The sequence below is a fragment of the Apus apus genome, chromosome 11, assembly GCF_020740795.1.
Source record: "Apus apus isolate bApuApu2 chromosome 11, bApuApu2.pri.cur, whole genome shotgun sequence".
NCBI lineage: Eukaryota > Metazoa > Chordata > Aves > Apodiformes > Apodidae > Apus > Apus apus.
The window spans coordinates 12,161,192-12,707,148 of NC_067292.1; the positions used below are offsets into that span (position 1 = coordinate 12,161,192).

Sequence of the window (545,957 nt, forward strand, 5' to 3'; positions counted from 1 at the left end):
TCCAACTGGTAGCCACATTCCTTGTTAGCAAGAGATCCCATGTGGGAACATTAAAATAAGACATCCCTACACAGGCTGGGAGTGATGAAACAACCTAGCAGCTTCAGCACGCATCAGAGGATGGAGCTTGGTAATAAAATATTCAAATAAGCAATTAAGCCCTAAATGTTTTTATACCTGCTGGGTGTCCAAATTTTGAAACTGAGATTTAAACATCTTAATGTTTCCAAGTGCCAAGTTTCCATCAGTAAATATGAAACTGCATGTCACGAGCTGATAATTATGAGCCAGTCTGTAGCTGGAAGTCTAACTGGATAATTTAAACCCATGTTTTGGCTTAGTCCAGGAAAATCATCAGAATCTAGCATCTCTTTGTGAATAAGTCTTTGTGAAGTCAGCATGCCACAGGTAGGAGAGGGACCACGTGATACAGTAGGTTCTCATTTTTTGCTCCAGTAGAGTCATTTTTTATTGAATAGCAGAGTAAATATTTAAGCAAAACTAGTGTAAACTGCTGGCAGGTATGCCATACTAAGTAGCAGTCATTTACTTTTAAATAATTAAAAGTCAATATACAAGCATAACATTCTTGTTGCAGTGCACACCACTCTGCCTGTGTTTCACTTCAGAGCCCGATTTACCAGCAAAACATTTAGCTCTGCTTATTTTGAAAAAAATAAATAAGATATCTTTTTTAAAAAAGCCATCTCCATTGTGTATGATTGCAGGTATTTTGGCTACATAGACCCCAGCTATTCCTGGGTAAGGCTGAATTTGTATTACATGTGGGGCTGATAAGGAAAGCCCTGATTTCCTTTGCATTATGCATAGTGGAAGTGTCAGGAATGGCTCTGATGGCATTTAATTAAATATTTGGCAGTGTTTAATTAATTAAATATTTAAACATTAAATACTAAATAGGATGTGATATCTGCTCAGTGGACATTATGTCTCAATAGCCATTAGTCATTAAATAGAACTCAAATTGGCCCTAGAAGACTCCCCTTAGCTAAGCAAGGTCTTAAGTACATGCACTTTTGGATCTTCATTAATAAGTAATAGAGGCCAATTCAGACTATGTAGCAACACAGAGATCCCTATTAAAGGAAATGTTAATGTCTCTGTTTGAGACCAAGCTCTCCAGTCCAGACAGCAGATGAGATGCTCAGAGTGGAGGGGTGGGATGCGGCCCCTCGGGTCATGTAGGGAGCAGCAGCCAGGACAGGAAGGCAGCAACTGGAAGAAGCCATCGTGGCCATGGGACTCCTGCAGACACCTTTTCAGGGAAGGACCAAGGCTCAGATGCCTGTGGTCTACCAGCTCCACGATGTCTATATGGGACTATTTTGGGTTAACTTCAGAGGATTTAAAATTAATTATATGGCTTAGTGTTTGCACACGCTTACACTCGCTGCAAGAGTCCTGCTCTCCCAGGGAGCCGTGTTCAGTCTCCTCAGCTTAAATGAGAATCAGGCCCTGCACACCCACCCTCTGCCAGGTTCCCACAAGCGTTCACCACGGGCTGATCCAGCCAAACATTCCCACATGCCAGGGCTCTGGATGCGTGCTCTTCCCACAGCATCCGCAGAGCGGCTTGCAGGCTGAAAGCTGAGCACATGCATAAACGCTTGGATGAAGAGAGGTCTATAAAAAAGAGGGGGACTGATGCTTTAAAGATTTTTCTGCAAGATATTTTTAGCAAGGCAACAACATTTGACAGGCCCTTGTGGTTTTGAATTTGCTGTTTCATTATTCTCTATTCCCTAGACAACTACTAGTGGCAAACACTTCATACTTTTCATCTCAATGATATTTTTTGTAAGATTTATCATTTTTACCATTGAATCCGAGTCCCACACTGAAGTGTGCATTTGCAGTTCCTTTCAGCACTGCTTTGCTCAGCAGCAGCTTTGCAGCCGGCACGGGCAATCCCCAAGGAACTCCTACTCCCTGGGGAGGCTGGATGATTCCAGCAGCCACCTTGCCAGGAACACGGGGCTTTTCAGGGGGCAATAAACTCATTGTAAACTAAAGCAACTCTGAAATAATGTTAAGTTATGCTAAAGCCATATTAAAATACAGCGAGGGGATCTCTAATCTGCTCAAGGTTCCTTTTCTTTGGGGATCTGCACCACATGCAATGATCTGGATATCTGGAGGGGCAGTGGTGTCTGACCAGCAGGACTGCTCTGTGCTGCCCTGCTCCTCTCCCCAGTTCAGCTTTCATAGATCTTCCACACCTCCCAGGCTGCATACATGCTGATAATCAGGTTGCACTTCTGCCTAGTAGTTTTTACTTGAAATATCATTGAGTTAGCTCTTGAGGGATTTGTGTCTGGTGACATATATATTGGTACTGAAGTCAGAGGTCTCCTATTGCAAAGATCTTCTTGATAGGATGATTATGAAAAAGCTGTGCTGGTTAGAAGACCCTCTAACTAGATTTGGTCTTCTTCCTTCAGCCTCACATTAGCAACTCCTGGTTTCTCTCTCAGTTTTAGTGATCCAATCTTTCTTTCTGAATTTATCCCTTGGGAGCTTTCTACACAGACATTTTAATATATCACACTATTCTCTGCAGAAATCATTTGCTCAATAAAGAGAGTGGATTTTTCTCTTAAGTTGTAACGTTACCAGTGTTCAATAGCAGCTACTATGCCCTCATCTGCACCAGGCACAGGCTGGGAAGGGCTTATTCTGGATCCAAGCCAACTTCGGAGTGAACCAGTCCCTTCACCTTCATGTTTGTACCACACAGCTCTCAGGGCAGCTGGGACCAGCTTTGGAGGGGTCAACATGGCTGGCAGGAGCAGTGATCCACAGAAAACGTTGCTCCACCATTTTGCAAACTCCAGCTACACTTTTTGTGTGTTTTAAGAAATTGTCAGTAATGGGATAGGCACTATAAAGCAAGCACCCTATCAAATATTAAGCAGCACAGTCACTTGCTGAATTACCAGCTAACTGCCAAATGCAGGTTTATTTTTCAGTTCTAATGCTTCTTCTTGCATGATGTCAAGTTGTCAGAAGACACCGTCTGCAGAACACAAAACAAGTATCTGTACCATGCATCCTGATAACTCAAACAACCTGCTCAGCTTCCCCTGCCTACACCACCTTCCCAGGCAAGGCTAGGTGAGTGCTGCTGTGCTCCCTGCACTCCCAGTTGCTTCTCCTAGTAGCTTTGCATGCTTGTTGCGTGCTGTTAAAAGGCTTTTCATTTCCTGACAATTTATAAATATGCATTGGGCCTGAAGGATGAGGGTAAAGCAACTGCTGTTTCTTTTTTTAAAGAAAATTAAACATGACAAACTTAGTTATTCATGCAAACCATCCGCCTGTTATCTCCGATTATGCAGGATCCAAATGGTGAAGCTGAGTGAATGAGTGCATTCATCAAAGTAAACTGTCAGAGGCAGGAACACCAGGTTTAACCTACCCATACCTATTCTCTTTTGTACTTAAATTTCATCAGCCTCAACAGGCACTGCAGTTGCTTGGTACCAAAAGCACCTATTTCACTACTACCTCTCTATTTTAAGGGGATTGATTAGCCTCCAGAGAGAGAAGAAACCCTGTGTGTAGCATTCTCATGCTTTCAAACATCACTTCATCAGGATATTTTAAGCTCGCAGGCCAGACCATATGGTATTTCAGGAACAGAAGCTGGAAGCACAGTGCACATGTATTCCTTCACACACCCAGCCCAGGAGGAGGGGAAGGGTTTTGCTGAGCCTCAGTGTGCATGCATATGTACACATACATGGGGAAAATAAGCAGAAATAAACTTCACACACTGAAAAGTGACACATTTATTTTCACCCATCCACCAAACCGCCCCACAGCAACAGTGAAAACCTGGCATATGTAAACTTGAGAAAACAAGACCGTATCATGTTGTGTGGAACTTGTGGCAGGCGCCCCAGTTTGCTTGTCTTTTTTAATCCAGAGAATCTGCCTCAAACATCAGTTTACAGTCAGGAACAGCTTGGATGTGTCTTCAGAGGAGGCTGCTGTGCTTAGGGCTGGTCCCATCCCTGTGCCACAGCACCAGGGCTTCCTGCAGCAGGGCCCCAGCATGGGCAGCAGAAAGAGCACTGTTGTCCCTGCAGCCACTATGGGACTTGGGGGGAGCTACCCCACTGTCCCCTTCAGGCATTGCCTTGCACCTTAAAATGGGTTGTTACACCACAATACTCACCCTCTTTCTTACCCGTGTTAGCCTCTCTGTTCAGCAGCTTGCTGCCTGCTTTCACAGTAGAAGGCTCAGGTGAAGATAAAATAATTTCACACACGCTTACTTACAGTAGCTGACAGAGTGAAGACAGCATTGATACAGGCAGTGCACCATGATGCTGCCTACTACAAGCATAACTATGTGCCCCGTCATCTCTGCCTGAACTGTAACAGCTCACAACAGAAGCCAAGCCCCAGCACATGCTCATGTTGAGAGGCTGACACTGCCCTGGTTGTGCACATGCAACTCCCACTAATGTTTCTTAATACCTTTTCATTTATCTCAGAGCACACATTCACACTGGGAAGGGCAAATTACTGTTTAATGTGGGACACTTAAATAATCTGTGCAAAAATTTCCAGTTAGTTTATTGGTTACAAGTCTTCCTTGCTTCTTCCCCTACAGACATTAGCATTGGGGTGAACAGTTCCTCCTGCCCAGATGATGTTCAGGAGACCAGAGGCCCCTGGTTTCCATCCTGCACCACCCTTCACCACTGATCCCACTCATGTTGATGCAAGCAAAGGACAGAATTTTAAGCTTTTTGGTGGCATTGTCAGCAGACACCAGCCCTGTGTTGCTGTGACTTGCCAGGGGGGTCAAACTGGCCAAGGATTCTCAGGGTAGGGAGGGCAAGGAAGACTTCTTGCAACTTGCAAGCCCTTCTGCCGTACAATATGATGCTTCAGCTATAACTAAAGTAAAAGCCATAGCACTCTCTCCACTGTGATTTATACTCTGGCTGAGTCAGTGTGACAGCAGGACTACTTAATGCTACCCTCCACCCCCACTGTTAGAGAGTTATGACTTTAAATGCTGAATATGAATCAAGACTTTCCTTTCCATTCAAATCCTCCTTCTGCCCTTCTTATCTGACTCATTTCCAAGCTGCCCACTGACCTTCATGCTAATTGATCATTACTAATAGATAAGGGTAATGCAGCTTTTGAACTGTACTTACTGTGTGCTTTATACTTCTTGATTGGCACAGACTGCATTTTTTGTCTGGACTAAGATCATCTGAAATTAAATCAGAATCCAGTGGACAAAGCTTTGAGAATACCACTGCATGCTGGAGTGAGCTGCTGTGCTGCTACATGCATTACCTGAAATGACTGGAAAAGCCTAATTCCAGAGGTGGGGATTTGCAGAAGGGAGGATGAGAAGGGAGACAGAGTGGCTCTTCTCTAACACCCCACATAGCATAATGTTGTCTCCCAGCCCTCTCACTCACACCCCCATTGCATCTCCCAGGAAGATGCCTGGATTCACTGCTGGGAGTGTGGGCACTGACCAGTTGCACCTCCCTGAGGGCTGGGCTGCTGGGCAGGCGTTAGCTTAGGAAGCCAGGCAGCACCCTGTGCATCTGGCTGGGCAACTGCTGCCTTTGGCACAGTGAACTGCAAAGAATTTAAGTGACTTGTCAGGAGTTATTGAGAGAGCCTGAGGCACAGCTCAGAACACAGTTGCTGCCCACAGCCTCCTCTGCTGCTATCAGATAATGCCAGCCCTTCGCAATGCACTAACACTGAAGAGCACATTTCATACACAAATGGATTATTACTGAAATCTTATAGATAAAGCCATTCATCTTCTAAAGCCCTTGGGAGTCTGAGCAGTTAATACGTATCACAGCAGAAAGATATACAAAGCACTCAGTACAAAGACACAGTGAAAAGCATGTATAGAAGTGTTGAAAGGGAGGGAAGAACCAGAGTAGAAAAGCAAATCTACAGGAGATGCACAGTTCAGCAGATGCACATGCAAGCTGACCAAATAAACCAGGTCTTCAAACACTTTCAGGTAAGGTCTTCACAAGTATCAACATAAGCTAAAAACTTCAGTTGTTCAGCCACCTATTTCCTTAGAAACACTGTCAGAGATACAGCAATGATTAGCCTGTACGATCAGATTTGCACATGCATGGGAGCAGTTGCAGGTGAAGGATGTGGTGGTGACTCAGGACACCCAGCCTGCAGGGCCCAGGTGTTTCTACATCTGCCTCTTTATCCAACCAGAGTGACAAAAATAAGAGCAGAAATCCTGATGCCCCATTTTCACCAGCGTTCATACCCTGGTGATGAGTGCTCTAAGAACCCATTTCAGGCAGAATAGAAAATTAATGAGGGAATAAAAGAGGTTGAGTCACACATCTTACATCTCAAATATGCCTTGCACAAATCAGCCGTGATGAATTGTTGTATGAAGTCTGGGTAAGGCTCCTTGCTGGTCAGAATACAGATAAAGCACATGTGGGCTTCTCACATGTTGAACAGAGCTCATTAAGGGAAAGATGCTCTTTATCCTTTTAGTTCTGACCACATCATTCACTCGTCATCTTTTTTAGACCCTATTTTTCCCTGGACTGGCAGGTGATATGATTGCATTGGCCTTGATACAATCACAGCTCACACTCTGCTCAACAGCCAGGCAGCAGTGACCAGAGCTTTTGTGCTGGTGCAGCTGGGAGAGCTGAGTGCCTGTGCACAGAGATCCCACCCCGTCAAAACCACGCGGCCGGCAGGAAAACAAAACCAGGCAACTTTCAGTCCATGAATATACATCTCATTCAAAGCAGAAAAGAGGCTCTCCAGCAGCAATGCCAAACATGCAGATTAATGACAATGCTTTGCTCCTGAAAATGGCCTTGCTAAGTCCAAACACGTTCTCCTGAGATGCCAGATTTTTAAGTTAGCAAAAATGTTGAGCTGTCTTTTTTAAACAATTATGTCAGCTCTGCAAGTAAAATATGTTTCATCACCTGACCTCCCCATGCTGCTAGGTAGGGTGGTGTTTGTCTGTTTCTTGCTTTAACACAGACATCAGAGGACAGCTGGAGAGTTTCCTTGGGAAAAGCAGGATACAGCCAGAGAGGGAAGAGGCAGAGGGACCAAAAGTAGTGATGGGCTCTTGCAGCAATGTACTTTGCCACCTACTACATCACAGTGAAGCTGTAGTGCCCCATGTTAGGTGCAAGCCCTGGTCTGGGGTGGGTTTAACAGCGAAGTGTCAAGTAAAAGCCACCTGTTTTGAGAAGGCAGCCTTTTAAACAGAAGAAGTCTAGTCCCACACTTCATTAAAAATATAGCCCTAAAACCAGGCAAGATGAAGGAGGCTACTATTGCTGCTCCCACTTCTCTCCCCAGTAGGAGAATTCCTGCAGAAATAGAGATTAAATTATTTATCCCATGTCATAGCTGAAGTTTGTGGCAGAAATGGAAACTGCAGAGGCTCCCTTGGGTGCCTGCCCAGTACATTAAGCACAAACTCAACCTTCTCCTCAGCACCAAGTCAGAGGCCAGGTCAGACATCCTCCCTACTGGAACAGCCTGTCAGCACCCAGCACTGGGTCACCAAGCTGAAAAGCACTTGCTGTCAATAGTGAGGGCAGAGCAACAATATTTATATCAGAGCTAATGGAGGCAAACACTGATCACATTCTTATGATTTACACCAAACACACCACAGCCAAGCTCAGTGGGAGGAGCTATTCCCTCCTCACCATTCCAAACGATGCTCAGCCATGCTTAGAGGCACCAGCACCCTGTACCCATGGGATGGAGCTAGAGCCATCCAGCCAGCAAGTTTTCTCATGCAAGTATTCCATTTAATTTTGCTCCCTTTCAGTAAAATTAATAAATGTAGTTTACCCTAGGGCTGATACTGGTGAGACCACAAGAGGCTCCCAACACACAGGAGCACTGCTCTGACAAACTGGGCTGTGGCAACAGCCTTGGGTGACCTGCAGGGGAAATAAAACTAAGGGGCAATCTGGAGCTGGCACTAACATTTACACATATCCCAAATACTTAATTGCCATTATCTCCAAAGCCCATCTAGGCAGCCTTCTGGCATGTGGAAGATCAGGTCTGGGAAAGCCAGAAACATGCTGGGGGTTATGCTGAAATGGTTGATTTCAACACAACCTGATTTTAAACAACTGGGGGGCAGGGGTGGGAAAGTAGAAATAAAAAAAGGTGTCTTCACTTTTGCTGCTGTACTGGGGAAACAGAGATGGCCCACCTAGGAATCCCCTGGAGGCAGCTCCTGGACACACAGGCTGCTCTGCAGGTCTTCACTGTTCAGAGCTGTCTGTGCTGTAAGAGGAACCTCCTGCACCTTTCAACTACCAGCCCACAGAAGCAGCTTCTCAGGTTGCAACTGCATATAAAGCCAATAGCTATCTTGGCTCAAAACAGCACAAAAATGTGCACATGAAAGTACACTATGGTTACAGAAGGTGTTTCCCACATTATAATCATGTGCAGAGAGAACATAACTGTGTAACAAATCCAAAAGCTATGATACTTTTGTCTCTGATGTTTCCACTTCCAGCAGCAGATGAGAGGACAACACAGCTTGTTCCTTCCAATATTCAGATATAGTTTAGCATAAAAAAATAAAAGAGTAATGACAGTCCAGGAGAATACATCTAATTCCCTCTAAAATAATTTGGAGCTTCACTGGGTAGAAAATTGCTATTTCTGCTCCAATGCCAGAGAATTCCATTTTTAATTATAGAAATTTCTGTTATGCACAATTATATATTCTTTCATATTCTCTCTCACTCGTAGTTCAAACATACTATTAGCTTTTTAAACTACTGCCATGCCTCAAGCAGACACAGGTGACTCCTGCTGCAGAGGAATGCCGATGCTCGTGCCTCTGGAATCCACTTAGACCAAGTAACAGAGAATTAAGCATCTTTTTTGTATATTCCAGGACACATCCTAACAATCAATGACTGTTTGGATGCAACCTTCAGTCAGATGTAATTACAACAGAAAATGTTACCTACCTTCTCTAAATCACGGATATATGGACTGATAATGCCTTGTAGAGACACCACAAACTAAGGACCAAATTCAGTGAACAGCTGAGAAAAGCTACATGAAAATCCACAGCAGAAGTAGAGGAAAAACAACAGCCCTTTGCTACGGTCCATGTTTGGAACAGGAAATAAAGGAATAAATTCTCAAGTCCCAAACTGATAAACAAAGTTATCTTTATACAATAATTAATCATCCTGTAGAATTAATCAGCTGGACTAAAACAGTCAACCGATTCCTGAAGAGATAGTTATTCAAGGGCAATGGTTTGAGATTTGCTTAATTCCACAACTGCATTAAATAGATTCTCTCTTTAAGGTTAGTACCTGCTTTTTCACTTGCAACTAGAATTTAGTACCTTTGCTGATTGGAATCGATAACTTTAATTGGCAGTTTAGTGTTAGGTGCAAGGTGCATTGACACTAATGAAAATTAGTTGCTTAATTTGCCAGCCACACAGGGGAGCATGCCAGGGAAGGCAGTAGGAAAGCGGAGGAAAGCCACTTCTCTCTGCACCCCTTTCCTTGGGGCACAGAGGGACAGGATGGGATGGGGGCTGATGCAGACAGGCAGCAGGAGGGCATGTGGGCACCAGTCTGTGTGTGCCCACAAGCCCAAGCAAACACATCACTGTGAGTGGACACAAGGACACAGAAAAGCTGCTCACGTCCAAGTGCAGGGGAAAGCAGGATCCCTTTCCCAAGGAAGGCCAGAGCACAAGGAGTGGACATAAGGACCCAGGAATGGTGGGCCCCAGCACTGTACAATACAGCCAGGCTGCTCCATGAGGATCCAGGCTTTAAGTGCAGCAAGCAGGTCTCTTACTCCTCGAGGAGGACACTTTTGTTACTGATCAAACAAACCACAGCTCTGCAGGCAGGAGAGGAGCTGCACCTGCCTGCACAGGGGGAGTCTGGCAGTGAGCTCTTTGCGTCTGGGACACACACCCCCTCACACCAGAAACCAGCTCTGGCATCTGCTCCAACAGTGGCCCCTGCTCACCAAATTGAAGAGGCTGTATGCATTAAAACCCTCAGTATCTTCCAATTAAGCTCTTTTGGTAGAGATCAAAATTATAACAGTCACTGTACAGGCACATTTGAAGCCCTCACTAGCCAGCAACTAAAGGGTCCTCCAGGCTGGCCCTGTTGCCTTTGAAGCATGCCTGCTGGCTGTAGGTTTCTATAGTGCTCACTTGCAATTACAGCTCTTTTCAACTTCTCTCTCTCTCTTTTTTTTTTTTTTTTTAAAGAGATTGAGAGGAATTAAAAAACCCTCATCAATCAAATTTATCAAATAAAACTGTAGAGGTAGGGCCAGCTGCAGCTACTCGTGTCAAACTCAGCTGCAGATATGAAAGGAAGGGCTTGTATTCATAGCTGGGGTGCTCAGCTTTTTGAGGGTTTAGCAGCAAAGCTAATCCCATTGCTACATGCCTAAACCTACAGAGATCCCTGACCCTGGGAGTGGTCCCTGCATACATGAGTCAGGACTCTGCTCCCTCTGAGAGCCCTCCCACACCCCCAAAACACCACCCTGCTCCCCCAGGCCAGCAATGCTCCCCCAGTTTGTTCCCAGCAAAGCTGCCTTCCACAAATGCAGATGCTTCAGCATCGACCAACTTCCTTAGCAGAGGGTTTCCAGGCTGCATCTCACATGGTAAAGGTTTCAGTCATCACTTGCTTACAAAATGTATCTGGATTCTTAGGCTACTGCCAGACACTTGTGTTCTCCAACACAGTCTCCATCTGCTGGTTTTTTAGATGAGCAGCTCCTGCAAGGACAAAATATATTGAGTTAAATAATATATACTCCATCTTTTGTTTCTCTCAGCAAAACTGTGCAATTTGGGAGATATTTTGTAAATTTGGATTTATTATTATTATTATTTTTCATACTATGGCTACCACAGTGACCACAGAGAATTTATTGATGTAATAATGTATTCAAATAGCCAGTTTTCAAAAAATGGAACTATTGTAATGGATTAACATTCAAATCATTAATATTCAAGCATATTAAGTCACTTAAAGGATTTTTGTGTGTGTACGCACATTTTGGGGTATATTCTCTTCATAATACGTGAAGAGAAGATATGCTTTACTGTTGACATTTTGCACATTTTCTTTATTGCTTTTCATTTCATTATGAGTAAAAGTGTTATTTGTCCACCCAGCCTTCCCTAGGATGAATGCCATCATTTCTGTTTGCAGAAGCAACCAAAAATTAAAGGAAATATTTTAGATGTCAACATTAAATGTCAAAAATCGATTTTAAGTACTTACTAATACCCTGGCACGTATGCATTTTATTCATAAAATCCCTGTTAAAAATATTCATTGGGGGATATTCAAATTTATTATGTAGAACAACACAGCATTAATGTGCTAGCTGCTATTTAATGCTTTGGTTCAGAGCAACAAAGATACCAATGGGAAATCATTAAACAAACATGCAATTTTTGCAACATAGCAGGTCTATGTTTGGTATCACTTGAAAAAAAAAAACAACAAACCAAACACCTCACCAAGCTGAAATTGACAGGAAAAAATGCAATGATCAGGCAAAGCACAGCAACATCATAAATGTTAACAGATTTCAGAACTGATTTTATGTTAATTCAGATGTTAATGCTGTCCGAGGCTGCCGAAAGGAGCGTGAGGCTGCAGGAGGAGATAGACGTTGCTGGCAGGGAAAGGCCAGGGAACACAAAGGGCCGCCTCTTGGTGTGTGGGGGAGTTTTATTAATTATATTTCCTTTAGAGCCCTAACAATAACATGTCAGTAATCTACACATTCTGTACTTAATTGACATTAATGATTTGCCCGGTTCCCGGTCGTGGCGGGCGAGCCTCCCCACGCCGTGAGAATCCCGGCCATCTTGTGTTCCTCCAGCCCCGCCGGGCAGCCCCAATTAAGTCAATGAGCGTGGGGGCTGCTGAGCTGCTCCTGCCATCTCCATGGCCCCTCTCCCAGCCAGGTCCCAGCCGGACGTCTTCCAACCCGCTCTCCGCATCCCTGAAGGAGTACACGACCCCCAGTGCAGCCCCGCACAAAGGGATGCATTCATGCTCCCCCCCGCACTCCAGAAAGACGACCACCCTCACACAGCTGCCCCAGCCACAGCGGGCAGAGGTGGAGGTAGAAGAGATCCATCCGGTTCCCCTGACACCAACAGCTGGGGGAGAGTCAGGGATTTCTTTCACACTGGTGAGCAACAGGTGCCAGAACACACACAGCCATCCCAACCCTGTGTCCCACGTGCCTGCATCTGCCCTCGAGATGATGACCCATCTGTAGGCACTCAGAGTCACATACGCAACTCTAAGTGATGCCTCTCCAAACAACACTCTACCTGGCTTTCTGCCCTCAGAAATGGCAGGAGAAACCTGTCACCATAGTTTAAGAACACAAGCAAGTTACAGCAATGGCAAAACCAGGTTGTTCTGGGCAGACTTGTCATGGTGTCTTGGTACGTTCAACCCACACATTCTTGCATCATCCCAGTGGGATGCTGTCACAAGCCAATTCCAACATAGACTTATGTGGGGAAGAAGAACTGTTTCCCGCAGATGCTCTGCACAGAAGCCAAGCAAATTTCTCCATCAGCACCAGACTAACAGACCTGCTCTTGGGCATGGTGTTTCTTTCCTCCTTGGAGCTACCTGTCACCTCTCCGCAGCCCCCTTCAATGCCAGACGTACATCACGGCTGTCAGTGCTACACCCCTGGTTCCTTCTTCCCCTCTTGCTTCCCACCTTTCATCCAGCATGAAGCCCCCAGTATCACTCATCCAGGGGTCCAGCCAAGCACAGAACACAGTAGCTGAGTCTGTGCTTCTCCTTTACATTGATCAGCAGCCTGTCTGACTCCTTTTTCTTTTTGCCTTACAGAAATCAGATCTTCTTGAAGTTGTCCAATGAAGGAAGCCAACAGGCAGGGAAGGGGGTAAAAAACTAAACCAAAAAACCCACAACAACAAAACCACAAACCACCTCCACCCGCCATGAGCCCAGTTTTGATAGGAAATTGGGATTAAAAAAAAAAATGAGCATGCTGTCACTGCAATCAAATACCATTGTCTATTAGCTGTCAGGACCAGCCATCCAGCAGGAGCACCTCTCCCACTCCCAGCAGAACAGGGTGGCCCAGGCAGCAAAACATTCAAATTGTTCTGTTGCCACTTCTCAAGGGAAAATGTTGGCTTAAAAACAGTGGATGAATTTGGAGTGATCTGTGGGGCACTTTGTTATGTTAATGACTGTTACCAACTGTCTCTTCTTTATATTAAAGTGTTGACTCATCGTCAGTTGGGGCGAGACAAGACAGCTTGCTTGTGCCTTGCAGTCCTTTTGCACTCACCCAAACTACTCATGTGAAGACACTTTAATATGAAGAGACACTGTCTGTGGCCATTATTAATCTCTAGACTGAAGCACAGAACACTAATAAAGCCATGCAGTATCCTAACCTTTCCTCAGTGCATTCTTCATTCTGCAAGATTTTGGCTAAAATTAAAACATTCTTCAATCTCATGAGCCTGTAGCTGATGGCTAGACTTCCCAAACCAAGATGTAAAAAGGTTTTCACTTGCCCTCTACTGTGCCCAAATAACATCATTGTAATTCTGGCATAGGTAAGAGGAGATGCCTCCTGTGGGTCCAGAAGCACCATCTTTACAAACATCAGAAAATAACATTTTGCAGACCTGGCTGAGATGAGAAAGCAACTTGTTTATTCTCAGACCAACCTTAAGCCAAAGTGTAACTCACTGTAAACTGTACAGTCCAAACAGTACAATAACATCTGGTAAGCACTTGGAAGATGAATGTTGGGGTAAAAAAAAAGTTTTTAATTCCCTTCAATAATTCTTAACTTAGAGAAAACTGGGCTGAGACATTGAGCTGCAGAGCCTGGCACCTTCATAGAATACTTTCCTCAAAAAATCCAAACATCTTACACAGAATTATAAAAGAAAAAGTACCATGTTACTCTTTTCTGTCTGATGTTGTTACTCTGGGATTCAATCCAAGAGCGCTCAAACCATTTATCCCAGTTACATGCAGAGCACGCAATAGGTAGGTTCGTGTAACTGGAGTCTGAACATGACAACCTGGCAAATCACAGCTGTCCCTGCTTCTTTTGCCTTGTGGGGGGAAACCCAAACCCTTTCCCACACAGCTTTATTAGAGCTTTACTGTCATTGCAAAGAGTGCACATGTTCCTTTGGAATTTGTGGTTCAGAGTTCCCCTGACTCTACTGCAAATAAAAGAATCTGCCTCTGATGGAAGAAAATGACATACCAAGGCATGCTTTTAGTACCAGGAAAATCATGTCTGTAGCATGGCCTTTAACTGCATGACTTTCCAGAAAATGTTTAAGCTTGTTCCTTTTCTCTGTCAGGAAAATTGTTCAGTTCATGATTAAGCCCAGTGTCATTTCAGTTTCAAGGAATTTTACTTTATACAGTTTGTAAAAAGCCAAACATCTGATCCTTTGATTTTGCCTTTATAGCTTAAAAATCCATTAACATATGTGGCAGAATACTTTTTTTAAACAAAGTGAAGCCCGACTGAAATATTGCCAGAAAGACATTAAGTACACTTAGATGTACGGAACCATTTTCCCACCACAGCCTCTGTCTGTGAACATACTAGCTCCTCCTCTTTCCAGTGCTCATGGAAATTTAAGAATGCCTTATTTCTCTAGCAAGGTCCATGTCAGACACATAACATTTGAGACCGACAACACATCACATCAAAACATGCTGGTAAGGGTAACTTACCCCTCCAACAAGAAGAAGGTCTTGTCAGGTCACCACAGGCTCTTCTCCATCCCAGAGTGTATGTTTGGGAGCACAGGCACCAGTCGGCGGAAGCAAGGCCATAGTCTTGTGCTGAGGAGTAGGGTGTTTTCACCCCCCCCTTTATGTTGCTGGCAGCCACCTCAGTTCAAACAAGCAGGTATTTGAGAACTGAAATACCCAGGGAGAGGAAGAACAGGTCTACCCACCCAGCATCCACCAAGCTCTGCATGATCATTTTTTGTATCCCAGGTGATCACAGATCCTATCTCTAACAGAAACAGGGCTTTCATATTTTTCCTCCTTGAAGCCCTGCTGAAACACCAAAAATCAGTACATTATAAAAATACATTTGCTTTCTTACTATACTTGTTAGACAAGAGCACATTCAGCTCAGTGAAACAAAACCAGTTTGCAAATATATGCAGTTCCAATAGACAGTCTGCTCCTCTGAATTGCCAGCAGCTGCAGGACTAAAGCCCCCTGTGATGAGAAAGGTTTTCCTTCCTTCCTTGATAGCCATTTGATCTAATTTGTCCTTAAACATTTCAATCTGCAGAGTTTTAAAAGTCCTGTTTTTATTCAGTCTACAAAGAATACTGTATTTCCTTTTATTATCTCAAATTCACCATGAAGAGAAATAAAAAGCTTCATACACAAACTTACCCTCTTGTGCTTGGCTTGAACTGATTATTTCAGGAGACTGAAAGGAGACAGATTACACAGTATTGTAATATACTGTAGTTTTAGCTAAATGCTTGATTAAGTACAAGTTGTGTCAGTAGCAAACAATTCAAAACTTGAGAGAAACATTTTGCACTTTAAAGATAAGATGCCATGTGACTTGTTTGGAGATAGCACGGCTGAAAGAGCCCATCACCAAAATACTTATTGTTCAACGACCCAAGCCAAGTGACTTTTGCTGGAGTCTTAACTTCAAAACACAAAAGTTTCACAAATTAGCTAGAAATCAAGTGCTAAACAGCAAGAGACAGACATTAAAGTCTTCTCACATTTGTATATAATCATCACCTCCTGCCATCTTACATACACAAAAACACCAAAGCAAAACATCAAACCCAACCCTCTCAGTTACTCCACCCTGACTGCCCACCCCAGAGGTGGCAGGTCAGCACCCTGTGACACAGGTGATGCTGGCTGGGACACAGGCAGGAGCATCACAAGAGGAAGGAAGAGCCCTGCTGCTTCCTGCCACAGGCAGCACACGATGAAGCTGCATCCCCTATTTACATAGTCTGAGCAGGAAAGCTCTCTAGAGAGATTACAAGAGCCCTGGTCAAGCTGACCTCAGCCTTGCCAGCAAGGAGGAACTGCATTTAATCCCCAAACTCAAGGCTAGACAAAGTCTGAGTTAACCTGCATTATTTCACAGTACATGCTAGAGACTCCCTTTCTTTTGAGGAAAGAGGGTTATGAAGGAGGAAGGTTTGGAAGATGAGAGTACAAGTAATTTGATGCTTTAAATGCATGTTGTTAAATACCTAGAGGAAACATGTCTCCAAAATAGAAGATATATGCCAACAAAACACGGTAAAGCCAGTCTATTCAATGTCAACCTGTGTACTTGCCAACTCCCCTTCTGCACTGCACATTGGCCCTCTATTTCCTAGCAGGCTTTTACCTAACCTTGTGGTGCCCTGACTGGATGCTGCGCCCCCTGAAGTCTGTAGGAAAGTCAGTTGCAGCCTTTAGCAATTCCAAAGCTGAACTTCAAGTGCCTGGATGCCACTCCCCCAAGAGATAACACTGCAGGAAGCCTCGTGCACTTGAACCAAGGTCTGACCTCACAGGCTGCTGGAAGGAAGAGCATTCACTGCTGTGAGACAAGCCAACTGTGCTGTACGTGAAGGAAACAGCACCCAGGAATTGACAGAACCTCAAGCCAGGCTAGAAAGACTTAGAGGGCCTGCAGCTCCCAGGGGATGGCTGGCTGAATACCTGGGCAAGCACTGTGCTCTCTTTGCCCCAGCTGCTTGCCCCCACTGCATGTGAGCAGGGAGGTAATAAAACTCCTGGTGTTGTAATCCCTGAGAACCGAGAGGCTGACCCAAGACCTAGAACCTGATAGCCACAGGCAGACCATCCTGCTTCTTTGAGACACAAGCTATGCAGGGTAACTATTTCTATGAGCTACTCTCAGACAATTACAGCATTTTCAACAACTTAGCATCTGGCAGACTCACTGTGCAGACCTCCACATCTCCATCCTTTCTGCTCACCAGCCCTCCTCCTCCTCCTCCACCCCAGCTCACAATTGCAGCCTCAGCTCATTCATTTAGGGATATTTCCCTCAACACTCTCACAGCTACCACCAACTTTCCATTTTCATTGTAGCAGTAACAGAAAATTAGAACAAGAAAAATGGATCTAGTCCTAAGTTTCCCTGATGTCCCCAGCTTTCAAGACCAAGGTGAGGTTTTGATACATAGTTACAACAAACCTTTCCAAAGGAGAAAGATAATCATATGCCACCTGAGTTACTGCAGAATTCAATTTACTCTGCAGCATGCTTTATGCTGCTCTGCAGCTATTAAAGGGAAAGACATTTTCCAGTGGAGAAGCATACAGCAACACAGATAAATTGCTTTCTTGGTGTTCCCCAGTGACTGCAAGCCCCTCCTGCACTCATGCATGAGGAACAGCAGCCTCACACACTGCCCTGGGCTGTCCTTCTCTGGAGCCCACCACCCACCTCACCTCTCAGGGTAATGTGCTTCGAGTCAGACTGTTTGCAGGAACCTATCATATGACATTAGCTCACCATTGTTGCACAAACCTCAGCCTGCTTGTAAGTACACTAAACCTTTTATTTTTTTAATCTAGTCAGGCAGGACTGCCCACTTGCTTCCCCCATCTGCTACAAATCTTTTTCCAGATTGATCCAGGACAAGAATTTAGGAGAATAGGCTCCTCAGGCAAAGAAATATAGAGTGAACACACTCTTGGGTTTTGGATTTTGGGGGTTGCTGCTTTGGTGGTTTTGGTTTTTTTTGTTATTCTGTTAATATGGACAACTATCTTAATTGTACCATTCCTCCATAAAATAGTTTTCAGCCTGTGGCAACCAGTGCATAATTTTTTTCAAGCTATGCTAGAAACACAGCACACTCCAACATAGTATCCATGTGTTGCAAGACAACAAGAAACAAAGATTCTTAAAGCATAAACAATGAGAGAGTAAGAAAATAGCTCTTAAGGTGAGTCATCCCTGCTGGAAAGCACAGCATCTCTAGCACACCATAGCATTCCTACCTGGGAAGCTGCAAAGCTGTGATCCCCACGCTCTGAATGGAATGCTTCCCATCAAAATAAAGAAGGCTGACCTTTTAGGAGGGGGGAGGAAAAAGTTATACCATTAGTAGGATTACCATCTGAAGGAGAAATCCTATTTAGAGCAAGATCTGTTCTCTGAACAGTTTAATCCATAGATATCTGTATCTCTCAGATACAGGTTTCCCACACAGCCCCAGGTAACATATGGAACACCTGCATTTACTCTTGAATAGGTACTAACCAGAAAGTTGTATTTAGCTTAAAAGTGAAAGTGAAAGGTAATGTCTGTAATGTTATTTCAGAGTAGGAGCTTCCTGAAATCCAAGTGTTGTAGCACTTATGTTATCTACAGGACAACATGATGAATCCTGGTAGTCTCACAAGTTTTCCGTGCTGTTGTACAATCCTTCAAAACAAACATAATGAGAAAAACAAGCAACCATTTCTCATATTTATTTCTCTATTTCCTTTTTCTCCAGAACCATGACTTTTCAGAAAAGGTCTTACTATGACTTCTCAGATTCTCAGACCCTGCAAAGATCAAGGACAATTCTTCCTGTAAAAAGGCACACACCATTCCAGAATTCTGCACAGAAGAGAGTTAATTGTCAGACTATGCCAAAATCCCAAAGTTTAAATGATTATGTTGTAAGAAAAGCCTTTCCTACTGATCACTTCTGGCTATTAAGCATAACAATCCAGACAACATGCTTTGAGACAGGGAATTTTGAGACAAAATTTCCTAATACATTTATCATTACAAAGTGTGTTGCAGAAGGATTCCCCATAATACTTGTCATGTTTATTATCCCCTCCCTAGCCAACTGTACCTGGCTAAGGGAAATCCAAGTAGCCCAACATGACAATTTTATCTTAGTATTCAAAAAGGAAGTTTTAACTGATAAGTCAGTAGTAGTAAATAAATAATGCAACAATTACTACATAATTAATCCCCAACTCCCACAGCTACTAGTGGTCACAGTCTGAAAATCTTGACCATAAGAAAAATAGGAATATACATAAAACCAGCTGTCTTAGACAGCATTTTTATTAAAACTGGATACATAAGAGACATAGCAGCATTTACAATAAAGAGTTTTTTAAAAAGGCATCAAGTTGTAAACCAACCATTTGAAAAAGAGGCTTTTTGCCCATTTGTCAACAGAGGACAGTATGACTGCAGATTATCCCAAGGACAAACAGGCACAGTGACTAACCAAGCCCTTTTTCTGAACAGCTGGTCACATCAAGCATCACCCTCCATAGCAGCATTTGGAGCACTCTTCGGTGTTCATTTAAGTGGCTGGTGTACTTGATCAGTATCTTTAAAATATTTTAATGTTCAATAAAAATATTTCAAATAGAAAAATTCTTCTGTCATCAAAAAAAAGTAAGGTTTCCTTTTCAGATTCCATAAAAGCTTATGAACTTCACTGGCAGCATTTCCATAATGGAGCAGGAGTAAGAACCAGCAGAACAGGCACTTCAGCAAAACTGTCTGTCAACCGTTTCTATAGTCATATTGGCTTCAGTCCAGAAGACTGTTTCTTACTACTCTGCGGTGGTGTAAGGACACCAGTGGGGAAAGGTGAAGTCCTATTTTGTTCAGCCAATATGGCTTGTTTTGCTTGAGCTTTGTCCTGAAAGCACAGGAAAGAGACAAAAAAAAAATCTTTATTTTTGTCTATCAGTATAATTTGACATTTTGTAACTGGATGGACTGCTAGTCTGGAAATGTGTATCTGTATCTAACCCCCCTACCAGTAACTGATAAACCATGCAGTACACAACAGTTAGTGAATAGAAACACCAAAAGATCAGTGTTAACTTTCAGAATCTGATTATCAGCATGACGACACTTGAATCTTCAAGGTGACAAAATTGAGAAGCAACTGAACAGGAAAAGCTTTAACTTCCACTACAATTAAATAACCTAATCAGAAAAAAACCACAAACCAACTATCTTAGACACAATTTGTTGAACAAGATTTTGATGTTCTAAGTTACTCATGCTAAAAAACATTCCCACTTAACTTGTCAACCACCAGTATCACCTAGCAGTCTCAAGTGATCAGTCTTTATTTTCTTTCATCAGACAAGGTTGTACTATCTGCATTTCCTACAGAGAAAAGTCTAACATACAATATTTGAAGTATTCCAAAAGGTAGAAATATGATTCCAATTTCTAGGGTAATTATTAGCTATTTGAGAGGAGAAGCTTAAATCAAAAATCACCTTTTTGAACTAAAAACTGAACAAATCAGACCCAAGACAATTCTCTGTCACAACAGTTTTGGAACTAGAGTACAACCTTATGCCTTTTATCATCTGACTACACTCAGTCTCAATCCAATAATGCTTCACTGTGTGTTCTAACCAAAGAGGAAACAAGATTTAGAAGCTTCTACAGGCAGATTTGTCTTCAATATGCATATACATACCAGCAAATCCAAGCTGTTTATGTGCGTCTGTATATTGTGCAAGTCTTCAGGAGCTACACCTCTAAAGTGTTTGAGTTTGGAGCTTCCCGCTTCCCTTATAGCCATTGCAAATGGAACCATCCATTTTACACATTCCTCTATCTCACACCATTCATAACCTGTAAAACAAGATATGTGCTCATCTTCCTGAATGAAGACTTAACATTTGTAAGCACATTAGACTTAGTTTATAAATGCCAATACCTGAAACTTTATGTATCAGCTCCGATGAGGAGAAATGATATAAAGCAGAAGCTGCAAGTACTCCATATGTGTATTCCAAGCAGCCAATATCCAGCACACAGAGATCCAAGAGCTACAAGACAACAGATGTTAAACAAGTCTACCACAAGAACACCTTTTTTTCCAGGTGAAATAGCATTTGAAGGAAGAAATCAGTCTTACCTCTGCTATTTGTACAAATATTTGTTGCGGATATTGTGGCAGCAATACCTCATAAAGCTCATTTAAATAAGCAACTTGCATGTAAATGTTTAGCCAGGATACAACTGTCAGTGGATTTAAGTTCCAATTAAGAGCCTGAAAAAGTAGACATATACAATACTTCAGTAAAGTTTCTAACCTAAACTGTGCAACTTCATTTACTCCAGATCAGAAGCTGTAATTCCAGTTGGTCAAGGAATCTTTGAAACACAAAAATCTAATCCTCTCCTGTACCTCCTCCTGCTGATAGGGTGGGGGAACAATTCATTTTGTTAATACACAGACTGGTTGATGCTTTACATCACTTGTAACCTACAGAACACTGCTTTTTAATTAGAAATTGTTCCTCTCTGCAACACAAGATTAAGTGAGGCTCTCTGCTTTTAGTCTGATTGTGCTAGACATTTTAAAAACTAAAGTAGAACTAATTCCACTTTGAAATACTACCTTCATAATGATCAATTCCATACTGAGGATTTCATCTTCTGTACAAGCTCCATCTGTAACATAGGCAAACTGGTGCAACTTCGGTGGATAAATTTCCTGAAAGACAGGAGATCAAGTATTGTTTGTGGAAAGGGTTTTAACTAGTCTCATGCTACAGAAAAAAAAAATATAAAAAAGACAACCCACCACTACTTCAGCATTTCAAAACACAGGAGAAAAAAAAACAACCCCCATCCTTACTCATGGTGCTCTCCTCTGACTTTAATACACACATTTCTTGTTCAACCTTCCTGCTTGTAGCCTTCACCTTTCACTGTTGATGGGTGTGTAACAGTACATAATGCAGTACAACATGCATTATGTTTGACTACATTATAACTAAGACAAGATCATAAATGACAAAGATTTTCTTATACATCCTAAAGAAAAGGCCTTTTCTCCTTTGAGAAGAACAGATTGATGCATAAACGCTCTCTCCAAATACAAGCATTGAGAACTTTAAAAGCACTACTTATTTTAATAGTTCAATTTATTCCAGTAAGAAAACCTATATAGTGATAAAATGAGGGGGAACAATTTCAAACTGGAAGAGGGTAGATTTAGATGTTAGGAAGAAGTTCTTTAGTCTGAGGGTAGAGAGACACTGGAACAGGTTGCCCAGAGAAGCTCTGGCTGCCCCATCCTGGAACTGTTCAAGGGCAGGTTGGATGGGGCTTTGAGCAACCTGATCTGCAGGCAGGTTGGAACTGGATGATTTTTAAGGTCTCTTCCAACCCAAGCCATTCTATGAGATATTGAATAGCTTAGACTATCATCCAGTAGGTACTCCACTGACAACAGATGTGCAACAAGTCATCTCTGTATACAGCAGCTAGACAAAACCTCATTTAGCAACTGCAATTAAAAACTTTATATTTATTCTAACACTGAAAAGGCTAACCTTTAGAGACAAAAGAGATACACTGTGATGCTAGCTAATGTTAATTATAGTAGCCAATTCTACAAAAAATAGGAGGAATTTTGAAAAGGAAAATGGCTCTTTTTTTCTCTCTCTCAGCTGAAAAGTCATAGCAATAAATTTCATAAAACCTGCCAAAATGCATCTAGTGTACAGTAAGTGTTGTCTGTCGATTCCCATTTTTATGTTAAAGCTGGAGATACTTACCTCAAGCTTTGCTGCTATGAATAAAGAAGAGATACCAATAAGCTGCAATAGTGTTTTTACAACATTCTGTTGTGTTGCCATAAACCGATCAAAGAAATCTTGTGCTAAATAAAAAGTTTCTCTATGAAGCTTGTAGACTTCACAAACCTGGAGAGACATCAGAGATTACAAAGGTCAAAAACAGTGTTACAGAGTAAAAACCAGATGCTAGAGATGTATTTTAAAAAGAGCTAGCTATAAAATTCATATTGGCTTTCTGCTTCACTGCTATTTTGAAGAAACATGTTAACTAAGAACATGAGTTAAACAGTTTCCTTTGACACAAGATGACTGCCACTTCAGCAGCTCCCAAAGCAAAGAAATCAGAGTGAAAACCCATTTAGGAAATGTAAGCACATGTTCTAAGACTGTCAGAACATCAGTTCCTCATTTTTGCAAAGATGCATGATTCCAAAACCTCAGACGAGAAAACTCTCACAAATACTTCAGCATCAAGAACAGAGGCTTTGCCACCAAGTCATCCAAACAGCCAAAAAGACTGGCAGGCAGACAGAAGAGTTAGTTGTAGTATGTTCTACATACCAGTTACAGAGAGGTTGTGAGGTGCATCTGGTCTCTAAGCCACCACACCTTCCTTCTTACAATGACCTTCATAATAATTTGTGCAGCTTTTATCTGATCTTAAAGAATTTATATCGTGGAGCTTTAGGGACAAATTTATTATTATTATCCACTACCAACCTAAATGATTATCAGAATATATTGTCAGTTTGTACGCCACTAACTCGATCCATTTTATAAAATATTTTAAGTTTGGTGCTATTGACAAATTTGAGGATGAATATTAGTGTCTAGTGCTAAATGAGTTATGTAAAGATCAGGAAACGTACTCACAGTTAGTAAACTTCACCAAAAGCACACCTGAAATACTCACAAGCACAGAAAAGCTTACCTCCATCAGCCAGTCCAGAAGGATTGTTCTCATTTTAGGTTGCAGGAGAGGGTGCCTTTGCATATAAAGTTTATCCCTCACATAGGTCTCTTCTTTGTTTATCATGTTTTTCCATACGTCTTCTCTGTTCGCCCAGCTAAGACAGATCCATGTTTAGTCTCGAATCACAAGACAAAAGGGGAGAAGCAGCAGCAAAATGGCACACTTACCCTAGCACTGGTAATGGTGAAGCTCTAGTTGGAACAACACTTAGCTCTATAAAGGGAGAGTAATCAATGCCAACTGGATCATCATCTTTATCTGGAGTAGGAATCAGCATATGCGCATTTTGGTGAACATTTTTCCACGATGGCTATTAAATGAAATACAAGATTTTACACTCCGTCTTTTTAAATAATTTAAGCTGTAAACAGAAGAGATTGGCTAGAAACTAGGACAGAAACTACAATCAAGCAGGGCCAGTGGCCCAGAACCATGACCAGAAGGCTTCTGAGTATCTCTAAGGATGGAGACTCCACAACTTCTCTGAGCAACATGTGCCAGTGCTTGGTCACCCTCGCACTATCAAAGTGCTTCCTGATTATTAGAAAGAACTCCCTGTGCTTCAGTTTGTGTCCTTCTCCTCTAGTCCCACCCCTGGGCATCACTGAAAAGAGCCTGGCTCCACCTTCCTCACATCCTCCCTTCTTGTATTTATCTACACTGATGCAATATTCCTGAGCCTTCTTTCCTCCAAGCTAAACAGTCCCAGCTCCCTCAACCTTTCCTTATAGAAGAGACGCTCTGGTCCTTTAATCATCTTAGTGGCCCTTTGCTGGACTCTTTCCATTATGTTGAAGTCTCTCTTTTACTGGGGAGCCCAGAACTGAACACAGACCACACTCCAGGTGTGGTCTCACCGGTGCTGAGTAGAAGGGCGTTGCTTACTTACACAGTAGAGAAAGTTTGCAACTAAAGCTGAAGAACATTTACCCTGTTCTCCTTTTGAAGGACCACAGCTGTTTCATAGAAGAATATTTAAGTCAGAGTCTCCTATCACGATGTTGCATTTTGTTTTTACCAAAAATATTTTGCATGAAAGCAAGATGCTTGCCTTCAGGTAAAGAATAAGCAGACAGAACTTTAAAACCCAATTTGTGATTATAATTATACAAATACAAGGTCAGGATTTCTGGTAAGGAGTATGTAGATGCAATGCCTGAAGTCATGGTTCCATGCAAAGCAATCTTGACAGTGAACACAGCAAAGCGGTAGTTTATAGAATTTTTCTTACTCATTCATCCTGCAGTGCCAAGAGGAAAAAACGAAGTGCTTACAATCCAATTGTTTTCAGAATAAAGCAAGTACATGTTAAGCAACTGCCACTAAAGCATCAAGTTGACCACTTCTTATGCAGAATTTTGCCAAGGTCTGCAAACAGACTCCCAGCACTTCACCTATCATATCCTTTTATTTGGACCATTTTATTTAGTCTTATGTGGGGGGAGAAGACAGACCATTCTCCACAGACCAGAATTTAATTTTACATTTACTTTTCTGCCTAACTCTGTTGAACAAGATCTTGGTCTATGTTTTATCAGTTACCCAGGAAAAGACTACTTGTTTTCTTTTTCAGAATACAAAGCCAGCCCCATGAAATTAAAATTTAGCATTTCTGCCTAGCAGTGAAGTCAACCACATTGCTGTGAACCCCAGTACTAAAAGGACAGAAATCTTTAACAAGATTACTAACATGCCTCAAGAACAACAAAACAAAAAGCAACAACTGAAAATGAAAAGAATCTTTAAGTACTAACAGTACAATTTTCTACATTAAGATGGTGGTTTTTTTCTTGGAGTTCTACATGCAAATATAGCACAGTTACATACCCAGCCATGCCATGATTTAATTTGGGTGGGGGAAAGCAAAACCAGGAAACAGTATCTTTATCTTAAAAAAGACAGATCCCTTGTGAACTGAAAGTCTGAATGAAAGTGTCACATCAGATTGCTTAAAGTTAATTTTTGTCCTCCCTCGAAACTAGAGGAACACATTGTCCTCCAAACTGTATGGCAAGACCAGCTGCCAACAGCCTTTGGAGAAGTGCTACCTTATCAGTTAATCAGCAAACCAACAGAGAAGCAGTTGATTATATAGTGTCTAAAGGTGCCTACTACACCAGCAGCTTCTGAAGGCCAAGATTTGCTCCACAGAATTCTTAAAGTAGATACCTCACATACTACACTGCAGCAATAACTGATTTCAGAGACCTCACCACCCCTAATCTTCTATAAGAAAATATGAATCAAGGGTCAACCTCTTACAGGTTTTGAGAAGAGAAAGTTTTTTACAAGATAATGTCACTCACCAAGACAATCAGGGAAACAATGCAAGCAACAGAAAAAGCACATGGCTTAGCTAGAGACAACAATTACATAGGGCCCTCAAAAGTAAAGCTTTGAGGGAGAGACAGGAGTTTGAATTAGAGTGAGGGAAGACCACAGCTCTGGCATGGATTTTCATTGAGGAAATGAGCATATTAATCAGACTCCTGAGTCTTTAAAGCAGATTTTGAAAGAGATTGAACCAAAATTAGGAAATAATATCAAGAAACTGCATTACATCACACTGTAACTGTAAGGAAATACAAGCCACCACTGAAAAAAACAACAGTTTAAGGAGGGGAGGGTGAGAGGAAACCATGAAGAACTTCCTTTGGGCTTGCACAGAGCCAATGTACAAGCAGGAAGCTGCTAAAAAGTGACAGATGTTACAGAGAATCTGTGCAGTCTAATGGAGGAAATCCTACAGTCTTGGGCTTACTTCTCAGACAGATAGGAGCTGAAGTAGGATGCAAGCCAAAAATCAGTAGGGAAAATTGCCTCTTCAAATCTATATGGAGCCCAGAAAGAAAGTTTGGTGACACCCACAGCAATATTCCAGATACAGGAATAGGAACAATTGATCAGATACCGAGCTGTATCTCAGACTTGAGAATTAAATACAGATTGGAGGAACTGAGCTAAGGCCATGAGAAGGCTTGTTAGGAAAAGCAGCACCAAGAAGGGCAGAAGGTAGGTGATAGAAGTCCATCAGAGCAGTAAAGCCCACACATCTCCAAATAAAGAAAACCCAGGAGTTCAAAAGCGTTTTCCTTTAAGCTCAAATGTGTTCACGCTTCAGTTTTATGCAGCATGTCATCATTCACTGATATACCATTCATTTCAACACATCTTTTGGACATCTTTCAGGCATATAGGCCATACACATGATGGAGCAGGTAGCAACCACTGGGGTTACTTACTACAGGCAGAGCCCTCAATGAAGCAGCTATACCTATGAATACAAGCTGCTGAGACACTTGAGCATCTCAACATGAGCTGGGAGACACCAGAACAAGCTTCCATAAAACCCAGAGCAAGAAGGGCAGCTGGAAAGCAGAGGAAGGTGACCCAGAAATGCATTCAAACAGCAAGGTCAGAGGATTTTCAGCATGAAAATCAAAGGCAGAGGAACTGCAGAGGGATAGGCCTGTCTGTCTCCCCCTAAAAAGCAGCACGTCATAACAGAGGTACCAACTACTAGACTGTAGCCTTAGTTTGCCCATTAGAAATTGTAAGACCTATAATTCCAGCCACTTATCACTCACAGGATGCATTAGTTTGAAGTGTAGTGGTATTTCTTTGCCAGCAGAAAGGGATTCCAGAATTAATAAATAGGAGAGAGAGGAGCAACTCACATTATTAAGTTGTTCCATTTCCTTCTGAATAGCACATACTACTATTAATTTTCTAAAAAGTCTGAATATTGTCCTGCCCATTTTTTGGGGGGGCTTTCTGTTTTGTTCTTATTTTTAAATTGGATCTTCCAAAGAGAATTCAGACTAGTTAAAGAAACAAGCATTTCGACAACAGTAAGAGCAGATTCTGGAAAAATGCATAGTGAGGAACTGATCAAAAGTATTTTTTGAAAGTTTACTCCATCTCCTCCTCCTCTGCAAACATGAGCTAGTTTCAGCTGAAGAAGCTCACTTCTAGTTTCAACTCTCCACTCTAGATGGAGGTGGCCATGTAATTCATAACAAAATGGCATGAATTACTATAATCTAGTTAGATGAATTTTGTTTTACATGGAGCCTTGGAATTTTATCTGTGCACAGAAAGCAGCCAAAATTAATATGAGAATTGCTAGCAGAATTATAGCAGTGCCAGTTCTCTAAAATCAAACACAGAATTTATGCAATATTCTGCTGTCACAAACCTGATGATATAGCCACCCTTTCATCACATAAAGGGTAACGGCATCCTAATTAAGAACTCAGGCCTTATGTTCAACAGAAGCAAACTAATGAATTGACTATGAAGATGCTGTAAAGTGGGATGTGACTATGATATTTTGCCTTGTGTATAAACTAGTGTCAGTAAACAATTTATTTAATGTAGAAGTCGTGTGGTATAGGCTGCAGTGGATTTATAGCTACTTGCATTGTAGAATTGTTGTGCCTCAACAGAATAACTACCGCACTGGCTATCATACAAGCCTGCTATATGGCTGCTGGAACCGTAAACATATTCTCATTAGTGGCCCATGGCAATTTATATCAGAGAATAGCTTGTGTCACACAATCGACTGAAGAGCTGCTGCTGTGCAGCCAAATGTTAGCTTTTTAAAACAGATCTGTTACAATCTGGCTACTTTGTCACAACAAAAAAACATTCTCTATGAAGAGACGGATACACAGGTACCCATTTTATTTACGGTTTACAGAATCAAAGGGCCAAATCCCACCAGTATCCTAAAACTTGAATTCCCAAGTACGTATTTTGGATGCCTACTATCTAAATTATCTAAACTTTAATCTACTTATAATTCCCGAAGTACCATTGAAAGGCTACCAGGCCAGGAACACAAACAAGAACACAAAACTGAAAGCATTTATCTACTTTCAAAGTTGAAGGTCAACATACGCAAAACGTATTTTAAGTTTCTTTCCACCATCTTTCTGGAAGATGGTAAAATTGGCTTCCTGTTGAGGGTTTTTTAACAATACCTTATTATTATGCAATAAACATGCACAAGAAGCCCTTGCTTAGCTCTAACAGAATGAATCTTACAGTGAAGGAGAGAGCTGTGGTGAAGGACAGGCAGCTCTTCCTTGTCAGAAGTGAGAAATTAGTTTAATATACTGCACAAAAGAAAGACAGAAGGGAAGGAGAGATGCCCTCATTAAATGCTCACCATTTGAGCCCTGCTTAATATGTTGACTGATAACTAGTATACGCAGTTGCAACAAGCAGAGGCCATTCCAAACAATGATGCCCATCTGTTATGGTAGCACTTTAGTCTTCGAACTTCCAGCTGCCACTTCTGGTTAGATGTGCCACATTATGCACAGCCTTGTGCACGAAATGAGAATGGTCTGTACTCCGTGATCATGACTTCTGCAGCTTAAGTATCACCCTGCATGTACACTAACAGGCTGAAGCCCGAGTGATAGTGCCTGAGCAACCATGTGTGTGCATGTGGAGGCGGGGGGGGGGAAAGGAGGGGAATAAACCTGTTTCAGAATGAGCATCTCAATGAATGGAATCACCATGCTTTTGATACCATATACCAATACAGCATCCCATACAGATACCAATAGCATCTTGGGCTCAAAGATCACAGAAAGGGCACTAAGGCAGCTAAAGGACAGTACTAAAGTTTTGACTTTGTAACTCAGATAATTCTAAATGTCTTACTGAGAAAGCTGGCAATGGTCACTACTAACCTCCACTGCAGGCCTGACTTCTACAGCTAAGTGATTTTACTCCTTATGAAATTACTCCTTTGTTCTGCAGAGAAATTGACCCTGTTTTCCTACTGCATTACCATCAGGATAAACTTCAAAGTTCTAATCAGGAACCCTTTACTTTCTGTCAGTCTGACAATAACTCTTGCCAAGGGGAATGGAGATGACTGTGGAATGAAAGGGAACCTTTCCTCTCTCCCAGATGATACCTAGGTAAGATACGTGACTGCAAGTGAACCAACTTAAGAGATTATTCTGTTTATATGCTTAAGAGTCTAGTGCTTCGGCCTGCAAAGAACAGCACAGAGCCACATCACTGTACTCTAACAGCTCTCCAGAGAAGTCAATGCAGAGTCCCTCCATGCAGGCCTCAATGCGTATTAAGAACCCTTGCAGTAACAGGACAACTGGACATACTGAAGTATGAACACAATGTTTTAAATCAACACAGGCCTCATCTTTTGCAAAGACTCCAAAGCAACCTGTATAACCTGAAGTGTTGTGCACTCCTCACCAGAGGGTTGATAGTCCCCCTTGCTCACTGCTATACAGCATATGGCAGCTGTACATCTCTTGCACCATGTTCTTAATCATGAAGTACTAGAACGTTACAACTAGGGTAAGACCACAGGAATATGATCTAAAGCCAAATCAATTACCTGATTTTCATACTGCTTTTTTCTAGTCATCTCCATCTGAGCAATTTCTTCATCGGGGTCCTGTAAGAACTACAAACAGCAAGATATAATTTCAGGAGTACAAATGGCCACTATGACACGTGCCCGGTCCCTCAGGACCACAGCCCTGCACAGACCACCCCGCAGCCTGCCCACCACCAGACCACCGCATGGCCCCGACCACCCAACAAAAGGAGGTGAGGGCCCGCAGCCAAGCCCAGCGGCGGGGCAGGCTCTGGCCTCCGGGCACCAGGGCGGGCCGCCGGCCCAGCCCGGGCCCGCACTCACCGTGGCCACATCAGCTTTCCTCTTGCGGGCCCGCATGGCGTGCTCCGCACCCCTGTCCCCCTTGGCGGGAGCCTTCTCCTCCGCGCAGTCGCTGCCAAGAGAGGAGAAGCTGAGGGAGCCCCGCCGGCGAGGAGCCCCCTGAGGAGCTCCTGGCGGAGACCCTGGCCTACAGGGCCTTGCAACGGCGGGGCCAGCGGACTCACCTCTCCCGGCGCATGGTGCCCGCCTGGGCCGGGTCGGGGCGAGCGGAGCCCGTGCGGGGAGCGCCCGAGCAGGCCCGGGCCCCAGTCCGCACAAAGGGCCTCCGAGGCGCGGATGCACAGCGCAGAAAGGGCGGCCGCAGCCCCGGGCCAGCCCCGCCGGCTACCCCCGCCCCGCAGCCGGGCACCCCGGGAGGCGGCAGGGGCACCCGCCGCCCCTGGCCCCCGCACTCGCTCACTCACCGCCGCGCCGGTCACCCCGAGCCCTGCCGGCCGAGAGCGGTGGGTGGGCGGGTGGGTGCTCGCCCGGCAGCGGCGGGGCGCAGGGCGGGAGCGCGGGCGGGCTCCGCTGGGCGCCTCCTGCCTCACGGCGCGGCCGCTCCCGTCCCTGCGCACAGCGCGGCCCGCGCCGAGCGGGACATTTAAACGCGCGGCGCGGGGCCGCCTCCCCGCCCGCCCGCCCGCACACGTGGCCCCGCGCACAGCGCCGGGGGCCGCGCCCGGCCGGGGCGGGGTCTGCGGGGGGCGCGGGGCGGCAGCGCGGGCAGCGCGGGCAGCGCAGGGCGCCGCGGGGCGCGGGTCCCGCGCCGGGGCCGGCGGGGCGGGGCGGGGCCGGGGGCGGGGCCGGCGGCGCCCACACGGAAGCGGCAGCAGCGCCCGCGGCCGCCTCAGGTGGGCAAAGCGGGCCGGGGGCGGCGGGGGGCGCGGAGCGGAGCGGAGGGAGCCGAGGGGAGGGCCCGGGCCACCCCGGCTGAGAGCGGGAACGGGCCCGGCCTGCCCGCGGCGGGGGGCGGGCCGCCGCCATGGCCGGCCGGGGCCCGCCCGCCCCGCTGTCCGGCCCTGATCCCCTCCCTCCCCGCCTGTCTCCCGCAGGCGATGCTGCGGCCCGGGCCCTTCGGGCGGCTGAAGGCGGCGGTGGTCGGGATGGTGCACGTGGCAGCGCTGCCAGGTAAGCGGCAGCCGCCGAGCACGGCGGGGCCGGCCCGGAGGCCCCGGGCGGTAGGGCCTGTTGGGCCGGCTGCGGCCCCCGGGGCACAGCCTGCGGCCCGGGGAGGCCTCCCCTTCAAACGGCACTGCGGGCCCCGCGTGAAGTGCCACCGGTTTGGGCATCTCCTCTTTATGAGGTAAAGGAGGCAGGAGATCCTGCCGGGTGTGGGGAGCTACAGTGAGAAAACAAGGGGTTGGTTTGTTGAGCTCTCCACTGCTGTGTTTTAAGAGGTGACAGTTAGGAAATTACACAAAGGAGTGCTGGGACAGGATAGATGTTGAATAGAGCTCTCACAGATCCTGAGAGGCAAGGAGAAGCTGAGACAATAAGCAGGGTTTGTTCCACCCTGACCTTCTCATCTACCTTTCCAGGGACTCAGGGTAAGCAGAGCAGATTACTGCAGCTGACCTTCCCCTTGGCAGGCTGTCTCTCTATTTCAGTATACCAGTCCTTATAGTTACCCAGCCTGAAAGCTGTTCCTGTGTATGGTCTTGGCTTGTGCATGCCCTGGAGTAAGCAGCATTATTGTTACAGGGACACCAAGAAGTTCTTTTCCATTGACCCAGATCATTGATCAAGCTTGTCAAGAGGCAGAAGCTTACAAGGATGCTGGAGTTGTAAGTTTTGGTTTCCTTATTCCTATGGCAGCATTTACACAGAGCTGCTTCTGCATAGCTAATATTTTAAACTGAGTCTATAGCTCATAGAAAGCATCTTAAGCCACACAGTTTAGGAAGATGTTGAAATCCATGTCTTTTATTTCAACATAATAAATAGGCCTTCTGGATTAGCAAACCTGAAACATCACATGCTCCTGAAACAACTGTAAAAGCTTAGGCTCAAATTGTACAAGTCAAGTTGCTTAATTTCTAATAATCAAGTCACTTAAAAGAAAAAAAAAACACAGGTGGAAAGTTGACTACAACACAGATGGTTTGTAGCATTCTTGCTGGACCGTGGGAGGCTTCATCATCTAGTCTGACCCAGCCACTGTATTTTTAGCACTGTACAACACTCTGGTTTCATGAAGTCATGGAGCAATGCCATCTGCACAGCTGAGGCACTGCATACCTTGGGCACTGGTAGACTGCAGGATTGTCCCACATTTGTCTGTGGCAAAACAGCACAGATTATTCAGGGACTGAAAAAAGCTTAGGTCCTTTTCTGCCCTATTTAACCCTCCCATCCTAGCCCCCTGGCAGCAAGCAGGTCTGCTTTGTGCATCTAGAAGAGAAGGCCCAAAAGGCCAATGTCTGCTAGAGGCAAGAAGAGACAGGTACTACTGACTGAATTTTCATTGGACCCAAAGTGTTGTAGTAATCTTTATAGGTCAGTAGATTTTAACAGGGTGGATGTCCTTTTGAAAGGTCAGATATGTTTTAAACGTTTCATTGCACCTTGTCTTCAGGTATTGATGTGCTTTTTCTTTGACCTGCCTACAGTATTATGTACATTGTCTGGCATGGTAAGGTGTCCTAATGTCTGAGGCTTTAAAATGTCTTAAATTAACAAGGAATCACTGCTCTGAGCTGTTTCCTGCAAACTTTTAATAACAAGCCAATTAAAACATTTTTAATGGCATAAGTTATAATGATACTTTACAGACAGAACAAAATTGAATCTAGGAGCTTAGTCTAAGTTGTAGAAGACCAAGATCAGAATGCAAGGCAAGTCACATGAAGTAGATTATGGGCAGGCTGAGCACTAGTAAGTCTAAATTAGGAAAGAGTACTGAGAACAGAGTTATTGAAAGGATAAACAGCAGTGCAGAAGAACAAAGTTTGCAGAGGTGGGCTTTGGTGTCTGTGAACTGCAGGGCCATGTACAAATGTCCACCCAGTTAAAATTTGTAACTGCAAGTACTACAGGATGAGTAAGCTTTCCACAGACATTAAAAGTAAGTGTGCAATAGCTCTGTTCTGTACTTGGGCTTTATATTCTGTTATGGCAGTTACAGTATCAACATGAGGTACAGTGTGATTTGATCCACATCAGAAGTGGCAAGTACTAGTCTCTGTCTTCCTGTGTTAGAGGAAGTGGTTACACAAGTGATCTGTAACTCTTCAAGCCACTGCCCCATATTCCTGTGCTCATTTACCTGTTTCCCATACATACTAATCACACATTGAAACTTTCAGTAGCAGGGAGAAAACACCAAGTATACCTAAAGGTGAAGCAGTTAGTTTCACTACTTACATGCACATATGTTAAGACAAGTTTTAAAATTAGTACTAACGACATTTTTATTTGTTTTATACTTTGTTGTCTTTTCAACAGTTGTAATAAATTCTGCTATACCAGGTCTAACTGGTTTACCCATTCTCCTGCTGCATTACAGTCTCTGAACTTTAATATCTTTTTTAACCAACTTCTCAGGTATACAGATGAGGTGAATGCAGTAATTTCTCTACAAATTCAGACAAATTCAGGGCTTTGACTAAGCAGAGCTTTATTTCCTGTAGAAGACATAAGAATGTCAGTATGCACTCCACACCAATCTCCATTCTAAAGGTTGGTACACATTAGTGTTACAGCAATATGACAAATCCTTTATTATCTCTGTAAGGTCAGAGATAATCAGGTGAGCTTCCATAAATACAAGTATGGTTGCCTAACACTTTCTGCAAATCACTTGTTTAGTTTTTCCTGGTACTGTAAGAGAAATGGAAGTTTTCATGATAGATGGTTCAGGAGCTTCCTGTCTTTTTCACAGACACCCCCACTCTTCCAAAGTATCTATTTTGCTTCTCTAATGGGAATATATTTGGGTTATCCCCTCAGTACTCTGAGCTGTTCAGCTTTTCTTGTGGAAGAAGAGCTAGAAACTGAAAGGTTTTTTCACCATAGATGTTTATAATGAGAGTATGTCCAAATGCTGCCTCCAGTAGCCTTTAAGAAGATATATAAGCATCTTGCTGCTACTAGATGCTTACATGTTGTCTCAAGTTGCTTGAATTGGTTTTAACATTTAAAGTATATGGTCTTGCTCACTCATTATGCATTGCACTTAGGAGTAAATCCTAGTATATTAAAAAAGTGACTTGATTGGCACGTTAGCAACTTAACATAATAAATATGAAAGATTTGTGATATTAGAGCACAGTAATGAAAACAAGCGAGTGCTCAGTTAGGAAGCCATCTGTGCTCAAAATGTATATGCTTTGTGCTTATGTTGCTAAACAATGAAATTCCCTAGACAAGGTTTTATAAGCAGCAAGCTATGAGGCATTATACCTCCAGTTTATATCTACTTTTGTTTAAGAAAAATGTAAAACATACATTCAAGTTAGTTTTATTCATTCAATTGAGCCTGGGTGAAGAAAATAGAGGCCCAGGTTCCCTCTAATATAATTGATATAGATCATTTTACTACTAGTTGCTGTTATTATCTAGCTGTAGCTACTTGAGTAGCTGACATTAAAGATGGAGATATGCAAGTAAAAAAAATAAACCCCAAAAGTATAAAGCTATATTGAGGTGCAAATATTGTAGTGCTTCTTACCATGTAAGATTTTAGACTTGTTTCTTTTACTAATGCTACTTCTGGAGGTGGTATTCATTGCTATTCTGATCTTCTTGACTTTTATTTTTTTGTACCCAGAAGGGGAATTGTTAATACATGGTTTACATGGATGTTTCTTTAAAAATGAAAAGTTTCAAGCTTATTGCTCTTACAATTACTGTGATAGTTAGCATTCAAATTACTTAAAATTTAATAAACAATTGTGAAAAAATAAGTTAGTATTTCTGCATAGAAACATATAGGTCATTATCACTTGGATTACAGAAGTTAATATTTCAAGTCTTGACTATACTAGAGTAGAATAAAATAGCAGATAAAGTTCCCCACAAGTAACTCCTACAGTATTCTTGGGAAAAGGTAAAATACCTACTTACCTACCCCAAGACAGTCATCTCTTGCTCTGGTGTTAGAGGTTTTAAAGGAATTGCTGGGAGGCTGTGCCTAGACACAGCCAATAAATGCTCTGCAGAAGCACCTAATTTCCTTTATAAGGGGCACATGATCAGTGGTTGGAAATGCTATTACTGTCTTAGTACTCACCTGAGCACTAATGGGTAAGGAGCAAAGCCCCTCTTTCTTCCTGTAGGAAAGTGTAGTTCTTTTAAGCTTAGGTTAGTTCTTTTAACCTTAGGTAAAGGTTAGTATTAGCATGGATGTGTTTATAGATAAAGCTTTTCTCTTAGGGGAAACAAAGTTGCCCCAGGTTGAAGTTACATTAGGTGGATACTGAGTAAAAGTTTGTATAGTTGCTATACTTGTTGTAGTTTATAGTGTTGTGATTATTTTTAAGGTGTTTTTGCTGTGATATGTGTGCATGCAGCTGAACTGTTCTAAGAGGTGATTTCTGTAAGTGGAATAAAGCCAAATAATTTTTTTCTATATAATCAGACAGCTATTTAAATAATCTATTTTCTGGTAGCAACCTGTGATACAAGGAGCTCTTTGCACATATGTAGCACTTCAGATGTCATTCAAAGTAGAAAGAAATTATACTGTTTGAGAATTACTTATAATGTATATAATATATATAAGTGACACTTAATATTTTTCTTTATTGGAAAAGGAACACAGAAGGTATTTGTTAGAGTTTTATCTTGTGCTATCAAAATAAATCCTGCTTTGGAGGCTGTAGCTGTTCCCATACACTTCCAAACTCTAAGCTGAAGTTCCAAGAACTTTAATTTAGCATAACTGTTTTGTTTCCACCATTTTAATTAGCTGTCTGATCATCCCCAAGTCTGTTTTCTATACATATCAATTCAGTAAACACAGAAATCTGTGGTGTTACATTTTTATATAAAATATGAAAGAAAGCTTTGAGTTAGTGCATCTGTATTCAGTTCTCTGTATTGCAGAACATATGTTGTTCTTTTTCAATTAAACAAAACATAATATGCAAAAGAACATAGTCTGTCGAATGGTACTAAAAGAATAACACATTATTAAAGTACTACCAAAAATATTCACTGTAGCTGTGGACTTTGAGGCCATAGGGAGAGGCAACTGCTGAAAACTGAGTATAGTAAACTTAAGGCAGAAGAGGGAGTTGTTGGATTCCTCCCATATGCCTGCATTTTGAACTAGAATTCAATCAGATGCTTTTTATGCACAGTAGTATGGGTGAGTTTTTAATTAATCTTTAAAATAATTAATTCATTCATGTATTTAATGGAATAACTTGTTTTATACAAATCCTGACCTCTGAAAATAGTAGCAAGTCCCAGAAAGCTCAGTTGCATGTGGAACTCTGCCAGCCTGTTCTGCTTTTTCAGGTACTATTGTGGCTCTTCAGGAGTTGAGCTTCTGAAGTCCCATTCCCAGATACCTTTCTTCCTGGGTGTGCTATTGAGGTTGATTCTTGACCCCCTGAAAGCCTGGAGCTTCTGGTTTGCAGATCCTAGCTCCCTGTCCTTATGACAAGCTTGGAGTTTCACAGATGTCCAGGTTTTGGTGAAGTCTGCCGAGTAGAGCATTCTTGAGCCGAGGACCAAGGGCTCCCAGGTTTTGCCTTAAAAAATTACCTGGGTTTGAGAGTTCATTGCATTTTTTAGTTTGTTTTGTTAAAATATTATACTTCTACATTAGTCCTTTTGGTACTTACTAATACTGACCAACATTGCATTTTTGCTTAGACTGACTTAGTATACTTATGTGTGCAGAGAGGATAAGGAATTTCTCTTTGTGTTGTAGTTGTGCCTGAGGTACATTTGGTCAGTTCAGGTTTATTGAAACACACCTGACCTCATTCCAGAGACACCAACTAGAAGTTTGTGATTTACATTTTGCATTTCTGAAATGGGTTTTCTGAGGGTTGGTTGTCATCTTCATCATATGGCTACCTCCCATCACAGGTAGAGAAGTGTGGATGTTAAATTATATCTTGAACTGGATGTAGAAACAATCAATGACAGATGTTTTGATTAGCTGCAGTATCTGGTTTGCCTAGCTGAGGTTTTCCTGGACTGGAATTCTGTAATTAAATATGCTGATGAAAGCACCAAATAGTTTGAAGTTCTAATGTTGGGTGCTCATCATTTAGATCACTTTCTCCATTAATAGGTTGTGCCCTTTTGCTTTTAAGGTAGCATGTATTTTGTGTATGTAGATATTCATTTGTTCTGTAAGTCATTTGGTCAAGGCAGCTAGATCCTGGTGCACTGAATGTGTGTGGGTCATGTGCTTGGACTGACCACACTGTTTCACCAACCGATTTCCTTTCTCAGTATTCCCTGTTCTCCATTTTAGGTGTTAATTTATGATGCCTGAGGCTTAGCCTGTAATTCAGCCATTAAATGCTGACTGCATTTTATATACTGTCTTCTACTGCCAAAAGGGCTTCTACACTACAACAAAGATTAAAGAAGCATAACATATGAAAGCTTTTTAAAAAGGAAACCTTTTTTTCATCTTCCTGGTTCTCTACTTTAATATTAACTGAGCTTCTTTGTTTAACTCTGATTGTATTTTTTCCTCCAAAATGTTCTTCTTTCTATTCTGGTTCAGTTATAGTATCTTTCAAACGTAAACCTCTCATTTTAAAGGTTTAAGATGTGTGATAAAACTCCAGATAGAGCAGAATTTTTTTCTATTTACAAAATTAATTTGTCTATTAAACTTTTTAAATTTTTGATTTCTGCCTTCTTTTTTAACATGCTCACTGCACCTGCAAAACATCACTGTTTAAATATGTTTCAAGGCTATAATTGTGTTAATTACTTGTTGACAAAATTATATATGATTTGCAATTGTTGAAAACCTTCTGATATATACTGTACAATGATTGGAGAAGTACAAGGTACCAGATAATGTGCAAAGATTTTCAATAAACTGCATACATTTTGTCAGCAGAGTATTTTATCATCACTCCATTGTTTGCTAAGAGTACATCCATGTGGAGTGGAAGGTGTAGTAGATAATGAATAGCAGTATCTTCAAGTAATTCTGAATGCAGAATGGGAGAAGTATCAACAGTTAATACTGTGGTATTAGGCATACTGAAAATAGGCACCGTAATAGTCAAACAAAAAATTCCTTTATTTATCCAAAATAATGCTTTATTTTCTGACATTAATTGAATTGAAAATTGCCTTGATTATCTCTAAATCCTGCATTATCCAAACATGCTCAATATCCTGTATTCCACTTGGATAACTGACATTTGACTTTATGCTATTTTTAATGAGGTGTAAGTTTTAACTCATTTGCCTATAGTTCAAATTTTAGGATGGATCAAAGGAAACCAAACTGATGAATGTATAATTCAAATCACATTTTTTCTCTTCATGATTTCCCTGCAAACACCATGCTGTTGATGAAAGCACTTCTAGAAGAGGCTGTATGTTGTATGGATCGACACCATTTACTGCAGACAATCTTTCCTTTGAAGGAAAACCTTTAAACTCGTGTGTCTTCTAACACAGAACAGCGTAACAGGAAACTAGCTGTGTTTTTTAAGTTACGTTTTTCCCAGTTTAATCATATTTTTGTATCATAATCTTCACAGGATGGCTTGATAGTAGAGAACATGCATGATCTTCCTTACATGGTGTGTCCTGGGCCCGAAGTCACTGCTGCAATGACAGTCATTAGTGCTGCTGTGAGACAAACCTGCCCACGCCTGGCGCTGGGTGTCCAGGTCCTGTCTGCTGCAAACCAGGAGGCGGTGGCTGTTGCTCTTGCTGCAGGTAGTAGAAATGACTCATCAGTTATCCCTGTTGTTTGCTATGGCATTTACTCTCTGCAAATTGTGCATTGTACTAACATAGATACCATGAAAAATCAGACACGAGAAGCTCACTGTACCCTGAAAAAAGCAGAAATTAGATTTTGAGAAAGATGCCTGCTTGATTATAATAGATGATACTTCTGTGCTGCTTCAATTGGAGGCAGCTAAACATCCCAAGGCTGCTGCTGCAGCTGTCTAGGTGAAACATGTCTAAATATAATGATTAGTTTAAACCTACTCATGTCTAAAAGCCACCTTTGGTGTAACTCTATTTACTTCACTTAAATTATATTTGAGGATCAATTTAACTCACTCTGGTTAAGATTCTGTTTCAGCATCTAATTATATGTTGTTGCTACTACTGTTATCTATTAAAACTAAGTTTTCGTTGCCTTTTTTTTGATGAATGGATAGAATGAAGCTTTTTATATAATAACAAAAATTGAGTGTACAGCTAGCCAAAATACTTAATGAAATTGCATTTGGGAGGATTTAATATAAATTAATCTATCTTTATTGCATGAATCGTAGACTTGCTAACCTTTCTGCTCCCACTTCTTGATGAAGCAATTTTACTTTTTCCTATGTTACATTCCATGATTTAAAGATGGAGCCTGGTTTAATATGGAAGGTTTGTACTTCCTAAATACTCCATAAATTGAGAGTTAATGCCTGTTTTTGCAATTTGCCCAAATTACATATATGATTACAGTATGGTTGCACATTTTTGAATGTATAAACTTTATAAACAGGCAGAGTTTTGTAAGAATGCAAAACTAAAAGATGCAAATGTTAATTGAAATCCATACTTCAGGTAAAATAATGCAGGCTTATCTGCAGTTGCAATTTTAGTTAAGTTGAGTGTGTTCTAAAAGTCTTAAATGCCTTTTTTTCTTGGGGGAATTCCTGCTAATAGTTGTGCTTTTAGCTCAGATTTGTTTTAGGTGCTTTAAAATCAGAAGTTGCCATTTTCAAGGTATTTAGCTACTTGACAAATTTTTATTGCTGCAGTAGAACATACAAAAACCTAAAAATGCTAATAGAATCCAGTTTGGTTTTTGGGATGGTGTGCATGTAGGATACTTGAGTTACAAAGGTATTTATAAATATATGTATACATCCTATTTTAAAAAAGCAATAGTCAAACTGTTAGTGAGTTATACATTATTATGGGAGCAAAACTGATCACTAAATAAGGTATATAGTGTAGGAACAATGTATTTGTCTGACTTCTCAGCAATTATTAATGAGGGAGAGAATTCCTGGAGGGCCTGGTTTTTGCTCAGCTCTACTACTGTTCTGCATTATTTGCTCTGTAACTGGAGAATGTCAGGTAGGAAGGGTCTGTGTTTAATGCATTTCATTGCACTTTTCTAAAAACGATCGGCTCAAGCTCACTGAACAGGAAAGCAAAAGGAAATCACTTTAAGCAAAACTGTAACAAAGTGAGTGCTACTTTGTAGGTAGCAAATCTCAGAGCAGTTTTTCCATGGCAACTTAGTAGTGACATTAATGTCAATACAATTTAAATAGGTGGCTTGTAAGAAAGAAAGCCATGTATGCTTTCACTACAAAAAATACTTGCTGAAAGTGTTTTGGCTAAAAAGCATACGTAGCATCTCCTGCTAGTATGCAGTCATTCCATTTTCCTTGTGGAAACTCCAGTCTTTGGTAGAAATAACTGTTCTGAAGAGAACAGCACATGGAAATTGTAAGTGGTCTCTAGGTTAAGGTAATGATTTTATTTTGTAAAGGGGGGAAAAATCAGCAGGTTTACTGTGGGGCTACAAGGAGTTCAACATCAGCAACATGTGGTTATGGTGATAAACATGTTGTGGGTAGCCACATACTAACAGATGGAATTACTGCATCTTCCTAGCATATTGACAAGGTATTGGATACATCTGAAAGTAACAGTAATAAATGAAGGGATGAGGCATCTGAGAAGGTTGAGGGGTTTTCCTCAACTTTGGTTCTTTAAGAAACATTTATTTATTCGATCAGGCATCTAAGGGAAGGAATGCCAGCAAAAACGTGTGTTGCGTGTTTAAGCAGTGGTAGGAAACTAGTGGGGATCTTGAGGAAGAAGGGAACCACTGTGTCTCCACTCCTCTGACAGAAACAAGCAGTTCCTCTTTTTATAAAAAAAAAACAAACAACAACTATTAAGCCAAAACAGTTGTTGCTGACATCCTCTCAGCTCCAAGAGGTTACTGCAGACTGTTACACCAGTGCTGAATGCTCTTGTTTCTTCAGCACACCAACAGGTCCACCACAGAGGGTTGAAGGAGGCTGTTGCCCCAAGGATATCCATCCAGCAGGCCATGGCATCCTCCTGCTGTGGGCCTCCCTGCAGGGACTGATGTTCTTTCTTCATCTGCCCCACAAACCAGTGTCACTGTCTGATGTTTCACTTTTGATTTCAAGAGGTAATGTTGAATGCTGCTGGATTTCCCACTGTTCTTAAGGAAGATATGGCAACATTAGCCCACTCCAGAATTAATGTTGTTATATACACAAATAGTGGAGATTCATGTCAAACCTTTCTAATACTGAAGTAATCTGCTGCCCAATTTTTATACTGTTCTAATGTATTATTTAATTTAAAATACAGTAATGTCCTTAAGGAACTGTACAAAACAGAGACAATATAGAATAATACAATTTTGTATTTATATTTTTGACTGGAAGCCATCTTAATCTCAAATACTTTTTCTCAGAAAAACAAGTGTTCTTAGTAGATCATTTTAATGACATCCTCCAAAGACTGTATTACCTTCCTTCCTAAAATGTTCTTTGTGGTGAATGGCCCAAGAAGCAAGTCAGAATTTGTTTGGTAGGGTAACTTTTCAATTGGTTCATTATTAACAGGTGTACCATGTGGTTTTTAGAGGTGTGTAATTTCCTGTTTGTAGTTTCTGGTTTAATTAACTACATCTGCTTGACATTGAAACAGAATAATGTATCTAAGCAGGTTTTATGAGAGAAGATAAAAATAAAAAGTGCTGCCTTATTTTTGCTTAGCAAATATTACTGTTTATAATTTCTCAGTGCTCAGGAATGCCCACAATATGTTTACTAAGTCTGGGTCAGATTTGGGCATAGTGTTTGGTTTTCCTTATTTATCAGTGAGTCTTGTTTCCTGAATTTAATCATTGTGCTAATTGTAGTTTGTTGTTGATCTACTTCCGAATTGCATGGCTTTTCTTTTACTGAAAGTTTGCTTATTATGAAGCACTATTCATATTAGAGGGGACTTATGTCTAAAGGAATTGCTGAAAAGCACTGGGCTTCTATTTATGTTTTTCCCTGTGTAACAGATGTTCTGCTTGGCTCTTATCTCTGTAGTTCTTTGTAGAAAAGATGTGGAGCCTTTCTAATACAGGAAGTGATACTGCCTTTATGATTTTGCACATTCTGCATGCTTTCCATTACCAACATGTAACAGTGATTGAGAAGAAATAAATAACTGGCCCATCATTAACCTAATGGAGACAAAGTTAATGGTGAAAAGCATTTCAAGAATTACTGCCATTGTAGAATATTGTCCTGGTTGTCTGCTGATCTTTGAGGCATAAAACAGTCCCCACAGCTGTATCTCTGTAGTGATGCACAGGAACACTTCTGGTATGCCAAGTATCCCTCCCTGATGTATCCTGACTCCCTGTGGTGGAAAATGTGACCTGGGCCAGAGGCAAGTTAAGCCCTTGTGTTCTGGCTAAAGCCTCAGTCTGGGTGCCTGGGAGCAAGGATTGTATGTTACACTGTAGGGTGTAGCTTCCCTGCACCTGGGTGAGCCTGTGTTACACTTGTCATGAATCAGGACTCAGTTTTTAAGTTTGTCTTCTCTTATCTCATAAATTTAGATCAGAATAGTTCAATTGGAAGGGGCTTAAAATAATCATGTAGTCCCACTGCATCTCCACCTGACTGTGAAACTGTCCTTTTATCCCTGAAGGGGTCATGTTACTGAAATTCCATTTCTAAATTAGTCTTCATCAATGCTAATGACACAGTTGGTAGCTGATTAAGTGAGGCTTCATATCAGAAGAGATCCCAGGTACCCAAGTCTCATCTATGTCTTCTATAAACACAACTTTGCTCACTGTCCCTTTCCTTCATCCACCAGCAGAGATACCCTCCATGGGAATTCACTTGCTACAGCCCATGATGCTGTTTAAGGTGAGATAGAATGGGGCAGAATTTTATACTGCTTTTCTTTTTTTCTGAACTGCCACTATATTAATGCTGTGTTGAGGGGGAGGCAGTAAAGCTGAGAACTGTGGCAGGGATGCACATGCCTTGGGAGCATCTGCAGATGCTGCGGAGCAAGGCAAGTGAGTGCTGTGAACTCTGCAGGGGACACTTCTCCCAGGCCTGTAGTTCATGCTGGGCACGGAAGGAGCTGCTGCTAAACTGTGTCCTGAGTAGTAAAGGGTTTTCACAACATGGAGATTGTATGTCTCTAGTATCAACAGCAGGCAAAGCTGATACTCCAGAATTTTCATTTTCAGCACAAAATCAGTCTTTCAGAATCTTTTTTGAATTAGGAAGGCAAGAAGAGCTGGGAGTCAGGATTTATGGTATATATAAAACTAGATACCGCCAGTAAAATTACTTGCAGCATCTTGGCTTTGTGTAAAGGCAAAGGTTTTTGCCTGAAGTGCAAAATGTAGTAGCAAGCAGGAGCTGCTGCCTTGCAGAGGCCAGATTACTTTCTGTGAAAGTAATAAATCCTAGCTCCTGGCTCCTTTTGCCTTTATAACTGAGGAGAGGAACATATCTGAGAAAGGGCTTCTCCATCACTGCATCCAATTCAGTTTTGGGGTGTTAAAATGCAGTGATATGCACATTTGCAGCATTTAAGATGGATAAATTAAAAGTATTATTTCCTCCCTCAACTCAGTCTTGTAGTATTTTCTTACCCAGCAAAAAAAGCAGTTTGGTATCTTTTTTTAATCATAAATTATCATGGGAAGGAAAGAAAATAAATTTTTTCTCTACAAATGATAGAACTTCACAGCTCTTTCAGTAAAGCAGTTTAAGTGGAGTGACAACTTTTGAAAGAGACAAGTTCTAGTTTCTTGAGCAGGTCCTGCAGTGGCTGGTTACTTGATTCCTTGTTCTTAATATAGTCTTGAAGTTCTGTTTCTTAGGTTACATTGGAAATTTCCTATTCTGTTTTCCAATGAGAATACAAATTTTTTTTCCCCATATAAATCAGAAGTGGGACTGCCTATTAACTATTCAACAGCTATTACTTTTCAACTTGCCAAATATGAAAGTAAGCAATAGTATCATTCTCAAAATTTTATGAGCGTAAAAATGAATTCATTAGCAGAACCTGATTATGGCTTCATAAAACAGAAGGGTAATGGTATGGTGCCTGCACTTACTACATTTGGTTAAAATTTGAATTTTCAAGAAAAACCTCAACGTGCAGCCTTGTTAAACTAAGTACAATGCTAATGTTTAACAGAAAGTCTTAAATTACTAAGTTAAGGAAATGCAAAGCAAGTATCAACAAACAACATGTTAAGCAGTTAATTCAGTAAATGAAATTACTCAATGAATAGCCCCTATCCTGAGTTACACGATTGCTGTGAGAATTCAGCTTATCTCTAGACCTATTGATAGTCTTATGATTAGAGGAGAAGTAATTTTTCTTATTTAACTCTGAATTGTACTGTAAATTGGGTGATTTGAATAGAACCTATAGCTTTTGTTCCTAGATGCAGAAATCTCCATCTAGCAATTTGCACACTGTTTATTACCCAGTGTCTACCAGCACCTGCAGCAATATTTGTGGCACACTCTTGTCTTTGGATCCTGGGAATGCTTCATGCTTTTCACCTGCTAATCTCAAGGCACGGGACAGCTTGCATTTGATTTGGCATCCATCTGTGGTGTTTCTTGTTAGCTGGAGTCTGTGTTGCTAAGCAATGCAGGCTCTTCTGTCAGGCATAAGCTTCTGTTTCTCCAACTTCAGGGCTTTTGGAATGAAACTGAAATTTCAAAATAAACAGGCACATTGTCATATGGTAAATACATTTGAAAGATCATTTCTGTTTATGTTTGAAATGTAAGAAGGTGAGTCCTCTGTTGCTTGAGCAGTTCCCTGGTGGGTGGGGTTGCCTTCTGGATGGCTGCTTTCACATGCATCCACATCCTTGGGATGATGTCAGCTCTAATTAAATGTACAGCTGACTGCAAAGCTGGAGCAGCAGCAGAGCTTCAGAAGGTCTTGGGAGAGACCTCTAAAGCAAACTGGAAGAACAGTAAAAGGTGTACAAGATGAGCGCAGAGCTTTTACGTGTATACTAAGTGACTGGTGAAATAGACTTCAAGGCTATGAAGGACTGGAGAGAAGATGGGAATACAATAAGGGAATCAGATTCTAATCTTGTACCTCACAGCTGTGGGCTTATTACATCATGGCCCCAAGGCTTCAGAATTTCAACACAGCTATTTCAAGACTGTGTAGGGGGTCCCAGGGAGTAGATGGATGGACTGTGTGAAGTCATTGCTATTCATGATCTTCCTTTTAAGTATCCACTCCACAAAGCTTCCCTAGTGCAAAAAATGAATTAATGTGGTGGAAACCATGTTGCTAAGACATGGTAATGTTGAGGGTCAGAGTAAGTTTGGAGTAGAGTGGAAAATGTTTCGCTTTTTGCAGACCTTATCTTTTTGTACCTTTGGCACACCTCAGGAGTCATTTGTTCATGTGGTGCTGTGTAGAAAACACAAGCTGGCTTCAGCTGGAGTTAGGCAGGTTGTGTATTGTGTGTCACAGGCTGTTTTCTTGCCTAATTTCCAAAAGAAAGAAGACTTAATGCTTTTCCTCTGTCCATGTCCTTAATGCTTTTGGACCTGATGGCCAATTTCAGGCATATTTAACAGGGGAACAGATGTTGGGAAAGAAGGAGACAGAATTGTATGCCATATATACAAATGGAGAGACCCAAGTTAATGAATCTTTTTGGAGAGAAGACACATCATTAGGACAAGGGAGCTGTGTTTGGATCTTCCTGCTCCTCCATCAGCATGTGCCCACTGGCACAGCATGGCAAGAGGCAGAGCAGGGAGTGCAGCTGCCTGTTCTGAGCCACACTGGAACAGACTGATAGGGGCTGAGAAAGAGAAGGGAACTGATGAAAGGGAGGAAACTGGTGGGCTTTATGAGAGAGATGGGAGTTGAAGGTAGTAGGATGGAAAGAAGCTGGAGAGAATATGGGTGAAAATAACAAACGTAAAACTTAAATATGTGGAAAAAGAAGGTTTGTTGGTCCTAGAGCAATAGTAACAACTTGCAGTGGGATCAAATAAGAGGGACAGTAAGGTAGGGTTTTGTTTGGTTTTAGTATTTCTGTTTCTCAGTCTTCAGTTTTAGCTAAGATATTGCTGTTTTGTTGTTTTGGTTTATTTTTTTCAGGTCTTGATTTTATCCGGGCTGAAGGGTTTGTGTTTTCTCATGTTGCTGATGAAGGGATTATAAATGCCTGTGCAGGTAACCTGCTACGATACAGGAAACAGATTGGAGCAGAGAACATTCAGATTTTTGCTGATATTAAAAAGAAACATAGGTAAATACAAGCAATATTTTGTCAATTTGAATGTAATAATGATCTTATATTTTTCTCCATTTTCTCATTTTTAAAAAATGCCTATTTAGCATCAGGGAAGTTAATGAGACAGGGAGAACTTTATTGTTTAAGCATGATCTTGCAGTGCAATTAGGGGATATGTTTAAAAATAAATTTGCACCTGTAAGCTGCAGGTTGCTGCATCTGTGAAGTTTGCAGTTGTTTAACCTTCAGGGTTTATAAATGCTGTCTGTAAAAGTTTTGCATCTGGTATTTTTGTATACTTGTGTATATGCCTATGATGTTTAAAGAAATTTTGTTTCTGGAGGCTGGGCATCCAAGATTATTTTTTCTTATGAAAGAAGTTGCCATAGAAAAGCATCCAAATAATATTTTGGCATTTAAAAAAGGTATTTTATTTTTTCTCCTTCCTGCCAATAATATTGGCTTCTTCTACATAAATCAGTGTTGTCTATGTATGGATTATGTTGTATGATTATCAAACAGAAGGAACTTATGACAGATGAATCCAGTTTCTTTTTTGCTGATACTTTATCATAACTGTCACATGGTTCTTTCAGCTATTTAGGTGTCACTCTTTGTTGCTTTTTATTCCCCTAGAAGATCTGCTCAACTGCTATGTATTATACATGCTAAGTAACCTAATTAAAATGTTTGTGTAGTATGTGTGCAATCATGAGTAACTGAGACTGGAAGATTTTAAATAATAAACAGGTAATAAATTTCAAAATAGAAAGGAAATAATGCAGTGTGGTCAAATTAGGCTTTTAATTTAAAGTCCTTTAAGAGTTATTTGTTTCAAATGATTTCTTCATATGTGTGTATGTATGTATTTAAAAATACATTGGATTAGTCTTTTTCGTAAAAAAAAATTATCGCATCATGTGATTTATTTTTGCTTTGTCTTGAGAGTTAATTGATAGTTGAATTTTACTTTGTTGTTCAAAAGCTTTGCTTTTTACTAAAGGAAAAAAGCTTTTTGTTTCAGGCAGATTCATAAGCTGAGGAGGAAATGTGAAAGGACTTGTTGGTTGAGTTTTTAATGTAGAAAAATGTTCCTGCCACTGAGAGCTGCTAGCCTCCTGTTCTTTAATGGGGGGAAACTATTCTTGTAGCCTGCCTGCTGTGTTACAGTGACCCTCCACATGCTGGTTTAAGGGTGCCCTACTACTCTTAAGCCCCATTTCAACCTCATTTTATGTAGTAGGTGCTTCTGCCTGCCTTTCTTCAGACAGGGAGCTACTGTGCTTCCTTTGGTATCCATTGCCATGAGTGGAACTTACTGCACACATGTGAGGCTGATGAATATGGCCAGAGCATGTCCCTCCCAGCATGTTGTCTCTCCAGGCTGCTCCAGGAAAGAGGTTGGCTCCATTACCACCCATCAGTGCAACATGTTGACCATAGCCATTGTTTTCTACTTAAAAGGAAATACAGAACCAAGAAAGTCAGGTGTTGAACAAGCCATGGCTGGAATTCTTTCAAAGTTTAGAACAGTTTAAAGCTGCTATTGCTTTAGGTTTCAGACAAAGCACGTCACCCATATAACAAAGACTGCTGTGAAAATCTAGGTTGCAGGTAATTGATGTTTCTAACTGCTGTGTAGGATGATTCCTGTGATTATATCATAGGTAATAACTATACTTTCTGTTAGTTGCACCTCATGAAATGAAGTGGAGGGTGTTAATTCTGTTGTAGGCAACAGAAGCTGATTTATGAGTGACTGCACATCCACAACTCCCACTTGAAGTCAGGTGCTCGATGTGTAAACAGCTGTCTCAGTTGACACTTGGTAGTTCACACTTAGCAATCACTCTTCAGAGACATGAGACCCAGAGCAACAGACCATTCTGTTATGGTTCCCTGATGGAAAAGGTTGGTTTTTTTCCTATTGTTCATGTTGCAATTTTACTTCCCAGTTTAAAACAGGACTTTTACCCTCTCTCCCAAAGCCTGCCTTCAGTTGTTCTGACAGCAGGGAAAATGAAGAAATGCAGTCTAACCATTCAACAAGATGGATAAGAAATGTGTGTGCTGACAGTAACCACAGGGTACGTTCCTGCTGTTTGCAGCGCTCATGCTCTGACGGCCGATGTCGGCGTGGCTGAGACTGCGGCGGCTGCCGAGTTCTTCCTGGCTGACGGGGTCGTACTGACTGGCACAGCCACTGGATTGCCTGCCCATCCTCAGGAGCTGAAAGGTGAGAGCTGCTATATGAAGGTCAGACAACAGGCACTGAGTCAGCTTCTGGAGTCATGTAGAGAGATTATATACATCTGCATAAGGGGGAAAAAAAAAGAAAAGAAACTCTTCCTGTAGGGTTTGGTTTGATTCAGCAGAACTAGTGTGATTGAGGTGCTATTGAGATTGCCTCTCTTATGTTTCTAAACAACAATTTTGCCTCATGTTTCTAAACAACAATTTGGAGGGACAAAAATGAAAATTATTTCAAGCTTTTATACCACTGAATAATACCGAGGCTTAAATTTTAAAAATAAATTGTAAAAAATATATGTAAAATATGTACAAAAAAGGATAATTCAATTTCTAAGAAGTCTTGATATAAGAAAAAGCTACTCTTTAGCCTTATTAAAAAACCTATCTATAAATCTTTCCACTGAAGAGTTAAACATTTTTATCTTTAACAATGAAAATGGAAGTCCTGTAAGAAAAGAGGCATTTTGATAGGGTAACATTTCAGACAGGAATACTATGGAAAATACTGTTTATAAGTTTTGCAGAAAGAATACAAGTTGAGTGGTAGAAAGAAAGTTACTAGATCAGAATAATTTTTAAAGGATGTGAACTTTTTATCAAGGGAGTTATTTGACCTGTGAGCTCTGACCTTTGCAAAAGTTTTATGATTCTTCATATTTTTATATTGGCTCAAGTTTGGGCTGTCTTCATGCAAATGGATTGCTTCCATGCTAGAATTACAGTTCTATCATGGCATTTGATTTCCATCACCAATTTTAGTTTAGATTAATGGCTTGAATGTGAGGGTCTCATTGCATAAAACTATTTTTTTAGGTTTCATTTTTGCTCTTGTGCTTAAATTTAGCTTGTTTCAAAGTTCCAGTGCAGAGTGAATTGTATTCAACTTACGGTAGCCAGTGAGGATGAAAGCCATACATTACTTGCCATAGATCCTTGGACCTCAAACATCTTTGAAATAATACAAAATCATTCAGTGTTTTCAAGGCTTTACCTATATCATACAAGCTACACAGCATTTAAATGAATGTTGAGCTTATCACAATGGTGTTCTATTTCATTCATATTAATTTTTTTGCCAAATATGTTATAAATTATTATGCTTCAAAAAATGATGTTTCTGTATGAATATTGAACTCTTGAACTACTCAGATCTTTTGGTACAGTCAACTAGAAATGATAGGTGGGTCTGAAAGCTGTATGTATTTTTGAGACTACAAAATTTTGTTAATATGGAGCTCCATCCCTGCCTGCGACTGATGCTTCCTACTTACCAGCCTTAATGCGGATTAAATTTAAAAAATTATTTGCCAAGTCTGAGGGCAAAATCCTAGTTTGGATTCAGCTTTCACACATATATGGGCAACCTCCACTGATTTCTTGCATCGGAGAGCTAAACCTGAACTCTAGGCTCATAGGTTTTTTTACCACAGGACTTCAACCAGACATCATCATGGCTTTTGCTTTTCTTTCATGTGAACAAACATGTCAGCCTCAGTTTTCTTTTTCTGGGTCCAAAGAACAGAATTAATCAGAATTGGCAGCTCTGATGAAGTACTCGTATTAATTTTGTGTTTGAATTTCTGCTGTGAAAACAAGAATCTCTGGATCATGGATTTATATAACTTAAGTCACAGGATTTTGGACGTTAGCAGGCCCTCTTATAAGAAGGTTGGCAGCCTAAAACAGTTGGCAGAAGAGCTTCACAATCAATGTTCCAGCACATAAGGAAATGACAAATTAGGTATATCTATGTCAGCAGATTCTTAAAAGGAATCAGACATACAGTCTACAAAGTTAGTGTTGAAGTGAGTGAAATTTTGCATTGCACAAATGTGTGCAGCCCTGGAGGTGCTGTATTACAATGATGCACACAATTGGGCACCTTTCATCACACTGCAAAGCATCTCTTGAAAGCAGAACCTAGAGACATGAGATTTTTGTCGTGTCTTTTTTTGAGCTTTGTTTAGTAATATACAAGTGGTTTTTTGCCTTTGAATTGACTGATTTGTGATGGGGTGTGGGAAGTGAATGTCTCCCTGTCAAGCTAGAGAAGTGTGTTCAGTAGGGTTTTGTTTGTAGTTGGTGTCACTGCCATGTAGGCAGCCATCAGGGTGGCTCCTGCAGTGCCTGGCAGGCTGGGCTCTGGGTGTACCGGGCACCAGCAGTTGGCAGAGTACAAGGTCTAAAAATCAGACCAGGTTATTAAGGAGCAGGAATTATAGCTGAGCATTTTTAATCACAATTTATTAAGTAAACTGTATTTATATTTAAGAGGTTATAGAAGTTTGCTCCAGTTTGCTACACTGTGAAGTGTTCCTTGATTGGAGAATGACTGTCAGGTTTTCTTTTTTGGTATAACTGCTGAAATACCTGCTTCATATTCAGGCTGTATTTTAAGTGATCAAAGCTTTATATAATGACTGCATAGTTATCTGTATGAACAAAGCAAGTGGCCTCAGCTGAGTAACCCGTGGAAAATGGGTACATATTGAAACTCAACAGCTGGCTGTGACTGTCACCTCCTTAGTTTTTGTTCATAAAAGGGGCAGGAAGACTCATTCACCCTCTCACCTTTTGATGGTAAATTTAGGTCAAAATAGATGCTGCTGCCTTTGCGGTACCTCATCGAGATAAACAGGAGATGGGAGTCTCTGATCTACACTTTTTGTAAGCCCCAGACTTAATGACAGAGAAAAAGTCCTTTGAATTAAAAAACGTGTTACAATGAAGCATTAACATAAACATAATGCTGTGTACGGTGCTGCACACTGCAGTCATTACTACATAGGAAAAAGCTGTTAAAGAGTAGTCGAGCAAGTTATTGGCACAGTGGTGCTTATTTTTACGCTGCTCTTTGCCATTGTTTCCAAGCTAGGAGCATTTGGCCTTTATTTCATGCAACTTGTGCATAGCATAGTTCAAATGCTTTCATGGTGCTCTGCAACCAAACACTATTTCATTTGATTTTATTAAAGACATGACTGCAGATGTACTGTCACAAGAAAGAGCACAGTGCCCTCTAGTTACAGCTTATTGAAACAGAAATGTGCAAGTTGTGTAAACTTAAAGTCTTGTTACTATAACATTACAAAATTGTCTCCTTTTCTCTTTGTGTCAAAAAAATATAATCAGAAGAAGAAATCCATGAAAGGTGAGAGATTTAAAGCAAAACCCTGTTCAGAGACATCTTGACGGTGACTGAATATTGCCATGCAAAGGTCTATCTCAACACTGTGACTTTATTTTTTTTACAAGTTAGAATTCACACTAAGCCAAAAGACAAATCACCTTCCAGTAGTCAACTGTAGGCCTTGATGTGCTTGGAAATGACTTAAAAGTAGCACTTACAGCATACTTAATGAGGTAACCCAGTCTCACTGCAGAGCACTCCCATTGTCATTCTTCACATTGTCAATCCAAATAAATCTCCAGCACAGGAGATGTGTGTGGACTCCATGTGTCATGTACAGATCACAGCAGGAGTTGGATACCTTGCAAGTTCAGAAAGCTTTGGGGGTTTTCATAGTTCCACAGCAGTCTCAGGTTTCACTGTTTTTTACTCTTTGGCTGGTATGGGCTAAGCTGTTGTCTTACACCCATGTGATCATGGTCTGTTTAATTATTTGGCTCATCATTTTTCCTGCTGATGTGAAATAATTGTAAAACAACTACCTGCAAATGTGCCTTATGCACTTGTCATAAAACCAAGTATTGACTCGGAATGTAGTTCCTCTGGGAATACTGAAGTGCTGTTGCACGAATCTCTGGTCAGTTGTAGCACCTTAATTATGCATTGGTGTCTATGTAAAGCAGATGTATTTCTAAGAGCACCTAGATATTATATAAATAAAATTCTGATTTTTCTAGAACACAATTTTAGTAATAATGCTATAAATAACTAAAAATGAATTACTTTGTTGCTGCAAGCAGGATGTCTATAACAATATAAAATATGCATAGAAACAACTATGGTTTTAATCATATATGCATGATCCATCTGATTTGCTCAAAATTTTCAACAAGGATTTTGTGGAATGATTTTATTTTTGTGTTAAAATGTTTGCAAGGAGAAGTTATTGTTCCTAGATGGAAAAATGGTAGAGCATGTAACCTAAAAAGAGATTCAAGAGCATTTTAATTGATCCCTTCAGTGAAGTAGGAAGATGATAAATAATTAGTCTTCCCTGAAGCATAATTAATAAGTTAGGCTTCTGATGAAACTTCATTTAAACAAAGTCTTTTGAAGCAGACTTTTATATGTTGCATATATGCTTCCCCTAGTTACCTCAAGCTCTAACCATTTTACATCAGATTATCACCAATTAAAGCAATTTATATGTTTTTAAAGGTCAGAAATAATGTTCTGAGGCATTTCTCTTAATAAAGGGTGAAGCATCCAGTCCTATGAGTGACTCTTAGGATGGTCAGTATGAAATGAAAGGATGAGAAGGTTGCTTTGTAATTCTTCAACTGGGATTTTTTTTTCTATAGGTACTAGTGACTCAGGTTCTGCAGAAAAAAATCTAATAAACTTTTATCTAAGGGGAACCTTTCCGTGGTCAAAAGAGCTATCCACTTTTGTTTTCATTCTAAAAAATGTCAACTACAGTAACTGAGCCACAGATCAGTTTCTGCACAGTCAGGTCTGTCAGAATGATGTGTTTCACAGGGACTGAGATCACCTGAACCATGGACTGAAATCCACCTCTGTGCATGAGGGATGAAATGAATCTGTAGGATTTTGAGCCGTGTTTTGATATTTTGTCTATTTCTCCTTTTGGAACCAGGTAAAGAGTCAGACAAGTAACACATAATTGGTTTATTTTGTTCCATTGCCATTTATAGGAAGAGAAGTAGTCCTTATCAGTGCTCTCTTTTGGTTTCTGGTAAACTAGCTGGAGCTGTCAATACAGTCTATATGACAACTGCTTGCTTTCCTACTTCTGAGTCCCTGAAATTTATCATTAAGTGGAGAGCACATTCCTTTTCCATCCCTTGTGAATAAGGCCATTCTTGTTTCTTCACTGAGGATCATCTACTAGTTGTCAACATAGCATATCAACATAGCATAAATTCAGCAAGGAGACCTGGCAGAAATACACATCAGTTCAACTACCATTATTGTGATTTAAACTGATGACTGAAGAATTGTAATTAGCACAGCTCTGCTGAATAGTTCTGCCACTGTAATGATCTCACCAGGCTTGCAAAAAAGAATCTGAGCTGATACAATGAGTGGAAACAAGAATGGCATTGTATTCATGTAGCTGTATTGTGATAACTTCATGGGAAGATTGGGGAGGTGACTGCTCGTGTCTTAAGGTGAGGGGAATTGAAAACATGGTTAAGACTCCACGTGGGGCATGGAAGTCCATGTGGTCACTCCAGCATTAATAAACCTTTTGTCAAGGCAATGGACCTGGTTTGTCTGGAATCTATACTGGGTACTACTGCAACACAGTAGTAAATGAGAGCTGTTTTCCATGGATGTGTAGTACCTCAAGCACAATGGAGCCTCTAAGCAGGATGGTTACAATCACAGTAAGTAAAAGGGTCTGGTCCTGATGTGCAACACTTCATGCATCCAGCATCTCTTCTTACCAGGGATGTGGAATAAAAATTAATTTATGGCACAATATAGTAAAATGCAGTACCTTCTCTGCCAGCCAGTTCAACTTAATCTTGCTTAGATCGTGTTTCTTGAGAAAAAAGAGGGCTACAGCTGTGTTGCCAAGACCCAACTTTGATATCTTCCATAGCACTGAAACCATTCTCTGGTATGTGGCCAAGAATATTCTTCTGCAGCATTCCATACAACAACAGCAGGCAAAATAAAAGTGGGATTTTTCTTAACAGCTATTTAGAGCTAAAGGTGTTTTTCCTTTAAGTTTTTTTCATTCTCTAGTGGAAGAAATACTTTGATCTTGACTTTCTTCATACTCGCCTTTCTTCATTGTTGAAAAACTATGCAAATTAGACTCTTTACAGAGTTTCAAGGATGGGACTTAACAATAATTTTGGTTTTCTTCAGAGGTTAAGCATGCTGTGAAGATTCCTGTGTTGATTGGGTCTGGAGTGACTCTGGAGAATGTGACAAATTACTTGGATGCAGATGCTCTAATAATTGGTTCGTATTTCAAGAAAGAAGGTTATTGGGCAAATCATGTTGATCCTGACCGGGTAAAGAAGTTTATGGAACACATAAGTAAACTGAGAGAATGAGTTTGTCAGGAAGTGATACTTCTTTGGTGTCTAAATCAGTGTGGTATGATACATCATACAGGATTAATGCATACATGGGCTTGAATGGCTAATAACATTAAATGAAAACATGCATCATCCCATAACTAGCGGAGAAACATGGTGACTCCTTACAATAAACTGGTGCTCTCATGTTTGTTTCTAGGCAGCACATCTCTGTGGCACCCAAAGCCATTGCCAGTGCAAAAATCTCTGAAGGCTTGTGTAGTATATTCTCTCCTATAAGAAAAATGCTAATGGAGTTTAAGAATTTGTAATAAATATTCATCACAGGTGAGCTGAGTTTTGTTTTGCCTATGAGTACAATAGGATACCCTAAGTTTACAGCTAAGAGTATTGTAAATTGGACAAGTTAATTAGCCTTTCAGTTTCCCCATCTGTAAAATGATGATAATGGTACCCACATCACATGAAGGTTATAAGACATAATAAATGAATGTACAGCACTTTCATCTCTTCAAATGAAGGGCTCTATTAAAGTTCAATATCATTATTTTTTCATTAGAATTGTGCATTTATTAAAAAAATGTAGTAATTGTTTACCATATGAAAATTTAAGATAATTGGGAAATTGATTTACTTATTAGAGTACTTATTAGAGAATTACATTTTAAGTAGTGTTGGAATTTAGTCAAAATGTTTTTGCAAAAATTGGAAATTTTAATAAAGGTCTATTGTTACTTTTCAGCAAGCTCCTACAGTGTTGTACCTCTCCAGACTAATATTACTGATGTTAACTACCAGGTTCCTTCCAATACACAAGGTGTAATTATGATGGAAACCTTTCTGCCAAAGCTGACAGGTAAACAAAATTTCATTTTTCCTGTAAAATGTAGAGGAAGAACATGCCAGTCTTCCTTTGTGTTGTAAGAGATTCCCCTTGAATTTAATCTTTTAGCTCTGAGGACATTTAAAATAACCCAAAGAATACCTGTTATGTCATGGCTCTATAAAAAGTGGGCATATGTTTTCATTCCTTGGGACTGGGAGCAAGTTTGTCTTCTGGGATCTCCCTCTCTTTCCTTGACATCTATGCATCAGGCATCTGCTGATGCTAATGAACACTATATTGTAGATATCAAAGCAAGTATGCAGACACATTTTTTGTCAGCTGGCAGAGTGCCCATGCTTTTCTAAACAAAGGATATATCCTCCTTCAAAAGGCAAAAAGATATTCAAGAATTTTAGTTTCATTAACATAATGGTGATTCCAGAACACTGATAAGGATTGTTCGGTGTTGATAATGATTTTTAAAGAAACTTATTACAGTTGCCAAAAGTCACATTCATCACTGTGAGTGGGAAAAGTGTTACCAGCATGTTTCTTGAATTGGTTTCAAATCATTCACAGAAGTGACTGGAACTCAAATGAGCTTTCACCTGAATAAAGGGGGTGGTAAGTGAGAACTACTCCAATGCTGTATGCAAGGTCTAAGTGAAGTAATGTCATACACAGGAGTCTTTGTAAGACAAAAACCCTAACGAGTTGGTGTAATATTCATATCATGCAATGGATACTGTAGACAGCATTTTCACTGTCAGGTTTTCATTTAATGTACCACTGTGTAGCAGGGAAGGAGCAGGCCACAGTTTGGGTCTGTATTCTTGCATATGAATGGGAAGTGTAGAATTTAGGGAACAAAAGTAAAGGAAAGCTGATTTTAAAGCCTGGAGATGTGACTGATCACCAGCTCTTTATGATTCTTTGTTCTGAAAGTGTTTGTCTAGCAGCATTAAGCATCTGCTTGCCTGATTCACACAGATGCTGTCAGTAGAATTTGACCTTTTGTTCAGAAAGTGTTTGAATATTTAATGTAAAAAATATTAAGTTATCAGAAAGGCTGTCTCTTTTGGGAAGACTATTCAGTTTTTTACAGCCCAAGTTGTTAAAGTACTTTGGAGCATGAACCAACTTCAGTGCAGAACAAAGCAGGCTGTGCAAATGTGTAGAAACTCCAGAAGTAAATAACAGCTGTTCAAGAAGCCTTCTATTAAATATGTATTAATTAATTTGAAGTGCATCACTTAAATATGTGAAGAGATTATCTTGTGTTAATTTACATTAAAACACACAGCACTTGTTAGTCTCATTACAGTATCCTAAGTATATCCTAAGCTATCACCTCATTCGACATTGAGCGTTTTGTTGGGTGTTGATTGCTTTCGATTTGCCCTTTTAAAATGTCAGATAGTGGCCTCCCTTTCTTGTTGGATCTCATCTTTCTCTCAGGTTTTGCTCTTGCACTGTTACTGTACTTATCTCTGTTCTGTGCTGAACAAAATAAACCTTGAAAATAGATTATGAAAATATAACAGTAATTGCCCACAGCTCAGTTCCCTTATGTACCCACCTGATCTTCATGTGTAGTTCTTGCTGTTAACTTATGAACCAGCAGAGAGTTAAGTGTCTGTTTGTGTAGCAAAATGACTTTACATGAAGTTTCAGTATCACTATTTACTACAGGAAAGATGAGGTTCTTTCTAGTGAAATTGTAGATAAAAATTGCTGGTAATAATAGACATTTTTATCTAAATCAATGTCTAAATATTATCAAGCCCTCATTCCATTCATAAAACTTAAACTCTTTTACCTGGACCTGCTAAAACAAATTTTTTTACATATTTCAGTGTTGAAATTATGTAAGCTTGTGAGATTATGGATAGTTTTCAGATATTTTCTTCCCTGTCATTCAGGCAGCTGATCCAACTGCTAGGCTGTTCTTGCATCCCACTATTTTTGATTCTGTGGACTTCCTGATTATAAATTGGAGTCCAGTTGTTTCCTTCATCTATTTCAACAAACTCCTTACGGGGAAAACTGAGGAATAGAAAGGACTTGCAGGCAGGTCCTGGCAGAGCAGGAAGGGGGAAGGAAACCAAGATATTTGGCTTTAGCAAAATCTCAAAGTCCATGACAAATTGCTACTTTGCATGGTTCTCTTGAGAGAATTGAATGGGGATGTTTGCTGTCATTTCAAGTTGTTTGCAGCCTCTTCTGTTAAAACTGTGAGTTCACACCTACTTAGGTTTCCAAGATCATCTTTGGTGGTATGCCTGCTTAAGGAGACATTTTTTCATAAATGAAAGTTAAAGTTTTGCAAGATAATTATGGCAATAAGGGATGGTATCTGTAGCAACATGCACGCTTGGAATTCACCGCTCTTTGCTTTAAGAGCAGATTTAGATGTATCTTTTTTAAAAAGTTACATTTTGCATTACAAAAAATTCACTTAATTCTGCACCTTTGCCCTAACAATTCAGTGTTTGCTGTGCTGAGGAACTTAGAAGTTGAGTTTAAGGACAACTAACTGGCTTTTTTCTTGGATGTTTGCAGTGCTTACCTATGTAACCTAAATGATATATTGTTTAGAAAGGGTGGAGAATTGGGCTGCGATTTTCTTTTTGTGGGCTAACATGCCATGGTGTGTAGTTGAACTGACCCTCCACTTCACTGGATGATCCTCACTGCAGAAACACTATTGGAACTCAGAATCCTTCAGAGAGAGACAAAGCTGGATTCCTAGCTTAGAGAGATCAGGGAAACCTACTCAATTAGCTCCTTGCTTTGATAAGAACCGGTGCTTGTACTGGGTCATGCAGGAAATTGTGTTGAGGCATTATGGAACTTCTCTCAATTTGTTCTTATTCTTACCGATTGTTTGACTCTTGGTGACAAGGATTATTTGATCCTTTGAATACTTGTTTTATGGATAAAAAGCCTATTTCTCTTAAGATGTCTATTAAACACTTGTTAGGACTGACAACTTCAGTCACATTGTTCTCATATGGTGACTGGTTAGGAATCTCCTATTGAAAAGTCAATATGTGGTTAATATGAAATTGAAAATCTTGCATAGTTTGCTGACTGCCTGCATGTTCCTGACTTCATCTGTCAAAAAGACTTTGACACTCACTTGCTGAGGTCCAGACAGACCTATTAAATACCTCCCCTGGATTATTCTTCAGCTAACAAAGTTACTACTTGCTTATGTCCCATGTCAGACTGATGTCTTTGGGGCACTGAAGTATTCCAGTCTTCATAGATGAGTTCCTTTCCCTGTGCCTTGCTCACAGGCAGGGAACCAGCACTTCTTTCCGTCTGCCTCTGTAGGGCTGCAGCAAATAGAGGAAACAGAGGCAGCAGCCAAACTACAAGTAAGGTCAGATGGTTTCTAGTGAAATGTTGAGAGTAATAGATAAAGAGTAATCTTTAAATGCATAGATAATTTTAAGGAGAAAAAAAATCCTTTCACATGAGCCAAGAAGGGTCACATTTCACAACATACTCTGTTTCTTGCTTATGTTTTGAAGCTTTATAAGTATTAAAGGTAAGGAGAGCCTAAGATGTTTCTTTTTAAACACTTAAGAATGGGAAAAGATGAGGCTAATTATCTTGATTAAAAATCTGTTGATCTTATTAACAGATAGGTTTCTTGTAAGATGTCAAAAAAGGATTTTGCTGATTTAGGTTGTAACTACTGCTCTCTGTGTTTAACTTCCCTCTTGCCTGTCACTTTCAAATTTTCTTTATTTCACAAAGTAAATTCAGTGTCAGACAGCAAACACTAGTGTTCCATCATTTATTTTTCCATCATTCTTGAAGTGAACAGGACAGAAATGCTGTTTGGTTGTGTGGAATGCTGGTTATTGGGTGTTCCTCTACTAATAGATACATTCTGCTGTAGGCATTTTATTGTTCTTGAAAACAAAATTTATCAGAACAAATTTAGCAGAATGAGGAACAAGTGAAAATTTCCGAAAAATGAGATGTTAATGTCAAGGCAGCACATGGACCGTTTGTTAAAACAAACAACTTAGAGTTAATACCAGGTTAAGCAGAGGCAACACCCATTTTGCTTATTAACCTTGTTTTTTTGAATCCTTCTCCATCTTTCATTTCCTTTTGTATATTAAAATGCAATTTCTACTTCTGTTCTACTGCCTGTACAGAGGGAAATGGAATAGCCACTGTAGAGTGTAGGAGCTGATGAATCAGTGGGAATTTAGGATTTTTTTATTACTAACAAACAACATTGAGTGTAGAAAGTTTAGTGTAAAAGAAGCTTTAAGTACCTAAAATTGATACTTAAAATCTGAAATTATGCTAAGAGTAGTTTGACTCTGTGCCACAGGCACTGTATTAGTGCCCTGTCATAGCACTGTCAGAACGAGTCACAAAAGAGAAGACGTTTAAATCATGTTCACATGTTAAATCATGTGTACAAAGGTAGGAAGAATCCCAAATTCAGCAGTAAACAAGGATGCAAAGGAAGGCAGTGCAGCAAGGGCAAGAAAAGATGCTCAAGTTCCCTGCGGTTTCTGCCTCATTGTTTATTCCAGCTTCCTGCTTTTTCCTGCCTCTCAAGCCTTTCTTGTGCATATCCATAGATTATAGCATGCAGAAGACTAAGAATAAGCTGAAGGCAGAAACTGACTTAATTAAGACATTCTTTTCTTGTGATAGAGAAAAGATTCTGTTGTCCGCAGATGCGCAAAGAAAAATAGAAAAGCAGCTGCCCTTGGAAATGGAGTAAAAGTAGAGATGAGCACCACGTCATGATGCTTTAGTCACAGTCTGATGTGTTCAAAGTTTTTGAGAGGATCTGTACTGTTGCTCAGGGATATAACCAAGAGGAGAGACAAACTTCGACTGGAAAAATACCACAAGTCTCATGTCTTAGATACTGTTCTGAATAGTCTTGACTTCCTGTCAACTTTCAGCTGGAGAATAAGGATAAAAGGAAATAGCTTTCAAGTATTCTGTTATGGATGACAATATTAATAATCAGTTTCATGTCAAAACCTTCTGTTTCCTTTAGACAAAGGTATAGAGGTGTATCATGTGCTGTCATCTTCCAGAGGAAGGTTCTGAAGGGAAGAGGTCCTCATTATTTCTCTCCTCTGCAGATAGTTCGTCTTTTCTGAAAGGTTTTGTGGGCAGAGATGGCATAAAGGTGATGAAAGAAATTTATGTGGCAAGTGGAGTGGGCAGGTGAGATAAAGTGCAGCTGAGATACAGCAATCCATTGAAGGCTTCCTGGGTCACCTGGCCTGCAGAATTAAGAAACTTAGGGATATGGTTGGTCAGGAAGACAATACTGAATTTACAGATTATTTGCACTACACCCATGAAATAGTGCAAGTAACACTGGAGTTAAGGTGAACCAGGATTGCTTATTTTACTCCTTGCACTGTCTGAAGTATCAACTGAAGCATTCATGAGAGCAAATGCAGCTGGTGGCATTTGAGCTGTGGAAATTATAGTTTGTAATACTTTTCTAATAATAATTTGAGAGCTTAAAGAATGATGTGACTAATATTTCAATCAGGCACTGAAAATCTTCAAGTTTTAGTAAATATTTTTTTTCTACTCAGCCTTGGTCAAATAGCCAAAATGATGCTGGGGTTCCTCTGAAGCAGTAGCCACGGCTGCAGCAGCATACCTGGTGAAATAGATCAGTGGTCCAGTCTGCTCTGACAACTCCTGTGTAACTAAAAATAGGAGAAATAGAAGACAAAATTTGTAGGGCTGGTAGTGGCTTGTATTTTTCAATAATTTATCAAGATTCAAGAGCACAGATTTCCTTTGGGAAATATTAGTTCTTAGGTTTACAAAGTGCCTCAGTTGTAAATACCCATAAAAATGACAATTTGGTAGGTCGTATTTATTCTTAAGCGGGTCAAAGGACATTAGCGTATTCCTACTATATAAATCTGTCAAGTACAGAGTTTCTTTATGCTCCCAAATCACAAAAGCACCTCTTACAGTCAAGGAGAAAATGTTGCATTATTGCCAATCAAGGACAACAAGCAAGCATATCGATCTCTACCCAATAGCTCTTGCCCTGCTCACTAAGTTTTTATCACTGAAGCTGGACACATCAAGGGATTGGACTGAATATATACATATAGTGCTGATTTACTACAGAAGGAGAAATACAGTCTGGCCTTTCTTCTAGCTCAATATTTTAACAGTTCCTGACATGGAAGCTTGCAATGACTTTTTCTGCAGACAAAGTGTATAACTTTCAGATATCCCTGGATGTTCACAAATCTTCAGCTCGCATAGGTGCATTGACTGTATGTGTGTACATGCATCTTGCATTTGGTTGTCTTAGTCTTGAGTCTTGATTTTGAGGGTTTATGTATGTGGAAGTCTGTAGCAGGGTTGCTCTTGGTTTCAGAGAGGTATAACTAAATATAAGCTTGGGGACAGTGGAGGGCATAGAAGAACTGACTTGTCACAGGTAGTTGTCCAGTAAGCCTTATCCTCCATTCAGTGTGCTTTCCTACTGTACAAATTTTGAAAGGATCTGAGAAGGCAGTGGGTTTTTGGGAGTGTATGTGTCTTGACATATTTTCTTCATCAATGTGAATTCAAACCAGAAGAGACAAATATTGAGAATTAACAACTTGGAGTTCAGAGCAAAATATGACCTTGGGTACACATTATCCATTTCCACTGCCAGATGGAAATGTTGAGCTTTGCCAGCCCCTTCAAATCACCTCTGAGAGTCAGGCCCAAAATGAGAAAGTGTCAACTACTTCCACACAATTCTCACCTTTCCAGGTAAATACAGAAAGATGTAGTTTTGCTGGAGCAGTGATGAATCATTACTTCCTTCCACCCAAAGAACCTTGGGCTTTTCCCCCTCCAAACATTTAACTTACTTGCAGAGCTGACAGAAAAGCAATAAATTTTTTTCCAAATATCCATTTGCCTTTCCAGTTATCTGCTTTGATCTAAAATACAGAACCTGATGGATGCCCTAGGTAAATCAAACATTTTCTATCTGCCAAAATGGTTCTGCAAATGCTTATTTCATGCCATTACCATTTTTCCGTTTCTAGCAGTAAATCAAAAAGTATCAGCCATTCATCCACTTTAAAAGTAATGCCTTTCCTTTGCATAATTACACATACCCAGTGGAGATCTGTATGCACAGTAAATCTATTCCTTTAAAAGGTTTTGCCTTAAGTACCACTGTGACATAAATTGGTGTCGCACAAATTTATTTATTTAAAAGGTTTATTCTTTTAACTGATTGGGTAACTGTGATACTTCCATTGTTTGATTTGGGTGGAGAGGGTTTTTATTTATGTATCAGATTTAATTCTGCAGCAGATGTTTATGTAGAATGGTCTCACTCTTTACAGGACTTGTAGCAATTTATATGTGTATATAATTTATTCTCATTACAGATTTATTCTTAACTAGTGTTTGGGGGGTCTTCACTGTATCTCCAGTAGATACTTGAGAATTAAATAGTTTAACAAATGTAATGAGCAAACCTAAAAGAAGTACATGTAGAGAAGCATATGTATTTGGACATTACCTCTGCCAATTTCCTAATAACAAGTGCAGTATTAAAAGTGAGTGAGAAATTAAAAAAAGTCTTCCAGTAATAAGGAACCCTGGACAGTATTTTGGCAAAGTAAAGATTTAAAAAAAACTATATCTTGACCATTCTCATGTAAACCTGCTCATCTTTATGAGCCATGTTAGTAGCTCTTGCAGGTGTCAAACCTAAAGCAGGCAAGCCCAGCTGGTGGAAGTCTGGGAGTGAAATGATTAATTTTTTTAGCAGGTTTGAGTTTATTTTTAGGCTTTATAGAATTATATTGCATTTCCCTATGAGTGAAATTTTAGCAAGTATCTTAAAAAAAAACCAAACAACAAAACTTGACCAGAATAGCAAAAAGTAGCAGAACACCAGAACCTAACTACAGTTGAGCAAGTAAATATACCACAATTGCATTTGAAATTGGGGCTACAATATAATTCTGCAAATACTTACACATGTTCAGTTTAATGCATATGAGAATTTTTGAGACGTGCACCAAACTGGAGGATACACCAGAATGTAGGTTCATGACGTGAGTAATGTCATGGAGAGTTGAACAAAGTTTCCAATTTGAATGTATTTTCTGTGGATATATTTTACATGGTACTGGATGTGAAAGTCAAATTTAAGGTGCTGTAAAACATAAATGTTAGGTTATGTACCAAAATTGTGCAGAAACATTTTGAGGAGAGGATGGTCCATAGGAAAGTTTCAGGTCTTGACTCTTATTTGGTTAATTAAGGTAATTTCATTAACACAATCTCAATATTCAACCCTAGAATTTCATCTAATCCATTTCAAAATGTTACCTTTTTTGGCTGACATCACAGCTGTTGATGCTCTTTTCTACAGTTAGAAAGGAAAACCTGCTTTAGTATCCAAGGCAAACATGGGAAAATGCCATGGGCCTGAGATGAGAGATGAATATGACAATTACAGATCTAGCAAGGTCTGTATATGAGAGGAAGAAGTTTGCTACTTGCAGCTTCACATCCCTTGTCCATTAAGAGATTCCACTTGAGATTTTGTTTAATGTGGATCTGACTTTTTTCATCTTTTTCTAATACATTAAGTAGATCAGAGATTGCAACCATCTCTATCAATTCTAATCAAAAAGGACAGTTGGCAATCATACAGTTTCACAGTGGTATTGGGGAACAGTAAGAAATGCTGGGCAGGGTGGGCTTGGGAAGCAAGGGAAATATCCCCTTCAGACATTACAGAGCAGGTTTGGTGCTGGTGTTTTGGCATGAGTGGATTTATATAAACTGAAGGACTGTCTCTGATTCCTATTTTGTCAGTTGTAGCCATTCCATTTCAGATTAATACTGGTCTGTGACAGTCAATAGCAGTTTTTCTTTAGTATTTAGGTTGATGTATGGAGATACACAGTATAGTCCAACTGTTTCAGCCAACCTGGATAAAATTTAGAGAGATGTATGTCCTGAATAGGAAGAAAAAGCACTAACTGGTTTGTAATGGTTCCTGATAATTTTAAGGTCAGGACTGTGTGGTGTTGTTGTCTGTGACAGAGACTGGATTAGTAAGTGACAAAGATGTCTCTTTGAATCCCATGTCCTAAAATGTGCTCGTGGGAGCTGCTCACTGGGAGTGCTGAAGACAGCAGCCTTCCCCACTGAAACAGCCTCCCCTCTGTTCTGCAGTTGGGAAGCAGAGGAGCAACCTTAAAGGGCAAGAGAGTACCTCAGCTCCCAAACGGGCTCAATCTTTGTCTTCCCATGCTGTTTGCATCGATGCTAATCAATGTTAATTACGGTAGTGGGGCTTGTGATGTACTCATTATAAGAGCCATCCTATTTTTCTGTGCTTGTACACAATAGAGCCCTGATTGGGGTTCCCTAGATGCTACAAATAGTAATACAAATGGTTATAATAATGAATATGTGGTTCATGGTGTAAGACTACCAAACTCGGTTCATGCAGCCTGCTGAAGCATCACTTGATAATTCTGTTTGCTGTACCACTAACTGTGGCATACTGGGTATGGCTTGACAGTTGGAGCCTCAACACAGTAAACCATTTAAGCTTTTGTTTGTGTTTAAATAGATGCTTCTTTTAAATTTTGCATTTGAGTGTGTGGGTTTTAGTGTAAACATATGCTTAAAGTTAAGTGTGTACTTAAAAATCTTTCTGATTCAGCATCCTTATTGTGTGAGGTTCATTATCCCACCACCACTCCAGTGTCTATACTGGGAGGTGATGCTCTGAAGGACGGTGTGCCAGGATAGGTGCTTCTGTCCTAGTCTAAAGGTTATAGGGGCAAGAGAGCAAAGATGCTTTTGTCCAGGCTGAGCAGCTGGTTGGGTGGAGGTTGTAGCAAGGGTTTCTACCTCCTGCAGGGGCTGGAAGTGGATGGAAACTCAGAGCTGGGAGCTGATGCTTTCCTTCCTGCAGAGGCTGTGATCCCCTTCTCTATGTCACTGTGCTGAATGACCTTGTACTAAGAGCTGATACCTGGTAGGTGCTATCTCCTATGATTAATTTTGTTCATTTCTACTGTTATTCCCATGGGAATTTAAGCACCATTGTTTATATGCATTAGTTGGTATAAATAGTAACTATTCTGCTGCCGATTCTGCATCCCAAGGCCTTACTCTGAGTTCTGGTGACTTAAATAGTTTCAATTTTTTTTTTTCAAAGAAAGTTTTCAACAAGGAGTCCCTTATTTCTTGCTGCTTAGTTTGTTATGAATATTGGTTCTAGTCCTGATTTTTCTTTTTATTTAATTCCCACCAGACTGTGTGCCTGGATGTTAGTTACCTCTGCAGTTTAGGCATGTGATTATCTGCCTGACTCTACTTAGTTCTCTATTGTTGTACCACACTGTTTGCCAAGTCTGTATAACAAAAATGTTGTAAACTGTTAGTATGTTATAATACCTCTCTTGAGTGTGTATGTTGTTTTGAAATGAATTTGAGTCTGTGTTGAGCTGCTTGGATGTTTGCAATTAATTTAAAATATTTAGTATAGCAGCTAGATTTCTCCCTGTTAACTGTGTTTTACTGAAATTTCATGATCTACAGCACACCCTAGTGATATCTGGAAATCATGAAGTTAGACCTAGTCAATTTTACTTCCTTTGTGGTGAAGCAAAACTTACAACTCCACTAAGCAGGGTCCAGGGAAGTTAAATGCCTTCATACCCAAGATGGGAAGCTGGTTGGATCCTGTGTTTTATAAAACAAAAAACAGCCTTAGAAATTAGACTATAGGATCTTTTTCTGTGAAAAGTACATCTGTATAATGGGTTCATCTGGTTTGCAATCTGTATTGTTGGGTTTGTTACAACAGACCATGGGGAAAAGCACCCTGGTGTTGTCTGAGGAGAATATTTGTTGGGTCCCTTTTAGATTGGAATGAGCAACCAGAAGTAAGCAAAGCATTGTGGAGGAAAGCTGCAGGCAGTCTTCACAGGTCAGAAGCCCAGATTATCATTTACTGTTTTACAGTCATAACATTAAAATTTATACTGGATGTTAAACTCTTCCTTTTGCAGATGGTTAGGTCACTTGGTTTTTCAGGTGATGGGACCTGTAGTTAGTTTTCAGTGGCCAACATGAAGTGCCCTGACAAGGGCAAGGCAGCCTGTATCAGTACCATTGACCAGCTCACAGCTCTGGCTTGGCTCAAGTGGAAGATCTGATCCTGTATCTGTGACATATACAGAGCATTAATTGGCTGTGTAAGGCAAAGCTACAGGTGGGGTCCTGCTTTTTGGCTTACACATGACAAGGCTGTAATGTTTTGGGGAGTGACACGTTTCCTCTCGGACCTCTCTCTGCATTTCACTCTAGTCAGGTAAACCAAACAATAATGGAAATGAGCTTTTTGTTTTATGTAAATAAAAACAAAAAGTTTGCAATAATTTATGGTATTTATTTAAATGACATGCAAATTACTTTGTGAAACTTAGGGGGAAAGCAGCACAACTGAAACAGCACAATTGTTTCCAAGAACATTCATTTCAAATCCACATACAATATTTCATTCATGCTTAATTATTTCCCCAATGCTAGTCTAAGCATTACTAGTTTCCTTTGTCTTTTTGCTTTTGCATGCAGTGTGATTAGCAAAACTGCTTGTGCTTTACCAACTCCTGCACATATGGGGTTTAGCCTCATTGTTCAAGAGGTGGAGCAACAAGCAATAGGAACATTCATGCTGCCAAATTTGGCACACGTGAGCCCTCCAAACTGTACAGATATCACCCGTTCCATTTAAATCCCCGTCCATATTTTGCATTGCTACCATAATGGCAACTCCATTGTCTGGGTGTATTACTTGAAGCAGCTTTTCCTCCCATTGTTTGTGCACTGTAATCCTTGAGGTTTCTGTAGTCATCGTGAGCAGCTTACGTGAAAGAAATCACTTAGCTCTCACAGATCACTCTCTGAACCTGCTGGCAGAGGAACAGGCCATGACTAAAGCATGAGACCTGTGATCTTTCTGAAGAAAATCTCTTCAGTAGAGTTTATAATTTGTTGCTTCCATGGGGCTCTGTTCTCAGGGTTTGGATTCAGCGTTATCTTTCGTCCCCCATGGATTTTTCTATGAGGCATGATGGGAATGTAAGCTGAAAAAGAGTAAAAGGACTAATAATGCTGGCTGTGGATGTGCACCCTAACAACATTTTATCCACATTTCAAATACTGGCAAAGGGAGACATCTACTGTTTGACAGAAATTAAGGACAGTTGTTTATTCTAATTGCAGCAAAAAAACAGTCTTCTCTTTTTCCATGGTATAGAGATGGGCACATCTTGCTTCAAGTCTTTTCAACAGACTTTGAGAACTTAATGCTTATCTACTTAGGGCACAATGAAAGATCCACTGGAACTTACAATGCAGAGGGAGCTGTCCAGTACTTTCCCTTTCTATTTGTCTGCTTGGTCAATGCCCTCTATTCCAGTAGCACTTGCCTCTCCTGATTGTGTATATGCATGCTCTTGTAGGTAAAGCTATTTGGCATTGGCTGTTCTTTGTAAATTCTGCTCACTACAGCTTTTGAATGCACATCAGTTTACTCCTGAGACAGTAATTTATGACATTTTTAAGGCAGTGGATCTCAAACTGAGGTGTGCATAAAGCCAGCAAAAGGCCTTTTTCTACTTCACAGTTTCCAGTTCTTTAGAAAAGAAATAATTTTAGGACAACTATAAATATGGTATAAACACTGCCCTGCTCTGCATTTGCCTTAGCAATGGCTCTTTAGAGAACCCTGTTACAGTGACATAGGCATTGTGTGATCCCAAATGGTGACACCCTTGTGATTGCAAATGAAGCAGAGAGGTGGCCCAAGAGACAGTATTAAAATACATCATATTGTGTAAGTCTGAAAATCCCATTGTAACAAATTTGAGTATTTGCAGTGACTTCTGGAAGCTTTTAATTTGGTCCATCATTGTGGAGAGTTATGCAAGTTCACCTTTCCATCTTCTTGCCTCCAACCTATTCCATGAAAGAAGAAAATAATGCAATACAATCTGTAAAGGTTGGCCTCTTCCCTTCTAGCCTAGCATTTTGCTGACTGTGAGGTCCCCTTTTGCCTGTCACATTATCAGAACTCAGACCCAAGAAAGCTGGAGAGAATTCTTCTGTATTCTGAGAAGAACAGGAAACTTGGTCAAACAGCTTTGTAAAATTTCGTTCTTATTCAACTCCTGTGATGTTGGTTGGAAGTGAAGTAAACCAAGGACCCTTGACTCTCCTGGGACTTAAGTCAGTTTGTGCTTACTCTTGATGTCTCCAAAGTACTGTATGTTTGGGGCAAGAATTACATGTAGCTGAGGATTTACTATTCTCAGACTCCACAAGCACTGGTTATGGCACAGATTCCTCACACCACTGAATAGCATCAAGCATGGAAATCTGTCACTGATGTTATTCCAGGCACCTTCAAGTGTCATCCTTCTGTCCTAGATACTAGAATGCTTTGTTCCTTAACTGAATTTACCATATGCATTTTAGATCTGATTTTGAGCTTTGTCTACTTTATGTATGTCCTTTAGAGGTTTGAAGAAATCTCAGATGCACTTTTCTAGATAGATTCTGCAGAAGAGTGAGGGGTGGAGGAATTGGTTGTAGGAGATGGCCTCTTCTTTAGCTCTTCTCTGGAAACTTAGCAGGTATTTTTTGTATCTATCTTTTAACCAGGATTTTATTTCTACTTCAGTGTTCATACATGCTATAACATACAAACATGTAAGCCAAGTTTAGGACATCAACATTTACATTCAGTTTTGCTGTAACTTTTTCTGAAAAGGTCACAAAATCACAACTCTGTACCAGTAAACAAAATTACTCAATTAAAGCTGCTGAAGAAGTAAAAAGAGAGCATAAATTACTACTATAATAAGAGTTTTAAAGGAGCAGAAGAGTGGTAGTTGCAGTTAAGGATATGCCTTAAAAATATCTTTAAAAGTTTGCTTGGATAGTGCTAGCTAGCAATGTGTGCTTTATTCCAAAGTGCCAGCCTATATTTTTGGATCATCTTTCAGGACTGAAACAATATAAGGCAATTAATGGTGTTTTGTGACCTTCTGCACCAGCAGTCCATCTTTTTGGCATTGAAACTGATTTTGCCCAGCTTGGCATTTTATCACCCAAGAGTGTGTGGGGAGACCCAAAGCAGCACCTTTCACAGCAGCAGTGGAATGATTTAATTCAGTCACACTGTACTTCAAATTCACCACTTCCTACAAGCTGATGAGACAAACCTCTTCTTTGCTTAATGTCACATAAGGTACATTGAAAAGCTGTGAAGAGACAGATGTTCTATATCTTCACTTCATATGCAAAAACCTGTTATATCCTCTATTTGCATTCAATTAGAACTCAGATCCTGATGAATATCTAATGTAGGAAATGGGGAAAAGATTTGCCATTGAGCATATGCTTTGCTTGCAGTGGATCTCTCTAACCTGCTATTGTCTTCCTGCAGTATTTGGTCATTTTTGCTGTATTGTTTACACCTCATGCACAGAGGTGAAGGGTGTTAACAGGTGAAAATTGGAGTGAGGTTCCTGGTTTTAAAAATGTTACCTTTTCTCATTGCACAGGGTTCTGGATGAAGTGCTGTTTCTTTTAGACAGCCATTGTGCAGTTGGAAAATTTCCCTTACTAAGTGGATCTGTTTAAGGACTGACGTGCTATAGTATTATGGAATCACAGAATTGTCAGAGTTGGAAGGGACCTCTAGAGATCATCTAGTCCAGCTCCCCTGCTAAAGCAGGATCCCCTGGAGCACATTAATTACTCAGGGCTGATTCAGGCAGGTCTTGAATTTCTCCAGACACGGAGACGCCACAACCTCCCTGAGCAGCCTTTTCCAGGGCTCCGTCACCCTCACCATAAAGAAGTTTTTCCTCATATTTAAATGGAACTTCCTATGTTCCAGCTTGTGTCTGTTGCCCCTCATCCTATCACTGGGAACTACTGAAGAGAGTCTGGCTCCATCTTCCTTGCACCCACCCATTGTAGGCATTAATAAGGTCTCCCCTCAGCCTTCTCTGCTCCAAGCTAATTACTTCTATATTAATTCTCTCTATCAATATAGATCTCGTGAAGCCCACAATTTTCTTGGTAATGCAGAGAATATGATGAGGAACTGAGAAGCTGTAAAACTGTATTGTTGTCAATAAGGGAAGGTTCACATTAGAAGTATAATATGAAGCAGAAGTGGCAGACTCTTCCAGAACAGATGCTGTTATTCCTGTCACCCTGTAAGAGCATGCATAGAGGGGTCTTATAGTATCCTGGGAGAGATGTTGATTGTTCAGAGCCCTAGATGTTAGACAGGAATAAGCAAAGCAGCTTTTTTCACTGCAATGTAGGGTTTCCTGAACTTCTGGGGATAATGATAGAAATCTCTTACCCTCCTAAACTTGGATATGATTAGAAACTTGTTTTGTTACATTTTTCCATCCTCTTTTCTTCTCTGTGGACCACCTCCATTACACATTGAGGAACACTTGACATTGGTTTATTTTTACTCGTTTGTCTTTGCTTTCATGCTTTGTAAGTTAAGCCATCCTCACACTGAGTTAATGCATGGACACAAAAGGGAAATCTCAAGTGTATTCTTAGGTGCTTTGCAAACTTAGGCAAGTGGTTGTATATTACTTGCACATGCCTCAAGTTGTGAATGTGTTTTTTTTTCTTCCTGCCATTGTGATGCTATTTAACGATTTTAAGAAAATATAAAAGTACAACTAGGTGAAATGATGAAACTAAGTCACCTATAGTTGCCTATTCCTTGTGTTTTCTCCAGGAATCTCTGGTACAAAAACAAATTTAAGGAAAGAGGTTTTTTCCATCCAACAAGATTAAGTGCCTTAAAAAAATCTGTCACAGTTTCCTGTGAAGATAATAGGTATTTCAGATAATTGCATCAGTTATTTCTGGACAGTTCCTTTTTTTGAGACCCTGTAAAAAGCAGGCTGAAAACCCCAGAGTCAATGATTCTGTTGGTAGCAACAGCCCATCTCCGGCTGAAATAATTCCTGGTGCCCCTTGGCCTATCTCCTAGTATGTCAAAAACTGTGAAAAGTGAACCCAGCAGGCTGAGGACATGCTGAACTGGCTTGTGGCTATATATGGTTCTGATGTATATGTTAGGAAAGGACTTGACAGAAATCTGCCAAGTGGCTCATCCAACCAGAATACCAATGCACTATTGCTGTAGCTCATTTTGACAGATTACCTGAGGATCTGGGGGTGAGGTGAAAGGGAATTATTTTTTTTTCTGTTTTTTTGAAAAGTGTAGAGTTCCTAGTAGTCTGAAGAGGAAAAACATGTGAAACATCCAGATAAAGGAAATGAAATAGTGAATCAAGGGTGATAAAGGGGACAAAGAGAACTATGCTATAGGAATCATGATAACATCTAGTTGTTAAAAGAGCCCAGCATACTGCAGTCAATGCAGCGGGGTTATTGGCAGGATCTGATTTGTAGCAGGAGCAGCTTGAACTGCTGTCACTCCACCTGCTCCTAGAATTTAAAAAGCATGTGAACGTTTATCTTGGGTGCTACTTATTTAAGAGTGGATGTTGAAATGCATAAATACACTCTAGAATTACAGTGGCAGATCCAGCCAGAACACTCAGTCCTGTCCAGGAGAATGCAGCCAGCAGAGCTGTCCCTTCTCCCGTGAGTTTTCCCGACTGGCAGACACGGAGCTAAACCCCCGCCATGGCGAGGGGAGGGCAGCCACCAGATGGAGCCTGCTGGGGAGACCCGCCTAGAGAACATCTATCGCAGGTCTTGCTGCTTCAGTGAGACCAACAACAGGACTTGTGAGCTGTTATTGAGCCCAGACTCTCAGAATGGTGGGACGTGTGCTGTGCTGATTTGTGTGTGTGGGTTCAAGCTCACCGAGAAGAGCAGCAGGCATGCTAGCAGCTGCTGGCTCGGAACTACCTACAGAATAAAAACTTAATCCAGCTGGGAACAATGACCAGATTCCCACTGACTTTTAAAAGAATCAGAATTTCTCTGAGAGTGTAGTAATGGTTTACAGTGGCATGTACAGCCTTAAAGGATACAGTCTTCACTGTTGTCTTGTATTTTCATTTTACTAACTTCTGCCACAGAAGAAAATAGATCTAATAAATGCCTGCTGGTGTAGCCCTAATAACCTGTGCTTATCTTTAACTGAAGTAGAGAAGTAATGATTCAGTTTGGTATAGATTAATAGCCGTTCCCTCCTTTGATGGCTGGCAGACTTCACTGATTTTAATTTTCTCCTTGGAAGGCTGCTTACAGCTGGAATTTGGGGTGTTACTTTTTAAAATGTACATAGCATTTTGGTTCTTTGCTCAGGAATTAAGTTCGCTTTTTACATCCGCACTGTAAAAATCAAGAGCACCAGTAGACCTGTAACATTTTGAGTTGTTACACAGAGAGTTGTTTTATGTGATCCTATAAAGCACGGGGAGGTTAAGAAGTCCCCAGTGCAGCCACAAGAAAAGGACAAAAATTGAGAGTTACATTCCTCTTCCTTTTTGTCATCCTGCTTTTTCATTTTCTCAACAAGGAATGGAGGGGATCAGCTTTACCTTAATTCAGAAATGTAATAATAATAGAAGGCTGAGCTGACAAAAACAAAAGAACACCAACTTGTTAATACTCTGTTCCTGGGAAATGGCAGCGTTTTTAGCACTAGGCAGTAACTTTCCAAAGGTTGCACAAGAACCACGGTGGTACTGCGGGAGCGGTGTGACCGCCGGGCCGGGCGTGGCGGCTACACGTGGTGCGGGAGCAGAGCCGCTTGCTGCACCGCACCCGCCTGATGGCTGAAACCAACCTGAAGAGAAAGTAAACCAAAGATATTCTCAGATTGTATTCTCAGCTTACTGCCAGGGAGGTCCTAGTGGCATTCCGTCCCTTTCTTCCCCGTCCTGCCACAGCTCCCCGGGGACTGGGAGGTGCTCTGCCACGGCACCGGTCCTGAAGATGCCGTGACATCTTGTAACGTGCCGCGCACGGCAGCCCAGGTGCTCCCCGGGGCGCGCTGCGCTGTTCAGCCCGCAGGAGAGCGGCTACACCGCGCCCTGACCTCGAGCCGGGCAGAGAGCCAGCCCCGCGGCCCAGGGCCTGGGCCGGGTTTGCTGTCGGTGCCGCGGCGGGAGGAGGCGGCGACGGCACCGCCTGTTGCCGAGCGCCCGCGGGCTGCACGGGGCGAGCGCGGGAGCCGCCGCAGGGGCCGGTGTAGCGGGCCGAGCCGGGCCTGCCGCGCCGCCCGGGGCCTGCCGCGCCGCCCGGGGCCTGCCGCGCCGCCCGGGGCCTGCCGCGCCGCCCGGGGCCTGCCCCGCAGCCCGGGGCCTGCCCCGCAGCCCGGCACTGCCGCAGCCCGGGGCCTGCTGCAGCCCGGCACTGCCGCCGCGCGGAGAGGAGGGCGGGCTCGGCGGGGCCGGCAGCAGCGCCGGCGGGGCGCCCTGGGCGGGCCGGGCAGCGCGGGGTCCCCCCGCCGTCGCGCTCCTCCCCCCGGTGCCGCCGCCGCGTCCCGCCCTCCCGCGAGCTGGGCGCGCCGCGCGCTGAGGTAGGCGGCCGGGAGGGAGGGAAGGAAGGGCCGCGGTGCCGGCCCCGCTGTCTCCTCCGCTCCCCGGGGGCTCCTGCCCTTCTGTCAGCGGCGTTTGCGTTCTCGGCGGCCGGGAAGGTTCCAGAAAAGGGCGGCTGCGGCAGCCGGGCGCTGCGGGGAGCGGGGCCGCCGGCGCGGTTCGGTGGGTGCCGGGGCTGCTCCGGGAGGGCCGCGGGGAGCGCGGGGGTCTCCGGGCCGGGCCCACCCTCCCGGCCGGACCCGCCGCACGGGCCTCCGGGACCCGCCCGGGGCGTTGTTTGGGTGCGGTGAGAAGAGCGTTCAGAGGGAACCGAGCTCTCCGTTAGCTCTGATTCATTTATTTCCCCCCAAGTTTCGTTGCGGCTGTGTCATTGTTTCACCGATAGTCAACCTGAAACTGGCTTGTAGGAGAATGAAGCGTATCTGAAGTATCATTAAATTTCGGGTGTTTGAAAGGGTTTATAGTTGTGCTTTAGGCTCAGTCTGTTTTAGCAGTGAAGATTTTAATGAATTTTAAAACATTCAGAACGTTGATTAATTGTAATGAGCTGAAGTTTCTGCTTTTACAGTGAGTCAGGGAAAGCATCTTTAGTGTTCAGGCCTAGTTCAGATTTTGAAGGTACATTTCAGTGTTCTGAGCCGCCTGTCTCTGCAGGGAACTGGCTCTGCTATTCGTGTTTTCCAAGTGTTGGCTCTTTTCTTTCTTAACTGAAAGTCTGGAAGTTTTGGTTTCATTATCAGATAGCTGATGCAAGCAGCCTGTAACTTTCTTTTTAAATTACTGCTTTTAAAATGCAGAAGCTGGCTAGGATCTCAAAAAAATGTGAGGGCTGAAGAAGTCATGGCCAGTCTCTCTTAGGTAATTTTGTAATTTAGCAGTTTAGGTAAGTGGGATAATTTTCTTTAATCTTGGTGGAAGGAGATAATTCCCACTGAATATTTGCCTGCGTTTTTAGGCATCTAAGAGCTCATCATCAGCTCCCAGGTTCCTAAAAGTGGTTTGTTCATACAGTGAGTAAATTTGTTGCCTCTTTTTAAAATAAACTAACTAAATGCTCTGATAGATGTACATGCTTTGATAAATACAGAAAAAAAAAAAAGTAAGCAGTGCTTTTAAGGTCACAGTTCTTACAAAACAATATTAAAGTGCATTTCAGTTGAATTCAGATTGTCTAGCAAATACAGGAGTTTCTTACCATCTCCTAATATAATTGAAACTCAGTTGAACATCTGAATAAATGTATGTCCAGTAACATGTTACTACAATCCATATTTTTAGATGTTGTGAATCCTCCTGGTTGAGAAAAGACACGTACAAAATACTGAGATAAGAAAGGCAATTGGCAGGGTTTAATCTTTACTCCAATAAGTAGAAATGAATTCTTGTTAAAATAACTGAAAATTACAAATGGAGAGCAGGGTTAAAACTGGAATATTTAAACAAACTTTTACTGGCTGCTGATTCTAGTAATTGAAATCAGACAGACCATTTTAAACACTAGGCTGGGCTCTAAAGGTATGATTTTCAGAAAGGGATTTAGGAGCACAAATGCTGCTCCAGCCAACATATGTGTGTGAGCCAGCAATGAGATGGTCCTCCCTTATATATAGGAATTAATATCTTTATTTTTTGCCCATTCACCAGCTATTATTGAAATAGTTAATGAACTTCTGGCCAGTTTAATCGTCAAGTCTGATCCTTGTGTACACTGTTGTTTGTGAAGTTGTGTTCTTTAGTCTGAGTTCCTGAGTGCTTTGCATTTGATTTTACTCTAGTGCTGATCGCATGTTTATTATAAGAAGTTGCAGTACAGCTAGAGTTGTTGCTGTACAGTTGAGAGAGAAGAAATCATCCTGGAATGTCTCCTGCACATCTCTGCTTGTATAAATATTTGCTGTTATCTTGAAGTTTCAGTTTGAAGATCTACACAGATCATGTGTATGCTTCTTAGCAGTTGTATGGAGATTCTTAACCCATGTTCTTGCTCATCACTTTGTGATGTCCACCAAGATAGAAGTTAGCTCCTGGTAAGAGGATTTAGATATGTGTCTTCATCTCTTTGTGGCTTTGGAATTTGTCCTGTAGGTGCTTGTTGTTCTGTGTACGTTCATATTTTGGGAATGCTTACTGGAGAGTCTACTCCATTAACTCAACAGAAGGTTGTAAGGAGCAGTGAGGACAGCTCAGCTGTGGGCCAGGTTAGAATATATGGTGTATATATATATGGTATACTGGTTAGAATGTGGACATCTCAGGTTGTGTTCATTTTTCTTCAAGTGTAACAGTGAGCCCAGAAGATAAAACAGCTCTTCCATTTACAGGAATGTTGGGGGATGCTAAACAGGAAGGAGCTGAAATGAGGTTCACAACGTTGATTAATCTGGGGACCCTCTTTGGTTGTTGTCCCAAAATGGGGTTGGTTTACCTGGTGTTCAAGTCAGTCACTCACAGAGTGGGTGAGGGTTTTCAAGCAGAGGCCAGTATCTTAACTTCTGGAGATGTGGTTTTCATATTATAATTAGTCAAGTTCAGCTAAAGGACATCTTTTCAGCTGATTCATGCAGTATGGCCAAGCTTCTTGGGCAGTTGTCCCACTAAAGTTCCTAGTACCTGGTTTGAGGTCTGCATGTTTCTTCTATCCCATTTTCTAGTCAAAAGATTATTTACATCAGTTACATATTTTTGGGTTTAAGTTAATTAAGAATTACATCCATAATGATTTTGACATCATGGTTGTTTGTGTCAATAGAACTTTCAGTGAGTTGGGTACAATGTGATTGTTTTGTTGGTTTAGTTGTTTCTGTGACATTTTTTTTCTTAAGAAGTAATAAACTACTTCTGAGAAGAATGTAATTTTTAGTAAAAACCTACTGGTTGTAGGTTGAACAATGAGATACAAACACATGATGTTCCTTTGGATAGGTGGAGCAGGATCATTGCTCACTTTGCTCCCCAGTCCTTTGGGTGAGGGAAGGGAGAGCATAATCTAGCTTAGTCAGAGAGAAGTACAGTGTCTAACATCTCAGATGAGGACAGAGAGAAGAGGAACGCAGCCACTGAATTGCAGTAGAACAACAAAAAAAAGGAAGGCCTGTTGTACAAGAAAGCTTGGTTTCTTGGTGACTTCAGTTTCCTTAACTCTTGCTGTTTTTTTTCCTTGCAGTGCTGAATAATTCTTCATGCCATATGAAGTCAGTAGGAGCTGTGAGTACTCAGCATTTCTGAAAGCTGGGCACAATATCATGAATGTCACTGATACTTTTATCCCTCCATTAGTGCAGACCCAGTATTTTACATGCCTAGTGTTTCTTAATGTCTGGGTGGATTCTGTGGAAAATAATTTGAAACTAGAATTATATTGCACTTTTGTTTACTCGTCAGTTACCCAATCAAAGTTTATAAATACTTCTGGCTGTCATCTGGTTCTACCTCTGACACATTAAATTTACAGCTCCTTAAAATCTGGGGTAGGATTCTTGCTCCCTTGTAGTTCACTGGCATTTTCAAATATGCCTAGTGATTCTGATCATTAAATCGTATCTTCATGCTCCACACTCTTGCAGTTGGCTTCTTACAGACCTTGACAGTCTGTGAAATATTAGAGCTTTGCAGCTGCAGAGCATTGTAAGCCTTTTGTTTGATTTCCTCAGCCTAAAGTTAACTGTCTGTCTGCAGATTTTGTTTAATTTTTTTTTTCCTGTGGCTCCTTGTCCTAGTAGCAGGTTATATTTTTTTGTGGAGTGTCTGTGCTGCAACTTGGTAATGTATTGTTAAAATATCCTGCTTTCATGGCCTGTTGTGTGTGGTTAAAAAAAAAAATACATGCTCAGTGAAAATTGTCTGATGGAGTACCTTGAGTCTTCATCAGAACCTGAAATTTTCAAATAAATTTGCAACAGTGTGACTTTGTAAAGGCCTCTGCATTATTGGTCCACTCATCTGTCTTTGCACTGAATGTAGGAATCTCTGTGATTACTTGATCTGTGTGTGGTTTATGTTTTAATGACTCTCACTAGTGCTCAGTATCTATGGTTTTTAAAAGACAAAACTTGTATGTTCTATGCATCAGCTACTGTATTTATTGAAATTCTCTAGAAAATACTCATAGAAAATACTTGTAGTAGTTGAGAGAAGATGAGTGCTCCTTTTAATGGCTTTGAGACTTTTTGAGTGTGATGCTCACATTTGGAATTAAGCAGGAATGGCTCTGCTGTGCCAAGGACCTTCTTCTAATCAAGCAAAAAAACCTCAAATAAATACTTACTTTGTGAGTGGAAATTCCCTTTGGGGAAATTGGGTAGGTGAGTAAAACAGTAAAAGAATTTACTATGGAAAAATATTTACAATTGCTTGAGTTGCAGTATGTTTCTGCTTTACCTCAAGACTAATACGTTATGAATTTGTGTGTTCACACTGTGTACACCACCAGATAGCAGTGTGAGTCCTGTTTTCATTATGGTTCTGGTTTTTTTTTTCACTCTTAATCCAATTGAACTTTTGATCTAGTTGTGAAAGAGGTTTTTTATTTATTCAGAGAAACCCTAGAGATCACCTTTGCACTGCTGGAGATGCCATGTCACCACAAGGAAACTTCCTGGTCTGGTGGATGGAGTAATTAATGAAGGTGGCTTTCTGTGGACAGCCAACTTCTATGAACTGCAGAAACATGATGCATGTTGCTTAGGCCGAGCCTTCATGCTGAAGGTGAGGTGTTCACTGGAATTAGCCCAAAGAGAAGGCAAATTAGCATTCAGGTGGTTGGGTTAGTCCAAGGTTGTGCTGAGGAGGTACAGGACCAGCATGAATCAGTTGTATCTCACTGAGGGGAGGAACTGAATCCTGGTGCACTTAAGGTTCTCAGTGCTGTGAATGTTGCTCTGAGTGGCAATCTGCTCATCTTTTGTTAAGAAGGTAAAAAATACTTAATGTTCTCATTTTCCAACAGTTCTAGGCTTAGCAGTGTGAGCTGTACCAGTTGTATCTTTTGGGTCTGGGTTCATTTTTTTCTTTACTGCTCTAGGATGAATAGATCACCTATTTGTTTATTATTTTGAGCCTTAATTATATTGAATTGCATAACTCTGGAAGCAAAATGTTTCACTTCAGCGTCACTAACCAGCACACACTGTTGTTCTGATACACTGCGGTGTCATAAGCCTACCAAAAACCCAAAAGCAACAGTGGTACATGAACTTTGTTTCTCTAAGACTGGCAGGAGCATGACTGAAGTAGTGAGCAAAATGCAACTATGTGATAGGTTTCCTGCTGTGCCTCTGCAGTTAAGGAGCTTGTGTGGTCCCTTTGCAAAAAAACAGGGACTGGTTCAGTGTCAGCAGTGTATGGATACTGCAGCGGCACGGGTGATTTGGAGTCAGCCATCTTGGTGGAAAAGAGAGGTTTCGCCTTCACAGATGTTAATTTTTATTGCAAAAATGTGTGTGATACAGTTCCACTTTGCACTGAGTTGGCTTGGGCTGAGAAAGTATTGCACATGCACTGAGGTGAAAAGTGTTCTATAGACCAGAAAACCAAACACCGGTTCGATAGTAATAACGTTACGTGTACAACAATTAACCTCTCCCTTTTGTGTATATGTGATTATATTTTTAAACATGTTAAATACTTTTTTGTCTTTCCCTGCAAGCCCTTTCCTCAGTTGGTGTGCAGAATGGAAGGTATTTACTTAATGAGCAAGCTTTTTCTTACTGTTCAGTGCTAAGTTCTTGGACCTTATTTCCTGAACAATCCCGGCAGCTCTGCTGTGGGGATGGAGTTTCTTAATGTCACTTTATGGATTTTCCTCTGATCTCATTGGTCTGAACCCATGTCTTTAATTAGTACAGAACCTATTTTTGCAACATGAGGTGTGCGTATTTTTAGTGTCTCTGTTCTATCGTTACAATAGTTGCTAAAGTCAGAAGTATCCACTTCCTTTGCCAAACTGAAAGCCAAAGATGGATTTTTCAGTGCTTGGCGTTGTGTAACACTGTACTCAAGCAGAGTTGCATTTGAGTTTCATTGTTATTTTTTGAGGGGTCAGCATTTGTGCAAATATCTCTTGAGATTGCAGGATGGGTGCCTGGAAAAGCTGGAGCGTAGTAAGCACTTCTAAAAGGTTTGACTCAAGTGACTGACTTAACAGCAAGCAAACATTGGGTGCAAAATAAGGGGTAAAATTTTTTTCTTCAGGTAGAATCTCTTGTTTTTTTAAAGCAGAGGAGCTGTACTGTCTTTTTGTGCTGCCTCTTTTGCTCACTACCCTGCTGAGGCATGTGTTTGCTTCTGTTATGCTTCCCGGTTCACCTTACACATACAGCCCTGTACTTCTGACACCCTGTCTCCAGAGCTCCCCATTTATTCCCCGTCCCAGGTCTTGCCTCTGACTCCTGAAAACTTTTCCCTTCCTCAGATTCTTCTCACTTGCTACAGGCAGTCTCCTGCCTTCAGAAATCAGTGGAAAAGTGTTTTAAGCGTGTAACAATACAGGGAGAATAACTGATATGTGAAAACAACTGATTTGTGGCAAGAATTAGGACAAAGAGAAAATACCTGCTATATTTGTCAGTTACAATCTGCTAGTTGCAGAAGAGTGAGGTTCTGATTTGTCTTTTTCTGGAGCTGTGGGTGATGCTGAATGCATGTGGCAATTGCTCAAGGCAAAGGCAATGTGTTGTAGAACTCGAGAGAAACTTTCTTAAGTCTCAGCTGGTGCTTGCTCTTTTTCTGATCTGCACTGTGGTTTCACTTAATTTTCAGTGATCTTTAGTTGTTTGCGAATGGGGTTTTTTTCCCAGAAATGAAAGAGAAGGCCATTTTTTTTGTTTCCTGTCTTGAGTGTGCCTCTATGTTTTATTCTCAGAGACTTCTGAACTCTTGTATGTTCTTAAAAGTCATTTAGCAGCAAGATTTAGTCCCTTGCAGTGATCACAAGGTAACTTAAAACATCTTTTCCAGGATCTTAGCTCGCCAAGATGCCCATCGATGTTGATGGTGTGATGCAACTGTTCTGCCATCTCTCTGAGGAGAAGGGGATGAAAGCTGCTGTCAAACACTCTGGTCGAGGAGCATTGCTGGCGGGTGCAACAGCTTTTGTTGGGGGTCTGATGGGAGGTCCACCAGGCATCGCTGTAGGTAGGTGTGTTCTACTTTAGGAACAAGAAGTGTGGTAAGTCTGAGTGAAGAAACAAGCCTGTGTAGTAGGTGTGGGTGGAAAGAAAGGGATGTGCAGTGCTGAAATTTCACGTAACTGAGTTTTCACAAGATGCCGTTTTATGTGTTGGATTTTTAGAAGCAAGTTGTGCATCAGGAAAGCATGTGTCAATGTTTCCTTCTAGGTTGATAGAGACCTTGCTGACCTTGATTGCTGTGGGGCAATCAAGGAAAGCCATCCAGAGGTCTGAGGCTGAGATGGTGGCACCTTTGAAACCCTTGGAACAAGTTGGCGTGTAGAGCTCTGGTTCCCATCTGCTGGGGTGCACCAGTGTCTGAGGTGTGGGATGAAACAGAGCAAGCTAACAGGCTTGGAGCTCCTTGGTGTGGGCTCTGCTCCACTGCTGCGGTGGGGAGTGAAGAGGAGAGCAGAGGGTCAGGGGCAAAGGAGCGCAAGAAGTAGCAGTGGAGGGGGTGTTGATGCCTGGTGGCACAGAAAAAAGGAAATAGGGGTGTAAAGCAAGGGTGAGTAAGTATTCTTAAGTCAGCCTTAGCAAGGATCATCTTCCTAATGGTCTTATTAAAAGTTGTATCTATTTCTGTATTTTAAAAGTACCTGCTCTCCACTTCTTGGTGAACTTTTTTGCCTCTGGAAATTTGTTATTCCCTGTTACTTTGTGTTTTTTTCTTGTATGGAAAATTATAGGAAGGTCATAGTCAAACAGAAAAGAGTTGTCTCTCATCCATATTTCTTGAATTAAGAGAGTTGTCTTGTTTGAAAGATGCCTCATTTAACTTTTAAAATTGTCAAGGTAAATGACCCTGGGTCTTTAGTGGGTTTTAAGACAGTTACAGAGGCATTTTCAATCAAGTGCACTTCCACTTACACAAACAGCCTGGATAGGTGTGGGACTGCATAGCAAGGACTGTGCTTGTTGCTGCCTTACACCAAGAATTAGAGAATGAATTGCCTTTCATCTGCAATGGTCACTGGAGAAACTTGCAGCATATCGTGCTTTCTAAAGAGTGCTCTGTGAAGAATGGGTTGTGAATGTGTTGCTTGGGGAGAGAAAGTGTGATCATGTAACAAATCTTGTCTCAATAGACGGAACTTGCACATCAATACTTCTAGTGGCTTTTGCATTAAGAGCCCCTAAATCAGATATTGATGTTCCTGTAAAAGTTGCTTGAAGATTAATTCAGCCATCGTAGCCTTTCAAATATTTCTTTGGTATCATGGGAAAAAATTGCCAACTGAGTAAAATGTGCAAATTAAGGAAGTTTTGTCTAATGGAGAACTTGCATCCCTGAGAGTGCATAATGTTTTTTTAGGGGCAGATTCTGGTGTGGGAATTTTAGAAGCAGAGTCGGTTCTGACACCCCTCCATTGTCAGGGTTCTCCTTCCACCTGGATGTCATTGTCTCTGGGCAGCAGTGTCAGTTGTGTGAATTCCTGATGAAAAGCAATGTCTTGGAAGTTTGACTGGTAAATCCTTGAAAGGGAACAATTGTGTTTCTCAGCAGCAGCCACCACTTGGTGGATGAAAGCATGAATGTGTTTAATCCAAGGAAGCTGGTGTGTTTGGTCTCTGAGCACCTTCTGATGGGTGGACTTCATGGGAGTAGGAGTCTGCAGTGTGTGGCTCTACAGAACCAAAGAGCTTGGATTGTTCTGAGAATCTCTAGTAAGAGATTATGTGTTAAGAGCACTGATAAAGCAATTGTTGGTCATATGTTTTCCTTGGGCATGGTTTTATTTAGTAGTAGCACTTATTCTAAAGATACCAGTGCCCTAAGGAGTGTTATTTTGGTTTTGATTTCTAGCTTGAAGGTATTAACTTTGATTGTGTAAAGAGTTCCTTAGTGACTGGTGAGGATGTAAAAAGCTTTAAAAATCCTTGGTGTTCTGAACGTCGTGTATAAGCCTAGTTAAAGTAGATATATAGAACTCTGCATTGATTTCTAATAAAGGTGGGAACATTGTTGATGAGGGCTGTGGATAGAATTTCAGTTTTAACATTAACTTGTAAAGAGTAACATTTCTCTTTTTTCTAGGAGGAGCATTTGGTGGATTGCTTGGTGCCTGGATGACTGGAGGACAATTCAGGCCGGTCCCTCAGATTTTACTGGAACTGCCTCCTGCTGAGCAGCAGAAACTCTATGATGAAGCCATTGTTATTCTCAGGAACTTAGACTGGACTGATGTTGCTCAGCTGACTGCTCTTGTAATGGGAAATGCTACTCTCCAGCAGAAGTTGACAGCAGTGCTGATGAATTACCTCTCCAAAGAGCTAAGAGCAGAGATACAGTACAGAGAATAAACCTTCCCAGAGCAGGCTTTTTACAGTGTAAAGAATTTTATTCTGAATGTTGTAATTCTTCAACATAGCAATTACTAGTTATCAGTTTTAGTTAAGAATTTAGGAAGATCTAGGTATTATTCAGGAGTTGGGTTTTTATTTGTTTGTTTTGTAAGGAAAGTATTAAATTACTGCATTATCCTGACACTGACTTGCTGTGTAATTTTGAATTATTCTGCACTAGGACTGAATTCAAAATCACTGAAGGGAATTATGCTACACTTACACTAATGTGTTACTAAAATTTTTAAAGCCATTGTGTTTTATTTGGGAGATTTAATCCTGTTTGGCTAAGTGTTTTAATTTTCTTCAATGAATGACATATAGGTGCCAAAGTAGCTAGGGCACTTTGCAGAATTTTACTTACTGTTACAGTCCTGCATAAAAGAAAGTTATGAGAAGCTACATAATTCTACTGTGAAATGAAAGATCTCAGTCCTTAATTTATTCTTTGTTGCATTTTTATTGTAATTCTTGAGATAATTCTTGAGATATATAGGCCTTTCTGTAAGAAGTTAAGCCAATGCCTAAACAAGATTTAAAGCAACAGGTAAACAAACTACACATTTAGTAGTTCCTGATGTCTTAGAATGGGAAGGCATGGCAAGAATATCCTTTATAAAAAAATTAAAAATGGGGATCTGAATCTGCCATTTTTGTACGATCTGTAGGATTAGGGTTGTCATTTCAGTATTGATTTCTTGACTGAACCTGAACACCTAGTCCTCTGTTTTCATTAATATCTTCAGAAGAAGCAGCCTGTATTTCATTATAAAGTAAACTAACTCCTTAAGAACTGAGTACTGAAATTTGAGGAAGAAGACAGTCTTGTACTGGTCAGCCAGCAGCTGGCATTGGTGGTGTGAGATGACGTGCTGGCTGTAGTTGACACTATAAGCATCAAATGCAGTGTTGCCAAGTATCCCAGTCAGTTGTTCACTGTTTGTTTCAAGGCACTTGTAAGAAGACAAGTTTGTAAGTAGAAAAATGTGCAGGTGTACCTTCTTTTTTGTGTAAAAACAAATGAAACTGCTCTGATAATTTTGTTTTTCCACCAAAATAAATATTTATTTCTGTGTGTGATGAGGTTTCTAGAAGTTGAGGGTTAAATTATGAAGCTTTCAACTCAGAAGTTGCTATAGTATACATTTGATTAATTTACTTCTGCAGGTACAATTTGCCATTAATGAATTCCTGCCTGGAGTGCCAGGCAGTGATAGTTCTTCTTGTGAGTTGAAAACACTTTTTCAGTGACGGGAAAGTCAGATGGAAGTGAACAGTAAGTGGGCACCCCTTACCCTGTCATAGTTTGATAATGCCAAGCCTGGAATCAGTGTTTGTTCAGTTTCAAGGACAGATTACACACACTGCAGCTGGCTTTTTAAGGCTTTACATAGTCTGTATATCCATTTAAAAATACTATTTTTATTAAGGCAGTTACTTTTATTTGCATTTTTCTGGTTATTTCACAAATTGAATTCACTGTCTCCAAAACAGCACACTGCTAACAGCAGCACATGATTGAATGATACACTGGGATGGAGCCTGCCATCTTCTGATCAGCTCTTTAAATCCAGACATGAAAGAACTTGACATCTGATTGTAAAGCAGGCCATAGGAAGTATGTTGGTTTCAATTAGTTTATAACAGTATCCAGTATTTAAAGAGATCATTTGCAGATTTCAGAGTGGTTTCAGACATCTATCAGGACTCCTGTTTTACAGGTATTCATAAATTGGAGCCCAAATGTAGGTAGTGAATTGATTTTTATCACTCTTAACAGTGTCGTAACTGTGAATGGAGCTTAAACTAGGTGAGTCCTACTGGCCTCTGCATTACCCTTATTTATTAGGGTATTCATTCACATTTTTTTATTATACACATAGAAATTCTAAACTGGTTTTAATTACAATCTTCCAGCCTTCACTGTTGTATGAAGGGGACTTGTGTCATGGTTGCCAATAGAAGTTTAGTCCAAATAATTCAGAGTTCTGCATGGGCCAATCTACTTTATGTTAAACGCTGCTGCCCCTGAGCTCCCAAGAAGCTTAAGACTGTGCCACAGGGTAGGCACATTATAATAAATTTAACTTCCATTGGTTTTAAGATGAGTGAAGTAGAACCAGGAAGTAGTGAGTTGAATTCTGTTCTCTGTGTCGTTATTTAACAGGTTTGATCCTTGTGGAACTTCTTGGAAGATGGCAGGTACCTGATTTCAGAGCTGTAGCAATAGGTTTGCAGTTCAGTCTGAAACACGTTTCACTGCTGGTGATAGAACAAGAACAGAAAGTAGCTCAAGTCTTCATCTCAAGTGAGTTTGGACATACAAGAATTACAAAATAACCACTTCTGATTGAGGACACCCCAATGCATAACTACTGAGAGAGAAATGAGCGTGGCACCCCACAATGGTTTGTTGTTTGTATTTTAGTGCTTTCTGTCAGTTCATACTGTTGAATGCTGCAGAAGGATCAAATTCCACCTTTATTGCTCTGAGTGTGACCTATGCTATCGCGTGGAGGTCACCATGATGGTTGGTATGTAGCTTTTTGTAGGAATCTGGGCAAGTTAGAAGAAAGTTTCAGCAGATTTGATCATCTGAGGTGCATGAGAACGTGTTTACATCCATCTATTGCTGCTCTTTGGTAGAGACATGGCTGTCCACTGCTGCATCCCTTGTTGGTGCTGGAAACAGCCACAGCCAGGGGATGGCATCTTCTGAAATCCAATCCAGCTGCTTAATACCTGGGCTGAGTGTAAGGCACAGCTATTGCCTAGGAGACGAGGTACCAGTGTGCCAGCAGTTTTGGGAGGCAGCTGAAAGAGTCACTATGGGGAGATGTACAGATTTATATAAATAAACCATCTGTGATTCTGGTTATTAAGTTGGTTTTGTTGTAGATGTGACAAAATCAAGTTAGAGTTTTCACTGGCAGATGGTGTATTTTTAGTTAAATTTTTTTCCTCCCTATGTGTTAATTTTTTTTAATCTGTCTGATTTAAAAATAGAAAGTAAGCATGATTATAGTCTGTTAAGCTAGCAAAGAGAGGGAATATATGTATTTATTTTTTAAAGGCAATCCTGAGATAAAACATAGATCAGTAATTGAGATGTGCCATCTAGTGGCAATCAGATTATTTCTTCATTTTATCGAGATGGCATCAGTATATGGATAACACAGCTTTTTCCCTTAAAAGAAGGGTAAATTAGATTTTTGTTAGCTATCTGGTAAATTCCTGGGTTTAATGAATGTGCAGTAGTTTACAAATTATCAGCCTCGCTAGACTGGACTAGAATTCATAGTTGTTTTTCGGTGGTCACCGTTCGACTCAGGAAGGAAGTTGTCTTCTGTGATCTCTGAGTGTAGGTAGATATATGGGATGGAATATCTCTGGCCAATTTTGCTGTCTGTCTAATTCAGCCTCCTACGGGGGGGTCATAGATCTCCCCATAGTGTCTGAGCCAGCAGAGCAAAGATGTGACCTTGGAGACCAGCAGTTAGAAAAACCTTCCAGCTGTTACCAGCCCAAGCTGGGACACTTTGCTACTAGTTAAAAGAAGGCTTACTGAAGGAAAAAAAAAAAAAAACCAGTAAAAGGAAAAGTGGCTTCATCCTGGCTCAAACCATGACAGGTGATCATCATATGTGAGCTGTGACTGCACAAATACTGGCTGCAGCTGCATGTCACATTTAGTTACACTGAGAAAATACACAATCAGGCAGAGGAGCGTGGTTTTAACCTCAGGATTACTGAAAGACAAGTGGATTTTGTGAGCTAAGCAGCAGCCAGTTTGCGAAGACTGATTGACCACAGGTGTATTGGCAAGCCAGTAAAGAATAATTGCTTGTTTTTCAGGAGGTAGCATTTCTTTATTCAGTTTTATCACCTTGGAAGTCTGCCACTATAGCAGCTTGACCCATGCAGCCTTTGGACTGATGCTCACCTGACATGATGGGCCCATGTGTAACTCCTGCTCACATGGACCCTGCAGGACCAAGGAGTGTTGGCAGTGAAAATTCTGTCTTTTGCTTGTCACTGTCCCAGTGCAGACTTCCCAAAGGTCCTGTTTCCAAGGAGGAGGCTCCCAGGCTGAGCCCACTGGGGGAGCATGAGAACTGCAACCGAGACCTTGGACTAAGGGTAGGGAGCAGGATGCTGGAGTGGTGCACCACAGTGGCACACCATGGTGCTATGACACTGACTGATTAGCTGCCGTAGTTCTCACTAACTAGAGGTTTTATAGGGTTTTTGTGAGATCCTTCTGCTGTAGAAGAGGGTTCCTGACCCACTGGCTTTGGGGTGCACAAAGAACTGAAGCAGAAAATCCTGAGATACCATTAACTGAATTTACAGCTGGCAGTAAGGATCTAGCCAGAAGGGGTGATCTGCCCAAAAGGTGGCCAGGCAGAGAGCTGCCTTGAACCTCAGAGCTGAAGTTCTGCAGAGTAAAGTACATGAGCCCATACAGGAGGGTCTGAGAACTCTTGGCTCAGCTCTTGTGCATTGTCTGTGTCACATCAGCTCTCACCTCTTACTCCACTATGAAAAGTAACACGGATTGCATTACATGGGCAGTTTGTCCAAGGACAGTTTCTCTCTTTTCAGGGCTGCACACCCACGTCTACAGAGGGCTTTGCTGGGAGGAGTGTTCCCTCCTAAGCGAGACAGTCCCCGTCTCTCCTGGAGGGCTCTGTGGGCTGCTGGCAGGAGAGGGAGCTGTGCTACTGTCTGTGCAGGGTCTTTGCTTGCCAGGGGAAGCCAGGGGCTGTGGTTTGTCAGGAGGCTACTGCTCCCTGCCCATGCCTGCTGGCTCTGAAGAGCAGGGTGGCTTGGAGGGGTGTTTTGCTGGCTCACTAAAGGCATTTTGTTTAAGGAAGCCAACTGATCTCCTGCAGCAATAGTTTGCTGGGTGACTTGGGTCAGTCACCCAGCTTCCCCAGTCAGCTGACTTTGTGTGAGGTGGTGATGAGGACACCCAGCTTGTGATGGAGGGCTGCATGAGGTCACGACTGCCGACTGATGGTAACAGTGGGGCATGATTCTACCAGCAGTCTGTTACTATTATTTGATTATTTCTCACCATATTGTTTGAGATGATTCCAGTGGTGCAGTGTGTTCTGCTGTCCACCAGGGCCTGGCCATAGGCCGCTGTGCCCTGGCAGAACTGCTTTCCCCTCTCACAGTTCATCATTTATAGCTCCTGCTGTATGTGCTTCCACGTGTGGGGCATGGGTGGCTGTAGCCACCTGCTCCCAGTAATGCTCACCTCTTCATCTGGATTTTTCTTGATTTTCAATGATGAACGAAGTTTTTGAACAAATCCTTTATATCCTTTAGGATATCTTTTATATCCTATTGCTCTTGTCTTCCTGTTAGCCTTGCTGTTAGCCCATTGGCATCTCAGAAGAAGAACGGCCATGTGTGATTTGCTGCAGCCTCCATCTCTGTCCTTCTGTCAGTGTGGAGACTTCTGTTCAGGAGCTGTTTGTGCCATGGTCTCACCAGTGAGGGGCCTCTGGGGCTTGACAGCAGCAATACATTCCTCTGCTTGATGAAACGGCATCCCCTGCTATAGCCTCTCATGGAAATGTTGTTCTGGTCCTTTCCCATAGACATATGACTGGTCATACAGCATTTATACCAATATTTCTGTTAAAAACTATGCACATTCATGTTGAAATTCACATTTTCCATTTTTTCCTCACAGTGTTACAGCAGCTCCACTTGTGCTCACTTGTTAAATAAGGACAGACTCAATGGTTTAACACTGCATAGCTCAGTGGTAGGACTGACTGAGCTCCACCAATTTAGTAGGACCAGTGCAACCTGAGGATGTAAAAGCAGTGCATTTTTGCCCCAGAGTAAAAGATTTTATGGAGAAAGCACTAGCTGCTTAGGCTGTCAATGCTTGACCAGCTGACGTGTAACTCAAGCTAATTGAATTGCAGACTTTCAGCTGTGTTGGAAAGCTTTTAAAAAACCAAAGGCCTTTGCATTGCAGTGAACTAAAGCTATTAGCCACTAATTAAAACATGAGGTTTCATCTTTACCTTTCTAGAGATCACAGAAATCTATGTATTTTTCAGGCTGTAAGCCAGAAATCAAACATTCATCATGTAATTGCAGGAAGTGTGTGCTAATTCTTCTAATTAAGTGTGATTTATGAATTCCAGAAGAGCCTAAGAGGTAAATATATAAAATTATTCTGAAGTCTGCAAAAATGAAGGCATTCATTTATTTGGATGACTGTTCAGCAGGAAGGATTTAGGCAAACATGAACATTACAGCTTTCAGCATTCAGGAAAGACACTGTGTTGGAGCATCTGTACCTTTGCACTGCCCTCAAAGTGGTGTGGTTTCAACTAGTGTCACTGCTGATCTTCCAACAAAGCCAACACTTAAGCTGTCAGCACATACAGCAGTGTGGCTTGCCTGATGGAAAGCCTGTTTTGCTGGCCCTTGGAAGAGGTATCACCTTTGCTAGCTTTTCTACTTGTTTGCTGGGTGACCTTGAGTAACTTCACATTTTGTTCCTGAATGTGTTTTTATATTTTTGTTAAATATTTTGCAATCTATCCATAGGAAATGGTGTGTTACAAAAATGTAGTAACATTATTATGCAGCTAACCAGTCCCTGATCTAGCAGTCAGGTGATGGAAGAAGAAGGAATGTAATAAATGTTAGTAGAGGCTCCTAGCAATGGGGATGAAGAGGGAACTGCTAGGTTGTGAAATGCAGCTCCTTTCTCTAATGCAGAGGAATGAAAAATTTACTCTGGTACTTTGCCTTAAGTAATTATACCCTGCACAGCAGTGTCTAACAGGATGCACATATTTTGTATTCCTTATTTCCTGCTTAGCCTCAGTGGCCAGGAGAAGATTAGGTTGAAGTTAAATCCTTCCTGTGCTCTGGCATGCTGCTTTAGAGTAGAGCACTCTCAGATATTCCCTTGTATAGATAATCTGAAGACAGCATGGAGGCTTTGTTATTCCTGTGTCACTCAGATATGATGAATAATCTGTGTAAGTTTGGGTCAAAGCTGATCTAAAGAAACAAAAGCTTTGAAGAGCTTATTTTTACCTCACCCCACTGCAGCTCCCTGAGCAGCTCCATGTGTCGAGATATTATTAATCAGAGAATAATCAGAGAATCACCAGCTGAGAATCATCAGCCACTGGCAGGAGGCTTCCTGATGAGAGAGATGATGGAGCCAGGGCAGGAGTGTGTGTAGCCCTAGCTGCACCTCCCCAGACATTTGACATTCCCTTAGAGCTGGAGGAAATCTGTGTCTTCTGCTGAAGCACTTGAGCAAGTGGTAGAGCCTATCCTGGATGCAGAATTGCAGGTAAGCATGTTCTGCTTATATTTGCATGCATTTTCAATGTGATTTCTTGTTGTCACCCAGCTAACTGTGCCAATGGATAGTTTTCTGCCCACTCCCTGGCAGGCAGTTCTGTCTGACAGCAATGGAAGCTTTCTGCACAAAGAGAGGCAGGCCAGGGCAGCTCAGTTTTTACAGCTGTCTGCATTTACTCAGACCTCTCCAGCTCTAAGAATTCTGCTCTTTCAGGCCAAAATGATGGGTCATCTAACTTAACTACCTTACCCTTCCCAATTAATTTTAAGCCCTTCATAACCAGATTTTCCAAATTTTATGTTAAAAACTTGCTCCCTTTAGAGCAGTGAATGATACAAAAGATGCAGCAGCTGGGCTTGAGAGAGATGGAGTGCAGGAGGAAATGCTTCACTCTACTCAGGAAGGCAGAGGACAAGGCAAAACAGTTTAGCAAAGACTGTGTTAAAGTGGAAGACTTGCAGGAGTATCAGTAGGGATCAGCTGCTCTGTGCCTGTCTGTGAGCTGAAGTTCATGCAGCAGACTTTTGACCAAACTGCAGCTTATTAATTGCTTATGCAGGAACAAAGTCCGTAATCAACTGTTAAATAGGGTGCTGGCAAGGCAGGCCCTTGGATCTGATTTTGTTGGTTTCCATAAAAGGGCCTTGCTTGCTTTTTCCCAGCCATTCTCTCCAGGAATCAGTGTATAAAAATATTTGTTCCATAACCACAGTAAGCAGCCTCCCATTGCCTGGCAGCTGCCTGCATACTTGAGGCTTTCTGCTGTCTCTGAAGTTCAACTCTGCAGGAGTCTGTGATGCCACTGAGTCTAATCCTAATTTTGGTCTTTCATGTCCCCATCCCAGCCTCGAGGGACTGGGGCTGCTGACAATGGCAGGAGCACACCCCTCATGAGTATAGGGTGAAGATTAGTCTTCACATTGTGCCAAAACTAAGTAGCAATGAGGATAACAAGGAGTACTTGTAGTGCTTTTCGTCTTCAGAGTGCTCGGCAGGTACTAGTGAAGCTGCCATGCAGCCCTGTGATAAACGTGTGGATTTCTATTGTGCATAATATAACTGTACTGTGTTGTTGTGCAATAAACCCAAATTGAATGGTGCCTTAAGATAGCAATCAGGAAATCAGTTAACCAACTACTGGCTGCTTAGACCTCAACAACTGAGTCAGTTTCAAAGTTGCACCATGTCTTTTGGTTAGCCTTAGTTTGGTCTTTGGGAACTTCAAACGTTCATGCAAAGCAGAACAATGCCAAGCATTTAAGAGTGGCTCCAGTGCTTGCAGCATCTCAGATCGAGTCCTAGCTGTGCTGAGTTAAACCCAGGCACTGCTGTGCTTAACTGAAGAGCCCCCATTTTTCTGCTGCTCTACTGACAGAATCATACAGATGTGTGCTGGTTGCAAAGGAAAAGGTCACACTGCATGCATGTGTGGTGCTGGCATGTCAAGGAACAGAGCAGATGCTGTACTTTAACAGCAAGGTTTCAAAGCCTTTTGTGGCAGCAAAGCCACGTGCCTGCAGCACTGCAGTGCCTGCCATCAGCATCGACCTGAGCCAGTGGTCAGTGGAAAGGTAGGTGTTGGTAAACGCCCCCAGAAGAAAGATAACCCTGATTATATGCTAACAGGGCTGGAGGCTGAGTGACCTGTTTTCTCTCAGGAAAGAGCTTGAGGTCACTGTGGACCAGTTTCTGACAACACAAGCTCGGTGCTCAGCAGCAGGTCAGAAGGCAATGAGAAGGTTGGGACAGAGGGCAGGGAAACCCAGAAGGCAGTAAACATTGTTGTCACTGAATGAATCCAGGTCATGGCCACATGTTGAATAGTCTGTGCAATCTGCTTGATCTGCTCTGGTTAGTCCTTTTTAAGCCAAAAAGGGCATTGTAGAGCTAGGAAGGATACAGAGAAGGATAACATGGTATAGGAGGGCATCTGTGTAAAGACAGATGGGCTCTCTTTAAATCTGTTCAACCTGGAAAAGGCACTAATGGAGAGAGCTTTGATTATGGTTGTGAATGGCACAGAGATGAAGAGCAGGAGCCATATTGTGGCACAGGAGGCAGGGTGCACCCACTGAACTGCTGCTAGATGTGAGGTGAAGTGCTTGTTCACACAGCACAACAGTGAATTGTGGAGCTAATTGGCACAGGATGCTCTAGGTGCCAGAACAAAGATGTGTTCAGAAAACGATTAGGCAGGCGGATGGCAGCAAGGCCTGGTTCACACTGGTCCAGAATAAACCACAGCCTTGAGAAGTTTCTCAGCATAGGCTGACAAGAGACTGACCAGTGGAAGTACCATTCTGTAGGTGCCTTTTACATGTTGTCCCTCATGATTTTGGGGTAGATGAACTCTGGCTTTGGTTTATTAAGACTGAACAAATGCAGCAAACAATCCCTACAGTGTAGTGCCCACATAGTGCAAGTAAAATAGGATGTATGTGCTGCCAAAGCAATTGTGTTTTGCAAAGAGTGTGGCTTGCTTTGTATTGTACAGAAGGGTTTTCCTGTGATATGGGAAGACCTGCTTGTTTGCCTTTGTGCCTCTTACCCCGCTCAGGAGTGGAGCCTTCCTCCCTGAACCCTTTCCCATGTACAAGCAAGCGATTAAGCAGGGGTGGGAAATGCTAACCTGTCTCAGTCAGTTGCAACCTGTTACCTAATATAAATAGTAGTATCAGCTTAAAAATTAAACCAAATATCTTTTTTGCTTGCACCAAGTGGAAAATGTCTCCATGCCACCAGAATCCAAATCACTAGATAGTGTTTTTAAATAAGGAAAGCTCCCTTATTCACACCCATGCACAGTGGTCGTTTTATTATTGCTTTGTTTTGCAGAAGTGAAAGCTGTTTTAGAGAATGAGATTACATGGGTTATATGCTGATTGAAAAGTTTTTCACTTTTTTTTTTCTTTTTTTTTTTTTTTTTTCATGTTGGAAGTATTCTGACAGAACTAACTAAGTTTATCTACAAAAAAGCTCCTTCTCTTCCCCTGTCTTGCTGTAGGGCTGGTTCAGCTGGTTCAACTCAGGCAGCTCCAGTGTGTTCCATGCATCCCACCAGTGTAGCTGGGTGAGCCAGCCCCAGGAAAACCCAGCCTCCAAAACACAGCAGACAGATTCTGGTGGAGGGGTATGGACAGGGAGGAGAAAGTTCAAGTGCTGCTGGGTGGGAGGCAGAGCTGTACTGGAGATGGTTCAACCTGCTGTGCTCCAGCAGCTGTGAACAGCACATCTGCTCCTGGAACTGCCTGTGAAACCTTGTGTCTGGGGGCCTGTGTTGCTTGTGCTTTAGTGAACAACCAGTTTCTCTGCCTGCATCCAGCATAGGGTCCTTCCTTCATCTCCCCAGAGGAGTTGTAGTCCTGGGGATTCCCCCAGTGCTTCATGGATTGACCAGATGATTCTCCTGAGTGGTGAGGGTGCTGAAATGGGGGGAAGCTGTGTAAAGGAGTAACCTGGTTTTTACTCGTCTGTCTCTGACTTGTAAGGTCTAAATCAGCCAACATATCCTTTAGAATCCCTTCTGTGACACTACCATGTGCTGGGCTTTGGCTATTGCATGTCCCTGAGGAGAGGAAAAGAATGTCAGCTGGCATGAGGGTTGCTTTCTTAGTGACTGCCAGGGTGCTTGCAGTGCTGCTGCTCCAGAAAGGGCTGCCTTTGGACCCCAGGGGCGTGCTTCGAGGGGCTGCCCCTGCTTGGGGGTACACCAGCTGCATACAGACCCTGTGTTTATGAAGGTAGCATACCTCTCATAGCTGTATTATAGGGACACCAGTGGTATTGCTGAAGTCTTGAAACAGCAGAGCATGACAGTCTCCATTTGTCCTTCTCTCCTGATTAACACTGTAGTTCTTTACCCATGGATTTTGTAGAACCTCTCATCCTTAAGGCTGTTTCCTTGCAAACATGTGGCTGCAGCATGTGACATTCTGAATGCCTGTTGGGGCCCAGCACAGATATGGTGGCTTGCCCAGCCTGCTGTCCTGTGGCTGCTGTTTCTGCCTTGGATGTGGTACTAGTAGAATGAACAAATGCATCTGCAGCCTGATACCCCCTTCAGGACAAGGCCACAGGACAGGTGTGACTGACATCAGCCTGTCTCTGTTGAGGTCTGGGGGGATAATGCACCTCCCCTGCATGAATGGCAGCAGAAAGCTCTGCTGTGGAGGCCTTTTCAGGGTTAAATGCACAGCCTCACTCTGTTCTCTGCTCAAGGCGGTGATTCAGTAACTTCAGCTGTGTTAGGAGTGTGTCAGGGAGAGCAGCTGGATTCTGCCAAGCCAGTGAAAAACAGCCTTTCCTGGCAGAGGAGACACCCCTGCAAGTGGTGTGAGGCTCCCTCCTGCTGGGGGAGGGGGGGACGGGGAGGGAGTGGGGCAGATGCTTGCAAAGATTTCTTGCTTTGCTGGCCTAAGCAGCAGAGACTAGACCAGTGTCCTGGCTCCAGTACTGCTGGGGAGCAAGGCTGGAATGCACAGGGAGTGCCGAGTCTTACAGGAGTGCGTGAAAGGCCTTTGGACTAAACAAGCCTTGCACAGCATGACCTTGCTGGGCTGCCTGGCTCTTAGAGGCTGGTCAGTGAACAAGTGTGCTCAAGGGCATTTTTTGGAAAGAGCTAGAGGCTCCATTTCGTTTGGCTGAAATGTGCTACTAAGCAAACACTCATCAGGTCAGAGACTTTGACAGAAACCAGGCAGTTGTGACATGGGTGCTGGTGGCTCTGGTTTGTGGCTTTGGTTTGGCAGGTTGCACGATGGTATCTGAGCTGTTCAAGACATTTGAGGGTGACTGTAAGGGGCATTTCCCTGAGCACAGCTCTCCTGCTGGGCTTGGGGCTCGTCCTGCGGCTTTGGTGTCACGCTTTTCCCTCTGCTGTCTCTAGAAGATCCTTTGTATGTGAAACCACTAAGGGTCAGGTTTTGCCTTGCATGTTCCACATGACTTTTTTCCCTTGCTGCTGTCAAAGAGGCCTGTCTGGCCTTGAGTTACTGTTCTTCCCTTCTCAAATCCTTTTTTTTTAAGGTTCTCACCAAAACATTGTTTTTAGGACAAAAAAGGAGAAGCTAGATAAAGTTAAAACAGGGGCACACCAGTCACTTGCCAGGTGGGGCAGCAGGATCTCTCTGGGCAGCAGATGCTCTGCCCCTGGGTGGTTTCATCATGCAGGAGAGAGCACTGCACAGAATACTCTGTTAGAGCAAAACCTTGTGACTAGCTCCCCTCCTCCTTCTCTGCCCTTCTTACAATAGCAAACTGGGGAAGTTGTGTAACTTACTCTGAACACTGAACCCCTCAATAAGAGGTTTATGGAAAACCTACTTATGGTTCATTTGCATTTCTGGGCATTATGGGAAATGAAGTCAAATGCCAATTGCAAAGGGAGTTGCTTGGTGTTGGTCAGCACTTGGTACTGCCTCCTTGCCTGCCTCATCCTCTCCCACTGCTGTCTCGGAACCACAGCACTAGCTGCTGTGTCCCTTTGGAGGTTTTATGAGCAAGTGCACAGGTAGAAGGGGCTCCTTCCCATGCGTGTGTGTGGCATGTGGTTTCTCTTGCCCATGACATGCAACATAAAGCAGACCTGGCTGTGTGTTTTACAGTGCTTTACAACATGGTGTGCAGCCTGTGCTTCCCTGGAGCTCAGTGCTTCTCCCCAGGTGCTCTGGAGAGCATCTCCAGTGCTTCAGTCTTGGGCAAGGGTTTCTTGGGGTTGTTTTTCCATACTGTGTCCACCATGGAAGTGACAGCAGTGTAACATTTTTCCTGTCTACACCTTTTGTAAAGATCCATGGCCTGAAACAGTAAGAATCAGGAAGAGAAGGCTTTATTTTTTGTTGGCGTAATATTGCTTTAAAACTCAGCAATAGTTGGGACCATTTGTGCTCCTCAGTTCCTCCTGCTAACCAAAAATCCCAGGCTGAGGAACATGAGAAACTGCCTTGCAGCATTAGGGAGCTGGAAGAGGCCATGGGCTGTGGCAGAGCCAGAAACCCTGCTTGGATAAAAACTGAATGTTTGAGCAACTGGGAGCAATGATCTGGCTGTGAAGGTGGCTGGCTTCACCCTGCTGCCTCTGATACTTGTGAACTACTGAGTTGGTGCCATGCCTTGGCTGCACCTGGGATGGGGGCGCATGTGTTTCATTGAACCTCTTTGATCCTTCTTTTTTTCACTTTATCCACAAAGCAAATCTCCCCATTACCTTTCTTTCAGCTTTTGTGACTGGCTGTTACAGCAGTGCCATCCTCTTCCTCACCTTCCTACTGGCTTTGGAGAGTAGAAGAGGATCGCCTTACTGCATGGCCCTTAACTCTTCTTCCTGTCTCTTTGCTGGAGAATCCCCAGCAGTTTCAGCAGGTCTGATGCGAGCATTTTAAGTTTTGCTGTCCATGCTCAGTGCACTGGTGTTGTTGCTCCTGACAGCCATGGGGACTGTCATCTGGCTCCTGTGTGACCAGCTGCAAAGAAGCAATACTTTACTTATGGCAAAACAACTTGTATTTTTAAAAAGTGTCTGCACTCGCTTTTCTGCTTGAGGGAGCAGACGGAGCATTTTTCAGCGTCTGATTTCCTGAACCAGCACACCCTGGGTTGGGCAACGTCAAGGCTGGTGTGCATGGTGCTGTGATCTTTGGGCTGTGACACCTTCAGGCAGATGCTGAGCAAAGAACCCTTTCTGGCAACTGACACACTGTTTCTGGGAGCCTTTCAGGAGAACCATGCGATCCCTCAAAATCCCCAGCCTGCAGATATTTTTCAAAAGTGAGCATACAAGCTACTGCTCTTCCTGGTTGGATGGATTTGCAAACTAACGAATCCCTGGTAAGGCTTTTATTTAGCTAAAAAAAGACCCAAACCATCAGGAAATGCCCCATTAATGCACTGGAGATAGAATCAAGCTGGATAACTCCAGGGTGGACTAACAGCACAGCCCATGATGTAAAACCCATGTGCTCAGCAGGCCAGGAGCCCCAGGCTCTAATTTCAGTGCTGAGCTTCCCAGCTTGGCTAATAAAAGTACAGGAGGCAGAGTTATTGTTTAAACTTCCCCGTGTTTTCCTAGGCAGGCTCCTTTTACTGTAGCATTAACAGTTTAGGAGTTACTTAAGGTTACTTGGTGCTTCCATGTGCAATGTCTTCTCCACCCCACAGCAGCCCCAGCCCCTCCTGGTGTTCCTGCTCAGCAGCAGCCATGCTGTCCTGCCCTGGCACAGCTGCCAGTAGGGAAGGGTCTGGGAGAAGTTGCTGAAACACACACAAGGCAGCAAGCACACAAGAAGCCTCTGTAAGTTCAAGTGCTCATGTGCACCTCCCCAGCTCTAAAATTCCATGTTTCAAAATAGCAGTGTGCTAATGTGGCAAGTCACCCCTGTAATCAATTATTGACAAGTGCCACAGCTTTTCCACCCTTGATTCTTCTCCATACCTACCTGGTATAAGGATCAGGGACATACTAGTTGCTGGAATGCATGTGCATTTCCAGAAAGGCCATCAGCTACAGCACGTAGAGAAAAGGGGCTGGGTTGTTTCTGGTGGAGTCTTTTTGTTTGTGGTGGTTTTCTCCCTGCTGTGGTTAAGAAAAGCTCTTGCTCAGCAAGAAGGCATTTGTTAGAGGTGTGCCTGTCCTTCACTAGTGGATAAAAATGGTTCCTAGCTCTTTCAGGGATGATAACAGCAAGACCTTTGGACACACGAGGTACAGAAAAGCTGATCTCTGAGAGAACTAAGAAGTAGGTTCACAACTGGAATACATTTTTGGAGCCAGTTACTAGGAAGAAATTGGCAGTTTCAGGGAACTAGAATGCCAGCTATGGATGTGGATTCAGCAGCTGGGCTATTTTTGGCTTGTGAACTGTTCGAATGGCTGTTTATTTTTAAGGTCAATTTCTGTTTGCATAGCATGTACACCCTTCTGGTGGGAGGGAGGCATTGTAAAAACAATCACTGCAGTGCAGAGTTAGGAAGTAAACTTGGGAGAGGGATGGAAAAAACAGAACTCGTTGTACTTATTGCTTTAAAACCCAAAACCATCTGCTTAGGTCATAAGGTTTGTTGACCATTCTGAGCTGTATCCCCACTGGAAAAATACCATTTCAGTTAACACAGACTACTGCAGGGGATCACAAAAGACTTGGGAAAACTCAGATGGTAACACAGTATAAATAGAAAGGAAGCATCAGATTTGGCTTTTTAAATATTTTTTTTTTCACTCACTCTTAATTCCAGGCAGTGAGCAGAAACCCAAGGCATTCACCCCATGGCTGAGGACTCAGGACTCACACTTGCCAGCCAGGCCTGAATCCCAGCTCTTGTTAAACAACAACACACTTTATTGCAACATTTTCCTGACTTCTTCCTGTTGGCCGTATCTTTATTCACACATGGTCCAGTGATACAAATTCATTGGAACAGTGGCAGTTTACAAAAGACAGTAAGTTATTACTTTGAATTGAAATTTAGAAAAAACATAAGTCTGGCCATCTGACAGGCAATGCACTCTTTGGAACAGGCCACTGTAAGGAAGCAGTTTATAACATTGGCAGGTTACTCCCAGCCATGTTCCTCTTCCAGTGCATCAAATACACAATACAAAAATATACTAAGAGTAATAACGGAGTTTGTACAAATGTCTGCTGCAAAACAATTGCTGTTGTCTAATTTTCAGTATCTTTACTTTCACACTATACTATGATAGAATACTTGAGTAAACACAGTTCTAACTTAATTTGATTTTAAAATTTGATTACTTTAAAATTGATCTCAAGTTAACTGTAAGGTCTTGGGCTCCAATCCTGTAAGTACATAAAGGACCTTAACTTTGGATTCAAGTGGCTGATAGACATGAGAAGAGCCCACAAGAGAGCACGCAATGCCTTGGGCTCCTGTGTGGGAGGGAAGTGGAAGTGCTGTACTTCGTAAGTTCTGAATTTAGGATTTTTTTCCTGGAGTTTTCAAGACTTTTAACAAATCTTCCCTGGGCTATCCTTTTATGTGAAAGGCTTGAGTTAATCAAGTTGCTGGTAATCTGGTGGAACTGCCTGGTTTGAGATTGGGGGTTCTGCACTTTAAGTTAACTGCAGTAAGTCTTTCCCTCCTTATCTCACTCTTTTGTATAATTTTACCTGTCCCTTTCCCCTCTCCTTCCCTCCTGGCCTGGGACAACAAAAATGGCCTCCTTCCACGCAGGAGAGCTGGATGCTCCAGCACTTTGCTAAGGCTGCTCACACAGAGCCTTGTACAAGCTCCCTGCAATGGGAGCACCATTTCCTTAGTGTTTCCAAAGATCCAGTTGTAGCAATGGAAGCCTGTCGAAAACAGTACCCGCAGTGCCGCCTGCCATGACAGAGGAACACACTGCTAGCAGGCAGGTGTGTTTAATTCCAGGATTTCTTGCTCCTTTTTCTCCCAAGAGCTGATCTCAAAGGATTTAAGAAAGTAAGATAGTATTGCTCTGTTTTTGCAGACAAGAAGACTAAGGCACAGAAAGGTGAGATCGTTTGGTCAAGGCTGATCTGCAGGTCTCTGCCCCAGTCCATGCTCTTTGCTGAGCTCTCTGTGTTCGTGTCATGAGCCACATTCTCAGAGGGGCAACCCCATCTCTTCTCCCCACACAGACACCCCATACAGATCCACCTTCCTAGGCATGGCCTCCAGAGAAAACATCAAGAAGGGCATGCATTGGAGGTCAGAAGTTGGCTTCTCAATGTCTAAAGGCCACCAACTCCCAAGGAGGTCAGCTATGGAAAGAAGACCAAGATACTTCTGAGGTATAAAACTCCGTGTCTGCTGGCCACTGGTCAGCTTTGTCATCATCAGACTTGTCGCTGTCATCGCCGCTGGAGGGCTCATAGCCCGGGATGGCAGAGCAGATGGGCTCCAGCTGCCTGCGGTCTGCCTCTGCCTCCTTCTTCTTCTCTGCCAGCAGCTGCCTGTAGCAAAGGTTGCAGACCCTCAGGGGCTTGGGGGACAGCCGGGGCATCAGGAACCTTTGCCTGGAGCAGTCTGCGCAGACGACAAAGCCGCACTTGCGGCAGTGGTGCCTTCGGGTGAGCGTGGAGAACTTGGTCTGTGTGCAGCGCATGCAGATGTCCGTGGCCTTGTCTGGGATCCAGGGGGCCGCATGCTCTGTGGAGGGCTGCCGGCCTGTCTTCGTCAGCAGGTGCCTGATGCACTCCTCCAGATGGCTGATCCACTCCTTCCTCTCAGTGAGGGAGGCTGCGGAAACCACAAAGGACTTCTTTGAGGTTTTAATCATCCAGCGGTTCTTCATCTGCAAGGTGTCTGGCAGTGTCTCCAAAGTGACGTCTTCAAGGGGAATGATGTGCTGGGAATTGTACTTCCTTTTGTTGATGACTATGCTGCCATAGACAAGGATGTCATTGAAAAGGAAGAATATGCGAGGCTTTGGTTTCTTGCGGCATTCTTTGGTTAAAATTCCTTCTCCTAAAAGGACCCTTCCTGGCACGGCTAATGGCTGTCCAGAAGCTCCAAAGCAGTTTTCCACAGCAGCAATGCGCTGGCTGTTGATCTCAGTGTTTGCAAGATGGTCCACCATCTCCAGCGTGCCCTGAAGAGAATCAGAGAGAAGTGGTGAAGTTGTAGACATGTGCTCTGGGGTGAGGCTGAGCAGTGAACATATGCATAGGTGAGACACTCCTCATGCAACCTGAGGTTATGAGTGGTCTCCTTACCACTCTGCCTTTTAGTTTGTTACCTTTTAAAATTAGTTTTTCAAACTTTCTAAGCCTACTTTGCAACAGCCTTGTCTGCACTGGGGTAGTTCAGTTTGCAGCAGTGGAAACCCTTGAAGGCAGAGCCAGCTCTTCCATTACAGCTGTGCTTGTTCCCTGTATAACTATGTGCCTGTAGCAAAGGAAGCCAGTTGGTCTGATTCCACTGCTATGGAGGTGTAAGTACTTGCTCAGGTGTTACCATACTGTGACAGTTGAAGGTACCAGGACTATCCCTTTCTGTCCCTCTTGGTGCTGGCACAGGGAATGCAGCTGCAGCAGGGAACTAACTGATGCTGGGCTGGACACAGGCTCAGGGAAGAGATACATGGTCTTGGGAGCAAGCCTCCTGTTTCTGACTGCACACCTATCTTCTCAAGGATTAGTTACAGACACATGCACCCCACAATGCCACTTTGGCCAGAGCTGAGGCAGGAACAAAAGCGTGTGTGACATTCCCTGTTCCTGCTGGTCCTCCCTGTGTGGCAAAAAGGGGGGGGGAGAAAAAAAGAGAAAAGCTGCATGAATAAACCAGGCAAGCCAAGCCCCTCCTCCACCACCCCAGCTATGGGGCTACCGGTCTTCCAGTTACAAGACACATAATTCTGAAAATAGTCTGCTCTCTGCTGAAGGGGAAGTGGAAGGCAGCACACTCATCCCTCCCCACACCTCTATGCCCTTCTTACACAAGCTGGGGTTTTGATACTCTGTTGTTTTGGGTTTTTAAAATAGAAAAATCTGGAAAAGGGTAACTCTGAAGCAAAAGCAAACATTTTGCTATCAGTAGTTTGCATTAAGGAGAGTGATGTGTGCTCTAAGTTTAATATTTGGTTGCACCTAGCCCCTCCTGTGCTGAAGGGTGCTGCCTGAGTTCCCCCTCCCTGCTGCGGGCTCCACTCCGACCCCCAGACAGCCATGGGAATGTGAGTCATTTCCTCTTCCAGTGAGGTAGCTCAGCCATCACGAGGCAGCTCCATGATCACAGGGATGTGTGTTGCCCTGGTTGCTCCTAGCATTTCATAAAATGAGTGATCAAATCAGCCTCTCCCCACCATTTGCCCTTTCTTCCTTGTCCAGAGTCCCTGCAGCCATGGAGGCTGGAGATGGAAGGGAAGAGGAGGAGAACACCCCTGGTCCTGTGTGTTTGGGACAGTGATGATTTACATTCTTGCCTTTCAGACCAAATCATCCCTTCAGTATGCTAGAAGGGAAACCACAGAGCCACTGCTCAAGGCTGCTGCAAGCCCTTCTCACCTGAGCTGTTTGACAAAAATGGTCCAATTCCTCCCAGTCCTCAGAATTTTGATCTCTAAGTTAGGCCAGGCTGTTCTGTGCAAAGCTAAGGTGCTGATTTAGCCCTGGGGAGCCTAGATGAAGCAAGCTACCCAACAGAAATAGCCTTCTCTGTGAAATGTTATGTGGCCAGTGAAATATACATATTAGGCTGAAGAACTAGCAGGCAGGAAAAGCTTCAGTCCACAACTGAACACCAAACTTGCTGTCTTTGAATACCCATAATCTTACCTATCACAGGATGAGGTCTCTTGGAGTTTCTGACAAACAAATCCTTGGATAAGGAGCTCTTGAGTGAAAGTGCAAGATGACCACACAGAACAATAAAGAAAAAACCCACAACCCTGAAATTACAGCTTGGGAAGTTTTGTGTGGAAAGACTGCAAAAGCAACAAAATACTGTAAAGAATTTTTGGCGTGAGTAACACCAAGTGGGATAAACCAAAGCAGTTAATCCTGCGCCCACCAGTCTCGCTTCCTCATGTTTCTGAGTGATGAAGCCCCAGCTCTTAGCCTGCATCACTTACTTTTATGTATTTTAAAAGCATGATAAAATCTCTCCAGTGAGTATGATACTTGAGACAACTCTATTTCTAGGTATCTCCATGTACTGGATCTCAACAGAAATTAAAACATATTGTCATATATAAAGATTGTGCCTGTAAAGAGCCAGGAATCACAAGCTCATTTTCAAACAGGAGTGCAAGCTCTGCTGCTGTGAAAGCTTTAGCTGTGTCTTGGTTTGGGCCCCTATGTAGGCTGGAGTGCCCTTGGACTTGCTGCATGGAGCCAAGGGAGACAGGGCTGGATGGGATGGACAGAGTCCTGCAATGTGACATCAGTGAAAGGGAGCTCTCATTACACACCACACTTCCACCTGCAGGGTACGTCCTTATTCCTCCAGCCTCTGGTTTGTTACATACCGAAAATGCTATGAGTTAAACAATGAAAAGCTAACTCTGTTCTGGGAAAATAATTCCTGCCAAGACTAAAAGTGTCAGCTGCTGTGCTAGCCCTGCCTACTTCCCGAAGGAGTTTTCCTGGGGAAGCAAACCCAGGGCATTTTAATTCCATTGCTTTCCCCTAGGGCATAAATGGCTTGAGAACAGCACATATGCATCCTAAGGAGTAAAAAAAATATAGGAGAGGTGGGATTCACACCCTGTCCCTCTATGCACTCCTATTTCAGCTAGCTAGGAAGAGCAGCCAACTGCAGAGGGTGGCTCACCTCATCCCACCACACACAAGGTCAATCCTGCCCCTGTTCAAGACACTGCTCAGCTTGAGTAACCGCACACAAACCCATTCCATGTTCATATTGTGACTCACTGCAAATAATACTGTTTGGCTTTTGAATGGAAGCACTATATGAATTTGGTAAATAAAGGTAGCTGCTGAGTGTCATTATGGCCTCCTTTATGGAAACCTCTCCCTTTGGAACAGCAATGGGAAAATGAGGATATAAATTCTAATCTACTTGATTAATTTTGATTTATTTTTTTTCTCCTGTCTGTTCAAGTTTGTTTTGCCAGGTCAGCAGGGCCATGGTGCTTATTACCAAGTGATACCTATGCATGTGCACCACATGCAGCAGAAGCTTACACAGTTGAAATGAGTGTGGGAAGGTGCACTTTACTGCTGTGCAATATTTCACAGGGGTTTTTGGCATGGCAAAGTTTGGAGCTATTTTTTTTTTTCATCAGGATCTCTCGGTTCTGCATGTGATCAACTATTATGCACTGAATATACAAAACAGTGAATACGACTGACATTCAAAGGAAAAAAAATACTATTTGGCACTCCACTCCAGAAGTGAGCAAGCCACATCCTCAAACAATGAGTGCTTGTTCACTTGTGATTATAAACAGCCATTTTGATGCATGCCAGGCAGAGCATTTCAACTTAAGCTCCCACGTCATCAAGCCTGGAGTACATTTTTCAAGCCTTTATGTATCTAAAGCTTAGGTGTGGCAATGTAGTGAGCTGTTCTACCTGATTCTTCTGTTCTTGCTGCCAAACAGAACTGACAGTCTTGGTATCCATTGCATACCTCTCCCTTAATCCCTCTTTCTGCTTTGCTCAGCTGAAAAGTCTCTTCTGGAGTTAGGACTGGCATAAACTCTCACCAAGCACAGTAAGCAGGACATTGCCTTTTAGCCAGAGCAGGCATTTAGAGCAAGAAAGCCACCGTTCCTCTCCTTTTCTTGCCGGCGGGGATTCCAGATTGCCGCTCCTTCCTTCCCAGCATGCCGGAACTGCTGGGCCTGGGGGGTAAGGGGCTCTGGGAACCCCCTTCCAGCCTGCTGATGAGGAGTTCAGCACATGTGCGCTTTAGGACTGGCTCTCACGTCGGGCCTTTCACTGAGAAATGCCGCCAGTCCCGGTGGGATATGGATCAACCGAGCTACTGAGCCTTCTGCTACTGCTGCTCAGCGCGCAGCTCTTCCCCAAGGGAAGAGAGGAATTATCGGTCTCTCCCGATGCCTCAAATCCCACGTAGCCTTTAGAAGGGATGTACGGCCGAGGGCGGGGATGCCTCTTACACCTCCGCAACGGGATCGATTTCTGTGCTTTCGGTGCACGGTCGAACTTAGTCGCTTAAAGACTCCCTTCTGAAGAAAAGCAACAACCGGCGCCCAGGCGCTGCACAGACCCCGGGGTGCTGACCGGCTCCCCCGTGAGCGGGGCACAAGCCTGGCGGGAGACCCTCGGCCCCAGCCCTCCCGGCGCCGAGAGCGGCCTCCCCCGCACGCCTCTCCCCCACAGCCCCCTCCCGCCGCACCGGCGCCGCAGCGCAAACCCTCGGCTCTTCCCAAACTCCCTCCGCAAAAGCTGCCCGCCGAACCCTCCCTCGGCCCCGCTCGGCCCCGTACCTCCGCCGCAGGGCCTCGCCCGCCCCCGCCAGCGCTCTCCGGCCGCCCAGCGCCGGGCGCCTCCTGCTCCGCCGGCCGCGCTCCCGCCGCCCCGCCCCGCCCCTCGCGCGGCGGCAGCCAATGGGCGCCGCGCCCCTGCTGGGCGGCAGCCAATGGCGGGGCGGGGCAGGCGGAGCCGGGCTGGGCGCGGGGCCGCCAGGGGGCGCCCGAGAGCGGCCCCTCCCGCCGTGGGTGGCTGCGGGAGCGGGCGCGAGGGGGCGCGCGCCGTGGCCGTTAGCCGGCGGCCGTTAGCCGTTAGCCCTTCAGGCCCCTCAGGGCCTTTGCTGCCGCGTCTCCTCGGCGCCCGGGAACACCCCAGCGGCGTCTCCTGCTCGGGCTGTGCCGCCCTGCGGGCTGCCTGTGCCACGGGCCGCCGAGTGAGTGCCCCTCCCGCCTGCCCCGGCCTTGAGGGCGGTGGGGCGGGTGAGCCGAGGCCGTGGGTGCCCCTCAGCACCCGCTGCAGGCACCTCAGCTGCGGGTAAGCCAAACCTGGGCCTTGCCTGGTGCTGTAAAACAGCCCTCATCTATCTGGGCCTGGACTCACCTATAATTCAGATGCTTGTTCGCTTTCTGTAATAGCTTTTCTATTTTTAATGGGAACTGATGGATTTGTCAAGGTATTAGAAATGTGGGGGTTTTTTCCTAGGTTTTTGTTTTCTTTGGTAATAATAACATGGGCTGGGAAGCTCATGGTATATTTCAGAGCTAAAGTACTTGGACAGTCACGAGAGTTTCCACATGTTTGTGATGTGTGTTGTGGTGAACAGATGAGCAAGGACATGGACTAAGTTAATTGTAGTGTGTGGTTCCCTGGCAGTGTATGAGGGAGGGTTACAGAGAGGGCCATCAGATTTAGGAAAATCTGGGGGAAGAGAGCTCACCAGGGCAGGCTGCTGGGCTGAACAGATTTTCAGGTTATTTCTCAGGCTTGAGTGTAGGGTCTTCTCTGCCCTTGTAGGAGAGCAAGACTGAGTGGTCTGGCAGGAGCAGAAAGGGTAGAACTTCTGCAGACCAGTTCTCAGAACAGGGAGCCGTTCTGTGTTGAGCCTGGACACGCACTGTCTCTGTCCAATCTGCCTTGTGACATATGTTACATGTCTAAGAAGGACTGCCCAACTTAAAAATTCATCCTTGACAAAATGCCTTTTCTTTTTACATAGAGCTAACTAAATATACAAAGTGCTGAGCTAAATATGTCGATTTGGCTTGGCTGCCAGAATAATCCACATCTAACCAACCACAGATATTATTACTCTTAAACTGGTTTTATCCCTATGTGCTAAAATTCTGAATTTGTTCTCATGTTATCTTAATTATAGTCTTTATTACTGAGATGTAGGAGACTGATTTATTTTTCTTCTTGTATCTCAATAGGCTCACCTGGACAGTAATCTTCATGTGTCGGCCAAACATAGCATTTGGTTAGCCAATCACCCTGGGATTTGAAGGCTTTTTCTACTTTCTCCCTCTTCAGCCAGAAGTGGAAGTGTGTTCAGGCAACTGCTGAACCAGGTGAGAGAAGCCTTGAGGTATAGGCTGGGTGTACAGTTGGTATTAACCACTTGCTCTTGAGAACTGAGCAACTGTTGGTTGTTGGTTTTGGAAGCTGTTACATCCTTGTTGGAATGCCTTATTGAGATACAAACTCAAGAGTTTAGTAATTTTAAGAGCTATTCAATAGGCAGACTTAGGAGCTATTTTTTTCCTGGCTGTTAAAGTAAAACGTTTTTGGGATGACTTGGAAAAGCTGCAGCCCAAATTACCAGCTTTTAAAGTCTCTTCACCTTGCTCCAGTTGCATTATCTGATCTATTGCCTCTGGCATTTTCTCCAAAACCACTTGTTTCTCAGTAGGAGAAATATCTTGCCCAATTGGGATGCAATAATTTCAAAGCAAGCAAAGGAAACTGCAGCTGCTCAGCTGAGTCAGCCAAAGGTAAGCTCTGCAGGGGAGAAAATGGCTTTTTATTATCTTCTAGTAGCAAAATTACTACAACAGCCTGCAGGAAAAGATTAGATTATAATAGTAACAAAAACATCTGTTAAATTCTGAGCTCAGTGTACATTTAGTACATGGGGATTTTTTGGTTTTGTTTTGTTGGTTTTTTTTAAACCACAACACAACAGGCATTTGATAAAATTATTTTGAATAAAATATTGAGATTTGTTTTGGGATGTTAGGAACCCACTGTGATCATAGGATAGACAGTGGTTTTAACTGATTGACTTCATGGGGCATTTCATCTGTGGACAAGACAGCTTTCAACTATGTTGATTTTATTGAATTGGGCTTGGAATACTCTTATTATTTAATGAGTGAATAGGTCAATGTGTGTGTTCATTATACAAGGTTACTTGTAAGCATGAATAATCTTTGTCCTATGCCATGTGAGAGCTCAATGTGTATGGAGGGATGAATGTTGGTCTGGTCTGTCTCCCATTGGATTCAGCTGATCAGCCTATTTTAGCAACGTATGAATTGCGCTGCTTGATTTGTCTCGGAAGCCGTCCCAGCATCATTTAGGTGCTTTAGAAATTAAGTGCTTCCAGGTCTGGCAGTGCAGAATCACAGCCATGCTCTGCTCTGTCAGTACAGACTGAAACTTAAGAACAGCAGTTTCCAAAATATCACCAGTGCACAAGCATTGGAATTGCTGCCAGACAAACTCATTTCAGAGGGTCATTGTGTCCTCCAGGCTTCTCTTGGCTCATGTGCAGGAAGATAGCCTTCATGAGTTGTTTTTGGGAGCCTGGCTGCAAAATGATTGGCAGAGTGATGAAAGTATTCCTGAGTTCAGCCTTGATCCCTGCTTGCTCCTCTGCCTTTTGCATGAGGAAGCAGTTCATAATCAATTTGCTTTTGTTTCTACAATGGCTTTGCTGTGCTTTGCATGTGTGCAGCACTTTATTCTAAGGATCTTGAAATGCAGCATAAATTCTAATGACCATGTGAGGGTTTGTACCCTCCTCACAGAGTAAAACTGAAGCTTGGTCACATGCAGCTTGATCACTGAGATAGGAATAATGGGTTGTTTGCCATTGTTTTCAGCAGCAACAGGCTGTGGCTCAGAGTGAATCACTTGGGAGGCTGAGGAACATCCCCCAGCTCCTTATTCATGGCTCCGTGTGCCTCACCACAGGGTCCTGTCCCAGCTCAGAAACCTCAGTGATCACTGCAAAAGCTGTCATGTGCAAGCAGCACAAAACCACTCATACTTGTAGATTCTAAAGTTGCAAGTTTGCATTCTAAGAGCCCTGGTGTTTGCTGTGTCTTCCTTGCCTGCTCAGATCTTCAGCGCTGTTCTGGTTGCAAATGTGCAGTTGCTGTCCATGGCCTTTAGGCAGAGATAGAACTGAAGTCTTGAACAACCAAGAAAGACCAAGCAGGTGAAGAGCAGAGGCTAAACTTAAATGCTGCGTATGAATACATAACAAATATTTGCTCTTGGTTGCGTGCTAGGAAAAAGAAAGAAAGGTGTGTTCTCTCCAGTAAAAAGGACACATGGTTGTCAGCAGTATAAGAAGGGATTAAAACCCATGTTATATTTAGGTTTGTGTTAAGCTTTGGCACTTGTCTGTGGATCCCAGTGCTGTAAAAGAATGAGGTATTTTGTTTCTTCTTAGTTTTCAGTGATAAATAGCAGTGGTGAAACATACAGTGGGAGAGAGGAATGTTGGAGGTTTCCTCTGCTAAGCCAGTTTTGGTTTTAATAGCTTGCTCTCTTCACAGTGGTCTGTAACTGTAATCACAGTTAAAAGAGCTGATCCAAAGCATTATAAGAGTTTTAATTTCTGTTTTGGATCAGCATGTAATATGTAGTTCCATTTATATCCCCGTTCTTAACTGCAAAGTATGTTTTTTTGTCACTGAAATGTTCTTTATATGGTGTCATCAGTGTGTACTATACTGCATGATAGAGTATACTGTGAGCATGTGACATGATGAAACTTGAAATTTAAAACCATGAGCAAATCAAATACACTGATGCTCATAGTGTCAAGTGGAGAGAGTTCACAAGTGTAGTGGATATCAGGAGGGCACACTGGACTTCTGGTGTTGGGGGTGTTAAGTGGTGAGTGGGAAGCTGCTGCTAGGAAGGCTGTGGCATCTCTTTCCTTGCCTCCATAGCTGAAAAGTGAGCAGGTCCAAGCAGGGAAGAAGTTGCATTGGCTCAGTGGAAAAGGTTGTTTTTTAAATCCAGTTTATCTAGTCTCAGTTGTTTCAGGTTATGTCACTAACCTATGCTTTCTTTCATCCTTAACAGCACGAGCATTAAGTTAATTTTCTGGGTGGATTTTTCAAGTGGGTCAGTCACTGAGTCTCCTAGTTGCACCCAATAACTGCCCAGCAGGGGGACATAAAAGAGGGAAAGCTCAGAAGTTTGTTCTCTTCAGAGCAGTGGGATGGGTGCCTACGTGCTGACAAACAGGCAGCAGGCTTGGTATGCAGCCAGACCACTATTTCTGTGTAGTTTTCGCCAGTAATGGGAGCAGGTTCCAGTAGAAATACGAAAGGGGAAGGTGAGAAAGACGTGAGAGTATGAAATGGCAGAACTGGGAGAAGGTGCAGGTATTCAGTGTAAGATTAAGGGAAAAATAGATTAAGTTAATGTGGAAAAAACAGATGTGTCTAAAAAAGCTTCTGAAAGCATTCTGCAGCATGCTGTAGGAGATGTGGCATCTTTTGGATGCCTCTTTCCTTCCAGAACATCATTCTTTGTATGTACTTCATCCAAACTCTCTTCCTACTATTGCTATTCTATTTAAACAGTGTTTTCATATTCAGAGTGTGCTTTTATTGCACAAGATAAATCATGGTGAACAATTAGGTATTTCAAACACAAAACTTAGGTAGATTAGACATTTCAAATATTAAAGTGGTGAAAAAGCACAAGGAACAAGAGTGTGATAATAATCAGTTAATTTAAAAATATGTAAATGTGTTCACCTATGATTGACTGATTAGTCAAAGACACATAAACAAGTTTCATTCATAAATTCTGTTTTGTGCAGGGATATGGCTTCTATTTATGTGAAGAACATGCTTTGGTCTCTCTCCTTTGGAACTGCTGCCCAGGCTGAGTGTTTGTCACTGAGAAAGGAAAAGTAATCTCTTTGTAGGGGAGCCGTGCCTTGTCCCACGTCAATGTCTTTTGTGCAGGAAGGCATCTGCTGCCATTGCCTGGGGAAGTTTTATGCATTGAGTGCATATTGCAGAGAGCTCTGTGAAAGGGGAAGGAAAAAAAAAAAAATCCTTGTTTCCTTTCCTGTTCTTCAATTATACACAAAACAAAAAGGCAGTGTGGGTTTTTTTCCAAGGTGTTCTGCTGATATCCTCGAAACCAAGAGAACAAACCTCAGCTTGGTAAAAAAACCTCATGCCATCTGTAGGCATGCTGGATATTTAAACGGGAAGGTGCTGAGCTGAAGGAATTTCTTACCAGGTGGATGCAGTGTATTGGCTTTTTAGAGAAGTGACATAGACTAGAGTGTAGAGGATGTGTAAAGGATTGCACCTTAATTTGTGAAGTGTAAAATTTGTTGCCTGCTTGAGAAATCAGAGGGATTTTGTGTATTAGGAGATGTGTGGTGGGCTGTTGAGGGACATCTGAAGGACGAGTTGAGGATTCTACTCTACTTCACCTCAAGCTGTGTAAAAATTGTCCATGTGCTACCATCCTGCCTTTTTCAGAGTGGAAGGAACCTGCAAGAGTTAATGTTTTCCTGAGATTTCTTTCCTACTTGTATAGTAAAATACACAGGGAGCTTTGTTTTTTTGTTGTCTGGTTGGTTCTTTTTTCTATTTTTTTGTTCTTTTCTCAGAATGAAATATTCTCTAATCTCAACCCTGAAGAGCAGTTGAGGAGAGGCAGGGGAGGGCACTGCAGTTTTGCTCTCTACCATTTGGGCTGTTTGAATTCCTGAGTTTGGGAGCCCCCACAGATGCCTCGGGCCATGTACCTCCTCATGCACCCAACTTGGGAGAGTCTCTTACTGCTACTGCGTTCATCAGCCTTCATTAATATGATTAGCGTAATAGCCATTAGGGTTCAGTATTCCCAATGAAAAAATAAAGCCAGTAATGCACAACTCAGAATCAAATTCCTCATCCCCTTGTCTTGGGATTGCTTTATTTTGGAATTGCTAGTTCTTGTATCTTTCCATCTCCTAGAAAAAAGAAAGCTGTTTAATTGTAAAACTGTTCAGGTCAAAGAAATGCACAGAGATAAAATTTCACACATGCTAAATAGGTGAATTGATCTATGGGACCCACACAGCTCAGACAGCCACTCAACAGTCTGAACTGCGAACTTCATCTTCTTCAAGCACAAAAGCTACTTAGTTTCCCCATGTTGAAGACTTTTTATAATAGCAATAAGACAACTCTAGAGAGAACCATCTAATATTAACTCCAGGGAGTAATCATCTAATCACAATCTGGGGGTGATTTGAAGCACTCATCTGGACCAAATGCCTCACAACACCCCAGGAGTGGTTTTATTGCATGATAGCAGTACCCCATTGAGCCTTATTGCTTAATTAAAAACAAATTCCCAAGTAATTTTTTTGCCTTTCCATAAAAACACAGTAGTACATAACATGTATAAAACATCCATTAAATGATGGTAGATGCAAATTTACATTGTGAGATACAATCCGTTTCTTTACCACTTGGGGTTGAAGTTAAATGTAAAACCATTTCCTATAATCTGTGCACTGCTGTGTTTAGAGAGAAATAAATATAGGAAAGAGAAGTTCATTGTAGGATGCCTTGTTTTTATTAAGTGATATGTTTGGTCTCCTTACAAAGGAGTTAAAATTCTTGTCCGTTTTGCAGACTCTATGGTCAATCAACAGGGTGGCTTTTTCTGCTGCTTCTTGGAGATATCCTCAGCTTGCCACTGTTTCACTGCAGATCTTGAATAGGAATCTTGTATTTCTGTCTGGGGTTTCCATTTCTCTCTGAGCAGAGAGCGCAAACAGTGCAGGTGCTGTATTTGGGATACATCTATAGCATGCTATACAGGTACTGCCTGGGTGTCCTTTGTGGGTTTTGTAGTCTCTGCCAGTACTGGGTGCATGGCTGAGACATCTTCCACCTCCTGAAGTTTGACTGGGACCACTGCTACAGCTGTGGCTGTTCAGCAAGGACTCCAGGTTGCATATGGGAAGCATATGAACATCCTTTTTGTTCATGTTGAAGGGTTGTCTTACCTCAGCATCCCAACCCACAGCTCCCTTATACCTTTAAAAGGTGCTTTTGTGATCCCAAAGTTATTCCCAAATGTAGTTCTCCCATGAGGACTTTGAGTATTGTTCATATATTACAGGCAAAGGGAGCAAATCCAATACAGGGAGTGCTAGAGACTGCTCAGAAATCCTGGCAACCAAAGCTGTAATTGGGCTTTTGACCACAGTGCTGAAGTAAATTGGGGGGAGGGCTGGTATGGCATTTTCTTCAGATTTGTTGCTTGGGGTGCTGTTAATTAATTGGTGGTGATAAACTTGCAAGCACATTTATTTTATTTTTTTTTTAATAAAAGCTAAGAATTAGTAGTAACTACTACTCTAGTTTTTCCCCATGCTGAAGCCTTCTTGTGGTATCTAAAAGCTCTGGATAAAGAATGACACTCATGTCAGTCTCACCTGGTATGGGCTCCATTCAGTGTTACATGCACCCTTCTAGTTTTCCCCATAAAACGGTGGTTCCTCAAGGGTTAGTGGGAGCTGCAGCCATATGTGAATATCTACTGCTGACAACAGGCTGCAGCATTTAGGGTTATAGAGGTAGCATGCTTAGTCCCATATTTAGATTTTGTAAAAAAATAAAGGATTTTTTGTTTGTTGAACCACTTTGCTAGAACATTTTTCTGATTTCATAGGCTTTTAATACCTTCGGTTGAGTTTCTCTTCCCCTCAAATGTATGCCATTTTGCAAAGGCTCTTTTCATCTTCATGTATCATGGAGATAGTTGCATGCAGCAGGAAAAGCACACACTGTAAGCTAAGGGGCTGGGTTTAGCAGGCTCTCCATCACACTTGACTCACTCAGTCCCTCTGCTCAGTGTGGAGCTACAGGGAAGTCAATGCTCTTTGCCTGCCCTGCCTGTGCAGCAGCTGCCATTGGCACTGCTACAGCCTGGACGCATCTGCAAGGCAGTGGGTGGGAGCTGCCCTGCAGCAGAACAGCCAGGGTAGAGCATCTCCCACTGTTTTGGGATTTTTGGTGTCCTGGCTGGAACACTTGTTGCTAGTTAAAAGAGAGCTTACTGAAGGAAAAAAAAAAAATCAGTACAAGGAAAATTGGCTTAATCCTGGCTCAAACCGGGACATTTGGCAAGTAGGTTTTGAAGCAGATTGGCCTTCAATAGAGTGAGAAAGACCAACTAGGCCCTACCTTTTGGCAGCCAATAACACTGGGCAGCAGCATACTGCTGGTGTAGTCACATAAAATGTGTGGCTTACTTTGAGTGACTATAACAGTGCTGGAGCGTTTGCAGAGTACAGACCTTGCCTATTATCTCATTTGAGCACATACTTTTAAGCTTTAGGACACAGAGTAAACATGATACATCTATGTTTATTTGGCCTTTTAACAAGAGGAGGAGTAAAGTCTCAAACTTGATTCTGGGGCATGTATGGCTTCCTTTAAGAGTGTATTCTTTTGTGAAGGAAATGGGAAGTGTGATATTTTAGCAATTGGAAATGTCAGGCTGAGTTTGATTCTATTTACTGATTTCATTTTGACATGGTAGGCAACTCAGAAAATCTATTTGCAGTAAGGAAAATTCAGTTGTTATGGAAACATATGAGAAAGGCAGCTGACATAGGATAAGGCATGCACCAGATTACACATACATACAGATGCAGTAGAAAGAGGAGTTCATGTAAGGTAATGGAGCAGTTTCTAGGCACTGTCTGCTTCATGGGTGTTTTTTCTGTCAGAACAGGAAAAAAACCCAAACAAACAAACTTTAAAACTGTGAGCGTGTGGCTCCATCTTCTGGTATCAAAGTAAAGTGTGTTGCTCTGGGCATAGCAGGAGGTGAGATTTCTACAGCATTTTTATGCTAACTACAAAATCAACAGCAACAATAGTGAACCACAAGTTATTAATGTATTTTTTCCTGAAGCTACAAACCATTCTGCTGCATGGAAGAAAACTATCTTTTGAAACATTCTCTTAAGTGTGTAGCCCCAAAAGTGGCTTGCCTTCCAAAGCACATCTCTGCTCTTCTACATGAAGACAAATGTTTGATCAGAGTGTGGACTGTACCAGCAAAGCTTGATTCCAGTGTAGATGCTAATAGTATCTCCTGATTGTAGCTGTAAGATGCTTTTCTTTGTGTCCCCCTCCCAAGAATATCTTTGGCAAAGTAGCTAAAATTAATTATACATCTTCATGGAAATGCGAGCTGGGTAGAAGAAGGATGAGCAGTACTTTGAAATATCCTAACAAAATTCAAAAGAAAAAGCTGGTTTATCACTCCACCAAAGGCTGAATGTTGTTACAGCGCATATTGCGCATGCTTAATTGAGCTTGGTTATTCAATCTGTTCACTTTAGTAACTCATTTTTTTTTAAAACAGAAGTCATTGATCAAAAACAGATGATGATACCATTCTCTGGGTAAGCCTTGGGTTTTCTAAGTAATCCTAAAGAATTGCCCAAAGTTTGTTGCCCAAACTTTGTGGCCCAAACGCCACCACAACAAATCAGGAACAAAGGTAATTATCCTGATGCAGTGCTGTCCTAAAGCTGTTGTTCATAAGTAATTGTGAATAGGAGGTATTGCACTGGAAATGCAAAATTAAAAATACAGATCATATGTTTACTTATTTTACTCCCATGTTACCTATGTCTCTTTTTTTTTCTGCTGGGTATTGAGCCTCGGATATAATGCAACCCGTATTCCTAGTATGAAGGATTAGTTTTCAGTCCAAACTACTGCATGGCAGAACTTTGAGAATGAAGGGGAGGGAACATAAATTTAATGGCCCCGCTGCTTCTGCCTGTACCTATGCCAGTGTTTCACTAACATGAGTGGTGAGTTACTTGCACGCAGCGACTATCCATGAGGAGGGTTGTATGGAGACCTGCTTGGAAAGTGTATTCATGTAAGTCTAACTCATGGATGGCAGAAAGAATCTGTAAAGTAAGCACTAGCCAGGGTTTCTTATCATGGCTTCACCAGCAAGGCTGTGGATTGAAACCAGAGATAGAACTAGCCTTTACTCTTCAGTGTGGTGCTTTTAAGGCTCCACACAGAGTGAAGCATCTTAAATGGCTACAATCTGTGCTGACATAACACAATTACATCCTCCATTGCTTGCATTTAGCATTTCTCACCTGTTCCTGCAGCCACAGCATACTGGACTTCCCCTTGGCACTACCTGAGGTTTCCTCTTGAAGCTGCCTCCAATTCCTGCCGTGTTTTTTCCCCCGTCCTTAAATTTAACCTTCAGCTTCCATCTTGTTTATTTCATTGGTGATTCCAGGCTTTGATTTTTTCCCGTCTGTGGCTCTCTGCATCCTGTGGAGTATTCTAAAGGGATCTACTCACCTTTCTGAAAGATGTCACAAAGGTAGTACCTTTCACCAACAGTAACAGTAAATAAATACTACAGACCTCTTTTATTAGGAAGTACAAACCCACAATAAATCCTGCCTGGAGTGTGTTTGATAAATCAGATCTTTTGGAGACATCTGGAGATTGTGTTTGCAAATCCCCAGCCAGCTTGTTTTGTAGTCATTGTTACCATAATTCAGGTTAATGTTGTTGCCATTTTTTTCTTGCTAAAACACATGTGGTGCTTTATTGCTGAAAAAAAGTGCCTGCCTTGGAACAGAAGTTCTTTTAAAACTGTTCCGGAAAGTTTGCTGTTTGGAGAAACAAATGTCAAATCAATTGTCCTACCTCTGAACTGCCATTCTGAAAAGAGATTACTTGGGTACTGCAATGGGGAGCACATAAGAATCTAGTTTGAGAATTATGTGGCATTAGAGACCTAAAATAGCAAGTGGAGCAAATAAACTTTTAGCTTTTCCTGCAACGATTTGCTTAAAAATACTAGATCCCAAGTGGGAATGCTCATGCCAAGTTCTAAATCTCATTTGAATTTTTATAGCTGTTATAATCTCTGATATATATAGCCTTGGAAATAGGGTGTTGTAACAGAAATGCCAAGTCCCTTGACTATTGCCTCACAAAAAACAGTTGCTATACTAGGCTACAATTCTGAGACAAGTTTGCAAGGTTGGCTTATGTCTGCATATCATCACTCAAAAGGGTCTAAGCTGGGCTTTTCACATTATTTGAGGATATTTGTGTGTGTCATCAGACATATGCAGCTGTTCCAGTAATGTCAGCTTTCTAAGGATAACAGTAACAATCCAGCATATCCTTACCCACTGAAATGTTGCCACAGGGAGAAGCCTGGAGTTTGGACACACTGTCATGAAAAGTACAGAAGAGCTTATTTTCCTTTTTTCCCTGTCCATTTCCTCCTATATAAACGTGCAGATGAAATGAAGTTCCCAAGGAGCCTGGGCTGCAGAAGGATTCCATGTGCCAGTGCTCTTTTCCCTCTCATTATCATATGCTTGCAATCAAACTCTAATTTTTTAAATAAAAAACCCGCAGGATTCTTTATTGGGACTATTAAACCTCCAATCTTCATTATTTAGGACGGCTACTTACCTTTTACTCAATGAAGCCATAATGCAACTGCTCCTATAAAAACTATCAAAATGGCTACTGTGACAGTGAGTAGATTTTCCTCTGTGTAAAATAATCCTCTGTGAGTGAGACATAACTATCATTTACATTAATTAGGCAGCCATATAATGGGGTGTTCAATAGCTATTACATCATTTAAATTCTTCAGTGAGCACCTCAGCCACCCAAGAACTATCCAGCTGAATGTTTGAGTCCATAATTTTGAAATAATCCTTTAGAGAAAGAATATGCATAGCAGAGTGTTGCAGACAATTTCACACACACACACAAAATAATTAATTGTATTCAGATTTATGGGATTATTTTAACATTTAGAAGAAGTGCATAATCCTATTTTTCCTTCCCTCCCAGAATAACAGTGCTATTTCGTGACATCCATTTTGGGGCTGACACTGTGTAGACACTAGGGGATGGCCAAGGAGCTTGTAGCCAGAGGTCTCTGTTGGCAGCTGGACTCATACACAGCAAGTACTTTGCCCTAAACATTCTTCTACAAGCCTGCAGCTCTGGAGCCATGTGGCTCAGCTGAGAAGCCCTGGCTCAGGGATAAATGCGTGGAGCCATGCTTGAGGTTTTGTTTTTGAAATCTAACTTTTGTAAATCCAGTTTTTGTATATTTTAAGATCAGTGTCTCAAAAGTATGCATGTATATCATGACACTAGGAGCTCTCATTCTGGGACCTGAGAGAAATGAGGCTGCATTTATTAACTAATACACTAGGAAGAAATTTATATCAACAGGTCTGTACTGTGTATCTTTAACACGTTGTTCAGCTGGCAATAGGCAATTGTTATTAGAAGATTGGTCAGTGCCTGAAAGTATATGAAAATAGCATGTTTTAAATCAGTGTTGTTTGGCAATAGTTAGGTGCTATGGGAATAGTTACCAGCAGGATGAAAAAAGTATTAGCCTAAAAATAGGCTGGGGAGCAGGGCAAGATAGACCTTAAAGTTTAGGTTGTGCCTTTTCCCTCAGCATCCTGGCTTGAAGCTATCAGTGATGTTATTTTAGTCAATTGTATACTAATTTTTGTTTTTCTCTTCTTAATGTTTATAAGGTAATGTACCGTATCTGACTAATATGGTAATATAAAGCAGCAGAGAGCTTTCTTAACAGGGAGAGTTCTTAATTCAGTTGTAAATGTTCATGGGTTCTCTTAGTTCTCTCTACAACAGCAGAGTATGCAGAGCTAGGTGTCTAAACCTATGCAGGCTCTACGTAGGTAGAGCACCAGATACTGTTTGTTCTGTAGCCCAGGAGGGTTGCATTTACCAGATGTAACTGCTCCTCTCAGCAGCAGTGAATGCTTGATCCTCTATTTTTCATATTTTCTCATTAATTTAATTAAAGCAGTTTGCTGAGGGAGATTTCTGCCTTACAAAAATAATACATTTTCACCACATGCGGTAAGGAAGGTGACTCTGAACTGGAGTTGGATACTGCAGAAATGACAGAATTAATCAAGGGGAGTATGAGTCAAAAACAGATCACACCTCTAAAATGTCATGGAATTGACTGTTCTCAACATACAATTTGACGTGGTCTGTAGGACCATGGTCGAGTGAATGTTGTAGCATGACAAGCTTTGTAAATCCAGTTTTTGTTTGTCTAACAAGATGAACAAAGGTGAGCATTTGTTATATATGTTAACTAATGTCCTTTAGTCATGAAGGCCCCCACAAGCTGATCTCACTTTGGGTGCAAGAAGGCAGTACAGCTTATGTAAGAGGCCCAGCTGACAAAGGTTAGTCTTTCAAAGTACTCAGGTGTTTGCCATTATCAAGAAAGCTAGTCTGGAGTTTTTGTGTTGCTAGAGATCAGCTGGGCATTTGCCTCAGCTGCAATGATTAGGAGGGTGGTCTGATCCAGCTGCTACTGGCTACCGGGACTTTCTGTCTTGCTAGAACTGCTCAAACCTCACATGGTGTGTAGGCTGAAGGAGAAAGGAGAGCTTGTGGATTGCTGAAGCCTTGTACTTGCATCACCTACGGTAAGGTTGCTGTGGAGGGGGAGATAATAATCAGGGAAGTTGTAGTATGTGCTGAGAGAGGAGTTCAAATAGCAGGAGCTAGGAATTAGCCATCTGTGTGAAGCAGTGTGAAGGTGTCAGTGACTGCAGCAAGAATTATAAGGTGATCAGAACTTTTGTTAGTTACAAAATCTGTCAGTGCATGGGTTTGGGACTTTTAACTGATAAACAGGCACAGATAACTGCTCTGTTAAGAGGCTGAGGAATTGCTGTTTAGACAAAAGCAGTGCTGCCCAGGTTGTGAGAACATACTGCTCCTGTTTCCTGCAAACATGCTGCTAATGCAGAAGAGCAAGATGGTGTCTCGGACCTAATGCAGTACAGTGGGTCTGGACCATGTGTTAACTGTTCCAAATTATCTTAAGGTTTGTTTAATCAAAGTTGCTTGGTCAAAGGTGACAAGAAGCTTAGAAATTAGTTCTCGTCTCTTGCATAGACACAAGTCCTCTCAGCTCTGAAATACTGAAACAGACAAAGAGAGTCTGTTAGGGGAATGAGCTTGTCCAAAGCTTGAGAATTCATTTTAAAAGGCTCCAGATCAAACTGTTATTCTCTTTCTCATGCTTCCCTAGGTAGGGAAACCATTAGGTAGCTTGAATATTGTGGTTTGGGCCTAAGAAAACAAAACAGAACCAGCCACGTGGCCGCTCACTCAATTCCTACCCTTCTCCCCCCTCACTGTGGGATGGGGAGGACAAAGCCCAACCAGAAGCTCATGGGTTGAAACAAAGGACGAGGAGGGTTCTTCACCGACTAAGGTCCCGGGCAAAACAGGCTCAACTTGGGGAAAAATAATAATTTAAAGTTACACTAATCAAATGCACACAGGACACGGTACAAAGAGTCTTCCTTACTCGTTACCCCACCCCTCCCTTCTTCCCGGGCCCAAATTGCTTTGTTCCCGATTTCTCTACCTCCTTTCCCCCAGCAGCACGGGGGGGCGGGGGATGGGGTTTAGAGTCCGTTCACAGGCTGGTGGTTCTTGCAGCGCCATCCTCCTCAGGAAGAAGGATTCCTTACAGTCCTCCTCTGCTTCCCCACGGGGTCCCTCCCTGGGAGAGAGGCCTCCGCACACCTCTCCTTCATGAGTCTTTCTCACGAGGTCCGCAGCTGCTCCAGCGCAGGCTTCTCACAGGGTCACGGGCTGCTTCGGAACAGGCAGCTCCCCTGGCACCGGGGTCTTCCACAGCTGCATAATCCTGGTCCACTGGCAGCAAATCCAAGTCCACTGGCCAAGTTCACCCTTGCTGGTGCCTTCAGGGAACGTTCTACCACGTTCCTCCATTAATGCAGCGGGACAGTCTGCCATTTCGCCATAGGCCGCAGGGAAACATGCTTGGGCACCTTCTTCCCCTCCTTTCTCGCCAGCCACCTGGGATCTTCACCCCAGTACTGCCTTTCACCTCTCCAGCTCAGCTCTTCTGTCTTAACTGCTTGCTCTGCTCAGGTCTTTTGTCAGTTCTTTCGTATGTTAATCGCATAGGCGCATCTGTTGTCTCTCTGATGGCTTCTTGGCTGGGGTTGGAGCAGGAGGAGCTTCTCAGCTTCTTACTGGATCCACCCCTGGGGCCTTCTCCCACTATCAAGAATCTCGCCTAACCAAACCAGCACAAATCTATAGAATTAACATCAGCTACGTGCTGCTGTGGTTTCAGTGATTTAATATTCTATTTGAGTTTCCCTCAAATAGAAAACTCTGTGTGCTTTCTTTGGTGTAACTGGTTTTTAATTTCAAGCATTTTCTACAACGAATTATTTTGAGATTTCAAACATAAATTACAGGATTTTTTAATTTGCTTTCCCACTATTGCTTAAATGTTCAAAATTCAACTGGATAGTTTACAGCTGTTTCAGTTCAGATTGGTTATAAATATATGTGGTTTTGTATGTATTATATATATATGCAGTAATAGGAAATCTATGTAACATAGTGAGACAGTATATTGTTGGTTGTTGTTCATTATTCATTATTTCCTGGTTAGCCTCTTCTTTAGTGAGAGCTTAGGTATAAAAGTAATGAAAACATCTCTCTGCTGCATACAATTTAGAGTTGAACATAAGAAGGAAGAGGCATACTAGAGACAGCTGTGATTAGTTTTTCCAGTTTTCTAACATTAACTGTCTCAGCTAATGAAGAGATGGGAAACAATCATGAATCAGCAAGGGAGGACTGGTGAGCTGTCATGTTTGCATTACCCAGTTTCTAAGGAAGTTCCTTTACAGGCAGCGGCAAGTTTAATGCATTCTCTAGTGAAAGATAAACACAGAGCAGTGTCCTGGAGAAAGCAAATGGGACAAGGGTTTGGTTCAAGGAGCTGACGGGTAGACGGGGATACCAGTGGTCTGTGGGAGTGATTTATCTTAAGTGATTTATAGGTACTGTTTGGAACACCTACTGAGTCATTACAAAAAAAGGCCTCTTCAGGTGATTTACTAACTGCAGTAAAGGCGTGTTGAATGTGTAGGCTGTTCAGTTCTCTTGTTGTTCTTCATTTGTCATCTGTCTTTATGTGCTACGTGCATGTGATTACCTTGAGGAGACCTTTAAATGTCTCTTCAGCACTCTTTGCTGTAAATAATGAATGCCTTGCTATTATTTATTGAAAGGGACTCCTAGACAGCATTTGTCTTTTTTGGTTGCTGAAATAGTTTAAAAAAATGGAAATGCCAGTAGCTATGGGAAGTTGTGTCATGTTCGTCTGTGTGTCCATATGGTAGAATATGTTATGTCCTTCACAGCACAATGAAACATGATTGCACCTAATTCCAATTTGTATGGCATTCTCATTAATGATATCTATTTAAGACATCCATTAAAGGACCTTAATGTTAATTAACCAGACTATGCCAATAAAGTTCTATTAGCTTCCCTCTATTAATTTAATATTATAGGCATTTAACAGATGTCTTAATTAGATATTACACTGAAGGCTATGAGCAAAATTATAATTGGGTCATTGTCCTGAAAGGAAAGGTTCTGCTATGATTTGTTTGTTTTTCCTTCTGGCCTGCCACAGGAAACCCAAGGGATTTTATTTCAGAGGGCATTGAGAGGAGTAATGGGTTCTAGGTAGACTAATAATTCAGATCTAACAACCTTAATACATCTTGTTATTTCAGAGATAAATTAATTGAAAAAAAGCTTCTACTTTTTGGCACTTTGAAGTTTTTATATTTTCAAAAGCTTTCTGTTTCTTAGCTTTCCATTGGTGTGAAATGACTCTCTGTCCTTGTATAAAGTATACATCTCTAGCATAATCCTCTGTTTTCCCTATCTTCATGTAATTGCCACAAAGATTTATTTCCATACCAACTGCTTTATTTCCTGACTTCAAAGGGGGCAGAGAAACAGTCTGTTCATCTTCAGAACTACGGTAGCTCATGCTGTGATTTCGACTCATCATTCTGGTTTGGTGATGCTGAATCTGGTCTGTGGCTGAGGGTTCATGCCAGGGACATGCAGCTCTCCTCTAACCCCTCCCAGCAACACTTTCCAGAAAGGAAGTAGGTGCACTGGAGGCCAAGTGACTGAGGGCTGGCTGGCACAGTTGGTGTTTTTGTAGGACTGGGGAGGTTAGGAATTAGTGATGATCTTAGGCAGAAAAATGGCTTGTGTGCTCTGCAGTGCAGTGAAGAGCTCCAGCTGGGAATTGTCACCCTAACCCCAGTGCTAGGCTTCGGTGTGTAGTTTATGTGAGGAACAGCTATGTTCTCTTCAGAGAAATTATTCTCGTTGGCTACAAATGCTTAAATGATGGCAGGGAAATACTTCTCTTCCTAGATACAGGTATTTCATTTGATCCTGAAATTGACTTCATGATTCAGATTGAAAGCTTCGGAAAGCTACCTTTATAACATAAACAGCAGAGAGGCTTTTATAAAAGACGAATGTTAAGTGATGTAAATACAGGGGTTGCTTCCACCTCCCAAAAAAGTCAAACCTGCCTAGTCAATGAAAGATTGTAATCTGGGCAATCAAAAAAGGATCCTGAAAGTACATAGTGGAGAGAAAAACAAAAAAAAAAAAAACAAAGAGAAAAAGGGGCTGAGGATACCTGAAGCACACTCATGCAAGCTGAACAAGTCTCCACTGGTGAAAGTGTGGGGTTGCCATTAAAACTGCTGTTGGAGACTGCTGCAAAATGCAAGAATTTATAGCAAGCATAAATATTAGAAGCTTCTAATGGTGAGTTTAGAAGCCTTCCACTAGGAAACTACCTGATTTCTTGTGTTCCAGTGATGTGGTGCTCACAAACAAATTATATATATTAAGTGCCACCCATGCTAGCCATTTATAAAATTGTGCATGTAACATGCATCTTTTAATAAGAATAATGGTATTTTTAAATGTATAACATAGACACCATGTCGTAAGCAGGTACAAAAACAGGCTAAAGTAAAGCTCTATGAATAGAGGTTAAATATTCATAAAGCAATTTTGTGGGTAATTGTGAAATACAAGATTGAATGGGTGTCACTTCCATCTTCAAATTTCTAGCTTCATGTTCTTCCCTCTTATGTCATGTGCTGTGTTCCCTGCACACTGGCATGACAATATGTTTACTAATATAGACATATCTGATTTAACCTTGAAGTGTTACACTATTATTAAGCACCTAGTAAGCAAACAGCTTGCATGGCTGCATTACATGTTTAGTATGTTGGCATATATATGTTACCTGTAGCAATATTAACCACAGGAAAGGAAGTATTCAGCTGAAACAACTTAACTTGTATGTGCTTGCACCAGGCAAAGATGTCAATGTTGGCCCAGGAGCCATGATTACAAAAGAGCAGTTGTCGTCACTGAGTCTCACTGTAAGCATGTAATAGGCAGATAAAGCCCAATGTATGCAGAAGGCAATGGTAGTCAGTTACAAGAGAAAATTTTCATTGTGCAAATTTAGGATTATAAATTGAAAGAGAAGTCAGGTAATGAATACTAATAATGTAAGTTTAATAAAGCCAGAATGTTACATACAAATGACAAAACAAATGCAACAAACTCTCAACAATCTGAGAGACTGCTTTAGAGACAACAGATACTAATTCTTCAGTACGAAAAACTGCTTTAGAAATATTTCACATAGCTATTCCATTTTCAATCTGCCAGAAAACCTGGTCTTTAAACTGCATAAAACCAGCAGACATTTCTATTAATACTTCTGATTTTCTAAGACGTTATAGGTCAATAGTTCCTTTCAACTTGAATTTTTTTGCAGACCGCTCACTTGCTCTAAGCTGGAACTTGCTTCCATAGATGTAGGAAATGAATCCATCAGTCTCCAAGCTAAATACATTGTTAAGTTTGGGAATAACTGAAAATGCAAAAGGAAAGAAATTAACAGAAGTGGACCAATGTAAATCCTTGTTATGAAAATATACCAGAGGACTTGAAGTTTGCCATGTTTCAAGGCTTTTCTGCTTTAGCAAGAGAAGAAAACTAACCAAAACCTAAATTTTAAACAGGAATTACTGAAGTTAGTCCTCGTTCAGAAGCATGAAGTAGGTGTTGCAGAGAACAACTAGATGAATCAGAAGAACGAGCCATATCATATACCACACTTGGTTCATTGAAAATACCCTTTTTTAACTGTTTATTTCTAATGAGGTGCTTTTTGATAGGATATTGGGCCGTAGTGTGGTCAGTAAAGACACTGACTTCAGCCACTCTATGCAAAGAATTAAAAGCACTGATATAAAACAATGTACTCAGGTGTAACATGAATAGTGTATTTAAAAAATTTCTGATTATTACACTTGAGAAAAATACAGAAAAAATTGCCTTATATACCTTTTAATTTGTCCTCTTTAGTGATAATTTTGAAGACATGTTTAAATTCCTGTAGAACGATTCCTGTTATCCCAACATAAGAGGGGCACTTAGATTTTGTGACTGAAAGAAGAGAAGTATGTATTGGAAAATTTCAGATGCAAGCAGTTTATTTGTTCTTCTACAGTAGCTTCATGATTTAAAAAATTGGTTTGCAATACTCTGAAATAATGCAATTACAGTAACCAGTCGTCAAACTTGAAATTAATCTTTGCAACTAACAACATGATTTTCAAAAGCAATTGAAAAGGAATTAGCGTTGGTAAGAGAAAGAAGCCATCAACATGTTCTCAACTGTGTGATTCTGGAGTTAATGATACTGAAAGAAATTTAAAAATGAGCACCTGATATATAGGAGTGATGATTTAATTTTTGAAAAAGAAAACAAACAGAATACCTGTAACAATAGCTCCATGGAGATCAGCTTTTAGCAGTTTGCCCTGAACCATATGTGGTTGCCTTGAAGAAGAGGTTGGGATTAGAGACAAAGGAAAGAAAAATTATATGGAAAATTAGGTTTACAAAATGTGACCATGACTATGGAAATACTGGTCGAAGCGTACCTAAATAATACATAATTATATTACATAATACATATATACATATATGTACATGTATACATATATACATAGTACATTATCAAGCAGTAACTCAGTAACCCTAGAAATACCTACTAAATAAAAACCACACTATTTTTAAAATATCTCAACTTACGCATCTGGTTTAAGTCCATGACACAGGTCTCTGATGTATTGTTTCCAGAGTTCATGTAGTGGTAGAAAGATGGCATATCTGCAGTAAAAAGACAAAAAGTATTATACATAAAAATATCAAAAAATCAAAAAATCTGTTGGTTGATTACTGAAGGAATCCATATTTATAACAGAATTAACATAAGTTTTGTAATCTGTTTTCATAATTTAACCTGAGGGAAACCACTCCAAGCAGGTTTGCTTTATAAAAAGAAAACACAAACTAACACCCCAAACCGGTGATGTGTTCTGGAGGAGCAGGCTACATCTAAGACCAAAGAGATGTCTTCTCCTGTACCTCCCCACGTACTCATGTTAGTGGCAGCAGGGGATTTATTCAACATGCATGAGTTGGAGGAACCAATAAAGAATTTTGACTTTCTGGCCACAGGCAGTCTAACTTCAAAATCTGACATAAGAGGTGACTGTATTTGGGTTGAATTTCTTGTCATATTTAGGTATACTAAAGGGAAGAGAACCAGTAACAAATAGGAATGAAATTTTCCAATATACAGATGAGAAGTTTCCTCCTCGGAGTCCCAGACTGACTGCTCCTGTTATGTGCTTTTGATGTGCTTCCCACTATTACTACTCAAAGAAAATATTTAAGATCTTACCTTTGCTGCTCAGGTTCAATTTCAAAAAGACGCATTTCACGCCTTTGCTTGGCAGTAAAACCTTTTGCTTTCCTCCTCTTTTGCTTTGTCTTTTTTTTGGAATAATGCTGAAGAACTACAGCTTTCCGAGTTAATATATCCTGGATGGCTTCATCTTTCTTTTTGGGCATGCTGCGCTTCAGGAAGGCATTAACAAACGCTTTTGCCTCTTCTGATCCCTGAGGCTAAAGATATTTTAAAAGATAGTTTAAAAAGTTAAAATTTCAATCAGGGTGACACAATAGCCGTAGGAACGGGAGAGCTGCACAAAACATGCAGCAAAGGGAGAGGTTCGCGTGCCGAGAACTCGCGTCGTTACTGTAACTGGTATCTGTGGGTGAGGAAATGCCGGGTTTGTGTCCAGGGTTCAACGCTCAAGCCCAACGGGGTGTGCTGCGGATTCCGGTGCCGCCCCCCCTTTCCCTGGGTCTTTCCAGGGGTGCGGGAGCAGCGCCGGAACCGCTCGCTGCTCCCGCCACCCCCTCGGGCCCGCCGAGTGGGCAGCGGTACCTGGAGGCGCGGCTCCCCGGTCTCCCCTAACGACAGGCGGCGGTATAGCTCCCCTGCAAGGCAGAGCAGGCCGGGGAGTCAGCCGGGGGGCCCTCCGGGGCGCCCGCCAGTCCCCGCTGGCCCCCCAACGCTCACCCTCCATCGCGACGACCTCTGTCGCAGGTGGTGACGACACGGAGGCGACGCGCGCCTGCGCAGAGCGGCGGCTCCCCGGGCCGGCCGCAAAGGTGGAGCCAGCAGAGCTCTGCCGGGTTAGTGAGGTTGCCCGAGTGCGGAGATGACGGCCCTGGGGAGCAGAAGCCGAGCCCTGCGGCTGTCTGAGCCCGGGCTGAGCTCAGGTCTACAGAAACGCGCCCAAAGCAGCCTCCGCGGGGGGAGAGCTGTGTGGGCAGGGAGCGGTGCGGGGTAGCCCAGCCCTCGCCGTCTGGTCTTGCCTGATCTCTGCATGATGAAGGGCTCCTAAGATCTTTTCAGCAAACCAGAGCCAAAAAGGAGGCGGGGTGTGTGTGTGTAAATTGTCAGAATCGTTATATTCTGCTTGCTAAAAATCTAACATGTCTGGCACTAAGGTCCCAAAGAGCTCAGTGTCCCTCATAAATCACAAACCATGGTGGACTCTGGTTTAGAGGGAAGCCATTGCCAAGATAAAAATCTGAATGTGCAATGGGAAGTGGCATTGCTTATCATAACCATGAGGTTGTACAAAAGTGGAAGCTGGGGTCAGGATAGATTGTTAGATCAGACATTTAGATTAGGCTAGATATGGACTGTCTAATACCTGTAGGTGTCTGAGCAGCCACATTACTATTATTACACAAGCCACAGGTTTATTTCAGCAGTGTTCAGGTTGCAAAATTAGTATTATTTCTAGCTGGAGTCAAAGAAACAGCCTTACAAAATTAGTATGACTTACTTACCTCTTCTATACTAACAAATTATCTGTCTTCAGAAAGTAGAGCAGCAGCTAATTCAGTTACTATCACGGGGAAATTTATTTTTTAAAAAGCCTTGTCAGTCATACCTTCCGTAATGCAAGCCACCTAACATTCTGTAGTCACCATTTCAGTTTGATCATGTACACTTGGACTAGACCAGTCTGTTCAGGTACTGATTTGTAGTGTCCTTCCCATAGTGACAGCGTTGCTTTAGAGTCTGGACACTCATTATGACAGGCAGCCTAGACACATCAGTCCTTCTCCCTCATGCTGCATTTGCTTGCACCAAAGATGCTGGGAAATTAATTTCTCCATTTCCACCCTGAAGCCTCTTCACCTTCCACCTTTTGTTACTTGATTTATTCAGCAGATTTCCCTCACCCAGGATTTACAAATGGGGTGCTGGAGCCAGCCACTGTGTGAGCTCCTCAGGCCCTGGGAAGGCACAGGCCCTCTCTGCCTTCTGGCAGAGTTCTTCCCATCCTATTTCTCTTGGTAGGAGAGAGGGTTTTTTCCCTAGTCCTAGTCTTCTTCAAGGCCTCTCCAACCATAGCCCTCAATGCCATTGCAGGTGCCTGACTTGTGCGTGTTCCCGTTCTGCTGTTCCCAGTAGCTAACTGTGACAAATGATGCTGTAACTGTGCCTGTAATCACACACTCGGTAACACGAGATCTTTGTTTAAAATTTGTCCCCATGTTCCTAGCAATCAAGGTCAAAAAATCAGGAAGATGCCACTCCCAGTGGAGTTTAGCTCCTCTGGTATCTTGCTGCCTCTTTCCTTTTGGGATAGGACTTAAGTCCTGCTTGCTGTACAATACAGAGATACCTTGAAACCAGAGAAGTCAATTCCATTTCCTTGCTAGCCTAGTCCCAACTTGTGCTGCCCTAGGCTCAGACATGATGGTTCTCCAGATTCAGAAGAGGTTTATATTCTTGTCGCAGGTGGAAATTGGCTTAGCAGAAAATTAAGCACTGCTTGGTAAAGGATACTTAGGGAGCAAGTTAATGAGGCAGGGTATAGGAAACACAATGCTTTTGTTGAGTGCTGCTGTGGAGCACAAAGGCTCTAAAGTGATCCCTATCAGGGAATGAAATTGTAGATCTCTTTGTGTGTGTGTATAAAGAAGAAAGAGCCAGTCTCTGCAGAGTATTAAGCATGACCACTGGTTGGTTTGTATCACAGGCCTCCTGGCGGTTAAGTATATTGCCACAGCAAGCAGATCTCTTGGTTTTACAAAGCATGGACTCCTTGAGTTGTCATTGCTACCAAGGAAAGATCAATTTTCATGAACAGAGTACCAGAATAAGTGCTATGGGTCTTCAGGGCCACATGAGTGCTCTTTCACTGGATTTATCCTGCAATTCCTAGGGCACTTCAGGGATTAATAGTTAAATCAGTGCTGGCAGTGCTGGTGTTGTAAATCCAATGATCCAGGCTAAACTGGTGCCTGGGGAAGCCAGTCTCTTTCAACAGCTCTGTGTCTTCATTTCCCAATTTATCTTCAGATATAATGTCTGAGGGAGCAAGATCAACGCATTAGTGTGTGTCCAAGCAAGAAAGCTCTGCATCAGGAGCCAGGGCTCCCATCAGATAGATGTGAAAAAGAATAGGCAAAGAAACTGAGGAACCAGAGAGCACACAAAGGCAGTTTGTAGATAAGTAAGAGAAGGCTCAGAGAAATGAGGAAAGATGGGTAAAATGTGTATATAAAGTGAAGTGGAAATATGCAAACAAAGTAATTATAATACTAAGAAGACAGGCTGAGAGAGTTGGGGTTGTTCAGCCTGGAGAAGAAAAGGCTCCAGGGAGACCTTATAGCAGCTTTCCAGTGCCTGAAGGGGCTACAGGAAAGCTGGGGAGGGGCTTTTCACCAGAGGGGGCAGTTATAGGACAACAGGTAATGGTTTTAAACTGAAAGAGGGAAGATTTAGGTTAGACATCAGGAAGAAATTCTTCAAAATGAGGGTAGTAAAACACTAGATTAGGTTGCCCAGGGAGGTTGTGGATTTCCCCTCCCTGAAGGTGTTTAAAGCCAGGCTGGATGAGGCTTGTGCAGCCTTGTCTGGTGGGAGGTCTCCCTGCTCATAGCAGGGAGGTTGGAATCTGATGATTTTTAAGGTTTCTTCCAACCTTATCCATTCTATGATTCTGTTTCCGAATGTTTTGCATCTGCCTGTCTCAGTGTCTTAGACTTGCGAAGCTATTTACTTCAAGTAAATCCGTTGGAGCAGGTTTATAGTTATATAAATCCATAAAATATTTTATTAATACCAAGTTATAGGTGCAAGTATTGGCATTTCTTATTCTGTTAAATCTATGTATGGCTTTATTGTTTACTCTAAAATAATACATATATATAAAAAACCTACACAAAACCCCAACATTGAAGCAATATAACTATGTGCACTAGGGGGCCACATTGCTGTACCTGTGAATACTGCTTAATTCCAGGAATGAGGAAAAAACCGTGTGTAGGCCAGGCTAGGTAACAGCAGTGTGCTGGAGAAGAGTGAATGTGGAGGCAGTTATAAAAAGAATTTTAGATTGACAGTCACAGAAAGGTAAGACTTGAGATGCAGAAGGACCAGAGATGTTAATTACAGATATTTGTGTGACACAAAAATAGAAGATCAGTGTGATTTTTTTTTTTTTTTTTTTTTTTTTTTTTTTAAAGAGAGTCATTGTGGATGGAAGCAAGAGATGAGCAGAAGTACATGAGATTACTGATGTGTGTAAAAAGTGACTGGGCTATAATCGCTGTTACAGTTCTGCTGATTGTCACTGATACAAGAAATAAATATCATCATTCTCTAGAAGGACTGTTTCAGCAAGCATTTGATCTTTCAGGATCAATAGAGTTTATTCCTCTGGCCAAATTGTATTAGCAGCTGAATGTGGTCCTTAGGGATGTCTGTACTGGTGAAAATAATTTCCATTTAAACCCCTCTGATCTGATTTCCTTTACCCAAATATGAAGCTGTTAATTCAGGTTCCCCCAGTTGTGCTGCAGCAGTGTGCATCCAGCCCCTGTCAGTCCTGTGGCTGTCCCACCACCCTGGCCTGCTTCCCAATATCCCTCCAGGGTGCCTGTTCCTCCTCTGCTGCCATCCCCTTCCCCTGGTGAGGAGCGCAGAGCCGCTCTGTGCCAGCACAGTCAGGGCCCTTGGCTGAGCACCCCTTGCACACCCGGCTTCCTCCCAGCTCTGGCTGTGCACGCCAGGTGGTGCTGGTCTGTCAAGTGTGGTACTGTTGCCCTGCAAAAACTGGTGGTGGGCAGGCAGGGCAAGAGCTGCCATTCAGCTGGGTGGGTAGACAGAATACTTGATATCCGTGGCTGAATTTTCATTTCATGTCAGTGTAGGTTTGCTAGAGGAAGGTTGGTTAGTTTTGTGTGTGGAAGCCCAAACTCTTACATTATGGGTCTGGTTGACAGATTTTAGATGGCTGTGGTTGGTTAGTGAGCGTGATCTTTTCATGTACCCCGCATCCTCAGATGTTTCTTTTCCATATATTTTTCCATAGCTTTTTCTACTTCATTAGCTCATCTTTTAACTCATAGATTAGGATGAGATGTATGTCCCTGTCCTGTTCTCCCCCACCAGCTGATAACTACTCTTTCTGGCTGAAGGTTTGCGATTTCCTAACAATCCTGGCTCCTTGTAATCTCAAATTGCAGCTGCCTCTTCAGAGTACATAAAAAAAGACTGGCTTTCTTGTGTGTGAAGAAAACAAGAAAGCTCTTGGAAACATAATCCAAATTTATCTTAGTGGCATAGAAATAATAATCCTGAAATGTTTTCAGAAAATTGCAATTATTTAAAAACCAGGTTCTCAAACAAAACCAAAGAAAGAAGCAGGCTGTATTGGAAGGCTGGGTTCAGGAGCCCAGGCCTTGTTGCTGAGGCTGCTCTCACCAGAGGGCAGCCCGAGACCGCGTCTTGGCTGCTGGTGCTCCCACAGCCCTGCCCCGCCACCTCGGGGGGTCTGTGTACTGTCTGCTGTCAATTTTCTGTACATATTGCATTGCTACATGTTGTTAGAATTGAACTAGCAAGTTAAAAAAAAGTTTAAAAATGGTTTCCTCTTGTGGAAGAACTTTGCCTGTTTGCAGGCAAATTTTTTTAGCATGTAGGACTATGCATTAAATTTCACTGGAAGTTAAGAGGCCACTTTTAAAAACACCAATATATTCTAATATCAAAATAAGAATCTATATCCTGAAAATATTAAAAATATGAGTGACCCTAGAATATCTGGAGGGAAGTACTGGAAACTAGAGCTACCCAGCCTTGCCTCACAGAGCAGCACTACAAAAGCAACACTTGCTCCCCAAACCAGTAATGAGGAGCCAGTAAGCTCGGGCTTCAACAGCTGATGTTCAGTTTCCCTGCACGCTGAGATCATCATGTATGATCCAAACACACATCAGGATGACAGACACCACTGCTGCTCCTGAACAGCTTGTATTTACTAATTAATACCAGCATTCTGCAGTCATGTATTATTCTATGACAGTCTGTCTTACAGTCATTACTTTTGCTGGTCTTAGAGTCTCATTTAATCTTGTTGAATATTTTCTTTTTAAACATAATTAATATTGGCTCATATGTGATAGCATGTATGATACAAAATAAGTATTAAAAATCACAAAGTAATAATAGTCATTGGAGTTAGAGCAGATTAAATGGTTTAAAATCTAATTTTGTTTTGGTTAAACTACATAAATTATCATAATTCATTAAAATTTAAAAATAATACATATAAAATGCTTTAATGAAATAAATAAATTGTGTTGGATTTTAATTTAAAAAATTTAGTTTAGACTTTTTTCTAGAAAAGGGCTGTCAAATTCTGCAAGCTTATGTGATATGATTTGGTTGTCTTGACTTGGCACTTTACCTTTGATAAGTTTTGGCCAAAATTCTTTTTCTGTGTACTGCAGGTTACTATTTGTAATGGAGTGCACTAGGAAAATGGTACCTTGAAGAGCGTCATAGAGCCATAGAATAGTTAAGGTTGGAAGGGACCTTAAAGGTCATTCGTGCTCCGGTGCTGTTGCTGCTGCAGTATGTGCGCAGCCCGGTTATCTGGGGTGTTTCCTCTGGTCACCTCCAAACCTTCTGGCACTGCCAGGCAACCCAGATACTGAAGGACCATGCACAGTGACCTCTTGATCATCAACAGTTCATATATACTTATGTTTTTCATATGTTATGTGTACCTCAGCCTCGGGGCTCTGGAGTGGTTTTTACTAGGACTAAGGTGACAGAGGAAGGAAGAGGCACCTTTTGTACAAAGCTTATGTTAAAATAACTTTTGTTTCACTGAAGCATCTTTTGCTTTCCCAGAAGATGCTTCAGCACTAATTTCTTGGGTTGCTCTCTGGGCAGAGGGCACACCCTCCAGCTCAGGGGCTGCTCCTGCTGCTCCGAGCCAAGGAGGAGCAGGAGGCTCCATCAGGGCAGGGCAGAGCAGTGTCTGGCACCGCAGTCACCTCCTGCACAGCCCACAGTCAGCAGGTGCTCCATGCCAAACAGCCAGCATACCTGCAGTTAGGAACTGGGATGAAATCCCAAATTGAAAAGGTTCATAAAGTAAAAAAAAAATAATTCTCATTTTTATTCTGTAACAAGGTGTCTTTCTTAAAGGCATGACTATCAGCAAGGTCCTGCTCATGCCAGACACAATGAGGCTGTCAGGTGTGAACCATTCTTTTTAATAACATGAGTCAGCTTGCTCACCTCCAAAGACATGCATGGCTGAGTTGACACATGACAGCCTCATCTGCCAAGACACCACATAGCTTCAGGCTCCACTGGTTTGAACGTGTCTGTCACAACATGCCAGCTCACATGAGTCCTGCCCACGGGGCTTGTGTGCCTCCATGAATTGAGGTGGTGCGACACAGAGAAAAACAAGTGGAAACTGTTTGTCTGTAGAAACTGGGCTGAAGGAGCCCCATCGTGTCTGTGTTGCTGCAGTCAAAACCTGAACTAGCAGTGTCCTGAGCTGCTGCCTGAGGCAGTAACAGATAATAGCTGCTTTACCAGCTGTTCCAGAGTGGTGTGTAGGTGGTGTGTAAACTGTGTTACTGGCTGTAACTATGCTGGTAATGCATGTAGGCAGCATTGTATTTTTAGAACATTCCTTTCAGCTACATTAACTTCTTATCAACCAGATAAGACGTTTATAGAGGCAGTGGTGATAATATAAAGTGTGACCCACATCATTCAGGCAGATCCCTCTCACTGGACTGCAATGGAGGACACTGAGCCATATGCTCGGGAGTTTCTCAGCATTTCCACTTGAAGTTTTCATACATAGGGAGGATGAAAAGTAGTCACAGTATCCGAGGGTTTTGACTCTCATGGTGAGCAAGGTATTTATTAGCAGTGGTCAATGGCTTGCACAGACCTCATGGGGAAGGCTTTCATCTCCCTATCTATACTCTTCTTCTAAACTGCTGGTATGTGGTGGGGCAGTGAGGGGTTTAATGCAGCTGGATTGCTTTGACAACTGGAAAAAAAAAAAGGTCCATCCAAAGCCAACAAAAAAAAAACAAACCAAAATCTTGTTTGAGGTCAGTGCTCTAGTAAGTGCCTTTTAAAGATACAATAACCTGGTGCAATACAAAATATTTTGTGTGACTCTTCAGTAGAAATCTGATAAACCAGAGAGAGAGAGAGGCAGGCATCCAAGGAGGTAAAAGTAATAAATGTGGCTGCAGTTCTGGAGTGAGCTAGCTTGTCAGGCTGGTAATTAAATAAAAGCCCCTCTCAGGAAATGCTGGAAGCTAATAGATGTACTTGGAGATGCCAATTCATTTGCCTCAGCAATATATGTTAATTTTAGCATGAGCTCAATTTATGTATTTTGCAGTGGGACAAAATGGTGGTGGTAGGAGGGGGAGAGCTTTCATCCTGACAGTGATTGTTTCAGGTGTTAGAGATTAGTAAGCATCCTAAATGTCTTAAAAACAGAAAAGTGGGTAAGAAGGGTAGAAAAAAATGTTTACTTTATGCAGTTCCTCTGAACAAAATTAACCAATCACAGGCTTATAACTGACCCAAACCACATTTGCAGACAGCTGTTGGGGGATCATTTACTTCACCACAGCCCAGCAAGTACAGAGCCCCAGTTGGCAAATAGCTTGTGCGTGAGTCGCTCGGTGTTGGTGTGGCTTAAAAGGATTTCTAAGAGTTACGAGAGTGTGAAATGAGGTGCGTGGCAGTGGCAGATTGCACCTATGGGAAGAACAGCAGTTAGTGGAGACTGCAGTAAGCTCAAGGAGGCTTGGACAGGGGTGCAGAGGAGGTGCAGGAAAGGACTGACTTGAATGTAACAGTGCGCTGGTACTCACCAGCAGACCCACAAGTGCTGTCTGGGCTCAGGGAAGTGTGTAGTTTTCTACCCAGACCCACACTCGCTTTACCAATGCAGCACTTTAGCTGATAGTGCTGCCCAGCTCCTGGTCTGTGGTTGTCCTGTTCTGGAAGAAAACTAGTGCTGGGGCCAGACAGACATTGAAATGGGGGAGATGTTCACCTGATGTGGAAGGCAGTGAGGGGACTGCATCACCAGTGTGTGCAAAGGCAGGGTGTGTTTGTGTGTTACAGGGCTTCTCTGAGGTAATTTTTGACCGATGTCTCCAGTTTAATCATATTTGTCATGGCTGTAAGACTTTGGTATAACATCCCTGCAGCTCTCACACATGCAGCTGCCTGTGTTAGAGGACAACTATGACGAACATTGTGCATGCTTCCCAGGATCAATCTGCCAGGTTCTGCTGGGTGCACGGTGCTTGTTGAATTGAGGCCCTGGTTTACACTTCCATGTGTGGTGTTAAGGGCACTATAAGTATTTTGGCTCTGAAACGTACACTGCAGCACAGCAGGCTTCTTTCTAAAAAAAAAAAGCCTCCAATCTGTGAAATTGTAAGCATTGAGGCAGTAGAAGGCAAAGCAGATTTTCCTTTATTTTCTTCTGCCTTAAAGGAGGAATACTGACTTGCCCTTTGGTATGATTACGGCCCATTTAGCAACACTTCTTTTTGAATTTCAGACCTTCATTTTGGAAGAGTCACAAGCAAGAAGTGTTTCTCTTCAGAGCCTGGAGCAGTCAGTGCAAAGGTAAGGTTTCTTTAATAAAAAATAATAGTTCAGCTGTATTCACACTGTGAAATCACAGGGCCATTTAAAGCAAACCAGAAGTGGTGGCAGCTTAGGGTCAGGAAAAGAAGATGATGACATCTACTGCAAAGTGCATCCAACAACCATCTTCCATTTTTTAAAAAAAAATTATAGACATTTTTAGGTTTTTTATGTAAGTATGCAGAATAATATAACTTAAAAAAAAGTGTACTAGATGCTGAAAGCAAGCTAAAGGCTGCTCAGGAATTGCAAGTGGAGACATAAATGGTGTCTGAAATGCTGCCCGATTTGCAGAGCTATGGGCTCTATCCTTCTTGTCATGGATTAGGATGGAGGTCTGTGACCTTCCTGCCTGCACACGTGTCCCCAGGGAATGTGCTCCCTGTGCAGGCAGCCAGGGCAGGACCCTGCGAGGGGCAATCCCCATGAGGGCTGGCCCTGGCTGCACCGTCCTTGTTTTGCAGCCATTGCCCTGATCCCACAGAAGTCACATCAATCCCTTTTGTTGTGGACTGGAGCTGTCAAACTGCACATTTTTCATGGGAAAGAGGGTTGCTACCAGCTTTTCATAATAGTACTTTAAATGTAGTTTGCTCTTGCCACTCTTTCTAAAGAGACTGGCTTCTGTCTCTCCTCACAGGCACTGCTGTAGTGTCCTTCTGCCCCTGCTCTGAGGGCTCCCTGTCAGCATGACTGGAACAGCAGGAGATGAGCTAGAAACAAATGCAGAAACAGTAAGTCCTACCTGTATGATCAGCACTGTGTGTTTGCCTGTAAGTTGTGAGAGACATGGAGAAGTGAGGAGAGCCCGTGCCATTACAGGAGGGGCTCCTGTGCCTAGGAGGTCATCTTATTGAAGCCCTCCCTGTCACCTGAGGAGTTACTTTTGAGATTTCCAAAGGGACTTCCGGAGATTAATAATGACAGGATGAGAAGAAATGGCCTGAAACTGTGCCAGGGGAGATTTAGACTGGATATTAGAAAGAATTTATTTACCAAAAGAGTTGGACTATGGAACAGGCTGCCCAGGGAGGTGGTGGAATCACCATCCCTGGAAGTATTTAAAAGAAATGTAGATAAAGTGCGTAGCGACATGATTTAAGCACTGAATGGGTAAATTAGGTTATGATAGGGGGATTTAGGTTATGGTTGGACTTGATGATCTTCAAGGTCCCTTCCAACCAGGATGATTCGATGATTCTATGATTTTAAGAGACTTAGGGGCATGCCAGTTGTTTCCCCCCTGAGCATCAGAGGACACATTTCTGCAGACTGGCTCTGAGCACGCTGTCAGACACAGCACTCGCTGCAGCTCCATGCCAAGGTCCTGGTGCTGCCAAGATCTGGGAGTTAGAACTAGCTGATCCTCCCACGTGGCAACATGATTTACTAAACCGGTAAGATATTGGGTCAGCCTTGTAAATCATGTTAATTATTTCACTAAACAGGTTGTGGAAATAGATCAATAGAAAATATGGCATTTAGGCATACAATGCTGTGCATTCATTATGGGAAAGAAATTACATTAACTAATTTAGGAGCTAATAATAACTGAAAATAACAATTTAATGGAAGTCTTCCAATCCTGCACTTTGAAAGCAGGATACAGCTGTACAGTCTACCCATTTTGATCTCAGTCAAGTATACATAGCAATTGTTTTACTCTCAGAGAAATGTCAGTCAAGTACGAGTAACTTGCAGACTTTCAGCATCCCATAAATTACATTATAATAAAACAAAACCAAAGAAACTGTCAACAACCATTTTTGCATACTGACAGGATCACACGGACCACTTGGATGAAAAATAAGAAAATATATTGCAATATAACAAAGTGGAGGTGTTGTACAGCAGAGGCTATTTTTCACTTGAAATTACTATTTCCATGAGACTGTGGTTTGTGCTGCTGGGTTTGAAGGGCACTTCTCTCGCTAAAGTGTTGGAGTTCTGTCTCAAACATCCGAATGCTAAATATATGTCATATACATGAAATATATATATATATATATATATATATAAAGAGAGCGAGAAAAACAAACCAGAAAAACCTAATTTATCCTGTGCAGCAAAACCCAGGTGTCACTATTCAATAGCTGGGGTCAGCATCGCTCTATTACAGTTATTTTACTGTAGCTACACTAAATTTGGTATGCTGTGTCCTGGTTTTCTTAATGCATGCATGATAGTCACCCATGCTGGTAAAATATTTTCTCCTGAAGTAAGCTGTGCATTGTATTTAGTGTCTTACTGGTCAGCAGGTAACCTCACTGAACCAAGTAGACACAACTGGGGGGCAGAATTTAAGCTGCAATCAGATAGCACACCTATGTCCCCTGCTGGTTTGGAAGCCTGCAGCCTACTGATAGTCACCTGTCACAGCAGCTATCTCCATTATCTCCACTCCTGGCTGCAGGCAGCTTTAAGCTTGTCTTTAAGCCCTCGGGCTAGATAGCATTTGAATTATGCACTTCATTGCATGCCAATTAGCTAAGGATGCATGATGAAAGTCATTATCAGTGAGTTTATTTGGGAGAACACCTTATTTTGCTAGTTGGTTCAGCATATAAAGAAAAGCCATACACCTTTTTTCTCCACTGAGCAAAGCCTGTTGTAGAGCGGGGTGAAACTTTGAGCTGTGGCAAATTGTGCTGCTCCTGTTTATTCACCTGTCTCCTTCAGCCCCATCCAGTTGTTTTGGGAATATTAAGTGTTGCCCAAATAAAAGTAAATGCCTTTAGCCTGACCACAGAACTGACAGAGCACATCCCCTGCATGGGCTGTGCAGCATGGCTGTCTCCTACTCCCGAGACCCCAGAGCAGGTGAGTTTTACAGTGTCCCCAGGTGAAAGACCCCCACAGCTTCCCACACAGCCTTCCCCCCTCCTCGCTATTCTGCAGTCACGCTCCGGCCAGACCAACAACCGCACAGCTGTTTTTCCCAAGCCTTGTAAATGCCAGCAGAACAGGTGAGCACTGAATGAAGGGAAAACGCACTGTGTGAACACATGGTGCTTTCATGGCATTGAACACGAGCAGTGTTTTCTCTAGTGCTACTCCGCTCCAAAACCCTGCAGTGGCAAGGTTTTAGTTAATTAGGTAATAAGCCTAACCATGGTTGACTTTTTCATGCACATTTATGACTAGGCTGACAAATACTTTTCTCACCCCAACAAAGCTTCACACATTTGCTTTTGAGATGGTTTGCTTTTGAGATGGTTTGCTTTAGTGAAATGCTTTAGTCTAGTCTAAGTAGCTAAGACTCTCTGGTCTTAATAACTCTTGAGTTAATAAAGACATTTTAGGTTCTTGAAAAATATTGCAAAAAGTTCAGGTTCTCACATTTGACACTGCAACAAGCTGGATTTAATTCCATTAACTCAGTCTTGATATTAAATCATGTTACAGTTCAGATTTTGACAGCTGCCTACTTTATGTTACTAACTACTGTTTGCTTGGGTTTGAGCTTCCCCCAGTTCTGGTGGCAGCAAGAGCCTTTCTTCTGTGTCTCCCTACATGCTGAAAAAACTACTAGGTGGCAATATCAGCAAACCCGCAACAGGATCAATGCACCAGTAGGTACTCAGGCTTAGTTTTCCTGAGCTGTCAAACCCTGCTTACTTCTCTGGAGACTGAAATGCCAGTGTTATTATTAAAAGATTTTACTATATAAGGAGTCTGGCTGCTGACTTTGGTGGCACTCAGCTAGCTCAGGTACAAAGTCATTAGCTCAACCAGCAACTTAACCATAAACTGAGGTTCATTTTAACCAGGATCAGAATTAGCATCTTGCTGTGCATTTAAATAACTTGAGACTTCCATACCACTATACTATAAAAGTTGAAATTACATCCAAGCACTCTCTAAATGGATTACACTATTATCAATATTTGTAGCACTGAATGATTCTATTTTTACTCTCTCACACTGAATTAACATAAATGAATCACAAACATGGGTGTATTTGGCAAAGATCACAAAGTAACTGATGTCGTCTTAATCAAACTGTATATTGTCATTGTCTCATATGATTTTGTTGCCTTTAGCTTCTCTTGTGCACTTTCTTGAGTGCTGCATTCCCCTCTGGGGAACACGTATCACGGACAGACATGGTTCAGTCTGGATCATCACTCAGTACAGCTGTTCCTTGACCCAACTCAGATTTAGATGTGTACACCATGTTCTTGTCCAAAGATTTATCCATGTTGCCAGGCAAACACAGCTCCCAAGCTCACACAGTGCTTGGCTTAGTTGTGGCAAAGCACTCTGACTGGGTACTTACAGCTTTGCAGAGCTCAGAGCAATGCATGTTCAGTATAACAAAGTAAGGTGTTTCAACAACACCCAAAGTCCTGTTGGAGCCACAGGACTAGGGAGAGCAGGCTTGTAAATTCTGAGGCACTTGAAGGTCCCTTTAGGAATTGATGGGTGGCTTTTTCTTGTGCTTCCACTGTCCTTGCTGGCTCAAAGCTGGGGAAGAGGCGGTGACTGTCCTGCTGGAGCAAAGTGCAAGAGGTTGAGCTGTGCACTGGGACACTTGGCAAGAGGTTTCCTGAGCTGCACCAGCCGCAGCTCTGGAACTCTGGGAGCTTGGCAATACAACCCCTGCTCTCCTGTTTCAGTGCTTTTGAGGGGATCACAGAGAGCAGAGAAAAAAAGACAGTCTTGGAGCACAGACTACCCCCCAGGGCAGTCCAGGGCTGCGCAATGATGTGGGGGGAATGTGTCCCAAGGGGTAATTCAGTTATCAGACCCATCGCTAATGTTTGGTCAGGCTGCTAATACCGAAGTCACCATGTTGCTCTTTGTGGAAGGATAAGGCAAATCAAGGAGGGGGGCTGTCTACATCCCAACACTAACCTTACGCATACCCATCCTAGCAGTGCAGAAGCACTCCCTGTGGGGCTGATGACACATTTCTAAAACTGACAAGACAGGTGATTAATGACGTACTGTCAAGTATCAGTCACTTGGATCAACTCTGAAAGCACCAAAATAGAGCTGTCCAGAACAGTAAGCAAATAAATTGCAGCATATACATTAAAGAGAGTCTCTGCCATGGGAATTTAGAGCTAAATCTCATGTTTACCGTAGACTGCAGACAGAAGCACTCTTAAAAAACATTAAAAACTATTCTAAAAAAACAGCACTTGGAAATCATAAGTATGCTACTAATTTGCCAGAATAGCTGACTTTGACTGACAGCCTAACTATCAGCACCTGCCTAGATACTATGTGGATCACCCTAAAACCCAAAACAAGCCATGATTGTCAGAGCAACTTAGGAGCCTGAAAAATATTTAGTAATGAAGAATTCCTATTCTAGTTTGTTAAAAAAACTTCAGATTTTTCAAGGAAAATTACAAGAAAATTACAAGAGCCCATTTTATATGGTAATCTGGTTTTTGGTTTGGTTTGTTGTTTTTTTTCTTTCATCCTGCGTAACACTACCAAAGTCTTACCTGTTGCTTCCTATGTCGTGGGTATGAACAGAGAGATTAATTAAAATTTTGGACTGAATCTTGTAATGGAGTAGAAAAATACAGCTTAAAACCCCCTTTCTCATCATCCCCAGAGTAAATTCCACAAAAAGTCCTATTGGAAAAATATAATCCTCAATTGAACTGTTAGCATTTTTGAGTTATTTATCAAGGCCTTGGTAATTTAATTAGTATTAAACTACAGCTCATTTTTTTTCTATATGAGATTTAAGAAATGTTTTAACAGTAACAGGAAGCCAAATCTATAGGCAGCAAATACAAAAATCTATTAACTAACTACAGCACAGTCGTCTCTGATTCGGTTTGTAATGTAACTGTGATTTGCATGGGATGTCCATAATTGCTATAATTAAAAGGCTGGCAGTCACCAGAGGAAAAATAGGAGTCTTCAATCCATTAATTGACACTAGCACAGCTCCTTAAAAAAAAAAAAAAAAAAAAAAAAGCCATCTTGTTCAGTGCTGTATTTTGGATTGTCACTGAGGGAGAGCCGAACGACGTATTTTCTCTGGCTGGCTCCAGAGATTGATGGGATTAAGAAACACAGTCTAAACCCAACAACAAACCCCTCCCTTCCTCTTCCCCATCCCCTGTCAAACCCCATGCCGGTGACAGAGAACAGGCGCTGCTGCTGCTCTGGGGCAGGACAGGGTGATGATGCTCTCATGGCTGCCCTCCTGTCTTGCTGGGTTTCTTTCAGCCTTTGTCTTGTTCCTGTTGTTTTAGTGCCAGTTCATTTTTCCCGTGGAATAGCTGTAACTGCTCCTGTGTGAACAAAACCCAAACCTGTCCCATGCAGGCAGACAGCCCTGGGCTCTGCCTCAGGGCATCTCTCCAGAGTGAAGCTCTCAGCAGCCCGCACAGCACAGCTCTGTGATCAGCAGCCAGGGGACAAAAAGACCACAGCAGTGAAGGAGAAAAAATCCCATGTCTTTTCTCTGCCATAAGTGAATGTTTTTCCAGCTACTATCAGCAATAATTTGCATAGGTTGGTTATTTTATCACTCTCCTGTGGCTTGTAGCACTGGTTTTCCTTACCTGGTGGCACAGAGCCCGGGGATGAGGCAGGTGGTGTCCCAGGGGGCTGGCAGCTCACCAGGGTGCAGGGCTGGGAGAGCCCTCCTGGTGCCAGCAAAACCAGGCAGCACACTCACTCCTTACAAATTAATATTCTCACAACAACCCCCCCACAATCAGTCTTTGCTAAAAGCATTAATTAAGCCTTTAACATTTTTGATCCCATCAATTTTCTGTTCTTTTCTTATTAAATAGATGTACTAGGGGAGTTTGAATAATAATGAATAAATGAACTTTGCCAGCCTCTGGCTAAGCATGAAATTTACTGTGTAGTAACAAATGCAACAGAGGCAGCTCATACATTAACCAACCTAGTTTTGACACACGAGTTTGGGAGCAAATTATTTACTTACTAATTCTAAGTAGGACGAGGCTCCAAAATGTTTTATGCAGGAAATGACAAATGACATGTTCAGCCAGTCTGCTGCATTCTCCATCACAGGATGAAGCTGCTTGCTTGCCTGTCTCCCCTTTGGTGGGTCTCTGGCCCGTTGGCCACACACAGCAATGTTTTCAGGCCTGCACACTTTATTCTCCTTGGGAGTTTCGCCAGAAAAGTAGCATACCAGGAACTAGGTAATTTTGCTTTTTACTTACTAGGTCTTGGCACTTTGAAGGTCACCTGTGTGCTATAAAACTCCTTGTGTTCCATGTATTTTTACATATGCACAGCTCTAGCATCAGCTCTGTTACACTGTTGTAAATCTAATCATTTTTGTAGAAATCCATTAACTCACAGTGAATTTATAGCAGTATAACTGTGAGCAAACTATGGCTGATTGCACAGACTGGAAATATTACAAGGAAAAGTGCAAAGTTCTATTGATTTTCTCTCAGGAAAAATGTGTGTTTCCTTATGATTATATTATAGATGACTCGGCTCTGGCCCCTATGAGCCATCACTCATGCTTCCCAGCTCACTGCTTGCTGGCTTTGCAAGGCAGAGCTGCTCACTGCGCTGTCTCCTTTGTGCCCAGGGATGCACCCACCCCACCACGGGCACTGGAGGACTTTCTGCCCAGCTCCACATGGCACTGCAGGAGACATGCCACCTTTCCACGGCTCTGCAGTCCAAGCACTCATTCCTAATTGATTCTGACAGCAGACACCACAAGGAATGCTGAGATTTATGAAAGAGCAAGATTTGCCACTAGCCTCTGTCCATTAAGGGTACAGCAAACCTCCCTGTGCCCTTTGTAAATACAATCAACAGAAGTGAGGCAGTTGCCCTTTTCAGAAGAAAGAACACTCTCAAAGGACAGTTTTAGCAGAAGTCCTTAACACACTCACAAGCAATAAAGCTCCAAATTCTTTACATTTTTCCATCAAAATGTTTCTCATTCCTTTAAGTGCTTTATAAAGCCTAAATGCTGTACCAAGAGCTGCAGCCTCCTCTTTAGCCAGCTATTTCCCGTGCACTAAGCAAATACTGGGCCAAACATAGGCAGTGTGTTTTGCAAAAAAGCTGGCTCAAATATGGAAACTGAGCCCCCAAAGCCTGGGAGGGTCATTCCCTTTTTTTTTTTTTTTTTTTTTTAAGGAAGAAATATAGCAAAGTTAAAGGTAGAGCCAGGAGCCAGGTTATCTTGGCAATCCGCTCCCTTGTTGAAGTTACCCTGTGTGATGGGAATGACTTACCTCTGCATGTGTGCAGGTCTTCACTGGAAAGAAGAGATGCCTATTGCTCTTCTTTAAGAGATTTTTCATCAAATCCTGAGGTTATTGTTTAGTAGTTCTGAGGTTTTATGGTGAACTGGAATATAAGAATTGTTATTCCTACTGCAGCACACTTAATTCTGCTCTCAGAAAGGATAAAACGAAGCTATTTTTAGTTGCAGATTTAATACCTTTTCACCTTTAATGTGATCAAAGTCTGAAAGACCTTGATAATTCTACTCCTGTCACTGCACACAAAACTTGCAGTTGCTGCCACATCCCTGTGCAGGTGGAAGACAAACACAAGATGATGCATTTCCTCCCATGTTTTCTGCAAACCACAAAGTATGCAATTCAAGACACAATGTTACCTTATAAGTGATGAAACTAAAGTATCAGAACAAAACAGATGATCTGTTTACTAAAAGACCAGCTGAGGTATGGCTGAAGTTGAAATAAAGTGTAACTACTCCTAGACAGACATGCTCCACTGCTTCAAGCAGCAGCTGTTTATTTAGATAAACTTAGGCTGATTTTCTTCTTCCTCTTGTAGAAAAATCTGCTTTGGTTGTCTCCTTTAAAATGAAGGCAAGTCACTGAGAAATATTCAGTGCCTGGAGGACATGCAGCTTTGAGGACCCACAGTTCAAACCCAGGCAGGTTTCACTTTCATGACCAGCCATTACTCAAAGCATTAGCGCTCACGACATTATAGACTCCACACATAGATCTGTGTTGAGTAATTGTCCATGAACAAATTCCCAGACATGAATCCTGGTATTAATTTAGGCACAGTCCAATATTCAAATATTTTTTCCTATCTGTCTTTTCCTTTCAGCTTATAAGACTCTCCCTCCTGTGTGCATATGGAAGCCAAGGACTGTGCTCTTCAGTGTCTCACGCTCTGATGCACTTCCAGGCTTGCAACATCCACCTTCCCTCCCCCATAGTTCTTTCCAACAGCAGTTCTCCTTTTTGTGGGATAATTACAGATTATTCCCCAATCCATGAGATACCACAGCTAGCATTAAGGGGATGAACATTCTTACAAAGATTTTATTACCTTTGGGTCCCCCTGGTGAGTTTGCCCCAAGAGGGGCAAGAGGCTTTTATTACCAAAATGTAGTAGCAGGTATGAAACACAGATGTGTTTCTGTCTCACAGCTAGTGAGATGTGAGTGGCACAAATCCCTCATTATTACTGACAGTCCTAGAAAAAGCAAATTCTGACCATCTCATAAATTGAAAATCCCTTCCTACCCTCCTTCTAGAAGGAGATTCGGGTATGAGGAGAGGCAATGGCATATTCTGCTTTTGCTCCACAGCTTCTGCCACTGATAGGCTGCTGTCACCTTACCATTTCTTTCTAAAATGCTTTGCAAATAAAAGATAAAAATCACAGTCAGACATAGGAAATGTCAAAGTACTTAACTAAATTCAGCTAAAGAAGTTTGTGTTTCTTTACCAAGTCATCCTGTTGTCTCACTTAAAACCCAAGCATTTTATAACGTAAAAATACTTGCTGTATTTACTATAAAAAAGCCTTTTGCTTCATTAGAAGAAAGCTCAGTTGGTAAGACACGTTATACAATTATGTAATTTTAAAAATTTGAATATACTTTTTAAAAATACTGGAATGGGTCTAGGGAATACAACATTCCAGGTTGATTTTTATTTTCATTTTCCACTAGTTGATTAATCTTTTTTCAGAGAGGCCTGTAGAAAACCAAAGCAACTTACCTTGAATTCTCCGCACTGCCACACAGTCCATCTGACCAGATCTTGCATTACCTGCCCAGAGATAACTGGTGTCACCACAGGAAATGCAGCTGTAGCTTGTGACTGCCTGGCCATGCATTCCTCTGGGGAATTGCAAATGCACAGGTTCGCAGATACATGGAGTATTAAATAGCTGATTCCAACATTCTTTTGTTTGTGACACACCTTTCCTCAACTCTCCATGCTGTGACAAGGCAGGGAACAGCCACAGCCACAAAGCCTTCCTGGGGAGCTTCAGGACACAGGGAAAGGCACAATCATCTGTAAAAACTTTATTTCAAAATCTTTTTATTCAACCGTTATTCAGCAATATACAATACAGCTTATAAACAAATGTCTTACCTTGTTTCCAATCTTCATTTAAAAATAAATATTATTGACAGTGAATAGTAATTATGGTAAGATGTACCTTTTTATTTAAAATGTCTCCAAAAGAAATAATTTAATTAAAAAAGAAAAAAAGGAAATCCAAAAAACCTCAACACAATAATCTACTAAAAATATTTCCTTTCTTAGGAAGGGCTTTGACCCAACATCTTTACATATTGTCATAAAGGTAACTGCTCAACAGTTCGTGCAAAATGAAGAGTCAGAGGAAAGGTTTACAAAAGAAAAAATATTACATTAAAATAGAGAAACCGTAAGTGCCATGCACAGAGCAGGGCTTTATGCCATAGTCTGGAAACTAGATGGATTATTCTATGTGGTTTACTTTCTGTGGCAACCCAAAAAAATATGGTTTTCCCCCCATTTAGAATTTACCATGCTTCTTTCAATCTCTTTCCATCTTTAGAACTGTACTTCTTCTTTTGTCAGGGGTTTGTTCTGGTTTTGAAGAGGTTCCTTTTTTGTTTGGCTGAGGAGCAGTGGAGAAAGCAGTCTAGTCTGTCAGTGGTTTACTAATAAATGTACAAGCTTATGCAGTATTAACAGGGACATATACAGGAGTGGGTCTGTAGCATAAACAGGTCCTGTACCTAGAAAAGAAGAGACAAGGCAGAGAAGGGGATTTTACTCTTTATCTTTTACAATATAGAAAATGAAATGCAGAAGAGAAATACAGGAAGATGTAATTTTGATCACTTCAGAGCCAGGGGTCAGAAGCTTAATTTTAATAGTAAAACAGCATCCTCAAGCTATCCAGCTCATCCAATATCTTTTCTTCTCCCTCCCAAATCTAACTCCACTTAGGTAATTTCATTATGCATTACTAATGGTCTGCCTAAACTTGGCTTCAGCCAAGTTACCAGCAGTTGAGATTTCTATAAATACACCTTAATCTGGTATGTAGTTTCTTGAGAAATGACAGGTATCAACCACCCATTACTTTAAAGGAAAATGACAAACGCTGCTGCTGTACTCCTTGATTAACAGGACATGAACCCATTTCATTTGGAATGGGAACAGCAAGACCTTGACATCCTCTTTACCTTTTATAGGAAAGAGCAGAATTTTAAATTAAAAATGTGCACAGAAGCTATAGAAAAGCAGAGGTTGGATGTGGAACCCATCTGTTACAGTCATTTCATCCAAACCCAGAGAGGGCAAGACCTTCCTGCTCCTACACAGAGCTGCAGGGGTTGTTACCTACAGGCCACTGTGGGGCAGCTGGTGCCTGTGGCCTTACAGCTGAGGCAGGAGGGGACAGCTCTCTCTGGGCAGGAACAGCTCTGCTGCCTTTGCTCACAGTGAGCACTGGCATCCATGTCCATGCTGCAGCTAACAAGGCTGTGCCTGCCTTGTATCTACTGACACTTAAGATACTTGTTCAGTTTTTTGATTACTGCCTGTCACTCCCCACACCCCTTCTGAGCCCACACTGACAAGGCTGGACAGGTCAGCAGTAGCAGCTTTTAGGGTCCCAAGTGCCAATGGGTGACACCTTTCCAAAGCCATGACATGGACTCACATGTGCAGTTGTCACCAACACCGTAACATGACAATACAGGACTGCACACTCATGACTGATGTCTCACATGGCGATGGGACATTTCCACAGGGGTGAATGCAAAAGCAGGAGCCCAGTTGGAGCTTTGCCCTGCAGCCCAGGCACACAGAGGCACCCAGGGAGAAGGCTTCATCAGTGCTGAACATCCTAGATACAGAGGTAATCTATGCCTAAAACACAGAGCCACCCAGAAAAGTGACTGTCAGAGCCACTGAAAAGCCAGATAAAAGGTTTAAAAGAAAGGTTTTCATGTTCAGTGTTTCTGAAAAAGCAATCAGGCCACTTCTATTTAGGCAACTCACTTCAGGCACCCTAATGCAAATACTTTACTCCTGGTCTCTAGGACCTGTGAGTCTTTCAGCTGTGGCATGATCAAAGGCAAGACCTCAAACAGCTCCTGAGTAAACCACTGTGCTTGGGCTCACTGTTCAGGCTGCCTTGTCATCTATATATACCTCACTAGCAAAGGTGGAGTATTATTATCCAATATCAAAAAATAGTTCATAGTAATGTGGTGTGCAATTGAGGAACTCAAGAGACGTCCCCCTAGTACTGTATCATAGGTGCCTAGACTGTGTGAAATTTATTCAGTTATTATGGTTTTAATTAAATCCTTGCATGCAAAAACAGATGGCCAAGGACTGCCTGGGGAGCAACAGCAAGGCATTAAGATGAATACAGGGTTTTTCTTTTAAAAGCTGAAAATTATTAACAAACACAACTCAGGTAACTAAAGTAGTAACTTGTTAAAACTCTTGCAAAAAGACACTAGAAGTGTGTGCAGAAAAGTGCACAAGAGCTGCTAAGCTCAGGTTTCCTGCCAGCACATGGACAACCACCAGCCCCAAATGTCTTGCTGCTATGAGGCAACCACTGCACAGGAGCTCACAAGCTCAGACTTGCCTTCCTGCCCCAGGAACCTGCCCTGCAGAGCCACGTGCAAGGCAGGTCTGCCCTGGAGACATGCAGGCAGGGTAAGAGATCCCTTTTCCAGTGCTGAGACGGTGAGGGCAGCAGGAGCCTTGCCTGTGCTGATGCCAGCCATGCCAGACTTAGAATCATAGAATCGTTAGAGTTGGAAGGGACCTTAAAGATCATTGAGTTCCAACTCCCCTGTAACCATCTCTCTTCTTTCAGTTTAAAACCATTACCCAGGTATTGTTTATAAACAAGCTGTAATTAGTGTCCTCGATTCTGCTTTTACGGCAGTAGTGGAAGCCTTGACTTTTACTTAATAAAATGCTACATTTGTAGATGCAAACAAACAGAATGTGGTATTGACCACTAGGATCTGAACATGTAATCAACCCAGATTTCAGAACAGAGTTTCTATCCAGAGACTAAATGAAGAGTACACAGTTACTTCCAAACTACAGACACTTACAGAGAAATACTTAATTTCTATTTTGAATATTCATTTGATGGTTTGTTACTGAAAGCTTCTTCATCACTACATAGATTTACAATTTTGCTTTTAAATTGTTTACATGCACATGACTTAAAGGGAAAGTCTACCACTAAGCAGAACAGTAACAAATTGTTCTGCTCACAGATGGTGAATTGCTCTCTGGCATCACTTATCCTTCTTTTTGATTTACAACATAATAATGCTTTACTGTAGTTTTCTATTTAATAATTTGTTTTGTGCCAGCATTCATCAAAGTTTGACTTAAAACAGTTCATCCACCTGAAAACAAACTTTAATTAACCAAGTGACTTGTGACACATGGAAAAATGGGAAGATTCTTTTACAAGCTATATTTAACTGATGGCCAAGAAACAGAGTTTACAGCAGTTTCTTATTTTTCTTTCTAGAAAGAACCAAAAAAGTCCCTTGATTTCTCTGAGCTGCTAAAATGCAGTGGTCCATATAGTAAAAAGCTGAAAGACATCAGAAGCCTGTTTTCCTTGAAAGATGACACCTAAAATCTGACTGCCTATCCATGATGGAGCTGGGACTCTGGCTGGCAGTACCATGAGACACTTATCTAGACTGGCTTTTATGCAGTGACCTGTTAGTCTGTTTCCTTACAGAACCATGTCCCATTAAAACTCTCAAACCTGGCATTTCATTAAGAGGTGAAGGATCAAACTGACCATATATATTGATTTATTCTCTCATTCCAGAAACTTTAAACTGTGCTTGAGACATATTCTTGGAGGAACTGCTCCTACTATCTTTTATCTATGGAAAAAATAGGGTTTTATATGGGTTGTTGGTCAAGGATCATTACAGGCAATAACCTCCTAGATAAATCCTCTCTCACTGACACACATCTGGAGCACTTCCATTGAATTGAAGGGAATTCACCAAACATCCGATCTGAGAGCTCAGAAGTTTTCAATTAAGATGACACCATTACTAAAGTCACTGTACACTAACTGAATTGAAGAAATAATAAGCTACACTACATTAGAATTGCTCCACAGTCTGAAACATGATCTTATAAGCTGCATCTATCCTCCTTCCACTCTGAAATACTTACAGCACAATCCACACACTGCATTTTTGCTATTTTTTTAAAGGCTTGTAGCTGATGCTTTAAACTTCCTATTTCTTGCCAAGTGCTTTTTCTCCAGGATGGTGTGCAAGAGTGTATCCAGAGCCAGCTAACTGTAGCATGCAGGGCACTATATGTAAGGTAAAGTGCTCTTGTTAAAAGAAGTCTGTGTTACTGTGGACATGTTTGCAAAAGCACTGAACTACAGGGTCCCCACTGCTCCCGCTGCTTTCAGCTGGCTGTGGCTTAACATGCCTTGGCACAGATACAGACAGCTCCTGGTGTTGCTAAGTTTGGCAATGGTGTCTTCCCACATATTTTACAAGCAACTGCATGGGGTCTGCTCACCACTGAACTTGCCTTGAAAGCATGATGACAAAATTTGTTTTCTACCCAACAGACATTTTTTATTTATGATTTGCTGAATTTTGGAACAGTTTTCTCATGTCAAGTGCCTCATGAGGCACTTGCAATTATTGAAGTGGATTTCTGATCACATTAGAGCTTGTTTCAACTGAGACTCATTAAGGCCAAATTGTTCTCAAAATATTAGGACTAAATCCGTTCCCAACATGCCTATGATACATGGATCAGTCAAGTGTTCAGTTACACTCTATGGAAGCTCCTCCTGGCTTCCATCTTCTCCTGGATCATAAGGACATTATTAGATAAGGTACAGGATTAGATGGACATTCGATCTGATCCAGTTCAAAAGTTGCTGCAGGTCTGTGTGGCAAGACATTTTTGTGTTAAACACAGCTTACTAACAGAGAGAAAGAGGGGCAGTTAAACTACTGGACTTAATGAATGTATGGAAGTGCAACTCAGGTAGAGGGCAAGAAATACTTCTGTCTTTATCGTAGTATTCTTACTTTTTAGGTTACCAGAAAAATACGCAGTTTCATTGTCAATGGACTAGCAAAAACTCTTCTCCCACTAAAGTTACAAGAAGTAAGGAGTACACACAATATGGGGACATTTTCTCCCAGTATACCCACTTAGCTTCTTGACAGCCAAATGTGTATGGAGCATTGAGAGCCTTAATTAAAGCCTCACTCCACTTCTTGGTTAAGGTTGGAAGGGACCTTAAAGATCATCAGGTTCCAACCTCCCTGCTATGAGCAGGGACACCTCCCACTAGACCAGACTGCACAAAGCCTCATCCAACCTAGCCTTAAACAGCTCCAGAGAGGGGGCTTCCACAACCTCCCTGGGCAACCTACTCCAGCACCTTACTACCCTCATTTGAGCATGAAAATCACTGTACTGCGAGAAGGTGGTGACCCCAGAAACCCCAGCAGAGCAGCAGCTGAGCTGATTCACATGGACCTAGGCCCCTGAGGTGCTGCTCTTGGGATCTTTCCTCAATTGGAGACAGCCAAACAAATCAACCAACAACTCCAAATATCCACTGCTGGAGAAATTAAGGAAAAACTTCAAGAAAACACCAGCACGTGCTTCACGAAAACACCAGTACTAATTTGTAACAACCTCCAAAAGGGAACACTGCTATAGACAAGAGTCAAGATGGAACAGGAACATATCCTGAATACTTGAGAAGAATAATTCATTCTATATAGATTATACAACTTAAATACTTTACATTGGTCTGCATTTAAATAAGCCAGTAACTTTCCTCTTTTGAGACCTGCAGCTGGTTCCTACTTTGCAGTACATTCCCATGAAGAGATACGTGCTTTGGTATCTGTGAGATGATCTCACCAAGTAGCTTATTAGAGAGACTCAAAACATGCAACTATTGATTTGTTTAATTTCCAGAATTTTCTGCAGTTCCATGATCCAAGACTAACAACAAAACCAAGACGTCCTTCCTCAGTACTAATACGTGAGCGAGTCCACAGCATATTGATAGACATAAACAGCAAAAAGCACAACACACACTAACCAAACCATGAGGCAATGAAGCATACAGGAAGTGGGGTTTCAGTTACAGAGCTCTGAAGGGAGTCCAGGACATACTCTCATGCTCTTTTATTATAAACAGAAGGACTAAAAATCCACGTTGAAAAAAAGCAGGCAAGCCTAGATATGGTCACACAATTCCGTAAGTCAACACTTTAGGAAAAGACTTGCAAAAGAAGTCACACTAGATCGAATCACAGGTTTCACATTCTGTAATTGATACAAGTTGTAAATATTTGCAACCCAGAAGTAAAGAACATGACACTGTTCTCGCTTCGCTGTCTTTTAGAGTATTTTTTACTTGATCAGGATTAGGAGCAAGCTGCCAATGTAGTTGTAATTATCGCTCCAATCAGAATTACTGAAGTTAAGTAGATCCGAGTGCAGATTATCTAATGACTTTTTTTAAAAAGTAACCCTACCCTGTCCATACTTGGAGAACAGAGCTAAGTGCATTAGCAGGACACATGATGACACAAGGAAAACGGCTGTATTGAGAGCATGTGCCTGGAAAAGAAAGTCTGTGATTCACATAAGGAAAGGATCACTTTTTTTGCTTTAAACAAACAGCAACATTTTGGGAGTGACCCACAAATACACAGACTGTCCAAACCTTTCCAGTGACCAACATTTGCTAGGTATTAGGTAAAGACATCCCCATGCCCTAGATCTAGGGGAGGCTAAACTGTACAGAATAAGCCAGAAAACTGTTACTTGGAAAAACTGTGGACACGGGATATTCCTCAGTGCCCTCTTTACATGTGTCCTGCTACAACATGTGGAATCTCCAGCTCCCTGGCAGAGAGGGATTCAGACTAGAACACAAATTTTAACATGTATAAAATAATAAAGTAATTCTAATTGTACCAGTTCAGTGACTTCTACACAACCAATACAATGACAGACATAGATGACTATGTCCATTAGAGGACTTAGTAACTGTGCTTTGCCCCATTTTGAAGTAAGCAGCTGCTCCCAGCACTGCTCTGATTCCCAGCCACAGCCATGCAAATGCAGGGTAAGACCAGATGTTACAGCAACTACTTGACATCCTACGAAGCTTCATTAGCACAGCTCCCTTCTCCAGCCGTGGCACAACGATCTGCACACTGTGATCACACTGACTTCTCCACAGAGCACAGTTGCTACTCTGCCAAACTGCTCTTCTTTTCAGCTAATAAAATTGCTTCCCAACTGATAACAGCCCAGCAATACAAAATACTCTGTTGTTAACCGCTGTTATGACAAATAATACCATTCTGCTGACAACCCCATTTTTTCCAATACAAACCTACTTGAACAGTTTGCTATTGACATATGGGACTGCTCTATTATCTAATTTAAAATAAACAAACATAGTAAAAAGCAACAGTGAACCTGCCAGCGTTCTCACTGCTTTAGCAAAGCTAAATCAAAACTGAAAACAAACCTCTCATTACCAGCACAGTCCTGTCAGGCTCTGTTATGTAAAGAAGAAATGCCTTCTTCACAGGACTACTGCAAGATCCATTTCCCTGCAGATCCTACTTTATGCTTGCTTTCCAACTACAGGCCACCACTGTTACTGTCCATCTCAAAACTAGGACTGTCTCGACATTTCTTTCTACTATGACTGCTAAGTATACTGCCTAAAGTGTCAGGGAACTACATAACCCCAAACACGGTTCAAGTGTTACTTTACACAGCATTAAAGCTGCATCAGTGCAGCAGAGGTGGAGAATATGTATCTGCCTCTTGTAAAATATGCAGCCTAAGTTAGCTGGTACTGCAAACTAAGACTCCATTTTGTATCTACTGAAACCGTACACACAGGACTAGCCGTGTATGTGTATTCCTGCCTAAAATGCTGTTTATTCAGGCACGAGGACATGTGGATGCACTCAGCCTTCCCTCATACACATTTCTAATTTTCACTCACTAATGAATCAATCTTATATAGAAATCTAGACATTAGGTAAAAATTCCACATTTACATACCGCTATCATTGTGTTCATCAAGTTTTTATAACATTTTGTAATCTATAACTTGAAGATAAGAAACAAGTTAAAATAATACTCAGATTTCTTCAAGGACACTGCACAGGCTTTAGAATAGGTTAGTACCATTTTATCAGTCCTCCAGGGAACAAGCAAGAACTGCTGAAAGGAGGTTACTCAAATAAGTTGCATTTCCACAGTACAAAAACACCCTGGCACAGCTTTTTTCCGGCCTAGGTAATGAGGTGGCACAGTACTGCAGCTCGTGGTTTTGTCCAGTTTGAGAATTAATCCATATTACACACACACACAAGAAGATATTTGACCTCACTTGTCCCCAAAGCAGTCTAATTTGCCTCAGTATTGAAGTGCTAGTGATGTGTATTTAATGAGAATTCTTTTTGCATGTTTATTTTCCAGTGACATTTAGGAGGTCAGCCTGATAATTCAGTTATGGTCTCTGTCTTCCTACTTTATTTAATGTAAAAGGAAAAATGTGATGTGACCCAGGTTGCATTTAACTACAAATAACAACAGAACATGAGCTCATATATGGTCTCAGAAAAAGCACAGGGGGAATGAAGTAGATCCAAACATTACTGAGCTGGAAAGGCAGGGAGGCTAAGCTGAACAGCAACATAGAGAGATGTTCCTCTCCTGCTGTTTTGTGTAATGCTCATCTCTCAAAAGACAAACAAGCTGCATGCGCTGTCTCAAACTAGCATGCAGTCATTCAAATTCTGACAAAGGCAGGAGAACCCTAGACCCAAAGTTAAGCCAAACTCAACCACAGCTCCTCCAAATACAGGCCCTCTAACCAGCTGCAGAAAAAAAACACCTTTTGCTTCCCAGGTTACAATGGAGATCAAACACTCTCCCACAGAGTCTTCTTTCTGCCTCAAGGCAGGTTGCCACAGCTTGACTTTGTGCATGTACTGCTCTTATGGACCTGGCGCTTTATTACCTCAGGCCACATAGCCCACAAGCAGACCTCCCTCTGCCTCAGACTTAAAAGGCTTTGTGGGGGAGACAGAGGGATAGGTGTGAAGACTTCCTTTCTTCCTGGCTGTGAACATTTCATCTCTGCATAACACGAGTCTCTCTGTGCCCCTTCTAGAGCACTCTAAGCAAACTGAAGCAGAGTTTCCTGTTTCACACTCCCATCGTTGTTTATTTTATTTAAAGCTTTCACTTCAGAGCTTTGAGACTAGAGATCAAACAAATAAAAGGGAATTTGTAAGCTGCAGAGTCTGATCTACATTCTGGTCAGAAGTTAAACTAAAAATTGCCCCCAAGCCAATACACAGGTACTCATTTTGGAGGCCATTTGGTAGGCTGTAATACAGCCAATTTGCCTCCCAGAAGATCAATATGAAGATCCTTATTTATTACTTCACCTATCAGATGACAAAATTAGTCTCATGACTAAGGTACAGGACTTACATTTAAAGATCTGAAATTAAGTTTTCATATTAAATTTCACAGCTGCCACACACTCAAACAAGTCAGTCACTCCTCCTCCTGCCATTTGTCCATCTCATCCGTTTGGACTACAAACTTTCTGGAACAGAGACAGTTCTTGCTCTCTGATGCTTTCCTGTATCCTCCCTACTTACCCAGTAAAACTATGAATACTTCCAAACACATTATCACTCTATGCACTCATTCACTTGCTCACTCTGATTTATTTTTCTTCCTACAGCAAAAGATTCTATTTGCATATAAGTATTTAAAATGAAACTTAAGCATTATTTTCACTTCAAACTGTAAGGACAACTCCTTCTCTGATAGCACTAAACCAAATGATGTTACCAGCAGATCTCTGTGTCCTTCTCAGTTCCACCTTGTTCTACCTTACTGGCAGAGAAGCAGTACTCTTTGACTTTCATGAGACTAAGTTTTTATATGGCAGTTTAAACACTACATACAAAATTCTGTTTGAGTAGCTAATACTTTTAGCATATTGGGCATTTCTTCTGTTATGTTGGATCTATTCCCTTATACACCATAATGCTGATCACAAACTTCTACCAAATACAATTTCAGATTACATGTCCAAAACTATGGATTTTCTATTTATACTTGGTGTGTCAGATGAGATTCCATGCTCTTCAGAGAATCTCAGTAACAAGCACATTTATTTTAATAAGTTCATGTTTCAGTTCAACTAGGAGATGTAAAAGAATCACATTTTTCCACGGTGCATGACTGGGACTCCAGCTGAAGTCAACAAGAGCCCTGCAGGCACATCTGAAAGTAGCATTTGATCTATAATCATGTTTTTTGGAATACAAGCACATAGAAGCCCTGTCTTACTACACTTAACGTAATGGGAAGATTGCTATTGCAAGGAAAATAGGATTAAAACCCAATTCATGCAGGACACTGTGTCTGGTGCCATGCCATCAGCTGTTAGCAAGAGCTCTCTAGAGTATTAAATGAGGGTGTTTCTTAATCACTGATGGCAAATGCTTGCTTGAGCACATTTCTGCTTTTATACAGAGGAAATATGCCTGTGTGCAAGGAAAAGACTTAGAAATACTAAAGACTTTGGAGATTATTTCATTATTACACACAGATTTGGTGCAAGTTCTTACCTATATGTGTGTTACAAAGCTTGGAGTAAAGTAATCAAGTATATTATGCTACTATGCATATATATAATTCACACAGCAACAGTGTCGGGACCTGCAGTGTTACACACCCCATGTGAACAAAGATTCAGTGTGTCTTGCTGGCCCTACTGTACAGCACTGCCTAGAGGGGCTAGACTTGAACAGGGCTTCCAGCTTACAGAGGTGAAAAAAGGAGAAAACCAGCATTTCCTACAAAGAGACCAGATTCTTGATAGAGAAAAATAATTACCGTACCTAAAATAGCTCTAGAGAAAACCACTTTAACATACAAATGGGAAAGTCTGAAGCTCAAGGATATATTTTTTTTTAAGACATTTTGAAGAAAGTTTAGTGCTTACCCAACCTGAGTGACAGCACTTAGAAACCAGAGTCTTTGATTTCCTCACCAAAGCAGCCGATATCTCTGCAAGCCCTCATCACATTGACTTCCACTTATTTTATCCACATGCCTCTATTTGGGATAAGAAGCAATGCTTCACGTTTAGGGGAAATTAATCCATTTCTTGCCTCTACGCCAAGCTGTCTGTCTCTGCTTCTAACTAAGCTCCTGGCCCAGAGAGTCTTTCTAAAATACACCAGTGATGGGGACTAGGAAAGCGACCAACACTCTGCTCCTCAAAAACACAAAAGAGAAATCTCATGGTAACAAGTCTCAAACAGTTTGGGTTCAAAAGGCACCTGAATCAGGAACTTAGAGGGTTAAAAGTCTTCCAGCTGCTCATCTCCCAAGCCATGCTGTGGCTGATGTTTTATTGGTAAGTAAATACCAATAAAACTGTCAGGTCCAAAATGCCACAGGTATGGAAATTACAGTAAACCAAGTAGAAGCCTCTTATTCAGGGGGTTGTGGTTGAAGCAGAGTAAAAAGACATTTTTAGAGGACCATGCCAAAATACAAAATTAGTTCCCTCCCTCATATGGAGACAAAGGTGCTGGTTTATACCTTAAAGTCAGTCCCATGAACAAGAACTGGAGTCCTGGGCACTCTGCACTGACTTCAGCTTTCTCCTAGAACAGAAGCTGCCACCGAGTGGCACTGTTCACAGACACCAGTGGGCACAGCAGGGACCTCACAGCAGGGAATTTTGGTTTAGCCTATTTTATAGCCCTCTTAGCATCAGGCTCCATCTGGAGATCCCCAAAAATGTTTTTCTGCATTCCACTACCTTTGTCACTGATTTAAATAATTTGATTATCTCCACTGCTGGCCACAATGCTTATATTTTATTTGCAGAATTTAATCTGGCCTAGGAATGATGCAGCAGTGCCACATCTCCAACCCACAGACATGTAAAAAATCAGGACAGACAGCAGTTTAGGTGATCTGGGCAGGGGGTCTTGCCCTAACAGGCGTATGTGACATGCTCTCTTGGCAGCACAGACTCACATCCATCTGTTGAGATGGAACTGAGCCCACTGCACTTCCATTGTCCTGTTTTTAGGTCATATGCACCATGTAAGCTCTGGGTTCAGTAGGCAGGGTGCACAGGGCTGAAAATCCTAAACCTAACTTCTATTACCTACATGGAAAAACATTGCAAGAATTGTCACTGTGGGGGAGTGAAAAAGAGGAAACATAAAACCAGCCACCAGCCCTGTTCTCCTAGGAGGAAAGCAGATCTTTCCAAAACTAAAACAACAGATCATGAACTTTAAGTTGGTTGGTTTAATTTCTTATGGTTGGTGAATTCAGCAAAAATAAACTGAAGTTTTTTATACTCCCACAGGCCCCTGTAGTTAGACTTCAGGAATTATCACTTTGTCTTCAGCTAGACACCAGGGAACAGCCAGCTTAGTCTTAGGAAACATAAAGAGCAAAACCTAATTTTCACACATATTTCTGCATGAGAAATTATTCAGAAAACAGTGAAAAATAGTAACCAGAGAAAACACAGCACCTGAAAAGCACTAGCAGGTCACAGTGACCCACATACAACTGATTTTCATTACTGTCAGCTAAAACCTGCAACCATTTGCCCTGAGAGTGTGAAGAGGCATCAGGAAGAAGTGCAAACATTCCTTACGAGGATGATGAATTTGCGTCAGAAGAGACTTGGGACAGAGGAAGCTCAGGGCGTCACAGTCAGTGGCGTATAATTGTTTCTCTTCTTCCACAGATAACTCGGCAGAGACATTTGTTCAACATCAGCCAAGTGACAGTGGCTGAGCGGGGAGCTCAAGCCCAGCCAGAGCAGCACCACACAACTTGAAATACCTTTGCTATGCAGATTTAAGACTCACTCACTGTTCCTTCTCCTGCAAGATCCTTCTCCAACCAGCCATAATACAGTAATGTGGCATTAATAACACAGTATTAACTGATATACAATCAGTGCTAGCAGAACGTTTACCTTTGCAAACCACTATAGAGCACTGCATCTCCAATTCTTATCCTACCAGTAATTCAAACATGAAGCTCATTACACTGCAACTTACATTTCTGTGCCAGCCCTGGACCCTGCTCCACACAGGCCCCACGCCTCTCAGGATGACCACCCCCTGTAACTACTGCGGATTTAAACCTGCTGCGCAACAGGCACAGCGTTTCACTTAGAGCTGCAGCTACTGTTTAAAACACCATGACGGAAAAGCTGCAAGGGGCTCTGTGGAAGTGGCGCCTCCCACGGGTCCCAGCCTTGCTCTCAAGACACAGGCCCACACCTCTGTGCTAACTTCTAGCTTTCAGGATAATTTAAGTACATTTACTTGCAAACTTGGGATGTCATTACTGACCTCTAGCACCTCAGCGACAGTCCCACCCATGACAGAGGGGGGTCGCAGTACCCGACTCCGAACAGCAGGACTCAGCCGCAGCCGGCAGGGCAGAGGGCTGTCCCTTCCCGTCCCCGCACCCTACCTGACCCGTGCTGCTGGCGGAGGATGGCGGCCTGTCCGGGCGGCGGCGAGGCCGAGGAGGCAGCGGCGGCCGCCGAGGCGGTGGCGGTAGCTGGGATCCCCTCCTCGGCCGGAGGCGGCGGGCGCTTGCCGGGGCCGGGCGGCGGCGTGGGCCGGGCGGCGGGGCCGTGGCGGCGCGGGGCCACCCCGCTCTGGATGTGCGAGACCGCCTCGGCTGCCTGCACGTCGGGGGGTGCGAAGCGGGAGAGGACGCGCAGCAGCGCCTGGGCCTTGTGCTCCTGCGTCTCGTCGTCGCTGAAGTCCGCCACGCGGCACTCGTAGACTCCCTCGTCCTGCCGCCGCACGCCCGAGAGCCGCAGCCGGTGCGAGATGTCGTTGCCCTGGACACGGACCGTCTGCAAGAGAGCGCACCAAGGGGAGCCGCCTCAGCAGCGGCCGCCGGACCCTCCTTCCCCACCAACGACCGTGCGCTCCTGCGTGCAGCCCCGGCAGAGCTCGCCTTGCCCCTGGTACGTGTCCTTCGCTGTCAAGAACACCGAACCTGGGCTACCCCAAGCGAGTGCACCGGACTTTTAAGCCGTGCTTAACGTGCTCCTCGCTGTTAAAGCCCCACTTCAGGATCCCAAGGTGCCATCCGGAACCAGTTCCTGCTCCTCATCATGGCCATGCACCCCGCACGTCTAGCGCTCTGCCAGATCCCCCCTGCGTGCCCACCCCTTGCCTGGGGTAGCCCCTCTCCTCCTGCCCAGTCCCGCACGGAGCCCCGCAGCTGTCGGGCAGCCCCCTGGCCCGCAAGAACCGCCCCAAACCCCATGCGTGGGGAAAGCTCAGCACGCCGGGGGCCTCCGCCCCGCAGCTGCTGCAAAGGGCCAAGCCCCGCTGGATGCATTGCCCCCCAGCCGAGCCAGAGTCCCGGTTCAGACCAGGCTCCGCTGCCGCGGCGGGAGGGAACGGCTTCACCGCGACCCAGCACCGCGGAGAGCGGCCGCCCCGCCGGCGCGGAGCCAGTCACGGGCCCACATCAATGGGAAAGGGGCTTGTTTCCTGCAGGGAGGGAAGGGGTCGCCGCAGGCGACTGGGGTTTGCACAGAGCAAGGAAAAAAAAAAATAAATCAAACTTCTTTCTTAATCTGGCCCACAGTCCTTTTCAAAGTGGCTAAGGAAGGGCTGTAAGGCAAACATCACCTCCTCTTGATTTGTGAGGGATGAGACGTGACTGCTGAACTAGCAACAAAGGGTAAAGTTTTGACCCAGCCACGACACACCCAGGAGGTGAAACCTGCCACACTCCCGGCGGGACTGCCAGCGAGACCAGTAGCATTTGTGCGTTGGGAAAGGAGGGGGTCACACAATAAATCCCACGTGTACGAGAGGTGGGTGCCACCCAGCTCAAGCTGTACTTACACTGATTTTGGTTGCATCCTTCATTGTCACCTAAAAGAATAGAAAAAAGGAGATTAGGCTCAGCTCTGCTAGCATATCAACAAAATGCCCATATTCCCACCCCAGGGCAAGGACAGCACATGGACAGATACAACTTTTTGCACTTGCCATTCACACAGGCTGTGTTTGGCTGGGAGGAGTTAGTTCCCCAGGTGATGGGGAAGGCAGTAAATCAGCGCTCAGCTTAGGGAGACTGTTCTGGTAAAGCTCCTTTGGTGCTCAGGTAGGTGCTGCCTTCACCAAGGCTGTGAGCAGCAGCCAAATAACTGCTTGTTGCAGGCTGTGCTGCTCATAGTCACTAATATACACCAGGCAAGATGCTTTACCAGCAGCATTAGCACAGCAGTGAAGTGGTTGGCCAGGCTGGATCCCACGCTGCTCAGGGCAGAGCTTCAGTCCCGAAACATCCTGGGAGCTGGTATCGCTCAGCTGGTTTCATACGTGGCTATTTTTTTGTCTCCAGCCAACTCCTGTAAACCTAAGTGATGCCTCAGATGTTACTGATGTGCCTCCCAGGGAGACGGCCATCATTCTGCAGCCTTGCCCTGCCATCATTTACTGTAAAAGCAACTCACGGTTTTTATATAAGGTTAAAGAAGACATTTAAATCCAAGCGATTTATTTCCCTGTCTGACAACTGACTTAGACTTTCCCCAGCTAGGCGGCATCGCATTAGCTCAGTGTCTATACGCTCTGCATCTCTATTTGAGCTCTGCAGGAAAACAAGTGTGCCACAGAGCTGGGAGCTGGCACCGAGGCTGCTGCAGGGCACCCTGCTGGCACACGGACCTGGGGCTGGAAAGGAGGATGTGCCCTATGCACAGTATGGCAACACAGTTTGGAAATCCTGCTTTACTCCACTCCTTGTACAGCCTCATTTGGCACCAGCAAGGTGCCTTGCCCTGGGAGGAGGCCTGCAGAATGAACTGGCTTATGCTGGGGAAACACAGCTGAAAAATTTAAACTACAGCCTCTCTCCAGGCCAGACGGTTTGCTAGGGGAAGGGGAATGGACATGCAGGATTTAACTCTGCTTTATGCATTTTAATAACTACATCTGTCTGAAAATGTCTTGCTGAGCTGCAGGTACACACATAGGTGTGTATATGAACCCCAAGAAACTGTGTGCATTTGTGTATGCAGATATGTACTTAACATACCAACAGAAAAAGGTGTATCCCTCGTGCCTTTCTCTGCTCTATCAGTGAGCAAACCAAGGCTCTCCCACCTTTTACAACAATCCCTAGCTCAGCCCACAGAAGCACTGGTTTTTGCTTGTCCCCACCTCATACCACAGCTATTTCTGACTGCCTCTTTTGAGTCCTCATTGCTGATTTTGTAGCAGGACATCTGTAATTTTCTAGTGAAGTCCCCCATGGTGCATGCCCTGTCCTCCTCCACCCCAGGAAGGCCCAGGGACTCTGCTGCTTCCAACAGCTCACCAGCACTGGGTAGAAGAAGCATCCTCTTGGGCCTGCTGGGTTTATTCTGATTACCCTCAGAGCATGTTGCATTTAATGAATTGATATATCTCCATAGCACTGTATTACCTTGCTCCTGCTGCCGGGGACACTGATGGCTAATTCATGTGCAGGTTCTCTGGTGGGTTCTTTAAGGTACCACCACTGGATTTCCAAGGAGTAGGAGGTGGATCCGCTGGCTCGGAAAGCACAAGGCATCTCAATATCATCTCCCTCCCTAACAGTCACATCTTTGGGAACTTCAGTAAAGGTAGCTGGGAGGGGAAGATACAGTTAGAAGGGCTGGTTAACCAGAGAAATTAGAAGACAAGATCAGTCTTATTTTAGTGTGAGTTGTTTTAGTTCGAGGACTATATGCTGAGCAAGACAGGGATTTCCTGTAGCCCGGTGACCGCAGGATATGCGGAGCAGCCAGGACTGCTCCCCCGGGGCGAGGCCGGGCCGGTCCCCGCCACCCTGCAGCCGGGATCCGCGGCTCCAGCTAAAGGGGAAGTTTGAAGAGGGTCTTGAGAACGCCATCGTTCCAACCCCAAAATGCCCTCGGCTGGATACAGGGGCACCACAGTGTCCCACTGCCCCCTCCCCCAGGCCCGGCGCGGGGGCTGTCCCGGGCTGCGCGCCCGCTGCGCCCCGCTCCGCGCCGCTGGCTGCGAGGCGCCGAGCCCGCACTGCCGGCAGCTGCGCCGCAACAGTGCCACCTTGTTCTGCCAACAGCCCTCCCCGGGCAGCGCTCCCTGCCCCCAGCCATCGCACTGCCACAGGGAAATGAGGCGGCTTTGGAGCCATTGCCGGCAGGAGCGAAGCGGCCGGAGCTCCGCTGCGGGCAGGGCGGCGAGACCCCGCGGCCGAGCCCCGCTGCCTCCGCCAGCAAGTTGTGTCCGGAGGGGCGGGTCAGGCAGAAGTTTCCTACTCACCGGTGACGATGAACAGCAGAGGTGCGTTGAACATCAGGTAACAGAAGGTGCAGAAGAGCCCCCAATTTCCCATCTCATCTATGTAGGCTGCGGGCGGGGGCCGGGCTGGGGCGCAGCCGGGCACGCCTCAATCCATCGCACACACGGCGCCGCGGGCAGAGCTCCTTTCCAAAAAGCCAAAGCCACTCGACCAACCTTGATTTGTGGAGAAACAAATATAAAATCCACAGCCAGCTGCTCAAACTCGCTCGCAGGTGGAAACGACGTTCCTGGGAATGAAGCAATAAATCTCGTCCTGGTTCTTTGCTCCGCCGCGAACGGGAATTCAACTGCCCTGCGCTGAATGGGGGCTCCTGCTCCCCGCCAGCCAGGACGAGACACTGGGCTCCCCTCCGAGACCCATCACAGTGACAACTCTGCTCTCGGAGCTCGCAGGAAGGTCCAGCCGGGCAGCAGGGACTAGACTCCCCTCCCCGAGCCTGGGGAGCACCCACCGTCTCCCCGTCGCGGCCCGGGCTCTGCCCCCGCAGCGGCCACACGTCCAAGCCCGACCCCCCTGCCCGGGCGACGAGCGGCCCCGGCCGCAGCTGCCCCCGCGGGCCCGGCCCCCGCCTCCGCGCACCGCTCCGCCCACAGCGGGAGGGCCCCGCGTGACACCGCCCCACGCCTCCGTCCTGCCCTCCGCGGGTGCGGAGTGTGTGGGTAGCACAGCGCGCCCGGCCGTGCCGCTGCTCCCCAGAGCCGCTCCAGGTGTAACTGCGGAGCAGCTGAAGGAAGAGCGCCCAAGGGGCTGCTGTTCGCTGGCACCCTTGGGGTGCGTGCCCAGAGCTGGTTGCTCTGTTGCTGTCAGGCTTCCAAGCTCACTATGTTTATTACGTTTTAAAAATATTAAGGAAAAAGCCCAACACAACAAACAACAAAACTCTATTTAGAATAGAGTATCATAAGCAGAAAATGTTTCTGTGGATCAGCTCTTTCTCAGGCAAATATCCCAATTTAAAAATAGAAGCACTCAAGACAGTAAAGTCATTACAGGGAGTTACAATCACAGAGTTTGATTTTTGCAGTAAGTAATGTGAGGGAGCTGTATTTGAACAAAGGTGAGGTGCCTTTCCAAAATCAGCCTTTTTTTTTTTTTCCTCTGAAATTACATTAAAAGTCTCCTTTATATTCAACCACAACTTCATTAATCACTGGGATGGCACGGGAAGTGTGCTTTATGATCCACAGAGAATTTCTGTTGTATTTTTAATGGTTTCATTCTGTACCAGAATGCAAAGCTGGATACATGAAGATTACTATGGAACAAATTATTTAGAAACATTCACTTTCTCAATAGCTAAATCAGACCAATTTTTAAATGGGTGCTAGTATCTGGCTTCCCAGCTAACCCACCTGTCCAGCCAGCCAGATTGCTGCAGGCTGAAGTGGTTGGGCCTCACCAGGTGCCAGCTCCCTGCTAGGAAAACTCACCCTCATGGTTTCCACCAGGAAGTTTCAGTAAAATTCATGTGATCTGAAGAATACTGAAACTGCATCAAATCAGTATTTCCTGTTGGATTTTTTTTTTTTTCTTTCCTCTAGAGCATTTTCAGCCATTTCTACCAATCAACATAGTGATTTAAATCCTGCAGCACTCCTCTGGTTGGTCTATAACAACTTGGCTGAAGAGCAGCTCCTTGCCTTTCTCCATAGTCCTCACTGTGAGCCTAAATCCTGCCAGCCTCAATTCTAGCCAGCAGGCAGAGCCCACTCTCCAGGCAGGTAGAGTCATACCCACCAATCATAAAAGCTTTTCTTGTAATAACTATTAAACACCATTTAATCAAATAGTCTAATAATCATGCTTTGCTTTTCCACCCAAAAGCTCAATGTGCTTCACACAGAATTTAAGCATCATTATTTCTTTGCACATATGGCTTTAAGCCACGTGATTCTGCAGTGAGATTTAGCACCACCTTGCCAGAGCCCTCATGTCGTGCTTCACCTAGCAGGCCACATGAAGGCAGGGAAAGGCAATCATGACAGACATACCTGAGGAAGTAAATCCAGCAGCCACTCTGGTCAGCAGCAGAAGCATTTCAGTGCCATTCCCAGCAGGTGTTGTCTGAGTCCTCTGCTAGTAGTTCCACTACTTTGTGCTCTCCGCGGCAGGACTGAGTAGAAAACTCCTAATGGATAAACAAAATCCAAATATAGTAATTTTAAAATCAAACTGCTAGTGACAAATAATATTTGAAAAACTTTTACTTAAATTTTTATTAAAATTGATGTTTAAGATTTCTTCTGAAATTGCAGTGTTGTGAAAATTTATAAGGGTTTGGAACGTAAAAATACCCAATTCATGATGAGTTTTGTTTTCTTAGATACAAAAAATAACAAATGAAAAGGAAAGGCAGATGCATTTAAACTTAGTTCTATTTTAGTAAATCTATGGTTGTAATTGTAGTAATAGTGTTGCTGAACTTAAGACAGTCTTAGCTTAAATGTGTCCCTGATTTATAACATTAAACCTTCAGTTCTACTGTATTTACTACCCACCAAATTTGATTTTATACGTAGCACTTGAACACTCCAGAACTGATGTCTTTGTATTCAATTAAAATAAGGAATTAAGAACACAAACATGTTTTTACAGTCTTAAGTTAGAGTAATATCAAGACTCTGTGTTCTGCTTTTCTACTAAAATTACAATGGGGGACAATTGTGCTCTACACTGACTAGCAAGTAATCTGTGCAAATAGGGTCATAACTACATTAGCAGCTGTTTATTTATTCACTCCTGCCAGCAAAAGGGGCTTCTTACAGCACAGAAGCTGTCACCTGCCTGCACTCATACCCCAAACAGGTGATGAGTGGCAGGAATATCACAGGGAGAAGTTCCCTTTGCAGTTGCTGAACCTGCAGCATCAAGCACACCAGCAATTCTCAGTGAAATCAAGGAAACTATCCAAGTACCTAAAGTAAAGGCTGTGTTTTGTTGATGACTGTATTTATTTACTGTAACTGTCACTCAGATTTTACATTAAGATGCATGGCAGATAGGAAACTATTTTACACCTAGGAAAACTGAAATTGGTGGGTTTTATGGAGGAATCCTTTGGCATTTCCATAGCTTTCCACTTCCAAAGCAGATTTCAGTAGAGAAGATTCTGCCATAGGATAACTCAAGACACAGCAGCTTTGTTCTGACAACAGGACTCTTTGTCACTTGTCCACATGCCTTCACCCCTAAGCCATTCTTGAGTAGGTGGTGGCAGGGACAAACTCTGAAGTCCCCGGCTCTTGAGCACCTTTCCTGGGAAGCCAGATAGAGTCTAGGAGGATCATTGCATGAAACCAGTAGAATTCCTCCTGAAGGGGCCATTATCATCGTAATCTCTTAGTCGCATTCTCACACACCACTGTTTGCCCAAATCCTCCTTTGATATGGAGCATCACTGACCTCAGGAGGTGATGGCAATTAACAGTGGATGAGTATCTTGCACTTTAAGCAGACATTGAGACCTACAGGACTGGCCATGGGAGACTGCTTTGGCTGTTGCTGGATCATGTTTTATGGCAGCTCATGAAATCCCATAAGTGAGCCCAGCACTGTGTAGCTGACGACATTTAAGAACATTTCTCCCTGTAATTTTTTAAAATTACTAGCAACTCCATTATTTGAATAACCAAAAAAACTTTCTAATGGCTGCTCGAGGAGCCTTTAATTTATACCCTGCTGTTTGGAGTTACTCCATTCAGAAGTTACAGCAGTGCAAGTCACCTTTCAAAATGAGAAAGCTGCAAAAATAGCCAGTTTTACACACACAAAGCACATGTGATGAGAAGTTGGTGTTCAAGTGCTGTGATCTACTCGATCTCATGTGGTATTCCTGTCATATTTAAGCAACCTTCATCTCTGCCCCAAATCCTCTGGCAGAAGTCAGTTCTGTTCAGCACACTATTCTTAGATTTTTGTCAGGGTTGTTTTTTTTCCCTTGCTTTTCTCATTAGACTGGCATGTTTTCACAGTCACAGAGGCAAGTTTTGCCCCTACTGATAGAAAAGAAATGCTTTTGCAAAGACTTCTATGAAGGTGGAGGGCAGTCCTGGCTCTCCACTCCCACAGTGGAGCAGGCAGTGCTGCTGCTTGCAGGCAGCACTCAAGCAAACTCTGGGGCTCAGGATCCCTCCCCATGAAGCTGAAAATGCTGAGAGCATGCTGACTGGCTTCTGAAAGCTGCATTATCTTGAGAAAATAGGTAAGGGGCAGAAGGCAATCTTGGATGTAAGGAAAGAAAAAAAGCAATGGAGAGAGATGCTAAAACGTTCACATCTCTGCTTCCAGTGCAGTGACCTTCACTGTGGAGCTTCTGCTTCAGAGTAGCTCCTAACAAGCTAGCAAAACTGCCAGCCCAGTTGCCTTTAAAATATCACTGGTTTAAGATCAAATCAAGAGCTATAATTGGATTTTTCCTTCCTTCCTTCTCCCCACCTCCCAAGTTCCAGACCTGGTCAGGCCCAAAACAAACTGACAATATACTTGTGTTCCCGTAAGAAGTCTGTAAAAGGTCATAAAAGCTGCAAGTTCAAATGTCTGGACTGTTGTCAATATACAGGATGACTTCTCTATTTCCTATCTGCAAGCAGTGGGGCTGCACTGGCTTTAAGTTATTCCAAGATCCAGGTGATAGGCAGAAATCTCACACAGCGTTTGAGAAAGAACTGCTTTGTCTTACATTAGGACATTCAGGGTTAAAACTATCAGACTTACTATCTCTTCAGTTTATTCATCCTTACTCTGGACAAGTGACATTTCCACCAAGCTTCATTTTCATGAAACTGATTAAGGTAGAAAGCACACTTCTGCATTCTGGCTAGGCACAGCTCTCACAGCAAATGTATTTTTAATTGCCTTTAGTTTCTACTTTATTTAGCTTTCTTATCTGAAAGATATTTAACAAATCTCTTATTTGTTAAAAGATCTAGAAGCAACAGACACTCCTGCAAGAACATTTTCATGGAAAGAGAGGGCAACATATATTCATAAGAATGGAACAATAGCTCATCTTCTAGTACACCCTGCTTACAATAAAATCAAAAGCAGTCAGAAAATCAGATTCCACACTCTAACATTAATCTGAAATTTAAGGTGTATAGCCTGTTTTAATAAAATACATCATGCCAGCTGCCTAACACTTAGCAGTATAAAATGGCACAAGATGACAACATATAAAAATTGTAATCTGTCAGGTCCTTCAGCACATGGGGTTGGCATTCAACAGCTCATCCCACAGCAGATTGGAGCTGCTGCACCTCCACTGCTTGATGCACTATACGTACATGTGCAGTGTGTATATATATATATATATGCAGTGTATATATATGTGTGTGTGTGTATATGGCCCCTGTATATGAAAAGGGATCTAGAAAATTTGTTGTGATGAGCTTGAATGAGATGGATCACCTAGAGGCAGAGTAGCAGAGTAAAAGGCAACTCAGCTCAGTCTTGGAAATTACAAAAAATCCTCTGCTGTGCAGAAATGTACTAAATACAGGGAAGCAGCCACACTTCAGCATGACCTGGAGAAGCTCTGACTCCAAGATGTCCCGGCAGTCCCTGACTGGTATTGCTTGCTTTGGAAGTGTTTCTACCTACGTACTTTGTAGTAACATGTTTGTGTTTCACTTACACCAGCGTCTTTGTAAGTCATAAGAGACCATCGTCCTGTATTATCTTCTATCTTAAAGATAATTATTATAAAATTGTCTTTTATAGATTATAAATTAACATTTGTCCCTCTTCTGGGGAAAATGTAATATAATCATCCTCTGAAGAGATAAACATGTTGACAAAACTCAAAATACTTCACATTTGGCTCTACAAAAGAATTTAAACTAATTTTACCAACATCCTGATTCAACACATTCTTAAAGCTGTATAATTAATGGTGAATTGAAGCCAAAATATTATTAAAAGAGACTGAAAAAGGGAACACTAATAAAAATTTAGCTACAAAAGGTAAATTTAAGTCCAAGAAAGAACACCACTGACTTAGGCAACACCTTCTAATTCCCACTGGGCTACAGAAACTAGTAACATCTCCCACACAGATTTGACCACAAAGAACTCTTGGCGCTTTATATGGAAAAAAAATAATCCATATTGAGAAACCAACAGATCAGACAAGAACTGCAGCAACCTTTTAAATGCACAGACCTCAGTTCTGCAACTGTTTCTGTGTGCACTGCAACATAAGTGCCTAAGCAATCTGTCAGCTCCCAATGTATGAACCTACTGTGCAAGATTTTAAAGGACACATTTTCCACATGTAAAACTGGAGATTCTGCTTTACCTAAAAAAAATGCCTGAGATTGTTCACCCTTTCCTTTTTATTATTTGCATTGTTAGGATGACATCATGCTAGGCTGTCCACTAGTACAAAGCTAAAAAAAACCAAAACAATGAGAAATTCAAGTCATGTGTATCCAGTTTTTCACAAGAGACTCAGTGGATAACTGGAGAATTAGTATAATTACTGCAGCATCACAGATACTAAGCAGATAAGGCTTGATTAACTAGAGGTGGGGAAATGAGGATTTGGGGTTTTTGTTTGTTTTTAAATAGTAAATACTTGATAAACTATTGGAAGAAAAAATGTTGCTGTTAAAATGTCATCTCTTGCATTCCTCTGGTCAAGAGATGAAGCTAAAGGCAGTATAAACATTTGTTGGTTGAACACTGTTGCAGGAGGTTTGCTGATCTGGCCGCTAGGTAGCTCACAGAAAGAAGCCTCTGGCAGAGAGGATGTGGCTCTTGCAGAAGAAATGAGGAAGAAAGCTGAGCCAGCAGGACTTGCAGCATCCTCTGCAGCACAATGGCCTCTGTTTCCTGGCCTCACCTCAATGATTATCTGGGTACAGTGGGTAACCTTCCTGTGGGCCTTTTGCCAGGACCAATTGTCTTAATAAGTTTAATATAAAGTATGTTTTATTTTATAAACATATATATTTCTATATGTGTATTATATATGCGGATACTCAGTATTCAGAGTTGTTATGCTCTATATGATTAAAAAGGTTTTCTATATTAAATACCTTTATAAATGCCACTTAAGCTGTGAGAATATTGGGGAATGCTCCAAAAGGACGTGAGTTACTGCAACTGTTAATTAGGGATTAAAGCACCCAGCATGCCAAGGGAGTGCAGCTTTGAATCATGGGTGGGTGAGACACCAAAAGAAAAGGTGTTGACATTGTGAACCTGGCTGCTTGATAAGGTCAAAATCATGACCTTTGTTAAATCAGTGCAATCAAGAAATGTACAGAAACCCTATATTTCCAATTAATTCTAGAACATAAAAGAACAGTGCAAGAAAAAAAGTTCCAGTAGAACAAGAATGTTATGCTACATATAAAGCACACATAACATGGAAAATCTTATCAGCACAAACATCTTGTATTAAACACACCATATCTAGGCTGACACAGAAAGGCTTCTAAGTATTCAATTCATTTTCCTTTACAGCTCAAGACTATTTTTATTTTTTTAAGGAGCTATCTACAGCTGCTTTCTGCCTAAACCACAAAACCCTATCCACTTAATAAAAGAATGCAACACAACTTACTGAAGCCAACAGTTTCAAAAAGCATCCATTAATTTTGGATGCTTCTGGTTTAGATGTCTCCCTTAATGAGCTAGAATGTAAACATGCTCTGAATAATTCTGCCAAAACTAGGCTAATAAGTTGATGTCTTAATTTATCAGCTGAAACACCTGACCTTATGCTGTACAGATGAATTAGCTGCTCTGACTTACTAATTTATATTACTTTTCTTTATATGAAATAACAATAAACTTTGGGACAGATTCCCTATTCTATTCATATTCCTCCTAGCAGCGCTGGCACTGGGAGAAGGAAGCCTGGATAGAGGTGCCAGCAGAGCATCTCAGCAGCCTGCTTGAGAGAGGGTCACCTCTGCACCCCTCCCATCACAGCATGGGCTTGTGGAGCAGAGAAGGGAATGTGAAAGGACGTGTGTTTTTTGGTGAGCTGATAACCCTTTCATCAGCAATTAATCTCTTCAGTCTGTTGGTGAATCAACCTGCTACCCACTGTTTCAGAAAGACTGTTAGAGACTATGGCTCCTAAATGAGAATTGAAATGACTGGTTTTTTTCAAGCAGGATCAATTACTTGCTAGTGTTTCCTCATGCTCACTGTAGTTAGAGAGCCACAAGGGCTGGCACGCGTGGAGGAACTAGTGCTGATCTGGGAGGTGACACTGGAAGTTAGGCCACGGCCTGTTGATACATTAACATTTTATGGCCATGGCAGGAGGGACTCAGACTGGAGAAAAATCCACCCAGAAAATTGAACTGCTTAACCCCAAAACATGGCAGAAATCAGTCAGCAGGTGTATCAGGCAGATGCTGCCAGTCTCTTGTGAAGGGCTATGTTCAGAGCTAGGGAACAGGGACTGCTCCAGCAAGGGACCTGAGAAGCCAAGAGACATGAGCGATGCCTTTCTCTGCTGCTTGACTTGTGACTAGGAAGGTTGGAGCCTGCTCCTGGCTAGGATGATTTTTCTCTTGGGCAATTTTCATGCAGTCCACAAGACTAAAGCAATTTTTCCACAAGGAGAAAGGGTTGCACAACCCCAAAGGATCCACAACATTTCTCTTGCTTGGTCACAAATGGCATAGGAATAGGAGCCCTCCCCATTCCCCAAAGAGGTTGTGGCACCAGAAGACCTAGGGAGAAGCTGCCACAAGCAAAGGAAAGAAGATGGAAACTGAAAGGCAGATTATTCTGGGTCATCCTTCATATGTGGACTCTGATGTTTATCTCAGTGTTCTCACGGAAAAAGTAATCCTTCTTCACTGCCCTTCTTTCAAGAAGGGGTTTTCTGTGTCAGCCCTTTATACAGATTCTAACAGGAAACAGCACAACCTAAGCTCAGCAGCACATTTGGTACATGTGGATTAGAAGTTGTGCATTACAGAGTGGTAACTCAATCAATTTTCAGCAGACAGGAGTTTGTCAGGTGGAAAGAGGATGAGCAGAAAATACTGGGTATAGACAAAGCCCAGTACTCAGATGAGCTATTGAACACGCAGGAGGATGGATTAAAGGAAATCCTCAGGAAAGCTGACTTTTACAAAAATGTAATACAGTTTTGCTGGTTTAAAATAATTACAATTACCACTGTAGAAATGCACAAGTTCCAGCAACTAATCTGCAAAAGCATCCTAGAAAAGAGTCTGAGACAAAAGTTCTTTATGAAGTGAGTCCTCAGATGTGAGCAAATAATTCTAACAAAGTGTTTAAGGAACAAAATTGTTCTATTTTCAGAGTTTTAGAAAAAAATTGCAATACACATTTGTTCAAAGTGGCTCCTGTTAGGGATAAGCATGTGTCTGACTGCAGATGCTTCCCTCTGAAAGCTCTACTGTCTGTCAGGAGGCTAATTTAGGCCATAACACATAGATGGCAAAACTTGGATGCATAAACATGTTTCTTCCTTCCTTGTCTGTTATGTGGGTAAGAGTCCTGATTCTCAGATGAGACTGCTCTGATTTAAACCTTCTACATCGTGAAAGTTCTTGACCAGAATGATAATTTTTCAAGCTGTAATTCAGCCATGTCCAGTACACTGCAGGCAGTCATTCAATTGCAGAGGCAGGTATCCAGGTGAATTGGAAAGGACAGGCTTCATAGCATGCTGGGAATTGATTTATGTTTCTGGGTCTCAGGCTGTATGGATGACATTTGTGAGTTTTCTCAGCTCGTGGGCAGGGTGGCAACTGGCAGGCAGTGGTCATGGTGCTGGGGGACTGCAGCTCTAGGCTGGCTGTGCCAAGGCACAATCTGTCCCAACCCCAGGGACCTATAATCTGCTCAGATCAGCACCCAACTTAACAGAATATTTGAAATTAATCAGTGGCAACTCTATAAAAATGCCAGAAGTAAAATATTTACAGCTACTTAAAAATATTAAGGCTTTTACTCCACTAATCTGAGATTAATCTAAAATGTAAAACTATATATTTGTTTAAATACATTAACTACGCTGCTAGTCAGAGATAGCAGTTCCCATTGTTCAGAACCTCTGCTTTATTTTGATCTTTTTTTTCAGGAGATTATCCTCATAATCCTGTGTAAAATTGACTATAATACGTATTCTCCCTTAGAGCTCTTTGCATACAGCACTGATCCTGCTACCACTCACTAGTTTCTGTTAGTGTGGAGTTTAGGTTTTCAGGAGGAAACCAGGAAGCAGTTATGAAGATGTTAACTGCAGTGATAACCAGAATGAATTCAGCCACGATAGTGTTAGCAGATCAACACTGTGAGAAAAACTCCAAGCACTAATTAGAGTTTTCTATCCCAGCAAAATCAGCATTTTTCTTACAGCTATGTGTGCACTCGCAGTCTAGTCAAGTGCTTCCAACATAAGCCACCATATGTGGAAGTTCAGTCTGTTTTCCCAGCATTATTATTCTGCATAGGAAAGCTCTACATATGATGTTTTCTGCTTATCTGTTTTTATTGCATCTTGGTTAGCAATAAAGCCCCTCTGAGCTGTGCTTCAGACCTCAGAACAAGTCCGTTGGCCAGATGGTTGCTCTAACAAATGGGGAGAAATGTCAGGAGCACTTTTGCACACCTGGGCAGTGAGGCACACCAGTCCTGCTCCTCGCTGACAGCGCTAGGGCTGAGCAGCCCTTGCTTTCTTGGCACCAAGGCAATGGGCACAGGGACAAAGACCACCCCTCTGGGGATGATCACCACACTGGAGAGAGGCTACTTTTCACTGCCTAAACTACCTGTCTGTGTCTCTGAGATCTGCTCCTGAAAGCCAAAACCTCACTGAATATTTTCTGTTTCCCTCCTGGATGGCACAGTTGGCTTTTGCTATTAAAACTACCCCGAAAATCTAAAATACAGCTTTGAATGGGAAACTCCCAGTTGCCTTTCAAAATAGTCTTGCAACGCTGCTTCTTACACTGATTATCAGCATTACACTATCTGATTGATAGAGTATCATTTTATGTTATGGGTGAGGATTCCTCGTTGCTGCTTATGAGGGTATACAAAATACTTTCTGCTGTCAGGGAAGGCTTCTTTCAAAGTCCCACTTAATGAACTTTTTTTGTGGAAGAGAATGCCAAGTCAAATACACAGGATTGGTTGACTAATGAGACTCTGATTAAATGAATCACAGTGAATCAGAGATTAGCTAATGATATTGAAAATCCTGGTAATAACAAGCAAAATTTTTTTTGCTTTAGGAAGCTCTTCTATTGTCTATATTTTCCCTGTCAATGTGATGCCATAAAGTCAAAAACAGATTTTTAGAAACCTGAGGCCTCAAGTTGGTGGTGGTAGTCATGGCTAAAATGAAACATTAAGTCATGTTTTAAATGGTATGTTATAGCATGGTCCTACGGAAAGGGGAGAGGTGGGAAGAACAGGGATCTGCTGGAACAATCTGTAGCTTTCTGTGTGTGTGGACAGCTCCTAGCACCTAAAGCAACCCAGGGGAGGTATGGGCAAGAAAACTCGTTCAGAAGCAGAAAAAAAATAAAAGCTCTTTTTTCCCCCAGAGAATCACCAGGGCTCACTGGGAGAAGAATGAGGCTCTGGAGGGCAGAAGCACAGGAGATTATTAACTCCCTGGGAAATCCTCTGTTGTGCCAGCTGTGGGGGAGGGATGGATGGGACATGGGGACATGAGGGAGCAGGCAGTGAGGCTGTGGTGGCCTCCTGAGTGCTGAGTAGCTGCAACCCACAGGCACTGCTCTCGTGAAGTCTCCAAAAGGTCTCCCCTTTTCAGGGGTAAGTTTAATAACAGAGATTAGTAAAAAAGCCAGTATATTTCTCCCTCAAATGTAACTGCTGTAATAATTAGTTTTTAATATACTGTCACCTCTATTTAGCTTTTCTAGCAATATATTTTTCATTGTTGTTTGGGCTGTACTTGGATCAACCTCTATATCAAACAACAAAGAATTCAGTCTTTTTGGCAGTTATTGTTGACCTTTTTTTGAGCAATAGCTGATAGCTTTCCAGACTCTCTGTCTAATGGTAGAGGTTAAGCTAAGACTAAAATGTTCACCTAGTTGCACTTGAACTTGTGGCTTATTCAGGTTAAAAGAAAGCTTCACTTTTGACATAGAGCTGCTTCTAAAAACATTGAACAAGTGTTTGGGCTATAACTTTGTATGCTATTAAGTTGTATCACACAAATTTTTCCGTAATATTCCACAGACTGAAACCCACCTTTGTAGTTTATGAAATGTTCACACCATAGCATGAATTTTTATAGGTGCATAATTAGAAATGATAGCCTGGGGAATAAAATCTTATTTATAAATTAAAATCTATTAAATAAAAATGCAGATAATGACTCAACTTTTAATCTCCTGATATATTATCTAAAATGATGTCTACATTTTTATGAATTCTGCAAAGTAATTGATTTGATTTGTTATAACCCTGGTAATACATGAAGGCACATTACATGAGCAAATGTTTTGGATGTGGTGAATCCACTGTTAATTATAGAAAGGCCTTCTTACAAATCTAGGATACCATCTGTCCTAAAACTCCTCTAGCTAGCTCTCTGCCTGCATTCTGTGCAGCTGTACTTTGCCATTGCACTCCAAATAAATAGGAGTATGCTACACTACAAGTTAATGAATAAATGACAAATTACTAAAACTGTCTGACCAGATTATTCAATTTCTTCATCATGAGTCAGAAATTCTATTTATATTTCTTCATCATCTGCATTTATGTGTATGCTCCCTCAAAGCATGTTTTGTTGTCATCATTATTACACGTTTTAATGGTTGGTTAGATTTGTCAGATTTTTGCAAATTCAATGAAATGCCAGCCAGAGAAAGCACATGAAATTCAGCATCATTTCTACCTGAAGAATTTTTTTTATTTCCACATTTCACTTGTGCTGGTGTTGAGGGAAGGAAGAAGGTATTCCTGATACCACATGGTAAGGCTGCCAAACTGAATGCCAAAAATCCTCTTTATCTTAGATAAAACAATGGTTTATGTTTTATCTCTGCCTTTGCACTAGAGGTTTTGCGAGTCTTTAGTTGAACAGTTTTCTGTGCAGAGACTGTATCTTATTTCCAGGACAAAGAACAGCATAAGCTTTTGGTTTAGGTAAACAGTAATGGTGGGGATCTGCTCCTTGAGTAGGACATTATGGAAATACATGCTTGGAGTGGCATGGGAAGCCTGTTTTTTTTTCACCCAGCAGCTCATTGTCATGATTGACCTCTCCTGGCTGATTATTTGAAATCTTTTGGCAGGTGCCTGGGGGACACTATAGCATTCATATTTAAAAAACCTGCCTTGCTCATGCCTATAACTAATTCTCTCTAGACCTTTGATGATTCTTCTCCCCTCAACTCAAGCAGTACATTTCTCTTCCATCCCTTCCTTCCATTCTACTTTTTATATACATTTTATTTACATTTGCTGTGATTAGTAAGTGTGGAGGGCGCAAGGCCAATGGAATTGAGTGGTTCCTTTACCCAGCCATCTTAGCAGGACGAGGCTTTCAGGTCATTTGCTATTGGCAAACTCCACTGGGGCCTTATTCCAATTTGGGATGAGCCAGGAATGCTGCACAGATGCATGAGTGAAGCTGTAGCCCCTGGCTGAGGCAGTGAGGGCAAACATACCTAGTGAATCAGAGTGGGTGGGACAGAGAGGGTTGGGGCAGATAGATTTGGGTCATTTCTTCCAAACTGTTACACAAAAATGGAGTATTTTAAGACAATGGTTTAGAATCTATGGAGTCACTCCCATTAGACAGCTAATAACCTCCACCCTATGGGCATGATGGAAAAGGAGAACTAGCTCTTCCAAGTCTTAATTTCAGCCCCTTCACCTTACACTCCTTTCCATGTAACAGTATCTAATTACAGCATATATAAATCAGCTCTGTCTCAGGGTCATAATTTTCTCTGTTGTTTGACCCTCTGTAGATGAGAACCTTGGCAGGCAGTCACACCTTCACTGGGGACACACACATACTCACTGATACTGCTACAAGCAAGGGTCAACCTGTGCACCATGCTAGCTTCCCTTTCCCATGGCTGCCAGCTGAATGCATTTCTATACCCTATTGAAATGCACTGAAATACACTGCCCAATTTGACAAAACTTCCAAGTAATTATAAAGTACTTTTTGCAATTTCCTATGTAATATCCTTTCAAAGTTGTCCTGTTTTCTTTCGCTTTGAATGCATATGCAGAACCAGATTTGTAGGCACACAATGAGAAGCTGATTTTTAAAAGAGGTAAATAAATTGTACTGGCTGGAAAAGGGCTCCTTGTTGCCCTTTTATTATGATGTGCACACAACTTGCTACAAATTCTTTACTTTGCATTTCTATCACAAAGATAAATGAAATTGCCAATCCTGTTCACATTTTGTTTTGATGGCTATATAAAAGTAATAGCCAGGGTGCCAAAAAAAGCTTTCATTAATTCTTCTATTTATTAAGGTGAAAGGAGGACTATTTTGCAAACAAAGAGGAAAAAACAGACTGCAGTGAAATATCTGCTCTTTTCTGGGTTATATACCTTCTGCATGATTCCTAACTTTTGGATGACTCTGAGCAGCTCTTAAAATGGATAAAAAACTACTTGATTTCAGATTTCTCTAACTTCATCTCAGTATTACACCACTCCAACACCAAACAGTATAACTGAAATGCTGTACAGTAATGCTGGAATTTAATCCAGGGAATCTGTTCACACTTATAAAAAAAAAAGTGTATTCTTTGCACAATGATGTCTAATAGCTTTTTATATGTGTGTGTCCATAAAACCAGAGATATCAGGGTTATTCAAAACCATCTTGGGAAAAGATGCCCCTCATAAATAATCTTTAGTGGGAGTAGTTTGGAGCAGAACAAGGCTTGAGTGCTGCCATGTAGCTGAAATGGAGTCTACCAAAACTTACTCTCCATTGGCAGAACACCGAAATGAGTTACAGCCCAGCACAACAGCAGTGAGCTACCTCCAGTGCCAGGAAGGTGAAACAGAGAAGGAGATTTGCTGTCACTGCTACTGCCAACGATGAAAACACTAATCACTTGTGGCTAGAGAAGGATGGGCACAAGTTAGAGGACAAAGGGGGAGGCCAGAAAGTCCTCTTGAGGAGGCAGTAGAAAGGGAAAGCTTAATGTCAGGGAGGAAGGTCGTGGAGAAGCGAGAAGGCCACTGCACAGGCTAGCATGAGGCATTTTGCCATGAGACTTGACCTCGGAGATGGTAATCAAGAAAAGGGGATCTGGAGCCCCCAACAAGGAACTGGAAGAATCAGACAGTGGTTTTCACAGATCACCTCTGGAGCCTCTGCAGACTGGAGTAAATCTGTCTGCAGAGAGAATCAATTGTTATAGTCAGAGATGCTCGTGTGGACTTTGGTAATTTACTTTTTTCGCAGCACTGATTTTTTCCAAGTTGTTTTGTCATTATTAGCAGAGAATTGGGATTTATTAGATTCAGATGTTGAGAAAACAGGAGACCTCCAGAGATAAATAAGTTTGGAGACTCTAATAATTAAGATGGATAGATTTGTAAATTGTTTGAAGTTCATCAGCATTGTTGTCAGCTCTGGTGTGTTCTAACCTCCTGCCCTGCCTCAGAAATGTTTGAGCAAGGGGTTTGTAAACGTTTAGATGAAGAAGAAATCAGGTCCTCTATGGGACAGGGAAAGGGCAGTACATCCTTGAACTTCATGAGAGAGGTTCAAGTTTAAATTATTACACTGAAGTTGCCTTATTTGTCCTTCTTATGAGATGCAGAAGGTCTCAGGACAATTATTTCTGTATTTTTTATTGTTCCAGTGCAGAGTTTAAAACCCTTGACCTTTCATCACATCTATTTAGCTGTATATCCATGGCTCAGGAGACAATTAAAAATGAGATGCATATTCTGTGTTCGGCAAAAAAAATGCAGTACTAATTCATTTTCTGGCTCCAACAGTCCAACTATGTTTAGTTTTTCCTTCTTGTAGTCTCATCTAAATCTACCTCCCCTCTTCCATCATGTTTTATACAAATTTGCGTATATATGTGTTTATATGTCTCTGGAAATCTTCAAAGTAATTTTTTAACCACATTTCTTATTAGCACAGAATGCATAAGACATTCTCCAAAGGTCTGAGTTTTCAGAATATAACACTTTTGCTTGTTTGGATTTGGTTCAGCCTCCCCTAAATGTGATCATAAAGCATTAATTCCCATGCACTCGGTGGCCCACAAAGAATGATACCAACTCCACTCCTCGCGCCACCACATGATGTTGTTTGCAGCCCAAGTCCCAAGCCACCTTTCTGCTCCACTCTGAAGGAATCACTGTCTTTGTCAGTGAAGAAAACAAGCAGCTTGTCTATTACAACATTCAGAAATCTCCCCTTCCATCTCTCTCCCTCTCTTACAAGCAATCTCAACATCAGAGACAGGAGAAAAATAATGCTGTGTTTCCTGAAGCAATTAATTTTACAACAGTTTAGCTTTAACACCTTTGGACATAAACACAAACGGGAAGAAAAATTAAAGCTTAAATTTACAAAACCATGAAAACAGGAGTAAACCACCAGCAAATAAAGTGTTTCCTTATCATCAGCAAGCAAAGGATTTAGCCACTGGGAGATGTTTTAAAACCTGTGAAAACATGTGAAACTGAGATCCAATTGCAAAGGCTTAAGGAAAACCAGGCAGGAAAGCTTGAGCTCTTGTTTGAAAACAAGAGGTATCTGAAAGTATGCCTTCCCTAATGAAGTCACAATTTAAATATTTAGTTTTACTTCAAGCAGAAACATAAAAACTCCAATCCCCATCGTGTATCAAAACTAGCAGTTTTTAAAGATCATCCCTCATTTTTATTACTGTACGTTTTGACAGACCTTGTGCCAGCAGTGGATGTGGATGTGGTGAGAAGTTAGTCCTCTAGGTTAACCTCTAAGTTGCACTTCTAGTATTCATTATATTGTTATAAATGCATTTGTGAGGGAGGTACCCAGTTACAATCTAATCCCCACGATGGGAGACCACAAGAAGCAGGGGATCAGCTCTGCCCAGCCTACCACACTGCGCACAGGACCATGCATCCCCTAATGCTTCATGTTTTCTCATAGCCAAGTTGGTATCTACCAGGCATGCACTGCCACAGCAACTGTCTCTCCCTTGTGGTGGGACCCCCATGTGCCTCTGGCAGCTGAGTTGTTCCCTGTGCAGCAGAGTGCTGTGCTCCAGAGCAGCCTGCTGGCACAGCTGGATCAGCCCCAGCTCCACGGGCACCAATGTGCTGGTGACACCACCTTTGCTGTCACACTGTGCAAGTGCTCTTCTGTACTGAGAAGACAGCTGGTACATCTGGTTAGCTTGTCACCTCTCCAAAGTGCAGGCACCTGTCTGTTGGCTCAGCCCTTCACTAAAGGAGACTTTGACCATGGTACAAATGACAATATACAAGAACTGAGCCCCTGAAGCTTTCCCAGCTAGACTCCTTTTTCTCCCTTTTTTTCTTTTTCATTTTCTTTTTCTTTTTTCTTCTTTTCTTTCATTTTTGGATTTTTTCCTATGACACTTAAAAGTGATATAAATATTATGGGCTAGATGCTTGCCTCCCAAACTTCTAATAGTATTGAAGCAGCAAAGGTATCTGTGTTTAAAAACACAAGATGCTCACCAGCAACTTGGCTGAATGTTCTTTGCTATTTTCAGCAGTGCCTTCTAATGTCAGCTTTCAGAGTATGATAAGGTATCTCCATGGCTTCTTATTGCATCAAGTGGAAATCCAGCATACAAATGACTAGCTCAGGAAGATTTTACACAAAATTATTGAAATTTTTAAGCTGTTTCTGCTTTTACACAGGAAGTAGAATAAATGATCTGGCATTGAAGCATTTTTGGGAAAGTTTTCACATTTTTGAAAGATCACTTAAATGAGTAATTTTATATTTATGGACTATTATACATTTGTCCTTCAGTACATTCCCATTGCCCAAAAGAAAGGACTGTATGTCAGAAGGGTTGTCAAAAATCAGGTCTGTTGGGTAACAGGGTTATATTCAGTCCATGCAACTACCAAACCATATGACACCTCATTTTACAAGAATATCACCCTCTTGCCTACAGAGTGGCTCTACCTGATGTTCAATCACTACATTCATTAGTGAGGAAAAATCCTACAGGAAGATAATTCTTTTTAAAAGCCATATGCAATTGTGGGGCTAAAAAATGCTTTTCATGATGTACACCATGCTTGTAAATTAAAGGCATAATAATCCATTTGCATCTCTGTAAACCGTGCAGTAGACTTGAAGTCAGAATTTGTGCACATCTAGTTAAAAAATAAAAGAGTAACACACACAAGCATGATGTTTAGTGTTTGTGATGGATCTGAATCATACAAAAGGATGTCAAATCAGTAAATTAGTGATACCACAGATGGAAAACCATGGAGATGCTTGATGGTGGCATGAGAAACAGGGAAATTCTCTTCTGCACATAGAGACTTTTTTCCTCAAAAGCAATGTGAATATTATCACTCATCCCTCACTTCAATTAATCTGCAGGACAAGACTAAGGAATATCTTAAAAGTAATTGGTGTACAAAGCTGGCATCCTCTCCTGGATGTGCAAATATCTCGGGAGATTGTACTAGCAGGCATCAAGATGTTAATTACACTTTCTCCTCGAGATCAGGCTTCAAATTCTGGTAGGGAGCTACACTCACTGCTTTCAGATCCAAAATTGAAACTTGGATTAAAAGAGTTTAAATATCTATAAGGAACATCTGCAAGTCCCTTCTCAGGCACTGAATAAGCTAAGACTTCAGGACCGGGTTCTTTATGTGTGTTTCGTTAAAATATACAACAGCATCAGTGTCAAACAAATGGATGTACTTGAAAGAGCTACAAGGAATTACAAAAGACTCCTGCTCTCTTTACATCAGCTGCGTGCTGCTTCACTTCCCCCCTCTTGCTGAAGCTGCTGCTTTAAGCAAATAAACAAGCAAAGAAACAAATCCCAGAGCTGCACAGACAATGTTGGACACATCATTAGCCATGGCTGGGGAACAAGCAAGATGTCCTGACAGTGGAAAGCAACACACATGTTGAGTCATTCTTCAAAAATCTGTTCAGTTCAGCCATTTGCAAGGCAGCAAGGACTGTACAAGAAAAAAGAACTGATGTCAGTTAGGATACTTTTCAGGCCTGTCATGAAATGAGTAAAAGTGCAATAAACCCCTTGCAGTTTAACAGTGAAAAACAAGAGAGTTTATAGGAAAAAATAAACTTCACAATTCAAAATGCACTCTACAAATACTGGGTCAATTCCTGCTGCCCTGATCCGTGCAAACACTTGGACCTTGGCTAATCTCAAGAGTATCCCTGTCTATAGCCAGGACAAGCACACTGATGCCAGTCACAGCTATTCAGCTTTATCTGTCCCCTTTTGGGAATTGCACTGGGAAGCTCCATTAAGGGCTTATGGTCCCACTGCAGAACATGCCTAAGCACAGGGCGCAGGGAACTTCTGGCAGGGATTAAAACCCTGGCCTTGTGTGTGTTAGCAATCAGTAACCTTGTCATGTTAGTTCAGTTTGTATTTTGTAATGGTCATACACCTGACATTAAAGTACACCTGGTTAATGGATCTGTGCCAAAGAGCACAGGAACATAAGTAAATCTTACAAGGAAAACTACTAAAAATAGTATCTGCGAGATGCAAAGGAATATTGCTGGTTAAGGGTCATTGCTTCCTCTCCCACTGGGACTATATCTGTGCTTGGAGCATCAGCAGAGCAGCCTGGGCTGGAGGATACAGAGCATGGACCAGTGACAAATTAGGGGAGAACATTCAATACTGAAATGAGATCTGGAGGAGTTGATTCCCTTATTTTTTAAAAAAATATCTGCCTAAAAGAAAATTGAGTTTTATCTGCTGTTAGGCCAATTAGTACTTGTGCCTGTGGAACCCATTAGCAGCATCAACAACAGCAGATATGGTAAAAAAATACAGCTGGTAATTTCTGTACTCTCATCTTAATTGCAGTTTCGAATCTAACAGTCTTTTGCTCATTAAAATAATGCTGGAAAGAAAAGCTCTGGGTTTCAAGGGGTTAAAAAAAGTCTTTTCTTTCCTATGTTCTTTCCAAAAAGATACAGTAATTATTTTTATACCTACAAGAGGATTATTTGACTTAATTTAATATAGAAGATTAAGTTATTGGGGAAAAAATAAATAAATTACTCTAACATATGTGGAAAAACCCCCACTTTTTCCTCTGTCATCATCATAACTTTCCCATCCTTCTGTGAGACAATCTTGTAATGGAGTGTGCAGTGAGATTTAACCTGGAGCTAAAACCACCTGGTTCATGGAAGCATATGTGCTTGAAGTAGCACTTTTTGAAGAACAGCTATGCTAAAGAAGTGATCAGGCCACTTCCTCTAGGATCCCTTTTTGCCCATGTTGCAGCAAGGTTGTGACAAGAGAGAATATAAAATGAGAAGAAAGAGAGCAATTCTGTACAACAGGGAGGAAAAATGGTGCAGTCACTTCTTTCGTTCTGCACCAAGCCTATCCCTGCTCACTCTCTACACCAGTCACAGAGCAAGTTGGCTTTTTCATTTTCATCACCAGAACCCATTTTACTGTCTCCACACACCAGGGATGATGTGGATTGAGGGACAGAGTGTGTCCTAGCCCTGACAGGTTTCTAGAAGAGGAAGGATGTGCTTTGTTTTTAGGAACAGTTAGTATTACCCACGAGAAGGACAAGGAGAAAGTAATTAAAGTGTGTATCAGTCCTTGCTGCAAAAGGTGTTTCATTAGCAAAGCTTCAGCCATTATGAGAGACATGAGCATGCATCTGTCTGGGCACACACATTAATCTTCCATATCGGGTGCTGGGAAACATGGGGCATTCCCAGAACAGGCTGGTATCAGTGTCACAAACGTGCATCTGAGACTCCACATCACCCTACAGCTCTAGAAATTCCTTTGTTTTCCCCCAGATACATCTATGCTGGAAAGTCTCTAGATTTTCTTCTCTCCAACCCACTTTTTAGAAATTCTTTTAAATTAAGTTTAGCTGTCAACTAATGAAAAGAAATTAACTATGAAGTATATCATGGTGGTCCTCATCTTGCAGTCTGCAGCACACTGATAAATGATCAGCATAATAAAATAGCTGTTAATAGATTTTAAAGCCAGAGGGAAAATTTTGATCATCTAATTCTGGCCTCCAGCACAGTGCTGGTGACTGGACACTCCCCTGTAATTCTTGTGACAAGGCCACTGCTACTCACTAAGGGGCAGGACACTTCTCAGCTAGAGAAACCCTCCAGTCCCTTTACGAGGAGCAAGACATCCCCACCTGGTGAAAACTGGCATGGTTACAGCACCATGTTGCACTACATAAAAATCTGATGTGCTGCTTTCTTTATTAATGGTGCCATGAATCATGTTCCCTTTACTGAAGCAGTATTGTTCTCATTCTTCTCTGCTTGCTCCATCTCTCCTAAACCTTCCTATTGCTCTTTCTATCCCAGCAAACTATCTATCAGTCTTCCCCATCCTCTCTGCAAATTGCCTCCAGGCCCTTCCCTGGTCACATTATATTCTGTGCTGGCTTGATCAAATCCACTTCTTGGCTCTCCCTGATCTTGCTTATGATCTTGCTTATGACAGGATGATCTACAGAAGGGTGTCTGCTTACTTTTTTTTTTTTTGTTTTAGCTACTTCTGCAGACTCTTGCCTTCTGGAGGTTACCACTGTCAAAAAAAAGGTTCAGCTGAGCAGACCTGTAGCTCTACAAACATGCATGGATCACCCACTTGGAAAACACTTCACCACTTATAAGTAAATAATGAACAGGGAAAAGGGATAAATGTTCCTCTGGGATAATTAATGACAATCCTCTGTGATCATTTATCATTTAGGGATAAAACCACTTTGCTATGTCTACTTTTAGAATTATGATCACTGTAACTCTGTTTTCAAGGTTTGTACTCTAATCAATTACTGCAAAATATAAACCAAAACATTTTATTTAGGTAGGCCACTGTATTTTCCAGCTTATATTTCCACATTCAGGAGAACCTCCACCAAGTACAGTTCATGGCTGGCAGTGCTGCTCATTACTGTTTGGAACTTCTACACTGTTCTCCTCCTACTTAAAAAGTTATAATGCCCCATAGGGGTTTAAAGTTAATTTTATTAATAGAAAAAGTCCCAAATGGAGTTTGAGTCCTGAGCACTTGTCAGTTTTGATTTGCTCAGCACTATTTAACTTTTCATGTCTGCAGACCCTTTTCAGCCTGAAGGGGCAATGTTTGCCAGCCAGACTCTCTATCACTTGTACTGAATAAATATATAGATAAATGAATGAATATATATATATATCTGTGTGTAAATAAATAAAGAAGTTGTACAGATGGAAGAATACCCCATCTGGTTCAGAACCAGCCAGATTTATAACCTGACAGACAGTGGCAGGAGAAAGACCAGAGCAGGCTCCACTGGCTCTCCCCAGGAGCTCTTTGCAGACCCCAGAAGATCACCAAAGGAGAACCAACTCCTGAAAGCTCAGCTGAAAGACACCTGGAAATGCTGTATTTTCTTAGTGATATGGGCTCCTGTGCAAGTGCCAGCAAAGACTAGTGTATGAAGCAAAGGTATCTTATACTTCTGCTGACTTACTCTGATCAAAAAGTGGGGTGGCTGGAATTGATTATTGAACGTGGCTTTCCTGGCTAGCACCGTATAATGTGCATTACAGCACTGTCAAGCCTTGAGGTGATGAGGGCAGAAAGCACATTTCGATCCTGAAGAGCAAAATAAATTACTTGGCTTGTGCAGATGGAAAAGGACACTTCTTTTCACTGCTATCTAGCAAACCAGGAGCAGAGTTTAGTCCAGAGAGATAAAAAAATAGCCCAATAAAACCTATGATCTGCAGCACTACAGATGGCTTGTACCATCTCCTAAGCTATTTACTTTTAGAAGCTGAAAAATGGCAGCACTGGAATTTTAGGTGAACTGCAGGTGATCATTGTACTGATCAGGGTTAACTCAGGCTCTCATCTTAAAACTGTATCCAGCACTTAAAACTTCACTCTCCTGCCCCATTCTCTACCCAAAAAGACCTTAAAACCAGTAGTTGCTGATTATCACTTTCACAAATATTTTCAGCTTTCTAATTCTTGAATAGAATGGATTACAGAAATCTCCATATTCCCAGGCACAACTTGACTCATTGGGTGAAAGACAATTACTCTATTTTGGATTCACACTGCTGAGAGAACACTTACTGTATTGAATTCATACCTCATTTAAAATTGTCTTTACAGATAATAAATCCAAATGTTCCTTTGATAATTATTCTGTACTAAAATTAATGACAAATAATGTGCAAGCAAGCAGGCAGGCCTTAATGGGTATGATTACAGCATTTACTCCTCTTTGGGAACTGCTGGAACTGTCTACATAAATAATACCATGCCATTGTCCTTAAAGCAGCACATTTGTTTTACAGTGAACCCTTGCAGGGAGAACTTTCACATATATACAAGTGAAGCTTTCTGTGCACCTTAATTATCAATCATATCCTTTAAGAAAAGATCTCAGAGAAAGGAACTGTTTTTCCCCCCACTACTGCTTGACATAATTTTTGTTAGGTATATTGAAAACCCACCCATCCTCCTAAAAGACAAGTTCTCTTCTTATTCTACTAGGATGTCTCTGTAGAGAAAGAAACTTGTCCTGTGATTAGTCAGAAATTCACATTAGTGCACTAGTGAACACCGTTGAAAAATTATAACCTCATCCTATGTGTTGCTATCAACAAATTCTAAGTCAACAGCCATATTTTCTGCTAAAGTCAAACCAGATGAGCACTAGGAATTGTGAAGTAACAGCTTCATTACAGACAGGGGGGGGCCTATGCAGCATCGAGTCAAAAAGGATGGAACTACTGGGCTGCTCCTGACTGACACTGGCATCAGAAAACCAAAAACACATGAATGCGGAAAAATGGAAATTTTGTTGAAGACTGTTACTGAGTAGCAATTGCACTCTAATCAGTCTTTAAAAGGAAAAGCAGTAGTAACTCAATTCAGAGGACTTTTACTGTCAATTACACTAGAGCTTTTCTTACTCACTTTGCTAAGTGGCTACTGAGGGATTGCTGATGAAGCGAGATCCCAAGCGCTGGCATGCTGTTACAGCCACAGCTCTCCCAGTCTCACCCATGTGGATACTTGCTACAAGACAAAATGTGATCTCACAAGTTATGAAACAAGGACTCCAAGATTCAAAGCCCATTATGAGTGTATTTGAATTCTTGGGCCCTCTCTTCCATGCACAGAGAAGTTGAAAAATTCAGGTTGCATTATGTACATGGAGCCTGTTTTCCCTGCTAGATCTAGAGATGGGGTCCTCAGCAGGTGGAGTGCCTTCCACTGATGTGTTCCTGTGCACTGTTCCCTGAAACACTCTAAGTGACCTGGCTCTGACGATTCAGACTGGAGAGAGGGCAGGAGGATTCTCTAGGAAAGCTGCAGTGGTGAAAGGGAGTAACAGGAGTTTCCCCTGCTATGCATTTGTGCCAAGTAGGTGCTCTCGGATCATAAGACACTGCAAACTCCTTTTCCCCACTTCTGCTACCCCCAGGTTGAGCTGGGTGTTGCATAGGCCATGGAGGAACTGAACCCAAACTTCACCCTTGGTGGGAACAGCAGAGTGTAAGAGCAGCTGGGTGCTGTGCAAAGGCAGGGGATGGCAGACACTCCCCTCTGTGCCACCACTACAGCTCACAACAAGCCAAAAGTCCCAGACAAGAATAAGTGGTTATAGCAAGTAAAACAGGACCTCAGGAGAGCTTTTTGGAGTTCCTATACAAAAGGCAACAAATGGATGGACCATCTCTCCTCAGAATGAGAAATATGGATACTCCCACAATTTGGAAAAAGCAAACAGGAGCTGCTGGAATGAGAAGGCGAAATATAGCACATTGGTGCTGCGACTGAAAATGAGTCTTGAAATCCAAGAACCAATAGTTGATTCTATATTGTGAAGCCTGAAGGAAATGGACAACAACTGCACCAACTCAATCCAATTAGGAAAAAAGATTGAATTTAATTACTTCCCACAGATCTTGGTCTTTGAGAACCAGTCAAATGCAGAGATAGAAAAGATAAAGGGCTGCTTTAAGGATGAACCATTTTCAGCAAAAGGCATCTAAAGGAATTTAAGTGGAGCATTACAGGAAAATCCTTGCAGAAGAAGATACATTTCTCTTCCAAGTTTACTTACTCTTAAGTGAAGTATTTCCCAACTTTTTTCAATTAGTTTTCTCAGCTGAAAGAACTCTGAAATTGTGAAGCCTTACAAAGACACATGTTTAAATTGACTTAGACAAGTGAGGGTTGGATCTCACTAAAAGGTCATGCAATTTAAACTGACAGGTTTATCAGAAGAAAACCTGACTAGTCCAATGTATTTCCCCTACTAGAAAAGCCAAGGACTAGCAGGCAAGAGATTATCATGGAAGCTGCTACTAGAAGTTATTTAACCTAGAGAGCTAATAGAAGTTGTGGCCATAAAGAGTGACTGACACTAGAGCTGAGCTTGTCACTGCCTATGGAATGGGCCAGCATTCTGTATGACCTGCCCTGCTGTTCTGAAGCCCCTCGCAGACTAACACCAGGAACACCATAAGCCTGCAGTTTAGACTGGGTTTTAGACTGCTTTGCTAGTCTTGCTTGGACAGAGAGGTATATACCCTACTAGGCATAAAATATATTGTTCAGTGAGGATATGGGAAAGAGAACAAAAAACATCCCAGGATTATTTAAAAACCCTTATTTAGTACATATCATCCTGTGTAAAGAATGAAGAGATTTTCATTTTCTCTCAGGACAGAGATACAGCTGCAACCTTAGCAAAAGGACCAAGGAGAGAGATGGACAACTTTGGACAGCCATGATTCTGTGGTGGAGCAACAGCCCAGCATCTCTCAGTAAAGCTAGCTTCAGAAACCTCCAGAGATTACCACAAAAGTGAAATAATTGGTGTGAAATATTCCTGAACATGCACAGCACCCGCCTCACCTTAATGTGACTGAAGCAACAGCAGGAGTTGGTGAAGAGCAGGCCTGGATAAAAAAAGAGCTGCTTCACAGTTCCTCCATGTTTATGTTTTGTGGAAAAAATAACCATGTGGATCAAATATGCCTGCTTCCCCTGACTAGAATGTGATTTTCATTAGGTGGCTTTTTGGTTTTTTTGTTATAGACAAATAATACACTTAGCCACTCTGGACCCTGAGTGGCAGACAAAATGTTCTTTCAGAGATGAGTCAGTCTGCACTCCTTGAAGCACTAAATTACAGAGGGATTTTCACTACACACTGATTCCACCAATATGAAAGGTCAGTACACACATATCTTCAGGTGAAAAGGTGAGATCAGGAAATACTTAAGCTTTTATCTTGTTTCTGAGTGCTTTGGGTTAAGCCTTACAGCTTTGCTGAAAGCTTTAGTGGCTTATATCTGCTGGGTGGTAAGTGTTAAATCATGACTCTACTGATGTCCTGCACAACACTGTTCGTGACCAACTCACCCCCATTGCCCACTTTTTATAAGAAGAGCAGGAGGAGGTAATAGGATTGGAAGGAGAAGCCCCATCATCTCTGCCTCCACTCGGTGAAGCAGAAGCAACCATCCATGCAGGCTTAGTGTGCTGAGGTGCTTATACCACTTTTGGAGAAGAGCATGGAAGACTCTTTGAAGAACTAACATGAACAGAGGGGAAAAGAGAGAAAGCTAAGCTTTGAAAAGGCATTAAATGCTGCTGGAGGGACAAACAAACATAGAAGCAACTCCAGTGGCAAAACTGTATGATGTAAGAATGCACACAAGACACTGGAATTTGAAATAAATGACAAAATTATCTTAGCCCAACAGTGAAGGAAAGAGGGAAGGTGCAATGCACCTTGCAGGGGAGCTTCATTGCATTTGTGCTAGTTTGCTGCTGAGCTGCAGGATGCTTTGGGCCAGTAAGTTTGTTCACTGTTCATGTCATCTGTTAGGGGAAGTCAGTTTTCTATCACAGAGTTAGCAGAGGGCTACCCCTTCATTTCATACAGGTTGGCACAATGAAAGTCAACCTAGAAGGAATAAATTTTCCAGGTGTCATGAAGCCAAAAACTGGCTGCTCACTCTGGCCCTAAACATTCAGCACTGCTGTTTGTGTTTTGTTTCTGCAATGCTCCTTCAGGTCATGACTGCCTGCTTTTGTGAAGCACAAGATTAAAACAAAGAAAAAGCTCTCCTGAACTTCGGAAAAGAAGTGAAACAGAAGAATCCTTTCTTTCCTGATTACAATAGCACTGGCATTTCCCACTGATCAGGCTCACTTTCAGAGACCTTGCATTTCTATTACTACCATCACTGGCTTTTTCCACTGCATCTTCACATTCCAGTTCTGGGTTATACCATGGGAGCACTCAAAATTTCTGCCTGCTTTCCATTCATAAATAAACATGTACAGGAGCAAAATCCCTAAGCACTCTTTATATACTTAAAACTGATTCACTAACAAATAGGAGTTTTGCCATGAGAACTGATAGCTCTTTCTGTCATTGTCTCTGTGCAAACAGACAGCGTGACTTACTTTTTGGGGTATTATTTCTCAAGAACACCATTTTCTGGTATAGCTTTCAGTAGCCCACTAAAAACTGGCAACACCTTCTCGATATTTGTTTCATGATAATAATACAAGTGAGTACACTTTCTAAACTGAGGCAAATGCTAAGAAATCCTCAACTTGTCTGAATCAAACCATTACTCATAAGCCTTCCCCTCCATCACCAGCCCCAGGACAAGAAGCAATGCAGAGGACTATCAAACAGTTCTCTGTTCTGACCAGTCAGTGCCACAGCAGTTCCTTTGACTCAGTGTTAAACTGCTCCTATTCCTGTTGACATAAAAGAAAGGAGAATTAAACCCCCTTTCAATCAGTTACATGACAGATGCTGGTTAGCCGTCTCTGCTATTCCCAGAGAAACTTCCTGCCAAAACTGGGAAGCACCAAGAAACTTGCTAATGTAGTGTCCGCATAGGTTTTATACAGCACAAAGAAAACTGGGTCTTTTATCTGTGCTAGATTAAACTCTGTTGTTTGGCTGCCACAGCCCAGAGAAAATAAAAGATCTGAAGAGATCCAGTTGTTCACAGAATCATAAATCATAGAATATCTCAAGTTGGAAAGGACCCAAAAGGATCATTGAGTACAACTCCCTGCTTCTTGTAGGACTACCTAAAACTAAATCATGTAACTATCTCCTTAAACCTTGACAGGCTTGGTGCTGTGACCACTTCCCTGGGGAGCCTGTTGCAGTGTCTGGCCATGCCTGGCACTGCAGGGACAGTGGAGAGGACTTCTGCTTCCAGGAGATCTCCCAGCAGTAGGAGAAGCCTCCTGGCACAACCGTGGGGTGTTTAACACCATTCCCTTCCTCTCACGTTCTATGGAAAGAGCAATGAAATCTGCAGTGTAATGTATTCAGGAAAGTTTGTATGATAAATGCTGATGGCATTTTCACTCACTGCTAATATTAAAAAGCTGGGGGAAACTCCCTCTCCTCAGGTGAACCAGTGCAAATCAGGAATATTTTAAATCAAAAGAGACTCAGGGCTAACTTGCAGTGAACTCTTAAATTAAATTGAATTGACACATGCTGAATTTACAGATTCTGCTCAGTCCTGCACTGTCTGCAGGGTGAGGTGAGGTATGTAATGCTGTGCCACACTTCGATTATAGATCTGACAATCCTGGCCTGCTCTTGTTTTGTGCATGCAGCAACTTCAAACCTTCAATAGAACAGAGCTCACAGCTGACCTTGTAGGAACAGTATCTTTCCAATATTGAGAAAAATAAAAGTTCAATTTTTTGTTCTCCTTTTCTCAATCATCAAAGCCAACATTTATCTTTGCATGATAGTTGGTATGTGGATGTACTAAAACTGTGAATATTGCACACAGCTTCTCAGACACTACATTAAGTAGGAGGTCTGTTCAGAGTATCTGCACATTTTCATCCTTTGTCAAACAACCACTTTTTTAATTCTTCCAGTTCCTATGCTTGAAAGGTACCTGTGTATATAATATTTATAACACACATGTTTTTATGAGAAGGAGTTAATCAGAATAAATTTCAAGGCCAGTGCTGAAACAGCCATGAAGTTCATGTTGCAGTTGCCATTTAGAAGGAATTCTGGTCTCAGGAATTCCAGCAAAGAGAAACTCTACAGCTCTGCAATACTTCTGATTCAGACAGTGGCAATTAGAAGTGCAAGCCAAGCTGTTACCTCTAAATGGCTACAGGGCTGGAAGAATTGGAGCTGCAGTGGCACAGAACTGGAGAAGAAAGCTGAGCATTACCACCTGACAAGTAAATTTTAGAGTGTATGGAAATAAGAGAGGTGACAGTGCTGACATTTTGCATATCTCTGGAAAGCACAGAAACCTCCTCTATAAAGAACTCAGAAAAGGTGAGAAAGGGTGCAAGTGCAAGGCGTCATTTTTCTTTATGTCCCTTGAAGCCCTTGAACCATACTAATGAAGTTTAGATTTTATACCCATTTTGGAGTCTGAGAAGAAAGGAGGCATTTCCTTTACACTCGAGGCTTATTGTCAACACCAGTGAGCAACATTCTGCCAAGGGCTAACACAGGCAGCTGCTCAGAGGGGTACACAGGGGGGCCAGGAGGACACTGAGCTCTTGGGGACGAAAGAGAATTAGAGCTGTCACTGTTTGGTCCTGGCTGGGCTGTGGAACCTACAACCCTTAAAATGTACTTGGTTTCAATAAGGTGAAAAATGAAATAGGAATGCCTCAACAGCATTCTGAAAGGAGCACACTGAGCAGGATGCTGAACATAGAAATTTAATCAGGAGCTTAGCAGAAGGTGGAATTAGAAATCCAATCCTTCTCAGGGCCAAAGAGTGTTTTTGGAGGATGCAGGAAGTGTTGGCTGGGATGAGATGCCTGGAGTCCATCCTCAATGCACAGGAGGATGCGTGTTTTATTCAGGATATGGATGAGGTTGTTTTAAGGGGAACAGCATGCAGATACCACAGAAGCAACAAAGCATCTGGCATTTCTCCAAAATAATAACATTTCTGAGCAATCTGCTCAGACTAGCACAATACAGTCAAGGAAACCAGACTTGAAGCCTTTAACATGATTTGCTGCATCCACCTTTAGGTAACTGATCAGCATATAGTCTCTATAAAACCTTTGAAGCCAATCATTCACTCATGAAGGAAGAAAGAGACCGTAAAACTGCCATAATTTGGATCATTTTCCAAAGAGTGACTCCTGCCCAGGAGGAGTGAGCTTGAAGAGAGAAGATGGCATGAAGTCTAAATCCAAACAGCCCTTCATGTCACAGATCGTCACATCCCTACCTAATTGCTCAGTGCCAGCAACTGCTTCAGCAGCAGCTCAGCTAATACTTCTTTGTCCAGAGTCACCAGGCTGAATTTAAAATGTACTTTGATGACCTGGTCAAACCGTTTTGTCTGAAGAAACACAGTTTCCTCAGAGTTCAGCCATTAATCCAGTTAAGTGTAATTAAAGCATTTGCACGACTCTGAAGTAATTTTTCTGTTTACAGAACAGATTGGATAAATATCCCTGTGAGAGACAGAAAATTCATTACAGCAACAGCTTAGGTCCCTGTATTTCTAAGCTGTCTTGATATGAGGAAATTACTTCAGTACGCTAACATAAATCTATCATTTCAGTAAGCTCTTAATGTAAAAGCACTGTGGAAATAATGTCAACAACCTTGTGATGACTAATAAATAGACTAATGTACATCCAGCTGCACATAATAAACCTTTAGAGAGCCTAATGCCATCATAAACCAAAAGAACAAGTATCCCAAAATTACAAGTAAGGTTTTATACACAAGCACAATGCTTCACTCACCATCCATATGTATTTTTCTCCTTACTTTCCCCACTTTGCTGCCCTTGCTTGCTCAAACACCAGCCCTCTGAGCTGGTACCTTGTGGCACTCCCAGCTCACTCTGTCTGCTTCTGAGCATTGAACTTTCTCAGCAGCAAATCCTGGAGCTGCTTCATTGCTGGATGAAGCTCTTCATCTGCACATTAGATAAAATTTTCACATTCTCAGTAATTCACGAGAACTGAGACTCCCAGAGTTCTGGTCAGCCAGCAGAGACAGAGAGGTGACTTGGCTGGTATTGTTGTGCAGGTGTTTGCCCACTGAGAACTGCAGTGCCACCTAAACCTCACACCAGTCACTGAACGACAGCAAAACCAGAAAGACATTTCAGTTCAGTCTCCAGGTTCAAAACAATTGTTTTAGGCTATCTCTATGCTAATTACATACAAGACAAAGACTAGTTAAGATCTCAGCTCTGCAATTTTAATTCTCATACAGTAACAATAGACTCTCAGTGTTTTGTCCCCCAACTGAACTTACAGTTAAGCTGAGAGTGTTAGTGTGATTGCAAGAATACTAAACTGATCTGTGCTACAAAACTGTGTAATATGAGTTGCAAGCAGATACAACCAGGTGGTTTAAGGCCAAGAGGTACTAAAAATGGGAGAACACCTCTCAGTATCAGTCTCCAGGGCACCCAAAAGTACACGTTTGAATTCAGTACAGCTGCAGATTAGGAAACCAGAAAGGATACTGGCTGTCAATTTACATTTTTTTAAATTATTGACATTTTTTTCCTATAAATATATTCTTGTAAATGGATTTCAGGATGGTGCAGACTTTTGGATTGGAGAATGTTCTCAAGTTCTATTTCCTTTCCAAATTTCTTTTGAGTATTAACAAATCTGCATGCATTCTAACCTCACAGGCAAAATCCATTTGAGTAAAAATTTCTACTGTACTCGCTTTAAAAACCCTCAAATACATACAGCTACCATTGCTGCCCAGAAGGGAACACTTCTTTATTTGTATTTTTCATCTTTAGTCCCTGGGGTGTTAAGGTACATTGTAAAATAGAACACTGCCAGCTCTTCCTACCACTCCACACACCTTTCTTGTGCTCCCTATTTCTACAGCTCCAGGTCTTGTTCTGGCTGCCACAGACTTCTTCACATGGAAGGTTAAGGGAAAGGATTCTGCCTCCCAAAGCAGATGGTCATCCTGCCATGCTCACTGCTTCCTGAGACCCTCATTCTTCCTGACATGGGATGATATGGTAAAAGCCCAGCTAGTAACTGCTGGTGTTTGCAGGTTTGCATTTTCTGACATCCTATTTTTGCCCAGTTGCACTGCTTGAGATGTGAGCTAGTAACTGAACACAGAAGAGTCCCTGTTAGAAGATGTTCTCTTGAAGGGGAATGACTTTGTAGTCTCCCAGCAGCTAGATTACACTGCTGCTCAAGCAGCAAATCCAAGTTCTTGCAGTTCCAAAATTACAGTCTCTTTAGTTTGTATACAATAAAGGCATCAAAAACACACCACTGGCAGAGACAACCAGCTCTGGGAAGAGTATGATAGCCCTAGGTGTAGCAATTGCACAACTTCTTTACCCATTTAGGCCCATGTATCAGTTCACCACAGGAATCCTGGAGCATTTTCAGTGGCTCTTAATACTCTGGAAGAGATGGGCTGATTACTTTGTGCTCATTACAATTGTATGAAGCTCCCAGAGATAATATGAGAGCTCAGTGAAATATTTGCCTTCCTCAGGTTAAAAATATTGCAGTTTCTCTTTAGTTTACCCTGCTATTGCCCACTGGCTCACTAACCAGGGGTTTGCAACCTGAAAGGACAGTGGATTAAATCCTAACAGGGCAATATACTTCTTTTTATTTCTGGAGTTTCAGTACACTGTGCTACACTAAGCTAACTTTATAATACTGTTTCATGTGTGCAAGAGACAAGGTACCATGAGGAAACCAATGTAAAAAAGAATGTGACAATGTCATATCAATTGTGTAAATATATTAAAAAGGGCTTTGCAAACGTGAAGAAGAAAAGCACCCATTAATACTGCTCTATTTCAGGTTTCTGTTCCATCACTTCAGGCAGAAGAGCAGTGAAATGAATTTAATGCAAAATAGTTTTGTATCAATGTTCCTCCATAAACTGCACTGAAACCTTCACACAGGTTCAAGCATGGGAAGAGGTTCAGCATACTCATATCACTGTGAAGCCAGGGCTGTGTATCCTGAGCACTGCTGCAAGGAGCAGTGATGACACACCCTGTACCACTTGGTAAGAACATACTGCAGCGTTTCTCCAAGGAAGGCAGGACAGTCATCTCGGTACTAGGACACAAGGAATTGCCTCCCCCTTTGTGCTGGTTTGGTTCTGGCATGGTTTCTGTAGCAGGGGAGGGGTCCCAGGAGTGACTCCTGTAAGACGCTTTGAAAAACTCTGTAGTTTCATGGCACAATTTAGTTTTAAATGATTATATAATTACATTTGTGAACGTAATCCTGTGGGGTATTATTCTAATTATAGACCACAATCCTTCTTAGCAGCTTTCAGGAAAATAATTTACGTAATGAAATGAAGTTTCCAGCTGCAGCAAACAAACCAATCTCCAACTTTTTTTTTTTTTTTTGATATCCTTAATGGTCCTTGGATCAATCGACTGACTCTGTATTTGACTGGATTTGGGGGATACCTTATTCCAGAGTAGAAGATGGCTAGGGCAGCATGCTACCTGCACAACCCACAGACTTTGTATAAGGTGATAAATAATGCAAAAAAATTTAAAACTAAAATTAAAGTGAGAAACTGCCACCACTCCAAGTGAGGGCTGAGACAGCAATGCGTGTTCCATAACATGCAGCTTGCATGGGGATCAGGGAAGGTGTCATCATCTGTTGCAACTGTGCCTTTTTAAAAGATCTTTATTCCTGTATTTGATGCTCAATCATATCTCTCTCCCCTTTCTCAGTGATCATCTGCAATATTCGAGGTACAAAGTGACATTTCTTATGTATACGTGTCAGGGAGGTTTGCAGCTTGAGAATGTGGTATTGTCTTATTGTCTGCATGTAAGGAAATAGCAGATGTTGTGCAAGTACAGGAAATACCATCCTATTTGTTATTATGATTTTGAATACATAAGATTCAGTCAGACAATACAGGAAATCCCATATTAGTTTTGCTAATCTTAGTGCTAGCTGATGGGTTTTAGGAGAGCTCTCAGTCTGAACTTATACTCTGTTCTTCCCAAACATATAGGTAAACATTGCAACTGGACAGATAACAGGTATATCCCTACAACAAACTACATTAAGGAAAGATGAGCAGGGAATGCTCAGAAGAACAGAGAAATCAGAGACTGAACATACTCAATGCAATGTCTATATTCTAGGCTGAAGCTTACACATTTGTGTGCTGGAAGACACTTTTACTTAAGATAGCTTGCATAAAATTACTTCTGTTCTTATGTATTACTCCTTGGTTCTTTAGGCTTTTTTATTCTTACTTCCCTGAGCAACCAACCAGCAGATTACTGACCAACTTGTTTTGGCTCAACATTATCATAAATGTTGATTATTGGTGTTACCATTATTTATGACTATCTATGCTTTGATCAGCTGTAAAATAAGAATACTCACGCTAGAATCAACATGTGGGATGGCTGTGCCTGTACAGTCCAAGACAAAGGCACGTGACATGAGGACATCTGAGAATGACTGGCTCCTGCTGTAATTTTGTTTAAGCATGTTTACTGGGCCAGGGGAAGAAAACAGATACACCTATTTTATGTAGCTCTTCTTTTAAAAGAAAAGTGTTTGTAGAATTAGTAATCAGTTTGAATTGTATTCTGTACATTGTATTATATATGTAAATTAATTCATATTAATCTTTATAATGTTAAGCTACTTCTAAAAATGTTCATTTAAGAACTGCCTTTGTTCATCTGTCTCCCTAATTTCAAATCCCTTCAGTCTCTTCTCGCTGTATATTAAAGTACTTTATTAATTTTGTCACGTTAATCTGATCAGCACTAAACACGCTACCATTTCAAAAGACCTAAACCATGAAATTAAGCTATAGTGACATGCAAACAAAAAGCCTAATGTGCAACAGGCAAAGCAGCTCTCATTGTGCCTGGCCCATGAGAAGGTGACAATTGCTGCCCTACTTCTGGCCAAGCCCACCCAGCCTCTATTGCACTGCGGCCAGAAGCCAAGCAGAACTGTAGCCCAGAACAGAGAGGTCAGGGGAGGTGAGGCAGGAAACACAATTAAAACCTCAGTAAAATAACAGGAGAGTTAAGTGTGTAATCAGAAAGGATGGGATAAAAACGTGAGAATGGTAAAACCACCAAGCTCTGTCATTCTGAATATTATTGAATGGAAGGCCTGAAGCAGAGAGGTTTATCTAGGGATGTTGATTATCCAGACATTGCATGTCAGAATATAGTACAGACCTATAGAAATGACATTAATTCTGAAACAGATAGGATGAATACAGAGAAGTAACTATCAAATGGAATTGTTTTTCTCATTACAGGATGGACATGTTAATAAACTGATGCCTTATGCCAGCAAAAATTATCTGCAAAGAAAGCAGGAATTCATGAGAATTCATGAAACAGTATGCAGTTATGGGAACAAATTACTATTTTAAGATTAAGTTCTGTTCTCAAAAATGTGACATCCAGAAAACTGTTGCCCATTTAAACATACCAATACATAGCTAGAAATTTCTTTTCCTCTTCCATTTATGATTTTGTGAAGTGTTTTGGCTAACATCTGCTGAAAATGTAAATAATTCAATGTTCAGGTGATATCAAAACAAGGATGTTCTATAAAACTTGCCTAGAGCTTCAGACAGAAGCAACAGCAGGCACAAGCAGATTTCTCTGACCAAGCATATTTTTCTCTCATTATGTAAATGTTGATTAAGTTATGCCTAACAGGTAGAATGTGATTGATCTCATTGACTAATTAAAAAAACAAAGAACTATTTTTCATGAAAAAACATGCAGAGACTCAAAACTGAATTTCAAAACTTGCTTCATGAACAACCCATAGCTTGTCAGCTTTTTGCTTGTTCGTAATATTTATGAAATATTTCTGAAGGCAGAATAGATTAGGAAATTGTGGAACGGGTTCACAAACATTTCAATAATCCCAAAGGAAACAAAAACTTGTGAAAATTATCACTATCATCTACAATTAGCTCTTCTATGACAAAATTATTCTCTCCTTAATCACAGAACCAGATTTTTATCTTTAATACTTCCAGTTCACTAAAAGCCATAACATAACTGGGAACTGTACAATATGAAGAGGCAAAATGTGGCCTGTTTGATAAGCACAGATATTAATTTGATTGTGTTTTAAAATTAATTTTATTTTAATGAATGAAAAAAGGAAATAAAAGGAAACAAAGTGATGTGGCTCAATGACAGTGATGTGCAGCAAAAAATAAATGCAACATGAAAAACTAGAAAATAAACTGCAACAGTCCAGTCTGTATGCTCAATATTAAAGGATCCATATATCTCAGAATAAGTTTTCAAGGCCTTGGACACACCACTTCATGATCTATGATTAATTGTAAGAGACAAAGTCCATCCCACTGTAAGCAAAGTTCTTGACCATCTGAGGAACCTGAACATACACAAGCCCATGGGACTTGATGAGATGCATCCCAGAGGGGTTGGACTATATTACCTTTGGAAGTGCCTTCCAACCTAAGACATTCTATGACTCTTGCTTCTCTGAAAGCAAGATGTGTTGAACATACCATTTACCTATAGACCCTATGCATAGTTTTGACACATTATCTAGATACTGAATCCTTATTGCAATACAAGACAAAAAAAAAAAAAAAAGACTGTAAGTGGCAAGGAATGGCTTTCCCTATCTCTGGATCTAAAAGAGCGTTTGTATTGATAACATTTTCAAGTTCAGCGCAAATTGGGAAGATGAAAATTTCATATAAAATTTTTTGCACAAAGCCATACTGACTTAGAAGATGTAACTATATCACTAATTATACCTTCTGTGAGAGTTTTGCTAAACTCATTTAGAAAGGATGTATTTTATAAACTTTTATTCCTTGTTTAAAAAGCTTTCAAATTATGGAACATTTAAGAAAGAGAGGAAATTAGTTTGGATTACTGGTTAAAGGCTTAGGCCACAGTCCCTATTCTTGTTGACTCCCTGACGAAGTGTGGTCCTGGCTGATTGAAAGGCCTTGAATAATTATTTATTCTTGTCTATACTTAGGGGCTACCCAGGCAGAATTATTCAGCCACACTGATTGCTTCACATAGTGCTTGACAGAAGTTTAATTCTATGGTTTATAAAAAGTTTCTGATGCATATGATGGGCACAGGGGTCACTAAGCACTGTTAAGCCTGGGTCCAGAGCTGACGCAAGTACAGCAGCCACAGGGACTGGCATTGTCCCCTCTGGCTTGGTCAGGATACAAGAGAGCAAAGTGAAACATTTTTTGACAAGCTGCCGAGCAACTTTTACTTTTGCTTGCAGGGTGAAAGATGTATGAAGTACGCTGACAGTAAAGAAAAAGAAAACAATGCTTGGATTTTGACAAGGGACAAAACAGGAAATGGACACCTAAACTGATTTTACAGCCAAGGATTGTTAATGGGTCAAATCCAAAATACAGGACTTTCATGCTGCAGCAGAGCCTTCAGGATCAGGAAGCAGTGAGACTGCAGGGAAGATTATACACTGCCAATGCTTCCTCAAAGCTGGTATCTGGTCATGGTCACTTGGGAACACAGGGATGACACACTGTTTGCTAGTCTAATGAGATACCGTGAGGGCAAGCATTATCAGCAAAACCGTGTCTATTTGGCCTTCCTAAGCAGCAATATTTCTGCTGGGAGCACTGGCCAGCACAACTCTTACTAGTAAGCAGGTGAGCCCCAGAAGATGGCAAATATGCCTAGACCTTTTCTCAAATTTAAGAGGAAGGCCTTTCCTGTTCAGAATGTACTGATGCATCAGACTGGTTAAGACCATGGAGTTTGTTGTTTTACAAATTTTTTTCTGATCTGTCTTAATTTCTAAATGAAAATCCTATGTTTTGAACAGCTGTTGGTCAAAACCACTGGATGTAAGTCTTCAAACTGGACACCTAGGTAATCTATTTAAAACCTGAACTTACTTTTCTCATGGTACTGGTTTGATTCACAGGAGCCAAGTAAAACTGTGCTGTGGTACTGAAGATGTGTTTCCTCAAAGTGAGTATCATCCTCTCTGCAACCACTTCATAACCCGTGAGTCTGAAATGTTTCTCCACCATAACGCTTTGACTATTAATGAGAGAACATTCTAGTAAGATAAATATGGGAAAGAGCATCTACCTTCAAAAACTTGAAATAAGACTCAACTACATGCCTCCTACAGCCCAGAAGATATACATAAACCCAATGCAAACTGTGAGACTCTGCCAGGCATGCAAAAAAAATGGGGCAGTAGCAGCTTAAGCATTATTACAGATTTCTCAAAGGTGCACAGTGGGTTTCTGAGGGCTCAGTTTCCAAAGAAACTAAGCTACAGATTTCTTGCCTTTTGTAAGTCTAAGAGACAATTTTATTGCAGCTTTACCTGTTTAGTGGAAACAAGTATATTTTGTAAAGATTAGCTCTGAAAACCTGAAAATAATAGTAATTATCTCCACCTATTGAAGACAAATACACAAACATAGGCACAAGCTTTGGAGGAGTTACTGTTAGAGTGTTAATGGTAATGATGAGAATTCTCTTCAATCTTCCAGTGAAAAGACTGTAATCAAGGCACACTGGCCATAATGGTCAAGTAAGTCTTGACAGAACTACAAAATATTTAAAATCAAGGCCAATAACCCGAGACACGTGGAAGTGTGAGAAGGAAGTCGCGTCTGCCTTCAGCAGTGCAGGGGATTGAGATTCTGTCCCGCTCTTCACATATTTGATTGCTTGATTTATTTCCTAAGAGCCCTTCATTTCAGACAGTATTCTACTTCTTTATCTTTTTTGTGCACATTTTAACTTGTTTACTGATTTACTAAGCAACTTTATATTAGCTCCCACCCAAAGGACTGCTGAAACTGCTCTAAGTATTTACTTTCAATCAGACAGCTTTTCTCTTCCATTTGTTTTCCTGACATTATCTGCACCTTCACATGAAAGAAGAAGCTGCAGCAGTGCACCTCTATCACAGTGGCTACACATTTTAATCAGAAATTAGAGGAAACAAATCTGAAAAAATTAATATGGATAGGATGCTTGAACTTTATAACATGATTCTCTCACAGCTTTATGTAAAAGACATGATAGCTACTGCAAATAAGAAAAGTTTCTGCTCAGTGGATAACTGGAGAATACTCTTCTGATGTTTTTTCAGAGTCAATTTACAGAATGCAGCTGTCTGCAGTCAGATCAAAGTCCCTGTTAAAATGGCCAGATTTGTCTTTCTGACAGGATTTGTTCTTCAGCTTCTAGACTGAGGGGTCCTCTCTCCCTCTCAGCCTTGATATAATCTGGCTCTTAGTGATGGGAGAGGTTTGCATGGGAAAATGGCCTTTCAGGAGAAATACAAATAATCCAAATAGTTACAGATAAATAGAATTTCTGATCCCACATACCTAAGCTTTGCAGAGTACCTTTCTCATTTGTTACAGTCACCAGCAGTTTCAAAAATGTGTATGCTAGTTTTCATTTTTAACCCAGTTAAAATAAACCTCTCTCTTAGAGTGGGTCTTGGCAATGTAAGAACACATGCACATAGGCTGTAAGATGCTTAAGTTTGTATAGTAGCTTTGGGGGTGGAAAAAATGCTGAGAGTTCCCATTCAGAGTATCCTATGGGGTTTTGCAGTTTATAGCAGCTTCCTCTCTCTGAAGGATTTTGCAGCAGACTCAGACTGCCACTGCACTCACTGAAGGCCAGTATGGAAATTCCTTTGATTTAATGAGTGAATTTCCCAGCTCTTTTCTGGTGAAATCACCAAAGAACTAAAGACAAACACTAACCACAAATAACTACCAAAGAACAGCACTAACTTTAAACCCAGCCTTCATTACCACCCAGACAGTATTTGGAGTACAATGAGCTTTACAACCTATTAGGTGGTACACGGAAACAGACTGTTAAATAGCATCATAGAACTATTCAGGTTGGAAAAGACCCTTGGGATCACCAAGTACAACCATCATCCCTACTCTACAAAGTTCTCCCCTAAACCATATCCACCAATACCACATCCAAATGATCCTTAATCACATCCAGGGATGGTGACTCAACCATCTCCCTGGGCAGCCCATTCCAGTGTCTAATCACTCTTTCTGTGAAATTTTTTTCCTAAAGTCCAGTCTAAACCTATGCTGTTGCAGCTTGAAGCCATTCCCTCTTGTTATATCACTAATTACCTGTGAGAAGAGACCAGCACCAACCTCTACATAATCACATTAGTTCTTCTGAAATAAACCCCTTTGATTCCAGCAGAGCCAGAACACTACCTATGCTGCCCGACTCCAGGCTTGACTTGACTGTTCTTGCTACTCCTAAATTCAAAACATGAAGATGACACAAACCTCAGAAGCTGTAAAACCCTGGCTCCTTCTCCAATTAAAAACAAAACAAAAAAACCAACCCCAAAACCCAAAACCAACAAATTCCCACGTTCTTGAATTTCTGTAGCTGATTTGTTGGTGACATTTTTCATCCTGACAGCACATTCAAGAAACGAGACAAATTCAGGCAACAGTCTCACACTGAAAAATGTCCCTGAGAACTTTTCACAGTTAAGCTGCAATGAATTTGCTTAGCAAAAAACAAAAGGCTTTTCCTCAGCTTAGCTTCCAGTTACGTTGATACATGATGTTTCAAGTAGTTTTAATAAATGGATCCTGCATGAGTTTTGTATTAGTTTTTAAAGCTCAGATAATCGTTCAAGATAGTGTGTCATTTCTCACTGCTAGATCTGAAAGAGGTGTATGAGCTTTTGCAGTCTCAAGGCATCACCAGTACCCACTTCTGATTTTGTAAAGCATGCTCTCTGTTTGTGGCAGCAACTCAGTGCATGACATCATCTGGCTCTGCAATTGCAGAATTGTTGCATAATGAAATTTTATAATTGTCAGATGTTGGAGCTCTGGCTGAGAAAGCTGGGGGACCTGTCTGTTGCTTTTCAGACCACTCAGTGATGAGTCAGTCAGTCCTGAGGACATCTCATTTGTCTGAAGTGAAGCCATAAACCCTGTCACGAAACAGAAATAAAAGCTTTGGCAAGCTGTGGATGATTGGAGTGAATGATGCCCTGTGAGGGTCACAGAAAAGATAGCTGAGCTTGGCAGAGCGGCTGGAAAGGTTACCTGTGGCATTTTATGGATTATTATTCTAATCAGAAAATACAGGCTGGTGTGTTTGTGTTGAGGAAGAGGATAAGGGTTGCACATTGCAACAGGCATTCAGAAGACTTTTAGCCAGCTGCAGTCACAGTCTTAGCAACCAAGTGCCTTTTAAAACCTCTTCTGATTGTATGACCTCTCTCTTTCTCATTCAACACCAAAACTCTAAAGGTCACCTTTTGATAAATGTTTATAGCTTCAAATGTGTATTTTTTACACAGCTTTCCTGTGTCCATGTGGCTTCAGAGAGGACCAGAGTGCAAATATTCTTTCTGGAATATCTTCTCACTCTAGTGCATGACCATGTTACCATGGATTATTATAGCAAACTTTCTTTTTATTCACACTTCATTAATAGAGACTTCTGAGATCAACAGCAAAACTAAAACTTCAAGATCCTTTAAAAAAGATCCCAAAGTCCCCTAGATGTCCTGATTGATATCAACGGCTCTTATGCTCCTCCTACAAGGGCCTCACTGTAAACTTCAAGAGCTAGCAGCACTGAAGTGAAATGAAAGATGGTTGGCTATACCAGAAACACACAACACCAGCTTTTTCTTGTGGTGGCATTTGTTCTCACAACAGCAACAAAAAAATATCAAGGAAGAAATTAGAAATCAACTACCACAGCAAGTGGGTACACACATTTTTTTGGATGCTAAGTACAGAAATGAGAAACAGAAACCAAACATATGCATTTCATCATCTGCCATTGGATTACCAGAGCCCATCCCCAACCCGTAACAGGCCACAGAGCACTCAAAGAAGAATTTTACACTAACAGTGATGTCCTAGAAGATAAGTATCACAAATGCCTAACTCGAGCCTTGCAAAGCAAAGTGTTTCTTGAAATAAGATGCTAGCATGTACGATACTAAACTAAACTTTGGGTTCTTAGGAACTTCACACTGCAATGGCAGGTCTGTTGACTCCACCTTGAAAACGTCTCCTGTTCAGACAGATAAACAACAGATGTATTAGTTTCACTGCTACTCATGAAACAGCTACTATGGTGAGCTGTAAATACTATAACTGTAGGAACAGTCTGTTTATTCTTGCCAAGTATGAGAAATTCTACAAAGACAGCTTGAAAATAGAAATTTTAGAACCCTTAATATTAGAAGATTGAAACCATTGTTTAAAACTTAAACATTTACAATTAACTTACGGGAAACTAGGATTTGTGTTTCTAAGAGCTTCAGGCACACTCCACAATTGCTGGCCTTAGAACTTCAATGAAATGCAGAACTAGCTCAGCTCTTCCATCCTTAAGTCTTCTTAAATTTGCATCCACAATTGCTAACCCTTTGAGCGCATACTGAAAAATGCAAACAGGCTAGGAAACGTTCATCTGTGATCAGTACCTAATGATTTGAGTGACCTGAATTTGGAGAATATTCATGGAAGCACAATAGACAGAAAAATCCTGAGGCTGTCTTCCATTACTTACTGTAGCACTGAGCCTAGACTGATCAGTTTTGACCAATCTCATCCTACAAAATTGTGTATGAAAAATCTTCAACCCCTTCTCTTGAGAGGCTTTCCCAATAAAGCAGATCTTGCTTTGAAAATATTTGTCTTGATAACCTCTATGTTTTTAATAATCTACTTCATTTTAATACAAGGCACACATTGCCTTGCTTTACAGAAAGGTATATTCAACTTAATCAGCTATTTATGGACAATCTACTGGCACTTAAGCCTTTGTTGTTGTTGCATTGTTCTCTATTTGCTCTTCTTTCAGCTCTTTGGAGGCACAAGGACATTGCTCCAATATCTCCTGTACAAATTCTGTCCTCCAGAAAATGTATAAGAAATAATAAATTTTAATAGAAATAGCCTATGTAATCCCCCTTAGACTGTGCAGATTGCCAGGGATCATGATTGGAAGTATTCATACATATTTCAGAGTGATACACGGGAAAAAAATACATTGCGAGAAGAATAAACAGCAAAGAAGACTCAAACTCACGATGCTCTTTGGCTGAAACCAGGTTGGGCTTTCCCCTAAACATCCACCATGCAATCTGACTGAAAACATAACACTTGAATTAAACAGATGCAAATGAAGCACTGTTACACAGGATTATTTTTAATAACTGAGACTGCTACAGTCTGATCATACATCTTATCTTTTAGCCAGATTATTAAATATACAAACAGCAAGACAATTCTGCTAGATATCTACTACCCAACAGCACATAAGTAAATACATGGTGAATTAGCAAATGCAAACAGTTATTCCAGACTGTAGGGCTGGATGTTAATACTCAGGCAGCACTGCAGTTGACATTTTGCAGAAACAATAAAAACAAGGACACTTGCTGTAGCTCAGCTAACACGTAGGTCTTGTTTTAAAGAATGCACTAGCCTAGTGTTAACATTAATATCAATTAAAAACATGTAAAATTTCAGCTTTAGAAAAGGGAAAGAAAGCCCAGAAAAAGCAGGGAAAAGTAGGAAGAAATTAAATGTAGCTATTCCATCTTTAAGATTTTATTGGTGCCAGTTAAAAGTGATTTGCTCACTCATATCTTCAGTATATTTGTGCCAATTTTGCAGTTTTGTGCTTTTACATCTACCCGCCCCCATCCCCAAGTACATCAGACATTGCCCTCCCTTTGGAGTACACCCAAAGAAAATGTATTCCAACTGCAGTGTTGGATGAGCTGTGGCTGTAAGCCAGTGCTTCTGCATTGCATTCCCAGGTTTTTTTCCAAATCTTTCTGCATAAGGCCTGCCAAGTCATTGTCTCCAGAAGTAAGAAAGAGCTAATAAAGCTGTGTCAGTACATTCCATATGGTTCAGCAGTCTTTGCTGAACATTCTGTTTCAAGAGCCTGAAATCCTATCTTCCAGTGCTTAAACATGCTGAGACAAAGTTTTTAAGAGATGCTACTGGAGAAGGCCATTCCATAAGGAGCACAGAGCAGGTTACTTGCACAGAATCACAGAATTTTTTTAATTGGAAGGGACCTTAAAGATCATTGAGTTCCAACTCCCCTGAATGGGCAGGGACACCTCCCACTAGAACGAGCTGCTCAGAGCCCCATTCAACCTGCCCTTGAACACTTCCAGGGATGGAGCCCCCACAACATCTCTGGGCAGCCTGTTCCAGTGTCTCACCACCCTTCTCACCCCCTGTGAAGACAGGCCAGATTTGCAGGATCAGGGCCTTATATTTTGCAGTGACAATCAGGACAGGGTCTTTGTCAGTCTGACTGTTTAGACTACACTAGAATTGCTCTTGACCTATCAACAGCAGGGAAATAGGAAGAGAGTCCTTTGAACATGCAAGTGACATTCCCCATGGCTTCTTTAGCTGCAAGGACTTCTGATAATACCACTGTGCAGAGATGAAAGTCTCTACTACGTTGAAAATAACCAATTTATAAAACAAATTTCATCTCTGATGTTTAGTAAAAGCCAACTGGCCTTGACTATCTACACAAAAATAGCCCACTTTGTATCCAGGGCTGTCTTTTCTGGTACATCTGCATAGTCTTTACCCTGGATATGTTCCTCATGCATTAGCTGAAAAAGATTCTCAGAACTACTCCTTGATCTGTGGTACACCCCACTTTTAAAATTGCTGTGCACTCACTCACTGAACCATTTTTAAACTCATTCTCCTGCTGAGAGCTAAACACAGTTTGTATTCTAATCTTTGTACCTACTGCAGCTAAAGTATAACAGTTCCACAGCTAGAAGGCAATAGCTACAGCAAGGGATCTAATTAAAAAAAATGAAAAAATTACTGATAGAAAACACAGCACATTGCTCTAGATGTAGTAATTTAGTGCTACCTGAGTGACTTAAACAACTCATTTCTTAAAATTACCTGGAAGCATCTTACGATTACCCCAACATAAGCACTCCTCAATTTGCTTCTGCTTCTATTCTTGGCAAGATAGTCTACGTTTTGCATGCTCAATATACAAGATGCATGAAAACCAATTAATGCTGTTGACCTATTCAAACAGGATAACACCAGCAGATTTGATCATCACCAGACAAGCACAGATAACAGGCAAATGTAGGACTTGGTTCTAATATGTGAAGCCAGTCAGAATTAAAACATGCTGAACTCTCTGGCTTCCGTGGGAGGTATGAATGTTTAGTATCCTCCTCCACATGGAGATGCCACAGTCTATCAATGTTCCTCCTCAGTCAGTTAGCAACACCACCATGCTCTTGAAGGCTTTGGCCAGCCTGCATTACATCTGACAAAAAGATAGGTGCAATTCCTGGTGATAAATGCCATGGTCCATAATTATTGAGGAAAATATTTCGGGCAGGGGGTGGGGGATGGTGGGAGTGTGTGGAAGGGGAATAGATCTTGCCTGACCTCTCCTTTTAATAGCCACATCTCTGGTAAAAGGCTCCAACTCACAGAAAACATAAGCCAAATTCAGCTAGGTTGCTCCTTCAACAAAGTGAAGAGGATTGCACCAAGGAAGGACTTTAGCCCCTTATATGCAATTGGAATGTGATAGTGGTGCTGCTGAAACAATCCACTGTGCTGCAAAACAACTGCTGCAGGTCAGTGAAAGTCACATCTTTTGTTTGTCTAGGCGGTAAAGCACAGCCACAAAGCCTGATGTTAGTGCCTCTCTGATTTTTCCTGAAGTTAATTTTCTAAATGTGTACCTAGCATATGATTCTCTCAGCCCTGTCTCTCTTCTGACGATTAGTCTGCTGCCATTTCAGGCTACATGGACCTTCCCTGAGTTCATAATGGGGAAGATATTAATTATGTTTAGGGAAAATTGAGTTTCTTAACTCCCAGAGGAACATGCTGCAGTCTTCATGAAACTACTTCTTTCTATCTTTTTATGTCAAGTACAACAGACTCCACATAAATGGTGCAAGACAATTTTATGAGTTACATCATGAGTGGAAAAGACAAGCAATTGTATCAAATTTGCTGGGTGTGTTAAATTTGTTTCTGAGGAGCTAAAATAATTTTTTTTCTGAGCAAAGCTAAAGAAGATATTGCACAAAAAAAGTCTGTCACTTGGTCTTCCTTCACCTTTTTTACCTGTATTTCCTTTTGGTAGCGGTCATAACCCTGCCTACCTGGACACTGAAGAGGATTCTAGCTGGTGAATAAAATCTGAAAACTCTACAGCTATGCACTTAAGTTCTTATCCTGAGGGACATTTTAAAACAGGCAACCACAGAAAACCAAACCCAGTGTACATGAACTACACTGCCAAATAATTTCATGAGGCAACTGACACTGGAGCCTTAGTTCCAACAGGTAACCATTCCTCTTATTGCTTTTACCATGATAACATCCTTCAGAAAGATGATTTCTCTTCCAAAAGTAAGTGAATTATCAGAAATTGCTGCTTGATTTTCCTTGATTTGTGCTGCATGCTGATAATCTCTCAAATATATCTTTCTTGATAATTCACTTTTTTATTGCTTGAAGCTCTTCTGCGTAAGGACTTTACTTTCCCAAGAAGTCTGATGTGGAAGCTACAGCACAGAACCGGGAGAAAAAAAGTTACTAAGTTTGAATCCTTACCCTGTCACCGCAGAAAAGAAAAGGAAAAAAATCTTCTCTCGCTCCCTTACTTCTGAAGAATGGAAATTAATTACCTTGCATATATACACGCATGATTTCAAATAGACTCAAATAGCATACATGTAAGAATTAATCACACGTGCCTTTTTTCTCTGAAGTAAAGACACATTAAGGATGTAAAGACATTTCCAGACCTGTGGGAAAAGTGTTCTTATGCCAGCAATACTCTACTGGAATAAAAAAGAACTCGTGGCTTTTGCTTTTTTAAAAATGCATTTAGCAAGACTGGCTGCTGCAGCTGCCAGGTCCCTGTCGCTCCCTGAATGAGGGGACAGGGAATGTGGAGAGCACCTTACTCAAGTGTTCCCTAACCTGATGCACACACGGAAAACACATTTGCAGACAACATCAGCAGCATTTATAATGGTAGAAGAGGAAGGTGTAGCAACAGAGCTCTGACATCAGTCATCAGATAGGGAAAGGGGCAAAAAGGGCAGGAATGGATGTAGAAGTTGCTGGTGCCAGAAGCAGAACTGAGTTAGAGCATCTTCTCCTTTCCCTTCCTCCCTCCTGTTTCTTGGTAATTTTTCTTCAACTTGCCCCAAAACGGTGTTTGAGAAAAGGAGAACAGAGAACACAAGTTTGATCAGAATGAAGAGTTCCCACTGCTCCTATTTTGCAGAGAAGGAACAGGTGGCAAGGTCCCACAGAATACTCATGGGTTCACTCCAAGGCCTCTCTCTGCTTGCTCAAAGCTTTGGTGGCCCAACAGAGCAGAGCCCCACAAGGGAACAAAGAGCAGACTCAGTGCATTACACCTGCCTACCCAAAAGTAGCTTAGCTTTCTAGGAACATGTTCCCTTCTCAGGTCTCTGAGTGGGCTGAGCCATCACTCACAACCTCCCAGCCACTTTGGCAAGGTGCAAGTCAAGGGGAGCAGAGACAAGGTCATACAGCCACAGATGGGGAAAACATATTGCATGGGAGAGCAGTGAAATAAGCTTCTCCCACTATTCTAAACAGAGGCATATGGCCATCAACAGCCCAGCAAAAAAAGATGGATTGAGGTGCTACTCTGCTTGTCTTGGCAGCAGCAAGGTAGGTGGGGTGCCCTGTTGTTAAGCACAAGGGCTTGAGATACAGATTTCCATTTCTGCCATCTAGGAGAGGGAGGACAAACACTATAGTTCCTCTGTCTCACTCCTGCAAAAAGCGATTGCAAGTCATATATGCAGGGACCATACACTTGTTCAATGTGCCTCATATGCTAGTTAGAAAGGCAAGACATCAACATACAACAAAAAGTTCCAGTTCTACAAGAATCAGGGGCTTAAAACACCTTTAAAAATCTAGCCACAGATTTTGTGGTAGAATTTAAAACAATAACCTCTTAACAGACTACTGAAAATTCTGGATTCCAGCTTTAGTAGAATCTTATTCTTGATTAAATGCTGCTTAATAGAAAGTGGTGTCATTTCTCATCAGCATAATCTAGTCTAATACCTGTACAGGCTGTCAAAGCATTGTCAAATTGAAATACTGCTTTCCCTGTTACGTGCATTTGATCATACATTCCATTTCGGATTACTCTGCTTTCTATACAAAAGCTTCTGAGCTCAAGATCACAGAGACAGTCTGGCAAAAAAAAACCAACAAACCAACAAAAAAAACCCCAACACCCCACATTCAAGCAGCAACACAGACAGCTGGGAACTTATTGCACTTGGATTTGTTTTTAAAATATATGTTTCTCCTGATAAACTAATATTGTCATCTGTTCTGGTGGCAGAGCATACTGCAAACAGCAATCTTCCCCCAGAGAAAAAGATGTCAAATTGTGATTTATGAACAGGGAGCCACTAAAGAGTATGATTTCACCCTAAATTAGTAATTTATCTAGTAAAGAACCACAAGCAAATAGTTGAATATTAGTGCCTTAAAGGGTCAATAGACTTCTCACACTTCAAGCACAAATAACAAGAGACTCCTCCAAGGGAAAACTGTTCTAGTGAATGCCCTGGAAAATGAAAACATTTAAGTCTAAGTGTTAGAGAAAACATTCTCAATATGACCTTTGAGTGTTCATACAGGCTTCAGAAAAGCCACACAAAAGGTAACTGCACAGATCTGCTAGAGGTAGCAAGTACATCAAAATGTGGTAGTATAGATCAAGAGGAGGTAGTGGGGAGAAGGGGGAGAAAGAAGGAAAAACAAAGCCATCTAAAAGGGTGAGAGTTCTTTTTCAACCTTAATTTCCTGAAGTTAAGCAGTTTGTTTCCATGTACAATGCACTATGAATTATTGGAAATCACTATGACACAATTTGACAGAGCAATTGCTTTGTAAAATCCTCTTACAGGACAGGGAAATGAGTTTCTAGACACCGACCTGGGAGAAGACGGTTCCCTCTACCTCTGATCAACATTGGCAGGAAACACACACTAGCAGCACCCCAAGGCATGGCCATGGAAGCAAAGCTATTCAAGTTAGGACTTGCAAGGAAGCTCAACCTGTTATTCCTCTTCTCTGTTTAAATTTTGGCACAAGAACCAAGTCTGAAGCACCCTAACTTCACACTTGGGGAGGAGACTGGGACAACCAAGCATGAGAGGCAAAGATTCAGCTGTGACACAAATAACCAGATTAAAAATTGAGCCTAGGTAACAGACAGGCAGCTTGGAGTACCACCTACAACAGCTTGTTCTAGCATTCTTGAAACAGTTTCCTGAAACAACTGCACTTATGCAGAACAAGAGCTGTTATGATACCCAAAAACAAGCCCAGAAAAGCCAGTGAGTTTATGATCACTTGTCCACACAAGTACAAAATGATAGAAGTAGTCATTTCATTTTTCTGTCCTTAGGAAGAGAAAGCAGTGGCCACAGCCCGAATGTTTAGGAGGACTAAAGTCTTGTAAAACAGACAGAGGATTTTACAGCAGTTGGGAAGGCTATGGCCAATGGGCTGGTCCCTTGGACAATTCCAAAAAACCCTGATTATTGTGAGATGGTCTGTCCCAACCACAAACTCTGGCAGCTCAAAACTCAGTGCTGACATCTTTCAATCAAAGCATGTCTGCAGCTAAACTGTAGATAACCAGCCAGCCTATCAAGTAGAGAATGCTTAGCAATTCCAGCTCACCCCAGGAATTTTAAAATAGCAATGACTTACTGCAAGACTGCAGAGAATGGCCTGTCTGCCAGATGCACTTGTCTCTGCAGCTGACACAGATGTCAAGATTCCTGCTCCCCTCTATGAACATTGCTGTGATGTAACATGGAGAGTACCATCTGGGATAACTGCCCTACACAAGCCATCCAGAATTTGTCCTAAGCCATCTTTCTTGCATTTTTCCAGCAATGACATTTAATCACTTTTCAATCAAATAAGTTATTTCGCAGTGAAACTGCACCTTTTTATGCCAGCCAGAGATCAGGCAGCCTGCCTGTAAAGTAACAAAAATTCCCCCTTCTTTTTATTCTATTTTATTTCTTTCATAAACAGAACAAACATTGCAATTGTTTTAATTTGACTACCTGACTTCATTTGCTTGCTTATGAAGACTTTTTTTTGAGAATGGTTGTAGTCCCTTGAATTCCCCTGGAAAACACTTAAGTCAAAGAAGTTTGAAACCACTTCATGCAACACTGCTCTGTACCACCAGACTGTTATTTTTGACACACAATGAGCAGCTTCACAAGGAACAAAAAGAAAAGTTATTTCCTGAAGAGTGGCAAAGCACATTCACATACCTCTTGAATTCACCTGGAGTGAAACAATTTAACATAGGTTGAAGCTGCCAAGAGCATGGGAAGCTAAACACAAAGGAGGTTCCACATTCAAATGGTTTTATCTTACCAAAGTAATGGGAATTGATCTACTCTGCCCAAAGAAACAGCACGACCTTCTCTACCCCTTAATGATGGTAGAACCATAGAATGTTTTGGGTTGGAAGGGACCTCTAAAGGTCATCTAGTACAATCCCCTACAATAAGCCTTGGAGAGCCCTGATGGACACTGAAAGTTGCCACTGTAATGACTGGCCCATAGCTAACAAGCAGGGGCCGTATCAGCACACTGTAAACATAATTTGTAGCAACTTCCACATATATATTCCTATTCAGCCTCCCAGGATAAAAGATCATCATAAAGCTACAATGTCCAAAAATCTTTGCTGAGTGTTTCTTCAAGATTGACCCAAGTAGCAAGAACTATCTATACTTAGTCTCAAAAAAACAAGCTGAGATGTCTCTTTTAAGCATATGCTCGTTAAGGTTTGTAAGATTAACAGAAATCTATGCTCACATCAGACTGCTCTGTTAACAATTTTTGCTTAGTCATAAAAGCAATCAGGAGAAGGGCATTTGCAGGTAGAAAATAAAGCAAACATGGATTGGCCTTACTGGAAACAAAATATGAATTCTACACAAATTTCAGTGACAGAGCTCAAGTTGAAGGAAGAGTCAAAGACAGAACTAGGATACAAGAGGAGTAAAATCAACTCCCAGAAGAAGGCAGACTGAGATAACCATCTTTATATAAAGTATATACTTTTAAAAAGTATAAAATATAGTTTAAAAAATATAGTTTAAAAAATATTTAAAAGCCAAAACAAAATACTATTCAACAGCTTCCCATGAACAATGACCTACAAAATAAAGCAACACAGAAATCTGTATTCAGCAGCTTGATGCCAAAGTCCTACTCCTTACTGGAGCACACAGGCCCCCTCCCCAAGCCATTCACTGTACTGAATGGTTCAGATTTGCTGTTAAAAAGGACCTAGTAAAAGGGCACACTTTTCTCCAGAGAGCTCTCTCTAAAGCCCCTGGGTAGACAAAAACACTTGAATGCCTGGGGAATTTCATGCTGTTGTTGCTAGCTGAGACAAAGCACTGTGGAAAGTCTACTCTGTATGTCAATCAGCTCTACAACTAATATTTACTCTGTCTACACTATAATTTTACGAAGCAGGGAGAACTTCTTTAAAGCAAACAGGTAAACCCATTCTCACACCGCCCTTTTCCTGTTATCCCCACCTTCTTGTATTACACAAATCTTGTCAACTACACTTAATTGACAAGGGTAACTCATACGTACTCAATTATTAAAAAAGACAGAAAATTCAATAAGGAGACAGTAAAGACAAGGGGGAAAAAAATCTAAGCCCAAATTAAAACAACTAAATGACATTGATAGATAAAACTATAAAATCAGTAATAATCAAAGGCTACTGACACTGAGCTTCTTCTCCTGTGCAGGTGTGCTCATCTGGTATCTGGGTTTTTACTGTATATTTTCTGGAAGGCAGTTTGACACACCAAACCCAACAGCAGTCTTGAACAATTCTCTGACACTTTCACAAGTACAGCATTAGAGCACTAGGAACAAATCTTCATGGCCACTATAAAATGATCTCTAGACTGTTTATTCCTGGAGCTACACAGGAGCCATCTCCTCTCCCTGAAGGTGTGCTCAGTGCACCTCAAGGCAGGGACCTGCAGAGCAGCTCCAGGCTGGCAGCACACTCAGCACATTGTCATTAACCCAGCAGCACCAAGCACAACCTGCACAAGAATCACAGGTTTCATCCAGGGGCCGGAAAACTGCAAGTGAGCATAGTCTTACCAAGGAACCTGTGAGTCAGCTTCACCTGTAGGTCTGCCCTGTCTTCACCACAGCAGTGATCATCTTGAGGTTATCAGAAGAAAAGCCTCCACAGGTTTCCTGGGGTCTTTTTGCTGCTCAAAGAAAGCTGCAGTTTCTCCAATACCCCCTTAGCACAAATGCCAACAGTACAGAATAGCACATGACCACAGAATCAGCAGCACCACAGCAGATTTGGCTGTACTGATGTTTAACTCCATGCTCTTTGCAGACCAAGCCAAGTGCATTTTGATGTTACTGAATTAATAGGTGCAAACCTAACTAGGAAAAATTGACTACATAAAGAAATCTGATGCTTCACCTGCTTTTTCAGGTGGGGCTCACAAACACAAATGAGGCTTCACTGACTCCTCTTTGCAAGGAAGTGGAGTGGCTAGAGATTAACTTTCATCTTTCCACCACACCGCACATAAGAAACAGGAGGAGAATATTAAGCTCCTTTCTCTCCATAATGATCCTCTGAACTAAAGAAATGTTTTATTCTTACAAATCAGAAATACGTCAAATAAAATGAGTGGAATTAGAACAAAATCATCACCTCTTCAGTATGCAAATAACCTTATGAGTTGAGAACTCAGAAACAGTACCATGAGTACAAATATATTTCATTTAGACTAAAAGACACTTTCATCAATATAGAATAGAAGAGCAAATCCCAATATTGGGTGAATAGAGGCTCTGAAAATACAAGGTCATGAGAGTACACTTGGAACATATCTTCATTCTTAATGGAGGGTCCATTCCTGCAGTTTTTAGGGAAATCTCACAGCGAAACCACTTCAAAGGAGCTCTGGGACAAGGAGAACTTTAAATACCTCCAAGGCCCAGTGTGGTTCTCAGATAAGTATTTTTATTGCCTTTTTTAAGTTGCAGGAAATGTTCTCTCCAGAGTGAGAAAAAAAGATAAATGGTTTACATTATTCAAAGAAAAAAAAAATCATCCTAGCAGTATAAGACCTCTAAATATACCTGCCTTGCCAGCACAGCCCATCTAAGAGAATGGATCCAATTTCTAGCATCAATACATTTACAGAGGTGATGCATTATCTCCTCCCACAACTGTTTACCAACAGAAAAATAATATGTGGGGAAACAGCATGAAAATACCAGGAATTCAAGTGCTGAATACTCAAAATAACAATCCCCACAAATCTAGCAGTAGAGGGTACTCAAGTGAACAATCCCTTTTCCTGTCCCAGCCCTTAGCAAAGCTGGCAGACTTACACATCCTCTTGCCTCTGCCCCTACATTGCCTATTACATTCTTAGATTTCAACTATACATTTGTTAAAAAAGTCAGATATGCTTATGCTGATGCTCTGAGTCCAGCAAATATCTATATTCTGCAGTTAGACTGGAAGTTTGTGAAACCTGTGGTGGCTAAACACAGAGGAAAATGACACATTGTGTTGAAATGCTGTGCTACTATTTAATATAATTTTCTACTAAGAAGTGATGATGAGGATTTTACTTGTAACGTGTCCCTGCTAAAAACAAGGGTATCTTTCACTCACAGTTCTCCAAGGTATTACTTCCTAGTAAAATAGCTTCATATTGAAGCTGTGCTACATCACCTTTCTATGGGGAACTTTGTTTTCCTGCCAGCTGAAATGTCATTACTTACAGCAAAATGAGATCTCAGAAATACTTTCTTTCAGGAGGATCAAACAACTTTGTTTTCAGAAGGATTTTTCAAACTTCACTGCATAATAGCTGAAACAAGATGCTACATTCTAATTTTGACAAAAAAAGATACCAGTGATTTCCAATAGCATTCTGATAAAACCTGGTGCATTTTTGTAAAAAAATCCAATCTTGCCAAATCAGTATATCAAAGAAAAAAAAACAAACATCAACCAGCACCACTCAGTCACCTCTGAATTCAATTTAACTTGTTCCACTGCTGCACATGATATTTTTTTCTCACTTTTTATTGACTGAACTCTGTTCATCAGATTTCAAAAGTGTTTTCCCAATAGTATCTTTAGAAAATACAAGAAAAAAGGTTCTCGGCTGGTATAGGCTGGCAAAGCTCCAGTGAAGTCAATAGGCCTCAGCTGAGGCACTAGCCCTTTGTGAGCATTGACAGAGGCTTTTTATGTACTGCAGAGATGCTGGATTTTGCACAGAAGTCAGAAAACTTCCCTGTATCTCCAGTTTGCAAAGATTATAGATATTTTAGCAGTCACCAGTCGTTTAAGGCTGATGGTACAGTGATAGTTTCGGATAAAGGGCAGGACTCAGTAGGCTTCAGAGAACACTGATTGCTTTGCTTGACCATACGTTCTCTTCACTACTCTGAGTGTGGAGCTCAGTGGGTTTTAGGGGAGACAGAGAATGCACACTCAGGTGGACAAGTATGTCTCTGGAAACTACTGAAAACACCACCTGCAGCTTTTTACTTTTTCACTCTGGTTCCGAGCAGTTTGAAGAAAGAAAGATGTACCACAAAGATGAAGGAAAATTCTGTGGCAAAACTTGCAGAAGAGGACAACCTTGCAACAAGAAAATTTGCTACCCGAGAGAGACCTTCAAGCCTTTGATCATCCTATCCATGGGGTTGTTTGAATGGCTCATGAACAGAGGAAGGATCCTGAGTGTAGCCTGGGGATCAGAAGACATTCTTCCTACCAAATTATCTCAAACCAGCAGAAACCTTTCAATGTTGAATCATCTAATATCTACAGTACAGGTTTGAACTGATGGCATTTCTGCATATATTTGCAATACTTTTTTTTTTCTGTGAAAATTGCCAAAAGTCAAAGACTTTCATCATTGTGGCTTTTTAGCATGATCTTTTATTGCTTATCTGCATTCAGTGTGTCATGAATGGCCATTCCTTGCAGACAAAAAATTATTTTCCTTCCACTCTACCCCAGACATCCTGTGGGCTATGGAGAAGCCAAAGTCCATCAGAAACTCTCCTTCACACCTTCACCTCTCCTCTCTGAACAGATGAAAATCAGTACATCTACACTAGCCACACTTATGAATACAGCAACTCAGCAACGAGTAGAGGATGAACAATTAAAGAGCAAATAAAGAAAGAAAACATACGTTATAGGAAGAAACAGGGGAATTTCATCTGATAGCTCGTCCTGATCCACCCCAAAAAAAAACCAAACTGGAATGAGTTAAAGAAAACCGACTCAGTGCAATCTTTAGATAAAACATCATATGGCTCCACCACAATGCTGCTCACTTGCAGGAGAGTGCCCTCAGTTTAGGAATTTCCTAATAATGATAATGCATTTTTATTAGACTAAGGAAGACAGAGTTGCTCATGTGTCAGACTTAGTTTAGCAAAATGAAGTGTTTTAATCCCAAGAGAACTGAAAAATATTTCAGGTAATGTTGTTAAATTTTAAAGTTCACAGGTAAATAATATCCACCAGACAGTAGTACTGGTATCATGTTCAAGCATAATCTATTTTAAAATTTAAATTCACTGAAAGTGAAATTAAAGTGCTATTGGTGAGAGAAAGAAACAGAAAAATTTGGCACTGCACAAGAAATACAGCTTAGTAGGTTGGGAATCAGAAAAAGGCAGGAACAAAGGAAAAAGCTAGGGAAAAACACTAAAACCAATAAAAGAGCCTTGCATTGTAATTGAGTTCTTAACACAAAGTCATGTCTCAGTGCTGATATGGCCAGGAACATTAAAAGAATATTGGAGTCAAAAGCACAGAACCTTACCTCCTTACTCCTCCCAAAATAAAAGCAAAAAAACCCAAACAAAACACCTTGAGTGAGACTGCAGGAGATAAAGCTTTAACTATGCCAGAAGCAGATACAAAGCATCTGAGTGACCGGCATCAATGGGAAAATGAAAGGCATTAGAAAAAGTCTCACACAGATTTTTGGAGCAGAAGAAATTACTTAAGTTAAAAGTCACACTCACAAATACCATAAATACAGTACCCTATGCACTGGGCGAAACTGAGCTCCAGTTCATGATACTCAAAGGTTTGATCAGCAGCCCTTTGAAATCAATGGAAAAAGCCCTACTATTGGCAACAGAGCTCTGACCAGACTCCACTCACTACAAGGTAGCAAGTGCTGCATTTGCCCCTCTGTTTGGTTCAGTGTGTAGAAAGAGACAGAGTTTAAAATTAAGATTCTGCAATAAACAGTTTAAGGAAAAGATTTACAAAATTGTCATTTTGAAGTACTGTAAACACAGACAATTCACCCTAAAGCTTTGTAACAGCTGCTCTGCCCAGGGATGACAAATGCTACCGCCTCTACTGAGAGATGGAGAGAGAGAAATAGAAAATGTCAGCTGTTTTTACTGTGCAATGTTACCTTCCAATCTTTGAAAAATGAGATGTTAAGAGAGCCATGTGGGGAGAATGTGAGAAGGCACTCAGAGATGGAATATCCCAGAACAAAAATGTTTGAGTTATTTTAAAATATTGTGGAAGAGGTATACTGCCATCACACAGCAAGGAAAGGAGAAAAATTAAAGCTAACAGAAAACTCGCTCTGTATTCCTCTGACATTGTAAAATAAAATATAACATGTACGAGTGTGAATGGCAGAGTATGACATCAGATTGCTGTCAGACCTTACGCCCAAATGTTAAGGTTACAGGTGCTCTAAAAACAACTGATACAATAGATGCATTTTGAAACGGAGAGGAGGAAAACAGAAAAATACACTTGAGCACATTTTCAGAAATGGTCCAAGGAGCCTGGAGGATAAGCCTCTTATGTAAATGTCATTTAGTACTTCTCAACATCTTACTTTCTTTTTCCTCTATATTAAACAAACTTGTAATTTTTCAATAAATTCCCTGTTGTTGTAAGGGGGCACTGCAGAGCTGGACTGTTGCTGTACCTCATCATTAGCCTCCAAGGAGATGTGTATTTCCTTCCTGTTGTATTCAGTCCCCCCTGGTATGAGACAGAGTCACATACACAAAACACCCACTTAAAAATCCTTGTGCTCCATAACCCTGAAACGGTATTTTTAATACAAAACTTTATTTCAATACATAAACCTCTGTTAAGGACTTCCCTACATCTAGATGTTATTTCAGTAAGAATTTGTTGCAGAAATGAAACTTTCTAAATCACATATTCACAAGGATTATTTAGTTTTACATTTCCTTTGTTTAACAGTAGATAGTTTTTCATACAGCCTTGTTGTGCTGTTCTGTTACTCTATCTAGTAAAGCTGAACATTTCCAAGTATCTGTTTATGACATGTTGTTCTAATTCCAGAACTCAGGGAACTGAATACAAACCTGGCAAGCCACAGAAGAAACAACATACTTGGTTTTCTGGAGTTTTCATTAAGCTCTGGCAGCATTTGCCACCAGCCTTGATGCAGTGGTGTTGCTGAGGCAGGGTGATGGAATTTCGTGGTTTAACCTTTTAAAATTTTTTTATCTCAGCTGAAACCAAACCATGGAAATGGCAAATAATTTAAACCAGCCAAATAAAAAATCCCAACTTTGGAGATTTGCTGCTAATGTTAGTATTTTACTTTATGGGAAAAAGTCATCAGTACTTAGGAGCCAATAGTCAAGAGCAACGTATTTCAAAATGAGTAATTTGAAGAGTCAGCTCTTCCCACCACAAGTACCAGCTAATGCAGAAAGTAATATAAACAAAACCAAACTGCAGCATTACATGTATTATGCCCTTCACTCATTCACTCCTATTGTGAATCTTCCAAACATGGTTTGAGCCAAGCCTCTATTTTCCTAGACATGTTTTGTACCATAAATAACTGTTGTCCCAAATGCTACCTTGTGCGTATCTGCTCACTATATAAGTCAACAAATGCTGCCTAGAGCAGACACTAGTTAGTGCAGAGAGAGATGCAATGGAATTACTGGTTTCCATAGGCTCCATAAAGGAACATATATAGGAAGAGCTCTAGAAAATGCTGTTGGATGAACTTCTACAAGCTGAGTTACTTATTTTTGTTGCTTAGCATACTGTAAATATTATCAAGCCAACTATTTAAATTAACAGAGTACTTGATTTTCTATTGCTATGAATTTTACCGTCTTCATACTGGAAAATGGTATTTCAAGGATCAGCACTTTATTGTAAACTAATACCTTTCCTAGTAACTGAGGTTTTCCTGTTATTCCCAAACTGGCTGCCACACTGACTGAAGGGCTGACTTAATTTCTCAGTGGAACAGCAGCAGAAGAGACAGGATAGGAGACAGAAAGAAATCCAAGATAAGGCTGAATAAACCCCCATTTTCTTCTAATTTGGTAAAGTGAGATTGATTTACATGGTATGAATTTAACCAGATCCTGGTAAAGAAGAGACATCTGATTATGAAAATTATTTTGAAAGGAATGAAGAGAAGAAGCCCACGTCTGTTTTCACAATAATTTACATGTGGCAAAGCTGGCAATTTGCTACTTTATGCTAGGGGATATTTCTAAAATTTTTCTTTCATTGAAATCTTTTTGATATGTTATGGAAAAGTAGAATGAGGAAAGGAAGATTCAGCATTCCAGCAGCAGTCACACAAAGCTTGGGAGCCTCACTGCTGCCATGCTGCTCCCAGAGTCACTGATGCCAGGCAATTAAATTTAGAGGGACTTTCGCACTCCATAGGGCCAGACTTAACCACTTAATAGAGGTGGACTTTCTTACACAGTGTTACCAGAAAGGGTCTCCTTCAGAAATTACCTGGAAAAAATTAGTGACTTTCTGGCAGCTTCTGGTGACATAATGAAAGGCTTTCAGAGAACTTGTCTGGTAGAGACTTTATGAGCAACTAAATCAGCAATGCTTGAGCATTTTGCTGAACTGGGGCCTGTAATAGGAAAGAAGAGTGCTAGGTTTCTATTTTTTGCTAACTCTTAACCATTTCTTAAGATTAAAGCTTCCTTTCAGTCAGACTTAAAATTATCAGTTAATAATTTTCCTATTTCTGTCCAGAATTTGTTACAATTTTAGATTCCTACAACAATATCTTCTAATACTTTTGTGTTGACATAAGTGCTATTATATTATACTTGACTATATATTTTCTTTGTAAAATGTTTTTGCTATTGATCTTTATAATTCATGTGAAGTAAAAGGGTAAAGTACTATGTTCCTAGAAAATGCACTACCACTCATTTTTAAATAGAGCTGACAAAGTATCAGCAATGCAATACACGCTAGACCATAACAAATGTTATAAGATAAATCAATTATCATAAATTAAGAGTTTCCTTGCATAAAGCAAAATGCTCCTATTAAAATTTTTCTCTTTCACCTAATGCCCTTAAGCTATATTTAGGTACACTATCATAAATTACTTTTGTACTTCAGATTTTAAATTCCTTAGGACAGAAAACAGATCTTATTTTATATCTAAAATATCACTATTATTTACATTGCTAAATGGGAAGAGAGAAAATAAATTTGAGGGCAGCATGATTTTTCAATACTATCAGATCAATTTTCTGCAATGTAAGTGAACGTGCGCACTTGAAAACTCTTCTCTGAATCACTGCAGAAACGGTTTGTCAACAGAGTAAAACACCTTGCTGCTGACCAAGGCTGATTTCAGCCTTCTGTCAAGCTGCTGTGAGCTGTTGCACGGTGCCTGCAGCTCCCATGTAACCTATAGAGTGCTCGTTGCTTGTATGTGGCATGCAAGATCACTATATACATAGGATAAATATATACACACAAAAATAAGATAAAAAGGCTTTTTGCACTGACATAGAGTAGACTCACATCAGCTTTAAGTTATGATGTGGCATAGCTTGAGGTATTTCCTTCCCTCAGAGGGTAGAAGCTTTACTAACCCCTACTCTCTCAAAAGAAAGAGACCGGCTCAATAAACACCATACACTCCTGGGCAGCTGCCCATGTGCTTTATGGTACGTGATTATACAGAATAGACACCCCTACCCCATCTGCAAAATCAGTCCTTACCACTGCACTCATACAAGATCCTAAAGGCAGAGTAAACCAGCCATCCCACCCCTGTGGGGCAGCTGCAATAGGGCTGCTGGTGTAAGAGGGCAGAAGAGCTGTCTCCTGTGCCTGATCAGTCCTTGCCAGCCAGTGCCTGGGATGCAGCATCCCCGGGCTGCTGACAGGTCGGCTGGTATGCTAGCCAGGCCAAACATCTGGTAGTTTTGTTGAAAGCTGTAGAGGATTCCTGTTAGAATGCATGCAGGTTTCCTATTGCTATACCTTTGTACCCTCTTGGGCTAAATCTTGCTTGCCTCTCTATGCATGTAGCTTTGCAATTAATACACAGGCTACTCTTGGCCACAGCAGTCCTATCAGAACACACAAGTTAAACATGTTGTTTGATAGCTAAACTACTGTGATTTCAATAGATTTTTTTACTGTAATAGTAACTTCAATCTGCAATCAAGGTTTCCTAAATTTTTGTTGCTTGCATTATGTGACAGTCTAATTCATTGTATACTAATTCTAGTTGTGCATTAATTGTATGTTTCTGCACAGTAATTAACTAATGACTATGTAACTCCCTCCCTATAATGAATAACCTCGTTACTTCAAGACTGAAAGCTTGGTGCCTGCTGCCATTGCTATCAGGATTTTTTTGGGTTTGTTTCTGCTGCTTCTTGACTTAAATATGAAACTCATATATTTTTAAATACTTTCTCTTCTCTGCCTCCCACTGAGAAATTAGTTGTGCTATCAAGCCTTTTAAAATAATGTTTATTCATTATGCATTTCTTTGCTAGGCAATCCAGGGCTGTTACCATAAAGTATGTGATTTGCTGTCTTTATGGCAGCATTTCTACTGGGTCAACATCTCACTTTTAATCCTGAATTTACTAGAAATTAAGAATTTAGATCTAAAATTTAGCTGCAAGGTTAAAGGCACCATCAGAAATTTCTTTATTATTACTATTAAATGACTTTTTTACTGGTGGGTAAAAACTTGTAGACACACTAAACAAGGGCAGTGGAGCTCTGCACATGTGCCTTCAAGGTCAGAGTCTGGCCCATGGAAACAAGTGCTGGAAGATGCCCACAGCACAGATAAACAATTTTGATTAAGCAGATAATTAAATTGTTAAGACTAGTCATGCACAACACTGAAGCAAGTGCTTTGCTGTCACAGCCTGGCAACTCCTAAGCTCAGGACTAAGCACTGCTTAGAATTTGCTGAAACAAGGTCCTACTCCTCTAAGAATTTTCCTTTACAGCAAGTTATATTTCAGACAGAGTATTCAGACTATTCCTGTCAATTTTATGCTGAAAGGCAACAAGGGGCTTTGATTTTATTTTCTCCAAGACAGTCAATGAACTGAGATTCTAAGATGTATGAACACATCCTTACAGGAGAGTATCAGAAATCTAATAATCCTGCATATGCACACCTACTTGCACACTCCTACACCAAACACACTGCAACACCAGTTGACATAACTGTAATTTCAAATTTTTGATAAAGAATTCAAGTATCATTTTTCCAAACAGAAGTAAATATGCTTAGATATCAAGAGTGTAGTTTCAACAGCTAAGAGACCGATGCAAGTTCTTTTAAAAGGAGAAAGGCATTAGTTTTCAACAGAAGCTATGAAAGCCACCCTGGAGTCCAGGAAATACATTATGGAACATATTCATACTTTAAGAAAGACATATTTGGTGTCTCAATTATTTTCCCTTAAAAAAAAATATCTAAATTACTAAACTAAACTAACAACAAATGACTAAAACACTAAAAATGTATCTAGAAATTGTGAAGTGGTTTAATTACTGTCTCTTACAGAAAGGAAAAAATGGAGGTTGGCAGAACGGGCCGTTCGTAACCAACAGAAGAGTTCTCGGGCTTCTAAGGACACACAGCAACTTCTGTTTCACCACACCACTGCACATGTATCCAAATACATATTTGCACAATAGACCATAATGGCCTGGTTTTTTAAATGAGTGGTTCAGGTGCACAGAGAGCAGAGATATTACTGCTGTTGCTGTTTTGGCATCTATTACAGCCCCTGCCATTAACAGCCATCAATCTCTTTTTCCATGTCCCTTCAAATCTGCCCTTTTATGACTGCTTGATGTTTTCTGCTAATCTCTGGGTATTTTCATTTTGCCCTCTTTTTTTACTGTTTTTTTTCTAGTTATTTGAACTCATCAATTCATGTTTCCCTTCAGCTCATCCTGGTTGGAATCCTTTACCCTGCCCACCTAAACAGTATTATTTGTATTAAGAGCAGGTGTAATTTTTTTAATTAAGAACTGGCCTGCAACATCATCGCTTCTTAGAGTTCAACTGAACCTACAGTTGTGGTTCAGAAAGGCAATTGTTTTCTTAAAAGTATTGTTTCCCACTGCACAAATTTAAGCAGGAAGCTTAAAGCCACTCTTTAAGTAGAGAATGGGGGTAAATGCAGATATTTTTATAGCTGTAGGTGTATATAAAGAAAAGGATGACAGCTGAAAGAAACTGCATGTGAGTTGCATGCTCCCATAAGCCTGCTCCAGTCAGCATGTACATCCTGGACTGCACCTGGACATCTCTGGTAGTGCTCATGCTGAAGGCAGAAACAGTCTTGTCTGGGTGGCACAAAATGAGAAGTCACAGAGTCAACTAGAGATATCTGCCTCTCCCTCCCTTTTTCATAGAGATAATTAAATTGTTAACAAGAATGACAGGTAACTGATTGTACTGGACAGCTGATTAATATTGTGCCAGGATAAATTAGGCAGTTTGCAGCTTTCCAAACTATCATAGCAGGTTCCCTTCAGGTTTAGTTGACTTCAGGTTTAGTTGACATCTCTCCATTATTTATAACTATTTCATTTAGGAGAGGTGGGGGAAAGGGAAGGTCTTTAACCACAAGCATGGAGGCTGCATGGAGGAGTAGGAAGAGCAGAAAAGATGGCATGTCACCAATTTGCAGCACATCTCACTTGACCCTAATTCCTTCACAAAGTCTTTATAGTCCATTTTAAGAGGAAAACAGACACTGCTGAAAAAATTCACTTTGAAACAGTGCTGGTCATCTGTATCTTCATACTGCAACCTAAGCTATGCCCCAAAGACAAAATAAGGATCCAAACTGCCAAAGACTTAATAAGTAAGCAGACTTGCAAGCATTTCCATGACTTAGTCCCAGTTCCTCAGACTTCAACACACCCAAGAATAAGCTTTCAAGACCCCCAGTCGCCTTAAACACAGTCTGCCTAAAATTATCTGTATCAAATTAGTATTAAAAGCCATACTAATGCCCATATGCTTAATTGCTAGGAATCACACAAGCACACTCTACATGAAGTGCTCAATGTCTGGCACTAACCTGTAGGTTTCGTAAAGTATAACACACACACTCTGTTCTTCTGTATTTACCCCTGGGGCAGCTGCATAACTGCTTCATTTTTAAAATAACTGTGTTTATAGCTAGGTTTCTGGAAAGAAGAAAAAATGTTTCCAGGTCGGCTACATGAGATGCCATGAAGTTTACTGCCCTTTAAGACTCATATATTCATTAAACTGCTTCAAAGAAAACTGGTCACAAATAAATTCTGTACTGTAACTACATATTAATCAGACCTTATTTGATAAATGTAATGACTGGGAAAGTCATTACAGCATTTGTAGACATTTGCCCCTTCGTATATTTGCCTTAAGGCAAGTTATTTAAAGCAATTTATTGTGTATCTTTGGAATATGAGTATATCCTATTACATAATCTCATGGCAAAATTGGATTATCATGATTTCAAGAAGTCCTAATGTTGTTAAAATTGATTAATTTTTATATATGATTAAGTTAGAGATCCTACTTCAGACCTTCCAGAGCAAAGTTAAGGGCAAAACTTGATTATTAGAAAAACTCAGCATTTTAATTCAGTTTTGGAAAAAAAAACAAAACACTGTGACTATTTTTTGGTTCCAAGCCCTATTTCACCTTAATTGCAGGCTTCATAAAGAAAGATGTTTTATGAAAACAAACCTTACTTTCCTTAATTCACATCTTTATCAACATATACATAGGACTCAGATGCATAGGAAAAGCCTCCTGCTTTTATATTGGATCCATACTTATCCTGAATAAACCACCGCTTACATCACTCTTGCTAAACTGCTTGCCTGTTTCTCTGCAAGTAGTTTTTCAAATTAAATTACAACAAGGTAATTGTTTCTGTTGACACTGTGTCTTTGCACTGGACAGGGGAACAGGCATTATTTACTGAAAACACTGATGGTATTTTTCTCAGTGTAACATCACATTTAACGTATTAAAACAGAGTTTGAAATTCTGCTGCTAATATTCATGTCAGCTCCAAATATTTTCTGAAGCAAACCTTGACTGAACGAGATACAGGCAGCAAAAAACGGGGACATAATGCCAATGAACTGAATCTGTGCTTGTTCTAAGTGAGTCTTCACTTAGTGTCTCACAATATGAGGTGTAGCAACAACACAGGCTCTAGCAGAACTGTCAGCAGTGGAGTGACAAGGAAGTGGAATTCACTGCAGAGAAACAGATACGGGAGCTGTATATAGTTAATTTTGGAACAGTAGAAATGATCAATTGGGAAACATAGTATAGGATGTACAAGGACTAGGTTAAACCCTAAAGACTCTCTTTCTGGAGCTTATATTCCCTGAATTACTCTTTCTGATAACCATGTGTTCACACCAACCTCATTCAGGCAGGCAGGCCTAGCTCTGGACCACTGAGTGATGTTATTTGCAGCACAGAACAACTGTGTCAACGGACAATGAATTGCATAAACTCAGCTGCAGTCTCTAGTTTCACCTCATCAGTTGTACCAGCTTTAGGCACAGTCTAATGAACTTGATATTGCTGATGCTAGCTATGCAGTTTCCTATTGCCACCTTACTATAAATTTTAGACCAATTCCTTCCTTAATCGGGATAATTTCACAACACTGTTTCTGAAAGCTTTTAAACCTGCAGAACTCTAGGGCAGGATTTTGCTAGTGGATGAGAGTAAGATAAATAAGCAAATTCAGATCCTGGCTTGCTGAAAGGACATAACCTTTGGGTTTTTGCTATAATTCTATTTTGATAACCTCTGATGCTGAATCAATTTGAAATCACTACGAAGAGCTATACACTTGCCATGTGATTTCAAAGAACACAGTAACATTGCAATATAATTAGATGCTAACATTAGAGATTCTTTTTTAGCTTCAGTTCTGAGGTCAGTCTATAGAGCTTTAAGGCCTGATAGAAAGAACAAGCACACTTTTACTCTTCTCATCTACATCACACCACATATCATTTGTGCCCACAATGTCAAAGTGGCTGAACTATCTGCACTGCAGTTTACCAGTATTACTTAGAATGCAAAATGACTTTCACTCTGATCTCTCTTGCTTACAAAGGTCAGTTTTGTAAAACTTGTCATCTTGATTGATATTCTAAAGTATTTTTTTAATACATTGTTTTGTTGATATATGGTAGCCATTTGCAGTAGGTGTTTTTCTTCAGATTACTGAGATATTTAAGTCTGCAACAGTGTTAAACAGTGATGAGGACTACCAACATTTGCCTTGAAGAAGGGAGATCTACTGTCCTTCCTGAAAGGAACTGTGCACAGCCTGAGTAGCTCTAAGAAGTCTCTTCATCAGGCTTAACCTCAAGTTGCCACTTACAGGTCAGCTTTTCTTTTCAGGAAGGCAACCAAGAAACTGGCAAATAGCAATGTGAAATGCTTCTGCAGGAGTTTGGAACTGTTTCATATTTCCAGCCAGGGAACTATGCACACAGGCTTCCTGCTGTGTCACACAACCCTCTGGGCACCACGGGTAATGGAAGTGTATCCACTGTGCTCCTGCTGAACACCCAGTGCAGCACCAAATTTGCTGCTTAGCAACATGTCATGGCATGAAGCTGCCAGTGGGAACACACCAGTTCATCTGGCTTCTCTCATGCATGGCTCAATCTCCTCCAAAACCAGCTTTTGACAAAATGGTTTATTTTAGTTGGAAAAGGCAGATTCATCAAAATCAAATCCTTATAAGACCATCAATTTTGATCCTTTCACATAGAAATATTCATGTCTGAGGTAAAACTTTTGGCCAGAATGAGATCTTACAATACTCACAAGTTCCCCATGCTTACTAAATACCTGAAATTAAACATCACCCTCACCCCACCTTTTCTTGGGTTCAGCATGATTACCTGAGCCTATCCCCTTGTTTTTGCAAGTTCCCAAAACAAAGATAAACAAGAAAAAAAGTCTCCACTTCATTTTTATGTAAAACAGGAATTTTTTTGAGTCTTTACAAAGCCAAACACTCCTACAAGCCAATAAATGTTAATAAAATTATTATGCATTCAAAAAGCACTATTTTAGTAAGCCAAGAAGGTCCAAAGGACAAAAATTATTACAGCATTGGTCCAATGTGAAATTATAGGAAGATATCAAGATTTACTGAAGAAAGGGACATCTACAACCTTGATAGATAAAGCATATACACAATTTTAACAATCTATATAATGCTTATTGCAGGATTTGAAACAAGTGCTCTCTCATACATCCAAAATAAGTTTCAAACTTCCGGACCAGAAGTGGCTGGATAAAACTGTAATAGTTCTCAACATATTACCTGTTTTTTTTCATAAAGACTCTTTCAAAAACTGTTCTTTCCTACTTTCAGTCTTAGCTTTTGTCTTCTAGATCTATATATGAAAGTGTGTGAGGAAAAGAAAAAGATTCAGACACACAAGCTAAGTTGGAAAATAAATGTCAAAAGACAAAGCGCTAAAAAGCAATCCATTTGAAATGTAAAGCCACATAGCCTCTTAACACGACATTAATAAAAAAAAAAAATGGCTGCCATTCCACTGGAAAGCAAGTCTGTTTTTTCTTTCTCATCCTAGTAGGGTTTGACATATTAATACACTGTATCTTTTTCTGAGCACTGACCCACCAAATTACTCTGGACAAACCTTGTAACTGCAGAATTTCCCTAGTCTTTTCAAAACAAGCAAAATAACATATGAATTAATATCACCCACAACTACTTATCAGCAATTTTCTGGTGCAATCCAAATACATTTATCATACATTTTTGGAAATCCCAGAGAAAGAGAATAGTCATAGTGCTTATAAGTTTCAGAGTTTCACTCCAAAGAGAAGAATGACCGCCAAGATCCAATTAGAATCACCTGACAATAAACATCAGTAAGTATTTATAATTATATTTTCCTTTATTTTTTAAAAATTCAGGATGTTAACAGCAAGCTAGTTCATATGCACCCAGATCCCACACTGAGTTTCATAATCATCTGCACATGAGATATGTTTTGTCTTTGTTTACATCTATCATTGATTACTCCTCTTACTGCAAACTACAGATTATGGGTAGTGACTGCAATCAGGCTAAGGGTGCTACAGAAGGAATATCTGTATTAACTGATTATAGTAATTATTGCATGCATTTTATCACTGTTTACTTCAATAAAGCTAAGATGCTAATTTACTGAGTCATAGGAATTTGAAGGAAGAAAGTTTGTGAGTCAAGAGTACATACCAACTGATGTTTATTTGGAATTGGAACAATTCAGTGCCTTCTAGTCCCAATAAGAGAGGGTAACTGTTGGGTTGTCTTGCATGCAATGGAACATGTTCCCATTATGACACAGTTCTAGGAAATATTTTCTTGGCTTTTGTGCCTTTCTATAGAATACTTCTTAATGTATTTCCTATCCTTAATAACAGATAACTGCAGTTTAAAGAAAACAATTATCTTTATACATAGGGCCAGCACAATATGACTGCACTACAACCAGCAAAGCAGGGTCTGCCTGTCAAAGAGCAGTGTGTTAGCCCCATACCACACTTTGCGGAAGAATAACTGTTCAAAAACATCACAGCTGATGTGTCAGTCTAAGCATGCTATCTAAATGCTCTATATTTAAGCTGGAAAATCATTATCTATTGTTATTATTAAATTTTATCCCTTCTGAAGCTAATACCTTGTCTTTTGAAAGAAGAAAAACAGAAAAATGTACAATCAAGGAAAGAGGCTGAAGAGGTGGATGCTTAACTATGTTACAGACTTTCCTTAATTAAAGCCTCTCTTAACCTGCTCTTAATCAAAGCAAATGACAAGTGGTATGCTCAGCAGATGGGTACAGCTGTGCATAACAACCATGCAGGTGTTTAATTTTATATTTGGCAAGTACAGTAAGCAGCATACAAACATTTGAGGGTGAGGGGGTGGTTAGTGAGGGAGAGCTTCAAAGACACAACACGAAAAAATGGGAGATTATTCTGCCACTGTTAAATTACTCAATCAACTTCACTGCTTTTGTGTTAAATCCCAGTTTGAATTACAGGGGCAGATGTATAATCTGCAAGGTTTCCCAGAGTAATCCCTCTCTCTTGCTCCCTCTGCCCCCTGTATTTTTTTTTAAAGGCTAACTGTAGTCAACTGCAGTTTTCAGTCTCCTTACACACTCAAACCAGTTGCTACTCTTTGACTCCTATTCCCAATACAAAAGACACCAAATGAGTCAGAGGAACCAGAAACAAAGAAATCTAGGTAGAAATCAATCACTGACAGAGCCAGGAGCTCCAGAGACATGCCAAGAAGGCAGTGAGAGAGGTTGCATGAATAAAGGAAAGAAATCCAAATACAAAGCTTCCCAGACAAAGTGAAAATGGCAAGTATTTGGCATCTTGCCTGTAAAATACACCAAAGGAAAGGATTTTGGCAAAGCAAAGGATCAGCATAAAACACAGCTTGAAGGAGAACATAAATGAAAGGTAAAGTGGCAGTACCATCACCTGCATCGATAGGTATCATCCAGACATTTATTACTGCTACAGACAAGGAAAGAGGCAGAATGTAGATGAGGCAGAGGCAGAATATGCAATTTCAAGGCATGCAAGTCAGTGTTGATGTTAAAGTGATTCAGAGACTGCTCATATTACTTTTTCATTCATTTTCACATACTACAGTACATTAAAGGTTAGCTAAAAATATATTACACATTTTATGTTGCTTTCCCACTTATTCCCCAATATACTATACTTCAAATTAGGATAGAAATATCCAGCAGACTCCCTCTGTGGTGTTTTTTTGGTTGTTTTTTTTTTTTTTTAAAGCACAGAAAGAAGTTCAAATGCTGTTGTTTAACCACCTCAATATAAAGGGGAATGGAGCTGCTTAAGAATTCCTTCCATCAGTGTTTCTCAGACTTACTGAAAATACAACCCCCTTTTGGCTCTGTTTCTATCTGCAAAGCCAGAGATAGTTTGTAGAATAATTTGAACATTTTAAAGCTTTTCCTACTACTTTCCATTCCTTTAGCATGCGTCTGTAGTCTTCCAGAAGTGGTATGGCACCCCACAGCTGGAGAAACAGTGACTTGGGTGACTATCCTAATTGAAGCACACAGGAGTTTAACACAGGAATTACGGAATAAGGTTCCATGTTCTAAGCTGAAGATTTATAAACATGCTGAGTTTTTTGTTTGTTTGTTTTTGGTTTTTTTTATACAGAATAAGGTAATTGCTTGCTTTCAGTCAGATTGTTAATGCACCCAACTCCATGAGCACTTGAGGAGCTCTTTGGGTGACTGTGATTCCTATGGTAATGAGTGATACAACATCTGGAGTCCCCTAACAATATCCATGCCAAGAAATTCAACAGACCCACAGGTGAACTGCTAAAAGATCAAGTTTCAAGGGCACAGCTGTGAAAAATTTCCCTTTTCTGACTTATGTTTTTACTATCTGGAAGGGCAATCTTCTGCCACTGTTGAGAGATATATTAATGAATTTAAAACACAGGATTCTGAATGAAAGGATTCAGTAGACTAGAGCCAAGGTGCTCAACAGACCAAAATATTTCCTATATATCCTTATTGTCAGTATCTCTAAATACTTACTACTGAGAAGAAGTTTTCTATGGAATAACATAATGCAACAATTCCTAATTTAATTACTTAAAATACCTAATCTACAGGTTTGCATTTTTTATCACTGAAGCTGAAGATCCCAGAACTTGAATCACATTTTAAGAGTTCTCCTGTTATTCCTAACAGTCAGAATTAAAAAAAAACAACAAAAATCAAACACAAATAAAAACTCTTTTCCTAAAGAACATGGATCAAATGAATTATCAGTTAATTACCTATACGATGACCATGTATAGAGCTACTGTCCAATAGCAAGTTATTCAGCTACCAATGAAGAAAATAAGGTAATCCTTAGGTTTTCAAGTATCTAGTTTATCTTAAAAAGATCTTGCTGCTGTCTTAGTTGAGGCAAGGACCATACTGTGGCACGTTTAAAGGGCTCTGCTGCAGAACTGCTGTATACCCAGCAGCACAGAGTTCACCCTGAGACTGACAGCAGCCACACTGTGATACCCACTGGCATCTCCCACCAGAACAAGGTTATTAGTACTATAAGGTAATATAGCAGGTGAGAAATAAGTTTGCAGAAATAAAACTGCTGAACTTTTTCTGACACAGTAAAACTGTACATGTCTATATACAGGGCAGTTTATATCTGTTTGATGAAGCAAACTGTTCTTTCATCTGCGGTCATTTCAGTCCAAATCAAATTTCCAACATTAAATACTACAATCAATTAAAATAATGAAATCTTGGTAACTTTTCCTAAGTATTTTTTATTCTAAAACTTGTCAAAGATAATTCCCTGGATAGCTTTAAAATACAAGTTTTTTAATGGCAAGGATGTCAAACATGGAAGAGTAGTTAGGCAAGGGAAAAATTAAAATAATAGTGACTTGCTTTACCTACAGACTGTATCACAAACTAAGCCCAAAGGACCATTAAACTCAAAACACATATACATAAAGTTTTAATTAATCACACATTCCTTAAGATCACAAATTTTATTTAGTCAGCATCTTGATTTCATTTTTTCCCCCTGTTCTATTTCTGCAATCATAACATGATTTTGTTAAATATTTAAAGGCTTCCTTCTCAGAAATAAGTAAATTGTCTATTTGTATAGCAGATGAAACACTAGTTATACCTTGGAGAATTACAAATATAAACAGAATAAGCATTCAGGACAAAATAAAATTAGAGTCTAAAAATGTTTGGAGGAAAGAGCACAATTTATATTTACCAAATTCATGTAATATTAACATGGAAGAAGCTGTGTATCCAAAGCTAACTTTCATGACAACCTCTACTTCCATAAATATTTATTATCAATACAGCATATCTAACCAGCTAAAACCATTCTAGCCATGTTTGCATTTCAGAATTATTATTTTTGCAGCTAGCATATTAATTTCCTTGAAATGAATAATTCATTATGATTATTTTTCATTTCTCCCCTGTGTGTATTTTCAAGAAAATGGTATCCTAAGGCTTGAATAATTACCAGGAGAATAGTAGATAGTTACCTTGATCTTTGCTCACAATACATGTATGCGTTTGTGTTATCAGGGCTTCCTAGTATTTTCTCCAGCACACAACATTAGGTAAGACTAGAAAATAAAGCCACAAGGTGATACAAATTCTCTTTGAATCAAGATGATTCAAACTTGCAATATCATCAGTATGCAGTTATAAAGGGGCATCCCTTTTGATCTCTGCAGATTATTTGGGACTATAATTTCAACCTACTTGCTCTAATTTGACAGAGGCTGTGAAACAGCCTCGGTGAAACACAAGATACTGCAGGGCTTTTCTTGAGTGAAACGGGACTGCAGTCATGGGAAGCAACTTTTTATGTTAAAAAAAAAAAAAAAGACAACTCCAGCAGATGATGCTATTTTTGAGGGACATTTCAGCTTTGGCACTAGCTGTCCTGGCAGCACATCTCTTCCGTGACTGCCTTCATGCAGAGGAGGCTACAGCCTCTCACCCCACATGGCTTCTCAGGTCAGAGATCAGCACAGGCAGCTCCAGACCTGGCAATACTCTGTGGGCTCTACCATGCTGTTCTTTATCTGAAGTGGATTATACTTTGGTTTAAAATACAGAGAAAGGGGAGGGGAAAACAGCAAAGGCTAATCTGGTCTTCCAGTGAGGAGTACTACAGTCATGAGCACTGAAACCCTCTGATATTTTTATGTCCCACTCTTAAAGCTGCTTGGGTTTGATCTATATGTTTAGAGCAAAATCTATAAAATCTCTCTTAAAATTTGAAAACTGTCAGTGGCAAATCCATGATGAGTCTGAAGGAGAACACTGGGACAGAGCTAGCATGCAGGCTCCCACTTCCACTGCTAGCCCAGAGTTGGGAACACATTGAAGAAAACAACCTACTGAGGAAAAGACAGCCCATCTTCTATAAAGGGAAAATTGTGTCTTAAAAGCAGTGTCCTGTGAAGGACACTTCTGAAGGAAAAACGGATAAGGGTCATTGGTGACTAGAGGATACTTGGAACAATGAAAACATTACAGTGAGTTCCCTCAAAAACAAACCAACCTCAAAAAATATATAGGAATGATCACATCAACCCAGACTAGACCAGCTGTGAACATACAGCACCCATTTGTTCAGGAACGTCTATTGTAAAGCTGGGGAAAATGGTGTAAGGAAACAACCTGTCTGCTGCTTTCCTGCCACTGCAGGGCCCAGCCTCTCTGCCCTGTGCCCATGGTGCCCAGCATCCTCTCAGCTTTTCAGCCCACACACTGACTCTGTCCATGCTGCTGGGCACCTCACTGTCCAGACACCACCACCAGTCCCTCTGGAGGAGAATCTGGGACATGCTCACCCTGCTTAATTTTTAGCTTCAAAAGACATCAGCCTTCTGGGGACCTTCTGAGTGTGAAATAAGCTGCTTCTTGCCCTGCTTCAGTTAAGCTGCTGAGTATCAAAACCTTTGCAAAATGTCAGAATCTAAGTAATTATTATAGTTCAGCACAGACAGTACACTTTTTATGCAGCTTTCACTGTTTCCCAGCTTCAGCACATAAGATAAAAACTGCAAATGGATATAAAATAGGAAGCTCTCTTAGAGGGCAGAAAAATGCATTTTCTTCACTGTAAACTACATCTTAACATAAAATGGCAATTACCCAGGCAGGAAATGGATTTCTCATTCCTTTTAAACATGCAAAACATAGGCTGATACAGTAACCTATATGTAAGGGTACAAATTCTGTATCTACTACTGCTATTTCTTGTAGAAACTTCCTAAGTATGAATGTTAAATGTATACTTGCACCAACTTCTAGACCCTAAACCTGTCAGCTTTCCTTATAATCATCTTAAACATTTATCAAAATTCATAAAGTTTTCATAAGGACTAAAACCTCAGTAGTTGCAAACTAAGCTGAAGATGGAATTTACTGCTATCGTTCTGCATCTAATGTTTGCACAACACTAATCAATAAAGACATTCCCAGCTGGTTTTAAGATTTAACAGGATCTATAGAATGACTGTCAGAATTCTTAATACTCACAGAGTCACAGAAGAACGGCATAAATAAGACAAATTATATGAATAAGTGGCATTAGAATGCACTGGCAACACACCCAAAAAGTTATTTTTAAGGACTGTGACAAGAAAGACTCCAATTAATCTACATAAGTTACCAGAAAGTAACCATCATTACTGAAAATATTATTTCTCTTTTTATCACATAAAGAATTCATTGTACGTACAGGAGGAATATATACTCTTTGGACTTATTAAAATAAATGTTACAAGTTACAATTAAATGAGTCTTAAATTGAAATAATTACCTAGAAACACTGAGCAGAGGAGTACAGGTGAACAGCACACACACCAAAGTATGCAGCAAAGGAAATAAGAATAAATGTTTGCTCTCTCAAATGCTGCATCTCCAAGCAAGCAGCATGATGTCAGCTCAGGCAACAAACAGTTCATGTAATTAAATAAGAGGTTTATTATATAACAACAACAAAAAAAAAAAGGCTGTAGACAAGTCTGAACAACACTAAAAAAATATTTAATTAAGTTTCTAATAATGCAATGCTAGAACCTAAGTGTATGAACTAGATCTGTTCTGCTCTGACATTTCTTCTAGCTTTTTATTCTAGAATTTCAAAAGTTAATAAAAGAATTATAAAGGAGGAAAAAAGGGGCAGTGGCGTGAAATAATTAATTTTTCATATAAATAAAAGGTACTCTGCAACTGAAGAAATGGCAGCTGAAGTCATAACATTAGCACAGTTCAGCTGACAGCCCCCTGCAGCTCACCCAGCCATTAGCCTTGTCCCTCTTTCCTGCTCTGCTGTTGAGGGGACCCCACACTGCCTACTCCACTCAAGCTGCTGCCTCAAAGGCACAAGCAGGTTTCCACCCTCCCCTGCTAGCCACCCTCCTTTTTCATCAGCTGCCAATATTCCTCTGCCAAATTTTACTAGCTATGATTTAAAAGTATAATTATAAGTGTTTTTAGTAAAGACATAAGTGATATTTTAAGGCAGTCAGTGAAATAAATTGGTGCTAAGGTACATTCCTCACTAACTGGTTTCTCCACAGTTCTTTTCTGGTTCCTGTTGGGCAGTTGCCTCTCTGCTTGATCAGTGATTCCTGCTGCCTCGGCTGTTGTCTATACAATGACATGCTTAGACACATCTGAGAAATTCAAGTGTCTCCTTCTCCGCACTCATGTCCATCTTAACGCAATTCTCTTTCAGTTCTCTTTTCTTCTCAGACAATTCCTTGTTAGTATAAATCACCTGTCACTTATCTTGATAGATTTAGTGGGAGCCAAACTGAGAAAGCTGAGACAATGCTCAGCTCTTAGCACAGCATTCTTTATTTTACCATTCTGATACTCTACATAGCAAAACTATAGTTTTCAAATTGCATTTGAATATCATAGATTATGAAATTACAGCTCTGTTAAAGAGTGCTCTAAGGAAGATTTTTGACTGCTAAATAGGTGTTTTAAAGTACTCCTTTTAGCCATGATTTTCACTGTCTGCCAAAGAAATGTGTTTTCAGGTATCACTCTTACAGAGGGAGATTCTACACGCTGAAAAATGTATGTTGTGGCATGTCATAATACTGTATTCACTGATTAAAATAAAAAGCATGAAACTACAGAACAAGTTTTGAAATCTGGGTTTTATCCAGGGAAATGGACAGTATTCAGCCTTCAATATTTTCAAGGCACAGCTAAGAGTGGTCAACCTAGACCCACTGCACAGCGACGCCAGGGTCAACTCTTCACCCCTTTCAGCCCTAAAGTCTACATGGAGCTGCTTGCTACTGTAAAATTAAGCACATGAATACATGCAGATGGAGCAGCACTTAAAAACTCTTTTTTGGGTATTGGCTTTTTTTTTTTGGTTGGTTGGTTGGTTATTTTGGCTTATTTTTCTCCCTTGCCTAATTTTTGCAATGCAGGTGGTTTTGGACTCCACACAACACCTTCCTTCCATCTGGGCAAGGCTGCTGATACCAGCAGCACAATGCAGAGAGCTCTGGGGCCACTCTCACCTTCATGGGATCTTACTCCGAGGTCTTTTCCAGCTGCATTTGGTGGGCTACGCCAGCCTCATCTCTAGCCTTTTCCTTCTGATAAGGGATTACTCCAGTTCAGCCAACTCTATTAAATGGAGACACTAAATACCACGCAAAAGCGCCAGGACCCACTAACAGCAGTAGGAACTTTCCCAGGGATGTCAAAAGAGCTTTGGGTCATGTCAAAAGTGCCTTTGTCTTTACAGGAGAGTAAAAATTGCCTAGAGATATTTAATATTCAGAATATGATTAGTGCACTTTTAACAGCTTGCTAATATCAACAAGTTCACACAATAGAACAAATGAATTAAATGGAAGACAACTATAGGATATACAGTAACTATTCCATGTAGCAATTAAAAAAAAATTAAATAAAAAAAGGGCACTTGTCTAAATATTGGTACCAAAAGTTGGAGTTTAAAGAGGTTTCCCTTTACAGAAAAAATATTAAAGAAATTATGGTTCATTATAGCATTATTTGGGCAGACATTAATTAATTATGCCTTCAGGGATTTGTGTAGAATTTTGGATGGATGCAATCAGACCTTTGGTTATCACATATTCCTAAAATCATGCCACAGTTGTCAGTTCAATTATACTTTTAAAAATACTTCTCAAATATAACAAGATAAAAACTTGTTTAACAATATCTTTACCATCATGGTAATGTGTTATTTAATTTCAATGTATTCAAACTAAAGGTATCCATTTTCAGCCTAATTTAATACACTATCCCCAGGAGGATTCTTTTTGACAGAATACATACTCTGGCAATACCTTAAAAAAAGATGATACACTGCAAGCAATATTCCTAATTGTGGGTGTAATTTTGGAAACAAGGACTTAAGTACATTTATAACTCCTAAAATTCATTTGTTACTAGTCTTCAAGTTACTAAGGAATAGCACTGCCCTTCTGTTAGGGCTGGCAGCACCTTTGCCGTATGGAGATTATCTTCAATGCAATAACCTGATGAACTTGAAGCCCATTAAAAGCACCTCTGAAAGAACACAGGAAATCCTGAGCTTAAGAAAAGTGAGAATGGGAAGGATGTTATTTAATTTTACTGACACAGAGACAATTTTTCTCTCCAATAATATGCTATCATTTATTTTAATCAGATACCACTATTAATATATGTATTTAGCTAAGTAGAACAAGCAAAATAGAGTGTGAAAGAAAACCAAGCCTCTTTTTTTAAGCGTAGGAGACAAGCATCAGCTTGACAACTGCAAAACAGCATGCACTGACAGTGCAATTAAGTTTAAATTATCTAATATTAATTTTGCATACCTACGGCACCTGCAGTGTACCAGATACCAACTCAATGAGTTCATGCACACAAATTAATTTCACTGCACTGCTTTGAAGCTGACTTTCTAGACTGACCAAGGAGCATGGCCACGCTCCTCTGTAGAATCAATCAGGAAATCTCACCAACCAAAGTCAGGCTTGAGAGACAGAGAAACAGCAGCAAGAGTTAACAATCCACTCAACCTTTCATAATCTTTCATACATAATTGCTTTAAAAGAAAATATTAAATAGGATCACACCTTTTCATTTTTTAAAAGTTCCCATTACATTATTTTAAGATTATCAGAGAATAACCAATAATTTGAGAATTAACAGAGTAAAAAGAAAGTTTATGATCTCAGTGCATTTTTATTTTGCAAGACACAGACTGTTCACACTAATACACTCATTGACCAGCTGAAAAACTTGATGGACAAGTCAAGTGATTTAATGCCAGGAAAGAAGATACCAACATAAAGGAATCTTGACTCAAAGATGGTGCCAGTCCCAGTATGAAAAAGAATGGGGGCAGAAGAAAGAAAACAGAAGTGGGAATATAATGCTAAAATAAAATACCTTTATGTGAGAACATTAATTGAAATAGACAAATTTATAAATATTAATAGCTTAATTTCATGCCTACAAATTTACAAGTGGCTTTGAAAGCTGATCAAGGCAACACTGGGGTCTCTTTTGATAAATCTGTGAAAGAAAAATTAAGGAAAAGGATTGTTGAAGTTATAGAGTGGAAGAAGAACACTGCATTGCACAATTAGAGAAAAACTGCTTAATAAAAACACACTTAAAAAAACTTGCTGATGTTTTTGGTGGACTTCCTTTCAGTCTTAGGACATAAAACTGTGGAACTGAGGGGACTGAAAATCCCCTCTAAAGCCTAAGATATTCCTTAGGTCTCAAAATGACATATGGACATGTCTAGCGTTACTCTCATGGTTAGAATTTTCCTTAGTATTGAAAAATTAGTATTGAAAATTTATTAAAAGAACCTCCGAATTTTTGGGGGCTTAAATAATCAGTTATTAGTTTTTTCTTTTCTCCCAAAGAATATACTTTCTCATTTTGAACATTTAAGGTTCAAGTTCTTTAGCATTTCTGATTTCAGAAGGTAACTGCTCAAAGAAAGAAAACTGCTACACAATCACCAGCTTTTGGATTCAGGTAAGAAAAAAATACTACACTATTTACATAGCTCAAAGGATTTATGTAATTATGTTTTCTAATTTGTGTAATTAGTTTTGATTTCCCAAGATTTGGCACCATGATAAGGTAGGTACAAATTTGTACCAAACTGTAAAACTTGTGAGCAAAAAGGTTACTAATGAGAAAATACCAGTTTATATCAACACAAAAACTCTCCTGAGCAAAGAGAGATACAAATCTAACAGGTAGAGGTAATTGGGTCTGAATGCCTTAACAGTAATCATCACCTCCTGTCCATATCAAAAGGAGAAGTATTAGGCCCTTTAAGAAAATAACGGGATAGATCCTTGGAAGAAAAAAAAAAAAAAAGGGCAAGCAGAAATAATGAAAAAGGTAACTAGAGACTAATTCATACCATCTAATTTGAGATGATGACTTTCAGCATCTAAATGATGATCTTGTAGAAGCAGCATGGAGGGGCACCTGAAGAAGATGAATCAGAGCACCTCCTAGTCATGCTTCTCTCCATTACTGATCACAGGGTACACAGCATTAGCTGGCCAGAAAAGCACTTTCTCTTCTCCCTTCAAGTAACAGACTAAGAACGTCCACTGACTCAAACTAGATTTTTTGCAAGCTCTGCAAGGCCTCAAATAGTAGACCATCAGGGCTGTGGTTTTACAAAGTTTGCTTTCACCCTCCTTGCTAAGTGATTTTTAAAAAATAAAAATCAATAACCTATAAGTAAACAATCATACTAGCTGATGTCCAACATAGTGTCTATTTTAAATTTTAAATTTAAAAAAATCTTGTAAAGGGATTACAAAGTAAAGTACATTACAAAAATGGCACTTTTGGCTCTACCTGTTTGTACATGGCAGCAGTCATTTACTCTATTAAATGCTCTTCAAACAAGTGAATTTCTATTGAGAATATCTGCAGTTTATAATAAAATTTTATTTCTAAGAGATTGAGAAAATAGTTTCAGGGCATCTAGGTTGAAAACTTATTGATAGCTTTTGTAAAATGCAGATACATCTCAACCTGCATTAGATTAAAAATGGCCCTTCCAAATACAGACTGTAGTTAATAAAGGGTGGCACACAAGAATTATTCTAATTATGTTTTTTACTTATCTCAGAGTTACACTATGAGTTTTCCATAATTCTGCTATTTATAATATCTGTATTTAGGAGTTAGTTCTGGTAAGATGCTGAACATTTTGAACTTGACACCCATTTTAGAAGATAAGATCCACCAACACCTCTGAGAAGATATATGTAATAGTAAGAAGTTATTTCCACATGCTTATGATTAAGCATGTCAATCTAATTGATTTGCTACGTTAAGATACTATAGCACTTCACAATCTAAGTATTCATTCTATTTTACAGATGGGAAAACCATGCAGCTGGTCAATGAATAATTCTGGACTGAGAGTGCAGTGTCACATTTCAGTTAAACTTCCATCCTACTTGAACCAGACTATCCTTCTGTTTATGCAGCAGGAATCTTAGAAGCTTTTTTTCAGCTAGAACTGTATTAACCACTGTTTACAGTCTTTGCTTCCTTTTCACCTTCTGCTTACAACTAACAGTAACCCTCCTCTCTCAGACCATGAAACTTGTGGACATATTCTTGACCCCAATATCACAATCACATACATTCTCTTGATTGTAAAAACCTTACCAAACTGTTCTTGCTCATCTTGCACATTCAAACATGTTTTCTGTTGCCTCTACTAACACCTGTGCTGTGACAGTTATCTTCTACCTGTGCCACTCAGTTATGTAAGTCACCAGATAGGCAACTGCTTTCCCTGTTGCTATATGCCATTTTCCAGATATTGTTTCCTCTATAATGTACCTAATTTGATACCTGCTACCTTTAAAAACCTTACAATCCATTTCATTATAGCAGAAGAATAAGATCTGAACAACCTGATCACATGGTCACCTGTGAAGCTTCTTCTCAACTGAAACCTTCTCAACATAAGAATATTATGCAGTTGTTTCCTGCTCCTTACAGAAACAATTTTGTTGCTAGCTATTACACAGCTTACAGAAATCCATGTGTTTAACCAAATGCTAGACTGATTAAAAATAAATAAATTGCTCTGCTACAAGCCTCTGATCTTTATTGTGCTCTTTAAATTAAATGATAGTTGCTCATTGGATGGAACTGCAATTGACACAAGTATAGGTATTTTCATTTAAGATTCTTACCTTCTCCTTGGAAATCTGGCATGTATTCAGCTGCAGTACAGAAAAGCAGAGAGGAAATTCGACACCAGCAGAAGCTCTTCTTCACAGGAGCAAAGAAGTCACATTAATGCAGACCCCATAAACTTCTACCAGCTATGTGACCTCTTCATCCAGCCACAGACAGGTGAGCACAGAAAATCATCCTCTGTGCAGACTGCACAGGCTCTGCAGGGAGCTCTCTGCCTATGGTCCTATGGCAAGACCATGGAAAATGGACCTCAAAATCACAGGCACAGACCACCTGTAACAGACAAAAGTTAAACCCAGGGTCATTCCTGTATTCTTACAACTCTGTGAACAGAACAGCAAAATTTAAAAGCCAGAAACCTTGCCTAACTCTTCAGAAGCACACAGCAAGCCTGTGGTACATGCTGAAAAATTCTGCTAGAGAGAACAGCAACATCTCAAAGCAAAGAGATCACAATTATTACTCCCTCAGGGAACCACAGAATAACAGAAGCTCATTTGAAAACAGATAAAACCATGTGAGTGAATGAAACTGAGCCTCTACTAAGGTTTAGACATGTAAAAGATAGGGCTGGTCCTTTTAGCAGTATCTGCAGTACAGTTTTATGAAGAATATTCGGCTGTAAAAAGAGATGTTACAGATGAAGTTGAAAAAGCCTCATTTGAAATAATATTGATCAAATTGCAAGATCAGTGAACAGTGAAACAGGTATGTCTTCCTGTAGGTCTTTGTCACTGATTGACTGTAGAACCATTAGTGTGAATATACTCTCCTAATGGATTATCAGAATTGACTTCTGAAAGACAATGTTTCTCCTCCAGGCTTATAAAACCCCAAAAGTGCAATGAATGAAGTTTTGCTGGACTTGAAAGGACAAAGGCAATCTGGAGGCATCAGACATATTCTCTGTATACTCTCACAGCCACACAGAGAACTCAGTTTCTTTTTGCAAGGAAAATATATTTGACAGTAAGTTACATTTTAATTATGACAGTTAATTAGAAGGAAACTATAAACCTCTTACAAAAAGCAAACCAACATATATTCCCAAGTGGGCTTCTGTACTTTTGCTTCTCTTTTCTTGTGTATCAATTACAGGCACATCTCACTTTGTATATCATCAACAACAGCTTAATAGTGCTCTAGCAAGCAAGCAAGCATGTTAGCTCTCCAAGATGCTTACCAAAGGACTTTTAAATGTAAGGACGCAGATCAAAAGTTCAGTGAACAATGTAAAGAACTGAAAAGGACTCAAAACACTTCAGCAAAATGACAGCAGGGTAACATGGATACAGCTTAAAAGGACCCTTTTGAAATGGGATTCCCCAGTGCGCACATGCCAGTAGCTGCCAGCCTGCAAAATCTTCCCCTTCAAGAACCACACCCCCTCACCACACAGAAGCAATAGGGAGATAGGAGCTACAACTGGGACCAGGGGAATCTGAATGCTTGGGGGTCACTGGGGTAGCACTGTGTGAGCAGTGTCCATCTGGCAGCAGGAACCACAGAAGCCACTGGGCTCATTGCTCTGGGGCACATTCACACATGCATGGCTTTCGGCATGTGAGCAGTCCAGCAAACTGAATTTTTCATCCCACCTTCTCCACAACCGTAGAGTTAAGTTGTTAACGGACAAAGAAAGAAAGCAAACTCAGCTTTATGTCTGAGTGGCACAGCTGCCAGAGGTCCCACAGAATGCTTAACATTTAAGTTCTACTGAGCATTGTAGGAAGAAACCCTGAAGCCTGATGAGGTTGAAGTCTGTATTTCAGTGTCAGAAACAAGAAAATACTGTGGTTATTGCCTCAAACTAATTTCATGGCCAGTTAGCAACTATTCCAAATCAACTGTCACTTGTGACATTCTTGTCATTTGGAGGGATGCTGCAAATACTCATGCATTTATATAGTGAGTAATTTTCAGATATGTAAGTACTCAGATAAGCTAGGGAGCAGTAAATGCTAAGTCATCACTGAGAAACACTACTGAAAATCTGAAAGATTGGAGGGGAAGAGTCTTGTCCAAATAGTTTTCATTCTGCACCTCTGCCCTGCTGTAGAGTGCTGCCTTCACATGGTGAAACTTCTGGGCTCTTAGAGATGATTCTTTAACAATTCATCTAGTAAGTGCAGTTCAGTTTAATAAACTGATAAATATTCCTGATTGAACATAAGAGTTTGTCACAATATCTGATGCTAAAATGTAGGAGTAGATAGGTGCAACAAAAATAAAAGGCATAGGTGTGCTCCACTGATCTGGAGGTGGAAAAAAAAATCCTCTGGGCTTTTATCAGAATTTGCCCACTTACTGCTTCAGCCAATGAACCATGATGGAGTGGCACTGCTATTACTGTTGCCTACAAACCTCACCATAAAGTAGACACATCTTGAGATTAATTAGGCACTTACTACCAGAATCTTATCCATAATTTCTCTCTTGAAGCCGTTTTGTTCATTTTTAATACAGCATATTTGACAGATCACACACAATTAAAACATAAAACAGATATAAAATTACTTTTCCATTTTTTAGGTTGCAATTAAAAAAATATACATAGCAAGCTTTGTTGTCAGACTAGTGAAAGGCACAAATACATAATTTTAAAAGAATCAACTTGAATAGGTAACTTTCATGATAAAATAAGTTATTCAACACCAATAGTGACCAAAGGAAGCTCAACCCAAAGAGAAAATACTTAAACATAGATCACAAATGTACAGGTACCTGAAATAAGAAATAAGACAATGCATGTTTTGTCTGTAATTTTAAAAAAGATATTTCATGGGGAGAACAGATATAAAATACAGAGAGATGTATACACACAGAGAAACAGATCTGCCTTCTTGCCAGAGTGCTGCTCAAGCCCACCTGAACAGCACAAGTTAAACACCACTAGCTCTAAGTAGGAATAATTGGAAAAAAGGTTTTTACACAGAAAACTGAGATAATAGCTTCCTCCCAAAAAAGCGGGAGATGGACCATTAATGACAATATAACATCAAGGGCTAAATTTTTAAGAAGCCCTATAACCAGAAAATTACTTTTGGATTGAACGGCAAAGATTTCACCATATTCCTGGTAACAGACCTGCTGGAACAAAACCAGATTTGCTCTTCTTACTGTCCACATGTGGCAAACTGAGCAGTGCACAGAACCGTGCCCTAAGCACCAGGCCAGCCAGGCATTCAGCTACAGCCTAAAGCCAAGGCACAACGTAAAGGGCTCTTTTTCCTAACTACAAAACAGAAAGAAAACATCTTTCCTAGTTATGCATCTTTCTAACAATTTTTTTATTGACTTTCCTAGACTTCTCAAGCAAAACAGATTCTTAACCTTGATTTTACTGGTGAATGTTTACCCTTTCTTTGAAAACTAAATTCTCAGGCCTCTACAAGAAGGACAAGTTTCCCTCTTCCTCTCAGTCCCTTCCCAAGTCCCTGATCACACCACTTTCTTCTCCCTGAGTTAAAGAGAGTAAACAGCTTAGATTCATTACAATACCTTTCCTCCTCCAGAAATGATCCCAATAGGCTTTACATAATTTGGCTTCAAAGTTCTGAGTGGTCCCAACTGCTGATAAAATTAATGGGAAATGAGTGCACTGCAACTCAGAGAATTAGTTCCATTCAGTAACACTCAGGCAACAGCAAATCACTGTTCTCAGTGCAAAAATGAAACTGCCTCCAAGATGAAATATAGAAGAACAACAACCTTTTCTTTTTATTCTTCAAAAAGCAGCAGTGAATCCCAATTAGGAAAAAGGGGAATGCTCAGCAGATTTGAACGTAACTCTCTGAAATAGTTTCCTGCTTCCAAACCCACCCAGTATGACACTGTGGAGGGGGAAAAAAATAAACAGCCATGTGTGTCAAAGTTCAAAAATTCATCTACCTTCAAGTTTGAAATAACAGATACTCTACATAGAGCACAATTTCTCCAAAAGGAAAATACATTACTGTACAATCAATAAAATGCAATTCTAGATTCATACAAATAGAACGGAAACGTGATGCATTTTAAAAAAATATATATTAATGATGCTGAAATAAATAAAAGCAGGCTCACCTGGTTCTTTTGACTATTTTTTAAAAGTGTAAAAAAAATCAGATTTAATGCATGATTAAATAGATATTCTACTAACTTGAGGCAATTGAAAGCAGATATTAAAGGGCTATATGATACAGAAAATCATAGGAGACTGCTACTGATAATTGCTAATTATAAGCATTCCTAATGCCTTGTCATGCATGAATTATAGGTCAATCCTTAACTATAGACCTTATTCCATGTTCTCTCTATACATATTAGAGGCACATTTGTGCTGTTGTAGGAATGGTTTTGTCAGCACTTCCACTATAAACCTCTTATCAGGACTTAAAACTTTGTCATAAAATGTGCTTCAGAATGAAAATTGCTATGGTCTCTGTCTGTCAAAAATACAGCAAGAATGTTACAAAGATAAAACCACAGAAAAGCTGAGGCTGGAATGGACCTGTGGAGATCATCTAATCCAATCTCCTTGCTCAGAGCAGGGCCAACTACAGCAGTCTGAGCTGTGTCCAACTGAGGATTGAATAACTCTGTGCATAGAGAATCCAAAACCTGTCCAGGCAACCTGCTCCAGTGTTTGATTACCCTTCTGTGAAAAAAAAGATTGTTCTTATTTTTATGTAGGTTATATTTTATTACATTATCCATTATATTTAAGAAACCAAGTTTTAAGCTAGCTAGAATTAATACTATTACTAGCTTACCATGATTTAACTATCTGAAAATAATGCAGCTGTAATTCATCACTGAGGTGTCTGTGTATTTTCATGAATGACCACATGCTCACGTACATTGGACCCCTACCATTCTCAGTGCTAAATTCAACATGGCCTGAAACTCAGTTGAATATTTGGGTCTGAGTAGAAGAATGTGATTTCCTTTAATCGCCTTAACATAAGCAATGGAATAATTTTACTGAAAGCCTAAGAATAGTATGGGAGAAGGACCAGCCCAAATCCAGGTAGCCATGTTCCACTCCCATGTCTGAAAGGAGAACACAGCCCAGCAGCATGACTCCATTCCCCCAGTTCACCTCCTCTGTCCCTCAGAGGAGGCTGGGTCCAGCTGCAGGAATGCCACCACAGAACTGCAGGAATGCCACCACAGAACTGCAGGAATGCCACCACAGAACTGCAGGAATGCCACCACAGAACTGCAGGAATGCCACCACAGAACTGCAGGAATGCCACCACAGAACTGCAGTGATAGGATCACAGCAGATGGCTCTATGGCAAGCTACACAGTCATGGTTTTCCACCACTCCACTGCATTAAAGTGTCTTAAAAGTCTCAAGGCAAAGTGGCTTTTGTGATGAGAAAATCACTGTATCACACATTTTTCTAGAATAATGAATCCGTGTCAGAGATGCTTAAGAAACATTGTGATTCTTTCTTGCTGAAGCCTTGATTCATGCACAGCCCTGAGCTTTTTTTTTTTCTTCTACTTGTCTGCATCATCTCACAACAGCACAAACAGAGCAGTCAGAAGTACACATTGTTATTAGGATTACTCAGAAAAATTTCTTTTCTCTTAGGGTTTGGTTTAAGCACATTATCTGAAAATGTTCAAGTGATAGTCAACTCATTAATCTTCATGCTCCTTTAACACAATTCTACTATATTTTGGTCATTTCCTAGAGTTGCATCAGCAAAGTTCTCAGCTTGTTTTTTGTCAGTTTTTACTAGTGATGAACTTCTAAATCTCACAGGCAATTGTAGGATCAGCATGCATTACTTCTGCTAGTTCTATCCCTTCAGTCTCTTTTCCAAGTCTTCTGTTATCTTGAGCAGATGCTTACAAATCTTTTGTACAATTTTGCCTTTATCTATGAGAAGACTGACTTTAGGTCCCTTTAGTTTTCACTGATGAATCCTCAGTCAGTGATCATCACTGAATTTCTGAGATTTCTAATGACAGGGGCAGTCACATTTCCTCTTTTATACTTCTTCTTTGGTAGCATCTATCTGTACATCATCTCTCTCCTGTCATAGGCATTACATATTTAGAACACAGATAACTCTGAAGATGGAGAAGACATGTTCCTGCATATTTGAGCTGAAGCTCTACTCTTAGACCTATTTAAAAATGGGGTTATTTGTGGTTATCCTTAATTCTCTTATTACCCATACGTATCTCAGAGGTCACAAAGACAATGAAAAAGCTTATATATTACATGTTTAATCATACTGCTATCCTGGGCTGACATAACCTTTGCAATTGATACTCTCAACAAGTACCTTGAAGCCAGCTTTATTTATCTCATACATATCTTAAGACACTGGCAAAGAATCAGGTATGAAACTGCTCTTTGTTCTTTACTACTCTCATTTACAGAGGAGAAAGAACCCTCTTCCCCAACAGAAGTAGCAACATTGTCTGTTTGCAAATTCAGTGCTGCCACAGAGCACTTGATACAGACTTACTCAGTTGTTTTGTTAAATGGCTGATTCCACTCATACACACAGAAAGAAAGAAAATCCATATTGAGAAAAGACTCTAATTAATAGATCTCTCTGCAGCACAGATGAGTACCCAAAGATGAAAAGCCTCAGATTACCTACTTCTGCTGATAAAGTGCAGAAATGAAACCCTGATCAGCTTCAGGAAGGCATTCTGTTGCATTTAGGCAACCCATTAACAAATGTACATTTCATAACTGATACCAAAACAAGAATAATTACTTAAGTTTTTTGGAATCAGATACACAGTATCTTACAGAGAATCTTAGGGGTTGGAAACTCAACTGCTAAAGCATTTCACTTAGTCACAAACTCTTCTTTTAAACTATCAACTTTCCTTTTTTTATTAGGTGAAGAGGTTATTGAAAACCACTTTAGCTGGTCTCAGTCTGAAGTATCTAAATTCCATGACCACGATGGACATATCTCTACTTCAGGCTTTGGGGACAAAAGATCTTAGAGATTTGTTGGATTATCAATTTGAATATTAAATATTGGCTCATCATGTTTCACAGTTCTTGAACTTCATAAGAGTTGTAAGAAATTTAACTATTGTTTCAATCTGTTTGCTTAGAATTAAGCTAAAGGGTTCTCATTATAACCAACATTCAGAACAACCTCCTTTCCTAACTGTGCTTAGCCTTTTACATTGTTAATGTTAATTAGTCCATCTTGTGCAGACAGCTGAATTTGTCCTAGATTTTGTCAAGCATATGCAACAATGATGAATTTCTTACTGGTCTGCTCACAGAGCCACTCTGCTGATCTTAAGAGCCTTGTATGCCCCCACTTGAACTCTGTAGCTGTAAGTCTTCAAGGTATACGAGGTTGGCTTCCATCAGCTTTGAATTCCAGTTATCTACAGGCAAATGCAGCTATCCATCCAGCCCTAGGTTGTTCACTGTCTCACAACCACATGGCAGTGTGAGCAATAATGCACTGACGGTGAAAATAGATACCTCTTATATAGACTTGAGCTATGAAACCAGTCTGGACATAGATCTTGAAGCTCTCTCTAAGTCTGTCTCCCCAGAATCCTCATGCCTAGCAGCCCTATACTTCTGTCTCATCTTGTAGTGCTTCGGGGTTTTGTTGCTGTCTCTGCTTCCCTGCAACTGTACATCACATCACCTGTTTCAGTGCCAGCGGCACAGAGATAGCAAAACCCACACCAAACTGCCCCACAGCTGAACAGTCCTTTCAACTTCGAGTCTGACATTTGACAGAAATATTAAATTGTAGTTCACTGAGAGTAAGATCTAAGTGGGGCAATGTCAGCCCTCTCAGGCCTTGCAGTGACACTCTGAACTGTATGACAACTAGTGTTAATGCTTAACAAATGTCTTTCAAACACTGTGGAAAGAGTATACTTTTATTGATATACTGATCTGATGGATTTGTGGAATGAAAGTCACTGCACAGCTGCATTTCTGATACAAGTTTTATACCTCATTAATGCAGTACATAAACTGCACAATTATACATCCATGTATATGCCACTGCCAAATTTATACACTTTTACATACTGTTATATTAAGATGGTTTAATTTCATTGCTCTGCAAATGGACTTTTGAAAGTGTATTTCACTCAATTTTTTTGTGTAGTTCTAACAGGCAAAGCACATGAAAAGACATGGGATTCCTTGTGTAAATGCAGTGCTTACAATATGTCTTGAAATAAAAAAACTGGCATTTTTTACACTCTTTCAATAGAGTGACCCTTTTTAAAGTATAGGCTGCAGCCCAGTGTCCCCTTCCCCCACCAAAAGACATTTTAGAACCAATTCCACTGGATTAAGCTATCACGTGCTGCAGTGTCTCTTGATCTGACCCACTTCTTCAAGTCTGATGGGGTTGTGCTTACACTGGAAGACATCTGACCCAAAGCAACAGGAGGATTACAGCACTAATTAGAGTAACTTTTCAATTTACAGTGAATAATGAATACACACTACTGGACACCACTGCCCAGATCTGGGTTCTGCCTCCTAAAAGGAAAATAAAAAAAAAAATAAAAAGGAGAAAGACAACCAGACTTTAGCTGATCTAGCTCACCATCATGCTGCCTTTTTGTCTTTGGCTTCCATTTTTTGTCCCTCCAAGAAGGGACTGATCTGTTCCATACACACTCATATGAAGAGGCTAGACAGAAAGGCATGTCATGTTTGAGAGGCAGTTAGTGTAAGACAACCACAGCCATAAGGCAGGACCATTGTGCTACAGAGAGCAAATTAAAACTACTGTCCCCACTTCGTTATTGGTCTGCTATATGAATTTAAACACAGCACTTCACATCTTGTGTTTTTACACCATGAGAGGTCTGAGGTACTCACAGGGTCCATCTTCCCAACAGCATCCAAGTAACAGAGGTTCCTGTGCTGTAGGGAAGTGATGGTGTGCCCGTATTCAGCACTGGTGAGGCCGCACCCTGAGTACAGTGTTCAGTTCTGTAAGAAGGACACTGAGGTGCTGGAGTGTGTCCAGAGGAGAGCTACCAAGTTGGTGAAGGGTCTAGAGAACAAGTCATAGGAGACGCGGCTGAGGAAACTGGGGATGTTTAGTTTGAAGAAGGGGAGGATGAGGGGAGTTGTCTTCTACAACTACCTGAAAGGAAGTTGTAGGGAGGTGGGCATTGGCCTCTTCTTCCAAGTAAATAACCACAGGACCAGAGGAAATGGCCTGAGGTTGCAGCAGGGGAGGTTCAGATTGGATATTAGAGAGAATTTCTATATTGAAAGAGTGGTCAGGCACTGGAACAGCCTGCCCAGAGAGGTGGTGGGGTCACCATCCTTAGAGGTATTCAAGAAACATGTAGATGTGGAACTTCAGGGCATGCTCTAGTGGCCAAAGTAGGGGGGTTTTTTGTGTGTATTTTCTAGTGGAGTGTGTGTAGCTGTTCATATTTGTCTGAGGTTTTTTGTGTTGATGGTTGGACACTGTGATCTCAGAGGTCCTTTCCAACCATGAGGATTCTGTGTGGTGCTCTCACTACCCCACACCAACTACTACCCAGGAAAACCCACAGATGCAGCTCTTTACCTTTACCAGCCCAAGACACAGAGCTACAAATTTCAAAGTCAATGTTGCCTTCCCTTTGTCCTTTTTCCCCAGCAAGGCAAACTTAGGAATGACTTAAGTAGACCTCTAAAACTGACACACTTGCAAAGTCTGCATAGTTCTAGCAAAACCAAAATATAGGGTTTTGTGTAACACTGTATCAGGAAACCATGCAGGATCATAAAATTTTGTAACAATAAAGCTATATATAGGGTGCAAAGGCAAAACACCAGGGATAGACAACATACTAGGTAATGAAAGGGTGGTAGTGAGCAAGTAATAAGTAGTACTTGAGAAAGCTTAAAGAAATTATGAAGAATATCATGGACAGATTTTTTTCCAATAAGTGACTGCAGAATGCCTCTGCAATTGATCTCCCTTGTTTTAAAAAGAGATGCATTTATTGCACATCACTTGCTCTTACAACAAAGACAGATGGAAAACATGTAGGGCTGTTAGTTAATGGAACTGCTTACACAGGAAGCTGCATTAAATGAGAAAAGCTGCATGAAAAGCATCAAAATGATGAAATGCATCTGCCTTAGCACACAGCACTAAACAATCAAATATATTACAGTAGTTCAATTACTGATAGGATAGTAGATCCTGCTCAAGACTTAATATTTAATTATCTTTAGACTACATCAGTTGTTAAGCTGTCAGCAGCATATGTAGAGGGTTCATAGGTGGACATCTGCTACAGATTAAGAATGCCACACACTAGCAGAGCTGTTTGCCACAAATACACAGAAAAACTCGGGCTCCAGTATTGCAGGCACATCTTCCACATAAAACAGTCAAAACAGAAATACATAGCTTGGATCACACTGCTGCTGGTAGGAGGCAGAAGGACAAACTGCACTGATGAGGCTCACTGGAAGTGAGCAGTGAATCCTGGGGTAAGGGAGATGAAAGAGCACTGCTAAAACTGCACTGAACTACCTAGAAATACAGCTGAAATATCTCTCTTGCATATAAAACACTTGTAAAAGATCATTCAGGTTGCAAAGTCAGCTCCAGTCAAGCTTAAATCTGCTTATTTTAACAGATGCATCACGACACTGTGCACACATAACTATACAAACATTGGTTGTTTTGGTTTTTTTCTACCCCAGGAACATCATTGCTTGGACAACTCTCACAGCAGTCTTAAGTACTCCTCTGATCTCAGTTGCTGCTACTCAAAGCACCTACTGCCCACACCAGGCCTTATAGAACTTGCATGATGAAAATCATACGTACTCTTCCTTGCCTACAGTCTTCATCCAGCAATTCTATACCACTCCTCACCTGTCTACACCTTAATTCAGCCTGCAGCACCCTTTGCCTCAACAAAGCATTTGTCTTGAGCTTCAGTCCCTGCTTGTAGGCTTTGGTGACTATCCTATCTCAGTGCCACAGCAGAAGCACTACTCTCAGGATGCCTTACCAGTACCACCAAGCAGCTGCTGGTCTGAAACATGAAAGTATGCGAGCTTTTTTAGCCAACAATTAAGAATGCAGTCTTCTTCCAAGAAAAAAAAAAAAAAAAAATCATTATTTCTGCTGACAAAGTCTCAGATTCATCCCATAGCAGCAGCCAAGTGTACTTCAGCTTGACCAAGTTCAACTCAGCAGAAACAAACCTTACAAAATCGAGGCGCAAGGTCACCTTAACTCTAGGAAGCACAACCAGCTATGCCTACATGTTGTCTTACAGGCTTGCATTTCTTCTGCACTGAACAATGACAGTGTAGCTAAGTGCATCACTTTTTCATTATCTAAAAGTTAAAGAGAACAATTAATTTATTCCTGAGCCATGTTTCTAAAGTGGTAAGGAATGTGTAGATCTGCAGTGGATTGAAAACCCCTTCTTGTGCTCCATAGCTCCTTCTAATAGGCACCCAAGTAACAGCAATACTGCATCATTACTGTTCATTTGCATTGGTGAGAATGATCAATTATCAGAAATCCCAGAAGCAGCAGTATTGCTTTTCAAGTGGATTCCCTCATGACACTGGAAAACTGAAAAAGTAGGGTTTGTGCTTGCACATTGTACTTATTTTAGTATGGAATTACTTAAACCTGGCGGGACCAGCGATCCTTTTACCACTGCAAGTCAGTGTATTTTAATCATCTTTTAGGTCACTAAGTGCACTGGGGAGATTTACAGCAATTGATAATGAAAAAAGTGACTTTGTAATTTTGTGGGAAGAAGCTAAAACTTTTTGTTCCTTCTTGTCAGGTCTCCAGAGCCATTAGGATTTTGTACTGTAAATGAATCTTAAAGATTTGTTTAAACTACAACTAGATTTGCCTACCTGTTGCTTTTTTTTCTAAATACAAAACATTTCTTCATATTTCTGTTCGACAAGGTCACTCAGCAGGGATTTAGGGTGTTGGGTTTTTGTTGTTGTTTGTTATGTGTTTTTTTTTAAACATAATAGCTACTTGAGCATATTTTTTTTGCCTCTAACCTTCCAGTGGGGGTTAAAGATGCAAACATTAAAATGCCAAGTCAAATAGAAGTTATTTTCACAAGCACTAACATAAAAAATTGTCTATTTTCCCATTTTCTAGACTAATATTTACCATCTTTGAAAGCCTTATTGCTGAGCAGATTGCTGCATATTTCAGCATTATCTTTTAACAACTTGACAGATCCACCTATTTTTGTGTGATTATTTTATCCCAAGCTGGAAGCCTAATAGTTCCTTTTCGACATGCTGAATCACAGGACTTGTAGCATAGCATAGAGTCCTATGATTTACTGCTAATATTTTGATGGTGCTTTACAGAGCATATTTGGATTTCCAGCAGTTTGGTCTGACCAGCTCAGAAATACAGGCACCAGCCTCAGTAACCTGAGGATGACACAGCCTTATCAGCAGAAGCACAAACCAGGCAGCCATCTGAAAGACTTGAAGATTAGAAGGTCACTCAGGAATCACTGACTACTGCAAAAGCAAAGAGTGAATGCCTTCTCAGAAGAAAATCTTGAATAAATTTATTCTGGATATTCAGCCAGCAACTTCTATTGTCAGTCACTGGAATTTCACAGCATAGGAGCATGGGATGGATAGCAAAGAGCAAAAGACTCTCCACATTGTACCTTCATTCACTTCAGCTGTGTCTTCAGATTATAATTTACCAGTTATAATTCTACTAATTATTTCCAGCTAGGTTCCTAAGCTTATTCCAGAATATTTATTTTGCACCCAGTGAAGCACACCAGAAGTTTTATTTTCATAATGATTGCATATTCATAGGAAGTAAGACTGGAAGGGACCTCCTGGGTTATCAAATGCAATTCCCTGCTATCACAGACAACCACATAGTATAACCTCTTCATAAATGAGCCAGTTCCATCATAGAAGTAATTTGTTTTCTCCCCACTACTCTAATAGGAAGGTTGCTCCAGAACTTCACCTCTCCAGTGTATCAACCTTTCAATTAAAAATTAAATACATTAATGGGAAGTTTATTCCAGTTCTGGTGCCAATGCTGCCCTTCAACAAAAAATTCTATCTGCCCTTTGATCCATTTATAGAGAGCAACCACAACTGTCATGGCTTAGAAAGTATGGTACATACCCACACAACTGCTTATGTACTGAACTAGCCTCATGAATTTACAAAGACTCTTTTTTTAAGTTCTAGGAAACTTTGTAACATTAGGGTACCCAACTTAAGGATTTTTTAGAATAAGACAACCTGATCTATTGGTGTTTGGTTAACCATGCCAAATTACATCAATTTACAATGCATGAAAAGAAACAAGAACCACCATGTCTAATGGTATGTAAATGAGAGCACCACGGAGTCAGCTGAGGTCTGCAGATGACTAAAATAGTGAGTGGAAAGTGCTTATCACTACAAGATGTTAAGTAGAAGAAGTATTTCAGCAGGTGCCTCATCATGCCAGCAGGTATGAGAGGTTTTTGTTAGGCTAACACATAAATAATTAGGCAAATAACTAGTCAGGACATGCATAGGGAAGGGGAACACATACTACTGAGACCACAAGGCCACATATGCCTCTCTGGGAGTGGAGGCAGAGGATAGAGACACAGCACAAAAGGAGGGCCAGGAGGTTCTTAAGTGCTCTCTTGCTGCACTCAATGCTCACCACAAACTGATGTGTGACAAAAGACAGCTGTATCAGTCCTCAAATATGAGCTCCAAGAGTAAGTAGCAGCAATTTTGCTATGCCATGGCATCCATCCTGCACTGTTCAGAAAAGCTGAACATTTTACAAGAACTCTGAATGCTCATGTGCATTTCCTTAACACAGATGTGGGCTATGTCTACATTTAACCAATGTGGGAGTAAACTGTAGCAGCTCTGTCACCTGATAACCCCTTCCCAGCTGAGAAAGGGCATCAGGAAAAGGAGAGGATATTCATAAACTGAAATGAAAACAGATTTAATGAAACAGCAAAATTATTATTAATACTAATGCCAATCTAAAGTATACAAAATTATACTCAGCCTGGTGAATGTACAGTGGTCACAAAGAAGGGGAAAGCAGTCCTCGGGAGCTGGATAATGAGGGATTACAGCAAAGAAATTACATTTCATTATTTTATGGCACTGGGGTACAACTGACATTAAAAGAAAAACTAAAACCCAAAGTCTTTCCTACACCTTTTCTGTACTGTAGAAGATGAATTGCACCTACCTATGTAAACACACACACACAAAAATGAACACTTGCTGCCAGTTTTACCAATATATACACACAGAAGTATGTACAACAAGCAAAAGCAGGCTCCTCTGGGAATAAGGAATGGAAAGGCATAGTTCAGAATGCCTACAGAAGGTTTGCTACTTAACTCTAGTTTTCCCAGTTGCTATCGCTTTCTGGCTATTTTATAGGTCAGCATAACTGTATCAAATAGTGATGTTGCAGATGATGTAGATATTTCAGATATTTGCCTCTCAAAGATGCTTGAAAGGTATTGGGAAGTCATAGACCTAAAACTCCTGTGTCTTAAAAGGCATATAAGTTGTTTTCATTTCTTAAAAGTAAGTAGAAAACTCATTGTGGGGTCCTGGAAACCTTCAGAAGAGGGAAGATTCATTTACAACAACACTGACAGAATTTTTTATTACTTAGGAAATATTGATTGGCTTAGAATGGAATTGTGAGGTATTCCCTACAACTAATTTAGGACATGGGAGATTCTGGTTACAAATATTGTAAAATTAATTATTAAATCATTTGAACAACTGAAAACTAAAGGGAAATAATGAATGATTCAAAAAGATTTTTATCAATAAGGTAGAAGTAAAACACATAACTAAATATGAGGTCTAGCAGACAGAAAGAATAGGAAATCTTAATAAAACTTTGTGCCAACTGATAACCAAGAAGATTTGAATCAAGATTGCAGTAATTTAAAAAAAGCAGATATTTGAAAGACGAAAGCACATTTGAATAACCAGAAGATATCCACGCACAGATTAGAAATGCTTATTGTGAAATGGCCTGATATGAGTTTTATAGGCTGCTTAATAGAAGTGTGTTAACAATAATAGCAGACATGAAAGAAAAGCACCTGTGAAAAACTGATAGGTTTAGAACAGGCACAGGCACTCTGGTAAGATTATGAGTTCTCTTAAAACAGAGAAAAGACAATGTTACAAGAACTGGGATTCAATGAACAAAACTAAAGAGAAAGAAAAAAATTGCTAATAGAAGAGGCAGCTTCTGCCAAGGTAAGGGGTATTCCCCCCCACATAAATCAGTACTTTTCCATATATAGAAAAGGATATGGAGAACCAACAAGATGAAAAAAATATCTCCCCATTTCCTGCCTTCAGTCTATAAGACCTCAGAGCTGGAAGGGTAAATGTCTGGTAGTGCTTGGCATGGGGCTCACTGAAAGCAGCACAGCTGCACCTCTCCTGCTGCTCCTCTGCTCAACAACTCAACTACAAATTGCCTGGTAAGAGGCACCATGCTGGAAACCGTAACACTGTAAACAGCTCCTGTTGAGTTCAGGAAGAGTTAAAGCACTAACCTATTGCCTCAGACAGCTTCTGATCAGTGTATCGACAGTGAATGGAAGGATACTAACTTTGGAGATACCGATTTAAATTCTATGTTCCACAATATGATTGCTTGGTAACTCTGGGCAAGTCATTTATGTACATACTTTATATCTTAGGGAACCAGAAATGTGAGTCAGGTAAATTTTCATGCAGACATCCCCCAAGCAAAGCCCTACACATACTGCTACAGTTTTCAGGATACTTCAGTATACTGACAGACTGCATTTACCACAGATGCAATTGGACAAACACAGAAATGGCCCTCGTTCGGTTGCAGCAGTGCGTGGGCTGAAATTATGGAAAATATCTGGGAGAGGTTATAGTACACTTACTCTTCCTTCCTTCTAGGTGCACTCCTAAACAGAGTCTAAGTTCAGAACTATGACCACATCACCCTAGACAATACCTGAACTTTAAAACTAAACTACTTCCATAGCTTCCTAAGACATTTATATGCATGGGTGGGGAGAGATGGGATGTTAAACCATTACAACTGAAAAATCTCCCAGGGAAAAAACAACCAAGATGAAAAACACAGCTATCCTGCTCTCTGTATCTGAGTCTCCATTCACAAAATGGGGTATTAATATTGTCTAATTCACAGAGAAGACCAAAGCATCACAAACGGCTATACAGTAATCATAACACAATTGAAACTGGATAAAATATTCTTTGTTACATACTTTTAGCTAAACTAGTGCTAACTGTAGCTTTCAGGCAAAATCACATGTACTTGGGTTGCATTCCTTCAGAAGGTTATTCACACAAAAAAATGTATTCTTATTCAGGCAAATCAAAGGAATTTAAAATGTTGCTTTTGTTGAAATTGCACCTCTCGACAAATAGAATGTTAATATTTCCATAAAATTATTTTAAAAGTAGATTGTGTTAGGTTTTTTTCATATACACATTTACATATTTGTGGCTCTGAATGTATCTCATTCTTAGATGCACATTTTTAGTGTATCCTAAGTGCTATAAATACAAATCAGTTATGCTTGAGAGTAGCTTGCATATACAAGTAATAGAGTTCTCTAGGTAGAATAATTACAGTTCATAATTAAAAAACTGTCTTTTATTGAAACGATAACTGTCATCAGAAGATGCCTTGAGCACTGGAACATATCCCAGTTTTTCCTGAGGTGTCTCCAGGAGCACAAAGATTACATTGCTTCCAAGATGTATCACTGTTTCTGCCATTCTGTCTTGTGTGCATCTGCACCACATGTGGTCTGGGCTGCTAGATTACTAGCTGTCCTTTTAAATTTGCTGGGAGGTTTCTCTGGGGAATATGATCATTACTGTAAAACCTGAGCTTATAATCTCAGTAACACATCCAGCTATAATTATGTTTATACTGGTGTTTTCAAACTATTAATTTCATTAAATCTCCATTTGGAGCCTGAAACAAGGAGCTGAACATCTTACTACACACTGAATGCCTGAGAGAATATACTTGAAAATCCACAAGGGATTTATTCAAATACCTAAAGAAAGCAACATGAACAGCCTTCAAAAGCTGCCTTTTCCAAACAGTATCAGCCCCTAAGTTAAGGATGGAATTCATCTTTAAGGACCCTTCATTACACATAAATTTCATAAGCTTCTAACCATTCAGACCATTCCATCCTCCATATCCTCAGAAGGGAGAGAGAGACATTTATTAATTTCATAATATGAAGTTACTAAATCTAGACTCCAGCAAGAAAGATCTGATGCTTCACAAAAGGTGTCTTTTCCATTCTTGATTAGATCAATATATCTAGAATAGACAAAGTAATTCACAGGACAGAGAAAGGAAAAATTGTCACAAAATTACTGAAGAAAATTTAAATTAGAACTTTCACTGTAAGTCACATCAACTGCAAAAAATGCAGTTTTTAAAAACTATACAAGTGTCATTTAGGCCCATCATTCCTGATGCTGAAATATTCCTATGAAAGAACCTCAGTTTAATCCATGTTAATCCATAAATTGTTTTCATATTCACAAATTACCTAAAATATTACCAGAATTCTCAGAACTATGGAGAGATTTATAAAGCAATAAAACCAAAAGTTACAGGTTTTGGAGTTGCTAAATTCAGTCTCACTTAGAAGAGTTTCATTAAAAGCAGTTACTTCATATTACATTTCCGTGCACCAAGAAAGGGCTTGTTTTTCTTTTACTCTTAAGATGGAAAGTTTCTCACTGACTGAAGCAGTGTGTGTCCTGAGTCAGTCCTCTTGCAAGAGCTGGGAAATAGGTTTCCAAAATACTGCTGTCTTTTCCCTGCTGCTGCTGCATAGCCCCATCCATTACTGCACAGGTGATTCCAACACTTCTGAACTTGTAAATTCTCAAAACTTTAGCCAGGATAGAGTTTCTGTGTATGAATGTCCTAGGCTAAGAGATATGGAGAAAAACAATAAATGAATATGAACTTGTTCCTTCACCTCCCCCTAAAATTTCCTAATTCAGGCTTACATTAATGTTACTCTCAAAATTGAATAAGCAGAGTTGAATACACTGCATAGAATTGTGTAAAGTAAGCAAAAGGATTTAAACTTAGAGAAAAAACCTGTAAACGTACTGGAAAACCATTAACACTAACAGCAGAGAAATCTGTGATGCAGGCATTGTGTTATTTGTTCCATTTCTGGTAGGGTTAACATGCTGTTTTTCACAGGGTTCTTCTGTTCACCTCATCCTATACAGGGTTTTCCAGCACTATCCTGTCTTCTGCTTCTGCTCCATGCTTTGTCATCCACTAACCCATCTTTGCCAGGGCCCTGTGTGGTTCCTGTTTCCACCTCTGTGTCCAGCCACCACTCATCTTCGTGTGTGCTTCCTCCCACCATGACATGAGCCTGAGTCTCCTGTCCAGTCACCTCTAGTCTACTCCAGCCTCAGGCTGCAATTCTCACATCACCCCTTTTGTCCTTCCTACATCCATGTCTTGTCTGCTCTGCTTCTGCCTACCCTTACATCAGCAAGGACAGGAAGAGCATCTCTGTTATTTCTTTAAGATCCAGTCTAATCTAAACCCTTAGTCCCAGGGCAAAAGTGTTGGAAGAGCTCAGATCAGTTTCTGTAGCCCTGGGGTAGTGCTTCCTTGACAGCCACAGAATCCTCAGAACATTAATCAGACAATTCTAATAAGCCTTATGCATCATGTTGTTCTGCCAAAGCTGGGAAAACGTTCACACAAATAGCAACAAGAACATTTCCTGCATTCACATCAAAATGTAGTATCTTCTTATAGGAAAACACTACAGTTTATTAATGAAACATCTGAAATTATTTTTAACCAGGACAAAAATGAGTGCTATTCATTCTTTAGAAGAGCTGAATCTCTCATTGAAAAGTTAATACTTTTTTTTTTTTTTTCGGTTGTAAAAACACACAGGAAAAAAAGCACAGTTGGAGTTAATTCCTTCAAAAGCTCTGATATTTTTTTAATATATAAAGTTTGGAAGAATTCTCCAAGATCTGTTGGAACTCTGGTATTCAGTATTACACAGTTCAGCTACCAGTTACCCTCCAAAAAAAGATTTCTACTGACAGAATAAGAAGGTACTTTCTATGTCACATTATAACTATGTACTAGCACAGGGCTACAGTAATGAGTAAAGAAAGTGATACATATTTAACTCCACTATCATTAAAGATTTAAGATTATTGCAATAATTTTCTGCTTCTGCTTTGCTTTACTGAGCTTAGTCAAACTGAAATATTGCTGTGTACTTCATTCATTCTTGCTGATGGATGATATGAAGTACATAGACAATGCTGATGTCCAACTAAAAAGAGGAACTGCAGAAAAGAGAAGATAAGCAGTTGTAGATGAAGTGCTGATTAACAGATTACCCCCCCTCCCCATCAAGTCCAAGCCCATATTTTAAACTGCCAACAGCGCTGCAATTGAATGAACAACTATTTCTGGAATCCAGAAAATGTTCAGGAGCTGACCTTCCTCAAAATTAATCCTTAACAGATTTCAAGATTTTTTTTCCTTCCCTTAGCTTCAGACAAAATCAGTAATGGTTTAACTTGTGCCTCATGGTTTCTAGCTGTGAGCATGTAAGGTACCTTCTGGCCTAGAGATTTGATACTCTTGCCTTAGTTTTTGCATAAGCATTTCAGGCAGTACTGTTGACTTTAGTAACCTTAATTAAGTGTGGGTTCAAAAAGGTGGTGATGTAATGGAGCTACTCATCTTGAGTCATTGAGTCAACATTGGCTGCTATCAGCAGTAACAACAAATGAAAGCTGCAATTAACCCATGGCTCCTGGGAAATGAGATTATTCACCTCCAGATCCAATTGGGGGGGGATGAAACTCATTTAAGGACTGATGAAAATCCAGAAAACACACCAATCAGCATGGCTCCCCAGGTGAAGGGTTGACACCCACACAGTTCGTGTCGTGACATAAGGGGAGTTTCTTCATCCTCACTAGCAGGATCAGAAAGGCCTATAACTTAGGGGTGAGGCACAGCAATAAACTGTGATTTTCCAGATTAATTTGGCACCAAAACATCTGCCCAGAGGTACTATAGGGTGCAACAGCATATACAACAGCAGAAAAAAAATGCCTGGACTTCCCTCCTCCTATTTATGCTGTAAACAGTGAAGAATTTATCTCCAGTCCCTCCACAGTCTTGTTGTAAAAACGCCATTTGGAATTTCTCTCAAAGGGAAAGAGATCAAAACCCTCAAGAAACATGCCAAGTTAGAGCAAGGAACAGGAGACAGCTGATGCCAGTAAGATAAGAGAACGTGGAATCAATTACAAAATTTGCATACTGATTAAGTTCTGTCTTTCAGAGTGATTACGTATATTTTTGCAATATCAGTTTATGATTTCTGGAAAGGTATTCTGCTATCCTATGTTGTGGCTCTTAGTGAAGAGTTATCCTTTTATGTAAAGAATACAGTTTCTTTAGACTATTAGAAAATACTCCTAGTTTAGCTGGTTATGTGGGAGATGGAAGGGGTTTAAAAAGAAAGTCTTGTAACTACGAATGATTCTGTGAACAACTTATCCTCCACAAACTAAACCATAATTCAAACAATCAGCTGATAAAAGCTAACCAGATTCCCTTGACTTCAGTTACACTATATTTCCTATTTTCATACTCAGCATTTGCTCCCAGTAGAATTCTATTATGTTCAATTAAAACAGCTAGCTTTTGGAAATTCCTATAAGCATAGATATAAAGAGACAAGCAACTGAATAAACAAACTATCCCCAATACTGAGCAGAGAGCATAAGAAAATGTATTCATTCGGAGCGTCCGTCAACAAGTAGAAGTCTAACCATAGAGAATGTGGTGCAGATGCAGTTATATCCCCTGGATTGCACTGTGGTAGATGCATCAAATTTTATAAGTGGACAAACAACTTACAATGAATACATATTGATAGAGTGAACCAATATATCCTCAGCCATTCAAAATACAAGATAAATTTAGCAAAAAGCCATGATCAAGGCTAGTCCTGAAAATAAGTACTGCTTGCAGAACAAAATCCTGTCAAAGTAACTTGAAAGAATTGCCTATTTTCAACTACTACTGCATCCACTCTAAATATTGTTCTCGTATTTCCAGCTGTTCTTCAAAAGCAAGTGAATTCATGCAGGTTCAGATACCATCTGTGAGAAACTCCACCTGAACTTTCCCTACATATTCCCCTTTAAATCTAACATTCAACTCTAAATAATCTTTTACCAGTTCTCCAGGCACTAACTCTTGTTTTGTTCTATACACATAAAAACTCAAACCCAGAGGAATATTTTTCAGATGTATGTGAATTCCACCAACTGCTATTTGAATTTATTTTTTTAATACATTGCCGCTACTATAGACCATAAATTTGCTTTCAAGTATGATAAATGATGGCACCACATAAATTAACCAATTTATTTCTATTTTAATTCTTGCAAAGTCATAACACCTTGCCATACTGCATCATGACATGTCACACAGCATGCTGCCCATGTGACATGCCAAATAGCTGTTCCTCAGTGATGATGTGAAGCCATTTAATGTGTTACTCATGGTTTCTTCTAAGCAGGTTATATCCAAGAGAACAGCATTTGCTCTGAAGGAGAAAAGGGACTGGTCTGTGGGTCATGACTATGCTCAGATTGAGCACCCACATGTCCATGAAAGCCTCTCAGAGAGGGATGACAACCAGGCGTTATGACTTCCCAGCTTGTGATACCAGTTCTGCTTCTCCAGTGTGTCACTGTGACTATTCCACATACTTGTTTTATGCCCACCTGCAGGTCTGGATTTATGATCCTCACCAATCCAATATTGGTATAAATATTTTCCATTCTGATTTTTCATTCTGAGTACCTGAAAAGTGTTAGGTGAGCATGCCCAAGGCTGCAGGCACTACTGAAGGGGAAAACCCATTCTTCGTACTTTTTGTAACAAATGGGTCCACAGCCAAAATACCTTCTGTGAGAAATTCTGATATATTTCTATTCCAGTTTTAGACCAAAAATGTAAACACAAGCTGAATTTGGCATTAGATGAAATGCAGTTGTGATACTTTACACTCCAAAGAAATGCTAGGTGTATAGCTATATACTCTTGTAATTAACAAAGGACATCACTCAAAAGGTGAAAAGGCTATTTTAAATACAGCAGATGCTTGGTGATTCAAATTTTCAAAGGCCAGTTATAGAGACCCAGATCACCAATCTCTAACCAACTCTCCTTCAGTTATGCTTAGAAAAGACATATGGGATAGAGAAAACAGCAGGCAAATGGAGTCCCAAAGACACAGAAAGAGGGACCACTATAATTAACATATGTTCTTATAAAGCTCTTGTATGGCAACAACAGGTCTATACAGTTTATATCTGTTTTTAACTGGTGTGAGCTAGTGCCGACCTTTTAACTCTGACATTATGAAAGTAACAAAATTCCCAGCACTTCCCTTGCCATCCTCAAATTGCATGAGAGATTACATATAATTCTGCAGTCCAGATCTAGGGCATCCTAAAGGGATCTTCCCTGACCCATGCACACTGGGTACATGTCTAAAACAGACATGTGCCCAGGAGGGATCCACAGGCACCTCATTCAAGCCAATGTTACACCTGCTTCAAAATGTTTTCACATACCTGTGCAGTGTTTGGCTGAGTATACCCTCATTCTCACTAATAATTATTATTTTTATTATTATATTATAATTATTATTATAATTATTATAAGCAGGACTAGCATTTTAATGACAAGGGAGTTTAAACACTCAGATGTGCTAAACACCTGAAAATAAAAAGCCTGTGAACATGAATGAGGATAAATTAACATTTCCGGTTTGCTAGCACTCCAACATTTTCAAGTGAACACTAATTTCCCCCACAGACAGTAAAACACAAATACATTTATTTGTCCTAGTTTACTAAACATTCATTTTGGCACCATTAAAGCAACACTGCCTGGTTACCACCCTATCTTTAAGCTATACATAAAGAGATTTTGGTTTAAAAACAACCTGCTATGTGCTCAACACATAAAAAAAGCTGTAAGTGTAGTAAATTCTAATTCCTCATGAAAAACGTGCAGCTCTTACAAGTGCTCACAATACAGTCTCACACAACATAAAAACGTCTTTTTTGAGAGCAACGATAACACAGTGAGGATCAAAGAGGTTGCATGAGCCCAGCTACACAAATACACACATTCCCTATTCCCTAGCAGGTGCTCTGACACTGGAAATGTCCTCACTTTACAGCAAGAAGTAAAGGCAGGATTGCCTTCTCCCTGCTCCCTTTAAAGATACCTAGTGTTACACTTCAAGAGAAGGAATCCAGGCCAACAGAGAATGCTTCCCAAAGAAGACAGACAAATAACAAACACTGTGGCAACAAGTTAAGTTCCTTGCTGCTGATATTCAACCCAGGTCACCAGGCTAGTACAAAAGTTGCCTGCTTCAGTCTCATACAGGATTTGGTATTTAAAAATGAAAAATAAAAACAACTCCATGTTGCTCTACATGTGAAAGTAAGCGGTATCCTTGAAGACTGTGCTGCACAAGGACAGATGAAAGCCTGACCAAGAACTCAAGATCTGATTCTCAGATATACTACAAAATAAGCAATTCCAGGCTTGCAAATTCTTTAAATTCCTATAGTTGGCCTCCAAAAATTTTTGCTGGTGATATTTAAAAAAAAAAAAAAATTAGATGATGAAAGGCATAAGACTGATTAAAAAATATACATATATACAAAGGAAGGCATGACCTTTTTTTAAGAGTAGCCAATTACATCGACTGTAAATTACTTGAAAACATGTTTATTAAAGTTGATAGGAAATAAATACTGTTGAGAATGTCTAGTTTTCTCAAGACAACTTGAGACCTTTAGAAGTTTTATCTTTCTCAATATGCCAAGGTATTTCAACATTATGGGCCAAGAGTCATAAAAAGCCAATTTTTAATTAAATTTGCTTTTGAAATAGATGAGTGGAAAACTTAAGCCAACACTTAACCTAGAGAAAACATTTAGGACAGTTTATAATTGGAAAAATATATAATCTCCATTTTGATATTATGCTGCCAAAAAAGCCATTAATAGCACTTCTTATACTATGAGGCAAAGAAAGAAAGCAGCACAGCAAATACTTCTCATGAAAATGTAATTGCCTGTACAGATTTAAAAGCAAACAAAAGAACCCCGCCTTTAAAATTACAGCACTGGAAACACACAACCTTAAGAATCAAGGCAGACCTTCCTTTTATCAAGTATCTTGAAAATATTATTTCACTTGATTTAAAAAAGACAAAATCCTCCTGCAAACCTCAGACTCCATACTCAAACACTGCAAGTCAAGGGGACTTCACCTGACCAGTTTTGAGCAGGGAAATTATACACATTTGGAAAATATTTCATTCAAATAATATGCTTGTTTATACAATACATTACCAACTTGTCCCAAAGCATCTAAAAATAGCTTATATCAAAGCCAATGCAATTAGTTGAGGCCATGGATAAAGGATAAATTGCACTGTATTAAACCAGTATGTGCTAGAGTCTACTGGTCAGTACTTTTGTGGTTATATGAAGTATTTAGTGCATATTGATAAAGTGAGGGCAAAGCATTACCATACTCATTCAATACTTAATATTATTGAGAATTTTTTTCTATCTCCTTTGCATCTTAAAACTTGAATTGATATCAGCCATGTACTGTGTATGGGATGAAAACAAAACCAAGTCATGCACAGAGCCACCAACAGCCAATCCAGAGGCTGTTCCCAGCACACCAAACTGACACAAGCATCTTACATAGTCTATCATGACAACATTACGCCTTCCTGTATGGCAATTCCTGTCTGTACCCCTGCAGGACTCCCCTTCCCTTGCAGAAGCCCACAAAGCATCTTAAAGGCAACTTCAGGCATGGGCAAATGGGATGCACTTCAACACAACATAAACAGCCAGCCATGTAACTTACTAACGCATAACCTTATAGTTTCTTGTAGGCACAGGCATCACACTACACTATTGCTAAAGAAATTATCTTTATCACTTGTACAACCCACAGACACCTTCACTTACATCATTCCCTTTCTCCCCAGCTGTTTTGATACTGCTAGCAAGGCACAGCCTGCAGCTCTTGGGTCCAGAGGGGAGTGAACTAGTTGTACTAGGAGATAGTAATAACTCAAACAAGAAATATTTTGAAAACTTAATGAAGTCTATTATCTGCTTTCCACAGTGCCCAGTCTTTAGTTGGCAGACTTTTATATTAGTAAGATATAAGCCTTTCTTAGACACACAGTACTATAGTTTGTTTGGTTTGTTTTTTAATGCTTTAAATGTAAGGAAATTCTATTACAAGCAAACAAACTGTGGATATAACAAGCAACATTCCTGTAAGTGCTGCTGGTTTAACAAATAGCCTGAAGCCAGAAATTTTTAAAAAAGTGTTCACTTAAAGGAACTGGTGATGGAATATTTCCTCAGACACACAGAAATCCTTTCCTTCGAGCATAGTTGGGGCTCAGAATAAGAGACTGAATTGCCCTTCTCATTGCCCTTCTTCCAACCTTTCAACCTTCTGAAGTCACCAGTCACATGAAAAGTAGATGGCATGGGGAACCCTGCACAAATTTACTCCATTTTTGCTTCATTTTTTTGTCAAATGAATTATTATTTTCCTTTTCCAGTTCAGTACATGGTATTGCTTGAGAGAGAGATTAACAAAAAGTCTAATAATTAGCAAAGCTAAGATTAATTTTAATGTCAGTCTAGTAGCTCCTAGAGTCTTCTACTAGAGCTTTAATCATGCTGGTGATACTGAAAATAGTTTACTGAGAACTTTGAGATAACAGGGGAGGGATTAAGCAGATGTCCCTGATATTAAAACTGTCCTTTTCTGTACAAATGCTCAGATCAAACACTCTGGATTTACTTGTGCAATTTCAGGAAGAGCTCTCCAGTACTGACGTGCTGGAGAGTCAAGGCATCTTTTTACCTCTTTATCACTTAATACAGTGAATCTTAGATAAGCAAAGGACATACACATCAGCTCTTCCTGTAAAAGCACAGCATGATCACCAGGATGAGTAGCAATTACATTTCTGGGATTGCATGTTTTAACAGGAAGCAAACAAGTGTCCATGGCTGCTCCTTTTTCTTTTCATACTAAACAATCTTGTAAGGGCAGGAGCAAGGCTTTCTCCTGTGCTACCAGTCACTGAATATAAAAGAAAGACAACAAGGATTTAGACTGGCATCTCATTGTCTCCTGTGTATAACAAGAGAATAGGCAGCCACAACACAGAAACAACCAAAAATCTGCAGGAACCGTCTGTCCTTACTGCTTTGGTTTTACTCAATTAGTTATTTTGCAAAGAAGCCTGGAAGTTGGTACCCACAAATCAGCTGCCTGAGTCCTCTGCAAGTGTGTCTGAAATGAGGTCTATCAATCTTCTCACATTTCTTACAATAAATCTTTCAGTAGTGAAAGTAAACTAAATGGTACCTCTAACAGCAAACATGCACTGAGGTCTGCAGCAATCTCACAACATTTACTTCTAGAGATGCATTTTAAAGGTAAGGAACAAATGAAAAAATTTGGTCTGACATTAATTATTATTTCATGCCAATAAAAGTTTTCACAGTACATTTGTCTAGTAAAACAGTAAATATTACTGAAAAGTGCTGTAATTACACCGACTGTGTCATTATATCAACTCTCCCAAGAGTGGCTTGGACAGTAAAGACCCAAGAACAAACTCCACTGTGTGTCTCTCGTAGCACTGCTGCCTGCAGAGCACTGGCTCCTGCCCCATCCCTTTGGCTGGGATTAGGATGGAGGTGAGTGATGGGGCATGTGTTGACAGGACGGTATGAGATTAGGCACTACCGGCAGCTCAAAAATATCCTGTTGAAAGGTCTGTTCTGGGCATGGAAACAGTGGTTCTCTCTGTTTTACCATTATATTAACCTGGCCTATTGTGATAATATTGAGAAAGCAAACTAACCGTGTAGGCCTGTGGAGGTTCTGACCCATAGATAAACCAAAAATGTATGGTAGGACAGGTAAATTGGGTATATGTCCACAAATCATAGAATAGATTAATATCTCATTTTTAACTCCTAAAGCAGTGACTGATGATGTCTTTTCATTTCCTCTACATTTACCACTGTCCACCTTTATTATATAATTTAGTTCTTGTCTCCCATTTCTGTAAAAGGTATCTCAGTAACATATTACTGAGAAGATATCATTAATCAAAAGTACAGACTGACATGCAGAACAAGATTAATTAGTGGCATTTCTCAGTCTGGAAGAGATGATCAAGAAAAATCACAAATGGCATGGAGAAGGGAGCCAGAAGTAACAGTTTCCATCAAAACAAGGCAGTAGGTTTCAATACACATATGCGTACACACCTAATGAAAACAAATACACCCACGCTGTAGAATTGTACTGCTGTAATAAAAAAAACTGCTCAGTATGGTTTTTCTTGTCTTTTTATATAGTCTTCTTTTTAATTGTAAAGAATGAGTTCTGTAAAAATAATTACAGCCCTGCAAAACAATTTTATAGGAACGCTACAGTTTTATGATATTGCAACAGTATATTTTGAACAGTTTATAAATGAAAACATGTGAATAAGGATTTTATCTATTTCCCAGTAACCATATACTGCTGAGACCTTAAAAGTGTTATTTACTGGAGAACCAAACCAGGTAGACTTGAGGAACTTATTTGATTCTGAGAACATGTTACTAAATATACTTACAAAAAGTCAAAATTGACTGCTCTTCAGCTTTTCGCTTTAACGAATGTGCATTTTCAAAATAAATGTTAGATCTAAGTTTGTCTCCAGCTCAAAAAAAAGGAACTATTGGCTAATATTTTGGAGTAGAACACTACAACTGGGTTTCTCATCTCCTTGGGGAACTGCACTTTGGTCCCATCCTCAATAGAAATAAATCAAGGTCATGGAGGGACTATCTTGCATGGTAGCTGAAAACTAACTGCAGCTGAGTAAGAGCAGTAATAATTCAATAGTGACTCCTTTGTTAAGAAATCCCAATAAGCAGAAAAACTCTTTGAAATTATTAATTTCATTAAAAGCTTTAATGAGATTACCAGATTTAATTACTCTTCTGTGCTACATTAATTTATAAAGGGTGGGTTTCCAGAAATAGTGAATCCCATTTGAAAAGAAGCAGAATTATTTTTTTAAAAAAAATTGAAATCATCTAGTACCACTATAAACCCTCTGGGCAAGATTTCTAGGAGTACTGTAATGCCTAAAAATGCTGGTATTTCCTAGGTGACTATTTTAATGGTCAAAAGACCTTTCAAATGTTCACTCTGTGTTAACCACATAAAAAGAATGTACTAGGCTACATTTAGGCTGTTTCAGTTTTTAAAATGTGATTTTTTATAAATCATATGACTAGAAAAGATGAGTAGAAGTAATTTTTAATACATAGCAAGATGCAGTCTAACAAGATTAAGCAGCTATTAACATTCTTCTGCATAGCAACAGCAAACGTTGGATACCCAGTCCTTAAAGCAAGAGGCAATCCCATTTGGTGCATACTGTATACTTTGGATTTTATTTCACAACAGCATTCAGGAGGAAATAAAAAAAAAAACCACTAGGTAAGGATATTAATTTGCAGACATGCACATTTTCAAGAGACTTAGAGTTTTTAAGATGTTAGAAAGAAGTCTTTAAGAGCAAGAACAAAAGGATAACATTCAACTCCATTCTTCCTATCTAAGAGTGGCCAGTAGATAGCAATAAATAAATAAATCCAACAACAACAAACCCCAGATCTATGTGAGAAGGAATAAGAAAGCAGGCATTTACAGAAGTGGAAAGTCTGCTGCTGAAACAGAAAACTATGCATTTCTTGGATTTTTTGCCATACACACTGTGCTTAATTTTCCAGCAGGACCCAATCGTTTTGCTGAAATGCTCAGTGTTAAAATGGCAGCTGTTCCAGGAAAGCCGCAATGATAGAAAACCACATTGGCTGCCCAGAGAAGTGGTGGAAGCCCCATCCCTTGAAACATTCAATGTCAGGCTTGATGGGGCTCTGAGAAACTTGATCTAGTTAAAAACGTCCCTGCTCACTGCAAGGGGGTTGGCTTAGATGACCTTTAAAGGTTCCTTCCAACCCAACATATCCTATGATTCTATGAAAGGCCAAGGTGAGGTTGAGATATAACAATGAAAAGTGTGAATGAAACATTTGAGAATGCTTTCAGACAGCAGCTAGGATGATTCCACAAAGCTAAAAGCGATAAAACATAATAAAAAAAAAATTCAGGCAACAGGATTTAATGGTAATGAAATACTACATTAGCCAACACATGAAATACCCAAAGGATGTAGTGAATGAGCCTGTTTTTGTAGCATTTTCTGAATATTTGTTTTCTGTAACACTAATATGCTTATAATTCTCTATGGTGGTTAAAATAATTTACAGACAGACATTCATTTCTTACGTGATGCTGGACAGACTATCCCCTTAAGACTCTACTGCCTGTTTTCAAGGGACAGCTGAGGTCCCACAAAGTGTGATTACCACTGTTTACTTGGCTGCATTGGCAACCTTGATCTGCAGGATGGCGCAGGGTCCCAGGCACCCCCCAGGACTACTCAAATGGACATGCAAAGCCTTCCAGGTGGAGTTTCTCCACTAAAGTATCTTGGGCAACTGTAGTAACAGCCTTAATGCCTTCTAAAACCCACCTCTAGCAAACACACAGCTTTGTTCATCAAACTATATCTGGGAATCACAGACTGGATTTTTCACCTTGCCAGAATGATTCTTCTCTGCAAGGTGCAGTGGAAAGACACTCGCATAGGGGTTAATTTCAGAACCTTAACTATAAATACCTATTAATACTTTCAAATATAACACCTAATTAACAACAATATTGAAATTATGCTCTCATGTAATAAGATTCAGCCAACTTCAGAGCACTGCAGGGAAACTTAATTCAGAAGTGCAGTATAGGCTCACTTGAGTATAATGGTTAATTATACAGTAGAATTTAAATAGCTTTGTTTCTAGTATAGAAATACATTTCTAGTATCTGCCAAATTCCAACCAAGAATGCAGTAATCCAGTATCAGCCTTATAAAACAGAAAATCCTGCTGCAAGACATTAAGGTACATCTGTCCAGACAAAATCCTCTTACAGTGAGATATTCATTATTGCAAGGAGACAGTGCCTAGCAGAAACCAGATCAAGGGCTGGTGATCTTACACAAGCACAAATGCACAGATTACACTTGTGGTAAGAAGGAAATGTATACTATTTTCTCCAACTTACAACTTTAAAATCAGACTCTACACGGGAATTTCGTAGAACTATTCTTTTAAAACTAGATGAGGAAAACCTCCACCCAAACCTGAAAATCTTTAAGCATCCCAAAGAAATTCTTGAATGGATGCTTATTTTAATCAGGTTAAACAAATAATTACTACAAACAGAAGCATAGTAATCTGTCTGCAACCAAGAACTGTCTACATTTATTTTAATTTTAGCAACAAAACTAAAACTTTTTAAAGAAACTCTCATAGTTTTTTGCCATCCAGACACTGCACGCAGGCTGTACAGACTAACAAGCAGCTCCTCCCCTCCCTCCCCCATCTCTCAGTACAGCTATAGCAGCCAAATGCTGAGGTCTCATTATTTTGAAGTTTTCATTACTTTTAAAACCTATGCCATCAAATCCAGGCTCCAAAATATTCTGAAACATAAATAATCAAAGCTAAATGTCAGCTGTCAACATAACAAACACTGCATGAGCCTCATTTACTCGGAAATGGAATTGAAAAGTTGATTCATAAGCTACCTTTGCACTTTTTGATCAGCACATCACAAGGACCATGCTGAACCCTGCTGTGAGATGGAGAGCAAGAAACAAGTGCGGCAGAGGACTTCTCGGGCTAGCCCAGCAGTTCTCTTTTCCCAGTAGCAGTACTGGAACCAGTGCCAGGCAGAATTGCCAACAACAGCTGTGGAGACCTGCAGTTTTCCCCAACTCTTCCCCCATTTCCTGGGCTCAAAGCAGGCCTCCCACCTGCTGGTCTGAACAAGCAGATTTGCTGTATACCACTTCATAGTTTGGCACAAAAGGAAAGATAATAGTGTTTAAAAGAAGCTTTGTAGTTTCATTTTCAAGCTAAGATGAAAACAAATATGACAACAGAAAACTAAAGGGTAGAAAAACACTGAAAAGAATGAAGAAACCTGTGTTTCTTTCCTTATCCACATATCACACTCCCACCCAATATCAGATGTGGTTTCCTTTGCTCACAACATATTTGTAGTTTTACTTTCACTAAACAGTCCTCTTCTCCATCTGGCAACAATCTGGGTCAGTGTATTGCTTTGTGCTGCTAAATATTCCTGCTAATAGACTGCTTGCTGGAGAGCTGCCAGTATGTTTAATGGTAAATGGAAAAAGGATTGGCCAAATTATTCCTCTTTCCAAAAGCACAGATAAGGGTCAGCTCAGGAAATATCTTCAGGTTGTAAAAGTTTAGCCCTCACCATGATTTGGAATATCTCCTGTTTCAGCTGACTGTCCATATTCATGTCATGTGAAACAGAAGCAATGGAGACTGTGATCTCAGAGGTCCTTTCCAACCATGACGATTCTGTGAGACCCAACAGTGCTTAAGTTCAACACTGTGAAATCAGCAACAAAAAGTCTGTCAGACTTATTTCCTTTAAGTTTTCAATTAATCTCTGCCTATAATGGTGATTTGAGTAAAACAATTCCTTACAGACAAATTATGGGAAGCAGTATCAGGAATCTCTGTTCTCATCCAATTCCCCTCCAGCCTCCTAGGTAGGTGACCTGGCTCCCCTGGCAATGTGCTGCCTTGTCAGCAGGGCCACCTGCCAGCCAGGGGGTGAGGCAACAGCTTTCTCTTTCCATCTTTTGATGTGGAATTAGAGACTTTATTTTTGCAGCAGCAGATTTTTTTTTTTATCTCCATTTTGATATCCTGACTTTCTCTCTTGAAAAAATCAAGATGAAGGGTGTGCTTGCTTTTAGCTTCCTCATAAGAACACCCTGACAGATTAAAAAAATTATTTTTTAAAAGTGACACTATCACCAAATCCTGCTTCACTACCTTGCACACAATCCTGCAACCAAGTCCAAATTTAGACCCACTGCAGCAAGAAAGAAGGCATGAAATTTATCTTCCAAAACCTTCCTGGAGACCAGAGCATCATCGATGACAAATGAAATTATGTTGCTCAACACAAATATAGCAAGACACATTTTTGGCACCAGGATAATTTCTAACTAGGGAGAAGACAGTGCAGACATAGAGAAAAACAGGTATTTCATTAATTATTGAGAACTGACACACATCAGCAATTTTATCTTTGAACAGGCCAAATAAAATTATAATTTAAAAAGCCTCTCATTTATGCAGTCCTTCCAGCAGCATTATATAAGTGTATTTTATTGCACAGAATAAGAGATATTTGGAGGTCTGGCTTTCTGAATGCATATTCTATTTTGTTTTCTTAATGTGCACACTTCATTTTTCAAATAATTTTTAAACTAAAACTACCCATTCATATTTAATCTGCATGAAAAATTTAGTCAAATTTTATTAAAATTTTTTACTGGAATCCACAGAGAGTCGAGGTCTCAAAATACCCAGGTAACACAGAGCAGGATAGAAAGCCAACAGTAAATACTCAAAAGACTCACATGACAACTGTGGAAGTTTAAGACTTACTCAGATTTCTGGTTTCCTACTTGGTGTTACTGCTGACAGACTTTTGTCAGTTTGTGGACTTTTTCTAAAGGACTTCTATGTTCATATCAGAGCTGATGCAATTAAACACTTTTTCCTCAATTACAAAATGCTAATTGGTAAAACCAGAACTTTAATACAACAACTTCTTGTCCTCAGGAAAAAAGCTTTTGCCAGAAATCAATTAAAAACTCAGGATGAGAATTGCTCGTCAAGAAATATGAGGCAAAGACATGAGTTCAGGCCTTCCACCCCACCATGGGTCTACCAGACATAGTTTCTTAATGGCCAGTGTTCCTTGTTTTTAGCTCAGGTGATTGCTTTTACAGCTACCAATAAAGTTAGAGACTGCACTAATTTTCACTGAGTCAAAATTCAGCATAATATACATTTGAAACCACCAAAGAGAGAAGTATTTAACATCTGTTACTCATCTTTCGGCTATTTCAAGTTCCTAAGGTAGGAGCAGAGGAAATATGAGAAAGAAAGCTTAGAAGGATGTAATTTCTGAAATTATTTTAGAGCCAACTCAAAAGGAAAAGAGAATCTGACACCTGCAGAGATGGAGGCACTCGTGTATTTTGAACAGAAAAGCACATGAAAAGTACATGTCTCAAAAACTTCATGTTCTTCATCTTTTACAGAGGACAAAGAGAGAGGTGGAATTGTATTCTATTGTAATCCCCCACTCAGAGGTGCTAGGGGCCTTAAAATGGTCTTCATGATGCTGTTCATAACGTGTTTGCCCAGAAAGTGAAGAGACAAGGAGAGAGTCACATATTGAAAAATTAACTCCCTATTGAATGGTTGATCTCATCCATGGTGTTGATTAAGGACTGCTGGCAAACTTCTCTAGGTATTTTAGCTTGTTATTAGACATCCTCTCATCTGCACATGTTGGAAATATGCTTGCACCATTCTCTGTTCCTGGAGCATAACTCATTGATTCTGTTTTACTTCTTTCATCTGTATGGTTTATGATGTACATATTTTTTCTTTTTCCTTACTTCAGGCTGGATCCTGTATCTCAGGTAAGGGATCTTTACTAATATGAGGACCCTGTTTTCATTTTCAATGGACTAATTATGGTTCACTCTGATTACATCTGAAGCAAACACAAATTTCCATTTGTGAATTGAACCATTTTTCAGGGTGACACACACATTATTCAGTATTTATTAACAAAGACATGACACTTGTTGTACTGGTGAACTTTGGCCCTGAGAAATCTCAACCACAATAGCCATCCTAAGTTTTTTGCAGGCATAGGGCTTTACATGCTGTCTGTATTTAAAATGGAAAGTGTGTTCCCTGTGCCACTCATTTACATTGGGAAGCCCATTATCACTCAATAATCAAGTTTGACACTACTCTGGATGAACACCTGTAATCTATTTAGAACAGCCTACTTCATTTTCACAAAGCATTAGCAGTGCCATGGATCTCTGAGCATTAATTTGGAGATCCTTATTGAAGCAGCTTTACTTATTTACAGGAAGAAGTCAAATTTGTGGAAGATATGCCCTATACACAACTTCCAGCCAGAGTCTTGAGACAGCTGGAAAAGCTGTATCTAGGATTTGGAAGGAAGTTTTCTTAGAAGCATGTTCTTCTGTTTGAAAACATTAAAAAAAATATATTTTCTCAGTCTATTTTTATCTACAACAAGGATTCACTAGCTGTAACATTTTACTTCCATAATTATGCATTGCCAGTGAAATTGAGAGGGCTCTGAATACTAGGAGAAATCTTCAACAGCTAATTCTCTTATTTTTAGGGCAACTAGAAGAGAGAGGGGCCTCAATGGGGCCCCTCAATCCATTAATTGTGTCAAATTTAAATAGAAAAAATAACATATCAATGCAAAAAGGGTGACAATAGATTTGGACCAGACCGGATTCTAAAGACTGCAGAAAAAAAGCACATTCAACAATTTTAAGGATTGCAGCCTTTGAAAATACAGATAAAAGTCATTCTCCGAGCAGAAAGAGAACAGAATTTGTTCAACCTACAGGAAGGCATTAATGCTAAACGTCTTTGTGATACATTTATTCACTGAAGAAAACTGCTAACACAAGTTACACAAAAGCTTTCCAAAAAGGCCAGTAATTTTCACCAAACTTCAATGCAAACATGCACCTCATTTTCCCTTACACACACCTGCTTTTTGAATCCAACCCTGCCCTGACCTGTGTTTAGGTTTAATAATATCATTAACATAGGCCATGTAGTGCCAAACTCCGAAAGCACAGCTATTTTCATCATGCCATTAAGGAATTACTGACAAAGACTAAAAAAAATAAATGCAAAGGCTGACACTAGATGCAACCTCTATACCTGCTAAATGTAAATCCCCAGTCTCTTTGTAGCTGGAGAGCATCAGTAGAGTCAGTTCTTTTAACTGCTAAAAAGGTCCATACGCTAAGTAGCAAATGTAAGCAACAAGAACAACCACATCAGAAAAAAATTCTGCCCTCAGGGTGGTATCACTTCATGTGGTTTCTTAAAATGACCTGGCAAAAACCAGGCTTCATTAGCATTGGAGACAAACTACAAAACCCTTATCCAGTCCTCAAGTCCATGGAAGGAGAGTAGCTGATATTTCAGGAGAGATAAGGTACTGCTAACATCTGAGAACAGTCACAAGAACACCATAAATTTATCTTAACACCTCAAATCTACCAGAAGGAAGGATCAAGACAACCACAGAAAAAATTCTTCACAGAACATATAGATGCAGGAGTGCAGCCACAAAGCACTGAGTATTTAGAAATTGTGTACAACTCTTGATTACTCTGCATAAACTTCCCTTAAAAATTCTAAATTTCTCCAAGGACCCATTTTAAACAACTTGGCATTAAATTTTTGGGAACCCATTAACAGATTAATATAAAATGATGCTCATATTAAGTTACAGATTTAAAACTTTTAAGACCAAGAAAACAGGTGTCCATTCTGTGGCTAAGCTGAAAGCAAGCAGAATGCATCCATATATGCTTATGCAAGCCATATAAAATGCATGTTTTTAATATGCAACCACCCTTCCTGAAGAGCAATTAAACGTAAACCATGTTTGGTCAGTGTAAGAGTGCTCCTTTATTTCTATGAGTATGAAGGGAAAAAAATGGCTGTGCAGAACTGGGATTCACATTAAATTTAAATTCAATGGTGGAAAAACTGAAATTGATAAAGTTATAGGGTAAAAAAATATAACTTGTGACAATGACAGAGAAAAAAAAAATCAAGCCTTTAGAAAACTCTTGATTGATCTTAAAATGACATAGAAATAGTAGCAAAGTGCATTATATGAGGCCAAGGAGAAACTGTAATGCAATTGTGTGCTGGAGGTCAAACATGGCAAACGTGAGAACAGCAGAATTATGGGCAAGTGAAGCGCTGTTTGGCAGACTGCTGCAAAAGCCATGCATAATAACCAACTTAAACATCCAAAACAAATACCCAATCAAAATGGCTGTGACTGTTTTTAAGGGTATTTTTCAGGTTGGCACAGCACTACCAAAAGTCATTTGAACCATCAAAATAACTTCAGTTTTTTAAATTTGTACATTTGTGCAGTTCCTTCAAATAATCTCAAGTCTGCACAGAGGGATGCACGCTCCCAGATAAATGCAGAGAGTACATAAAAGCTGCTGCAGATATTGTTTTCCATGCACCTGAAGATTAAATAAATTTACCATTAAAACCTGAATTAACACAGCATGTTTAAAAAGTGAAAGGCACAGTAGTTGTTGTTTTAGTCTTGCAAGAAGTCTCTACATCAAGCAGTAACCAAATACAAGAAGTTTAGATCAGTCAGTAAATCCTAAGTATTTTGTTTATGAAGTTCAGTATTTGTTTTCAACATGAATCTGAACAAGAGCAGGTACTAGTTAGCATTTTCTTAGAGTCCATGAGTGTTCAATAAAGTGACCCATGTTCTTGTTTATTGTGAATTATTATCATTTTTCAAAATAATGTTTTAAAAAGTAATTTTAGGTTAATAAACTGTTTTTTTCTTAGAGTACCAATTCCACAATTATTTTCAAAAAATCTCCATTAAAATAATATTTGCAGAAAGTTGGATTAGCACATTTAAAATAAATTTCTTTCTTATTTTTTAAAAACATTTCCAACATAAATGTTAACGACCTCAAAAACAACACCACAGTGAAGAGTTCACAAGGGTATCCTGTGCTTGGAAGGAGGTGCCTTTCTTAGGGATTTTATACTTTTCAGTGAGTAGCTTCTGAATAAACTAAGGAGAAGAAAACTACACGGAGACTGGTATTTGTCATATAACTGCTATATAATTAGAAACCTATACATCCAAAATATAATGCAAAAAGAAGAGACAAGGCACTGAACAAAGTGACCAGTCATACAGAAACTATATCAAAACAGCAATAACTTACTTCAATTTAAATTATTACTTGACGGTCTCGGATTCAATCCAGTATGTCATACTACTCCTAGTTTTAGAAGTTATATCTATAAAGAGTACTCTGGGACTGAAGTCAAGATACTCAGTGAATACTGCAGCTAAACACGTTTCCCATCCCTATTGGCATAAGAGGAAAGAAAATGTGATGTAAACAGGTAGAAGGGAAATTAGAACTTCTCTGAATATAATGAGTACATAGGTTACATTCGCTCATGTTCACAGCTTAAAGAACAGAAAAATCCCCAAACGGAAACACCTCCACTTCCAGAAAGAAAAAAAAAAAAAAAGAGAATATTCAGTCTCCTCTTTCCTTTCCTCAACTTTGATTAATACAAACATTTACATAAAGAAGAAAGGTTCCTGTCTAGGTGTTTTTGGAGTCCATGCACTCTTTCTGAACTACAATATGCTAATATCCACAGCAATCACTTGACACAAATAATATAAACATTATGCTGAGGATTAACTGAAATATAAAGAAATGAAAGATCCAATTTTTGTGCCAATTTGACTTGTACTACAGCAAACAAAAAAGGAGGATACAGGGTTTATGCTGTAACAGCAATATTTTTACCTTTAACGTGCCACCTAGAACCTCACACTGAACTGATATTGAATTTTCAGAAAATGTTGACTTGTCAGGAACTATGACTGATTTGATTTTCCATATCTAGGATAAAATTCCAAAAACAAGACCTTCTTTGCCCTCCTCTCCCTTCCTACTTAGCTTCAGCCATCTCCCAAAACTGAACCATCTGTGGCATTAGGAGAAAGTCTTCACCTCCATAATGACTATGCATTTATAATCCTCTTTGCTCCAAGTCAGGGAAAGTCTTCCACTAAGTTCTGGAAGCTCTCAATCTAGTTTTCACAAAATCTCAACTGGAAAGAGATAATGGAAAAAAAAAAAAAAATTGATAATGAAAAGTTTCAAGGATCCTAGTAACTGATAAACAAGATTTTTGTGTCCCTCCTTGGAAGCAGGGAGACAGCTGTAATAGGCTTGTGTTCCAAGTCCAGACTCAAGAAGAAATCTGACACAAGTAATATCATTTCACATTCTGGTTTATGTTTCTTTTTGTTTCAGTGACATGAATTTAAATTGGACAGTTTCTGAGTCCTCAAGTAATTAATTCTAGTCAACTACCTGCCTTCTCTCTCTGTTTAGACATGCCCTATACATAAAAAGCTACTGAAATAGCCACTCAGGGAAACACACTTATCCTCAAACTGCATGCAGCCACATACCTTGCTCACACAGAGCTTCGTGGTGCTTAAACTTAATGGAAAAACCCAAAACTTTTAATTTCAGTTCAAGTGAGGACACATCGCTATACTCGGACAGTGCATTGTTTAAAATAAACCAAAAAACTGAAGTAATGAAAGCTGGCACACTGATGAAGATTTTCTATGGTTTTATTGCTTCAGATTAGATTGACTGAATTCTATAATATCTATAGAAGAGGCTTCTCCCTGGGAGATGGCACTCACTGCACAGTGCTTCGAAAACACAGGGCAACTCCATGAAAGAGATTTTTCAGTAGGTACAAGGAGAAACCTGCAACTCAAGTTTTCCTGCAGAAGTTCCCACCAGTTTCTCATACTGGCTCTCTGATGCTGAGCTCTCATAAAATTCCTCTATCTCTTCCAGCTGCTGGCAACTCTGCCAGTGAAACTGGATTACTTCCAGGCATGGAGAAACCCATGCCACAGGACAGCATGCACCTGGGCTCAGTCCTGGGGACAGTAACTGCTGCCTTTACACAGCACCATTTGTGTGAGAACACTTTCCTGAGAGAGAGCTCCAGAATGGAGAGGAGATCGACATGAGTGTGGAGTGACACAATCAGTTTCAGTTTTCTCCAATGTCCAGAGATCGAATAATGGCATAGTAAGAAAAACAGGTTCCCAGCAAAAAAACCCAATATCGCAAAACCAGCAAAGGCAGGGTATGTCTGTCAGTTCACTGATCACTGCTGTGCCACTGGTTATCAACTCTGGGACAACACTCAAGGATTGGTAGTAGTTCTGCAGTTAATGAAATATTCCCCTGTCACTCATAGAACTGGCATAAAGGAGTCAAACTCTTCACTTAGATTGTAAGCACCTTTTGACCTTACCTCCAATTCCTTCCTAAATCAACTTTCCAAAACTGGCTTCTACATCTCATTCTGGTTTTGAACTAATTTGCAATTGATGCGTGTATAGAGATGATATGATTATTTAAAACTGAAAAAAAACCAAACTGGTGGAAGATTCTGAAATTTAAAGTTAACAGATTAATCCATTTACACCCACAGTAAGACAAAAATAATGTTCACAATACAAGTAACTCAAAGTGTCTGAAACATCCCTGTCTTATAGTGACACTATTGTCCCAATTACCTGTAGAAGTCATGTTCAACAAAAGGAGGAATCAAGTAGCTCTAAGTTCAGTTTCTGGAAAAAGGCTAAAGACAGAAACCAGCAGAAAAAAAAATCCAGAAGCAAGCAGTAAGAGAAGCAAACTGAAAGCATGAATCAGATGGAAAGAGGGAAAGAGCTGAAGAAAGAGAAGAGCTAACAAAGGGGATGTGTATTATTCTTCAAATATATAAAGGATTGGTGCAGAAAAAAAGGGAAGAAAACTGTTTTCTAAGACCACTACTGGGAAAGGAAAATGAAACAAATGCAAAGATGAGTTATGTTCTGCACAAGGAAGCTTCAAGTAAACATGGGAATAGATGGGCTGGGAGGTTTCAAGTTTTTAAGACATTGGGTAAGTACCTGTGTTAAAGACAACGCCAGGTTATTGCTCCTGAGTTCAGGCAAGCTTCTTCCAACCTTGTATTACATGTTTACCAGGAAATTATGTCAGGAAACAGTTCAGCCCCCAGCTGAACCCAAGCTTATGTTCAGTACATGGTGCAACTTGCTCCAGATTTGTGTCTTAAACCACATTTCTTTGTTCATTTACTGGTTGCCAGAGAAGCTGAGCCTTCTGAGACCTGACAAAGCAGATATCTGATGCAGGAAGCTCAGATATAAAGTATGAGCGTTCTATCAGAAAAGCTGCCGAAGATTCTGCAGCAATTAAACACTACCAGAAATCATCTACAATGCAATAACTTCGTTTATTATAGAAAGTACAGTAGGTTTTCTAAGGATGCCTTTAAGGCAAACACTAATAAGATAAAAACTGGGAAGCATGCAAAAACAAAACCTAAAATACCTTAATCATCAATCCCAGACACTTTATTTTTAAATGGGTTTCTTCTATTGAAGAACCCACAAAAATAAAACAAAGAAAGAACCTAACCTTACATCTGTAATACTAATTCTTGGAGAGAAATTGAAATGACATGGCAGATAGGAAGAGTGCTGCACGGTGCATTTCAACCTGCTCTCTCCCTATCGTGCAGAAAAGGGTTTTAGCCAAGTCTTTTATAAGATTAGCTTTTCTCTTTCCACACCAATACTTACTGTCCTTGCTTTCCCAGCTTTGTGCAGTCTTGGCCTGCATTCAGACATTTTGACACTCAAACTTCAAGAATCAAAGTAATTACTCCTCAGCATGGCCAGCACCATCTAAAGTAATTATCCCTCCTTAACTTACTCCTTTTTGTTAGCACTGAACATTTGCAATACAAGAATATTCCTATGAGTTTTGTGGTTGTCGGAACAAGACAGGTACTTGGCTCGTCAAAGTGTAGGTGTGTATCCATGCAAAGAGACAAAATATACTCAAGAAACAAAATTCAAAGAGGAAAATTATTACGTTATCTGAGATCATTGTCTCTCAGTAAAACAGGAAGCTAGAAAAACCACATTACCTGAAAGTAACTAAAAGAATCTCTGTTATTCTTGCATAGAATGTTTTCCAGAGTCATACTTTAACCTTGATGTAAGCAGAAAATGTAATGGACAGCATCAACAAGGGCACCGGGACAGAGTATAAGTGTTCGGTTTTGCAGGGTTTTTAGTTTCTTAGTTCGGGATTTTAATTAAGTCATTCACATGAAAAGAAGTTGTTTTGACTTGCAGTCTCTTCACTTGTCTATGAAAGAAGAGCTTGGGACAATCTGAATCTGCCTCACAACAAGAAACATCATTCCAAACAGATTTAAGGTCCCCTGAGGAGGAGGCTAACAGAACGCTGTGAAAAACAAAGTTCAAAAGACTTAAAATTAAAAACAATTCAGGCAGTTGCCAATAGTCATTCCAGTTATCAAAAACCTTCAATTAGTTTCCAAAACCTTGGGGAAGCTGGATATTTTGTTGGACCATTCATTTAATTCTCTAATTTTTTGCTTGAGAATAATTTGCCTAAAAGATCTCGAGCAAAGCTCAACTGTTTCCTTATCAATGACTGGCATAAAACAAAAACTAAAATAAAGTCACCAACTAAATTTGCATAACTAATTCCTGATATTAGTCAGTCTCATATTAACTTTATCAACTTCAGTGGAGTTGCTCTTACTACTGTAACCAAGACCAACATCTGACAAAATTAAGCTAGCTTTGGTTCCAGTTCAGAGCTTTGCTTTCTGGAAGATGTGTTGCATATTCGGCAATAACTATAGCAGGTTTTATAGCAGATACTTATTATAACTAATTTGTACTTGCATGAATAATTATGAATGAGAAGAATGCTTGCTTACAATACTTTCTCACATTTGGAAGAGATCAGAAGCCCAACAGCAGCTGTCTGGATACTGTAATGAATTTGTTGCTATTTATTCACTAAAAGTTTATTCTTTTCTCTCCTGATGACAAATGGTCTAAGGAAACCTCATACATTTCCCATCAACATGCATCATTGGTTTGGTGAATTATTGAACAGGCAAATCACATTCACTTCACAAAGATAGTAACGGATGGAACTACTCAATGCATATTAATATCTTCATGTTAATCAATATACATAAGCTACCTATTACAGAAAGCTTGCCTTTATTTTATTCCTCTGTAAGCTCACATTAAATCAATGTGTCCCACTCCAGAAAAAAAAATCTCAACCCATTGGCACTTCTAAGAAAATATTTGACAGTCTAAATTGAAAAATGTAAGATGATAATGGGCTGCAATAATGAAGCACCTTTTTGGCTTCCACGAACCGCCCCCCCCCCCCCGGGTGTTTTTTTCTTGAGGATTTTAATTTCTTAGTAATTTTTCTCTTAGTAGAAGAAATAGGAAGAATTGGGCAAATGCTGCCTCAAATATTTGATTTATTATAAACATCTACTAAGGAAAGCATTTTTACCACACACACAACTACACTTAAAAAGTATTTTGGCACAGGGTTTGTTTCCATATTGAAAGGTAATCAATGCCACAACCACAACAAACAAAAACCAACACACTGCATTTTGGACTTTCACCACAGAAAATAAACGTAGCTTTAAATTACCCACATTTAAAACAATTAAGCTGTATGAACAGTATGTAATGCTTTTCTCATACACTTCAAAAAATGACTATGATTGAGCCTGCAGTCTTTGAGGCTGTAATTCAAGCACTACAATTTCAACCACACAACTCAGGTTAAAAAGTAACAAATCAACCTGACAGAAAGCAAGTTTTTGAATGCTAGTATATAATACAATACATCTGTGCTACTGTTGTTGGTGTAAATATCAGCTTTTATTGCTCCACTTTCTTTCACAGGGTTACAGTATTCTCATATCCTTTTACTAATCAGACTTTCCAGCTCCTAACCTCTTTTCTGCATTTCAGCATGTAAGGCACTAGGATCAATTTATTGCCCATGAGAAATAAGCAAGAAACAAACCAAAACACAAATAATAATAATAAAAAAACAAACAACAAACCACCAAAACCCACTAAACTATGCTATAAAATGAATTGCATTGTGCAAAATCAGAAAGAGTAGGCAGTGCTACCAGGAAGAGTACTGCAGTACTATTTAAAGAGTGAGGCCAAGTAGTGATCTTAATTTAAAACCCCAGGTAGTGTTTAAAGCTTTGTATCTCCTGACTTCCACAGCATCCCAAAGCTCCAGCCAGCCCGAGGACAGAGCTTTCATCCATCTGTTTTGAATGTGAGTGACCAGAAGACAGCGACTAGCACAGCAGCACCAAGTCTACTGCATCCCTGATACATCCTCATCTCACTCATGTCTTCAAAACTTCCAGACAGGCAAGGGCTCCACTCCATCTCAGGGAACCTTTCCTAGCATATCAGAGTTAAGTCTACAATATCTCCTGTGCCTGAAGAAGGGAGACAGAAACATATCCGTTCTCTGTGCAACCACTTCAGCATATTTATAAAAGTACATGAAGCTAGAAGAGCAAAATGAGGAGACAGAACTGTAACTCTGTGTTATTTATCAGTTATTTTTTCCATACTTCTGATTATTTCTATGACTCTCCTCTCGATTCTACACTTCAAATTTCTTGTGGCAGCAGATTATGCTTGCTCAGGAGTCTCCAAACAGCACAATTTATAACATCATGTTTCTGCTTGTTTCTATTATTCCAGCACTACTTCTTCTAATTCATCCCATGCAAATGAGAGCTCAAGTTTCTCAAGAAACACACTGTAAAAATACAGACTTGCCACTAAAAAAGTGTTCAAACTTTTTCTTATCTTTTTCATCTTGAGATAAACTGTCAGACAATCAAATTCTAGTGTAGTGTAACAAAACCACAGGGGAAAGTGAAGAACTAACATACACTAAACACAGAAGGTTGAAACTCAACTAGGATATTAAAGCTTCTTAACTACAGCTTGAACGAAACACCAATTGGCCCCTGAGACACTATACATCCCCCCAAAATATTAATCAAGTCAACAAAACTAAAGCCTCATAAAACTAACAAGAATAGACACTTAACCTTGTAATTTCCTCTACATTTTACTTCTGTTTTAAAATTATTGTTCAAGATGTAAGGTAGGGTGCTATAAAACAGTTTCTCTGGAAGGTCTGAGGCTAATTGTATGGCATGCTCACTACTGTGTTTATTGTAGCATTGGAAAAGAATACTTACTATAAAAAACAGCTTCAACCTCTATAATCTTGTCTGCATGACAGAATCCTTTAGAAATATACCCATCTATGCAGAAACTCAAATTCTTTCTGCATTAAGGCATTATATGTGTATTTCAATCTACTTGTACTCTCCTCTGCTTCATTAGCATTTCACAACAATTTCAGAAGCAAAATTCTTGTCACAATGTGCAATGGCAGAAGAATCTGTGTAAGAATATTATGAGCTACAATAAGCAAAAGCACTGATGCAAACTGAAAACCCAGGACAGAGCAGTCATCGATGCTACAATCACGAGATGCCAAGAGAGCCACTGCAGAACAGCATCTTCCAGCCCAGAAGCACCAACTCAATTACAGTTTTTAATCTCATATTTTAATCTTTTCCCTGAGAAATATTCTTACCTTTTGGTAGCTTAGGTAACCATGAAAGTGACTAACATTAAATTACAACTTGTCATGTCTGTATTCATTTATGCACTAACTTTAAGATGATGGTTCAAATTAAAGAGATTTAATCTGTCATGAAATTACATGTATGTTTTCTGCCAACACTTATTAAAACCTAAGCAACTCGATATCTGATTGCATTCCAGTAAAGAAGCAATACAACAGAAAATGTTCTGGTTTTAAAGCTGCACTTGCAAAGGAGGAAGAACAGTGCAGCTCTGAAGTTTAGACTACTGGTATGAGTATATAGAGTACACATCTAGTCACTGCAAATAAAGTGTTCCAGCACATTGCTTTGGAAATAAGTCTCAGGATAATACACCAGTCTGACAGATGAACATTTTAAAAGACTCAAGTCTTAGGGCCCCAAATCAGTTTATCTATTTTAAATCATTGTTGTAAATATTGGATACTAAATTATTAAAACTAATTCAACAACAAAAACATCTTTCCTTAGAGACTGTTTATATTCAATTATTCTCAATAAAATATCCCTTGTGAGGTATATGACAGCTCTCTGCAAAGATCTTAAATTCTACAGCAAGTGGCAAGTTAACCTCTCATCTCTTCCCACATGCAATTAATCTCTTTCAAAAGCAGAAAAAAGGCACAGAAATGAAGGTGTCAACTGTTTGCACCACCAGCTGGAATGACTGCTGGCAGGGCCAGCCCAGAGCTTCAACCTATGAGAAGAGTACCTGCAGCAGTTACTGCTCATTTCTTGGCCCAGGTGCTAATTCAATAGTTTGATGAGATTTCAACAGTTTCACCATATAAAAACACATCTAAAGTAGAAAGAAGCTCATTCTCCAGGCAGGAGACAAGAGCTTTTGGATTTTAAAACTAATTTTTTTTTTTTAAAGCTGGTGCATTATTACCATTGATTTTAAGATGACAAGCAGCCTTAAGAGCTGGCAGCAACAAACAGCTGCCCTGCCCCACTCCCTTCCCTGGGACAAAAAAAAAATAATAAAAAAATCAGTCCCTTGGGAGCCTTCCAGGTAGTAACAGAGGCCTTGGAAAGATACAGATGTAAGCATTCCCCTCCAAGCCTTCAGGGAACAGCCTCCTTACTAGATAACCAATACTATTTAACTTAGGGCAGATGACCCATGTTCTCCCCTCCTTAAATAGGGATTCACATATCACAAGCAAAAACATCCAATCATCATGACCTCATATACCTGCATAAATGGGAAGAACCCTTCCTAACATTATATATCTTTTCCCCAAACACAGGTTTGTTACATTCTTGGTCAAATGCTGGACAGAGCCCATGTTCCAGGCTCACTCTTTCTTGCCCTGTCACCTCCTGACATGGCAGAGCTGGAGCTGGCTGCTGCCCTGTGAAACCTCTCCCACAATTGCTCACATATTCAGGTCCTAAAAGTTTCTATTTTCAATTGTACATTCACAAGATACTTTCATGATGAAAAAAGTGATTTGCTTTTCATAGATTAAAATCCTTGACAGGCTGTGACAGTTACCTGGGGCACCGATGCTCACAAATACACAAAAACCAAACCAAACCAAAAGATCCCCAGCGCAAGGCTAAACAGGTTCAAAAACACTGGGACACAGCTATCCTAGCTAGCAATGACTTAGTCTATACTTGCAGCAGAACAAAAAACAAAATATAAACTAAGCCAAAACAAACAAAAAACCCCCACAAACCACCAAAACTCACCAAAGCTAAGAAAGGTTGCAGAGGAGCAGAGAGGTTTAAAGGTAAAATATATACTGCTACTTAGTGCACTAAGCCAATCACTGAACTATTACATGATTAAATGGGAAAATTGCAATAGAGCAAAATAGTTCATTCTTTGTGAGACATGTCCTTCTGCTGCCCTGCAATTGGTAATATTGGTGCTCTGAATAAAATCACTCCAGAGATATTTAGACACAGTGCAAACATATACACTAACAGTCACAGCTTCACCACTCTTCAAGTTATTACAAAGCAAAATCTTTTAAGAATACAAGTAGCAAAGAACAAAAGCAAGGTAAAAAGAGTAGATTTTCCTTATAATTATTTTCCATAGCATTAATCTGCAATTTAAATTAATCACAGAAAAGGAACTCACTCCTCTCCAATGGGAGACTTGTCAGCCAGCAAATTCACAGCTGAAGATCTTTATCTCAAAAAGGCTAAAAGACTAAATTATTTGTAATTTAACTATAACCTCATTCCAATGGAATTCCGCTACTGTAGCATTTTCTAACAGTTACGCAAGCACAGGCCAGCTGAGAACAAACAAGGCATGAGCTGCATATGATTCAGATTCCTAATTAACCATACAAGCAGCATCCCTGCACTAAACAAATTAACATGAAAACTGTTATTCTATCAAGCCAATACTACAGAGACAACAGAATTCAGAAGCATAGAACAAGAAGAAACAAGACTTTTAAAAACTCTTAATAATTAGCTAATCCAATTTGTTTTCTTAAGCGTTTTTGTAACAACAGCACATAATTACTAGAACCAGTCTACCCTGTTGCTTTTGGCAAATAAAAGAATGAATGGCAAAGGTTTTGTGCTTATGAAGAACTAAACATCTATTTCCACAAGTTCTCATGTGCTTTATCGACATAACCAGATACCAGGTGTACTTTTCATCCAAACTGCTTCCCATGCCCACATAACAAGACTTGCCTCTGAACTGAACATACTTTTTAAAAATATTTTTTCAGTGATACAAGGCTATGCTCTACAATTCAGTACAAATTATTTCCAGTCACTAATGGCATTCGTGCTAGAAGAAATGAAACAAGTAAGAATTGCTACCCTCAGTGAAAGTATGTAATAATTTAGAATAGCATGTGAAAAACATTGTGTCTTCCTGAAATAAAACCTGTACCTACTGCTTTGCATCCAGATAAACAGAATACCAGAACATATGGAAAATAGATCCTAAAATGCACTCCTTCTACCTCAAGGGCAGGGCTGCAGGCTATATCTGCATTAACAGGAAAACCTGAGTAGGATTTAATTACTCCCTCTGCTGGGATGACAAGAATGGCTGCAGGGGAAGAGGGCAGGAAGTAGGCAGCAGTGTTCAACAATCACTAACTCTTCTGCATCCCACAGTGGTATGTAGCCCTTATCACCTTCACCTTGAGCTATTCTCTCCTGCTTACATCAACAATACAAACTAATTCAGCACCAGGAAGTAACTGGTGATGTTACAGGAGGGGTCATAACCATCAAGTTGAACAGAAACTTGCATGGAAAGATTTATAACAGGTTTTGCAATACAACTGCTTGCCACGGGGAGGGAGCAAAGATCTGACACCCTGTATGTCAGTACTGAGCATGTGAGTCCTACAGAAAGAGGGCAATCAGAAATCATGCTTAATTACTTTAATGTTTAGGCTATTCTTCACAGCAAACAATAACTGCAAAAAAAAAAAATAATAAAGGGGGGCATGTTACATGTTAAAACTATAGTGGACATGCAAAACTACATTGCAACGCTAAAAGTTCTGCTGGTAAAACAAAGAAATCCAGATGGCACGGTTAGGACCAAAACACAATTATCCCAAGGAACACCATCTCATCATCAACAAATCCAAATGCAACCCAAGCCATAGAATTCTATGGGTGAGACAAATCAGTAACATAAACAACCATTTTGGGTCTCATTAATCAGCCTATACCTCCATCTAAACCCTTAAGTTTGGTGATCCCTCCTGGCTAAGAGTGCTTTCGCTAGACAAAAGAAACTAAGCACTTGCTGTCTGCATATGCCTTCTTCTGCTTATCTTTTTATCCTGAACCACAGGGACTCCTTACAAGGTTGCACAAGTGCTGAGCAGTTATGCTTGGGTACAGAGGGCCCACAGGCCTAATTCCATTTTACTACAGTTAAAGCAGAAGAATGACATCAGGTTTGCACTGTGGCCAGTTCTACCCATTTAAAAAATTTCAGTAGCGAGAAGCAGCCACATGAAGGAATGATTTAAATAGCTGGGTGACAAGACTGTATGATATCTTGTACAAATGGGTCCTTTCTGCAATACTGACTATAAACTGGTCTGAAATACTGCAGAGAAGAAATTATGTCAGCCTTTCACAGGGTTACAAAACCAGAAGATGTGTAAATTATGGACAGGAAAAGCAACAATAAAAACAAGTGACTACCAGCTACTTACCATAATAATGACTGATTTGAGCCATTTCAGAGCAAGGGGGATATTCCCTCTACTCAGGGAACTTGGTAAAAGCTATTCACTATTAGCAATCCAGAAACCGTGGGCAGGAAAATAGTCAATAATGGGTGCCCTTCTAGCAGTTATGCAGGGCAGATCACTCATCAAGAGAGACCTGGTTCCACTTTAAGAACTAGAAATGGAGGAATAAGATCATAGTGCAACACTTACTACTATACTAAGAAACCCCGAGCACTTTAATACCCATAAGATGGGGATGTAGCAGGTGCTCAGCAAAAGCTGGGGAGGCACATACTAACTTTTACCAGCTGGCAGGAACTCAGGACATTGTGACCTGTAGTTTGTGAGTTATTGCTGAAGAGCTCCCAGATGAGCTGCATTAATAAAGCTGTAGCCTAATTAAACCACATCCCTCACATCTCATCCTCCCATGTGTCTGGGAAGATCAATGCAAACCAAGGCAAACCAAGTGGGAATCATTTAATGCATCTGTGTGCCATGCCAGATCAACAAACAATTAGACACACCACGTGCCAATCAGTAGAACAAACCAGCCTTTTGGTTATGATCCTATCAGCTTAGCTTTCCTCAAGTGTAATTCCAATTAATCATAAAACATTTCTACACAAACAGCGGCATCTCTACTTTAAACACTATTAGCAGTGTCAATAGTCTAATTTCTATAAGTAAACAACATTGCCTTACTCTTGCCAACAAAGTCATACCCCACTGAAATTTCGGTGCTATTCAGAAAGCATATAATTATATTAGTATAGTTATAACCCCTGAAGGAAGGGAATGGGAAATGTGTGAACACACTAAGGTTCCCTGAGAAACAGTGATTAACACATTTCAACGAATACCAAAAAGGGAGGACACCTCAAAGATTTTCAGAAACCTATTCAACTATCTATTTAAAATTTAAAAAACAAGAAGTGAACTACACATGCTACAGCTTTGCATTCATGCAAACTTTTGAACTTTTGAAAAGATTAGTGTTGGCGTTTTCTGGATTAGTGCATTTACTGATTCCCCAGATGAATGTGAAGTTTGCAGAGTGCTACATTTGCTGTGTTAGAAGCTAGCCCAAGCAGACAAACCTGTGAGAGCAGACAACCCCACACAGCAACACTTCTACATTCATCAAGTAGGATAAACAAGCTTTTCATAAAATAAATATTCATGTTTAAGACATAGGAAAGACTTTTAAGAGCTAGACAGGCATTGATAAAAATAGAATTAAGTACTATCATGACCATATCCTAGATGAGGCCTGCACACACATTTGCATGCGCAAAGCAATGAGAAAGGACTTGTCAAAGGGAACCTCACCTGTCTTGTGGGATCAAATGAGTGGTCACCAGAAGACCAATATTCTGATAAATGCTCTGCTCTTCTTGTGTCATTTAGACAAGCCTTGTGCTGGAGCTCCCAGTTAGTAAATACAGAGAACACATTCGTTCAGTTTTGTGAAAGCACTGCTCTGTTCAGAAAACAAAAAAAAACCCAAACCCTGCCAACTGCACTCGATATAGACTAAAATATTACTAGATACAGACAGATGGACTTGTTAGTCTGCAATATCAAATGTGAGATGTTTATTGTTACTTGTATCCTTTCTACTTTGTTTCTTTGTGTTTTGTTTTCCATAGTGTCTTAAGGAGTCTCCCTTGCTGACATAGATCATTTATCAAAATATATTTGAAGACTAGCAGAGTAGTAGTCAATTCTGATTCAATCCAAGCAGTTTCAGTAGCTGGATATAGTTATTTGGTTTGTAATATTAAAAAATAAACATCCACAGTTGCATACCCTAGCACTGCATTAAAAAAAAAAACAGATCAACGTAAGTGACTTTGGATCATATGCAAATTTGCTGGGTCTCAACTCCTAAAAATCAAATTCAGTTTTCTGTTTAAGCAGAAAAGCAAGCAAATCAGTACAGGTATTACAGAAAGATACACTAGGATGATGTAACTTAAATATTCCAGTATCAAAAACTTCTTTCAATCAATATTGCTTGGCAATAATAATAACAACATATAAATTAAGGGCCTGTCAATCTGAAGTCACTCTTTGGTGTAAAAGGAGCTATCAAAGATAGAAATCCTACAAGTAAAAGACCAGCAGGATTTTTTTTTTTTCTTCCCAGGTGTACTTACTATGCTTAGTGAAGTTTGTGTCAGGAACTAATTCTGTGATTCATGGACATTGGGTGTTTATCTTGCATGTGCTTTCACTGATTTCATATCAGAAAAAAATAATCACATGGCACAACTATTGGAACACACAGCAGAAAGCATAGTTGGGGGTTACAATATTGACACCAATACAAAAAAGCACACACAGGTACAACATTTGCATGACACCTTTTTTTTTTTTTTAATTAAAATAATTACTATAGGTTGATTAAATAATAGGATGGAATGAGGCACATTCTTTCCAGGACAGTCAGCTATATAGTCTCTGTCCACTGGGGATCCCCCATTTGGTGTAAGGATTTACAATTGTATTTTTCGCTTCCATTTGACCGACCTCAATCATTAGTCTACACTTGGTCTGGCAGAACAACTTTTTCATAAGAACTCCTTTCACAAAAAGCTTTTAAAGAACCAGTATCAGTGCTATTTAGATCAGAATATTTCCAGATCTCATGTTGCCACAGGATGCAAGAACTCTGCATATATGTGGAAACATAGTCTCAAAGCTCCTCCAAGGTCAGCAGGATTTGGGCTGAACAGTGAAGAAAAAGGCAATCTCTGAAGCTCACTGCAGTTTCATGTTCTCAAGCTTCTTAATCAACAGTATTACTTTTCAACTTATTTTTTTGTTCCAAATCACTAAGCATAAGGTAGCGTAAATAAAGATACTTCAAAACAGATCCTTTCCTTTGGCATTCAGTAGACTCTGCAGAGATACTACACAACCTTTCTGTTAATTCTTTAGAACAGAACAGTGTGATCAGCAGAGCTGGTGAGCCCTACAGCAGAGGTGCAGGCTGTGCTTGAGGATTTCCTGTCTTTCAAATCCAAGTCTCATTATTACCCAACAGTAGCATACTGAATGCTTGCTAGCATATTTATAAAACTTACTGAACTTGGCAGATTTGTCTACCAGTCCTCCTCAGAGGCTATAAATTCATTTCCACAAGATAGGAGATTTCAGCAACAGCTTTTAACTGGAAATTTCAACCACCCAACATCAGGAACATCAATTGTAAAAGGAAGATATTAATCTGCTCAACTGATCAGTGTAAGACACATTGTAGCTCAAAAACAAGGCAACCAGATGTTCACATCATAACACTTGCAAGTATCTGATGCAAAGCCAGAGAACTGGCTGAGATCCACTGTATAACTAAGCAGAAGCAGCACTAAGCAAAACAGCAAGCCTCACGCAGAGAGAGCTAGGAGATACCCTGTTTCAGTAACACTGCACTTGACAGACAGAGGACCTATGACTGAATTTTACCCGTAAAAAGTCCAATTTGAAAGTGAGCCTGACTGAGTTAACTTAGTCTTGGTAGGTCACCCAACCTAGAGAAGACCCTCCAAACTCAGACTGAGCAGTGCTGAATACTGGTCTTGCCAATTGCTTTTAAAAAAACAGAAGATGCTGAAAGTCTGCAGTGCACCAGCTTCATATGAAGGATAGTTAAGAGGAAGAATCCTCAGCTAGTAAGGACAATTCTTCCAGTATTTTCTTTTATTCAATGTGCTGGGCAGAGCTATTATTGAGCAGAGTACCACAAAATTAACTACAAATATGATGCTAAAGGCAGTAGCTGCTACTCATTTTTATGAGTCGTGAAAAGAGCAGCGTTAAGTAGCATTCAGTAACAGAAGAGACAGAAGTCAAAACTCAAAGGACAACACAGGCTGAATGCAAGACAGACCAGACCAGAGAGAGGCAGAGACAGACAAGTCTCTGGAAGTGAAGTATGCAGCATCAATATATGTCAATAAAAGCTATTTTATAGGGTATCAGTGGATGAAATCCATAAAACTGCACCAGATCAGAGATCAAGGAACAGTATTATTAAACTAGAAACATACAGAACTGAATTTGTAAAAAGATAATATTGGCAACCTGAGGGTCAGGAGAAAGAATCAAACTGTGATTGTCTTAAATTCAGCATACTAAATGACTGTGAGACAAAGGTGTAATCCAAATGTTCAGGAAATAGGAACATACAAATTAATATTGCTGTTTCAAATACTAATGTCATCCATCTATAAAAAAAAATTACTAGCTCTAAAGTTTAGTTACAACATTTTATTACTTTTAAGTAGGAAGAGCAATGAGAATAGCACAAGAATTCCTGAACCTATAAAAACCCCAGCTAATTAACTGTAGAACTGTAAGTACAGAGCTACCCACAGTCTACTGATGGACAAGCTTAGCTTTAGGCATGAATTGCAAGTTGCAAATCCTCTTAGATAAATTCTCCTCTACAAGCTAGGGAGCTCTGTGAACACCAAATACAGAGTTGTGATAAAACACCACATAAAAGTTAAGATTAGTTTCTCACATGTATCAAGGTAGATATGTCAGCTTTAAAACACAGCTTAGCCTAATTCTTCTCGCATTGTCTCATTTTCCCCACCGTGACACACTACGAGTCTCTGAAGAGTTTCTTCATTTACATGAGAACACACACTCTGACAAAAAGCCAAGACAGTTCTTCATAAGGGCAGGCAGATAGCAACAGTCCTGCACTGGACACTTAGTTACTTAACAGAACACTATGAATTCCAAATTTTCTAGTTTTACATAGTGTAAGATCATTTGGTACTTATGGTTTATGCTGAAAAATACCTAGAACTGACTCAAGATTGGAAATTCAGCAAGTCCTGAAAAAAACATCCCAAATGCAATTATACACAACTGTATACATCTTATGGACACATAGAAAAATTACCTTTAGTTAAAAATCCAAAATACTTTCAGTAACATAAATACAGACCTGTACTACTGTGTACACTCCCACTACTACTGACAAAGAAACCACTAGAGAAAACTTCTGTACGTGTGTTATAACAGAAGTGCCCATGGAGAGTAAGTTATAAAGCAAAATGAATGCTTCAACAGCTCATCCATGGACAAAAAAAAAAAAGTACATACACTTGATTGTTACCATAGAGATTACACAAAGTCTTTTAAATCTCTTCTAGTACCATGTTTGCTCAGTGATCTGTCACAAGGTATAGATTCTTTCCTTCATACTGTGCCTTCTACATCTTGCCTGTAAATTCAATATGTCGTCACACGTAAAAAATTACTGCCACAAGCAACAAGGGATTTCTCAAGCAGTGTTCGATTAGAGAACATTAAGAACAACAGGTTATTTAAAAAAAACCCAAACCTGTAAGGTTTTGTATTTTGTTTATTTCTAATTGCTTTAAAATACAATAGCTCATTCTAGAACATGGCAATTATTTACTAGAAAGTTAGATCACTGTGTCCAGAGATGCTGGAAAACTCTCCGACAATAGAAATCCCAGTCAGATTGATTTCTTGGACTGCATCATTTGCAAAGTTGGGACCAAAAAGCCTCCTGTAATTTACACAGCTAAATACTCATCTACTGAGCCTAGTAAACCCCTTCCAACTGTTCATTATCTTTTCCCAGTTAAACTTTTAACGATCTGTTGATCTCTACATTATTCCTTCCTGAAAAGCATCAAACAGGGAACTTTGCCTGATTCTGCAGAAGGTACAGGGCAGCTCCCAGAAGCACTGGCTGTTTTCTCTTACTACTCCTTGCATTGGAGAGTAAGAACACACAACTGAAGTTCAGCCTCTCTCAGGTGATGCTGAGTATATCCATCCTGGCATATTTTTCACTATTCTAAAAGGAATTAACTTAGGGTAGATCAACATCTTCCCCACTGCAGATAGATTAGGTCAGGTATTCTGTCCCTGTATCAGTATATTTTGTGGTATAAAATGTCAAAGTTCAGTGGACCAAAAAACAATTCATGCTGAAACATGCACTATATCATACAAAGAGAAAAGGAACAGAGCAGTTTTTTTCTGCTAGATGACAGAGTTTTTAAGTAGGCTACCACAGATGACAATAACTCATCTAACAAAAACATATGTATCTCCAAAGAAGTGAAACAACACTTAGTTTAATTAAGATGGAACACTAGATTACATCCTGAAGATAAGAGAAAAAGAAGAGGTTTGGGGGTGTGTGTGTGTGTGTCTGGAAAGAGCTTTGGGAAGAAATAATTTTCTTCAAAAACACTTATTGAAAAAAGCAATGAGGAAATCAAAGAGATTAGACCCAGTGGCTGTGTGTGTCACCAGGTCTCAGGTAGAGACCCCTCTAACAGATGCAACTGTACTACTGGCAAGCAGTAAAATCACACTTATGTCCAAACCAGGAGAGACTCTGTAACAACTATTAGTAATAATTATTTAAATAATTAATTTTTATTTATTTTAAAATTAATTTTTAAAATTAAATTAATAATTTAATTATTAATCCTTGCATATAAAGGATTGCTTTCAGTAATAATTATTTGTTATCCTGAGATACTGATTTTGCCATATCAATTCTCAGAAAGCTATTTCACCTACTTTTCACCTATCTTCCTAGCCTGGAAACAAATGACTAGTTTTAATAGTAAAATATCTCTTAAAAAAAACAAAAACACAACACAAAACCCAACCAATACAAAACCCAACCAACAAAAAAAAAACCCAACCAAACCCCAAACCATCCACCAAATGAACAAAGGCAGAATTCAACCCCCCCTTTTTTTTTACATGACTATCAATGTCAGAGTATGTGCCTTGCAAATCTTCATTCCACTGCACTAGAGATTACAAAACATATGTATTAACTAAAGATGGAGCATGTATATGACCCATGTAATCTAACAATGAAGCATGTGACCTACTGAGTACATGCCCTACTGCTCTTCTCCCTATGGTATAAGTGTACCTTGATAACATTTATGTTACTCCTACACATGTACATACAATGAATAGAAGAACATCATAATTATTAATCATATTTGTTTTTTAGATCTGTGACATGGAATATACAAGCATAAAGGAAAATGCAGTTTGCAGACTGATTAGGTCAAATTAAAATATTTACATAATTTTACAAACAGACTATATAAAATCAAATGTTAATATGGACATGTGATCTTTAAATTCATATATGCAGCCAGTGGCAGTTATTTAGTGATACAAGATTTCTGTATTCCATGAATTGCTGTGAAATGTTTCACATCAAAGAATAACATCTAATTTTACTCTGAAGATGAATGATTTGTCATGCAGAAACGCCCATTAGATTTAACCATTACTAAAAAACAAGGTAATAAATCATTTTTGCATCAAATGAAGAAGCAGCACCTTTCTTAGCTTGGTTGTTCAGTCACAGTCATGATAAACAGACATTCCAAGACAGGTGAATCTTAACAAGCACCAAATACGCTTAGATTATATTAGATTTTGTTTTCTAGTTTTTGTTCTCTCTTCCTCTATGAATGAGAGACTAGAGTTGAAAGTAACATTGAATCTACAGGTATTCATTGTTGAACTAAAAAGCTCTTTGTTCTCACAAGACCACAGGACTTTACAAAAGTCCATGGGACTTTCCAGAAGTAGGAGAACATGACTGCACCTTTCTATAAGTTTGTACATCTCTGCTAGCTTATCTCCAGGCAAGGAAATAAAAACATACAGAGAGCACAAATGCATCTAATGCCTGAGCAGTCTAATGAGGATTAGCCCTTGGTCTCAGACTTAAAAGTACCCAACATTCAGTTCTTGTAGTTGTGATAATTTGAATTTTTCTTAAAGGAAAAGTGAGCATGCTGAGAGAAACCTGCATTTCAACTTACCTGCAGGGTCTGTCTCCACATGTGAAATGAAACATAAGTAAACCAGAAAAATACCCAGGACCATCACAAAGAATGTACAAGTGTAGCTGCTAAAAAAAGTGTAAGTACTTTCAAAATACAGTTGTCCTACTTTCCAACAAAGGATTTCTGATACTAGTTCTCCCAATCAGCTATTGCAGCAGATTGCTGCAGACCTCTAAAACTTCCCGTCCAGTCTTCCCATTTTTAACCAAAATCCACTGGGCTTTTCCTATGCTTCATCTAGGTAATTTCCATCCTGAACATGCTCAGAAAATTTTGGAATCTATGACATATTGCATTCCAAAGCCACCTCCCTACAGGCAGACACCACAGACATATTTCATACAGGCAGATAAACATTTTTTTTCCTTTCAATATTGCAAAGTCTTCTCAGTAGTTACTGCATCATTAAATTATTGTGGGATGGGAAAGAACAGGGATGGCAGGCAAAAGAAAGCTATGGGTGAACTATATTAACATTACATCAAATTTATCTCAATTAAGGGATGTAAAGGACAGCAGCTCAATAAATCACCAACCAACCTGAGTGAGCAAGCACGTTCTTGCATATTTGGACACCCAGAGCTTTTTTTCCAGGAGCTGAGGAATGGCAGTCAGCAGGTATGACAACAGGTAGGACAAGGAAGCCTGAATAAGCTACTGTTGCGGAATTCTGTTTTAAAAGTGATAAATAACCATTGTGAACTCCCAAATAAGATGTTCAAAATAGTTCATTGGGAAGGAAAAAATGCAAAACCAAAACAAACCCAGCCCTACCGAGCTATATTTAAAATGGTACATCCCTCCAGCCTAGATAAACGTGGAAGTGTCCCAGCATCGATATGGGAATTGCATTATTTGAGTTTTTTGAGCTTTACTGAAGAAAATTGAATCTAAAATTTCTATCTACCAGGCAATCTGTCAGTACAGGAAAAGCAGAGTCAAACTACTGGCTTTGCTGACAATGTGTGCCATGTATTAGTAGCAAGTAAGACAAAAACTAGTATCACGCCCACAGATGTTCTGACTTGAAATCACCAGTCACAGAAAATACTATCTTGGAATACTAATTATCCAACAGAAGAACAGAGATTGTCCTATTAACTACAGTGCTATATACTGAACAGAGCTAATTTAGGACTAGGCCAAAGGAGCAGACAAGCAAAATCCCTCAGGCATGACTGAAGATTAACGTGGTCAGCCGAGTCAGAAAGTATCTTGAACAGAAATGAAATGGAAGAGTAGGAGAAACAGATAAGTTATTAAAGAGCACTGATGAACATGTTGTCCTGGACCATAAGGAAAAACCCTCTAAAGCTTCACTTGTAATGAGAATGTGTTTAATCACTTATATATATAATCACTACCTATTTCAAAACATGGGCTAGAGAAAAACATGCTGGAAGCAGGCCAGATGATGAAGTTCCTGGAAAGCACTAAGTAGCTTTTATTGCACACACAATATAAATATTAAATAAAGAAAGAAGAGAGAAAGTCAGACACTATTTACAGAAACTCATTTCATATGTGGATTTCAAAGATTTTAGGAAAACTGCTTAATTTCAATGTGAATTAAAAAAATTAGTATACTTAGTGTACATACAGAAAGTTTGATTGCTGTAGGAACCTTACAATACTAGCTCTAGGGAATTCCAGTCTACAATCACACTCCTGTAGTACCCTTTTCCTTTTTTCCACATATACTATATGATATGCTTTCTTAACCCACTTTCCTTTAACGCAAACACTTAATCTAAAAACATTCTAGATGAAAATAACTTAATATGAGACATACTCATATTTACTTTTTTCTTCAAATTAAGCTTCTGACCTGGCATACAAATGTTTGTAAATCATTCTCTGATATATATATGCACAAATATACATATATATACATACACAAAACATCTAGAGAATGCCTTTAACAACAAATGGTAGTGTGAAGCATGAGAGGACACCTGAGGGCACAAGCAAATTCCTGCAGAAAGTCAAGATCCTTTTATTTTGTCCATAAAGATCTGAATGCTAGTCTAACAGCACTGCATCAGAAAAGTCTTTCCATTAAATTTTGATATCTCTCAGAGCAGCGGATGTCATCCTTGGGCCTGAAGCAGGTCCCAAACTTGCTGCAAACATGCAGCAGAGTGGGGCCCATGAGGCAGCCATTCCTGCTGGGAAGGCAGAGCCCCAGCTCCCACAGTGAGACTGAGGCCAGTTTCTGGTGTTGCCAGTGGAGGTGAACAGTTTTCTGGAGAGCAGCACAGACTCTCACCAAAATAAACATTCCTGGTGCTTCTCCAGGGACTAGAGCTACACTCCAGGCATAGGTCTAGGTCTACAAAGCTCTCTTTTAGACATCCATTTTAAAAATAAATGGGGTAAAAATTTCATCATCAACAAGTCTCAGATATGTCATTTTCAGGATTTCTTAATCTGGTCTGTTATTAGCATCTCTGTAACACACTGATTTTGTTTAATCTTGGGAATCCCTGAACCATTTTAATAAAGCAATGCTTCTTCCATTCCAACTAACATCTGAGACCTCAAAGCAATATATTTGATGTCATTCAGGAAAAAAAAAATAAATCCACCAGATACAACACTCCTGATGCTAATATTAAATCAGAAAATAATTCTGTAACTTGACAAAGCCAAATGAAAACCAAAGTATCCCCCTCCGAGGCAGCTAGCAAAAAGGCAAAAGTCCTCTGCAACTGACCTTAACAAGGTTACAGTTATCATGTATTAAAACGGACAAATATCTCTGAATGGTTTCATGGCTCAGAGTTACATCTGCAGAAGTCATGAAAATGAGAGTTATTCCCACAATTGTTTAACATGGTTCAGTGACTTCCTCACACAGAGGCAATTTTTTCCTCTCCTCCAGCTTGTGCTCTACCAATTGTACACACACGTATATATAGGCAATGATAGGCAATTATGTAGACTTTATGGTGACAGCAATTAAAAGAGAATTGTGACTTAATTTCAGCAAAGTAATATTGCTCTGCTGATTAGAGTACAAAAGGATGAGAAATTTATTCTGAAAGGAATGCTGTGAAATTAAAAACATACTGTTGTCATTTTAGTATTTGAGACTGCTGTTGGTCTTAACCAAGGACAAGTTTATTTTACTACGTTAATTATCATGAAGCTAAAAAATTAAACCAAAATCCTGCCCTTACATAAAATAGCCTATATTACAAATAGGACCTTAGGCCAGCCTAGATATTTTATGGCATTTTTCTAACCCAAATTATTTATAACAAACTGGTTTGAGAAAATATCAGGAACAATGGTGTTGGACTGTCCCTTAATGAGGAGAAATTATGAGAAATTTCACTAATTATGAAATCTTAGGGTATATATTTAATGCAGAGTTCACCTACATAGTAAGTACTAGAGCTTTTCTCCTCTAATTCCCTTCCATCTATAAATAAATCTCACCCAAACTTAATTATGCTTTAAACCCTAATAGTTGCTTGACTGAACTTCCAATAAAACTATAGGATATTTGCAAGTCAACAAATTAAGTGAAAAAGAGGACCAATAATAAGTATTTCTACCCTGATGCCTCCCAAAAGCTGTCAGTTTAGGATCTCAAGATTGGATGTGGGCTGACTGCTCAGTCCTTGTCTGAGTTAACCTACATGGAACTCTGTCATGTCATAAAAAACAGAAAAATGTCCTGAAAATTTTCAAAAAATATTTATCCCATAACCCACAGCAGCTGGAGTCCAAGAGTCAGGACTCTCTGAACATCACATCCTCAGCTACCACAGGCAAAACTCTTACAAACAGCATTCTCCACAGATGAATGCACAAGTATTTTCCCCATAAAGCTCCCCAATGCAAACTTCTTTTTGTTCAAAAAGAGACTAAAGAGTCACACATTGGGTAGAATCAGAAGATACTATTTCTGCTGAAGACATTAACAAGTAGGTTTTACCTCTACAGGTTTTTTCTAAAAAATAAAAATAAAAAATCAAGGCACACATCACTCCTCCTCCCCAAGTAACAATATCCTCTATTTCACCTTTGCATATTTTATTTACACTGACACAGACTTAAAAGAATCTGAAAGTGACAAAAAAACCTACAGCTTCCAACATCCTATAAAAACCCAAGCTTTTGAGATACCTCAATATAATACAGCTAAGAAAAGGCAACAGCAAAAAATATAAAATCTCACGTTCTTGTCAGTTAATGTAGCATTAAAATTGTATATTTATTCACATACAGGAGCTGGGGAGATGAAAAGTGCTATTTGCTAATCCAAATGAGGCCACTGTGAAGAAGACAGCACAGAAATTTTTAATTTACATCAATGGAAGCTCTATCAACACATGATAGTGATTTATTATTGGGATGCTCAGAACAATCCCCAAACATCAACTAATAAAAGTATACGTATTCATGAAGCTTCCATTAGTAATGTTTCATTGTAGTTTATATGAAATAGATTAAAAGCCTCTCCTTCAAACCTTTTGAGTAAATGCTCTTTCCCTCCATCACAAATAGTAATGAAAAAAAAAACAGTTTCCAGAGCCCAAATTTTCAAATACAAATAAAAAAAACAACAAAAACACACTTCCCTCTGCAGCTTCTCTTGTACACTCAGAGTGGTTATAAACTAGATAAATCCAAAGAAAAAAATCCCAGAACATAACAACCCACCCAAATTGTACGTGTTCTTTCCAAAGATCTGCACAGATGTGCCTTGGTTTATGTCACTGTTAGAGCTGGTAGCATTGATAACTCTTTATGTTCAGGTTTTCTTTGGTGTCCCATCCACCCAGCACACACAAACACACTCCCGAGCCCTGGGAGCAGTCAGCTCATTTAGGCAATGCAGTGATATATGGATACATTTCTAGAATTCTCAGTGTGCCACCTACAAACTGAAAAAAGTTATTACTTTGATCACAATAGGTGCATTTGCATGAATGAATTTTTGATAGTAGTGACAACTGGATTCACAAAGCAGAGCAATGGATTAGTCACCACAGCTTCAATTAATGGCTTTGGTTCCCAGTGGTGAATCAATGTCTATCAACTCTGACTTTCTTGTCAAAAGCAGCCAGGCAACAGCATCATCTATAGCACTTAATTTACAGATTTGTAAAATCCTGTAAGCAAAAATTGACAGAAACATCTGATTTTACTACAGCACAACATATAAATTACCCTCTGCTCTTCTGCTCCATCGTGAAAGGATTTGGCTAGATGTGTAGAATAATTCAGTATTGCTGAGTGCAGAAATAAGCTCTGTGTAACCATTATATTAAATCACGTTTACAAGCTCTAAAATAAATACATCAGCTTCCTCTTTCATTTGGACTGATGTCTATTAAACAATTTTAGTCCAGTAAAAGTATACACACAGCATAAAAAAAAAAGGCTTGAATGAAAGAAACCAGGGTCTGGAGAAAGCACTGCACATGGAACCATACAGATGGCCACTTGTTTTAAAGAGCTCCTCAAGTGAAAAGTATCAGAAAACAAGAAGAAACAAGGCACAAACACACAAATCACATATTATTGCCACATTATGAATAGAAAAGCAGAAATATCAAAGAGGCTGAAGGAAAAATATTAAGTGCTAGATATGGAGTCATATAATGTAATTGAGCAACTTGTTCATTGGTAATAGTACTTGGAGTGAGTTGTCTTACTACAGCATACTGCTGTATCACAACTCATTTGTGTACAGTAACAGAATGGTCCATGAACCAGAAGATTACGAGGGACTATTTTCTCTTTGGCAGCTGCTTAAGCTAACTAAAAACATCCAAAGACCACACATCAATTTTGGGGAAAGCAAGAGGAACAGAGCTCAACACTGAAGCATACTGAGGGGCACATCTCAGAATTCTGGAGCTTCCCCAAATGGGAAAGTGCAGCAAATGCTGCACAGTTTCAAGCGGTGCAGCTCTCAGTCTAAACACACTTCAAATATACTTGACCCAATTTCTTTTAATACCAACACCATGGAAAATTGCCTCAGCTCTCACAGGCTTTTCACATAAGCATCTCCTTGACTGATGAAAGTGGCCAGTACAACCTTCTTCTTAAGCAAAACTAATGCATAGTGGATTCCTGGGTTCTTTCTCCTAACTAGAAGACCAGCAGGGTGTGGAACTGCTCTAAAGTCAGGACAAGGCACATAAAAGGAAGAACTATGGGAGCAGGGTCATGTTATGTATTATTTTTTCAACCAAGCTATGTACAATTCCTAATAGGTTGAAACAAAAAATAAAAGTATTGTTTACCCAAATAAAGCCAGAAGTAACACTCATAAGAAAGGACTGCTGAACTAAAACTCCAAAGCTAAATAGGAGGAAATAGCAGGCGTCTCTGGTTCTAAGGTAAGACAACAAGACTCCTGTTGTGTTTTTTTTTTGTTTGTTTTGAAAAGGACTAACTAAATCCATTAACTTCAGTTTTAAGGAGTTGATATCTGTAGTGTCTAAGAAGTCCTCAAAATAAGTTCACAGTGATAAACTTGGAGGACTAATTCTGCAAACAAGGAAAACAAATTTGTCCTTTATTTGGAATTTTTTCCCCCCCTGTTCTCTCCTGATTAGCAGCAGTAGCGCACCAGCTTTGCTGTTCCATCTTTCTACTTCAGACTTTACAATCTCTTGGATTGTTCACACAACCAACTTTTTTTCCTATTTTAATAACAACAGTGAAGAGATGTGCCCTAGGTAGTCGTCACTTTCAGATTCAAAGTTTACAAGCAGAGAAATGCTTCAGCTGGCAACAGCAAGCATCATCTATAATGAGATACATACTTCTGCAACCTTTTACAATGGAGAAGATGCAAGTCCATAAGATCCTAGTGAATCCTGCCTAACCAGACCTTGCGGCCATCATAGAACACAGCCAGCCACATCAGAATGCAGGCTCACTGAAATGAGGCACACAATGTTTTTATGGTGTGCTCTTACTCCAGAGCAACTCCTTGCTTTTCTTATTTCCCCTCTCCTTTTTTTTGTTTTCACCATGATTCATGCCCCGAGTCTGCAAACTTGACATGGCTCCTGTGAAGTCACGCTCACGATTGGAACCTTTGCTACAAGCACTTCAAAATAAACTGGGAATTTACGGGGGAAATGTCTTCAGATTGATGTGTATTAAATAATTTTTTAAAACACCAAAGGATTTGCCTCCATTTACTTCTGCTCAGTGCTTTAATTTGGTTTATAATGAACTTAAAATTTGAGCACATATCCAAAGCTAAGCATGCACTTAAGTATACCACTAAGTCCTAAGATTTGTACTTTTATTAGAACTCATCCATTAGTCTCAGTCAGTATACATTGTGCTAAGTCTATACATCTGCAGAACAAGTAGGTGCTTCCACAGTTCCCTTTACCATAAATGACATATTTTAAAAATACTTAAGAAAGAGCAAGAAAATAATAAGAAACTTCATTAGTTGTACCAACTTAGTCTCCTAAAAAAAACCCGACACTTTTTTTTTTTAATTGTTTTCCTATTACATGGCAACCAGTAGTGACCACTCCAATAACTTATTTCTCAGTCTCTGTAGCAAGCATTTTCTAATTCATGAGAAATAAATTACCATCACAACTAAAACTATAATTTATCCACAGGTGAAACATGTTAAAAATAAAATGCCCACAGAACTTGCACATTCATGGAGTTTAAATGGTGTAAAAACATACTTTAAGATAAACCTAAACAAATACTTGAAAAATATTATTTATTCTATCAAATGGCAAGACCACCTGTATTAAAGCAATTATTAAACCATTACATTTGGAAAACTCACCACAGACTTCTAAACACCATCTGAAAGTTTTGTCTTTTAGAAACAGTTTTGCCTATAAACACGTGCTCAGAAAGGAAGAGAACTGTGCAAATGGCATAAATTCATTAATGATATAGCAGACACAATATTTCACTGATGCAAATAAATGCATCAATATGAATGTTTTAATGGTATGCAAAGATAAACTAGCGCATGAACATGACCACATTTCCATGTCAAAATCAGAAACCATTTTTCCTCCAGCATTTATGTTAAATTAAAGCAAGTCAAGGTCAGACTAGATAATCTAAATGGTCCCTTTTGGCATAAAGAAATAGAAAATAATAATAATAAAACTCTGTTAGTTTTTTAACTTAAAACTGAATCAAGAGTTGTTTTGTTTCTTCTTTTGTCTACTCTGCCTCCTTGCCCTTAAAGAGAAAAACATAATAAGCTGAACAGAAGAAATAAGCTGAAAAGACAAAAACATGTCTGTGTTTCTCCATATGGAAATGTATTCAGGCTGTACTTAAAAAAAAGCAAAAACACCTGCTTTGTGGCACATCATAATTTCCTGCAATATCCACTACACTTCTCTTTGTGAGATCTTATTGTAGCCTTTGGAAGAAGGAACTATTTCAATTCGGTATCATAGCAATCAAAAACAATAAAAATGAGAGGTTCCAGTCTATGGCAATGAACACACAAATAGCCTGAAGAAAATATCAGTGAAACACCTGCGCCATCCTGTGCCATAAGGAAAAAAAATAAAAAACCGAATACCCAAGACAACCCTTGACAAATGTTTTCTTAGTACACTCGTAAGAAAAACTCTCTAAGGACATCCTCCCACATGGTCCCCGTTTCTACTGCTCCACTGTTTTTACAATGGAAAAGTTGTGGGTTTTTTAAATACGTGCATTATATCTTCTTTCCTACAATTAAACCTTATCACTCCTGGTTCTTCCCTCAGAAAACACAGAGAAAAAGAAAACACAGTTTTCTTTATAGCATCTTTTACAGACTAGGTATTTGTTACTGTGGTCTCTTTAGCCTTCTTTTTTTCCCCAGAGAAAAATAATCTAACTTCCTCAAGCTTCCCTCAGAGGTTAAATTTGCTGAATGTCTTCTTTCTGTTTTTCGCCATTCATATTTCTCCCATTTTTGTAAGTCTGTCTGAATGACTGAAACTCAGGATTGCACCCATGTTCTGGCTGAAGTCACAAAAATCCCAGAAAAGAGAAAGCAATGTCCTCACTCAGATACAAAAGGCTAGTTAAGACATCCCAACTTTCCTTTTTGGTAAGCAGCACTGCATTTTTGCCACATACTCCATATATTCAGTTTACAATATGCTACAACTTCCAGTTCTGTTTCTGCTGACCAGCTGTCAGGCCAAATAATCTTTTTTATTTGAGTGTTTTCCTTCTTACACTTACCTATTTGATGTCTGAGTCCAGTTCTCCACTTCAAGATAATTTTGAGTTCTGATTTCATTCCTCAAAAGAACTTGTGAAAGAGCCTACTATCCACAGGTCATTATGACCTCCCATATTTTTAAGTGTATTCTTGACTCCATCAGCAAAGTCAGTGATGCAGCAATCATAACAGCATAGCAAAGCCCAGAAGATACTGACAAGCAGGAAAAAACCCTAGAGATTCTCAATATCATAGGAGCAATAACAAAAATTTTAGCATACCCATATCCTTCATCCTGCTTCCAGAGAACCATCTAGCTCCTCTCCTTTATCAAAAGAGCTCACTAGACACAGTTACTTTTTCTTGATTAGAATATTGGGAACTGCCTCACAGCTGGTGCAAGTTACAAAAGCCTCCTCAGCTGTAATGGATGCCACCTGAAAACCTGCCTTGTGCCTGCTCTCCCTAACAGAAAATTTGTCTAAACCCCACATCCAAAATATATGAAAATTAAATTTAATATCAGAAAAAAACCTCTTGCTTCTACAAGACTGGTAACTTTTTGATGCTTTTCTCACTAAACATGTAGCCACCCAGTATAACTGTTTCTATAAAACAAAGCAACCTTTACTTAAATCTACTGATTCCAATGGGAATTACATGTGTAAGACCAAAGCTTGTCCTACTGGGTATACCTGTTCCAAAGAGCTTTGTCAGCAGAGCATGAACTTTAAAAAACTATGCTTTCTGAAAGCCTGACTAAAATTCTACCTTTGTTTTGCATATACTGGCTAAGAACCTTCTGACTTAGCTGACTTTTACTGCTAAACAAGGTCAAACCCATGCTGATTTATGTGAAGAGTTGCATGCTCACTGTCACCTCCCAAACTATCCATGCCACCTCACAAGAGATATCTAAACAATTATTTTTTTTTATTATAAAGCACTCTGTAGACAGGGAACAAGGCAAGAGCACATATATGGACATTGTGTAAATATAAATTAGCTTCACCTTGAATGTTATAACTGCTGATTGGTTTAAGCCAAACAGCTGATGGGCTTAAGATATTTTCACAGGTGGCACCAAAGCTTCCTGAAACTAGTATATTTCCACACTGTTCTGTATTTTAAAAAATCTACAAGGACGTGCTTCCACCAAAATCAGAAGCAAACATAAGTAAGAATCATATGTTTGTGAGTTCTGGGCAGGGACAAGTACAAAAAAGGTGAAGATTAATAAAATACTTAGGTCCATGATATCTTTAAAAAGCATTCAGCCAAAGGATGCCTTGACAGAGGGCTATAAAGACAGAGCAGGTGCTGCAAGACTCTAAGCCTCTGTTGCTTCTTCTCTAGTTGCACCAACAGGTATTGGTGCAACTGGTCATTGGATACATAGGTAGAAGAAAAAAGAGGTTTAAAGGTGAGGGTGCAAAAGAATCTCAGCTAATACACAGAAGAATAGCCTAATAATCCGTTACACCTGTGCAGTGGGTGCACGTGGTGTCCATCGCTCAGGAGTGAGGGGATTCAGCACAGGTCTAATCAGTTAGCCCAGATAATAGATTATGGCTAATCAGGCATATGGCAATTACAAGGCCAGTCCATCCCCACTTGCTTTTTAACTTCACAGATATGCTTACAGTAGGAATGATATAAAACAAAATTTTAAAGGTACCTACATGTAGGTAAAATACTCTTGTAATAAAAAAGTAGGAACCCCCATATTATTGAGATTGCTTCCAAAGCTGTCAAAACACTTGCTTTTGACCTGTAATGTTTGCTGAGAAACACTTCACAGAACAGTACCTGTTCACTGTAAACAGGCTTTTTATTGCAGCTATACTGCAGGACAACTGAAGAGGAGAATATGGAAACAACCAAGGGCTCTTAAGGGCATTGCTATTGTTATGTAAAAAACAACAACTGTAAATGGATTTCCTTGCTGCAGTACACTTCTAGTAGCAGAGGTGTGTACTATGGTAGAAAACTATTTGTCTCTGACTGCAAGAGCTCTGTATTATTTTTCTTCTCTGTACCAGAGTGGTGACCTTTCGGATACAGCCTTGAAGAAAGCACTTTCTAGAAACAGAGTATATCAGTCTGGAAAAGTCATAGTGTGTTACCCATATTATCAATCTCATAAAGGACAATGAGAAATTTGTGACAAAAAGACTCTCAGAATTAATTCATCAGATGTGTGCATGCATATATAGATTCATCTCTACAGACATACTCATACACAGCACACATACGTTTAAAATTAATCTTACTATTTCTACATTTCAGCTTAATTTCTCAACACTGATATATTTGATCTTATGACTATGCCTAAAAATAAAAAATGTTCTTCTGCACACGAATTTACATGATGTGGCAAGAAAACAAACCTACTGTCAAAATCTTCACCATCAGTTCCAGTGACACACATAGAATTGGTCTCCTTTTGCAGAACTGATTTAGTCTGCTAATTATCATTATAAGCCCTTAATAGGTCTTCACAATGCACATGGTCTATCTTTAGTCAAAGCCATTGTGCAGTTTTTGTGAATGAAAAATATCTAAAAGCTGATGCTATTACTGTAAATGTACTTCCATATACAAATAAAATAGAAGCTTATCTTATATCTGTATAACCACAGTCTTGAGGTTCCCAGTGACCTTCTAGGTGTCATGTATTATAACACTACTTTAATATATTATAAGAAATAAATACCACTTTAAGTTACAGCCAGTTTACCCTGTGTACTACTCATCCTGCTTCACACAGCAAGTCAGCTGGATGTGAAGTCAGTATTTTATGGAAGACGTTTGAAGAACTGCTTGTGTCAGACACACAGTGCTCAAACAATGTTTCAATATTTATTTTTTTCTTTTTTGACAGATAAGGGTTAGTACACTTAAACTGTCCATCCAGTGGAGTGTAATAATGATACCATGCACTTTCTCAGGCTTTTCTATTCATTAGAGTTTGGTCTAAAGTAAATGCTTCCAGTAGCAGACATCCTCCAGCAGCATACTGAAGTGACAACCTCTGGGTAAGAACTTCAGCCTAAACACAGCTTCCTCTACAGTGCCTGGCACATACCAGATTGTGTCCTGGTTAATTATGTTTTGATTGCCAAACGTTCTCTCTGCTGCTCCCTCACCAGACACCACTGTGCTCCCCATCTCAGAGTGCTGTGTAATGTCACTGGATTTCTAGCCAGCTCCTCCATCTCATTCCAGAATTAGCAACATGGAAAAGTTACTTACACATTGGCCTACAGTAGAAGTAGGAATTACAGAAATGTAAAATATTATTGTTCTGTAGGATTACAGGTTTGGAAGTGTAGTGAAAATATACAGCCACATTTGAGTAGCATATCATAGACTAAGCAAACCAAGATTAAACACAGTACAACAGATACTGAATCTGCATAATCTGCATGTATCTGTATCTAAGCACAGGATGTGCCAAGTTTCTTTTGCTCACTGCAGAGAAGATTTGCATAGCCCCTTAAGTAAACTTGCTGCAATATAATTTGGTTATAGTAAAAGGATTAAGTTGGGCACCCCCTTGCTGATAATTAAATCCAATTTATCACAGACACAGATCTATAAAAGAGTTTTCCAAATCAAATGGGTGCACATAAGCAAAATTCCCACCTTGTGGAGAAAGAATACAGTTTTCTAGGCATTGCAAAGTTCCCAGATCAATCTGATTACCAAAGGAAGTCAATCCAGTTAAAATTGACATAAATATTTAAATTGCATTGAAGTCAGCCTCAAAGTAAATGCTATTTTTTTCTCTTCATGGAAAGAACCTCCCAGTCCAAAATCAAAGCCTCCATGTCCAAGACAACATAGCACCCATGATGTCATTGGCATTTGCTAATTTCTGGGATCCACTTCTCTAGAATAATGTGGTAAGAAGGCAAGAAAGCACCAGTTTTACCAAAACTCAATGATGAACAGTTTTTAAAAAACACTGAAAACAATCCGGAAAAAAAATATTTAAAGGAAGCAATTTCCTTATATGATTTTGCTTCATAGCTTAACTTTAGATGTGGATGCGAGCCAAAGGAGAGTCATTAGTCTCTATACTAATTTGATACATTTTTTTACGTTCCTGGCCAAGGCCAACTGTGCATGATAGAACTTTGCTTTTAAAAACTAGGAGTTAATTTTCCATCTTGATAGCTCCTGAAATAAATGTTCTAAAATAAGCGATGTTGCTCCTGGCTGAGCTACTGCTTTAACATATTCGACATGTGAATTACTCTATTAATCTCAATAGGGAGTTAACTCTGGGGACTAATGATGCCTTGTTGAGAGCCAGTCTCCACATGCTTCTAGCAAACATGCATGGAGAAGATGTCCAGTTCACTTTTCTCCCAATTATGCAAAAAATTACTGCAATTTAATATTATCCTACTAAATAGGAGAACAGTCAGATAAGTAAATACAAACAACAGGGCATCAACACTGCATTTATGTACCTTTTCTCTCTCTGCAATATATGTCTCTCCTTTTGAAAGGCTGAGTACCTGTGACACAGCTCAGGCTCTGAGAGATCCAGTTCATCCCCTGCACAATGGCAAGCAGTATTTTGTTGTTTTGTTTTTCTTCCCTTCACAAATCCAGTTGACATTTAGGAGGACAGAATGACAGTTTAAGCCAGTTTCTGTCTCTGCCTACTGACCTGCACTGTCCCTAAGGCCCTGGTCCAGGTAGCTTGAACAGGGGGCTCTCTCTCTTGTGTGACAGAGCATGAAGTGGCAACCTCTCTGGTCCAAACACAGGTATTTTTGCAGGGCCACACTAGGCTCCAGCCTTTATCATCAGCAGGAATGCATGCAGACTATGTTTGCACCCCGTCCTGCAGGTCCTAATGAAAAGTATAATTTTGTCTTCTTGCAGAGAGCAAGTCTAACGCAATGGTGAGAGCCAGAAGCGTACAGATCAGCCAAGGAAAATATTTGTGTGTCTATGTTATACCTCCTGCTCTATATGAATTCCGAGAATGGATATATGCAAAAGAAAAAGCAATGAGATATGTCTTTGATAGACAAGAAGGGAACAAACATCTGTCAGTTACCTAATTAGCAACAGGATGTGACTTTTTTCAGAGATTTATAGCTGAAAAGCTCTTTTTATTGGCGTAAGGAATATGTGTATGTGCATTAGAGAAAGCAGATACACCATGAAAGACTTTGGAAAAACTGGCACTTTTCTGCTGAAAGCATCTGCAGTGTAAGTAAAAGTACCATATATTTGTTTAACTAGCTGGGTAAGAAGGTAATATATAACATCTCTGAGCTCATCATTCAAAAATGTAGTGTTTCCTGAGATACAGACAGGATTTAGAACATAAGGGACAGACACTGTTCACCTCTTCTCCAGGCAGGAGGTAGACCTGCAAGGATTAGCAAAGTGTTATCTTCCCCTGTTCTCAGAAGCCTGCAGAGTTCTTGCGGATCAGCACCACCCAGTAATGCCAGCTACCACAAGGTAGGCTCCAATACAGCACACAAACGAGGGGCAGGTGGAAAGGGCTGTCTGGTGCAAGACTCCTGCTCCTGCAGACAAAGCAACAAAGTAAAATCATTGCTATTACTGCCAGGGAAAATGTCAAGGGGATTACAAAGGATAAAGACATTTAAACGTTGTGCTTTGAAGGCTCACACATCTTGAGAAGGACTGGAGATACCTAGAAGCAGACTGGAGCCTATTATTCAACTCTAGGAGGAGAGAGTATTTGACCATGCTTACCGCAACCCCAAATCATATCTGTATAGTGGGCAATTTATCTTCAAGTGACATCCAGTCTGATCCAGCAGCAAAACCAACATCATCACTGAAAAGAACCCCCAAATCCAACAACTTAGTACAGAAAACTTTGCAGTCAGCTGCACTTAAGGGTTTCCCACTAATGCAATCAGCAGATATCAGCATATTGCAGTGTACACTTCAAGAGTATTAGGCAGAAAGTTACTGCATTTGCAATGGCTCTCAGAGGGAAAAAGAGGTGGTAAAACCAAGTGGTAACATGGAAGTCTGTTCTCTTTTAATTAAACAAACTGCTCAAAAAGCTTCAGGGATATACAGACTTCTTTGCTGTTACACTTCAGGTACTGCCTTCATCATTACTGTTAAGAACCTATTGCATCATTCTATTAAAAGCAACATTAAAAAAAAAATTAAAAATCTGTAAGAAAATCCTCAGGCCAAATGAAAATAAATCCTTCCTTCTGACCACTTCTTTTCTATTATTTATTCATTTATTTATTATTTTGGGGGAAAAAAAATAGCCTTGCAATTCAATCCAAAAGCTAACAAATGTAATGTAAATGCTAAGAGATTTGGCTGCCCCATCAGGATGAAGCTATACCAGGTGTCTTTTGTTATATTGGCCAGCCATCTGCCCTCTCTGACAAAAGTACTAAGATTAGCCAAAAGTAACACCTGACCAATCATCACATCCACTCTTATACACAGTAGTTCTTTTTAAAATAACGTATTAACATATTCCACAGGAAAGGAACAGGAGGTAACAGAAATCTGAATCACAAAGCATGTGTGAAGCTAATTTCTTGAAAGACATGCTGCCTAATAAAGTTATCACAATTGCCCCACTGGGTTCTCCCAGTGGCTGTCAGCTGTGCCCAGTGGAGAATCTTGCAGCACTCCGACCTCGTGACCTGGAACACCATGGCAATCTCCACATCTCCTATGCAAAGGTCTTAAAAGCAATACCAAATGGAGGAAAAGTGCACATGGTGCAGCCCACCCTCAAGCACTGAAGACCTTTCAAACCTTGCATGTGTCTGATATCTTCTCCACTCAGGAGATCAGCAGCCCTCACTGTCATTTAGCCTAGGTGCTATTAGCATCCTGTCAATGGCCTTGCTCAGCCAGCCTTCATCCACATGGAAATCTCCTTCAGACACTACTGACATTCAAAGGCAGTTTTTAAGTAACTGATAGGAGTTCCAGTTTATTCTGTTTGTTTACTAGGTCTGCCAAAAAAAAAATGAGGCATGATATTTGAAATTCAATACATCCTTATGTTCATCCGTTAACTGCTCAGACACTTAAAATCTTAGTATGTGCAACATGGTTTCCAACTACTTATGTAAAGATTAATACAGAGCTATACATAGCGTACACTAAATTATTTCCTCTAATATTTTCTTCAGATATTAAGTGCAATCAAGAAAATACTTTGAAGATAAATTGGCATTTGACAGGGGAAAAAATTGCTCTTGAATAATTAATAAAAAAGAAAGGCTATTATTAAGAAAGAACTGCTTTCAACTCTTTTAATTATGACTAAGCAAATACTTCATAGGCCTGAAAAACTTTGGATCTGTAGCAAGCCATAAGAATGATCATTCTGCCAAGACAGTTATCTGCTGAAATCTGAGACATAATTATGGTCAGTGAAACTCCTAATCTTGAAAGACCTTAGATTTAATTCTTTACACTATCAATCTCTCTCTCTGGATTTCCTCCATGTTACATTTGGCATAATTATCTGTAAGTGGGGGACAGGTCCACAGAATTACAAGCCATCTGAACTGGGACATGGAAGGATTATTCAATGCCTCCTATAAGAGCGATGTTTTCAGTGTCAACCTTAACCTCTTGTGTGCTGGGAAATAAGGCAATGATAGAGAAAAAAATCCATTTCAGGTGGCTTCCCAAATGCACAAGACAGGCAGGGAACTGAGCAGATGCCTAAAAGCACTGTACAGTCCTCTATGCACACACTACACATCACTGCCAATAAGTCTGTACCGGATGTTGGAGCAGTTTTACCAGGTGGAACAAGCTAGGCCAAGCCAAGAAAAAGCAACTTTTCTAGCCATGTCATTGGGATCCAGCCCCTGCAAGAGGTCACAGAATACTGCAAAAATGACTAGGTAACGCTAGCTGTGTTACCACCAGTAAGTCAGGCTGCCATTCTAGGTAGACCACATTTTTAAGTACATCAAAAATATACAAGTTAAAACAGTATTTTTGGAGGAGACTGCTGGCAGCAAGGACTAAACACAAGATCTGAGACCAATTATGCAGATCTGGTCACTCAAACACTGTAGCAGACTCACAGCTCCTTGTGGCTGGGCACCAGAAGGAGAGAGAACTACCATGTCTTCATGAGTTACTATCTGTAAACAATAAACACTATAAGAAGCTGACATGCAATAAAATATATTCCCAAACCCCATGGTTACAAATTAGAAGTCTGAAACAGTATCTTTGATATTGGGAAATCAGTCTAGAATGCAGGTGGATTCATATCCTCCATTCCAGATCAATCCATGAAGTCTGGATCACATCATTTAGAAAATTAAAATGAAATATTGCCTTTTCAGGTAGCAATTACCGATTTGCTCAGATTTCAAACTATAATGGAAAAAAAAATCCTACTATGATGTTACCTCATCTGGCAAAACATTTCAGCTTTGTCTGGCAAGCATGACAGAAACAGTTTTTGCAAGCCTATAGTCCTCCCTAATTAGAGTCTGAATTAAAATCTGGTTTTATCACTTAATGACTCATGGGACAATTCCTGAATTTTGCATCATTTCCTAAAGTGCCTTTATGTTGTTTTCACCAAAACATCAAACACATTTTGCACAAACAACTAAGATGACAGGGTGTTCTCATGACAGAGAATTTTAGTTAATGGAGCATCTTGGAGCAAACAAGTACATCCCAAACTTGCCATATGTTTTTTTTTCCTAATAGCAAGAAAAGAAAGCAAGAGTTTCTTTATAAGAAAGATCCCTCTGTAAATGAGCTATGATCCTAGTCAAGCAGTTCTGAAAACCTGCTCTAAAACATGAACTAAATCTTAAATGAAAGTAATTGGCTTTTCTCCATCTATCCCTAGTACACCTCTAACACTAAAGCTAGAAAGACAGGGTATGGGGCACTTGAAGTCTCCTTACCACAGCAGAAAGGTAGAATAATTTTGGGGTACTCTTTCAGTGTTTCTTCCTACAGAATTATTTATCTCAGTGACTGTATTATAGTGGGTCCTATTATTTTTTAATCTCAAAACCACCACAAATTATTACACCCGCAGCAAGTCTGCCAACAACACTAAGCTGTGTGAAGCAGTAGACATGCTGGAGGGAAGGGATGCCATCCAGAGGTACCTTGAGAGGCTCTGGAAGATGCCCCCTTCCTGGAATTGTTCAAGGCCAGGTTGGAAGGGGCTTTGAGCAACCTGGCCTAGTGGAAGATGTCCCTGCCTCTGGCAGGGGAATTGGAACAACATGATCTTTCAGGTCCCTTCCAACTGAAACCATTCTATGATCTACAAATCTAAAAAAAAAAAAGTTTTAAAAGTCCTCAGATGTTCACATTCCTGCTTTAAAATACTGCATAGGTGGGTCATGTCTGAAATTTTGAAATTTTGTTCTAGCTGTAAAAAAATCTACTGGTCTTTTCTCTTTTTGCTTGGAGTCATAGAGTGTCAGCAACCTGCATTGAACAAATGCTGTTATGAAACCCTATAGGTAAAAAGAGGTTCAACATCAATATACTTTAGTAGCTGCTACGTGTGTGCCAGTATGAAAATATTAATTTTGGCAATCATGCAGTAAAATAATCAATATTTAATATTATTACAAAAAAATATTGGGAAGTTATGCAGTTCAGCCATTTTAATACATTCTCATAATTCCCATATTTCTTTCTGATAGAAGAAGAAAAAAAAAAGATAAATCTATTTAATTCAAAATATCTGTTTGAAGAAATTCATTTTGCAGAACAATATCATGCAGCATTTATGAAACCTTCTCCCAAAAAGTAGTGGGGTACCCCAATACAGGGTTAATTATTTTGCATCAGAAGAAAAAATGGTTCATTTGTTGTAGGAAGGTCATGATCATTAATCTGCATAAATATGTAGAAAGCTGTTATACATGCCTGCACTGAATTTGTGAGAGGGAAAAAAACCAAACACAAGCCTTCATATTCCAGTGTTCTGGGTCATTAATTTTTGAGAGTAACTATCGCCTTCTATTAAACAACAACCTCCCTCTTTTCTCCCCTGTCCCTTCCATTCATCTAACACGTGATGTCCTTCATGTAAACCTTAATGCATTTATTGACAAAAATGTTTTGGACTATTGGTGAACTCTGTTATTTGCTGTGGGAGACTATTTATTACTTTGCAGGTGCTTCAGGGGGAAGCCCATTGTTTGGTGTGAAAGGGGAGCAAATGGAAAGCACAGTGTTCATTAAAATGGATCGCACAGCCAAGAATCAACCTCTACCTCGTTCATGTGGGTACTGATTTTTTCCATTTCTGCTACACTGAGCTTATCACAGGAGACTGCACCAGCAGCTGCAAGTATAACATTCAGATTCCTTTCCAGAGCTGATGAAATGTCCCAGTAAGTCAGTATTTGCTTTTAGCTTCCAAGTGACAAGAATATAATGTATTGTCTGTACCCACCGCTTCTAAGCACGGAAAGCTTATGTTCACAAATAACAATTTATTCTCCTTTCTTACCCCCAGAAAAAGGCTATATTAGCCATTTTTCCTTTACAGTAAATTTAAATTGATTTTAGCAGTAATTTCTTATTAATTTTTGTTTACTTTTTCTACTAAAATACAAAATAAAACCCTATCTATTGATTCTTTCCTGTTTTGAAATAAAACCTAAAAGTTTTTTTCTTTGGTTTCAACAAATAATTTCAAGCAAGGATTTCTGATGAAGAGTTAGTCATTCACTGTCTTATTTTTAAGCATTATACTTACTTTAGCTCTTGCCTGCAGAAACATCTACCAGATTCTAATTCTGAAAAAGAAGTTCAAATATATCCAAGGTATTTCAGCCTTAACTGAAGCTTATCTAAGCTCATTAAATTGGTCAACTAATAGAGTAGGATCCCTGACAAGTAAAAAACACTGGATGGTCACAAAAAAGGTTCAGGTCTAGAAACAAAGGAAAAACATAGTGAGACTAAAAGCTGGAAATTTCCACTGAAAAGAAAAGCAAGATCCTGTGAGATATGTACAAAACTGATGCTGACCAATTGCAGTTCTGAAACTCCAGACTGCACATCCCACATCCCAGTCTGGGAACGTCACAGGCAGAGGCTCCACACTGGGGCCTCTCTTTGCATGCTGTCAGGACGGGATGACTTCAAACTATCATCTGTCACTTCACAGAAGCAACAGTAGTGCAGCACAGAGGCACCACAGTCATTTACAAACACGTTTAGATATAACATCAGTCTAACACTGTCAGGCCACAGCTTGATATTATTTAATTTTCCCTGCTGAAAACTTTGCCAGCAGTTTTTGATGATGCTACAGATGAATCTCAGTGGCAGCTCAAGTATTCAGCCAAGTGAGAAATCCTTAAAGAACAATGCTGTCACTCTTGCAAACCTAAGGTGAACACAACTCTAAACTCTGGACAATGGAGCCAACCTCTTGGAATTTGGTTTCCAAATTGCCTGGTTGGCTGATTTGCTTAATATGAATGCAAGCCCAAAGGAAAACTCAACACCAGGGTTCTCTAGCAAAGACTGCAAGGTACGTGGTAACTGGGCTATCAACCGTAGAGACAGGAGCTTTAAAACTGGAGAACTTCTATGCAAACATAGGATAAGCTGATACTAAGTTGCAACTCTTGAGATTCAGGCTTGTTTTTAAAAACAAACAAACAAATCCAAAACAAACCCACAAAAACCCAACAGTGTTTGAGTCTTCTTATTTGTATAATACAACATAAAATCTAATAGCAAACCCAAGCAGTGAGAAGGATCAGACAATCCAGTCATGTTCCCTCATTCTTCCCTCTCTTGGCCAGACAGACCCATCCATTCCCTTGCACTAGCTCTTGTGTTCACTTGGGCTGAATTAAGAAAGCAAGAAAACTTCACTTTTGCTGGGCTAATTGGCTGAATCATTTAAAATTAAATTAATATTAGAATGAGCACAAGGCAGGGATAAAGAATAAGAAGGAAAAGGTTTTTTTCTTTCAGTTTTGATAAAGCTTTTAGACTATCTTAATAATCTCTGTCACACAACTTCACTCACCCTCTCATTATATAAACCCAGACACGTCAGTGTGTTCCCAGTGCTTTCAGCCATTTTCCATAATGCTTTTTTGCTGCTAAAAGTCTCTTCATCACTCAACATGCTGGCAAAAAAAATGCAGGTATCCAGATTATAAGCAACTGTATTAAAGGTAAAATTTGCATCCAGATTCTCCATAGGAACAAGTTTTACATAATTGCTCCTAGTGGGAGTAGTGTTTCTACTCATGTCTAATCTTGGCCTGTACGAAGGGTACTGTTTTCAAACACTTTCACTCATTAGTTGGGCCTGAGTTCAGGCTTGATTGATAATACTCTCTGTAAACAGTCACAGAAAATCCAAACTAACAGTTCCACTTATGCTTTTGCTGGACACCTTAGAAGTGGATGCAAGCCATTAACAACAACCAACCAAACACCACACAAAAAAAAACCCAAACAAACAAACAAACAAACAAAAACCAAACATGCAAAACACCAAAACAAAAATCAAAGTGAAAAAACTGGTGTTCCTTAGGAGGATGGGCTGCCCACACAGACATTGATGATGCCAGAAAAGCTGAGTTCTACCCTCTGAAGAAAAGATGACATAGCACTCAAATGCCATGGGGAGAGATGCCAGGAAAAAGACAAGAAGGTGGCTGTAACCTTCTAAGAAGTTTAATGTCTGTTAAAAAAAATAAAGTCCTGTACCAGGTTGCTGGATGAGAACAAGGCATCCAATAGCTGTTCAGTGCCATGGTGATCAACACAAACACCACGACTGGCAGCAGAAAACAAATGCTGAAAGTTCCCCCCCAAGAGAGGTTTGCATCTTGCTCCTGAGCAGGACTTTGCAGAGCTAAGCTGTACCATCCTGTCCAGCACAGCTTAAGAGAAAGAGGTCACAGCACCAGCAATATTTTTTTATCATATTTCTCTGTGCAGTTATCAAGTCCCACCTTTTAAATCATGGCACTGAGAGCATAAGGGCTTATTATATTCATATTAATAGCATACTTAGTCCTGCTCTTTCCTATTGAACAAGTGCCTCTAAACTCACAAGCCTTCTGCCATTTATCTGCTTCACTCTCACTCAACAGCAAGTTAAAAATTGCATCACTAGTGTACTAAGATACCAGAAATTTCCCTCCAGGCGCACTGTCAACAAAACTGCTGAAAGCAATGCAATTAACAGAGAAAAGCTTTAGACTCCTGTTTGAATGAGCTTTGTCTCTATCTAAACAAGTCAGAAGGAAGCAACCACAGGAGCAGTTAGTCTTCCAAAGAACAACCATTCCTTCCTCCTGAGCTGATCTCAGTGCCACCTGGATAAAGATCTTGTTGACAAAGCAGAATAAATGGCTGGTATTCGAAGCAGCTCCCTGAAGGAATGAGAAAAGCCCTAATTCTCATACCTGGTTGCTGCTATTTTATTACAGGATATGTTGGCATCTAGCAAAGGTTAGAATAATTTTCAGAATACTCAGCTATTGCATTTCTTCAAAAGGTAGATTATTAACAAATACTCAGTAAAAAACATTTTCAACTTATCTGTTTGTGTATCCAGGAGAAGGGCTAGAATTAAAATTTTCACACTCTTCTCCCTTGGCAACACATTTTCCAGGCTCTCCTATGCTACAAGTTTACACGACTCAGGAGTAATCCTTCATCCCAGCTCGAGAATGTCTAGATGCTTGGGTTGCAGGGGACAGAGCTTGTACCACAGCACTCTTGTCATAGAATTCTAAATCCAGAACAAGTTTGCCAAGTCAGAATAGACATCCTTTAAAATGATAGCATGTAAAGTGTTCAGTGCCATTAATGGAAAGGACCACAACATAAATTCAGCAATGGATACATCACCTATTTTACTTAAACAGAATGGAGCTATCTGCCCACTTAATGGCAGAATTTGAAAAGGTTACTATTGCATGATACGGTATGACACAGCAGGGATTAAACTACACACTGCTAATGAAGGGCTTGGGACATGTTTCTAAATTGAAAATGTGGTTGTTCCCCTATGAAACCATAAGTTATGCATTCTCAAGTGTTAATTCAGATTTTATGTTCTGTCAGAAAACTAAGCCATTTGTCCAGCTACATGGCCTTGTGGACAGATTTTAAAACATCTTTTATGCAAGCATCCAGCACACAGACTTCAGCTAGCCTGAAAGAAAGGAGTTAAGTACCAATCATAATGAGGTCATGAAGGTATTCTAATTCATACAGTTACTTCTTCTATTGACTGAAACTATTAATAGAATTATAAAAAAATTAATCATTCAGCTCAGCAGTTGCTGCAGTTGTCCAAATGACAGCTTAGTATTCATCTACCATCCTTCACAGGTTACACAAAATTCAGGAGGTAATGTCAGATAGAGATCTAGAAAACTCAGAAAGTGTTTTAACAGCTTCAAGTTATTCTGTGTTGCCATTCTATATAGGAATTGCTGTAAAAAGAATGCCATATCAGTCTTTCAGGCAATATGAAGGTATACAACTGAACTGGATCTAAAAATGAAAGACTTAGTATGTGTCAGTTAAGCATTAGCCTGAGTCTCAGAATCATAGAATCACAGAATCATAGAATCATAGGGGTTGGAAGGGACCTCGAAAGATCATCTAGTCCAACCCCCCTGCCAGAGCAGGGTCACCTAGAGTACATCACACAGGAAGGCGTCCAGGCGGGTTTTGAATGTCTCCAGAGAAGGAGACTCCACAACCTCTCTGGGCAGCCTGTTCCAGTGCTCTGTCACTCTCACAGTAAAAAAATTTTTTCTGATATTCACCTTAAACCTCCTATGCTCCAATTTGTATCCATTACTCTTGTCCTATCACTGGTCATCACTGAAAAAAGCTTAACTCCATCTTCTTGACACTCACCCTTTACGTATTTGTAAACATTGATGAGGTCACCCCTCAGTCTCCTTTTCTCCAAACTAAAGAGACCCAGCTCTCTCAGCCTTTCCTCATAAGGGAGATGTCTTCAGTCTTCAGAAGAAGACTGAAGTCTAAAGGACTGTCTTGATCATGCAGATGTAATATGAGCCCAATTCAAACTTGCTTTGCTACAGGATTTTTTAAAATTATTATTATTTTTACATTATTTTTTTAAGCCTATCCAGGGGATTTGTTGTCCTGATAGGAATTGGTAGCTGGCGAAGCCATGTTCCTGGTCTCAGCTGTAAGACTCTATTGGTCCTACCAAATCTAGGAACAAAGTTACACATTCTTGAAGACCACTAACTGCAGTTTAGAAGCTTGTTCACAGGCTGACAAAGAATCAAGGTTGATCCTTTTTTTCTGAATCAGAAGAGAGCAGAATCTTCAAATGCAATGGCAGCAAAGAAACTGATTACTCTAATCCCACTCAGTATTATTTCAGTTGTTAAATAATTGTAGTACAAATATTTGATGTCTCTAAAACAGCAGAAATAATTACCTAGTTGATTTAATATTTCTGTGAAATCTCTCAAGTCACCAAGTGATAGAGTATTAGCCAAAAAAAAAAGAGAGCAATTACATAAAATGAGGAGATGGCAGAGAATAAAATGGTTTCTTTGCCTCAGTGTTGATCTCCTCAGTGGATTTTCTTCATTGAACAAAAACACATGTTGTTTACAATATGCCTGCAGAGCCACTGAGATACAACTGTGTTGCATATGCTGATAAAGTTGGCTAATTAGCTTCAGTTAATTTCAGGTAAAAGAATTACTGAAGACATGCAAAGAGGGAACTGACTTCCAGACCGCCACACAGCTATGCAAGGGCTAAAGATATATTCTGCTTCTTCATCTGTCCTCAATCATCTGCCATTCCATTTTCATCACTTTTATTACCCATGCTAGCTAGCTGCTATCAATATATTCACGCTTTCAATTTACTCTCAAGACAAACCTCCAACAAAACTGATGTCTGGGTGAGACAATACTACTTGGTGCAGTGTATGGGAAAGTAAGTAACCAGAAGATTAAGTACTGGGTTTAAAAACAGATTAAGAAATTACAAAATAGATGAATAAGCTTTCAAAAGTGTGGTGAAAAAATACTCTGTTACAGAACCTCTGTATATTCCATAATCATCAGTTACCAGGGAAATGGAACAAATATTCAAGAGTTAAATGAAAGTGCCAATGGCAGATAAACATGAACCTGAGTCCTTCTTAATAACAGAGCATATAAATCCTTGATTTGAACATAAAACAAACAGTGAAAGCAGTCAGTTGGTGAAAATCCATGCTGACAAAGTTGTATCATGGACATAAAATGAGAGTATCAAGTTAATTTAGATAATTTCAAGTTTTCTTTGAATCTGTAATCACGCTGAAAAAGTGATGCAGTGTGACCAATGAAAAAAGCAGAGTGGCAAAAAACTTGCCACTTATGAAAACTCCACCAACTGAAGAAATATTTCTTAAGGATTATATAGCAGATTTTGCATCAAACAAAATGTATTGCTGTACCTGTTAGCGCTCCTAGACACCAAGCTGCAGTGTGTGCCCCTTGACACTGTATCAGGACAAGACTAATGCACAGGCTAGGTCTGAACAGCAGGTCTTCTAGAAGTATGCATAGGCATGTTTTTAGGGAACCAGGACCCTGGAGGTGATGACACGGATCAGCCCAAACCCACCCTGAGGGATTTTGGCAATATACATGAATATGGCAAATGGCAAAATCCTCATACCATCTGAAACCATCCTCACAGTAAAATAACAGTTCTTCTTTAACTGGAATATACAAAAGTTCATGTAAAAGATCATGAAAGAAAAAGATGTTTCAAGATAAGTAAGGCTGATAAGCACCTTTAAAAGACTAGTGAATATATTAATGAGAGTTACTGAAATGGAACAGCACTGTTTATTTCCATGAAACAGAGCATTCTAGCTAAGGGTAATACTCACAAAAGACATCTATCTTTTATAAATGTGAAAGGCCTACTGTATAATTTATAGAGCATGGACATCACTTAGAGCAATGCTCAGTTTGTGTACATTTACAATCTCTTTACACATAAAAATTATATACAGCCATCTTCACAGTCATAAAAAAGGTATTTATGGCAAAGCCAGCAAACTTTCTTGGATGGATTATTCTATTTCCACATATTAAATATGGGGGAAAGAGTATTTAATTTGTCCTATTTCTTTACAAACACAGCATATTTGGCAGAGCCCTAGGCAAACCAATATATTTGTGAAGCAGGTAAGTTTTTGAAAAGGTCAAATATGAAGGACATATTAAAAATGCATTTCATTTTTCACAAGGAAGTAAAGTCCTAGCCAACTGGTTTGTTCGTCATCAGCACAGGAAAAAAGCAGGTAAAGATGCAGCAAAAATAAAAATAGTAAAATATAGTAAAACTATCATCTTTGGCTAGTGATGTAATCTTCTATTGATATATTTATAGCTTCCTTCAGAAGATATTATCAGCTAGAAAGATAAAATTGAAAAGCTTCTATGCTGAAGCAGATTTCATACCATGTATTTGATGTACCACAGAATTCCCCATTTCCTTTGTAGTACAGGTGCAGCTCCTAACTGACAAAACAGTCACAGAAAAGACCAGTCCTTCTCTTCCTTTGGCAAGCTGGAGATCTGCTGCTTAAGATCCCTCTGGCCACACACAATACATAATTCCTCAGCTCTGCATTCACAGATTTTAGTATCTAACAGCAGCTACACAAAATAACTGATGCCAGTTTCTCTTTTGCAAATGTGGCAGAGTGTATAGTTTTAAGATAGCAGACTTTGTGCGTGCAAACAAACAGCTTCTTACTCATTTAACCATAGTGGTAATTCAATTACCCATTTCCTTCCCTGCCTAGTTTGCCTTAGGTCCCCAGAGCAGGGGCCTAGGCATTGCCAAAGACTGCACTGATAGTGCAGAGTTTTTAATGCTGTGTTTGTTACCCATTCAAAGCTAATACTAACCTCAAAAGTTAGATGTACTGGCACAGATCCCAGTGCACACCACTAGCAAATACAGTTAACATTTCATGTTAGTAAAAACTTACTGTTTTTTAGAATTCTAGACATAGCCAACTTAACTTCATCAGACAAAATACTGTTGTTATATGTAATATTCTGGTATGCTCCTCTTATCAATCAGTCTGAACTCCCAACAGTGTATCAATAAATGAGAAGAAAACATCACTAGTAATTTATTGACATTTGTGACAACATGCCAACAGTTATTAACTGAAGAGTAAAAAAATATCACTGACATCTTAATGTCACTGTTTTCAACTAAATGCTTAAAATAGAAGCTCCCTATATACTTCCTACACAACTTTATCTGAGGGTGCTGGGAATTCACTAGCACTGCTGGGAGAAATACAATATTGCAACAAAAGTACTTGGTAATTATGCAGTGAGGGAAGCACAAGAAGGCGCAGCATTGTGCAGAAAAACAAAGTTCTATTCTTACAGAAACTTGGTGGCTTTCTCTTCTTTTACAATACAACGCTTATAATGTCTTTGCTGAAGTTTTCCACTCCTCTCTTGTGTATTTACTTTTTGTATCATAAGGCCTTTCCACACTCCACCACATCACATGCATAGCAACAAAAGTGCTGCAAGTTCCTTGGTAGGACAGCTTAGTCTCTGAAATTCAAATTCATAAGAGGAGTTCTACCACTGCAAACTTCCCCAGGCAGCTTCCAGAGTGTCCCACACTACCCAGAACAACCTCTGAATACAGAATACTAGTTCTTTTATACACAGGAGTCTTGGATGGATTGTCCTTTCAAACAGAAGTATTAAACATATTACTGATCTGTCATTCCTTGTTCCTGCTTTATGACTCGTTGGAATGCCTTTTTACTGATTCATTCCTCTCTTGGGGTTTGGGGGGCTTTTTCTTATTTGGGGGAGGGGGGAGTAGGGGGGATAGAGTAGACTTTTCGGTTTTGGTTTTTGTTTTCCAAGATATTAAGTATAGAAGCATGGTAGAACTGCTTATGTGTACACCAAAAAACTTTCACATGCTTGGCATCCTCATTTGACCACTTGTCATATGCACAGAATTACAGATTTCTAAGGCGAAGCCCATTCGTAATGGTGGGGACACAAAGAAGTTTAAAGGTATAGAACAATACATGTTCAGATAAGGAAATTATAGAACAAGAAATAGTATCCTGAAGTCAAAGAGGATGGCATTCTTCTTCTGACAAGTATATGTAAATAAGATATTAAACTTCCTTATTCCTATAAAATACATCAGGAACATTGTCATTGGCATAATGGAAATTAGCTGTGACAGATTTTGATTAAAAGAGATATAATTTGCATTACAGGGGAAAATTATTTTCTCTATAATATCTTAGTATAGATATTCACAAATGAGGAAAATTTGACCAAGAATCATAATCCTGTTATTTTTATAATTATTACTTTAACTGTATTCAGATACATAATATATACAGAAGGCAGTGGACACTACAGAACTTTGAAAAGGAAATGCAGTTTAGAAGACTCGAAACATTGATTTCCTTATCAGTGATTTCCAAAGCAGCATTTAAGAAAAATACATTCTTATAAAAACCTTTTAACTTCCCAATCTAAGAAACTTTCTTTTCTTGGACAGACTCCAAATGCTGTTAAAGTTGTGCATCACTGAGATTAATAGTGATGCAAAGGGAGTTGTGGATTTTATTACAAGAATGTACTGATGTATTGTCTAGGGGCAGGAATTAAGCCCTGCCAAGTATTTTTGTGTCCTAATTCCTGGTAACAAAAATTCAGAGAGCTTGAAACCAGTACTTGGGCAGAATATAAAGTCTGATATCATGCACTTAATTGACCTGGAAATCAAGAGCCCAGCACACAATCCTAAATCCTTATACACGCAACCAGTCTCTCCAACCATAGTACACTGATGCTATTTCTCTGCACTCAAGTTTTACCTGGAAGGGAATCCTGCTGACATTAAAGTTTCTTTGCAACAATTTGACATACTACTTCGAGTTTGAAAACTCATTTTGCTGTCACTTCATATATTACCCCAAAACTTCTTTGGGACTTAAATCCGTTGCAAAACCCAACCAGCTGGAAAAAGGATTTCATACCTTCAGAGCCACAGACAAGCATAGGCCTGCTGTGCCAGATGGCTTATATAGGGAATATATGCTCCTCACCCTTCTGCAATAACATTTCTCTTTTCTGACATCCACCTCCTCCTTCACTAATATCACAGTATCACTAGGCAGGGAACCAGTGAGGAGAAATAAGGATTACTGTCCACTTTAAATTCACTGCTTGTTCACTGCATGTTACTCAGTAAATGAAGCATAAAGACACACTTCCCAGAAGAACTTTTGAGGATTCCCCATGCTCTTCTGTAGATAGCAGTGCAATCTGTAAGCATCTGGATGGCAATGGATGAAAGGCAGGAGAGAGTCTGGGACATCACAGGGACGTTGCACAAATCAGAGTTGTGCAGTGCTGCTACTTGCTGCAAAACAGAAGCACAGCTTCCATGGGGCAGCACACAGTAACCAGTAGTCGTTGTTTGGTTTGGATCATTAGCAGACAAGTCAATATATCCCACACACACCAGATGTTGGGGGCTATCCAGAGAATGCTTCACTGGGCACAGAACTGTAGAATTTACAGATGAAAATTAGCCAGTCCGGGCCTTTTCAGAATAAAATCGTTTCTTACACAGCCTCTGCCTATGGCTTCTGCAGTTGAGTTTTTTGTTTTGAAAGCCCCTGAGAGTAACAAAGTAGAAGATATTCAGCTTACCTTTCCCTTTTTCTTCATTTCATCTTGATTCTCCTAATTGTATTACCATGTAGCATACTAATTGGTGTTCACACATGGCCAACTCAGCTACAGCTGGTCAATTTACTGTGCTACCTAGCATAACTTGAGATTCCTTAAAATTCCAGTTGTGTTAGTTAAGCATTGCTTACAAAAGGAAAAATACAACTACACTATTTTCACAATTCTCTTCCTTTTTCCTATGGGTTGTGCTATAAGAAAGACAGGACCTCAACTTGCATTTATGTGTTTCTTCCTCTCCCCCCCATAGCTCAAACTGCCACAGATGTATTTAGACACAGTCATAACAGAAAATCCTGATTAGAGAGAAGTCTTCAACTCACATCCCAAACACCACACAAGCCCCACTCCACTTTCAGGCATCCAGGATAAATCTACTGGCAGTTTTGTTTGTGACACTGTTATCAGATAATGATAGCGCATTTCACCAATAAAAGAGCAATCAACAGATTAAAAAACCAACACATATATATCTGCATGAAGGTCATGGTACTGCATTCTAAAATGAGCTATAAAAATTCTATGGTACTAACATCTCCCTCACTACCAATGTAATTGTTTCACAAATTAAAGGTATGATTGTGAGCTAATGTGACATATCTGCAATACATGGAACTGCTAGCAACCCATTTTACAGGACAGGAGGCCAAGTGATATAACCCCGTTAGATGGGCAATCCATATTAAAGCACAAATCAATCTCAAGCTAACACCAAGCCACAGACATTTTTTACCTCTGAAAATTAAGTTGCAAAATTCTGGTAAATTGTACAAAGTGATAGGGTTTAAACAGATGACCACTTACACATACAAATACCTTGCCACTAAGCCAGCACCCTTCTTTCTCTCTTGTCTAATGAGCAAGAACACAGTAATCTCCATTTTAGTATGCTGAAGGCCACAGCACATCTCTGGGAGGTGCAGAGCAAGATAAGATCTATTCCACCCACATCAGGGGACAGGGAGTAACTAACGTAGGTTAACACAGTGCAATCTTTGAAAAAATCTCTAAGCATGCTGACAAGAAAATTACTTGCCTGAGGCAAGCAGGTGGTTTGTGAGATCTCCCCAATCACTTCTTCACCTCTCCATATTTACCTCTAAAAATCATTTCCTCCATCAGAACAGCTGTACACAACAGGACATCAGTTTAGAAATTCAAGGCATACCTACCGAGAGCAGTGAGGCCATGCTGGTTTGGTGGATACTGCATCTATTTTAGCAACATACAAATTCACAAAAATAGGTCATGATCTAACCCAGGTTGAACAGGTTTCTATGGACTCAAAATCAGGTGGAAGAGTCACTAGGCAGAATGCCCATGGAGGGAAAGGTGCAGCATGACATAATGCTACTGCCAGGGAAAAACAGAAGGCACAGAGGACAGATTTTCATCACCACAAATGTCTTGGTCTTTTTGATAATAGAAAAGTAAATAAAACTTCTTTTTTTTAACACAAAAATCTTGTATTGAACCAAAAATAAATGAAAACTGCTATTAATGATTCAGTGGGATGGCATTCATTAGATATGCACTGTACATGTACTTGGTCCCAGTACTCACCAGGCTAGGTGCACAAAGCCGGGCAGCTGGGGTGTGTTTCCTGGAAAGCTGAGGCTCCCTCGTGCCCTCAGCGGCAAGGGGGGCAGGCAGGGCCGCCCCCAGAGCACCCCTGGCTCTCCTCCCCAGAAACCACCCAAGTTCAGTCAGAAGAGGGATGACCAGCAAACGATCTCATTGTGCAGCAAAACTCTCCTGCCGTTGCCGCTGAAACATCACCACGTAAGATGGGCTACCTCAAAGGCACTCAGTAAGAACGCATTCATCTCGAGGACGCCCCCAGCAATAACTAAGATTTCGATGGCAGCCCTTGAGCGCAGGCACCAAATCACGTCCCCTGCTTACCTCTCAGGACACCCTCACTCTACGTTTGGGGTGTCCGTGCCCAGGCACTGGCAGGGGCTGCAGGGGGTCCCTGTGAGGAGAGGCGGGGGCTGCCCCACACTGGACACGGCCGGTTCCGGCCGGTTCCGGCCGGTTCTGCAGCCGCGCAGCCCCAGGGGTCACGTGCCCCAGCGCCCGCAGGTGCCCCAGAGCCCCTGGGCCGCGCTGATGGCGCCTCTGGGGAAACCTGCTTGAGAAAGGGCTAAATGCTGTGAGGGGAGAAGTGCGAGGGGAGAAGCGTGAGGGGGAGAAGCACCAGGAACAGCCACGGGATGGGAGGGCGGGAAGCCAGCCTCACAGCCCTCCTTCACCCTGCTCACTACACCCTAGGAGCCCACTGCCATGGCAGGTGCTCCGCCAGTCCTGCCACCTTCCACTGCAGCCACCACTGGCCACGGGGACATCACCAGTCCAGACATACAGAGAGCTGGTAACGTTCATACCCGTCTCTCATGTGGTTAGTTTCCCAGACTGCCACACTCTTCAATTTCTCCATCTTTCTAAAAATAATGCATCCAAGAAACAGACAAATGAGCACATCTGAAGATCAAACAATCTAGTAAGTAATCATGAACACCTAAAAAGCTGTATCCAAGCAAATTCACCACTCAAACACACTGATGACACCACACATCATACTGCAGCAGTAAGAAAAAAAAAAAGGCAAAATCCAGATTCAAAAGGCTGTTTCAGTGTCTGCAAGTACAGCTACATAAATAATTCTGATAATCAAACACTTGAGGCATTCTCACACCCCTAGAACAATATGTACAGCTGTAAACTGCTTGGGTGTTAGTAAAATGGATTTGAACATACAGAAACCAGTCGTTTACTTTCATTTTTTCAAAATGCTTGAAAGATTACATAATATTTAATAAACTACAGCCAAAACTTGGTAATACACCATTCACATCTTTTACATTATGTGGCACCATTTTCACCATTGTGCATGCAGTATTTTTTCATTTATCAGAGAACATCTCACAGCTCTGCTGGGATGGGCTCTTGTGGGTGTTTTAGCTGACACAATGAAATTGCATTTTCATCTGAATCATCCACATTTTAAGCATTTTTTGCTCCTCTAATTCCCTAGGTTTTCTCTCTACACAAGAGCAATTCCAAGCACAAAGTGTGGTTTGGAAGTCTCTGAAGTTCAGAGCTGCCCTGAACATTTAGATTAAGGACAACTAATATTTGCTTAATACATCTTGACATAATGTTTTAGTAGACTCAGATTCAAGTTTTTGTAAAGGTCTGTTAGCTTTTGTGTTGGGTCCATTCCTATTTTCAAGATCCAGGCCACTCATTTGTTTTTCATGTGCAGTTCAGACAGTAAAATAGACTGCAGTTTCTGACTTCTAGCATTTAAAAAAATAAAAAGGCAATTTTGAATATAAAATGCAATATATCACTTGTATAGAACCAGCAACAGCATGGATATAAAGCCAAAAGCAAATGATCAGACCACATAAAGTTAATAATGTGATTCTAGTAAGAGCATTTAATTGATTTACAGATTTAAATTGAGTGCAGCTCAATACATAATCACTGCGCTGTGAGTAAAGCTATAAGGTAGCCCATCAGTTCTTACTGGTCTTCCTCAGAAGTTTCATTCACAAGCCTGTTAATTAACTTGCTTCCTTCAGTGTCCACCATCCAGATTTAAATAACTTGTCTGCTGTACATTGCAGGCCCATAAAGTCAGGCATTAACATTTCTATCAGCAGGGCTTCTGGAACTTTTATTAATATAGGTGAAATCTTCCTAATCCTTGCAAACAAAAATTATTACAATACAATGAAGTAGTAATTCAGAGACAGTGCTAAATATTGCAGTATGTTGTGGTCAAATACCATAAAGTTTATTCCTCTTAGTAGAAAAGAACTCTTAAGATCAGTCTATTTTAAAAGATGCCAGAAAACACTACAGGTTTTTTCAAGCAAATTCAGATGTTAATTGATAAATTCTAAAGCCTTTCAAGTTCTGTAGATGCTACATTTTTCATCATACACCTTCCAGACTTTGTGATTCTGTTAATATAAAAGATAAGCCAGACTACACATACAAGTAAAATGGACAGCAATATTTGCTAAATGTGTCAACTGCACAAAATAACTATATGAAGTTATATATATATAATATTTAGCTATTCAAATTGAATACTTCCTTATAAAATGAATTATTGCCTTACTTAATGTCATGTTCCTCTCATATATTTGAGCATGTCTTTGATTTACATTGAAGACTGAGATCTACAGATTGTCAAAGTAAGCTTCAACAAATAGCAGAAAGCAAACATGACAGGATTAAACAATAACATAACAGTCACAAATCAAATGCTCTTTACACTCTGTGGAATTTAAACACCTGTTTCCTGGGTTTTTAAATACATCCTATGATTTAAATCTCCTTAACAAATTGACAAAATAATTTTATGGCACTTTAAAATATTGCCAGCAAATGAATCTGACAAGTAATGAAGAAAAAAATGTTCTCAGAACCATTTAAAATAATATTTTTTTCTGCCACACAGACAAAATTTTCCATTTCACTTTTAAACTAGAGCTACATCACCTGTGACTTGAGATAACTAAGAATAGAGAACAGTAGCCTTTCAGGCTCATAACCAGCTCTGACTGAGGTTTACATTTCTTTCACTTAGATTCCTTTGTTCAGCGTTCAGCGGTTACTTATTTTTCCAATGAAAACACTATCACAAGTAGCAAAATCCACCCTTTCATCAGCCATGTGAACCAAAAATATTAAAAATAAACAACACGGAATTGTATACCTCTAACAGATATACAGTAGCTTGGTTAGGGATTCAACCTTGCAAATTCATCCATCAGATTAGGATTTAGAAAAAAAATTAATAATCAATGCTGTTAGTAAGAACTTCCTTATTACACTACATAAGATAGAAAAATATAAACAAACATCTCCAGTGCTTTATGTTATGGTATAAATCTTCCTGTAGTTAAAATTAAACCAAAGCAAATAGGCATTGCCAAGTTACCCCACAGCTTTCACTACACCTCTTGCACTGTCCTGTGAAGCAGCTGGTGCTTGCTGCTCTTGAGGCAAGGACATTGCCCCTCCAACACTGTTGTTCTGATTGTCTCCCATCCTGTGCTCTTACCTATCTTACTCGGGCATTGTATGCAACTGCTAGAGAAATTAAATAATTTAATTTTGCTACTTAAATTAAAACAATTTTTATCACTTAACTAAAGACTGGATTTCAGTTGCAGTGAAAATAATTCATTGGGTTATCACTGTGCTAGAGACAGTAAACCTTACAGATGAGAGGGAGGAAAACAAACACTTATTGCAATACCTCTGAATTATAGAGGATGTATTCTGTTAAAACACACTGCTGGGTAGCATCTAGGAAATGATGAAATTAGACAAATTGAAAGAGATTAAAAAAAATATGTCCCGTTTGAAGCTTAATGCAAAATTCCCATGGATGCCAACAGATAACTCTATCACACCATGGCAGATTCAGGGTCAGAGGTAGAACTGATCAAGATACTTTGAAGACGACACCAGATTTTTATTCCAAAATGAAAACACTTCACAGTAGCACCTATCATGAAAAAATTTGGTTACATTTTGCTAATCATGTATAATAAAGCTTTTTTTCATTAATTTAAGTAATTTTAGACTATTATCCCCCTCAAAGGCAATGAAAAACTGTTGAGAAAAGCTTGAAGGTTCCACTCCAACTACAGTTTTTAAGTAAAACACCTAGCAAATGTGGTAAATAAAAACCACATGTCAGTAGCTGGCAAACCTCCCTTACACTGTGTTCTGGTGCCACAGCTTTATCTGTGTAAGTATTTTGCTATTTTATTTCATGTGCAATTTTAGTTCCTGTTCACTGAGGACTTTGAACATCTCTGGGAGTCTCAGAAGGCATAAAGTTATTAACTGGGTTGTCCTGTCAGGACTGAGACTGAACGGTAACTCCATTTTTCCCTAATGCCACGTCCTGTAACAGGAGCACACAGTTCTCTGCTGCAGTAATTGCTTTGTTCAGGGATGCTGAAGAACAGTTGTCTTGAATATGCATCTATTTATATTATGTCAGTCAAAGCCTCTATATAGAACAACATGAAGCGCCAACAACATTCTCACAGGGCAATACTTCTTAGTAAACACTCATGGATGGATTTTGGAGGCTGTTTGTCTTTGCAGTAAAGAGCCAAGGCTACATATACTATCACCGTTCACAACAAATAAGACCTCTAACAGCTGACGTTCCTTTTTAGGTGACAGCATGAGCTCTGTTTTAGAGCTTTGAAGAAAAAGCCACTGACCTTGAATTAGTTCACATAATCATTTTGACATTGCTGTAATCTATATAACACTGATGAGATATTTCACTTGTCATATTCATGTGGAAGAATCCTGAAGCCCAGAGTTCATATACAATTTCATATGCTTTCCCTCACCACCTTCAGCAGAATCATTTACTGTCTTTCACTCTAAAGGTTTATTAATTTGATCAAGGACAATGGATAAGCAGTATGTTCCACTAGTTAATAAAGTATGAGGAGATCTACTTGGATGAGAATCATTACAGAAATGCAAGACTTAATCAGACCAAAACCAGCCCTAATGCCAGAGAGATGTAAAACTCATTTAGAAATTAGGAGTGGCTGAGCAAGGAGACAAAATCAAAAAGTTCTATTCTGAGAACCCAGATGCAAAGACTTTTAAGGTTAGCCTTTTAAAGCTTAAAAAGAAAGTACTGTGTAATAGACCTGAGGTGAGCTGTTGAAAGGATACTCAAGACACAATGGATGTGCTGACCATAAGAGTTTACAAATGGGGGAGTATGAGGTTCCAGCTGAGAAAAAATATTTTAAGATACTTAAACACTAAAGCTCTATCAACACTACAAGCTAGGAATTACAATAGACATTACAAAATTAGAGAGCTTTAAAAGAGCAATGTATAATCCAATGATGATTCAAAGAGTAACCTGTAAGCCAGATGCATCAGAGATATGGCTGTGTGTTCAGAATGGTTCTGGACTGCTGGTCACATGCAGACTTAATAACAACATATCCATATGTATAGAAGCACTCATTTGTCAAATAAGCACTAATGTTCAGAAAATGCAAATTAATTAAAATACTAGCTTTACTGCACTTGAAGATAACCCAAGTGATTCAGGTGGGGTTTTTTTGGTAAATAAATGGGGTGATGTAACAAGTGTTATTACAGTGCCATCTAGTGCAAATGAGGAGTCTGAATGAAGGTAGTAGATCGGTGACATCTCTGCAGACAAAGCACCCCCACTGCCTGCCCAGGAAGGGGAATGCCACTCCACTAGGGCCATGGTAGCTAGAGAGGCCATCCTGATTCCTGCAAGGAATCAGGGAACTGGCTCAGAGAGCAAATAGAAAAATATTTCCATTTTTGCTTTTGGGTGAATTGTCACTCTGAGTATCAGTGTCACAGATTTAGCATTTTTAGGTAGCTGGATTATGTGCTGGACTTCTTTTCTCCACCATAGTTACTTGCTCCTCCCTCAGTCACACAACTGAGAAGACCTTTGTGCTGACAAAGAGAAAATGCTCTGAACATGAGAAAATACTACTCTGAGTTGCCTGAATGAGAAAAGGCAGTGACCAGCTTAACAAGAAATAAAACAATTCCTAGTTCATACAGACTGGTACTTGGGCTCTGGCCAACTTTGTACCTGCAATTGCTCAGAGATATAGGGAGCCCAATTCACTCATGCTGCCTTAAATATTGACAAGGTGGTGGATACATCAGGTGACAAGATGAGAAGACCAATAAGAGAACCAGGGGTTAATGATGAGTGTTGCATTGGTCAAATTCTAAAGTGAAACTCAGACTTTCTGTACCACAGGGGTTTTGAAAACTCTTTGAGGAGGAGATACAAATCCCAGCTGCTCATAGAGCTACAAATAAAGCCTGGCTAGTTACTATGCATGCAGATGACCTTGGGCCATCTCACTCGGATCCACAGGGGAACTTCATAAAAGAGGAGCCACTCCAAAATCCTAGCTTTGTGACAGGATTTTCTGTGCCATCTTTTGTAAAGACAGACTTGGGTCCACAATGAAAATGCCTGTTCATATCTTTGCCATGCAAGTGACAAATACTTATTAAATCCACAGTAGTTTCCACGTGAACATTGCAGACAAAAAAGAAGTTCTAAGGCACAGCTGCTATACCACCTTCAGAGCTGGTTCATCTCACTGGTTCATTGTGTTCATCTAACTTCCTTCAAAATTATACAGTCTTCCATAAATTTTGTAGAAAAGCCTGAAACTTCCTATACAAATTCTGAGAGAATTGCTTTGTGACACATGGGCTGTGTCACAGGGAAGGGCACCCAAAACGCATATCTTGAGCAAGTACAAGAGGTGCAATTCCACTAAGAGTGCAGTAGAAACACTTTCTCCTTGCAGGACTGTATGAAGCAGCTTGACTCTTGCTACACTCACTGCTGCTCACTTTTTGATGTCAGAGCTCCACAGCCTGAGGCAATGAATCAAACTTGTTCTACACAAAATGAGAAAACTACTCTTAAAATCACAAACCACAAATAACGAGCAGCACACTTGTCTCCTCTCCTGCCTACACACAAACAAGCATCCATATACATGCCAACTTTATTTTACAAGATAAGGAAATGATACAGCTACTACCTGCCTAACAACCACAATGCATGCAGAAATGTTTTCTATATCGCTTTACCTCCCTAAGGTCTTTCATGGAATGATGATTCATAAAAATACTGTATGGGCCCAACACGGTTTCCTTGGATGGTCTCAATGTCCAAAAGCCAAAATAAAGACAGAAGACATGTTTGTTGGGATCTCTGATCCCAAGCTGGCCAGAGACTTGTTTTAGGCTCTACTCAAACTACATTTGAAACCATCCTTCCTGGATGCAGGAAGAAATCCAGCATTTTTGTTCTTCCATCTCCACTCCCAGCTCCTTCCACTTAGATATTCTGTATACAGAGGTCCCACATAAATCCAAAACTCTTTGTTTTGCCATTTATGGTTCCCTGGAGTCATATTACAATACCTTGATTAAAACACAAACCAAGTGAGTAATCGTAGGCTTTTTAATTTTACAGTGTCAGTTTGTCATTGTAATGGATATGTTGGAACACGAAAGTCTCTTAATGAATTAAAGGAAATGCATATTTAGAAGGACTTAAAACTGCCCATGATCAGCAACCTCATACACTCACACAAATATAAGAGAGGGAGAACAACTTTTCTTGTCAGTGATACACAGCCCCAGTAAAAATGATTAACTGTATATCCTCCTGACTGCAGCTTTCAAAGTGCCCTGTGGCTTCATTGAATATCATTAAGCAGAACTCTAGTGTACTTATTTTGAAAAGGCCCTTCTATCCATATGTATCCATAACACTGAAAAAAAAGGGGTTTTACAGCAGAGTTGAATAGAAAGTAAAAAGGAAAATGCTCAGTTAATATGTTGGTTCACTCTGCTAACAGTCTTTCAGGGTAACAGCAAAACTACAATGTCACTGTTGCAGTCATGCCACAGAGCATTTATGCATTGTCAACACTACTAGCTATTATTCTTCAAATATGTGCCAGATTAAACTCAATTGTAAAGTACACCACCTTCTTCCTTCCACATTCTGCGTGAAAATCACATGCACATGTATGAACACAGAATGCAGAAATGAATGCAAATTTTATCCCTTTCAGGGAAGGCATTTCTGGGCATTGGAAAAGGAATAAAGCCCCATATCCCACAGCTACCTAGGCAGGCGCAGGGCCTTCTTCATCACCCCAGTGCTCCTCTCCCATTGTGTCTTGGTGTATACACGACTTATAAAAACTTCTGGTTTTGGTGGTCACTGCTTTCCATGGCAAAGCAATTTCTCCAGCTGTAAAAAGCTGAAGATAAACACCACACACTAAGCTGTTTAAGGTAGCTGTAACTCTTGCCTATGCTTCCTTGGCAATCTGCACTATTAGAATGACTCAGGTTTTTTCCTGATTTTATCTTAAATCATCAGACGTGACAAGCACCTACTATTCATAATTATTAGAAAGTGAGAAGTATTCAGTAACTTTTCTGTTCCAGCCCTGAGATCATAAGCTTACTCCAAACTTACTCTAAAGATTATAATAGCTTTTCCTTAGCATTTATGCACCAGCCTTTTAAAAAGCATTTTCATTTCTGACAGATGCAGCTCTGGCTGGACCTAGGCAAAGAAGGTGGCAGGGCAGGGTAACACTGCAATAGCAAATACACATTTATACTCTCTATCTTCTTTCCTTAGTGTTCTACCCACACCAACTAAGTATACTCCAAGGTTATGTCATTCTATTACTTTCTACCCACATCCCAAATCCTTGGCTTTGGATTTGCAGCTCCAATAGGGCCAACACTACTCCACTGTAGCCTCTAAGTTTTATGAAATTACTGTTTACTCACATTGATGGCAACACTGAATAAAACCCCAATTCAGCAAACTCCTGTGCACCCATTTGATTTGAAGTAAAGCATATATGGGAAAGTGCAGGGTAAGGACTAAGACTGAATGCCAAGTATGTTTAGTGGATACTGCATACAATCATACCTAGTACTACTTTGCTCATGGTGACTAAACTTAACTAGATTTTTGTTCACAGGAACATCCACATCCACACCTCTTATAACAATTACTCTAAGCAAAGCTATTCAATGCAGTCTGTTAAAATGATCCCTTCACAACCACTAATTTTTCTTGCAAACATATCTCAGTCCCCCCCAATCATTTTTATTTGGCAAACAATTTCCAGTACAAAAAGAAAATAAATATACTTTCAGAAATTTACCTCCCTTCCCTTGTATATGGTTTTCTGGTAAAAATCAGCCCTTTCCCCAAAAGCAGTATGTGTTTGATAAGTATAAATTGACTTTGCTTCCTTTTTTTAGCAGAGGGATGTATGTTGAGAAACAAAAATGAAAGCAAGTGTTCCTCCTGCTTGCTATTCATTGCTCAAATAGTGAATGTCTCTTTATGAGTAACACAAATTGATGTTCTTGTCAGTACAAACAATATTTGCAGAATGTATGTTACATTAAAGAGGAAATTGAAAGTAAAGCTGTGATTCCACTAAAAGAGACATTGAAACATGTAGAATACCTCACCCTTGCAAAGTCTGCTCACCTTTTGTCAAGATGTTTTGCTTAGCATTCATAAATCTTTTGTATTTGAAGTAGACTTTTAAAATCAGTTATTATCTGCCAAAGCGGGTCTCTGCAAACATTTGTGATATCAGAAAGAAATAAACAGCAAGCTATTATAAAGCATAAAATCCTGCGATTATTCATAAAATGTAGAAAGTTACCACCATTCACCTAAGGATGTTCCTTGTGGGAAACACAGAGAAAACGTTCTGAAATACAGAACTAAAACAGCTAGTCTGATTCACTAGTCTTTCAGAGTACCTAAGTAACAACTATAGGCTCCATTAGCCTAACAGCTGAGTGCCAAAGGGTATCATTAAAAATGACATAAAGCTGATCACAGTGCAGACTTCTAAGGTCCATCAGTACTATTAAGAACAAGAGGAAACTTCATCTGAATAAATGTATCTCCACGATTTTCAAGCTGGTGGAACAATACTGCTTGATTCCTTCCCGATATTCTGATTTTTTTAAAGTTCATTTCCTTCAAGTAATTCCTGAACTCATGAAAAGAGAAGAATGATGCATTCACCATATAGTTGTTTGGGAGGATAAAAAATGCTTGGATATCAATAAACACACTTTTAGTCCAAGAGTTTTTCACCCCCACAGCCATTGAAAACACAACTGAAAGTCTCAGCTTAAAATCCAAATTATGTTTCCTTTTCTCCATACACAGAAGCACAATGCACCAAAACACACCACCAAAAAAAAACCCCAGTAAGAATCTAGCTTTGTTTACACTATCCAAACCATCTTTCTGAGATGCTCTTTGACCAAATAAAAAAGGGAGAGAATTTCAGAGCCAGAAACTTAAGAGCAGTGCTCCCTCCTGTTTCAAGGAACAATCAACTCCCTTCCCAAAAGAAGAAGGGAATCAGTTAGTTCAGAAGTTGCTGAGAAGCCTTGCAAATTCTTACCATATAATGAAAAAAATGAAAATTAGGCCCTCTTAAACAAATACTTTGAAATTATGGACTTGCTGACACAGAGGACATAACAGAATTTACACATTAGTTGTTAACAAAATGTAAGTCTGGGTAACCAGCTCCCTTCACCCCAAAATATCTGAGACAAGTAAGAGTGTAGTGAGCAAAAGAATGTAAATAGGAGAAACAAAAAAAAAACAACAAAAAAAAAATCCCACCCCCAAGCAACAAAGAAACCAAGAAGAACAAAACAGGACACCTGGAGAAAGAGGGAAGGTGTAGTTATTATTTTACTACCCTGTATTTAATTCAAAAAAAGCTATTTCAAATGACTGCTAAAAATAAATAAATAAAAACAAACAAACAAAAAAACACACACAAAAAAACCCCAAAAAAACAAAACCCAAAAAAATCCTAATGATGCTGAATATATGTAGTAGGGGACATGCACAAATGGATAAACGATGCCTTTAGCAGGTCTTTCTGTTGTGCTTACTTTCAAAGCAGAAAATTATGCAAATAAAAAGAAAGGAAGGAAAACTCAGTAGAGGAAAACACTTCTCTCTCACAGGAATGAAAACGAAAACAGTATTAATCATACAGCTCTGGAGAACTGGGTGTTAAGCACTACTAGTGACAAAAGATAAAAACAATAATTCAAGTGCATTTCAACTGTCACATACATCTACTAATATTCTTCTTCTCTCAAATTTTACATTTGTCATTTCTTTCCTCATTGAAACAGGAAAAAGGCTTATGAGGAGGGATGAAAGGCAAAGAAAGGACATCAAAGGAAATTGCAACAGGTAGGTAAAAAGCAAGCCATGCTTCAAGCCAAGACAGCTTCTTGAATGGATTTATATTAACACATAACTGAAGTACTGTGCCGTGATTTCAGGTAGATTTGCTGAGGAAAATATTCTCAAAGCCAAACAAAAAATGCAGAGTTAACCAGAAAATATCATAAGAAATTGTCCTGATTTGTGCATAATAAAGAAGTTTTCATGCTACAAATAAAAAATAATAGTATTTTTCAGTGAAAACATACTTTTTTTTTCCTTTTCCACAACTGGCATAGGCAGGCTCGTCCATCTCATGGCAATACTTGGTAAACTGGACTGATACATGAGACACTCCCTTTTGTTTGAGAAAAAGAACATCCTTTTCTCAGGGAAACGATGTGCAAGTCAAATTGTAGGATACCAGCAGTCAGTGCAAGAAACAAGAGAGCAACAGTAGGAAAAAAGCTGCATTTTTATAATACAACTGAAACAGAAAGTCAAACTGCCCTTGACTAGAAAGATAAAGGGTCATTCAGAGGTGCAAGTTCAAACCCTCTTATGCATGAAATGGTTGACAGACATAATCCAGTGAAAATGACATTCTGTTGCTGCCAGATACCTGTTATGGAATTCTACCTTCCTCCTCTTCAGTTCCTCAAGCAAGATGTTCTGTCTCAAAAACAAGATGGTTATCAATAGATATTCTCTCTCACCACCAGCTCTGCTGACACACCTGGAGAGCTGCATCAGAAGCACTCATTCTGCACACTGAATCTGGCCCTTGTCAGCATCTTGTCTTCAAACTGATTGCATTAGTGCTCTGCTATCCCATCCTTTTCACTGGATCCATATAGATACATGTGACTGAACCTACTATGTGCTTCACACATTGCTCTTCAAGCTATGCAGCACATTGCACGGGCTGGTTACCCAGGCATCTCCCCTGCACATGCTGCTTGCTGACCCTTGTATTTCAATAAACTACTTACCCAACAGAAACGGTACAATGGCCTTTCTCAAAACTGACTTGAAAACCTCAATGACCAGAAATCTGTATAGTGATATCTATTTGGAAAAGAGGTTTTCCAGGACTTTTCTTACAGCCCAAGTGAAAAATGAATGTTGTCTAAGAACAGCTCTTCCAACAGAGAACACAACCACTCATTTAGAAATGTGTTTCTGTTTTATCAAACCCAATACCTGCTTTACAAAAATATGATTCCCCTCCTACCAAGCTACTGACCAATATATTCTGTTTCTTTCCACTGAAACACAGTATCATGCTGTGTTTTCATGTTGAGATGAAAATTGGAAAATAGGTATACAAGTTTATTCTGCCACTTTGAAAATCTGTTGGTTTTTTTTTTTTTTCCTGGTGATATTTTAATCCACTTTCCATACTTCCAACATTAACAACTTCAGACAAACTTTTCTTTTGCCATTAAGATAACATCCTCATAAACGACCTTATGCTATGTCTGAGGCCTGGAACATGAATTTATTTCCTTTTATCACTTCGTACTAAAAGTGAAGAAAATTAACCATTATTAGAAAGGGCTTTCCTCCCCTCCTTTTTAATTCTCCTTAGGAATAACAGTTTCCTTTCCTTTTATATTTTAATTCTGAACTTCAGGTATCATCCTACTATATGACTACTTAGTGATGCCTTTAAGCATAATATTTCAGTTCAGATGCATTTCTTAAATTGAGGAGAATGAATTAAATTAGTACCTGCAGGCAGAATAAACTAAATAAAATGTACAATAATACAATTTGTGCATATTTTTCTCTGTGCAAAAACATTGGTATTTTGTGTCTGACATTCAAATAAACAAGTTTATCCCCCTAAAATGAAATGTCCGTATTTTCAATTTTTTCTTTACTGATCAAAAATTCAGATTTTTTTGAATGACATTATTTCAAGAAAAAAGGTAATAATCTATTTTCCCACAGAGAAAAGGCAAGCTTATTTACATTTTAAAGAACTGTACCACTTACAAAAAATACTGCTTTTCTAGGATGGAAAAGTGAATTTCCTTCTTTACCCAGAGAACAAAACAAAGTCAGCTGGGGAAAAAGCATTCTGCATTGGTTCACACACATGCTTCTGCCACCAATGTGTTATTTTTAGGAGCAAATAGTTTGTACACATCCTGGTCTCTGCTTGAAACACCAGTCGATGTGAATTTCTGGTACTAGTTATCCATAAGAAGCCAGGCTGAGCACACACACACACAGTTAAAATGAGACATTGAAATTCAGTAACAGGGTCAGCTGTGACCATGCTAGATAAATGTGGAATTTGCATCAGTTCTTATTGTTCAGTGTTCAGCATCACCTCCAACATCCTTGCTTAGAGATTCTGAACTATGTGTTATAAACCTTCCACAGCTGACTCACAACAACAAAAAAAAGCATCTTGATTCAGAGTAAGTTTAAATTGCATTAGAAATTCCTTAGTCAGATAAATTACTTGTGAAAATGAGCTTTTTTGACAACTATCATTTTCATAGCATAACAATCCAATCTGTGTGACAGCCATAAATCCAGCAGGAATTAATTATTTTTGGAAGTAATAAGTTTGCATTAGTGCCATGAATGGCATGCACTGACTAGCTCTTGATCAGGCAATAGTTCCAAGGGATTCCAACAGTTCCATTGTTCCCTCCCCCTCCCTCCTAATTATCTACAGGGAGATGGGCTTATGCATCCCCCAGAATTCATTTTTCCTTTGGAAAAAGGAGAATACAGAACAAAAATAAGGAAAGCTTCCGGACTTGACTTTCCTGTGCTCCTTTCTGCCTCAAGTCTACCATTTTAACTTATTTAGCCCCAGCCCCTAAGCACCTCATGGGTCCTCACGTATGAACCAGGCACATTTCAGATGAGACAGAGGCAAAGCAATTAGTTCAAGTTGCCCACAAACTTGCTCAGACTCCAGCCTAATGCCACAACCAGGCCATGACCTGGCTTTGCAATAGCTAAGAACCCAGGGTGGTTTTCAAATGTTCATTTCATTTTAGCACAGCTAACGCTGCCTACAAGAGAACTCATGTGAGTGTGGGGATCTTCTGCTGATGAACTCAGCTGATGACAGCTCTCCAGAGACCACTGATAACATGCGTGTGGACAGCCAGAGCCTCCCTGCTGGGTATCAATGCACAGCACTCATCCTCCTGCTGCCAAACAGGGCATGGCAGAGTGAAAGGCATCAGAAAATATATCCTGGCCAAAATGAAATCAGTGGCAAACATCTGTTCACTGGCAGCCCCCAGATTATACCTCACACCTGGAAGACCTTCCTTTGGAATAGAAAAAAGACAGTCTTTGTGGTAACCTATTTTAAATATTTTGCTGGTGATACATGTGGGAGCATCTGCTCATTTCAGATGATGTCACTCACAGCCAGTGAGTGAGCATACTTTTTGTCCTAGGATTTGAAAAAGATTAAAAAGAAAAATTATTCCCTCTTATTTTTTAATTAGAATTGCCTGCCCCCCAGCAGGTGGAAGGATACTGCCTGCAGGAGTTTTTTTTTTGTTGGCTAAAAACGTGGGTTATATAATCAGCATGGTAATTAGTGAGCTCTTTGCTATTAAAATGAACTCATTACTGCTATATTTTGCTGATTGATCCGCACTTAAGAAGCAATCTAAAAAATGTAAAAAAACATCTTGTGAACCACTTAAAATCTTCAATATGAATATTGAGAAAATGTAACTGACAGTTTGTCTTTGACTAAACTCCAATCTAGAATTCTCTAGCAGTTCAAGCAAATCTGTGTGGAACTGGACTGTAAGTCATACATTGTCCTCCACTATTTGTCAGATTTCCTTTGCAAGGGATGGGATCGGTCAGAGCAAGTAAATACCTCAGATTCTGTAACACTTTCACAAGTGATCTTGCAATCAGACAAACAAAGCAACTAAGTTCCTACACACGTAGTTGTAGAATCACTGGACTGCCCTGGGTGACTCTACGAGTAGGACTGAGGCTGCTCTTTTCCCTGAGGGCTCCCAGGCTTACCATGTCCATGAAGTCCTATTAGTCAGATGGAGAGAGAGCCTTTGAAAAGACAATCACGATTACTCAAAATTAATGATTAGCATGGATCTGAAACTGTTACAGAATGAGTTACTTCCAACTTCATACTCTCTGCCAAGTTTTCTCATGCTTCCAAAAGAATGGATAAATTACCCAACAATTTATAATATTGAAATGCAAGGAGGAGGGAGAAGAATAAGGGAGAGATGAGAGTGGACACATGCCAACTGTTCAAAGAATTTCCTTTCTTCAGGGACATCTCCAGTGAAATTCTGCCTCCAATGAACTCAATGTACAACTCAATGAGCTCAACAGTACCAGTTATTTTAAGCTTTGACCTATTGTCTTGATCTCCATCCTCTAGTGCTTCTAAGCAGTCTGTTCCTTTCTCCCCGACCAGCTCAGGTGCCACTTCATTTCCAAGCTAGCTGTGGCTCTGAGGCTGACCCCATTCTTTCAGGCATAAAAAAAAAAATAATAAAAATTGATTCTCCCATCACCACGACAATCCAATTGGGTACTTATAGGCTCCACTACAGTGCCAAATCATTTTACAAGCTAAATGGACATCACTAGTAACTGAAATGGCTAATTTGTTTTGACAGGGATCATAAGTAACTATGGCTGGCCCAATTCACCCACTATTAAAAGTAAAAAGCAGAGTTCAGTGAGAGCTGGGTGGGGCCCTAAAATCATGCAGCATGGTCACACAGTGCTTACAGGAGGAAGGGAGTATGGATTTCAGCTCAGACATTCATAAAATCAAGGTAGGTCACTGTCCTGGAAGGCATAAGGACAACCACAGCACTGCTCACGTCCTTCCATGTAAATCTGATGGGCACTGTATGCGGACAAATGATCTCTATGATTTATTCAGGTAATTTTCACTCTATGCTCCCACAGACACACTCTCCTGCCAGCATTAATACTACCAATGTGGTGTTTCAGAGCAACTCAGTGAAGATAATATGTTTCAATATTTAAAGGGTCTATTTCCCCCACTCTGTTTTTTCCAGTTTTCATATTTTTGAAAGGAAAGGATTATGCTATTTCAGCCTTTGCTCTTCTTTTTTTAGTGCACTAAGTATTTTTAGGCTTTTTTCCTTCCACAAAAATGAATGGTTATAACATTCATTTTGCTTTAAGAAATTTATTCCTGCTTTCAAGCTGCAGAAACAACTCTCACCGAGTATTATTTTTATCTTTCTTGGAGATGGGTGATTTATTTTTAATTGCTTCTTTAGGCCATGATGCTGCATACCAGTGTGCCTACATTTACTGTGTTCATTAATTTAAGCTTTTTAAAAAAATATGTGAAATCACTTTTCTCTCTTGGAAAGGGAAGTAGTGGTAGATAGAGAGATCAATTATTAATCAGCATTAACTGAAAGTTAAAAAAAAAATAAAATAAAAAGAAAAAAGAAAACACAAAGCATCTTAAGGACTCAAGTGCTCTTGAGTGAATTAATTTATAACAGATCATACTTTCCCAACATAAGTTCTCCTAGAAAATTAAAGTACAGGGAGATGAAGGTCTTATTCCTTAGAGCTATTAAGGTCCTTTTTTTTTTATCTGAAGGCAAAAAACTCCACCACTTAAAATAAAATAAAAAATAATAATTAAAAAAGAGAAAGAGAAGGGAAAAGAACAATCTCTGAGGTTACACGAAGATGTACTTGAAAACAAAGTCTACAGCCAACTCTTCCAAATATTAAACTCCAGTTAATCCAAATCCAGCTGTCCATCCCCTCAAAGTTAATAAATTAATATATTCACAGACGTACAGGATTCTAAACGTGGCAGAATAAATTGTATCATCTATAGATTTCAGTAGATGTAAGTAAATGCACCCTCCGTTATTTCCTGCATTTTAACTGAAAAAATGTTAATTTAAAAACCCTGGAAAAATCCCTCTGCTTCTCAATCCTACATATTTATTACATTGATCATAGGGGAGAGCTCATAAACATACATAAAATTATAGCCTCTTCTGCTAAGAAGCAGTGTATTGAAAAAAGCCAGTACAGAACTGCCTTGAAAATGTGATTCAATTATCTTGTACTCGCTACATTTTATGTAAAGCATCAAACTAGGTTTTAACTCTACCTGATAATATTACTTTTGTCTTTTTATCCTGTTTTTGGGAAAGTAAATTTGGACATAATACTCTAAGTACCACACTGCCACCGAACTTTCTACCAGAGAATAAAGTGAGCAGACAGGCAGGAGTTCATCTGTTGCTATAAATAAATAAATAAATAAATAAATAAATGTTAGTACAATAAATAAAACTAGAAATTAAACTCTCCAACAGGATAATTCTAACTTTGCATAATTAATGTTCAAAGCCAGACAGGATAACATCAGCAAATGTGCCATGCAAGGAGACCCCCAGGTCACACTTGCAGAGTACTCTGAAGTCCAGCACCAAATCTAGAAATGCAGCCACTTGTCATTCTGGGATATGCTGCTGAGCTCCAACCCCTTCCCATCCCTTCCATTTCCCCAAGATATGCTTCAGATGCAAGGCCTGGAATCCTAAGATTTGTCAGCCCTCATCTGCCTACTATTATTTCCTGATTTATTATATTTTCTAAATGAAAGTTTATTCTTCCGAACCAAGGACAAGGCTGGTATGGAATTAGAGTGACCCCATTTTAATAATACAATCACAATTACCTTCTCTGTTGTGAAGTTATTTTCCTGCCGTTGAAGAGCTTGCCAGGACATGCAAATCTATGCTTTATTTTCCTTTTCTTTCCATTTCAGTTTGATACCATAGGCAGTTTTCAATTGGACAAATCCCATCTTACTTTTCTCAGAAATCTAGTCAAGTATGTTCTACAGGATCTGTGGTTTTCATTCCAGTTTCTCAGCATACCTTCTGTCCCCCTCTATCTTTTTTTCCCCTGTTCTAACAGCTGTTTGTCTAGTAACAGTCCCTTCCTTAGAAAATGTCACTCATGAACCTTCATTGCTGTATGAACAAATATCTGCATATGAACCACCCTGGGAAACCCACGGGTTTAAGGTCTGTACTAATATTCCTGTGACCACCTCCTGGCTACAGGTAGTACTAGGAGAGAAAGGAGATACAATAAGAAACCTAGATGAGAGAAACGTAGAAAGGTGAAATAATAAACTACAACAGCATTGCTGATCTGTGTAAGAAAATGCAAAGCTGAGAGCCTGTGAAATGCTCTTCCCTCTAGCCACTTTTCCAAGAACTGAAAGCAGGAAGTGAAACCACAGACCAGAAGAGGAAAGTCAACTGGAGTCCTGCTTCTCTGTGAATGACAAGTAGGTCATTCTTCTGAAGATGTTAGGGAGAAATATGTCAGTCCAGTTGATAAAAGGAGACTAAGGCAAAAAGAAATAGTGAATAAGAAATTTGCCCTAAGTTCACACAGATGAAGCAACCAGAAAAAATCATTGCAGGTTATGGCTCATCTCCTGAGTAGCACATGTTAACTTTGTACCACTGATGATCTTTTTTTTTTATTGACTAATTTATTTGTTACTCCAGGCTAAAGTAATTTTTATTACCTAATGAGTCTCCATAGCCAGGTGAACTGCTTTTCTCTTTTATCTAAGAGTTTCTGTCTTACGGACCTGACCTTGTGGACAGAAGTCAATTTGTCCCAACAGGCTGAGTGTCAGAGCTGTCCTCAGAGTTGCTGACAAAGACAGCACTAATGTGATGACCATCAGGAGCTGTAGCTTACACTGGGGAGGTATTTCAGTATGGCACTGTGGAATACTTACAAAGACAAACCTGAGAAAAATGAGGCTTGTGTTGCTGTTAAAGAACCAAACAGCATCAGTCTGTTCACACTTTTAAAAGCTTTTCTGCTTATAGTATTCCCAGAGTGAAATTCTGAAAATCTAAAGGAGTATTTTAGAATCCCGAGTTTTTCCTGTAACCTACATCCTTGCACGCACTTGCTGTGTCCAGCAGAACATAGGCTAAAGTAATCCTAGACAGAACGCAACATGAATTTTTTCCTCTAAAGTATTATTTTCAACCCAGAAAAGGAACTAATCCTGCCACACTATGTTCATGCTGTTTGTGTTGGCAAATTCAAAATTTACATCACTGTAAAAACTCAGAATCCTTAAAAAAAAATGCAACCAAAACCCCCATAAAACTAAAACCCCCAAAACCCACAACTGGTAACAAAACCTTCTTTAAAAACTAGATCAGTTCGTCAGCCTCATGGTGAAACACCCAATATCTACAGCACACCAACATCTGATGGCCTTAGTAAAACCTCTTGTTTGGTTCTGATCAGATCTTTACCAGGACAATGAGAATTTCATAATATGTCAGAGAATAAGATAAGGAAAAAAATAATACCATGTTTTTATAGTTCTTTCCTCTTAAAATAAATAACGTTTGTAAAACCTGTGCTGTTTAAAAAGGCAGCCTTATGGGTCTTCCTAGTTTCCTGCCTGAATATTATTTCCACCCAAACACTGATTCACAGCCCCAGCAGTTTCTACAAATTACTTTGCCTCCAGAATGGGATTATAGTGTCCTGTAATTACTACTTCTTTATTAACTACAGTTACCAACAATACAGTGTGCTCAGTTGGGCAAATCATTGTCTACCCAGGCACAGATATCACAAACTGCCTGGGAAAGAAATAAATTGTAGATCAATACTACTGGAACTGGAATCACCCATCCCACTTCATTAGAACTCACAGATTTCAGTACCTTTCAGACAACAGATAAAAAGACTCAGAGAATTACTTATATTACAAAGTCAACACCTTAGACAAATATTAACAAAGCCTGTCCCTAAACTACCACTCTACAGAGACAGTTGTGGGTTTTTTTTAATCTACAATCATAAGATATTTTAGTAGTCACACCATTAGCAACAGCTGAATTTTAAAGCAATACCTCCCTATACAGCCACTGTGAAACACTAAAGCTTCACAGCCTTGCACGAACAGTCTGGGTTGACTGGCTGAGAAATTGTGCCAGTTTCTAGAAGACAGCTCAGCTCAAGTGTTTTTCCAACATCCCTGTGTGCCAAGTTTATCTTGCATTTTGGGAAAGTTTGAGAAGCCTGAACTAGTGAGAAGGCTTGACTGGAGCAGGTATGTACCTACTAGCACACCCACCTGATATCAAACTAAATCTTACCATTGGATGCTGTGAGAAGTCAAGGATGAAACGGATGCTATAAAGTAAAATAAATTTGGAAAAAAAAAAAAAAAAACAAAAAACAAAACACAAACAAGCGAAACCACAGATATTTATTTGTTCACCCTAGTTGTCAGTGGAAGAATAAACCTTTCCTTTAGTCCAGGATTCATCCATGGATTACAGCTTTTGTCCTCTTATTCTTGCAATTAAGATAAACAAGTTTGGGGTGAGAACTGGAACCTTGCCCAGGTCTTGGTTAGAAGCTGGGCTGGTTGTTCCAACAAGAGTCCAAGACACTCCTGGCTCTCAGTGCTGCTGCCTGACCAGGACCCTGCCTCTGCACCCAGCAGTATCTCTGCCGGAAAGGGAGGAAAAATCACCAGGGAATTCTGCCTTCTTGTCTCTTAAAAGTGCCATGCCAGCCTTCCTCAGCGCGAGTGACCTGTACCTGACAAGACTGACGTTACGAACTGAACTGACACCTCCAGAACAGCCTCCGGGACTGGATTTGGTTTCAGCTTGCCTGGAGGATGTCATGTGCTGCTTCTTCCTGGGGGAAGGAGCTGGCAGCACCATTGTTTTGCATCAGAATATTTTTCAGTGCAGCCAAAAGGGTGAAATCACATGTATTATGTCATTAGAGAAACCAAACTCCCCGCTCCCCCCGCAGCCCCAGCCCGCCCCGCGCCGGGCGGAAGCAGCGTCCCCGCCCCGCGCCGTGACGCAGGGCGCCCGCTCGGCGCTGCGTGACGCCACCGGGCGCGACAGCGGGAAGGTCGCGGCCGTGACCGCAGCCGCCATCATGCTGTCCGTGGCCGCCCGCTCCGGGCCCTTCGCGCCCTACCTCTCGGCCGCCGCGCACGCCGTGCCCGGCCCAATGAAGCCGCTGGCGCCGGCGGTGGCGCGTCGGGCCGGGAAGGTTCCGCTGGACCTGAAGCGGCCTCTGCTCTGCCGGGAGTCCATGAACGGCCGGTCGGCCCGGGGGGAACTCGTCGCCGGCGCCAGCCTCAACGGTGCGGGCCGGGGGTCGGGACAGCCCCGGGGGTCGGGACAGCCCCGGAGGAGCCGCTCGGGGAAGGGGCGGGCGGGTGTCCCCCCGGGCTGGGCGGACAGAGCCGGTCCCGGGGCTGGGCCGGCACCCCGGGCGGGCCGGGGGCGCTGCCGCCTCCCTCTGCCCCCTCGGTCACCGCTCGACCGATTCCCGTGGGGAGAAAGGGAAACTCACCGCAGCGGCTGGCGAGGGTGTCCTCGGTGCCCGGGGTGCGGCCTGCCCGGCTGGGGGGAAGAAGAGTCCTGAGTTAGTTGAGAGGTTTTGGCTTTTAGTACTTTTTTATTATTATTTGATACATTATTTGAATAGAAACATAGAATGCCAGGTTGAAAGGGACCTCAAGAATCATCTGGTCCAACCTTTTTAGTTAATACTACAGTTTATATGAGATTGCTTAGCACCCTGTCAAGCTGAGACTTTAAACTGTCCAATGTGGGGGAATCTACCACTTCCCTTGGGAGACAATTCCAATGCTTGATTGTCCTCATGGTGAAAAATGTACCTCTTGTGTGCACTGGAATCTCCCCAGGTGCAACTTGTGCCCATTACCCCCTGTCTTTTCCACATGACTCCTTGTAAATAGGGAGTCTCCATCTTCTTGGTACCCACTTTATAAGTACTAGAACTTTGTCATCATTATGATAATACATGATTATGGCTAGAAAACTGAGGGCGCTTAAAAGCCAGCTTCCTTTTGACAACACTTGTGGATTTTATTTTGTAGTTAGAAAGATGCAGGAAAAATCTGTTTTGGTCAAGAAGGTACTTAGATGAGAGGCATGAAAGAAGAAATGTGGACTTGAGAACACATGGTGCATTTTACTCTTGCAGAAAAACAGCTCTGACTGTGAATCACTCTGTCAAAACCATCACTGTTTTCTTTTTTTGAAATTCCATCTTCTTTCCCTTGCAGCACCTGCCAGTGTTCGTTTTGTCCATAATGATGTTGCAGTCCCTGACTTCTCTGACTATCGCCGTCAGGATGTGCTGGATGCCACCACCTCCTCTCAAAGCAGCAGTGAAGCTAGAAAAGGGTTTTCCTACCTGGTGACTGCAACAACATGTGTAGCAACTGCATATGCTGCTAAGAATGCTGTCACCCAGTTTATTTCCAGCCTGAGTGCCTCTGCTGATGTGCTAGCATTGTCAAAGATTGAGATCAAGTTATCTGACATTCCAGAAGGCAAGAACATGGCTTTCAAATGGAGAGGGAAGCCCCTTTTTGTGCGTCACAGAACCCAGGCAGAGATTAAACAGGAAGCAGAAGTTGATGTGTCTCAACTGAGGGATCCGCAGCATGACTTAGACAGAGTGAAGAAACCAGAATGGGTCATATTAGTGGGTGTCTGCACTCATCTTGGTTGTGTTCCCATTGCTAACTCTGGAGATTTTGGCGGTTATTACTGCCCTTGCCATGGCTCCCATTACGATGCCTCTGGCAGAATCAGAAAGGGTCCTGCTCCCCTTAACCTTGAGGTTCCAATTTACCAGTTTATCAATGATGATGTAGTGGTTGTTGGCTGAATATGAGGTGGTTGCTCACTTCCATGTTCCTGTGAATGTACACACAAAAAGGTTGACTAAGATTCTGGGATACTGTAAATCCAGATGATCCTGAAAACACATTAACTCTCTGGCTTGATTCTCATACAGAAGTATGGTCAAATACTTCCTTGTATTGAATTTTAATAAAAACTCGGAGTGAGCACTTGTTCCTGACTTACATGAGCGTGTAATTATTTGTGTAGTGACTTCTAGTGTGTCTAGTCCATGAGATTTTACAGCAGACCCAGAAAATGTTTATGAGACTCTCCTGAAGGACTGCTAATTCAAGATAGACACTGAACTACAAAACTCTTGTTTCCTTAATACCACCTATTTTTACTGTTTAGGTTTGAGTTTTTTCCACTTTACTGCATTATGAGAAGTAAAAAGATCGAAAAAAGATCCTGCTATGAACTTCTAAGAGTCTTTGGAGTAAGCTTCAACATAGGATGGGACAAGATGTAATCTTTTTCCTCCCAGTGTATTTCTGTTTGTTTTGTTTCCAAAGGAAGTGAAGGAAAAAGTAAATAAAAACCTACCTAGAAAACTTTTGCATTGTTTAGAGTCAGCTTATAATTGTTTACCTAGAACAGTAGCAATGCAATGTTATGATGATGTGGACAAAAATAAGCAGGTCAATGTTAGCATTACAAAATTATTTTTTTACTAGCAGATAAGACTTGATCTTAGACATTTCTAAACACCAGATCAGGTGCTTCAAACACTGGAAAACGTGAGACACTTTCAAAATAAATTGAGAAGGAAGTAAAACAGGAAATCCAGGTTTTTCACAGAGTGAAAAATAAATCATCAGAACCACTGAGTTTGGACTGATCTCTAGCATGAGACATAGCAGGAGGTCCTGTTGCCATCAGAGGTATTTTAAGACTCGTGTGTGGAAGTTACCATTTTCATTCAGTATAGGCTAAGCTCCATTTAGGCTGAAACTTTGAAACCTTTTACACTTTGATTCTTACTGAAGGCATGGAGAAACAAATGCAGCCTGAAATAGATACTTTAACTAGTATTGGTCTTCCCAGTACAAAACAAAGCTAGCAATTAGTTGCCTGTGGCACATCAGGAAAAGTGTGCTGTTTCCAGAAGAAAACAACAACAAAGCACCCACCAAACTATATTCCTGTTTGGTTCCCATTCTTGCTGTTCTGTGAACATTTCTGTCTTGTACTGCACTAATGTGCTGCTCCAGTTGCAAAACAGAAAATTAAATCCTCAGAATTCCCTGGGTCTGGAATATTTGGCCTCATGTATCTCATGCCAAGCTGTGATGACAGCTGGGTTAAAGCTGAAGTTTTAAATGGGATTGCTCAGAACACTGATGCATATAGCTCACCTGTTCTTAGACACTTCAGTGGAAAAAAGGACCATTACAAAAGTTCTTGGGTATGCTTTTTACAGCATTGCTTAAAATTGAGCTTTACACTTTTACACCATGTCCAAAAAAACATTTTCAAGAAGACTTGATACAACAAATCATGTCAAACCAGTCCTGAAAGAGATGTTGCCAAACTTGTATGCAAATAACTGGGATTCATGCACATGCCTTGTGTTCTTTCCTAAAATGCTGTGTTTCAGGAAAAGCAGAGTAGTAACTCCTGAAGTAGCATTAGAACATTGCTCATCTGCTTTCAGGGGCTACTCTTAACCTCATCCTAAAAATGTATTTTAGCCCACAGGGGTATTATTTACTCCTATGACTTTTTTAAAACTACTGTAACAATATCAATTATAACAGCCTTTATTCTTGCAGAAAATATTTAAGGTTTTGTTGGGTTTTTTTTGTAAAAGGAAAATACAAGCACTTTTTACGCTCTTAAAGCAGAGGAAGAACACATTGTATAATTAAAAGGCTTTAACATAACATGAACACAAAATGATGTCATTTAACACCTACAGGGAAATACTGTCCTCAATGTTTCAAAAGCTTTAAGATCTCAGCTGTGATTTCAACTTTCCAAATGATATCACTGCATTGTGCTTCTAGCAAAAACCAGAACACATATGTTCTGCTAGCAAAGATGAAATGACATTTTCTGCAGTCCCATACTCCTCCTGGGAACCAGAGGCAAAACAACAGCACAGAGTGTACCAGCGAGCACATACTGTACATGCTCCCTGAGCACATACAACTGGAACCAAGCAAGCTCACCTGCTGGATTTGTTTTCAATTCCTGCCTGTCAGATGAGTCTGCCAGGATTCAGATAAGCTGAACCAGAGCCACAGGGGCATTGGGCACATCCTGAACCTGGTATTTCTGAAATCTTTAGGCTGCAGAATACCTTGTCATTCAGTTATCACAATCCAAGCTGCCACTAAACCCCAAGATCTTCAGTGTTAAACTAGAACCTTACAAACCTTCCCAGCTTTGGTTCCTACAGAACTACAGAAAAGTCCAACAGAAAAATTTCAAGATGCAAGTAGTATGAGCTTATTCACTAATAAGAAAGGAAGATAAAGAGCTCAAACACATCCCTAGAATTAAGCAGAATTAACCAGAGACTACAATGTTGCATGACGTAATGCTGATATCTGGATATATTGAGCCAGAATTCTGTGACACCAGCTTTCCAATAAAAGTGTCATCCATTTCAGGCATTCTGCCTCAATTTATGCAAGCAGCAGCCAGTGACAATTTAAAACCATTGTGTCCACCCTATTTTGTGAGCAACCCACATCCTATGTGCACACAAATATTAATCCTAATGAATAATTTACTTTGTGCCCCATGAAAGAAGAAAACTATTAGATTGCTTTGTCCCTTTCTTTTTCAAATTGATTCAGACAGAGCAAAGTTCCCATAGCTGAAGTGGTCAAAAACAACAACAACAAAAAATGTTACCCATATTACAACAGGCTCAGGATGTTGGAATGTGGATATTGTTCAGCTGAGGCACCTGATTTTGCCAGATGAATTTAAAGGCCAACCTTACAGAAAGACACTGATATTCTAAATCTGACATAGCATATCTAGTAGACCAACCCTGCATTATTGTACACAAAGAAAAAACCTACCTATAGATATTTATACACACCTATTTGTGCATGTAAATGAGTATATGTCAAACTCTTAGAATGTAATAATTTAATCTTTACTAGGATGTCTTCTGTATCTTTTTGGAAGGTTGGACATTCATCCAATAATTTTTCTCAGGCTGTAATCACAGTGTCGCTCAGCTCGTCCTGCTCACTTTTCTTAACCTACTGGAAGAGTTGTTTGTGACCATTTCATTTCATTGAATGTGACAAAGACCTTCTCACCTTGTGCCAATTATTTTTCAGAAACATTTGTTTTTGAAGACAGTTCCCTATTTTGTCAGATAATCTGTCTGTACTTATAGCTCATATCAATAGATATGGGCCATTCTCACAAACAGTCTATAAATCATCAACGTTTTCCAGCCTGAATTTCTTGTCATGTCTAGGCTGCTCTACCGAGGTCACTAAAGGCTGCCATTGCCTGTGCTATTTATCTTCCAGATTTTTCTCTCTACCTTACAAGCTGATATTCATTTCCCAGGCAAACATACTTCCACATATGCCAGTAGGTCACCTACTCTGCAGGAGGTATCACATCCAGTACTTTCTCTTGTAGACAGGAGTGATGCTCCAGAGCCTCTGTGAGCACACTTAAAAACTCTGGCCCCTTCATTTTAGTTAGACTTGTAACCCCAGTGAAAAACACATGGATTTATCAACTGGGAAGGTTAAAACAAGTCTGGAAAATTAGTGATACAATCGTAAAGTCACAGTCTAGCTTGTGGTTATAGATTAGGCAGGCTTTCTGTCTAGAGCCTATCAGTCTATAAATAATTATAGTCTCAATTAATCCAGTGTTTTTCTACAGAGCATAAATATCTTCAAAGAATCAGCATGAACCAGGTTGTTGCAATCAAAGCACATAGCACACGGGAGTACGTTTATCATCAGTACAATGGTAGCCTAAAGCTGTCTCATCTTTTGTGCCAAACTGAATGGTGCTTTGGGGCTTCAATCTTCAGTGGCTAAATACCTGCCCCGTGAGCAGCAATGAATTACAATTTCTGGATCACCAAAGCTCCCTGCATGCAGCATGGCCAGAGCCACAGCCCCTGTACCTTCAGTGGAGGAGATTTAGCAACCTATGAAGAAAATTCTCTTTGGTCTCTGAGTGCACTTCTCCCCACCATGTTCATGATATTTAAGCCATTTTACATTCCACAAAGACCAGAGGCAGCAGAAATTGCCACATTCTGTGTTTTTTAGCTATCTTTGATTAATTGGTAGCCTATCATCAGTATGTTTCTCCCAGGTGAAATACAATCGATTAACATTTTTGGCAGCCTCACATGTGCTGCTTTTGCTGTCCTTACTGGAATGTTTTTTAGCTGATTTGTATTTGTTTGGACAATAAAATACAGTTGTCTCCATTATCTGCTGTAATTAGTTTTATCAACATCAGTATGTTCTTCATGGAAGAAAAAAATTCAAACATTGCACCTCTTTGGTTTCTATCTTACATTTTTTAGACTTGGTTCCAAAGCTATTATTTCCTATGCAGCTTTTGGAAAAATCTACATCTATCTGTTGATATTTCTGTTCTGAAATAAATCACAGCAATTAAATAATACTGAAGTCCTGGACTAGAATTATCTTTAGCAACTCATTTAACTAATGTTTATAAAAACACTTTCATCTAAGGATCTTAAAGACAGCTATTACCATTATCTTATAAGCTGTACCCCAGTTGCACTGCAGGGTGTATTCCTGAATGACATGCTGCTTTGAAGTCTTCAAACTACAGAAGAAAGTCATGGCTTAGGGATATTTTTGACAACTAACTGTAGTTTTTGATAAAACTCTTCCAAGTGACTCTATGAGAACCTAAGTCTCAGTGTTTCCATTATTCTTGGTTCATTTTATTTAGGCCAAGATTAGCTTGTCACCCACTCCTCTCCAATCTCTGACTCTGCAGTAAAGTCCTTCATTGTAACCACAGAAACTCGTCTATATGCAGCACAAATTTTTTCTGTTTCTTTTATGTACTAATAGTTGCTATAACCAACTCATTCTGCCAAATCGTCATACATAGTTTCCATATGTGTTTGTTTAAAGTCATATTTTCTTTCAGCTGTGAAAGGTAATTTAGATATGACATATCTACTATGTAGACATTACTCTAGGTACTGTAGAGAAGTTCTGGTCCTTTCCCCCATGGCCATTTCCACCCCAGCAGAATGACACGGTCTCACAAGGAATGGCAATACTCAGAATACAATTACGTACAGAACAGCACGGGTAGCTTGAAAAACTGATTCAAGTGAGGGAGTCCAGCACTACCCAGCTCAACACACAGGTTACAGGGGTTCATACATTCTGCAGATTCTTCACAGACTTGCATCAACCTCCCACTGGACCAGTATGTTTGATCAATGATTGACCTGAATTTAAATAATTTTAAACTCATCTTTCATGTAGCACAAATCAGAGAAGAGTACAGCAAGAGTAACTGACAGAAATCTTAAGGACATACGTTAGCAGGAGTCTACATCTTCTGCTGGCATAGTATTTAACACCATCTACTCTCTCACTCGTGAGTTGTAATTGGATGAGTCTCTCCACACATAGAGAAGGAGAAAGTGAGTGGGAAGATGCTCAGGAACCTGACTAAAACTGCTGAAAAGACTGCTCTTTTAAAGACATATTTAAAGCAGCAGAGCAGAATTTTCTGGTTTCAGGATGAAACACATCTCGTAACACAGACACTGCTCACCTACTGGTTAAATCTTTCCAATGCACCATTTAGATCATCTCTAAAATTAACAACAAATAAAAAGGGAAAAGCAGCAATAAAAAGCATGCAGATAAATCTTCAAACAACAAATGTAAAGCAAAAGAAAGGAAATATGAATTACACACAATATCATTGCTTCAGAATGCAAGCCAGGCAGAAAAATACAGGTAGTTTAACAAGGGGAATAGAAAACTCAAAGAGGAAGGTCCGTCTGTGGCTTTTGAATACAATGCTCCAGGCTAAGTCTCTGGTTCAAGAGCAGCCTACAGCAGATGACTGCTGGAAACCACGACTGTAAATTCAGAGGAAGGACAACTCTGGTCTTGCACGTTTCTTGTGCTGTTTCCAAAAGTATTTGCTACTAGTTGATGCTGTAGATAGGGTGAGCCAGCTGTGACCCCACAGTATTTCTTAAGCTCCCAGGGGAGCAAGGAGCCCAGTGGCACTGGTAATTGTCTTTCTCAGTGGCAATAATCTGCCCTGCATTTTATGATCTCTGTGATGAAGCAACAGACTTCTACAAATTTATTTAGAGCTCTTTGAATAAAGTACCCTATATATAGTGGGTGACAGTTACCAGCAATATTATTGTTATTATGATTACTGTAGAGAAGATTTCAGTGTAAAAATGTTTATAGAGCCAAGGTTTATATAGACTGATTTCACATTGCACCGCCTACACTAAAATACTCCTCTGAATAAAAGAACACAATAATTCTAGGATAAGCTGAATCCAGAGGTTTGAATAGCAACTGTAATGGCTCCCTTAGAGCCAAGCCAATTCCAGAGCAAATGGATAGCTCACATTTCATCTCCCAAATGAGACAGGAAAAGGCCAGTAAGAACATTCCTCATAAGCAAAAAGGTTTAAAACTTGAATATAAACTTGTAAAACTTGCATATATTTTAGATTATTGGTACTTGGCTGCTTTATAATGAAAGCTGTGGTCAATAAATATTTCTAGGCAAGATAAGGATGATCTTTGATATACCAAACAGCTCGGAAGAGTATCTCAGCATAGAATACTATTTGGGTTTGCATCAATTCTTCATTTTTACTGTGCTCTTTGGATAGTGTTCTGATCCCTGCTACCCCAAGTACCACAGGTAGTAGTATCCAAAATATCCCAAACTTCTCCATTTTTTTTCCAAATTTTAACTGCAGTAACGAGATCAGCTTGTATTGATCATAGCTTAATTTAGCGTCTTCAGAGGACTCCTTTTTAAACAGAGGCTACAACTGTAGCCAACATGTTGCCTTAATCAAAGCAGCCAGAAAACACAATTCATTTGCTTAGTAACACTTGTTGCTGTTACCTCCTGATGCACCATTTCATTACAGAATTGGGTAGGGCAACCTATTATAGAAGCTGCTTATGAAACTGATCAAATAAACTTTGGACCAATCCTGCAATACAGCATCAGCCTCCCGATTAAGCAGAAATGAGATTTCTTAAGATAATATAAATTTGTAGGAATTGGTCCAGGGTTTTATAAATAAAGGTTTTTTAAACTATTAATTATTTAATCAAGCCTATTTACCTTAGAATTATTATCAACTTGTTTAAATCATGTTAATACAGTTATTATTCTTTAAGTCTTTATAAAGAAAAAAAAAGGTAAGCTATCTGTCTCCTGTAAATAATATACTAATTACATTTTCTCCACACAAAACAATTCATTCTGAACAGTAACACTGCATTATAAAACAATTCCAAATAAAACATGCTCTAATTATAATTCCAAAGCTTACATTATTTTTTAAACTTGTGTTGGCTTTTAGATAATTATAATTGAAACAACTTACTCTATGTTTTAATAACACAGTTGTCAAATAAAGCCATAATGCCCAACTGATGACTAACCACAATGTGTAATTCCCTTTAAAAGCTAATTGACAATTGATTTTGTTAAATACTGAAAGAATTCATCATTATTAACACTATTACAATGAAATTCAAAGGAATTCGGAAAGATTTATCTCGGAGCATTTCTGCAAATATTAGTCCTACTGAAGAGAATAACAAAGCAGGTTAGAACCACAGCATCCTCTTCCCTAGTTCATAGACAGAATATGAAATACAAGATGTAACTGAGGGGCTTGGTGCTTTTTGTAGGTGCATGATGGTTTCTGTGCACAGTGGCAGCACCATGCATTACTCTCAGTCCTCTTCCTGGGCCTGGCCAATGCCATCATCCCTGCTATTCATTCCTCTGCTGAATTTTTTTCTTCCCCATCCTTACAAGAAAAACTCCTGATCTCATCTTTAAGGGCTTACAGGATCTTCTTTCTCTACTTAAGCCTTCATCTCCCTTCAAACCTGTTATGGTGCATTCCCTTCCAGACCTTCCTTCTCTGCTGCCTCCATAAGGCTGTATGATGGAGCTCCTGGTAACATGCAGTGTGTGATAGAGCAGGAAGGGGAGAGTCTGCAAGACCCTATTTCAGGAGCTTAAGTCTAATCTAATCAGCTGATCTTTGCTGATTTTCTATTGAAACAAGGAGTTATTCATCGACATGGGAAACTACACGTGAACATACCCATGATTATAAATTGCTGAAGATATGGAGACAGCTGGTGGGGAATCCAACCTTTCTAAATTGCCATATAGCAGGCTGCGAGCATAAGATGACTGGAAACCTCATACAAGAAAGCCAGGTTCCTGTGAGAAATTGGCTTAAGCTGCAAATATTAAGGTATCTGTTACTACAAAGTTGTGAACCTTGAATCCAAACTCAGAGCCATTATTTGCTTCCCAGTGCAATGGTTTAGACTTCCTGGCTTCCCATTAGCTCCACCAGATTAGAATAGAGTACATAGCTAAGCCAAGCTTGTCAGAGCCTGGAATACATATTCTACATTATCACATACAAAGACAACAGTCAGTAAATTATGAAACAAAAAAAAAAAAAAAAAAGGAGAAAAGCCTTAACCAATGCAACTGTAAAAAACCAAAACAAACAAACAATCTTGATAAAATAACTTAAAGTATGCAATTATTCAACAAAACCAATCTCAGTGTGCAATTTTGAGATAATAGGCTAAAATGAAAGAGAGAGCACACCCCTGCCTGATCAAAAGCCAGTCTGGTCAGAATGCTTAACTGACAATAACAAAATATTGTATAACAAACAGTTAGAATGGTCAGATCCTTTCAAAAAAGTAGAGAGCTTTGTATAAGGCACTAACTATAAAACCATAATCCTATTTACTATTTTCCATGAAACAAGAATATGAGAGCATTTGTTTCAATGGAAAGCCACACACATCTTTGTGAGCTCTGCATAAGCAGATAACGACAGTCGGACTTCCCAGCTTCCCCTCCCTGATCTCTTCTGGGGAACTGCCTTCAGTATGAAAAGAAATAAATAATCCACACTGGTTCCTTTGTTTGTGCATACTTTTGCATCTATCTGTCATCATACCTGAGGAAACTGATCCCTGGTTTACATCTCTGGTTTATTAGAAATACTGGGGAATGTTTAAAAAAATAAAGCAAAACCAAAACACAGCACAACATAGGAACTGCTTGTGGATGTCACTAGCAGAAAACAGTAATTGAGGAGACAATTTCTTAGGTTTAGTTAAAAGGCAGCCAAAAACTGAAAACAACTTCCATCCATGTAGAAAAATATTAGGCATTCAGTGCTAGCAGTCCTGATATTCCAAATGAATTACCAAAGGAAATTGGGAAAACAGTGTTTTTCTTTATTTGGGAAAAGAAAAAATGTCTAATGAGTATCTTGCCTGGGCAACCTTTCTGCATTTCTTCATTGGAACTAACACACAGATCTTGCTAGAAGTACAGTGTGATTTTCCATGGACAGATAAGAATATCCTGGATTTACATTAACTTGGGTGCCAACTACTAGTGTGTGTGCCTGTTTATGCACATGTATACATTCTGTCAGAGAAATAAGTCATTGACCACAAGCACTGCTCATGTTACTCGCATGCTGAGAGGTGAATGTGTGCAAAGAGGAATTTCATTTGCAAACAGGAATTTCAATTTAAGGACATGGTTTACATATTTTTTTCAAGAGGATTGCTACCCTCTTGAAAATCAGACCTGCTATGTCACATGAATCACACACGTGACAGTTCACACTCATGCTTCCACATTTAGATTTTGTTTTCATTGTTCCCATTAGGTGTTTCTTTCTGGCTATAATTAATCACATTTCAAAGTACAAAGATAATTATCTCCATGTCAAATAAGCTATTTTCAAATGAAGAACTATTTCTGCTTAATTTTTCCCATCTTGAAAGCAAAATAGTGATACCCAGGTCTTTTATGTCATTTCTTTATGAACATCAGGTTATGATAAGCTACTTTCTGAACCACTGCTTGAATGCCATTTATTTTTACATAGCTTTGCATAATAAAATGGGCATTTTAGATAACTTTTCAAAGGGCAGATAATAATTCTCTGAAGATTTCATTAAATCATTCTTTTCATGTTAAATTAATGTGCCAAGTTAATTTTGGAATACACAAACCAAGATATTTAATCGCTTCGTGGTAAGTATGTACAACTTAGAATTTTATCACGCAGCTTTAAATTTTAAAACTCCACATATTTCTGTGTGTCTCAAGGTATTTAAATGTTTGTGTATTTACTAGTACGCGCAATAAGATGTACTTAATAAACTGGCAATTCCGTGTGCATATCAAATGTCATTTTCTCTCCAATAATTCTTTTGTATCCTATTTTCCTAAAGCATGGATAAATGATAGGGATTTTCTTGGAAGAAGGCAGTTCTAAACAAATTAACATGGAAAACCTGAAGGATAATGATCAGTTTTCATGAACAGGTAACTCACGTTACAAAAGGCAGCTGCACAAGAGCAGGACAGCAGAACTTGGCACTGAAGTCAGACTTACTTTACCTCAGATTTCACAAGATCACTTCCCTCTTCCCCTTCCCCCCCCCCCTTAAGTAAACATAAAGGAGTGCACCAAAATTGCACCATGGAAAATGCAGTTAGTTGGAAACCAGCTCAACTGATTTTTGAGTCTGAGTTTCAGAAAAAGGTCAGCTTTAAGTGCACAAAGTCAAAACAAAACTTAACACAAAACCCCTGCTCCCAGTTTAAAAAATCCTAAGATGCTCCTTGTGGTTATTTCATGACTGATTCTGCAAGTGCTCCTTTCAGGCTTTCTCACTGGTAAACAAAATCACCACCTACTGAATATCTGTGGTTAAAAAGATAAGTATGCACTGCTAAAGTAATTAATGTAACATCTTTAATAAGGGAGATTTCTATGAGCTTTAAGGGTACAAAGAAAGCTGAAAGTCCAGCAACAATTATTTACTAAAACTGTCAACATGGAGAAAGATTTGACTTGAGATTTTAGAGCAAAACGGTACCTTTAACAGCCATCAGTAATTATTATTATTGCTTTAATAATATGGTTAGGTGCATATTTTAGTTTTTCTTGGTAATATTGTGCTCTAAGGATGCTTAACTCAGCAACACACACAGGGAATGCCTTCCTAATGGATCACAAGCATACTTAAGCATGATCCACCTGCTCTGTTCTGGCATTTTTGCTTGTATTAAAGAGAACAATAAGTTTAATGACTAATTGTCCTACATTAGTAGAAGAAAGTACTTCGCATAAGTTGCATTCCTGGAAGCTCAGTGAACTTATGCTAAAGGACATGAAAAGCACAGAGCAAACAAATTTTATACTTCTTAATAGGATACATAAAAATGTAAGTTTTAAAGCTCTTCCAGAACAAATATAGTCAGCATTATGATACACAGTAATTCCTCATCAGAAAGACATGCAGAATATACTTTAAGAGCAGACTTATGCCCCTTTAAATTCAAGATCACTAGAGCTCACCAAATTCAGACAGCCAGCAAGCTAACAACTCAGTATAATCTAAACATCACTGAAAGTGAAGTACGTGCCCAAATGCTTCATTGACACAGTCTGAAATAATGTGTATGGTGAGCTCACAACTGTTACCATCTTGGGTTTTTACACATACATTTGTATTTCTACAAAAATAAACAAGTATTTGTCAAAATATTTTTTTCCAGTGGTAGAAAAGTGTGCATGCATGTCAAAATGTGGGGATTGTGTGAAAAAGCAAAACTAGCTCATTCTCTGTCCTTCACAACCTAAAGCCAATGGAGTGCACACTTATTGGAGTATGCCTATGGGAGTTCAGCTTATTCATGCAAGTCCTTAAAGGGTTAAGCCCCTGGTTCATTTTCAATGGTTTAAAATTATCTTGTATTCATTATAAAAAGTCATTATTTGTCTGAATGAAGAGGAAAAAGGAAGAGCAACTGGTAAAAGTGAGGACAGAAAGTATACACTCTAATATGTGCCCAGGTCCTGATCAGCATCCAGTTGTGAGTACCAGCACTTCTCAATGGGATGAAAATTTGTTGATAGGTTGCATGTGCAATTGAGCAACACAAATACCTCATTCTCAGCAACACCAAGGGCTAAGGCTGCACTTCTGAAAATAATTATTTTTTTTGAATACACAATTTTGAGGGTCATTGCCCATAGCTTGCTGAAAATGCTATCTTTGGGAATCTAGACTTATTTGTCTGGCCATGGGTTTGTATTTCACAGTGCAAGATAAGGCCTATTTGCTGCTATTGCCCATCACAATGTAATCAGCTTCTGTTATTATAATCAGTTTATTCATGCTTCTATAGCATACTGTGCTATGCTCAAGTTCAATCAGAAGAGATTTATTGTAGGAATGACTTGTTTGTTGATTTGCTTGCCTCCCCCTCCTCCCAGACAGCATGGAGGTATGTAGGTGGGTTGCAACATTTTAATGGTTTTCTAAACATAAATTGATGTAGCTTCTGGCAAAGTTTTTAAACTGATGCCGAACTACAGCGTCTAATTCTCATTTTGCAGAACACAATTAATATCTAGCAGCTTCTGCCTCTTCACATTAACAGAAATTGTTTCCATGCAGGGTAAACAAAGTGAGAAAATGAGGGCACTGCTGCCTACATTTGGGAAATGTTGCCAAAGGCAGCAGGCCAGGGCCAAAGGGAAACTCAATTCTCCTGCAGACAGTTGTCCTGTGCTGAAGGTTAGCTGTAAGACAGCCTGCCTGAGCACACTACTATCTTAGCGTAAGTGGAATTTTCTCCTGGTTTATAGAACTGTAAGCCTTCTTTCCTACATTTACAGCCACGCAGGCACTTTTTTCTATTACCAGAAGCACTTCAGGGGTTTGCTAATGCATTGGAAGCACCTTTCTGATACAGCATGTATAAATATGTACAGCAATAAATCAATAAGCATTATGCTACTCCATGACGTGTGGAAGGGGATCATTGCATTATGCTGAGAGAGGGGAGGGGGAAAAAAAAAAAAAAGACAAACCAATGCACATTATAATAGGAAGGTGCATTTTTATGTGCAGAGAATCTAAGGTATATTATACCTTAATAGGAGAGGAAAATAATTACAGGGTATGCTACTTGCCAAAAGCAATCAGTATCACATGACAACTGTCAGCATAGGCTTATTAGAGAGGGTTGCATTAGAAGACAATATGCCTCATGAGGAAGATGGAGGCATTATTAAAACATAATGCACACATACAGAGATGCATGCATTACACAGTGACAAGCTAATGCTTCCCAGGAAAATATAGTGTTTTAAGCAGAGCTTTAATTATTTCATCTCCTTGTTCAAGTGTACAAAGCCCTAGCCAAGAATGCTTCTCCCTTTCCATCGGTTTAAATAACACCTTTCTCCTATTTAGTTGGTAGCTCCTATTTGTTACTCTATTGCCACCAGAGAAAAAAAAAAAAACACTAGTGGCATTAACGAAATATTAATTGCATTAATTAAGAGGTTTTGATTTTAAATTTCTACAGTGAAATTAAAATTGTTTCTGAAAAATTGGACGAACACGTTCATAGTCCTATGTTTTGTTATTTATTTGGTATATTTGTTCAATAAATCAGCCTCTTCCTTTAATTAAACACATTTTATACTCTTATTGCCATTGCATAAAGTCCAAAAGTCACAACAGGGAATACATTAGTGAGCCATTACACACTTCATGGATGACTGAAAGCACTTAGCATCACCTCAAACATCACAATGCTCTAGAGAACGAAATTATGATGGTGATCATTAATGTTAACAATCACTTGTTAATTGAGAATCTCCCAGTGACTTCCACCAGGTCTGGATCCAGCTCACCATACCCTGCAACTCAACCTCTCCTGGCAGCTTGTCCCCCTGTAGAGCTCCTCTCCCTCTCCTCCTCTGCTCTCCAGTGTCCTGTGCTGCCAAAGCAGCTTCTCTCCAGCAATGGGGACAGAATCTAGATTTTGGACAAGACCCAGCAGCAGAGTCAGGCCTCAGCTCAGTTCCAGGGAATCCTGCATCTTGAGTAAATTAAATATTAGTGGTAGGTAACACTGCACCACTGGCTTTGTGTCTGATTTAACAAAACCAAACACTGAAATGCAGAAATAAACCCAATTCAAGCTGTTCTCGCCAGGCCACATGGGGTCCAGAATGTTTGCTGAATACTCCAGAAGCCTATTCCAAACAAACACATTGGCACAAAAGGAAGCAGGAAGAGACAAAGGGTGGAGAATATTACCCAGTTTCTGTTCAAGATTCCTAAGTCCCAAGGCCACAAAAAAACCCACAGAGTCTAAGTTACAGCGATACTCAAAGATATATTTGTGTGTGAGCTTCAACATGTAAACAAGCTTTACAGGACAGTGCCATAGGGCTTGTAGCCACTGTAACTCCTTTATTTTCATTATCTGAAATAAAGTGCTTCCATGGCCTTTCCGTCTCTATTTCCTTTTTCTACACCAAAATCTGGACACTATGAAGTTTTCTCTCTATAATAGTCTCTATATTTGAGATTATTAACCAAAAACAGAGTATCTTGGGGTTTTTTTTCTTTTCTGAAAATGTCTATATCAATGATAATTTAATCTCCTTTGCAATCACTTAAAACTCCATTCAATTAAGGTAGCTTTTACCATATGCCTCAAAAAACTTCCTATGTGCAAAATTTTTCTTTATTTATGTTTCCTGGTTCTAAATGCTTGTGCTCTATTGATTGCTGTAATTCAGATCTAATTGCACTTTTACGAAGCATAATGAATAGATTACAGTTGAGCTAGGAGGAAGCCAAACATCAATTATTAATATGAAAGAGCTGGCCTTTACCACGTCTGTATTATTTACCTTGGGGAGTTTAGGAACCTGATGAATAATATTTATTCTTGTAAATCAACCACTTCAAAATATTTGTTTCCATTAAGGAAAGCAACCAAACGAATAAAATACACTTTCAGCAAATGCAAACAAGCTCTTAGTGTCTGTAACAATACGTGAACACATGACACACTTTCACAGAAGGAGGCAGCCTTGATATTTCAGAAAGCAGCCTATATATTCTTCACCAAGAATAAATACAGCTGGTTGATCTCCAGATTAGCCTTTAGCACAGGGTCTTTGCTTACTGTTTCAGTCGTTATTATTTTAAATTATACCTCTTATCTTTGTCTCTTTGGATAATTCACCTGCCCAAAGAAGTTATGCCTTTTCTGCCACTAGTTTGGTGTCCTGCAGAATGATCTGGCTTGATGCAGAGCCTGCCTGGCCAAAGCAGAGGGGCTGGCAGTTTTCAATCACATGCACAAAAACATCAAGCATTTCACCTTAGGAGTGAATTTCAGACACATCCACAGGCAGACGGTATCAGCCACAATTCCCCTTCAGTATTTAACCATTTTTTAAGGCAGTCACACAGAGCATAGATACTGTGGTTAGTCTGCAGGTAGAGGTGAATTTCTTCCAGTGAATGAATACTACCCTTAATAGCTATTGTTTCTCAAATAAAAACATTCACCAAAAGCTAATTCTGTAAATTTCTACTATGTCGTAGACAAGAACTCACTGTACAATATTAATTAGTTAGCCACTTGCAGCTAGGGCTGGAGGCATTCATCATCCTTCCAAAAGCATGCGTATCACCATCTGTAATATCCTCTCAGTATTTTGGCTCTGAATGAGATAAAACATTTAACATGTTGGCTGCTAAAAGTTAGCCTATTTGTTACAAAACCAGAAAAGGTGAATTCTGTTGTGCTGCTCCTTTGAGCGTACAACCTCAGAATTTGCCACTGGGGTATAGTCTCTCACCAAAAAGTCTGGAGGGGAATCAAGTGAAATCTGTGCACAATATTCAACTGCAACAGAGTTAATGAGCTCTTTTCTCTATCTGATTAGAGAAAATCAGCCCTTTCTACCATCAGGCAACTTTTAGCTGCTCCTGAAACATATAGGTTTCTGTTTCTTTTCAATTGTTTGGAAATAATATTGGTGCAACACTAGTCTAGTAACTGCACATCTGTGATGAAAACTTAGGGCTAGATCATAACAAGAAGGAAAACAAGATGCTTCTCCTTATTTGATTACTGATTAGAAATGCCCTGTGCAACACACTTGGATATGAGGAATACAATCAGGGAAGACTGATAGCTCAGCTTCACAGGATTCCTCTCCCCAGACATTCCTCTCTTTCTGCTGTCCTGCAGAGGGTTCAGGGCATGTCCAAACCTCTCAGTTCTCTTCTCCAATGTATTAATAGGCCACCTACACACACACCCACCTCTAAATCTCCTTCAGGTAGATTCCTGGACCTGAAGATTCCCTTACCCAATTTCAGGGGTAGAGCTTTCCAGAATATAATCTCTGCTGTGCAGATAAACATGCACTGCTTCACACCTGTGAATATTCACGTTTTCACATGATGCAAATCACCTCTACTGCAATATACAAGTAGCAGCCTGTTATATCTTGAATAGATCGGTTATTAATAGCAAATTTCTCCTCCAAAATGAAATCCTCCCATGAATATTTATCTACATTCAAATAGGAATGTCTCTCATCTTCGAAAAGAATTCATGAACTTTAATCGCAACTTCAGACAATTTGACAGTTTTATAGTCCCCTCAAGTAAACAGCTTCACATCAGCATATGAATGTTATTATCTGTCCTTTAACTTTGCCAGACACTCACCACTTTATTGCATGGTTGATAGTTTACCCACGAGTTTTTTCATGAGACATTTTTGATCTCTTGTTAGGTTTGATGTCAGCTTGAAAAAAAATTGTCTGTTTGCATATCAGTGAGCTAAAAGTTACCTAGAAACATTTTATACCAGCCTAAATTGCAAAAAAAAAAAAAAAGGCCTTAGATAGACTTACCTCTCTGCTTTAACAGTTACCTGAGGAAAACACATTAAGTACCATGAAGGATGCAAAAATATTAGCATCTGAACTGCTTGTACATCATCCTCATTCTTACTTACTGCAGTAAAGTTGTGGGTTTTTTAAATCTAAATTCTCATTTCACAAAAAATATTGCATTAACAGAAGTTTTTTTCTGAACCCCAGGGGAACTAAACTACATGTACAAATGTGGACTTAAATATTAGAGAGAGACCCCCTTGATACCTTTGAAGACTGAAGAACATTATTCATGTACATCTTCCTGTTACATTTGCTATTATTTATGAATACCATGTGCCTAATACTACAGTGATGGACAACATTTTTCCTGTTTGGAGAACACCTCAAACATGGTCAGATGCATCTCAAGCACCAGAACCAACTCTGCTCTTCAAGTTTCCTATTAAAAGTCTATATTGGAACTCCTCCTAAAGAAGGGAAAATAAAGGGATTAAAAGATCCTTCCCTTCTAGCTTGCTAAACTTTTATTTTGATCATGGTTGACTAACCTAGAAAGGAGCAAATAAGCTTTTTTTTTACATGAGAATATCATTATCATGAATTGAAGACAAGGCCACATGGCACATCATTCATCTGCATTAATGCACATATTTGAATTATAACAAAGTCTAAATTTTTATATGCTTGAGAAAGCATCTATTTTTTTTCAGAATTTCCATCAGTTTAAAAAATTATTCCTACTACTAAAGGTATATGTCCTTACATAACACTTTGTGCTACATTGCTTCAAATCTCAGTCAAAGAAGTTAATGAAAGAGTCTCCCACAGGAAATCCCACCTATAGCAGACCTCAGCAAACAGGTGCCTCAGAAGGCTGAATTAATTAGATAATCCACCCTGATACAGGAAGGGATTTGTATGCTTTTGTTTTTGCATCTACTGTGATAGTTGTAGCACCAGAGCCTTTTTGGATTAACTCATTATTCATCATCATCTGTTTATCAGTCTGCTTGCATCTGAAATGAATTTCACAATAAAATAAAGCAACAAGGAACTTGCTCCCTAAGTGAACTGAAATTGTTCATGTGACTGCTTCAATTCCTAATTTATAAAGGCAAATGGAAATTGCCATGCAAGTCAAGCTAATGGTCCATTTCATCCTTTTTCTTACTGTGTCCTAGAAAGGAACAAAGTCCTCCACAGTAGGAAAATGGTGGGTAAACATTTACAGAGGCAGGTTTCCTTCCTATACCATCCACCAATTAAGATGCTGCATCCAATTACTGAGAGAGTTTACACATCTTCCAGAAGAAAGCCTGGAGTTGAATTGTATTGGTAACTTTATTATAAGTTTGGCTAAGAGCCAACTGCAGTCCCTCTGGAAGTTTTTCACACTTGCCAGTTTCCTCTTCTGCTCAATATTCCTTCATTATTTTCAGTACTATTCTAGAAGCTAATCCTCCAGGATGTAGATCAGACAGTTGCTTTACGTGAATTTTTGTTGTTTACTAGCTGTTCCCATACTTGAAAGATGTCCTTAAAATCAGTAAAAATCAAAGCAAAAACTTGATAGAAGCACTGTTTTCCTAGTTAGCTCTCTGCCTGTACCTGGAGAGAGCCAGGGTGTGTTCAGCTCTCAGAGCTGTCACCAGGTTTTTTTACTTTATCTTAGCAAACTGTTGCACTCCAATATGTATTGACAGTAGGAAGACTGAAGCTGTTAAAAGCTGAAGTCTTCTGTAGTGATTTTAATTAACAGTCTGTCACCATCTGAATTATTATTACTGTTACTTTAGGAATTACATTGCAGCATAAATTATTATAATAAAGAAGACTGGCAATTGTGATCTTAGTCAAAGTGCCTGAAATAGGCTTAGCTTGCATTGTGTCTTTTGAGCCACCGGAGAAAAAGAAGTTCAAAGATTGCTTCCATTTGGAAGAGGAGCTCTGATTATGCCAAATACTTCCATAATTGACCACTGTTTAGCTACGGAGGCAATAGATGTGATGTCTCAGCCTCTGAAGCCCATGGCCTTCCCCATGGCACTCCCATGGTTCCTCACCCATGCATTCCCTTCCTGGCATCCACACTAACTCCATCACAGGAGAAAATGGGTCATAGCTGTGCTAGTAACTACTGTGTGACTTGTATAACAGCTGCAGCCCAGGACTCCACCTAATGCAACAATCTAGAGAAGTGATGCAAGACACAGGACTGGATTGTGATCCTTAAGCTCCCCCTGCCTGGATCTGCAGGCCTGCAGCAGCACCCACTTAGCTAAAACAGCCTGAAAACTGTTTCATGTGAAACTAATCAAGGGAATTATTTACCTACTTGATTCTGATTCTCATGGCTGGGTCGAAATTCCTTTCTCTTTGCACCAGAAAACTGAAGTTATTTAATTTACAAAAGCAATGAAATGCAGATGCAGCTAGTTTTTGAGCAGACAGATGGACTGTTTTACTGTACCCCAAAGGCCAACCAAAACTACAACAGAGAACAACTGAGCATAATACGTAACTGAAATTCTAAATAAGAAAGAAATAACTTGGCAACAGGTTAAGTAGAATTCAGTGACTAAGAAAAATGTTTACATTTATTTACAGTGGTTAAGCCTCTACCTCTGAATGTGGTGAGCAGGGGGGCAGGACAATGAAAACATCATTTTCATGTCAGCTATAATACCAGCTCTCATCTTTCCACCCTCTGACCCACCAAGAAACAGAAGGGTTAATATTGTCCTTGTGTACTCATGGTGGCCATCTAACGTCTCTTCATGTACTACAAGATCATAATCCTAGATTCTGCTTCAGCTGAATAAATGCTGTACTTTCTATTAGAATTCATGAACAGTGAATCACAGCTTCTCTAATACATGAACCATAGATAATACAGCTGGACAGAGTTAAATTCAGGAGCAATTTCATAATTTCATTTTAATTTGCTCAAAGAGAAAAAAGATCAAAATCTTCAGAAATTTGAGCTGACGTAATAGGCCACTCCCCAGGTTTCATTTGGGTTTTCTTAAGAAAACACATCAAAACTTGATCATCATAGAAAGACCTTTGGAATAGGCAGTCCTTTTTGTGATACAATGTGAACAACAACAACAAAAGTTGGTTGTTTTTTTTTTTTAAATATAGCTCGAATCTATTACTTGCTTCCATAAATGATAACAAATCACGGTAGAGCTGCCAACAGAGAAGATTTCTATTTCTGTATTGGCTCCCAAGGCATTTGCAAAAATTTATGTCCATCACATCCCTTGAGTCCTCAGTGCCAGACAGGTACTCTAGTCATAGACAGCAGTGACAGTCAAAGCTTTTTAAGCAATTAAACACCAAGCTGTACAGAAGCTTTAATCAAAGCTTACATGATGAAATGGTGAGGTAAAATCTCAGAGGTAAATTATGAGAAAAAAAAAGGCTTGTTTGGGTTAATCTTACTTACCTATGTAATTTTTTCCAGTATATCCCACTGGTATTTTACAGAAAAAATGAATGTGATCTGCATAAGAGAAGATTGATATTAAACTTAGCAGAACCCATTCACAAGAACAGGTAACAAAATTCCAAGCCAGCAACCAAGGGACAATGATTTTAAAGTTTGTCTCATCTTTTCATCTCTGTGATATATGGCCCCTACTGTGCAATCAAACCTGCTAAGACACCAGCACAAACACCAGCAGATCATCCCTGATCAAAGAAGTAGTTAATATTGAGCACTACCCCTAGCATTGTCTCCTGTTTGGTATTGGCTAAAACAGGAAAGATGCTACAAAAATAAATGCTGCAATAATCCAAAGCAGTGGAGTTTGTAAGCAGAATGACAATGAATTTCAAGATATTTTGCTATTAAACAACAGGGTGGGACCAATTCCTTCATTTTTATGGAGCTGTATACCACCTGAAACTGAACATAGTGGGCATAATTCTTTAATGTAACATCTATTGTTTCCAATGCTAATCTACCAGAAGAAAAATCTACCAGAAAACTATTAGTCTGAGGATCATCTGATATGCATCCAGCTTCATGAGAAGTTGTATTTTTCTTCTAAATGTAACAGAAAATAAACCTCTAGAAGCAAGAACTTTTGAGACTTCAGTATTTTCACAATCACAAATGCTGTCCTCACAGCATTAAATACCAGCAGTAGTAACCTAATTATTTTTAACAATTATCTGCAGTCAAAGCTGAAGCAGATAATAGAATTAAAACGTTCCACTTCACTGAAGGAGGCAGGTGGCTAACAAAATCCCTATGTTGGTGTAAATTATGAATTGTCCAAGAAAAAGAAAATACAGGCAAACCAGCCACAACCACCATACAAGCAGTAACAATCTGCAGACAAAGACAGCACAGAAACACGGAGCAGAAGACTAGCAAGTACATAGTACTTTCCTCCCATGTCATAGTCAATATGTAATATACCAAGGTATGTATTTCAGGTGGGTCCACAAAAAAAAACATGCTTACATGGTCTTGGACTACTATTCATAGAATCCAACAATCTAAGCCAAGACCAAATGTGATGAGATGTTGCAGATCACACACAACAGCCCTGACCACCCAGCCCCTGAGTAACATCACTGCAAATGTGCAAGTCTTGAGCAGGATCCATGCAAGTCTTAAGGGGAATCTGTGCAATCCTACAAGGGACAGGAGTGCACCAAGATGACACAGCCTTTTATCCTTTTAACTACTGTGTGAGGTTTTTCCACCTCATTTTTAACTTTTTACCTATTCCCATGTGAGGCAAATGTTAATCTGGGACTTTGGGAGTAGCTTTTTCCCCTACCTTCTACTGGTCATTACTTCTCCCACATAAACTACAACAGCAACTGAAGACATAAAGGGGAAATTTGTCAAACATATTCTAGATCTTCCTTTTTCTTTCTGAAAAAGCATTCTTTGCATAATATAGTATCCAATTAATATAGATATGGTATCCCTAATCATTTACAGCACCTAATAATTTACAGCAGGTAATTAGATCATGGACACCTGCAGCAGCAGTACAATTATTTTTACACTGTCTGCAGCTAGTAGCCAGAAATAGCAGATATTTCTAGACAGTTCTGTAAGATTGTGGCTTTACGTGAGCCACAAGATATTCTCTTTTCCCTGCAAGTTGCAGACAACTCAAGACCTGACAGATACATGCATTAGAACCTTTTCATAATTCCAGTAATGACAAATAAAGTCACTATAAAGGCAGCCAAGTGAGATTTGCAATGCCAGCATTTTCAAGTGACTTCTGAATACACTAAAAGCTTTGTCACTTATCCCTATCCTGAGTCTCTAAGAACTAGCAAACAGATACATTTTCTTAATTTCTCTGTCTTCCAACCCTGTATCACCAGTGCACTGACAGTTTGCTAGATCAAGTTTCAGTTTTCATAACCACAACCTTTGCACTCTAAACTGGCTTCCTAATCCCACGCTTCAGTAACTGGACATGCTGCCGGGCCCTTAACAGGTACTCATGGCTATGCCAAAGCTCAGCTCAGACATTGGATCAGCCCAGTGCAGCAGCAGGAGCAGCAAAGCAAGTATGGCAAGAGGCCTGTCTAATCTTCCCAATGTGTTCAAACTCTGTTTTTCCCAAGTTACCTCATCCTGCTGTGACCTCTTGCATGCCACCTGTCCATGTTTGCAATACAATTTAATACAATGGAAGTTACAGCTGCTGAACCAGTTACTGGAGCACTTTATATACAAAGTTAGCTGAGTAGCATGTGAAAGCAACAGTAAACTTCACCTTTTGAACATCTGAGTAAGGCCTTTATTATCACTGTTGCCATGAAAGCAAACAGGTTAAATATGGCATTACAGAGCATGTAGTCCATGGAGACTTGTGAGCTATTAATGATTTGCAAAGGAAAACAGAGGGGAAAGGGGCTCAAGCAAAGGAACTACCATTATTACTTACTAATCACTCATTCAACTTACTTTCTTCTGCAGTACACATACTGTTACAGAGATTTAGTCAAGTCTCCCTGAACTCCTAAATCCTTGAGTGCACCACACTCATCAGCTCACTTTATTTTAAGGAAAAGTCATCCGCTTTCACATGTATTCAGGTGACCCCCATGCTCTCTCCTAATGACCTGTGTACAAAAACAGGCCTTTATCCTAATTAAAGGACAAGGAAAAGAACACAAGCATTTCCTATGCCTTAAATATAGATAACACGTTTTGCAGTTATCACCCAATTTCTAATTGCATGACTACTCAGAGCAAATACACAAGTTCTGCAAATGTGTTGTTTTTTTTTTAAATTGATCTTCTAAGCAGGGTCAAACTCACAAAGAGGAACACTGCAAAAGCCATCCTGCTTTTCTTAGTCCATGACTTATAACAAAGTCAGTAAAAAGTAACAACAAATGCCTCTGAGAACAGCTTTTGCCAGTTTACATTCTGCTGGGAGCACTGACAATTAAATGCTTGATCCAATACCCAAGAGAAAGTCTGAGAAACAAAGCAGCAAGTACTGCTTGTCCAGAGAGCAGCCTGGCAAGTAACTCACAGAGTAGGTGAAGTGAGCTGGAACTGCACCTTCTGAACAAAACCTGGCACAGACTCTGGCAGCTCTGGTTAGGGACTAAACATTATACTTCTTGCTGAAAAAATTAAGAATCAAATCCAACTGCTTTACAGTGTAAAAATCCTTTAGTGAAAATTAATTTGTTTAGACTAATACTTGCCAGACAGTAATAATATATGGGTGACATTTCCCTTTGTGAATCTCCAATTGCTTAATGATGGCTCCAGGAACTGAGCCCTGCAGCTAGAGCTGGTGAAAGTCTACAATTCCTGGAGCACAGAAAAAACTGAAATGAACCAGCTGGGTATATAGCCTAGAAAATTAAAATCTAGGCTGGCTCACAGGCTTCTGTGGTTGCTCCATGCACAGAGCAGGATTAGAGATGGCTGGAAGTGCCAGGAATGCCCATCGTGCTGCAGTGAAGGACCCCAGTGCCCCAGATATGCTGGTGCCACCATCCCTCTGTCCCCCAGCAGGCTCATGTCTGGTATCACTCGTGTAATTATTCACAGAAAAAAGAAAATCAGACTTCTGCTGAACTGAAACCTTTCCTGAGCACTGTAGCATTACTCCTATTGATTTATCTATTTAAGGTCATGTCAGGATTTTGTCATTAATATTTGATTGGTATTTCTAAACACTTACAAGAATTGTACAAACCATAAAAAGGTGTTACTGTAAAGTGCCATAGACATAACTGCATTATCCTAAACCACAGGGGATGTTGGTTGATACAACCTTCCACATCTTAAAGATCTCACAAGGTGTCAAGACACCATTACATCAGTGCCAGGACCTGATTTCTAAGCACACATGGATTTAAAAATGAGATTAAATAAAAAGACTAAAAGTGACAGAAAATAACAAAAATTAGAGGCATTCAAAGAATAAAAAGAAGCTTGATGTGTATTCATTAGTCAAAGCAAATTCCACATAGCACACATTGAGGATTTACACATTTTAGCAGGACTTATTACAGTGAAAGGCTGGCACATAAGAATAGACTGTTATAAATTAGAAGCTCTTTTTTGTTTCTTCAAAAATCAAAGAAAATAGACCTTGGGTTACTTTAAAACATATACATATGTAGTATTCTGAAAACATCACTTTCAACAAGAGCAATCATGCTTTTAGAATCAAAGAGAGGATCTATGAAAAAATCTCATCAATTAATTTATGCAAGGCCTTATACACAAACAGAATTTAAATGCATTGGTTCTTCAGATAACAAAATTAGTTTAAAATTGTGAAAATAACACAGCCCAGAAAGCTTATTAGCAACCTATCCACACTAATGACCTAAAGGCAAATTCAAGCTGCCGGGATAACTGCCCGGCACCTTTGATGGGAAGCATCTCCCATAGTTTCACATCTGACACCTTGGATCATCATCCCAGAATTATCTATTTGATAGATTAAAAGGCGTTCAAACTTTATCTATATTGTTAAAAACATGTGTGTAGATTTGTCAGTTTTAACTTCTAAAACAGGAATAAAGTATACATTAACTTCAGATAGATGTTGTAGTGCTACCTAGACTTTAAGAAGCTTGAGTCATCCCAACATTATATAGTCTATAATTTTGGCAGGCTGAAGTTTTCCACCTTGGGTATCTGCTGCAGTCTTTGCTTTCCAGAGTTTCAAGATAGGAATTTTGAAAAATTTCTGAAGTGAGTTTAGTCAAGAAATACATTCTTTATGTATGATAAAAATGCTCACAGCTTTTCTGTTGAGATGCTCTAGTCCAGTATACCTGTGACCTTTAGCAAGGGCTTGAATTTTGGATATAAGTGGTACCCTGGTTTCTGGGCAATCGTTCTGTTACTCAGAAATTCTCCCAAATGTGATCAAATTATAAGCCACTGATTCCTCAGCTTTTACCTTCATAGCATTCAAAATACATGAGAATCAGGAATATTCACACTTACTGCATTTTCTAAACCAATACTTGAGCACTAATTTATAAAAATCTAATATAGAAACAAAACAGTATATTGAATTATTACTGGAGATTAGAGCAGGACTACAGGAATTTAAGACCAACTAATTGAGCCCCAAGTAAATCACTCTGCAAGTACTCCTGAAATATGCATCAGATCCTGCCTCCTGAATAATGAACAAGGGTTGGCAGAAATACTGGAAACTCTTGCCAAGTTTATACATTCTCATGTCTCACTGAGGTTACAAAGCACACAGCTCCCAAATGACAAGCTGCATACCCTCAGGTATGATAAAATTTCCCATAAAAGAGAAAAGTAGCTGTGGTAGTTTGAATCATTTCTCCAGTTCAGGGTCAAACCATCTCACCTCCTGGATGCTCATGGTGTATACACTGTTAATGGGAACTTACACATCCTAGAGTGGAACTGAGTATTAAGCCACATAAAACCACCACATTACTGTCTATTATCATAAAGCCCGAGTCTGCTATTACAGCCACAGTATAAATCAGAATAAACTCCCTTGAAGTCAGTGAAATCAGAACTCTAACAGTTAAGTACAAGACTAGGTCCTCCAATCTAGGCCTCTACCACATGAGTAGAAGTGAAAGACTAATAGAATTCTATATATTTTTTAAAAAAATAATCATAGAATCATAGAATCCTAGGGATTGGAAGGGACCTCGAAAGATCATCTAGTCCAACCCCCCTGCCAGAGCAGGGTCACCTAGAGTACATCACACAGGAACGTGTCCAGGTGGGTTTTGAATGTCTCCAGTGAAGAAGACTCCACAACCTCTCTGGGCAGCCTGTTCCAGTGCTCTGTCACTCTCACAGTAAAAAAAAAATTTCTGATATTCACCTTAAATCTCCTATGCTCCAATTTGTATCCATTACTCCTTGTCCTATCACTGGTCATCACTGAAAAAAGCTTAACTCCATCTTCTTGACACTCAATAAAAATGACAGCTTTAAGAACTTTACTGCCAGGAAAAGCATGTAAACAAAGTCATGAAAGACTTGTCTATAAAAATATATTCAGCAGAGAAAGGAAGAAAGACAGACACACATTTATTGTTATGTTTATCCATGGCCAGAGAAATGCAAAATGTAACTGGAGAGATTTTTTGTAAGTCATGTGAAAGACAGCATCTACCAGAGGAGATGTTGTAGGAGAGCAGTGGAAGTGTCTTTTGACAATTCTGATCAAGTGCTCTAGTTAGTATTCAAGGTGGGCATGATGTTAGATTAGATGAATAATTGTGGTTCTTTGTCAGGACTTGGATAGTATCTGCCTCCAATACATCTGTACCAGTGCACTCTTAATTACTGAGTAAAGGACAGGTAGAACAGCACAGAACTTTTCTACACATCCTTTATGCTCAGTTAATTACAAGTTCATGTAAATTGTCACAAATATTACAAAAGTAAACAATATGATTCTTTTCATTATTGCTTACTGTACACATGTAGCATTCTGAGGAGCTATAGGGAGAAGGCTGTTAAACCAGATTCATCAAGTTAAAGAGGAAGCTACAGCATCTGAGATGATAAAGGTCTGCAGACTAAACATTTCCTAGCACATCTTACAGTAGTTAGCCAGAACAAGCAGCAAAATTTAGATTCAGTCTACTTGCAGATAACTGATGGAGAAAGAGGTTGAGGGAGTAATAGGATGACACAAAGACATAAAATTATTCCGAGTTCTTTCCCTGCTTTCCTTAGGATCAAGGTTTCCTGTCTGTCCAGGCTGATGAATAGCAGAGTGCAGAGCATCCTCTGTACAGATAAATAAAAATCACATCTGCACTGTATTTACATATCCACTTAGTCACTTCATTGTCCAGAAAAGTGCTTTTGCTTTGGCAGACACTCATCATCTTAAGATCACCTAGACATTTATTTAGTATTTTCCCAACCATTTCAGGACCAGAACATCGGCTTTTAAGCTGTTCTCCTCCTGTGGCACACAGCTTGGCTTCTGGTCTTTTCCCAGAAATTGTAGGTTTGATTGAGTCTTGGAAGATGGCTTTGTGGGCTGCAGTGTCTGGTGAGAGCTGGAGTAGGTATTATGTGCACTCTTTAGAGCTAAGGCACTTCTGCACAGTGCCTGTGGAGAACTGGATCAGATTATTTAAATACTATGACTCTATATTCTAGATTTCTGCCATTCTAGATCTCAGCCTCTTGACTCATTCCTTTCCTTACAGGCTTACAGGTTTTCCTCAAAGACTACTTCCAAGGAATTCTATATGATCTTTTCTGTTTAAAACAATTTATCAGATTTGCTGCCACTGAATATAATTTTACTTTAATGTATGCTTCTTATTATCCTAATATTGGGTATGCTCATTGCTTTAATGTTTATATAGAAAAACCCAAATTATCGATTAATAAATCTGATGCAACAGCCCAGATACTTGGTAAAGAAGTCTGAAAAATAGGAGATGAAGCAAGAAAAAAACCCAACAAACAAGGTAGTAGTGAAACTGCTCTATTATGACATTCTATCTGCTGTGCATTTGTGCAGTAGGAACTCTTGCACATCTCCCAGTGTACGGTAATTGATACCATAAGCTACTGGACTGGAAAATTGCTATTGAGAACATATAATCAAACTTTTTGAACTCTATAAACCCAGCAATTCTGCTTCCTTGGGTCATGTATGACTGGTCAGTTTGGACTTCAACCTCAGAAAATGGAGAAGAACAAATTGCAAACAGCTCTTAGAGGTGAGTTTGTTTAGAATTTCATCATCCCACACATGTAGCATGAACTCCTGGACTCTCAAGCCTTTTGAATGTATACAGACCATGCAATGACATGGGAGCTGCAGATCCTGGCAATTCCCCATCACCCTCGAAGTATTCAATATATAGAGAGATTTAACATATATTCATACATTTTAAAAAATTTAGAGTTTTGGCTTTTGATTAATCTGACTTGTAACAATTAAATCTCTATTGCTTCTCTTTACTCATAGGTTGTGATGCTGTATTCCCCAAGAACTATTAAAACACCCACCAGGCTGAGGTGCTACTTTGTTTCCCCTTTGTACATGCACTCTGCCAAAGAATTATTTTGCATCCAAGGTTAAATCATAAAAGGCAATTCATTATTTAGCATTGATAGGAAAAAGAAGTGATAACATACATAATTTACTAATCTGTAAGATATTGTCCCACAGTAATGGATCTAGCCCCGCGCCTTTAAAAGGCATTTATCTTCAGTACCCTTACATTGGTAAAATCTATGAACTAATGATTGATTTTAATTTAATGTTTGAATACATTTGTGCAATGATTAAATCTACCTTTATCATTTTAGAAGATCATTGGGTTAAAATTCCTCTTTTCATGCCAAACTTGTAAAACTGACTTGAGAGTCAGTTTGACTTGAGTCCCTAGTTTGACTTCTGAACTGTCACCTTCAGCAATTAAAATTGATTGAAAATACTGATCAAAAGGTAGAGTGGTTTGAGTTTTTATTGTTATTGGAGTCTCCCAATGTCATCAGTAAATACTGAATATGACCCTAGCAGAGGAACCAGCTCATGCAGGTGAACACACCCACTGTAACCCCTTGGCCCTTTTCAAGCACTGCTTGCTTCAGAAGGCAAAGACTGAGCCAGCATTTTCAGACTACTAAGGTAGCTTCTTGAAATGTCTTAAGGTTTTGGGAAAGAGTTATGGAGTCACAAGCAGATAAAGAACAAAAGAACCACCAGGCTACATCACAGGAGTTTCATCTGACTCAGATTTCTAACAAACTATGTTGTGCTTGAGATCATTACAGATCTTGCTATTACTTTTGGAATACTAAGATCACCATATCAATAGCTCTCGGCAGCATCATAAAGAGAAGCTGCCTTAAGGTAGCTGTTCATAGAGTATGGATTTCTGGTTCCAATCTGTAACTCTAGGTAGACCCACCTTTCTGAGAAGAAACAATCCTGTTTTAACTTACATGCAACTCTTCTTAATTCTAAAGTGCTCTTCTTGAAAGCATTGCAATTGGTGGCAAATTTGTGACGGGAGCCAACTTCTGATAAAGATCCTTGGCAAAATAATTGTTTGTGCTAAGGCTATTTTAATACTATTAAAACCTTTCACTGTCTCAACCAACCACAACTTGCTGAGTTGAAAAAGCCTTTTCCTCTAAAGACAGAGGCATGCTCAGTGTGACAAGGTTTCTGGAGCAGTAGAGGTAGAATGAAAAGATCCTACAAAGTATTTTAAGATAAAGTTCATGCAGTAAGTCAGTATAACAGGGTGTTCCCAACTCAGTGCATGGGTTAAACACTTCTTCACTGTCTTCTGACACTAACCCTGCAGCAATTATTTAGCCTCCTGATTTTTTTCATAGCATAACTTTCTGGCCAGATGTCTGCTGCTTGTTCATCTCATCAACATCTCTGCCAAACAGTTAGGACAGCATTGCCTTGTCAGTGCTGGACAATTGTAACAACTGTGAGGCTTGTAGCTGTGACTTTGCAGATTATATACTTCCTTTCATGCATATATTGTAACACCTCTCCATGATTCTTAATCTCTAAGTAAAAATGGCTCTTTAGACCATGCCACTTAGTGGTGTGACTGGACCAGATAGGATTTGTACAGATTCTGCTCACGTTTTCTTCCAAACTCTACAGATCATAACTTCAAAATGCATCATGCAGAAGGATCACATATAAAAAATTTATACCCATGTATGAAATTATCAGAGCTTACTTATGAATAGTTGCATAATAAAATAAAAATGTTCTGGACTTTTTCTAATTTATTTAAGGGAAAACTGTGAACTAAAAGTATGAATTTCAATTGCTTTTGAGGAAGTGAGACTCATGCAAAATTAAGATGAAAAGACTCCAACCAACCTTCTCAATGAGGACACCAGCACTAGGAAACTTCCAAAAGAGTCAGTTTACTCCTCTAATAGGGTTTATACAACTTCATCCCTATGTTAATGCTACTTCTTAATGGGTGAATATATAAGATAGTAAAACAAAATTCAGTCCTTTTTTTTTTTACTTTTTCTGCCAACATGATTACAGAGGCTAATATATGCTTAATCCCTCAGATGGGTCACAAGCAGAATGAAAATGTAAAAGTGACATTGGTGCGTCATCCCATGGTTGCCAGAGGAGCACCCAAGTCCTCACCAACATGTGAGGGCTATAAACCTGAGAGCCAAAGTTTGGGTCCATAAAAGGATCCCTGCATTTACTGCTTCCCTGACAGGAATTCCACTGCAGGCTGGGCACTGGCCAGCATCCCTCCCAAACTGCAAGGAAACATCAATGAAGCAGATAGTAAAGCTTTGCCATAAAATTAGATCATGTTATCTGATTTAAACAAAATAAATACCTAAAATATCTGTATAAGCTATCATGCATAAGCAACATACTGAGGTCAGGAAAGTTCCCTCCACTGAATTAAGTTGATGTTAAGGTAAATGGACAAATAAGACTAGGTAATAAAATGCATCATCCTCTCATGTTGTCAGCCAAGTTTCATAATACTATTGCATCGTGGGTCATGAGTTTATTTTTTTTTTATTCCTAGGATGTAACTAGTTCTCTCAGCAGCAATTCATCTTGCAAGTTTGGCCATAAAGCTTGGATTAAATATATCTTTTATAGACAAATAGTTACATGAATTTATTTTCCTTAAAGTAGACAGCAATACTTCATATCCTATCTCTTCTGCCATGGATTGTGTTAGCAGCTATACTACTAGCAAGATAGGACACTAAGTCTATATTTAGCTCGTAATGACTGCAGATTGCTCTAAGTGATTTGTAGAATGATACAGGAATGAAATATGCCATGTTTCACCAGCAATCAGTTTCTAGCATGCATACATACATAATGTCAAGTGAAGCATGCACGTTATAAACAGTCAGGCAGGACTAACAAGAATTAAAAGTCAGCACACACAAGACCACCTATTTAATCCTAAATTGGATGTTCTATTTAATACATGTATAACATTAAAAAGACTACTTAAAAATTTTTCGAAGGGAAACTATTTTAAATGTTCTAGTCCAACTCTTATTATAAGAAATGTTCAAATTGTTTTCAAAGGCTGGTTGATTTGGATCACAGTATTTTCAAACAAAACCCAGCCCATATTATCACTTGCCATTAAGGTATTTGGCTGATGTCGTTGGATTCAGAGAAGAATAAAGGAGCACACCCCAGAGAGGCCTATATTATGTGGAAACCTCACCCCCACTAAACCAAAAAACTAACAATTTGCTGGTTATTGCCTCAGAATAAAAGATCCCTCAAAACAGCAGATGGTGAAACCAGTACAATTCCTACAATCCAAAGGACCCTGGCAACGAGTATTTGAATCAACACAAAATTGTGCTTAGTGGCAAAAAGTGGCAAAAAAAATAAAAAGGAAAAAAGGATGTTAACTCCAAATACACTACCCACAGGTAGATGTGCTACACTGGAGGATGACAATAGGTGTCAATACCCCTGCTGCAGCTCTAGACACACACATGCAGACGGGGTTTGCAAGGCTTTGCCAACACCACCCCTGCTTTGCCATAGGGGAAATTCATCACTGTTCCAACACCAGCAAAAAACCAAACAAAACTATTTTGTAATTTGCAGCTTTTTAAAACCAGGAATCATTTCTTACCACAAATCCTCTGTAACAAAAGAAAAAACTACTTATTTTTCTATTTTCAACATCATATTTTCTACAGCATATGGCTTACACAAAAAGAAATCTGAGTACATGCCATTCACTGTGATAAAAGCAACTTTGATATTGTAAGGGTTGTTTCTAATATACGATGGATTTGATGGAACGTGTCGTTTAGAAGGAAATTATTTCAAACTGACGGCAAGAAGCCAAGAGAAGTCATAGCTACATTTAATGCACATGCTGTAGACTGTAAACATTTTTGTTTGAGTTTTGCACAAACATACAGTAATTTAATTTAGAACAAACTTCTCAGGTAGGGGATTTTAATCATGTTTTCCTGCAGCATAAAGATTAGCTTTTTTCTGTACTTTCTGGAAAGCAGTATATATTAATGACCCAATGTGGATTAAAATTAAATGGGGCTGAATTCCATTTATGATACTCTGTGGCTTTAATTATTCTTGTCTCTTCTCAAATGAACTCTGTAGGTTTTCCACCCAATTGTAATAGTTTTTTTTAAATTGCAATTATAATTTAATAAGCCTAGTGGCATAGCAGCAGTGCATGAAACTGCCATGCAAAATGCTGTAGTTCTGAATACACCCTTGGGTTTTCATTAATGGCATTTACAACTTGAGATTTTACATTTCAGTGGAGGGTAAGAAAATATGTTCTCTCCACTTTTTTTTTTTTAAGCTATTGAAAAGACACATCCCAGAACTCTGACTTTGCCACATATGGAGTAGATAACTGCTCCTTCAGCAGCCTGAAGCCTCAATATTCTGGCCTGCTGGCAGGAAAACGCAGCTCCTTCCCTAAATAAATGTACAGGCACAAAGCATCCTGGCAAGACATTGCTAGAGCATATAATCGAAAGAAAAACATCTCAGTAGGGCATGCATGTGCACCCAAACTAAAACTGTGCTTAAGAACTATGAGAGCATACCTCAGCTAAATTTAACCACCCCATGGCTGCTAGCAGTAGCAACAACAGTGAGGAAGGGCACTTGGCCGTGGACTTGACTGGGATCTTGAAAGCTGCCTGCCAGCTGGTTTTCCAGGCCTATCCAAAGCAGGTGTTTACAGACACATGGGGAAGGGAAATGAAAAGCCAGCAAAGCTATGCTGGACCATGCTGCAACCCCAGCTCCCACTGCCATGCAAAGGTATTTCTTGGTTTGAGATAAACTTATAGAGACCCTGAAGACACCAGGGTCTGCATTTTGGTAATTCCTGCTTTTGCCCCATATTGGCTCTGTTGGCATCTCACCTCACTAGAAACTTGGCTCACACTGAAACACAGCTGAGAAACATCAGACTGACGCCACTATGGACATCCAAAAGGGACAATCACATTGTAAATCCTGCCTGATGTTTGAATCCTCTCACTGCAGAGGGAGTGATGATGACCTGATACAATAACAACCGTGCATCTGTTACACAGAAAATAATTCACAAACAATTATTTATTAAAAGGCCTCTCTTAATACTTACTGTAGGATTTGCCCATTCCATAAACAAAAAGAACTCTTAAAATGCACAGCCAACCAGTCTACATCCACTTCTTGTTGTTCAAGAAAAGCATGTTGCTGTTCCTAAGGAACTCTTATATATTTTGTATATATCATTAAAATTTCAAGGACATATTTTAATCTCATTTACCCTGCTAATTAAACTCCAGTTTAACTCCACTGTGGAAATTCAAAAGGACCAAAACTAGCCTGCAGTTTTTACTCTTTAAGTTTTCAAAAGAAAATGAAAGTCACTTTGATTTTTGTCAGAGTTCCCACACTTAAGTTTTCTTTGAAAGTAAAAATGTTACTATTGTCTGCCTATTTTTCAGGCAAAACTAACGTCTAATCATGAAAAACTCATTATCTATAGAGCTTTTCTAAAAAAAAAAAACAAACACAAACAAACAAAAAAACCCCACTCTTTTGCAGATATCACATGTTTTTATATATATTTATGCATATTAGCTTTAAATTTTAAATCTCATTCTCATCTAAAAATGACACTGTAATTTGCTTTTCCCAGATGTATCACTCTTAATTAATCCTAACAGCTACTCAGATTTTTACATTTCTATTATCACTATTTAAAGTTGAGAAGACTTAATTGATCCAAATTACATATGCAAATTAGCCTTTTATGAGTTCAAATTAACATACCATAGACATTTTATTTAATTTGGTCCCTGAAATGTCACCAAAGTAATTTGGTTCTAATATATTAATTAGTACAAATTCACAAATTATTAAACTATAATAAATTCCTTTATCTGAGTATTCTTCTTCAAATAGCACCCCAAAGTAACTTATAGCCCAATATGGTGTTATACATTCACAAGTCTTGCTTCCCCAGGTTATTAACATTTATTTCTGCTGATGCACTTTTGCTATCTCACAAGAACTAAGAAATTAGAAGCTTTTTGGACATAATGTCTCAGATCCAGGTTTTTGGGGGTGGATGGCTTTTTTTTAAAAAAGAAAATGTTTTATTCACACTCAGAAGATTGAAAATATTAAAGAGATAACAAAATTTCACCCCAAAAAAATAATCAGCTATTTCAATTAAAACATTTATTTTTGGAATTTTGTTTTCTTAATTTCTAAGTTCACCTAGAGTAGAAAGAGCCATCCATTATTCCCTGCCTCTGTTCTTACAAAATTAAAAAGGTTTGAGCTTTTTATTTTTCAGCTGAAGCTTCTATGCATGTTAACCACTCCAGACAGTAATGGAAGCATGGCAGAGACATGCAATCTCACCTGGGAATGACTTTGCCTGGAGTTGGAACTGGCTAGAATTCTTTCCTTGTAGCAAATCTCAAAAGTTTGACATTTGGCTTTAGTCCAAATTAGAACTAAATCAAAATTTTTAATCTTATTTCTTGAAGGAAATTCTGTATGTCATAGGCTATAAGGCAGCAAAAAGTTGTGGTTTTTGAAGTACAATGTTTCTTAGATTCCTCAGTTGCTGAGAGAAGTTAATATGATATGATCTTAGCCAAGGAACGTGTTCAGTGCAGCTACTCTCAGTACCCCATCCCATGGCCTCAGTTGCCCTATCTCTATTTCTTACTGGGTAAGTGCCTGGGGAAAGAAAGATTTTCTAGATTTATCCAGGACTTCTGGGAATTTGGCACGACAGGTCTCCAGGGTATGGTGCTACATGGAGTCCACTACGAAACAGTGTTTAATTCATAAGGTGAAGTTACTGGAGAAACAGCTGTTAGTCCCAAACCCCCTCAGAATATTGTCCAGGTCTGAACTGATTGTCACACAATTTACTATTAGGTGTTGTGTGTGCACAGACAGGTGCCTGGGAAATGCTGGACAAGAGCATGTTGGACAAGTGTTCAGATAGAATTGTTCTGCTGCATCACACTCTGAACACTGTTGGCTGTACCTGGGCTTGCAGCATTTGTAATGCATTTTGTTTAGAAACAGCAATTCTTATACAGATGTAATGGCCATTCACAAAAGAAGCGAAGAGGTCTCTTACCTTCAGTATCTCTGGGGCTACTGCTCTTTTCCTTACAGTATTGAGTCTATAAAAGTGAGTAAATCCACTTTTAATGAACATAATCCTGGAGAAAAATATTTTCCTTCAATAAACAAGTATCAATTAACCAAGAAGAGGACTTTCAGTGGCAATAAAATAAAATAAAAATAATATTCTACCAACACTGTGTTTGCCATCAACTCAATCTTTAACAGCCCTTTGCAGAGTTTTCCCTCATAACATAGAATTTCACCAACAGCTTCATTAACTTGCATACAAATATTACATTGTCTACTAAGAAGTTCCTAATTTATAGTACCAAAGAAAGTATGTACAACTTTAGCAACCTTGTATACCTTTAAAATACATCTGAGTTCAAGGAAAGATTTTTCAACTTCTCATAACATATATTGAGTTTTATGCCAAAATAAGAAATACAAGGAGACCATAGCAAATTTTCACATTTCTGCTATCACTAGATCATAATAAAGAAAATCACAGTTCTGCCAAAGCAAAGTATATGCTCAGTAACTGAGGTGAGGGAAAGTGTGGAATAGAAAACCTACGATGTCGTAAGTCCAGAAAAATCAATAAAGAAACTGCAACACAAAATGATACATATGTCAGCTGATGTTTTTGAAGTACAAAGGTAGAAAATTATTTTTCTATAAAAACAGCTCAAGTGGAAAAATATACTTCTCTCCCTACTTCAGGATTATATTCAAGTTTTCATGAGTCATTGCCTTTTCTGGGTTGTTTTCCGAAAAGAAAAAAATTTACTCTTGGGACCAACTCTCAGTTGCAAGATAACCCACCTTGATTTCAACAAAACTTCTCCTTTGTAGCCAGTGTGGAGGAAAACTTTTACAAGACAGATTAATTCAAAAGGTTTGAGGAAAGCAAAAATAAAATAAAAAATCACTCAACTGTAGATGCTGCCATAGTGGAAACTGAACAGAGCGTTTGAAATTCTCTCATTTCCACTTTAATGAAAGACACAAAAGATGGTTTTTAACTATACAGTCTATATTACAAAGTAGGTGGAACATAAGGTCAAATATAAATCCATTGGAACACTTCAAAAGAACCACTATCAAATATAAAGCCAGTGGGATGAGAACCATCTTCAGTTAGTGCTTGATCAAGGCTATTTAATAGTTTCATGCTGGAATTTATTTCAACTGTCACAAAATTCTCTTAAGCCCCTTTGTAGACTCTTACTATGCCCACTAGTGAGAAGAGTCACTAAAACAGTCCAGAAAGACAGAAAGAGAATGATTCAAATTAAAAAAAAAAAAAAACAAACACAAAAACCAAAACAACAACAACAAAAAAACCAAACAAAAAAAACCCCAACAAACCACAAACCAAAGCAAACATTTTCTTGCCATTGAAAAGCAATCCTTTTGCAGGACAGTAACTGAGCAGGCCAAGAAGGCAAACATGTAGCATTAGAACACACACCATGCCATTTCCATTACAGATACAGATCTTCATTCATCAGTATTATCAGATTTCAAAAAAATCTAACATTACTTAGAGAGGCAAGCCTAGCTCAGAATGAACCTTCCTAAAAAGTTGACCATAAATTTTTCTTAGCAAGTTCACATTAAGCATTTTATTAACTCATTAGTCCTAAACTAAAAAGCAGTTATGAAATGGCACTACTCTGACAGGCATGTAGAATAGAATTGACTGTTTCAGTTGGAAGGGACCTAAAATGATCATCTAGTCCAACTGCCTGACCAACTCAGGACTGACCAAGTTAAAGAATGTTATAAAGGGCATTGTCCAAATGCATTATTATAGCCTTCAGGCACTTATAGGCACATCGATATACAACAGCACTGAAAATATAGCATGTACTGTACAAATATACTGCACAGTTTTACTAGAACCATGCTTTGTGGCAGTCAGCTGAGCAACAATGAGCCTTTTCAACCTTGAATTTTAGCAGCTAGGTAGAAACAGTTAATTTGCAGTAGCAAAGGTGACACTGATTATAAAATTATACATGTTTGATGGTCATTTTATTTCTTATTAAAGTCTGTGTTTAAAATTAAATTTTCCCCTAGAAACTAAGTTACTTTAAGATCTTTTTCCTTAGACTACTTTTTGATCTGGTACTGCTAGGAAATATTGCACAATTCACACTTAGACACATTTATCAGAAGCCACTTGCCTGCTCCCTAAAACTGGAAGAAGCTGGGGCAAAGGAGCCTGTTTTCTCCTCATTCCTGATCCTGAGTACACACCCTGCTCTGTTCATGTTTCCTGGGATGTTAAGTTTGGAAATGTGAATCCTGCTTTTTTTCAGAGACACATAGTCATGGGCAATATTTAACTTTGAATCTGGATTAACAAAAATTCAGAGAACTCAAACTTAAGTGACTTTGTTGTGTTCATATCTTCACATATTTACTAAATATATTATGTTCTGCACCAAAATAGCATGAGAACAAAATGCTCCAGACTTTAATTCCTTTAATTATTATACAGTTACTAAGTTACAGTGATTGCATCTGTTGCTGCTGTATCTTACATGGCTACATAGCGAGGATCTGCAAGAAGAGAAAAGTTAACTTAGCTATAGCAGTTTAAAATAAAAAAGGATTACTCTTCCTCTAGGTGCATGAAAGCATATTGATCAAAATATTTGCCAGGTACCATACAGGCCATCTGAAATACTCCAAGGGAAAATTTAACTGCAGTCAGACATCTAAGAAAAACAGCATTTTCACAGCACCAGATGTTATTTGAAGGAGTGTTTTGTTTTTCTCATTTCACAGGGCAATCCAGTATGTGTTATCAATCCAATTATGCCAAAAGCAGCTTACAGTAAATCTACCAAACAAGCTTTGAACAGTGAATAAGCTAAAATCAGCAGATATTAACTTTTTTTAAAGCAAAAAACCTCAAAAGCTGAAATTAAATCAATTCCTTATTACTCAAGCTGTCCCTAGGTCTGATTTTTTTCTATTTTAAAGGCTCTCGACAGGAAAACAGGTTAAGTCAGTGTTTTGAATGAGGGTTTTTATATAAATGTGTATATAAAACTCTAAAACATCCCATCTAATTTTATTAGTTTCCCCTTCTGATACTTAAATGTGTATAAAGTGAACTTGGCTTGCTCTTTACTATAAAGCATATAGCCAAATTGATTTATAATAAACCACTCTGTAGCCTAATTCCCAAAACTTGGCAAAACCCCATAACTGGATAAAATTCTCCTCCTTCTTGCATTGGTTTCAAGCTAAATTAATGATGTTGTGCCTAATTTATACTGACAGCTCTGAGCATGCAAAAAAGTTGCATCAGTTTTTCTAAAGACATTGTCAAATTAAGAAAAAGCAGCTTCTGCAAACTCTTACACATCTTATGAAAGTCAAGTCTCCAGGAGTCTAATCCACTGTAATTAGCAATTTATTTGTGATTTCTTTTATAAAACATATAGCACCACATAACAAACTTATAACTACTATGTGAACGTAACTTTGTCAATCAGATACTGCCCTTGAGCTCATAAAGAGAGCTTTATTTAATTGCTTGAAGTGCTGAAGTGCTTCCAGGTCTTGATCTAGCACCTCTACTCAGCACTGCACTGCCTGCATGGAGCAGAAAGGCTGACAGAGCTGGTTGGAGGCAGATCTGCTCCCCTGATTCTGGCTGCTTTCCTCCTCAGCCTCTGCACCTACTGTGTTGCCTTAGCCACTTGGTCTGACAAGGACTGGGGGGGTTTGCAAGTTGCACCAAGTAACAGGTTACAGCTAAAAACAGCCTTAGCAGGAAAGGTTTGCTTTTGTACTGGACAGTGACTGAGGGAAGCAGAGTGGTTCAACTAGCAGTGACGGAAAGAAAAACAACTAAGCTTTTTGGAAGCACAGTACATTCCTCAGAAGACCAGATGCAGTGCAGCTCTTACTGCACAAGAGGCCTCTGTATGAGCTGTAGAATCCATCTCTCTGTTTGCCTCCAGAGCTGAACAGCCATTCTGTCCCTTCAATTTATTAAAAAAAGAGGCAGGGGGAAGGGAAGGTCCTTAATAGCTTATATACAAAACATGCTTTTAACCTGATCAGTTTGATTTCATATCACTGCTTTTGATTTATACAAGATTATTTTTTTTCTATTCTTGTCATGTGTCTTCTTCAGTCACAGACTTAATTAAGATTAGGAAAACAAAAATGTACTGAGAATGTCAGATTTCTTGAGACAACATCTGTAACAATTATTCATTCAAGACTAGCCAGAAAGGATTATGCATTTAACACGTTTTGAGAGGAGGTAACATGTAACACACAGTAATTTCCAGTTTATAGAATACAATGTAATTTTGTGCTAGGCAAATGTCAAATGTAATTAATAATTAATTTTTGTGGAATCTCAAGGGTCTCTTTTCTGGCTCAGTTTGTGGAAGATACAGGTCTGCAGAGCCCTTTGGATCAACTGGCTAAGACATATGAATGCATAAAACAGACTTCATTTTCTTTGTTAATGGTGATTCCTCAGCACAGTTTAAGATTTCTATTTACTTCAACATTCTCTACAGCTTTTTTAACTGAACATAAGCATGATGGTGAAAAGAAGTGATGCTGCACCTCTTGCACTGACTGAGGGAGGATAGAGCTGGATGCAGGCTTGGCCAGAGCAAGTTCCCTGTAGTTTAGAAATCCCTGTTAGATAGACTCAGTGTGGCCAGCCTTGGGAACAAGGGGCACTGGAAAAGTATTATCCCTTTGCATTTATAAGCAGCATTTAGCTCACTTAAGTGTTGCTCATGTAATCAATAAGACTTCATATAGTCACACTTCTCAGGATTTTATGAACAAAGGGGAACTGCACTCAGGAAGCTGCTGTGGAGAGAAATGCTTGTGTTCACCAGGAACTGAACAGAACATGCCTTTTGCAGTGTGCAGCATTGCTGCGCTCTCCTGGGATAGAGCTGTTCTCACACATAATTTAAGGTTTTATGTTTTCTTCTTAACCTAGAATATAGTGCAATAAATTTATAGACTTGAGTTAAAACAAGGAATCTGCAAATGTAATCTGCATATTCACACAAAAAGATACAGTCTTCTAATCTAGTATACCAAAAATATTCCTCACTGTGAATAATAGGGATATCAAGAATATTTTCCCAGATAAAAATTTCAGGCCCAAATATAAAGAAATAAAAAAAATTCAAACAGTCCTTTAAAGCAATAGATGCTTTTGAGAACTGCATCGATGTCCAGCCATATTATAAGATGCCTAAATATGTTCCACATTTGGAATAGAAGTATTTTTATCCTGTCTAGATTTATCTGAAGTCTGGCGTTTAGCAGAATCATTCCTCCAATGACAGTGCTTTAAATCCAGGATACCTCTATCTTGACAAACAGCAAAAAGCATCTCTATAAATATCAGACCTAAATCTGCAGCATTATGAATTGTAGCAAACTCATATGCTCTGTGGCTGGAGCACAGTATTTAATTCACTGCACATGCTGAATACTAAGTTAATACAAACATTTTTGTGTTATTATTTTTAAAAAATTGCCTCCAAAGAAATATTACAAATTAATATGGAACGTATACATTAAGTATAGTTTCATTTACATTTAATCTCCTAAGTACATTGAATACATACATTAATGGGTAAGAGCTGCTTATTCTGCAGTTCATTAGTACCAGTTCAGTTCAATAGACAAGACAGCACTCTATACAAGAGCAAGTCTCTGTATCATTGAGAAGATTATTTCTCTGCATCATGGTGCTATGTAGTGCTAAGTCACTCTCAGCAATACTCATAAATTCAATATTGTTAATACTACAGAAAAGTGTTATACACCCTCACATATCACAGTGTGAAAGTTTGTCAAGATTTCAGGGGCTCTGCACTCTCCAGAGGAGATAGAAAATTAAACATTAAAATTTAGATATGAAACTAAAACATCTAAAAAAATCTAGACATGAACAGCAGTTTTTATGAACAGATGGGTGAACAGAAGAAAAGGTACGAGAAGAGTCTGTAGATATCTAAGGCTATCGGCTGAGGAACTTCAGGAGCCTTTATATTTCTGCCAGCACTGGGAATATAATTATAAAAAGTGTTTCACAAATATTTAGGCAAGTTAGAAATCACAGCCTTTTGTATTTGCTTTTCATACAGACTTGCCTGATAATTTGTTTGCAGCCAACAGTTCGATCTGGGGTAGTATTTTGTACACAGGAGATAGATTACAAGACTAAGTGACAGGAGAGCTCAATAAAGACACTAATCAAGAGACAATCTCATTGGTGAGCAGATTCATTTTGTAACATTTTTGAGGGTGTAATTCCTATATACTCTTGAAGGGGCAGATCCTGAGCTTGTTAAAACTCCTATTACATACACAGAGACTCATCAGTGAGATTCATCTATGGTTGAAGCATTGTGACCCACATTTTTTTCCAGGCTCCCATGCTGTTCTCTAATCTCTCAGAGCTAGTAAGTCTGACAGATCCCAGTTTGCTGCCTGACACCAACTTATCAGCAGTGAACAAAACAAACCACTCTATAGCTCAAGTGTTGGCTTACACCAGAGCCTCTGAAATCTACTGCCTCCTTATCTGTCCTGAAAACTATTACCATATAAACAGTGAGGCTTTTTCAAGAGGGCACTGGAAATTTATTTTTGTAACGACAGAGCCAAGTGATTGTCAATATATTACATTCCCCCTTCCCCTAAAAAAAGGCTCTTCAATATTTGGAGAATTAATACAGTGATGAGTGTCACAGAGTCAATGAGAATGTCACAAACTAGAAAAGTCCCAAGAAAAACATTATTTATATTTGTGTTTGATTTTAAACTCTTAAAATGCCTCTCTCTCAATTCTCCTGGACAGGCATTTTTGCTACCAGATTAAGATTCTGTGATTATTTATAGGAAATGTACCACCAGGTTCCTATTGTTTATGCCATTTACCCCTGATCCAGCTGCATTCTCAGCAAGCTACAACCACTGCTTCAAAGCCCCTCCTTGGCTCAGACCCTACCCTGCTCCCATCACACCCCTGCAAACTTCCAGTACCACCCAGGGTCAACAGCAGAGAACACACATGAGCGACTGAAGTCTTTCTGCAGCACACTGCTGCCAAAATGCCCTTTAAACCTGGCAACCACATATATTTGTCCAATACAAATACCTTTCCCCAGGATTTCCAAATCTCTCCTTCTCAAGACAGTATTTTCTATATCCAGCCTATGATTTCAGAAGAAATACTTCTCTCTGTTCTAGTAAAATGCAATATTTGGTGATCCTCTGAACAAGTACTGTCACATATCTTTGGCTTAAATTTTGGCTAAAGGCCTAGATTCAGAAAGAAACCTTGCAGGCAATCTACCATGTCAAGCACAACAGGAAAAAAGGAGAAGTGTTTAGAGGAAGAGGCAGCCCAAGCAGCTGCACTCATAATACTTTTGTGGAAGTCTCAGATGCAGCTCTCCCCGGGCAAAACAGAAATAGGAGGCTGTTCCCACACCTTAGGGAGGGAGATCACCAAGCTTATGGACTGAAACTATAAAAATTTTTACTGGCCTTCTTAAAAAACAAGTATTCTACTCTAGGATTATTTATGTCTTAATATTTCATGTAATGCACAAAAAATTATTAGTACCATATTTATAGCATTTTTAGAAAACCTATAAAGAGACAACTATGTTATCAACAGGCCAAAAAAGCATATCACATTAATAGAGACAGACACCTGGCATGTAAAACAATCGAGCACATCACCCACATGATGAAGGCTCCAGGAAACAAAGGCTCTAGCCACTGGGCAGCCATATAACCATGCATATGCTTTTGCTAACAAACCCAGAAATCTCTTAATTCTGAATGACACTTCTATCACACAAAAAGGTGCACATTTTTACAGCACCAAGTATACTAGACATAAGGTGGAAAATGGAACAGACAGCTATTAAAAGATTATTTGGAACCATCATAAATACAATTTTCACATTCGCCTTAAAATTTCTCTAATTCTACTATCAAAAATTATTTAACTTCTTTCATTTTTCACATTATTTGTAAATAGGTTATTCCCACTAGCGTTGCTGTAAGAAACATTTGTCACAGCTGTAAGAGGAGGAAGCCTGGGTAATTTCTGGATTCAGAAACCAAGATAAATAGTCTTTCTTACCCTGCAAACACCCCTTAACATCAGTCAAGTCCTTTCTTCAGAACTAAAATAGCATTTCAAAATCTAACAGATACTTCCACCTGTTTGGCATGTGCCACTACATTTGCTGCTAATTATGATCTAAGTTTGGAGAAAAGTTATTTTAACAAGTATTGTGAAAAAGATACTAAAACACAGCAGTACATGGTTAGAATATTAAACATATTACTATATACTCATAATAAATGTCAGCTGTCTATTTAACTAAATTCACCCCCTCCTTTTTAGTTGGTTCACCTTCAGAATGTGCAGAGATGTATTCTTAGCCCTGTCCTGTCTACCTAGATTACAAACTTGCTCTAAAAGAACATCTTTCCCAAATGTCACTGGGTCTCCTTTCAGCTGGAATCATCTATATGTATCATTATGCATCACACAGTGATGAAAAAAGATACTATATGTAATCTATGTACACTAAATTAAGGGTTAAAAAAATCAACAATTGAGACCTTACTACTGATAAGGACCCTGATTAGCAGTATTTTTTAAAAGCTAAAAAATGCTCAGTAATTTGATAACCTCCTAAGTGTCAAACCTTCCTTCAGCTCTGAAAAACTGGATAGTAAGAAGTGATTAAGCTGAATCTTTTTTTAAGGCTCAACCTATTACTAATTGGTCACAACCATCCAGCAGAACTTCATTTGTGACACCAGTAGAACAGAAATTATAATGCTAGTTTAATAACCTGGAAGAACTTTGCTACTAAAAGACTGAATCATTTCTTTAATATTAAACAGTACATTTACTCTGTAAATGATGAACCAGTAATTCAGCAGAATGCAGTGTTAGCCAGCCAAGACTTTTCCTTATTAAAAAAAGAACAGAAATAACTGTGAGCTGAATCCCACAGTCCTTTCTCCTACAAAGCTCTCTTTGAGGTCAATGGAAAATTTGCCTATTAAAGAATGCTGAACTTTGACCTCTGGAATCACACAGCACAAATCATGTTCAGTTTTGAAAATAACCTCTAATCATAGTCTGGAAAGATTTCAAAACAGGAGAAACAAGACATCCTTTTTCTATTATCCTCTCCTGAAGTTCAGAATACCTGAAAGGTTACAACTTAGAATAATCTGGCAAACCATTTCAACCTCCCCATTTATTGGCCTTTGTTTATTGCTTACTTATTTCTTCTTTTAGGTTATATTAGAAGTAACAAAGACCATGACCTTATTTAATCTAGTGAGAGTGAGGCAGCATTTACCATTAGACATCAAGCACAGTGAAAAGCAATACTGTCAATAAGTTTAATGTGATTTTCCGAACTGAAACAACTGTAGGTGATGATGAACAAGGAGAAAATATAAACCAAACACTGAGCAATGTGAGCAATGTCTAAAACAGGAGTGACAAATGCTCAAAGGAAAAAAAGAAAGATTTGGCAGTAATATTCTGACAGAGGAGATCTAGAAGTTATTATTCACCAAAAAAATTTAGATTTATGGTACATTTTAGTACAGGCTAAGACTCAATATCATAGGGATTGTCACCTCTATCTTGGAAAGCAGAACCTGGCTGACTTACTTTCAACAAGTCCAGACAACTGCATCTCGCTAGATTTGCAGTGCTAAATTCAATACCATATACAGGAATTATGCCACTAGGACAGACTTTGCATTGCTCCTGTAGCTGACAGCAAGACCAGTTCACTTCCAAGGCATCCTCAGTCATATCCTCCCATTATACACACTCTACTACTTCCACAACTCTTCACAGTCAACCTCATGGATGGTGGACAGCAGCCTCAAGGGCACAATTGGATACTGCTCAATATACCCAGGGCAAGAATAAACATGGGCATGATTAAACAGCATTTTACAAGGCAAAGATCTGTTGCACTGAGTAAATCCCACTCACCTCAATAAAACTTAATTGAGGAGGCTGAGGACAAATTATTATTTTTTCTAAGAGAAAGAAACTGGCTGAATTTGAGGAGCTCACAAGGAAGTCTAAGAAGGAAGGCAGTACCTGCAATGTTTAAGATAAAGCACTCAGCATTTGATTCTGCTGTGACACTGAGCATGCATTGGAGCTGTTAAGCATACTTACTCTGAATTCACATTTCATTCACATGAATAGCATTTTCAAAATGTTACTTTCAAACTCCAGTCATGCTTTCCTACTACCTTTGTCTAATCATTTGCTATATTTGTTTTTACAGCAGACTCTGCAACACTCTTAAATAGATAAACTGTACTTGACCACAACAACATTCAGATGTCTGTAGATTCATTATTCAGAAACATTAAATTTACTTCAGATCCAACAGTCTTTCTATTTTCACATTCAACTCACGTCTTTGGTCTTTTTTTTTCTTGAAACATTTTTTAAGTCAGGAGTCCACTCTATGTCTAGTTTTATAGCTTTCAAAAACTTTCCCATGGTCTCAAACTACTTCTGTTCTGCTCAAAATAATAACTTTTTCTTAACATTATATGATAGAACAATTTACCAACTCAGTTCTAACAGTTATAGATAATTAATCTTAGTCCTATTAGCTTTGAAGAGTGCCTGAGCTCATCAGTCAATCCTTTCTTGACACCTAAACTAGGGCTTTCAATACATGAAATAAATGCTTGATGCAAGATAAACGCTGGCCAGAACATTTTACACTTGAATCAAAACTGAGTAATTCACGTTCAGCTTGGAGAAAGATCAAGTACAAAGTCAGAGCAGTCTTCTGTCTTGCCTGGAAATCCCTTCTAAGCTATCAGATCAGGATAGGCAGTGCTGGAGCAAAATGCCAGCCACATTACAGTAAAGTAACAGATGTAGCTTGTGCCCATGTGCTTAGTTCCCACAGTCTCCACTCACAAAAGCTGTGGTTTCCTTGAGGCTCCCACTGCCCTCCCAGACAGAGGGGTTTTTTATAACTCTTTTGCACATCAGCGTATAGGTGTGATTTTACATCATAGTTGTAAAATACTCTTTCAGGTAGGATGATTCACAAAAGGTGAAATGGGTCTTTGCCTCTCTCTTTCCTGCTGTCATAAATTTGATCTTTCTCTAAAGATCACAGCCCTCAAATTGGAGAATTCCTTTGGGAAGTACACTAGGCTCAACCTTGGTGCTGCTCCCTTGGCAGGCATATCCCACCCTGACAGCCTTTGTTCAGATCCCTCTATTTCATCTTGACAGAGCCAGAGTAGCAGGCACGACAGATCCAGTCCCATGAAGGGCAGTGCCCTGTGCACGCAGCCCTGACGGGAACGGCTGTGACAACCAGGGAGCAGAGGCCAGTGTCCAGGCTGCAGGGCACTGCTCCTCTGACATACCCACAGGCAAAACCAGACAAGAAGAGGAAGGCCCTTGCACCACAATCACTGGCAAAGATTCAAAAGCAAGCTTGCTTTGTTTCAAGATACATCCATGACCTTTACTTCTCCCTCCCTACAACCATTTGAGACCTTGAGCAAAACACTTTGAAAAACAAACTTCAGTTTAAAGTATACCCTTAAATGTCAACATCTAACTATAGCATCACTTAAAATTCATTAGGGGTAAATTACCGTATAAGAAATACAAGGAAGATACAAATAGGGTATTATGTGACTTGTGGTCGCTATTCAATGAGCTATAATGCTTTGAAGAATTACAATGAAGTTAGAATAGTGAGAATAACATTATTTCTGGAATAAAAGCATACATAATTTTAAATACATTCTACTTTTTTCTGCATCTGACAGCATTTTGATCTGACACCTTCCAGATTTTGAAGATGAAAAGTAAGTTTTATTTTCTTTTGTGAATAAAAAAATTATAGACCTGTCTTTTAAACTGGAACCATCTGTGATAACACTGCTGTCTGTATATATATATATTAAAAATGAGGTTAACTCAAGACACAAGTTCTTTCCCAAGAGAGAACACTCAGAAAATGTAGCATGAACACTTTTCAAGTAGGTAGAAGCCAGAATAGATTGTAGCATATTGCCCATTTTATTTCCTTAAACATGTCCACTGTGAAGTCAACATGGAAGTCGTGCTCTGTGTTGTTTGTGTAGCTTTATATGATCGTGAGCTGACTGGCTTTGTCTTAAATACAGACCTGAATTCTTACCTGTACAGGTGTGCCTCCTTGCATTGTCCAATTGCTTGTGTTAGTAATTTGGCTGTGGGCTAATTTGTCTCAGGGTGGAGGTGGCCTCAGGCTGCTGCAAAGCACACTGCTAAGCATAGGGCTACCTTTGGGTTTGCAGGTAACCTTGGGGCTACCAGAGCTGAACAGGAGAAAAAACTAAGGACTTTGAAAATCCTTAGCAGTGAGCACCCAGTTACACTACCTAATAAGCCTGTTCTTGCCTCTGCTATTCAGAATATATGCAAGTAAAAGCCTATTGTTGCAACATTAAATACAACTAAAAATTATACTACTTATATTACGCATGTACATTAACTTGGTCAACCTGAGTATAAACAACTCTTTCACATAAATATTTTTAAGTTGCAGAAGGCACTGCACTGCTAGGATAACTTATGCATGTGTTGACCCTTATTTTAAATGTTAAGCCAAAACACTGCAGCTTTGTGCTTGCCATAATTTCCTAGTTCTCCTTCAGCCACTTCTAGAATGAATTTTATTTACTATATAAGCAAGAAAATCTCCAGTGTAGTAACCATTATCTATGCATATATATCAAACATTCCTGTATTCCATCAAGCTAGGAAGGATGCAGAAGAGCCACCCAAGCAGCTCTACACAAAATTGCTACAGCACAAACATGATAGGGGCTGTTTGCAGAGCAGAAGTAGCTGCAGCATTCTCCAAGCTAGTCTAAGAGCAATACTGCTGCTGTGTTCAGAAGGCACTGTAAGTGGCTTAATACACTGCTGAAAATAGTCCTTAAAAAGCACAGAGTTGGATTATAAACCCTCCAATTATATCTAAGAAACACTGTGTGATTCAGCTATTACCACATTTATATTTAGTACAATTAAACATTACTGGTATGAAAATCCATGAGGTAATCTCACAGCCAAGACAGTATTGCTGTGCTGCACATGGCACGTTAGGCTTTGCAATGCTTACTTACATATCTAATTGCAGAAAAAAATAATTTGTATCAAAGTCAACAAGATTTTCCACGTTTAGCTGTTCAAAGAAATATACTTCCTTTAAGAGCAAGAAGAGGGAGGGGACGTACAAGAGCGTATTAAAAATGTAGAAGTTTTAAACTCTGTCAATGATTTAGAAGTTCAGGAACATAAATTTGGAAACCTATTTGTCTCCCAGCACCTAGGCAAGCTAAGCTGTTTTTGAAAATAAAACTATGTCAGCTTGACATTTTTGACAATGCCACTCTCTGACTCCCTTCAGTATTTTATTCCTCTTCATCTTTTCAAAAACTTCACATTAAAACCCAGGGAGAGAATAGAGACTTGAACAACTGATAATATATTCACAAAAATGGTACAACATAATGTCTAAAACCAACTAACTATCCCAGGATTGTCAGGCAAGCAGCCTATAAATCATGCAGACACCTTGCTGTATCTGTTCAACAGACATGAAAAGTAATGTATTTCTCAAAGAATAGTTCACAGTCTTACAGGACTGCAAGAGTAAAGGCATTATTTTCACTGCCAGATTGCCTCTCACGGTTTCATGATTTTCATTATAAAGTTAAATTATTTTCAAGTGAAATAATGCATCTCAGTTCTTATCAAAACATTCAGAGGATAAAAACATTTGACGCAGCATCATAGCCATATCTGCTAAATATTCCTGTCACCTTTAGCAACCAAACACCCTCAGAAATTGGAGAGTTCCATGAAAAGGAAGCACCTCATTTTTTTGACTGGTGAATATTACTTTCAAGCCACTTCTGAAGTAACATTGTTATGTAAATTTACACCACACAGAAAGTCATATACTTTGAATACTATTTGCTCCCTAAAGACAACAGATCAAATTTTAAAATTCTGTTTTTCTCAAGGTCTGCTCTGCTAATCAAAAGTTTCCAGGAATTCCAAACAAATCAAGTTCAAACAAACTTCACTAACTTCATGGGCATGAGGATGCCGTACAGAAAAGACTGGTGATCCTTGCCAGCTTATGTTCTTCTGACACAGAGGACAAAGAGGCAATGCACACCTGAAATCCAAACAGGCAACAGGAAACCTGCCCTTGCCAAGAAGCTGATAAAGAGGTTTTCACTTCTCAATTATACAGAAATGTCAAGACCTAATGATCTTTCGAGGTCCCTTCCAACCCCTAGGATTCTATGATTCTATGAAAAAGTACTCCCAAAAACTGAACTAAATGAAACATTTTGTTGTTGTCGTGAGCTGTAATAGCATTTTTAATCAGCTGCTTCCTGCATTATTATCTACCATATAACACCACTCAGTCAGCTATGGAAATATTGTAAACGCACTGCTGTCAGGACCCAGTTTTAGTGAGGAAGGCAAGGTAGGATAAGTATATTTAAACAAACACATTACAGTAGAGTGGACTACATTTGGTCACTTAAAGCTTTTATGTTATAAATAACAAAAAACCAATAATGTACTGCATGATTCATTAAAAGGACACTGTTCAGAGTGAGCAAAAACCAACAACATGCTACAGTCTATTAAATAAAATTATTTTTCTGAATTGTAATTGCTTTATAGATCACTGAATAAGAAAGCAGAGAGGAAAGATTTATCACAGAAGACATTTGAGATCATTAGTGGAAGTTTAATTATTAGAAGTTTTATCTCTGAAGGCTAAGTCTGTTTTTGTATTTATGTATGCTTCTATTTTTTTCCCCTAAATTATTAAGAACAACCATCACTAATCCCCCACCCCCACGTGAACCCCCAACTTTTATGCGCTCAACTACCTTAATGAAATTATAGTAATCCTCTGTGATCTCAGTTCAGAAAAGCATATCACTGTAACTCAAGTCCCCCTGGGACAAATCAGGACAAATCCTCAGTTGATATATATCACATCTATGGAGCTTTGGCATACACCTCAGTGGGACTTAAACACCTTCTCAATAGATTGCTGAAGCAAGTTATTAAATAATTTTTTAAAAATGTTCCTGAAACTGTCATGCAATATTAACAACAGAGAAATTAATACTTGTATGTGGAATTTCATTATGATGATTTTTGTGCAATATGAACATTCAGTACTATTTGCAATTATTACTGTGTACCAGATAGTACAACAGCAAAATTTTTCACTCTTAAGGTAACACAGCACTTCCTACAAGATCACTAAAGGTCCTTGTGGTTAGGCGATCTTTTAGTTTTTCATCTCATTTTGTAGCCAAAGCCATCAGGACAACATAAAACTGGTTTCAGGAAAGCATATTAGTTAATTATGAAGCAATTTAAACAAACCAAAAGAGTAATATTTTATTTATTCATTCCAATTGTTTATGGGTATTCTAATAGTGTGGTTCTCTAACTCAGTATCTTGTCTGGAGGAAACTGAAATTCTATAGCATTGCAGTAATGTGGGTTTTAGACTTCTTGCTTTCCTTTTAAGTAATCATACTGACAAAAACTGGTCCAAGTTTTATGCCTGATTCTGCTGATGTCAACCAACTTCATTATGTGCAATATAAAGGTCACAACAATTTGTGAACAGCAGGAAATTATAGTTTCACCCCAGCTTTCCCCAGCTGATCTGTACTAACTGTGCATGTGAATTTAGGGTGCAGAACTCAGACCAAATTTTTCTTTAAAACACACTGACACGACACCCTTTTCAACTGGTTGCACTCTGTCCTTCTGCAGTCTACTACATCTTGCATGATTTCCTTGCTTTTTTATTACAAATCTTAGACCCTAAGCTCCTTGGGACAGAATTCAGTGGTTTTCAACTGCATGGAAAAGTGGGGCTCAATCTGTTTGCCATCACAGTGTAAATACTATAAATCACAGTGTAAATAAAATGTTAAAAGCATACATACTGCATTACAAACTGGATTTGTGTATTATTTCATAAAATGAACAAAGTGATGTTTTCAGCATAAAATACCTTTCAGTTTTGCATTTATATAGAAGCTACTATACTTCTCAAGTGGATCTCTGAGAAAATTTGGGCTCCTATGCTCAGGCTTAAAATGTATAATCATTTCCACTGCTTTCTGCCACTGCTCTGGCTTGCTTCTAGGATCCTCCTTTGATGTGTACAGATACCAGTTCAAATGACATATGATTGCTGATTGCATCTCAAGCTGTTAAATCTCACCAGGCAGAAACAGCTATTTATTTCTTGTTGCTGCATTTCCTGTGCATCATGAAGCCTTTCCTTATTCACAGGCTTTCATTATACTCATCAAAAGGTTTATTCTTATCACAGCCAGACCAAGCATATCTAAAGAGATATCACAGACACTGCAGTAGATTCACTACAAGTCTGGCTTGACATAGTCATTTCTAGTGCATCATATATTGCTAGTGGATAGCCTGTAGCTTCTTCCTCTAATGTTTCTTCAGGCAAACAAATTTCTGCCTTATGTACTTCACTAAACTAGAAGAAGCTCCAGCACGCCCCCAGTTCACCACTGCCATCAAATGTTTCATAATATCTTTCTCAGAATTGTCAACTCCTACTTGGCTTTCTCCATTGCTTCCTAGAAACGACTAGCCCAGATTCAGCATATATTATGCAGATTCTACTAAAGTCTTCCATGGCTAAGAGTTTTTCATTTTCACACAGTCATAGAATGGTTTGAGTTGGGAGGCACCTTAAAGATCATCTAGGTCCAACCCTCCTGCATGGACCCTTCCACTAGATTCGTTGCTCAAGAGCCCCATCCAACCTGTCTTTGAACTCGTCCAGGGACTGGGCTTCCACAACCTCCCTGGGCAACCTGTTCCAGTGTCTCACCACACTCACACTAAGAATTTCCTCCTAATGTCTAACCTAAATATCCCTCTTCCAGTTTTAATCCACAACCCCTTGTTCTCTCTCAACAAGTCCTTGTAAAAAGTCCCTCCCCAGCTTTCCTGTAGCCCCTTCAGGTACTGGAAGGTGCTCTAAGGTCCCCCCAGAGCCTTCTCTTCTCCAGGCTGAACAGCCCCAACTCTCTCAGCCTGTCCTCACAGGAGAGATGCTCCACCCCTTTATGGCCCTTCTCTAGGCTTTCTGCAGGACCTCCATGTCCTTCTAATGCTGGGGGCTCCAGAACTGGACACAGTACTCCAGGTGGGGTCTCATGAGAGCTGAGTAAAGGGGGAGAATCACCTCCCTTAACCTGCTGGGCACACTTCTTTCGATATGGTTGGCTTTCCGGGCTGCAAGCACACCTTGCTGGCTCATGTTGAGCTTCTTGTTAAACAGGCCTTAAGTTTTATTAATAAATTGGGGAACATGGGAAACTGGGAGAGCTGTGAAATAAATCAAGTGACTCTGAGGTGCTGTGACACTGTAACTGCTCCTATTGCTTAAGTGTCCCAGAAGCACAGCTCTTTATCCACTGATGTCTACTGCAGCAATCTCAGTGGTTTTAGTAGAGGGGGAAGAAATGTACAAGCCTATTTAGGTATTTGCTTGATGGTCTAGCTTTCATTACAGGCAGATAATTTTTCTAAGTTAATCATAACAGAGAAGACTCATAAAGCTTGTTGCTATAGCAACAGATGCAGAGTAGCTAATATTTTTCACAGAGGTATTGCTATTCCTCCACTGGCAGGGGTTAGGCTCCCAGTTTCGTTTCTTCATTTGGAAGTCAGGCAGCAACATAGAGCCAATTGTCTCATCTGAGAAGCCCATCATGCCTAGGTGCAGCAAGGTGGGTGTAGGCAGTGACATTTTCCCACCCTTTCTGCATTCCCCACTGGGCTGGAAATAGTCTTTCAGCACCGAGAAAGGCAAGAGAAACTTGCATCATCCTGCTCCATCCCACAATACAGTACTTAGGAAGGTTGCAATTAGCAGCTTTTTCCTCCTCCACATATGGACATGGTTCTTAGCTACATAGAAATGAGAGCCACATTTTACAGGGAAGGTGAACAACTGCAGTCATATGCTGAATATGGGATGGTGAGTGTATGCTACAGCATTAGCTAAAAAGAGAAGGATATAAGAAATTAAAGGGCAAAGTTTTATCAGTTATCTGATCAGAAAATACATATCCAAACAGTATGTCTTTTCATGTGAACTATTTACAAATACACACCGGTCCACTGTGAGCCAGTATTTACACATTTTGGCTATATATTATGTTCACGTATTTAACTCAAATAGGTCTTTTAGCAGGAAATACACAACTTGATCAGGCATCTTTCCTCTAGGAGGCAATCTCAGACATCACAGCAGAAAAGGTGCAAGATCTGAAGCCAGTATTGTCAAGACCTAGAATAGCTTGGCCACCGAACATTATCTTCTTAACCCCATCAATTGTTGGTACCTGATGCCCTGTAGATTGGCGTTTGTACAACTGCATGATGAAGATTTTGGCTTCTTCCAAGACTTCCCATAACCTTAACTACTTTTTCTGTTGTGCCTTTCTAATGAAGTTTCAGAAAACTATGGCAATGGATTTAAGTTCCATATGATCCCTACTCCTTTTAAGCTCAAGAAGAGTTCCTGCATGCCATAACTATAATCAGTTTGGGGTCAGAATTATCTTTCTTGGCCACTGTACATTTGCATGAGCAACAAGTACTGGCACTTCGCTACTTTTAACTGCAATAACTTCCCAATTTTTTCCATAGCAGAGAATGTTCATTTCCTTAGATTCTCATAGCATGTTTGAACTGGCTTCTCTTCCTCAGGAGTTTAAGAATTGCATATACATTTTAATGTCTGGCCATTGCCAGTCATTGATCAGCACTGATTTAGCAGGTATGAAGCAAACTTGGCACCACTTAGTATCTGCAGGAGACAAAGGTCATAATTTCAATTATAATCCTCATTATTTATTGTGATTAAATGAATTGGTTAATAACACCAAAGCTCAAGTTGTTTAACGTAACTAATTAAGCAAGTAACAGATAATTCCAGCCATTAGCAATGCATTGCTTCTCAGGCTTCTGGTGTTTCACGTTTTAGTTAACTGTTTCAATAGGAGGCTTCTAGCAAGTACAAGGCAAAGCAGGGGAATTACAGTGTAGCAGCATCTGAAACACCTGGTATTGCAGGTGACAACATGGTGCAGGATGTAGACGTGTAGCCCAAGCCAAGACAGCAATTTTCTTTTCCACAAACAACAAAACAGAACTTACTCTTGGTATGATGACAAAACACAAGTAGTTTTGAAATGCTCATGTTCTGCTAGGAGGCAGAAAGGAGAGCAAAATGTTTTATACAGAGGAGGTAAAACACAATCCCTCCTGCCCTCTCCTATTGTTTTTGCATGCAGATGCTTCAGTTTGTAGCCTCAAAAGATGTTTGTTTGATTCCCTATGATCTCAAGTAGACTTACAGTACTTGTCGTATGAAGGAAAGAAGTCAGGTTTTGGTTGTTTTGGTATTATGGATTAGTCAGAACAGGAAAGCCTAGATACCCTCAAACTGAATGACTTCGAGGTCCACAGAAACTTATTCCTGCTGAAACCAGGAATTGAAGCCAAACCCTGCCCTCCTCCCCTCTCTGGCGTATGGGACAAAGGAGACAAGACATGCCAGGTGCTTGGAGCATTGCTGTTCAGGGAAGCACAGCTGAGAGCACAAGGAAGAGCTGGGGGCAGCTGCTTCTCATGGCACAGCTCCAGCCAGTGAGGCAGATTTGGGCAGCTGCCTGCCCCCTGGATAGGGGGAACTGGCAGAACTGCTGGCAGGAGACACTGCCTGCTAAATAGCGTGACCAAGTATTTTATTTAAGTGTTTCAGAAATACTAGCCCAGCCTTAGAAAACAGACTGCAAGCTCTTCAGGGCAGGGACCATCTGTCTCTTCTCTACATAGGATGCTGGGGTCCTACTTTTTCATTGAGTTGTTAAGGCACTGCTGCAGTAAAAGTGGGGCAAGGAAACAAGCACAATACACATTTAAGACTTGAAAACTGCAGAACAAAATGGATGACTCTTAACTGCAGTGACAGACAGGAAGGACTAGTTCCCAGCAACACAGGACTTTGCTCTGTACAGCACACTGTCTTCACCAAGTGCAGCATAAGGTGCTGCTGCTTTCATACACTACCCACTAAGGAGCATTCTTCAGGACTGCACCACACCCTCGGGTTTGTTATGGGTTTTTTATGTATGAAAAGGGGAAAAATAAAAATCAGAACAGCAAGAGCCTCTCCCCACAAGTATAAACAAGGCATTAAAAAACATCAAATCTCAGACAAAAAGTGTGACTTATGTTGGGATTATCTTCTTGAAGCTGCTTGATTCCCAGGCAGTTCAGTTCATTTCATTTCATACAGCTGCACTAAGTATTCAAACTCTACAAAGATTATTACAGTCCATCAAGACAGGGTTCCAGAAGAAAATCCTAAACTAAAAGCCACTAAACAGAATCAAAAAGATGAGAAATTCAGGGATCCACAAAACAAAACCTTGTGTTGCTTGAGATAAGCACCTTTCCTACCCCTTCTTAGACCTTTTTCTTTCGTTCAGAATTTCATTTGAGACTCTATAGTGTCTAGTTTAGCAAGTTATTTGATGGTAAATCTTCTGCTGACACACAAAGGAAACTAACTGCATTCGCAGCATACCCAGCTTCCTGTAGATAGGCAGATACATATTTATGCAGCAAACCCATCACCTCAGTCCTGCCTTAGACTTTTCCTATAATAAACAGGTGGATTAGTTAGGAGGCCAAGAAACTTTGAAACAAATAATTCACATTAGAAAAATCATGAAGTTCTAGTTCCACCGGGGTTTTGCAGAGTGCATTTTGGAGTCAGTAGGTTTTCATTGACATTGCAATGAATACCATAGCTATATCTTTCCCACTAATTAATTGTAATTCTAGGAACTGCCTACAAAATGTTTCCCTGAAACACCTCTTTGGTTCCTGGGAATCTTATGGAATTATAAACACTGAAAGTGCTGAGGGATAAGCATCCATTACATCTATGAAGATTACTCCTGGTGAATCTTATTCTAACCTTTCTAAGCTTCTACAAACAAGTATTCCAAAACAGATTTGTTAGAGGCTCCTCCTTCCTTGAAGCACACTGGCTTATTCTGTCCCAGGAATACTTTCACTTCAATCAGCTCATAGTTGAAAGTCTTGGACAGGTATTTCCTCCCCTCCTGCCATGTTTTCCTCAGAATAGGAAGGCAGAGAACCAAAAACAGATGAAGAGCACAGAAGCCTGCAAGTGCTTCCACGGTCCATTTTACTCTTCTTAAAAAAAAAAAATCCTAATTGACTTTCCAGACAGAAAGCAGTAATAAGAGGGCAGCTGCACACAGCATCCTGTCCTGCAGCGGTCACCACTGCACCCATAAAGACAGAACTGTGACAGATGTGACAGAGTAACAGCACGAAGATAATACACTGCAAAACACATTGTCTCCTGTGCCTGGTCTGAGCAATGCACCCAGACTCTGCTAACACAGGACAAGAGCTGGATGCTACAGAACAGCCAACATAAGCTGTGGAAGAAAAGACTATTAAAAACATGTCCTGAGCCCTACTTCTCTCTGCAGATTACTTATTGCCATTAGTGATTCACAACCTTAAATCCCCCCTCCTTCAGTTATGCACTGGCATATTTACTGAAACCTCCAGCCTCTATTTTGATAATGCCTAAATGCTTACTGCAGAAGAACTGAAACTCTCCCTTCTCCTGTGAAGCCAATGTCCACACTGTATAGCACACTACCCTTATACTTGCATGTTCTCTTTGACCCAAGGCAGAGACTACCAGGCAGCCTGGTGGTTCTTTTGGACTGAACATGGATTGAATCTCCATCCTAGCTGAATTATCACTGAGCTATTTATTACATTTAGAAGAGTGGCTTGAAACTCAAACAGAAAAAAAAAAAAAAAGTGTAAAGACTAGAGCAAGCTGATTGCCTGTAGCCAAAAGTTCAGCTCTATCTAGCACTACATGTAGTAAAAGTTCAAAGCCCCACTCTTGGTGCTTAACTGCAGGAACTAGCATGGTCAGATCCTGAGCCACTTGAGCAGCTCTGATGTGCAGCCTTGGATCATGCTGCTGGGATCAGCTGCACAAGGAGTAGCAGTGAGAAGCTTTGCTGGGGCCTCCTCACATTCATTAAGAAGCTACTACTAAAACTCTGTGCCTGAGCTTTAAAGTATAGGTCATTTAATAATCAAATAACTGTGCTTTTGACATGGTGTTCCTGGGTTTGTTAGCTACTCAAATACATGCATTAGCTTCACAGAGGTATGATGGTACATAGGCTATTTTCATCAGTTAATATTTTGAAATATACATCTGACACACCTCAAAAAGAGGAAAAACTTGTTACAAATGTGTATTTGTATTCAAAATAAAAAAAATTACTTATACCAACATAATAAGCAGAACTGGGTGTGTGATATTTCCAACCACATTATTATTCTACAATGCCTAAGATGTTTGTTTCAGCCTTAGCTGTTATATCAGCCAAGAATTCTGTGATAATGCTGGAATTTCCAATTTTCCCAAATAATTATTTCTCCAAGTATTCTGTACCCTTCAAATGCAATGTGTTGTACAGTACTGTAATTTATAGCTGCTCTATTTTAATCACTTATTCTAGGTTAGATTGACAGACCCAAAATATTAAATGTTGTTTACAGAGCTGCAATGTACTACTTGTGCAGGCTACAGAGACAAAGTAAAAGTTTCCTCCATGTTATTTTCTAGTAAGATTAAAGATATATGCTGATTATTTATGTCCCCAGATATTACAGATGGAACTGTTTGAAACTGCTGGCTTTCAGCTTTAAGGGCAGAAGAATAAAATAAAATAAAATAGATGGAAGAACATTCCAGCAATCCAAGTCATCTAGAACAGACTCCTGCCTGGCTGGAGGCACATCTCTCCTGCTTGCAGCATCACATGCAGTGTTCTTTCTGTAAATTGGTTCAAGGGAAGCTCTGTAAGAGTGGACATGAGATGTCAGCTGACAGCTAGCAAGTGGCTCAGATCTTGCACTTAATATGAAAGCTGTCAAATTAGACAACAGAAGAGTTCAACTTCTATTTATTGAAGGCAATAAACTGGAGAAGTAGAAACTGGAGGAAATTAACTTACTCTTATTTGACTTGTGAGGATGTTTCTTTGATTTGTTCCAAAATATCATTGTAGAAGGACAGGTAAATCAACTGCATATTGTTCGCAAAAGATATAGGGCTTAATAAATAGCCATCTTCCATGTGGTTAAGCTCACTAGGAATGGTAGTGGAAGAAATAACAGCCGGATCTTATTAATTCAACTATTTTTACTAGTTTTATCTTTTTTACTACATGTTCTGGAGGGTGTAAGAATGACAAATAAACAGTTTCCACCACCCCACTCCCCCACCCCCCCAAATATCATTGGTTATATTTGGTAGAAATGCTTGAATACAAGGCAATTAGGATAAATACAATTAAGAGGTCTCTTATGTATTTCTTGATCATAAGAAATTTGATTAAGAAACTTTTCCCTTTTAATTCCTACAGTGAAGGTTCCAATTTTCCCTACACTGCCCATTAGAGGTTGCTCACTGACAAAGGTTCACTTCCAACCCAGAAAGCCAAAGTGCCTAAACTTTGTCCTTTTGCACCATCTCCAGCATCTGCATACCTGGCCCAGGAGTGTTAGAGAAAGAGTAGTCTCCAGGGATAGATGCCATTCCATTTGTCCATGAAGAGCAAAGCTCCAGCTAAGAAAAGATATGTGAACATGAAAACTAACTTGTCAAAGGGAGCGCAAAGGTACAAGAACTTAAAAGAGAAGAGATGGAATTGTTCTCCTTCAGTTCAATTGTGTTTACCAACCTGGATCTCAAGGATTAAACCATATATTTCTTGACCCATTGTTACTTTAAGTGAGAAGGATATCTTCCTCTCCTAACTAGAACCTTATCACCAGAGGTGATAAGGTAAATTATAGTGTTGGCACAATCAGTTGCTTTGTCCTCACCACAGAGAATTTTTCCATCATTCTGCATGTCCTTTCATTTTTGTTTAGGGAGTTTGTTTGGAGGTTTCTCAGAGGTATTTTCTTGTAAGGAAAATATTTTCTATTATCTTCTTCAAACAGCTAGTCATGAGAAAGGCTAACATTTTCTGCAGTCTTATCAAAAAAAAAAAAATTATCTTGAATCAAAAGAGCAAACAAAACCAAACCTTGAATCTTGGCATCTACCTTAAACAAAATGTCTTAATTCACCAAAAAACCCACAAACAACCCCAAAGCCCAACATATATATTTAAGAACAGATTTTACTGCTGTTATCAAGACAACCTCAGAAATGCAGGACTAAAAAAAAAATAAATTTAAAATATCTTAAATCTGAGAATTAATTTTTTTTTTTCTTTCCAGTTCCTATTTTGCCTACAGAAAAAGAATTGTGGAAAGAAACTGCTTGCTCTTTGATATATCTGAACTCTTGAGCTTTTTGTCTTGCTTCAGCTTTTTTATATGTCCTTGCTACAAGGGTTGTAAGGGCAATAGGGAAAAAAGCAAGCATGTTTTCAGATAAAATCCTTGTATTTTCCATCAAGAGGCAGTGAAGTTAATTCTTAATTAAATGTTTGGCTATTTTGCAAGAGGTCAAATACATTACTGTTATGAACATCAGTGCTTCTATTCAGATAGAAAAATACAAGTCTTTTATAGCCATCTTTCCTTGCATTTTGCAGGCTATTAATGAACCATTTTGTTATGTGTAGAATATTATCAGAGGACCATCATATAATGGAAAGACATTAAAATATATTCTCATTATGGATATTATTATAAATCCTTATTTTCAAATCTTAGGATAAATCTCACTTTACCAGATGCATCTTATTAAAATATGGAGCAACCAAAGGTTTCTCTGGAATTAAGAGGTCTAATCACAGTACTGGTGTCTCCCAGTGAAAAAAAATTATTATTTTCAGGCCTTTTGATCATTTTGCTTCGCATGAGCATAAGTGTCATATATTAAAGGCTCTCACATATTAAAGACAGTTTGTATGCGAAGAATCATGGTCTTTTGTTAGGGGTATCCATTTTTTCATGAGCCAGTGAAAGAACTTTTTTTGTCTGCCTCTCTATGGATTCATTAGCATTTGAAGATGCTAACTTAATGTGTAATAGGAGGCTGCAAGTAGAGCCTTTTTCCTTCTTTACAATCCTAGACACTTGTAGTGCCCATAGCATCTCTCTCAATCTTCACTGTATTCTCACAACACCTTCAAAGATGAAAGGAATATTATCTTATTGATGGGGTAGCAATGCACAGACTTCACACAGCCTTGAGGCACCTTCTTCACTCTGGTAACCAGATCTGGGTAGTTAAACACCTTCTGAGGCAGGAGTCCAAGTGGCCTAAGTTGACACAAGAAGTCTACCAGGAAGCAGTATGTTAAACCCATATCCACTAAACCCCAGGCTAGTGCTTCATGACTTAGAATTCTTTCTTGAGCTGAAGATTTGCCATTTCTAAAAATACACATAATTTTATGAAGGTAATAGAGCTCACGTATTTCTTCAAAGGGGGAGGAGGGGGAAGCAAGCAGCACTTCAACAGTTTTAGTTCAGGCTACATAAGAAAAAGATAGACCATTACATCTGAACACACTCTGAAAAACATCTCATCCTCAGGTTCTGAGGCACAGGTGAACTCTGAACCTCTCACCCGCAGATCCATGGGAACGGCACTCGGCTTTAACGTCTCTGTTCCCATGCCAGAAGGGCTGACCTGCAGTGGGCAACAGCTCACACGGGTGGCCTCAGGCTAGCCATGCCTCAGCTTGCCACTTGGAGATATTCTAAGGAACTCTTTGTCTGCTTATGAGGTAAGCAGGACTCCCCATCACTTCCCAAGGCTCCCTGTCAAATGCTGAAGAATGAAACTGTTCATCGACAAAAAAAAACAAAGATTAGTGTAACTGCTCACTCTGTGTGGGCTATATTGCATGAAAGCCGTTTCCTCCTATGTCTCAAGTATTAAAAAGGGAACACTTCGTCACTGCAGATTGCATTGCACAACCCTGTCACCCTCCTGGAGTTCTCCCTTGCTTCCAATTCTCCACCCTCCACTTTGTTTTTAAATAGAAAACACCTATCCTTTCTCCCAGCTGATTTGATAACTGAATAGAACTGACAATGTTTCTACTGTGTTGTATTAGTGCCTTACAAAAAGAGACAGCAATCTGTGCAATCATTATGGAGAACAACAGTGGAACACCCTCCTCCTTTGAGGAGCAAATTGAGTTTTGACTGGAAGCTCTTATAGTTCCTTATCAGCTCTTGCCCACAGTTGCTGATGAGCGCTAAACCCTTGCATTCATCCCCAGCAAATTACATGAGTTTAATCAAGTGGCTGTGATATATTTTGTGATATATTTGGTGACAGCAGATTTAGTTACCCTGCTGTGATAAAGGGTTGATCAATGTACTATTATTCTTTCCTTTATTGGCTTTTCTTTCTTCTCAGCAAGCGTAATACTACAGTATCACAGACCAAATTTTCTGCACTTGAGAACTCACAATCCACTTCTAAATCCAAAAGCAATATTTCTTGTTTCAGAAATAAAAGCATTTACTGCATCTTAAAATTAATGGTTTTCTAGCAATACTGTTGTTTTCACAAAACCGAGTTGTTGCTGCACTGAACTTTGCATATTTGCCAACATTATCTAGAGATTTTCTCTTTTTTTTTTTTCTAAGTAGTTCAACAAAAAAAATCCAAGTCTTTCTTCAACAACAGTCTAAGTAGTCCTGCTTTATGGTCTTTCCAAAAAAAGAGGAAAACAAAATAGTAATTTAAACTTCGGTCCCATTGCTTTCCAGCCCTAATCAACCTAGTTCTTAGTTGGAGACCATGCTGAAAATGTAAACTTCAGTCACACAGTCACTGTACTGACTTTCCCAGCAAATTCGGGGTTAAATAACACAATATGGCTCCTGCTCAATCATGCACATTTTTGGCAAGCTTCTGTAAATGTGTACTTCCCCTTTTGAGAAATGGCTCCTAGAGGTTAAAGATTTTTATTTTGTTATGCCTCACACAATGTTTGTTGATGCTACTAGAAAATCACTCTGTTCTACAGCTCATCTAGGAGATACTCTCTTTGGCATTTTACAAAATGCCATCCAGTACCTAACAGGACAACATGACAGGACAACACTGCTTGTGTTCTTTCATTTTTGTGTTTCATGCCTGTTTTTTTTTGAAGGTATTTTAATCCCAGTTCACTTTGGGATATTACACAAGTGCAACCTTTTGGAGAAAAAGGGCAGGTTTCAAATTAAGGAATAGTCTGTGCTGTCTGTAGAACTTGCCCTGCTATTCAGCATGCTGTTACATATTAAAACGTGTATTAAATTTAACTTTATACTTTAAAAGTAATTGAAGGATCAGGAAAGCAAAATTCCCCTTCAAGCTTTTTGCTTTTACTGCCATTTTCTGTCTTACTAAGGAATGTCTTTATCATGATGTCATTTCTTCTAAGACAGTAATTGCAAAAAACACAGAAATCATTCATCTACAATAGAAGTTTGGAATGGCCACTTAACATTGGAACTTACCTTTACATTTTGATTATAAAAGAAAATGGCCCATATGGCTTAAATATCTTCAAGTGAAATGGGAGTTCATGAATTTATAGCCAATGTGATAAAGATAAAAAGATCTCAAGAGGAAATGCTGCGATAATGGTCTTTCAATAGACCTAAGAGAAAAACCAGCTACCTCTTACCAGAGCTGAGCAAATAAAGGCACAAATGAGTGAGAAAAGTTGCCAGTTAAGCAGAGAAGAGTCCAGAGCAAACTTCATATAATCAAGTGATCTGCCTCTAAATGGAAGTTTAAAGGCAAATTTCTTAGTCAGACAAACCTAAAAGCAATAAATCAGAATGCAAATGAAGACAGCCACAGTAGCAGTGAGAGCTTTTCACTGGCTTAGTGATTCAAAGTCACTTTAAAAAAAAAAAAGTGGATTTTGTTTGTTTGTTTTAAAATCAATTAAAAACTTTCCTTACCTACTATGAAATTACTTCAGTGTACGCAAAATTCAGATCTGTGTTCACCAAAGTATTAACATATCCATTTCTTAAGGAGATGACCTGTTGTTTCAATTACTAAGTGATAAAAATGGTCTGTGTTATGGTTCTGGAGCCATACATTTGTTTCTCTGGCACAGACCTACTTTAGAAAAATAACTGAACTTCTGATTGGATACTAATGAAAGGACTAAAGCTCTAGTTTTAACTAGCTTGAAAAAATTCCAAACTTATTCAAAATTCCTGATTCTTTTTTCCAATAGCCCTAACATGCACCAACAGATCCTATATTGTCAGCACTTCTGAATCCTCCTCCTTGTGCATCTTTAGACCTCATTAAGTCAAAAGGTTGATCTTTAGATATATAGAAAAAGTGTAAACTTCTCCTTGCTCAAATTCTGCTTTGTTCTAGGCAGCATTACATTCAACAAGAGAAAATGCAAAACTTATGCACATTTTTAATTAATATTGTTATGATCAGGTTTATCACATGCTGCACTATATCCGCGAGTATCTTATAAAGTGCTATTTCAGTTCCTCGTGAGGCAAATTAAACTAATGAATTCCACAGAATTAACAGCTGCTCTCACACTTCTACACCCAGAAAGAGTTGCTGATTTTATCGATCAGGTGATTAATATTGAATTATTCTCTCACATCTAACTGTTAAGGTGTATAGTAAGAAATTATAATTGTGTCTGGTCTTGGGAAATTTTTATTTTCAACTTCCTGATCTTTTTCTCTCCAATTTCTTCCAACAGCCACACTATAGAACTCCAAAGCAGATTTCTAAACTTTTGTAGAGAAGGGAGAGGTAAAGAGAAGTTTTCTGTTAAGTGATCATCACAGACCCTAGGTCCTGAAACAATAAAGCCCAACAAGAGATGCAAAATGAAATGCAGCTGCAATATAATGACCAGAAAAAGGATTCAGGAGTTATTGCAAAAAAAATCCCTACAAGTCCTCGTAAGAATAAGCCACAGCAACAGTGAGAAAGGTTTTAAATTTTGGATTACACTGAAAGCTGCAGCTGAAATGACAGATTAACTGAAACAAAAGCAAAGCTTCATCTGAGCTGCTGAAATTTAAAATAAATAAATACCAAGTTACAGATCCAGTAACTCAAAGTTTTGGGACATTGCTGCAGAAAGAACCAGAGTAACAAAATACATGTTGAAGCGTCAACCAAGCTTTCCCTTTGCTCAAGGAATTATATCCATTGGTGGTTAAAGTTCTCTCTGTACATCTGTATTTGGACAAAATTTGCACTTTGGGTGTTTTCCTATTCTGCAGTACCCTCTAGCGACATTGCAACAACTGGGAATTGAGCTTCACTCCAGTGCTACTTTTTAGTGATCCAATTTTGGTGACGCAAGACAAAATCTTGCAACTCCTACTGTGTTTCTTTCATGGCTTGTCATGAGTCCCATAAAAGAAGACATACAAGAACTGATAGACCCTAGAAGAAATAAAAGCATTCATGAGACCAAACACAAAGTACTTTCTGCCTGCTTCCCGGTGGACTATAAAAGAGAGGATTTCAATGAAACTACAGCTGTGAAACACATCCTTTGTGAAACAAGCTTTAAAATAAAATGCACAGATTAGTAAAGTACTTATGTTAACCTACTGCCACTACCTATCAGGTAACTCTGTAGCAATATCCTAACTGTAGGAAAAGGGAAAATAATCTAATAAACTGTGTCATTGATTAAGGTAGATGCTTCCCTGGTTCCCAGATCTTAGCTAAACCTGCCCTTGGAAGCATTTTTGGGAAATCTAGACAGGGAAAACCTGTATTTAAGCACATCCCAGTATTCTCTCATGTATTGAATATAAATGTTCTTATCAAGGTGTTAAAATAGCGTCTGAAAGTTAAAATACTGTATTTGTTAAAAAATATTTTAGATATTGTTCCTACAGAGCAAAATAAATACTTCATTTGTAGGCTGCCTTATCTCAACTTTACTGGGGAGATTGAGAGAGACAAAGATAATGAGTTTTTGCAATGTCACAAAAGGTAAATAAAACCTTATACTATCAAATAATATCCTTTGTTGCAAAACCACTTTACACAAAAAACTCCATCAATCTAGATTTAATAAGTGCTTTTTTTTTTTCCCAAAGAAGTTGCTCCTCACTCAGCTCACAAAACAAAAGCTCACATTCTCAACCAAAACTTTAAATGCCTATTCCCAATTACAATACCAAATACCACAATGTGTGGAAATAAAACCCAACACGATCTTTGTGGAGGTTTTGGATCTGCTGTATTTGTTCAGCTTGCAGACTGCGTACCTTGAATACTTATTTTACACTATAATGACTCCTGCATTAAAAGCTGTAATTTATGTCTAATGCAGAATGAGAATTTATGTGCAATACCTAGCTTCAAGTGATCTGGAAAGAATACTGGATGGACAGTTGATGAGCTGTAAGACAGAATTACCAGCAATTGCACTTTTTTGTTTGCTTAACAAATATTCAAATAATCTATCACGAGGGCAGCTAAAGGAAGATTTTTAAATCAATTGTGAGCACAGCCAGTGCTGGACAACCAACTAGACAGACTTTCATCAAAAGAGACAGGTAAAACCATTTTCTGTTCCAGTATAAGGAAATAAGAAGAAACACCCCTAGTGCAGCTAGTGACCTCGTCTGAACATTTCAGGAGCTTCAGAGCAGCTGCCTCTTTATGGCTGTGCAGATGACATCCAAACACTGCAGCACATACAAGACTTGATGCCAGCTACCTTTGCCATAAAGCAATGATACATCAGTATTCCAGGCTTCCATTCCCATGCTTTTTGCAAGCACACCACTTCCTATAAGGATATGGTGGATCATTTGCATCAGAATTGTCTAATAAAGGATTAGGCCCTGAATAAACACAGTAAGTGTGTGTCCACAATTTCAATGTTATATCAGGTACACTGCTTAATGTTGTGGTCACTGCATTCAATAGAAGGCCACTTCAACAGGAGCAAAGAAAATAAGTCAAATGAAAAGCTTTTTAAAATCCTACAAGCAGAGGCACTGTGGACTGTGTGACTAATGGGCTACATTAATTTAAGTCAATAACCCAAAACAAATCTACTCTGCAGCACGATCTAGGACATCACCCTAGTCACTTGAGAAGCATTTTAACCAACAAGGGTAGCTATATGTAAAACAAACTTTACTTTTGTATTTAAATAGGTCTTTAGTAAAAGACTAAAAAATACTCACAGTTTCTATGTTTCAAAGCAAACTGAGGCTTCAAACATTCTTCCCTTGCCCCTAAGTTGCTATATGTTTTTTCAGATAAAAACAACTACCTATATGACCTATCACAAGATGGTACTTTCTTTGTACTTGTTTTTCCTGAGGAACTAGGAGAGATGGAAAAAAACAGAGGGAATGTGGTATTATTTAGGCACAGTACAAGAGATACCTAGCAGAAAATGCCCTCACTATCTCTCTCATGTCTTCTTGTATCTCCAGAAAGTCAGTCACTCACCACAGGTCTTCCAGATTTAGAGTTACTGATTACCCACACAGGTACAGCCTCTGCACCTGCATTCTTGCCTGCCTTTCCCTGGGAAGTGCTAATCCCAGCCTTGCTCCCGTATTCACCTCTCAAAAATTGAAAGGATTATTTTGGGGATTTCCCAACCCCTTCTCAAATGAATTAGTAACAATGTTTAGAATATTCTAGAGTGGAACAGACCAACAAGCAAATAACTTTCCTTTCCTAAAAACTTAAATGTTTGAGAGCTGTGCTAAGCACATACAGAAACAACAGGTCAAGTGACAACACAATATTCAAGGAAGTTGAGCTTTATGTAATGAAGTACTCAGAATCAAACTATAGGGTACAGTGCATCATGCTCACACTCCTGCTCACAAGACCTGATGTACAAACTGAACAAGCCAAACAGAAAGGATATCTCAAAGTAAAGTCACCAGAAAACCCCACACAACATTTTGTGTTCTAGTTTTATCCTTTAGGAATGTCTTAGTGCATATTATAAACTCTGTAAAGAAAGAACTAATAGCAGGCTTAAAAGACTTTGCAGAAAGAATTGCATAAACTTAATTGCATTTCAGCTCCTAATACAATGCCTGAAATTACTGGAAATGCTGATCAAACACCAATGCAGCCACACTACTAGGATCTGTTAATTTTCATCCCAAGTGAAAAATAACAAACATAGAATGGTGTCTACTTAAAGCACTTTTTAATGGTGTACTGCCATATTGTATCCTACTATAGATTAGAGAAACAACAGCCAAGTACCTCTAAATTAGATGTTTTGGCATAAACACAGAGTGGGAGCAACATAATCACTAATTAATCCTCAGAAAATATTTATTTAAAAACAAAAAATAAATCAGAGTAAATTAACTAGAAAGGAAACAGCTCACTCCTTCCCTTGCACAGTCTGCCCCCTCTCAGAAAACAATGGCAAAACCATCAGCATGGAACCAAGAGGGATACTTGGTTTCTGCTTTGTTCCACTGGGTTTCTAACAATCATCTCTTTTTGTGTTACCATCATCAGAAGAAAGAATTGAAGAGAGAGGCAGGAAAGCAAAGGAACAACTCAATTAATGCTAGTTGATTAATGTTGACTGAAGAGTTCAGGTATGAATGAAATTAGCCCAACATCTCACCCATTTGATAAAATCCTATATATATATCAGTCACACAAAACAGGAAATAAGCAGTTTATTTCATTTTATGGTGCAAGCTACCTAATGCAGCTTCTCCCAATGCTAAACATGATTGTGCAGACACACAAAGCTCAGAGATTCTGACTGTGGTCCTTCTCAAAGGGCTTTCTGCTTTCTGGCTCTTAAATTAACTTGAAATTTGCAACACATTAAAATACTGCAGTATGTAGCCCCTTCAGAATAAGACTAATTAAAATCAAGTATAGATGGTAAATTCCTCTTTCAAAACTGTGCAAATCAACCACAGGCAGTTTAGAATCCTTTCAGCAACAGACACCAGGTACCATTGACAACACCACAAGCCCTCACAGGGCCCTCAGGCACTGAGAAACACAGTGGCCCCCACTCCAGCTCTACCTGCTTGCCCCCACAGGCAGCAAAACAGGCAAGTGCTCATCACAAAACAAAGGTACATTAGTGAAAGCTAAGAAGGAGCAGCAACAGCTCCAGAAATCATAATACACAGCGGAGGAGAAATGAAGCAAGTAGACAAAGAATGTAAGAAACAAGCTCATTAAATACAAACAATACAAAAAAATATCCTAGCTAACGAGTATCTCCTCCTCAGACCATGGTTAACAGATCCCCTTTCTCCTGTCCTCCCCCCACCAGTCAGTGCAGCAAGTTTTGGGGTAAAAACCAAATAGTAACACTGCCACTCAGGGAAGTGGTTGAGTCACCATCCCTGGAGTTAAAAAAAAATGACATGTAGATGTGGTGCTTTAGGGCCGTGGTTTAGTGGTGCACTTGGAAAGAGTCAGCGTTATGGTTAAACTTGATCTCAACGGTCTTTCCCAACCTAAGTGGTTCTATGATTCAACAATGTATTTATCAAGGCAAAAAATCACCCTTGGAGGAAAAACAAGACCACTGATCATCAGTGGGATCAGTGACAACGACATCCATGAGCATCAAAACAAGTCTTACAGACCTTTCCATCCAATACTGAAGTGCAAGAAATATCACTGTCTCTAGGGATACAAGAAACAAGCAGAAATAACTAATGATCTAAAAAACCAGATAATTAGCAATGCTACAGCAAAAATTTGATGAATGCTAAAACATAAGACTGTAAAAACTGGCTAAACAAAGGGATTTTCACTTTTCTTTGTTAATATTGTTTTACATTACAAAGATTTTGCCTTTTTTTTGGACACAAAAGTCCTTGTGTGTATTTTTTCTATTACCGATACCACTTATTTAGTGGAGGTTTTATTTTTTCCATAGGGCATACCTTCACTCCTCCCTAGTAGCTGTTAGCCAATTTGTTCATCAGAGTAACAGATTTGTATTTCAACACTCATTTATAGACACATTTCAGCATTAAGTTAAAATAATATATTAATAAAACCAAACTACAAGACAACTTGGAGAGAATATGAAGGGACAAAATCACTTACAGGAGTAGAAAGAAAGATAAAAAAAAATTTCCCAGTTTCCTACTGGCTCAAAGCCAGATTCCCACCTCCTGAAGAGTTCTTCAGTAAACAAGGCTCTAGCAAAGTAATATTCTGTGTCTGTTGGAAAAAAAACTGTAATGAGAGTAGTTGTGTTGTGGGTAGATGTTTCATAGCTAGAACTAATTTTCCATCACTGAATCTCTTTCCTTCTCCAGCTGCAAAGACCGCAGATACAAGTAATTGCCATGTGTAAAGCTCGAGCTTTTATCACCCTTCTTTCACACACACACCCCAGCACTCCCACAGAATTAGAGCCCCAGCAGCAACCTCCAGGCAAGGGGATGGTGGCAACATGCCACCTGCACTGGCCTCCCACACCAGACCTGGCTCCTTGTGCCACGGCTCTTTGCTGTTACCAGATGCAGCCAATGCAAGGCACTATGGAACTCAAATCCACTGTACCCTCCACCACTTTTTCTCTCAACCCCCACTGCCAGTCAAGAGGATGATATTACTCCCAAGTTGAGCCACAGGTAGAGAGTGATTCAAACAGGGGAGATAACAGCTTATTTAAGCTAAGACCTTTTTCTTCTTCATTTGGTTTCCTGGAGTGACTGAATGGTGTAGAGGATGCTTCAAGCCTGGAGAGAATGGGAATTGGTGAAAAGATTGAATAACCACAAATGTTCCTTTTCTCCAGGGAAAAATCTGTTGAATAATGAATTTAACAGGGAAATGACACCACCCAACTGTTCAGTCGAGATCCAAACAACATTTTTAATGAATAAAATATTGCCACTAGAAAGCACATTTATAGTCTCCTATAAGAGAGCTTATAAGCAATTCATAAACAAGCTACTGCAACAAAAAGGCAATATACTTGTAAATATTCATAACATTTTCCATTCCACTTCATTTTCATCCTAAAATTGCTCAAGGCCCAAATCTTTTTTTGAAGACAGTTGCATGAAATTGAAAAGGACTAAAGGCACAAAGGTCAGTCTCACCACACACAAACCTCTTTGATAATGTATTTATTATATGAAGGCTCTTTTTATGAAAAAAAGTAATGCCAGATTTAATTAGAATCCATACACTTTATTCTACTACAAGAAATTAATTCATTGTACAAGTGCCTTTGGGATTGCCACTCTCTTTAGATTTTTTAATTTTTAAAATTTCTTTTAATGAGGCAGATATTTCTGTATCATTGCAAATAATGACAGGAAATTCAGGCCACCATAATGAATCAATTTATCAGGGAAGAAGCAGGTAGCTTATGGATCACCACAGGTGCAAGTTTGTAGCATAATTAGGTACAAAGACCTGTTTAAACTCCTGTTTCAAAACAGTTGCTTAAAACCAGAATACTGGCTGGCCACAATCTCACCCTGCCACAGAACAGAATACCAGCTGCATCAGCTAGATATCACCTTATATACTCCTAAAATACCATTATAACCTCAGTAATTTTAACAGATTTGAGTGGTTATTTTATCTTTTATAATTTGCATACCAAGTATTTTCTCTTGATAGTGCTTTTCCATTGAACATTGGTTTAAGCATACTGATAATCTCATGTTATAAGTTATTTAATATATCTTCTCTTGCTATCAGCTATTTGCAAGAAAGAATACTAGTGATATTGTATACTAGTGATAATACTAGTGATATACTTTCATTTCATATTTAGGATTTTATTTCACACTAAGGAATATCACATTGTTCTATGGCAGACAGTCACTGACAAGGATGAGGGACTTCATGGAAAATTACCATTCCACATGTTTGAAATAATTTTGCTTTGGAAATTCGTCTGCAAATTTCATTTTTCAAGGCATAAACAGGAATAACAACAGGTATATGGCTGCCCTCTGAATTTCCAGCTAGTTTTTTGAACTGAAGAATCACCCATAGAACTGACATACCACAGTTTCCTCAGGCTTTGCAAGATTCCATATCTACGCTGGATTAAGGTTGCTAAACGAATCTAAGGGGCCTGGCACTGGCACAACTTGGTTGCACCTGTGTTGGCACAAACTGAGTTAAAGGTTGTACAAAGAGAGCTCCTCAAGTGCCACTACCCACTATCATTAACACGTGTTGGGAGCAACTTGCAATGGTTGATTTGGCTTTTTTTTTTTTTTTTAAATGAGAATGAAGTGTCAGAATTTTAATACCCTGTATATTCTCTGAGAGATAACAGAGAGCACTGCTTTGACCTTCCTGGCATTCTAGTTTGACTCACTGGCAAATTTACAGCTGCAACACACAGAGCAGATTTGCTGTGTGAACAATGCTGACACAAAACACCTCCAAAGGAACAGTTGATGGAAGGGCTAAATAGGAATTTCCTGACAATTACATTTACAGCAAATGCCAGGCCTGTCCTAGAATCTCTGAGGGGCAGTAGGAAAGTCTGTGGGTTAGTTTAGACTATATTGTTGTTCCCAACATCCACTTTTGCTGAAGGTAAGTCAGTCACTGTCAGGCTCCCACTTAAATAGTTCTTAAAATTGTAGGGGCTTGGGTTTATGCTTTTTCTTCATTATTTTTTGTTTTGTTTTTTAAATCCAACAGCTCTTCACTAGTACATATGTAATGCTTTCAGAAGGAGCTGTTGTTAGATGTTCACAAACTTCACAAAAAATTGTGAAAATAGAAAAATAACCTGACTTGCTGAGCTGCATATTCCAAAACTCGCCACCTTTTCAGTAATGCAAAGGAAAAAAGGGAGAGAGAGTGGAGAAAATGTTGAACACAAGTACTGGCTGAAGGGGTAACAAAGCATTTTTATTAAACATTTCATTTTTGTGTACTGAGGCTTGGAGACAAAGAAGATCCAATATCAGGTTGAAAGATCATGCAGTTGCTGTATGCGTATACACCCATGCAATGCTTTCCCTTTTAATATAGTTATATGTTCCAAGAAAACTGTTTAACAGGCAGCTCAGCTATACTCTTCAGCAATGACAATCCCAACAGCCATACAAAGTAGGAAAATATCTGATACTGTCATTCTATCTGAACAACGCAGCTTGGAAGAATTAAATTGCTAGAGAGTATTTCAATCCTGCAGTAATGAAAATAGAAGCATACCAAGGCATATCAGGGACATTGTTTACACTGCTTTTTAAGCATTAATACACTTCTTGATAATGCATATTTCTGAATTATTCCATTAGAAACACAGATTAAAAGTGCTGACAGTCTCCAAAACATTTCAAAGCCATGTTTTTATTTTTTTATAGAATCTTTATACTTTCTGAAGAACACTTTGTTTTCTCTTTAAAACACTTTGTTCTTTTCTAAGTGTTTGTTTTCTTTTTATACTCTCATCTGTACATAGGTGAACGTTCTTCCACATCAAGCAATAGCAGCTCCAGTTTCACTGGTTCCTAAACAAACACCACTCCCAAAACAACTATAGGTCAGTGTTCACTCCTTCTCATCCACAACAACTAAGAGTGTCTGTAGATGAGCAAATATGCAGGTTCAAGTCTTTAATACTCCTCTTAAGCCTCTAAACCCAGATGTATCCAAATACTCCAACAGATTATTCAGTCCACAGCACTGAAACCCTCAAGAGTGTATGACCTTACATTGTTCTTTTAACCGAGCATGGTTTTTAATGCTGGAAGAAAGGGGCCATTTGAGATTTTCAATATATACAAGAGTTTAAACAGTGAAGCTGAGGAATTTCCTTTTTTGTCAGGTTTGTGAATCTGTAAAAGATCTCCAAAACTCTTGGTCACATGAATAGGCTTCGTAGCTCTAAAGAAGTTAATCACACTACACAGTATCTGCAAAGGAAACTCAGCACCCAGTAATACTTGCTCGCTACTCCAGGTCCACTTGGTTCTTTTGAGATGGCACCCAGATGTACATGAGCAGTCTAGAAGTCACTAAACAGCCAAAATTCTGACAGGATCCCAAATTCATGGAAGCTTTTTTTTCCCTGGCAGTGCTAGCAAGTGTAACTTTATTGAAGCAGAACATTTCAATAGACAGAAAACTTCTCACCTATCACAACCGCTGAGAGCATTCAGAGTGAACGAACTCTACAGCACCAAAATCACAAGAAATATTAAGAGTAGTGCTTTTCTGAAGCTCCCAATGTTCCATATTTGAGTTGGTGTTATTGTCATCTACAGTCATCTCAGATTAAGGTGTCTCTAGAAACCTGAAGTCATAAGAACATAAGGACACTGTAATGCACCTTGTAATTTCAAAATTGTGTGTGATAAAAGAATGGCTGCTTCTTTGCAGTGCAAGGAGCCCAAGGACATACCTACTATTCTTTGGCTACTTAGCTGTAATTTAAGCAAGGTAGAAAAATGTAGGCTTATATCCAGGGTATGTTTAATCTACTTAGTGTGTGCATCTGTACATCCAAGTTGCCATCCATATAAATTTCTAATACACATGAAAACACTTAAACAGTGCAAAAAGTGTAGGCACACCAGGACAATCCTGCTTTAGAGGTTTTGGGACATTGGAGAACTCCAGAATCCAAAGAAAGTCTTCAGCACAGACCCTGCAGCTCACAGACCAGGCAATTCTGGATGAGATCTTTGCAGAGGACCATCAGGTTGCCCTGCTCTCATCAGCCTAACATCTCACTTTTCCATTACTGCAATGTGTTCTTTACTACAGAGACAACTCTTTCTTGCACAAGAGATTAATGTTTTATAGCAGCAAACAATTGCAGTTGAAAAGACCATAAAAATAAATTGGTATGATTACATATTTCTTCCATTTGTAACACTCAGACACTGGATTGTTTTTTTTCCTCTTTTTAAAGACACAGACTGCAGTTGAATCTTCTGCAAGTCAACTGAGTATTTAATTTGAGATAGGAAACACTGAACAGGCCCAAAATGTTTTCAAAAGATCAGCCTGTTGACATACAAAGTGCTTTGGCTTCTGCCTCTAACAATTCTATTTTTCAATTTCTGTATTTTATAGAAAATTGCCACTTTGTATGGTTTGAGCAGTTTTGGGTTGGGTTTTTTTGAGAACCTTATCTGCTCCAATGCAGTAATACTGACTGTTCTTTTACCAGGAAGGAAAAGCTACAGTTAAGACAGCCTGTACTCTACAGCACATTATGGACTTCTCTGTACATCTTCCAAGTCTGATTCTACCACAGGCTGAGCAGGCTTTCCTCTTGATCTTTCCTGCTACACTAAAAGTCACCCGTTTTATTTCCATTCAATATTCTTCTGTTGCTAAAAATATTTTCTTATCAGAGCAAACTAATGTAGAATTTCGAGTCTTACTTTCTTTTTAAAGCAAAAATAAAATTCGTACATTCTGCCAGCATAACACTCTTTCCAAAGAGAGAATTAAGATCAAACATCCTCAGCAGTAACATATCACCATTATCTCATTTAATCCATTTGCTTATGGTAACAACTGTATAGAAACAGAAGACAGCAGGTAAAGAAAATACCCAAATTCATTGTTACAAGAGGCAACAAAGACACCCCAGGATAAAACATTCCCCTCACACAAAGCAAATATGAAAGTGCAAGCTCAGAAATGTACTTTATTTTACAAATAACCACAGGAAAAGACAGGCATTTTCAAATGCTGAGACAAACTTCTACATTTAATTGCTGCAGTGACATGGAACTAACCATTACAAGAGTTTGTCCATCGAAATCAGTGGAAGGATCTGAACTCACAGTCTTTTATATACATATATTTCACTGCCAGCTGGTGTCACCATCCACCTTATATTTATGCCAGGTTATTTCATACTTATCTTTATCTTGACTTTATCTATGACTTTATCAAGTCATAGAAGAAAAAAATGTTTGATGTTTAGAAATAAGCAACACTGACACTGCATTGTATATACAATCACTTGACTGGCCTTAGTTTTCTTTTTAAAATACGTGAATAAAGAAAAATCTCTTAAATAAATTAAGCCTCTTTTACTGCCTTTGTACATTATTTTGACCTCCTTTTGACCTACATTGTTTGTACCAACATTAGTCTCCACAAAACAGATCTGTTCTTAAGTGGATAAAAATTAGCTTTGGGTATATTGGTATCTATTCCTTGTACTTGGAATCACACATTTCTAGCGTGCTCTGATCAGTCTTTCATGTTTCACTCAATATTCAGGATAAGGAAGCAGAAATCCAAACTATCTTGCTATTTCCCCCAGCCTGTCATTCTGATAGTAGCAGCACCAAAACCAGAAGTTGTTGTAAACATCTGGAGATCTAGTATTGGCCTGATCTCTCAGCATCCAAAACAAAACCCTTATTTTGACACATGAAGAGACTAAAATTGCAGCTTGCAACACATAAAAAGGCTTAGCAGAGCATTAGCATTATAAACTTGGATATCCACCAAAGAGTAACAAGTAGAACAACTTAGCTTTCGCTGATAGCTCACTGAAAGAGCCACGTATGACAATTATGTGGTTTTGAATGATATTTTTTTGTGCTCTGCTAATTTCAATTTACCACCACATATTCAATTCTGTGCAAGATTACTTACAGGATTTCGGTGAAAAACCTTCTAGTCATCAATAAAACTGGTTGCAGGAAAACAAGTCAACAGCCATAAACCCAAATACAATGGTATTATCCTTGGATAACAGAGATAGCATCAATTAGCACTTTATAATAAAGAAAAAATATCCCCAAAATTTGAAGGTAAATAAAACTAAAGACTAAGGTCTTGGATATCAAAATGCCCATTAACTATGAATGGACTTTTAACTTCATCTCACTAATCAAATTCCTTGACAACTCTTACTAATTAAGCTCTAATAACCCAGAATTGCAGTTACAAAGTATTTTTCTTTAAGATAAGTCTTCAGCATTTTTAGGCAATTGGAAGTCTGGATGACAAAAGTCAGAGTATTTCCAGAAATAAAAGTGTTTCTATTACTATCTGACAAAGAGCAGAACAACAGCCAGTTGAGCATCATGCATTTGAAGTGAAAACCAGCTGGCATCAGAAAGCCATTTTCCCCTTGAAAGAAAAGTTAGCATATTCTGCCATGCAGTGTGAAAATAATGAAAATAATGTTGTGAGAAAGAGTTACTGGAGAAAATTAGGTCCTTTCTGATGATAAAAACTTTCTTTTCTTACAGGGGCACTTAACAGCCAATTGGCAAGTAGCCTTTTTATCTAAACAATGCATTGGACAGTTTTTTTTATATATTGCTGTAGTTACATTACAAAAGGCAATTACTTCATTTCAGTAGCAAACAGGACATGTTTCAGAGAATTTTCAACTGTTTATCCCCTGATCTACTGTGAATGGCCAGACAGCTGGTGGGCTTTTGAGCATTCAAAATCAGAAGATCAGCTGCCAAATCTCACTTCAAAATTCTAAGCTATAGACCTGCACAAGTTTCACAGCTGAAGAACTGGCATATTTAGATACCTATATTACAACCGTAAAGAGAGAAAAATAGGACTTAAAATTTGGGGAACTAGGAGTTAATTGTGGGTTGTGGGCCTAGCTTTGTCCAGCATAATGGTAGCAAATGCCACATGCTTGTTTCACCAGTTAAGAGGTCTCTTTCCAGCCAATCAGGCGCAGCATTCATTTTTCCCTAAGTTCAGAATCTTCCTCCTCTTGAAATATTGCAAAGCAAAACTAAGAATTGGAAAAGGTAGCAGCACAGATTTTGCCTTGGTGGAATTTAGTATTGTTTCAAGGGTGCAGCTATCATTAGACATGCACAACTCTGTACCAATCCCGTAGGTTCAGAGTGCACACACAAGCTCCCAGGGTGACTCAGTGGGAGTAAGAGACCTACCTCTGCACTACAACCCAGGAGGCTGGAACTCTTACTTCCAACTCTGTGAGGAAACAGGGATACAGAGAAAACACACATCAAGGAAGGGATACGGACCCTAATTTACCATGCAAACACTGACTTTTTGTTATGCTTTTCACAATCTTCAAAACTCTTTCCAGCAACCAGGCAATACATGTAAGGGTTGTGTTAGTTTGAAATAACTTCAAGTATGGCTAAATGTGACCAAGCAGTGGCCCGATTTAGAACAACATTGCTTCCTTTCATAGTGTCAGTAGTCTCCACAGTGCATGCCACATTTTTCCCATCAGCAAACTGTATTTTTCTTCTATCCTCACAGACTTACAGCAGAGATTAATAGGAAGATGGCAATACTAAACTGAAAAAGATGCACTGAATAGTTTATGGTTTTAAACCAGTTGCATTGTCTTTTTAAGCTACTGATAAAGGTAATCTATATAAATAAATGTGCCATGATAAAGTCAGAATCCAGTACATTAGAAAGCAATTCCTAGCCTGTTAGGGACAGAGATGATTAGAATCATGTTAGCAAGATTAATAATGACAGTGCCATTTTAGCTAATGTACCAGACAAAACCGTTTGGTCTATATATAAGTCTTAAGAAATCCCCATCAGCAACAGCATGATTCACTTTGTAATTGTCAATGACTAACAGGAACTCCAAAATCAGATCTGTGATGTTATCCTTGTCAAAATAAAAGTGTCAGTTATCAGAAATAATTATCAAGAACATTAGACCTTTCCAGCAATGATTCATAGCTTTGCAGTACTTAAGAAAATCACTATAGCTACACAAACCCTCAAAACAAAGCAGCTTCTAGTTTTCTTTATAATGCCTTTTGCCTGTGGTCCAGTACATCACTCTCTTTGGCAGGAACAAATTGTGAAGAACCAATGCAGATAAATTCCATAGGTAAAAGACAACACACAGGAAGTGTTGCCGTTTTTATATATTCACATATGACCCCTTGCTGTTGGTGCTTTCAGCCTGCACACAGTACCAACACCTAGCAGGAAAAGCACTCCTGCCTCCTCTTCCACTTCCCAGCTAACACTCTGTCCTCCACATAAGATTTTCACACAAATGGACTCTTTTTTTTCTTTTCTCCCTGAGATCTTAGTGATTAAATTTTTAGTTTGGAGCTGCCAGTTCAGTGGAATAGGTTCCTCATATAAAATTGAATTTTATTGCCCAGGTTGTTAAAAACAAGATGTTGGAAGCTTCTTTTTTGTCATGCAAGCTGATACATCATAGGATATTCGTTAGTAAATTCAATAGAAATATAGCCTAATAAAAGTCTACTAAAATAATGAATTTGCTATACTAAGGGTTGCTTTTAAAACAAGGTGCTTTGTGAAACTATCCGTCAACTATGCCAAGTATCCTGTAGGCTGTGATAACATCAAGTCTTCTAAGAACCTGTGGCGCCTACAGACAAGTTATGTGGATTCTGACCCACCTGGGCAATCCACCAGCGGGAGACTGGAGACAGGACCAGGACAAGAGACTAGGACAAAGACAACAAAGGACTAGAATCAACAAAGACCCCCACAGGAGACCCTCGAGCATGCATAATTACAAAGATAGCCAATTCCAGGAAATAAAATGGCTATGTAAAAGAATTCTGGGAACTCAGTCACATGGAACTGAATATGCATGTTTTTGGTGTATATTAGTCAGGGTGTTTCACTGACTCGTTGGAGCACTCATGGTGGAGATTCCCCAGTGCTGCCCAGCACTGCAATACATAATGCCTGCTCAATAACAGCTTGTTTGTTGTTATTGGGTCTTGATCTCAGAATCCCTACCCAGCCACACCCAGCCTCCCACTTTGGTGAGGAGTGTTAGAAAGGAAGGGGGTTTGGAAGCTCCGAAATTTGTTTCAAAGCTTAGAGGTTCAGATCACAGAAAATACTTTCATTTTACTCTAGCTTCACTCTCTCTTCCAACCTTGTAATTAAAACTTTTCTTTAAGCCATATCATTCAAACACAACACCTGAAATAATAAAAATACTTAAAGACTGATATTGCATCCTCCTTCATTGCTATCCTAGTGTCCTTGTTACATTTATCCTGGAGCATTAAAGTAACTGGTGTAAGAGATGCCTTTGGGTTGTAAATTTTAACTTATCATTAAACTTAAAAACCACTACATCACATCTGTCTTGGACAGAATAGTCATAAAAATCATCACCAGATAACCTCTGTTCTCAACATATCTAATTGCATTTCTAATTTATTAGTAAAGTTTCCCCAAGCCTGAAAAACAGGTACAACTACAGTATTTCAAGAAGTCTCTATTCTTGTATTACCCAAGAAAAAGTAATTTTAAAGGCATCAATATGACATTACTGCCATATTTTCCTTCAACTAATTCCTATAACGTTTTCCTTAGCATAATCCTGATATTTATGAATATGTAATTTCATTATAGTCTGCTTCTTCCTGCTTTCAGACATTCTTTGAGAGTTTTTAGCACTAGAGATACATAAACTGATATTATGCTAATGAAACCTTTGTAAACCTTGCAAAATTTAGACATAATTTGACTAATGTAAGAAGTTATACTAAAAAGCCATACGGTGCTGCTTATAATACAAAGGACTCTTATCCTCATACTTGCCAGACTATTAACTACATTGCAACAAAACCTCAAAAACAGAAGAACACCAATTTGCAGCACCATAAAGCCTAGCTCATTGACTGTAGCAGTTGCACAATTGAAGAAAGCTCCTCTTTGCTCCCATCCTTCTCCCCTGGATCTTCTCACTCTCCCATTTCTAAATAAACAAATCTAGCTTTTGTCTTTGAGTCACCTGGAATCACGGAGTTCCACTAAACCACAAGCCCATCTAGAAGGGCTAGGAGTTAATCCAGAACATTTAGCCAGTGAAATGGATAGGTGAAAGCTGGGGAGGGAGGAAGATACATTGCTACATACTGGAACCCTGGCAATAGCAACAACGGAATTGATGGTAAGCCACCATTACTGAGTGCTTAATGCCATCCTGTAATCTCATGAGAATGAAAAATACTTATCAGATGCTCCACTACTTTGTGATTAGTTATCTATTACCAATTGAAACACTAGTAATATAATTTTAGTTATCCCTCCAGGTTTAAACAACTATGCAGATTGCAAGAGTAGAGAATAAAGACAATCCCTATTACTGCACCTCCAACTATCTACTGTTAAGATCAAATCAATTCACCACTTTTTAGAAGACTAGTGAAGTATTGATCACTTCCACTGCCTCCTGTATATTTAAATAATGTATCCTATTCTCAGACCTCAGTAGAAGGCAGACCGTCCTGATACTTTATCATCTCTACAGCTATAGATTTTGCCATTATTGTATTTGTCTTGCGTTACACTGGACTAAGATTGTATTTTTGATTTATAGTAGTAGACAGGCAATTTATTCTGCTGTTTACTTCTCATAGTTGTTTAGGGGGTGTAATATATAGAAGGAGATAATTGCCTAAGTCACTAATATCTTCTATAGAGTGGTATATATTTTTCTTCAGACACAAAGACAACTGGCATTTTTAACAAAAAGGAAGCAGTTCAAACTGCAGAAAACAGCAGCATCCTCACCATCTGCTAAGGGTCATTAGTTACAGTATTATACACCCACAAAAGTCTTGATAGTATTGATTTTCCTTTGGGCAACTATTCTGTCTCTCAGAATTTAATTAGTCCAGCTAAGGCACAGAGTGGGTTGTTACCCACATACACAAAGCCAGACTAAACTACATTCTGGCAGCAAGTTTAAAACCAGGGCTCATGTTCAATAATACCATGATGTGTCAAGTTTCTCTGCTTCCCATTGCATGAAGGAGGGGAACAAGTTGCCTTTATGTCTGTATTTGCAGAAGGAGAGTCCAAGGGAAAATACTAAAGAAACTGGCCCTGCAGTAATAGCAGGTTCAAACAAAATATCTGGATGTTGCAATCCTGCTTGGACTCCAGCAAAGAAGTGCCACATGCTTGTAAACCAGGTGAGAACAGGGCATTTTCTGCTCATTTTCTAATTATGCAGATTACCACCAGATGCTTGTGTTTCCTATTAGGAAACTGCCTATGTAGCTCCAAAGGACCATAGAAGTCACAACCCAAAAAAAATTTATCAGATTTTTTATAATAAAACCTGCCTAGATGGGCTTTTCATCTGCAAAAAATAGCCACTTCTGCTATTTTATACACATTTTTCCTTCTAGACAGGACAGCACTGTTGTCAGACAGCTCTTTATCAACTTTCCCCCTCTTAAACAGCTTCCACAAAGCATCATACTACAGACATTAAGCATTGCACTCGTGATACATCTGGATCCTTCCCTACTGGATAATCTTTTGGCTACCATGGCTCTCAGCTGCAATACTAGATCTTCTGTTGAATGGAAGTAATTGGTGTCCCCACATGTAGTTCCTAATGCACAGTAACGCTTAAGAGCTACTTTTCAAAGTAAGTGACAGAAGCATTAAATGACTGGAATTAAAAAAGGCAAAAATAAAAAAAAAGAGCACCACCCAGTTTAATTTTTACACTGAAGTAATTTTTCTTCAAGTCCTGCAGACACATACTCTCACACTCAATGATGCAAATGAAAGATATATTTGACAAGCAGAAGAATAATACAGCTGAATAGGTAGTACATCATTGTAGGAAGAAAACAAAAAAACAACACTTACCATTTTTTAATTGTATTTTTAATTTTTTATATATATTTTTAATCTATATTAATAACAATTTGCTTCATCTACTTGCAAGTGATTCCTGCCTGTCAGACAGCTTCAATTTATGAAGAAAAATAATACCTGATCAAGCTATTTGGAAAAAAACCCCAAAACAATCAAACACAGAAAATAAGTAAACTTAACACATATGTGCATGCCTTTCCAAGTGATATGTAGAAAGTGACCAATAACCATGAAAACTGTGCACGAGCAGCTAAATCACCAAGTCCTTATGATGTGCTCACATGCTTCACATGTTCTGAACAAACGATTTATTGAGTGATTCCTTTAAACACTTGCTCAAATGAGAAAAGCACACTTGGGAGCAAGCCTGTACAGAGCACTCACATTCACAGTTGAAGAGCTCTGTTAACTCCTGCTTCAGTCAGCAAAGAACTAGAAATGCCACTATGCAAGGATGAAAGTCTCTCTTTCTCTCTCTACAGTTTTTCACCAAAGAGGAACACTGCTTATCTGTCTGCAGTACCCACGTGCTTTCCAGCTACACTGCTCACCCTGTGGCTCATCAGCATGCAAGTTATAAAAACCTTTCACCACAGATAGGTTTATGTCCACATGAAATTCACCTTCCATTTAACGTCTCAAGAAGACACCTCAGCTTTTTAAAATAAAAATTATCACTTTCTCCTGTGAGCACACAGCACTGCACCGACAGCAAAAGCTCTGTTCCTGTGACTGCACAGCTGGGGAGATTCAGCAAGTGCATGACATGAAATGACACCAGAAGGGACCTGGTGAGTTCTCTGACAGAGCAGGCAAATCAACAGAATCACAGAATGGTTTAAGCTGGGAGGCACCTTAAGGTCACCTAGTTCCACCCCCCCTGCATGGGCAGGGACACCTCCCACTAGATCAGGTTGCTTAGGAGCCCCATTCCAACCTGTCTTTGAACAGTTCCAGGGAGGGACTTCCACAACTTCCCTGGGCAACCTGTTCCAGTGTTTCACCATCTTCACACTACTGAATTTCCTCCTAATGTCCAAGCTGAATCTCCCCTGCTCCAGTTTTGATCCACTACCTCTTGTCCTCTCACTACAATCCCTTATAAAAGTCCCTCCACAGCTTTCCTGCTATAAGGTCCCCCCAGAGCCTTCTCTTTGCCAGGCTGAACAGCCTCAATTCTCTAAGCCTGCAGGAGAGGTGCTCTAGCCCTCGGATCATCTTCATGGCTCTCCTCCAAACTCACTCCAACAGCTCGATGTCCTTCTTACGTTGGGGGCTCCAGGACTGGATCCAATACTCCAGGTGGGGTCTCACGAGAGCCAAGAAAATGAGAAAAATCAGCTCTCTTGACCTGCTGGCCACACTTCTTTTGATGCAGCCCAAGACACCAGTTGGTTTTCTGGGCTGCAAGTGCACATTGCTGGCTCATGTTGAGCTCATGTCCACCATCACCCCCAAGTCCTTCTCCTCTGGACTATTTTCAATCTATTCTCCACCCAGCCTGTATTTGTGCTTGGGATTGCCCCAACCCAGGGGCAGAACCTTGCACTTGGCCATGTTGAACTTCATGCAGCTTGCACAAGCTCACCTCCCAAGCCTGTTGGTGAAGACCTCACAAACACTAGCAGGTTCAGATTCAGCTCCTATTTAAGAAAGAGGACCATCCACCCTCCCCAAACACATCACCCTGTAAGAGCAGAACTTTAATTTCACAAGCAACCAACTACAATTCCAAAAAATACTTACTGCTTCTCCAGAACACTCCCAACACAGGCTACTCACCCAGCACACGTTTCCAAACCTGCTGACTAACACTTACCCTCTTCCTTTTAAACCCTCCAGCCCCACAATTGCTGCCAGTCTCTGGTGATTGGGAAACTGGATCCAGCTGCTCCTCCAGACAGGCCAAGCCACTGCTTACAGCTCCCTGTGATAGAGACCTGCTTCATCCCCACACTGGGGTGCACAGTAGGGCATGGCAACAACTGCTCACAACTTTACCAGAACTTTCAAAGGCAGTGGCCAGAGCCTACAGCAGCTCTTGCAGGAGTACAAAATATTTAGGCACAGAGTACAAACTCTGACATTTCTTCACTCCCAAATTCCCACAGATAGTATGGGTGCCTCCTCTGTGGGGACTGGCAGGTGCCATGAGCCTGGTCGCTTCACACTGCTGCACTGAAGCAGTTTGTCTTCAAGGCCGATGCACATTTTGGTTACAGTCATTTTAAAACCTCTGATAGTTTATTTTTATCTTCCAAACTGCTGCCTTGGCTGTAGTTCTTACAAATGATATAGTGATTCTGTAAGAGTCCTAAGAGGTAACTCTTACCTTTTCCCCATTTCTGATGTGACATGACTAGAGAGTTGTCCCTCCTCTTTAAACTTTACCTGTATCTCTTGAGCAGAAATACAGAAACAGAAATACTGCCTTTCAAAACAGCTAGAAATCACCAGAGGTACAAGAGAACTGGAGAAAGTTATTTGCATTTTTACAAATTTATTGACTATAACATTTATATGTCAAAACACTAGATTTAATATATATGGATGAGATGCTCTTACTCATGAAGTTCAAATAACTACCTTTGCCTTTAATAAGGAAACGTATCTCTTATTGCCTATGTTGTTCTATGATTTCCAATGCAATGTGTGTTTGCCCACTAGGGAAAGGAAAGCAAAAAAAAACAACCCTGAGTTTCTGTGAGTACTTTGCTGAGTAGAAGTAAGCAATCTGCTTGCTGCTCAAACACTTCATAATAAGGTTCATGCACACCTCATACAAATAAAGAAGAAATGCAGAAACTTTTTTTAAGAAAGATGTGTTTTGATACTCCCAACTTGGAAAAAAATGAAGTCAATGCAGGGGATGGGTTAAGAATCACAGCAGCTAAAAATACTATTCTGTCATTGAAGTGTTGGTTCTGACATTAGGAAACCATAGCTATAAAATTTGTATTTATGTGCAGCCAGAGTGAACTGATTTAGAGCTTCCTTTTCTCCACGACAACCTAATTTATATTTTAATTTGCTGGAGGTAATTGATTATCATGGAGTAAATGCATTGTACTGAAACTCTATTAAATCACTAACTTAATGGGAGCAGAACTATTTTTTGTCTCTTTTGTGGTAAAGTTTAACCTTTGTAAGCATTTTAGAACTAATGTACCAGGTTATAAATATTTTATGGTCTGTATTAAGCACTGTTTGGGGTTCATGTCCCTTTAGACTCCAACACAGTACATTATACTATAGAAAGCAATTTGCACAGAGTACTAAGTTTTGTAGTAGCTTCATGAAGACCACTATCGAGTTGCTGCTGCTGCAGGGAAGCATTTGATCTGATAGAAAGCATAGTGGGGCAGAGGCTGGCAGATTGCTGCTCATCCAATTTGTATTGCAACTAGCAAAGACATGAGTCTTTAACTAATGGCTGGTGGTTGGTACATGGCCCATAGGAACCAATCCAAATTTACAGACCAGAGTGGATAAACTCATCTTTTTTTAATACTCAATATCAGTATGGCTATAAAGTGTAATCTAGTAGATAATTAGACCAAAAAAAACAAGGAAAATTGATGAAGTGTAAAGGAAATAGAAAAATCTATGCATTTCCAGCAACCAGTACCCTCAAACTGAAGACCAGAACTAAATGAATAAAAACTGGAAAATTTATTCAGATAATATCTATCATCTCTCTGTTTCTTTAGTGTTTGCTTATAGTGATCACATTTACCAGAGTAATTTTTTATTTTATGAGTTTAATTTTTTCCTTGGGAGCAGCTGCCTAGCTTTTTTAGCTGTTTAGGTTTAGATATGCATAAGATAGACACAGTTGAAAAGGTTCAGATTTTACTGAGCATTTAGATACTTCTAGAATTCAGGAATATAATTTTTCTAGCAGATGGCCTATTCTCTTGTGAGAAAAACAGCTGCTCAGGAAACATCAAAAAAATAAAACGTGGTTCTTCCTCAATTTTTTAAATTTACTCCTCTAGTATATATTCTATCAAAAAATTGTCAGGGTTCTTCTATGTACAGAATAAATTAAAACAAGCTCTGAGTATATTATTACTGACAGTGGGGCTACCTGATAATTTATGCTGCTTAAGAGGAAGTTTATAGGGATGAAACTGAAACCCTAAAAACATTGACCTTCATCCCTGCTGACAATGCCAAATGGCTCATTGACAGTTTTTGTGGCCATGTTCTAATGGAAGGGGCAGGAACCTTTCACAGGATGTGAAGCAAAGCTCTTAAGAGAGTAATATAAATGTTTCTATTTAATAATAGTGGAAATGATACTATAATTTCAAAGCTCTGGTGCACCACCAGCTACGGTATGAATCAGATGGGTAAAACCTGTATCCTGCCTTTGGTTTAACTGTGCAGCTGCTACATGGACCACTTCTTTCTCATCTTGCCTGTGACTGAAAATGCTTCAAAGCATACTCCTCAGATACATTCCTTACCATGTCTCCTGCTGTGTCCTTTTTTCCTAATATGAACTATGGTAGACCTGGGTTTACGGACCAACTGCACTCTTACATAGACACCTGCAACCATTTGTTATTCTTAAAAGCAAGTGACTGTAAGGAAAACAACACTAACACCAAATTTCTAGGAAGCTTCCTCACTTCCCCACACCTGCTAAAAAACTTCACTTTAAATTACTTTCCATTTCAAAAACTGAACTCTTTTAAAGCAGATAGTAAACTGTACATCATTCTGATAACTTAACCCATCTAGGTGTTGGTTTTTTTTTAATCGTGCTGCAAAAACACACTGTTTATCCAACCTAAGACAGAGTTTAATGGATTAAGGGAACTCAAACACTGGTCTGTGAAAGACTGAAGTATAGGTAAAACTACAGACCCTTTTGGATTCAAACTTCTGCTCTGTATGTTCATTGTGCTGGGTAAAAGAATAAAAGCATCTGCTTGTGAAGGAGCTGTTATGGTATCACTCTAAACAGTTTATAAGTCACAGCTTCCTGAGGTCAAAACAACTTGCTTGAACAAACCTTAAATGGGCTAAGAGACTGAGGGCTACAGAAAAAAAGGAGAGTCTACAACCAGAAATCCAGACTTTCTCACTGTACAAGCTTGTAAACCTATTTTGCAAAACATCAAAGGCAACCCAGGCTGTCACCTTAAGGATGCGTCAAGGAAAGGCTAACCATTACTGTTTTACTGTGAAACTGAGGAGACAAATACTCTGTAACACACTATTTGGCAGAAGCATCTTAGCTAACTATACAGAAGTGCCATAAACAATCTCACCATGGCAGCAGAGCTCTGCGCAGGCTGATTCGCTCTTCTGCAGCTTGTCAACATCTTCAACCCACGTTCTCTCCGGTATCTCTGCAGGGAAGGTGTGAAATAACCTGTTATATCAGTCGTCTCCAAAATGCTGCACCGTGACATCAGTGGTCTTGATGTCAGCGGTGACATATGAAGGTCACAATAAATCACTTTTTAAATTCACCTTAACCTGAATTATAAACAAATTCACAAAGGTGGCTGCAGTGTCCAGAACCTGCAGACAGTACTGAAAGATCCTTCTCCAAGTGCACCCTGGCTTACTTCAGAAAAAGAGTTGTTTAGGGGAGTGAAGATACAGTTCAAACCCGGCTGTCCTAAAAAAATATCCTCTGAAAGAAAAAGAACTGAACTGACTGAACCCAGAAGACGACTAATAATAATAATAATAATAATAATAATAATAATAATAATAATAATAATATATTTAATATTTAATTAACATTATTATTATTATTATTATTATTATTATTATTATTATTATTATTATTATTATTATTATTATTTAACCTGTTGTGGGTTTTTTCAGTCAACCACATTTTAATGTCCAACTAAACTGAGTGGGAATAAAGAAGGGCAGAAATCAGTTCACCCTGATAAATGCAGAACATTAGTACTTCCTGGGGCTCAAAGGTAATTTAGCCTGGACATATATAATGTTTGCAAGCACACAAAATTCTTGTCTACAGAGTTTTTCTAAAATTCAGAAACAGATTCTTTCTAAGTTGAAAGCCATTTGTTCACTAAAATTAAAAACCAAACACAATAAATCTCAGTGCTAATGCCAGATACCTACTCTGCAGTTACCAGCATTTGTTCTGTATTAACATGTCTTGATAGTTGTGTTTCTAGATCTCAGACAGGATTTCGTACGTTGAAACAATGAGTGCCCTATTGTTGCTGAATTTACATAGTCTAATTACTTATCCCATTCACAATTCTTGCTTTGCTGCCATGTATTTCAGGCCTATCTCAGTGCTGCAACACCAAGCACTACAAGAAAAAAAGGCCAAGATGTACTAGTCCAAAATTAATACTTGCTATGACTGAAGAGATCTTTGATACACATTTATCTGTTGAACATACAAACTCTTTGCTATATTGACTGGCTATTTTTTTACATAGTCCACCCCAAAGTGATACAGTTATCAAGTAGATCAAAGTAAATAATGGAATAAGAATATATGGCAATGAAGCCTGTCTGAAAAGGAATAGAGAGAAATTCATTGTGGATATTAAATGCTTGAGAGTGAAAAACCAGACAGATGCATTCTTCTTTTACATGCACTGTATATTGCTGCTGGTCACATTGGTTGTGTAAGTGTTGTTTAATATAAGTGTGCCTCTAAAGAGAGTGCTGAGGACCTTGTGGCGGTAGCGGGGTCGGGAAGAAATGAATTTATAGTTTTGGTTCAGGAATTCTCCTCTGCAGGCATAATACAGTATTTAAAATAACGATAATTCCTCCTTCGAGGTATCTCTTACCAAAAAAGAACTATAGTCTAAAATTGCAATGCTAGAAACACTGCCCTAGAGAAGTTATAATACAATGATGAAAGACTGAGATTCATTTTTGCAACATAAGAAAAATTCTACCATGGCTCTAAACCATTGCCATTATCAATCTAGGAGTATTTGTGCCCTAAAGACAGATCCTGCTACAGCGCCACATACTAACACTGCAACCATGGTAATCTGGACATGACAGAGACATAACATACTGAAAAGGAGAATTTCCTCCACTGAAAGCTAATGAAGATCTGTGCCATTTAAAAATTATCACTACAGTCCTCACCATCAATGTTTTGAAGGTTGTTCTGTTTTAGAGTATGCTTAGTAACCAAGGCATTTCAGCACCTACCACTTCATTTTGCAGCGAAGGGTGGACTTCAAGACAGTTTAGTAGGATGTGTTACCCCTTCTTTGCAGCTACTTTAGACAACTAATAATCCTGAAGTTACATTTGAGACTCTTCTAGGTAAAGGCTCTCCTCTAGAAATCATGAATGCACAGGTCATGATGATTTACACTAGCAGTCAGATGAGGAAGCTACCTTGATATCAGAACTAGTGGCACCATACCTGTTCTAAATTGAGATAGTATCTGTAAAAATGTTTGACCATAAGCAAGAACATCATCATTTTACTACATCATGTTAATAAGACACACTCCTTTATCCAGCATCAATGGGTTCACAGAACTGAAAAGATTCTTGTAGGACATAAGTTAGCCTTTTAACAGACTTTAATTAAGAGACTCTATAATAGAAAAATATATTAGAAAAGTAATCACGTCATAGGAATGAAATTGATACCACCGTTGTGTATCTTGATGGTGTGTCTGAAAACTTTTTCTATTGTTATCAGTTGGTCAAGAAAAAAATAAATATCTCTTTTTTCAACCTTATCCTATCCCATTACTTTTATGAATAAACTGGAATTCTATTTTAATTTTATATTAGCCCTATGGTCATATATGTCCCAAGGTTCACAGACTTGTGAAGTATAGTTCTGACATTGGAAGATTGCTTGGGGTGACTCCATATGCTTTACCATGGATGACTGTAATGGAAAGATGCTAGAGGTTATATTGAAGGAACAGCCAGAATAAGAGGCTACTAATGGTGTTCCCCAGAGACTGATCTTGGGATCTGCCACAAAATTAGAAGGCACTGACAATATCAAGGATTGCGAGATGAAATTTAACACTGTAAGGTGGAGGGTTTTGTTGCTTCTTTTGCAAGTAATTGGAAGTTATGAAGACAAATCTTGATTATTGCTCAGACAAAGGATGATTATGTATTACCATTTTGATGCAGCTGTGAAGAAGGTGGATGCATTTCTAATTTGGATGAAATGAATCATTTTTATCAGGCATAAGGGAATATTAGTGCTAGGAAACAAGAATACGGGAAAGACCTAATTTGGCTAGTAACAGAAGTACAGTAGAGACAAAAGCTGGGGAGGCAGGATGGGTCCACTGATGCTCTTTGGCACGTAACAATACAGAGACCTGACCTGGTGTGTCCACTGGAGAGACAAAGGCCACTGGCAGTGCTAATGAATTCTCCTTTTTCTCTTTTGGTTTTGTTTGTGGGGGATTTTTTTATGCCACCTTAAGATTTAATGATTTAGCATTTATAGCACATTTAAAGTTAATTATAGGACATGGAGAAGTACTTTATGTAGATTCGTTCATATCAGGGCATTACTATGTGGTTGCCACTGATCAATACAGAAAGAAGTCAGTGATCCAGGTGTTCTCAGCATCCCCATCCAGTCTTCTACTGGAAAGTCTAATTCTAATATATTTTCTATTTTTCTGGTGTGTGTTTTAAACAACAGACATCCACAGAGTCACAGAATATTTGATATTGAAAAGTCAATTAAGTCAGTTTCCAGTCTAACTGACTGTCCCAAGTCTAAGTAGATATCCACATTTTAAGAAACATAGCTACCTTTTGATAAGGAGGAACTACAATTGTTTTTAATCTTACATGCAATAAGGGATCATTCTTGCTCAGCTATACATTTATAATTATAACTTCAAGGGCAATAATTGCACCTCTAGATGTCTAAATCTTCACTAGTTTCTATGCAGTTACTTGAGTTGCATCCACAGTCTCACAGAAATTAGGAAGTCTGTGTATACATGAAATGTGGAACTATATTACTAATCCCTACCTTGATTTCTCCTCCTCTTCCAGTCCATTGCTAAATATCCACAGCTAATTTATACAGACATAGTGCTAAGTCATTCATCATCTGAGACCACAGAAACGCTTCTCAGACATAGAATTACCTTAGACCATCTTCATGTCAGCAAACTCATCCAGCTCAGCACAGAGCTACACTTCTAGTTTGACATTTTTGTTTATATGACACAAATAAGTCCCTAGTCTACATTTTATTTATTTCTATTCTTTATTTTTTAGTGCATTCAAAGTACTCAAAGAAAAAAAAAATGCATACAATACTAAAGACTAGTGGTGGAGTAATTAAAGAAAAACTATCAAATAGATATGGTAATTACAGTGCTCTCTGGGACAAGGTGTTTAATGGGACAATTCAAAGTACATCCAGGGTATTTAATCCCTTGAAACTCATTTTACATATGCTTTATTACAAATGATATGTGATGACTTAAGCATTGGTCCTGCTTTCATTGTTCAGAAAGAAGAGCTTATAATTATCTCTATAAAGCAGGAAAGTATTTAAATACTTTGCATTCTATGTATAGCAACAGGGGAGAGTTCACAAGGTAAATTCTACAGGAGCCTAAAATACAGACAGATCAAAAATAAAGCAAAATAATTCAACTGAGATGTGGTAAAGTGTTATATTTAAAATCTTATGCACCTTAGAAATAAGTATAAATTTCCTGTCAAGGGAAGAAAAAAAATATATATTTTTTTTTAAATAAATTAACTGCCTCTTCAGTTTCAGGGAAACCAGCAGTCCTTGCCAGAAGAATAAATCAGAGACTAGGAGACAAAAACTATTATGGATTCACTGTGTGAAAAAGTGACCTCACTGAAATTGGCTTTTAGCACTGTGGATGAATGCTTGATGGCTCAAAACAGATCTAGTTTAGTCAACTTTATCTTCTTCAATGGGAGATGTTATGAAACATACTAGTTTTAAGATCAGCACTGTAAGGTCAAAAGCACGTGTTGTCCTATGTACTGCATTTTTTAATACAATCTAAATAAGGGAAATATAAGGTAATATGTCACCTGTTGACCAGCAAGGGACAGTTAAATAAGAGAAGGTAGAGAAAAGAGCAAAGGAAATTAAAATTATTTATTCAGCTAATAATTGAAATGGATTCATGCCCCAAATGCTTCACATAGTATTTTAGGTCCTGAAACTGTGTTTTAGCCTGATCTGCCCCCTAAAGCCTTATCAAAGAGCAGAAGTCATCCTAGATGATTGTGTTCAATAAAGAAAATCACCAATATTGCTGCAGTTCCTCTCCACTGTTATCTGCTGGACTGGCACTGTAAATCAGGCATGACCAAATTAGCTAGACTTATGGACCAGCTGCCAAGATAAAGGAGTGACCCTTTAGATGCTGAAGTCTGCAGAAGAAATTCTTGTTCTATTCACTGGTAGCATCTGCATCCTTATGCTAAAAGTAGTGTATCAATCCACCTAAACTAAAGTCTTTCACATTTTTAGCAATCTCCCTGTCCAATGCCTACTGAGCCACAGACCAGTATGTCATTTGGAGTATTATCAAGTGCATTAAGAGAAAAGCAAAAGATAAAAGGTAAAGTTAAAGAAAAGTCATGAATGGTATCCCTATTGCTCTCTTAAAGAGCTGGAAAACCAAAACCTATGCCATCATGTTGAGGAAAGGAGAGAAAACAAGTTACTTCAATCATATAATGCAAAGTTTAATGAAGATGACAAAACGTGGTATAGAAGAAAAAAATATATACTACTTGGAAGAAAACTTTACTGCGTCCTTATTGACAGAAATCTGTACCCACTTTGGCACAATGGATTTCTCTTTGACACCTACAATGTGCTCACACTAAAACCATCCACCATTTGGAGAAGCTTGGTGCATCTAACAGATGCATCTCAGTTAAAGTATTCATTAGTGGAGTTTCATCTGGCAAGCTATGGCTTTGACAATGCCATAGGAAGCATGGTTGGAACAGTAATTTCCTTTTCCCACTTTTCCTCTAACTTGGGCAGGTATTTGCAGAAGATTGCAGAGAAGTGACGTGCCAGTTCAGGGCCCAGGGGCTGGACAATGAACACAGTTTATGAAGGATGCAGAGGCATCAGATTCTGGTCTTCAGAGACATACTGCATAAAGAAGCAGTTCTTTTATAAAAACACAGACACATGCCTTAAATGAAATGTAAGGGGACATGGCTTTTTGCAAGCTTACTTCCTTTCCAGCTGCTGAGCAGCATATTCTACCTTAGGTCTTATAAAAAAATTGCTGCACAAATGCAGTTAAAAAGTGTATCTGCTTGTTCTGCAATGCCCAGCTCTGTACTGCTTGTGCTATAAGTCTACTCAGATTCATAGAGTGTGGCAGATTCACTCATTCATTATAGGATTTATCTGCACAGAGCCACAATGGCTCTTTTTTTCAGAACTTTCAAAATCCTGAAGCATTCTCTGCTGCAAACAATGTACATGATTTCAGACTTCCCAGGGGTGAAGCTTGTGCACTGAATTTGCTCAGAGCAGGTTACTCTACTTTCCCTTTTCTTTCTTGAAGATTTACAAGGAGAAAACAGTTTTTGAAATGTAAGGACAGCACATGTGGAAACATAAAGAGTAGAAAAAAGCTGAACATGTTTCAGTGACTTTGTATGCACCATGTTACCTACATGACTTTTGTGGAATTCTAGCCTAAGGCCACCCCAAGGACTTGTCACTTCCTGTAAAGGAGGAAAAGACAAACTGAAACTCAACACAGAAGAGAAAAACTCAAAAAATAATACAATCCAGAAGGAATTCAGTCAGCCACCTTCCTCTATAGTTTAATTCAGTGAGGCCAGACATGCACACTAGCCTCAGGCTTGACAATCTGTCAGAAAACCATGCTAGTCTCCTATGCCATTTTGCATTTGGATATTAAATAATGAAATAGTTTTCTCAGGTCTGAAAAAGCTGTTCATGTTCTAAAGCTTCTAAAAGGATAGGCAGAGTCAAAAAATTATAACATTTTTCTGGGAAAAAAAAAATTGACAGGTACTGGGCTTCAGGGAAGAATTGTATTGCAGAAACACTTTAATACAGTGGAAAATCTTTTGCACTGAACTCTTGATCTATACTCAAAAGCCTGACTTTTCAGCTTTTGTGCTCTTTTCCATCTTCAAAACAACTTCTAAGAACTAACTAATCCTGACAGCATCACAGGAAAGTACTTTTATGTCCATGTTCCAATGAAATTGAGCTGCCTTATTCAGAGGTTTGACTCAGAGTCAATTAGGAGACTGTAATCCTTGCTTCTCAGTGCCTTCTTCCCACTAACAAGAACACCCTTCTCTCCTGGTTAAACTTGCCTGTTTAGTAAGACATTTATCTTTGGAAAATACTTCTTGGTGTTGACATGGACAGGTTACTTTGAAAAAGAAGAGTAAGAGGAGAAAATAAATGTATTATGCACAATTTATTTAGTAACTAATCCAAATTCCTTTTTGATACAGAGGCTGAAACATTCCTCGAAATAAAACATCCCAATGCTAAAACCTTGCTTTCTTGTTGGAAGGCTTTGTTTCCTTGGGCTGTTTCCAGAAAACCAAGCCAGCAGCCAGAATAGCAGTACTGCATAGGAACAATAGTGAATGTAGCCTGGAAAGCAAATTGCAAAGTGAAATGTGACTTCGTATCAATATTGGGTCTGTTCCTTTAGAGCTTAAATGTTTCTTTATTTTCTGAAACACCACTGACAACATATATGCCTACTGTCTACCAGCACCCACAGATGTGAAGAAATAAATTCATGAATGTAAACATGGTTTTAAGCATGGTAAGAGCAGAGCTGTGAAAATATTTTGCCTTCATTCTAGATGACCAAAAATATTTCGTAAACACTGCACCTATGGACCAGCACCTTCCTTCACCAGCAGGTTACTGTCTGTTTATCTTCTCTCGCCATTCCTTCACATTCAGCTCAGTCATCTCCTGCTTCCTCCAGACTGTCCACACAGGAAAAGGCACTCTGTCTACTCTCAGGTGCTATGCCAGGCAATAAATTTGGGTACAGTAATAAAGAGCTGCTTTCCTTCCAACTTCCTCCAGCACGTTGGAGCATGTTTATTGTCTCTCAGTCCTGGAATGCTGTAGGTGCAAATCCATCAACATGACTGGTGCTAATCACGTTCTGCCAGGACAAAACCTTCAGTGAGTCTAGGTAACAGTTGTTGACAAACTTGTATGGCTCATGTCTGGTATGTGTCAGAAGGTGAAAGCTTGTCTGAATTCTTCAGAGACAGCTCAAAGGATGTAGTCCCCCTTGCACACTTCACTTTCTTCAGACCTAAAATTGCTTTTTGGGGAAAATGGTTTGCTGTCTTTGGGAGTCCTTTTTTTGGGGTGTATGGATAAAAATCAGTTCTATTTCAAACTAATACTTACAATTTAGGTAAATTTACAAACATTTATAGGTATCACAGAGAATGCTGGGTAAGCTTCATCCTCACTGTTCCTGCTGTTTTCAGCTGCATGTATCTTTGCCCATCCACCACATGCTTCATTTCCCATAATTTGACAGTCAGACAGGCTCTTACTGGTGCAGCAATGCTTATCATCTCCTGTATCCACAGGTTCATGCACATAATTTCTAATTGTTCAAATGCAACCCATAAAATACCACATTAGAAGTCAGAACAGTATCAGCACCCCCTCCTGTATGCCTGACACCATGCAAATACAAAGGCAATGCAGATGTGCCTATCATTTGTATACAGTCTCTAGAGACTCCAGGCGTCTGGATCTGCACATCAGAAGCAGATTTACTGGACTGTGACTATGTGCTCTGCACAGGAAGAACCAATGAATCTTGTCTTAGATTGATTAAAATTGTAATCGTACAATCTCTGTGATCCAAAGAACAAGGAGTCATTTTTCACCATGAAACACTTAGCAGTTGGACAGACCCAAACTGTCTGCCTCGTGGCATTTGTAGCTGTTCTTTACATTGCCACATAAATCAAAGGCATGGATTTTGACCCTCCTACATATAATGCGGCAAGTAGGAAGTGATACAACAAAAAAACCACTGGAACACTGCTCGTTCAATTTCGAACAGCTTTTCAGAAAGAAAAACAATAGTGGATATGAACACCTCATCTTTTCCCAAAAATTTATATGATCTTCATAATTAAAACCACAAAAAAATACAAGTAACAATTATGTTGCTTAAACTATACCAATATTCCATTTTTACTATTACCTATAATGGACAAGAGAGAGCAGGAAATGCAGGCATAGAAGTAGCTAGCAAAATAATCAGGTTTGTCTCAAAAGTAAAGTGGGGGAGATCTGAATTACCCTCACGTATTTGTTTCAACTTCTGTAAAAGCTATTCATAAGACCTAGGATTGAAGACCCTTGCTCTCTATGCCTCAGGAGCAAAAGCAAGACTTTGAACTTGACCTTGACATCAACGGATTCTGAAATATAAAAACCCTGCCTTCAAAAGCCTCTCCTACAGTCTTTTACTGTTTTCTGTACCTAAACCCAAGTGGTTTGAAGATACAGTTCAATTTTTTATTTCTCTTGAGAGCCCTTCCATGTAGCAGAAGAACAGGGCTACTTTACAGCTAAATCACTAAATCAATGTCAAGGCCAGGTGTTTATTTTATAATCTCTGATAGGCTGTAAAAAAAACATTCCTTGAGATAAATATATCACTATGACTGTGGTCCTACACCTTTTTGTCACAGATAAGAGCTACTTCAGAAAAAACAGAAACAAAGGGATGCTTAGCTTTTTCAAAGTTTTGTATTAGTGACCCATTTTCTTCATTTGAACCCTCCTTCTGTTATTGAGTATTAGGATCAGAATTGTCCTCCTGGGAGGAGATTGAAAAAAGTTCATTCCAAAATATGTTTTTTCCAGTGCCTGGCATTGGCTGGTATCTTTCTTTGACAAAGTGACACAAAGTAATCCTTGTTCACAGGACAGGCAGGAGGGCTAGACCAGGGGACCGCCAAGGGCTGGCTCTCCTATAGGTCACCATAAGATAAGGACATTTAGGAAAGACAGTCACACACAAGGTATTGTGGAGTTTCAGATGCTTAACCCAGAATGACTCCCAAACAGTCTCCTGCACAGGTCCAGCCTAAGTGCGATTCTCTGTAACTTTGTGGTGCAGAGAAGAAAGGTGACAGCAGCTGGACTTCCCATGTAAGTCTTTTTCCTTTTTTTTCCTGGTCAAGAGAAAGGCAAGTGCTAAAGTCCTAAACTACTGGCAAGGGTCTGTGAGAGGAAACAAACTGCAAAGCAATTTATAGTGAGTATCAGTCACTTGGTTGAATGTTCAGGAAGTCAATTTGTGCTCAATCTTCCCTAATGCACACTTAAATACCATAGACGAACTAAGAGGGACAGCAGAGCTCTCATAACCCACCTGTACTGTATCATTTAGTTGTGCACATACATGAATGATCTTTCAAGGAGCTGCAGTCACTGTGGCCAAGCCCTCAGCAGCAACCAGAAATCTCAACACTTGTTTCTTGGTTGAATTTTGCAGCCCATCCTGAACTCTGCATTGTTCTTCTGCAGGAAGGGTAAGGTGCACATACAGAAGGGTAAATACCTGCAGATGTACATGCCTGTATCCTGAAGCAACCTGTGTTGGGTGTCCGTGCCCAGGCGCTGGCAGGGGCTGCAGGGGGTCCCTGTGAGGAGAGGCGGGGGCTGCCCCACACTGGACACGGCCGGTTCCGGCCGGTTCCGGCCGGTTCTGCAGCCGCGCAGCCCCAGGGGTCACGTGCCCCAGCGCCCGCAGGTGCCCCAGAGCCCCTGGGCCGCGCTGATGGCGCCTCTGGGGAAACCTGCTTGAGAAAGGGCTAAATGCTGTGAGGGGAGAAGTGCGAGGGGAGAAGCCCTCGGAGCACTGAGGTCAGAGGAGTGGGTGGAGGAGGCACTCCAAGGACTGGAGCAGGGGTTCCTCTGGAGCCTGTGGAGAGGCCATGTGGGGAGCAGAGACCCACACCACAGCCAGTGGAGGGCCCCACACTGGAGGAGACGGGTATTTCCCAAAGGAACTGAGAGCCCATGGAGAGGACTGGCATTGAAGAGGGGAAAAAGTGTGAGGAAGGGTGAGAAGCAGAGAGGAGCTGCTATGGACTGACCACAACTCACCTCTCCCCATCCCCTGCCCTGTCTGGGGCCAGGAGGTAGAGAATCACCCCACATAAGGTTTGTATGTTCTGTTGTCATTTCCCATATCCATTGCTTTCAAAGAAGGAAGTAGACAGTTCTTATGGTAAAAAAGCTGAGCCTACAAAGTCTAGATAACAAGTAATAAAAATAATCAGTTCTTGTGAAACCATCCCTTTACAGGCAAATAGAGTCAATGAAACTATGATAAATATCATCTTCTGTCTAACTTACATTTAATTGCTTCAAAAAGGTTGAATAAATTTGGAGGATTGTATCTCTAAACACACTTCTTTTATAGCAGTTTCTTCACCACAAAAAAAAAAAAAAAAATTCTTAGCTTTCCTGCGTAAGTTAGGCAGGCACATACATACATACTCCAGGCTACAATAAAAGGAAGCATAAATTACACTCTAAAGTTGTACAGAACATGTAAAGGATACATTCTATCTCTACCCGTTCTCTAAAATTTATTACCAAAATATTTTTGCAATAGCCTTCAAATTCTAATACAAGAAACTAATCTGAGATTTTTCTAGATCTTCTGATTCACATGGTTGTTAAAATTACTGTGCTTGCTAAACATGTACTTGCCAAAATATATCTGATCATGCTGAAACCTCCCACTCAAAGCACAGCCCCTTCAGGCCACTGCTTGGAAGGATCAGTTTTGGCTCTTCTGGATGAGTGCTGGCAGCATTTATTTGATATCTACATTTGCCACTTCTCACTTAGGGAAAAAGCAACAGATTTATTCTTCTGTACTACATTCCAGTATATGTTACTTTGCTTGGAATTACTGGGCAACACAAAGCAATAACTGCTCTGTTGTTTTTACAATATTGTCTTATGAGTTAGAGATGCTATGGCCATATTTCTAAAAAGCTTTCCAAGGCACCATATACATTATGAAAATTTGTACATTATCTTATTCACTTATTACTGTCTAAAAGTAAATTTGTAGGTTAAGTTATGTGTGTATTTCTATCCTAAAACAATAAGCTACAAGAGCTCAGGGAAAGGAGAGTGGGATCATTAAATATTTCACACATAACAAAACTATATATGTAAAAAGTATTTGTGATTGTGCAAAACCAAGAAAGGTTTTATATGCATAGATTATAATTATTATTGCCTGTAAGCATTAGAATTTGACTGTTTCACCTCTAGATGTCAAGGACAATAGTTAATTTGTACAAAGTAGATAAATGAGGTGGAAACTAATCAGAAGAGGTTTGTTTATCTGTTCTTAATGATATATTACACTGCAATAAGACAGTAACTGTGTGTTCTATCTGGCTGAGAATAACTTCCAACATCATTTCTCATTTTTACATATCAGATCAAAAAGCACCTCCCAGTATCTATAGTTCAGCAAAATTTAAAAACAGTAATTAAGCCCAGCCAACTGGTAGCAGCAGATTTTAACAAGTAACAAAACTAAATTCCAGCAATCAGTAATATGTTACTTCCCACAACTGACTTGTTTGCATGTAATCTCCTGTCTCCTCTGAATTTAATGGTCACAAGTACTAGTCTGGATTAAAAAGGTAATTTTTCCTTTGTACTGGGCAATTCCAAATATGCACGTGGCTTGGTTTGATTTTGTTTTTTAAATGTGACAATATTCATTGCCTTTTGTTAGTACATTGTATTACAACTCAAGAAAACAATTTTTTTCAGTATACATGTGATAACATACTTTGATTTAAAAGTCTGCATGGCTAACTAAACATGCCTTAACAATCCACTACAACCAGAGTGTTTACTGGGAAATGAGAGGATGGGGAATATTTTTAAAAGCAAACTTAATGCTGAAAATTTTGCAATTTACCCAGACCTTATGTAGTTCAGCAGAAAACACAACATTCAGATCAAAGACAACTAAGAAAATTAAATGGTTCACCGTTTACTTGTCCAAAGGCAAGGGACTCCCCTTCGATAAACGCTGACATGGAAGTGTGTTATGGTTACTTTCTCTAGAACTCACACCAGTAGATCTGCCTTTGCCCTCTGAAGGCCAAGACCTCCAGAACTGGAGCAATGTGACAGAACAGAGTGCTTGCCTCATTTTTTTCCCCAATTATAAAACACTGGTATTTAGTTTCCCTTAGAGATGCCAATTACAAGCAGCTTATTTTAAAAAAAGAATTTAGAGATGAGAAGGAGTTGATGAGGAGTTACTGTTTCTGGCAGCACAGGTATCAATAGAGAAAATGACAAAATAAATCAAGAGGGGGTAAAAGACTATTTAAGTAAGTCTATGAGACTAGATAGAAAAAAAAATGTTGTGATAAGTGGTAGGAGTTTGATATAACAGATTTTATAAATCATGCATATGGTCTTTCACAAAAGCATAAATGCAAGTAAAGGTCTAATACAATCCTATTTCCTCCCCCACCATCCCTCTTCTATAAATGCATAAAGCACTGTCAGCCAAGTAAAAATAATGCATTACTTCAAGTCTTTGAAAGAAAATACCCTGAATTACAGTTATGCAGTAATATTTACACTGTCTGCCAGTGTGCTATATCTCCTTTTTATAGAATATACGTAAATTTTAAAAGAGCATATTAGATCCTTGCCTGCAACAGCGAGCAGCTGGTTCTGGAGTAAGTCACATAAGCAGACACAAGAAGCCATGGATTTACCTAGTGCTTTTAGGAAGGCATAGAAAGCCACCAAAATGTCTCATTATATAAAGAGTTTCCTTCTCATAGGTGACAGTCAAAGTTTGCAGATTCTCCCAAAATCAGAATGGCTGACAATTTTAGATAACTGGACAATTTACCAGATAACTGAAAAATGTTTTGTTTTAGAAAATGACGTGGTAAATGTATGGAATTTGAACAACGTGAAGAAACACCTACCCTGTGTGAACTACGTGTTTTCAAATACGCTGATAGCCAGCTGCAACCCTAAACTAAATACAGAATAACCAGACTTACATTTTAGGCTGAGAAAAGAGCATATGTGTAATCTGGAAAATCAGATTTTAAAAATCAGCTATATAACATAATGTTAACAGATTATAAATAAAAAATGAGTAACAGAGTCTGGCTACTGACAAAACTATCAGGATATAAGAATTCTCTTCAAGGCAACAATAGATTATTTCTATAGGTTTACAAAAAAGTTACAGAAGGCTGAAAATCTATTTCTTCTTTTCTTAGGTTTTTTAAAATTTATTTATCTGTACTACAGCTTAGTTTCTCCCAAAAAAAAAAAAAAAATGGGGGTTTGCTCCTGAAGTTTGAATGTCTTCCAGTTTTCCTAAGAGGAGAGAGTGATATGGGGTGATTCCTTCATGGGAGGGATGGCTAGAGCCATTCATGGGATTGCTGTTTCCAGTCAATTTTAGCCAAAGTGGCATGTGCTTATTCACAAATAATCCAGAATGTCAGATAGGGAGGGATTCTCTCCTGCAAGACTAGAGTTACATAAATGAAAATGCCCACATTCTTTTAATTATCAGTGGCACATATGAGTGCTACAATAATAAATGTCTCTTTCCTAAGCACAGATGAATCAAAAAACTAATTAGAGGCTTCATCAAAGCCCTCAAGGACCACAGCTGGTCAAAAAGATTATATAGGAAATACTACTTCCACAGAGATTAAAATGAAGACAGTTATTTGGGTATAAACACCCTGCACTGGGAGCCAAATGAGAAGGCACAATATTCTCCATCACCACATTGTGGGAACATACATGCACGTTATAGTTTTACTTTGTCCCCAGAGGGCCCCAATGCTCTAAACTCAAAAGTCAGAGTTTCCTCCCAACATCTGAGCAAACAGATTTTAGAAATAATATTTGTGAAGATCAGAAGGAATTTTTTTCCTACCATGATGCAGAAAAGTTCCTGGCATAGGAAACTGATGGCTCCAGTGATGTAAGAATCCCCCTGGAGTCACCAGAGTAAAAATGGATACTCTGGACTGCAGCTAATATATCCCTTTGTTGTCTGAGAACTCACAAAATATTACTGTATGCTAATAACCTACTTTTAAAAGAATATGGTAATGAAGAGCAATATAGCCACTGTGATTTCAAAATTTAGGGAAAGAGTTAATATCCATTGCACCATTCCCACACTGTCAGAGGACTAAGTTTCCTCTAAGTGTTAACTGTGATCCCTCTCCTCACATAGCTCCAATGTCTTAGTAGTGGGAGACGATTTTTAAAGAAAAATCTTGCACAGAATTCTGATTTTCAGGACTTCAGACCCATGTCCTGTTATGTATCCTTGTCTGACTGCTAGATAAGGAACATGACACAATCCAGAGCTTACAAATTTTTCTAGCTTAAATCCTAAATAATGTCCTGTAAAATGGAAAGGAAAAAAGAGCTAAATCTTTAAAGAATATGGTTAACTGATTAAAATACTAAAAGTAGACTCCTGGATTATATAAACTAAGCTTACGTAAAATAGTAAATAATGCATTACAAGTAAAGTTTCCTATGGGAAGGCAAGAGCATTGAATATCTACGTGTTGTTGACAGTGGAATTTTAAGCAGTGGTTTTCATAAGACACTCAGACTTACAAGGGAGAGAAATTTAAGAGGATATGAAGGGCGAGTGCATAAGCATGTCTGAAGGAAAGCCATTAATAGCATAAAATATTCGTCATAATAGCCTGATAAATGAGCTTTCATGCATCCTCCTCAGGATTCACCACATTTAAATACGCCTTTTTTTAATTACCAAATGTACATGAGTTGACCTTGAGCATAACTCAAATGCTGGCTCATGATTCTTTACACACAGACTTAGTTCATTCAACAATGTCAGTGGAGCAAATTTACAGTCATTTTGCTTCTAATGCATAAGTCAGCAGAAGAAGCTCTTGCCAGTAAGCTGAGGTTACCTTACCTTTGCTCTCTATTTGTAGTCTACATGTAACTACTCTAAATATGCATGTTCATCAGATATGCAAACTAATTATAGGAAACATAAAGAGGAAAGGTTACCAAAAAAATAACAAAAATAGTTGCGCCTCACTTTGTTGCAGCACATCTTCTTCTTTTGCCACAGTACATTTTTAAGTAGCTGGAATTTATTTATCTTGCTGCCTGCTGTATGATGTTCTGTAACTGACAAAGCCCAGAAGCAGAAACTGATGTCTTTGAAACACACCTTCAGAAATTGCAACATCACACATACATGAACAGTTGAGAATTCAGTTCTCAATTTAAAAATCAACTTCTGTCTTCACTGTCCTTTTTGTATTTCCATTCTTTTGCTCCATTATGTTCTATCTTAAAAGGAATCTTTACTGTTAGTAAGAGTAAGGGTGTACAAACTAAACTTTCATTATTGTCTTTCTCCAACACATTGAAACACATCAATAGATTATATATATGGAATATATACATTCCATTGTATACTTGCAACATACATCTAATATTATAAAACACCACTACTCCAAGTTACCAATTATACAACACTGTCAAAGTATGTTTTACTATGTAAGTGCCACTATTCCAAATACTCAGATCTGTTCTTGCAGAAAGTTTAATGAAGTTTGATAGAATCAAGGGTAAGGCCAAAGGCACATCATATCAACCTCATACTCATCTCATATCAACTGTACTTAGTGAGAAAAGATAAAGGATTTATTATGTACCATCAACATTAGCTTGTTTTTTTGTATCATTTATTTAACTTGGCTGCACCTCAACAGCTGGGCATTCTCAGACAGCTTTTGGTCTACTTCTTCAGCCCAAAGAAGTATGTTTAGGAACAAGTTTTTCTTATATGGCCATTTGTTCCTGTTCAAACGTTCAATTTTAAATGAAGAATATTAATATTTCTATAGTGGCTAAGAAAAAATTGCTTAAACACAACCACTGCCCACTGTGCATGAACAGCAGAAGAAATCAAACAAGTCACCACAGTTATTTCTAAGGCAATGGTGTATTGCCAAGACCTGTAAAACCACAGTAAAACAATAGTGCTGCCTTCATGCAAGAACAGAGCCTGCAAAGACATTAGGCAGGGTGAATTTGCAGAGGAAGAAATGTAGCAGAAAGAACTTTAGGTCTAGTTACTGGTTTGTTAGGTTGGAGACAATCAGCAAGCAGCCCAAAAATATTTTTATGCCATAAAATAAATTTTAAAAAAAGTTATTCTAATACAAGATGATGGAACATCAGGAATATTCCTAAAGTATTAAAATCAATTTTTTGATAAAACCCTAAGTCAGATTGCATGCCTGTCAGTTAGTTCCCTTCTATGCTGAGTATTCTAAGGGCACAGTGAATGGATTACACGAAGTTTTGCTAAGTGCTTAGAGGCTGCTTCATCACTGAGCCTTTGGGGATCAATTTTTCTAATGTGGGAATGCAATTCAGATTCCACCTCTCAAGAACAGCACTCTTTTGTCAAATTAAAATTCATGTTTAATAAAAAATTGCATTAGTCTTTAATATTCCTACATCTTTGGCTTCAGCTCCATAGCTGAACAATGTTAGGAAGAAGATCTGTGCTAAAGTTAGAGAAGTCTGAGGTACATTAGAGATGAGGAACTGGTTGTTCAGCAAGTCAAACAAGGATTATGATTTTATGCAGCAACATGATTTTTGAAGAATAATCTCTCTCTCTGTAACTTTGTTACATAGATGAAAGAAAATCAGTAACTGCTAACTCATTAGACTGCAGATGGTTTAATTTTTGCTAAAATCTGAGCAACATGCTATATCCAATAATAAAAAATGTTGTCAGACCATCAAAACCAAAACAGCTGAGGAAAATAATACTGGAGTTGAACACACTTCAGACAAATCAACCAGGTGGCTTGTGAATTCAGAGCAAGAATGTTAATTTCTAGACTGTAACAGATAAACTTCATCTTGAAAACAAAAGTATACTAAGATTATCTGCTGAGCACCCACATTTCCCATACTATAGACAAAATCCAGAAATCAATTAACAATTTACAGAAGTTTTATCTTAATTACCATCTGGATCAATTTTTATATTACTGTATGTGTCAATAAACACAGCATTTTCACTCATCCCAACACAATGAACTTTGAAAAAAAGTATAAAGTCAAGATAAATTAAAAAAAAAAAAAAGTAAAGAGCTGTTCCCTTCAGCAGTCCTGTATGCCACACTACTATTTTATAGCCAGACCTATGGAAACCATGCAGTTAATGAGCCTCATTAATGAAGCTGCTGAAGAAAAACCTGAGATTTTGAATGGATCCTTATCAACTGCCACCTTCACCACACTGACCATATCCATTTGGAGAATTCATCCTTTTTCAACAGAAAAGAATTCAAACCAAAATAGTCTATCTTACTATATTGTCAAAAAAACCCCACATGAAGGTTAGCAGACACACCTGAGAAAGCAGAACTGGCAGGAATATTCTGATACTATTTTCAGCATGCAAGGAGGACAAACAAAATAAGCATGAAATGAAACACTATTTAAATCATCCAGAATTGAAAAATACCACATACATTAAATGCATACAGATGCTGATTCAGTGGCATGTTTTGTGACCTATCATAATCAGACTCTGTGTTTTACATGCCTTAGGGTGCTCGTGGGAGTAGAACAAATACCTTCCACAGTGACAAGAGTCCTGTACATAAACTCTGCATGTGAAATATGTTTGTTAAAGAAAATATAAATCAAGCTGAGATCCCTGTGGAGACTGAAACCTAAACAAAGTAAACAGTATATACATATGTTTATTCCCTCAGAAGACTTGAGAAGACAGCACATAGGACTGCATTAAAGAGAAACTCCCAGCTAACAGCTCTTGTCTTTGAGAACACACTAGCTGGTTCCTCAATCACGCAGCTGCTCTTCTGGTTGACACATGTTCATCTGCATACTCAAAGGTTTATAAACACCACAGAAAAACTAGCAAGCATAGCTGTTAGCTCGAGATTTAGCTATAATGATGTTTTAACTCTCTGTATAAAAGTGGAGAATTCAGGTACTTATTTATACTCTGCTCACTTGATTCTTGACTATACTTCGAATGCTGCTATTTAGATTTTTTTTTCTACACACTGGGACACTACTAAACCTGACAAGTTAACCAACCATCAAGTAAGAGACAAAGAACACTTTGGGTAAACTCTAACAGCTGATTGCTATAGAATAGCTTTTTCAAATTATAAACAAGTGATCCAGCTTCACCCATAAACCATGTCTGACATTGCATAAAAATTGCTGGGTAGTAGTTCAAAACACTTATGCTCTGTTTTTCTTTGGCCCTTTTTTGTTTCAGTCAGTGCTGCCCAAACACTTACTACTAATATCTGACCAAATGTAAGATTCCCATGAACTTAATTTGACCCACAAATTGCCCATCAGGTAACAGTTATACATTAATTTATGATACCTAAAACTCTTTAGTACACTCATCAATTTTTTCCCTTATTCTTCTCAAACACTTGTCAAATATTCATGTATATTGTCAAATATTTACATATGTAATCTCTATGTTCCCTCTCTGGGTGCCTTATGTCCTGAAGACAGTGAAATACATCTTCACTTAAAGGTTCCTAAAAACCTCATTCAGCAATTTACCCTTTGAATCAAGGTGCATTATAAGAACTGAAATTTTTGCTCTTTATCCACAGAGTTGATGACAGAAAGTGGATGACATGAATACATGTCACTACACTCATCTAAAACTGTCCAGCTAAGTTGACACCAGAGATCCGGTTAATAACATTATTGCATTCCTGTTTACAGAAACACACCTTGTCATGGACAGATATAACTTCAAAGTGAAAGAGCCACAGCGAGCCTTTCATCACAGTTGTGGTTTTTTTAATTTATTTTTTACCTAAAGGAAAACAAAAATATTTTAAAAAATCACAAAAAAAACAAACACACACACAAAAAAACCCACAACACCCACACCTCCAATTTTGTCTATTCTCCAAATTGTACAGCATGTAAATCCATGAAATTTTACCACCCTGCATGAATGGAGTACTTGATGAAAGGCTACAGGAACTTTGTGACAGAGAGAAGAAACCTTCCCATGATTTGCCCTCAGCTGCTGAAGACACACTTGCTGGGGTTAGCAGTCACAGGCTGCCACTCAGCAAAGAAGTGCAATTCAAATAGAAGGCATTTTAAGCATGTCAGCACTGATAGGTTTCTATTTAGGTGTTATATTTTCCAGCTCAATGAACAGAGAAAACATGCTTTCTGCTTAGACATTCACCTTAACACAGAAGGTGGATGTCTCTGTAGCTGTAAATTGAATTACTTTTCTTCCTCTTTCTCAATTAACAGAAAATGAACATGGTCTCTTTTGAGCTTCCATGTTGGCTGAGTTACCCAGTCAGACCTTCCTGAAATATCAGAATACCATTTGGGAACTTCATTCACTTGAAGCAAAAAACTACAGTATCAACATGGTCTGCATGATTAAGCAAGTAGGTGGGTGAATATGGCCAAGAGTTCTCAACACAGTCATGAACCTTTGCTTTTGCAAGACAGAGCAGAGCACGTGCAGGGCCAAGTGCTCAGACAGGCTTCAGATGAACTGGCAGAATCCCATGTTGAACATACTGAGCAATGACTGCATAAGAATTTTCTTGGTTTTGTTGGGAAGCAGTGGATGCAATATGAACTTAAAATTGTCTTCATGTGACAGGGTACTCAAAAATAGCTTTGACCATAAAATAATTTCCCAGTTCAGTAGTTTTTCAAACTTACCAAAATTGCCAGTATCAAACAAATGTTCCCTTTGAATGTGACTAGTTTTTGGCTTTTCAATATGTTGCATAATAAAACAACATTTTCAAAGGAAGAGTTGCTTTGAAATGTGAAAGCTAAGCAATTAATAATTAAAAACTTGAAGGGTTTGATGGAGTCTTCTTAATTTTTTTTTTTCTTTAAGGACAGTTTGTCAAAATCTACAAAGATCTAGATCTGTAAAAGTGCCTACTCCATTAGAAATATTTTCTCATTTGCTTGTATTCCACTTGTGCAATTCATGAGAAACTCAGAGGAGCCATCCTAAAAAAACGTAGTGAAGATTCATAAATCCATTTTATCCTGCCTATTACTGGGCATCATCCTTTTGTTTCATCTATTCATGGCAAATCTGTGCAAACCAAAATATTTCTTTAGATAAATGTGCATAAAGATACATTGCAGCTGGCAAGTCATGGTATAATTCTGCAGGGTTCATGCAAGCCTTTAAAAGATTATGCTAAGCACACCTGGAGAAATGTTTATAAAACATACTAGTTTGTATCCTCAAATAAACATATGTACAAAGAAAGTCAAAGCAGAATGACGTATTTTTAATGGTTCTTTGGCCTCTCAAAACTTCTCCCCAAAATGACGGGATGATGAATCTATTACTCCTTTCTGCATCTAACGTCCAGGACACAGCTGAAAATCTCCCAAGGCCATGAGTGACAAGTGTTGTACCACCACTGCTGAATTACTCTATTTTAATTTCTGCTTTTGTCAGTTTGCAGTAATGAGCCTGTCTGCTCCATCACCAAAGGAAAACACACTAATCTGTCCAAAAACATCTGTTTGAAGTTCCGGACTTTATGCAGAGGACTCACAAAAAGGAGTGGCCACATTTCTCATTACTTTTTTAGATGTTATTAAAGCTCAGATGCCAAAAATTTAGAACCATACTGTACTATATGACCTACAAATGTGAACCAAACTCCAAAGAAAACTCTCTCCTATGGGAGGGGATTTACATAATTTAACCAGACTGAAAATAAACCAAGCAGGGTGAGAACTGAGTGCACAGTATGTGGCAAGGAATGAAATCTGAGTTGCTACAGCCACTATTTTATTAAAATTCACTGCAGCTACAGTAACTGAAGCCATGAATATGAAAACCCAGTGGCAACTAAATTCTGTAGTACCTTAGCTGACAACACCAAACTGTGTGGTGAGGTTGACACTCTTAAAGGGAAGCATGTGCTCATGCAAACTGCATGAAGTTCAACAAGGCCAACAGCAAGGTCCTGCACCTGGCTTGGGGCAATTCCAAGCACAAAGACAGGCTGGGTGGACAAGAGATCAAAAACGTTTTGCTGAATCATCATACTTCACCTCAGCAACACCATTGATGCCTAACATGTTGGGGTTTTTATGACTGGGGTTAAGCTTTATCCAACTGCTTACTGCCTTCCTTGGTGTTCACACATACAAACCCACTAAAGCAAACAGAAGTATTCAAAACAGTCAATACCAAACCTGCACCACCAATACTGACCCTGACTGGATTTATCCTTGACCAAAAGTTTTTTTTAATTCTCCTGAATGAAAGTGTAAGAACATATTCATTTATAAAGGATATAAATGCCAGGAACTTTTAAACTTGAAGTGACTAGAAAAAGCTCGATTTCTGTGTGAAATAACAAAGGACTGTTATATTTGCCATTCAGATTTTCTTTTATGTTAGTTAGTTATGTACTAAAATATTTGACCTATTCAAGTAGCTATGACTATACGTAAAATACCATCTGTATTTCACGATCATTCAGTAAATAACTTCTGGCATCTCAGTAAAAAGACTCATAAACGGTGTGATTTACTTGATAATGGAATATTGTTCTTCTTTGCAGGCCCAGACTTTAAATTTTATTTACCTGCACAGAATTTTTATGAGCATATAAATGCAAGACTGATCATATTTCAAACATATTCTAAAGGAAAACTGGGGTGGCGTACTTAAGAAGAAACTTTGCTTAGAATCTCAAATTTTAAACAGAAAAACTTAGTCAATTGTATAATAAATTAAACAGTAGAAACATCATTTTAACTCTGACAAAAAAAAAAAATCAACTTTTCATGTTAGGAAGGACTTATTGATTGATAGAGCCTCTTTCTACATTGGAAGTTCTTTAAATTGGTGAAATTTTACACGTTTCTAGATACAGTTGATCTTACAACTGTATGAGAAAGGCATGAGGAAAGGCAGGATTAAAGTTAGATCTATTTGAACACCTCATTCTTCTGGTCCTGCTAGTGTTGCTCTTGTACATATTCATTGAGTGAAAACACTTTACATCTGATAGTATTTCCATGTCCAGTTTTCATTCCACAGAAGGTAAGAAGGTTTCTTTAGCATTGCAAAGAAACCTTATGGGAACACTATCCCAAGCAGTAAAGCTGGTCCTTTTACTGTTTCAGCACATACTAATGTTTCATATGGACAGAAATTAGTTCAGTTCCAAACATGTGTGAATTTAGTAATGGAGCTAAGCACAACTGTGAGGACAGATATATGATAAACAATTTTACAGTCAAGTGAAACAGTTAACTGAATTGACAGTTAAGTATTCTTACATGTCCTAGGTCAGTACAAGTGTTAAACAACAGAGTTATACTCAAATGAGTTCAATGCTAACTCACGTCACTGCATTTAAAAAAAAAAAAAAAAAAGTAAACTTAGTCACAAAATACTACACCTCCTCCATCTCCTGCTAAGGAGTGCCCAACTGATGGCTGATAAGACCCTAACATTCCATGACTAGCCCCCCTAAAGAGTAGGCCATGTATACAAATGCATTCACATACAACACACAGGATCTACTACCCTTTCTCTTTAAACTGAATAATAAGTAACTGAATATTTCACATGTGCTTTTGTTGTTCTTTGAATCTTGACTACATTCAAGAAAATGTTGTGAATGGCCAATAGAATTTAAACCATTAGTAACAATGTACAAGCAACTTACGTGTACAAACCTAGTGTCTTTGTTCACTTAGCTTACCAATTTCAAGCACAGCTGCGGTAAAAAGTCAGGCATAACCACATGTTCATGATCTTAAATTTATCTCAACCATATGAGTGAGGAATTTGAGAGTTCACATACTGGCAAATGGAAAGAAAATTCTATATTATACTGCTCAAAATATGTCATAACTGTGAAATTCTAGAAAGTACATCTTAATGCATCACCATATTCCATTTGCAGCATAGTTTATAATACAAGGGGACATCCTGTACACAATATTCTTTGATCTTTATACAGTTTTTCAGACTAAGGAATTACTAGAATTTTAACATGCACCATTTTCAATAAAGTATGATCACATGCCTTTGTCAGACACTGTTCAGTGTTTGTTAAGCAGATCATAATGACCAGATTATTGAGCAAAAAAAATGTTTCTATATGCTGAGAAGCATCTTTCATAACTCCCACAATAATATAGGTAATTAAAAATCTGTTAACTGATTTTGTGATAGATAATAGTGACCACAGAAAATGGTGCAAATGAATCCCATGTTACAGATCAGAATATGGAATGCAATTGAATAGCTCTTATCACTACATGAAGATAATTTTGTCAGCCTTATTTAAACATATATATAATCACACATTCACATTCATACTGCAATTTACAAGCTATTTATGAAAAAGGAAGTTCCTCACAAATTTCCAGTCCAGAAAAAAACAGAAAAGCCACCTCATGCAGAATCTTGGACTGCCATTAATACAGTCTATTTGGTATCTCTTATCTTCACCTTTAATAAAGAACAAGTTTCTGTCAGTTAACTTAAAAATAGAAATAACTTCTAATAGCAATTTGCCAACAAGGCTTTTATTTCTAAAGTATTTTATATAGATAAGGAATACTTGAAAGCTTAATGACTTTGTACTAGATCAATGATAGCTCATAAAGGTGTTTGTCATTTTAAGGGGAAAAAAAAAAAAAAAAAGGTTTTCAGCCCCAGTCTCATTTCCTTTGAATATTCTTTAAAAAGTTGTTGGGTTTTTTTAAGTTAGAAATATTTTCTTTAGTTATAACAAGGTCAGCAGACCAAAGAAAAAATGAAAATGAAAATAAACAGCTGGCACTAGAATGGAGGAAGGAGCAAATCAAAAAGACACTTGAGAATCATCATTTTTTGCTATTTGAAACCTCAGCACTATCTAACACTTTTCCTTAAAAATCTCCCCCATTTTAAAGTTCCACATTTCTTTCTGCTCTATGCATTCTCAATTCAGCCTGTCCAGAACTCTTTGACTAAGTCTGGACACTACTTATACTGGCCACCCCAACACCCCCTCCAGTCACTACTGGTAATACCTGCAGTTAGGTCTTGCCAAAGGCTGGCTGAGCAGGGCTCTTGGGCTGCCTATGCTGCCACTGCTTCAGCACATGAAAGATTAACCATATGACACTTCTTAAACAAGTGACAAATTCTAAAACAAAATGCTCACATTATCTCAGAACTACCTAGGTATCCAAATAAAAATTTATTTCCATGCAGATTTTTATGATAGCTGCCTTTATTTCCTAAAGGAACTGTCCCAGCTTGTCTGAAATGAGAGTCTTCGATATAAACAGCAAAAAGTGAATGTGACCAGTTCTGGTACTTACAGGTCACCCCTGTCAGACTGTGCTGATGAATAGAAAAGTCTGTCAGCGGAGAGAAGAAAATAGTTCTTTCAAATTAAGCACCCCCTAGAGAATAATTTATGTCTGGGAGAAACTAACTGTAAAATATCTTCTTCATTAATCTTAAAAGTATAAATCCAGAATTAGCACTGACCCACACTTTCAGTGGTTTACTTCTTCATTTTAGTTTGGAAATGGAGAGAGCAGGTAAGAATACAATCTAATCAAAGATCTACTGATAAGAGGTAATATGCAATAAAAGCACAATGGGCTTTTTTTTAATTCATAAAACAAAACACTATTTTCTTGTTGCAATTTTTCTCCCCAGGTTTAGACTTTGAAACTCCAGCATTTTTTTTCAGTACAGTTATAGGAATGAAAACCAGAATGAGAACTGGGAAGTTACTCCAAATTTTTATTCTTAGAGCTGACCAATGGCCAGAAAGTCAAGACAGAGATGAAACTGGTCCCTAAAATGGAAAACAGGTTCTTTCAGTCTTTACCACTATGTCAGTGAATAAAGATCATTTTATTATAACATCCCACAATGACAGATTACTGCAATAGTATCAACAGGGCTTTAGGAGTATACCCTTGCTTTAATACATCTATGTTAGCAAACCAGGAAGAGAAAGCAATTAATGCAACTTTTCCCTCTGAGCCTAAATGCCAGACTGCCAATTCAGAACTTGGATTATAAAACCATCTCTTAAGTCCAGTGGGAAAATTATGTATTAGCTACATAGGCCTTTTAAAAAGACACAACCAGTCATGCACCAAAGGCAGAACTCGTCTTTGGGGTTTATTCCACACACCTTTTGGTGCCTTATCAGCAGATCACAGGTTTGTGACTTCATAGATTATGTCAGGTTACTGTCTCCAGCTATCAGGATTTCCCATGGAAACAGCACTAATATGATGCAATAATCAAAATCACAGACCATGTGGCACAGTGCTTAAAAGAAAATCCATCATTGTAGTAAACACTCTTCCTTCAGATGGAACTACAGCAACTATTCAATTTCATAAGGCTTGACTTGAACAATTGGTAAGTGTTCTGTATTACTGCTGGTTTATCACTTGCAGAAATTTTTAATAACAGCCCTTATAAATTTATTATAGAAGCCACCTAGCAAGGTTTTAATTTTCATCAGATATGCTAGCTCTAAAACCATGAGTCTATCAGACTTCTTTTTGTTCAGAAAGCCTGCACACAAACAAGAGTACAAATACCAAGATTATTTACTTTGTTCAGATTAGTGTAATAATTAAGTTTTCTTCTTTATGTAAATTTCTATAAAAATGAGACAGACAAATAATCACTGATGCTATTGCCAAATGTTCACAAAGAAGAGATATCATGTTAATGAAGCATTTCTGAGTTGCTTCATCCTGCAAAGAACATAATTGGAGCGTGGATGAAATATATATCAGCATTCAACAAACTGTAATACCTAATCCCACTGGGAAAAAAAAATAATAAAAATCACCCTGGTAGTTTCCCTTTTCATCTAAATAAGCAGAAAAGCTGTAGAAAAGTAAAATTCACTGTACATAAAACATGCATTTTATACCTCTAATCCATACCAATCAATTTCAACTAAGGATAAGGGGGTTTGAGAATCTATATGATTTTATCTAAGAGTAGACCTACTGATTCAGTGGCAATTGTTCTCAGGATTATCTCTGACTATTATGGATCCAACAAGAATCATCTGGATCAGAACTCAGATAAATTAATTAAACCAAGTGAAACCAAAACGGCAGCTACAGCAAGGAATTCTGACTTAGTACCCTCCCAGAGAATGACTTTATAAAGTATTAATAGAACATGTCCTCTGTGGCATGCACTGTGGAACTACAATATAAATTTATCCCAAAGGATTATAAAAAGCAGCATCTTCCCTTAATAAGGCTGAAGCAGCCTTTTTTTGTCTTTTTAGCTACAATGCAATTGCATCCAGTAGTGAGATACCAATCATCAGATTGTTACCGCAGGAATATTGGTGGCAGTAATCATTGCAAGACATCTTGAAATATGATGAAGTAATCATAAAAAGGAGGAAGGAGGGAGTTTCAGAGCAGCTTTGTGTGTGTACTTGTTATTCTTACCACTTGCTCTGAATATCACTGGAAAGGTCACTTGAATCCAGCAGTTCACAGCATCATGAACTGCTGGCTCAGATAAAGGCATTAGACTGTGGAAGATGATACTGTGTTCTTCCTTCTTGAAGATATTAATCTACACTAGGCCTCTTGATCCCTACACAAAAAAAATTAATTTGCCCAGCAAGGATAGCATTGAACACCATCAAAATATTGTCTTTTGATAGTGGTGCAAAATTACAGAAAGCCTCTTGGTGAACCATTTAAATCCCACTATTTACAGTAGATTGGTGTGCCCATGCCATGTAGCCAGGCTCTAAAGATACTCACTACACCATCATATGCCAGAAAAGTGGATGTTAACAGAATTCACCTCCACACACACAGCTATGTCTGACAGTGCTATCTGAAAGGTGCCTATTAGCATCACCATACCTTTCCTGATTCACATCACTTAATCAATTGATGTGATAAATATCTTCCTGGGTTTCAGCATGTTTTCTCTTTTTACTATACTGTTCTTGGAATAACTCATCTTAACACACCCTGCAAGGAAATTATGACAAACACCCCCAGTGCAATGGGAGAAACACAGAGTATTGGCTTCGCTGTAAGCATGACTTTAGGAGGGATGTTTCACTTCCCTTTCTTCCACAGCTCCTCTGTACAGACACAGTCAGTCACGATTTAACAATACAAATACTCTCTTGATTTCCATTAAAATTTCTAAAAATTATGTTCAGCTCATCCCTACATCTCTTAGGAATGTAATTAAATTGAGCCATATGTTGAAAATACTATTTGCTTTCTGTATATTTAGCTGCAAAGTGAAACATTTTAATGTGAGACATGTTACATATGTATCAACATTCAACACAATTCATGAAAGAAGTTTCAGGGTTTGACTCATCCTTGACAAGATTAAGCCAAGCTTTACACAGTTTTCTTTTGCATTAACCACCCAGGTTAGCACTTCTAGTATCAGCTGCCATATTGCCCAAGCATGTAAAAAAACATAGGTCAGCAAAACAAAATGACACAGGGTTAAGTGGAAGCATGATCCTTAAACTTTAAAAAAAAAACCAAACAAAACCAGAAAGCAAATAATGAAAAGTAAAATGTAGTCTGATTTTTCTGGATTTACTGGGTTTAGAAGTGGATATTCAAGAAAGAAACACAATTTAACATCCATATCCGAGCTACCTTCTGCTCTCCACATGTGAAATTTTTAGCCTTTTAAGAGGAACAATTGAAATTACATGTTTTTGAACTTTTCTGCAATATTATTATTTTTCCTAAAACAAGACTAAGCCTTGAGAAACATTTTGAAATTTTCCTTTTAAACACTGCAAAATCAGTCAAAAACTGTAACATTATTTAGTATCTGGCTGTAACACAGATTAGTGTCTCAAGCAATACCAAACGCAATTAAAATGTGCTTATAAACATTCCCATCAAGAAAAGTAATTTCTTTTGTATGTTTATGCTAGAATAGGAAAGAAGAAAAATAATTATATGACTAAAAGTACCAGAGTAAAAAGGAAATCATTACAAAGCTGTATAAATTGGAAACTTTGAAATATGCAAGGTTAATCTCATTTTCCTTGTCTTTTACAAAGCAAGGTCTAATTACTAATAAGTATCCCTAATTTTTTATTTGTTTAGCAAGATACTGTATGTTAGATTTGTATCACCTACATGCAATGCAAAGTTTCCTAGAACTAGTTTAAACCACCATTATGAGGATTTTAAAATATCTTACACTAATTATTCCCTGCTCTTTTTTTAACATCACAGAGATGGCTAAAACGAAAGTTTTGCATGGCCTTATTAGAATATTAGGTCCATCAAGAACCCTAATTACAATTAATATAAATTAATTTGCTAGATTTAAAATCCACTTAATAAGAAAGGACAAGAAAATACTACCAGCTTTCCAGTGTTAACAGTCACACAGTAGCAGTGATATTCTCAGCAATACCAGGTGTGAAACTACATAAATCACAACCTGAATTATGTTTACTTGAGTTTTATCTTTTTACACTGGGTAAATTTGAGCAATAGATTTTTGAAGCAAAAGATATTTAGAATCTACCCTCATTAAAAAGCCAAATTTGTTAACTGCATATACCTATTCTTACCAACATTTAAGTATTTACAGATGTTTGGGAAATCTCTTTCAGAGTTATTTCTAAATGCGTTTCCAGGGTGTGGGCCTACATTCACACCCCAGCCAAAAATTTGTCATATATTACCTTAAAGAAAATAAAAGAAACATTTATATTCATTTGATTACACTATTAAAAAAAATAGGATCATATTTTTAGAAGTACTACAGTGCTGACAAGCCAATTAAAAAAAAAAAAAAAAAGAGGGTTTAGAGGTGATAAAGATCCAAATCAGAGAACTAAACTTCATCAGATCTGTCAGGAAGTCTGATTTGTATATGGTTTAAGAATCACTCTGTCTTCTGTTCCCCCAGTAGGTAGCCAAAAATGTCAGGTTTTTACTCACTGGATAAGAATATCAGATAAAGCTTGAAGTAGCAAATGTCAAGTATCAATATGTGCAATTGTGCCAGGCACGTCACTAGAAAATAGACTCACCTCCACATGTATTTTCTCACCTGTGTCAGGGATTGATTTCTATCAGTATCTTTGAAGTAAGAGACAGTTCTGTTAACATTTTCCCATATTGCTCAGTATTAAAGCTTTGATGCATAATGCCACATTATATTTTGGTAGAGGAAACCACAGAAGTACAAGCCTCATGGTAACTAAAATTCTTCATTTCATCTGAGACTGTCTCCAGAACAGTATTTAAATTCATTTCATATGACTGCACAGTGGGATACCTCACTCATTTTTCTCTATTATGAAAGAAGGAAAAGAGGTCTTTTTGGTTTTCAGAGTGCAAAACCCCCATGTTATGCAGGACTTTCAAATGACTGAACAATTCAATGACAAAAAAGGGGATGCATCCGCTGACATTTGCAGTGCAACCTATTCATGTTCTTTGAAGTTTTTTGATGGAAAAAAGTAACCGAAGAACTACTTTTCTATGTATAATATTTTGTGCTTAGAAATGACCTTTTATTTCTCATCCAAGTTAATGAAATACTTAAAATATCCATACAGACAGACATAAAAATTTATAATACTGTATTTTTTTAAACTGCTGTTGCATTCCAGTAAAGTTTTCTACTGAATTAGAACAAATTACTTAGCATTTTCTAACTCAGCGCATCTTATTATTTTGCATAAGAAAAGGTAAAATCTATTTGAGTCTGCTAAAGATATATTTCTCAAAAGAGAAAATTACCTATTTTATTCCACCCATTTCTGTCTGCATAAACATTTACTGGGATGACTTTTTGATTGTGTGCATTACTTTAGGATCCCAATGCACAGCACTGTTTTTAGTACACCCTTAAAAACATTTGCGTCATACATTATAATCAAAACATACACAGCAGTTATAGCTATTCATGTGAGTACCTCATTTACTGTATGCCACAAGGTAATAAGAACATTTTACATTACTCCATTGAACCCCAAAGCATTTAAAAGCACTAGCAAGTTAAATTATATGAGGACTTCATGAACTAGGTAAAGATCATTTCAGGATAACTTTCTACATTAATAAAATTAAAGCATTTTTATAGGAATAATGCTCTGTTTAGGGAACAAACACTGGAATTAAAAAACATACTAAAACTGTCAAGCAGGATCAATCTTATACTTCAGTCAAAAACCTCACTGGAGAATATTCGCAAGACCACAACTCTCAGAAAATGCTGTCAAATTACTAATATTGTGATCATGATAAACATAATTTCATGTTACTCTGGTGAATCAGTCAGAACACGGTAAATAGCAAATGCAGTTTGTTTTGGGTGTAATAAAACTTGTGCAGTTCTTTTGACTAGAAAATAAAGTGGACAACTGCAAAACTTTCTAAAAAAGTTATTCTTAACAAAAGTTATTAACATGAAAGATCCTACATTTGTTTTTCTTAAGGTGTGATCTTTTTCCTACTAGGATTAGAGAGTAACTTCACATCAGACTCACTAGAAGGAGGATACTATTTTGTACAATTTATTAAAAAAATTCCCATGAAGATTTGTGTCATTGTTAGAACACAACACACAAATTATAACAATTTTATCAATATAAAGCAAAACAAGCTCATTTAGTGTTGTTCTATCATCATTGTAAAAAAAACATAACCAAGCAGTTATTGGACCATACTCTGAAAGTCACAAAACTCCCAAACTTTGCAAGTTTGAAGAGCACACTTCAGAATCATACTTTCATTTTTAAAGTCTCAGCATCCACACACAAATATAGAGGATGGCCAGGGAAATACACCAACCATTCTTACTCTTCCAGTTACCACAAGCGTACATGGGGAAGAATTTTCTTGTGAGGTACTATGGTCATCAAATAATTTATATGCTCATAGTACACATGGAAGCAAACTGGAAATCATGGCTGAATGATGAAGGCAAAAGTATCATTTTATACTTGCTGGATTCTAAGCAATGCCCTCTTAATTGAACCACTACCTGAATATCATGCAGCTGTGAAAAGCAGATTTCCAGAATTCTTGTGTAACTCCTTGACTGGGTGTAGGACAGTGTGTGAATTCATAGAACTGATGAGACCTAAGAAAAAAACTTCTTGCATCTTCCACGATTTTAATAAAAGTCATTGAGGGGCATATTTTCAAATCAGTATTGAATTTGACATTTACCATACCTTCACATACAGCTTTCTTCACTGTATGAGCAGTATAAACTTTCCATAAAGCTCCAAGAATTAAATTAAAATAGAAAATGACAAACAGGATGAAGAGCTGACAGTTCTCATGATCGCAAACCAGACAAAGCACTCAACTAAAATTGTAGCAGCATCATCTGATGGAGGATCACCACAATACTAAAGAAAGTATTCAAATTGTGCTAGAAATTCCTTCATTTGTAAATGTTTTAATACATTTCCCTAATTTGTGTATAACCTGTAATTATAAGATACAGACTAGTGGTGATCTGCTAAATAAACAATGTAGATTTTGACATTTTAAGTCAATCATGCTTTTGATTTAGTAGGAAACAAATCTTGTCTGAGACTAAGCAAAAAGGAAGAAAAACAGTTTCTTGTCAGTGCCCTTTCCAGACACATCTTTATATAAGTCTGGGTAATAAATTTAAGGACAACCAGTATCAAAGTCAAGTCTTTATTGCTTATAGGCACTCACGTTCCAGAAAGTAAGTGGATAATAAAATTTTTCTGCTCCCCTAAAGGATACCAAGTAGAATAATTTTTTAACACAGGGGTCACTGAATATCAGAATGGTGTAAGAAAAGTCTAAAGGCATCACAAAAGTAAGTCTGGAGTAAAATCTGTAGGGATAAAAGCAGGGACAAAAGAGCTACATGCAAAACACACCAAGCATCTCATCATAAGGATGTTATGCCACATCTAAATTATATGAACACAGTAGTTACACAATATTTAGAACAGTTGGGATTGCAGTTTTTCTAAGAAATTTTGAAATTTTTAAAGAAAATAGTGCCTTTTGGAAAATGTAATGTCAAAAAATGTAAATAAATTTCTCTTTGTTTCAAAATTATTCTTCATCTTTTTCTGTGTGTTTTGATACTAGTTAAAACTTCTATCAACTTGTAGTTCTTTGTTTTTATTTGTGGAGAATTCTGTGACTTTTGAAAATTAAATACACCAAAATCAGCAACACCTTTCATAAAATTATGCAGTTAAGCTAGTCAATATTTATACAGCAAGCAGAACACACAAAGCACCAAGAAAGCCAATAAGGACACAAGGTTTAGTACCACTTAGCAGCTACAGAGGTGATCAATGCATAGATTTTGGCACACATGTCCCAAATCTGAATCTCCAGATAGACAATAAAGCAGTCAAGCAACAAGCAAGTTCCTTCACAGTTGTACCATTTTGAAACCAAAGACACAAGGTAGTAAGACACAGAGATAGCTGATTACACTCTGTTGACTTCCGAGTGTTTTGTACAACGTCTCTAAAGCAGGAAATAAGCAACAGACATGAGAGTGAATTCTGAAGACAACAGTAAGTAAAAATACTAGAGAGCAAGATAAGGAAAAACATCACATGGAACTATTTAAGTAATTCTAGTTATGTCTCTTTTGAAAAGTATAATCCCACAGTAGAATATAAAAACAGCCAATATCAATAGATCTACACAAAACAGAAGACCTTAGAGCCAATGGCAAGTGTTTGGAATTGAGCATACCTGCTGTTCAGTCAGCGTTATGCATGGTCTTACACAGCTCCAAATAAACGCTTACTACTTTGCATCCACAGGACAAGGAATATAGGACATATTTTTGCAATAAAAATTTAAAAGGCTTGTTACAGCTTTTTACTACCTTTTGCATGCATCAATGTTTATAGCTCATTAATTTGATTTTTGTTTTTTACTACAGGTATCACTCTAAAGTTAAGGTGGTAAACTCCAAGCTTTTAAAACAAGCAGATGTTTTCTTATTGTGGAAAAAAGGCTGTAGTTCTAGTTTATGTCAAGAATAAAGTTTTACTTTAAATCGTTTTCACCAAATAAGTCCTTTTCTTTTTTTAGATTGAAATTAGTAGAAAAGACATTAATTATTTAATATCTGCAATCCATTTGGAAGAACTGAAATGCTTTCCAGACTTGCTATTAGCATAGTCACTAATGCATCAATAAGAGCACAAACAGGCCAAAATCATCCTTCTCACGAGTCTGTTGTCAGTACTGAAGTTCTGTAAGGAAGAGCTTTACCTCTCCAAACAGTGCAAACAGCTTAACATTTTCAGTTTGTTTTCAAACTTTACACTGAATACAATAAATTGCTGAATATGCAAAAACATTGTTTTCACCCAATTAAAACTGCATTTTCTCCAAAGTTACTTTCTGGTTCTTAAATTCTGAAGCACAGTATCTCACACCCTCTCACGCTAAATATTCTCCAGTCACAAAACAACCCTGAAACTACCTTTCTTCATCTTCATTGAAAGAATTTTACTACCTATAAAGATGAAAAATTGTCTGAGCAAACTAAAACAACGAAAAGGAAAATAAAAAATTAAAACATCTTTCCTTGACTTTAACAACTACTTTCAGTTTTTGAAAGTGGGAGGAAATTTACAGTTCTTCAAGTTCTCTTTTTAATTTTTACCTTTCCCCAACAATTTCTGCCAGGCAGAAGACAGAAGAAAACATGAAAGAAATGGGGGAACATTAAATAAAAGGTATGAAAGAACTTAATTATTTTAGAATGAGATATTAAAATATGTTTTAAAATTGAAAATATTAATAATAAATCCTTATTTTTCAGCGAGAAAACTTGAAGGCGTTTTGTTGAACACACAAGCAGGGAATAAGCTGCAAGTACACTCTGAGAATTTCCTTGTTATATTTCATTTTAGAAGGCTTGGATACAAGCCCAGATTGGATCACTCATGTCAGTTATTTCACAAGTCCTCCCTCCAATCCTGTCAGATTTTGTTAAGTCACCACAAAAGAAACCCTTCCATTGACAATCTCAGTGCCTGTACTGTAAAATAAATTGCAAAGATTGAATTGTGCTTCATGCAGAAGGTACATTTGACAAACAAGATCCATAACCAACTCAGCTCAGTATTTTACTATTTTTTTTAAGATCTAACTATGTTTTATATACCGTCTTATGATTCAGTCATTATACTTAAATTAACTTATTCTCAATGTAAGCAGCTCACATCCATGAGCAATAAATGGCCAGGGGTTCTGTTTATGTAAGAAAAAGTGATACCCATAGGTAAGGGGCATTCAAACCTCTACTAAGGACATAGGATAAAAATGTACTATTAAGGACTGATAAGTGAGCCTAGGAAATTATTAGTATTGAAGGCAGATAACTAAGCAAAAGAAGTATCATAATGAATAAATTTTCTTATTTCATAGTGACCCTAAAATAATTTTTAAGCTGCTGAACTCTACGCCAAGCAAGTGCCAGAAATGGAAAGGATTTCAGGTATCTAGGAACTTCAATTTTGATTTAATATACCACTGAAGGGGAAAAGGAACATCAGACAAAGTGGTACGAGCAGCAGACTGTGTAAAAGACAGGAGAATGAACAACAGTGTGAGATATATTTTTAAATTCTTTAGAGCAATAAATTGCATAGACAAATTTTAAAACAAGCAAGTTTCCAGACATTGTAAACATGTGTATCAATAATTTAAAAAAATATTAAAACCAGTAACTTTTACCTAACTATCCCCATTAGAATGGCAATATTCACCTTTTGGTTGTTTCATGAATCTGTATATAGTACCATTAATTGTAGCTGTTTGCAGTTCTTTGTTTTTGAGGTACAAACACTGTGAAGTGATTGTGGGATAACCACAAAATATTAGCTACTCCTCCATACAGGCCTATCATAAATCATCAGAAATACTGGAAAAAGAGAATCTTTATAAACATATTTAAATAGTCCAAATAACAAAAAATTATCATCATTATTATTTTAGGCAGCAATTTCTTGTTTTCCTGTCATTACATAAAACTCCTTTCAAAAGAAGTCACACGACTAGTAAAAATGTAGCTGTCTGTAACTATGTCTGAGGGAACAACAGGAGAATCTTGATTGCAAACACCTATAACTAATTACAAGCCCAGCCCTGGTTTGGTTTTTTGTTTCATACAATGAAATTCATCCCAGTCACTGGAAGGATTTAACTACCTAGCTCATTACAAACACTGGATATTTCTATTGTTAGATTCTATTACTTTTGACAATGTTGTAAATATTAAATAGTGTCTTTTATTAAACTAGCCCTTCACTTGTTTTTGTACTTAGAGGCTATGCTCTGGTAAGAAGGCTGTTTTTAACAGATACTACTAAAAACTTACTACTACAGAATATTAAACAATAAAAAAATCATATAACTATTCAGCCTACTATCTTAATATTTTTTTTTTCACCTACTTCCAAAATCCATTTGACACTGGACAAACAATATTTACTGAAAATTAATATATAAAATGTAAAATAACTCCATTTTTTATTACTTTGTAGTTTATTTTGTAATTCTGAATATGTTTAAGATCATGCCTTAAAGTTGAAACTATGAAAGGAAAAAAAAGCCCTCAAATGGGACTTTTTTTCATTTGGAGAACGTATGATTTTAAGTAAATTAGAAACTCTACTTTAATAAAACAAGTAATCTTACTAAGCAAAATTAATAAAGTCATCACAATCTTATAGGAAGCCACAGAAGTTAATTCTCCCCGCATCATCTATTTTCAGTGACAGATCTGTAACTCAGGGCACAAAGACTACCCTGACTAGTTTTCAACACACTTCAGAGACCACTTTTTTCCTGACATATCATTCTACTGACTTAGAGCCCACAATTTTTCTTTCCATACAGCCCAAAGTGACTCTGCAAAAGATGTGAAATAATTATGAAGACACAGAAAGCTGAAGGAATCCAAGTGATTTATAGAAGTGAGCATCCATCAGTCTTGTTGTTCTTGAAGGGAATATAGACATCTATCAAAACACACAGGATTGTAATAACAGGGTCAAACTTTAACTATTTGAAATGGATAAAGAAGTTTCTTGGTATATGAAGTGTCTACACTGTTATCAATTATTACTAATTGCTGAAACATCTGATTTAGAACTTTTTTTTCAAGCAAGGAACACAACCAGATAGGAAGTTGTAGCAGTGGAGCTGTTTGTGGTGCTGCTTGTCTTTTACAAAGAAACAAACTTTACACGGGTATTTGGAAAAGCCACACATCAAAATATACCATTTTAATGGCAATATTTTCGTTCTTTCTTGAACGTTCCTCCTTACCAAAGGACAGAAAATAGAAGTGCATGGTCCCAAACGAGTCTTTGTAATCACAGACAACAATCAAGACTTCCCTATTCTCAGCACTTCTAATATGAAAGAATATGACTACTGGAATCTTTCAAAGAGTTTCCTCTCAGAAATAAACAGATGCAATCAGTAAAGTTTAGCTTTATTTTTCATAATAAATTCTTAAATTAAGTACCTTTACATACCAATGAATTTGAAACAGGAAGTTACCAACTGAAGGGAATATTACCCTGACAGCCAGGTGTTGTCTTGGCCATGGCAGCAGGTGACACACTCAAGTAGCATGACATTTACGATGACTTACCTGGAGATACTAAGAGAAATAGCCTCACAGTATGGCATTTTGGATTGTAATTAAGTTGCCAATTACAAAACTATTTTGGTGAAGTTATAGCTAGACATTGGACAACAGAGCAAAACAGAAAAAAACTTAATGGTGTTCATTTCTGGATAGTTGTATTTTGGTCTGAAAAGTTACCTGATGCTTAGAGCCGTGCTGCATAATTTCCCTGGGGAAAGAGGAGGGTTTGTCAATGAGTCTGACATTTCTTTTGTCCAGTTTTACTCATTCCAGAAAAGAGATTAAAAAACATCCTATTTCCCTGAGGAAAAAATAGCAGAATCTATTTCCCTTACTGGCATTTTTCAAATGTGTCTGTGTCCTTGTGTCTCACAGGCAGAATTACATGTTGAAGTTTTTAAAAAACTGGTTATTCATTTTTTATGATGGCCAAACTGAAGTATAAAAGTAGCTAACAGTAATAGTGTCAGTTCTCACACAAACAAAAAACTTGAGAATTAAACTTTTAATCAAACTGATCAACTAATTTGACAAAATTAATTATTATTTTTAATAATAATAATTATTATTAAGAGATAAGGGCTGGAATTCATTAGCTCACTCTGGAAAAGGGCTAAATACCATCTTTTTTAACATTCTCTTTTTACACACCCTCAGATTCTCTCATTCTTTAGGACTATTTTCTCTCAGTACCTTCCCTTCCAATTCCTGTCTGGAAGTCAGCAAGCCTTTCATTTCCTATTTTTGAGTCAGAGGTATTTGTTACATTCATCGTTCCCTCACACATACTTTTTTTGGTCACTATAATTTATTTTCTTTTTGGCTAAATCAACTACACATTTCTTCTGCTCCGTTGGCAGCTACATTTCTCCCTGCTCTCCCTGGCTTCCAGCTCATCATCTGCCTTTGACCTGTGTTACCACAATCAGCAAATGCTCCAACCTTTGCATTTGGAGTCTGTCCTCAGGGAAGTCTCCCACTCCATGTGCCTTACTTTCTGCTCAATCTTTGCTTTCTGTTTGGTTATTCTTCCTGTTTCTCTTATTACAACAGAAATGGACATAAAATTTTATTGACAAAATCTCCTGGCTCAGAAGAAGAATAAAGACTGAATATTTCTCAGCATGACTTCAATATCCCATAACATAGAAACACAGAGAAAGCTCTCTGTATCCCTTGCCCACAAGTGTTCAGCAGTGAGAAATCTCTGGATAGATAACCATCAGGAGACTGCTGCAGAGATCCTGCATGTGTGCTATCTGAGAGTTTATTATTTGAGCACATCTGATCTGAAATGTTACACCATGCTGGGCTGATTTTTACAACAAAGTAAGAATAATACTTTTTCAATTTTGCTAGCTTGTCCTAACTTTTGAACTCACTGCTGTATATATTCAGCAGTTTATTAAGCAGACTTAAGCTGAATTAATCAAAGAAGTCTGATCCTTGGTTAGGAGTAGCAGTAATTTTAATTCTTACATTCTGATCCTGCAATAAAATCTACCTACTGTATCTCATCTTTCTACCATGGAATCACCAAAAGGCCAGTTGATGTACACCTGTTCAGCACATTGAAAACTGATAAATAATTCCAGTACAAGGACAGGTTACTTGGTCACTACTTCCCCTCAGGGTACATACATGTACTTAAACCACCAATATCCTTCACTCTAATTTCACTGTGCTACAGTATGTCCTTACATTCTTGTGGAATGAGTGATTGTTTTATAATCTTTTAAATCAGAGAGCTCCATAGTGAGAAACTTATAGCAACACTATTACAAACAGGTCAGGCAGTAATTGCTTCCCTGTGATTAATTTAATATAAATTGAGTCATTTCACTTTCATTCAGAAGCTGTAATCACAGGGAAAAGTCAGTGTTTTCTCTACTCCCTCATCATTATTATCACCACCCATCAGAGCTTGAATCTTAAACATCTCCAATTAACCCTCCATTCAGCTGTATTAATAGATTCAAAAGTAGGTGCTCAAAATCATTAAATAATAAGAACTACACTGGAAAAATAACTAGAGAATATATTTGGAAACAATATTGCATTTGCAGACATATGGAGAATTGACAGGAGATTAAAAAGGGTTCTTCAAAGTTACTAACTTTTCTCTTTAAAATGCATCAGAAGTACCAGAGTTTTAGTAATGAAGGATTTAAAAACAATCTCTGAATCATCAAAATAGATAATATTAAGTTCTGTGAAGTTCTATGCAAAGGTAGCTGAAAATTCTAAGCTTATTTCCCAATCCAGTATGATCAATGTCAGATACAGACTCAGTGCCTTCACAGCCACAGGAATTATGGTTTTGACAAAGTTTTTCCTAACACGTCCAACTTGACCAACATATTTTCTCCCAATTAGTAAATATCAAATACATACAAAAATTTACATACAAATAAATATTTTATGGCTACCTAGTGAAGAAAATACAGGAAACCACTGACAAGATCTAACCACCTCTGAAATGCCTACGATCAAGCTCCACTTCAGAATCCAGCAACCTGGCTCAGCTTTTGTTTTTATTGCTAGCTGTTCAGTCCAGCTGCTTAGTCTAAAGTGTCAGATTTCCCTGCAATTCCATTCTTGTGAATAGTTAAAATGTTCTTTCAGAAGGCAGCTTCAGATAAGACTAAAACGTAATTGCAGGTCAGGAAAATAACTCTAAAAGGAATTTTTTTGAGATGAAACAAAGACAAGAGCTACTAAACAGAAGAAAAGAATTTGTGAGAAGGTAAATTACAGCTAACAACAAACTTGCTTTTATAAAGCATGGGAAAATACAAAACCAAATGTACATAGGAAACACTAGAAGAAAGGACAACAGCCAGTTCTGCAGCATTCTGCCCGCCAGAAAGAGTGCTACCCATACAATCTGCCATCTACCTTTGAATTATATGGACTTGCTCTGGCTTACCAAGTCATTGCCTTTAACTCTGCTGGGTGTGGCAATGACTCTGCATCTCCCACCTCTGTTTCTTCTGTCCAATTAAACCTTTTAAAGGAAAATTCAGCAGCACTACATTTAAACAATGTCTTAAAAGAGATGTTTAAAATAGTATGCAATACATGATAAGTATGTAAATTAAGCAGCTGATTTGCCTTAAATGTCCCAGAGCTGCTAGATGAACGTTGGCAGACAGAAAAATTGACATTTTAAATAATCATGAAGTTTCCTTATCCACAATTTCAGCTGCTGCACTATCCTATAACCACTTCTCCAGAACAAGAAACGAGCAGAGAAACTTAGAATTTAAAAGGATGCCTGAATCATGATGTCATTTCATGCATTTCACTTGCCCAACCTACTCAGGAGTTGGCCGAATATTAAGTGAGTTGCATATGCCACTGACTCAGCCCATAATTCTGCTCAAATTGAAACATGAATGAGTCTGGCAGCCACTACCATTTTCTCAATTCAGACATAATTTGTGGCAGAATCTCAGGCAGTAACTTATAAATAGCAACTGATTTAAAGTTAAGAAATTTTTCAGTTATAAAACTTTTCCAAAAGCCATCAAGAATCCCCAGTCCTAGCCAGAAGAGGACTAAACTTATCTAGGCTAAAAATATCTGTAATGTTCATCAAAAAAATGAAAAAATTCTCTTTACCATTTGCCTTATTTTCCAGTGTAGATGCTATACAGCTTCTACAATACTGGGCAGGATCTGCAACATAAAAAAAAACCAAAAACCAAAAAACACCAAAACAAAACAAAAAGTCAAAACAAAATAACACAGTCAAATGAAAACAAATCAACATAGTCACTTAGTTTTAATCAATTCTTATTGGAAAATGTTGGCAATAAAATTCAGCAACGGTTTAATGGCAGCTCTTTGGAGCTTTTCCTTCATCTTTTCAACTCCAAGGTATAAAACTGATGCTTCAGATGTTTCTGATTATAAAAAAACTTAAACAAATGCCTTCCTGCTATGGAAACATACAAACAGTTAAGCAGCTGAAGATATTAATTAAAACCTTAAGCCTCAACACTTCATTAAAAAGTTGTGTATGTTACAGCAAAAGAATGAAAAGTCAAATGGAAAATAGTCTGTAAATAGCAACATAAGACTTTCAATTTCAGCAACTAAATTCTGTCTTGTATTGTGAGAGCATGGTATGGGATACTGAACACATCCCCCATGTACTAACTAGGAGGCTAAGAAAAAATAGTGTTGAAGACCTCCACTACATGTTAGTTACATCCTTCAGTAATTTGCCTTACAATACTTTCCAGCTGCAAAAGAAAAAGGCAGATGTTCTGGTTCACTCAAGGAATAGCAATGCAATCCAATTCTCCTGTGCCGTCCCGTCACATCTGCTTGGAAGTAGCTGGCTTGGCTTTGTAAAGCATGTTAAGAATGGCTTCTGAAAATTCTCTCTCAAAGATTTTCAAAGATTGCTCAAGGTTTTCTACCTTGTGCAAGCTGTCAGAGAAGCTAAGGAACCTTAACCAACCTACTGCAATGAGGAACAACAAATGCCAGATAAATAAATCCAAGTTCTTCTGCCACACAGACCTTTATCTCTGGTGAGTAACCAATCCACTCTTGCACCTATATATTGCAGACAACTGCTTTTCTTACTCATGCAGGAAAGATGTGAGATGCTCAGTGTTACAGAAATGGAGCTAGAGAAAAACATATTAGACAGTTTTATCGCTTTAGTTTGGCATGAAGGCTATTAACAAGAATCAAGCTTCATAATGCTTTAATGCTGGCAATAATGTTCTTGAGCAGTTATCACTCTTCACAATGGTAATACTTAGATTTATTGTCTCTACAGTTGAGGGTCTTGTAAAGACCAAGGGCCTCTTCTAGTTGGCAAAGCAGACATGCTAAGACAGCCAGACCAGAAGAGGTAAACCAGAAATGATAAAGAAAAGAGAAAAGGCTGAGCAATGTCTTGGCTGATGTAGTATAAGCAATGTAAATGTTCCAGCCACAGCTCTAAAAGCATTTCTGCTGTTATGGAACTTCTACACACACAGAGATGTTTCCTAAGGCACTGGTCTCTCTCAGTTGACTATATAACTTGATCACTAAAGCCCTGCCAAAGACAGAATCACATAATCAACCTGCAGTCAAGTCCACTAATTTATTTCAAAATCTCATTTACCACTTTATGCTAAAAACTATGCATTCAAGCTTTTTCCAGTGTTTAAAAATTTGCTTTTTATATCACACTGCCTTATAGCGATTTCATATTTTTACCATTTCATATAGTTTCACTAAAACTTAAATACAATAATATGTGCATTGTAGGCACACAGAAACATGTAACAGCATGTGAAATAACTTGTACATTTGCATGAGCACGAACTTGGGATTTTAGTAGCTTTCCCATTTGCTGGTAATACTCCCTTAAATCTAACACACTAGAAGGAATCAGACAGACAAGAGTTCACCAAGTGAAGATCATGATTTGACATTTCTGTAAGTACTTTACTGAGGTTGCCAGCCTTCAGTGGCTTTGTTACAGAGTATGAAGCTATATATATGTATTGAGCGAGGATGCTGAAACTCAAACTGCAGTTTATTTCAATCAATATTTCTTTTTTTATACCAAGAACTCTCATGTAGTGCTCATCTGACTGCCTTTGATATGAACAGCATTAATAAATGCTGACATTTGGCTTGATAACTCTCCCTCTACAAGCATGGACTAGTCAGACACTGACTAATCCCTTCCTTCTTTCTATTTGAGTTGCTGCTGTTCTGTGCTCAGTTTTATCTCCAACTTTCAGTGCACCAAGAATTTAGGATTAGAAAACATGACACTAACAAGATGTGTGGTCTTATTAATCACCAACAGAATCTGTAAAAACTGTAATCAGAACAAGTATCATTTGCCAGGAACATCATCATTTTATCATTATGTTTTATCAGATGTTTGTTCAATAAATTCTGCTTATTTACTGGAAGAACCAAACCACTATTTTTCCAAAAGGGGGTGAGTGAGGAAATCACAGAGACAGTGCATTGCCCCAGAAATTCCAAGTTTCTCTCAGACCAGCCCTTCTCACAAAAGTGTTTTCAATTTTTCCGTAGAGCTACAAGCCCAACAAGATTACAGGTTGGACTTATTTTCATCCCTTTTTTTTTTCTGCTTCTATTTTAGACAGACATAAGCTACACCTGTATTAGCAAGCAGGGAGGACCAGTAAGAGCAGGTCTGCATAGTGGACCTAAAAACACACTGTCTGCATTGGTTTGTTTCATTCTGACCTGTCTCTAGTCTGGTCCTATTAGTTGCTGGTTCCCCCCATTATGGGGGGGAAAGCACATCTAGTTTTGCCATTTTGCAGTTCAAAAAGGAATCCAGGTTATGTGCTCCAAGACTGCTTGTTCCATGGTGTGAACCATAGCAGAGAGTAACTGGAGATGACAGAGCTCCTGATCAGAACCCACACACTAACCACTAACACAGATGAACAAACTGAGTCACACTTCACAATGCAAGACAATGAAACCGTCTGGCCATATGTGCATTGCCTGCTGATTTATCTTGTCTTAGGCCTAGACACACACCTGTATTTGGATTGAATACTGATATCATTAATGGGGAAATTTCAATTAGTAGTAGTAGTAGTAGTAGTAGTAGTAGTCGTCATATTAGTAATATTATTACTGCTTTTACAGAAAAAAATAATTATTATGTGTTCAACGTAACAAATACCTTAAAGTCATTCTTGAAAAGAACTAATTTTCCTCCCACACCCAGCCTGAAATTAAGGCAGAAATATGGAATGCACTGAAACACATAAATGTGAAACCACAGGGGGGAAAAAAAATAAATAATATTTTTAATGATAAGCAAATATTGTAAAATCAAGTATCACAGCCAGTGCTTGCTACAATGGCACTTGTTAAGGAAAATCTGTGTGTAATTATCTGGACATTCTAGTTACTGCAGAATATGCAAAATCCCAAAATAAGCACTACTGCATTTCTGGGGGGTAGGAAAACCTAAAAGGGAGTTTTTCCTTTCCTTGACTTGTTTTGGACTGACCATACGCTAAACAGCGCATAAAGAGACCATCAATTAGACAATAATTTCTTCTCCATTTTTCAGCTCTTCCCATGATTTAGGAAAAGCAACTGTTTCAAAAGGATTCAGCCAGAGGTTCCGGTCAGTCAGTTTAGCTTAACATTAAAGAACATCCACAGTCATGTCTATAGTTATTCTGTCACACCCTAATATTTGATGACCCCATGACAATCCTTCATCCTCTCTACTCCATACATCTGTCTTATACACACTCCTGCCATTCTCTAGCAATTCATAGTTCAAAAGCTTCCAAGCTAAGCCAGAAATTGTACCTTCTTGTTTAATTGTCCTTCATGGAGCCATAATATCCTGTTGCAGTTAGTCCTAAAACTTGGCTACCTGCTGTGTGAAGAAGTACTCCTTTTATTTGTTTTGAACAAGCTCCTGATATTTTCATTTTGATGCCACCAGTTGTCATATTATAAAAGACAGGAAACAATCATTCCCTTTCCACCTTCCCTATATTACTCACAATATCACTGATCTTTTCCATATCCTTCTCTGTGGTATCTTTTCCTAAATTAACAGTTCTGGCCTATTTAACCATTTCTTATATGGAAGTCATTCTATCCCCTTGAACATTCTTATTGCTTTCCCCTATACACTGTTAATTTAATTAAATATTTTTCAAACAAGGACAAGAAACATACATGAAATTAAAAAAGAAAGCTCAACATGGATTTCTAACAGCACTAAAACATTTTCTGTTTTGTTATCTACTTCTTCCTAATAGTTGCTAACATTATACTTGGTTTCAGGGCACTATGTAGCACTAGCCAAGCATATTAAAAATATATATTTATTTTTTATAAGCTCCAAGATCTCTTTTCTGAATGGCAACAGCTTATCTAAAGCTTAATATTGAGTCTGTTAATTTAGAATTATTTTTCCCCATGAATTATTTCACATTCTTCAACTCTGATATTCAACTATGCCAATTAAAAAGCTGTCAGTTAATTTACTTTCACCAGTGGCATGGATACATTAGTGGTGGACTAGTTATTTGTGATTTTTTTTAGGTGGAAACATGTACTTGGAAACCTGTGCTATCTTGCAAAAATACTGCAGTAATTCAACACATCTTTTTAATCAGTATAAGATATTTAATGCCAGAAACAATAGTATTATTATCGCAGGTAATGAGTTCACTGGAAGAGAAGAGAAACATGACCTTTCTCAGTTACATACTGAGCTGTAAATTGGGGTTGTCATCTCTCTGGAGGTAATCAAGACAGACCTGATTGGATGAACATCTACTGACCACAGAAAGGTAAAAAACAATTGTCCTGACTCTGTACAGAATAAACATATCTAAATTCTATCAGCAAATGGCCAACAATCTGAATAAAGACAGCAGGTAAATGCAGAAATATCTTGCTTCTCTTCTGTTGACACACTTGTCTTGGTAATAAGGTACAGGAGAGAATGTGAGGAGGAGAGGATCTCTTCTATCAAGACACCATACCATTACTGAATCCCTCAAGGTGAGAGGTTAACAGAGGACTTACAGTGACAGTGCTTTCTTAAAGAAGGTGTGATTTGTGTTGTTCTTAGCTCACAAAATGACTTTTCTATTTTTTATTGCAAAACAAAGAACAACAGAGAATCTTTTACTACAAGTAAATGTCAAAAGACCTGTCATCACATTTGTATAAAGCCATGATTTATTATGGTTATTGCATGGTTGTTAAAGAGATTAATTCTGTTTCACTCTTGTGCTTAACTTTACCAAGAACTACGGGATATGTGATTCAGTAGAAAAAGCCCTGAGAAAAAACTTCCATGGACAAAATATGTCAGAAATATGAAATCACCCTTCCATCATGATATCATAAAGAAGGCTGCAGATGTGTAGTCTCTGCCTATTGCCCAAAATCCTACTGGAAGTTTAGGTAACTATTGCTTTGCACAAAAATTCAATTTATACAAGCTTGATAGCATTTTCTGCAATCACTTAATTCTAAATTAAATTCAGAGCAAATTTTTCAAGTGGTTTAAAAATGCTATAAAACCCAACCTCCTTATTTTTTTTATTTTTATTTTTAAAAACTACAGCTAGGACTTGGAGTTTTCCAAGGCCCTGAAAAGATGCCCATGGAGGTTTTGTTCATTAGGATCAAATACCATAAGCAAAAAGCATTGATAAGAATATACTTCCAAGATTCTCAATGAAAAATGTATATCCCATTGCTTCTGTGGCAGGTCTATCCTCAGTTAGGTATGCAAAGCTTCAAGAACTTGCTTATTAACAAAACCTAATTCTTACTGGATTAGTCCTGTGCCTACTAACATTGAAATAACAAGCAAAAATTCACAAAAGGCAATGCCTAAAAAGTGATTTTTATATGTTTATACATATATTCCTATTGTATTAAAATGTTATTGTACTCTTTTTCCTTCTGTTTTCCTTCTTTGGACTCCCTTCTTTTTATCCTTTTCCCTTAAAGAAAAAAAAAAAAAGTCTACCTGTTAGGTTTCAAAAAACATGTTGTTTTTTGGTTTTATTTGGGCTTTTTTATGATTGACATGAAGTACATTAAAATTATATTATTATATCTACATTCTTATGATTTTTGGACAAAAAAAAAATCTGTATCTGTATCTCTGTAATATTTCTGTATTGTATGTACAGGTAAAACATTAATTATAGCTTCTGGGACATGAAGTCCCCATCCAACATTCACAAAATAAACTAATACAGAAGATACCCAGAGATCACACACTTCAGAACTATCAGAACATGCCAAAACCATTTGCACCAAAGTCTTCCCACAGTTACAGTCAAAGTAAGCAGGCAGAAATAGCTTGTGTTGTTGGCTTGTCAATATCAATTTAGACCACTCACTGGTTCTTATTTATCTTTTATCATTGATTCTGCGTCTTTCCTGCCCATATCATGCTGCTAAAAAATGACAATGCCTAAAGGATTTATAGACACTTTTCAAACTGTAACAAATTGCTACTCTTGTTAGTGTTCCAGCTACAATCCCCGTTGGAAAAATGTTATGAGAGAAATACTATCAGTGTGATCCCTGGCTGCTGATGCAAAAGTGAAGACAAGTCATTTTTTGTTAAAACAAAAAAGGGGCAGAAATATTAGTACAGTGAGGGGATTTATTAAGTTACAGTGATTTATCAGAAATAAATAAGGAAATAAAATTAACATTAACAGTACATTTTAAAAGGTCTGTAAAATCTTAGTTTAATACTGCAGATAAAAATCCCTATTTATTCATCAAAAATATACATCTGGGATCATCTTGTAAGCAATATTCAGCTTTTTTTCTCCAGAAATTCAGGTCACATGGAATCATTAGATAAATTTTATGAACTAAAATGATTTAGCATCCAAACCTCATTTGCTCTCTTTTTTTTCTTTCTTTTTTCTTTTTTTTTTTTCAAATATAGCAGACTGCTCTATTGTGTTCAGTATAAGCCATGGTACAATATAAAATTCAGAAAATGGGGACTATCAACAGAGATCTGATCAAAGCTGAAGCACTAATGTATATGCAACAGAAGTGTAGTTGCATCACTGCCTAATCCCACAGTAAAAGTTGTCTAATTAAACTTTATGAAAGGTTTGAAAATTCTAATGAAGAAACAAGTGTAAAATATTAATTGAAATGCAAAAGACTAGCAAAATACCTTTAACATAAAAAGAAATCTGTAGCCATAAAGAAAAGGGGAAAAAACAAGCTAGAAACAAGACTGGAAAGTCTTACATTTTAGGAGTCCTTCACTAACTGTGAATGCCCTTCTCAGTACTGACCTTCTAATACAAGAATCTTAGATGCCTTTGAACTCTGAGAGTTTACACAACTGATCCAAGCTATATTTTGCCTTCTAGCACCTCTTGGCTATCACTCTTTCTAAGGCAGAGGACATTCCCTGTTTATTTGTGACTGCAAAATACAGATGTGAATCGTACGATCATTCCACTACACCAGGGTGATGAGGTCACAAGGGATCACTTCTCATGGATCAGTTTTCTGCTTTATTTTAGTGTCAACAGCTTTTTAAATGAACTTTGTAAGGTACCTTAGCTTCTAAGTTTGAAGCATGCACACAAGTCAGTTTGAACTCAAGCCTTCATTTTGGCCAAAAATCTCTCAAACCATCAAATACCATCATTGCTCACTGCTCTGTCACCCAATTACATTTTGTCTAACCTCACCATCCAGACAGCAAATGGGAGACCTTTAAGATTCTATCATCTGAAATGTAAAAAAATAAAACAAGATGAAAATTTTTAAAAAAGATGCTTGGCTTTTTTTTCCTTGAAGCTGCCACAGGAATAATACATCAGGGCAGGTCGGGAAAACCTAAACTTCTCAATCTTTTTTAACATGCTAGTGATTTCAGTGGGATTTTTTCTTTGTGATCCTTCGACTTTACTTACCAGATTAGCAATTTGTAAGACCTATTATTTACATACTTGGAGCTTTCATGCAGGAGATTCATTATCACCTCTTAAAAAAAAAAACACGTGAAATGTCTAATTACACTGCCATGCACAATAAAAGAACTCTGGAGAAAAAATCTGAAATTACTTTTAGTACACACTGGAAATAAGAGGTGGCAAAACATTTCCATTTTTAATGGACATCATGTCTAATATAAATTTTTATTAAAATTTGACAAGCCTGTGAAAAGGGATGTGTCTTAAGTCATAAACACTCAGAATTGACACAAAAAGAACATTAACTTTTTTCCTAATACATAAAACAAGGCTGTGGAGGGGTGGTGGGGGCTAGTAAACCTTATGAAAGTAAATTCAAAACGGCAACTTCAAAATCTGTTTTCTCTTTCTGCACAACTCTGAACCACAGTAAAATCAGTAGTGAAAAACACCTTTAGTTTTACAAAGGGCAATTCTGTAAACATTTTTAATAACATGTCCCCAGTTATGTCATTGTTTTGGAACAAATGAGTAAAAAAGGTGTACTGCACATACAGAAGTATTAGCCCAACGCAAAAAAACCTGAAAGTAAAGTCCTGCATTGCTGGTAAATTTATGTATGAGTTATGATTACACTTTGGTAAAGGAGAAAAAAAGTACAGGTCTTAAACAGCTTGATAAAAAGTCTTTCTAAAATTACGTGTTTTAAGAACTCAAAAACAAATCATAAAAAAAAAAGGAAAAACAGCCTGAGAGCAGAGAAGCAGTAGCAAGATGAAGCAGACAAATACTTTGTTGGGGGGATTCTTTACTGTCAATCTAATAAAGTTAAAAACATAATCTTCCTTTGTGCAATGCAGAAGCCATTCTACTTATTTCAGTCTTAAAATTTTTAGAAGAAAAAAAAATAAAAATTTAAAGATAACATAAGATCAAGAGAAAAAATTGACGTACAGCATGTAGAGCCATTTGACAATGTAAATTATCTTCCAGTAACTAGCTCCTTAAAACAGTTAACCCTGTTAAGTATTTCTTAGGCTGACCTACCACTTAGAAGGAAAAAAATCACTTATGTGCAGTAGCAGAAGCTATCAAAGGCTGAAGTAGTTTTTACTTAGTAAAATAACACAGTTGAACAGCTCAGAATTTAATAACAATGTAGCAATAATCAGAGTACCCTCCTATGCTGAGAAGCTGTTACTCCATTTAGGCTTGGCAATATAGCTTCTGATGGTACTGCAGTGAGTTATCCTGATCCCCACAGATATTATAGTTATTGTAATAAAGATAACATGGTACTCTTAGCTGAAAATAATTACCAAAATGTAAGTTATTAATAGGTAAAAGATTTAAACAGGACAAGAGAAATGTTAGTTGCTCCTGTTTTATGATAAAATCTTATGCTGGCTATTACGCCAATGAGACCAAATAAAGGTCCTTGGCATGTGTAATGGAGGGAAATTACAAACTTGAGTAAAATAAATCACATTTTTAAAACAGCAGTTCTTTCAGCTGAGGCTCTGGTTGATACATTCGACAGCCCTGGATGCCCTCACCCAGATATACTCTTATGTGGAACAGTTTGTAACATTTCCATTTTGTCTGTGAAAATACATTTTAATTGAAAAATCATTTGCCCATAAAATTATCATCATCAATTTACATTCTACAAAGCAACTGCATTATGACCATAAAACAATTTTAAGTGGATTCATTCTACCCACTAAATCACTTTACATTATCCTTTGAACAGAACGATTAAAGCAAGTTAGCATTTTGCTGGCAAAGTAATTATGTTGTTATGCATTTCAGCCACACAGATGCTTATAACAGCTAGTCCATTTATCTTGGTGACAGAACATCTATATGAAATGGACAGAATACATGTTATTTACTTGGTGCAACTAATTTAATTTACAAAATACTTTTAAACTTAGTTTTTGTCATCAGGATAGCTTTATTTATGTATTTAGCTTTTCTGTGGAGCAAATATAAGCTTGCGTATAAGTAACCATCAGAATTTGAAAGTGAATTTTAAGAAAAAGTAAAACTAAATTACCAAGTGGATGTACATCAGCCACGCAGAACTTAGATGTCTAGATAAGGGAAAATCTACACAGTATGATCTGGTGTAACACTCTTTGGGACTAAATTGCTTTTACATCAGTTAGAAAAGTTAGAAAAGGAAAATGACAACTCAATACTGAAGGTAACAGCTGTGGTGTTTCAGTATATTATAAAACACAATCTGAGTGACAGCTCAGTAGTTGGCTTGTTCACTGTGGTGACCAATACTGACCACATACATTGCCCCCTAACAAGCAGTAAGCCAGGCACAGGTGCATACAACCCACAAACACTGGCTGAAAGCTGCCTTTTCCCAGTGGCAGAGAATGCCAAAACCACCAGTGGACACATACAATCCTGCTGCAGTTTCACCTATTACCTCAGCAACACTAAACAGCTTGTTCCCACTCTCAAATTCTGGACTGTGATTAGTATCCAACTCTTAGTATTTAATCATCAATATATGCATGGCCACTTGACAACATACAGACAAACACAGATGACAGATATAATAATTACTAAACACCACCACTAATGTTCTGCAACTAAAAGGATTTCTATGACTGTTGGATTCAGTTGAACCTACTGTAGGTAAACTATTTACGTTGTCTGCATCAGAAAATGTATGCAAATACATAAGCCTTAACACTTAAATCTGAATTCCTCAGCCAGTGAGGATTTCAAGTACATGAGCAGGAATTCTACTGGTGTAAAAAAAACAAGAGTAAGAGACACTATGAAGTTTGAAACCATCCAAAAGATCCATCTCTTCTATGTTCTGTATTTTCAAGGTAAGAATAGTGAAATGGGTGGTTCAGATTTCTAAATATGCTAAGAATGCCAAACTTCTCGGGAAATGTTCAGAAAAAAAATTATTTACTGGAAAGCAAATTTATTCTAAGATACACAATTCTATTCACAATTCACAATTTTTTTTAAAAAAAACCCACTACTAAATAAGTATACAGTGTTCCTTTGCAAAGGAAACTAACCCCTTCAGGAGGTAAAAAAAAATATTCAGATCTCCTCCAAACTACAGTCAGAGTTTGTACTATGAATGCAAAAAAAGGCCATAGCATATATTGTTGATAAATACATTGTCAAGTGTTACTGCTAAGAATGAAATCACAAGATGATGGCAATCAATCCCTGTGAACGTATTTCCAAGACTAGGTTGTTCACACTGGCTCCTTACCAGATTTTATTTTCTTGCTTTATCAATCACAAGTAACTTAGATAATAAACATATACATAGCTCTCTAGTAATTTTGCAAATATCCTTCTTAATAAAGAAGAGTGAAAAACTAAACATTACGGAAGAAGTCTGAGTAGCTGTCATTATGATCTTAAATCCTCACATAAATAATGCCACTAGTTACAGACAGAGAACTTACAACAGTGATTATTTCTCCAGAAAACAGAACTTAAAAACCCAATTATTTAAAAATCTGTGTGTTCTAATTTAGACAGTCACACCATTCATACAACTTCGTCTCTACCACTATTAAACATAACTTACACTTAACAAAAAGAAACAAACAAATAGCATGGAAAATATATCCACACATACACCCTTCCACGATACTCTCACCCTGTAAGTGAGCTCTTGACTCAAGGAAAAAAGGAACAAAAGTACTTTTGCTTCACCACAGCTTTGTTACATCAGCCCAGTAACTTACAAGCACTAGTAAAAATATTCCAAGTTAGCTAGGGGTTCTCTAAGGGAATCCTCATATGGCTGGTTTTTGGGGGGCTTTTGAAGCAGCTAATAGCTAGGTGGGCATAAGAGCATATTTTTGTTGGATGTTCAACCTTTTCTTTTTTAAATTGGAAGAAATCATGCTTGTAGCAATACCATTCCTGTTAAAAGAACTCACAAACTGCTTTCATTCTACAACTGCACAGCCCTTTTAAACTGACAGTAGCATTACAGCTCTCTAAACACACTCCATTCTCATTAAATGATTAATCTAAAACCAATCAACCAAACCATACAGAGTAACTGCACAGAATACAAATGTTTTATTTCCAAAGTGAAACTCAAAGTAAATCACAGTTATAACTCAGATCTAAGTGACTACCTTTCAAAAACAGTTTACTAACAAAAAATGAAGTATTTTCCTTAGTAGAATCAGATTTCTACAATAAATTACAGACATAGATTATTAATATATTTTGTGAATGTCAACAACATTATGTAGGCAACAATCTATAGGCAGCTACATTTCTAACAATACTGGAATAAATAGACCTTGTCAAAAATAAATGTCAATATTGAATAATTTCAATTATTTCTGCCTAGAGGATATTGTCTGAAAAATTCTGTTTATCTAATTCCTAATATAGAACATATCTGCAAATAAATGATATCATTACCCTTAAAAACTGGTTGAAGGCAAAAAATGTACCTTATCTTGCACACCAAATTTGAGCACTCAGTAATTATTTTAAGTATTATATCTACTTGTTCTATTCCTTGGTACCTATTTGAACTGTTCCTTAAATCGGACATAACACATCTACCTAGGATGTGCACTAAAATGTGCAGAAATCATACTCACTCTAAGTTCCAGCAAACCACCATCTTAAAACAAGTCACTGATTTTCCTTTGCTTGGCTGATATTTTTAAGCTACAAGGCAAATTCAGAGACATCACAAGCAATACCAAGAGCGATGCTGTAGAACTTTGGCACAAAAGGTCCCAGTTCCTGGAAGACAATGTCCATCCTTCCTTTACTGTCTTATCTCATGCAGAATCATAAAGTACAGAACTTTTGTTTTGAAAACTAAGAGCACAGAAAAAAATGATAATTTAATTAGCCTGGGCACCAAGGCAGTTTATCACAAGTCCTGAAAGACTATGGAATTCAGTGATTTGAGGGGCACAGAATCCAGGCAGGGATAGAGAAACGCACTTAATTAAAGCTTCCACAAAACCCAACTGTTATTTACCAAACATGCATGTTTAGGCTTTCCCCCTTCCATATTAAAGTTCAATTTAAGGTTTTAAGCTTTTTTTTTTAATTATTTTTCCTCCTGAATAAATCCAGAATATCAAACTTTATAAAAACTTTATGGACCCCTGCTCAAATGAGCCAGCTGTCAGCATAAAGTTCTGAAAAAAAAGGAGTCATCAAAACATCAAAAAGCAGTTCAGTTGTGGGATCAGATATTAAAAGTTATCCAAAGGCTATCTTAAGTTTACGCCCCCAATTATGTGATTTCTTTTTGTTAAGAGAAAGAAATGCTCAGAATAATAAAACAGGATCTTTGAAAGTCTGTTCCACATAATGAGGGAAGGAGGATGTCAAGCCATGCCCTTGAACACCAAGTAAAAAAAAATAAACAAGTACCGCATGGGATACCTTCATGGAGATGGTCAGAAACCATGTTAAATCACATTCTATAAAAAAAATACTTAGAGCTTATTCATTTAATCAGTTAATTGATTACAAAATAATAAAGACAAAACAAACAAAAAAACCCACTACAGTGTTAGAGTTATGAAAACCATAAATACACTTGGAGGCATTAACAGGTAAATACAATTATACACTGTAATAAAAGGTAGCACAGCTCTTCTCATCCCATGGTTTTAAGCACTCGGAAACGCTTTTGGAGAACAAACAATGCAAAAATCCATAATTGCAATGTCAGTCATGGTGTCCATACAGAATACCAGCTACAATACCTTAATTTATTTCCAGGGGTCTTCAGCAAAATAAAAAACTACAAAGCCAACTGCAGAAGCACAGTGTCCTCTGCTGGGGAAACTGATTTAGATTGCTTACCTGAACATAAGGGGGGGAAAAGCCTGTGATTCTCATAACCAAAACTGAACTAGTTCAATAAATCATGTGAAAAATACCATTTTTCATAACACGTAAAAATAGTAGGAGACAGAAGACCATCCTGGAGACAACTGCTTCAGTGACTTCTAACAATTCCATTTTGATTAATAGCTCAATAACCATTACTTAAATGATCTTAAAATACTTTACTTTTTCATGTATACTGTCATTATTGAAAATGATCAATTGAACCATCTGTCAAAATAACTAAAAGGGCTCTGAGCACAAATATTCTTAATCTCCTCTTTTCTCTTTTATATTATCAGAATTCAGCTACAAAATGTGCCATGTGCAATTTAGAAGAGAACAAGGATGGCAGCATAAGTCAATATCCCTCTTCAGTTACTCAATGTGATCAATTTGACTATATACCTGAAGAAGCTGCAGCTTTTTCTTCTAGGAAAATAAATAAGACATCTCATTCTAAACTGAGGTCTGAAGAAAAACCCACACCAACCCATTGTGAATTCTCTCTCATAGCAACAGTCAGCAGCACAAGGGTATAAACAATGGAACAAAATAGGATGCAACTATCAGAAACATCTCTCTAATTTGAACTGCGTTTATATTTGAATGTTAAATATAGCATTTGAGTGAAAAAATTAACAAATGCATAGAAAAATAATAAAGAAATAACACAAGCATCATCCACTAACCACAACAAATAATAAATAACAGCTTTGGTATATATATGAATTCACAGTTCATGTCCCTTATACATTGCTTCTATATTTTAAGATCAATAAGAACAAACTCTTTTCAGACAGCAAATATCTTTATTTGCACAGAACTATTCTTCTGTATTTAAGCCAGCTGAGTTAAGTATTTTGCTTAGCTAATCAGCATAACACTGAAGCAACCTCACAGCAGTGATATCATGAAGTTAAATTAACTGTCTTTAGGGACATCATGTATATGTACCAAACATTCACTACCTATACAGAGCAAACACCTTAGTCTTAGTTTGTTCTATTAAAAGCACCTACATGCACTGATGATAAAAACTGAGTTATCACCCAGAGTGGAAACAAATCTCTTAGCAAAAAAGAAACGGGCAAGACAGAACACAGTTTGTACCTATTCAAAGCACTGCAGAAGGTAGCATGGGTACCAACAAGGTAAAAACAGGCAAAACAGACTGTCTTACTGTGTGTTATTTGTACCATTAAAAATGCTATCTGCTGTTGAGTAAAAACAGGCCAGAACCACCTCTTTTCAGGACAGGCTGGCAGTGCTCAAAATCTTCAACTATAGTGAAAAATCATAGGAATTTTCACTCTGATATTGAATGACCAATGGAAAGAGACTCAAAATGTGTTAATCTGGCAATCTCCCTGGCAAAATATATTCTACTCCAGCTCTTCCATTTTGTACAATCTTGCAAATAGTTCCTTAATAAGCCTGTGGAAATTATAACGTAAGTTGTTGCATTGAGTTAAATCAGGAAGCCAGCATCTGTCTTAAAGCATGGCTACATATGAACAGCTACTGAAAGACTAAGAATTGTCAGTTAGTTGTATGGTTTGGAACTGCTGACTATTAAACCAGTGTTGTCTTATCCATTTGTCTAATTCACATGGACATAATTTGTAATGCCTCTTGAAAAAGATTCTGATTTAGGCCCAGGTTTGTGGCAGAAAAAGAGCTTGGTGATATGGATTTCTTCACATTATCAATTATCAGCTGTCTTCAATTTGTTATTCTAATGCATAAATTATTTTCATGCACAGGTTCCTTTCATGCATCATTTCAAATTAATTCTGCTGTGCATTATGCATAGTACAGTAGCAAAGGAAGGCAAGGCTGTGTTGGCACATCAAGAAGATTCTAAGGCAGGCACTTATACACATCAGAAGTCCAGCCTGCTCCTAACAAATAAAAATTGCCTACGACACCACGGGGGGGGGAGAAAAAAAAAAAAAAAAAAAGGCCTCATCATACCTTCCTGCCTCCAGGAGTAATGTAAACGTTTTAAATATTCTGTAGTTCTTCAGAATGCTTGATTTCTTGCATCTTGCATCTAATGATGACAAAAGTAAATCTCCTTTATCCCAAGAGTACATTAACTTTTCTAAGAGATCCAAAGCTCCCCAATACTACCATGTACGACTTCAGTAAATAGCACCAGGAACTATTAGTGCCAAAAAAAATTATTTCTGAAAAGAATGCCAAATGATGGATGAGTCTGGGTAAGGGCAAAATCCAGAAAGATTTCATAGTTTCAAAACATCAACAATAAAACTATATCATAAAGATCAGAAGGGAAATTTACAGCAACAGAAGGCTCACAGTATGAGATGCAGCATAGCCAAAGAGTTTACTTTGTATTTGTGTAACTGTGTAGAAACCAGCATAGTGAAAAGACAAAGATCTACCCAAGACAAAGACAGTCTCTTAGCTGCAATGCGATTTTCAACGTGAGTTAAACTTTGAAACATCAAAAATTAAAATTTATGTAAAAGGGGGGATTCTACCGCTCTTTCTAAACTACTTCACTTTCCTTTTTAATATTCTTTAAAATCCATAGATAAAAATTATATATACCAGAACTACATATTATATTAGCATGTGTTCAATTGAGTGTCTGATTTACAATTATGATGACCACAGCTCCATGTGCACATTGGCCAGTTACGCATTTGTTAATTTCATTTTTGCACATAATAACCCACTTTGTTTGCATAACTGTAATCTTTATTTGTCTAAAGTTTCCAGACTTCATTTCCAGACTAGTTTCACTCAGTCAAAATATACCTATCATGAAAAGGACTCAGCAATTCATCTTAACTGGGAGGGCATTGACGCAAATGAAAGTCAGCTAGATACACAGCCAAAAATAAAGGACATGTACAGGGGGAAATACTCTAAGATAAGGATAAAGATTAATTTTTCCCTAAATGAGAACCAAACATTATTTTTCTGAATTAAACAGTAAATTTAGAAAAATATAAATATCTTTGATATCTTTCCTTTCTTTAAAAAGAATAGGAGGGAAAGATAATTCTATTTTGCCATTAATAGCCATCACAAGTAAGATAACCATGTAGAGTTTAAATCTGATAGCCCAGCAAGATACAGCTCTAAGCAGTTATAGAACATTTATCAGAATTGTACTTAAATCTAAACCAACTTGACTAGAGACAGTAGATACTATACAGTTGATAAGGTAAAACAGATGCATTTCTTGTTTTTAAATAGTCTAATAAACACTTCATCTACAAGCGTGCATGGAAGCAGAAACACCAGATAGCAAAAGACCCAAACCGTTACTCATACAGCAGTTACAAAAAGCAAATTCATCTCTTTCTATAAGAAAATAACCCATCTTGACAGAAAATATCTGTCCTGCTGCATGTAGACCTTTGTAAGGCAAGTCTCTGTAAAACACTACTGGAGAATCCACCCAGATGAATTCAGAGTGAGCAGAATAATTTTATGCCTGTGATCTATATGGTCTTCGTGTAGCAGTGCTCAGCTCACTAAATATCTCCTTCAAATAGGTCGTTGCATCTCCTATGTCACATTGGAGTTGGACCATCAAAGTCTAGAACTATCTATAATTGTTTAGCGAGTCCATCAATATAATGATTTTCTGGAATTAGGAGCAGAAAAGGGTGAGAAGATGACTTTGTATTGCATAGATGATAAAGAGGATTGCTTTTTCAGAAGTTTTCTATTTCCAAGTCTACTAATGGAGTAAGAGTGTCATTACTCCTGTCTACTGCTAAAAATAAGGAAAAGCTACCACAGTTGTTTAGTTGAATTCTAAGCACTGTCAGTCTGATCCCTGAAGGCTGCTTTCTGAAGCTGGAAATAATTTATTTTTTCTCTTTGTTTGCTATGCCAAGAAAAGATAATGTAGCACATTCACTTTACATTTGTCCCTGAAGCACATTACTCCTCCAGGAGTAATATATGGGAGTGGAAGAGACATAGTGTTTCAAATTAATCAGGAATAGGATTAATCATGCAAGAAATACAAGTTTAAATTTAATATTTTGGCATAAAGTTAGAGAAGCAGCAAAGTATATTTAATATATTCTTCCTAGCTACAATTTCTGTTGCCATCATAAATTCGATTTTATCAGTTTCCTTCGTCTGTTTTTAATTTCTCAGCCATAATGTGCTACAGTACAAACTTGCCATTTATTAAAGCCTTGCTAGAAATGCTTGAGCTTTTTCCATATTCCTCTTTTATTTTTAGCAAAACACAACAACTTCAAATGGATTTTGATCTGCACATAAGATCTGAATTACTTCAGAGAAGCACCTGGGGGACAGTGGACTATGGAGTGCCAGGGAACAGCACCAGGAGAGACGAAGGTAAGAAGTGAACAGGTGGATAAAGGGAATGTTGTTCCTGGTGAATGAAAATCAAAGCAGAATTTTAGAGCACACCCAAAATAATGGCATATGAGGGCCAGCAATAAGTGCAAAGAATCTGAACATGCTACATAACACAAATGGATAGCAGTGGCAGGGTGAGTGGCAAGGTTCACCAAGAGCTAATGTATCATCTGAATGTGGAAGAATATTCAAACTGCAGAATTCAAATGTCAACTACTTGGTCAGGATTGCTATAATTAGAAGTTCTATTTACATTTTATCTCAAAAAAAATACAAAGGAAGTTATTTTCATTAATACTTACTAGACAGCTTAACTCTGGCACCCTCACTCAGTCCAAACATCAGGCAGTCACATGTCACTTAGAGTACACGGGGTGTCTTGAGGGAAGAGAGGGTGTTCCACAGCATGGAGGGCTCAATAGTGACATCCACACTTGTTCACTCACTTTCAGCATATCCTGATGTATTGCAGTTTATCTACGTCCATTTCAGTGGATTTAGACTTTGTTACCTAGACTAAACTAAAAGAACCCTCACAAGACAGACAGGTATCTTTAAAAGATTCCTGCAAAGAAACCATGGAAGAAGATAATGCTAATAATGCAAGTACAAACCAACAATGAGAAAATGGCAGAGCTAACAGTTCTCTTTCTCCTGGTATGAGCCACGTCATGAAGTAAAAACCAATTATGAGCTAATCAGGTCTGACAAGATGTTAGCCAAAAAAAAAATCAAAATTGTTGAGATGACTATTTGAAATATGGATTTACTTACACTGCTGTTAACAATTAACCTTGCTTTAAATTTATATTGTGCCTTGCGATATTAGACAACGATATTATCACAACCATCACAATCCGCAAGACCTTTAGGCATCCAGAACATGAAGACAAGCCTCCACAATTTTTTCTGATGTTTAAAGCAATATGAAACTTCACCCAGTACCTCACTGAATTTCACTAAAGTTAAGAACAAATGTTTAGAAGCCTTTTCGAGGTTTGCTGCCCACATACAATTAGTGAAACAACCTGTTTTTCCTACCACAGTAGAAATTAATACACACAAGCAACATGGTGACAAACTAAAATGGCTTCTTTTGCCAGCAAATACTGTTGCAAGACAGAGAAAAAAACATTGCTGAAGAGTTGCAAAAAGAAGAAATAGTTACACAATGTAGAATGTTTGCTCTACAACTTGATAAAAGCACAGGTGATTTAAACACAACTCAGCTTATGGTATTTGCTAGATTCTGTTTCAATAATGAAATACCTCTTTTGAGTCATGGTAGGAAAGATGTACCAGAGGATATATGTTGAAGAATGGCTTGAGCACCAGGGCCATGGGCCCTTGCTATCTCCTCGAGAGGCCTTGAGAGTGTAACACAAATAGCAGCTGTACAAGCAATCTCTTTTTTTAGCCTAACACAAGTATAAACTATCTCTCTGTTAGCTTAAACTAACTCAAGGACAAGGTAGAGAAGTAGAATAATAGAAAACAAGGAAGATCCCTGGAACTCAGGTGTGTGTTGCTATCCAGTAAAATCACTGCAAGTAGTTACCGTCCAGTGAAATCACTACAAGTAGTTACTATCCAATGAATTCACTACAAGTAGTTACTATCCAATGAATTCACTACATGTAGGTTTGGAAAAGGGTATAAAAGTAACACTGTGTATTCAATAAATCAGAGCTTGCTTTATCAATCACATTGATTCTGGACTGCTTGCTTCCCTCGCCGCTGGCAGATATATATTCTCAACAAGAAATTACTTTAATAAAAGCAATGTTTTATGGAAAAAAATTTGTAAGTGTAACCACTGATGAAGTGGCTGCCTCATCTGGAATAAAAAAATTGATTCTCTAGTAAGGTTACAGAGATAGTATCACACATGAAATTTATTTACTACATTCTTCATAGGAAAGCTATTGCAGCAAAGAAATTGGGGCCAGGAGAGCAGAAAGTGCTACAGGATATCATGGTAAATTTTATAAAAAGAAGACCATTAAATACTACAATCTGCACAATACTTTTAATCAGAGAGTGGACATGAAAATCTTTTGTACCACATGGATGTTTGCTGGTTATCTCAGGCAAAGTGCTTAAAAGAGTTGTCAAACTTAGAGGTGCTCCACATTTTTCTTTACAAAAAGACAAGTGTTCTAAATTTGCTGACCTTTTCTGTGGTGAGAAGGGGCTGTCAGGGGCATGCCACCTAGAAGATGTATTTGAAAAAAATAAACTCAATCTGTCTTTTCATGGTAAAGGCAACAGAATTAGGAATTACTGAGAAAGCAACTGTTTTTCAAATGAAACTCATGTTCTGGAGCACTTAGAAAAAAAGGATATTTGGAAGTGTTTCAATCATTGCATCATTTTCAACAATAAAATCACATAAATTGTGTTACCTATAGGCCCTCTGCTATCTGTACACTTAAATCTGTTCAAAATCTTCCAAGGGAAAAGTTTCAGTGGGTTTTTAACCCACCAATTACAAATACAAAAAAATACACCTTCCCATTGGTTTGTGAGAACTGATTCACATCAGGGAAGTTTCCAATTACCTCTATGAATCTTTGTGAGGTACCTTTTTCAGATATCACAGCCATTAATAAATAAATTAAACTTAGAAACAGAGTTCTTAATAACTGAATCACAGCGTTAATCAAGATTTATAGAAATAATGAAGCATACACAATCACATCATTCTCATTAAAAATGTTAGATTTTAACAATTTTGTTTTCCTTATATTTATTAATGCTATTTACTAACTTTTCCACTCCCATTGAAATATTACTTAATAAAAATATTACTTATATTTAAATAAAATAATTATTTAAATACTTTTAATTTCATCTTTATCTCATCCTTTTTTAATTCCTACTTTTGTGTGTATTTTATAATGTACATAATGTACAGAGGTACAATAATATAATTTATAAATTAAAATGCATATACTGGGGGGACATGCTCAGAAAAGGTTTTTTGTTGATGCACAACCAAAAGGTTTGGAGACCACTGCACGAGGCAATCATGCAATCCATGTGATCCATTCAATTTGAGTGCTACAGTCACCCAAAGGTTTAAAGTCAACAGTAACCTTCAGTTTCACACAATATTCAGCAATGTATACTGGACTGCAAGTATAGCAAGATTCTTTAAATAAACTAGAAATTCTAAACAGAGCTTGAGTTGCATGAAAACATCCAAAAGATTTTATGGATTTAGTAAATTTTTCTTCATGCATATCGCAATATTTAGGGCACCAAAAATCCTATTACAAATCTGGACAACTTAGTTATTCAAATAAATCCACACACCAGCAAGTGGTAAAAGAATTCAAAGCACATGTCATTTTAAAGGAGGCACAGCTTAATGTAAAGAATTTTGAAGTACAGGCTATCTTGGCCTTTTGTATAAACATCCAATCAGTTAGGCCTGTTAAAATGAAAGGCATGGCAGGTAGCTCCAAAAAGACACTATTTAATGCCAAGCTTGAAAATATTTAGTGAGACAAACTCCAGGAGCAAAATCAGTTGAAGCTGTAAAAAAGGGGCCACAAGAGACACCAAAATCCCATGAGTTACTCTGCTGTATTATTTAAATTGAAATAATCAGTTAATTCTGAAAGCAATTACACCACAGAACTATTTTCTTGAATCAAACTGCAGTTTACAATAGGTCACATTGGAGTTACATCGCCACCTTTAAAACAGCTTCCATTAAAAATTAAGCAAAATCCAAAACTATATCTATTTTCTAATAAAGAGAAATAGTTATGTATGTAAAACTTTCCAGACTGGGGAAGAAGACTGACATAAGTCTTTAAAAATTAATTACTTGGTTATTGAAATCAGTTGAAATTCTTTTCATGTTCAAATATTTTGAGGATTAAAAAAATATTTAAAAAACTGAAATCTTCACCTTCTCTATGAATTTTTCCTTCTGGTCAAACAAAATATTTTAATTATATTAAATTTAATTTAATTAACACTATTACAATTAATGTCATTTTTTTACTTTTACATTTTTTGGCTTCTTTCCCACATAACAAAAAGACTATGAGGTGCAGAGGGGTTAAAAGTAAATAAATAAAAATTGGAAGGGTGGTTTTGAGTGCCTTTCATTGCCCGTTTTCACTTCTGATCCTTTTTTTTTCCCTTAAAAAATTTAAAAAGCTAGTTTTCCTTGCAAAACATACCTAATACCTAGCTTCTAAACTTAATTACAAGAATTATTAGGAAGTACCTTTCATCTTGCAATGACTCTACAGCATGTTTTAGAGTAAACAGAATGAAACAGCATAAGGCTCTAGCAACGTATTTTAAAGTGAATTGTTCCAGAATTTCCTTGCATGCCTGATTGAACAGTTACCTCATCTGTACACATTTTTTAGAAACCTCTGAACAACTTTTTACATTGCTTTTAAAATGTCAAACAAACAGTTAGTTCCTATGTGTTAGTTCCTCCCAAGAGAAAACACACATCTCTCTCCAGACTATGATCTTCTGTTACTTTCTTGGATTATAAAGCATAAAACTAACTTAAGGTTTATCAGTATTGAGTAATTCTGGCATCAAGCCACACACGAAAGAAACTCCTTAGCTGAGCCTTTCATTCTTTGATGTTTGAGGTAAAGGAATTAAAATTTACCCTACTTATTTTGCCTATTTCTGATGGTTCTAAAAACAAATCTAGGAAATCTTAACACACATTAATCGCATGGAAATAGAGAGGATACTTTCTTGTCTAGAAACAATTCTTGAACACCGACCACAGAACAGCCCTCTCAAGAGCTTATGGGAGAAGCTTTATTTAAAACTTGTGCATTGCCTTATTTACCATATGAACTTCAATATCTCATATGGTAGACAACTGCTCAGTGACATTATTCCTTGTTGTCTTGTGTCTGTCTCTCAGTTTGTCTTTAGCCTGAGATTAAGTAAACTCAGCAAATCAGCATGTTCTGATATATGTGCATTTCTGCATATATGTTCATGTGTGCTCCTGACATCTCTGGAACTATCTGCCAGTTTCAATCAGAGATAACTGGATCAGCATCTCAAAGGTAGTTATATTCTTGCAAGTTTTATTAAAGGCTGCAGTATGAACCCAACTCATATTATACACCAGAGAAAGGGTTATGAGCATCCCAGCTACAGGAAAAACTGTAATCAGCATATGCTGATCTGCCTTTTCAGATAAGAGAACCCAGTCATTAATTTGAAACTAAGACTCATTACTCCAACTGTTTTCATAATTAATTGCTTGTGAAAAAGTTAATAAGATTTACTTTGTTAATGTAGCACAGAAATGTCAGAACACTAACATAGTCTAAGAAATGGAAATTGCTTTTTACAAGTAATTCTGCTGGTGATTTAGCCTTAGTGCTTATTGTTAGCACATTTAAACTTCCCTTGCTAGAAATGGCAAAATAGAAACTATTCAAGTCCAAGGTGGTTTTTAATAATTAAAAAAATCCAAAATTTCCCACTAAACCTTTGGATAAGTAACAGAAGTAAGCAAAACTCATAATACAGAGGGCTTTAATGAGAGAATTGAGAGCATCAGGAAAAAAAATAAACAGTCAAAATAGCCAGAAAAGATAGTCAACTTTCCCTCTAATTTTCTTTTCTACATTTTTAACTAGAAGCTACTCATCAATATAAAACATTTTGTAATCAAACATTACTTTCAAAATTATGTGTAATTTCAATGATGAAAGTGACACTTTCAGTTAAAACCATTTAAGATACCTGAAGGAGAGAAACTGATTAATGAAAAATTAAAAAACTTTTAAAATGAAATGGTAAAATCACAGCCTTCTCCCATCATTTCCAGTTTATGCAGCATACGCTGAAAACTACCATATGTATGCAGTTTGATATAAGCAGCCTCATTAATTTACATTAGTTTTGTTTTTCAGTAATCATGACTTAAAAGACTCTTTCAGATTAAGAGAATTTCTTTGTACACCATCTACAGTTGCTTATTCTGTACAATTACAGTGGTGAGCTGTCCAGTGATGTAGGACCCAGAACTACCAAACCGTCCTTGCATGACATCTCTCAATATACCACTCAAATTACATGTTCTCAGTGAATCATTATTATGCTCCCTGCAGTTTTAAAGTCAGACATCTTACCACACAGGGACTTTAAAAAGTTACTTCCTTCTGAAATGCTAGTGTCTTGTAAGGTCTGTCATATCATCCTACCCTTTGATCAACTTCCCTCCAGCTTAAGCTGAGGGAGAAGGAACTCAACAAGGTTTCACATCTATTTGTATACATGGTCTCTGAGTATGTGGTAGAATATTATCTTTAGTTCCAGAATGCTTAAAACATAAACATTACTTGAGAGCTTCAGTCTTCAAGTTTAGTCAAATCACAGTTCTATGCAAATTAATTACTTAGCATTATTTACACATGGCACAGAATCTTACCATATCTACCCCGACCCAAAGTCACAGGTCCATCCAAGGATATAGTTTGATATTATCAAATTTTCTATATCCAAAGCATGTCTTAAATATGGATTTACTAATCCAACAGACAGCAAACAGCTGATGGAAAGTTAAGCATGTAAAAAGAAAGACTAAGTTCAGCACCAAACAGCAGCACAGGCTGATGCAAGTTGTGATAAACCAAAGAAGGTAAAAATGTGAGTTTTCAAAAACGAGATATTTTATCAATCTTTTAAGACAATATTTTGTTTAAAATGTACCCTAAAACACATCTACAATATTCCATCAATAATACTTCAGGTGTACATTTCTAAATGCCATTAACTAGAAACTCTTTTAAACCTAATAAGAGTACCTGTAGCCACCTATAATGTTCTCAAAGATAAGTGACACCACATATAATTCTTTATAGCAAAAGGGTAATAGTAAATAATTTTTGTTGCTTTTTTATTACTGTGGCATTTTGATTAAGAAAAATTGTCTCATAGCTGAAGTACATTGACAAAAATAGTTCTTGGTGATTTACTGCTCTTGAGACAGTGCATGTTTAATACTTCTCACTTGTCATATACTCTCTGGGATTATAAAGGCATTAGTGAGAGATTCATGTAAATATCCTGAGTCTCTTTAATGAGAAGGAAAAAAACAAAAAATACAAAAAAATATAGCAGCATTTCTTTAAGTCCCTGGTATTAAACATCTGTTTAAGGATGACTAGTTATAAACATCTCATGCCTGCTATTCTTCACTTTAAGGGATGAATATAATACAAGGTCACAACTGAAAATAATTTAGATTGAGATCTCTGTTGTCAGTATTGTCAGCAGTACTGTTTGCTAAGAACCAAAACCACTATTCCTAAAATCTCAAATGAGAAAGTTCATCTTCTAAGGGACACAGAAGATGGAGAGTTATATCTTACAGTATCATAAATGTCAATTAACATTTTGATCAGTTCAGGACTACAGATACTACAGGCTTCTGGCTCCCAAAGATTCTCTCAGTAATAGCAGTGTAAATCCAAACAATTTATTAGTTTTATGCAGTTAATTTGGATTCACACCTCTCACACTAAACTCTCATTTAGTTTCTTCAACTACATTTTTTTAATCAGGGGTTTGCATGGTCAGTTCTCTCTCCACTTGATTCACTTATTTATTCCAGAAAAAAAATTGAAATGAGACACATCACATCAGTGGGTTAAACAGTACATGGAAAAAAAGAAAACAAAACAGAACATAAGTAAGATAAGTTGGATACTAAAACCCACAGCTGAATAAACACTAGTATATTTGTTATAGCCCCTTTTACCCCATGGTAAGGTGCTTAAACTTACCAACCAGAGAGGAATGAAGCACTGACAGTGTTATTCAGTGTGTGCGTGTATTTTCAAAATGAGCCTCCTATGGCTGAGTGTCAGCCCTGACACTCATTTGTTTGCTTAAGTGCAGTCAGTTGATTCCTGCAATATCACTGCCCTGGAACTGCAGCATAGGAGATCACTATTTCAAAATGTAGTCTTACAGATAAACCCTTTGGAAGAGGAATGCTTTCTTCTTTGGGCTCTTGGAAAGTATTCTCCACTGTACAAGTAATTATTTTGTATACATGGAGATCTTCATACAAATTTGAAACACCAGAACAGGCAACCTCATTGTCAATAGCCCCTGCTGGGGCCTGAAGCTGAGCCTGCACATGTAATATGAACTTCCCAACATCCACCAGCATTCTATCAGTCTCATAGGACCCCTTCCAGCATCCTAATCAATTCTGCTCCCAGCTTCCAAAGAGAAGCTATCCTAAAAAGAAACTAACACACTTGTCCTCAAAAATCCAAATAAAAACTCCCATTCAACTTCAAAATTGTCTCCAGGGTACATTTAGTTTTCCTACCCACTGAAATATAACACACTTTTTAGTGGCAAATATCAGAACTCATATATTCACCCCTATCCATAAGCATGATCACAATGCCCAGATATCTTCAAAGTTTAATTCAAAAAGGAAAAAAAAATAAAAATCCTTGTAGTAAATCACACTCCAGGTAGCTGAAAGCAGTTAAAATAATACTTTAATATTTATATTGAAGGGTAAGTGTCCATGGGAACATCTACAACATAAATTAGGGTGGGTACATTTTACTCCCAGAAGACTTTATAAGTATCTCTTGACTTTTTCATTGTTTGAATAAATGACTGTAAGACAAGGGCTTTTGAGAGGTTGCTGATTAAAGTGCCCTTTATTGTTAAAAGCATAATTAAGTAATACTTGAATTTATAACTCTCTTCAGGGAGTCCACACTCCTCAAGAAATGAGAAAATGGCAAGCCAGAAAGTCATCTAGTTAATAATACTTTTTAATTATCACAGCTAGCCTGTGTGGCATTCCCATTTGCAAGGTTTCATTTTATTTAAAGAAATTAAAGTGCAGATCAAGTCACAAAACTCTCCTCTCATGCATTGTCCAAAGCCTATTAAACAAAATATAATTTAAAAACAGCATGGAGTTATAAATAGCCTGCTGTTTGGAATAGCCTGTCAGTCTGTTCCCAATTATATATGTTTAGCTAACAGCTCTCCAATTAGCACTCGCTTTTGACTACATAGCTCCTAAAATGTTTACATTGGAATTCACAAATCACTGTCTAATTATATTGGCTACATTATTTTGCATAAAACAAATATCTGCCATTGCTATAAAAACAAAATGTGCTGTCATCACTGCATGACTACAAGATAGACCACTGATATTCCAAGCCTTAGAAAAAAGAACGCTGAATTAAAACACTTAAAAGCACAATAGCAACTTTAATGCATCAAGTTAGATCACACTTATTAAGAACTGCATCACTTCTGAAATATATTTTACTTGGAAAAGCAAACTAGAATGAGCAACTCCCTTAAATCTGATGAGCTTTTTTATAAATGGGCATGTTGTCATATTTTCATCTACAGTCCTTTGGAATTTTGACTGAAGGATTGCTGATCAGCAATGAGAGGTAACATGGAGATGTAAAACAAGATGAAGGCTGACACAGAAGCAGGACACAGGCAGAGTGGGAAATAGCAGGGATTGTAGGGCAAATTATCTAGAACCCAGAAAAGCCATGTTCCTGTCAAGAGCCCTTGCAAGTCAGTGAAAGTTTAAACATAACTGAAGATAGGCTAACTGTACCAGATGCTGATACTTCATTCCTGCAGCTAAGCAAGAGCCAGCATTTCTTTTCCCTCAAATTCTAGGTTGTACTGCTAAATCAGAACTGTAGATCAAAACCAAAACTAAATTATCACTGTAAGCCTCCTTTTTCTCAGAAAAGAAGTGGCCAGCATCTAAATTAGAGGGACATTTGAAAGAAAACAGCAGTTTGCCCCTTCATAGTTGTTCTGGTTTGGTGGGTTTTTTGGTAGCAGGGGAAGGGCCACAGGAGTGACTCCGCTAAGAAGCTGAGAAGCTCCCCCTGCTTCCAAAACTCAACCAAAGATCCATTTAGCTGTGCCAATGTAATTTATGTACGGAAATATTTTTTTCCTGAATTATCACGAAGTGTCCTCCAAATTGTCAAAACACATATCTGGAAGAATTATCAGTCTTTATTTTGTTGTTTGAGATGCATAAACAGTCCGATCCGACACCACTGCCTCCTAGTACTTCCAAGAATAAGTGCTTTTTCAGATTATTCCAGTGCTAGAACCCCAATGATTTCAGTATGAGACCATTTAATAAACATGAGAATCCCATCCCATATCCTTGCAGGCTGACACAGAAAAGTTCAAAAGCCCACCTGGTCTGTTGTGCACTCTCTCTAATATGACTTGACCTCCACTTGTGAATTATTCTCTCTTTCGAAAAATAAGACAAACCCAAAATAGCTGTTCCCATTTCCTCCAGGGCCCTAAGATATTTTTTAATATATCCTCACATCTCAATAGCTTAATTATTAATTTGTTCCCTCAGCTGACCTATTTGTAAGTGCTCCTCACCAGTACAAACCTATTTACTAAGCTGCAGTTTTCATCTTATAGATGATCCTTCATTAAAAATCTACTCCCTATACACTTTCCTATCACTCAGAAAATTAGCTGTCACACATAATTACATTAATTTAGCTTAGCGCTCAGAAAAAACGTGCACATTACTAACAATGAAAGCAAACATATGGAGCAGGTGACCTTGCTTCTGCCAAAGAATGTACTTGGCACATTCAGCATTTGGTAGGAATGATGTTTACAGTTAATTTTTCAAGTAAACTACACTGAGAGATAAAGTGTTTCCACTGGTGGTAAATTTATTCTGGAAAAATAGTTCCCCCACTTTATTTTCCAATCTTCCAAAGGAGACAGAAGTTAGGCAGGAACACGGGAAATTAGGTGTTTCTTCCATCTCAATCTTTCACACAAAGAAAACCAGCCACTAAGTTACATTTGGGAGTTGGAGATGCCCATAGGAATGTAATCTTTGATGTTCAACTCCTAAAACATCCTGTGACCAACTTGCAGGCCAAGCTTTCCCCACCATATGGAGTTTTCAGCTCTTCAGAGTTCAGCTAGGGTATGAAGACCCATGACTCAGCTCATACAGAAGGCCACAGTAGTTCCCTTCCATTGTTTGTTGGGGTTTTTTTTATTTTTCTGTTTGCTTTCTTGATCACTTTCTCTATTATTTTCTTACTTCTTGAATAGGATAATGCAAGTCCTTGATCAGAAATCCCTTCTGCTCTATTTCCTACCAGAAAATCTACCAATTCCAACTTCAGAATAAAGGGATAATTTTTACCTCCCTCACCAGTCCAAGGTAGTGAGGAGACGTAAAAAATGAACAAACAAAAAACCCAAAAACAAACCAAAACAACAAAAAACCAACAAGAAAACACCAAACAAAATCCACCCAAACCTTTCAGAAAACATCCATGTGTTTACAAAGCCACAGAATTTATACTAGATATTAAAAACCTAAAATATATATATATATTACATTGTAATTAACACAGCTCTAAATGTAAAGGACTTTAATCCTCTTTTAAAAGAACAATGCTGTAGCTGTATTACATAACCTGAAATTCCAAGCAGAGTGATAGAAAAACAGAACACAGAAATTTCAGTCTTAGACCTGTTGATCTGTGGCACCATCCAATCACCAAAGGAAAAAGAAAAAATGCTCTTCCACTTCTTGTTCAACTGTTTCTTAATTACTTTGTGCATATCACAGAAATCCCATTAGTTGAATCATGCCTCACCTGAAACTCCAAACACCGAACTCCTCAGTTCAAAGACCACTCAAGATATTCTGAGCTTAGCAGCAAAGGATATCCCTCTATAACCTACAATTTTAAAGTAAAAGGCTACCTGTCCCTCAGCTACAAAACTCAGTTCTCTCCACAGAAGCCAAATATTTATTTGCTAAACATTCATAAGGACTATTAAGCATCTGTTCAACTGATATTCAACTACAAAACTAGTACTTTCCAGAAAAAGACTTCTATTTTACCTCTACCAAAATGACAAGCCCACCTCTTCATAATATAAATACTTTATTAGCACTGTGTTTCCTGAAGTTGCACTGGAGCTGACAACACAAAAGAAGTTTAAACCCATGAACTGGTTCATTAATTTTTTATTTCCTTCCTGCTTTGCACTTGAGACTGTCAATTCTCCCTGCTCTTGTGAGAGGTCTCAGTGACATATAGATATGCCACATCAAGAAGCCAGTCTCAGAACAGCACAGTCATAAAATTAAATGTAAGCAGTTTCTCTGATGCTCCTTCACACAGGGTGGTGACCTTTTCATTGAGGTGCATATCCAGAGAAAACCAGAACACAGAAAGACCCTTCCAACAGGCTGTGCATAAAACCTCGAGTGTCACAAGCAAAGCTTTCAAAGCTACAGATGTACTTACAGAAAGAGATATTCCCAGCAACTTTACAAAGGATGGTATGACTAGTGCTGTTGCTGTTAAAAGCCTTTTTACTGACCATTATTGTTTCTTTGATGAAAAGTTTTCTTTCAGTAACTGTTGTCCACCATCAAAAAGTGAAATTTGTAGGCTTATATGCATTTTCATTTTAATGAAGTCACTCCAATTTGCATTCAAATTGGTTTTTTAATGGTAAATATTTTATTTTTTATTAACTGTGAATCTCATTACTATTAATAAAATTCAATACTTGAGGGAGGAAATTTATGCACTTCATCTGGTTAAAAATAAAACTTTCTTTAGTTTATGGATTATTAAATTTCACTTTAATCCAGAGCAATCACAGCTGAGTTCAATGAATTGTTAATTCCCAGTGTTAGAGGCCTGCAAATTGGTGGAAGAAGAAATACTAATATTTAGGAAAGCTTCATAGTTTTCTCACCACCTGAAAGGTTCCCTTTCTCTAGCTACTTTGAGTACCTCTTGTTGTCTGATTTAAATACGTTTCTTTGAATGAGGTAACACACTTCACTGTTGCAACTATGTGCGTAAGGCAAAGGCAACTAGGAAGAACAGCCATCTCTCCACACTGTGGGGAAAACTCAGAAACCAGAAACCTCAGTCTGAGTTGACATGTTGACTGATTCAAATAAGGTTTCTGTTTGGTTTTCTCAGCTCACTTGAACTGAACTCTTTTCAGTATCAGATAAACCCCTCAGTTTTTCTGAAGACCACATGCAATTTCCTTACCTGCTTCTCCAGGCAAACAGGACTTTCAAGGGAGAGAGGGTATAAGCCCCATAATGGACAAGAAGTGTAGCCAAGCCATGCTGGAGAAAAAGTAGTATTCACTCCACTTTCTTCTTGCTGATTTTGAGTCAACAGCTCCACCTCGAAGACAACTACCATCTCTTGCATAATCCAGAGTGGATATTCTTCCTCCTATATAGAGAAATCCAAAAGTTTTGGCTTAATAATTAGGTATAAAAGTTTAGACTCAACCATGGATTCCTTTGTTACAAAGGATGATATGACTTGGGTGAAAGTATTAATCCTGAAACACTATAAAAAAGTTAAACAGATCCCCATCACCACATTTGTAAGTAAGATTAAGGTTGCAAATGCAATGACAAAGCTAAATTGGGCAAGGATAGGTAGACCAACATTTGATGAAAAAAAAAAAATCAAAACTCTAAATGTGGTATTTATCATCTTCTCACTTTCCAAGTGCTAGATTTCATTGTACTTTCCACTGCAAATAGTTCTGCTTGTTTTAACAGACTAAATTATTTTCCATGTGTCCACCCATAGCAGATACGTTCAACATTAAAGCTTCCTTCAAGCCTTTCCCGCTCAACATACACACGATATTAGTATATAAAGACTTAATATTCAAAAAATACATAAATGAATTTGACAGAGAGGCTAAATTTCACTCATAGACCTAAGCACAATTGTTCAGTCATTTCCAGGGAATCCCACGGAGATTTGCACCATGGAATATGCACAGTATGCTGTGGATCAAGACATTGATCCTTCTCTCAGGATCCCCCACTGGCAACTCCAAAAAAGGCACATACTGGAGTTATGATTAGTGCAAGGCTTATATACCCAAATACATGAATACAAATTATATGCTTTTGTCAGAAAATAATCTTCTAAAAAGCACTCTCATTAGAGCTGTTGACCTAATCTAAATCTACATAAAACTTCTGATGTGAAATTGTATCAGTCTCAAGTCCTATATTAATCTATTTCATCTGTATTCATAGAATACAGCTAATCTTTTGTTTTAACATGCTAGTCAGGACTGCCCAATACCCACAAACAATGACCAAAACAAGGAGCAACATCTAAATAATTTGAAACATGATCACATTCATAACTTGTGAAACCTGTAGCATAAAGTCTCTTGGGTGTGATCCAGGTTCTGCTAATAATGCACTCTTCACACAGACTGGATTGTGAATTCTATTGCAATATCTAGTTTCAAATTAGGGGACAAAGAAATACTCCATGGGAATCTCATAAACCATCAGTGAAAAAAAAAAAAGTTTTCTTCTGCAAGCCAATTATTTGTAGTTAGGCTATTACTCAACACAGCCCCCAGCCTCAATACTCCTCTCAAGATACTCAAATTAGAATAAAACTGACAATCTTTTCTCAGTACAGCTAAACTGGGTTTAGATCTGGTCACAGCATATTCCAGTGTCAGTTTAACCTGTTTAGCATGGTGAACAAAGAAGCAGTGCCTTGAGCTTAACTACACACTAGCAACCAGTCTTCCCCTCTTAGATGTTGGGTGGGTGCTCTGGTTGCTAACTCCAGCCACAGCAACACCACATCAATAGACTCATGCTTTATCCTGGCCCATGTGTTTTGTAAGCAAAATGAAGGTGGTAATAGTAAACTTCTTTACAAATAACCACGGAGGAAGATTTAGGAGACCATCACTTTTCAGTCAGACAGGTAGCATGCAAGTTCTAACAACAATACTGACAAAGTAGATGTAAAAAAAATAAGTGAATAAATATAAATAAAAGGCAGAGAGATGTAAAAAAGAATTTACTCTTAATTTAGAATGTCACAAATTCATTGTTCATTCTGCTCTCCAAAGACTGCAGAATTAAACTATTTTAATTACCAAAGAAACAAAATTAAAATCTATGCAGTTGCAAACATGCTAATTTTGGCTGCTAAAGTGTCACAAAGAGAGTTTTTCCATCACATCTGTCTTTTCAGTAATACTGTCCCTTGCTTTCACAGTGACCCTCCTAAGAGCGCTCATTTTTTGCTGATGTTTCTTACTTGTATATACTGGATCAGATCATTCACCTCATACACACACACACACTTCTCTCAATTTTTACTATCGTAAACATTCAAATGGTGTTCGAAATTTCTCACTCAAAGAAAAATCCATTACATATTTAAAAGGAGTAACCTTTATTTGGTAAGGTTTTTAATAAAAGCATTACAGAAACTGCACCAAATAATTATGGGATTGGTATTTCATACAAAAAGCCTCCATTGTCTGAAACAAACAAAATATTATACTATTTTTATAGAAAACACATTTCTGTTTTCTAATTTGCTCCAATAATGATCGTCATCTGCCTACTACATAGAAAATACATCCACTGTTACTTATAATCCTTCTATCACCTTTTTAAATCATTCTTTCTTATTTTATAATGTTCATTAAAAAAATAATTCTGCCCATTGTTGCAGACAGCCTAAGCCTGAGCAGCATTCCTCTGCTTTCATATAAGACACAAAAATCTCCTAATACTATTAGAAATGTATTTGTAGCCAAAGGAATTGTTGGAAGGAGGTGAGGAGGGGAAGGTATACTTTGCTTAGGAAGAGAAGCAGTTCAAATAGCTTAGGTGTTATTTTTCTTCTGTGAGCCAAAGGCTTGCTAGACTTACAGGACTCCTGTTTCTTAAGAGATTGTATTAGCTTCTAATGCCTATCTCCCCACCTGGAGACATCCTAATCCTTTATTTATGACCCCTTAATGACTTCAATCACAACCAATTCCATTATTTCTTCACGAAGAGAAGAAAATAACCTCAGGTAAAAACAAAACAAAACAAAAAAAGCAAACAAACAAAAAAACAGCAGGAGTGGACCAACTCTTAAATACAAAAAGCCAGTGTTGCATGTTGCATGCTGCAGGTGTACTTAGTAAAAAAATGAAGTGAAAAAACAAACATTGTACAAGACTGGGCTTTTCTTATAAAAAATATTTTAATATTACCTCTGTGGGTTCAGTCACTTTTAGGTTGCCCACTTAACAATTTTGGGAGAATGGTCTACTCTACCAACCTTCATATTGAAATAATTACACTGACATCATGGAAAATGAAAACTGTATCTTGATCTTGCTAAATCTATTTCCTTTTGTCCTTTAAGTAATGTAATTGATTCAGCAAGTGAAATAATTCAGTTTTGAGAACACATTGTTTAACTGCACCCCTTTGGAGTGCAAAAGACAATTAACAAGGTTTTATATCAGAAATATGATTGAAAATTCCAAACTTTAGATCCCTTGGAGAATTCCATGTGAAAAATTTACTCTAGATTAAGGTTAGAAATATATTATTTTTCTGATTTTCCTGGAACTTACCTCACAAAAGGAACCATAATAGAAAGACTCATGCATTTGTTTGGCAGACTGGCCATCAATAGCAGTAACCTAAGTAATTTCACATCCTATGAGGCTTAATTTTAATTAATTTAAAGGAGGCCATAAAATGTTATATTTTTTTTTCATTCATGATTAATGCCATCAATTAAGGATATGTTAGAGGGAGTATTACACACAATGGCTCCTCCCTTAAGTATCAAGCTGATTAAGCCTCTTTCCTGGCCTTATCTCACTGATTAAGTCTCTTTCCTGCATCCTGACTTTTGACCAATGAACAGACTCAATATAGAAATCAGCACAGACAGCTGGTGGAAAGGTTGTCACTAAGCAAATGGAAAACATCCTGGTGCCACCATTTTCAAGGGAGGACAGTCTACATGAGTGCACTCAGCTTCAGGCTCATATGGCCTTCTGTGACCTCAGAGGTTAATTTCTTCCAAGACTTCTGACTGCAAGTAACTCTGAAATCCTGTTGAAACTGTTTCATTTATGTTTGAAGAGTGTAATATAGAGTAGTTAGTGAGGTTCAAAAACCTAATGATCCTTTTTCAGCTCTAGATTACTGTGTAAAAGAAGAAACATAGTATCATGTAGGTTTTAACAAATGTTTGTATTTTGTCTATGCAGAGATTTGTTACTGCTTTTTCCTAAAAAAACAAAAACAAAAATAGGAAGATATATATGCACACTTTAAAATAAGCTCACACTGCTTATCTTTAGTGCACTTGCAAAAATATTCCAAATTCCCTGTTAGTAAACCGGGAAGAAAACAACTCATTGGAGTTAACAACTCTGCACTCCAGTTCAAAATACGCAGAACAAATCTGTTCCAGGCTCTGCCCCAATTTGCTCTGTCACCGTAACTATTTAATTCCCCTTCAGTTTTAAAATAAACACCAGTATTGTTGTGTTTCTTAACTAGCAAACAGCCCAGTATCTCCACAAATAACTTTAGCAACATTTCAATTAAGGTAATTTTCTGTCTTGTGCCAACAGAAATAAGAACATTAGTAACATTTAGTGCATTCATCACTGACTTCAGTAAACCTAAACAAACATGCTTTCAGACTGAGCAGAAGATAATACCATTTGCTGTGCCTGTTTGAGACTATGCTAGGAAGAAGAACATACTCCTCACTTTATACACAGTTTACTTCAGATCTGTAATCCAGCAGTGAAACACACCATCATATGATCTTTCTTAGTTATAAATTATTAAATTATAATTAAGTGTAAGTTATTGTGAGTTTAATTGGACCACAATTATGTAGGTTTTTCTTCTGCCGTCATTCAACTTCAGTGGAGGCCTCTGAACAATTTCCTATTACCTTATAATGACTTTCAGTAAATGCTTATCTGCATCCAACAGATTGCTCTGCTTCAATATACTGTGCTGCAAGAGAAGGAACTAAGGTATCGTCACCATGAACTAATTATTTATGGTTGAAAATGTCAAAGAGACCCTGATAACTTGCTGAAGCATAAAATTTGCCCTGCCTTTAACTCGTTACAGTCTAATGAGATTTCAAGCTATAACAGCACATCTCAATGCTTCTCTGATACTGCTTTAATCAGATTTTTTTCATAGGCTTCTGAGAAAATATTGTATATTGTACATAACATTTCAAAAATAGTCTCTAACTACTAATGAACCACAAAAATAGTTTCTGATTATTGTGCAACTTCCACAAGCAGCAACTATTCTATGGATGACATTCGCTAAGCTCTGCTCTTTGCTCAACAGACCTACAAGGGTCCTTTTCCAGTAAGTCCAATGTTTCCTTTTAATATGTTATTTTGATTTTGTATTTTACAAGATAATAATAAAAGCTAATTTTACTAGATTTAAAGCAACATGTCCCAGACCAAAAACATATTACAGGACAATGTCATAAGGAGAAAGGCAAGGCAAAGCAGGCAGGAAGGCAGGCAGGAAGGCAGGCAGGAAGGCAGGCAGGAAGGTTATTGACTGAAATCAATTCCAGAGCTTCTGATAAATTGTAATTTATGTATTTGAGATGCACAGAAAGTAGAATCAAATAATTATGGTAAAATGTAGTATCTTTGTACAGAGTAGAGTTGAGAGAATGGCCTTTACAGATCTTCAAAAGCTACTTTACATAGTATTGTTTTTTCTGCCCCAAAAGTCTTCTTGCTCATTTCAGCTGATGGTATTTTTCTGACAGACATTCAGGAAATTAAAAAGTTAACTCAGATGTACCTGATCACAACACTTGGAGATCTCTTTGGTGTGTTCTTAAGATTGTGAGTACATTTTAGACCCAGAGGTTCCCAGTTCAATTGTTGAGTAACCTAACTTTTATATAAAGGTAATTCCGACACACCATTTATAATAGCTGGTGAGCATCTGATTTTCTTTATAAAATATTATTAAGTGCCATGAAAAGGAATAAATCTATGATAACTATTAGCTACCTGCGGAACAATACAGGACTACATGTGTTCTACTAGTCAGACTTCAGCACTCTGTAAGAATCAGTTTTCTACTTCTCTCTACTGCTTTTGCAGTAACAATAGAAAATTAATACATTCCTATGAATATTTAGACTTACAGGAGACTAACAGCCTTATTCAGGGCCCACCTCCACCATCAGTATGTGACAAGTTAATGGGTCTTAATTATAAAAGCAACACTAAGCAATTCACCAGACTGAGGGATTCTCTAGAGTCCCAGCTGTGGCAGCATGTTTCTTACTTTGAGATAACATGTATTTTCTACTGAAAGTGAAATTAATCTTCTAAAGCATATCAATAATCTTGCTCTGGGAAATTTCCCTCCTCTTATTAAAATGAATCTTTGTTTTGATAATGATCATAGAAACAAAGTGTCACTTTAAGCTCTACATTTTCCAATTGCAGACAGCCATTTGAACCATGACCCAGTGAGATCAAATAACAAGAGGTATAGAACTAAAATTATCTTTGACTTTGTGTGTTGTGCCAGATATTGCAATATGCAATATTTGTGAATCTCCTCAGTTTCACATAACAATGACCAAAAAAAAAAAAAAAAAAAAAATTCAGTTGTTATTTCCTAGAATTGTTCTTCTATGTGTAATATACCTTTTTTTTCCTGTCATCAGGTCATCACTTGCAGAGAAAGAGCCCAGTTTTCACTCACACATGTCCAGGACTACATGCAAAATTCTGGATACATATAGTCAAAATTGATTGTATGTTCAGGTGATAACAGCTTTACATGCTGGGCATAACAATTTCACCTGTATGTATGCAGGTATTCAAGGTACACCAAGATGTTAGTCCAGAGCATACACCTTTGTTAATGTATCAGCATATACATGCAGATTAAAAGCATGCACAGTCATACATGCTACTGAAAGACCATTGAAGACCCAACCATATCTAAACATTTGTATCATGGCTAATAAATAGCCTCTAACAGTAAAATATGAGTCTACAAAGCAAACTATTGCACCCCTGTCTCATGAAAACACTGTGTTGGCACTACTGAGCAGGCTTTCAGAAAACAGAGAAGGTATCATTAGAAGTAAGTTAGCATTAAAGTATCAAGCCTTGAATTCTCCCAGGGAAAACCTCACATAAAATGAAGTTGAATTCCCCTTCAAACAAAAAGTTCAGATTGTACTTGTCTCATTTGCAACATATACATTTATATTAAAAAGAACTTACACCTATTTAAAGCTTATTTACACAGGAAATTTTAAGAACTGAAACAGACAACCTAATCAAAATCTACTCATAGACTTTCTGCCCCCTGAGTTAATTTTCCTTGAATTAATAATTAAAGGATGCATCTAGTGTGTTAAAGAACAATATTTAAGGTTTTTTCCCCCTCTACTGTATTATAGCTGCTATTTTGACATTGAAGATACCATTACATTAAATTACCACAGGCATTTTTTTTGCTTCCATGTGCTCCATTTGTTTCACTGTGTTAATACTCCAGTAGTCACAATTAACTCAGGACATGAGATATTTTCATTCTTTTTCTATCATTAGCAGGTGCAGCCTGAAAAGGCACATCCGTGTACCCAGTCACAAGCACAAAGCTGAGTGCCCACATATTTCTTTCCTCAAAGTCTATCACTAGCACTTGAGGCTATCTGAAGTGCAATTTCTCACTCTCCGCCTTTCCTACATTTTCCTTTTTAACTTGAGTGCTATCACCTGGGACCCAAGACATGGATATCCAGCAGTAAAGAGCTTTCTATCAAATTGCTGGTAGATCACCATTCAGAATGTACTACTTTTGGAATTTCAAGCTTGCAAACAAGCCTGATTTATTGAGCTCAAATTGATTTACCATACCTTATATGCAACATTTTTAAAAGCTGTTCTGGGCTAATTACATACTCAGCTGATCCCCAAGTGATTAATAAAATTCTGACTAAATTTCTGTGTCTTACAGGCTGCCAGATGGAGTACAGAAAGCTCATCTACATCTCTTAATGCAGATTTTCACATTAATGAATAACGGCTTACAGCTAGGGAAAAAAAACCAAAAAAAAACCAAAAAACACCAAACTTTACATCTACTTTACTTTTGCATTCCTAAAATAATACAAACAAGACTCACAAATCAGGCTTATCCTTTCATCTAGTTTCATCAGATTAGGTCAGAAATCTATTTGTATTAGCCTTTATTTACACAAGAGTACTACGACATCAAGATTTTAAGACTAATAAAAATTTATCTTTCCTTACACAATTCAGAAGATATCACATTGCCTTTATATATACATATGCCATATAGAAATGCCACAAGTCTTCCCAGTATTTTGCAGTCTCCATTCTTTCCTAAGAACTGGAAAGTGGAGGCATTATTACTTCCATTTTCTTTTCTCACAAACAGAAAACATGCTGCAAGTGACCTTGCTGGGGTTTTTGTGTTTTGGTTTTTGTTGGTTTTGTTTTGTTTTAATTTTGTAATGAATGCAAAAAGTAATCAGAAAAATATGTCTGGCTATTCAGCTCTTTAGAGAGTGATTCAAATTCATTTGTCCCTTATAAGAACCAAAGAAAAAAAAGCCATTATTAATTTAGGCAATTAAGAGTACTTTGAAAGCAATATCCAGTACCTTAAAGAACCTGTCCCTGGAGTGCTGTTTACAGTCTTTGAAAAGATAATTTTAGAGCATTTCAAGTGAAGAAAGGTCATTTCCTAGATGCACTCTTCAGAATATTATTTTTTAAATATTAATCTAAATGAGAAGTAGTTTTTTTGCAAATATGGAGTGAATGATTAAGTGAACTGAAACAAAATTGAAGATACGTATTACACTTACCATGTAATTTTGAACTAAACTATGTAAAACAACATTTGTAGTCTCTTCCTTTTACGTATCAAAGAATGTAATTTTTTTTTCTTAAGATTACACAGTGTACCGTGTAAAAAGAAAATTTCTACAAGATAAAATAGTTAACTTAAAATACTTATCATTTCTAGAGTTAACTGGTAGGAATGAAAACTGAATAAAGCCCATATGGAGTGTAACTTCAGTTTTTAGAAAAGGCAGGGTGGTCTATCTTACTGTGCAACATTTATTCTGACATACAATTCTTGACAGTCACAATGCTGAGAAACACAAGTAAGCCCCGCAAGGTATATATAATCTCAAACACCTAATCAGGTTCTCTTGACTCATCTACAAATTACCTGTCTCACTTTTGTGAAGTGCAAAAACAGAGTATTTAAATGAAAACTTAGTATGTACTGATGGCATCAACTCTAAGGTAGTGCACATCGCCTAAGTGCAAAAGGAAGTGCATTAAATTATGTAGAACTCTCTAAAATTATACCAGGTGATCTCAGGTGACCTCACCAAAGACTTTGGTTACTCCCAGTGTAAATCCATTGCAAAGTAGACTGGATAAACTTCTTTTACCAGCAAGATCTCAGCAGAGGGCCACAGCAAGAGAATGAGCTTTTTATTGTCAATTTAAGAATAGGAGGAAAATACCTTTGCACCCCTAGAGTAACTTAATTTGTTCTTGGAATTAATCAGTTATTCACCTCTTACTTCTTCTGTCTCTTGACTGTATCTGAGACTTAATCTCAGGAGAGGAGAACATACCCTTTCAGTAAACACAGCCTGGACAACAGCTGAAAGTCACAGTTCACCTACTTGAAGATTTTCTCCTTTCTTTTGTAACATACCTTGCATGATTACGCAGTAATGGTGCCTCATGACATGTCTTTATTTTAGAAGTGAACTGTTTTGCTAGTCTTTGTCAGGAGTGATTAAAAGTATTATTTCTTTAGACCAATAATTCTTTTGTTTTATTTGAGCATTGCTAACTCCTTTAATTCTTAGGTCATTGACTATGAAGCATGTCATGTTTGTCTATCCTTTATCATTGTGGTAAGCAATTTCATAGACTGTACTTCGTTAAAATTAAACAAACCCCTTCTGTCTTTATCCTGGCTTTTCTTCAGCTTGTTAAGTACTACAACATGTGTCATCTGTTTCCCTAAACAACTGACATGAGGACTATGGCATTATTAATTTAAGAAAAGGACAAACATGCAGCAATTGTCACATATATGCACTCATGTTTGATTTACTTTAAGTAGACATTTCACTGCAATCTTTTCCACCCAATAAACATGTCTACAAATAACAATAAAAAATAAACTTGCTCCTGTAGGCACCATCTTTTCAAATAGTGCAGTACATGAAGCATAAAAATCTCAAATGAACAAAAGCCTCAAAGCTGCCCTACAGAGTTAGTTTAAGAAGCCTACTCTTTGGAACATCCGCTGGAATTGTTGTTTAATAAAGATGAAAACATTTTGTTCAAGTGCTTACCAGACACAAAAATGAGCTTGTTAACTAAAAAGAAAGGTGTCCAAGTGTCATTCCAAGTGTCATTCTAACCTTTCTTTAACCTCAAGCAGACAAGGTCACCATTACCACTTAGAAACCTTTAGCAAGAGCATGATATCTCCTAGTAGCAAAGTAATCTACATTCTCCTTATCTCTTTTTGGACCCAATGAATAAGTAAATGGCACTACACAACATCATTGTCAAGTTTTCATTTTTTATTTACACTACAACTTTTCAAGACACATGCTTAGAGTACCTCTGCTTCTCTTTCCTCAGTATTAGGCAAATACAAGATTAAAGAGAGGAAAAGTAAAAAGATAATTGCAAATATGCTCAGTAAGTCAACTTCTGTAAGATTTTATCTTGTATGCTTATATCGTGGAAGTCAAATAGCTCTCAAAAAATTTCTAGTGAAAATACTTTTAATGTATTTATTTTAGGCAAGTTGCTTTGCTCAGAAAAAAGTCCTAAGTAATAATGAAAAATTGGGCACTTGTCCCGAATTTTATATATTATGTAGACTTTATTGATGACAATTCTTAAATTGCACTACAACATCTACTTTATCTGAAGCAGTTTAAATCACCCATTAGCCAGGCTTCTAAAAATGGGGTAAAATAGGCACTGATTTATGCAAACCACTGCATTGAACCTCTCTCCTCAACCTGGTTGCAGCAGTGTGAAAGATAAGGAATCTTAAACTACCTCAACAAAAGTTACAAATCTACATATACATACAGGGATTTTTTTGTGATGGGAATTTTTACCAAGGAATTTGAGTCAAGTTTGGTAAGTGATAAAATGCTGATTTTTGAAGAAAAATGTAAAGGCTGAAAAACTTGCCAAAACATTTTCTTCAGCATCTCATATAGGAACTAAAATATGAGTTATCAGCATTAAAAGCTTTTTTTGGCCTAAGATGTAAACAAAACAAGAATGATAGGATTAAGTAGAGTTTAAAATCAAAGCGATGTAATATAAGTTAAATGGAAAACAGGTACAGTTCTTCATAGTGTATCTCTGAAGCCAGTGAAGCACAACACTTGTTAACAGACTGAGATATATTTTTCTGCAAAATAAACAACTGTTCCCCTTCCTTGACACATTAAATAAAATGAAAAACAATCTGGAATTGAGCATTTGGATAACAGAAAATCCAGAGCACAATTCAGCTGGGATGACAAAAAACATACATGCCACTGCTTCTTATTTTCCTTTAAAATTTCTATAAAGCACTGCAGATTTCTGCCTTTGGTTCTTCTCAAAATCTAACTTTATTGTATGACAGAGAGGTACCTAGAATATTTAATTTTCCTGAGGTAACAATTTAGCTTTTTAAGCATTCACTGATTGGAAGTACATGAAGTGTACCATCTCCTGGCAACTTACATTTAGACAAAAACAGTCTTTTCTCAAGTCTGTTTACTCCTTTCCTGGGAAATAAGCACATGACATGTTTTTCTACAGGTGCTCATTAATCTAAAGACTCAAATCACAATATTTTCAGATTTTTTTCCAGATATCTAAATAACAGCTCACAGATTTTTGGTGGTGTCTTTTCTAAATATTGTATTTTAAAGGTATGCATAGGCCTATGAATAAGCTCAACAGTTTCTTCTTCAAACATTTGGATTAGTTGTGAATCACAAGCAACATTTATAAGGGAGATTGAAGGCCTGCTCACAAGGTGGTAGTTTCTGAAGTGAAAACTAAACACTTAGAGAAGTACAACCAATCAAAAAAGATCACAATAGCTAATTAACCACCTGCAATTTGTGATCAGTTGCCTAACCCCTGCTTAGATTTTACAATATTTTAAACACAGGCTTGACCTTCTGACTTTCAGTATAAGCTAGCTTAAGAGAAAACAAAAAAATGAACAGAGCACACTTCCCTGAAGGAAGTAACTTGTAATCTTCATTAACCCCATTATGTGCAATATCATTTCATCACCCTAACACTCCCTGCAGCTGCAACAGTCTGGCAAGCACAAGTCACAAGAAAAGTTCATTTACATACAGCTTCTGGCCTTGTTCACTAGAAAAATTTGCTAAGACAAATTACAATGTCAAAAGAAAGCTCATTAAATTTTCATATCAGATTGCTATGTTACCCTTAGCTCCCTGGGTATTCATTCCTCTTTCTGTCATTAGTTTTCAGTCCTTAAGGCTCCAATATTTTCAAGGGCAGAAGCGGACCAATTATAAAAAAGGAAGTTACTTGCTTACTAGTATAAAATGAAGCATACAACCATCACTAATTCACATTTACCAAAAAATATAGCTCAATTACCATGTCAGACTAGACTGCTGAATAGTATGATATTCCCACATGCATTTAATTTAGTACCAGTATTTGTGCTGAGACAATAACAGCATTTAAATGTACTGAAATGGGGATTAAGCACATTTTCCACCATTTATCTGTCCATTATAGTGATGTTCTTTTTCCTTAACAAATAAAAAAAATAATAATAATTTAAAAAAGCAACATCTAGCCCATTCATCTCATTCATCCAGTAGTGATGTTAATGTTTCAGAAGATTTAAAAATTATGTCCAGAAAGGTTAAAGGAGTTATAAGTTTCACCTTAAGATACAGTTAGGTTGGGTATTTTCAAGGGAACAATCATTGAAAGAATGGAACGACAAGAAAGTTATAATCTCACATACCCATCAACTAAATGTTGAAAAAGTAGATAAACAATTAAGAAAGCTTTGTCTGTTTAAAAATAAGAATGGTAAAAATAGTGTTTATTTGCCACCAAAATCCAGTTTTATTCTTTTATTTTAAAAAAAAAAACAATCCACAAAAAACAAAACAAAACAAAAACCTGTGGGCTATACTTTCACTTGACTTACAGGAAAGTATCTGGTTTAACATTGGCCTTCCTGCTTAGAACTAAGGCAAGGGTGGAGTAACTCATTTCACATCTTCCTAGCTATAACCACACAGCCTTTCATGCCAGAGATAGTTTGAAATTGGGAACAATTTGAAATTTGTGCAGACCAAAGACAACAAAAATGAACAAAAATAACAAGTACTGCTTAAGTGCCTAAAGCTGCCTTCTGAACTACCAAACCTCAGTTACAGAATTGCATTTTCCTTTCTGCTGCTAGCTGAGGCAGCTCTTTTATCCAGACCCTGTCAGTCTCCTAAATCAATTAGAGTCAGCTCAATGATACATAACCATTTCTGCAATCATTGACAATTGATTTCCATCTAATTCACAGTGGGCCAAGCTCTGGCCATATGTACAACCCAATATTCCTTCATCACCCATGTGTTACATGAGGGCGGAACTCACACAAGGATGTCTAATCAGAAATCTGTCACTGAGGTCTCAGCTTTCAACCAGCTGATTATTGTACCTGTAAACAAACAACACTGAGAGGGGATTTTCAGATGCCTTGTTTTGGGGGCGTTATTTTGCTTTTTTATTTGTGAAGGTTCTGTTCCAAATTTATAAAATTAATGAGGCAAAGTTATCTGACACATGGTATGTCTCTTAAATAGCAAATATTCACTCTATAAGCACAAATCCTATCAGCATTAGTGAAAGGACTACATATTGGATATGCCATAGAAAACTAAAGATAGTAACAAGTAAAACTAGTAGAATGATGCTAAAATTTGATACAAATAATTCTTCATCATTTTCCCAATGAATCGAGCTTTTATTCGCTCTTGAGTTTTACAGGTCTGCTACTGCCTTTTTAAATATCTCTTTTCAAACAATCATGCTAATTTAGTGAACTGTGGGCTCTACCATTCTGAGATGAACCAAGGTAGGTGGGGAGAAAAAGAAAAAAAAAAAAAAAACATAAAAACCCCACTACTGTGGGGTGCAAAGCACTGCATACAGCCCAACACTGACAGATGCAATTTATTTTTAGGATCTGAAAAAGAGAAGTACTCACTAGTTAGACAAACAGTGGACAGAGAAAGGTTCAAAGAGAGGCAACAGAGCCACATTTATCATTTGTAGCTTTGAAATGTTCAGTTTTACAGAGCAAGACACTATGAATATTCCTTGGAACATTAACATATCAGTGTCAGCACTGCTCAAATAGGAGCTATTCTCATTAGATTATTGAGTACTTTTTAAGAACACTTTGATACTGTATTGCTATAAAGGCTGGCAGTCCTATAATTAAGACATTAAATGAGCTAGTTTATTATTGAAACCTCATCAAATGCTGCATCTGAAAGCCTTTACTGTTTGTAATATAGCAACCTTTCTAGCTGAAGAATAGTATATTTGTGCATTACCTCTTAAACTGATTGGATGTTGCAGGCTTGTCTCTGTATGGGAGTGTGCCCACTTGACAAGTTCAACAATTTGTGTTTGAGCTGCATGTTAGGATTCACAGCACATCTACAGTTTGTCTTAGGCAGTACCCTTGATACCGTTTGATTTCAAAGCTGCTTGCTACAAATCCTCTGCAATCAGGTTGTGCCTGTTATTAATACCTTTAATCTGACCTCAGACAGGAAATCCAGAGCACGCTGATTTTGCCAAACAGACTGAACAGTAATCAGCAACCATATCTGATGGATTATGTTCTTTGTACACAATTTATGGTGAGCAAGGAACACAAAAACATGCATATGCTCATGACTGTATGTTACTGTGCATACAGGATCTGGAGTTGAGTCCATTTGTATTCTCACCATTGTGCTCTTTGCATCAAGATCAGCTGAAAAGAAATAGCATTTTCGGGAAAAAGCATATACTACCCCTCTAATGAAATTAAATATTCACAGCTTTTATCAGTTAAACATAAAACAGGCAACAATTTGCATATACTGTGCAGTAAATACTAATTCTGAGGGCTGTTAGATATATGGTTTTCTTTTGTATATTTTGCATATTTTACTGAAAGTCTAGGGGCTTCCTGCATCAATAACAATTTCTATTTTCCTTCTGGAAAATGTCACTCATCATTTCACTGCAACCCTCCCTTCAATTTAAGATCCCCAAAAAAAACCTCACAACCCACAAGCTTTGTCAGTATAAGTTAAATGAAATCTCATAGCATGGACTTTTCAAACAAGACCAATCTGATGAAAATAATGAACTGCATGAACTTTGAACATGAACATTGCACAAGGAGTTGAAATATTGACAAAGGTTAACAAAAAACCCACCAGAGATTCACTTTGAACAAACACATTCCAAATTACTTAGACTACTTCCTCAACATCCAGGAAATGAATAAAAAGTGGGAGTCAGTGAAATAGTCACAGTTGTTTACAAAGTAGTATATTCACGTAAATACACCATTTCAGTTTTGGCTTACTCTCAGTCACTATCACTTGTTGATTTTGTCAAATTATTTTTTAGCTTCTACTTGGACAAAGTCTAGCTGGAGATCATTAAATTTAATTCATAGCTACACGACATAGAACAAAGGTTAACAGGGTAGGAGACTGGCTGTGCCCAGTCTCTAACCAGAACTCTTACTTAGAGAATCAGATAGGGAAAGAAAAAGGAATTCAAAAAGTAACACAAAGAAAACAAAGAAATTGATAGAATAACTAGATATAGAAATACTAAATCTGAACAAATCTGATCAGTGTTTTCAGGAACTCAGTCCTAGTGTTCATTTCATAGAAGCCTGCTTCCGAGAAGTCAAATGGCGAGAAAACACCAAGATAAAGTACAAAGACATATTTTTAAATTGGTTATATGAAATTGATTTTATCCTAAAACACTCCAGTTGCCAGGAAATCTAGTTGTAAGCTCTTAGAATCCATGGAAGACAAAGGGAGTGCCAGAAAAGCAAAAAAAAAAATGGGAAATGAGGAGCTGATCTACCAAAAGGAAATGGGGAAGTCATTAAAGAGCTTTATTTCAGCTCTATAAAAGCTCAAACTGAACCAAACAAAAATCATCACCACCAACAACAGCAAAACAAAAAAACCCGACCACAATCAACAAACTCCTCAAGATAAAAAGCAGTTATATAGGAGACAACATTGATTGTTTCAAAAACAAACCAAGTCAAACTAACTTAATTTTCTTCTATCACAGGGAACAGGAGCTTTTGGAATTGGGTAAATATCAGGTTTCCTTTGACTTGTTTGTAGGAGTTTTTTTTGTAGCATTTCATGTAACAGTCCTAAGCAAGCTTAGAAATCAAGTGAAGGTAAAACTATAGCACAAAAAGAGAGAAAATGGTTGAACAATTCCACTCGGAGAACTGTTGATAATTATTACCCGCCAAGAACACACAAGGATGGTTTCACCAAGGTCTCTTCAGTAAGTTTGTGAATCTCCTGAATGATGGATAAGAACTCCTCTTACCCAAGATGCACCTGATACAAAGCTAGAGACTACAGTCATGCTGTAAAACAGGTTTTGAATTCAGAATGAGAGTATGAAATGTTAACAGTGGTCTCTATAGGATATAAATATTGCTAAGTTCAAGGAATGACACAAAGACAGGAATAACCAATTGCCACTAATAAAGAATGAGGTGAAAGTAGTTAAGCAGCAAGTCTAAGCAGCAAGAATGTCTATCACAAACTCAACACAGGTTAACAGAGTAATGCTGTTGCATGAAAAGCAAGTTTCATACTATAATGTGTGAAAAGAAGACAGGAGAACCTTCCATTCTGTACAGATTGATGAGTCTCAAATGGAGAACTCTAGCATGACATTGAGGTACCACACATAAAGAAACAGACTAACTGGAAAGATTCAAGAAACTGGACTGTGGTCTGTGGAAAGAGGTTAAGGCAGTTTATGCCACATTGCAACAGCTAATAAGCAAACTGATTACTTGAGGCTACATTTCTTCTGCCAGAGATCTATTCAGAACTATTTTTAAAAATAAGAAAAGAAATATGTACCTCTGTAAAGAGAAAAATAATGAAAAAGTTAATTTTAGTGAGGAATTCCCTGCAATCATTTCTTATTTACATTGGGCACTGTTATTGATTTTACTAGCTAAAATGCATGTATTTCTGAAAATTCAGAAGTCAGGGCATTACTGGTCTTGCACCAAGGAGACAACTCAACCCAGTGCCAGTTTACCAGATCAATAATATTGTACAGCCTATCCCTATGCTCACTCTTAATACATTTCTTTAGCTCAGGATAAAACTCCCTCACTATGAAGGACAGAAATGCTGACTTTATTAGGTTAAATTATTTTTAAACCTGAAAAAAATAATGAATTCTTATTTTTAATAAATGCCAAAGCAGTATGAAAAGGTGTTTCATTTATGCACTTCACTGCTTGCAAACCCTAAGAACACCTTGATTAACACAGCAATTGATGGTAAGGGAGCTAAGCAGCCTCAACGGGCCATATGCAGCAACACTGACTTATGGCTTGATATTTTTCAATCGGCCTCTCCAGCATTATCTGATAAATCAGCATACAAGTCATTAAATGCTTCATTATCCCAGTAATATGATTCATTCTCTCTGACAGGAAACACAAGAGATGATGGGCATCTTCTACTTGTAATCATGACTGTCCATCAATATAACAGATTAACCGTATGAGGGAGTTAAGTTTGGTGTGGAGGTCAACGGGATGCTTCAAGTGGCAATTTTTCCTCTGCAAGGTTTGACCTCTTACCAGGAAAATTAAAAAGTGTGGGCAAAGAAGAACAGAATGTGGTTATCCTGCTGTGTAGACAGCTTTTAAAAATAAAACAATCATCAAGTTAAAAAAGTAACAGCCATGACAAAAGAAAAAGAAACAGGGCTCACAGGTATCTAGCTCACTGTTTTCATACATGTAGTCAACAGATTTCCAGTCAACAGTTAGACAGAATCTTTCTTTCTTTGGAAAGCAGAACTTAGATGTAGCTTTAAAAGCCAAGTAATTCTGGTATTATCTGAACACAGTCACTTCAACACGCTTGCCCTTAGTCTGGCAGTCAGTGCTCTGTGCTTAGGAAAGCTCAAAAACTAATAACCATGGCAATATGCTTCAGATCAGGAGCAAGCTATATTGGCAGCTCTGCATGTGCAAGCTGACAATGTGTGTCTGTTTTCTGTAGTCTACCACATAAGTCTACCACAGTCTATGTTCATAAGCACTTCTTATATTTAAGCAAGGAAAAACCAGTATGCTAATAGTTTTATATGCCTCCTTAAGCAATTCTAATATGTTTACTGTAGTTTGAGTATGTTAAATATATTTCTAAATAAAAACATGTGCATAAAAACTAACTGATTCAAGAGAAAGAGCAATGCAGCCCTACATACTAACTACCTACAGGAAAAATCTATTATTTGACATATACAGAGAACAGTGCCCAAGTGGGCATAGAATAGCTGCTCTACCATGGCAGAACCAAATATCACTCTCTACTGTCCACAAGGTCCAGACAACTAGAGCAGTATCACCATACAGTATATTTCTTAGTGAAGAAAGAAGACAATTTACTACATGTACATCTGTCAGATAAAAACTAAGTGTTCAAGCAAAAGGCTGTTTCATAAATTCACAGTTACAGTGACATTAGGATATATGTGCATGTGTATGCATATATTCAAATTTTCATTTCTAATATATGCATACTCACACATACATATCCTTCCTCTTTTTGAGTGAAAAATTTGATTTCAAATACACTTGTCAAGAGCCAACAGCTATATTTAACTATGTCAGTTGGTCTGAATAAGAATAACTAGATATATAAAAAACTAAGTCTCCTTCATCACTGTGTTATGCTGAAGATCAAGTAACATGCCTGTAAAAACAAAAGATTTTGAAAAAAGAAAAATCTCTGGCCTAAACAAATGAAAAGTAGATAAAAGTATATGATCTTTAATTCTGAACAGCAATTAATAGAAGCAAGCATGCATTCCTACCTCCAGTGATACACAGATATCAACATCTATTACACAGTTTAAAAAGAAACACTTGATTTTTACAAAGATTGTGTCTTTAACCTTAATCACGGTAGCTCAAGATTTGTCTTCAAAGGATTTGTCTTGAAGGATTCTTATATTCCTTCCCACAATTATAATTCCAACAAAAGTTTGAGCCCAAGTGTTTTATCAGAACCTTTTGCTGGAACTTTGCACACTAAATTAGATATAACAAGATGCAAAGGTTACTTATGTAAAATTATTAGGTAACAAAGATCGTCCTTACATAAATTATTTTATCTAGTTACAGCAGGGAGCAGATCAAATCTGTCCCTCAAAGTCAAATCACTACTAAATTTACAAACTACAAATGTTCCATAAAAAAACATCACCTAAGTTCAGTCTTTAGCATCACTGTGACTACAGACCAGAGAGATGACGGAATTCAGGCACAATTTTCAAAAATATTCATGTGCTTATGAAAAGGAACCAATTTCCTGAAAGTTGAAAGCCTGGGCATTTTCACAAATGCCAGCTGCACTTGCAGTACAGATTTTGAGAAATCTGTAACACGGATTTCTAGCTATCGGCTATTATGCACCTCTCAAGAGGTGGAGTATAAATCAACCAGAGCAGCAGAATGGCAAGCTTGAATAACTGGTAAATGCAAACAGATCGTATGGTTTGGCTTTGAGGCTTAACAGAACTGCAGCTCTTACTGCCCAGGAAGTCTTTACATGTATCTGTTCCTAGACAGTGCTTAAAGGGTCCAGAACTGTCTAGACCATTTGAGAGATCAGGAACACGGAATCTCACAGACTCACTCACTCAATGATTGAAATATGACACGGCCCAGTTTTGAGCACAGAAATAAAACACATTTGGGAGACTGTAGATTCTTCGCTGTTTCAGGTTACTGATCAGAAATAAGTATGGCTCAGAATTATTCAATCTCAAAACCATGAATCATTGTGAACGGCTGACAAAGTTCTCTATAGAAATAATTCAGGAACTAAAACAGCTGGAAGAAAAGAACGTTTTGCTAGCTTAAGTTTGGGGTGGGGGGAACTAAACAAAAAAAGAATACCATGTTCTTAGAGTAACTAAGAACTTGTTTTTGTGGAATACATGAAGGAAAAAGGGAAAAATGGGAGAAAATTTAGAAGATTGAAAGACCTCACAACATGTTTTTCCTACACAGTGCCCCAAATACAATGCCTAAGTGTTGCTAAACAAGCAGGTTTGAACAAACTTAATTAAAAAACTGAGTTATGCTGAAATCTAACACTGTGTGGCTGTGACTTTCAAAGTCACAACCCCCGGAATTTTTATGGCTTCTTAGGCTTACAAACCTGGGTCCAGAATTGCAACATTTCAGGGGAAGGACTTGCATTCCTCTTGTATTTGGCAAATCCACAATACTTAGGGGTTTTATCATGTCCAAATTAAGCCATATTTAACTAATATTTAGCAGTTTTAAAAAAATATAATTAAAAAAAAATGCCAAGGAAGCTTTGACAACTTTCAGCAATTGCTAGTTTTGCTTTATATAAAAAGTTTGTACAGATTAGCTTACACAAAAATTCCGTATAAAACTTTTTCCAGAGGTTTGGAGCAAGCAAATCATCACTTCTGCTTGGCTGAACATTCCTGAAGTGCTGCCAGAATCCTGACCATTTTGCAAAAATATGAATTCTTCAGATTATGACTGTCTTAGCTGATATGCAAATTCCTGGGAACTAAGAGGCTTTTGTGATAGATTAAGAAAAAAATAAAATTAAAAAAAAAATTATTCTGTTATCATGAAGATTTACACCGAAATTCTGACCTCTCTGCACTAAATTGCAGACCGATTACCCTCAGTGGGACCAGCTCACTTCATTCTGACAAATTTACAGCCGGTGAAAGGGATAGCAGCTATCCAAGAGAGCAAGCACTGGCCCTTAGGAAGTGTTCAGAAACAGCAGTGAAAGATGCTTTAACTCTTCTGGAGGAGACTTAGCTCTTCAGGGAGTGTTATGACACATCTTTTTTGGGAACAGTGATTACAAAGAAGTGGAAGGATTTATTGAGGGAAGCACAAGCATACAAGCATAGCTCTAACAAAGCAAGACAAAATTCTCTTTTCCCTCTATCCAGGAGCTGTTTCACAAATCACTAAATAAGCAATATAGATAAAAGGTATTTTTATTCTGTCATGAAGTCTTGCAAGGACCATTCCTGACCAAGGATATTTGGGTAACTTCACTGCTAAAAACTTAAAAGATGCTCACATGCTTCTTTACTTCTCTGAGACACACTACAACATCTGTCTTGATTTTTTTATTCTGCTGATTAGTTACCTTTCCAAGGAGACTGCTTCTTTTTTTCAGGAACCTAAAGCAAATACAGTGACTCACATGGATACACCACAAGACTTTGATAAGCTGCTTATGCAAATAACTACTTAACTGGAGATGGTTCTAAGCAGGACACTAACATGAAGTATAAATTGGGATACACAGAACTAAGACACAACAGTAACCCTTTTGCTTCTGTTTTCATGACATGCTGTTCAAACTATACCAGTACTTTCCACTGGCCTCTAATTTAGTAGTCAAATAATCTTATAGCCAAAGTGCCTCAGTGAATTAAATTAATTAAATTATGCTTGAGAATTCTGTAGTCACAAGCATAATCTTCTGCATTAAAACTTTCATCTATGAACACACAAAACACACACACAAAAAAATGGGCCAGAGAGTCTCACAAAATACCCACTTGATGTAAACAGGAACAAGCATTTGTTATGCACACAGAAGATTCGCATGTGGCAGCCTTCAAATACCCTCTGGTCAGAAGGTGGACTGAACCTTCTCTGCAATGCTCTGGATGGGGACTGCTCGCCTCATTAGCTTCTTGTGCTCAGGTGTAAAGATATGAGGAACCTTCCTTATGCACGTATACTGTGGAAAGTATAGATTTGCTCTACAAAATTAGGTTACCTTTGGGTTTTTTTCCTCACATTAAGCATTTCCGTGGGAAAAGAGAGAAAAGTTGTCCAGGTTTGGTTTTTTTGTTGGCTTTTTACCCCTCCCAGGGAGAATTCACATCCCACAGGATCAAGCCTTGAATCCTCGGCTATAAATAAAAGCTAGTAAGGGGTTTTGCAAGTATTTCATTGCTTTGGTTCTTCAAGGTGGCATAAAAGCTTATGTATGTATTTATTTATTTATTGTCATATACCATACTACTTTATTCCTTGGATGCTCTGTCAACTATACTTTGCACTTCAGATTTTTGAAAAGAAACATATTCTGTGAGGTTTCAATTCTAAATGTCAGTACATTCTAAACAGTCTTTCACTTGCACAAAAGCAATTATTTCAACTTTACCCCATCTCAGTAAGTGTTCCCTAGGAATTCAAAGGAAGTAAAAACATCAGAATTGGTTGTAGATAATGTATTTGGAACAAGATTCCATAAAATTGTATTATATATAATTAATATTTGTCCAAACAGATCTGCCTTTCTAGATTCAGTTACAGAAATAGTGCCTTATGGCACATCTTTGCAAATCTGTTTTCCCACAAGCGGCAAAAATTCAGGTCTAAAAGCAATGAAACATGACATATTCCTCCAGAGCAGAGATACTGACTTTCTCTGAAACTAAACTACATGAAGTAAAAAAAATAGCACAGGATTAACATAAATTTTAAGGACTTCTGCTATGCAAAAGTATTTTATTGAAACTGAGAGCAGTTAAGTTTTTCTCTTTATGTGGTACTAGTGATGAAGAACCTCCGAGAGACTGATGTTCCAGCCACAACAACTAATCAGGATTCAGACACTTACTAGAAGTAGTAAGACTAAGTAATGTAAGGATAAGCAGTAAGTTTCTTGAAAGACATTTTTCCCTCTGTCTTTCAAGATTTGGCTCAATTTCAGCCATTTCTTTCAGATTTGTAGCATACAAGATACATCTTGGTTTAGTGACACTCAGGACAGAAGAAAAGAAAAAAGAATTTTCATAAAGCATCAAGTATGTGAAAAGGAAGAGAGAGGCAACTAATACAAGTCACAAATGCCTCAAGTTCTAAGACTCTAAAAGACTCTAAAAAAAAATAATCAGAAGATTCTTAACATTTTCCTAATTATGTATTTTCTTTGCCAAAATGCAAAGTTTTAACTCAAAAGAGCATGTACATTCTTACTCAAAATCATATGAGAAGAAAAACATTTCTAAATTTTCAGATTTTAACATGTAACATTCAGCTATACTGATTAAAAAGTTTAATGCCGATGTACACTGAAATTCACTGGTCAGATGACTGTTCCAAAATTATTGCTTTTTCTGATCAGGATACATATTGGCCTGCATATCTTTTCAGTAAATATTGGCAAGTACCAGGTGACCTATAAATAATTTCACAGAACACTTTTCAAAAACATTGAGACTCAAAGTGATCCTCTATTGAATTCCGGAGGTCTGGATTTTTTTAACCCAATATTCAACACTGCAATGTAGATAAATAAAAAAATTAGTAAACTATACATGAAGAAAAAAAAAATACAAGTTATATCAGTTATTTTACATAGTGCTGTAACTTCAAACCTATTGTTTTCCGAACTATTAACTGAACAGGAAATATCTCACAGCCTCACAAAACAAGCAATTTCCAAGTGCAACCACTCGGCATACGAAACAATCAAGTGTTACTGCAGCAACATATTCACATTTTTAGACTTCCACGTTTATTTTAACTGTAAGAAATGCACAGCAGTGAAGTAACATCACTCTCACAGAGGCAGAGAGGTTCAGTACTGAAAGCAGAGTTTGGCAGATGAAAAATTCCACCAGTCAAGGATATGTCAGGGATGTTTTTAGTACACAGGTGTACAAATCATGCAATGTAAGACAACTCAACCTCCTTCTGGTTTCTAAGCGCTACCTGATGAGACAGCAGTAATACTCAACACACTGATTACTATTCATACACAGGCAGTATTTGTGCATTTGAGCATAAGTCCTGGTGTAGCAGGACCAAAAATAATGTGAAGGTTATCATCTCACATAAGAGTGAACTCAGATATCTTTAGAGGGAAATTGCTTAAAGCCAGTCATGTTTGTTGGTTTGTTTTCTCCTTAATTAGATGCAGGTTTTGCAAGCTGATAAAAAGGAAGTTTTATACCAGAGTGCCGTCTAGTGGTTAAGGAACCACAAAACCTCAGCTTAGAATAGAAATCCTAACATTTACCAAATAATTACTTTGTAAATAAATCAAAACTAAAAACGTATTTATAGATGCCTTGCTAGAAATACTTGATGCATGTCAGAATTATAGTTTTTCAATGTAAAGTGGTTTATAAAAATAGAAATCTAATCTAGGAATGAAAGATATTATTTACCAAGCAAAGAAGTAAGAAAACAACAGAGAATAAATACACTCTTCAGTTTTGGGAATATACTTGGCCTGGATTTCAGACTTATGCCAGGTGGTAAAAGTTAGCAATATCATTATTTAATTTCATTGAACAATTCTATTAGCACTATTGATCAGAATTACTGTTAAACATATCAGTCACACATCAAAAGTTTTTGTAATATTGAGCCATTAAAAAAACCAAACCAAACAAACAAAAAAACCCCCACCACATAAATTTAGGCTTGGATGTGCTTAGCAGCTTCCAGCCAGTCACCTGTCACTACATTAGCTAAACATCTAATACACCAACTCTGCATTGAGCCCAACCACACAATTTCTTTTTTTCCATCAGAAAATAAGATCTCACTGGTGAGTTACACATATAACAACAGCCCATTTGTGTTATCTATGTATCTATATTTTTTAAATCCTGTTTGTTTAGGTCTTTCCTAGAAAAAGGATACATGTAGTGAGTGGATACTTTAGCTCCTATTCAGAAGCTCAGGGGAGCTCATCACTGGAAAGGGAATAACCACAGCCCACCGTTGGGTGCCATAGTTTGTAACCAAGCCTAAGCTGTAATACTTCAATCAGACAAAATTGAGAATCAGATGACTGCGTTTTTGTCAGCCCATCAACCTTATCTGTGGTGTGTTTTGCAGAGAGTTTGCATTAAGTTATCTACAAGCTGCAGGTGTAGATCCTGGACTGCTGTGTTTCATGTGCTTTCACTAAGAGCAGCAGGCTTTGGGACAACCCTTCCTGCTTGAAATGTTAAGAGGAGGAAACAGAAACTAGTGGTGAGGGAGAGGATGAGGAGATATTGGTGCATTTTCACCTGCCTCTGGGCTAGCACACCCACACTACGCTGCAGTGAAGTCACTTCTTCAAGTACCTTTTCCTTTTCCAGAAACGTACCAGACCAGCATACAGAAGCTACTGAGAAACTGACATATGCAAGGAAAACTAGAACAGCTGATGCACCAAACTGACAAAAAATTAATCTGACCGTTTTGTTTGCATCTCCAAAGAGAAGCCTAATTGTTACAGAAAACCTAGGGAGAGAACTTCACTCAAATTCAGTTTATGTCATTAAAAGTTAAGAAACACTCAAAGCCTATCACAAGTAAGTTTCTACAGAGAACAGATGAACAACCCATACTTCCAAAACCACCTCTGTGACTAGCAGCCAAGTTATCATACGCACGTCACTGATAGTTATCTTCCTTAAATCCAAAATAAATGCTGCTGCTCCCAGAACCCCGAATGAAGACTTCTCATTAGGGCAGCTTTATACCAGATAACTCATTTCTCTCACATAATTCCGTGATTAATTTGTTCACATTTCTTGAAGTACATGACAAAAACCTCTAGTAACTCAAGGAACCGTGCAGGCGGATAAGAACTGATGAACATCAGCTGAAGCACCAGTCCTACCAGAACGCCCCGGGGTTACCTGTAAGCAAACCACCCAGCAGGTACAGGACGAGAAGGTGGTGGCTGCTCCTGCCTCCCGCGGCCGCCCCTCGGGGGCCCGGGCCCAGCAGGAAGGTGCCGGCAGGCGGCGCCGTTACCGAGCGCCCCACGGCGGCTCCAGGCGCCGGCCTCGGGCGGCCGGGCAGGAGCGGGAGCCCCGCGCCGGGAGCCGGAACCTTCTGGAAGGCGAGGAGCGCGCGCGGCCGCCTCAGGGTCCGGCGGGCAGGAGCCGGCGCGAGCCCCGGCGCGAGCCCCGGCGCGAGCCCCGGCGCGAGCCCCGGCGCGAGCCCCGGCGCGAGCCCCGGCGCGAGCCCCGGCGCGAGCCCCGGCGCGAGCCCCGGCGCGAGCCCCGGCGCGAGCCCCGGCGCGAGCCCCGGCGCGAGCCCCGCTCGTTACTACCACGCGCAGGCCCCGCCCGCGGGGCTCGCGGCCGCCGCGGGACGGGCTGAGCCGGGAGCCCCGGGAGCCCCCCCAGCCCGGGCCCTTCTGAACGGCTCCCGGCGATGGCGGTGCGAGCTCCTGCGCCCCGGAATGCCGCTGGGCTTGGGATCCGGCAGCGCGGCTGGCAGGGCTTGTTGTCTTGCGATGCTGAAGCGGCTCAGATCCCTTGTCAGCAGGACCGGGTGCCTGACGGGCCGCAGAGGTGCGGGCTGCTGGGGGGTTTGCCTCCAGCTCCCCTGCGCACACAGGTGCGGTTCTCTTTCACACCTTGTTCTCCTATTTCGTACTTACAGCGGGTACGTGTAACGGTAAAACATGCAGGAACAAGGCAGCACCGTGACAGATTACACTCGGGGAGCAATTAGCGAGCTTCAGCAGTGCACTGTGTTTGGGGAACATTTCATTTCAAATCCAAAGATGTTTCCTGAAGACGTTTGTTTTCTGATGTGTTCCAAATCCACACGGAACTTTTGCTGCATCAGCATTAGACTCTGTTCTCTGCTGGAGTGTTCAAATGCCACAAGTGCAGAAAACAAGCAGGAAAACAGCTGCTCAGAGCTGATCTGTACCTGTCAGTACAGAGACGCCAGCTACAGGCAACTGAGATCTAAAGCTCTAGGAAATTAAGAGACTGACTTTCAGAGATTAATGGGTTTTAAAATGGTGCCTTATAGCTCTTTGGGCTTCTTGGCTTTGATACTTTAGAGACTTACAAGACAACATCTTTTCCTGTTGCTTGTCACAGTCAATGCAAATTATGGTATATCCTTAAAAAGAGGTCATGCGGATTGATAACCTTGCTGTCCTGGGAGTGATGAGAAATTGTCAGGAAGAAGGGAAGAACACAACTCCCCTAAGAGCTGCAAGCACAGTGGCTAAAGAGACCACCTCCTAGAGACCACAGGCAGGTGAGGAGTAATGGGCAGCAAGGAGGGAGCCTGTGGCACTGGGGCCAGTCCCAGTGAGTGCAGGGTGTGGGTACACAAGCACAGTACTGAAAGGGCAGGGAAAGCCTTTTTCTTACCCACCCCAAATATGCATAAATCTATTTATTTTTAATGAGAAAAAAAAGGTGTTAACTAAGGATGGAAGGGGTCCTCACTGCACAGCGAGCAAGCAGATATCGTTGCCAAAATGCTATTATCATTCCATTTTACACAAGTGATTGGATTTTCTTTTAGTTCCAGGTAGCCTCTATTCAGAAGTGGTTTTTAAGATTAGTACATTCACGCAAAATATTTCTAATTTAACAAAACAGATCCTGACAATGATTATTTTTTAAAATTACTGATAAATTCTATCATGCCCCATGCATGTGGTTAGTACTTCCAGCTGCATTACTGAGATGGCTCCCATCAAAGACAACAAGAGGCTGAGTTTGTTCTTAATAAAGGAAGCAAATGAATGATATAAAACTATGAAAAAAAAGGAAAAAAAAAAAAAACAACACAACACAGAACTATCTATAACTAGGGAAATATAAACAGTATTTAACCAAATGGGAAAGTTTCAACCGGACAGTGTGTGGATTTGGCAAACACTGCTAGCACAAATAACTTGTCTTTTCAGAGCTTCAGTGAAGAGGAACAGCACTGCTAGGGCTGGAGGAACTGTCCAAAGATCCTGGGCTGGGTGGTATGTCAATTTCTTATATCAATTCCGAAGGAAATGTTTTAGGTCAGTTAAAAGTGAAAGAATGTAACACTGGCCTGCCTTACTAAAGTAACTGATGAAATCCTAGCTTGATGGTTTTGCTTTTTATCAAAATCTTGTATTAAATTGCTTCATAAATAGTCTTACTTGCCTCTGAAATGAGCAAAAGCTCATACTACTGCAGGTAGTGAATTGATGGAATGAATATCCATTGCTGATTGCTATCAGGTAGACAGCAGTTTAGTAGAACACTTAAGCTTTAAAGAGCAAGCTTAAATCTTACTGGAGACAATTGTGTCCTTTGCTAAATTTAAACTGAAGAAAATGGTTGTAGTACCTTTAACAGGCTGGTGGTTATGTTCAGCAGTAAGATAAATAGTATTAGTAAAAGGTAATAATAGAGTAGCCTGGACACAAAAATATATGGGACAAATACGAATTACCTACTGAATAGGAGAGTGTTATATT

The 545,957-nt window shown here is 39.1% G+C and overlaps 7 protein-coding genes and 1 long non-coding RNA gene across 20 annotated transcripts; 4 read left to right on the forward strand and 4 right to left on the reverse strand.

The window, feature by feature from the left end:
- Positions 1-18,602: 18,602 nt before the first annotated feature.
- CCNE1 (cyclin E1) lies at positions 18,603-31,048 on the reverse strand. Of its 2 annotated transcripts, none has more exons than XM_051629659.1 (11): positions 30,592-31,048; positions 30,389-30,497; positions 30,083-30,151; positions 23,862-24,004; positions 23,653-23,788; positions 22,701-22,847; positions 21,536-21,631; positions 21,050-21,184; positions 20,849-20,960; positions 20,606-20,763; positions 18,603-19,804 (listed from the first exon to the last, which is right to left on the reverse strand). In XM_051629659.1, exons 1-11 carry the CDS (start codon positions 30,603-30,605, stop codon positions 19,682-19,684), a joined length of 1,242 nt encoding a protein of 413 aa, XP_051485619.1. In that variant the 5' UTR covers positions 30,606-31,048; the 3' UTR covers positions 18,603-19,681. The 2 variants fall into 2 exon arrangements, with proteins under 2 accessions (XP_051485619.1, XP_051485620.1); XM_051629660.1 differs by having other exon boundaries at positions 30,389-30,479; positions 30,592-31,047.
- Positions 31,049-31,181: 133 nt separating this feature from the next.
- On the forward strand, positions 31,182-79,534 carry LOC127389300 (uncharacterized protein F13E9.13, mitochondrial-like). 5 transcript variants are annotated; one of them, XR_007890613.1, is made up of 11 exons: positions 31,183-31,260; positions 31,462-31,537; positions 32,111-32,193; positions 39,103-39,283; positions 46,760-46,910; positions 49,004-49,131; positions 55,180-55,275; positions 55,555-55,682; positions 56,098-56,211; positions 77,995-78,035; positions 79,366-79,534. XR_007890613.1 is itself a non-coding variant. In XM_051629668.1 (10 exons), the coding sequence occupies exons 2-10, from the start codon at positions 31,465-31,467 to the stop codon at positions 79,444-79,446; spliced, it is 948 nt and encodes a 315-aa protein (XP_051485628.1). In that variant the 5' UTR covers positions 31,182-31,260; positions 31,462-31,464; the 3' UTR covers positions 79,447-79,534. The 5 variants fall into 5 exon arrangements, 2 of the variants coding, with proteins under 2 accessions (XP_051485628.1, XP_051485627.1); XR_007890612.1 differs by lacking the exons at positions 77,995-78,035; positions 79,366-79,534 and adding exons at positions 66,115-66,232; positions 72,846-73,408; XM_051629668.1 differs by lacking the exon at positions 55,555-55,682 and having other exon boundaries at positions 31,182-31,260.
- On the forward strand, positions 74,686-85,423 carry C11H19orf12 (chromosome 11 C19orf12 homolog). Of its 2 annotated transcripts, none has more exons than XM_051629674.1 (3): positions 74,686-74,812; positions 81,786-81,962; positions 84,036-85,423. In XM_051629674.1, exons 2-3 carry the CDS (start codon positions 81,803-81,805, stop codon positions 84,299-84,301), a joined length of 426 nt encoding a protein of 141 aa, XP_051485634.1. In that variant the 5' UTR covers positions 74,686-74,812; positions 81,786-81,802; the 3' UTR covers positions 84,302-85,423. The 2 variants fall into 2 exon arrangements, with proteins under 2 accessions (XP_051485634.1, XP_051485633.1); XM_051629673.1 differs by lacking the exon at positions 74,686-74,812 and adding an exon at positions 74,830-74,993.
- A 14,620-nt stretch (positions 85,424-100,043) lies between these two features.
- Positions 100,044-106,677, reverse strand: PLEKHF1 (pleckstrin homology and FYVE domain containing 1). Of its 5 annotated transcripts, XM_051629662.1 has the most exons (3): positions 106,600-106,645; positions 105,777-106,029; positions 100,044-102,270 (listed from the first exon to the last, which is right to left on the reverse strand). In XM_051629662.1, exons 2-3 carry the CDS (start codon positions 105,840-105,842, stop codon positions 101,437-101,439), a joined length of 900 nt encoding a protein of 299 aa, XP_051485622.1. In that variant the 5' UTR covers positions 105,843-106,029; positions 106,600-106,645; the 3' UTR covers positions 100,044-101,436. The 5 variants fall into 5 exon arrangements, with proteins under 5 accessions (XP_051485622.1, XP_051485626.1, XP_051485621.1 ...); XM_051629666.1 differs by lacking the exon at positions 105,777-106,029 and having other exon boundaries at positions 106,600-106,677; XM_051629661.1 differs by lacking the exon at positions 106,600-106,645 and having other exon boundaries at positions 105,777-106,391.
- Positions 106,678-106,897: 220 nt separating this feature from the next.
- LOC127389305 (uncharacterized) lies at positions 106,898-161,155 on the forward strand. Its single transcript, XR_007890615.1, has 5 exons — positions 106,898-107,116; positions 108,013-108,150; positions 137,157-137,224; positions 137,886-137,979; positions 160,358-161,155. It is a non-coding gene; the product is annotated as an uncharacterized LOC127389305 (long non-coding RNA).
- POP4 (POP4 homolog, ribonuclease P/MRP subunit) lies at positions 125,344-128,365 on the reverse strand. 3 transcript variants are annotated; one of them, XM_051629670.1, is made up of 7 exons: positions 128,294-128,365; positions 128,159-128,211; positions 127,610-127,833; positions 126,955-127,032; positions 126,638-126,699; positions 126,202-126,303; positions 125,344-125,725 (listed from the first exon to the last, which is right to left on the reverse strand). In XM_051629670.1, the coding sequence occupies exons 1-7, from the start codon at positions 128,298-128,300 to the stop codon at positions 125,589-125,591; spliced, it is 663 nt and encodes a 220-aa protein (XP_051485630.1). In that variant the 5' UTR covers positions 128,301-128,365; the 3' UTR covers positions 125,344-125,588. The 3 variants fall into 3 exon arrangements, with proteins under 3 accessions (XP_051485630.1, XP_051485632.1, XP_051485631.1); XM_051629672.1 differs by lacking the exon at positions 128,159-128,211 and having other exon boundaries at positions 128,294-128,311; XM_051629671.1 differs by lacking the exons at positions 128,159-128,211; positions 128,294-128,365 and adding an exon at positions 127,949-128,149.
- VSTM2B (V-set and transmembrane domain containing 2B) lies at positions 147,527-333,676 on the reverse strand. Its single transcript, XM_051629669.1, has 8 exons — positions 333,648-333,676; positions 245,635-245,914; positions 166,968-167,104; positions 164,934-165,128; positions 164,089-164,273; positions 162,501-162,530; positions 161,098-161,491; positions 147,527-148,232 (listed from the first exon to the last, which is right to left on the reverse strand). The coding sequence occupies exons 4-8, from the start codon at positions 165,004-165,006 to the stop codon at positions 148,144-148,146; spliced, it is 771 nt and encodes a 256-aa protein (XP_051485629.1). The 5' UTR covers positions 165,007-165,128; positions 166,968-167,104; positions 245,635-245,914; positions 333,648-333,676; the 3' UTR covers positions 147,527-148,143.
- Positions 333,677-355,286: 21,610 nt separating this feature from the next.
- Positions 355,287-357,317, forward strand: LOC127389229 (cytochrome b-c1 complex subunit Rieske, mitochondrial). The gene is made up of 2 exons (XM_051629533.1): positions 355,287-355,556; positions 356,508-357,317. Exons 1-2 carry the CDS (start codon positions 355,346-355,348, stop codon positions 357,116-357,118), a joined length of 822 nt encoding a protein of 273 aa, XP_051485493.1. The 5' UTR covers positions 355,287-355,345; the 3' UTR covers positions 357,119-357,317.
- Positions 357,318-545,957: the final 188,640 nt, after the last annotated feature.

Excerpts from the sequence above, each read along its gene's own strand:
- CCNE1 (XM_051629659.1), bottom strand. Across the intron at positions 22,848-23,652 it reads TTCTGGACTGGCTGATGGAG|GTTTGTGAAGTCTACAAGCT; the intron begins GTAAGCTTTTCT and ends ATGTCTCTCCAG. Across the intron at positions 21,185-21,535 it reads TGGAATTGATCATTATGAAG|GCTCTTAATTGGAACTTAAA; the intron begins GTAGTATTTCAA and ends CTACTTTTTCAG.
- LOC127389300 (XM_051629668.1), top strand. The coding sequence starts at position 31,465 with ATGCTGCGGCCCGGGCCCTTCGGGCGGCTGAAGGCGGCGGTGGTCGGG. Across the intron at positions 39,284-46,759 it reads GGCTGTTGCTCTTGCTGCAG|GTCTTGATTTTATCCGGGCT; the intron begins GTAGTAGAAATG and ends TATTTTTTTCAG. Across the intron at positions 56,212-77,994 it reads CTTTCTGCCAAAGCTGACAG|TGCTGAATAATTCTTCATGC; the intron begins GTAAACAAAATT and ends TTTTCCTTGCAG.
- C11H19orf12 (XM_051629674.1), top strand. The coding sequence starts at position 81,803 with ATGCCCATCGATGTTGATGGTGTGATGCAACTGTTCTGCCATCTCTCT. Across the intron at positions 81,963-84,035 it reads TCCACCAGGCATCGCTGTAG|GAGGAGCATTTGGTGGATTG; the intron begins GTAGGTGTGTTC and ends TCTTTTTTCTAG.
- PLEKHF1 (XM_051629662.1), bottom strand. The coding sequence starts at position 105,842 with ATGCCAGTCCTAACTCCAGAAGAGACTTTTCAGCTGAGCAAAGCAGAA. Across the intron at positions 102,271-105,776 it reads AAAGAGGGATTAAGGGAGAG|GGCACGCTGGAGATGGTGGA; the intron begins GTATGCAATGGA and ends GATTCTCTTCAG.
- POP4 (XM_051629670.1), bottom strand. Across the intron at positions 127,834-128,158 it reads CCGGGGAGCCGCGCCTCCAG|CCTCAGGGATCAGAAGAGGC; the intron begins GTACCGCTGCCC and ends AAATATCTTTAG. Across the intron at positions 126,700-126,954 it reads CATGGACTTAAACCAGATGC|GCAACCACATATGGTTCAGG; the intron begins GTAAGTTGAGAT and ends CTCTTCTTCAAG.
- VSTM2B (XM_051629669.1), bottom strand. The coding sequence starts at position 165,006 with ATGGGAAATTGGGGGCTCTTCTGCACCTTCTGTTACCTGATGTTCAAC. Across the intron at positions 161,492-162,500 it reads AGGATGCAACCAAAATCAGT|ACGGTCCGTGTCCAGGGCAA; the intron begins GTAAGTACAGCT and ends GCTCTCTTGCAG. Across the intron at positions 148,233-161,097 it reads CCGCCAGCAGCACGGGTCAG|GTACAGGACCTGTTTATGCT; the intron begins GTAGGGTGCGGG and ends CTTCTTTTCTAG.
- LOC127389229 (XM_051629533.1), top strand. The coding sequence starts at position 355,346 with ATGCTGTCCGTGGCCGCCCGCTCCGGGCCCTTCGCGCCCTACCTCTCG. Across the intron at positions 355,557-356,507 it reads CGCCGGCGCCAGCCTCAACG|CACCTGCCAGTGTTCGTTTT; the intron begins GTGCGGGCCGGG and ends TTTCCCTTGCAG.